The 576,716-nt window shown below is 43.3% G+C and overlaps 6 protein-coding genes and 2 long non-coding RNA genes across 18 annotated transcripts; 5 read left to right on the top strand and 3 right to left on the bottom strand.

Moving 5' to 3' along the window:
* Nucleotides 1–8,098: 8,098 nt before the first annotated feature.
* On the bottom strand, nt 8,099–32,035 carry GINS1 (GINS complex subunit 1). Of its 2 annotated transcripts, none has more exons than XM_059134253.1 (7): nt 31,920–32,035; nt 22,652–22,716; nt 18,738–18,836; nt 18,143–18,233; nt 13,825–13,941; nt 11,085–11,159; nt 8,099–8,650 (listed from the first exon to the last, which is right to left on the bottom strand). In XM_059134253.1, the coding sequence occupies exons 1-7, from the start codon at nt 31,944–31,946 to the stop codon at nt 8,582–8,584; spliced, it is 543 nt and encodes a 180-aa protein (XP_058990236.1). In that variant the 5' UTR covers nt 31,947–32,035; the 3' UTR covers nt 8,099–8,581. The 2 variants fall into 2 exon arrangements, with proteins under 2 accessions (XP_058990236.1, XP_058990235.1); XM_059134252.1 differs by lacking the exon at nt 31,920–32,035 and adding an exon at nt 27,545–27,762.
* Nucleotides 32,036–32,394: 359 nt separating this feature from the next.
* Nucleotides 32,395–131,427, top strand: ABHD12 (abhydrolase domain containing 12, lysophospholipase). 2 transcript variants are annotated; one of them, XM_059134250.1, is made up of 13 exons: nt 32,395–32,735; nt 96,100–96,224; nt 105,003–105,108; nt 114,717–114,836; nt 118,568–118,598; nt 120,613–120,658; nt 123,071–123,200; nt 124,275–124,312; nt 124,836–124,915; nt 125,848–125,930; nt 127,976–128,054; nt 129,194–129,321; nt 130,739–131,427. In XM_059134250.1, the coding sequence occupies exons 1-13, from the start codon at nt 32,545–32,547 to the stop codon at nt 130,776–130,778; spliced, it is 1,197 nt and encodes a 398-aa protein (XP_058990233.1). In that variant the 5' UTR covers nt 32,395–32,544; the 3' UTR covers nt 130,779–131,427. The 2 variants fall into 2 exon arrangements, with proteins under 2 accessions (XP_058990233.1, XP_058990234.1); XM_059134251.1 differs by lacking the exons at nt 127,976–128,054; nt 129,194–129,321.
* A 2,915-nt stretch (nt 131,428–134,342) lies between these two features.
* On the bottom strand, nt 134,343–191,821 carry PYGB (glycogen phosphorylase B). The gene is made up of 20 exons (XM_059134249.1): nt 191,453–191,821; nt 177,993–178,094; nt 165,690–165,768; nt 162,889–162,992; nt 158,322–158,453; nt 156,191–156,302; nt 155,724–155,806; nt 154,446–154,589; nt 153,744–153,836; nt 152,262–152,408; nt 150,595–150,758; nt 149,558–149,672; nt 148,294–148,395; nt 147,474–147,621; nt 144,014–144,072; nt 141,943–142,084; nt 139,976–140,183; nt 138,459–138,593; nt 137,188–137,254; nt 134,343–135,756 (listed from the first exon to the last, which is right to left on the bottom strand). The coding sequence occupies exons 1-20, from the start codon at nt 191,693–191,695 to the stop codon at nt 135,604–135,606; spliced, it is 2,532 nt and encodes an 843-aa protein (XP_058990232.1). The 5' UTR covers nt 191,696–191,821; the 3' UTR covers nt 134,343–135,603.
* Nucleotides 191,822–210,933: 19,112 nt separating this feature from the next.
* Nucleotides 210,934–254,076, bottom strand: ENTPD6 (ectonucleoside triphosphate diphosphohydrolase 6). 9 transcript variants are annotated; one of them, XM_059134256.1, is made up of 14 exons: nt 253,920–254,076; nt 240,737–241,057; nt 239,065–239,141; nt 236,752–236,895; nt 234,844–234,919; nt 233,931–233,966; nt 232,965–233,053; nt 232,173–232,252; nt 231,488–231,552; nt 217,797–217,898; nt 215,176–215,316; nt 213,458–213,514; nt 212,202–212,314; nt 210,934–212,088 (listed from the first exon to the last, which is right to left on the bottom strand). In XM_059134256.1, exons 2-14 carry the CDS (start codon nt 241,026–241,028, stop codon nt 211,990–211,992), a joined length of 1,371 nt encoding a protein of 456 aa, XP_058990239.1. In that variant the 5' UTR covers nt 241,029–241,057; nt 253,920–254,076; the 3' UTR covers nt 210,934–211,989. The 9 variants fall into 9 exon arrangements, with proteins under 9 accessions (XP_058990239.1, XP_058990238.1, XP_058990240.1 ...); XM_059134255.1 differs by having other exon boundaries at nt 240,737–241,060; XM_059134257.1 differs by having other exon boundaries at nt 240,737–241,060; nt 253,896–254,076.
* A 19-nt stretch (nt 254,077–254,095) lies between these two features.
* Nucleotides 254,096–309,364, top strand: LOC131808294 (uncharacterized). The gene is made up of 3 exons (XR_009344770.1): nt 254,096–254,175; nt 256,620–256,797; nt 306,786–309,364. It is a non-coding gene; the product is annotated as an uncharacterized LOC131808294 (long non-coding RNA).
* Nucleotides 309,365–348,885: 39,521 nt separating this feature from the next.
* RRP36 (ribosomal RNA processing 36) lies at nt 348,886–350,293 on the top strand. Its single transcript, XM_059134351.1, is given in 4 exon segments — nt 348,886–349,114; nt 349,185–349,310; nt 349,313–349,516; nt 349,519–350,293. Coding segments are annotated over 4 exon segments (933 nt in total). The 3' UTR covers nt 349,893–350,293.
* Nucleotides 350,294–404,542: 54,249 nt separating this feature from the next.
* Nucleotides 404,543–410,312, top strand: VSX1 (visual system homeobox 1). Its single transcript, XM_059134240.1, has 5 exons — nt 404,543–404,966; nt 407,061–407,139; nt 407,554–407,677; nt 408,665–408,845; nt 410,029–410,312. Exons 1-5 carry the CDS (start codon nt 404,543–404,545, stop codon nt 410,310–410,312), a joined length of 1,092 nt encoding a protein of 363 aa, XP_058990223.1.
* A 117,003-nt stretch (nt 410,313–527,315) lies between these two features.
* LOC131807698 (uncharacterized) lies at nt 527,316–535,170 on the top strand. The gene is made up of 4 exons (XR_009344578.1): nt 527,316–527,367; nt 532,819–532,993; nt 533,546–533,892; nt 535,067–535,170. It is a non-coding gene; the product is annotated as an uncharacterized LOC131807698 (long non-coding RNA).
* The last annotated feature ends 41,546 nt before the right edge of the window (nt 535,171–576,716 follow it).

Here is a 576,716-nt window from a genome sequence, read left to right on the forward strand (position 1 = left end):
AGAAAAAAGGTCTCAAATCAATGACCTGAGCTTCCACCTTAAATAACTAGAAAAAGGAAAGCAAATAAAACCCAAAGTAAGGAAAAGAAAGGAAAAAATGAAGATCACAGTAGAAGTCAAGGAATAGCTCATGCTAAGAGCTAAGCCTAGCCCTGGAGCCTGTTTTTGTAAATAGTTTGATTGGCGCAGCCACATGCATTCACTTCTGTACTGTCAATGCTGCTTTTGTGCTTAGCATTAGAAACTGTGTGGCCCACAAAGTCTAAAACACAGAAAGTTTGTTGACTCCTGCAACAGAAAATGTTGGGGGGGGGGGTGGGAAGCCAATGAAACCAAAGGTTGGTTCTTCGATAATATTGATAAAGTTGATAAAACTTTAGCCAGAATGATCAGGATAAAGAAGAAAAAACAATTACCAATATCAGGAATCAGAGAGGTGACATCACTGCAGATGTCAAAAAAAAAAAAAAAAAAAAAAAACAAAGCAGAACAAAACATAAAGCAATATTATGAACAACCTTATGCCAATAACTTCAGCAACTTAAGACAAAATGCAGTGGACAAAAAATACCAAAGCTCATACTGGATATAAAAGAAGCTGAAACTTCCCACAAAGAAACTCCAGGCCCAGGTTTTTGGGTTTTTTTTTGTTTTGTTTTTGTTTTTGTTTTTAAGATTTTATTTATTTGAGAGCGAGAGAGAGCAGGAGAAGAGGGAGGGCTCGAGGTGGAAGCAGATTCCCTGCCAAGCAGGGAGCCCAATGCAGGACTGGATCCTGGGACTCCAGGATCATGACCTGAGCCAAATGCTCTTAACCAACTGAGCCACCGAGGCGTCCAGGCCCAGATATTTTAAACATTTAAGAAGGAACATTTAAGAAGGAACGAACACGAAGTCTATACAAACTCTTCCAAAATATTGAAGAGGTAGTATTTCCCAACTCATTCTATGACCGGGTTACATGGTCTTTCAACATGATAACACTACAAACCAATATACCTCATTGAACACATGCAAAAATTCTCAACAATATTTTAGCAAATCAAATCCAACAAAAAGTATTAGAGCATCATGACCAATTGGGTTTTATCCTAGGAATGCACAATTGGTTTAACATTGGAAAATCAATCAGCCACTGAAATTCACCATACTAACAAATTAAAAGACAAAAAAATATATGATCATCTCAATATATGATTAAAGAGGATAGGACAAAATCCAACATCTGTTCCTGATAGGAACTCACAGGGAAGTAAGAATAGAAAGGGGTTTCCTTAATCCGATGATGGGCATCTATAAAAAGCTCAGCTAAAGTCCTAATTAATATAAAAGATGGAATGCTTTCCTCCTAAGATCAGACACAAGATACAGACTTCTGACCATTTATTTCTAGTACTCTCCTGGAGGTTCTAAACAGTGCAATCAGGCAAGAAAAAGACAAGGCATCCAGGTTAGAAAGGAAGGAGTAAAACTCTTTCTTCACCAAAAACATGACCACAGATGTAGAAAATTAAAAAAAAAAAAAAAGATTTTATTTATTTATTTGAGAGAGAGCAGGAGAGGGAAGGAGAGCACTGAGGAAGAGGAGAAGCAAACCCCTCCCTGAGCACAGAGTCCTGGAGTGGGGCTGGATCCCAGGACTCTGACAACTAACTGAGACACTTAACTAACTGAGCCACATAGGTACCCCAAAACTTTTACAAAAGATTTTATTTATGAGAGCGAGTGAGCACAAGCAGGAAGAGGGGCAGAGAGGGAGGGAGAAGCAGGCTCACTGCTTGGTGGGGAGGGCCCCAGTGCAGGGCCTGATTCCAGGACCCTGGGACCATGACCTGAGCTGAGTGCAGACACTTAACTGACTGAGCCACCCAGGCATCCCTAGATGTAGAAAACTTGATGAATTTTTTTAAAAAGCTATTAGAACTATTAAGTGAGTTTAGCAAGGCTATAGGATGTAAATTCAGTATCAGTCATATTTCTATTTACTAGCGGCAAACAATTAGAATTTGAAATTTGAAAATACTTACAATAGCACCAAAGCTACTGTAAGTTTGAAATACTAACAGAAGATTTCATAGATCTGTACACTGTAAACTACAAAATATTGCTGAGAGAGATGGAAGACAGAAATAAATGGGAAGATGAACCTTGTTTATGGGCTAGAATATCGTCAATACTGTTAAGATGTCAGTTCTTCCCAGATTGATAACGCAGATCCAGTGCAGTCTCAATTAAAATACTAGGTTTGATTTTGGTAGAAATTGACAAGCTGATCCTAAGTTTCATATGAAAAGCAATAGACTTGGCATAGCTAAGACAAACATGAAAAAGAAGAAATTTGGACCATTAGCACTACTTGAGGAATTATTATAAATTACATACACTACATAAAAATAGCATGGGTATTGGTGTCAGGATAGATAAATAGATCATTAGAACAGAACCAAGTCCAGAAATAAGCCCACACATAGGCATTTAAGTTTTTTGGTTTTGTTGTTGTTTACAATGGAGAAAGGATAGCCTTTTCAACAAGTGGTACTAGAAGAGGAAGGCCACATGCTTCCACTTTCCCCCTGCGCAAAATAACTTTGGGTCCATACTTTGTACCATATATGAAAATTAACTCAAAATGGATCCTAGACCTAAGGGTAAATCTAAAACTATAACACTTCTAGATGAAGGAAAAAATCTTTTGTGACCTTGAGCTGGGCCAAGACACCAAAAGCATAATAGAACAAATGAATACAACAGATTTTTATCAAAACTAAGATGTTTGCTCTTCAAAATATATTGTTAAGAAAATGAAAAGACACATGGAGGACATTAGGAGAAGGAAAGGAAGAGTGAATTGGGGGAAATTGGAGGGGGAAACAAATCATGAGAGACTATGGACTCTGAGAAACAAACTGAGGGTTTTGGAAGGGAGACGGTGGGGGCGATGAGTGAGGCTGGTAGGTATTAAGGAGGGCATGTGTTGCGTGGAGCACTGGGTGTGGTATATAAACAATGAATCTTGGAACACTGAAAAAAAAAAAAAAGAAAAGAAAAGACAGAAACTGGGAGATAATATTCACCTCATAAAGGACTTGTATCCAGAATATATAAAGAACTCTCAACTCTTAAGAAAACAACACAGGTTTTTTTTTAAAGGATACATTTTTGGGAAAATCACCAAAAAAGATAGATTCCAAATAATCACATGTAAAGATAGTCAACATCATTAGCCTTTAGGGAAATGCAAATTAAAACCTCAACAGAAGGCGTTACATATGACACACTAGTAGAATGGCTGAAATGGAAAAGACTAACCAATACCAAGTGTTAGCTAGGATGTGGAAGAACAAGAACTCTTATATGGCTGGTGTGAATACAAAATGCACAACCACCTTGGAAGACACTTTAGCAGCTTCTTAAAAAGTTAATCATGTATAAGGATGCCTGGGTGGCTCCAGTTATTTTAAGTGTCTGCCTTTGGCTTAGGTCATGATCCCAGGGTCCTGGGATCCCTATGGGGAGTCTGCTTCTCCCTCTTCTTCTTGCCCCTCCTTGTGCTCTCTCTCAAATTTTTAAAAATCTTAAAAATGGTTAAACATATATATAACTTCTACTCCTAGTCATTTACCCAAAAGAAAATATATGTCCATTAAAGACTTGTATGCAAATGTTCCTGGCATATTTTTTTATAATAGTCGAAAACTGGAAACAACACACTATTAGCAAGGATGGAGTGGGAAAGGGCATAGTTACTGTCAGTTCTGATGGTGATGCAAATTATAATTCCTATATATTTTGTCAAGAGCAATAAAGATTCTAATTTTCCTACAGATAAAGCTGCATATGTAAAAAATATGTACCAGGTTAGTCACATTAGCTTTGTCTGTAGTAGTAAAAGGCTGGAAAGTAGTAAAAGGCTGGAAACAGTGTCCCATCAACAGGGAACTAGATTTTAAAGAAAAAGTATTTAACACTACATATTAGTTTGCTAGGGCTGCCATAACAAAATAACAGACAAGGTGGCCGGAACAGAAATTTATTTTCTTGCAGTCCTAGAGGCTGGAACTCAGTATTTTGTTCCTTTTTTTTTTTTGAGGACCTGTCCCCTTGGATTGCAGACATCCACCTTTTCTGTGTATTCATATGGTCAACACAATCAAAACCAAACAATGAGGTTAATAAATATTAGAAAGTGGCCAAGTCACCATGATTTTCAGCTCTTTTTGTTTTGCTAAAGATTTTATTTATTTGACAGAGACACAAGCAGGGGAGTGAGAGAGGGAGAAGCAGGCTTCCTGCTGAGCAGGGAGCTCGATGTGGGGCTCGATCCCAGGACCCTGGGATCATGACCTAAGCCGAAGGCAGACACTTAACGACTGAGCCACGCAGGAGCCCCTTCAGCTCTTTACATGTATCAGGCAAAGCTAGTTAGGAAATATAATGGGGCAAAGACTGCATTCACATTAGGAACAAAATCTAGAAAATAACTGGAAAACCACTTAGAAAGAAATGGGATTGGACTTTGTGTGTGATCAGTCAGCAGTGAACACACTAAGTGGTGGGAAGAGGGCACTTTCCGGGCGTCTGGGTGGCTCAGTGGGTTGATACCTCTGCCTTCAGCTCGGGTCATGGTCCTGGTCCTGGGATCAAGCCCCACATCAGGCTTTCTGCTCAGCAGGGAGCCTGCTTCCCTTCCTCTCTGCCTACTTGTGATCTCTGTCAAATAAATAAATAAAATCTTTAAAAAAAAAAAAAAGGGGCACTTTCACTTCCTACATTGTTTTTTTCTAACTGCATACATATTACCATCATAAGAAAAAACATGTTTAAAATTCTATCACAATTTTAAATAGGCAGTCAATATAAATCAATACAACATCCAAAATCTCAGATTTCCAAGTAGTATACATTCATTTCAAATAAGGAATATACTTATTTGGTAAATTAAATACAAAAATATATCATATAATGTAAGTTCTGGAATGCTGGTGGGCCAGCAACACAGCAATGTCTTTCATGGCTGCTCATCCTCACAGGGGACTCAACGTGGACTGCAGGCCTCACCTGGCTGCATGCTAGTAGAACAAGGGAGGTCAACACAGACCCACAGTTAAAATATCAACATCATCCATCCCATTCACTAGGGAAATTGTCTTTATTGTTTATCTGCAGAGATTTAATTAAAGATCTGATCTGGCTACAAAAACTATTGAGGAATTTTTTCCAGTAATGAAGATAATCTGTAAAGGGCAGCCTACAGATGAAAGTAGGTATGAAAACATAAAAATCCACATCCCAAGTAAAGTTTTTCTATAACTTGGTTTCTTGGATATAATTTTGGCCAGAGAAGTATCTCCCCTATGTAAAAATGAAACTGCATATTTAGTATGTGACAGGTTATGAATTTATCTGGACTTTTAAGTTTGAATGCCTCTTTCAGCTTACTGTAGCAGCCATGGAGGGGACTGGCAGAGAAAGGCCACTCTCCAGCCTGGGCCATTCAGAGTTCGTCAGACAACAGAGGGTGTCCTCCACTTCACTGACCAGCTGTCTTTTCAGTCAGTGTGAATCTCGGGGGGAAACTGCATAGAATTCCTGGCTTACCCCGTTTCTATTCCCCTCTGCCAAGTGGTGATACTGGTTGCTACCCCACAAGCTCAGCAGGGAAGAGCCAGATCAATTGCTGTTGGGAATGGGCAAAATCTAGTGTTCTTCCTTTCTGCCCTCCCAAGTAGTCAGATGAATTACTATCATTAAACATTACATATATTGAAAATTTGGTAGACCATCATCCTCACCTGCCCATGTGATTTGGAAACACATATCCCAGAAACCTAGCATCTGGGCTTGTACTACACACACCACCAGAAACAACACAAGATGCAGAGACCTACCTTCTCCCTATGCAGCAAGAGATTATTTAAAACAAACTCAACAGCAGTGGGGCGGCTGGGGATGAGGTGGGGTCAAGTGTGACTTTTTGGTCTCTTTTTCCCTCAGCACTGCCTAGACATCAGGCAGGCTGCCAGCACCATGAATATCTGGACTTCAGAGAGCATCTTTGACCAACTATAGGAAACTGTTATAACAGCTACAATACAGAAATACCCAAACTCTATGAACCCAAATGTGGTTGGAACTGATTTATTGGATAGACTTCTAGATCCCTCTGGAAAGTTGCGTAGCCATACACTTTTCAGCACAGAAGGGTTGCCTTCCATTGTGAAATCTCTTATTGGTGCAGCAAGAACTAAAACACAGGTACAAGAACATTCTGTAGTTGATCCTACAGAGAAAACAATGGAATTTCAATCTACTAGTATTTTATTTACAAATACAATTTCAGTAGTTGAAACTCACATACAAACCACATTCTCCAGACACAGATAAACTGTTGACTTGAAGACATTAGCTGAGGGGCCTGGGTATCTCAGTGGATTAAGCCACTGCCTTTAGCTCCTGGGATCAAGCCCCACATTAGGCTCTCTGCTCAGCGGGAGCCTGCTTCTTCCCCCTTTCTCTCTGCCTACTTGTGATCTCTGTCAAATAAATAAATAAAATCTTTAAAAAAAAAAAAAAAGACATTAGTTATTGTGAAAGGAGTCCCCATCTAAGCAGCTACCTTGAAAGACTAAGGGCAAGTACAGTATCTTCGATTGCTAATAATGGGCTGAGAAGCAATGGAATGGATAATAAAAAAAATTAAATGCTGAGAGGCATCTGGGTGGTTCAGTCAGTTAGGTGCCCCAGCTATTGATTTCAGTTCAGGTCATGATCTCAGGGTCATGAGTTCTACCCCAAGGTTGGGCTCTGCACTGGGCATGGAGTTTGTTTGGGATTGGGTTTCTTTCTCTCCCTCTGCCCCTCTCTCCCATCTAACAAAAACAAAACCAAAACAAAAAAACCCGAGACTGAGGAATGGCAGCTCCAGCAAGAGGGCATATAGGGATACCAAGAGCAATAGCACAGCAGCATTTGTAAAATGTCAGCAAATGACAAGGAAGGCTAGTAGGCGACACCCACTCCCCCAGGTCTCTGCGAGTGGGCAGTGTATTTGTTATTTAAAAAATCAGGATGCCTGGGTTGCTCAGTCAGTTAAGTGTCCAATTCTTGATTTTGGCTCAGGTCATGATCTCGGGATTGTGGGACTGAGCTTCCCTCTAGGGCTCCCACTCAGCAGGGAGTCTCCTTGGGATTCTCCCTCTGCCTCTTTCCCCCACACAGTCACTGTCTCTCTGAAATAAATAAATACATCTTCAAAAAAAACTATAATTTAGGCAGTTTTTTTTTTTTTTAGATAAGCTGAAGAAAAGCTATATGACTTTTCATCAAACCAAAGAGGTGTAAAGTTTCTAAATAAAAGGGACCATCTGAAAGTAGTATTGTTTGAAATGACTACCTAATTTTAAGGATTCCAGTATTTATGCAAAAATTTCATAATTTCTGATAAGTACTTGTAAATCATATTGGCATAATAATCTCCTTTAAGGAAGAATTTTAAAACTGGTCATGCACTGGAATTCTTGCAAAGCAGAGCCACCTGAATGCAATTACCCTGCTATGATAAAGTTCACAAACTTGTATGAGGGAATACTCTATTTTTTATTTTTTTAAGTTTTATTTTAATTTAATCTCTACACCCAACATGGGGCTCCAACTTACAACCAACAACTTACATGACTGAGCCAGCCAGGAGCCCCTGAGGGAATGCTCTTTAAAAGGAGGAATTACAGGGGAACCTGGCTGCCTCAATCGGTTAAGTGTGCGACTCTTGGTTTTCGTTCAGGTCAGGATCTCAGGGTTGAGAGTTCGAGCCCCACATCACACTCTGCACTGGGTATGGAACCTGCTTAAGGTTCTCGCTCTCTCTCCTTCTGCCCCTCCCTCTCTCTCTCGCTTTCTGTCTCCCTCTGCCTCTCTCTCTCCCTCTGTCCCTCTGAATGAATAAATAAATAAAAAGAGAAATTACATAGTCTTAAAAGACATATTAATTTGCATAAAATAGCTTGTTCCGCTATAAAGCACCATTATAAACCACAGTGTTTTGTTCTGGTACTTAAATAACATTTTTGGAGTGAAAATTATCACTAAAGTAACACATGACCCCGACAACAACAAAAAAGAATTTTATTATATTAAAGAGTACTATATTAATTTGCCGAAGTTTTATCACTTAGGAAAGGTTATTACCTTCCTTGAATTTGTACTATAAGACAGTATGCTATACCATGGGCTGGAAATGTACACTGGAAAAATAAAGTCATTACCAGGGAGGACAAAGAAAATCAAATATTAACAAATGCTTACTTCCATTAAAAAAATTTTGTCAAAAAACCACATTGTAGTAACTGTAGGAATCTTGTAATTACAGACATAGCTTACAATAGTTTATTACAAAGAGGAGGATGAATCCTGTACAAAAGAAAAGCAAACCACTCCTTTGCTAGATACTCCTGGTTATCTTGAAGAACTTCTGTAAAGAACCTTTAAAATCAAAGAGATGAGGGTGGAGATGGACGTGCAGCACATTCCGTTGTGTGGCTGCCCCTCACACCACAGGGAAGCCTAGTGGCGCCTCAGCACAAGGTCAGGACAGCACATGCTCCAGAATGCCCTGTCTAACCAGCTGCTCACACTTCCACCGGGGTAAAAAGTGCTGAGGGGAAGGGCGGGGAGAGGGAGAAAGAGAAAAAATTGGAAAAGAATTGAAAATTACATTTTGCATCATTAAAAAGCAACAACTGATCACCTATTTTTCAAGCAGCTGAGTAGCTAAACGTAAGTACATTTGTTATTTTAGTCAATTGAAATTGAAGCCACTTAAAACTCTACTGAATTCTGATTTTTATAAATAAATTTATAGTTTGCTTCATTTAAACTTAACTGAAGACTTATGCATTCCATCAGGAATTTTGTTATCTGCATTTTGGGAAACCCCAGGGTGGGATTCTGCACCAGTGGACCACAAGGGGACAACAGCTTGTTGGGAAGACCACTGAAAGGAGCTTCTTCTCAATTAAGCTTCTCTAGTATTGAGCCTGAACATTTATTCTCATCAATAACTAGAGTAGCCTCTATCCTCCTGTATTTTTCAAGGATTAGAAGTATCTGTAATTTGCAGGGTGGGTGCTGTTCACACACTGCATGTAAAGACACTGGTACCCAGCTAAGGCTCATACTCCATGTCCTTCCAAGAGAAAACCACTCTCATTCTGAGGCCAAAAAGATTCTCCCTGTCTGATTCCCCCAAAACATAGGGGCTTAAAATGGGAGCGTTTACTGAAGTCTGGGGTGAGAAAGTACAGGCAGCAAGGCAGAAAACTTTCCAATCTCACAGATGACCAAAGAAGTCTCAAAGAAAAGATAGACGTTCTTGGGTAAAAACCAAAAACCCTACATTAGGAAGTTCACAGCAAATAATCTTTGAAAATAACTGCAGCATGAGGGATTATCACAATAGTTTAGGGAAGTGTGCCATGGTTCCATGGGCCTATGGGCCTTCCTCACCAGCTCACAGGTCTATCATGGGCCCTGAGACAGGGATTTACCTCCTGACCAGTCAGGAAGACACCCTGCTGTCTAATTTGTTAAATGGATTTTTAAAATGCCTTAAGAATGTGAAATGTAAAAAAAGAGAAAATATATTTAGTTGTTCGTTTAAATTATTCCAATTCCTACTACAAAGTAGGGGGGGGTTCTGATTTCTGGGCACATAAACATGCTTGCTATATGGACAAGTATAAAGAAATCTATGGCAAAAAAATGTGTTCTTATTATTGTTTTATATTATGTGGATGATCTACACCAAATTCTATAGAAAACTGGTTTTAGATGTGGTCAGATATTTTAGAAGTAGATAAATAGATAGTAAGTAAAAGACACATAAAAATGTCCTCTATTTTTATAATCGAGGGTGGGCAATACTGAGACAAGTTAAACATCTCAAGGGGAAGGCTTCTGCACGGTCTACAGAGAGTGACAACTATCTAGCACTGGGAGCAGGAAGGGGTGGGGCGGGCTCAGCTGGTTTCTACCTGAGCCAGCCCCACCTGGGCACTATGGTGGAGAGATCAAAGAGCTTGAGAGAGAAATTCAAACACAGGATGACAGTGTTTGAGATGAAGTTTTCTCCTATCTTGCTTTATGAGGATAGCTTTGTTCTTGTGAATCACAACTTCCTGCTGGGTCTTCCAGAAATACAGATTTTGATGAGAGCACTTCTTCATCATCTGCTTTCTATTCATTCTATCTACTTCCCAGAGGATACTTGGGAGGGAAATTTTTGCTCTAACAATCAAAGATTTTAGGATCCCTTGAAGAATCTCTTTAGGGGTGCCTGGGTGGCTCAGTGGGTTAAGCTTCCGCCTTCAGCTCAGGTCATGATCTCAGCATCCTGGGATCAAGTCCCGTATCAAGCTCTCTGCTCGGTGGAGAGCCTGCTTCCCCCTCCCTCTGCCTGCCTCTCTGCCTACTTGTTCTCTCTCTCTCTGTGTCAAATAAATAAATAAAATCTTAAAAAAATAAAATATAATATAATAAAATAAAAATAAACTTTTGATCGATATCACTATTTCTTTGCCAAAGAACTAGAATTTGAAAGGTGACCTACAAGCTGAAAATGAGCACTTAGCACCTTTTTTTCCCCCCCAAAGATTTTATTTATTTGACAGGCAGAGATCACAAGTAGGCAGAGAGGCAGGCAGAGAGCAAGGAGGAAGCAACCCACTGAGCCACCTAGGTGCCCCGAGCACTTAGCACCTTTTTAATAAATTCAAAGAGAGCTGTTAAATCCAACAATTTAATAAGCCCTTAATAAGAATAAGCCCACTTACCTAGAAAAAGGCTCACTGTGTAATTTCCCAGTAACATGCTTAGTGTTAAATACAAGCAATAACCTAGTAAATTAACCTTTTCTTGATATATGCAAGTCTTTATATTTAGAAAACAGGCAAAACAGTGTGTCTTATACTAAGCATAATGCTTATGATACACATGCTCATCACAAGGCAACATTTACTTTGCTACTGATTCTAACATTTGCATCGTTCAACACTCTCATAGGATTTAAAGTATCTCAACACGAGAAATACCTGACTATTTTTTTTTAACAGGACTGAAGTACCATCATCAACTTCAAATTCTCCATAGTCTTTTAGACACCGCACCTGAAAAAAACAAAAAACAAAAACCTTTTGTTTTATCTAAATTATGTTTAATATATAGTGACCATAAAGTAAATAGGGGTTATAAAAATACCCACCCAGTACAAATGCTAGGCTTTCTGTCTCTCTGTTTCATCTCTGTGTACCTGGGCCTAGGACTCCTTACTGACAAGCCAACTGTCCTGCTGGGATGGGGAGAATGGCAGGATCTCCACATGTATGTGTATGTCCATGCCGACAGCAAAGAAACCTAGGGAGCTGGTGAGGGAAGACAACATCACATATCGTGTTCCCTCTGCAAATCCTGAAAAATCAAAATACCTATCTACAAAGTAAAGAGAATGTTTTATTGATTCCAACTTGCCTCTTAACAGACTCTTCCATGAAATATCAGTATCTGAGAAAAGAACATAGGTAAGTCTCTACAATTTCTGTTTTAAAGGGATTCTTCTAATCTTCTTCAATATTCAGATTATTTCCCAGAAATATGTAGAAGTACACCATGAAAGAAGAGATGCAGACTCACATCAGAAGAATCAAGAGAGGTTCTTTGTCAGGAGGTAGGAGGGGTGAGGCAGCCTTTTGATAACCACTTCTGTAACTGCCAAGAAGATTACCAAGAGACTGCAGCTTTCAGTTTTCCTCTCCCATGAGAACCCAGGATAGGAGTTGGTGCTCCTGAGGTCTTGCATTAGTATGAGTGAAGCCAACCCCACCAGCAAGTTCCAGTCTTCTACTTTTCCTAGATTTCATGCCCTATGATCCCTCTGAAATCTTTTTTTTTTAAATATTTTATTTATTTATTTGACAGACTGAGATCACAAGTAGGCAGAGAGGCAAGCAGAGAGAGAGGTGGAAGCAGACTCCCTGCTGAACAGATAGTCCAATGTGGGGCTCGATCCCAGGACCCTGGGATCATGACCTGAGCCGCAGGCAGAGGCTTTAACCCACTAAGCCACCCAGGTGCCCCATCCCTCTGAAATCTTAACATGACTTCCAAAGGTATTTTACTTAGTTCAAAAAACACCATTTAAGAAGAATCTCCTCCCCTGCCCCAATGCTACATTTTTGCTTCTTTAAATAGACTTATAGAGGCACCTGGGTGGCTCAGTGGGTTAAAGCCTCTGCCTTTGGCTCAGGTCATGATCCCAGGGTCCTGGGATCAAGCCCCACATTGGGCTCTCTGCTCAGCAGGGAGACTGCTTCCTCCTCTCTCTACCTGCTTCTCTGCCTACTTGTGATCTCCGTCTGTCAAATAAATAAATAAAATCTTTAAAAAAAAAAAAAAAAAGACTTATGTTATGGAAAACCTCAAATACTCAGAAGTAAAAAGACTAATATAATGAAACTCCATCAACTGGCTTTGACAATTATCAACATGCGGCCAATCTTGCTTCCTCACCTACTTCTGGATTATTTTGAACCAAATCCTACATACCATTTCATCCGTAAATATTTAAGTACCTATTTCTAAAAAATGAGATTCCTTTTATTTAATTTTTTAGAGGTTTATCAATTTTATTCTTGCTCACAAAGAATCAGCTTTTGGTTTCAACTGATTTCTTTTTCTTTTCTTAAGTTTTTATTTAATTTCAGTTGCTGTTATATTAGTTTTAGGTGTAAGTTTTTTTTCAAGAAACATAATCTCAAAACTGTTATCACATCTTATTAATCATTTTTACTATCATGAAATTCCCGGCTAGTATCCACATTCCCCCATCTATTTCATCACTGTTTTCTTTAAGGCTGCCATGTTACATCAGAATCCAACGAGAGCTACACATGACACATTTCTGACATGTCTCCACATCTTTTAATCTATACAGTTTTTTCCCTTTTTCCCTTCCTCTTGGCAATCTACTGATAAAGAAAGTGGGTACTTTGGTAGTTTCCCACAAACTAGATTTTGTTGTGGGTACCTATGGGGTCACTTAACATGTTCCTCAGTCCCCGAATTTCCTATAAACTGAAGTTTTATCTAGAGGCTTGATCAGATCAGGTTTGACTTTCTGGCAAATGGTGTTACACACTTCCTCTTGCAAGACCTCATGAAACAGAATGTCTGGTTGTTCCTTTCTAGATGTTACGCCTGATCAGTGGGTCTAGGTGTTACCTGTACCCATCCGTAAACCTCATCATCATCTCCATTAACTTTTCACCTACTGGTTTTAGAAGCTATTTGCCTTTAAAGTAATTTAAAATAATTTCTGTTCGACTAATCTACCAACTTAAAACATAGGTTCATATGTTTCATTCTGCTTTCAAAATCTACGGGTTGGTCTTCCACTTTAGTTTTTTTAATAATATATAAAGCATATATATGGTTCTAAAGTTAACACTGTTAAAATATGTATATTCAGAAAATTTTAGCTATTCTATCCTATTCCCACCATCCCCCTAGAGGTAACATTTTTGGTTTGGATATATGTTTCTTTTTTAATGTTAAGTTAATATATATTCATATACTCCCTCTTCTTAGACAAACGTCAGCATAATCTATGCATTGAAGAAAAATCTATTTTATCTTAGTGGTTTTTTTAAAAGATTTTACTTTTAACTAATCTCTACACCCATCATAGGCCTCAAATTCAAGATGAAGAGCATCATGCTCTACCGACTGAACCAGCCAGGCACACCAAGAAAAATCCATCTTAAAAGGTATACTTACCTCGATATATAGGCTTTTCGGAGGTTTCATATCCTGTGTGATGTCCAAACCTTCATCTCCTCCCAGTGACTTCATATAGATAGCAAGGGATTTTTTATAATGATTGAACCACTCCATCTGTAAATATAGTCATTTTACAAAGTTATAAAAAGAAAAACTTGCAGAAATTGTATATTTATCCTTTCATAAATAGCACATTTTCCCACATAGATCACTACTGACCATTCATTCATTTAAACTGCAAGTATTACGAATTGCCTGTTATGAACTGGTCTGGGGATTTAGGATAGATCATTTAACAAAGTGAAAATCTCTATGCTCACAGAAGTTACATTCTAGCATACTTAATCACAGACCTAAGAGACATTTGACCAGATAAAAACTCCATTTCAGAATTATGATCTCTCTAAACTCTGCATTGATAGTTTTTCTGGAAACCATTAAAACCCTGCTGAGAAAAACACCCAAGTGTCCATCAACTGATGAGTGAATAAGATACGTATATCCATACAATAGAATATTATTCAGCCATACCTCAGGATGGTACATGTTAGCACATGGATGAACCTCAAAAACATGCTAAGTGAAAGGCACAAAAGGCCACATACTTACTACATGATTCCACTTAAATGAAAAATCCATAATACAAAAACCTATATAAAAAGTAGATTTGTAACCTCCAGGAGCTGGGAAAACAGGAGACAATGTAGAGTAACTGATAATGGATACAGAGTTTCTTTTGGGGGTGATGAAAATGTTCTGGAATAAGATGGTGATAACAGATACTCTGAATATACAAAAAACCCCAAGTTGTATATTTTAAAGGGGTAAACTTTATGTTATATAAGTTACGTCTAAGTAAATCTGTTATTTTTTTCATTGTTGAGAGATATTTAAGACCTAAATATATGCAGGGATTACCACATACATGATTCAGTATTATATCAACTCACCTATAGATTCAATTAAATTTCAACCAAAATCTCCAAAAAAAAAAAAGAAATAGGAGCACCTGGGTGGCTCAGTGGGTTAAAGCCTCTGCCTTCGGCTTGGGTCGTGATCCCAGAGTCCTGGGATCGAGCCCTGCATCGGGCTCTCTGCTCTGTGGGGAGCCTGCTTCCTCCTCTCTCTCTCTCTGCCTGCCTCTCTGCCTACTTGTGATCTCTGTCTGTCAAATGAATAAATAAAATCTTAAAAAAAAAAAAAAAAGAAAAAGAAAGAAAAGAAAAAAAGAAATAGAACCTGACAAATTGAGTCTAAAATTTACACGGAAATGCAAAGGGCCAAAAATAGTTGATACACCTGAAAAAGAACAAGATGGTAATACTTACTCAAGACATATAATAAAGTTATAATAATTACAACAGTGTAGAACTGGTATAAGGACATATAGATTAAGAGAATAGAAGAGAAAGTCCCCTATCCCAAATCCTCAGATATACTGACACACAATTTATGACAAAAGTGGCACCACATGTAGAGCAATGGTAAAAAGACTTTTCAATTAAGTGATATTGGATTATCTCACTATCCGTATTCAAAATTCAACATTATACACAGAAATCAATGCCAGTACTGTAGATCTCCTCGTGAAAGGTAAAACAATACAGCTCCTAAAAGATTCCATAGAAAAACGCCTTCATAATCCTTATAAGAAAGTATGTGTGTGTGTGCACGCCTGCCTGAGCCCTCAGGTTTAATAATGCACCTACATGACTCACAGAACTGTGGAAAGCGCTACAATTACAATCACAATTTTACCATAATGAAAGGGATAAGAAACACTAGCAGCAGAAGGAAGAGGCACATGGGGAGGTCTGGCAAGGTACTACAGGCGCAAAGGGTAGGTCACCCCAATATGGGCCAATTTAGCAAGAAGTGTTTTGAGTTAAAAAGCAATTTAAACCCAGCAGATTCAGGAAAAGCTCTTTAGGGGGCCTGGGGTGCTTAGTCATTAAGCATCTGCCTTTGGTTTAGGTCGTGATCCTGGGGTCCTGGGATAGAGGCCTGTATCAGGCTCCCTGCTCAGCGGGAAGTCTTCTCTCCCCTACTCCCCCTGCTTGTGTTCCCTCTCTTGTTGTCTCTCTCTCTGTCAAATAATAAATAAACAAAAACCTTTAAGGGGCGCCTGGGTGGCTCAGTGGGTTAAGCCGCTGCCTTCGGCTCAGGTCATGATCTCAGAGTCCTGGGATCGAGTCCCACATCGGGCTCTCTGCTGAGAGCCTGCTTCCCTCTCTCTCTCTCTCTGCCTGCCTCTCCATCTACTTGTGATTTCTCTCTGTCAAATAAATAAATAAAATCTTTAAAAAAAAAAAAAAAAAAAAAAAAAAAAACCTTTAAAAAGAAAATGGAAAAGCTCTTTGTCTCTCTTACAACTGCCTTAAAAAATTTAGATTAAGTATCTGCTCCAGGAAGAGAGTTCCCACCATAGACAACCACATTATTCTCTGAACAAGGTATGGTAGACAGGAAGGGACCTAGCAAAGCCTGTTTGATAACAAAGCCTCTCTTTGTCTCATTGTTTCTGTGGGTGCCCACCCCTCACCCCCTACCCCACCCATCCCCTCAAACATCTGTTTACCAAACATTTGCTGTTTTCCATTCTTCTGGAGGATTACATTCTTTCCCTTTCAAGTCCTAAACCCCTAACCCTTGAGGCTCCTGGCTGGTTCCACTGGTAGAACATATGACTCTTGATTCTCTTGATCTGAGAGTCCTGAGTTCAAGACCCATGTTGGGCACAGAGCTTACTTAACAACAACAGAAAAGACACATATACCTCATTTTGCCTGCTTTTGGAATTTCCATGTCTATATGGATTCCCTGTATGTATGAAATTTGATTTTTTCCTGTTTATCTGTCTCATGTTGGGACACCCAAGGTGGGTCAGTCAGTTAAGTGCCCCACTCTTGACTTTGGCTCAGGTCATGATCTCAGGGTTGTGGGATCGAGCCCCACACTGGGCTCTGTGCTCAGCACAAAGTCTGCTTGAGATTATCTCCCTCTCCCACTGCCTCTCCTCTGGCTTGTGCATACCCTCTCTCTGATGAATAATAAACACAATCTTAAAACAAAAAATCTAGCTCATGTCAATTCGATTCTTATTCTGGTTAAAAGGACCTTAAGGGGACAGGACATTCTTGCTCCCTGACAGTAAACAAACATGAAGCTTCTAGTGTCCTTTCCCTATGGAATCATGACACACTGCCCTTCTGGCACAATATGTAACAATACACACAAAGTACTGTCAATTGGGGAGGCTCACACAAGCTTTGGTGTTCAGAATTTTTACTGGGGTTTTATCACACAGGCACCATTGTTTAAACTTTTTTTTTTTCTTTTTAAGAAATTTTTTATTATTATCTATTTGACAGAGAGAGATCACAAGTAGGCAGAGAGGCAGACAGAGAGAGAGAGGGGGAAGCAGGCTCCCTGCTGAGCAGAGAGCGCGATGCGGGGCTCGATCCCACGACCCTGGGATCATGACCCGAGCCGAAGGCAGAGGCTTTAACCCACTGAGCCACCCAGGTGCCCCCAGGCACCATTGTTTAAAACACCATCCATGTGACTGAGTTCCAACTCTATCTCCACTCTCCTCTCTGGAAGTTTGACTGGAATCAAGATATTCAAAGCTCTAAACCTAAGGAGATAGCAGGACCCCTCAAATTTGTAGCCAGTTAGTCAGAAAGAAGCCCTGGAAACCCCCAAACCTGTAGCTGGGGAAGTTTGGTCTAACTCTAATAGTGTCAGAAGTCACTTCAAGCCTAGAGTAGGTAAGTACTACCACCCTCATTGTGTAAATGAGGGCATTTAGACATAGAGAGAACTCAAGTCACTTACCAAAGATTAGACAGTGGCAGAAACAACATTCTGAACCCAAGTTTACTTGACTCTAATCCTGTGTCCTTAAATATTGGGCTAGCTCTGGGCCTTAGTGACGGGACAAATGAAGAGTTTTGTTACAGGTATTCATGTCGAATAAGAAAGTACACACACACACTCTCTCTTTATGGAAAATCCCTAAAAATGATGCCAGTTCTTTAATCCTATAAATGGATCACTAATAAGTAACATAATGGAATCCTTAATCTTGTTAATCTGAGAGGTTTCCACATAGCACTTAGAATTACTCCTATCATTCTCATCATACTATATACTAAGTAAATACAGACCAAAAACTGCTGAAAAACAGATTTTAAAGAGAAATACCATTATAGAACAATACTATGCTATACTCTACTGTACAAATACTATTACAGAACAATGCCACAACCACAATTTTCCAGATTCAGAAACGTGAACAACAGTACTAGCTTACTTCTTCAGCAGACATGTGAAATCGTAAGGCATTGGGCAGGACGCTGCCATACTCCCACCTGAGTGCTCTGATCCGAAGCAATCGGTCATACCTAGGACAGAAAGAAGGTACGAGATCGCATGACTGTAAGAAGATACCTTGGGAATGACAGGGAGACATAAATATGGGCTGGATGGGTGCAGTGAAGAGTTCTTTGTTTCTCTAGGTTTGAGAATGGTGCCATGGTCATGGGAGAAAAGGCCCCAAAGGTCCTTATTTCTTAGAGTATTCAGTGGTAAAAGCCCATCAGTTTCTAGAATAGTATTAATACAGGCAAATAAAACAAGATGAAGCAAATATGGGAAAATGTTAAAAAACTGTTAAACCTATATGATGTCTCCATGGGAGTTCACAGTATTATTCTCCCTAGTTTTATGAATACTACAATTTTTCACAATGAAAAAATTTAATGGAAGAAAGAAAAGTATTTAGAATGCTTATACAGGAAAAACAAATCTAACAATGTCTGTTATCCATTTGAAATGGTTAATTAGGAAACCACATGGGAAGCCCTCCATTTATTCCCTGCACCACAAGCAAAAACTGAGAAACTTACAGGTATGCTACAGCACAGCGTCGATTTCTTAACAAAGAACAGTGTCGAAACTTGATGGTTGATATCAAGTCACTTTGTCCACCCGACTTTACTTCATTCCTGGTAAGAACATTTAAAAAAGAAAAGAACAAATATACATATTTCAGCATAAGGAAAATTTTCAAAGCCAACTAACAACTGACCTCCACGTTTGTTTTTATCTATTTATAATTAGTGATTAATCTAAACAAATAGTACCTGCTTCCACATAAGAGCTTTAATTGGTATGCTAAAAGACAAAAAAGCCAAAAACCAAAAGTAAACTAATTTACCTAAAATCATGCTATCAGCATTTCATTTAAGTATTTAAGTATTCACTTAAGTGTTTAAGTATTTAAGTATTTCACTTAAGTATTTAAGTATTCATTTGGTATTTTGCATTTTTGCACACTGATTAATCTTCATTATTTTCAAAAGACACACATTGTGTTTACTCACTTTTTAGAATTCTTTTACCATGCTGGAGTAAGAGATAAACCTAACATCATGGTTAACAAGATTATGATCTTATATCATATTTTTATTTTAAATAGGACTACTCTTTTAATGGTTTTTCTAAATCTTTGCAATAAAGTAAGTTAAAATGGTAGTAAAAATGGTCCTTCATTTATCCCACAAATATTTATTGATCTTCAACATGTATGTGTCCTATATTGCAGTGTTGTTCACACAGAGAGGGAAAAATTTTGGTTTTACCCTACAAAATGTACATCTCCTTAGATATTAGATAAATATCATATTTAAAAACCAGATGTATGGGGCGCCTGGGTGGCTCAGTGGGTTAAAGCCTCTGCCTTCGGCTCAGGTCATGATCCTAGGGTCCTGGAATCGAGCCCTGCATCGGGCTCTCTGCTCAGTGGGGAGACTTCTTTCCCCATTCTCTCTGCCTACCTCTCTGCCTACTTGTGAGCTCTCTCTCTCTGTCAAATAAGTAAAAATCTTTAAAAACAAACAAACGAAAAACCACAAACCAGATGTATAATTAATGGGCACAGAGTTTCAGTATTATAGGATAAAAGATTATGATGATGGATGGTGCTGATAGCTGTGTAACATTATGCACATATTTACTACCACTGCACTGTACACTTAAAATGGTTGAGATGGCAAATTTTATGTTATTTATATTTTACCATAATAAAAATGATGGAAAAAAACAAATCAAAGACAATACAGATTGAGTAAGAATCTACTTTGGAGTTTTAAAAGGAACTGGATAGGAGTGCCTGGGTGGCTCAGTGGGTTAAAGCCTCTGCCTTTGGCTCTGGTCATGATCTTAAGGTCCTGGGATCGAGCCCCACATTAGGCTCCCTGCTCAACTGGGAGCCTGCTTCCCCTGTCTTCCCCTCTGCCTGCCTCTCTGCCTACTTGTGATCTCTGTCTGTCAAATAAATAAATAAAATCTTAAAATAAATAAATGAATAAATAAATAAAAATAAAAGGAACTGGACAGATAAAAAAGAGATTCCTTCCTGTAGTGCCTGTTCCAGTCCTTGAAAATAGAGGGAAATATCTATGTCCCTGTCCTATCACGTCTTCTACATCTGCTCTGTACATTTCTGTCACTCTCTGAAAGTCAGATTCATCCTCCAGGTTGTTTACAGTGTGCTCTGGATTATAAAGAAACAGTACAAATAAAATATACCCAAGGTAATACCAGAGTATTTCATTAAGTACATAATAACTTCCTAAAAAAATTTACTTTTACACAAGTAATTAAAAAGGAATAGACTTCCGAAAAAATTTTAACAGAAACTAATAATAGTGACTGTCCCCTACACCCCACCAAGAAAGAAACTAGGAGGGTGGGGCACATAATTTTGGATCACAAATTTGCAAATGGTACAAATACAGCAAATACAGGAAAATCATTCCCTTACTGGACTAAGGCCTGTCAGGCCACCTCCTAAATAAATATGTCTTTAACCTGTTCACTTTCTACTTAGTCCAGGTCACCTCTGCTGTCACCTGGATGGCCAGCATGCCTCCCTTCTCTTGGTCCCCTTGTCTATTGTCCACAGAGTAGCTATGGTGATCTTTTAAAACATAACCATGCCACCATCTTAAAATTGCTTAAAATTCTCATCTTGTGTTACCCTTTGCCTGCTTGCTAAGCTTCAGCCACACTGGTCTTCTTTAACTATCACTGTCCTGAGCACCCCACCCTCCTTCACAACTCAGGGCCTTTGCATATACTGCCCCCTTGACCTAGGACACTCTCTGCCCCGTCACTGCCTCACTGAAACTGGCTTCTCCTTTAGATCTCAGCTGAAAGGTTTCTTCCTTGGAGAGAACTTCCCTGATACCTCAATCTAAGTCTGCCTTTAATTGATTATTTTCTCTCCCAGAACTGTTGTTTTCCTTCATGGCATGTATCCCAATTCGGCATATCTGTATTTATTTATTATCTATCTTCTGCATTATTAGACTGTGAGGGCTATGGGGACAGACATCTTTATTGTGTCGTTTACAGCTGAAATACCAGAGCCACTTATCAGCACATAATCATTTAGTACATATTTGTTGCATGAATTAATGAATGAACAAAGTGCTTGGGAACTTGAGTTTGGGACTTTATATTTGCCTTATACTTACTGTAAACCTGCTATGGTTCTTTCCTTCATTCCACCTGTGAAGATTTTTCTGTATCTCTCCTTAAACAACTCAGTTGGAAAATGCTCCCACTGTTTATGTGCTCCACAGATCTTACCAGCATGTTACTGATTTCTATGCCCAAGTAACTGATCAAAACACTGTACCTAATAAGGCCAAAAATGAAATGTCAGGTCACAGACGGACATCTGTTGATTGACATCTGTTGGCTGAGATCTGGATAAATCACCTCTGATCCCAGAGCTGATACTCCTTGTATCTTACTCTTCACCAAATCACAAGAACTTATGAAGTTTGTCACACAGCCCAAATGCTCCACTGTGCTACCACCATGCTCAGCTCTAAATGTTTTCTAAACCCAGAGCTCTTTTACACACCAGGCTGTAGCCTTCTATAGCACTGGTTCTAGGCAAACTTTGCTAAAGCTGCTGGAAATCACTGCAGCTCCTATTAAGTTTACAAATTGCCTGTTACCCATTTAAGGCACCAAGGCAGCTATTAGTGAAAATGAGCCGTGGAAACTCTAGATTTCACTTTGTTAGAATTTTTATTTGCTGCTGTCTCATTTCTTTTAAATTCACTCTAATACCCTGTCATAGGATTCAAATAAATATTTACTGAGCATCTGCTATGTACCACACACTATTTGAATCCCCATAAATTTAGGGTGATCAACACAAATCCCCTCAGTCCTGTATAGCTACAGTATGATCAGGCTCACAGATAATTAAAAAAAAAAAAAAAATCTTATCTAAAAACTGATGGGACATTATCTTATTTCAGTATCATATTTTTTAAGTTGTTTTAAAATATCAATCTCATCAGGGGTGTGTGGGTGGCTCAGTTGGTTGGGTGTCTGCCTTTGGCTCAGGTTATAATCTTGAGGTCCTGGGACTGAGCCCCATATTGGGCTGCTGCAGCTCAATAAGAAGAAGCCTGCTTCTCCTTCTCCCTCTCCTCCTTTCCCCTGCTTGTGCTCTCAAATAAATAAAAACTCTTTTTTTTTTTTTTTTTTTTTTTTTTTTTTAAAGATTTTACTTATTTATTTGACAGCGAGAGATCACAAGTAGGCAGAGAGGCAGGCAGAGAGAGAGGAAGGGAAGGAAGCAGGCTCCCTGCTGAGCAGAGAGCCCGACGCGGGACTCGATCCCAGGACCCTGAGATCATGACCCGAGCCGAAGGCAGCGGCTCAACCCACTGAGCCACCCAGGCGCCCCATAAATAAAAACTCTTAAAAAAGACTTCTATCTGTCAAAACTTACACATCTGACTGGTTTTGTTCATATAAAGCTTTCATCTCCTCCAGAACTTGCCTGAGTCCATCCTCCTAGAATATATAAAATGATATTGATACACATCTATTAATTCCTCCACCAAGTCCATAGCAATGTTTGATCTACTGTTTATCTTTGATTTTGATATTTTATCAAAAAGCAATACCTATAAGAATGGATATAACAAGTGTTGGTGAGGATAAGGAGAAATTGGAACACTCATACATTGTAGACAGGAATATAAAATGATGCAGTCCTATGAAAAACATTCTGATGGTTCCTCAAAAAATTTAACATAGAATTATCATATCATCTAGCAATTCCACTCTTAGGTATAATACTCAAGAAACTTGAAAACATGTTCATTCAAAAACTTTGTACATAAATTTTCAGAGCACCATTATTTATGGCAGCCCCAAAGTAAAAACACCCAAATATCTATCAACTGATGAACTAATAAATCAAATATGGTATATCTACTCAATGGAATATTATTTGGACATAAAAAGGAATATAGTACTGCATGCATCAACATGCACTGAACTTTGGGAACATTATCCTAAGTGAAATAAGCCAGACATAAAATGTTAAATATTGTGATTCCACTTACCTGAAATATCTAAATAGGCAAATTCCTAGGGATTTGATTAGAGGTTACTAGGGACTGAGGGAAGAGGGAAATGGGGAGCTACTGCTTAATGGTTACAAAGTTTCTGTCACAGTTGATGAAAATGTTTTGGACAGAGGAGTGATGGTTGTACAATGACGTGAATGTAATTGATGGCACTGATGTACACTTAAAATTAGTGAAAATGGCAGATTTTATGTTGTATATATATTCTACCACAATAAAAAATAGAGAAAAAAGGGTTGCCTGGGTGGCTCAGTGGGTTAAAGCCTCTGCCTTTGGCTCAGGTCATGATCTCAGAGTCCTGGGATCGAGCCCCGCATCAGGCTCTCTGCTCAGCAAGGAGCCTGCTTCCTCCTCTCTCTCTCTCTCCCTGCCTCTCTGCCTACCTGTGATCTCTCTCTCTCTGTCAAATAAATAAATAAATAAATAAATATAGAGAAAAAAAGCAATAAAAAGGAATGAATTACCGACAACTTACGCAATCAACATAACTGATTAAAGAAACTCTTAAATACACTGTAGTAAGCAATAGTAGTCAGATACCAAGGAGTACATACTGTATGATCCCTGCTGGCCCTTTAGAGAAAAAGTATGCAGCTCCTAGCACATTGAATCCAGAAACCTCTCCCCACAAAAAAGACAATTATCTGTAGCCATGGAAAGTCTATCAGTGGTTGCCCACAGCTGCAGATAGTAGGTAGCTACAAAAGGGGAAAAGGGAACCCTTGGGGTGACAGGAATCTTGACTGTGGCACTGGTTATAAAGATGTATACATTTGTAAAAAGTGCTAAGGCATGACAAAAATAAGTAAGTAAATAAATAATGAAAACAGATCTTAAAAAATTACTCAAGGGTAGTAATAATGCCTTCTGCTCAGGTCATGATCCCAGGGTCCTGGAATTGAGTCCCACATTGGGCTCCTTGCTCAGTGGGGAATCTGCTTCTCTCTCTCCTTCTGCCCCTCTCCCTGCTTATGTACTCTCTTTCTCAAATAAATAATAAAATATTTTTTAAACATTTTTTTAAGATTTTATTTATGTATTTGACAGAGAGAGAAATCACAAGTAGACAAGAGAGGCAGGTAGAGAGGGGGAAGCAGGCTCTCCGCTGAGCAGAGCTCGACGCAAGGCTCAATCCCAGGACCCTGAGATCATGACCTGAGCTGAAGGCAAAGGCTTAACCCACTGAGCCACCCAGGTGCCTCTAAAAGATTTTGTTTATTTATTTATTTGACAGAGAGAGAGAGAGATCACAAGTAGGCAGAGAGAGGGAGAAGCAGGCTCCCCGCTGAGCAGAGCTGGATGTGAGGCTTGATCCCAGGACCCTGGATCATGACCTGAGCTGAAGGCAGAGACTTAACCCACTGAGCCACCCAGGCACCCCTAAATAATAACATCTTAAAAAAAAAAGATTACCAGAAAACATGAACACTTTTGGTTTGCAACAAGAGAAGGACCAAAGGGGTTTCTCTACTATCCACCTTGGGGCAAACTTCTAAAAAATTTTCCTTTGGAAGAATAAAATTATTAAAATTCTAAAATTCATAAATATTACATAGTAGGTCTTTCAGCAATCCAAAGATAAGTGACCCAGCTACTTTTAAGACCAAAATGTATGCAGTAGCAAAAACATTTTGGGACTATTGGTATAACTACAAAATCAAGAACTTAATCCTCTTCAAACATAAGAAAATATATAATTCCTAATTAAAAAAAATGTTAAGCATGATTTCTATCTTCCCTTTGCTCAAGTAGTTAAAAAGAGGTCATGGAAAAGTCTGATCTTTTAGAATTCAGTTCAATATTCCTTTTATCAGCAAATAATATTTTAAGAAATAGCTGAAACTCCTGGATGAGTAATAGATCTACAGGCATACAAAAAGATACGTATGAGGGGCCCCTGGGTGGCTCAGTGGGTTAAGCCTCTGCCTTCCGCTTGGGATATATGGTCTCAGGGTCCTGGGATAGAGCCCAGCATTGGGCTCTCTGCTAGGCGGGGAGCCTGCTCCCCCCACCCGCCCACTCTCCATCTGCCTGCCTCTCTGCCTACTCGTGATCTCTGTCAAATAAATAAAATCTTTAAAAAAAAAAAAAAAAGACATGTGAAATTTTATAAAAATACACACATGTGGGGCACCTGGGTGGTTCAGTCAGTTAAGCATCTGCCTTCAGCTCAGGTCATGACCCTGGAGTCCTGGGACCGAGTCCCACATTGGGCTCCCCACTCAGCAGGGAGTCTGCTTCTCCCTTACCCTCTGCCCTGCTCCCTGCTTGTATTTTATCTCTCAAATAAATAAAATCTTAAAAAAAAAAAAAATACACACATGCTGGGACCCCTAGGTGGCTCAGTTGGTTAAATGTCTGCCTTTGGCTCAGGTCATGACTCCAGGATCCTGGGATTGAGCCCTAGGTGGGACTCCCTGTTCAATGGGGAATCTGCTTCTCTCTCTTCCTTTGCCTCTGCCCCTACCCTCTGCTTGTGTTCTCTCTCAAATGAATAAAACCTTAAATAAATAAAAATACATACATGCTTTCAGATTTAGATTTATCTATAGTAAAAATTCCCACCTCAGGGAGCCCAAGATAATTTTCCTAAAAACTCACTTAAACTATTACCAGTTCTGCATATAGAAAGTGGACAATTATTTCAATTTGCTGAATACAGCATCTAACCTTGAGAGATCCTGGAACGAATAAGGCAGAGTCCTGCTCTAGACCTACTATCATCTTCCTGGGAGGAATGATTCTTGGAAGTTCCTGTGGGCCACGGGCCTACAGGAACAATCAGACCAATCAGATGGATTGGCCTGTCCCTGCTTGGCTATGTCAAGGAGTGGCCAGTCTCCTCAAGCTGAGTCTTCCAGGCTGCTGAGTAACTTGGCTAGCAGGTGGGTTTGTCAGCAGAAGGTGCACATGCAGCAGAACTGCAAAAGGTGCCCTGCCAAACTACGACCTAGAAAAAGGAGTGATTTTATAAGTTTTAAGTTCCTTCCCTGGACTCCCCCCAAAAGTGGTAACTTAAAATTTGAGTGAAACAGGTTGTTGGATGGACTCAAGGTCTGCAGAGTCAGTCGCAAGGCTGTTGTGGCCAGTTCCTATTGGACAAGTGTCTCTTTGAGGTTGTCTCCTCATATGCCTAGTTATCTAAATGCAGCGTGGAGTCCTATTTTAGAGCCTGCACCCCTTGGCATTCCAGCATCTCTGCTGAACTTCCCACCATTGTCTCCTAACTTTTTAAATGAAGTAACTGTCCTTGAAGAACAACAATTATATATTTTCTTATGTTTGAAGAGGTTTAAGACAGGAATCTAGGAAACCTGTGTTCAAGGTGAGGTTCTGCGCCAGTATGTTGTAAGTTTGCACAAATCCCTGAACTTGATCTATAATTTCTTTTTTTTTTTTTTTTTTTTAAAGATTTATTTATTTATTTGACAGAGAGAGATCACAAGCAGGCAGAGAGGCAGGCAGAGAGAGAGAGGAGGAAGCAGGCCCCCTGCCGAGCAGAGAGCCCGATGCGGGACTCGATCCCAGGACCCTGAGATCATGACCTGAGCCGAAGGCAGCGGCTTAACCCACTGAGCCACCCAGGCGCCCTATAATTTCTTTTTTTAAGGATTTTTTTTTTAAAGGAGTGATCATAACCGCCCATAATATCTCCCTGCCACTGTTCTTTCTCATCTCCAATCTGTTGATTATCAGATTGAGTATCAGGCACTGTCCAGAGGACCTACACATATACATCCCACTCCGAGGGCCCTCACTACAGGAAGAACTGAGCCCTATTATTATGCTCTTTCTCGTTTTTGCAGAAGCGGACAGCCACAGAAAGCCGGAGTACTGCTCCAACCTCACACCACCGAGCCTGAATCCCGGCCTGGCTCTACAGGCCTATCTTCTGCCTTAGCGTTCAACAAACGCTAGATGGTTACCGGGCAGCCAAGATACGCTTGGTCAAGCAAAGGAACCAGCAGTAACGCTGTATGTAGGAAACACTGAAGGCAATATACTCAAGAAATTCACCAAATCGCTGCGTAATATAAATATGAATGCTCTTTTTCCTGCTATGTTTCGTTTTTCTGTGTTCCAAAATTTTGTTCCCTACTTTGGAGCTGACACGGTGAGAAAGCCCACGCTCGGAGGAGACGCAGGTTAGACCCACAGGGTCGCCCACCCTCCGCCCGCCCGCCCGCCGCTCTCCCAGGCCCCGCGCCTTCAGCCAGACCAGCCCGGTTGACCCCGTCCTCCCTCACATTGAAGGCGGGCAGCTGCCCTTCTGGCGCGCGATGCAGCTCGCGGACCAGCTCCATGGCCTTTTCGCAGAACATATCGTCCGCAGCCCGGTCCCGAGGCTTTGTCAACCGCCGACTCTCACGCCAAACGGTCGCCGGGTTCACGCACACCGCTCTGGGGATCGGGTGGCTTCCAGTCCCACAGCCGCAGGTACTCGCCTCCGCCTCCGGTTCGCTCTTTGGCGCCAAACACGCCCAGCCAATAGAAACGCGCTCCAGGGCCTCGTGGCCTACGGCGGCGGCCAAAGGACAATTGCCTCCGCTGCGCAGCCGCACTATAAGAAAGGTGAAAGCTGAGGAGGATTTCGCTGGTGTATCCTTCCCTAGGGAAACCCGTGCAGCTGCGGGAGTCAGCGGGAATGGGTTCCGGCCTGTAAGCTGAGCAAAGGCTCTCTTTTGAAGCTCAGTTCGCGATATATACGTATCTCGCAACGTCTTTTTTTAAAATTAGGTCGAGTCATTTTCATTTAGGTTCAACGGGGTTCTACTTTGAGATTGAGAAGGATGCTCAGAAACTTGGTGTGCATTAATACAATGACGCAGTATTTCGTTTTCGTTGTGCAGTGTGGGCTTTTGTTTGCTCAAAAGGGAAACCAACTTTTATTGGGTATCTCCTTTGTGGTAGGGAGTGTGACATATGTATCATTTAATTCTCATGATTAACCCTAAGGTAGCTTTTATTTATTTATTTAAGATTTTATTTATTTATTTGACAGACAGAGATCACAAGTAGGCAGAAGGGCAGGCCGAGAGAGGAGGAAGCAGGCTCCCTGCTGAGCCCAGAGCCCAATGCGGGGCTAGATCACTGGACCCTGGGATCATGACCTGAGCTGAAAGCAGAGGCTTTAACCAACTGAGCCACCCAGGCGCCCCCTAAGGTAGCTTTTAAAAGACCCTTGGTACTGATTAGAAAGCAAAATAATTTTTTTTTTTTTTAGGTTGGCTCCATAGCCAACTTGGGGCTTGAATTCAGTACCCTGAGATCAAGAGTTGCAGGTTGTCAGGACTGAATCAGCCAGGCGCCCCAACAACTGAATAGATAACCTACCAGGTTGACTCAGCTTCTAAAGTGACAGACTTTGTATTTAAGCTTTGAACCCCACAAAATCACCTTTGATTTTAAAGGAGTCATTTAAAAACATTTGGAAAATAGTTTTAAAAATAGTTTTAATCAGGAAGCCTACAAAGGGGGGAAATACCCAGATTAACATCAATTCACACAGCTATAATCTTACCTACATGATTATGGAAATTTTCATAATCATATAGAATCAGAGATGAAAATTAATGCTGTAGAGACAACTTGTTTTATTTGGCTACCTTTAAAAAAGCAAAACTTTTTTAAAAAGGCAATATTACTGGATTCATTCTAGCTAACCCTAGAAACTATGGTCCTCTTTTGCAAATAAAGATACAACAGATATGTAATCTGAAGAATGAGCATGGAAATGGACTTTGAATCTTTAAGCTAATTGACATTTCCTTTTCAGCTCTACAGTCAGGGATAATTTAGCTAAGTTTTATTAAAAACAAGATCCATAGTGGTCTGTGCTACAAGACTGTATTCCAACAGTCACCAGTATGTATCCACCTTTCTTTGTCATAAACCTTTTAAATTTCAGATCCTCGGCCTGAGATTCATGTCCTCACCAGCACAATGGGGGCAACAGTACACACTTCAGAAGGGTGGTGGTGATTCCTTACTCCTTCAGCAAATATTTATGAAGTTCCTACTATATTCTGTACATTGATCTAGACACTGAAGATAAAGTAGTGAACAAAGTCCTTGTTCTCAGAGTCTATGTTCCAGTGTGGGATACAGATATACCAATGATAAATATATTCGTGAAAAATGCTCAGGAGAATAAGCCAAGGCAGGTAAACAGAGTGATAATGAGAGGACCTGAGGGTTTTCTTAGTGTTCAGAGAAAGCACAGACCTGCAGTGGGGAGCGAATAATCCATGTGGAGATGGGGCCATAGAATGGGCAGAGAATTAGCAGCAGGAGGAATGCAAGTGCAAAGGCCCCAAGGAGGGGGATGTATGACTCACACACATGCCACCCACACCTCTCCTTGAGACCCCAGCCTCAGCAAGGAGGCAGTGACACGAGCAGAGTAAGGGAGGAAGACCTTGGTGGCTGAGATCAAAGTGAGGGCCGGAGGCCCTTTCACAAGCTTTCTGTTTTATCTTCAGTGAGATGGGAAACCATATAGTTATTTTAAGCAAACAAATGACAGGACTGGACCTACATCTTTAAAAAGAACTTTGTGACAGGTGAGTTAAGTAGACAAAAGTTGGCAAAACTGGAGGTAGGAGACCACTTACACTAGTAAAATAATCCAAATGAGAGAGGATGGCAGCTTGGGCCAGAGTGCGGATAGAGGAGGTAGTCAGAAATGGTTGCATCCTGGATAGATTTTGAAAGGAGTGGTAATACAGATAGATATAAGAAGGGAGGATTCAAGGATGATCCCAGGGTTCTGACCCAAGGAAACAGAAGTATAATATTGCCATTCCTGAGGTGAAGAAGGTTACACATGGAGTTTGGGATGGGAAAAGAGTTGGGAGCTCAGCTTTGAACACAGTAATTTTAGGTGCCTACAGGATATCAGAGTGGATGAGTAGACCATTAGATAGAAGACCCTGGAGTTCAAGGAAGGGGTACAAGATACAAATGTGGGTGTCACCAGCGTAGGATGGTATTTAAAGACCATACAGAAAGTCAATGTGGAATATCAGGAAGCAAGAATTTCCTGTTCCCTTCTAGGACCTTCTAGCTGTACTAAGAATCAGATTGATATGAAATAGATTAACAGGAGAAAACCAAATTTAGTTTCCTACATACAGGGAATCCACACTGACATGGAAATTCCAAAGATAGTCAGGCAAAATAAGGTATCTGTATATTATCCTGAACTAAGGAGAATCAGGTACGGGTCTGGGACTTTGAAGGGAAAGAATGTAAGTCACAGGGCAATAAGAAGAGCAAATGTTCGGTAATTAGATACTTGTCTTGCCATATAGATGGGTCACTCAGGTAAAATTTATTTCTGGTAATAAATTATTCTGGGAAAACCCCCCAATTTAGATTCTTCTATATAGTCAAGGGAGGGGCAAAAAGTTTCATCCACAGGGAGGAAGTCTATAGGGTCTTAATTGCCTTTAGCTCAAAATAATCCTCAAACCAAAGTGGCCCACCTTGGAGCAGCCTGGCCCTTGGCCCCTACAGGACCAAGAGCTGAGGACTGTATGGGCAAGGCCTAATGCCAGCCAGACTCAATAACCCTCACATTTCTCTTCTCAACAGCCCTCCCTTGTTTTTGTTTTTGTTTTTTTTTCCTATTAAAGAGGATTTTGTGAGTGATAGGGTCAAAAATTTTTTTTTTAATTCAGTTTCTGGATTCCTAATCCCAGTATGTGCTAGTATAACAGTTTAAAGAATTCACAATTTAAATTCTAAAAGAGTATTTGGTGATATCCACACAAATATGAATGCTGGTTGGGATTTTTTTTTTTTTTTAAAGATTTTTATTTATTTATTTGACAGAGAGAAATCACAAGTACACTGAGAGGCAGGCAGAGAGAGAGAGAGGGAAGCAGGCTCCCTGCTGAGCAGAGAGCCCGATGTGGGACTCGATCCCAGGACCCTGAGATCATGACCTGAGCCGAAGGCAGCGGCTTAACCCACTGAGCCACCCAGGCGCCCCTGGTTGGGATATTTTTATAACACAATTAATGAAATTCTTTCACAATTTAAGTATCATTACAAAGCTAATAGAAGGAGCTACTAATTTCTCCTTTTTTTTTTTTTAAATCTTTGACAGATAAAGATCACAAGGAGGCAGGGAGGTAGGCAAGAGAGAGGAGGAAGCAGGCTCCCCGCGGAGCAGAGAGCCCAATGCTGGGCTTGATCGCAGGACCCTGGGATCATGACCTGAGCCGAAAGCAGAGGCTTAACCCACTGAGCCACGTAGGCGCCCCTGAATTAGTTCTTAACTTGGGTTTTACAAGTGTAAATTTATCTTTGAAACAGATTTTTTTCCACCTTTTTTTTTTTTTTTTTTTAAGATTCTTTAAGTAATCTCTACTCCTAACCTGGTCAAGAGTCTCCTGCTCCAGCTACTAATTACTTTACAAAAATCTAAAATCAAATACAGACTTAAGAAGTATATTGTTTAATGAGTTCAGTTTCATACGTTCAGCCCTAAACTTAAAAATTAAATTACCTATATGTTTGTGTTTAAAAAAAGAAAAGTACCTGAAAGCATATTTTTTAAAAAAGTAAAATCTTGTGGGAAAATAGTTATAAATCATGAAAATGGTGACTTGTTACCTTTTGCTTTTGTTTCTCATAAATCATTACAGAAACGTTTCCGAGGGATTCGTTCACGTTGGGTTTCCAGCATTAGGGAAAAACCAGTCTGGGGCGGGAGAGGAAGGAGCCAGCTCTCCTCTGCGGCTCTTGCTCTTTGGGTGCTTTCTGGCCGTGTTCCTTCCACATTTGGGCCACTGATCTGGGGCAGGACCGAGTGATTTTGCTCACGGCGCTGAGCATGCCGGCAAAGGCGACCCTCCCCGCCGCGGCGCCCTAGCCCAGACTCCTCGCCTGCACTACCCGTCGCTCGGCCCCCACCAGCCTGCGACGCCCCGCAAGGCTCCGCATGCCCTTCTCCAAAATGGCCGCAGGTCGGCGCCCGGGACGCTGGGCGCGCTCCCAGCGGAACCCAGGAGGGGGCGGGGCGGGGCGGGGCGGGGCCGGTGGGAGCGCGGCGCTAATTGGCCGACGCGGCCAGCCTGGTCCCAGGCGCCGGTCAGTAGAGGCTGGCGCCGCGGCCTGGGGCTGGGATGCGAGGGGGTGCGGGCTCCCGGCGGCCGGGGTTCCCGTGAGTAGCGGTGACTGCAGCGCGGGCGGGCGAGGTCTGCGGACGCCGCCGGCGGCCGGCCGTGTCCGCCGCGGGATGAGGAAGCGGACCGATCCCGTCGCCTTGGAGCATGAGCGCTGCGCCGCCTCGGGCTCGTCCTCCTCTGGCTCGGCCGCCGCGGCGCTGGACGCCGACTGCCGCCTGAAGCAGAACCTGCGCCTGGCGGGCAAGAGGCCGGCAGAGCCGCGCTGCGCCGCGGACGCGGGCATGAAGCGGGCTCTGGGCAGGTGAGGCGCGGCGCAGGGGCGAGGCCCCCTACCTGGCGCGCAAGCAGACCTGGATCCTCTCGGCCCTCCATAAGTTTCTTGCCTGCAGGAGCGCCCCACGTCTCCCTTCCACACTCCGGTGTCCTCTTCCGATTCTCCTCCATCCTTTCCCCTCGCCTGGCCCGCGGGTGCAGCCCGTGGGCATCCTTTCCCCAAGGTATCTGCCTGCGGGAGCACTCCGACGGCCCCCTCCCTCCCCGGGTGTCCTTTTCTGGCCCTCCGCGGAGCTCAGCCCCGTGTCCGCGACGGGCTGGACCAGTGTCTCCTCCAAGGGCTGGGAGCAGCGGGCAGTCACGACCCCGCGTGGGAGAATAGAGGAGAGCGGGGGCGGGGGGCGTCCCCTGTGAGGCTCCCGGCCGCCGGCACGTAGATGAGACGCAGAAGCGCAGGCTCCTGAGCCTGTAAGCGTTGGGGCTCTTCGCCTCAGATCTGCATAGAACTCAAAACCGAGCGCCCCTCGTGCTGGGCTGGCTTGTGCGGAAGCTTACCTGTTTTCGGTTTCTCTGGTCATTTTTCTCGCGTAGCTCGTCGTCAGAAGTGGCTTTCTCTGCTCACAACTGCTGGACGTTTGGGGGAAGGTTAAATGCGCTGTGCCCAGGGGGACACCGCATAGCCAGCGGTTGTAGGGAAAACTGTCGTTGGTTGTGCAGGTGCTTGAAATTTGGACTGAGTTGTCTCCTTAGGAATTTCCGTAGAGTCTGGAAGTCCTAGTTTTTTGCTTTCTCCCTCTGAGTAGGAGATGAATGCAGGTAATGCATTGAATCCAGGTGAAGCTGATTTCAGAATTAAGATAGTGTATTTCACAGGGACAAAGCTCTCGTATGCTAGTTTCGTAATCTGGCTGGTTATAGAAGGTATCATTCATGGCAAGTGTGAAGTCTGGATGTTTCACGGTTTTGAACAAGTTACTATGTAATGTTCTCAGGTGTTACAGAGTTCTTTCTTTTGGGGTCAACTGGAATGCCCTTAATTGACACTGGCCACTTCAGTGTCAAATATTTATCAAAATAGTCTCTAAAAATATCAGTTTCATTGCCTAAAAGATCACGAAATTGAAAATATGAATATTTGGATAAATAAAAATATAAATATTCCGATAAATATTTTTATTTATCGGAATATTTATATTATAGAAATATTTACCCAAATAGACATTTCAGCATTTCAAATTCATTGCTTAAAAGGTTATGAAATTAAAATGCAGTCTCCTCTAAGTCAGTGGTTTACATTCTTGCCAGAAGGGCAGGGACTGACAGTTTTTTTGTTTTTGTTTTTGTTTTTTTTGTGTGTGTGCAAAGTTATCTAGTAGCAGGTCAGTATCTTTTGTGAATCTAATTTGTCCTCTTTTTTTTTTTTTTGTGGAAAGGTTTATCTGCATTAAAAACTCATAAATAGCTTTAGTGTACTTTTGTTAACAGGTTTGGCATTACACCGAGCTAAGTTTGGGAATTCTTCCTTTGAAGAAATGAAATTGTTAAGCCCAAGAGTGTTTGGGGAAACAGTGCTGGCCTGGTACCTTCCTTGAAAGATGTACTGTATTAAAAGGGTATGCTTATTTTCATTTTTGTATTGGGACAAAGAGAGACATTCAAGAGGTGCTCATATTCTTTGGAGGAACGAAAGACTGTTAGGGAATAAAAAGTAAAGCAGAGGGCAGGAAAGCCAAGTTTGCATGTTAGCCCGTGGCTTCCTTCCCTTCTTGGAATGTTCTCCTGGACATGATTCTGCTTTGTTTTCTTCCTCACCCAGGTCTCTGCCCAGCTGTCACATCCTTCTGTCCTCAGAGAGGCCCTCCCTCTCTGAGAGACCAGCCTATGCAAAATAGACTTCTTGCCATTCCCAATGCCCTTATTCTGTTTTCTTTTTTCATCACACTTAACCTGCCTCGACCTTACAATTGTCTGTGTACTTAACTTGCTTTATTGGCTGTCTCCTCCCTACAAGAATGGAAGCCCTATGAGAGCAGGGGCATTGTTTCCTCCACGTTTCTATCTCTAGTGTATGGCTATTGTAGGTGGCAGAAAATACTTGATTTAATTATCTGTTGTGTAAATTCCCAAGAAGTGGAATTGCTGGGCCAAGGAGTGTGTGTTTATAATTTTGAAAGGTGAGGCCAAAGTGCCCTCCAGTGTACCAATGGATACTTTCCCCAGCTGTGTCAGTTGCCTCTCTTCCCCCCAATGCTGAATGTTACCAAATATTTTTTATCTTTTTTCTATTTGATTGATGAAAATGACATCCTGTTTGTAACTTTAATTTGCATTTCTAATTGTTAGCTGGCAATTTTTGTGTGTTTTTATAAGCCTGTTGCTTACCTTTGGGTCTCATTATCTGCCTTTTCTTTGAGTCCTATTGTGCACATTTTCAAATATTCAAAAGTAGGGGAGACAATATAATGAACCTTGATGTATCCATCACATCTTCTTCTTCTTCTTCTTTTTTTTTTTAAAGATTTTATTCATTTATTTGACAGACAGAGATCACAAACAGGCAGAGAGGCAGGCAGAGAGAGAGGAAGGGAAGCAGGCTCCCCCCCAAGCAGAGAGCCCGACGCGGGACTGGATCCCAGGATACCGGGACCATGACCTGAGCCTAAAGCAGAGGCTTTAACCCACTGAGCCACCCAGGCACCCCTCCATCACATCTTCTTAAACAGTATCATTTGTCATTTGAATCATTTGTCTCTCCTCCCTCCATTTCTTTGTAGGATGGAGAACTAGAATATTTTAAAACAAATGATTTTATTCATAACTATTTCAGAATTAACAAATGATTTTATTCATAACTACTTAAGAGTATAACTTGGGAACTGGAACATATAGGAACTTGAAATAATATAACCTCATTGCTATATTTATCAAAACTTTTTTATGTTTATCAAAATTAAGTTTATTGTCTATTACTAATTTAATCCAAATTAAATCTACATATAAAATGTTTGTTTAAAAATCCTGTACATTTCTTAAGTGTATTCCTAGTTATTTGTCTTTTTTTGTTGTTGAAAATAGGACCCTTTCTTATGTTACATATTTCTATTATTGTACTTAATAATTTTTTTAAAGATTTTATTTATTTACTAGAGGGAGCACAAGTAGGGGGAGCAGCAGGCAGAAGGAGAAGCGGACTCCCCCCTAAGCAGGGAGCCTGATGCAGGGCTTGATCCCAGGATGCTGGGATCAGAACTTGAGCCGAAGGCAGAGGCTTAGCTGACTGAGCCACCAGGGCACCCTGAAATTTTATTAAATTACATATTAATTTTGTACTTATTAATTTTGCAAGCAGCAACTTATGTAATCATAGTGGTTTTTTTTTTTTTTAAGATTTTATTTATTTATTTGACAGACAGATATCACAAGTAGGCAGAAAGGCAGGCAGAGAGAGAGAAGGAAGCATGCTCCCTGCTGAGCAGAGAGCCCGATGTGGGGCTCGATCCCAGGACCCCGAGATCATGACCTGAGCCGAAGGCAGAGGCTTTAAACCACTGAGCCACCCAGGCACCCCTGTAATCATATTGTTTCTAATAGTGTTTGCAGTTGGTTCTTTTGGATTTTCAGGTATAATATCATATCAGTCACAAATAATAAGAATTTCATTCCATGTTTTCTACTTTTTATGTCTCTTGTTTCATTTTTTTGGTTGCATTGTATTTCCAAAACAAGATTAAATACTGGAAATGCTAGTGGGTTCTTGTCTTGTTCCTTACTTTACTGAGAATGCTTTTAGTGTTTTTGCCACACTAGTTATTTTACTAAGGGGTGTGTTGTTGCTATTTGTTTTGTTTTTTTTTTATCAAAGATGGTTGTTGAGTTTTATGAAATGCCATTTAACATCTGTGAAATTATCATTTAGATGTTCTTTCTTGACTTGTTGATATGGATTATAGTAACAGATTTTATGTTATTGAATCATCATCATATTATTGAATCATCTGTGAAAACTCTGCTAATATGTAGCCAGGTGCTATTAATATTTTACTTAGTCATTTTACATTGTTATATGTGAAACTAGTTTGTAATTTTGTTTCTTAATGTACTCTTTATCAGGTTGCTTTATTGCTTTCCGTAGCTTTATTCAAAGCTTTCTCTGCATTAGCTAGTTTAAATACTCTTGAAATTATCGGTTTCTTTAAATTTGGTGGAATTCCCCTGTGAAATTACCTAAGCCTGGTGCTTTTTTAGATTTGCTATCTCTTTCTGGGCTTAGTTTTGGTGATTTACATGTCCATAGAAAATCGCCTGTTTTATCCAGCTTTTTCCTCTGTATCTGGGGCTGTTATCACTGTCCTGTTCCCTAATTTTGTGTGCTTACATTTTTCTTTTTCCTTTTTTCCCCTTTGATTATTTAAACTAGCAAATGGTTATACACTGAAGTATTTTTTCTTTGGAAAAAAATCTTTTTTCCCAATAAAATTTTTTTGTTGTTAATTAATTCTGGGAGACCAAGATGCTGCTGAGGGCTCTGGAGAAGTAGAGAGAACATCTTCCATCTGAAAGCTGCTACTGCACCTCTTCTGTTGCTGCACCTGGCAGGAATGTGGCCCTAAGATGGCCAGATCATCCGGTATCTCAAGAAGAGGATGTGTGTATGTGTGTGTGTACTCAGACTTTGTAAACGTTGGCAACTAGTTCAGATAAAAACAATAACTTTGGAGTAAGATAGAACAAAACATTTTTTGTTTTGTTTTTAAAAATTTCTGGATTCATCGTTTTTAAAGGTAAATGTTTAACTTGTGTGTTAACCCTGCATTCCATGAAAGGAGGGACTAGATATTAATTTTGTGCAGTATCTGGTAATTTTTGGCAAACAAGGAGTTTGTGGGCTTTTCCTGTTTTTTTTTTTTGTTTTGTTTTGTTTTGTTTGTTCGTTTGTTTTGTTTTGTTTTTGTCAGTAACCCTGGAGTTCTTTGGAATATGCCTTAATGGTGTGAGTGATGTAATTTGGACCCTAGGAAGGTGGTACTGAGATGTATGGGTCTGTGTGTTTCAGTGAACTAGTTTTTATCCTTCAACTCCCAGCTCATCAGTGGATCTGCAGGTGATTGGGATCATTGGGATGAATGGGAGGTTTCATAACCAGTGATCCTTGCATGTAAATACAGAGGAACTGAGGCATCATCCTTGGTTCCTCCTTGACCCGAAGCAAGGGACTTCATCCAGCTGCTGATGGCTTTACTGTAATCCAGAAAGGCAGGTGCTGAGGTTAACAGCCCTTTCCTTCAGCATCATTCTTGAGCTCACCTTAGAAGGTGCTTTGCGTGGTATCTCTTTTTTCTTTCCTTATACACTGAGAAGGTGAGAGTGTGTTCTGAGTTAGCTTTTGCCATTAAAATGTACTTTTTTCAGTCCCCCTTCTTCTTCCACTTTCGAAGAGTACATTGTGTGCCTGGACTGTGACAAGCAAGGGAACAGGATTTGTTTATGGCACTTCAGCTGGGTCTCTCAGCTGAGTTCATTTCTTTCCAACTGCGATTTATCTTATCAAGGCCATACTCCAGCACTGGACCTGGGACCCTGAGATTTGGCACTTCTCTGGTGTCTCCCTCTTTGGTGGGATTTTGCGCCCTGTATCTCTGCTTCCTTTCCCATTCCTTTTTAGTCAGTGCATACTCTCCCTTCTCAAGGGAGTGTCTCTTGTATGGTAAGCAGATAGATACTGCTTATGTGTGGGAGATATTTTTGAGTAGATCAAAGTCTCCTGAAGACATTATCATGGAGGTAGCCTTGGGAAGAGGCATAGAAGATGGGTCATCTTGTCAGGGTTATGCTGACAGCAGTGGAGACAGGCTGCCTTTCCAGACTCATGATCCTCCTCCTCCTCCCACTAGGACACTTTTCTTTACAAAATGAAGTCTACAGGAAAAATTTTTACTGTAATATGATCTTGAATACTGACAGATTAAGTCAGTGCTCTTCTCCCAGAGATGATGCTGCAGAATTTGGGTGTAAGTGGGTTCGTGCTTTGACAGAGGACTCTTTCAGCACAGGGAGTTGGTAAGTCATTTGTTTTGTCTTGAACTGAAGGCCAGTTGGGAAGGGTCAGTTAAGAGAGGAGATGCTGACACAGGGAAGAACAGTAGTAGGAAACTTTGCCTGAAATGTCCATTTAGCCAACAGATCCATTATTTGGGTGTGGTTCTAGTTGTAGTATCATTTGATATCTTGTAGGATATCACTCACATAGATGTGGAGCCCCAAGCAAGTGTTTCCAGGTTTTGTGGGTTGGGGAGACTTGTTCAACTTTTTGAGTTTGTTTCTTCCTCTGTGACGTAGGTATATAAATGCTTTCCCTATAGGATTGGAGTGAAGCTCATATGTACAAAAGAGCTGGGTATATGATCAGTGCCCAATCAGTATAGCACCTTATAGTTTGGCCCTCCCCAGGGTTACTACTAATACTATTAAGTACAGGTCACATCTTGTGGACTTTACATTCTATAGGGGAGGCAAATAACAAACAAGTGCGTATGATGTGCGTCACATGCTTGGGGTGTTAAGGAGATAAGTAGGCCAGTAAGGAGCACCTGTGATATGTACATGGTTTAGGTGGCAGGAGACCTTTCTGACAGAGGACATTTGAATAGAAGCCACTGGCCTCTTTAGAGTGGAGGAATGCCTTGCTGTGATGTTCATTACCTTGTCACTCTGACAGCTGTGACAAGGACAGACTGGAGGGACTGGAGGGCCAGAGGGAGCAGGAGAACCAGTTAGGAGTCCTCCAGGTAGCAGATGATGGGGCTTGGCCTGGCAGTAGTTGTGGAGGGGAGAGGTGCTGCATTGTGGATCTGTTTTGAAGGAGATGTCAGTAAGACTTGGGAGATAGATGAGTGTGAGAGAGCAAGGATGGCCAGAGATGTTTCACCAGTTTTCTTTTGAGTGATGGGAGGCAAAGGGCTGCCATGCACTGAGATGGGGCAGTTGTGGGAAGATCAAATGCTTTGGGGGGTGATGAGCTTGGTTTGGGGCTTATTGAGACCTCCTCCTAGCAGTAGCTAGAGTAGTAGTAGAGTTTGGGAGAGTTAGGTTGACTTCTGACCGTTAGCCTGCAGAAGGTACTTAGAGTCACAGTGGGGTGGGGGGGAATCAGGGCTGGGCCCCAGGTCCTCAGTGGTTAAGGGCTGGGAGAAGAGGAGGAGACCTGGAGGGAGCAAGGGAATGGATTAGGAAGAGTGGTAGGAGGAAAGGGTCAAGGCAGCTGGGTGAAGAAGCCTTGGGTGACATGGAGATGAGTGGTTTACAAGAATGGGAATGGTGGAATGGTGGGGATAAGAGCCTAATAGAGTGGCTCAAGGGAGAGATGGAGAGAAGAAATGCAGATAGCTTTTTAAGGAGCTTTACCATAAAAGGGAACAAAAATAAGGGGGATCCCTGGGGTGGGAAGAGGCTTCTGACCAGTGCTGTTGTTAGAGCTCATTGCTCTGCTCAGTAGGATGGTCCAGTAGGCATACACTGGCCATGCAGATGCTGGTGACATGGTGTCTCTGGGACCCAACACCTTAAGGCTAAGTGGAGGGTCCCCATACATGAAGACAGGCCAACGGGGCCATGAAGGTGCAGAGAGGTGGTTAGATTTGTTGGGGAAACGTTGGTAGTTGTCTTCTGCATGCTTCTACTTTCTCTGTGAATTAAAAGCATGGTTGTCCACTGAGGGGACACTTCCAGAGGAGCTGCAGGTCTTTCTTTCCCTTTCACTTCTCCACCTGGACAGTCCTAGTTCTTTGTCCTTGACTTAAACAGACTGATCCACCATATTTGCTAAACAATAATGTGAACAATCATGCTACCTAGCAGGGACTGTCCATTTTTTTTTTCGGACATGTAATGTTTCAGAAATGGCTCCCATGGGAAGTCATTTCAGCTGTGAGCTCTCGTCTGAGAAGCCACACATGTTTCCACACAGTTTAGTGCTGCCTGGTTGTGGGGGCCTGAGTGGAAGGGCAGTGGCTCCACAAGGTTCCTGCACACAACCTCACGACAAGGGGATAACAGTTGGAGGTGGAGGTAGGAAAAGGAGCAATGTGAGCCGAGGTCAAGATAGAGAGATTGTGTGTGACCCAGGTAGAATCCTTACTTTCCAGGTTTCTCTAATACACAAAAAACTGTTTCTAAAATAAAATTTGTCTTGAGATGGCGCTTGTGGACTTGAGTTGTCTTAGTATCTGTGTTCTGTTCACCTGGTATGGAAGTGTCCTAAAAGGTAAAAAGAAGGGAAGGTCAATGAGTGTCAGTGTGAGTAGTTTCAGAAGAATAAGACACTTATTTTTGCAAAGATGAAGGCAAGGAAGGGGTGTCACTGAAGGAGTACAGCATATCTCCAGAATGCTAGACTTTTGGATCTTTTCTTGAAGTTTGAAAGAAATTGCCCTAAAGTTTAGGATAAGAAAAGAAAGTTCAAGTTGTTTTCAGTTCGTACAGACTTGTGAGATCTCCATGCAAGGTTTAGATATATTGACTGAACTATTCATAATGGAAAGGAATGTTCAGGGTTGGAGCAGGGGTCATTTTGATGCAGTCTTGATGAGTGCTCAAGAGACATATATGGCTTTTAACTGTTCTCTTGTACAAGTGAGACTTCCCACATTTTCTTCTTTCATCCTTGATTTGTGCCATCCTTGGTCCTGGAGGATCATTTCGCCACCACCTGAAAATGGCCATGTCAGTGGCAGGTGCCCAAAGATTGTTTTATTCAGCACACGGTTACAATACTTGGGTTGTTGGTCAGATGCATGCTAGGCTCTGGAAACATAAAGATGGAAGGAAACCGTACCTGTTCAATGGAGTTTGTTGTCTGTCAGTTTTTACTTGTGGCAGCCACCAGCTCTTACACTCAAGTATTTTAATGATATCTATAGTAAAGACAAAACACAGGCATGGCTGGAGATGGTTAGTCTGGTCTCACTTTTGTCTTTCGTTATTCTGACATTTTTTTGCGTGCCACGTTATCTTCACAGAATCTTATCTTTTAGGCTCTCACTTCCTTGACAGGTTGTAGTGCATCCTCTCAGTGCCTCCCTGGCTTACCAAGGTTTCTGTAGATATAAAAAAAAAAGAAATCCTCAGAGTTGGGGGACTCAGCACACTTCAACAAGCCATGTCATGGCAGAACTTTTGGGAAGGTTTTGATATTTGGCTTAGGGTTCTAGAAGGAAGGGACTGTTAAACCAGTGTAGGCTGATTGGGAGCCTGCCTGGACAGCCTCAGGCTTCAAGAGAAAGCGTGAGGGAAATTCTGCAGGCTCCAAGGCAAGGATCTCCAGGGATGGTGGTTGCCATGGTGAAAGACAGCCCCTAAAGAACCCTCTCTCTCCCTCTGTTACTCTCTCATTTAAATTTTTTTCTGATTACAAAAGTAATAAAAATTTCTTTCTTGTTTTTTTTTTAAGATTTTTATTTATTCACTTGACAGAGACACAGCGAGAGAGGGAGCACAAGCAGGGGGAGTGGGAGAGGTAGAAGAAGGCTCGCTGCCAAACAGGGAGCCCAATGTGGGGCTTGATCCCAGGACCCTGGGATCATGACCTGAGCCGAAGGCAGACGCTCAACGACTGACCCATCCAGGCACCCCAGTAACAAAGATTTCTTAATAAAAGTTTAAAACAGAAGATAACGAGAAAGTGGAATTTCCCTGGATGATTATTGTTAACAGTGTGGCATATATCAGAAATATTGCTTGCATGTTTGTTCTTTCATTCATCTAATAAATATTTTTTTGAGGCCTATTTTGTGTAAGAGGATGCGGACCAAATGTTGCACAAGAGCCAGATGGGTCCCAGCCTTTAGAGAACTTACATTGTCATGAAGGAGAAAGGTAGCAAAAAAGGTAGTGTTTAAATATATACAGTGACATTTCAAAGGGGGTGCAAAATGGTATAAAGAAAAATAAAGCAAGATAGTGTTAAACATAAGACAACAGGCCCCAAATGGAGTCCCTTATGCTAAGCCCTACCTGGCCAAACCAAGACCTAACTTAATTATAGCTTCAGCTCTCCCAGAAGTGGAATCTTAAACCGCTCATTCAGGAATTGCTTGATCAGCACTAGTGAGGTTATCTGCCTGACAGACCCCTGCCATCCCCTAAAGTAAAGTGACCAGGCAATAACCAACCCGCTTTTTTGGCCAGTGTAACGTCCGTATTCCTGCTCACTTCTCTGCCTGTAAAAGCCTTTCATTCTGTATAGCTCCTCCAAGCTCCTATCTGGGTTAAATGCTGCCTGATTTAGGAGTTGTTGAATGGAGCCAATAAGATCTTTAAAATGCACACAGTTGATTTTTATTTTTTATTTTTTGGAACACTAGGTAAAGCAATTGTGTGTAAAGCACCTGAGAACAAGCTATACTATAGTGTCAAATATTTTTATCCCTGGCAGGAGAATAAGGCCTTTTTACAGCAGGACAATTCTGCCAACATCCTCATGATTTTTTGTTTTCTTCTCCGGAAACAAAGAGACATTTATGGATTGCTCTTGTGTATTTTTTTTTTTTTTAAGATTTTATTTATTTATTTGACAGACAGAAATCACAGTAGGCAGAGAGGCAGGCAGAGAGAGAGAGGAGGAAGCAGGCTCCCCACTGGGGTCATGACCTGAGCCAAAGGCAGAGGCTTTAACCCACTGAGCCACCCAGGTGGCCTGCTCTTGTGTATTTTATTAAGGCCTTAACTTTTTCAATTCTGTTGAGTGAAATTACCCCCAGTACTCACTGTGTTCGAATAAGATTTTAAAGACTGTTCTTCAGGTTTCTATTTGTGAACTAAGAAGAATTTAACCAACTATTAGTCTTGGGGAATGAATCCTGGCTTTACTCTTTTGTTCATTCTCCGAGAACACGAGATAATATATATGTTATGCAAACCTTTCTATGTTATATATTACATATGTATTTTATGTACCAAGTCGCCCCTTGAATGGCATCAACATGGGGGGTTAGGGATAACCCAGTCCCATGCAGTCAAAAAAACGTGTATAACTTTTGACTCCACAAAACTGGGTCGTGGAGACTTTATGATGTCTATTATAGAAAAGAAGCTACTGATAGCTTATGTTAACTAGAAGCCCTACTAATAAACAGTTGATTAATACCTATTTTCTATGCTATGTGTATTATATACTGTATTTCTTTTTTTTTTTTTTTTTTTAAAGATTTTATTTATTATTTATTTGACAGAGAGAGAGAAATCACAAGTAGGCAGAGAGTCAGGCAGAGAGAGAGAGAAGCAGGCTCCCGCTGAGCAAAGAGCCCGATGCGGGGCTCGATCCCAGGACACTGAGATCATGACCTGAGCCGAAGGCAGTGGCTTAATCCACTGAGCCACCCAGGCGCCCCTATATACTGTATTTCTATAGAAAGTAAGCTATATATAAGAAAATTATATGAAGAAAGTCATAAAAGAAAATGTAGCAGGGGTGGCTATATTAATATCAATGTATATTTCAGAGCACAGAATATTATGAGAGCTAAAGCAAATCATTTCATAATGACAGATCAGTTAATCAAGAGGACATAACAACTTTGGACATTTGCATGTGTAATTAACAGCTTCAAAAATCTGTAAAGTAGAAATAGAACTGTGAGAAAAATAGACACATACATGATTATAGCCAGAAATTTCAATAACTGATAGAAGTAGGAGACAGAAAATCAGCAAGGATGTAATAGACTGGGGTGCCTGGGTGGCTCAGTTGTTAAGTGTCTGCCTTCAGCTCAGATCATGATCTCATGGTCCTGGGATCAAGCCCCACATTGGGCTTCCTGCTCAGTAGGAAGCCTGCTTCTCCCCCTGCTTGTATTCCCTCTGTTGCTGTCTGTGTCAAATAAATAAATAAAATCTTTAAAAAAAAAATTATGTAATAGACTTCAACAACACTGTCCACCAACTTGCTTGACAGCCTGTCCAACAAAGGCAAATACTTGTTCTCCTCAAGTGCACATCAAACCAGATCATATTATAGGCCATAAAACAAGTCTCAAGAACTTTAAAATAATTTAAGCCATGCAAAGTCTGTTCTGACCATAAGGAATCAAATTAGAAGTCAGTAAAAACAAGATGTCTGGAAAATCCTGAAACATGAATAACACATGAATAACACATGTGTGTTAAACATGAATAAAACATGAATAACAAAAAGTGAATATCACACTTTTGGATAAGCCATGGGTCATGGAAGAAATCCAAGAGGAAATTAGAAAGTAGTTCAGAGAGAAGCAGACTCCCCGTATCAAACCCAAAGTAAAAAGAAAAAAAAACATAATAAAGATCAAAACAGAAATCAAAGAAATCGAAAATGAAAATAATAATGTTCATATAAGTTTAATCTGTAATGGGCAGAAACTAGAAATGATCCAGCGTGCCTGGCTGGCTCAGTCCGTGGAACATGTGATTCTTAATCTTGTAAGTTTGAGCCCCATGTTGGGTGGAGAGATTACTTAAAAATAAAACCTTTAAACAAAACTGGTAGCAATCCAAAACCCAAATGTATGTAAAAGCAAGTTGCATAGCCCCACAGTGGAATATTACTCAGCAATCAAAAGGAATGAACTTGGACCATAGAGGATATTTGGGGCAGTGAAATGACTGCAGTAGAAACATGTCATTATCTATTTGTCCGAACTCTTAGAATGTACAATACCAACAGTGAACCCTAAAGTAAATGGATTCTGGGTGGCAAAGATATGTCAATATTGTTTCATCAGTTGTAATAAATGCTGGGTATAGTGCTGGGTGTTGATTATAGGGGAGGCTGTGTTTAGGGCAGAGGTCTATGTTAAATCTCTGTGCATTCTGCTCAGTTTTGCTGTGAACCTAAAACTTTAAAAATGAAAGTTTTTTTTAAGACAATAATGAACAAATAAACAAATGAATCTCAGAATAATTATGCTGAGTGAAAGAAGCCAGTCAAAAGATAGGCATTTATATGGAATTATCCTGTAGTTGCAGACAGCAGATCTATGACTGTTTGTGGTGGGGACCGGGGACCAGAGAGGGGCAGAAGGAAGAGTTAAAAGGGGCAAGATGAACTCTTGGGGTGATGGTTTCAAAAGTGTTTACATGTGTTAAAACTGATAAAATTACACACATTAAATATTTGCAATTCATATCAATTGTATTTCAAAGTTGTTTAAGATACAAAACAAATGCTATAGAGCTTTCGCATGAACATTTTGAAAGAAAATTTTTTTCCCCAGCTTTCATTCTCACCTGTGTACCTGCCACCACTAGGAACTGCTGTGGGTTTGGCTGTCACCAGCCTTTGGGATTCTGAACATAGTTGGGTGATCAGAAACCCTAAGGAGAAAATCCAGGGGAACTGAATTTTACCATTTTTTAAAAGATAGTATTTTATTTTATTATTTTAAAAAAGATTTTATTTATTTATTTGACAGAGATCACAAGTAGGCAGAGAGGCAGGCAGAGGGGAGGACAGGGGAAGCAGGGTCCCAGCTGAGCAGAGAGCCCGATGCGGGGCTCAATCCCAGGACCCTGGGATCATGACCTGAGCTGAAGGCAGAGGCTTTAACCCACTGAGCCACCCAGGCACTCCTGAGTTTTACTATTTTTCTTTCTAAAGATTTTCTAGATATCGGTCAGTATTATTATTCATTCCAAATGAGGATTTAGTTGAATAGGAAGAGTGGACCAGACTTCCAGACCAAGGACCAGAAGTCATTCCCTAACTGAGGCCTTACCTTGAGCAACTTATTTAATAGTGACGAGCTTACCTTCCACGTCTGTATGCTGGGGGGATTATCTGTCCTGCTTGCTTCACTGAGTTGTACTAAAATTGCAACAAGATCAGATCAGCTCTATACAAGTATAAAGTGGCATAATGCTTTTCTCTTTCTACTCACTGGGTCTTCTTTTACTTTTAAATTAAAAGTTCACAGGAGACACCTTTGTTACATGTTAATTTGTTTTCCCAATATTTATGTGTTTCTTTGAGATACTAAATTACCTATGTTGCTAATACATGTTCAGTTCTTTTATTTTTGCTTTGCATTGCCACAGGTTTCAGAACTTTCTTGGATACCTTTTTTTTTGCTAGGAAAATAGGTTTGGAAAGCAGGTAGTTTCTTGTTCTAATTGGTAAGTAATCTAGAGCTAGACAAACAGTGCTTCTTGAGTGAACAGCTAGATAAAAAGGGAGCTATATTTATTTCCCAATTGAGATAGCCTCTTGGAAATATTTTTTATTGTGGAAAAATATACATAACAATTTACCATTTTTAAGTGCACAGTTCCATGGCATGAAGCATATTCACAAGTTATGCAGGCATCACTACTCCCTGTCTCTAGAACCTTTTCATCTTCCAGCACTGAAACTCTGTACGCGTTAAACAGTGACTCCCCACTCCCACCCCCAGCTCCTGATAACAACTGTTAAACTTGATGACTACTCTAGGTTTCTTATGGAAGTGGAATCTTAGAATATTTGTCTTTTTGTGACTGGCTTATTTCACTTCGTATAATGTCTTCAAGGTTCATCCACATTGTGATATATGTCACAATTTCCTTCCTTTTTAAGGCTGAATAATATTCCATTGTATGTACATACCACATTTTCCTTGAGACGGTTTAATTTTTATTTATTTTTTTTTTAAATTTTTTTAAAAATTTATTTATTTGACAGAGAGATCACAAGTAGGCAGAGAGACAGGCAGAGAGAGAGGAGGAAGCAGGCTCCCTGCTGAGCAGAGAGCCCGATGCGGGGCCTGATCCCAGGACCCTGGGATCATGACCTGAGCCGAAGGCAGAGGCTTTAACCCACTGAGCCACCCAGGCACCCCCGGTTTAATTTTTATTAATGATGAGAAAGAATTTTTAAAATTTCTATGCTTGCACTGTTGATAAGATAGAACAGCAATATATAGAGAGAGAGGAAAAAAAGAAAAGCCTGTCTTGATTTTTGTCAATGTATACCTTCCTACCATTTGTGCATTAGCTCTTACTGTCATCAAAAATGCAAGACTTGTGCTGTTTTGTCCTGGGCCAGGAAGAGCAAAACCCCAGATAAGATACTAGCCATTCTGACTGGTGTGAGGTGGTATCGCATTGTGGTTTTGATTTGTATTTCACTGATCCCGAGTGATATGGAGCACTTTTTCATGTGTCTGTTGGCCATCTGGATGTCTTCTTTGCAGAAATGTCTGTTCATGTCCTCTGCCCATTTCTTGATTGGATTATTTGTTCTTTGGGTGTTGAGTTTGCTAAGTTCTTTATAGATTCTGGACACTAGTCGTTTTTCTGATATGTCGTTTGCAAATATCTTCTCCCATTCTGTCAGATGTCTTTTGATTTTGTTAACTGTTTCCTTTGCTGTGCAAAAGCTTTTGATCTTGATAAAATCCCAATAGTTCATTTTTGCCCTTGCTTCCCTTGCCTTTGGCGTTGTTCCTAGGAAGATGTTGCTGCGGCTGAGGTCGAAGAGGTTGCTGCCTGTGTTCTCCTCAAGGATTTTGATGGATTCCTTTCGCACATTGAGGTCCTTCATCCATTTTGAGTCTATTTTTGTGTGTGGTGTAAGGAAATGGTCCAATTTCATTTTTCTGCATGTGGCTGTCCAATTTTCCCAGCACCATTTATTGAAGAGGCTGTCTTTTTTCCATTGGACATTCTTTCCTGCTTTGTCGAAGATTAGTTGACCGTAGAGTTGAGGGTCTATTTCTGGGCTCTCTATTCTGTCCCACTGATCTATGTGTCTGTTTTTGTGCCAGTACCATGCTGTCTTGATGATGACAGCTTTGTAATAGAGCTTGAAGTCCAGAATTGTGATGCCACCAACGTTGGCTTTCTTTTTCAATATCCCTTTGGCTATTCGAGGTCTTTTCTGGTTCCATAAAAATTTTAGAATTATTTGTTCCATTTCTTTGAAAAAGATGGATGGTACTTTGATAGAAATTGCATTAAATGTGTAGATTGCTTTAGGTAGCATAGACATTTTCACAATATTTATTCTTCCAATCCAGGAGCATGGAACATTTTTCCATTTCTTTGTGTCTTCCTCAATTTCTTTCATGAGTACTTATTAGTTTTCTGAGTATAGATTCTGTGCCTCTTTGGTTAGGTTTATTCCTAGGTATCTTATGGTTTGGGGTGCAGTTGTAAGTGGGATTGACTCCTTAATTTCTCTTTCTTCTGTCTTGCTGTTGGTGTAGAGAAATGCAACTGATTTCTGTGCATTGATTTTATATCCTGACACTTTACTGAATTCCTGTATAAGTTCTAGCAGTTTTGGAGTGGAGTCTTTTGGGTTTTCCACATATAGTATCATATCATCTGCAAAGAGTGATAATTTGACTTCTTCTTTGCTGATTTGGATGCCTTTAATTTCCTTTTGTTGTCTGATTGCTGAGGCTAGGACCTCTAGTACTATGTTGAATAGCAGTGGTGATAACGGGCATCCCTGCCGTGTTCCTGACCTTAGCGGAAAAGCTTTCAGTTTTTCTCCATTGAGAATGATATTTGCGGTGGGTTTTTCATAGATGGCTTTGATGATATTGAGGTATGTGCCCTCTAAGCCTACACTTTGAAGAGTTTTGATCAGGAAGGGATGCTGTACTTTGTCAAATGCTTTTTCAGCATCTATTGAGAGTATCATATGGTTCTTGTTCTTTCTTTTATTGATGTGTTGTATCACATTGACTGATTTGCGGATGTTGAACCAACCTTGCAGCCCTGGAATAAATCCCACTTGGTCGTGGTGAATAATCCTTTTAATGTACTGTTGAATCCTATTGGCTAGTATTTTGTTGAGTATTTTTGCATCTGTGTTCATCAAGGATATTGGTCTATAGCTCTCTTTTTTAATGGGATCCTTGTCTGGTTTTGGGATCAAGGTGATGCTGGCCTCATAAAATGAGTTTGGAAGTTTTCCTTCCATTTCTATTTTTTGGAACAGTTTCAGGAGAATAGGAATTAGTTCTTCTTTAAATGTTTGGTAGAATTCCCCCGGGAAGCCGTCTGGCCCTGGGCTTTTGTTTGTTTGGAGATTTTTAATGACTGTTTCAATCTCCTTACTGGTTATGGGTCTGTTCAGGCTTTCGGTTTCTTCCTGCTTCAGTTGTGGTAGTTTATATGTTTATAGGAATGCATCCATTTCCTCCAGATTGTCAAATTTATTGGCGTAGAGTTACTCATACTATGTTCTTATAATAGTTTGTATTTCTTTGGTGTTAGTTGTGATCTCTCCTCTTTCATTCATGATTTTATTTATTTGGGTCCTTTCTCTTTTCTTTTTGATAAGTCGGGCCAGGGGTTTATCAATTTTATTAATTCTTTCAAAGAACCAGCTCCTAGTTTCGTTGATTTGTTCTATTATTTTTTTGGTTTCTATTTCATTGATTTCTACTCTGATCTTTATGATTTCTCTTCTCCTGCTGGGCTTAGGGTTTCTTTCTTGTTCTTTCTCCAGCTCCTTTAGGTGTAGGGTTAGGTTGTGTACCTGAGACCTTTCTTGTTTCTTGAGAAAGGCTTGTACCGCTGTATATTTTCCTCTCACGACTGCCTTTGTTGTGTCCCACAGATTTTGAACCATTGTATTTACATTATCATTTGTTTCCATGATTTTTTTCAATTCTTCTTTAATTTCCCGGTTGACCCATTCATTCTTTAGAAGGATACTCTTTAGTCTCCATGTATTTGGGTTCTTTCCAAACTTCCTTTTGTAGTTGAGTTCTAGCTTCAGAGCATTGTGGTCTGAAAATATGCAGGGAATGATCCCAGTCCTTTGGTACTGGTGGAGTCCTGATTTAGGACCGAGGATGTGATCTATTCTGGAGAATGTTCCATGTGCACTAGAGAAGAATGTGTATTCTGTTGCTTTGGGATGAAATGTTCTGAATATATCTGTGATGTCCATCTGGTCCAGTGTGTCGTTTAAGGCCTTTATTTCCTTGCTGATCTTTTGCTTGGATGATCTGTCCATTTCAGTGAGGGGAGTGTTAAAGTCCCCTACTATTATTGTATTATTGTTGATGTGTTTCTTTGATTTTGTTATTAATTGGTTTATATAGTTGGCTGCTCCCACGTTGGGGGCATAGATATTTAAAATTGTTAGATCTTCTTGTTGGACAGACCCTTTGAGTATGATATAGTGTCCTTCCTCATCTCTTATTATAGTCTTTGGCTTAAAATCTAATTGATCTGATATAAGGATTGCCACTTCTGCTTTCTTCTTATGTCCATTAGCATGGTAAATTCTTTTCCACCCCCTCACTCTATATCTGGAGGTGTCTTCGGGCTTAAAATGAGTTTCTTGGAGGCAACATATAGATGGGTTTTGTTTTTTTATCCAATCTGATACCCTGTGTCTTTTGACAGGGGCATTTGGCCCATTCACATTCAGGGTAACTATTGAGAGATATGAATTTAGTGCCATTGTATTGCCTGTAAGGTGACTGTTACTGTATATGGTCTCTGTTCCTTTCTGATCTACCACTTGTAGGCTCTCTCTTTGCTTAGAGGACCCCTTTCAAGATTTCCTGTAGAGCTGGTTTGGTGTTTGCAAATTCTTTCAGTTGTTGTTTGTCCTGGAAGATTTTAATCTCCTTCTATTTTCAATGATAGCCTAGCTGGATATAGTATTCTTGGCTGCATGTTTTTCTCATTTAGTGCTCTGAAAATATCATGCCAGCTCTTTCTGGCCTGCCAGGTCTCTGTGGATAAGTCAACTGCCAATCTAATATTTTTACCATTGTATGTTACAGACTTCTTTTCCCGGGCTGCTTTCAGGATTTTCTCTTTGTCACTGAGACTTGTAAATTTTACTATTAGGTGATGGGGTGTGGGCCTATTCTTATTGATTTTGAGGGGCGTTCTCTGAACCTCCTGAATTTTGATGCTCGTTCCCTTTGCCATATTGGGGAAATTCTCCCCAATAATTCTCTCCAGTATACCTTCTGCTCCCCTCTCTCTTTCTTCTTCTTCTGGAATCCCAATTATTCTAATGTTGTTTTGTCTTATGGTGTCACTTATCTCTCGAATTCTCCCCTCGTGGTCCAGTAGCTGTTTGTCCCTCTTTTGCTCAGCTTACTTATTCTCTGTCATTTGTTCTTCTATATCACTAATTCTTTCTTCTGCCTCATTTATCCTAGCAGTGAGAGCCTCCATTTTTGATTGCACCTCATTAATAGCTTTTTTGATTTCAACTTGGTTAGATTTTAGTTCTTTTATTTCTCCAGAAAGGGCTTTTATATCTCTTGAGAGGGTTTCTCTAATATCTTCCATGCCTTTTTCGAGCCTGGCTAGAACCTTGAGAATTGTCATTCTGAACTCTAGATCGGACATATTACCAATGTCTGTATTGATTAGGTCTCTAGCCTTTGGTACTGCCTCTTGTTCTTTTTTTTGTGTTGAATTTTTCCGTCTTGTCATTTTGTCCAGATAAGAGTATATGAAAGAGCAAGTAAAATACTAAAAGGGTGGCAACAACCCCAGGGAAATATGCTTTAAGTAAATTAGAAGAGATCCCAAATCGTGAAGGGGTAGAAAGGGGATAAAAAGAGGTTCAAAGAGGAAGAAAGAAAAAAAAAAAAAAAAAAAGAAAAAAGAAAAAAAAAAGAAAGGAATTAAAAAAAAAACAAATAAGAAAAATATAAAAAAGAAAATATATATATATTGGATAAACTAGTTAAAAAATGTTAAAAAAAGAAAAAGGTAAAAGTTAAAAAAAAATTTACCAGAAGGCGAGAAAAAAAAACAAAAAATGAAAAAGAAAAAAATCAAATTAACTTCAAGACTAAAAAAAATCACAGGGAAAACGCCATGAGTTCCGTGCTTTGCTTTCTCCTCCTCTGGAATTCTGCCGCACTTCTTGGTAGGTGAACTTGGTCTTGGCTGGATTTCTTGTTGATCTTCTGGGGGAGGGGCCTGGTGTAGTGATTCTCAAGTGTCTTTGCCCCAGGCGGAATTGCACCGCCCTTAACAGGGGCCGGGCTGAGTAATCCGCTCAGGTTTGCTTTCAGGCCTTTTGTTCCCTGAGCGCTTTCCGTAGAGTTCCGGAGGATGGGAATACAAATGGCGGCCTCCTAGTCTCCGGCCCGGATGAGCCGAGAGCCCAGGGCCCCACTCCTCAGTGCGCTCTCAGAGAGCAGCGCCCAGTTACTCCCGGTCTGCCTGACCTCCGGCCGCGCTCTGAGCTCACCGAGCCTGCGACAGGTTCAAGGTAACACCGAGTTGTGAGCTTACTGTCAGCTCTGTCTCTGTAGCCGGCTTTCCCGTTCCAATACCCGCAAGCTCTGTGACACTCAGACACCCCCGATCCTTCTGTGACCCTGCAGGACCTGAGGCCACGCTGAGCCCGCGTGGGCTTGGCCCCGGTTTAGCCTCTGGATCAATGTCCCTCAGCGGAACAGACTTTTAAAAGTTCTGATTTTGTAGGCCGTTGCTCCGCCGCTTGCCGGGAGCCGGCCCCTCCCCCTGGTGTCTATCTTCCCATAGCTTCGGTTTCACTTCTCCGCCGGTCCTACCTTTCAGAAAGTGGTTGTTTTTCTGTTTCCAGAATTGCTGTTCTTCTTCTCTTCGATCTGCTGATGGATTTTCAGGTGTTTGCAATCTTTAGATAAGCTATCTAGCTGATCTCCTGCTAGCTGAAGTAGTCTCAGCCTGCTACTTCTCCGCCATCTTGACTCCGCCCCCCAATCTGAGGGTTTTGAAGGGGCGGGCGGGTGGGGTGGGAGGTTGGGGGAACCAAGTGGTGGATATTAGAGAGGGCACAGATTGCATGGAGCACTGGGTGCAGTGCAAAAACAATGAATATTGTTACGCTGAAAAGAAATAAAAAATTTAAAAATTAAAAAAAAATAAAAAAATAAAAAGATGTCATTACATCTCATTACACTGGCCCCATTTAGGAAATGAGGCCAGAAGTTTATCTTCTTGCCTGTAAACAGTACTGCTTCCATAAATGAAAGCGAGGATACAGGAATAAGAGCCCTGACCTGGGATCTGAGAGTTTCTGGAACCAATTTTGTCCTGAAACCAGGTCCTTCTTGGGTACCAAAGTAGACAGAAAATAGGCCCACAGGTGTGAAGAGGAAGGCAGGAAAGATGGAGGAAACCCATGGTGCCATTCCTGAGAAACAGGAGTTTCCAGCACTGGCTTGGGGTCCATGGTAGTTTTGAACTAAATTTTTGCTATGTGGAAGGGAAATGAAAAAATAAGGATAGTGGAGAAAATATCTCATAAAGGTAAATTTATATAGTGTTGGAATGCGGAAACAGTGTCCTTTGTGTCTTTTTTGGTGTTGAAATGTACTCATCAGATTAGCTAGTTTTAGAAATCCTTCCTTGGTAAAATTAAAAACTTGGCAACACTGTGTCACTCCTCATTTTGCAGAAAATTTTGCTGGTTCATGACCTACAAAAATCTAGGAATCAGTCTTTTTGTAGGGAGAGTTGGGGAGGGCGGGGTGGGATAGATTGGGAGGTGAATTGAGCCTGCTGCTGACTCCAGGTTGTGACTGTGATTATGAGGGCTGGTAACTGTGAGATCCTGAGATCCGATGCATGGCTACCACCACTTAGCTGCAGTGGGCAGCTGTGGGTCCACAGCGCTTAAGTGCCTGTGTTGATCCCATAGGCCTGTGTGTAAGAGTGGAGGCTATCATACCAGGTCTTGGTCTGGGGCCCCTCAGCAGGAAGGCTGCATTTGCAGAGCTTTTAAAGCAATAGTTCCTGATTAGGCCACATCTCTTGTGTCCCAGACTCCCCTGTCTTTCAAAATCAGCATTTGGCAAGTTGGTGTTTGCTTATGATGGACGAAAGGAAGGTGAAGGGGACTGTCGAAGCAGAACAGTCCCAAAGAAGTGAAGACAGGAAAAGGGAACAGTCAATAAAAGTAGACATAGAAAGAATTAGTAAAAATAACATACGGTACTTAGTAGCAGATAGCATCCTCTTCAGCACTTTGCGTGTATTTTTTTTTTTAAAGGTTTTATTTATTTATTTGACAGAGAGAAATCACAAGTAGATGGAGAGGCAGGTAGAGAGAGAGAGAGAGAGAGAAGCAGGCTCCTTTCTGAGCAGAGAGCCCGATGCGGGACTCGATCCCAGGACCCTGAGATCATGACCTGAGCCGAAGGCAGCGGCTTAACCCACTGAGCCACCCAGGCGCCCCAGCACTTTGCGTGTATTAATTTATGTTCACAACTAACCTTGTGAGTTGAGGTATGTTATCGTAGATGAGGAAACTATTTCACACGTAGTCTGTCGCTTGCCATTGCCAGCATTGCTGGGGGGCCCCTGGGCCTGCGCCCTAGCCACTCTTCTCCTGCCTGTGTTGGGGCTGTCTCTCGTACACGTGCTATTAGAAGGGGGAAATAGTTTAGGTTGAAAATACGGGCTGATATCTCAGGAGGGAACCCAGAGCTTTAACCAGGATGTGGCTTTCCTTCTCGGACCACATTAGTAGCCATGGCACAGTGCTAATGGGTGGGCTTCTGAGATTATAGGCCTGCTGCAGAGCCTTTCCTTGGGTTGATGGCCACCTTTGGGACCTTCTGTGTAGCTTAGCATCTCTCATCTTGTCAGTTTTGGAGTGGCTGGCAGCGTCTGGCTCTCTACTGCAGAGGCTGTGGGGAAATCAGGCCTCCAAGGAAAGCGTTGCATGAAGCTCACCTTGCCAGCCCCTCTCTGATGAGTGATGGTGAATCATCAACATGAGGGACCACAAGCATTGAAGACTGAATCTGTCCAGGGCACCTGTAGTCAATTTAAGTAGTGATTTCTGTATTATCAGTGTGCACTCTTTTAATAAAGTGTCTGGAAGCTCAGTCTTCAGATAGGAAATTTAAAAGTATGGGGTGTCTGGGTGGCTCAGTTAAGTGACCAACTCTTGATTTCAGCTCAGCTTTTGATCTCAGAGTTGTGAGTTTGAGCCCACGATGTGTTCCATGCCCAGTGGGGGACTACTTCAAAAAAAAAGGGTGTGTTTGTGGGGGTAGGACCACTTACACCTAAAAATAGTCCTTCATTTAAATAAAAATTTACTTATGGCTCTTTTATTTATTTATTTATTTTTAAGATCTTATTTATTTATTTATTTATTTATTGTGGGGGAGGGAGTGCAAAAGCAGGGGGAGCAGCAGACAGAGAAGAAGCAGGCTCCCTGTTGACGAAGGAGCCTGACATGGGTCTTGATCCCAGGACCTTGGGATCATGACCTGAGCCAAAGGCAGATACTCAACAGACTGAGCCACCCAGGCATCCCCTTAGGGCTTTTTTTTTTTTTTTTTAAAGATTTTTATTTATTTATTTGACAGAGAGAGATCACAAGTAGGCAGAGAGGCAGGCAGAGAGAGAGGAAGGAAAGCAGGCTCCCTTCTGAGCAGAGAGCCCGATGCGGGACTCGATCCTAGGACCCTGAGATCATGACCTGAGCCGAAGGCAGCGGCTTAACCCACTGAGCCACCCAGGCGCCCCCCTTAGGCCTTTTTTAATGAGCAGGTTTTTCCAATGTGAATTTGTGAAGTATCTCAGTTTATCTATTTTCTAAGTGCTATACACCCACTTCAGCTGTTTGACCCTGTGGGCACATCTCTGCTCCTCACCAAGTTTCCATTAAAGAAAGATATGTAAAATTTTTTAAAATACTGAAGCATCTGCAGTAAGTTCTCTGTACCCCACCTCTTCTTCCCTGACATGAACAGTTCCTCACAAGTCTGGAAGTCCTTCTACCCCCACACTGTGTCACTGCATAGACACACATTCTTTGTTCTTAACAACTGCATGTCATCCCAGTATACAGATGCCCTATCCCTTATTATGGAGATGGAAAATCCGTATACCGTGATCCATAGCTTTTGTATACACAAAACACCAATTGGTTGTGAAGTATAAGGGAGGGGAAGACAAATGTCACTGATGATTGGAAATATGCAAAATCCGTAAGAAGAAAACTTGTAAAACATTCCCAAAGCTCACAAAAGTAGGCTTGAACACATGTAAGGACATATGCGTTCTTCAATAAGAAAGCCTAATTTCTCTAAGTCAGATTATTCGTTTAACAAAATTTCAAATAAAAATGCCAGCCTGTTTCTCTTGGGTTCTACACAAGCTGATTCTGAAGTTCAATGAAAAATGGCATGCAGGAGTGCCAGCAGAGGGAAGAGAGAGCGGTGAGTAGAGCCTGGTCAATGTTGCAGAGTTCTGTCTTAGGAGTATGGCAGTAACTTGGAGTAGCAAGCCAGTGAGACAGGACAGAAATTTCAGGAATAATCTCAAATACACGTGGGTATTTAGGGTAAAGGTGGGATCATAGATGAATGGGGTGAAAATTGATTTAGATTTTTAACAAAGGGTTTAGGGACAACTGGTAGCCATTTGAAATAAAATAAAGCTGGATCGTATCTTAGACCATACACCAGGATCAATGTTCAAAAGGACTCAGTGTAAAAATGAAACCAAAAGTACAAGAAAAAAACACAAGTGAAATTCTTTATAGTCTTGCAATGAAGAAGGTCTTTCTAATTAGAAAGTTGAACTCGTATTTTTTTATATTAGTTACCAAACAGTACCTCATTAGTTTTTGATGTAGTGTTCCATGATTCATTATTTGCATATAACACCCAGTGCTCATTATAACACGTGCCCTCCTTAATACCCATCATTGACCTACCCTTACCCTCCCACCCCCCTCCCCTCTGAAACTCTCAGATTGTTTCCTGAGTCCATAGTCTCTGGTTTGTCTCCCTTCCCTGATTTCCCACACTCCAGTATTCCCCTCCTTCCCTTATGGTCCCCCATGCTATTTCTTATGTTCCATATATGAGTGAAACCATACAAGAATTTACTTTCTCTGCTTGACTTATTTCACTTAGCATAATCGCCTCCAGTTCCATCTATGTTAATGCAAATGCTGGGTATTCGTACTTTCTGATGGTTGAGTAATATTCCATTGTGTATATGAACCACATCTTCTTCATCCATTTGTATTTTGAAGGGCATTTTGGCTCTTTCCACAGTTTGCCTGTTGTGGACATTGCTGCTATGAACATTGGGGTGCATGCGCCCCTTTTCCCTACATCTGTATCTTTGGGGTAAATACCCAGTACTGCAATTGCTGGGATATAGGGTAGCTCTATTTTTAACTTTTTGAGGAACCTCCATACTGTTCCCACCAATAGTGTAAGAGGGTTCTCTTATTTGTACGTCCTCGCCAACATTTGTTGTTTCTTGCCTTATTAATTTTGGCCATTCTCATTGGTATAAGATGGTATCTCAGTGTGGTTTTGATTTGAGTTTCCCTGATAGCTAATGATGATGAACATTTTTTCATGTGTCTGTTAGCCATTTTTATGTCTTCTTCAGAGAAATGTTCATGTCTTCTGCCTATTTTTTGACTTGATTATTTGGTTTTTTGGGTATTGAGTTTGAGAAGTTCTTTATAGATCTTAGATACCAGCCCTTTATCTGAAAGTTGAATTCTATTAAAAAGTTTTAAAATAAATTTCACTCATAAACATGGAAAACATCGGCATGACATACCTAATGACAAAAGACAAGAACATATTTGCAACTCATATAGATGAGCTAATTCCTCTAATAGATAAAGAACTTCAAGTTATTGAAAAGAAGAAGGTCAAAACTAGTGGAAAAGTGTGCGAATGACATGTGTAATTCATAGATAGAAAATTACCATAACCCTTGAGTATGTGAAAGAGTGCTTAATCACATTCATAATTAGAGAAATCAAATTAAAACTATACCAAGGTGCCATTTCTCACTTATCAGATGGCAGACATGCATCTTCATTAACCACTTTGCTCTTGAGGCATTGAGAGAGACAGGGATTTGTGAGAGTTGTCTCTTACAGGTGTGTTTACTCTTTGATCTGTCCATTTCCATCCTAGGACCATCCTCTGTGTAGTTGCACGTAAAAATTTTATGTGTTATTATGCCTCCATCAGAAAGGACGAATACCCAACTTTTGTAGTAACATGGAGGGGACTGGAAGAGATTATGCTGAGTGAAATAAGTCAAGCAGAGAGAGTAAATTATCATATGGTTTCACTTATTAGTGGAGCATAACAAAAAGCATGGAGGACATGGGGAGTTAGAGAGAAGGGGGTTGGGGTAAATTGGAAGGGGAGATGAACCATGAGAGACTATGGACTCTGAAAAACAATCTGAGGGGTTTGAAGTGGCGGGGGGGGGGGTGGGAGGTCGGGGTACCAAGTGGTGGGTATTATAGAGGGCCCGGATTGCATGGAGCACTGGGTGTGGTGCAAAAATAATGATACTGTTATGCTGAAAATAAATAAATTTTAAAAAAATATATAAAAAAAAGAAAAAGAAAATACCTAAAAAAAAAAAAAATTTAATTAAGGGGCACCTGGGTGGCTCAGTAGGTGAAAGCCTCTGCCTTCGGCTCAGGTCATGATCCCAGGGTCCTGGGATCGGACCCTACATCGAGCCCCGCATTGGGCTCTCTGCCTGGCAGGGAGCCTGCTTCCCTCCCTCTCTCTGCTTGTGATCTCTGTCTGTCAAATAAATAAATAAAATCTTTAAAAAAAAAATTTTTATGTGTACAAAATGACTCATAGTGGCATTCATTGTTGGAAACCACCAAAAGTTCAGCAGTGGGAGACTGGGTTAATCACCTATGCTATATCAACTAAGTGAAATACTATGGAGCTGCATAAAAGCTATGAGTTGATACAGAGAAATTGCCTGGATATGTTGTTGAGAGAGAAAAATCAAGGTGTAAAACAGTTTATAAAATGTAGTAGGTCGGGACGCCTTGGTGGCTCGGTGGGTTAAAGCCTCTGCCTTCGGCTCAGGTCATGATCTCAGGGTGCTGTGATTGAGCCCTGCATTGGGCTTTCTGCTCTGTGGGGAGCCCCCCCAACTCCCGCCCACCTCTCTGCCTACTTGTGATCTCTGTCTGTCAAATAAACTCTTTAAAAAATAAAATAAAAATGTAGTAGGCCACCTTTTGTACAGAAGAAAAAAAAAAAAAGAAAGAAAACATGTCTTTGAATAAGGATACCCTGGAAGGAAAAATAAGTATCTAATAAAAATGATTATCTGGGCACTAGGGAGTTAGGATTCATGGAGACAAGTTGGCAGTGAGACTTTATATTGTCTTATTTCTTTTTAACTATTTACACAAATGACCTCAAAAAAATTATTGGTGATCTGAAAGTAAAAATGAGCATGCAGAGTGTAATCTCATATTAGTTAGGATGACATTAGCTACTTTACCAGATCAATAGGACAGCCAAACACCCATTGCTTGACTCACATTGCCTTGGTGAACTCTGTGCGTGTAGTCCTACCTGCTCCCTCTGCAGAGTAGGAATTGTAGTCCCAAGTAGACAGCCACCTCCTACCACCAGCTCTACCCTAGAGGAGGGTGAGTGCAAACTTTTGGTGGTCTGCTAGCTGTCTCCACCACAGACCCTAACTCCGAAAGATATAGTCAGTATGGAATCGAGCTTATACACACATACTACATTATTACATTGACAGTGGTGGTTTTCCTAAACATATGTGATATGAGGTGACTTTTATTCTCTTTAATTCTTTTTTTCCAGCTTGCAAATTTTCTACATTTATCTGTTAATCAGGGAGGGCGTAAAGCTGTGAAAATGTAATCTTAGTTGAATATTGCAAGTATATCCCCTTACTGTCTCACAGACGGTGTTGCAGAGAGGACGTCTGTGTAGTCTTCCTGAAGTACTGGGATGATGGAGTCCAGGCAGTCACCCTATCAGAGAGGGGTTACTCAGTCAGAGAGCAGATCCCACTGAGTGTTTGCTCACATTGGCCTCATTGGTACTGTCAGTTTCTTATTTGAAAAAAAAGGAGGGAAGGTGGAATTTCATTGTTTCATTTCTACATGTTAACTGAATGTTACTTGTTTTGATAACAGGAAGTATCTCATAATAGGTATGTAGCCCTTTATATCTGAAGACAATTCCCAGAATATTGCTTCATTGTGAGTTTTAACTTGTTTTTTTTTTTTTTTTAAATAAAAATGGAAGGAAATGATTTCGAGAGCTTTTTCTGTGAAGTCTCAGGATGGCCTTGGCTAAGGGCTGGGTGGTATGGTCTTGGGGCCTTCAGTCTGCTCCTGTTACCTGCCCTGTGAGGTTGAGCAGCGGGAGACTTGTCCACTAGGGTGTAGAGTTTCTCATATGGAGGGAAATGCTTATATTGTGTCTTCTAAAGCTGCTTTTAATTTTATTTATTTATCTATTTATTTTAAATATTTTATTTATTTATTTGTCAGAGAGAGCCAGAGAGAGAGCGAGCGCACAAGCAGTGGAAGCTGCAGGTTTGACAGAAAAGCAGGCTCCTCCATGAGTGAGGAATCCAATGTGGGACTTGATCCCAGGACCCCTGGGATCATAACCTGAGCCGAAGGCAGCCACTTAACTGACTGAGCCACCCAGGCATCCCTAAAGCTGCTTTTTTTTTTTTTTTTAAAGTTTTTATTTATTTATTTGACAGACAGAAATCACAAGTAGGAAGAGAGGCAGGCAGAGACAGAGGAAGCAGGCTCCCTGCTGAGCAGAGAGCCCGATGCGGGGCTCGATCCCAGGACCCTGGGATCATGACCTGAGCTGAAGGCAGAGGCTTTAACCCACTGAGCCACCCAGGCACCCCTAAAGCTGCTTTTTATACTTTCATATTCCAGTAGTTTTATTGACAAGTCTGACATCTACCGCACTTAAAATTAAATCTTGATCAAAGATGACATTCTCATCAACCAACATTATAATAAAAAATAAAATGTTAATCATTGTTTTATTTACTGCTTGGGATATAGTAGATGTTTGGTAAGTATTTGGTAAATGAGTAGAAATTCAAGTGAAGAAACAAGACTTTTCATCTGCTCTCATCTTTGCCATAAAATATTATTCTAAATGTTGTAGATATTGTGAGAATATAAAATGTTAAAAGATAAACCTATAAGGAAGAGCCAAAATTATCATTCCTTGCCTTTAGATGATAACTACCCATCTGGAAAACACCAATAAAAATCAACTACAAATTTCTCAGAATTAATGGAGATCAGCAGGATTTTCAAATGTAAAGTAAATAAATAAATACACCAATTAATGGCTTTTTTATATACTAGGAACTAACCAGCTGGAAAAATGTAACTATCTATCTTACAGTAGCAACCAAAAATATATAGTATCTAAGAAGAAGCATAAGAAATATGTAGGATGTTTGTCAAGAAAATAATTCAACTTTACTGAAAGTATAACATAATTCTTGCTTAAGTGGAAATATATATTTTGTTTTTAGATAAGAAGCTACATATTGGGGGTGTCTGGTTGTTGAGCTCAGATTATGTTCCCAGAGTCCTGGGATAGAGCTCTGTGTTGAACTCCCCTGCTCAGTGTTCTCCCTCTACTCTGCCCTCATACTCTCTCTCTGCTCTCCCCTTCTCTCTCTTTAATTATCTCTCTCTCTCTGAAATAAATAACATCTTTAAAAAAAAAAAGCTATATATTGAAACAATGCTTCTTTTCCAAATAGATTTAATGCAGTTCTGTCTGTTTCAGTCATCCTCAGTTGTCCTTTAGGGAAGGCAAGATGCAAGGCCATGAGTGAGTGCTGGGTACATAGAGCTCCCATGGTTGCAAATGGCAAGGTGTAGTGTAGATCAGGGGCTGGGCATTTGGCAAAAGGAGTCAGAGGTATGAGGCTGCCCTACGTTTTTTCCTCCTGAGCACACCATGGCCCATCTTCAGCTTCCAGCTCTCTGGAACAGAGCAAGAAGGCTGGGGACTCTCAACGTGCTTTTCTAAATTTTCATGTATCTTTTCTGCTTTTAGCTTACCTGACCCTGTACAGCCCAGAAACCTGTGTACCTTTCACAGAGAATGAACCTGCAGCCTTTCAGTGGGATGAAACAGTGGTCCCACTCTAATCAGTGAGGTGGGGGTCCTGAAGGGTTTTTCCAAATTGTCCTCCTGATTGGAGTCTCAGGCTGAGCCCCTTCCACATGTACCTGGAGTCATTGGCTCACATGTCTTATGTCCCTGCAGGCTACCTTAGGACATTCCTGGAGGTATCAGCTGAATTCCCAGGACTCTTGCTTTCTAACTTCCAAAATGTTGGTGTCTTTTCTCTCATTCTTTTGTTTGTTTGTTTTTTAAGATTATTTATTCATTTATTTGACAGAGATCACAAGGAGGCAGAGAGGCAGGCGGGGGGGAGGGGGAAGCAGGTTCCCCGCTGAGCAGAGATCCCAATGTGAGGCTCAATCCCAAGACCCTGAGATCAATGACCTGAGCTGAAGGCAGAGGCTTAAGCCACTGAGCCACCAAGGCGCCCCTCTCTTCTCTCATTCTTTGCCCCTAGGGTTTTATGCTTTTTACAACAAACTGTGTTGTGATTTTAGAGATGGTTTGGAAGAGAACAATTCAATTTACCATCTTGGGGCACCTGGGTGGCTCAGCCGTTGTGCAGCTGCCTTCAGCTCAGATCATGATCCCAGGGTCCTGGGATAGAGCTCCACATCGGGCTCCCTGCTCCATAGGAAGCCTGCTTTTCCCTCTCCCACTCTCCCAGTTGTGTTCCCTCTCTCACTGTGTCTCTCTATCAAATAAATGAATAATATCTTTAAAAAAATAAGTCAAGCAAAGAGAGTCAAGTATCATATGGTTTCAGTTATTTGTGGAGCATAACAAATAATATGGAGGACATAGGGAGATGGAGAGGAGATGGGAGTTGAGGGAAATTGGAAGGGGAGGTGAACCATGAGAGACTATTGACTCTGAAAAACAATCTGAGGGTTTTGAAGGGGTGGGGGTGGGAGGTTGGGGGAACCAGGTAGTGGGTATTGGAGAGGGCACGAATTGCATGGAGCACTGGGTGTGGTGCAAAAACAATGAATCCTGTTATGCTGAAAAGAAAAAAAAAAGATCTTTAAAAAAAAATCTACCATCATTAGCTATATAATGTGTGTTCAAGGTGGCATTTTAGACAGAGAGAAACTATTGGGTGACTATTTAGGATATAAACTCAGAGCCCTACCTCCCACCATGTGCCAAGATACAGCCCACATGGATTAAATGTGAAGTTCCAAGCCCTGAAAGACAAATGAGTATATTTAGCCAGTCTCAAGGCAGAGAAGAACATCTACCTGTAAAGTAGAGGAAGAAAGCATAAAAAGGCTAGTACAGTAAGAATACATAAAAATTAAAAGTTCTCCCGTAATTGGGAGTAAGAAGCACAGCACAGGGAATATAGTCAGTGGTACTGTAACGGTGCTGTATGGTGATAGATGGTAGCTACAGTTGTGGTGAGCACAGCCTAACAAATAGAGATGTTGCATGCCTGAAACTAATGTAGTATTGTGTGTCAACTATACTCAAACATTTTTTTAAAAAGGAAAAAAAAATGAAATTCTCCTATAATTAAGAAAAGATTCCTGGGGCACCTGGGTAGCTCAGTGGGTTAAAGCCTCTGCCTTCCACTCAGGTCATGATCCCAGAGTCCTGGGATGGAGCCCTGCAAGCAGTGGGCTCTCTGCTCAGCAGGGAGCCTGTGTCCTTTCCTCTCTCTCTCTGCCTGCCTCTCTGCCTACTTGTGATCTCTGTCAAATAAATAAATAAAATATTTTAAATATTCCTAATAAAAAGACAAATGATAAGTAGAGGGAAATGCTTGTAAATATGTAAAATGTCAGACAAAGGGGTAATATCCTTAATAAATGATAATAAGAGAAGAGTCCAGAGGCAAGGGAAACAAAAGGGAAAATAAACTTTTGGGACTTCATCAAGATAAAAGGCTTCTTCACAGCAGAGGAAGCAATCAACAAAACTAAAAGCCTATGGAATGGGAGACGATATTTGCAAATGTCTTATCAGACATTTTGGCTAGCACCCAAAATCTCTAAAGAGCTTATAAACTCAACACCCCCAAAATCAAAAGATCCTGTCAAGAAATTAGCAGAAGACATGAACAGACATTTCTCCAAAAAAGACATTTTTGCTACAGGCAGCAGACCCATGAAAAAATGCTCCACACCACTCGGAATCAGGGAAATACAAATAAAAACAACAATGAGATACCACCTCACACTTGTCAGAATGGCTAAAATTAACAACTCAGGAAACAACAGATGTTGGTGAGGATATGGAGAAAGGAGAACCCTCTTATATTATTGGTGGGAACACCGTGTTCGGACACTCTGGAAAACAGTATGGAGGTTCAAAAAATTAAAAATATTCCTACCCTATGACCCGTCACTTGCACTAAGTATTTATCCAAAGTATACAAACATAGTTAATTCAAAGGGACACAGTGCGGTGGGAGGTTCTGTTTAGGTGGTTCTTTCAGAAGGCCAGGGTATTGGTCTGAAAGTGGGGTGTGTTCACTCATGGAACGTATGAGACATAGTGGGGTATGGGAAAGAAATTTGGGGACTTACAATTATGTTCATATTCAGAAATTAACCAATATACACATGTAGAACAATTATACATGTGTATAATTTAATAAGTACATATATAGGGAGGGCATGTTCCAAAAAATGTTGAGGGAATGTGTAATCACAAAAGTTTGGGCCCACTGGTCTGGGCAAGATATGTTGTTGGCCATGCTCCAGAGAGATAGCATTTGGGTGGTTGGAAGTAGATGGAGTTGAGATGTGTTTTGGAGACTTGGTATGGGTTGTAAATGGGGGTAGGGGTGAGGAGGGAGTGTTGGCATCTGCTGTAGGCCTTGGGCACATGGTGTTTGCTAAGGTGGAGAACCTAGAGGAGAAGCAGATTCAGGGGAGGAGAGGGCCGAAGATCAAGAATGTGGTTTTGGACATGCTAATTTGAGTGGCCTGTGAGACTCCAAATGGAGATGCTGAAGAGACTGCTTGGTCCTTCAGGCTCCACGTTGGTGGTCTTACCTGAGGGCCTTCTGGGAGGGAAAGGAGTACTGTTCAGGACAGACCAGGTCATGCTGTAGAACCCCTGCCTCTCAGGAGTGTTTCTCACTTCCACTGCACGTCTGCTGCTCCTGAAGTCTCTTCTTGCTCACATTTCCTTACTTTTTAACTTTGGGATAGAGACATGCATCCTACCATGGAGCCAGTAGGCAGAGAACCAGAGATAATTGGTGAGCAGTGCTGGCTACTGCTGGTAATTATGCAGAGGAACTCATGGGCCCACTGTCTTTAATAGATGACAGTAGGAGAACACCAGGCATGCATAGCAGAGAACATTGTGCCATCCTTGCCTTCACTGGGCTTAGGGCATGCCCTGGAGGGAGTCAGGCAGAACTTCTCAAGGAAGGTCCTTTGAGTCAATAGAAGGTTCACTTATTCTCAGGCCCAAGAGCTGCAGGAGAAGCCAGGAGGGTCCGACTGCAAGCTGCCGGGGCTGGGCAGAGACTACCCCTGAGGACTACTGGCCCCACAGCAAGACCTGTGCCTGGTTGTGGCCTAGCTTCCCTTCTGATGCTGCACACAGCATTACTGGAATCATTTCTGGGCATCAAATTACTGCTTTTTAAGCACTGATGTGGTTAAAGACTAATTGTATTTTTAGCTACCAGAGCAAGAAATTAGAGCTCAGATGGATGATTTGGCTGAGCAAGAGGACCCTATCAGTGAGGGCCGGACAAGCTGGGATGTGTTAGCCCACTCCCTCCCACAAAGAGGCCCTCTCCATTCAGCTTAACATTGCCTGCTCCCTGTGCAAGACACTGAGCTAAGCATTTCATTTCCTTGCTCGTTTACTCTGCATAAGGGGCCTTATAGGTAGATTCAGTTAGTTGAGGAAATTGACGATCCAAGTAAGTTTGCCCAGGGGTCCGGGCAAATGAGGGGTGACATGCCATCTCAGCCCTGCTCAGGTGCAGTGACCACCCCAGAGGGAAACACACTAAGGCCCCAACTGCCTGAGAGTTCTGTTTTGTAACTGCCTGAGAGTTTTTGTAATTGGGGGCCTCTCTTTGGGTCTTTGCCCGGTCTGTTCCCTCCTCTGGGAGAGGAATCACGGCAGGTTGTTTGAACATCTGTCCTGGGAATAGTAAGATCTAAAGCCAGTCGCTATTGAATGGGAGGTCAGAGAGGAAGCAGGCACCACTGCTGTATGACCCAGTTCAGCAGGGCCTTCTGGATTCTCACCCAGTTTTCCATAGCTGAAGACAGTAGCTGCGGCCCTTCTGCAGAGGAGTGGGTGTTCTGTAGTGCGTCTGAGGGATGCTTATGGAGGAGCTTGTGCAGGTGGAGTCAGTCCCCACGGTGGTGCATGAAGGCTTCTCGTCCTGATTGTGGGAAGGTGAGCACATCTGGGGCAGCAGAGGCTGGCTGAGGTCACACCCCCAGGAAAGCCAGGACGACCATATTCCTCACAGTTTTAAACCTTTGGATGTCAAAGTAATGGGTGGGAAAGCCTCGGTCTGGAAGCACAAAGGCGTGACTTGAATCAAGAACCTTGCAAGCACTGGGTGTTGACTGATCATGGCATCTTGAGGGGAGTGTGAGGGTGCCAGCTGCCCCGTGGAGGGCCCATGGGATGTGCAAACCCCAGCAGTTTTGGGGCCAGGAACAGTACGGAGCCAGCAGGAAGAGTTACTGTGCGGGCCTGATCTTGGGGGTCTTTTTCTTTTCTGTTTTGCAGATGCTATTTGACTGAAAGGTTCTGGATAATACCATTAAGATGTATTTTCCTTTTTTAGCTCTAAGTGCAGAAACTACATTTATATAAACAAGCTTGTTCACTCAAGATTTCCTCAGTAAAGATCATCTGTGAGACTTCCTTGGCTCCAGTTTGGCTCTGTTCTCTCAGGAGAGGGACTCTCCTTACCCACCACCAGTGTTTCATACTGTTAGCCTTTTTTCACAGCTCAGAGTGGGAAAAAGTATAAATGATGGCTTTTATTTAGTGGCATGCAATAAGAGATCTTTTAATAAATAATGCCTTTTGAATTTGCTCAAAGAAAATATTTTGCTCTTTTAGCAGTAAATGGTAAAATTAAAATTGAAGAAATGATAACTTCACCAGGGAGCTTTCTTTTTTAAATTTTTAAAAAAAATTTATTTGTCATAGAGAGAGAGGGTGAGTGAGCACAAGCAGGCAGAGCATCAGGCAGAGGTGGAGAGAGAAGCAGGCTCCTTGCCGAGCAAGTTGCTGGATATGGGACTCGATTCCAGGACCCTGGGATCATGACCTGAGCCAAAGGCTGTGGCTTAACCAACTGGGCCACCCAGGCATTCCACAACGGGGAGCTTTCTTAGCTTGAGTTCAGGGACACAGTGTTTCTCCTTAAGCATGATGAACTCAGTTGCCTCCTTTTTTCAGTATTGCCCTTAAAATTGGGGGCAGGAATCCGTTTTGTTTTTTTTTTTAAAGATTTTATTTATTTATTTGACAGAGATAGCGAGTGAGAGAGAGAGAGAGAACACACAAGCAAGGGGAGCAGCAGGCAGAGAGAGAAGAAGTAGGCTTAGTACGGAGCCTGATGCGGGGCTCGATTCCAGGACCCTGAGATAATGACCTGAGCCAAAGACAGCTGCTTAACTGACTGAGCCACCCAGGTGCCCCAGGAATCTGTGTTGTTGTTGTTGTTTTTAAGATTTTATTTATTTATTTGACAGACAAAGATCACAAGTAGTCAGAGAGAAAGGGGGGAAGCAGGCTCCCCACTGAGCAGAGAGCCCAATGCGAGGCTTGATCCCAAGATCATGACCTGAGCTGAAGGCAAAGGCTTAACCCACTGAGCTACCTGGGCACCCCAGGAATCTGTGTTTTAACATCTTCGTTTATTTAAAATCTTCCAGCTTTCTTGTGAGAGGTGATAACAGAGAATGAAAGTAAACCTCTGCTAGTCCTGACAGAGTCTAAAACAAGTTCATTTCCTAATACCAGTTGGCTCAGAATATCCAGCTGTTGCTGCTCAGAGGATGTGATAGCATTTCTTTGAGGGTGGGGACCTTGGGGGAATGACTGTACCATTATTTTTTTCTATCTCCTGGTCCAAGTACAGTCTTGGACTGCTCAGACCTCTTAGAAAAAATAACGTCTTTATTGTTCAAAGCAATCTAATTATGTTTATGTATCTCTTTAGAAGGCACAGAAGGAGAAGAAGATAGGAAAGAGAAAACAAAGATTAAGAGAAGGGACAGACATGTGATTGAGGCAGGTTTCTAATTCTGAGCTGCTGGAGAGGCTGAACACTGTCAGCATAAGAAAACAGAAAGGATGGGCAAAAGCTATGCAGACCAGACAAGTTCATTTATTTACATATATATATGTTCATATATATATATATTGATATATTTACTTACGTGTGTGTGTATGTGTGTATAAAACCTTAATTTTTTCTGGCAATACAGTCAAGTTTTGCATAGGATTTTGTGGACGTAATTCTTTGGCTTGCAGGACTTCTGTGGTGTTGCCATGTTCCCCAGGCTGCTTGAGATCCTGTGCATCTCTTTAAAGTGTGTGATTCAAGAGTAGAGTGGTAGAGTCTGTAGGGTTTTCTATGTATACTATCATGTTTTACTTCTTCTTACCAATTTGGATGCCTTTTATTTCTTTTTCTTCTCTCATTGCTGTGGCCAGGATTTCCGGTACCATACTGAATAAAAGTGATGCGAGTATATCCCTGTCCTGTTTCCGACCATGGAAGAAAAGCTCTTGGGTTTTCCCCATTAAGGATGATGTTAGCTGTGTGTTCTTCAGATATGGCCTTTATTATGTTGAAGTATGTTCCCTCTAGACCTACTTTGTTGAGGATTTTTTTAGCCAGGAATGGATATTGTACTTTGTCAAATGCGTTTTCGCCATCTATTGACAGGATTATATGGTTCTTACCCATTCTCTTATTGATGTGTATATCATGTTGATTGATTTGTGAATATTGAGGCACCCTGTATCCTGGGAATAAATCTCACTTGATTTTGGTGGAATGATTCTGTTAATGTATTGTTGAATTTGGTTTCCTAGTGTTTTGTTGAAGATTTTTGCATCCGTGTTCATCAGGGATATTGGCCTGTAGTTCTCTTTTAGTGGAGTCTTTGTCTGGTTTTGGTATCAGGGTAATGCTGGCCTCATTGAATGAATTTGGAAGTTTTCCTTCCTCTTCTATTTTTTGAAATAGTTTGGTAAGAATAGATGTTAACTTCATTAAATGTTGGGTAGAATTTGCCTGTGAAGTTCTCTGATCCTGGACATTTGTTTTTTGGGAATTTTTTGATTACTGATTTGATTTCTTTGTTGGTAATTTCTTCTAGGTTGTCTAATCTGTTGGCATACAGTTTTCAGTAATACCTTCTATGATTGTGTTTCTATCATGTCAGTTGTTATTCTCTTTCATTCATGATTTTGTTTATATCACACTCTCTCTTTCTTTTTTTAATGAGTTTGGTTAGAGTTTTATCAATTATATTGATGTTTTCAAAGATCCAGCCCAGTTCCTGGTTTCATTGATCTGTTCTCTGGCTTTTTAGTTTGTCTATCATTTATTTCTGCTCTCATCTTTATTTCCTTCCTTCTGCTGATTTTGAGTTTTTGCTATTCTTATTTTTCTAGCTCCTAAAGAGTAAGGTTAGGTTGTTTTTTTGAGATTTCCTTGCCTCTTGAGTTATTCTGTATTGCAGTAAACTTCCCTCTTAGAACTGCTTTTGCTGTATCCCAAATGTTTGGACTGTTGTGTTTTCATTTTCATTTGTTTCCAAGTAGTTTTTGATTTCTTCTTTAATTTCTTCGTTGACTCATTCATTGTTTTGAGGCATGTTATTTAACTTCCATGTATTTGTGGTTTTTCCTGATGTTTTCTTGTGGTTGATTTCTACTTTCATGGCATTTAGTCAGAAAAGGTACATGGTGTGACTTGATATTTTTGAATTCGTTGAGACTAGTTTTGTGGCCTAATATGTGATCTATTCTCGAGAACGTTCTGTGTACACTTGAAAAGGAGTATTCTGCTGTTTTAGGATGGAATATTCTGAATATATCTTTTAAAACCAGTGTGTTATTCATAGCCATTGTTTACTTATTGATTTTCAGTTTGGATCAGCTGCCCATTGATGTGAGTGGGGTGTTAAAGTCCCCTACTATTATTATAAAACTGTTGATCAATTGTTTTATGTTTGTTACTGTTTTATGTATTTAGGTGCTTTCATGTTGGGTACATAAATATTTACTTGTTATATCTCTTGTTGGATTGTCCCCTTTATTATTACATTGTGTTTCTTTGGTTTAGTCTATTTTGTCCAAGGTAAATATTACTATCCCAGCTTCATTTTTTACACCTATTTGCCCGGTAAATATCTCTCCATCCCCTCACTTTTCAATTTGCAGGTGTCTTTCAGTCTGAAATGAGTCTCTTGTAGGCAGCATATAGATGTGTCTTTTTTATTTTTTTTTTAATTTTTTTTTTTGTGTGTGTGTCTTGTTTTTTAATCCATTTTGTCACCCTGCCTTTTAATTGGAATGTTTAGTCCATTTACATTCAAAGTAACTATTGATAGACATGTATTTATTGCCATTATGTACTTGTTCTGTCAGGCACTGATATTTTGTGAACTTATCAGAAGCTTCTAATATATAGCCAAGTGACTGTCACCAGAGTAACTTTCAGTGTAGTTGCTTGGTTGGAGGCAGAGACTGTGAAATAGAAAAAAAAAATGTGGAAGTCTATAGGCAGTGGGAGAAGGTGCTGACGGTTCTGCTCATTTTTCTGCTTTAATGATCGTCGGGCAGTAATTCTTGGATCAAGGGTTCATGGTGCACAAACTAGGCATGGTATTGATCAGACAGAGGTGAAAGACAAGGTCTTTGTTGGAAGGAGTTCATTATGTTGGAGAAGAAGAAAGCTTTCCTCTACAAGCTTAGATTTGAATGGTTGGGCCCGTGAGTTAACTGACAGCAGATTAACTGGAGAAAAGTTTATTATGCACGTGGGGTATTCTAAGGAGAGAGAAGCTTCTTCAAACAGCTAGAGGGAAAAGATTTATATGCTAGTTTAATAAAGGAAGGGGCATGATTAGGATTAACCTTTATAGGGTGGAAGGTTCTGATGAACCCTGTTTATAGTTTTTTCAGAATGTCCTGGTGCCCAGGGTCAGTCATCTCCCTGACTGGAGACATCTCTGGCGGGGCAAACTGTGGCAACTGACTCTCGTAACCTATGCTCCAGTCAGAGAGGGAAAGTTCCAGTAAGATTCCTTTCTGCGTCTGCTGTAGCTCAGATGTTTTCACTTTGAGGTGACCTTTAAGCCATTTCTGATGGGTTATCAGTCCCCATATTCCCCCATTGCAACTTCCCAAGCGATCCACAAACAAGGTGCTGGTTGCTTGCCACAGAGAAAAGACTCAGTATAGAGGTTGAGACAACAGATCTGTAAAGGGAAGAAGAATTTAGAACAAGGAAGCGAAACAGAAAACAAAGATTAGTGGCTGGAGCAGATTATGAACCCAGCGTCTCAGTCCAGAGGGCAGTTGAGAGGATTTTTTAAACACTAGTTTGAAATAGTTAGGTGGTGAATGGAAGTGGCAGTGGCAACACAATGGATTTCTTGGTTTGAAGTGAGTATCTTTGGCAGTGCTGTCCTGTACACTGTTAGAGTGCTGAGCCCTTTGGAGCTTACATCAAGTTGATTGGCTTCAACTTGCAAGACTGCTTCCCATCCTTGGGGAAAGTGAGAACTACAAAACAATCAGGAGTTCCAGTATGGGTCTGGACAGCCAGGTTGTAGTTTACAGTTACCCCATGTCAGGAAGGTGGGCAAAAAATCAGAAGTGTTACACTGGAGGGTTTTAATCAGATATTAAAAGAAACGGGGTGGGAGAGATGGGTGGTGGTGCCTGATTGGCTCAGTTGTTAGAGCATGTGAGTCTTGATCTCAGGGTTGTAAATTCAAGCCCCACATTGAGTGGAGAGATTACTTAAAATCTTCAAAGGACACCAGAAGAATTGAGAATTTGGTAGGGACTGACAAAATATGCAAGGTGGCAGGATCCAGGCTGGTTTATGAGTAGTAGATAATAAAAGCTCAGAGATAATGAGCAGAACTAGAATCTGATAATCTATAAGGTTTTCTGTTGAAACATAAAATTTCTTGATACGGTCACTTCCTTCTTTCATTGAGGATAATCAAGATGGTTTTTCTTTACAAAATAATTCAGTTCTCATTAGTAAATTAGATTATTTACAAAAGTGCAACAAGAATGCCAGTTGAACACATAGGCCTTTTTAAGTTTGCTTTGCTAGAACTTTTTATAAGGGATCTCAGGTGAAACTTTTAAAAACCACTCAAGGCTAGGAAGGCAAGCCAGGAACTGCAGTACTTATAGCTTTGGATGAATTCCTCTCTTTTCAAAGTCCCCAGAATATCTTATGGTCCTTGGGCTTGCCAGATAGTGACCTGTCAGAAAGGCTGGGTCCTTTAGTTAGGTACCAGGACTGTTTTTCCAAGAGAGTTTTGTAAGCATTGGCTCCAAAAAGTAGACCTTAAAGGTGTATAGTTTTGTATGTGATCGTATGCATCATTCTTAAGTATGATATTCCAGTCAATCTGTAACTGTAACTGATTGCAAACACTTTAGAGAATCAGAGAAGAATCAGTGTAAAACAACTATCTGTAGATGGCAAAGGACCTAAAATGGCCATGGTTAAAGATCAGATGAGAATTCATTATAAAAAACAATTGACAAGGAAATTTGGTTATTTCCATGACAGATAACATTTAAAATCTTAACCAGAGTTATGACTGGTTATACTAGGCATACATATTACATTATACCAGGTATACATTATACTAGGACTTTTCATGAATAGTGATAGCATTGACAATTTTCTAGGAACTGCTTACAATTTCTGAAATACTTTTATTACTAATATTTGTTCACATAAATATAACTTAGGGAAGGTTAAAGATTTTTTTTTTTTTTTTAAGATCTTATTTATTAGAGAGAGACAGTGACAGAGATAGAGCACAAGCAGGGAGGAGAGGGAGAAGCAGGCTCCTGCTGAGCAGGGAGCCCTGAGCCGAAGATAGATGATTAACCTACTGAGCCATCCAGGCCGTCCTAGATACCTCTTCTTATTTGACAATGCTTCTATGCAACTCAACATATTAAACCTATTTTTAAAAAGATTTTATTTGTTTATTTGACCGAGGGAGACACAGCGAGAGAGGGAACACAAGCTGGGGAAGTGGGAGAGGGAGAAGCAGTCCCCTCACTGAGTAGGAAGCCCGATGTGGGGTTCGATCCTAGGACCCTGGGATCACGACCTGAACCAAAGGCAGATGCCTAGGACTGAGCCACACAGTTACCCCAAAACTACTTATTTTTTAAAGATTTTATTTTAAGTAATCTCTATACCCAGCGTGGGGCTTAACTAACAGCCCTGAGATCAAGAGTCACATACTCTACTGACTGAGCCAGCCACAGGTACCAGAAACCTAGTTATTTTTAATATCTCTCTTTTTACAAGGTAAAGAACAAATCTTTGTGATTTTCTGGGAAATCCTAAAATCAGTTTGAGATCAAGATTTAAAAAAAAAAAAAATTTATTTATTTATTTATTTGTCAGAGAGAGAGAGAGAGCAAGCACAAATAGGCAGAGTGGCAGGCAGAGGCAGAGAGAGAAGCAGGCTCCCCACTGAGCAAGGAGCCTGCAGCCTGCAGGGCTCAATCCCCGGACCTTGAGATCATGACCTGAGCGGAAGGCAGAGGCTTTAACCCACTGAGCCACCTAGACACCCCCATAGCTACTTATTTAAGCAAATTGACAGTAGCTTCAAAAGTAGCCGTAGGAGGTAATAGGATTGTAACAAAACAACCTTAGGTGTTTTGACAATGAGAATACTTGGTTCTCTTAAGTAGTCAAAAATGTGATAAAGATGAAGATAAAGCACAGAAAAGTGTTCTGATAAGACATAGTGTCTTTGTTGTCTAGATAGATTATGTAAATATAAAGAAAAATGTTTTACAGTCCCTTGTTAAGGGCATACTTATAGCCCAAGAAAATTTTAACAGTAAGAAACCAAACTCCAGTTTTGCATGCACATATTGTTGTTACTAAAGCTCATTTTTAAACATATTCATCCAGTCTTAGCCAGCTTTGACCACACAACATGAAATTCTTTTTTGACAAAACTTCCACAACTTTCTGTATCTATTCAGGTTTTAATCCTGCTCTCCCTTTTTCTTATTCTGGAAAAATAAGTTGTTTTACTTTAGTGTAAAATTTACTCTTTTTCTCTTAACAGAAAAACATTCTATGTTCCTTGTATACTTTTTTTAAAAATGATTTTATTCATTTCAGAGAGAGTTGTGTGCACGAGTGCAGGTGAGAGGCAGAGGGAGATGGCAAAACAGACTCCCCACTGAGAAGAGAACCCAAGTGGGGGCTCAATTTCAGAACCCTGAGAACATGACCTGAGATGAAGGCAGACACTTAACCATCTGAACCACCCCGGCACCTCCCCTTGTGTACTTTTCATGCAAAGTTGCCTTTCATCCTTATTATTTCTAATGGTTTCATTTACATATATTGATTATAATTTTTAACTATTAGTAATCTTTATCTTTTTTTTTTTAAGTGTTATTTATTTATCTGAAAGACAGAGATCACAAGCAGGCTCCCCTCAGAGCAGAGAGCCCGATGCAGGGCTCGATCCCAGGACTCTTAGATTATGACCTGAGCTGAAGGCAGAGGCTTAACCCACTGAGCCACTCAGGTGCCCCAGTAATCTTTATCTTCTAGAGAAAACAAAGATGTAGGTGATCGTGAATTGTTTGTCATATACCAGCATTTTGTTGCAGGTTAGCAAATTTTATGAATATACCATTTCACAATTTTGGGGTTTTTTTTTTTTTTAGAGATTTTATTTATTTATTTGACAGAGAGAGAGGGAGAGAGAGAGACAGTGAAAGAGGTAATACAAGCAGGGGGAGTAGGAGAGAGGGAAGCAGGCTTCCTGTCAAGCAGGGAGCCTGATGTGGGGCTCTATCCCAGGATGCTGGGGCCATGACCGAAGGCAGGTGGTTAACGACTAAGCCACCCAGGTGCCCCCATTTTATAGTTTTTGTAACTACATGTTTCCTCACAGTCCTCACGGTACAACTTTTCAGTGTGACCAAAAGGACATGTTTATTGGCAGACTTAATTATCTTTAGCCACTCTTTACCACATAAAATAAAAAGGCAAAATTATGAAATTTGAAACTTACGCTTAAAGATTGTATTTCAGTATTTTATCTTACGTAGAATTAATTTAGATATTTAGCAAATATTTATTAGTTAACTTATCATACTTTAAAGTTGCAAGTTACCGAAAGGATTTTCAAAACTATTTTAGGCAGACATATTATAAAACATAATTATTGTTAAAAAACCATAATATATTTATTTCACTTACATCAATCTGATACATGTGTTCTTAACAGTTATGCTTGGATTGTTCATGAAGATTTCATAAAACGTTAAGCAAAGCTAGCCATCATCAGGTTATCTCCCTGTTAAATATGTAACACACAGGTTAGTCAGGTATCAAAAAAAATTACGAAAACAAAAACACTAAGAAAGTTAAATACATGGGTTTTTTTGTTTGTTTGTTTTATTTCTGTGCTTGATATGCATGAAGTAATGGATATCAAACAATTTTTATTGCAAATTTACTTGTACATTTGTTCTTAGGTTGATTTTATAATTCTTATGATCTTAAAAATCTAGTAGGTAGATTATTTTACTAATCAACTCAAGTGGCAAATATTATACTTAATGCTGATAACTCAGAAGACATTCCAAATGATCTTTACACATGAACTTGAAAAACATTTGGGTTAGTTCCTTTATTTTTGGGAGTTTTAGGAATACTTAATTTATATCAGGGCTTACTTCTCTCTAAGCCAATTAGAATAGACCTTCTTTAAGGGAGGTCTTAATTTGGTTATACCATCTTAATTTGGTAATACCATCTGGAGGTAGGAAAATATATATACATAACATGTGAACATACATACATGAAGTATCGACAGATGCAAATAAAGATCTTACTGCTTTCTTTCTAAAGTTCTAGCCATGAGTCATGCATAAACACAGTGATGAAAAAAACTCATTAGCTTATGTGAGAGTTGGTTCCTGGTCCCACTTCATGGTTTTATCTTGGTTTTGGGGAGATGGAATAAGTTAAGTGATGGGCTTAGTATGAGGGCTGGTGCTCTTTGTTATATCTGTGGAGGAGGCTTTTAAGATTGTCATCTCCCCTGATGTGTAATGTTGGCTGTAAATGGAAGCTTGGGTGAGGGACCTTATGGAAACACCAAGCAGCAGTCCAGGTGTTTCTAAAGATCAACTGAGGGGGTAGAATATCCAGCCTGTTTCCAATTCTCTTAGGCCTCAGGTGGTTGATTTTGCTGGTTACTGAGTCCCTTGAGAGCCCCTGATGGAGGCAGTCCCTGAAGTCCTACTGACATAGGGAATTGAGGGGCTGGAGTGGGAAGGGAGAAGCTTGGGGGATGGACAGAGGTGTGGAGGAGGCAAAAGGAGGAGCCAGGTGGGAGCCAGTTTCATGTGCAGTCTTGTGTGGAATCCCTTTTGAGGAGACAGCTTGGGATTTAAAGATTTTTTTTTTTTAATTTTATTTATTTATTTGACAGAGAGAAATCACAAGTAGATGGAGAGGCAGGCAGAGAGAGAGAGAGAGAGGGAAGCAGGCTCCCAGGACCCTGAGATCATGACCTGAGCCGAAGGCAGCGGCTTAACCCACTGAGCCACCCAGGCGCCCCGGGATTTATAGCCAACAAGTAGAGTTAAGGGTATCAGTGGATGGAAAATTCCTAGGAGGACAAACATTATCAAGTATGGAGGGATTCTTGCTAAATCGACCTTATTCTTGCTAATGGCAGGACAAGGACTGAGACATCAAAGGTGGGGGATGAGAGGCTTGATCAGTTATCAGAGTTGGGGAAGTGACTTCTTGGGATCCTTGCTAAAGGCAAGGTTGAGGCTGAGTGGGGAAGAGGGCTCAGATCTTGTAAAAGCTGAGAAATAGTAAGTTAATGTCTAATGATGGTGTGAAAATTATTTTGCAAGTCAGGTGGTGTCAAATTCTTGGCTGTCAACAAATATTAAAAGGGTCTTAATTGTGCTACCAATTCATCAAAAATAATTTTTTGCCACTCTATGATTTTTGGCATGTAATCTTGAAGGAATTAAAAGTTAGTGGTGGGAGTACTAAATTTCAGTTCCCATTTGCTGATTGAAAAAGTCCTTAGCACTTACAATTTTAAAACCCAAAAACAGAAATAGAATTAATGCTAGTAGCACCTGCCTGCCAATAAATATGTGTCTAGACATGGGATGTACTTGCAAAAGTAGTGGAATGCATCTCATTTAGATGTGCATTTGTCATCTTAATTAATGTATATATTAATAACTGTAATGAATAACTCTAATGAAAACTCCATCCAGAAGAAAACCGTTTTTTAAAAATTTTTTATTTAATTTTTAAAATTTATTTTCAGCATAACAGTATTCATTGTTTTTGCACCACACCCAGTGCTCCATGCAATCCGTGCCCTCTCCAATACCCACTACCTGGTTCCCCCAACCTCCCACCCCCCGCCACTTCAAACCCCTCAGATTGTTTTTCAGAGTCCATAGTCTCCCATGGTTTACCTCCCCTTCCAATTTCCCCCAACTCCCTTCTCCTCTCTATCTCCCCATGTCCTCCATGCTATTTGTTATGCTCCACAAATAAGTGAAACCATAGGATAATTGACTCTCTCTGCTTCACTTATTTCACTCAGCCTAATCTCTTCCAGTCCCGTCCATGTTGCTACAGAAGTTGGGTATTCATCCTTTCTGATGGAGGCACAATACTCCATAGTGTATATGGACCACATCTTCTTTATCCATTCATTGGTTGAAGGGCATCTTGGTTCTTTCCACAGTCTGGCGACCTTGGCCATTGCTGCTATAAACATTGGGGTACAGATGGCCCTTCTTTTCACGACATCTGTATCTTTGGGGTAAATACCCAGTAGTGCAATGGCAGGGTCATAGGGAAGCTCTATTTTTAATTTTTTGAGGAATCTCCACACCGTTCTCCAAAGAAACTGCACCAACTTGCATTCCCACCAACAGTGTAAGAGGGTTCCCCTTTCTCCACATCCCCTCCAACACATGTTGTTTCCTGTCTCGCTAATTTTGGCCATTCTAACTGGTGTAAGGTGATATCTCAATGTGGTTTTAATTGGAATCTCCCTGATGGCTAGTGGCTAGTGATGATGGCTAGCCATCAACTAGCTAGATGGCTAGTGATGATTGAACATTTTTTCATGTGTCTGATAGCCATTTGTATGTCTTTATTGGAGAAGTATCTGTTCATATCTTCTGCCCATTTTTTTATATGGTTGTCTGTTTTGTGTGTGTTGAGTTTCAGGAGTTCTTTATAGATCCTGGATATCAACCTTTTGTCTGTACTGTCATTTGCAAGTATCTTCTCCCATTCCGTGGGTTGCCTTTTTGTTTTGTTGACTGTTTCCTTTGCGAGACACAGGTTTTTGACCTAACAATTGACATATTCATGTATTTTCAGAAGGGATGTTAGTACACATTAAATCACTATGGTATTTTGATTCTGTTGCATACATTTGAGAGAGTTGTATATATTAAATGATCAGTATTTACCATATACCAAAAATTATTTCCTATTTAAACTTAGCAGCTTTTATTTAATTAAAAATTTTTTGAAAAGATTTATTTATTTGAGAGAGAGCGAGTGCAAGAGGGTGCTTACGAGTCGGGGGTAGGGTAGAGGGAAAGAATCTTTAAGTGGACTCCCTGCCAAGTAGGGAGCCTGAGGTGGGGCCCAATCCCAGGACCCCATGAGACTATGACCTGAGCTGAAACCAAGAGTTGGATGCCCAACCGACTGAGTACCCAGGCACCCCTAAAAAAAAATTCTTTTTAAGATTTTATTTATTTGAGAGAGAGCGCACAAGCAGGGAGGAGAGGGAGAAGCTTGGGTCCCCTGTGAGCAGGGAGCTTGATGAAGGGCCCGATCCCAGATCCCTGAGATCATGACCTGAGCTGAGGGCAGATGCTTAGCTGACTGAGCCACCCAGGTACCCCTAATTTTTTTTTAAAGGTTATTTATTTGAGAGAGAGAGCATGGGGAGAGGGAGAGAGAGTCCCAAGGAGACACCCTCCTGAATGCAGAGCCTGATGTGGGATTCAATTTCATAACCCTCAGATCATGACCTGAGCAGAAATTAAGAGTTGGACACTCAACCAAATGCATAACCCAGGTTCCCCTACTTTTTGTTTGTTTGTTTTATTTTTAAGTAGTTTCTACACCTAACATGGGGCTTGAACTCACAACCACAAGATCAAGAGTCGCATGTTCTTCCCACTGAGCCAACATGGTGCCCCAATAACTTTTAGACTTATAACAAATTTTATTTACTTATTTTTAAAAGTAATCTCTGTGCTCAACATGGGGCTGGAACACATGACCCCAAGATCAGGGGTTGCATACTCTTCCAGCTGAGCCAGCCAGGCACCCTGTTAGCTTAAAAAATTGCAAAGAGATACACAATTTCAAAATTCTTATGAGTCAGACAACAGAAGCAATGGGAGAAGACTGGTCCAGATATTATCTGAAAACATGTTTAAAGAAAGAAAAACAGGTCCTTAGGTTCTTACATGCTTGCCCATCTTGTCAGAAGTGGAAGAGTGCCTGGCCTGCATCTAGGCTGCCTGCTGCCCCTCTACAGAGTTGTGGGCACAGCAGCTCCAGGAGCCACATTATGCAGTGCAGCATAGGGATGATAACCACCAGAAATGGTGTAAAGATTACTTCGGAGTGGAGATGTCTGTCATTAAGTAGGACATGTTCTGTTCCCATGATCTGAGAAGAGACCACTTACTGTATTTCCATTTACCTGCATGGTCCCTAGTGGCATCTGAGTCTGCATCCATTATATAAGACTTCCTTCTCTGTCGCTCTCGGCCCGCAAGAACGACAGGGAGACACGCGTGGAGGCAAACTTCTTTAATGGCTTCTTTTTATCTTCTTCCCCCTCTGGCGCCCCTCTACAAGTACATTCAAGCATATATACACCGGCAGCTTAGCCCGCCTAGCCAATCACGCACCTCCCGCGTGAGTGGACCTAAATGAACAGCCAATCATATTCAGTCCCTTACAGCTCTTATAGTATTGGCTCCTGACATCTCCCCCATTTTTATTTATTTATAACGGCTGAGATCGTGCCTGTCTTAGGTTGCCAATCCTCAGCACACATGCTTACCCGTCATCGGGTACTCTCCCTGGTCGAAGAGCCCCTGTCTTAGGTTGCTATGGTGTGGGATCAGTCTTACCTATCTTTGACTACCGATCTAGCATACTTAGCCATATCTGGGGGGAGGTACCAGCTTCAAGAGCCACCATGGCTTGAACCATGAGGTGTTATTGTTGTTGATTGCGACGGACACGGCCACACACCCAACGTAACATTAGTACGTTAGCTGTGATTAAGAGAACAGCCATGGCACCAAGTCCGGCCCACTATTTGAGGAACGAAACAGATTGCTGTAACATTTTTTCCACTCACTAACAGGTGCAATAGTTACTTTGGTAGAATTTATGGATATAATTTGAGCTCGTAATTGCCTAGTTAAATTTTGAAATTGACGGTTCCAGGTACCATTAAGCATTCTTCCCAATTGTCTAGAGAGGTTAGCTGCTAAGGATAAGTTGTTATGAGCTATAGGGGTGATACAAAGTCCAGCCATATTATGTATGCATCCTATCGACACAATTGACTCTAGGATATCAAGTTGTTCCTGTACAAGATCAACCCTTTAATTTACAATAAGGATCCCAGCATGCAAATGTCCGTTAATTTGTTCTTGCGTAGCCAATGCTTCAGTGACCATTCCTGTGACGTTGTTGAGCGCAGCTGCTGTCTGTACTGAGGTTGTCAACGCTACCACAGCAGCAGTAGCAGCGGCGGCGGATGCTGCGATAGCTGAAATAATGGCTGCTGTTATTCCAAAGTCTCGTTTATGTCGAAGCAGCACCGGCAGGTTGTCGGGGTTCACCTGTACTGGCATCGGGATATACATCGGTATCTTGGTGATGATTGCAGAATCTCCAACTGTGGTGCTCCAGCATTCAGAAAGTAGACATTTCTGTGACTCACAAGAAAGACTAAAAGCATAGTTAGTGGCGGAGGCATTGAATACTATAAAGAAAAAAGGGGGCTTGAGGCAGACAGGTGTGGGCGGATAGGATATTGTTTTGGCTGTGGTGCAGTTGCAGGTAACATTCGTCTCAAACGTGGCGCTAGGGTGTGCCTTGTATGCACAGTTGTGCCATATAGACCCATTAAGGAAGTGCAGGCTTTCCAGACCGGTACATGCTTGTGCAGTGTTACAGAGTAGCCACTTATCTAAGAGGTGGGCAGACGCGCCTTGCGCGGGTCTTGGTAGGTGTAATTATAGCCAAAAAAGGTGGAGTTAGAGTAAGTGGGGATTTTAGGACTGAATGAGAATCCTGTTCCCACCCAAACTCCTGAGAGGCTACTATGGCAGCCACTCATGCGGTGCAGCTCGCACAATAGCAGGCCTTGGTGCAGCAAGGTTTATATGGAGGAGGCCCCTCCTAAGGTGGCGCTGTTGGAGCTGAGCGCGTGGGCATTGTAACTGCGCCATAGCTCCTTCTTTAGCTTTTAATTTCAGCTGCGCCATAACTTCCCCCTGCATTTTGAGCTGCGCCATAGCCTTCTTTAGCTTTTCCTCCTTTTTTGCAAGCTCTATTTTCATTTCTTCCACTCTCTGATCATCGGAGGGACCCCCTCCCGTCACTTTTCTCTTATCACCCAGACGGGCGTTTTCCTCCTCGGAGCTTTCTTCTGCGCTTTCACTTTCAGAACTGGAATCTCTCCAGGATCCTTTGCAAGACTCCTCTTTTACCTGTTCTAAGATCTCTCCTCCCTGTAGAACCGCCTTGCGTATGGGTTCGCGGGAGGATTGTAAGCAGACCTTCACTAAGGACCAAACAGCGAGAGTTCCCGGCGTAGTGCACAGGTCGCGCCTGAGGTCCTCCCTCAGATATTCCCATTGGGGAATATTAAGCAATCCCTCCTCTAAGAACCACAGAGCGGTTTGACCCACTTCTTTTGGAAATAAGCGAGCCTTATTTTTCAAAGGGGTCCCATTTGCTTTAAGAATGTCAGTTAGCGGCCTCAACATTTTATATGTGGCCATCTCGTTTCCCATCCCGGAAAGCTTTACTCTCGTCCTTATCCTAGGAACTTTGCAGCCATCTCGTTTCCCATCCCGGAAAGCTTTCTACGCTCGTCCTCGACTTGAGGAACTTTCCCTGTCACTAGACAGAAATAGGTGCACTCTTTACCTGATCGTTGCCTAACTCCGCGCGTCTCTTCTGCACGAGTTCCCGGGTTTTGGCACCACTTGTCGCTCTCGGCCTGCAAGAACGACAGGGAGACACGCGTGGAGGCAAACTTCTTTAATGGCTTCTTTTTATCTTCTTCCCCCTCTGGCGCAGCACAGCACGCAGCTCCCGCTGCCCCGCTCGGGCGCCGCCGCCGCCGCCTCCAGGGCCCCTCGCCGCCCCTCGGCGCCCGCCACCGCCGCCGCCGCCGCCATGGTCCGGGCTGCGGCCCCCTCCGGCTGGCGGGGCTTGGCGTGACCTGGCTCCCGGCGGGCCCGCCCCTCTACAAGTACATTCAAGAATATATATGCCGGCAGCTTAGCCCGCCTAGCCAATCACCGCAGTGCTCATGCACCTCCCGCGTGAGTGGACCTAAATGAACAGCCAATCATATTCAGTCCCTTACAGCTCTTATAGTAGGCCTCCTGTACTGGCTCCCGACACTTCTCCCACTCCCAGGGGCAGCTTCTACTGCCTCGCTTTCTCTCTAGTCCTTTCCTCTTTCTCCCTGACCCCTGATAATATGGGCATGTAGAGTTGTTTTTCAAACTGCAGGTATAAGCCCATTCATTCGTGGGTAATAAAATGAATTCAGTGAATTTCAAAGGGGATTAGTGACAGTGTTAGATAAGGTTTTCAGCCTCCCATTGTCAGAGCAGCAACCAGTGTTTCATATATTTAAATTGCATTCCTTATAGTAAGGGTCAGTTTCATGAGAACAGACCCTTAAAATCAACAGATCAAAGAAAGCACAAGGGAAATTAGAAACTACTTCAAGATGAATGAAAATAGAGACACAACACACCAAAACTTAATGGAATGTAGCTAAGGCACTACTTAGAAATTTATAGCTGTAAATAACAAAATTTTTAAAAGATTCAAATCAATAAGCTAACCTACCCTAAAACGTTGGAAAAAGAACAACACTAGACTAAATCTAAAACAAGCAGAAGGAAATAATGAGGAGTAGAGCAGAGATTAATGAAATAAAAAATAAGAAAACAGTAGAGAAAATTGATGAAACCCAAAGTTGGTTCTTTGAACAGAGAAACAAAATTGACAAACTAGGTAGACAGACCAAGAAACAAAAGAGAAGATGCAAATAACTAAAATCAGAAGTGAAAGTAGGGACATCACTACTGACCTTACAGAAATATAAAGGGTTGTGAAGGCATACTTTAAACAATTGTATGCCACTGAAGTAGATAGTGTTGATGAAGTAGACCAATTTCTATAAACACTCAAATTACTGAAACTGCATTAAGAAGAAACAGGAACTTTTGAGTAGACCTGTAATAACTAAGGAGATTGAAGTAGTTAAACAAACAAAAAACAAACCCTGGTGGCCTCATTGGTAAATTCTGCCAAAAATTTAGAGAATAATTAATACCAGTTCTTCATGAATTTTCCAAAAAACAGAAGATGAGGAAACACTTCTCAGTCTATTCTATATGTTAGTATTACCTTGATACCAAAATCAGGCAAAGATATCACAAGAAAACAAAGCTATAGATGGTATTTCTTATTAATATAGATGCAAAAATCCTCAACAAAATACTAGCAGACTAAATGCAGCAATATAAAGAAGTACCATGAACAAGTGAGATTTGTCCCTGGACTGCAGGACTGGCTTAACATTCAAAAAATCAATTAATGAAATATATCATATTAATGGAAGAGGTGACAAAAACACATGATCATCTTAATAGACACAGAAAAGCCATTTGACAAAGTCCAACACCCTTTCATGATAAAACACTCAGCAAACTAGAAATAGAAGGGAACTTCCTTAGCCTGATAAAGGACATCTATAAAACCGCACAGCTAATGTCATACATGACAAAGACTGAATACTTTCCCCCTAATAACCAGAATAAGACAACGGTGTCTACTCTCCTCACTTCTTTTTTTTTTTTTTAAGATTTTATTTATTTGACAGTGCAAGAGAGGGAGAAAAAGCACAAGTAGAGGGGAGCAGCAGAGGGAGAGGGAGAACGAGACTTCCTGCTGAGCAGGGAGCCTGCCACAGAGCTTGACCAGGACACTAACATCATGACCTGAGCTGAAGGCAGACGCTTAACCACCTGAGCCACCCAGGTGCACCTACTCTCACCATTTCTGTTCATCATTGTAGTGGGAGATTCAAGCCAGGGCAATTGGCAAGAATTTGTAGATATTCTCCAGATTGGAAAGGAAGAAGTACAACTGTCTCTGCAAATGACATAATCTTATATAGAGAAAACCATAAGAATTCTACTAAAAAGCTATTAGTATTTGTAAGTACAGCTGGGTTATTGGATACAAGATCAGTATACACTTGACCCTTGAAAAATGCAGATTAGAGTTGCATGGGTCCACTTACTCGTGAATTTTTTTTATAAAACAGTTCTGTTTTCTTATGATTTTCTTAACATTTCCTTTTCTCTGGCTTACTTTATTAGAAGAATATAGTGTATAATACATACAACATGAAAAATATAGGTTAATTGTTTGTTATAGGTATGGCTTCTGGTCAGTAGTAGGTTGTTAGTAGTTAAGTTTTCAGGGAGTCAAAAGGTTTTTTCTTATCAGGTTTTTAAAAATGTTTCAGTCAGAGGTGCCTGGATGGCTCATTCAGTTAAATGTCTGACTCTTCATTTTGGCTCGTGAGATCCAACCCCTTATTGGGCTCCATTCTGGGAGTAGAGACTGCTTGGGATTCGCTCTCCCTCTCCTTTGGCCCCTCCCTCCGGCAAAGAAAGTTATAATCAGGTTTTTGACTGCAAAGGGAGTTGGTGCAGCTAACACTCATGTTGTTTAAGGGCCAACTGCACAAAATCAGTAGTATTTCTATACATTCACAATGAACAGTAAAAATGAAATTAAGGAAACGGTTCTAGTTATAGTAGCATCAAAAAGAAAAGATAACTTGAAATATTAAATCTTCTCATAAAGGAACATACAACTTCATCATTATACCAAGTCTTACTTCATACTTCTGACTGTAAAAGTTCCATAGTTTTCTCATTTCCTGTGAAGATGATTATTGGAGAATTAAAAACATTCTTTTTTCTAATTGTGGTATGAACCTTTTCCAATTCATATTTTAATTTGCAATTTAAAAAATCTATTAATTGGCATTTATTTCACAAATGGCCACCTTTTCACTCATTAAGTTTTTATAGTTTTTCAGTTAAGTCTTTTGGATTTTTGTCTGAAGAAATCTATCAACTATTTTTTCTCTTCCAGTTTTTATGGTTATACTCTGTTTTCTCTTGCTTTATTAAATTACACTTCCAGAGCAGTGTTAAATCACTCTGATAGTGAACATCAGCTCTCTCTAGTGATAGTACTCCTCAGTACTGCTTGTTTTTGATTACTGGTTTGAAATAGGTATGAATATGATCTTGAAGTCATGTTCTTTATTAAGTATTTGTTATTGGGACTACATGTTTAGCTTTATTAACCTTTTTAATACCTCTCTTTTATCCTCCCGCTATTCCTGTGGCCAGTCCTAATGCTTCTGGAGTAAAACCTACGTGGACATACTTTATTAGTCTTATTGTATTCCCTGCACTTGATTTTTATTTAATTGGTGTAAAATATACCTAACATAAAATATACCATTAAATGCACAATTCAGTGGTATTAAATACATTCACATATTGTGACATCACTACTATCCATTTCCAGAATTTTTCCATCATCTCAAACAGAAGCTTTGTACTCATTAAATATTAGCTCCTCCTTGCCACCTCCACCCCACCTAGCCTCTGGTAAACATATTTTACTTTCTATCTCTATGAATTTGACTATTTTAGCTACCTCATATAAGTGGAATTACAGAATATTTATCCTTTTGTGTCTGACCTATTTCATGCTGCATAATGTTTTTTAAAGTTCATATATGTTATATCAGACTTTGATTTCTTTCTATGGTTGAATCATATCCCACTGTATGTGTGCATCACATTTTGTTTATTCATTCATCTGTCCATTCATCTTGGGTTGCTTCCACCTTTTAGCTATTGTGAACAATGCAGCTGTAAACATTGGTCTGCAGGTATCTTGTTTGCGTCCCTGTTTTCAGTTTGTCTGGTATTTACCCAGGAGTGGAATTGCTGGATCATATGGTAATTCTGTGTTTAACTTTTTGAGGAGCTACCAAGCTGTTTTCCATAGCAGCTGTACTATTTTACATTCCTACCTAATTTGCTTTTATACTACCAGGATTATTGCATCTCTTTATATTTTGAAATTTATTGATTATTTTTTTTCTTTTTTTTAATTGTGTTATGTTAGTCACCATACAGTACATCATTAGTTTCTGATATAGTGTCCCATGATTCCTTGTTTGCATATAACACCCAGTGCTCCATGTAGTCTGTGCCCTTCTTAATACCCATAGTTATTTTCTTTGTGGGACTACACTGATTCTGTTTGTTGGTTATACTAAAACCACCTTTTTTTTTTTTTAATTTTATTTTTTCATTGTTCCAAGATTCATTGTTTATGCACCACACCCAGTGCTGCATGCAATATGTGCCCTCCATAATACCCACCACCAGGTTCCCCCAACCCCCTCCCCCCTCCCCTCCAAAACCTTCAGTTTGTTTCTCAGAGTCCACAGTCAGTCATGGTTCATCTCCCCCTGAGATTTCCCTCAACTCAATTTTCCTTTCCTTCTCCCAATGTCCTCCATATTATTCTTTATGCTCCACAAGTGAGTGAAACCATATGATAAATGTCTTTCTCTGGGTGAATTATTTCACTCAGCATAATCTCCTCTAGTCCTGTCCATGTTGATACAAAAGATGGGTATTCATCCTTTCTGGTAGAGGCATAATAGTAGATATGGACCATGTCTTCTTTATCCATTGTCTTTTGAAGGGCATCTTGGCTCTTTCCACAGTTTTGCAGTTGTGGCCATTGCTGCTATGAACATTGGGGTGCATATGGCCCTTCTTTTACCCAGGAGCGGGTAATAGCCTGTAGTGAGAAGGGTAATAAGGTAGCTCCACTTTTAATTTTTTGAGGAATCTCCACACTGTTTTCTAAAATGGCTTTACCAACTTGCATTCCCACCAATACTGTAAAAGGGTTCCCCTTTCTCCATATCCTCTGCAACACTTGTTGTTTACTGTCTTGTTAATTTTGGCCATTCTAACTAGTGTAAGGTGGTATCTCAATGTGGTTTTGATTTGAATCTCCCTGATGGCTAATGATGATGAACATTTTTTTCATGTGTCTGATAGCCATTTGTATGTCTTCTTTGGAGATGTGTCTGTTCATGTTCTGTGCATTTTTTGACATGAATATCTATAAAACCAGCTTTGATTTTGAACATTCTCCCTGGTTTCCTGTGTTCTGCCACTGATGGCCTATGATAATTGTCTGTTTCTGAAAAGTTAAGAGGGGAGTGCCTGTCTGTCTTTCTGGGCTCAGTGGTGTTCAGGGATGTAATTCTTTGATAGCTTTACCCAGTACCTCCATTGATTATAGGTTTCATTAATTTTTTTTCTAACAATTTGAGAAGATTGTCACTGTTTATGTTTTCTTACAATATGGTCTGTATCATTGAATTATAAAAATTTTATTAGCTTAGCAAACCATGTGGTATTCTCTATTAAAAGAAATTTTCTCATATGGAATTACCTCACTTTTCTGATCCCTAATTTTGTATATTCTCTTTTTAGCCCAAAACGTACTCTTTTTTTTTTCCTTGTTTTTTTCTTGAAGAAAAAACTCTTGGATTTGCTAATCAATTTTGTATTTCTTATGTTTGAACTTTTTTTTTTTTAAGATTTTATTTATTTATTTGACAGAGAGCAGCAGGTGGGGCGGGGGTGGGTGGGTGGTGGAGGCAGGTCCCCTGCTGAGCAGAGGGCCTGATGCAGGGCTCAATCCCAGTACCCTGGGATCATGACCTGAGCCAAAGGCAGAGGCTTTAACCCACTGAGCCACCCAGGTGCCCCTATATATCTTTTTTGATGAAATGTCTGTTTAGGTCTCTCGTCCTGGGTTGTTTTCTCGTTGTTGAGTTTTAAGAGTCCTTTGTCTATTTTAGACAATAGTCCTTTATCAGATATGTCTTTTGCAAATATTTTCTCCGGGCCAATGGCTTCTCTTCCCATTCTCTCTCTCTCTCTCTTTTTAAGATTTTTTTCACTTGAGAGAGAGAGAGAGAGAGCATGAGCAGGTGGGGAAGGGGCTGAGGGACAGGAAGAAGCAGACTCCCCACTGAGCAGGGAGCTTGATGCAGGGCTCGATCTAGTACCCTGACATTATGTCCTGAGTCAAAGGCAGATGCTTAACCGACTGAGCCACCCAGATGATTCTCTTCTCATTCTCTTAATGCTATCTTTGGCAGAGCAGAACCTGTTCGTTTTAATAATAAAGTCTAACTTGTCAATTATTTCTTTGGTGGACTGTACCTTTGATGTGGTATCTAACAAGTCATCACCCTGCCCCAAATTACCTACATTTTCTTCTGCTGTCTTCTAGGAGTAATATAGCTTCACATTATACATTTAGCTCTCTGGGCTGTTATGAATTCATTTCTGTGAGGGGTGTGAGTCTGTGTCTGGATTCATTTTTTTGCATGTGGATGTCTAGTTATTATAACACCACCTGTGGACCAGACTTTTTTTCTCCATTGTATTACTTTTAAATTTTTGTCAGAGATCAGTTGACTATATTTATGTGGCTCTATTTCTGAGGCTCACTGCTGTGTTCCATTGATCTGTTTGTATGTTCTTTCAGCAGTACCACACTGGAACTGGCTGAATGTCAACCTGCAGCCTCCCTATATCTCTTTGTGGGTTCTGGGCTTCCTTCCCCAGACTCCTTGGCCTTTCCTTGGCCCTTCTCCACCACTCCCTCCCATTGAGGTACAGGTTTTGTTCCCTCTCACATCCTTATCAACCAGTTCAGCCACGGATTGCTTTGAGATCTACTGTAGGAGGCAACAAGAAGTTGTAAATTACACAAAGTGTCTAGAATAAATTGTTTCTATAATAAATTTCTAGAATAAATTGTTAAAATGCCTCTTGTCAGAAAATGTCTGAAGATCTAATATCATTTAAGAGAAAATCTCAGACTGCACATAGAGTGCTCTGATTTGGGCTTCTTTTCCAGAATGAAAGACCAGGATGGAGGTGGGTAGGATGTTCAGTAGGCCTGGAGGAATGTGGGTACAGAGGTCACCTTGGCCAGCCCCCACACACTATGCTAGGCTTCTTGTCTAGGAGCAAGTTACTGAACTCCTTAGAACTCGCTGTATGCTCTGTGAAAATTAGGCTAATATTTACTTGGACAGATTGAGATAACATGAAATCCAGTAAATTGGTCAGATTTATTAAAGATTACTTATATTTTACTTTCTGTTTTTTAGATTTTTTTACTTTTTCCCATTATGTTTATTTTTTTTTTCAAAATAATTATCGATTCATAGAAATTGCACAGAAATATACAGTAATGTCCAGTGTTCCCATCCCCCAGCCTCCTTCAGTTTGAAGTAACATCCAATACAACTATAGTACAAAATCAGCCCTAGGAGATTGACATTGATGCAATCCATAGAGCTTATTCAGATTCCGTGAGTTAAAAATACATTCATTGTGTGTGTGTGTGTGTGTGTGTGTGTGTGTAATGCTGTGCAGTCTCATTACATTTATGGCATCCTGGAACCACTACCACATGGAGGTGCTCACCTGTACCACCCCTGCCAGGCTCCTTCGTGCTATCCCTTTATCACCACACCCATCCCCTCCCTCCCATCCCTAAAGTGGGGCAACCACTAATCTCATCTCCATCTCTATCACTTTGTCACTTAAAGAACATTTTTATAGATGGACTTACACAATATGTGACCTTTTGGGATTGATTGACCTTGAAAACTCAGTATAATTCCCAGATTCATCCAAGTTGTTTCACAATCAATAGTTCATTATTATTATTATTATTATTATTTTTTGCTGAGTAGTGTTCCATGGCCAGTATGGACAGTTTGTTTATCCACTCACCTCTTTTTTTTTTTTTTTTTAAGATTTTATTTATTTATTTGACAGAGCGAGAGACATAGCAAGAGAGGGAAAACAAGTAGGGGGAGTGGGAGAGGGAAAAGCAAACTCCCCACTGAGCAGGGAACGCAATGCAGGACTTGATCCCAGGACCCTGAGATCATGACCTGACCCAAAGACAGAAGCTTAATGATTGAGCCACCCAGGTGCCCAATCCACTCACCTCTTGAAAGGCATCTGAGTTGGAGCTATTCTGAATAGAGCTGCTGTAGACATTAATGTACAAGTTCCTGCATGAAAATAAAGTTCATTTCTCTGGAATACATGCCCAAGAATGCAGCTGATAGGCTGTAGCCTAAGTCCATTCATTGTATTTATTTTTCAGTTCTTTTCTATTTCTTGGCAAGTGATTCAGGTTATCTGTGGTACTGATAATATGAGTAACCTTTAAAGACAAGCACACTGAGCCATTGTGCAGCCTTTGGCAACAGTTATTCCCCATTGTGTGGATATGTGTGGTATGGAAAAAGGTGGACCTCTGATTACTCCAGGTCGCAAGCAGGTGCTAAATGGAGGTGAAACTTTACTCAGCTGTGTGGGAAATGTTCATTCTTACTAGTAATCAAGAACAAGGAATGCTTCTAGCAGGGAGTAACTACATTAATAGCAGCACTACCAGCAATAAGTGAGGTTTGCAACTAAAGGAATTTCTGAGAAAATGAACGAAATTGTCACAACAAGTAGGTAATAATTAAGAAGAAATGAAGAAAATGATATATTTTTCCAGATGTTGTTTATATCCTCCTTCTCTCTTGTTTCTTCTTTGTAAATTCTTTTAACTTTATAAGGAGCAGACAGTTTCTGTCTTATATACATGATTTCGAAATATGAGGAAGATGAAAAGCCACTGTCTGTGGAGGAAACACCACCCCGAAATAGCACAGAGAAGACAATGCTGGTTTTACTAATGAACAGGAATACTTTTTAGGTGAAATAATATATCAAAGCAGAAGTCTGTTGCTGTCCTGGCCATCCTGTTGGGCTTCTTCCACTCAGCATAGGTTTTTTTCTTTTTCAAATTTAATTTTATTTTTTTATTTTTTTTTTTTTAAAGATTTTTTTTATTTATTATTTATTTGACAGAGAGAGAAATCACAAGTAGGCGGAGAGTCAGGCAGAGAGAGAGAGAAGCAGGCTTCCGCTGAGCAAAGAGCCCGATGCGGGGCTCGATCCAAGGAAACTGAGATCATGACCTGAGCCGAAGGCAGTGGCTCAATCCACTGAGCCACCCAGGCGCCCCTAATTTTATTTTTTAATGTACTTTCATGTGGGGCTCAAACTCATGACCCTGAGACCAGGAGTCATATGCTCTTTTTACTGAGTCAGCCAGGCACCCCTTACTCAGCATAGTTATTTGGAGTTTCATCCACATGGTTGCATGTATCCATAGCTGGCTCCTTTTTCTTGCTGTGTGGTAGTCTGTTCTAAGGACAATTTATGGTTTACTTATCCATTCACCTGTTGATAGACATTTATATTATCTCAGTGGCTATTTTGAATAAAACTTTTGTGGGGTTTTTTTGGCTTTGTTTTTTAATTTTTATTTGTTTATTTATTTGAAAGCATGAGCACGAGTAGGGGGTGGGGCACAGGGAGAGGGAAAGAAAGAACCCCAAACAGACTCCACGCTGAGCACAGAGCCTGATGTGGGGCTCAATTCCATGACCTCCAAGGTCGGGACCTGAGCCAAAACTGAGTCAGATGCCCACTGACTGAACCACCCAGGTGCCCCCCAGGAATGTTTTTGATCAAGTCTTTGTGTGGACATATGCTTTCCTTGCTCTGAGGACATAAAATTACAAGCAGCTTGAATACCTTACAATGGCTAGATTTATGCAGGTTCTGAAGGGTGAGTGACTAGATTGTGCAAGGGACATAGGAATGGGCAGTGTGGCCAGAGCAGAGGACCCAAGCATGAGCTTTCCATCTGGCATTTGATGGTTGTGCATTTGATTGCAGGCTATTTTCTTTCTTGTGGCTTCTCCATTTTTTCTTAGATTGAAGTTCCGAATTCTTCCTGGCCTCTTTGGACTTCTCACATTGTGCCCATCCTTCCTTTTTAGGTCCATTACTATGCCCAGTCCCTGCTCTTTCCTTTAATGAGAATAAGAAGATGGTGATGACAGCTTAGTTATATTGTGGACCCAGAACTCATGTGTGCAGTCTATATGCATTACTGTGTGTAATCCTTCCAGGAGCCCCACAAAGGAGGTACCACTTTTATGCCCTCTGTGCAGGGAAGAAACCACAGCTCAGAGAGTTAAGTGATTTGTCCAGTATTGCACAGTTAGTAAGTGGTAGGTTGGATGTTGGACTAAATCATCTGACTTCAGAGCCAGTACCTTCAACCACAGTGTTGTATACCCTTCGTCATTGGAAGGGTAAATTTTGCATGGAATTTAAGATACCATTTTAAACTGTTCTTCCACATCATCTAGTTAACTCCTATATTCCTAACTTAGTGTTTTGTCCCAGTGGCCCCTTCCCTGGCAGCCCAGACTGGGTCGGATCACCCTGCATGCATCCTCCCTCAGAGCTCTGTGTCTGCTCTACTGAGCTGGGAGCACAGCATGGATGCAGATGCCTTCCTTTGCTTCCCTTAGTGCCTGCTGCCCAAAGAGTGCTAGCTAGCATTGAGTAAACCAGGTGAATGAGTGAATGAATTACACGGTCAGATATCCATGTTTGTCATCAAATTTGTTGAGGTATTATTTACACATACAAATGTGTAACCACAATCCAGGTAAAATTATCTTGATTACTCTAAAAGTTTCCTGTGCCCCTTGCAGTCTCCCTCTGTCCCCAGCCACCACTATTCTGTTTGTCTGTCCCTATGGTTTTCTCTTCTAGAATTTTAGATAAACTGAATCATACAGTACATAGTCTTCTATGTCTGTCTTATTTAGCAGAATGCTTTTGGGATGCATCCATATTATTGCATATGTCAGCATTCCAGGTATATATTTAAAACTGCCTTAAATAGTTATTTTGGAAATAGTGCAGAAATACTTAGCCTCACTCAGGTTTAGACATGGTTTATAGAGCAGCAGTTTCCAAGGGTGCTCCCTAAGATCCTTTCAGAGTGTGTACAAGGTCAAAATAATTTTCATAATAACCCAAAGATATTATTTGCCTTTTCTCCTCATTCTCTCAGAGTTTTCCAGATGCCACCTGACATGTGGTTTTGCAACAGTTTGGTAGCACAAAGATGGTAATCCATCTGTGTTCTGTTAAGCTGTCTGGCTTAAAGAAATTAGTAAAAATGTTAATGCCTCTCTTCTCACTAAAAGTTTTTGTATTGGAAAATATAGTCACGTTTTAAATAACAATTATTAATTATATTAACATTTAATGGCTTTCTTGTTATTATTAGATACATGAGTAAATATTTTTAAATTTTGTTTTAATTTCTTACATGACAAATCATCATAAATATAAACCATGTTAACAGAAGCTCTTTGGGGTCTTCTGTTTTCTAGTTGTAGAGAAACCCTTAGTCTAAGAAGTTTAGAATCTTCTGGACTAGGAATATTTTTGGAAAGGCATTGATGAAGTTCTTGAACCTAGGTGAGGTTCAATGGGGTGAGGTTCGGAGCCGACGGCTAAGAAAGAATTCTTAAGACATCTTTGGTGCAAAAAGGTGGTTTATTAGAGCACGGGGACAGGACCTGTGGGCGGACGGAGATGCTGCTGCCCCGGGCATGTGAGGAGTGGCTGGTTATATACACAGGAGTTGGGTAGGTGAGGACAAAGAGGGTGATGTTTGTCTCTAAGGAATTTTGGAAGCAAGGTCTCCAGGACCTTGAGGGGCTAGCTATTGTTGGGAGAAAGGTTATTCATTACTAGTAGTAAAAATCTTCTTGTGAGACCCTTTAGATGTCTATCAGTGGGCCATATGCTTGGGAATGATTCTCGACACTATCTTGGAAATCTAGAGATAAAGTTTCACATTTCTCCTATCAAGTGTCCTTGTTAGTGAGAGTTGGGATTAGAAGAAATTTAACTTTATTTAGGGCTTGAGGAACTGAGTTATTTGCCTCTGGAAATTGTGCTATTATTAGATAGCTTCTTTGTTGTAAATCTCTAGGACATTGGTAAACCAAGGGAGACTCCTGTCTTGCAGGACTGTGATCTCTGCAAGTTAACTATTTGTTTTTCTTTTAGGGCAGCCAGAGGTGCCTGAGGAATGTCACACACATTAGCAAGGGGAGCGGGTGGAGAGGGGGTGCAAGGTGCCAGCTTTGGCTTTGTCTTCAGCCAGCCTCCTGCTCCCTCATCAGCATCAGGAATAGGATGAGAAAGTCTTTTTCCTGGGTGGGTTTGGAGACCTGGCCTGTATTGCCTGGAATGTGGGCTGGAATGCAGGGACAGGCAGTGTCAGCTAGTCTCATTGTGAGCCCCCTGCTCACTCCCCAGACCTGGTTGGACAGGTTCTTTTGATGATTCAGCCTCCCACAAGGAGCCCTCGGGCAACCCATGCCTGCAGCTGGCTTGCAGGACAGTGATCATGAGGCCTAGAGCCAGCCACTTTCCCGAGATGAAGCTGCTGTTACTCTCTGATTTCAAGTTTGGCACTTGCTGAGGAGCTGATTGAGGTCTATGCTGTGTTCTGATCGCAGGGCGAGCATAGGATATCATCAGGATGGCCCACTAGCTTTCAGGAGAATCTGTGTACTCTCCCCCTGTGCCCGCAATAGAGTTCTAAGCTCAGATTGAAAGACTGTCTAAAATAATTATTTTAACAGAAGCAAGTGGGAGACTAGTCTTACTACTGGCCCAATTATTGTGGGGAAAGAGACATGTGGATTTTAGTTACCAATTTTGATAATGCTGTTATTTATAAATGGGAGCAAAATTGTACCTCCAGTCTTTGACCTGTTAATTGATCTTCTCTTGCAGGCGAAAGGGCCTATGGTTCCGACTGAGGAAGATACTTCTCTGTATTCTGGGGTTGTATGTTGCCATTCCATTTCTCATCAAACTATGTCCTGGGATACAGGCCAAACTGATTTTCTTGAATTTTGGTAAGTACCGAAGTACCAAAGTACTTTGTCTTGAATTTAGTAAGAGTTCATTTGCATGATGATTTATGTGTTTTTATATCTACCACCCAGATCAAGAAATAGAGCATTTCTCTTACTCAGGAAGTTCCCTGGTCCATTCCCAGTTACAGGCTGCTGCAGGGATTGTATTGCCCTCCAGGGCTAATAGTTGTGTGCATAGGTAATGCCTGCTTGGGTGGGGGTCCTCCTTTAGTGGCAGTGGGTGAGGATGTTAACAGTGTTGTGTTGGAGGACCTCTGCCCTTGTGCCATCTAGGAGGCTCACTGTTCTTGACCCCTGAAAGGTGACCACCTTAAACAAAAATAATTAGGACTTTTTTCTTTAAAAAAAAAAAACAAAAAAACAATCCAACATGCTTTGGTTTCTATGGAATTATATACTGGCTCTATAGGTGTTGTAGTCTCCCTGAGTTAATTTAGACCTTGTGTGTTCCAAAGGTTTTTTTTTTTCCATGCTGTGTATTTACTTTTGTGCAAGTGGGAGGAGAAAGGTCCAGAAGTCTCAAGCTCAGGAAGTAGAAGGTAGAGGGTTCCCAGGTACATAACTGTTGGGAATAATCCTCTTAAGGAGCATCATTTTATACCTACAAGATGAGGTGAGGAGGGAAGAGCCTGGGTCTTCGAGTGTTAGAGTTTGAAGATAGAACATGGTGCTTGGCACATAGCAGGTACTCCATAAGTGATGGCCTTCAGCTTGGTGTGCAGGTATGGGCAGCATCTGAAGCAGTCAAGGTGGGCTCTGTGCATTTTTTTAGCTGTTGATTTGCGAAGAGTAGGTTTGGACCTTGTCTATTTGGAAGGAGAGATTTGAAAGCTGGGGTTGATGCTGTGGGAAGAGGCAGCAGGGTTGCTGGTAGAGAGGAGGGAGGAGGAAGGAAGAACATGAAGATGAGGGGAGGACAGACAGGAGGTGCTGAGATGGCTCACGTGGCCTGGGACAAGCAGGCTGAGGGGGTGGTACTGGGACCAGGCATGTTAAGACTCCAGAACCCTCTTCTGTAGTAACATAGTGCTCCAGGCTCTGAAGGTGCCTGGGCATGCGAGTTCAGGTTTATGAAGTCTATAGTGGTCTTAATCACAGAAACTAGGAAGTCACTGGCCAAAAAGGGCATTTCTGCTCTAAAGAGGAATAGTAGTAGGAGGAAGAGAAATAGTAAGGTCAATGTTTAATACTTTGTAAATCTGAAGTAAGTTTTTTCCTTTGGTGTCTTAAAATAAGTGAAATATTTGTAGTATACCAAGAGGCATTTGATTTTCCTAATGGAAACATAGCAGAACTTTGAGGAATTTATCCTATGTTTTCGTCAGCGTGAGAGGCACAAACTTAAAAGGAATTAACAACATAGTAAAATCAAGGGAGTTTTTATTTTCTGACTTTAACCCTTAAGTGTCCATAGTCAGTCTAGCACAGAAAGGGGTTTGGGTTTAAATATAAACATGAAGCTACCAGGTTGTAGATACCCTGAAGGCAGACTTTAGGATGGACCATGAATGGCTTTTCCAACTCTGTAGGCCTCTAAGGTGCCATGGGCAGGTGCCTTTGCCCTATGGTGGGGTCCCAGCAAATATTTGAATTGAATTGCTTTTCTACAGATCAGTTCTTTGGGCTACTTTAGACACAGCCCTCAAATGTTGCTCAGTTGATTTCCTCATGAAATGGTAGGGTGTTGCACAGGAGCAGAACTTTGGGTTCTCCTAGTCCAGGCCCCTGTACACCCACAAGATGATGCCAGTCGCTCACCCTTTTTCTGCATGTCCACTGTGTGGCAGTGCAATGGCCTCCTGCAGCCGTTTTAAAGGAGATTGTCTGGTTAGCTATCTGTGCTGCCTGGCCTGTGGAGGAACGGGGGGGCAGGTTCAGCCCATGGGGCTGGAGGGCCAGTGTGTTGGGATAGCACCTCCATTTTTGTCTCCTCAGAATGCGAATCTTGATCCCGTAGATTTCCATTTGGACTCTAAAGGAAGTTTAAACAGTCTTTTGGGCCTCAGAATATAATAAAAAATACATTCTCAAGTTCACACCAGATCTATCTGAAATCACATTCATACATCAGATAAATAAGCTATAGAAAAAGCATAGCCCCTGTCATTTAAGGCATTATTCTACTTTAAGTATATTTTCATAAACAAAAACTACATGAGCTTTCCAAAAACAGAAGATTAATGAAAAAGCCCTGAATGGCAGTGAAGAAGAAAATGAAAATCATTCTGAGGAAATTGTTAATGTTGTTGCTTATCTGTCTATTTCCTGCTGGTCCCTTTTGTCTGAGTCTCTACACATAGACATGAGTATATGCCCTTTTCACTACTCGGGTTCGAAAGTGAGATTCCAGTGTCAGTGATGTTGGGTGATACCCAGTATTTTGTGGTCTTGAAGTTGAGGTGACTTTTGTTGTTGTTGTTGAATTGAAGTATAGTTGGCAAACTATAGGATATTAATTTTAGGGGTACAACAGAGAGGTTTGACAATTGTTTGCATTACTCTGCGCTCATCACAATAAATGTGGTCACCATCTGTCAGCCTACTGACTTACTATAGTAGTGTTGACCGTATTCCCTGTGCTGTACTTCTCATCTCCGTGATGTGTGTATTTAACTGGAAGCTTGTGCCTTTTCATCTCCTTCCCTTATTTTGCCCATCTCCCTCCCCACCCCCCGGCAATCACCAATTTGTTCTCTCTGTATTTGTGGGTCTGTTTCAGGTTTTTGTTTGTTTCAGTTTGCTTGTACCTTGGTTTTGTTTTTTAGATGCCACATGTAAGTGAAATCCTATGGTATTTGTCTTTCTCTGTCTGATTTATTTCACTTAGCATACATAACGCCCTTTAGGCCTACCCACGTTGTCCCAAATGGCAAGATCTCATCCTTTTTTAATGGCTGAGTAATGAAACCTAGATAGATATCTTCTCTGCAGTTCTTTGCCCTCAGATCTAGAACTGTCTCTTAGTGAGAAGGAATGTTTCAGTTTAGAGGCCTGCACAGAACTGCTCCTCTCTCCACATTACCTTGGGCCTTTTTTGGGAAATAGGTTAGATATATGAATTATGTATTTGTTTTTATTTTTATTTTTATTTATTTTTTTTTAAAGATTTTAGTTATTTATTTGACAGAGAGAGATCACAAGTAGGCAGAGAGGCAGAGAGAGAGAGAGAGGAGGAAGCAGGCTCCCCGCCGAGCAGAGAGCTATGTATTTGTTTTTAAAGCGGAAAGCCGGCCAGTCCTCCTCAACATTCTCCAGGATATTAATCCTTATGCATTGTCTTTCTCCTTCCTCTTAGCAGTCCCTTTTAATCCTTGATATCTTTCTTTCTTTCCTTTGAAATTTTTTTGTTTGAGTAGCTGACACATAATATTACATTAGTTTCAGGTGTGTAACACCTGAGTGTAGCCACCATCTGTTACCGTAAATGTGATTACAATATCATTGACTATATTCCTCATGTCTCGCCTTTCATCCCCGTCACTTATTCATTCCAGATTTGGGCATCTGTACTTCCCATACTTCCCACTTCCCTTCCTCTATTTTGCCCATCCTCCCATGCCTCTCCCCCTGGCAATCATCAGTTTGTTCTCTGTGTTTACAAACAGATCAGGTCTGATTCTGCTTTTTGTTTGTTTATTCATTTGTTTTTTGTTTTTGTTTTAGATTCCACATATGAGTGAAATCATATTTGTCTTTCTCTGCCCGACTTGTTTAGCTTAGCATTATACCCTCTAGGTCCATCTATGTTTTCACAAATGGCAAGGTATTGTCCTTTTTTATGATTTTGTAATAAGCTAGTGTGTGTGTGTGTGTGTGTGTATGTATGTACTACATTGTTCTTTTTTTTTTTTTTTTTAAAGATTTTATTTATTTATTTGTCAGAGAGAGAGAGAGCGAGAGCAAGCACAGGCAGACAGAGTGGCAGGCAGAGTCAGAGGGAGAAGCAGGCTCCCTGCGGAGCAAGGAGCCTGATGTGGGACTCAATCCCATGATGCTGGGATGATGACCTGAGCTGAAGGCAGCTGCTTAACCAACTGAGCCACCCAGGCGTCCCTGTACTACATTGTTCTTATCCATTTGTCTATCTATGGACACTTGGGTTTCTTAAGTATCTTGGCTATTGTAAATGATGCTGCAGTAAATATGGGTGTGCATGTATCCTTCCAAATTAGTGTTTTCATTTTCTTTCTATTTTAATTTTTTAAAATATTTTATTTATTTATTTGACAGAAAGCGACAGAGTGAGAGAGGGATCTCAAACAGGGGGGATGGGAGAGGGAGAAGCAGGCTTCCCACTGAGCAGGGAGCCCCACACAGGCTTGATCCCAGGATTCCGGGATCATGTCCTGAGCTGAAGGCAGACACTTAATGCCTGAGCCAGCCAGCTGCCCCAGTGTTTTCATTTTCTTTGGGTAGATATCTGGTAGTGAAATTATTGGATCATAACGGTATTTTTCTTTTTAATTTTTTGAGGAATTTCCCAACTGTTTTCCTTTCTTACCCCTTTTCTCTTATGGAAGCCCCTACAGCCCCCATCACAATGTTAGAATCTGATACAACCCAGAGCCCTCTGCCCACCCCCCGTATTGGCACCACACCTCTTCCAATGCATCAGTGACTGGGATGAGAGGTGGCCTAACATTTAAAATCCTCAGGCAGTTAGAAGTGTCCATTATGGCTAAGTAGTTGTAGCCTCTCACCCTTTTATGTATTTTGCAGATGGACTAAAGAAAGGGTGATAGACTAGGTCGTTTCCCATTCAGTTGTATACTCACTGATTTATTCACTGACCACTGTTTGTGCAGGATCCTCTCTAAATCATGCCAGTTGGTATGTGGTTGCCAATAAATGACAGTGCGGTCAGAGGGTGAATAATGAAAAATGGGAGGACAGGAAGCCAGAGATGGGATTGAAGCATCTGGATGTGTCTTGCAGGCCTATGAGGACAGCAGCATGTATATTGGGTTTCCGGTTGTGCACTTAAGCTGTATGTGAGGCCGAACTTGTAGAGCTAGCAGTGAGCGTCTGGGTCACTGTCCTGGACGCCTCACTCCTACCCCTGTTATGTGCCCTGTGGGCTGCCTGTGGGGCCTGTGCTGTGTCCTTGCTGCAGCCCCGAGGGTCATGGGGCCAAGGGATAACAGAACCCAGCTGTTCCAGGCCAGCAGGAGTGACGTGTGTTCTGTCCTGGGCATGTCCTGCCACCCTTCTCCTGCACCCCTTGACCCGGTCTCTTTGTGGCATTTTGCTTACTCAGATTGGTAGTTACCAGTGGTTCCTCTGGCCACTCCTCTCAAGCTGCCTAACCCCTTGGATTGACCATGGACCCCCACTCTCCGGAAGGGCCCCAGGGGAAGAGAGGCACATGGGTGGCATCTGCTGGACTCAGTACATTCACTGCCTTTTTCACGGTTATTTCTACAACAGAAGTAAGAGTGGACAGGAAGATAAGTTTTGTGGAGTGAGGTCCTCCTGGAGGAGCATCTGGCTTCTTGGTTTCTAGATTTCTCAGGCCTCAAAGCTCTTGGGATTAGCTACTAATCCTCATCAAACTCTTTTCACAGGTAGGGGGTTCTCTTGGAGCTCTGGGGCCATGTGGAAGTAGCTTGGCCACCTTCTTTCCCAACACAGAACCTGCCGAGGCCTGAGAGCTGAACCAGTGGAAGCCAAGTGCCCTCAGCCCTTGATGGCACCCCCTTTCTGTTTGGCATGGGGGCTGAGGGTAGATAATTCCAGTCTCAGGAGCAGAATTAAAGGAATCTGGGTGTAGGGTTGAACGGTGGGCATGAAATTGAGGTTTTTAGAGTTTTGTTGACGAAGTCATTTCACTTCACAGTTGTCAGTGGGCACGTGAAGCTGCAGCCATCAGTTCCTGCAGCGTGGGACACTGTCCCAGAATGGCGGCTGCAGGACTAGGTACCCGCATCTGAAACAGCACAGGAAACAGAGGCCCTTGCCAGCCTTCTCTCTGGTCAGGAACCTTCTCTGAGTCCCATTGCCAGAGTAAAATCTGACCTCCATAGCTTGACTGCCTTGGCCCCGGGAGCAGCTGTAACAAATACCACAAACTGAATGGCTTAAAACAACAAAAATTTATTCTCTCCAGCTTCTAGAGCCTGGAATCCTGAAATCAAGGTCTCAGCAGGGCTATGCTCCCTGAGACTCTGGGCATGGTCCTTCTTGGCCTCTCCGGGCCTCTGGTGTTGGCCAGGGATCTGTGGTGTCCCTCAGCCTGTGGCTGCACAATTCTGGCCTCTGCCTCTCTCGTCAGCTGCAGCTGTCTACTCCCAGTGTCTTTCCATTGTCTTCCTCTGCCCTTGTCTGTGTCTGTGTCCCAGTTTTCCCTTTTGATAGGGACACCAGGTCTACTGGATTGAAGTCCACTGTATGACCTCACTTTAGCTTGATTATCTCTCTGCACACCCTATTTCCAAATAAGGTCACATCTGATGGGCTGGGGGTTGGGACTTCAGTGTATCTTTCAGTGTATCCTGAAAAGGACGTGAGGGCCATTTAATATTAGAGCCATTCATCTTTCTTCCTTCCTGTCTGATTAGTCAAGGGTGCAGGCTGTGGGGTCAGGCTGTCTGGGTGCAAGTCCCAGGTCTGTAACGTGGGAGCTGGTGACTGAACAAGAGCTCTGAAGTGGAAGAGGTGGGGTGCACATCACAGGAGGCCCTGCAGGAGGGTGTGCATATGTGGGGCTGGCATGGTAGGAGCACCAGGACGTGCAGTGTCACCTCCTTTGATGGCCCTTTTTCTTTTAAGAGAAAGTCATAAAGTCTAAAATATTTAGCCCCCACCCCCTTGGGGAAGGGGTGGATTAAGAAGCTGAAGGTACAAATGGCAGCCCTCGTGGGAGGATTTATCTCCTTGCATGGTATGAAATGCTCAGGGAATTTCTGGGGGGGAGCATGAGTGGGTATTTCATTTCTTCAACAAATGTGTAGTGAGGAGCTGCAGTGGGCATTGGAGGAGTGAGAGCTGAATGTGCAGGTGTGTGGCGGGAGAGTGCTCAGGTGGAGAGGACAGCAAGTGCAAAGGCCTGGAGGGAAGAGATCAAAGGCCGTTTCTTAAGAACAGGATGGTAGTAAGAGGTGTGTTTGGCTTTTGTGCCATGTAGATATGTACGATTTTGTAATGAAACTGCTCTCTTCATCAAAGGAATCTGTACGGTGGTGTGTGACTCCCTCGTACAAGGTGGGATTGGCTAGAGGCCAGGACCATCCTGCTGTTTGTCACTACTCTCTTTGGGAGTTGCCATTTGATAAAGTGAGTAAATCTCACCTCAAGGTTTTTAGGGTTTGGGTTTGTTTGGTTTTTTTTAAGATTTTTTTTTTTTTTTTTGACACAGAGAGAGATTACAAATAGGCAGAGAGGCAGGTGGGGGGGGGGACCAGGCTCCCTGCTGAGCACAGAGCCCAATGTGGGGCTTGATCCCAGGATCCTGAGATCATAGTCTGAGCTGAAGACAGAGTCTTAACCCACTGAGCCACTTAGGCGCCCCGGGTTTTTGGTTTTGGGTTTTTTTGTTTGTTTGTTTTGTTTTTTACGTTTTTTTAATCTTTGGGGTACCTGGGTGGCTCAGTCGTTTGAGCATCCAACTCTTGGTTTCAGTTCAAGTCATGATCTCAGGGACATGAGATCGAGCCCTGTGCTGGACTCCACACTGGGCTGGGAGCCTGTTTAAGATTCTCTCTCTCCTTCTCCCCTCCCCTGCATCTTGTTTGCATGCTTGCTTGCTCTCTCTCTCTCAAAAAAAAAATTTTTTTTTAACTTTTGACTAAATATAGCTTTAAACATTATGCTCACCACAAGCAGTAGAAGTGAAACAGTATATAAAGGAAATATCCCCCACCTGCCCATGCATGCCTGCATGCGTGTGTGTGCACACACTCACTTTGGTAAAAGCCTGGCCTATGTCTTCCTTTATTTCTTTGTGAGTCCCATATGGGTTATGATGTTGAATACATTTGCTTGTTTTCACTGTAACTTTTGGGACTATGCAGCACATATGGTGATCTCATTCCTTCTCTGTTCTTCTACCTATAGTTCATGGACATTCCTCCATGTCAGTGGGTCTCTGTTGGTCTCCAGCTAATGGTCCCTAGATTTTCCATAGTGTGGGTACATTATAGAATTCTGCTCTGTTGGCAGGTGACCTGTTATATGTAGGCCTCCTGTTGCACGGTTCCATTCGGTGTCACTCAACTCTAGATGGGCTCTGTGGATTCCCTGCACCTGAACCTCATCTTTGGCTGTCCTGTGTGCATGAAGTGAGAGCACTAGAAACTTCAGACTCCCCGACTCACACCTGCATTCACTTGGTTACTGAGTCCTGTGGCCTTGGCTCCAGAACACCACCCATCTGTTACCTTTCTCACTGTTCCTCCTCCCCCCAACCACCCAGGTTCCAGCTTTCATCTGTCGCTTAGCCAGAGATGGCTGGCCTCCCCATCTCCAGCCTCTCTCGTGGCCAGGATGTCCCTCAGGTCCCTCAGGGATCTTTTCTTCTCTCACTGTGTCTTCTCAGGGGGTCCTCGTCTTTGCTAGAGGATGTGCAGGTGTGCCCACAGCATTCCAGCGCTCGCTCACCCAGCTCTGCACCTGAGGCTGGAAGGCCCTGCGTACCTGGCAGTCTTGGTTTGGAAAAGACATGACACTTCCTGAGAGTTCGCCTCTGCTGTGTGCACATGTGTATACGTGTGTGTCCATTTGCCCCACTAATCCTGGTTTCCATCTCTTTCTCTTCCACAGTGAGGGTTCCTTATTTCATTGACTTGAAAAAACCGCAGGATCAAGGTTTGAATCACACGTGTAATTACTACCTCGAGCCAGAGGAAGACGTGACCATTGGAGTCTGGTGAGTGCCCAGCAGTATGGCCAGTGTTATCCAAGATCATCACTTGTTTTTATCCTCCCACTCTTCGTTTCCAAAACAGAGATGTTGGCTAAATTTGATCCTAATGGAGCACAATGAGATGGCATCAAATCTTAGGTTCTTAGGTTTTCAAACACTGATGGCTTTATGAACCAGGCTGTTTGTGGAAAGAAACCTTATTTCCAGGGGGAAAAAAGAGAGTATGAGCATAGAAGTGCAAGCACAAATTTGAGTACACCCTTTCTTCTCAGAGAATGGGATGTTTAGACATTGGAAACAGCTGGATTTCTTTCATAAGCAGTGCTTCTGGCCACTGATGTTGTGTTTGCTCTCTTTTTGTATTGACTTTTTTGAGCCACAAATTTAAATTGGACTTAATTAAACACTGTGACTTCTTTCTGTCTCCTTAGAATATGTTTTTCTCCTTTTCCTTATGAACAAGTGGGTGTTTCTGAAAACTAAATTAAAATTGACCAACTTTTCTGTGCCATTTTCTTTCTTCCCTCAGAAGCAGCTTGGCATCATTGCCCCTTTGTGTAGCTAGGTTTCTCTTTCAGCAGCCATGATGTTTCTCTGCCCTTGCAGAAAACTGCTGTGTATCTGAGATGCTTCTAAACAAAATGCTGTGGGTGGCTTCCCACTGTGGGCTATGAGGAAGTTCAGCCATATCTAATGATCCTGGGTAGAGAACATAAAGTGGGAAGGGAGATTATTGTTCTAGGAGTTAATGCTTGGGCTAGGCTTTTGTTATTTCTGGTTTAATTTAATCTTACATTTACTGACCAGTATGTGTGCATGGGCCACTTTGTTCTTGTGTCCTCAGTCAGAAGCTCGATGTGTTTTACTCAGAGCTGTTTGGCAGGGAATTGGTCGGCCCTCCTGCCAGTTAGTGTGGTCTGTGCTTTGAGACACTGACAGGGGGTTGTTAGTAGGGACCTCTTTTTTGGGTAGTGGTTAGGATGTTCTATTGTGGGAGGAGTGTTTATGGTGCTGATACTTGGGCTGAAAGCTCCCGCAGCCGTCACCCATGAAGATTGCCCTTAGTGGCAGCAATGGCGAGACTCAAGTTACTGACAGCCAGGCTGTGTGCTGCTGAGCTGCGGCTAGCCCACGTCTGCTCCCTGTACTGTTGTGAGGACACTGTGGGCCCTGAGGCAGCAGTAGGCCTTGTTCTTCGCACCCTGTCTGTGGGAGTAATCTCTCTATCTGGTAGGGGGCAGGAGAGCCCTGGGAATAGGGTCCCTCTCCTCTGGCTAGGCACTTCCCTTGTCAAGAGTACCAGGTTTGGGGCAGGCTGGCTCCTGGTTGTAATCAGCATCCAGGACCTTTAAAATGCGCCTTTTGGTCCCATGGGTTTATAATTGTCCAAGAGTGGTCATTATGGTCAGAACCACCCAAAATGCAATCCTCTGGAACAGATCAAAGAAACATTAGAAGTGAAATGCTGAGGGGCACCTGGGTGGCTCAGTTGGTAAGTATCCAACCGTTGATTTCAGCTCAAGTCATGATCTCAGGGTTGTGAGATCAAGCCCTGTGTCACGCTCTGCACTGAGTGTGGAGTCTGCTTAAGATTCTCTCTCTGCCCCTCCCTCCTCTACCCTCTAAAAAAAAAAAAAAAGAAGTGATAAAACTGAAACTTAAGAGTTAGGAAATTTAAAAATGTCTATTTTTAAAGAAATGGCTATTTAATATTTTCAAGCATTCTTGCTAATAAATGTGAATATGTTTTATAGAAAAACCTTATTCATTCAGACCCTTCCCAGCAATTAACAGTATTTGATGTGGACAGACATCACATTAACTGGAGCATCTCCCTGAGGGAGAGTTCTGGCCAGAGAGACTGAGTGCATCTGCCTGCCAGGTGTGGGATGAACTGGGCTGACACCAGTCCATCCATGCAGCATGTTGGCTTATAGCATCTCCTCCTCCAGAGATGGGTCTGCTCCCAGGTGCTTTGTGAGCAGACTCTAGAAATGGTGCTGTAAGGATGTCCAGCTTCTAGTCCAGCTTGTAAAGATCAAAAGATCAGTGTCACTTAATTATCACCGCTGACACCATAAACTCTCTTGAGTATGTTGTGAGTTAATTTGTTTACAGGTTAGACTAGATAGTCCAAGATGGCAGAAGACATAGTTTTGTCTGGTCCCAGGAATTCAGCTAGACAGCTATCAAATCATTCTGAACACTTGTGAACTCAGCCAGAGATCTAAGAGAAGAATAGCTGCAACTCTACAAATAGAAAAGTGACCACTTTCTGCAAGGGTGTGGAGAAGTGAGTCCCAAGATAATATATGGGAAGGTAAACCATGGGGTGGGGAGCCTCTGTAAGCCAGCTACTGGAGTGATATAGCAGCAGAACACAAAATTGGAACTTTAAGAAGGCTGCTTCGATAAGGGACATACCTGTCTGACAGGTGCTCAGATCAGATGGCAAAGTGGGAAGGAATCCTAGGTGGGCAGTGTGGTCTCAGGATCCTCAGGGTCACAGGAAGACTGGGCGTGCCTGTGTGTGGCAGAGTTCCCAGACATCAGAGGGGGGAAGTTGGTTGCCATCAGTGAGCCCAAGAGTGGGCTGTCAGCTCAGGGTTGCCTATCCCATGAACTGTGGCGTGGTTGGGCGACTGCTCTCCAAGCAGGGGCCAAAAAAGTGGCAGAGCCGTGGAGAGACCCTCTTTCTGCCCCATGGAGGAGAAGCGCCAGTGCACACCACAGGAGTCTGCAGGGTTTGGAGACTCCAAACGGGGTCGCATGCCTGAGATAGAAACACTCGGTCACAGGATAGGTGAGCACATAGTATGAACTGAGACCCCCAGAGACAGGAGTGACTGACTGCTTTTCCCTGAGGACAGACTGAGGAGGTGGGCCCCATGGCCTAGAAACTGAGAGGCTGCCATTTTCATTCTCATCCTCTAAAGCAGCGCAGGAATCCTTTAGGGAATAAAAGCCACATTGAGCATTCGGGAGTGGATTACTTAGCCTGGCCCCTGGCAAGGGCAGTGCAATTCTGCCCAGGGGCAAAGACACCTGAGAATCTGCACAACAGTCCTCTCCCCCAGAAGACCAGCAAGAACATCTGGCTAGGACCCAAGTTTACCGATCACACAGAACTTCAAAACTCCAGCACTACTGGAAAATAGTATATAGAATTTGTGGGTTTTGCCCCGTGATTCTTTAGTCTTTCAGTATTATTTTTCTTCTCTTTCCTTTTCAACCTCTTTCTTACTTTATCAACTCTTCTTTTTAAATCTTTTTTAATTTTCATTTTTATAGTTACAGTCTATTCTTCTGTTATATTTCATTTTTGTATATATATGTTTCTCCTTCTTTACAATTTTGGGATGCAATTTCTTCTAACAAACAGTCCAAAACACACTCAGAATCTAGTGTATGGCTCTGTTCTCTTCACTATCTAACTGTATTCTTTTTTTTTTTCTTGCTTTTTTCAAAATTTTTTTTAGTCTTTTAATTTTCATTGTTATAGTTATGTTCTGTTCTTTCATTGCATTTAATTTTATTTTTGTACATATATAAGTTTTTCTTCCTTTACAATTTTGGGATCTCGTTTTCTAACAGACCAAAATACAAACAGGATCCACTCTATTGGTCTCTTCTGATCACATGTCTGATTATATTCTCTCTTTTTTCCCCCCATTTTTGGGTCTTTTCTCATTTGAGTTATATTTCTCGGGGGTTGTTGTTGCCATTTTAGTATTTTGTTCTCTTGTTCATCTGTTCTTCTCTGGAGAGAATGACAAGACAAAAAACTCACCTAAAAAAGAACAAGAGGCCATACTGACTGCCAGGGTCCTAATCGGTATGAATGTAAGTGAGGTGTCAGGACTAGAGTTCAGAATAACAATTATAAAGATATTAGCTAGGGTTGAAACAAAGTATAGAAGACACTAGAAGACACTAGAAAATCCCCTTTTGGAGAAACAAAAGAACTAAAATCTAATCAAATCAAAATCAAAAGGTTATGAATGAGATGCAATAAAAAATGGAGGCTCTAACTGTCAGGATAAATGAGGCAGTAGAGAGAAATAGTGATATGGAAGACATAATGATGGCAAATAAAGAAGCTGAGAAAGAGAGATAAGCAACTGCTGGACCATGAGAAGAGAATTTGAGAGATAAGTGAAACAATTGAGAGATATATGAAACAATTTTAGAATAATTGGGATCCCGGAAGAAGAGGAAAGGGACGGGCAGAAAGTATACTGGAGCAAATTATAGCAGAGAACTTCCCTAATGTGGGGAAGGAAACAAGCATCCAAGTCCAGGAGGCACAGAGAACCTCCCCTCAAAATCAATAAAAATAGGATAACACCCTGACATACAATGGTGAAACTTGCAAATCTCAAAGACAAAATACTGAAGGCAGCTCAGGGTAAGTCCATAACCTACAAGGGTAGAAACATTAGACTTCCAGCAAACCTATCCACAGAGACCTGGCAGTCCAGAAAGGACTGGCATGATATATTCAGCATGCTAAATGAGAAGAATATGGAGCTGAGACTATTTTATCTGACTAGGATGTTGTTCAAAAGAGGAGAGATAAAAAGCTTCCAGGATAAACAACAGAAACTAGAAGAATTCGTGACACTAAGCCAGCCTAGCAAGAAATATTAAAAGGGATCCTTTAAGTGAAGAGAGAGCCCAAATTACCGAACAGAGACAATATACAGAAACAGTGACTTTACAGGTAATAAAAAGTTACTAAATTCATAATTTTAAGTAATTTCTCTGAATATAAATGGGCTAATTACCCAAATCAAAAGAAACAGAGTGTCAGATTGGATAAAGAAGCAGCCCATCCATATGCTGTTTGCAAGAGATGCATTTTAGGCCCACAGGCACCTGCAGGTTGAAAGTGAGGGGATGGAAAGCCATTTATCATGCTAATAACATTAAAAAAAAAAAAGCTGGGGTGACAATCTTTATGTCAGACAAATTATATTTTAAGCCAAAGGATGTAATAAGAGATGAGGAAGGACACTATATTATAATTAAAGGTTCTATACAGTGAGAAGATCTAACAATTGTAAACATTTATACCCTAACACAGGACCAGCCAATTATATAAGCCAATTAATAATAAAATTAAACTAACACATTTATAATAATATAATAATAGTAAAGGACTTTATTAGTTTTTAAGAGAATTAATTTATTTATTTAACAGAGAGAGAACACAAGGAGGGGGAGCAGGCTCCCTACTGAGCAAAGAGCCTGATGTGGGGCTTAATCCCAGACCCTGAGATCATGCCGTGCAAGGCAGATGCTTAAATGACTGAAGCACCCAGGTGCTCTAATAGTAGGGGACTTTAACACCCCACTCACTGCAATAGACAGATCATCTAAGCAGAAGATTAACAAGGAAACAAGGGCTTTGAATGACACACTGGACTGTACTTCACAGATATATTCAGAGCATTCCATCCTAAAACAAAAGAATACACATTCTTCTCATGTGCCCATGGAACATTCTCCACAAAAGGTCATATACTGGGTCATAAATCAGGTCTCAATCAGTACGAGAAAATTGAGATTATTCCATGCATATCTTTGGACCATAATGCTTTGAACCTGGAACTCAATCACAAGAGGAAATTTGGAAAAAACTCAAATACCTGCAGTCTAAAGAGCATCCTACTAAAGAACGAATGTGTCATCCAGGAAATTAAAGAAGAATTTGAGAATTCGTGGAAACTAATGAAAATGAAAACACGACTGTTCCAAACCTTTGGGATGCGACAAAGGTGGTCCTAAGAGGGAAGTATATAGCCATAGAAACCTTTCTCAAGAAACAAGAAAGGTCTCAAATATATAACATAACTGTACACCTAGAGGAGCTGGGATGGGAGGGAACCCAGCAAATAAAGCCTAAATCAAGAAGAAGGGAAATGATAAAGATTAGAACAGAAATCAATGAAATAGAAACCAAAAGAACAGTAGAACAGATCAACAGGACTGGGAGCTTGTTTTTTGAAAGAATTAATAAGATCAGTAAACATGTGGCCAGACTTATCCAAAAGAAAAGAGAAAGCACACAAATTAATAAAATCATGAATGAAAGAGGAGAGATCACAACCAACACTGAAGAAATACACACAATTATAAGAACATATTATGAGACAACTATATGCCAGCAAATTAAGCAATCCGGAAGAAATATGTACATTCCCAGAGACATAAAAACTACCAAAACTGAAACAGCAAGAAATAGAAAAACCAAACAGATCCATAACCAGCAAGGAAATTGAAGCAGTAATTAAAAATCTCCCAAAAAACTAGAGTCCAGGGCCAGATGGCCTCCCAGGGGAATTCTACCAAACATTTAAAGAAGAATTAATACCTATTCTTCTGAAGCTGTTTCAAAAAATACAAATGGAAGGAGAACTTCCAAACTCATTCTATGAGGCCATCATTACCCTGATCACAAAACTGCGCAAATACTCCACCAAAAATGAGAATTACAGATCAGTGTCCCTGATGCACATGGATGCAAAAATTCTCACCAAAATACTAGCCAATAGGATCCAACAGTACATTAAAAGTTTTATTCACCATGACCAAGTGGGATTTATTCCTAGACTGCAAGGGTGGTTCAACATCTCCAAATCAATCAGTGTGACAGACTACGTTAATATAAGAAAGGCAAGAACTATTGATCCTGTCAATTGATCCAGAAAAAGCATTTGACAAAGTACAGCCTCCTTTCTTGATTAAAGCTTTCCATAGTGTAGAGATAGTGGGAACATACTTCAGTATCATAAAAGCCATCTATTAAAAGCCCACAGTGAATATCATTATCAATGGAGTAGAACTGAGAGCTTTTCCCTTAAGGTCAGGAACATGACAGAGATGCCCACTCTCACCACTATTATTCAACATAGTACTAGAAGTCCTAGGCAGTCAGAGAATGAAAAGAAATAAAAGACATTCAGATTGGCAAAGAGGAAGTCACACTCTCTCTCTTCATAGATGACATAATACTTCATGTGGGTAATCCAAAAGACTCCACCCCAAAATTACTAGAACTTATACAGCAATTCAGCAAAGTGGCAGGATATAAAATCAGTGCACTGAAATCAGGTGCATTTGTATACACTAATGATGATACAGAGAAAGAGAAGTTAAGGAATCAATTCATGTTTGCAATAGCACTAAAAACCATAGACACTTGGAATAAACTTAACCAAAGAGGTCAATAATGTATACTCTAGAAACTATAGAACACTTATGAAAGAAATTGAGGAAGACACAAAGAGGTGGAAAAACGTTCTGTGCTTATGGATTGGAAGAATAAACATTGTTGAAATGTCTATGCTACCCAGAGCAATCTACACATTCAGTGCAATCCCTATAAAAATACCTTTGACATTTTCGCAGAGCTGGAACAAATAATCCTTAAATTTATATAGAACCAGAAAAGACCCTGAATGACTAGAGGACTATTGAAAAAGAAAACCAAAGCTGGGACATCACAGTGCCTGATTTCAAGCTATATTACAAAGCTGTGATCATCAAGACAGTATGGTACTGACACAGAAACAGACACATAGATCAATGGGATAGAATAGAGAGCCCAGAAATGGACCCTTGATTCTATGGTCAAGTAATCTCCGACAAAGCAGGAAATAATATCCAATGGAAAAAAGGAAGTCTCTTCAATAGGTGGTGCTGGGAAAATTAGAAAGCCACATGCAGAAGAATGAAACTGAACCATTCTCTTATACCGTAAAAACAATAAGCACAAAATGGTTGAAAGAACTCAGTGTGAGACAGGAATCCATCAAAATCATGGAGGAGAACGCAGCCAGCAACCTCTTCGACCTCAGCTGCAGCAGCTTCTTGCTAGACATGTCTCTGATAAGGAAACAAAAGCAAAAATGAACTATTAGGACTTCATCAAGATAAAAAGTTCTGCATAGCAAAGGAAACAGTGAACAAAACTAAAAGGCAACCTACATTATGGGAAAAGATTTTGCAAATGACATATCAGATAAAGGGCCTGTATTCAAGATATATAAAGAACTTATCAAACTCATCACCCAAAAAACAAATAATCCAGTCAAAAATGGGCAGAAGACATAAACAGACATTCTTCAAAGAAGGCATACAAATGGTCAACAGACACATGAAGAAATGCTCCATATCACTTGGCATCATGGAAATACACTTCAAAACCACAGTGAGATACCACCTTATACCAATCAGAATAGCTAAAATTAACCAGACTGGAAACAACAAATGTTGATGAGGATGTGGAAAAAGGGAAATGCTCTTAACACTGTTGGTGGGAATGCAAGCTAGTGCAGCCACTCTGGAAAACAGTATAGAGGTTCCTCAAAAAGTTGAAAGAAGAGGTACCCTATGACCCAGTAATTGTACTACTAGGTATTTATCCAAAGGATACAAATGGTCATTTGCAGGGGCATCAGCACCCCCATGTTCGTAGCAGCAATGTCCACAATAAACAAACTATGAGAAGAGCCCAGATGTCCAGTCACAGATCAATGGATAAAGATGTGGTATATAAAATGGAATACTACTCATCCATCAGAAAGTATGAATACTCACTATTTACATGGACATAGATGTAACTGGAGGGTATTAATGCTAAGCAGAATAAGTCAATAAGAGAAAGACAATTATCATATGATTTCACTCATATGTGGAATTTAAGAAGCAAAACAGAGGATCCTAAGGGAAGAGAGCAAAAAATAAAGACAAAATCAGAGAGGGAGGGGCGCCTGGGTGGCTCAGTGGGTTAAAGCCTCTGCCTTCGGCTCAGGTCATGATCTCAGGGTCCTGGGATCGAGCCCCGCATCGGACTCTCTGCTCAGCGGGAAGCCTGCTTCTACCTCTCTCTCTGCCTGCCTCTCTGCCTACTTGTGATCTCTATCTGTCAAATGAATAAATAAAATCTTAAAAAAAAAAAATCAGAGAGGGAGACAAATCATAAGAGACTCAACAAACTGAGGGTTGCTGGAGGGCAGGTAGGTGGGGGTATGGGGGTAACTGGATGATAGACATTAAGGAGGGCACGTGATGTAATGAGCATCATGTGTTATATAAGATTGATCAATCACTGACCTCTACCTCTGAAATTAATAATATATTATATGTTAATTGAATTTAGATAAAAATAAAAAATAGTGTACAGTTTAATAATACGGGTATGTACGAGGGGAAATGATCTTACCTAGCCAGTATTTATTAAGCAGTCATTCTGTGTGAGGCCCAGATGAGGTCCTGGTGAATGAGCCAAACTAGATCTTACAGAATGTCCAGTTCACATGGGAGAAACTCCACCCCCAGCCCCAGCCCCTGTCTATATGCTACCACAGCTACCCCTTCTGTGGCCCAGAAGGGCCCAGGTGTGGGTGAGGAAATCTCCTACCAAGGCTGTCAGAAGCGATCACTGTAGCTTGGAGTTCTGTAGTTATTTCTTCTGCCTGCCACCACCCCCCAACCCCTGCCACCACCTGGCCTGCTCTGCGCTCAGTTGTGACTCTGATCCTGTGTCATTCTGTCAATAATCATCCTTATCCGATCATTCTACTCCACTCTGCTTCTGTTTCCAGGCACACTGTCCCTGCTGTCTGGTGGAAGGATGCCCAGGGAAAGGACCAGATGTGGTACGAGGATGCCTTGGCTTCCAGTCACCCTATCATCCTGTACCTGCATGGGAATGCAGGCACAAGGTGAGGAACATGTGTAGCATGTCCTCCCCTCAATGCTGGCCCAGTCTGGTCTGCTGACCCACTATAGAGAGGGAGTGTACAGGCAGTGGGGCCGTGGGGCATCCTGAGAACACAGGAAATGGCAGAGTTTATGGGATTGGGGGGAAAGGCGTCAGGGTGAAACTCCCATGAAGCAGTGTTCCCACAAGCTCAGAGCAGAGCAGAGCTGTATGGAAGGTGGGCCCAGGTGTAGGTTCCTTGGGAAACCACCCCCACTCCCCATGTTAAACAGATGTGGGAGTCTGTGTCCAGATACCCCTTATCTGGGGCTCCCACCTGGGTGGGATGGAGGAGCCTGCGTCACATCACCTAGATCCTTGGCCAGAGTGTGGTGTTTGCTTCTTTCTGAAGTAATCTGAAGGGCAAAGTGAGGGCCAGTGATTTAGGGAATCCAGTTTCTCCTTGAGTAAGCAGCAGTTGTTCCTCAGAGGGGTCGTCATGACACTTCAGGGCAGCAGTGCCCCTGGGGAATGCTGTCTCCTGTTCACCAGCCTTGTGTGTCAGCTCAGGATGAGGGTTGCAGGGAGGCTGGCCCTTTCTCGCTGGCAGGCATGTCCTTCTGGGGGTGGGGGGAAGCACAGTTCCTGGCAAGGGGCAGTGAGTGCTGAGGAGGAGTTGGAGTGACATCAAAGGAAGGATGGCTGAAAGCACAAGGAGGCCAGAGGGACCCCAGGGGAATGCACACAGATAAACTCATCCGTGCAGGCTGCCCACCATGCTGTTGGGTTGGGTGATGAGTGTGAGTTCTGTCTCTCAGCGTTACCACTCTTACAACAGCAAATGCCAATATATCCTGCTGGGTATGGCTGAGGCCCTGTCTGTGGCAAGCCGTTGCTCAAGTTTATCCCAGATCATTTCCAAGAGTGTCTTTAGGGAACCCTCCCTACACTGTTGGTGGGAATGCAAGCTGGTGCAACCACTCTGGAAAACAGCGTGGAGGTTTCTCAAAAAGTTGAAAATAGAGCTACCTTATGACCCAGCAATTGCACTACTGGGTATTTACCCTAAAGGTACAAACATAGTGATCCGAAGGGGCACGTGCACCTGTATGTTTATAGTAGCAATGTCCACAATAACCAAACTGTGGAAAGAACCTAGATGTCCATCAACAGATGAATGGATCAAGAAGATGTGGTATATATACACAATGGAATACTATGCAGCCATCAAAAGAAATGAAATTCTGCCACTTGCAACAACGTGAATGGAACTAGAGGGTATTATGCTTAGTGAAATAAGTCAATCAGAGAAAGACAACTATCATATGATCTCCCTGATATAAAGAAGTGGAGATGCAATGTGGGGGGCTTGGGGAGTAGGAAAAGAATAAGTGAAACAAGATGGGATCGGGAGGGAGACAAAGCATAAGAGACTCTTAATTTCAGAAAGCAAACTGAGGGTTGCTGAGGGGAGTGGGGATGGGAGAAGGTGGTTGGGTTGTGGACCTTGGGGAGGGTATGTGCTGTGGTGAGTACTGTGAAGTGTGTACTGTCAATTTACAGACCTGCACCCCTGAGTCTAATAACACATTATATGTTTATTAAAAAAAAAAAAAAAAAAAAAAAAGAGTGTCTTTAGGGGTGCCTGGGTGGCTAAGTCGGTTAAGCAGCGGCCTTCAGTTCAGGTCATGATTTCAGGGTCTTGGGCTTGAGCCCTATGTCAGACTCCCTGCTCAGCATGTAGTCTGCTCCTCCCTTTTCTTCTGCTCCTCGCCCTGCTCATGCACTCGTGCTCAGTCTCTCTCTTATGCCTGTACATTTTCTGAACAGAACATTGTCTGAAAACCCCCAGGAAGGCTGCTGTTGTTGCAGCTTCACTAGGGCATGTGAGGGAGCCAGCAGGAGCTGGCAGGAGGCAGGGCTGCTCCAGGCTCTGGGTGAAGGTCAGCCTGATGCCTAGCTGCAGTGCCAGGCTGGGGGCATGTTATTTTGTAAGCAGAACCAACAAGGAGGTGAATTCTTAGGCCTTGTGGGTTTTGGGGGGGGGGGCAAGCCAACAGTGTCTCTCAGCGATGTTGGGGCGCCGGGGCTACATAGTGGACACCACAGGAAGTCCAGGAAGTGTGGGCTGCGAGGATGCTTTGTGAGACTGCAGAGTGCTCAGCTGCTGAATCGTGTGCACTTGGCAGTTTGCTTTCGTCTTTGCCTGGGACAAGTGGGTTTCTCTTCTGCTTTTCAAAGGGCAAGTGGTTATAACTACTCTGCTAGCATCTTCCTATAAATGAGAAAATTTTGTAGTTTACTGGGAATAAGGTTCAGTTAAGCAATGCCAGTCACATGGTAAAAAAGACAAAGTCTGCCTAAACTTCAGGTTTGAAGGAGCCCTGTGACTTGGAAAGTCTTGCTGTCCTCTCCCCCGTCCCCAGCGAGACCCCCCCTTGGCCTGGCAGAATTACAGCAGCACTGTCTCTCCAAGAGCCAGTCTCTGGCTACTGTTGTGCACTCTTCTTCTTCTTCTTCTTCTTCTTCTTCTTCTTCTTCTTCTTCTTTTCTTCTTTTTTTTAATTTACCCCTCTTCTTTTTGCTCAAAGTGGGGAATTTGAACAATCTAGACAAGACATCAAGACATGTACTTCTCCAAAGATAACTGAAAACATTTCTTTCTGGTCCTGAAACTCATTCCCTTGTATTTCTGTGGCCACATTGCATTGGTTTTCTTTCTTTGTCTCATCCCTGTCTCTCTCAGGGACACTCCCTGCCCTCCCCACCCACAAGCACCACACAGCAAAGTGGCCAGGGTGCTCAGTATAAAAAAAGAAAACTGCTGAGAAGTCTGGAGAGGGTGAGCTCACTTGCTAACATGCTTTCCTTCCTGAGGTCGCCCCGTTCCCACTTTGGTGTCTATCCACAGTAGTAGCCGACCAGTAGCTGGACAAAATGTGAGGAGGGATAGATAGTACTCGGACAAAGAAGTATAAACACACAAAACACTTTGGATGCACAAAAGCCTGTTTAGCATCTATAATAGGAAGTGACCCCAACACACTAATCTGTGGGTGTGGGGCTGGGAGATGGTCAGGGCCTCTCTGAAGATGGCTGAGCAGTAATTGTCAAGATTACGATCACAAACACCTTCCATCCAGCAGTTCCATGTGTAGGAACATATGGAGCACATGTGTGCAGGAGGACATCAGCATGGGCTGGCCATGGCAGCAAAACTTATATTCACAGCAGATAGGAGAGGGTCACAATGACTGCAAGATAAGGAAGGTGAACCACTACTGAAAAGAGTCCTGAAAGTTGTTTGTGCATTACTGAGTGAAAAGTGAGAGGCAGTAGAGTGTGCATGTCGAGGAAAGAAGTGCCTTCACTTCTGCCACATGCTGGTCACCAGGATGCTGAGGGAAGGGCTAGATGCTGGGCAGGAGTAGGGGGCTTGCTGTCTATCTTCTGTATCTTCTGAAGTTTGTGTTGTTTCTATGTGTTAGTCAAAAATAGAAGTAATATGATAATTAAGAAATATCCCCAAAGTGCTAAGACTATCCCTTGCTTGTCACGGTATTGCCAGAAACAAGCATGGAGCTGCTCTGATGCCCTGTAGAAGAGGTCATCTGTCCCCCAATGACCCTCTCTGTATGAATTTGGGGACCAAGCCACTAAGGACCCAGACACTCCAGTACTGACCCTGGGGGCATGCCTTTTTGAGAAGATGTGCTAACACCCATTCTTGTTTCTTTTTCCCTGACTCTCTAGAGGAGGCGACCACCGGGTGGAACTTTACAAGGTAGGTGAAGATGGCACACAATGTATGATGGACAGAGTGGTGTTCATAGGCTGCATGATGGGCAGAGTGGTGTATATAGTGATGATGGGAGAGTGGTGTACACAGTGTGATTTCGGGAGAGCTGCATACATGGTGTGATGTTGGGAGAGCAGTGTACACAGTGATGACAGGAGAGTGGCATACATGGTGTGAAGACAGGAGAGGAGGGTACACAGTGTGATGTCAGGAGAGCAGTGTACACAGTGATAACAGGAAAGGTGCTAACATGGTGTGATGACAGGAGAGCAGTGTACATGGTGTGATGACAGGAGAGCGGTGTATATGGTGTGATTTCGGGAGAGCGGTGTACACAGTGTGTATGATTGGGAGCGTGGTGTACTTTGGTGTGATGACAGGAGAGTAGTGTATATTGGGAGAATGGTGTACACGGTGTATATGACAGGGAGCATCATGTACATGGTGTGTGTGACAGGGAGAGCGCTATACATGGTGTGATTACAGGCAGAGCAGTGTACACACAGTGTAGGACACACAGAGTGGTATTCACAGGGTGTACGGGTGGGGAGATTTGTGTACACGGGGCATATGAAGGGCAGGGCCACATATGTAGTGTGTATGAAGGGAGAGTGGCATCCACACAGTATACGAAGGAAAGTGCATCACCCAGGGGTGTCTCCCACCTGTTCTTTCCAGTAGGAATGTACACAAGGGAGTCCCTCCAGTACTTGTGAGAGAGATGATCAACATTGGCCTTTCCAATGCTGCCTCCATTGGAAGCCTCTACCGTGGAATGCTTCCCTCTAATGCTGCCTCTAGGGAGAGCTTCCAAAAGCAGAATGAGTGGACTTCAGGCATCATCTGCCAGATATTGGCAGTTATATTAAAGGCATTTGAAATTGTCATTAAATGCTGCATTTCTCCTCTAAAACGAATGGAGAGCACCCAGGGCCAGGAAGTCACACTCTGGCCAAGTTGCAGGGTCAGGAACTCTGCCACACTGAAGTCTCACCCATCACCAGATTCCAGGCTGATCTGGTGGAGGGGCTGGTGGGTCTGCCAGCCAGGCACTCAGACCCTCACTTCTGCCTGGTTGTCTTCTTGGAAAGCTTGAGTCTCAGAGCTGGAAATGTGCAGTTGCCTTCAGGGTCCTCTCCCTCGTCTACCCCTCACAGGGACCGACACCTGCATTGGTTAACCTGGCAGAGAGCAAATGTGAGGGAACATCTGCATCTTGTGGGCACCACTCTGTCCCTTACACACCAAGGCCATGCACTGCTGTGGGCCATGGAAGGGTTTGTTCCTTGGCTGAATTGGATCAAATTGGAGAGGGGGTGCTTCTGCAGAGCTGTGGCCCCTTCTTGAGGTTTCTGTTCTTAGTAAGGGTTTGTACCTAGAGCAGGTATGGCCCTGGTGGGAGCAGATGCTGTAGGGGCAGATGCTGCCCTGGGGCAGGCAAAGGAGAAAGGAGGAGCACACCTCCCTCTGGGGATTTTGGAGCATGTTGGTGGCTGGCCACTTCCACATGTCTCCAGGCACACTACAGGAAAGCTCAGGTGTGGGCTGTGAGAAATTATCTAGTCCAGAAGATCACGTCATTTAGAGGGATTTTGTTTTCAATAATAGAAAAATCCAACAAAATCTTCAAGTCTAAGAAATGTTAGGTTGCAGTAAGGATCCCAGATGCAGTCTCTGACCATAGAGCCCCTCCTTCTGAGTCTCTGGTCTCAGGGTGTCTGCCCTGGCTGGGGGGCTACCTGTGCCCTGGGGGATCTGAGCTGTGGGAGAGCCCTTCTTTCCATCATATTCCCAAGGCGGCGGCATCTGCGTGTCCTGTAGCAGCAGCAGATGTGTGGGTTTTATAATGGGGAATGGGCATCATGGTCACAGTGTTTATGAAGCTCCCACTGTGTGCAGGGCCCAAAGACTGACATTGGGCTGGCTTTGGTAAGAGGCAAGCTGCCCTCAATTCAAGATGTGTGGATTTGTGCCCAGATATTTATTTTTTATGTTCCAGGTGCTGAGTTCCCTTGGTTATCACGTGGTCACCTTTGACTACAGAGGTGAGTTCTTTTGCAAGTGCAAGTCTGGGCCCTCACACTGCTCCCATCTGGGTCTGCTGTGCAGGCGTCAGTCACCTTGGGAGCCGAGGCAGCGTAGCTCATGGTGCCCTGATGTGCAGTGATGGCGAGTGTGGTGGTCAGTGTGAGGGCACATCATCTTCCCATGTGTGTCCTGCATGCTGATGAGGGGCATCCCTCAGCAACATTTTAAATGTAGAAGATACTGTCATTTCTTTACTGGATTCTGACTCCCCAGAGCTGGTCTTCGGACACATTTTGTGGGCAGAAGAGCTTGTCTTGTTAAAGTTCTTCTTCTTCTTCTTTTTTTTTTTTAAGATTTTATTTATTTATTTGACAGACATCACAAGTCGGCAGAGAGGTAGGCAGAGAGAGAAGGGAGGAAGCAGGCTCCCTGTGGAGCAGAGAGCCCAATGTAGGGCTTGATCCCAGGACTCTGGGACCATGACCTGAGCCAAAGGTAGAGGCTTTAACCCACTGAGCCACCCAGGCACCCCTCTTGTTAAAGTTCTGAAAACAGGAGAAAGAACTGTTAAGAGAGAAGAAAGATTCTTCTTGCCCCTCAGCATTTTTTCTTTCTTGAGTGAGTCAGAAGGCTTTGCTGCCGAAGAGATGGAGAACCCACAGTCACTGTAGGCTAAGAATGGTGCACCTTAACGAGCCAGGAAAATACTTCGTATTGATCAAGAGCTGCTCTGTGAGAAGCATGGGCCTCCTGTAGTCTCAGCAGCAGAGGTCAGAGGTCAGAGGGCTGCTTGGCTTACTTAGCCTGCTTAGCTTGACCTACAGGGAGGGTAATGGTGTCAATACCCTCAGACCGAGGATATGGTGTCGTAACAAATTGCCACACACCTGATGTCTTCAAAGAGCACAGACTTACTTTGCAGTTCTGGAGGTCGAAAGTCCAAAACCTTTGCCACTGGGTTAAATAAAATACAGGTGTTGGCGGGGCCAGCCCTTCAGGAGCTTCTGTGGGAGAATCTAGTTCCTTCCCCTTCCAGCTGCTTGAAGCTGTCCTTGTGCCTCAGTGCATGGCCTCTTGAGTCTGATCTCTGACCCTTGCCTTTCCCTCTCACTTGTCCAGCAGACCATTGTGGTGACTTTGCACCCATGCTGATAAGCCCATAATCGCCCGTGTCATAGTCTGCTGATCAGTGGCCTCATTTCCTCCTGCTGCTTCACTCCCGCCCCTTGCTGGCCACAGAATCAAATGTCCTCACAGGCCCCGGGGATGAACACACAGGCCTCTGGGGTGGCAGTGGCCTGCCTGCTGTAGGGATGGTTCTTTCCCAGAAGAGTGTTCACAAGTTCTGGGTTGGGAAAAACTACAGATAAGGATCTGGAAAGTAGTTCACCCACTTATCCTTTTCTCTGTGCTAAAAAGGGTTTTGTGTTCCTACAGAGTGCTAGAGACTTCAGGGTGATAGAGCAGCCTCCTTCCTTGTTCACCTCCTTGTGCTTCTACCAGAAAGTGAAAGCCCTCACAGCACTTTGTCTTTCCAGTTCTCATCAAGTCTCTGCATTTCTAAGCTCCACATCTGCCAGTCTCTGTCTCTCTGTATTCCTTCCTTCTGTCCACACCTTGAAGCTCTCAGGGTGGCCTTGTCTCTCACATGCCCCCTTAAGCATCTGGGATGCCCAGGGGAGGTGCCCAGTTGTCGGTTTTGCTTAGGCAGCAGAGCAGGCTCTTTCTGAGCCTCGTGGTGCTTTCAGATCATTTGATGATGACTCACTGCTGAGTTGCTAGAAATGACAGTGGCATTTGCCCTTTACAAGATCCTGGGGGGAGGGTCCTGGGGGAAAATGGGGTCTGGGAACAGAGATGATTAGCTTTCCTCTGCTATTCTGAGAGCACCTTTTCTTTCTGGGTCAGAGTTGCCTTGAGCCTGGAATCCTGCCCCCACCCCAGCCTGACTACCCACATCTGTCTTTAGCTGGGCTACAGCTGGCCATGGAAGCCAGACTGGGCTCAGGATCCCCCGGGGGACGCTCCTTTCCTGCCGGGGCTCTGGGCAGGCCAAGGTCTCACTGGCCTATCACCTTGGGCCAGCTACCAGCAAGCCCTAAGGGTTGGGGAGCTTGCTGCCCCATCTGCCCGCAGGAGTCTGTGCGTCTGACGGCCCTGTCTGCACAGTTGTTCCTTGAGGCTTAGATAAGGGTGTGTGGATGGCTGTTTGGGCTCAGGGGTTGTAGCTGGCCAAGGAAGCCGGAGAAGTAGAATCCGGCTTGTCCACACACCCCTCATGTGGGTCTGTGAATGATGGTGGCAGAGACTTCTGTTGCCCCAGCCAGTCCTAGGCTGCCTGTTGAGAAAGAAGGGTATGAGTCCACCCCTCAAGCGGTTCCAGGGGCTGGGATTTGACTTCCTCCTCTTGCCACTTCTCCCCCTGCCAGGTTGGGGTGACTCGGTAGGAACGCCATCGGAGCGAGGCATGACATATGATGCACTCCATGTTTTTGACTGGATCAAAGCAAGAAGTGGAGACAACCCTGTGTATATTTGGGGTCATTCTCTAGGCACTGGGTGAGTTCACAGCCTGGTGGAGTCATGGGGGAGCAGGTCTTCATGGGGCAACGTTTCACCAGGTCTCTCCAAGACTGCCCTGATGGCGTCTGGATCCCGTGACACCATGAGTCCCAACAACCCTTGTCCCTCTTGTCCCTCATGCCCGTGATGGGGATGGGGAAGAAGTGCCACAAGACACCATGAAAAGTTTGAGCTACTTGAACTCCTCAACCCAAAAAGGGACTTGAGATACACACAGGCAGCTGTGGGGTGGCCATTTAACCTCTGCAGGGAGGGTGGGCACACTTGCCTCAGTCCCAGGGTGTTCCTCAGGGAGGTGTCTGCAGAGCAGACCAGACAGGGCACTTGGGTTAGCATCAACTGGCTCTGGAGTGTGGGTGCTGGCTGGCAACCTGTGGGCTGGTGCTTTGATCACTTGCAAACCAGGGACATTTGTAAACAGCATGACCGCTTGGCCTGTACTTGGCTTACCAGAGACCATAGGTGAGGCAGCAATGGGTGGTTCCCTTCCTACATCTGCCAGGATGGGGGAAACAGTTTAATACTCCATCTGGGGCTGCCTGAATCGCTGCTGCTGATGGAAGGTCAACAATGTTTCTAAAAGGGGCACTGCTGTCAGTGCCCGGAGTCATGAGGCCTTCAGCAACCATCCCTTTTCCAGCAGCTTTTCCTTTGGGTGCCGTGGCCGTGGCCCCTTCCTCCCCCTGATGCTCACCTTGGACATCCTGCTGCAGTTGGGGTGGACCTGCGGGCTGGGAAGTGCCTGCAGAGAGGAGCTGGGGCCGAGCGGGGAGCAGGCCATCCTGCTGTGGCTGTCTGCATGGGACCCGCCCAGTGTGGCCCTGGGATGGCAAGAGATCTGGGGGCTGTCATTGCCATCCTCGTCAGAAGGGGTGGCCCATGGCAGGGGCAGCATGGTCCTGGGCATCTTTGTCCATACCCTCCCCCAGCCCCAAACTCCACCAGTCGCTTCACAGATCCCACAGTTCCTCTGGTTCACTTACAAGACTAGAACAGTCTCATCTCAAACAATTTCCATCGTCATTCATCTGAACTGTTTTTCCTTCTTAGAGTGGCGACAAATCTGGTGCGGCGCCTCTGTGAGCGAGGTAGGGGCCTGTGTGGCAGTGGGAGTCTTGGTGGGCTGGGCAGGGTCTCCTCCTGGTCTCTGGGCTCAGGCGGGGTGGGCAGCGTGTTTGTGCATACTCGCTGTGCCCCATGCTCTGCTGTGGGTTCTTGGGAGGGATGCTGATGTATGACAGCACAGCGACAGTGCCTGGTGTCATCTCAGAGCCCTAGACACAGGTGCCGCGGTCTGGGTAAACCCTCAGCTGACCCCAGCCTGCATTCCCCATGGATTTTTGAGCAGCTGGCGGAGCCTTATCAGGACTGGGCTCCCAAGACACAGCTTCAGTAGATGTGGTGCTGGGGAGCAAATGACAACCACCTGAGAGGCCCCTGTGTGGGCACTTCTTGTGCCCCATCCATGCAGGAGTGCCTGTGAAGGGGGGGCAGGGCCGGTGGTGGGGGGTGCCTGGGGTCCACTCTCCAGTCTGGGGGACCAGCCTCTCCTGAGACATCCATGAGGGCTTCTTGCCCACCTGGCAGCCCCCTGTTTGTTTTATTTTCTAGAGACACCTCCAGATGCCCTTATATTGGAATCTCCATTCACTAATATACGTGAAGAAGCTAAGAGCCATCCCTTCTCAGTGGCAAGTACAGATCTTATTAAAAGTTGCCTTATTGTTATTATTAAAATAATTACTATCAAGGTAAGTCTTAAGAGAATAAGTATAAAATAAAAATCAATCCTTGTTTAGTGCAGGGTGCTGCTGGGGAATTTTATAACTCTGTAGTAGGCAGAAGGACGGGGTCACAGCTGGGTTGTCCAAGGATAGTAGGATCCACGGGAGGCCATGCTTCTGAGGCATGGTTTGCCTAGCTGGCATCGTTGCCCTGCAGGGCTCAGCCCAGGCCTGTGGCTGCTCTCCTGGCTGCTTCCGCGAACACGGAGCTGGTAGGTGCCCCTGCTCCCTGACTGCATAGACGGTGCTCAACAGTAAGGCTCTCCCAGTCGTGTCTCCAGGTGACAACCTGGGGGAACCCTGGTGGGGATCCCAGGGTGACTCAGGCCCTTCTTACCTGCCAGGATTGAGGCCTTGGACCCTCTTTTTATAAGCCTAGTCCAGAGGGGGCTCCTGTGTGTTTTCTGTCCTGTGGGTTCAGGGGGGCTGTGTCAGCCCCCTACCTGACCTCACGGTGCTCTGTTGCAGACCGAAGGAGTCCTCTATAATCTTACTTCTTTGGTGTTGCTTTACCCCCAAGTCACATGGACCCCTGTTTTCCCATGGGTGGAGGCCCTCATATCTGTTGGAGCCGGTCCTGCCCAGCTGCTGCTCTGAGGTGTGGGAGCCCATTTTGTGGGCAGCTATGCGTGGCCAGTTTGGGAGCCTCTTAAGCACAGAGTCTGTAGTCTGGGCAGTGGGGCACCCCAGCACAGCTCTGGTGGGGGCTCAGGTCAGTCCATTTGGAAGCACAGGAGACCCTTGGGCACTGAGCACCCTCTGTCTAAATCCTTGACCTCGGCCTTTGCTGTGGCTGTTTTAACTGATGTTTCTGCATGTTGTTTCTGTGTCGCCTTCAGATATACCGATACTTCCCTGGGTTTGACTGGTTTTTCCTCGACCCCATTACAAGCAGTGGAATTAAATTTGCAAATGATGAAAAGTGAGTACTATGGTACAATACCTCATTTTCCAACTTAAAAAAAATCATTGAGAACCCCCAGGACTAGTCACCTTAACCAAACAGGGTGGAATTCTGTATACTGGGGTTCTTCCCCAACCATCAGACCTTTGTAAAGGGCAAGTCAGGCTGGGAGCTGCAACCGAGAGAAAAGGGATTTGAAAAGGCCATGGTGGCATTAAAGCAACAGGAAGACAACGTGTCCCTGTGTTTGTTTTATTTGTTAGTTGAAATCAGAATCAGAATTCCCGACAGAGGGGCGCCTGGGTGGCTCAGTGGGTCAAGCTGCTGCCTTCGGCTCGGGTCATGATCTCAGGGTCCTGGGATCGAGTCCCACGTCGGGCTCTCTGCTCAGCGGGGAGCCTGCTTCCTCCTCTCTCTGCCTGCTTCTCTGCCTACTTGTGATCGCTCTCTGTCAAATAAATAAATAATCTTTAAAAAAAAAAAAAAAAAAAAGAATTCCCGACAGATTCTAATAAGGGGAGCTGTTACTCAAAAAATGACACTGCCTCGGCCGTTTGATTTCTGTTTGGTTGTAGAAAAACGTTACAGAGTTCACTATTAAAAATATTTCTAGGGACGCCTGGGTGACTCAGTTGGTTAAGCATCTGCCTTCAGCTCAAGCTGTGATCTCAGGATCCCAGAATCGAGCCCTTCATTGGGTTCCCTGCTCAGTGGGGAGTCTGCTTCTCTCTCTGCCTACTGCTCCCCTTGCTTGTGCTCTGGCTTTCTCTCTCTCTGACAAATAAATAAAATCTTAAAAAATATATATATTTCTACTGGGGCTCCTGGGTGGCTCAGTCAGTTGAGCAGCCAACTCTTGGTTTCTTCTCAGGGCCGTGGGATCAAGTCCCATGTTGGGCTCCATAAGGAGTCTGCTTGAAGATTCTCTCCCTGTGCCCCTTCCCACCTCACTCACTCAATCTGTCTAAAATAAATAAATCTTAAAAAAATAAATATCAGGTTAACATTTAAAAATCTACACTCAGGAATAAATGTGAAAAAATGGGATATTTTTCCTCTTAATTTTTTGTTTTGTTTCTGAAAATAGAGCAAACTAAAATTTGAACAGAAATAAGCAAAAAACTTGGTTGTTTATAAATATTGTTTTGGAACTTCAAGAATGATCTGAAAAAAGTGGATTCCAACAACAAGCACCACAGTGAGCGTTGGGTCCCTCGAAGGTGCCTTGGCCATGCTCCGGGCTGACCATTGAGGGGCTGGCAGTATTTCACCCGCAGGAAATCATAAGCCCCCATTTCGGTGCATGGTGACAGCATGTGAACCAGGCCTTTTCTAGAGTGGGTCAGGTTTAGGACATACCCCTTAGAATGGAAGTCCTGAAAAGATGGGCAGTGTCACCATCAAAGTGTGACCCTTGCAGCAGAGATGCTCCTCCCTGGAAGCAGAATGCAGAGAAAGTGTGCATGTATGTGTACTGCAAGCAGAAGCCCAGATCACTGGATGGGCTGGGCATCGGTGGGGTGACAAGCCTTCTGGCCCAGGTCCTGCCCGGTGCCAGGTTTGCTCAGTGAGGGGTGGCCAGGACCTGTCTATGCCCACAGCTCCTCCGTGGTTTGCTAGAGGGTTTGGATCATCTGAACCTCTTGAAAATGTTAATTTATTTGTAAACCTTCTGGGTAACCTTAAATGTCATTTTCAATAAAGACAGGTTAGCATGTAGGCTTTTTTACCAACACATTTCTAGTGACCATCATTTGCTATAGGTTTCTTGGCCCACCTCCATGGGCCAAATATAAATATCATTTTTTAACTTTTAAAGAATAGGTCTAGTGGCAAAAATAATAATTTCCAATTTCTAGAAAATACACAGGGATCGGATAAGATGAATGGATCGATCTCTAGACTTGACTGAATAGATGATGGTGTAAACACTAGTTCTCTAGTGAAAAGCCAGTCAAGTTCTATCTGTTGAGCACCATGGTGAAGCCTCACGAAACCTGGGTAGGCCCAGGGACCCCCGCCCTCTCCCTGGGGCCTTGGTTCAGTTCCATCTTCCCCCACAGTGTGAAGCACATCTCCTGCTCCCTGCTCATCCTGCATGCCGAGGACGACCCGGTCGTGCCCTTCCAGCTTGGCAGAAAGGTGAGAGTTGGTGCCAACTCTGGTGTGGGCAGGTGTCTAGCCAGCTCCCATTCAGGCTGGGCCAGACATCTGCAGGGGTTCTGCTGCTGCCAGGTGCCCCCACCCCAGAAGAAGAAGCTAGGGGAGGTCAGCAGCAGGGTCGGATGGGGGCAAACAGTTGATGTCTTATCAGCAAAGGTACGCTAGAGGGCATGGACTTCTTCACCAGTACATTTGGTGATAGCAAGAGGAAACCTGAGAAGTAATCAGATGGCTCCCAGTCCATGCGCAGGGAGCCTGGCCTGACAGACTTGACTGCTGGGTACTCGGCTAGGCTGGACAGAAGGAGCCCTCGAGGAGGAGGATCCGTGACCCCCATGCAGGGATCCCAGTTGGCAGATTTGATACAGAACCTCTTGTCTGTTCACCTGCCTTTGGAATGGGCCCGATGTCAGGAATACCCTGCTGTTGGGGGGCCTCCATGTTTGCTTTTGCTTAGTTTGCTCTGCCTTTGCTGCCAGGCAGCAGCATTCAATTTGTAGAAGTGTTGTGGCAGCTAGCTAGCACCATCTGGCATGGTGATGGTGAGGGTCAGGGGCAGCCTTGATAGAGTGAGGCCTAGGGGCCAGTGGGTTCCAGCCTGGCCAAGTCTCCTCCCTCCAGCGAGCCCGGGCCCACGGGGCTGTCTCGCAACGGCTGCTCAGACCCATAGATCCTGGCCATCTCAGGGAGGAAGGGGCTGAGGAAGATTGTGAGCCAGGCTACCGACCGGCCTTGACACAGCAAAGTCCAAGGCAGACAGCCCAGCCAAGGCCCCGGGATGAGCCCTCAGGGCTGCTCTGGCACCTAGCATCCACATACCTGCATGCCAGGCAGCTCTTCACGTGAGGCGGGCTCAGCTGCCTTACTGCCCCCTGCCGAGGGGCCATCTGGGAGAGGGGCATTAGGACAAAAGGTCTCGAGTGTCAAGCCAAGGAGCTGATTCCTGTCCACACCCGTGCCCCTTGCTCTGGCCACACAGGCAGCAGGACAGCACCATCGCTGGCGGAGGACTTGGGTTGCTCTTCGGAGGTAGCAGCTACTGACTGGTTTCTCTCCTGGGGAGACCACTAGGCAGGGCTGCCATCTGTGGGTGCTGACCTGTCTCTCCCTCATCCCAGCTCTACAACATCGCTGCTCCATCCCGAAGCTTCCGAGACTTCAAAGTTCAGTTTATCCCCTTCCACTCAGACCTTGGCTACAGGCACAAGTATATCTACAAGAGCCCTGAGCTTCCACGGATACTGAGGTGAGGCATTCTCCCCCTGGGGTGTGGTGGCTCAGGCCAGGTATGCGTCAGGCCCAGCCCTGAAAGCTGCCTCAGTGGGGCAGAGGGTTGCCGTGACTCAAGAACCTTCCATCTCCAGGGAGAGGGGTTCAGTGTGCATGGCGCCTCCCTCCTGAAGCGCTTCCGTGATCAGACAGGGCAGTGACTTCCCTGTGGTGTGGGTTGTGCAGGCTACATAGACACCCCACTCGGGAGCATCCAGCCACTGTGGGTCAGGCCTCAGTCTCATCCAGCCACTGTGGGTCAGGCCTCAGTCTCTTCCTACACACCCATCAGGTCCTGCCCCTGTGCATATGCACATGGGAGTCTCTGGGCCAGCTCGCAAAACCTGTTTGTCCTCAGCTGCTTCTTGAAAGGGAGCTGTGCTCCTGGCTACACCATGATAGCCATGGTCTGGGGCCAGGACAGTGAGTGGCTGGGGCTATGGTGCCCATCCCTTGCCCAGGTGCCAAGCCCAGGCATGAAGGGCGAGATGGTGGCACAGGGTTGTTTGGACTGGATGAGGCCTGGCCCCGCCTCAGGAGCCCAGGCTTTTGTGCAGGGACAAATCCCATCACTCAGGCCCATGCTCCCCAGCCTCCTTGCCTCCCATCCCAGGCATAGGCAGCCCAGCACCTCCTGGCCGTGTGGCCTTCTGCAGGATGCCGAGGTGGGGATGGTACAAGTTCACCTTTCTGGGGCTGCTGAGCCTGGGGGTGTTGGAATTGGCCCTCAGTAGTTTTATGCCATTACACTTTCAGCTCTCCTATGGCTGTCTCAGCAGTTCCAGAAGCAAAGCTGCATTTCTTTTTTTTTTTTTTTTTTTAAAGATTTTATTTGTTTATTTGACAGAGATCACAAGTAGACAGAGAGGCAGACAGAGAGAGAGAGGGAAGCAGACTCCCCACTGAGCAGAGAGCCTGATGCGGGGCTTGATCTCAGGACCCCAAGATCATGACCTGAGCCGAAGGCAGAGGCTTAACCCACTGAGCCACCCAAGCACCCCCCAAAGGTGCATTTCTTTAGTGGTTTGCCATTTCCTGAATCAGGGACCTGGGTTGCTGAGAGGGGACTGTGAACTCAAAGAGTATGGGTTTGCTCTAGGGTTGTGATTTTTCCAGCACAAAAGGAATAGGTTATAGGAAATTTAGTCCAGGGTACAGCTCTAGAGTTTAGAACAAAGAAGAGTAGCCCATTACCTGGTCTTTCTTCCTACAGGGTTGAGATTTGACCAGGCCAATTCCATTGGAGCCCTGTTTATTTAACTCAGGCTTTCTGAGCGGGGGTGGTCCTCCAGGGTCCTTCTCAGACTCCTGGGATGAGTTGTTTGAGGACGGATGAGGAAAGAGCTCTGGTGTGGGCTCTGGGTTTGGCTGATGGCTGTCCTCCTGTCGTCTAGGGAGTTCCTGGGAAAGTCAGAACCTGGGCGCCAACACTGAGTCTTGCTGCCTGAAGGAGCATGAAGACCTCTACCCTCCTCCCCTTTGCTCCAGCCAACCTGGCACCCTGGGGCCTGGGGTGCCAGCGTCTTCAATGCCCCCGGAGAGAGGACTTGGATGCCAGCTGAGGCAGGCAGAGGAGACCCGGCAGACCTGAGGCACCTGTCTTAGGTGGCTGGGAGCATGGATCTTTGTGGAAAACACAGTTTGCAGGCATGGGATCCCCTCTCCCTCTTGTTGCCACTCAATCCGAGCTCTCATTGGGAAGACAGTGACAGAGTAGGCCAGCCGCCAGCTGGTCTATCCCGCACTTGCTGAGCTGGGCAAGGGAGCCTGGGGTAGGAGGCTTGGGGTCTTGGGACCACACTGAGCTTTCCAGCATCACTGGTAAGATCGTGGGGAGATGGGTTCTGTCCCTTCCCAGCCCACGCAGAATAGACTCTAATGGTCCCATTGGCAACCCCCCCAACCCAGAGCACCCTGCTTGCCTACCTTGGCGGTCCCTGCATCCCTGGGCAGGTCCCACTGCTCACAACGGGGGAGGTGAGGTGCCCATGACCTGCACTTCCTCCACTTTCTGCCCACCTTTCTGCCTAACCTGGCCTTAGACTGAGCATTTATTTAAGAATAAAATCGTGGTGGTGGTCTATCTGCTGTGTTCTCAGTGACCCCTCCAGCTATTTTCAGGTCATGTTCAGAGCCCAGCCTGTGGGAGGAGGGGCAGCTCTGTAAGGCCAGAGATCCTGGGCCTTCCTTTCCTCTTTCTAGATGTGGAGGTCCGTGCAAGGAGGGGCATCGTCCCAGGACAAGGTATGTTCATGGCCGTGGCTTCTCCAGAGGGGACAGGGGGCGTTTTCCTAAAATACAGGCCCCTTTCAACTTCACACTGTAGCAAGCTTACTGGATGTTGGTATTGGTTGGCAGGCTCTAGGGTTTCACCCACAGACGCCAAGCAAGCCCTGGCACGAGTCCGTGGAAGGACATGGGGCATTGGAGTAAGAGGTTTCTAGTTCTAGTCTGTGAGCACCGCCTTGTTCACTTATTGGGGAAAGGGAGTGTTGTTCAGTTTTTTGTCAAATTAGTCTCCCTGGACTTCTGCTGCCCCCACTTGGCACCCTCTGAGGATCCTGCTTCTCAACAGCCCCGGTGCTGGTGAAGGGCCAGATTCTCATATCCTAGCTAAGTAACCAGAGAGTGAGAAGTCTGTGGTTTAGTAAGGGGCTTTCAGGCTGGCCCCACAGAGGACTGTCCTACCCCTGCGGCTTAGGTATAGAGGCGTGATACACAACAGAGGATGAAAGCCCACCTGGGACCTACTTCCCCTGATGGTTGGACTCTCCCCACCAGGGTCCTAAGGCTCTGGGACTTCGCGGTCTTGGCAGCTCAGAAATTCCCCTGGGTTACAGGGAGCCTAGTTCACCAGCCTGTTCTTTAAGGTCTGTGGCCACTCTTGGCAGCTGTGGGCAGTCTGTGGGGCCGATGCGCCAAGGCAGGTGACAGCTTCTCTTTTCTGAGGTACCTTCAAGCTGCCTATAGTGATTCTCACATTGGGGAAACCATGCCTTTCCTTAAGGGGTTGAAGCATGAACAGACTCTCCTGAGGTCAGTTTATGTCTTCGTTCTATTGGACGGGTTCCCCTGGCATCAGATTTGGGTGTGTGCACTACCTGCAAGACCCCACCCCATCCCTGGGGTGAGACATAAGCCCCTTCCTATAGCGTGTTCCTATGTAACTGCTCTGCGTGATGTGCCCCCTGGGCCCAAGTAGCCCCCCAAGGCTTGCTCTTTCAGCCCCGTGACTGAGGCCCCAAGTCAGAGCTGTCCTCCCACCCCACTTCAGCCAGATGCAACCCACCCACCCTGCCTGGGCAGGAAGCTTCCTCCTGTTCTGTGTTCTGGGTATGTGTGAGCCATGTGAGAGGATATGAAGTAAAATATACGCTGTTGGTATTTTGATAGGTGCTCTAGATAGTGCTCTAGAAAGCACTGATAGGGATGGTGAGCTGCTGGGCCATCGGATTGGCTAATCAAGTCCAAATGCCTTCACTGCTGGTCTCAGATTAGTAACTAAATTGTGGGCTAGGACAGATGTAATCTCTGCTGATCACAAAACCAATCCTTGAATTAAAAAAAAAAAAAAAAAAAAAGAACAGATCAAGACATGCACAGCTATAAATTCTGCAGTTAATACACGTTTCCTGGAAGAACGTGTCTCCTGGGAGCTGCTCAGCATCCCCAGGCCGCTCCAGCGGGCCCACGGTGCTCCATTGTCCTGTGGTTTTCAGGTTGTTTGGCTAACAGCCCCAAGTTCATGTCCCTCCTGGCTTTTAATTCAGCCTACAGTGACACAGTTTGGGGGACATGCTCTCATCCCCAGGGCATTCCATGTCCTAGGGCCAAGAGTGGCTGGTAGAGGGCAGGTGCAAAAGAACCAGTGTAATTTGCACCAATGATGCCAACATCCAGATGACAGTTTATACAACAGATTGATGATTCTTTTACCAGCTTGTGGTTCAAACACACATACTTTTTTTTCTTTTATTTTCAGCATAACAGTATTCATTATTTTTGCACCACACCCAGTGCTCCATGCAATCCGTGCCCTCTCTAATACCCACCACCTGGTTCCCCCAACCTACCACCCCACCCCTTCGAAACCCTCAGATTGTTTTTCAGAGTCCATAGTCTCTCATGGTTCACCTCCCCTTCCAATTTTCCTCAACTCCCTTCTCCTAACTCCCCATGTCCTCCATGCTATTTGTTACACTCCACAAATAAGTGAAACCATAGGATAATTGACTCTCTCTGCTTCACTTATTTCACTCAGCATAATCTCTTCCAGTCCCGTCCATGTTGCTACAAAAGTTGGGTATTTGTCCTTTCTGATGGAGGCATAATACTCCCTAGTGTATATGGACCACAACTTCCTTACCCATTCGTCCGTTGAAGGGCATCTTGGTTCCTTCCACAGTTTGGTGACCGTGGCCATTGCTGCTATAAACATTGGGGTACAGATGGCCCTTCTTTTCACTACATCTGTATCTTTGGGGTAAATACTCAGTAGTGCAATGGCAGGGTCATAGGGAAGCTCTATTTTTAATTTCTTGAGGAATCTCCACACTGTTCTCCAAAGAGGCTGCACCAACTTGCATTCCCACCAACAGTGGAAGAGGGTTCCCCTTTCTCCACATCCCCTCCAACACACGTTATTTCCTGTCTTGATAATTTTGGCTATTCTAACTGGTGTAAGGTGGTATCTCAATGTGGTTTTAATTGGAATCTTCCTGATGGCTAGTGATGATGAACATTTTTATGTATCTGATAGTCATTTGTATGTCTTCATTGGAGAAGTGTCTGTTCATATCTTCTGCCCATTTTTTGATATGATTATCTGTTTTCACACAGACTCTTAAGTCCCACCTGCAGCTGGGATGGGAGAGCTTGGTCTGTCCTTAATCCCAGAGTGATGGGCCCCTTAACGAGGGAGGGTCCGAAGCCTGCCCCTGTGATGCAGCCCCCACCCTGTCCTCGGTGCAGAATGAAACACAGGCCAGGTCAACGAGGCACAGGCAGGAAGGTTTAATCAGTTTCTCACACGAGGCAGTGACATCAAGTGGCACAGTGATGGTCACACATGGCCTAAGAAATGGGGCAGTGGGAAGGTGGCGGAGGTGTGACCACAGCCCCAGAACGTGGGCCTCCCCAGCAGACCTCTGCAGCTCTGGTGAAGGGCACATGTGAGCAAATCCTCCATGGCCTGATTCTGTGAGCAGTCAGGACCTGGGGTGAGGGCAGAGCCCTGTGCCATCCAGACCCAGCATGCAAGGATGTAGAGCCTCTGGAAGGGTGCTTCCCCTCCTTGTCCCATTAAGCCTGTGGTGAAGCACGCTAGCCTGCTCCCTGGCTCTCTCCTCTGGGCAGCTGAGAGGGGCTCATCCACCCTTCCTGCCACCAGCCTGCTGTCCAGACAGAAGCAAAGTGGGCTCCCTTCTGGGCCTGCTCAGTCCTTTCCAAGGTGGTTACTCTGCTGGAAACCAAGGGAGAAGGGAGGGTGGCCCCAAGTGTAAGACAGGAAAGGCAGGCCCCAGGACACACGTGGCAGGGGCATTTGGCCTCCCCAGCAAAGCGCCCCACCGCAGGGCCCCCAGGTCTGGACAACACATTCCAGCATTGCCTCTCCACAAAACTTCAAAAGTATAACTTTTAGTTGCTAAAAAAAAAAAAGAAAAGGCTTCAGCTACTTTCATTTCCCTGGGAAGCTGATTATCCTCTCAAGAATGCAAAACCACGGTAGCTTTGCATCAGCCAGCCTTGTCCTAGCCAAGGACCCCAGGATGCTGGACACAGATGTCCTCCCCAATGTCCCCCTTAGCCATCCTAGAGCCCCTTTATCTGATCAGTCTGGAACTTTGGGCCACAGCGCCCACGTTGCAGCTGCAGACATAGCCAGAGTACTAGCATGGCCAGGAGGCTGGGAGCCCACGCCAGCGGGCCAGCACTTGTGGTACAGAAAACACACAGTTCCCCAGGCTTCGCCACAGCTATCTGCCCGGACCCTGGAATCCAGAGGCTCAAAACTAAAAACAAGCTCACTGCAAGGTGCGTGCAAGGTCTGAGAGGAGCCCACCCGGTGGCTCTACCCTCCCCACCTCCTTGTGTCAGGTGAGCTAAAGCTGCGGGGCCAGCTGCCCCAGTGCTGCAAGCTCTGTTTCCTGCAGGAAACTGGGAGTACCTCTCTTTGCACCCTTTCTTCCTTGCCCACCCCAAGCCATCACCACTACAATTCTCATGGCCCTCCAGAAACAGCAGGCCATTGCTAGGGTACCTAATCCCGGGGGAGGTTGGGGAGTGGGATCTGTAGGTCGGAGGGCTCCACGCCCCAGATGTCCCGGGCATACTCTGTGATGGTCCGGTCACTGGAGAACTTGCCCGAGCAGGCGATGTTCCTGATGACCTTCTTGGTCCACTCCCTGGGGTTCTGCAGAGGGAAGAAGAGGCTGAGTAATCTCAGGTACCACACAAGACAGCCTGCACTTCCAGAACTTCAGGGCTGCTTCTAGATGGGCTCTCAGCCCCTGTTCATCAGCATGATGAACAAAGATGAAATTGCAATCAATAGCTCACTGAAATGGGGATCCTCACCAATCAGAAAAGCTATCAAATGACTAGATATGGGGGTAAGGAGCCTGAGAAGGCCCTGGGCCTCAAAATGTGCCACGTATTCTGAGGCACAGCCCACCTGACAAAGAACCACCACCAAGTGAGTACCCGCCAAGTGCATCCATGGAAAAAGGCTAAGTGGTCTCCCCTCCACGGCTTCCCCCAGAGCCTGACAACCATCCCTGGACTGAGCCAGCATCACGGGGAGCCTCCCCAAAAGGGAAGACTCTGCTGAGGCCCGCGTCTGGGAAGCAAAGGTGCCCCCCCCCGAGCCCTGCCTGGTAACTTAGGTTTCCAGGCCCCCTTATTCTTTAATGGGTCTCCAAGGGCAGACAGCTTCCCTAAAGGTGGGGGATAGGGGCCAGGACCACAACACATCAGAAAGATCCCGCAGGCCTCATCCAAGAACCAGGGGAAGAATCCATCTGACCCACCACTGCAGACTCACACCACAACACCCAGAGTCCTCTCCCCCTGCCACCACTGGTAGGGCACACAGGCTGGGTGTCCAGAAAACCCCAGCAAGGGGAGGGAAGTGGGCACCAAGGGATACCCTTCTTCAGCCCTGCAAGCTCTGGTCCTCTGTCTTCCTATGAGTCCCCACGTGGATACACCCACTCCCTGGGGGACATGCTCCATACAGAAACTGGGATGAGGGGTCCCTCCTTGTCCACCTTCACCAAGGACTGGGGAGCTGGCTATAGTGGTCCAGCCTTAGAAAGACCACTCTTTACAGCAATGGCCCCTCACTCAACATGGAAGCTTTCCCTGTTCAAGGAAGCACTCTCATTTTTAAACATAGGCTTTCTGTGTGCACACATGTCTTCCTGGCTCTACACTTGCTCCCCACATCCTCCCAATCACAGCCACTGGGGGCTCAGACCACAGTGCCCATCGTCTCTGCCGTCCACAGAAATTCCTGTCCTGCTCACGTGTGTTCTATGGCAGCCACTCAGAGCCTGGGCAGAAACGTGCCAGTGTGGACAGTGGCCTGGCCCCAAGGGGTCGCAAGGCACCAGCCTCACCAGGGGACAGCAGAGGGACAACGGAGACCATGTGAGTAGAAGCTGATCAAGAACCCCTGGACAGCCCATGTCCATGATGCACCTCAGCCTGCTAAGCGCCCACCCCCCTTTGTCCAGGCCACAAGGTGAACAGTGGCTTCCCAGGACTGGACCTTACAGACGTCCCCTACTGCTCCCCTGCCAGGCCACCCTCCCATCCCAGCTTGGGGGCCCTAGAACCATACCTGGTACAGCTGATCCACCTGGGCCTGGCATGCCACATATGCTTCATAATCTGCAAACACTTTGAACCTGAAACAGGAGACAGGGAGCTAGGCCACTGTGGCAGGTGGTGAGTCGGAGGTCAGGAAATGGGCCACTAGGCCCCGGCCATCCAGGTCCTCATGCTTTGGGATGAGCCACAGAGGTGGCTCTAGGAGCAGAACTTTTGTACTGGGGATATTATTCTACAGAAACCTTGTTTTCACCTGTTTCTAACGCACCCTCCCCACGCAGGCGGGGCTGAGTGGCACAGGCTGAGAGGCTTCCTCCAACTCCACTGCCCCAGGGTACGTGGCACAGATAGGCAGCAAGGCTCTGCCTGGCCATTCCTTACCAGAGCCAAGGGGGTGAGAGCTGGTGATCCAGGGAAAGGATCCCATGGACAGCATGGCAGGAGTTATGTAAGGGGACTGTGTTTCCGTTTGTGATTGAGTTGCGGAGACAGTTCAGGAAACTGAGCAGTGTTTCCTTGATTCCAGTCTGAATCAGGGCCAAGCTCCCATCCTGCGCTGTGCGGGGCCGCGATCTGGTCTGACAGACACCAGCCCCCAGCCCTCACAGGCCAGCAGCAGATGGCCAGCACAGGCCACCACCTGAAGGCAGCTGAGAGTGGGACAGAGCTCAGCTCTTGCCAACAGGCCAGAGCAAAGAAAGGCCACGAGAGGGCAAGCGGAGGTGCTGACCTGCTGCAAATGAGCACGTGCGGGAATGTGGACAGTATAGCCCTTTGTTGATGCTTTGTAATAAAATATCACAACTTAATTTGCATCACAAGTTAATTCCTCTTAAACCACCTGGTGTCACCACTGGCCAACAGCTGGCTCAGTTGGGCCTGTGGGACTTTGGTTGTAGAGGCCCAGCCCCCCACCTCACCCCGCCCCCCAGAGGTTTCTGGGGCATCCTGCCCACAGGGAAGAGAGGATCAGGAATTGCCTCAGACCAGCCCCATTTGAAACCACCTTCTGCTTGTCATGCCCTTTGGTGGGGGGGTAGGGTTAGCTAGTGCTGGGGGGCCCTGGGGCTGGACCATGCACTGGCCACCCCTACCACCAGGGCCCCAAGCAGGCAAGCACCTCCAGAGGCCCCTGCAGGACCTGGTTGATAGCCTGGGGCTCTGCCCATGGGCTCAGGTGGGGAGCAAGCCTTACCATGGGTCATCCCCAAAGTGCAGGCCTTGGCCCACCAGGAGGACCCCTCTGTCTGGCCAGCGGTGGGAAAGGATGTGAGAACGAACCTATCGTGGTTCAGCAGCATGTTGACCACGTCCCTGAAGCAGTCTGGTTCCTTGGGAGAGAAGAAGCCGCTGCTGATCTGGTCAACGGCCTGCTTCAGCTCAGGCAGGCGGTCATAGTACTCTCTGGCATTGTACCTGTGGAGAGGTGGGGCCAAACCTCAGGTTCCAGAGTGAGGGACAGGGTGTCTGTACTGGGCACACCTCTGGTCCCAGACCACCCCTGGCTCTGGGCCTGCCTAGCCACGCGTGCCGCTGGGCCCCAAAGAGGCAGTGATGTGCTAGACGGGCAGAATGAATCCTGCAGCTCCCTGGTTAGAGAAACACAATCACTGGAAGACCCAGAATCACATGCTTGGTACCATCATATTCCTGTAGGGGAAGGCTGCCCGAGAATATGCCCACTGCAAGCCACCTCCACGCCACTCCCCCACACCCTACCCCTAACTGTCCTTGCCCTGCTTCCTGCCACCCCCTACCCCGTCCACCACGACAAAGGAAATGAGGTGTACACCAAGCACAACCAGACACAAGAGGCCACAGCCATCAGAGTCTGGAGCGGAGCAGGGGCAGGGGTGGGGGGCAGAGCACGGAGCAGGTGTGCAGGTATGCAGTGCCAGGAGACTGATGTGGCAGAAAGTCCAAACTGAGGGTCAGGCAGAAAAGGACACGGGGGAGTGTTCTCAGGTTGGGTGACTCTCATCTATGACGTCTGGGTTTTCACTCAGCTGGTGCCTGAGACCTCATCAATTCCCCTGAGAGCTTTTAGGCAGTTAGGCAGTACTGTCTTTGATTTTGCATTATTGCTCTGAATCAGGCTGCGGCCAAACTCAAGAGGGTCTGAAGTCATGACACATGAGGAAAGGCTGAGAATGTGTCACACACCAGAGGAGACTGGAGACCTGCCGTCTAAACACAAGCGTGCCCTGGGTGGGATCCTGGGACAGAGGACATTCATGGGGAAACATTAAAATCAAGCAGGGACTTTAAGGAACACTGCGCTGCTGCTGGTTAGCTAATTCTGATAACGTACCACCCTACTTAGGAAGATGTCAGCAACAGGAAAACTACAGAACTCTGAGATCTCTTTGCAACTTTTCTAAAAACTTGATACTATTCCAAGACGATCAGTTTACTTTACAGAATCAGTCCAGGGAATCTCAGCTGCAGGCCAACCCCAAATCCCCACACTGGCCTGGAGTGCTCAGGGCTTTGCCTCCAGAGACCAGGGCCTTCTACCCTTTTGAAAACACTCGCTCTGAACCCATGGTCTGGGCCAGTGGAGACCAGTACAGAACATCTAGTTCCCGCCCAAGCCAGCCTTCGGGACAGCCTGTGGGGTGCTCAGGAGAGGAGCAGGCTCAGCCAATGTACCCATAGCCACCCCCAGCTGCCAGGTGGGCATCACCCCAGCAAGCATGGGCCTGGCTCCCAGACTGCTCTCAGCTCCCCCACCCCCAGTGCTCCGAGCCATGCCAGGGGAGCTGCTGGGCCCTGACAGCACAGGGAGGGACACACACCCTTTCCGGTCCAGGGCCTCGACGTCCTCCACACGCATGCCAAAGATGAAGAGGTTCTCAGCCCCAGCCTCCTCAGCCATCTCCACATTGGCGCCGTCCATGGTACCAATGGTCAGGGCCCCGTTGAGCATGAACTTCATGTTGCCTGTGCCCGAGGCCTCGGTGCCTGCAGTGGAGATCTGCTGGGACAGGTCTGCTGCGGGGATCACTGCAAGCAGGTGGGCGAGAAGGTAGGTCACCACAAGCTGCTCACAGCATAAGAGCCATGGGAACTCTGTGTAGGGAAACCACACGCCCTCTTCCAGCCCACAGCTGGTGCTCCCAGAGCAGGTGCCATCTGCTGCTCAGTCCAGGATGGGCCTGAGCCCTGCAGCCCACCCATGCTAGCCTGTAAGGGCTTCCCTTCCTGAGTCAGAGCAGCCTGAAGCCAAGATGGTAACTCCTGAGAAGACCCCAGGTCACAAAAGACCTTTGTTCTGGGACCTTCCAGGGACTGGGCCCAACCATAGTCTGGGGGACCCTGGTTCTGGCTTTTGGTGTTATCACTCTGTTTCATCCCGACAGGAGTTCTGTCTCATGCCATTGGGTCAGAAGGCTCCTTAGAGCACTTCAAGAGGACTTTGGACTCATAGAACCAGAGAACTAGGAACTTCCTTGTGTTCACATGCACGCAAGTCACTCTATAGTATGCACCCTGGGCACAGCTTGCCACGATGATGACCCTAATGCCAGGGCCCCGAGGTTTCTCCCAAGGGTGGGCTCCCTGTGCCTGGAAGATGTGGCTAGTGGGAAAGCTCCATTTTCCTACCCCGCCCTGGCCTCCCTGCTCCCACACCTTCATCTTGTCCATGGAGCTGATGCTGCTCCCCCAGCCCAGTGGCTGGCACTTGGAGTCAGCAAAGAGCAGAGTCCAGCCCTTCTTCAAGGTCAAGCCCAAGCCCCCTTATATCTCTACACAGAGAGCAGGCTGATGTGATAGTGTACATGCTGCTATAGCAAGTTCAAGAGCTGAGGGAGCACTTGGGGGACCCAGACTTCAGCTCTGAGGTCCCTGAACAGGCACCCCAAGTTCTGTTCTAAAGATGCCCAGGAGCCAGCCGGCCCCAAATATCAGTGAGGAAGGGCAGTTCCAGGCGGCCAAGGGCTTGACAAAGATGTCAGAAGCTCAGTGAGGAGCTAAGCATGGCATTGACCCTGAACCACATATGGTCTGTGACAGCTGAGGGACCCAGAGATGGTCCGATGAGCTGGCCGAACTGGCAGGAAAGGGGAGTGAGTCAGCCTGCACATCGTTACTCAGGGTAGAAGGCAACTGCTGGTCTGTCTGAGCTCCAGATGTCCCTGATACTCAGAGCTCAGGCTTCCCATCTCTTGCTTCCTGCCAGGACCTCCAGACAGGGCCAGTTTACAAAGTTCTGCCCAGCTCAGGATAGTCATGCTCAAAGGCACACCTGGCTGCAGGAACTTCTCCAGAGGGCAACATACACCCTTGGAGGAATAGCCCTAGGGGGCGTGATGTCAGGTCCTAAATTGCCTTTGGAAACCGACAGAAGAGGCAGGTGCCGGCCCAGATCAGAAGCAGTTATGCCCCTGAGAGCACATCGGTGGTGATAGCAGAAGCACCCCTGGGGGTGGGAGGAGGGGATAAGGAGGCCGACCTGGAAGCTGTATCCCACCAGAAAGAGTGAGCTCTAGGAGCAGAAATGAAAGCTGGGGAGCAGAGGAGGTCACAGGCAGAAGTGAGAAGGTCTGGAGACGAAGGATGTCTGAGGTTGAGAGTAACTCTCTGCACTCGGTGATGGGCAGAGAGCTTCCCCGAAGCCTTTCACTGCTAGAACGGAGGCCCGCTCCAGCAGGGAGAGCCTGGTATCTGGGGCAGAGTTCATCGGCCCCACCAGCAACCACCACCCACATCGCACCCAGGCAGGGGCAGGCTTTCCTGTCTGACATGGCTGCCCTGGGCCTACCTTTCTCAGCCAGAGACACTCGGTAGTTTTCCAGGAAGATCACTTTGAGCTTGTCACCCACAACAGGATCGTGGTTGACGACACTGCCAATGGATGTGACCAGCTTGATGATCATCTTTGCCATGTGGTAACCAGGGGCCGCCTGGAGACAGAGGGAGGTTTAGTACAAGATCACCTGTGCTCAGGGCAGTGCAGGGTCCTCAGAGCATCCTGGGGCCCTGCGCTGGATCGCTGAGGTTACACCTGGCCACACGGCCCCCTCTGCCTGTCCTGCATGCAGTCTGGAAGACAGCCTCATGACAGAGGAACCCACGCCCCACAGGGTGCAACGCCTGCCTGTGACCTCACTCCAGGGACTGCCTCAGCCAACCCACAGCTGCCTCAGCCTGGGCTGAAACCTGTCAGCCTCCAATGCATCTCTGACTCTAGTTAGTTCTTCAGAAATGAGATAAAAGGATGAAGAATAAATGAAACAAGATGGGATTGGGAGGGAGACAAACCATAAGTGACTCTTAATTTCACAAAACAAACTGAGGGTTGCTGGGGGGAGGGAAGTTGGGAGATGGGGGGTGGGGTTATGGACACTGGGGAGGGTATGTGCTTTGGTGAGTGCTATGAAGTGTGTAAACCTGGCGATTCACAGACCTGTACCCCTGGGGATAAAAATATATTATGTTTATAAAAAATGAAAATAAAAGTTAAAAAAAAAAAAAAAAGGATGAAGACTTTCAGAACTACCAACTTATAGGAAACACAAGGAACTAAGCAACATACTGGAACATGCCAGACAGATATCTGGAAGACACACAGCCCAGTCTCTGTAACAAATCAATTGCAGGGAGAGAGAGGAGGGTGGCATGGAGGAAAGCCACCGACGATGACGTGGCAGACAACAAGCAATCTACCAGGTGAGGCCCTGCCGGGATCCAGAGTTAATCAATCTGTTCCAGATATTTGTAAGTTCACTATCTATGTGTGAAGATGGAATCGTGTGGTGGTGTTAAAAAGTGTTTCTGTGGCAGTTTGGAAGGAAAACGTCATTGGAAACATGTGAAGTACTTAGAGGTGAAGTGATACTATGTCTAGAATTGACTTTGAAATGGTCCCACAGGCGTCTGGGATGGGTGTATGGATATTATTACTAGGATTTCTACTTTTCTCTAGGCTGAAAAATTTTAACAATGAACATTTAAAGAACTGTTGGAAAGCCCATACCTCTAAGAAATGCACCCTGGGATACTGACAAAGGAACCAACAGGCACTAGGGGAGGGAAGGGGCCCAGCTGGTAGCCCTGTGGGGCTTGCTGGCCCCAGGCAGGTGTTCATACCTCCTGCCCACCTTCGTGTGTGCTTGAGCTGGCGGGGCAAATAGTGCCCAGTCTCCGCCCCGTAGTCCCCCATAAGAAGCTGTGCTCCACAGTGTCCTCATGTTTTCTGAGGACACAGGCTCTTGGGGAAAGTGGCAGAGAGTGGAAACACAGGTCCTAGAGCTCAGAGTACGGAGAGGAGACCCACCAGGGAGTAATGGCCACACACCGGGACCCCATGATCACATGTCCAAAAGCATGCACCACCGTGAATAAAATGAAAGAAAGCTAGGCTGAGCTCCCAGCTGGTGTACATTGGGCTGAGGAAGCAGCCAGACATCTATGTCCGCTCAGCACACAAGTACAGGGGAGTGAGTGGGCAGCATGCTAGGGCCTGAGAGCTGGGCACAGGTGTGGAAGGCAGTAGCTACGCAAGGAAAGGCATGGCCCCATCAGATGGAGGGCCTGTAAGCCCGCTGTAGCTGGGGACCCCCACTCTTATTTTTGGCAGGCAGTGGTCCCGTTCGGCTCCCTCCTGTGGCTGTTCTGATGGACACTGAACCAACTAACTCAGTCCACAGGCACAGAGGGGAAGCAGAAGGCCTCTAGCAGTCTGTGCATATGCCAGCCCTAAGCCACCACAGTGTCCAGCCCACTGGGCAGCTGGCACCGCAGTTAGGACACAGTCTGCACGGACAAAAAGCATGGTGGTTTGTGTATTAAGGCTAAATATCAAACAAGGAGCAAAGAGGACATCACCTCACCTTGCCCCCGATCATGACAGTCCTGGGCACAAAGGCCTTGGCTGGGTCCTTCTTTATTCCTGCAGGACAAACAAGAGATTCAAATAAGGCACTAAAGCCAGACAAACCCCTGCTTTGGGACACGGCGTGGTGACCAGCATCCTCAGAGATCAACCCCAACTCATGGGGCAGGGTGCAGCCACTGGGGCCCCTGTGTCTGTTGGGAACTCTCACTTACAAAAAGGGGGACAAGCCCCTAGATGCTGCATTTATATTCCACTTTGGTGAGGAAGGAGGCTAGGAACAAACTCTTCCAAAAGGCTCACAGAAAAAGATGCACCTCTGTTTCCAGAACAGCCCAAAGCAGGGGGGCTGGCTTGGCTCTAGTCACTGGCTATCAAGGCCCTTGCACATGGAAAAAGGGGGCCCCAGGATGATGGTCATTGTACCGTCAGCCCTTGACAGGTGTCAGGCAAGACTCCAAGTTTCCCCCTACCCTTGCTGTGTTCAGAGGTGAGAAGCTCTCCTGGGGCGCCTGGGTGGCTCAGTGGGTTAAGCCGCTGCCTTCGCCTCAGGTCATGATCTCAGGGTCCTGGGATCGAGTCCCGCATCGGGCTCTCTGCTCAGCGGGGAGCCTGCTTCCTCCTCTCTCTCTCTCTGCCTGCCTCTCTGCCTACTTGTGATCTCTCTCTGTCAAATAAATAAATAAAATCTTAAAAAAAAAAAAAAAAAAAAAAAGAAGCTCTCCTGAAGCTCTTGCAGGGGTGCAGCCCGAGTCAAGGTACAGTGGCTGGCTCACTTGCAGCCCCAGCAGACTGAGAGAGTCCTTTGCCAGGCCCCTGGGTCTCAATGTCAGTGGGTATGGGCAGATGCTGGAGGGGGTCTACAAAGAGGGATGAGGCAGCCCTCCATCACATTCTTCAGAGGCCAGGGACCAATCAGAGCAGTAAGAATTGTGGCTGAGGGCGCCTGGGTGGCTCAGTGGGTTAAGCCGCTGCCTTCGGCTCAGGTCATGATCTCAGGGTCCTGGGATCGAGGCCCGCATCGGGCTCTCTGCTCAGCGGGGTGCCTGCTTCTCTCTCTCTCTCTCTCTCTCTCTCTCTGCTTGCCTCTCCGTCTACTTGTGATTTCTGACTGTCAAATAAATAAATAAAATCTTTAAAAAAAAAAAAAAAAGAATTGTGGCTGAGCTTTAAATGACTCCAGGTCTTACCAAGAATATGGCTGTCCCTAGTTCTGAACTTTCCCACTTCCAGAAATCAGACCAAACAACAATGCAAGGAGCAAAAAAATAAAACACAAACTACATTTTCACCAAAACCTAGAAAGAGGAAAAACACACAAACTCCAGGTCACCGAACAGCTATGCCACATCATGGCGTGGGTGGGGGATAGGGCTATGAGGGCAAGGGGTCCCCAGGACCCAGCCTCTCCAAAGGAGCTGACGGCAGGGCTGGTGTCCTGGGGTACAGGACCTGTACCTCTTTTCTAGGGAAACCTGCTTGGAGGGTCTGACATCCTGGGGCAGAGGCCCCCAGGCAGAAATCAAGGGGTCAGGGTGAGTGGCCTTCTAAGCCAGCCTGGGCTTGGAAAGACAGAGGACCAATGGCCACACAGACAGGGGCCACCGCATGGCAGCACTGAGGAAGCCCACAGCTGCCCTGGGCTCCATGAAGCCCCTGCTGGTAGCCCCGGGTAGTGCAGCTCAGGCAAATTGAAACACAGAAGATACATGGTTTCCCTCTGGACAAGAAGCTGAACTGCCCTCCCTATAAGAACCTCCAACTTGGGATGGCCGTCAGCCTAGAAGAGTCCACAGATTGGGAACTGAGATCCCGGGGGGGAGGACATCACACTGGAGTGCATGAAATGAGAACTGTCAGGATAAGGGAGTGAAAGGAAGCCAAGAAAGAGCCGGATGGAAACAGCACACACACAACACACACAGGATAGAAACGAAAGAAGCAGACAACATAGCAGGAAAGGAAAGATTTTTGGAAATGTTTAGAGAGTACTCAAGAGACAAGAAGAAAATAGGTAGAAGGAAGCCATCGCATACCTCACTGGAACCTGGGAAGAAGGAAACCAAAACGGTGGTGCCAAATAGATGTTTTAAATACACTTCAAGAGACCTTCCTAGAAATTATACAAGACCTCAGTGAGTGTATTCGGAATGCCCTGAGTATCCGGGAAAACTGGAAAACTGACCTACAACATTCAGTACCAAGACCAGCCCAATGACATCAGCACAGGTCCTCATGACACCACGACACACCAATGTCCCCCCCGCTCCAGACAGTGCAGGAGGGACCTCAAAGATGCTCAAGGAAAGAAAATGAAGCCAAGAATGTCACCTGCAAATGTCCTACATGTTCTGAACAAGCAAGAACTCACTCAGCACAATTCACACAACTGGCTGTCATGAACCAGAGGGAAATTTGGGCAGAAGGGCAGAGCAGGACAGCTTTGCAGAAAGATGGGTGGTGAGCACGGACTGTATTCATCTTCAGACTGAGATGGGAATTAGGATAGCAGAGCAGAGTGACATGGCAGTCTGCTATGACCAGGGAGAAAGTGCACCTGGCAGGCAGGGGAGATGATGGGGGGGGAATGGCCCAAGCCCCCAGCAGCCTGCCTGGTAGTACAGCTGGGCTCACAGGATGCCATAGAAAGCTAGCAAGCCCAGAAGTGGTGTGGATGGGAAAGAAGCACTCAGGCCCACGCAGACTGACAGGGATGGCGTGGGCACCCAGGGACATCATAGCTGCTCACAGACAGGGGACGGATGGCGTGCTTCCAGCAGAGGCCCAGAACAAAGAAAAGGTGGAAAATAACCATCACAAAAGAAAACCATGGCAAAGAAAACAAATCACAGACTCTGTGAACTGCTGTCTCTGGCCAGGGAGGGCCTGTGGAGTGCCTTCTTCAGCCACACACAGGCGGCCCTCGGTTGGAGCCTTTCCTGGAGGGCTGGCGCCAGGAGCATCAGAAACACTCAGCCATGAACGTCACCTGTCCTGTTACTTAACTGTCTCACAAGGGAGTGGTTTCCTCCACCTGACCAATATGACGAGCTCTGTATCCTGAATAGAGTATTTGCGGTTCCTTGGTTTTCAAAATTAAGAGTCAGCATATTAAATTACAAAATTCTAAAATCTAAGTTTTTGCATAAGACTTAATTATTATATATATAAAAATCTGGCAAATATTCATATTTACTTATAGTGGTTCTTTGATTCATGTTTGCTCAGTTTAAGGTACATGTATAAATTTAACACCTTGTATTTTATTTTTGGGAAGTATACTTCAAATGATTCTGTTAAGTAAAATCTTTCCCAGTAACTCATGACAAGTCTACTGGATAGCAACTAATTTTGAATGCCATACTATGTGGAGCCTCCCGCCCAGCTCCCGTGTCCCTGTGGTGCTGTGGAGGCTGCTGGGGGCTGCAGCGAAGGCCCTGGTGCCCAGGCACACTCACGGTTGTACAGGGTGATGATATGCAGACAGTTCAGCAGCTGCCGCTTGTACTCATGGATCCTCTTCACGTGCACGTCAAACATGGAGGAAGGGTTGATTTTCACTTTATATTCCTTCTCCAGGAAGGCAGAGAACTTCAGCTTATTTTCCTGGGGAGGAAAAAGGACAAGGAAGGTCAAACCCCTGAGTCTCCAAGGTCTGACTGAGGCTTCAGTTTTCCAGCCACACAGCAGGGCAGGGGCTCCCGGAGACCTTCTGGGGATAGGGGTGGGGCAGCGGGGTACTGAAGCTGGGCACACTCCCCGGTGGCAGAAATAAATGGGAAACTAGACCAAAAAACAAACTTACGCAGAAGCAGAAAGGTAAAAAATGTAGAACGAAGGGGAGTTATGAGTGTGGTGTCAAAGGACATAGATGGGGGCAGGCAGGGAGAGAAGACTCAAGAGGTAGGACTCTTTCTGGGGCCTAAGACCATGTGGCAGACCAGGAGAAAGGTAGGTTCCAGAGGGGCTGTGTTCTTGGTCATGGGGGTCACCTGTCAGGTTTGAGGGCTCTAGGGTCCCTGCTCATCTGGTTGTGAGGCTGGCTGCCCTGGGGAGAGGCTCTCACACTAGCAAGCAATGTGCCACATGAAGGGATGCCAGGACTGGATGGACTTTCAGAGTTCCTCCTGTGGACAAAGTCTTCCTGTAGAACCTGGGGCAACGCATCCTTGGGCTGCTCTGGGGTCTGCACCCACCTGCCCGCCTGATGGTGACCTGAGGGCAGCCACTGGGTCTGACACCCAGATCACGCAGCACTGCTGTCCCACACTGGCCTACCTGCTTGACCTTGGCCACATCCTGGATGAGTGCCTCATCATCAACCAATGGCAACAGCTTCTTCAGTTGGCTCAGGTCAGTTAGGAAACCCTCTCCGATTTTCTATAAGACATAAAGGGAAGCAGTGTTTCTGCTCACTGTAGGACCTGTCGTCCTGGATACTGTCTTCCCATTTTGTCATCCCTGCCTCTGCTTTCCTTGCTAGATCTGCTCTAGCCTGGCCCCAGGCCTGCTTCTCTCTTACAATAGCCAGCAATCAGAAAACACCCCCAGACCATGGCCGCAGCTGCTGCGAGCATTCCTTCCCCAGGCTCTCTCCAATCAGACCTGGGTTTGCTCCTGACTAGGACGTCACAGTCTGGTCAAGCTCAAACATCCACAATAATCATGCAATCCTTCCTTGTCCCCTTCACAGACACGTCCCAAACCTGGGGGCCAACCATGGCCCAGCAGCTCCTCACCCATACCCAAGGCCCTGCACCCTCCAGCCACTTCCTGGTCCGGCCCTCTGCACTACAGCAGGGCCGTCGGTCTGAATGCACTGCTCATCAAGTGCCCCCGCCAAGTGCCCCTGTTGCTAACTTAGGATCACAAGGAAAACTCCTGGCCTGTCCTCCCTCTGCCTGCCTCACCTGGTACTGAGCCCTGCTGGCGGTCCAGCTCCCAGGTGGGCCATGCCCCTCGGCCAAAGGAGCAGAGAGTCAGGGCTCCTGGCTCCCTCCCCTTAGCCCTTCAGGTCTGTGCTCTGCTGGCCCTTTGCCAGGGCTGCCTTCCCTGACACATCTAGCCAGACTGCCAGTGTCCCCATGGCAGGCCCTCACCAGGCGTCACCCTCCAGCCACCTGCTGCATTCTCAAGGCCAGCACAGCACCTGGTGTGTAAAAGCACCCACTTCCTCCTTCCTTCCTGCACAAGCACATAAATGATCAGCTTATCACCATGTGTCTGCCTCACCAAACCTCTCCAGTGGGTCTCTGGCTGCTGCTCAGCTAGGCAGCCCCACCCCAGTCCTTCCCAAAGCCTAGGACCTCACTTCTGAACCCCTGCACAAGCCGCTAGGGCCACTGACTGGCAGTATAGCTTGGCTCAATGTCCCCGTATCTGACTCCATGCGCCCCCAGCCAGGAGCCACTGCCGGCCAACACACAAAGGAGGATCGCTACCCCCTCAGCACATCCTGGCGACAGGCCTGTGGGCCTTGGGTGACAGCTGAGGATCTAAGTGTGCCCGCAGCTCCCTGGGGACTCAGTGCCGTGGGTCTCACCTCCACGATGGTGTCAGCCAGCCCTGGGTTACACAGCAGCAGCCACCGTCGCGGTGTGATGCCGTTTGTCTTATTCTGGAACTTCTCTGGCTCCAGCTCATAAAAATCCTTAAAGCTAAGAAAGAAGACAGGCAAGTATCACAAGAGCTGTGTTTGGAACAAAGTGAGCAAGAAAACATTAAGGAAATCTTCTGGAAGGTCCCAAAGTTCCGTTTTTCTGTTCTGTTTTCGAAAGAGCACAGAGCAGTTAGCATTACTGTCCACCTTGACCACAGTGGGCATAGAGCACACGCTTTTCAAAGCACTGCACATTCGGCCACAGAGCAATGACCATACAGGCAGTGGAGCCTGGCCATCTTCCACGGGGACTGTGACACTGGAGAGGGTACAGGCTATGAAGCCTGAGAACTGGGGTTTAGTTTCCTCATCTGTAAAATGGGGATGCGCCCCACTGACAGGCCTGCTGCAGGGAATGAAGACTATTACACACGAAGCCCTTGGGCCGGCCCTGGGAACACAGAAGCCTCCACACGGACAGACCCAGTGTCATGGAGGTGCTCCACACACATCTGGGTCGAGGATGGAGGGAAGGAGTTCCAAGATCACATCCCACCAAGAGAGGGAGCAGAAGCATGAGATCCAACCTAAGAATACTTCCTTCCACTCGCTGACAAGCCCTGGCTCTTCCCTGCCCTGACCTCCATGCTGTATAGGCATTGGGACACTTGTCCTGAAGTGGGGCACTCCCAGCACCTGGCAAGCAGCAGATGGCGAGGGGAGAGCCTGAAAAGAGGAGGGCACTGGTGACAAGAAGGCTCAGCACCTTAATACCACTGAGTTGGAGCCCTCGGTGTCTTCGTCCACAGAAGGATATGCCCCAGGCAGTTAAGTCAGCGTGCATGACGGCAGCAGAGCAAGTGTGGAACGTGGGCAACAGGCCTCAGCCACCATGTGTCTGGCTGCTAACCGTCCCCAGAGGCAGATCTGGGGTCAGGAGGAGATACACCCAGCTCAGGGCAAATGCTGGCCCTACTCACACTGACTGCTTCACAATCTCCGAGTGGATCCTCGCCACGCCATTGACGGCATGCGACCCGATCACACACAAATGAGCCATGTTAATCCGCTTGCAGTCCCCTTCCTCAATCACAGACATCCTCCGCAGGCGGTCCACATCCCCGGGGAACAGGGCAGCCACGTGCTGTTGCCAAGACAGAGAGCTGTGAGCAGAAGGCCCAGGGGCCCACATGGAAGAGTCCACCTCCTCCAAGAAAAACCTGGGGTTGCTGTACTCCATATATGCCTCTGAGTTCCTGGAATGCACTTCCCAGAGCCCTGAGGGCAGGAGGAGCTCTCCATGCTGCTGCCACCCAGGGAAGGGCCTGTGCTGGCCAGAGGACTCAGCAAACCTGCCCTGCCAGAAGCAGACAGTCAGAGGACCTTGGTGCGGAGGCATGCCACGTGACTCACAAGGATGAGACAAGAGTGCTGCCCTCCTGGCCTAGGCACGGTCCAGCCACAGTCTGATCAGCTGGTAATGGCTACTTTTTCACCATAAGGTTAACAACTGAACAACAGGGGCATGTGGGTGGCTCAGTCGGTTAAGTGTCTGACTTCGGCTCAGGTCATGATCCCGGGATCCTAGGATCGAGCCCAGGGTCAAGCCCCAGTCTGGCTCCGCTCTCACCAGGGAGTCTGTTTCTCTCTCTCTCCCTCCGCCCATCCCCTCACTTGTGCTCTCTCTCTCTCAAAAAATTAATTAAAAAAACTTTAAAAAAAAATGAATAACAGGGGCACCTGAGTGGCTCAGTGGGTTAAGCCTCGGCCTTTGACTCAGGTCATGATCCCAGGGTCCTGGGATTGAGCCCTGCATCGGGCTCTCTGCTCAGCAGGGAGCCTGCTTCCCCTTCTCTCTCTGCCTGCCTCTCTGCCTGCTTGTGATCTCTCTCTCTCTGTCAAATAAATTTTTAAAAATCTTAAAAAAAAAAGAAAAAGATCATTAAAAATGAACAACAAACACACCTGGACTCGAAGTTGCCCTTTTCGTGTACATTCTCCTTTCTACAGGTAACAGAGGAAAGACAAATGCTACTTGGTTTCCAAATCACCCAAATGTTGCTGTATGGCCCAGGACAAAGACATTTCAAGAACAGACACATCTGAGCCCCACTCAGGAATGGGAATGTTTTAAAAAGACCTGAATCGGGCGCCTGGGTGGCTCAGTGGGTTAAGCCGCTGCCTTCGGCTCAGGTCATGATCTCAGGGTCCTGGGATCGAGTCCCGCATCAGGCTCTCTGCTCAGCAGGGAGCCTGCTTCCTCCTCTCTCTCTGCCTGCCTCTCTGCCTACTTGTGATCTCTCTCTGTCAAATAAATAAATAAAATCTTTAAAAAATAAATAAATAAAATTTAAAAAAAATAAAAAAAAATAAAAAAAAAAAGACCTGAATCCATGACTCCTACATACACTGTGGGGGTCTAGGTGTGGGAACTAGATATCACTGACTCTGCCACCTCTGCCAGATTGTCCCAATTCCTCAGCTGGGCAGAGGCTATTCAAGAAATAAGGCACCTGTTCTAGGCCAGACGAACCCATGTGGAGGATGGGAGGGCCCTTTACCTCTGCCCACCACCTCCACCCCTGATCACGACATGGGGAGGTCAGGCAGCAACCCCAAATCTCCCACCCGCATCCCTGTTGCTCACATCTAGGTGCCTCTGGTTGATGGCATAGATGATCTCCAGGTGCCGTGGCAGGAGCGACTCAAACATGGACACAGGCCATCGTTCCAAGGCCTCGGGTAACACGGTGTGGTTGGTGTATGCACAGGTCTTCTTTGTGATTTCCCAGGCCTAGAACATTCCAGAACATTCCAATGCATTTTTTTTAGGAACAGTTCTTCTACCAGATGCCTAGGCAAGGGGCAAGCCCAGGATCAAACAGAGATATTCGGATCCACCAGAAAGGGGCCAGGCCAGCTAGCTATACATCTCTGCCCTCTGACCCTGTCTAGAATCTTCTCAAAACCCACAAGTGAGCATCATGCCCTTTACATTTCAGACATGACCACATACATTCTACTTCCTAACAGAGCACACACATATAAATGAGTAACGCTTACCTCACCATGTGGCATCATTCACTGACTGACTTTTCCTCTGTGTAAACCATTTTTTATTGGTGAACAAAGCAGAACACCAAACAATTTTCTGATTTATTTCCACCCAACTAATCTCACATCCAGTCCAAGAACACTGGGAAACTGTGTGACCTCCCTCCACTGGCCAAGAGCAGATGGGACCATGGGAGTGCTGCCTACCCCACCTGGAAGTGCACTGCAAACCAGAGAGGGGATCTGGGTTCTACACCATGACATAAAAGTTGCTCTACAGTTTTACATGTTGATTTAAACTAGATCAAGAAAATCCCACTATACAAGGATCTAAGACCAAATGAATCAGGAGAACAAACATAAAAACATAAACAATGTGTTTCTTTACACTTGATATTTCTGGGGATTTTGTCACAATTCTAAGATGAGAAAATGTATGTGAGAAGCTCTAAGAAGTGTCAGGATCCTTTTCCTGTCTTCCAGAAAACTGCTCATGTGCCTTTCTTTGTACCACTGTCCCACCCACCGTGTCCTGGTCCCCTGGGATAAACCCCAGACCCACTCCTGGAACGTCCTCCTCCCCATGGCTCTGTCTCTTCAGGGACAATGTCCCTTTTTCCCCAGGCCACAGGAGAAAAGCCTTCCTCAACATCCTAGGGCCAGCTCAGTACTCAACCACTGTTGTTGGGACAGGCTTGAAAGTGAAGGGGACACCATCACCCCACATGCAGGTTTGGGGGGGGGGGAATCATAAGCCCATGTGTCCAGGTCTGAGAGGAACACTGTCCTACCCCATGCAGGTCTGGGGGGAACACTATAACCCCACATGTCTGTCGGGGACACGACCATCATACATGCAGGTCTTGGGGGGGAAACCATAACCCCATATGCCCAGGTCTGGGGGACACTGTCACCCCACACACAGGTCTTGGGGGATACCATAACCCCACATACCCAGGTATCTGCAGGGGACACCATCACCCCACATGCCCCGGTCTGTGGGGAACACCCATCACCCCACATGCCCATGATTGTGGGGATACCATATCCTTGGTGCCCAGCCTTTGGTGCTCACCTTGTCCCAGTCCACTTTCTCCACGTCCACTAGTATCCTCATGAGCTCAGGGATGGCAAGGGCTGGGTGGGTGTCATTCAGCTGGATGGCGACCTGCAATTTACATAGGGTCTCCCCCTCAATCCTCTTGCCTGCATGGGCGCCACTGTGGTCATTGTGTGCAGAATGGGGGTCCTCAGCTGCCTACCCCTGAGAAGCCTGGTCTACAGGGCCAACAACTGGAGCTGAAAGCAATGGCACAGGTGCTGAGCCCAGCAGGACAACCAGCCAAGGAACAGGGAGACAACGGGGTCACAGGGGCCACAGGGAGGGGCCAGGAAGACCCTGGAGGCAGGTTCCTCAGTAGGACCTTTGGCCTGCTTCCAAGGCCCTCCTCATGCTCTCTACTGCTCCCCCTGGCCCAGAACGTTCCTCCCCACTAGGATACGTTGGCCTTGTTTTAAAACACAGAACCCAGCCTGCCAAATGCATCATGTTTCACCCACGGGAACCTTTTACAGTGTCCTTTGCTTCTCCTAGGATGCCCTGTGTGGCCCTAGTCAGGGAGGAGGGGCCCAGCCCCTGACGACAAGGAGACCAGGATAAGGGGAGACCGCGGTCCTGCCCCTCCCCTACCTTGAGGATCCCCAACCTTGAGGAACAAACAGAGACTGGGAATGTCCTGCCTTCTGCACCGGTGTTAAGACCCATCAACAAACCAACCTTGTCGGGGAAGGTCTCGAAACAGGTCCTTACTGGGTCCCGACAGCCAAACTTGGAGGACTTAAAGCGGCGAATAATGTCCTGGAGGGTGGCAGCCACCACAAAGTACTCCTGCTTCAGGCGGAGCTCCTTCCCCTCAAAGAACTGAAGACATGGGATAGAGCTGGCATCACCAACAGCCAGCGGGACCAGCACAGGGTCCCTCGAGGGACCCCCTCAGGACCCAAGAAGGGCACTAGGCTGAAAGATCCCGCTCCAGGGGTGCAGGGACATATGTGTGCATGAGAACGGGAGCCCTTGGGGGCCCCCACCCCACCCCCGGCCTGGGCCCAAGGTCAGGTAACCTGCAGCTCAAGGGCACAGGCATTAAGTGATGACGGCCTAATCTGCATGTGATCTTCAGACAGGTAGGCAGCCAGCACAGGGTCACACTGCCCTGCATGAGGACAGCAGGCATGCAGGTCTCTTTCCTTAACACCCAGAGTCAATCGGGAGCACAAGCTCCAAAACTTTAGAATCTTAAAATCTTGGCGGGGGTAAAACGCTTAAAATCTTGGCGGGGGTAGTGAGGATGGGGTGTGTTCGGTTGTGAGCCTTTCAGCACCAATGCCCTTTGCTACTAAGGTACACATATTACTCGGATTAAATAGAAAATGCAAACCCACTAAGACAGGTGAATTCCAAAGGGCTCTTGCCTGGCAACAATAACGAAGCCAGCAGATGTTAAACTCGGTGGCAATGGAGGCTGTGGTTGGGACTTGATCTAGTGCGTGGTGACACATACTAAAAGTTTTTCAAACCATGACTGCACATGCCTCAAGGCATCACTGACAAACAGGGACCGCTATCCCCACTTGAGAAAGGGGTCACCCAACTCTCAGGGAAGCAGCATCACATGGCAGAAGAGCAGAAACTGGCCACAGGTGAAGTCACGTTGCCCCCATGGCGCCCTGCATATGGCCTCATATGGGGTCAGCTAAGAGCCAGCCTGCAGGGGCAGCCGTGTATGGGGCAGTGTGGAGGTGTGAGAAGAGGCCACGAACCTCCCAAAGTGTCCCCTTAGGGAGACGGCAAGGGGAAGATGCTGACAGACACACACAGACTCGTGGGGCATAATCAAGCATGTGGGGTGCCGTCCTCACCCCAAGGAGCCACATGAGGGCTGCTGGTGGGCACTTATGTGGTCTTGACCTGATGATAAGTGTGGTTCTTCTAGACAGCTCCAGCCCCCCAGGGCACTTTCCTAGTAGATGAGAACCAACCACGTGAGCTACTCACATTATCATTTGGATACAAGACTCTGGAGATATTCTCGGCCAGGTTCCTGTCCAGGACTGCCTCGATGTAGCCACCCACATTAACTGTGAGCAGAGACGGTGAAGTCAGGACCCGTGTGCCTTCCCGACTCCCCATGTGCCCTCTGCCTCCAGTTTCCCCCTCACCTCCCTGAACTGTGGGAGGGACATTCCCAAACAGGGGGTGCCCACAGAGCCATGGTTTCACTGAGCCCTCACACCCTACAGGACGCCAGGCCCCTTGCTCCTTCCTGAAGGCACAGGGTCCCAGGAGCACTGGCTTTGCCCGGGGGTGCTCCCTGGGAGGCCCCAGGTCTCTGAGGAGCCGCTCTCTGCCTTATAAGGAGAGCCTCATGCTCTCCACAGCAGGGACAGCGCAGACAGGATAAGAGCTCTGAGAGGCAAGTTTGGGGGAAATCACCCAAAAGAGACAAGAGAGGCAGAACACACAGTCATGGAGCTTGAAGTCGTTGGGCGCCTTGGCGGACCACAGCCTCATGGTGTTGACAGTGTTGTTCTGGTAGCCGGGCACCGGGGTGTCGTACGGCATGGCCAGCACCACCTGGCCAAGGAGAGATGGTCCAATCCAGTCAGTCAGAGATGCAGGCCCCAGGCCCAGGCCTCCTCATTCCACCAATAACATTGTGCTGCATGCTGGCCGCCAACCTGCTTGCCCTCTGGCTGTTCTACCCCAGACTCCTGCCACTCACCCTGTGACAGGCCACAGTCCAGCCCAAGGGCAGCCCAGGCCAAAAGCACCTGTGGTGGCCCTGCAGGAAGGTCCTGACCACACTCTTGAGGTCACTTCTATCTTCTCTGAGTTCACCTCCTTCAACACTGGCATTAAGAATTAGTGGAGTGCTTGGGCGACTCAGTGGGTTAAAGCCTCTGGCTTTAGGTCATGATTTCAGGGTTCTGGGATCAAGCCCCACATGGGGCTCTCTGCTCAGCAGGGAGCCTGCTTCCCTCTCTCTCTCTGCCTGCCTCTCTGCCTACTTATGATTTCTATGTCAAATACATAAATAAAATCTTAAAAAATAAAAAAAAGAATTCTTCCCACTCAGCTGCTCAAGGGGCCACTGTGTCAACCTCACTGATGCTCAGGGCTAGCAGCCACACCTCCTCAATCCTCGTCCTCTGCCCGCAACACTGTCCCTCTTCTTGCTCAACTTTGCTTGTGCAACTGCAGGACTCAGCTAACTTCTCCACAGACAGCTTCTATTTCTGACTCCATTTCCCAATGTCTGTAGAAGGTCTTGACCTCTAACCCTCAGAGAAACCAAACCAGGCCACACTCTACTCACAATGGAAAATCTATGGCCTGTGCTACAAACATAGGGCCTGCCATGTCCCCTCCTGACGCCCCTCTGTCCACAAGTATCTGCTTTACTCTTACCAAGGACAGGAAGATATGCACATGTCTCACGGTCACTTCCAACCCTTAGACCCCTAGAAGGGGCTTCTCACACTCAAGCATGTCTGTGGGGGCTCATACAGTTTCAACTCTGTAGCTTTACAAGATGAAATCCCCTCCTACAGCCAAAAAGGACTACAGGATAGCATCACGAGAACCTTAGTATCACCTTTCCCCTCCCTTTCCCTCTCCCCCGGGCTCCCCAAAGCCTTGTCCAAGCCAGTTACAAGCCCTCCAAAGCATTCCTAACCACCCCTCCTTCCCTATCCAGGGCCAGCCCTCCAGCATAAGGCCCCTATGGTCTCTACACTTTTCTCTATCAGCATACACTGATATGCTTATCTTCTACAAGCACTGGGATAACTGACCCCTTCTCTATTCTTTCAGATTAAAAACAATGTATGATGGCATCTTAACATGGCTCAGCCATGTTAACATGGCTCTAGCCAGCGTTAGCCTATGCACTCTGTTTAAAACTTATGCTGCAGAAAATCTGGACGACTCACATTTGCACGCCCAGGGCTTCCCCAGTCTCCCAGGCTCACCTCCCCACATCCAGACGACTGAATCTTATTCATTACAGCTATGTCCCAGGAAGGCTCTCCTGCTACCTCCCTCTGCCCCCAAGACCACCCAGATGAGCACTACCTGCCATCCCAGAGCCTAGACTGGATTCGCCATGCTCCTGTCCCCTTGTCAATGCCAGTGCCCTGTTCTGGGACATCTAGACCCAGCTCACCACACTGCCCAGGGCTCAGATAGCTCAGTGGTGGTGCATGACACCTGGGAGGCACTACTAAGGCCTGTGGTATGCGTTTGAGAGCAGGCATCAAGCACCTGCTCTCTGGAGATGCTGAGGAACTATCTGTGTCCCCCAGGGCCTCAGTGCCCTGCCCCCATCACCACACTGTCCTGCCAGCCGTTCAATGACTGCTGGTCTCAACTCCCACACAAGCCCCCCGCGGAACCTTTCTCCCTGCCTGGGCAACTCCCAACAACCGACAACTGGTAAAAAGCAGGCATATGAGCACAAAACCTCCCAGGCCTTCACCTCGGGTCAGGCTGTGTGGGGAAACCACACAGTGTGCACTCCCAAAGGGAAGCTGGTATGACCAGGAACTGTGGCCATCCCTCACTGTGCCCCACACTTCCCCTGGGGGAGGCTACCTGGGTGTCTAGCCACTTGACGCCATCAGGGGTGTGCTTCACTCTCCCGTAGAAGTGCACAGGCAGCATGTACTCTGGCCGCGCCTTCTCCCAGGGGTTGCCGTAGCGCAGCCAGTCATCCGCCTCCTCCACCTGGAAAGGGGCCGGCAGTGAGGGAAACAGGCCCTCAGCCCACAGGGATTGGCCGTCCAGGCGCCACCGTGCTGTGCCGAACAAACCACGGCCTCTGTGCCCAGGAACATTTCCAGTTCTGGTCGAGGGCATGTGTTCAAAAGTGAACATGTTGGACTATTAAAGAAACAAACTCAGGAAAAAGCATTAAAGTAAAGACATTAAGAATCACCGGAATTTAGGGGCACTGGGTGGCTCAGTGGTTAAGCATCTGCCTTCACCTCAGGTCATGATCCCTGGGTCCTAGGATCCAGCCTTGCATGAAGCCCGGCATCAGGCTCCCTGCTCGGCAGGAAGCCTGCTTCTCCCTCTCCCACTCTACCTGCTTGTGTTCTTTCTCTCCTTATGTCAAATAAATAAAATTTAAAAAAATAATAATAAAAAGAATCACCCAAATTTAACAATAAAAAGGAATGAAGTCCCGCTGCGTGCTGCAACATGGGTGAACCTCACAGACACGTGGAGTCAAAGAAGTACTGGTAGGGTACAGCTCCATTCACAGAAAATGTCTAGAACAGTCAAATGCATAGAGACAGCAGGTAGATCAGTGCTCATCAGGCACTTGGGTGTGATTGCAAATCCATGTGGGACTTCTTTTTAGCGTGATGAAAAGTATTCCAGAAATAGTGGTGATAGCTGCCCAACTTTGTAAACATATTAAAAACCACTTGATATCTCAATAAAGCTGTTATTTAAACTTTTTTTTTTTTTTAAAAGATTTTACTTATTTGCCAGAGAGAGAGCACAAGCAGGGACAGCTGCAGGCAGACGTAGAGGGAGAAGCAGGCTCCCCACTGAGCAAGGAGCCGGATGCTAGATTCAATCCCAAGTCCCTGGGATCATGATCTGAGCTGAAGGCATCCCATAAAGCTGTATTTTAAAAAAAAGAAAGAAAGAAAAAGAAATTAAAGAAAAGAATCACTGGAGCCCACTGCTTGGAAAATAATACCACAAATTAGTGGGTACCTGTGGCTGGGCTGCCTTTGCCGCAGGAGTGCCTGGATACACCATTGGAAGACACTGCTTTTCTGCAAGGCCTTCCTTAAACCAGGTTGTTTTTCAAAAACTGCACCTGGTAGCATCCAAAATCAATAAATACACAAAAGAGTATCCCACAAATAAAACCAAAAGTAGCCCCACAGATCTAACAATCTTTGAGCAGAAGCATTTGGTGGGGTTGCAAAGGAATAAATTAATTTGGTAAGCAGTGAATAAAGAATTAGAAATATAAATGTAAATGGGAGTCTTCTTCAAATTGTTAAAAAAAAAAAAAGGTCTATTTATTTATTTTAGAGAGGGAAAGAGAAAGCATGCACACACTGTGCACATGTAGGGATGGGGCTGAGGGGGACAGAGTCCTAAGCCAAAACCTAGAGTCAGACATTTAACTGGCTGAGCCACTTAGGTGCCCCTGTCTTCTTCAAAAATTTAATAACCAACCTTAAGTTCATGCATACCTTGGAGATATTCCAGGTTTGGCTCCAAACTACAGCAATAGAGTGAATATAGCCAGAGAGAGAGCCCAATGAATGTTTTGGTTTCCCAGCATATGTGAAAGTTAAATTTATACTACATTATAGTCTATTAAGTGTCCAACAGCATTACCTCTTAAAAATATATATAATACCTATGTGGTGGCTAACATAACACAAAAAACATTTTTTCTTAATTTTGGTGAAAAAACAAAAACAAAATATAATGCCTTAATTAAGAAATATTGCTACAAAATGTTAACCATCATCTGGGCTTTCAGCAAGTTGTAATCACTGATCACAGATCATCAGAACAATGTAATAATAACATTTGCAATACTGTGGGAATTACCAACATGTGACAGAGACATAAAGAGAGCAAATGTTGTTGGAAATATGGGACCCACACACTTGCTTGATGCAGAGTTGACACAATCCTTCAAGTTGTAAGAAATGTGTTATGTGAGAAGCATGATAAATTGAAGTACAATAGAACGAGGTGTGCCCATATGTTACCTTCAGGGTTTTAAAAAATTTTTATTCTTTAATTTTTATTTATTTATTTATTTCACAGTAAGCTCTATGCCCAGTGTGGGGCTTGAACTCACCATCCCAAGATCAAGAGTTGTATGGTCTATTGACTAAGCCAGCCTGGCACCCCTGGGGCTTTTTGTTTTTTGTTTTTTTTGTTTTTTTAATGGTTCTTACACAGAAGTAAAAAGTCAAGAATTTCTGGTTGCAGTTATAGGGAGATGACACAGCCGAGATTATTGCATCAGTATGTGTCTCTGCATCGTACTCCTGACTGGGCTTTTCTGTCTGGTGCAGGCAGCTATATTCATCATGGGACCAGCCCTGCCTTTTGATCTGGTGCCATGTCCTTGTACATTAGTAAGATTCTCCAATACCACAGCCTGGCCATCTACGTCCATGAATAGTTTGCAGAAGCAGCATCTCCTTGACTGTAAGAGGTTGTTGGAGAGGTCTCTCAGGGACCCCTATTTCTGCCCCTATGGCCAACAACACTGCTGTCTGACCAGTGCCAGCATTTAATTCTGCTATAGATCAACTCAATCAAAAACTGGCTCCCATCACAACAGGGTGGGAGGAGGATGAATTTATAACTCACCCATCATACCACAGGTGTCTTTAAGCGATTATGCAAGATGGCAAGAAGTAGAAGAACAAAAACACAACAAAGAAATGTCTGTGATCAAGCAAACAAAAGACAACACACAAAAAAATCTTCCTGCTAGGGGCGTCTGGGTGGCTCAGTGGGTTAAGCCTCTGTCTTCAGCTCAGGTCATGATCTCAGGGTCCTGGGATCGAGCCCCACATTGGGCTCTCTGCTCAGCAGGGAGCCGGCTCCCCCCCCCCCCTCACGCCCCCGCCACTCTCTGCCTGCCTGCCTCTCTGCCTGCCAAATAAATGAAGTCTTTAAAAAAAATCTTCCTGCTATAACCATCACACTAGGGTGGCAATGAGGGGCCTCTAAGTTTCTGTCTTATGAATGCACATTGCACAGACTGTAAGGAGCCTGAATGGGTCAAAGCACACAGGTGTACGAGGGCTGGTGTGCCTCTGATAGACACACATGCATAAGGAACTCTGCATGAAATCACCCAGACTTGTCCAGGAGGACAAGTGCAGTTCTAAGGTTGGAGAAAGTATGTTTACAAATTAAGCAATAGATACAAATCTGTTTTAAGTTTTCTTTTACTGTTAGCCATACTTTTCCCTGTCAACTTTTTATTATGAGTGTGTTCAAACATACAGAAGTATTAGAAAAATTGGCAGTAAACACTCACGCACCTTCAACTTAGGATCCATAACTGTTAACACATTGCTGTATCAGGTGTGCCCATGTTACCTTCGGGTAACAGATTTATCACATATCCATCCATCAACCCATCCAATTCTTGATGCATTTCAAAGTCATCTGTACACTTCTCCACGAACAGTTGAGCATGCACACCGTAAAGGAGAGTGCATCCTGTGTTTATGTTTTAGGTTTATTTGTATACAGTGCAATGTACAAAGCTGAAGGATACTCTTGAGCTCTGGCAATTGCTTGTGCCCTTGACCCAAGCCCCATCAAGACACAAGAGCTTTCCAACACCCCAGTCTGTTCATGTTCTGTACTACTCTCCTGTTACAAACCTTTTAATCCCAACCCCAGCCTTGCTTTATGTGTCACTGTTAGGCCTCAAATTATACTACAGAAACTATTCTCCAGTCAAGTGGAATATGCCTTCTATTTTAAGTCCTGAATGAGGGAAATGGTCTCCTTGTCCACTGGAGGGCAATGAGCCTGCACTCAGACACTGCATTCTTTCCACCAATGTGGTCTTGGCCACCTCCCTTTGCTTGTGGTTTGATGCTTCAAAATCCAAGCTCACTCTTCCCCAGAGCCACTTTGCTTTGCAGTCTGGCCTCTAACCCCCAGGACATTGTCCTGTCTCTGGGGTCAGGGAATGAAGGCAGAAGGTGGGAACAAAACCTACAATAACTGCTATTTCTCAAACTACTCTGAGTCAATTGTCCCACTGAGGGTGAACCAGAGAGGGTCACCTTTGCTCCACACTGAGGTACAACAGGGAACCAGCACACAGCATGTGACGTCCTCAACCCCTGGTGCTCCTACAGGACCAGCTGGGTGCCGGGTCCCACCCCAACAGGCCTCGCAGGCTCACAAAGAAGTTGTGTGCGATAAGCTCACACAGATCAACCTCTGGCAGCCCACAGAGAACTCTAAGGGAAGAATGGAGCTCACAGGATAGATCTGTCCCACCTCTGCTTTGGCCAGGACTAGCAGACAATCTCTCCAGAAAGGAGTTCAACATATAAAAGGCTGGACTGAAAGTGCCTGTTTTCTTGTGTACATGAGAGCTGGAAACAAGTGAAGAAATGGGAGTCTCACTCACCTGCCAGCCGTTGACAATCTTCTGGTTGAAAATCCCAAACTCATAGCGGATTCCATAGCCATATGCTGCTAGGCCCAACGTGGCCATGGAGTCAAGGAAGCAGGCTGAAAATTCCAAACACAAAGCACTTCTTGGGATCAAAGACAATCAGCAGCTTCAAGGCCCACTGGAAGCAAAGCCTAGACAACCATGTTAAGTAGGTCCTGGGACGCTAGCCTCTGGGTGCCAGATGGCAATTAAAGGCTGACCTATCATCTTAGATTTCATGAAATGAAAACAGCCCCCTCCCCTCCCTGAGAGCCAGGGGACCAGGCCGGAGGGTGTTCAGCATGAGGGTGAGGGGAGGCGGCAAGGACAGAAGTAAGGCACCCCACAGAGAGCCCATCTAACTTGGCATGCCTCTGAGTGCACAGTCCCTCACTGCTAGCTTTGTCTTGGAGAGCCTCAGGCAGGCTGGAGGGTGCAACACCCCTACATGTTCTACTTAAACTCCAAGTAGTTTGGACAGTAACACCACAAAATAGCTCTACGCACTAGTGAAGAAAGCACAGGGATGGGGGCTGGGAATGGATGGACATATAAGGACTCAAACACGTCAAACACCTAAGAACCAAAATTCCCCAAGACCTCCAGGAAGGTGGCTGGAGCAGCTAGGTGACATAAGGAGTCTTTGTTCCAATCAAAATGTCTTGGGGGAAAAAAAAAAAAAAAAAAACACCAATGTTTAGAAGACTCATTTATTTATTTGATAAAGTGAGAGAGAGCCGGGGATGGGGAAGGAAAAGGGAATGACAGTATTAAGCAGACTATATGCTGAGCATGGAGCCTGATGCAGGGCTTGATCCTATGACCCTGAGATCATGACCTGAGCCAAAATCAAGAGCCAGACACTTATGATGTGATCATTCCAGACAGGAAGCTGAACCTTACTTCCCAAGACACCAGGCATCCCGACAAAAACAATGTTTTAAATAAAGATCCAGAAAGCAGTCTTATTAAACTTCCAGATTAAAAAGAAAAAAAAAAAAAACAGTCCATAAGAAACAAGCAAATAAAATACTTGCTGAACTGAACAAATACTCCCAGACCCCTGTTATCAGACCTTGTACTAAGGGGAAGCAACAACAGCATCCACAAATATAAGACCTAGGCTCCTGTTTTGAAGAAATCATTCTCGCAGAAAGAACACAGGACATATCAAGTTACAAGGGGCAGGAAACTGACTAGGAAGTCTAAATAGGATCCAGACTGTGGAAGGCCTGAACCCCTGAAGGGCACAGATGGTGGAAGGCCATGGATGGGACTGTCCTGGCTGACAGTCACCAGCCTTGGGGTCGGAGGAGAAGTTAGGAAGCTGTCCTGAGCTGTGAAGGAAACCAAGTGTTCTGGAGCCTTCCTTGAGCTTGGTGAAACGGGTGCTGTTTTACTGACTGGGAGAGAGCTGTTGAGGGTGCAGGGGGCTGCAGGGGACTGATGTCCCAAGCTTGCGGCACAGTGGGGCTCCCTCAGGAGGGGGCATCCTGATTCCATCTGTGGGGGAAGTAAGGTTCAGCTTCCTGTCTGGAATGATCACATCATAAGCTACAAAAAAGCCCTGCATTTGGAGCAGATGCAGGGACCTAGAGACCTTTCCCACAAAGAGGTGAAGGTGGGGCAGGCCCTGCCAGCTGTTCCATTACACAGATACAGGTGTTATTTCGTTTGAGAGAAACATCTGCTGCTTTTATAATTTTTGAAGAATTTAACTTAAGATTTGAAAACATAAACACATACATAATACATATACTCAGATAAATCTGAGGGGGTTTGATCCCTTTACAAAATGACAACTCTCAGAAAGAGCAGTAATACAACATGGCAGGGGTCTGAGCCCACCCTCCCGTGGCCCCCACACAAGGGGACATAAACATAAAACCTGGGCTATTTCTCTTCCAGAAACACTGTGCCCAAGAGCCTTGAAGCACACAGCAAAATCAAATTTCACTGTGACAGTGATTTCCACCTCTAAGTTCTTGTTTTCGTTTTTGTTTTTTTTTTAAGTCTATTTACTTATTTGTTTGTTTAGTAATCTCTATACCTAATGTGGGGCTTGAACTCACGACCCTGAGATCAAGAGCCACATATTCTTCCAACTGAGACCACTAGGCAGCATTCCACTTCTAAGTCCTTTACTCTGTTCCCTTTGCCCTAAAAGGCTAGCAAAAATAACTCAAACAGGAAAAACAAAACAAAACTGGATATGCTCTCCAACATAATGACCCAAAGGAGCAATATCCCAAAAGGAATGACTTCGCTATTCTGGGGCAATCTGTTTACTACAGTAAAGCAGGAACAGCTTCCCAGCAGGACCTCATTCATCAATTGCGCATGTGTATGCACATATGTATGTGCCTGTACCTGTGTTTGTGTGTGTACAGACATGTGCATGCATATATGTACATGTTCACTCCTGTGCATGTGTATATGTGTGTGCCTATGTGCATGCGTGTGTGTGTCTGTCCATCTTTCTCCTAATTACCAGCTGTGGGATGTGATCAGTACCTTGGAAACCACCCCCCATGGCCAGCTACCCAACACTGGCAAGGCCTGTCTTCATGATCATCAGGAAGTATCCTTGTCTGAAGGAAAACATGTTTTGCATTTTATTCTACTTGGATGACACATTCTCCCATCCACTCAGAGAGGCCAATTTACCCCAACAAACTGCTGCTGGAAGCACAGCTGACCTCAGCCTCACCATGATACCAGCGACCAGGGCACCGTATCAGGAGAGGCCATGCCTAGCCAGAGGGCGGGATTACCTGCCAGCCTTCCCAGGCCACCATTCCCGAGGCCAGCATCCTCTTCTATTTCCTCCAGTTCTTCCAAGTCCAACCCCAGCTATGAAAAAAACAGCCAACATTTCAATATCACTTAATATCTTCCTCAAGCAACAGGTGAAAAGATAGTAAATCTTGTCAGTTTGTATCAGTCAAAGCTCAGAGTCTGCTTTCTTTGAGACTTGAAAATCTAATATTAAAATCAGACACTTAATCAAAGCATGAAAATTAAAGTTTCCAGGCATTTTAAAAGCTGCCAAACTACATAAGAATTAATAATCAAAAGGGAGCATGGTTTAATAGCCAAAGATAAATATTTATTATTTATAATAACAAATACTATTAACCTATGTACAGTGAACAGATTATAACATGTATCCTAAAAATGAAACCAGTAGCTTCAGTAATTCTCTAGTTTTGTATAGTCTCATAATATTTATGTGACTTATTTATTTACTAATTATTTAACTAGCTGTATTTATTATCTGCCTCCCCAAAGTGTCCTCTTCACTACATTTAGCTGTAGAGTATCTGTTCTGCCAGGCTTCAGGTCAGTTTCTGGGTTATTTACACTGATGTGGGAGTCACCTAACTGTTCCTGTGGATGAGGTGAGCTTATGGTCCTTCTGCTCTGCCATCTTCTCTGGAACTCCTATGCGACAGCTTTTTAAACTAAAGCACCTTTCCCGGGGTATCCCAACTGCATTCAAGCAATCTTGTGAAGTAGGTATATGGAATGTTGAAAATTGGAACGAAAGTAACAAAGTCCCCCCAACTTCTTCACCTGACTTGAAATCATCCCACAATGGTTTGGATGGATAACTGTTCCATCAATCTCAAACTGGCTTTAGTGTGTTAAACTTCACAAATTGCTCACATTAATTATCTTGATGAGTGTGTTTTAAACTTTTTGGCTTCTGGAGGACTTCAAGAGCTATTCTTTAATGGAATTATATCTATAGTATTTATCAAGTTAGAAACTTAAAACAGATTAATGTTTTTTAAGTATATATGAATTCATTTTAAACTAATAATCCCAGGGCGCCTGGGTGGCTCGGTGGTTAAGCCTCTGCCTTCGGCTCAGGTCATGATCTCAGGGTCCTGGGATCGAGTCCCGCATCGGGCTCTCTGCTCAGCAGGGAGCCTGCTTCCTTCTCTCTCTCTCTGCCTGCTTCTCTGCCTACTTGTGATTTCTCTCTGTCAAATAAATAAATAAAATCTTTAAAAAAAAAAAAAGTAATTTAAACTAATAATCCCATTAATATTAACATAACACAATGTCATGACAGGGTTTTTTTTTTTTTGTAATGACAGTATTTTAAAACAAATACTAAGAAGAGTAGCAGTGTTTTACATTTTTACAAATCTCTTTAATAAATTTTTTGCTTTAGCATTCAATCTATTGAGATATTACACATCATACAGCCTCTGGAAAGCTTCACCACATAGTCATGATAGAATAAAAATAAACAGTTCTGACCTAGTGGACCACTTGAAAAAGTCTTAGAGTTCCCAGAGGTCTCCAGACCACACTTCAAGAATCCGATAAATTACAAAGCAAACTTGTGGAAAAATAAAAACAAAGTCATAGAGATGGTTTAGTGTCTATTAATAAATTGAATGGTACTAACACAAACAGTAATCTGATTCAGAGAAAGATTTCAAAATATTGACTGAATTCCCATAGCAATTTCAAGGAACATGTTCCACCAAAAATATTTTGGATATGTGGGGGAGGCAGGATTTACCTAGTAGTACACACCAGCTCCAATGTAAGAAACACGTTTAACTACATTTTCCAAATTTATCTGACTATGGAACCTCTTACTCATGAAACATTTGCTAAAGTCAAAGACCACTACACTACATAAAGGTGAGCTAAGAGCCAATGTGGGAGGCAAGATGTTTTGTTCTCTTCTGTTTTTACCTTGAATGTTGTAGGTACACCTCAGCCTAGTAAGGCAAATTCTGCCATGAGTTTGAGACTATTCAAAAGAAGCACAAAAAAAGAGCTAAGTGACAGCAAGTCTAAAATCTCGCAAAAGTGGGCTCTGAACCAAAGACAGAAAAAGCACGATAGAGCATGTTAACCTGTTTATTTATTTATTGAGATATTATTCACATCCCATAAAAAATCCACCCTTTAAAGCAAACAATTCAATGGTTTTAACATACTCACGAAGTTGTGCAACCACCACTGATTCCAGTACTTCCTTGCCCCGCAAAACAAACCCCATACTTTCTGATAATCACTCCCACTTTCCCTATTCCCTCAGATCTTGGCAATCACTTTTCTTACTTTCTGTCACTACAGATCTGCCTATTCTCATCATTTCATATAAATGGAAATGCATACAAACATTTGGCCTTTTGTATCTGGCGTCTTTCAATTAGAATAATGTTTTCAGGGTTGATCCATGTTGGAGCACGTAACAGTACTGTTTATCACTGCATAGCTTTCTGTTGTAGGACTAGTCTACATTTTGCTTATCCATTTATCAGCTGACGGTTATTTAGGCTTGTTCCACTTTGGGGCTATCAAGAATAATGCTGCTATGAACATTCATGTACAATTTTATGTGTGGACATATGTTTTCATTTTTCCTGGAAATAAACCTTGGACTGAAATTGCTGGTTTAAACAATTCTATGCTTAACTTTTTGAGTAACTGCCAAACTACTTTTCAAAGAGGGTCCACCACTTTACTTCTCCCAGAAGTGTATGAGGGTTCCAATTTCTCCACATCCTAGCCAACACTTGTTCTCTGTCTTTACAATTATAGCCACTCAAGTGGATGTGAAGCGGTAGCTCATGGTTTTGATTTGCATTCCCAGATGACTAATGAGGTGGAGTACCTTTTCACATGCTTTTTGACCATTTTCATACCTTCTTTGGGAAAATGCTGATTCCAGTGCTTTGCCCATGTTTAAATTAGGCTGTCTGTACATTCTGGACACCAGACACTGATTAGATTTATGATTTACAAATATTTTCTCCTATTTTGTCTTTTCACCTTTTCATAATATACTTGGATGCCCAAAAGTTTTTACTCTTGTCCAGTTTAACTATTTTTCCTTTTATTGCTTATGCTTTTATGTCATTTCTAAGAATCTATTACCAAATAATGAAGAATTACTCATATATATTCTTCTAAGAGTTTTATGGTTTTAACTCTTTTATGTAGATCTTTCATCCATTTTGACTTAATTTTTATATGTAGTGTGAGGTAGGGATCCAACTTCATTTATTTGCCTGTGGACATCCAACTGTTCTAGCATCATTTATCAAAAACACTATTTTTTTCTCTGCTGAGCTGTTTTGGGAAATTTCTTCAAAAAGAAGAAAAGCAATTGACTACACAGGCCACCAAAAGCACAAGTGACAAAAGAAAAAAAACTGGGCTTCAAGAAAATTGAAAACTTTTCCACATCAAAGGACACTATCAACAAAGTGACAAGGTAACCCAGGGAAAAGTATTAGCAAATCATATGTCTGGTAAGGGATTAATATCCGGAATGGAGAACTCCTAAAACTCAACAACAGCAACAAAAAACAAAGAGTTCGATTGAGAAATGGGCAAAGGACTTGAACAGACATTTCTCCAAAGATATTTAGATGGCCAATAAGCACATGAAAAGATGCTTAACAGCACTCATCAGTAATAATGTTAATTAAAACCACAATGAGATACTATCCCCCCTACAACAGAATGGCTACTTTAAAAAAGAAAGAAAAAGAACAAGTGTTGATGAGGATGTAGAGAAATTGGAATTCTTGTGCACTACTGGTGAGAAATTAAAATGGTGTCACCACTGTGGAAAACAATATGATGTTTCCTCAAGAAGTTAAATATAGAATTACCATATGATCGAACAATTCCACTTCTTGGTATAGACCAAAAAGAACTGAAAGCAGGTTTTTTTGTTTTTTTTCTTTTTTTAAGATTTTATTTATTTCAGAGAATGAGAACGAGATCCAGAGAGAAGTGGGGTAAGAGAGCACGAGTAGGGTGAAGAGCAGAAGGAGAAGCAGATTCCCTACAGAGCAGGGAGCCAGATGTTGGGCTCAATCCTGGGATTCCAGAATCATTACCTGAGCCACCCAGATGCCCCTGAAAACAGGGTCTTGAAGAGATATTTATACACTCACATTCATGAAAGTATTATTCACAAGAGCTAAAAGGCAGAAGCAATCAAAGCACCTATAGACAAAGGAATGGATAAACACAGTATGGTATATACATACAGTGGAATATTATTCACAGAACCTTAAAAAGGAAGGAGATTTTGACATATGCTACAACATGGATGAACCTTGAAGGTACTAGTATTAAGCCAGTCAGCCACAAAAAGACAAACATTGCATGAGTTCACTTACATGAGGTACCTAGAATATCAAATTCATAGAGACAGAAAGTAGAATGGTAACTGTCAGGGGCTTAAGGGAAAGGAGAATTGGGAGTTAGTGTTTAATGAATATAGAGGCTCAGCTTTGCAAGACAGAAAGGGTTCTAGAGATGGACAGTGGTGAGTATGGTACAATATGAATACAATTTCTGTTGTGTCTATTTTACCATAGTTTTGAAACACTTGAGGAAAAATCATTGGACTATAAATGTGAAGGTTTATTTCTGGACTCTCAATTCTATTCTATTGTTCTATATGTTTATTCTTATGCCAGTACCCAGTACCACACCGTCTTGACGACTAAAGCTTCACAGTGAATTCTGAAATTGGGAAGTATGAGTCCTTCAACTTTGTTCTTCTTTTTCAAGTATGTTTTAATTATTTCTGGTCTGTTGCATTTCATCTGGATTTTAGGATCAGTTTGCCAATCTCTGCAAAGAAGACAACTGGAATTTTAGTGAGAATTGCAATAAGTCTGTAGATGGATTTGGGGAATATGGCCATCTTAAGATTAAGTCTTCTAAGACATGGATGGACCTGTAATGTCATTTCATTTTTAGGTCTCCTTTAATTTCTTTCAACAATGTTTTACAATTTTCAGAATGGAAGTCTATATCTCTTTTGGAAATTAATTCCTAAGAATTGCATTCTTTTTGATGCTATTTTAAGTAGCATTGCTTTCTTAATTTCATTTTTGGACAGTTCAGTGCAATATATAAAAATGCAGTTGATTTCTGTATACTGATCTTATATCCTGCAATGTTGTTGTACTCACTCATTTGTACTAATATATTTTTATTGGTTTCCAAAAGATTTTCTAGATCATGTCAGCTGCACATAGAGATAGGTTTCCTTCTTACTTTCCAATCTGGATGCTTGTTATTTCATTTTCTTGCCTAAATACCCCAGCTAAAATCATCAGTATGATGTTGAGTAGAATTGGTGAGAGCAAAATCCCTGGGACAGGTGGGAGGTTAAACACTAACTGGGGGTGTCTGGTGTCTCAGTCAGTGGTGTGCTTTCAGCTCAGGTCATGATACCAGGGTCCTGGGATTGAGTCCCATGTCAGGATCCCTGCTCAGTGGGAAGTCTGCTTCTCTCTCTATCCCTCCCCACTGCTTGTGATCTCTCTCTCACTCTTTCTCTCTCAAATCAATAAATAAAATAAATACCAGCTGGGGCACCATCACTCAAATAGAGACTATACGACCCTCTACAGGACAAACTCAGTTTCAGCAAATAAATTGCAAGGCAGAACACTAAAAAAGTGAAGAAGTTTACAGATTAAGAGAGACCTAAGAGACATATCAACCAAATGCAAATAATTTTCTGAATACATTGTTAAAAAATTATAAGGCAATCAACAAGTTTGTCAATTGCCTGAAAATTATTGTCAATATCTTGGGGGTCATAATGGTATGACCCTATCTTTTGAGATACTTGTTGAAACAGCAATAAGTGAAATATGCTGTTTGATATTAGCTTAAATAATCTGGGAGTAGTTAGGGGTATGAGGGGAAACAAGAGAGGTCATGAGTGAGGTTTAAAGATAGGTGGAGGCCGGTGATGGGTGTATGGAAAAAGTTCATCATAGCAGTCACTCCATTTCTGTACATAATTAAAATTTTCTATGATTAAAGAAAAGATTTAAATGCACCCTTGATGGCTCAGTCAGGAGGGAGGTACTTCTATTCAAGTTCCAGTTTTTAATGTAACCTGCTCCCCAGAACTACTTTCTAGCTCTGTACAATAAAGTAATGGCATGTTTCACTTTTCACACTACATTATAAATTCAGGAGCCTGGGGGAGGGGGTCCACTTAAGCCCTGCATCATCATTTGGTTCCCACTCAAAAAATCTGGCACCCCATCTTACAACTATAAGGGTCTAGCAATTGTGTGCCTAGAGACACTAAAGATTTGATCATCAGGAAAACCTTTCAAATATAAGATTAATAAAAAAGCTTAAAGTGAGTGAAGTATCACTTTTAAGAAAAAAACATACATATCTGGTTTTGGAATCAAGGTAATGTTGGCCTCACAGAATAAATTTTTAAGTTTTCCTCCCTTTTCTATTTTTTGAAATAATTTGAGAAGAATGGGTATTTCGCCTTCTTTAAATGTCGGGTAGAATTCACTTGTGAAGAAGCTGTCTGGTCCTGGACTTAGGCTTGTTGGAAGTTTTTTGATTACTGATTTGATTTCCTTTTTTTAAAGGAATTAATTAATTAATTTTGTTGGACAGAGACACAGCAAGAGAGGTAATACAAGCGGGGGGAGGGAGAGGGAGAAGCTGACTTCCCAGGAAGCAGGGAGCCCAAAGCGGATCTCAATCCCAGGACCCTGGGATCATGACATGAGGCAAAGGCAGGCAGATGCTTAACAACTGAGCCACCCTGGCACCCCTGATTACTGATTACTGATTTGATTTCTAAAGAAACCAAGTTTTCTATTTCTTCCTGCTTCGCTTTTGGTGGGTTATATGTTTCCAGGAATTTATCCATTTCTTCTGGGCTGTCCAATTTGTTGGCATAGTTTTTCATAATATTCTCTTATAGTTATTTGTATTTCTGTGGTGTCAGCTGTTACTTCTCCTCTTTCATTTATAATTTTATTTGAGTCCTTTCTCTTTGTTTCTTGATGAGTCTGGCTAGAGGCTTATCAATTTTGTTAAAGTTTTTAAAGAATGAGCTAGTTTCATTTATCTGCTTTACTTTTAAAAACTTTATGGTTTCTATATCATTTATTTCTGCACTCATCTTTATTATTTCCTTCCTTCTGCTGCTTTGGGGTTTTATTTGTTTTCTCGCTGCTTTATGTGCAAGGTTAGGCTGTTTGAGATTCTTCTTGCTTCTTGAAGTAGTGTCGTGGTCAGAAAAGATGCATGGTGTGACTTCAATGTCTCTGAATTTGTTGAGACTTGCTTTGTGGCCTAATTAATATGTGATCTATTCTGGAAAGTGTTCCATGTGCACCTGAAAAGAACATGTATTCTGCTGTTTTTAGGATGGAATATTCTATACATCTGTTAAATCTACCTGGTCCAATGTGTCATTCAAAGCCACAGTTTTGAGTGCCTGGGTGGCTCAGTAAGTTAAGTATCTGCCTTCAGCTTAGGTTGTGATCTCAGGGACCTGGGATTGAGCCTCACATTGGGTTCCCTGCTCAGCAGGGAGTCTACTTCTCCCTCTTCCTCTGCCCCCCTCCCGCCTCGTGCTCTATTTCTTGCTCTGCTCTCTCTCACAAATAAATAAATAAAATCTTTTTTTTTTTTTTTAAAGCCATGGTTTCCTCATTGAATTTTTGTTTGGATGATCTATCCATCAGTAAGAGGGGTGTTATGGTCCCTTACTATTATGGTCCCTACTATTATTACATTATTACTATAACTGTTTATATATTTGGGTGCTCCTGTGTTGGGTACATAAATATTTACAATGGTTTTATCTTCTTGTTAGATTGTCCCCTTTATTATTTTATTTTGTCTTTCTCTGTCTCTTGTTACACTCTTTGTTTTGAAATCTACTTTTTCTGATAGAAGTACTGCATTTCCAGCTTTCTTTTGATATCCATTTGCTTAATAAATATTTCTCCATCCCTTTGCTTTCAATCTTCAGGTGTCTTTAGGTTTAAAATGAGTCTCTTGTAGACAGCATATAGATGGGTCTTGCTTCTTTTATTCATTCTGATACCCCATGTCTTTTTTTAAAAGTTTATTTAAGTAACGTCTACACCCCACATGGGGCTCAAACTCACAACCCCGAGGTGAAGAGGTAATGTTCTTCTCACTGAGCCAGCCAGGTACCCTTGCCCTATGTCTTCTGATTGGAACATTTAGTCCATTTACATTCAAAGAGATTATTGATAGATATATATTTATTGCTATTTTATTACTTATTTTGTGGTTGTTTCTGAAGTTTTTCTTTCTTTTCTTTCTTTCATGATTTGCTGTTTTTCTTAGTGATATATTTGGATTTCTCTCTATTCTTTGAGTATTTGTTAGTGGTTTTTGATTTGTGGTTACTATTAGTGTTTTTGTTTTGTTTTGTTTTGTTTTGTTTATTTGACAAAGAGAAAGTGTTCATAAGCAGGGGGAGCTGGAGAGGGAGAAGCAGACTCCTTGCTGAGCAGGGAGCCCAATGCAGGACTTGATCTCAGGACCCCAGGATCGGGACCTGAACCAGATGCAGATGCTTAACTGACTGAGCCACCTGGGCTCCCCCTATCAGGTTTTTATATAACATTTTCTGCATATATGTCTATATTAAGTTGATGACTGTTTGGACCAATTCTTTACTTCTCTCCTCCCTATGTTTTAGGTATATGGTGTTATATTTCACATCCTTTTGTCAGTTCCTTGACTGATTTTTTACTGAAATTTTCATTTTACTGCTTTGTGTTTCCTACTTTCATGGTGTCATTTTTGGTCTTTCCCTTCTATTCAAATGTCCCCTTAATATTTGTTGCAGGGCTGGTTTAGTGGTCATGAAATCCTGTATTTTTTTTTGTTTGAGAAACTCTTAATCTCTTCTATTCTGAGTGACAGCTCTGCTGCATAGAGTACTCTTGGCTGAAGATTTTTCCCATTTAGCCCTTTGAATATATCATGCCATTCCCTTCTTGTCTGAAAAGTTTCTACTGAAAAGTCTGCTAAAGGCCTTAGGGGGTTTTCCTTCTGTCCTGTCTTCTTTTGTCTTACTGTTTTAAATTTTTTTCTTTATCACTATATTTTACCATTTTAAATACTATATGTCTTGGTGGGGATCTACTTTCGTTAATTCTGTTGGGAGAATTCTCTGTGCCTCTTAGATCTGGCTATCTGTTTCTTTCCCCAGATTAGGGAAGTTTTCAGCTATTATTTCCTCAATTAAATTTTCTAACCCCTTTTCCCTCTCTTCTGGGATCCATATAATTTATTATGCTTGACGGAGTCATTCATTACCCTAAATCTATTCTTGTTTTACATAATCCTTTTCTCTCTCTTTTCTTAAACTTGATTACTTTCTATATTCTGTGTTTTAGGGGCGCCTGGGTGGCTCACTTGGTTGGACGACTGCCTTCGGCTCAGGTCATGATCCCGGAGTCCTGGGATCGAGTCCCGCATCGGGCTCCCGGCTCCACGGGGAGTCTGCTTCTCTCTCTGACCTTCTCCTCGCTCATGTTCTTTCTCACTGTCTCTCTCTCAAATAAATAAATAAAATCTTAAAAAAAAAAAAAAAAAAAAAAAGTTATATTCTGTGTTTTAAGTCATTACTTCGTTCCTCTGCTTCTTCCAGCCTGCTGGTCATTCCATCAAACATGCTTCTCATTTTGTGTATTGAACCTGTTATGCCTATTATATTATTTATCTCAGTGTTAAATGTCTGAGGCCTTCTACTCTCTTCTCAAGTCCAGCAAGTATCTTTATGATCATGACTTTACATTCTCTATCAGGAATAAATAAATAAATAAACCAACAAACAAGTAAAATTCTCTATCAGGCATGTTATTTTTATGGGTCTTGCTTAGACATCTGACTGTGGCCTTATCTTGTCCTGTCATTTAGAACAAATTTCTGTCTTCTCATTTTGTCTAAGTTTCTATACCCATTTCTCTGTGTTAGGAAAGTCAGCTATATCTCCTATTCTTGAGGTAATGGCTTAGGAAGATGAGGTTCTATAGTGTTCTGTAGTGCAGTGTCCCATGTTCCCTAGGACCTGGCATTTCAGGGAGTGTCTCCAATGTGTGCTCTGTGCACTATTCTGTTGTGTCCTGGCCACTTTGTCCTTCAAGCCAGTCATCTGCAGTCACTCTCTTTGTTGTGAGCAGTGTTTAGTCCCTGGCCCAAACGTGCAAGTTTTGACTTAGGTGTGCTCTGGTCTGCTTGTGAAATGATACCTGTCTCCACCACTGCAGAAACTGAAGCCCCCCAAAACTCCCACAACAGGAGACACAGTGTGAGCAGGGGTTTGGTCCAGTCTTCTGGTGGAAGGGATCACCACTCTGGGACCGAGACAAGTGTGACTGGGAGGAGCAATTCTACCAGGGGGTTGGGGGAGGGTGAGACCTGGTATAAGCAAGTGACCTAGTGAGTTTTGGCACTGTGCCAGTTCCCCCAGTTGGCCCTGTGCATATGCTGAGGGGTATGGGAGAGAAATGGTGACTGCTAGTTCCTTTGTTCTCAGAGGGGTCTCTGTGAATGCTGCCTCTCTGTAATATGCTCTGAGATAAGCAAATAACCTCCCCACTGTGTGTCCCAGGTGCTCTTCAGGTAGCTGTTTCCATGCTGTGTGTCTGTGGGTTGTTTGCCTGCCTTTTCTCTAATAGCAGTGCAACGCCCACTATCCCAGCCAAGCCCACTGATCTTTAAAACCCCAGGCTTTAAGTAAGCCCCACTGGTTGCAAGTCATGAAATTCAGCCTCAACCCCTCTCACTTTCCATATCAGTTGCTGTGGGGATTCGTCTTCCCTGCATGCTCCCCTCTGTGCTAGTCTGACTCTTGCCATTCTCTGCAATCATGGCTCCCTCCCAATCACCGTGGCGTGATCGGTTTCTCTCCCAAACCGTTCATGTCTCCATACTTCCAAACTTCTCTGATGTAGCTTCTTTTCTCTCTTTAGTCATAGAGCTTGTTCTGTCAGTCTCCAGATTGATTTCTGGGATATTTAGGTGTTCATGGAACAAGGTGAGCCTGAGGTCCTCCTACTCCACCACTGTCTTCCCTTTCAATCTCTTTTTATAGAATTTTGAGGACTGATTCCCATTTGGGGGAGTCACTTTTTTTTTTTTTTCCAAATTTTTACTTTGCCAACTGAAACTACCTGCCCCAGTGACTCCTCTCCACTAAGTTGTGGAAAGGGAGACGGGAGCCCCAGAAATGTGAGGCTGCTGAGACCCATGTGAGGTCCCTACCACGTTGCTACCAGTGGCGCCTCCAGAGCACCTCCCACACCAAAACTGAACAAAAGCAAGGGAGCTAGGGGAGGGAAGGCTCTGGTGAGGACCCTGATACATTCACGCAGGAGGGAGGGAGTGCTTCACGTTCATACCCTAAGAACTATGTATTGAGTGTCCAGTGCAGGAGGAAGGTGGTATCCAGAGAAGGGGGGTATGTATGGAGACAGAAAACAGATGTTCTGGATTTCAGATCTGCTCTAAAGCCACAGATGAATTGTGGGTGGAATCACAAATGTACAATTGTTAATGACGAACGCTTAAGCAAAGGCAGTTTTTATTCTGACTGGGGAGAAAGGGCAATTTTATACCTAGAGGGCAAGATGAACACAACAGGTTGCCTGGGGTGGGAGAGGGGACCAAAGGTGGGTTACTAGTTCAGTAAAGTGACAAAAAATGGGACAGAACCACCCACTTCTGCCCTGCGGTAAATCTGCCCCTGGGGTAGCAATGAGGAGTGCAATGGCTTTTAGAAGCCTTGAAATCGGGGCGCCTGGGTGGCTCAGTGGTTAAGCCGCTGCCTTTGGCTCAGGTCATGATCTCAGGGTCCTGGGATCGAGTCCCGCATCGGGCTCTCTGCTCGGCAGGGAGCCTGCTTCCTCCTCTCTCTCTCTGCCTGCCTCTCTACCTACTTGTGATTTCTCTCTGTCAAATAAATAAATAAAATCTTTAAAAAAAAAAAAAAGAAGCCTTGAAACCTTAGCATCACTATGCATCCTTGTGCTCACAGGCTCATGCATTAGCTTCCCCTACAATCCTTATGTTTGCCCCTTGAGGAGTGCCACCCACTGACCCATTCTGTCCCATGTAGGATAGACTATGACGTAAGTCACTCCTAGCCCCAGATGGAGAAAATGTCAATGTCATTGCTCACCTCTGTGAGGCCTGGATTAAGACTTAGTGTGCCATGAGAGGCTACCCAGCAGCTGGGCCCTAGGGTCCCGTACCTGATAAATGGCTTCATCACAAGCATTCTGAAGGCCCAGGTTCACCATTGTGTTCTGCAGTGTGCGGCCCATGTAGAATTCCAGGGAAAGGTAATAGATGCGCTGGGGAGGCAAAAGAAAGCATCTCAGATTTTGCATTCCAACCCCACACATGATGAAGATTAGGGTGATGAGCAAATTCATAAGAGTACCTACTTCGGTCTTTCATTTGGGCTACCCACACAGCCCCTAGATGGGGTCACTCCCTGTGCAAAGCCTTGGCCAACCTCAGCTTTCCAAGGGCAGCACTCAGGACCCTTTGACTACAGAGCCTCTGCTCACTGCCCTACTGGATGTAAGCTGGCCTCCCCCAGATGGCCGGAGGGAGGGCAGGGCAGCGCTGGGGAACAAGGCTCCCAGAATGGACAAAGCCAGGTCTGAACTTACCTTGGCCTCTTCCCCACCACGTGCCCATGAGTAAATGACCTCCTCACCTCTCTAACATAGGAGAAAACAACCCTGTGACAGGGGAGTACTTCCAAGTATTAACAACTTCTGACACCCACGATAAGTACACCCAGTCAACACAACAGGATGGATGGATGGACACATCCCTTTCCACTGGGCACACGTCTGGATAGTGCCTGCTGCCTGACTCTGGGGGACTAGGATATGCAAGTCTGTGTAAACAAGGATAAGGACCAACCCCTCGCTGGGAGCTAAGCAGGGTTCTGAGCCCTTCCCATGCAAGGTATGAATTATTCCTCACAACCATCCATACAGTGGGCCATGGGGCGGCAGTGAATGAGCCACACTCTGGCCCTCAGAGTCTTGCTTTTACACAGGACTCCATGCTGCTTCCTGCCATTGAAAGGAAAGCCTGGGAAAATAAATGGGGAAGAAGGGAGAAATATTGCTTACAGAAGAATTCCAATGAATGCACACAGGTGGAATGAGCGGGACAGAAAATCACCACAAATACAGCACAGTATAACTGTCACAGATAAGAGTCACCATGAACACTGAAACCAGCAGACACAGCTTTACAGACTAATGGGGTATCTGTCAGCCTCCAACATCACCCCCAAAATATTAATTACAATGGTGGTTTCAACAAATGTCCAAAATTCTGATATCTGTCCCTCCAGTAGGTTGTGTCCAAGCCCTTTCCCTGAGGGTAGGCTGGATTGGGGTGACTCCCAGTTACTCAACAGTCTAGGAGTGGGGGGAAACTGTAACTTCATGGGGAAGGGAACTGGCTGTGCCACCTTCCTCAGGTGACAGGGATAACAGACTCAGTACCAGGTCACAGTGATATGCTGTGACGAGAAGTTACCCTGTGGTATTCCTTCCAAGCCCCCAACCAAGATTAATCAGGAGAGAACCCTGGACAGGTCCCCAACTAGGGGTCATTCTGTGAACTGCCTGGCTAGCATTCACCAATTTGCCAAGGTCACGAAAGACAAGGACAGACCAATAACATTCACAGGTGGGAGGAGATTAAGGAAGCATAATAACCAGAGGACCCTGGGTATGATCAGGTACAGAGATAATATTAGAGGAAAAAGTGCTAAAAATCTGAAGAAGGTGCTGAGCCAGTGCCAGCTCATTTTGATAATGGTGTTATGGTCATGCAGAAAGTATTCCACAGTATTCCACACTATCTTTGTGACCCTCTGCAAATCTAATGTTGCTCCTAAATAAAAAGTTACAAAGCAAAACCAGGCTTTGGAAAGGGGTGTGTCTGTGGTGCACATGCATGATGAGTGTATGTATCTCAGATTCAGGTGTGAATCCATGGGGAAGTATGGACTGTACTATAGTTTTATTTTTCCTTCAGGTTAAAATGTTCAAAAGACAATTTTTTAAAAATCAGCTGGTTGCAGAATGCAGCAAGAGAATTCACTTTCCACAGACCGTCATCGTCAGGCTTTGTCGGGCCAGGGTTTGACTGGGATGTCCAGCCTGTACAGGGTGACCAGCCTGAGCCACTTTGGAACCCATCCATGCAGTGACACTCTTAAACTGTATTTCTTTATACCCCATTTAGAATTCTGACCAGCAGCTGACCAGAAGCCTTTTGATAAAACTCCACGGTTTCAGTTTCAGCAGTGTCGTCTTCTGATTTTTTACAGCTGCATTCATACCATTACTTCAAACTTTCATGCAGCAGTTTTTAGACAATTCTCCTCAGAACCAAGAAGCAGCCTCAGAAGGTGAGCCAAGGTAGAAAGGGGCTCCCAATTTGCAAAATACACAGGCAGGGGAATTAGGAAAATGGAGACATCCCATGTCAATGGATTGGAAGGCTTAACATTGATAAAATGGCAATACTTCTGGAATGATCTACAGATTCAACATAATCCCTGTCAAAATTCTAGCTGGCTTCCTTGCATATTGATAAACTAATTCACGAGGTGGATTAGGTGGATCGATGGAAATGAAAGGGATCTGAAATAGTCAAAGCAATCTTGAAAAGGAAGGACAAAATTAGAGGACTTAACACTTCCTAATCTCAAACCTTATTACAAAACTATAGTCAACAAGACTGTGTGGTACTGGCATAAGCATGGACACACAGGGCAATGGAATAGAGGCCAGAAATCAACCCTCACATTTATGGTCAACTGATTTTCAACAATCATGCCCTGATAATTCAGTCAGAGGGATAATCTCTTTAACAAATGGTTCTGGGCAACTGGATATCCACATACAAAAGAACAAAGTTAGACAGACCCCTACCTCACACCATATATGAACATTAATTCAAAGCAGATCAAAGATTTATACAACTTGGAGAAGAAAACATAGAAGTAAATCTTCATGACCTTGGAATAGGCAATGGTTTCTTTTGTATGACGCTGAAAGCACAAGTAAGAAAAAACAGAAAAATTAGACTTCATCAAAATTAAAAACTTCTGATAACATGAAGAAAGTAAAAAGGATGGGAAGAAACAGGAGAAAATATCTGCAAATCATATAACTGACAAGAGATTTATATCTAGAATATATACAACTTAATAATAAAAAGACAACCCAATGGTTTTTTGAGCAAAGGATCTGAACAGATATTTCTGTAAAGAAAATACCGAGTGCCAATGAGCACATGAAAAGATGCCCAACATCACAATCATCAGGGAAATGCAAATGAAAACCACAATGAGACATCAATTCACATCCTCTATAGGACGGCTGTAATCAAAAAGTTATCAGATGATAACAAATGTCAGCTAGAGTTTGAAAAAATCAGAGTCTTCATATATGGGGTATGGAAGGTGAGTTCTAAAATGGTACAGTTGCTTTGCAAACAGTCTGGAAGGTCTTCAAAAAGTTAAAAGTAGATACCATGTGTCCAACTGCTCTATGCTGAAGCAGGTACCTAAAAGAAATGAAAATCTATGTCCACTCAAAAACTTGTATGTAATAGAGGATGGAAGCCACTCAAATGTCCATCAATTGGTGAATGGGTAAATAAAATGTGGTATATTTGTATCATGGAATATTATTCAGCCATAAAAAGAAATCGAGTACAGTGTACTTTGATGGCTCAGTTGGTTAAGTGTCTGCCTTCAGCTCAGGTCATGAGTCCAGGGTCCAGGGATAGAGCCCTGAGTAGGGCTCCCTGCTCCATGGGAAGCCTGCTTCTCCCTCTCCCTCTGCTTGCCACTTCCCTTGCCTGTGCTAGCTCTTGCTCTGTCAAATAAAATCCTTAAAAAAGAAAGAGAGAGAGACGCTACAACAAGACAGAACCTAGAAAATACTACACTAGATGAAAAAAGCCAGTCACAAAGGACCACATATTATATGATTCCCTTTATAAAATATAGATAAACCTATAGAAAGAGAAAGTAGATTAGGAGTTGCCTAACTGGTTGGAGGTAGGGAGTTTGGGGTGGGTGATAGCTAAAAGCTGTCGAGTTTCTTTCTGGGGTAATGAAAATGTTTTAAAAACTGACTGTTGGTCATGGCCCAACTCTGTGACTATACTGAAACTCTGTGACTATATTGAAACTGAATTGTTACTTTAAATTGGTGAACTGCATGGTATCTGAATTTTATCTCGAAGCTTTTACCAAAAAGTATAAAATATTAAGGGCACCTGGGTAGCTCAGTCAGTTAAGTGTCCAACTCTTTTTTTTTTTTAAACATTTTATTTATTTATCAGAGAGAGAGAGGGAGAGAGTGAGCACAGGCAGACAGAATGGCAGGCAGAGGCAGAGGGAGAAGCAGGTTCCCTGCTGAGCAAGGAGCCCGATGTGGGACTCGATCCCAGGACGCTGGGATCACGACCTGAGCCGTAGGCAGCTGCTCAACCAACTGAGCCACCCAGGCGTCCCTAAGTGTCCAACTCTTGATTTCAGCTCAGGTCATGATCTCTGGGTCCTAGGATCAAGCCCTGTGTTGGGCTCTGCATTCAATGGAGAGTGTCCTTGAGGAGTCTCTCCCTTGTGCCCCCCCCATGAACACGCACATGCTCTAATAAATCTTTAAAATATATATATACATAAAATAGTACAAACAATGTATAAAATTTTGACAGATTATAGTAAAATAAATGTACATTAAGTAGAATACTTCCAATGTAAAGATGATAGAATAAAAATGGCAGAAATGCCCATTTTCCCCTAAAACACACACTGATGGGAAGTCAGAACAGGGAGAACTAAATTAGAAAACTGGCCCTCATACCTCTTTACCACCGAGCTGCAAGGGGAGGACAAGGGTGATTGTCCGCAGCTGGCTTCTGCTTTTCTGAAGTGGAGGAATGGATAAAGCACTTTACGCTCCCAAACCTGTGCACTCACACACACCCAGAGATGCATGCATTTATGTACATAGTCACAAATGGTCACACGTGCATGCACTTACAGATGTGCACACTCAAACCTGTATGCAATTCACTCACTTGCATATGTCTACTCACACATATGGACACACACAAACACATGTACACACTCATAAATCTGGGGACCAAGAAAGGGCTGTTTGAGGGCTGTTTGCTCCAAGGCTGCACACATCCTCCAGTCCCCTGCCCCATTATCTAGTTGCAAAAAGCTAGTTCAGGAAGAATTCCCTCCACTCAGGGAGATGGAACTCAGGATCTACATCCTGAAATTTAAAACAGGAAAACTTGCCCCTTTGGGCTGCATGGGAAAAAAATAATAATACAACTAAAAAAAAAATTAAATAAAACAGAAAACAGAACAGGAAATAAGAAGGGCAAAAAACACCCAGCATTTATCAAGGGACAAATACAATTTGTTAATACAGACTAATCCCAGATATCAAGAAACACTGATAAGGTAACAAAAAGACATCACCACACACAGAAAGAAAAATAAATAAGAGATAAAACCACCACAGAAATGGAGATACTGCTAAATGCAAAACAGGGGCAAAGCTGGAAACAAAAACCTGGCTGGAAAAGTGAACAAAATGGGGGACAGCACGAAAAAGATTGGAGAGGAAAATATCCATACAGAATACAAAGAATACCTAATATCTGTGTGATTAGTGTTCCTAAAGACAGCACCTGAATAAAATATTAAAAACTTTTTTTGATATAATTGAAGAAAACTTTCCATACCCACCTAAATCCACAAATTCAGAGAACCCATACGTTAAAAAAAATCATGCCGAGTTCCGTCTCTGATAGCCTTTTCTCGCACACTTGGCAGCACAGTGAGTGAATCCACAGCCATGCTGAGGACAGCTGCTGTCACCACGGCTCATGGTCCATTGCTTCTTCCCAGATGCTATTTACTCTGCACTTGAACTGAGTTATTGTCATACAGGGTTTCCATAGTGTTGTGCAGCCCCTCCCTCCAAACGGGGCTCAGCCACCATAAGAACACATGGAGCCCAACAAAATCCAACTGTCTGAGAAGAGTGTGAGTGAAGGTTTCAAGAACAGTTGTGCCCTTTTCCTATGTACACATGAAGGCTTGCTTCTCCCCCACGTAACTACTTTTGAGATTCTCCCCAAGAGGCTTTATAACAAGTTGGTAGCTCAGGAATATTAATCAAGACGTTTTTATGTTGCCTTTAACTAGAATGTGTGTTTTTATTTTGTTTATTTATAGATAGAGCATGTGCTCACACAATGCACAATGAGGGCAGGGGCAGAGGGTGAGGGAGAGAGAGAATCTCAAGCAGACTCCACACCCAGGGCAGAGTCCCATAGGGGGCTGGATCTCATGATCCTGAGATCATGACCTGAGCCAAAATCAAGTGCCAGACGCTTAACTGGCTGAGCCACCTAGGTGCCCCATAGAAATATGTACTTTTGAGTTGTAGTTCCATCTCTGCTAAAGTCTCTAACTTTTTTTTTTTTTTTAAGATTTTATTTATTTATTTGACAGACAGAGATCGCAAGCAGGCAGAGAGGCAGGCATAAAGAGAGGAAGGGAAGCAGGCTCCCTGCTAAGCAGAGAGCCAGATGAGGGGCTGGATCCCAGGATCCCGAGATCATGACCTGAGCCAAAGGCAGAGGCTTTAACCCACTGAGCCACCCAGGTGCCCCTAAAGTCTCTAACTTTTAACTAGCATTAGGAAAACAGCTTGACTATCTTTTTGTAAGGGATGAAATGTTGGATCTAGTTTTAAAATCTTCCAGTCTTTCTTTTTTCTCCCAAGTCGAGCACAATGTCAAGGGCTCAGTGGTTTATTTAATTCTACAGACAGTTCCAGGGAGCCTCCCCTGTGAATTAGAAGGGAGCAGAAGCAGTGACCCTAGGGCTCCCCCAGTCACTCAGAGAAGACTGGAGACAGTGGGCTCTAAGTCAGGCATAGCTCATCTGCCCAGTTGGAGCTCTGCACTCTGGCCTGTGGCAAGTTTTCTGTTGTTGCTGTGTAATTTGTTCTAGGAACTTTTATAGTTTCCTCAAATGTATTGAAATTGTTTTCCCCATTTCCTTAAGATGGTTCAGAGTAAGGCAAACTGAAGAAGGCTTGCCAGCGGTGCGGCCCAAGGAGATGAGCACACTTTGGAATCACGCACACTCAGGCCCAATCTCGGCATGTAGCCTGGCCAGCTGTGTGGCCTGGATCCATACACCTCCCTGAGAAACACCGTGTGTACCTTGGGGTACAACCAAGCTTTGAACTCAGGCTATATTGGTCCCTTTGCCAGGCCAAACTTTCAGGGAGAGTAACAGAACCTAATTAGCAGGGTGGCAATTTTGGACAAAACCACTTGAGGGCACAGGCTTGGCATAAGAAAAAGCATAGTCGGCTCACCTGTGAAGAAGGCCCAGCTCCTCAGTATGACCACTCTGCTGCTGCTGCTGCTGCTGCAAGTCCAGATTCATCCCAGGTCTGGCCCAGCCTCTTTCCACCCCTCCCACCCTCCCAGCTTCCCCAGCCACTGTCTGTGCAACTGTGGACAGGGCCACCCAGCTCAAGGAGAGCCAGCTGAAAAACCAGACACTCCCCTGCTTTGGCAGGGACCCCTTTAGCCCCTCTATAGCAGCGGGGGGGCCTGCCGCCTAAGATGCTGAGCTGGGCTGTTGAACTTTCCTGTATGGTCCCTTCTTGCAATACGACTGTAACACATATTAAGAACCTTAGACGGGTGCCTGGGTGGCTCAGTGGGTTAAGCCTCTGCCTTTGGCTCAGGTCGTGGTCTCAGGGTCCTGAGACTGAGCCCCACATCAGGCTCTCGGCTCAGTCTGTCCCCGCCCCCACCCCCTGCCTGCCTCTCTGCCTACTTGTGATCTCTGCCAAATAAATAAAATCTTAAAAAATATATATTTTTTAAAAAGTGGCTTAGAGGCAGCTTTTTTTTTTTTTTTTCAAATTGTGTTCACCTATTACAGGCGAAGCCTAAACTAACAGGCAGCACTGCAGAAAAACAAATGAAACTCCCTAACATAAAGAGATGAAAAGAGGAGCAACACAAACCCTACACCACACAGTAATCTCCTGAAGACATTTTAGGAGTTAAGGAATTTGAATTGTGGAGCTGGAGCTGAATGACAAGAGGCAGAGCCTCATTTTCTCTTTACACGATGGAGATTCATTAACAGAACTGGACTTCTACAGACCACCAATTTATTTTCCCTCCCCAAGGGAAAAGAAAGTCTTTGTTTAGCAGAAGGCTCTGAATGCTCTGCAGGAAAAGGAACAGAGAACTTCTCCAACATTCAGGGCAACGGAACACAGACTGGGCAATTGTTTTCAACAAAAAGAAGCAGATTCTGGCCAGAGACATGTCATCCTGTGCCGTGGAAAAGGCAGCAGCACTCCCCTTCTCGACCAGATTCTGTCTGTGCTATGTCTTCACACGCCAAATGCCTTCTTGTGGTGGCTAATCAGGCAGAGTGGCCCCCACAGCAGGCAGCTAGCTCTGTCAGGGAGCTGGCCAGGACAGAGACCACCAGCCCAACAAGAGGCCAACTCTGGTGGGCTCCCCAGCCTCTCCAGTGGCTCCAGGGCCACACTGCCCCAGCCTCTCCCTGCTGCCGACAACTGAGGCTCATCCTAATCTTCACTGGCTGTGTCACGGCACACATTCTGCTGCATCTGAGGGGCTTTTTGGAGAGTCACACTGACAACACCTTTATGAAACCACTGCTCTGTCTGCCATAAGGATGTTGAACATTAGCTCATCTCTCTCTTTCTTAAAGATTTTATTTATTTGAGAGAGAAAACATGTGCACATGGAGGGGCAGAGGAAGAAGCAGACTCCCCACTGAGCAGGGCACCCAATGTGGGATTCAGTCCCAGGACTTGGGATCATGACCTGAGCTGAAGGCAGATGCTTGACCGACTGAGCCACCTGGGTGCCAACATTATCTCAGTTGGCAATCTATGAAGTCACACTCAAGCACTTTCTTTTAGGATTAAGTGCCAGGGAAACTTGGCTTCCTGTAACTGGAAGATTTTTGTTCCGGTGTGGATCAAGAATTTCTTTTTCCACTTTAGGTACTGGTACCAAGAACTAGAACATGGGGCTATTTGCTCAATTTGGAAAATGTAAAATATAATAATAGAATTTGAGAACTTACAGGGATCACAAAGATCACTCAGTTCTGCAGGGAACAGATTTCCTGTGTGCTCCGTGACATTTTTAAAATTCCCTCCCTTCTGCCTTCCATGCTGTTAAGCTCTACAAAATATCTACTCACTCCCATTCCAGTGCCAATCATGCAAGTCTCCCTCCCCCAGCCAGAGAAGCCAGAGCCTAATCAATTTATGTGAAATGATCTGGACTATGTCAAAGTAGGTTTATAACCCATGTGGTCCTAGTCAGCACTTTTTTTTATTTAAAAAAACTTTTTTCTAGTCAGCATTTTAACCAAGCTACCTCCACCTTTCATCTTAAGTGCTATTTCCAGGCTGAGAAGATGCTCAACTAGAGCTGAAATCACATGTAATTCCTACACCAGAAGATCCCATCCAAGATAGAGCTGACCAAACTTTTCTATAGTCTGACTACCTTGCTAAATTTGTGTTTATTTCTCTTCCCTTTACTGTGTCCTAAGAACCCCATCCTATAGAAGGTAGGGAAAAAAAGCCAGTAATTATCTGTTGCTGATCTGCTTCATATCTCAGAATGTACAGATTTCTAAATAGCTTAAAGCATGGATTTGTTTGATGAAAAATTAGGTACAATCTGAAAAGACATAAAGTTCTCCCAATTGTCTTATTTGTATTTATAGGAGATCTGTAAGAGGCAGCACCATGTCTCTATGAATGTCCTGGGTTTACTCTTTCATGGGGTTTGTCTAACAGAGTCTCCCTGATTTTTGGAAGTACACACTTACATTTTTAAGGGTAAAGGAGCAGCAAGTCTGCAACTTACTTTCAAATGGCTCAGAGAAAAAAATGTATTAATATGTAAAGAAAGGGACACAAGGGGACGCCTGAGTGACTCAGTTGGTTGAGCAGCTGCCTTCGGCTCAGGTCGTGATCCCAGTGTCCTGGGATCGAGTCCTGCATCGGGCTCCTTGCTTGGCGGGGAGCCTGCTTCTCCCTCTGCCTCTGCCTGTCACTCTGTCTGCCTGCGCTCACTCTCGCTCCTCTCTCTCTTACAAATAAATAAATAAAATCTTTAAAAAAAAAAAAGAAAGAAAGAAAGAAAGGGACACAAGAAATGTGTTAAAATGTTTAATGTTTGTGAATTTGCATGAAAAAGAGAATTTATTATTTCTGCAACTTTTAAGTCTGATAAAATAGAATTATTTAAAAAGTCATTTAAAAAGGGCTAGGGGGCGCCTGGGTGGCTCAGTGGGTTAAGCCGCTGCCTTCAGCTCAGGTCATGATCTCGGGGTCCTGGGATCGAGTCCCGCATCGGGCTCTCTGCTCAGCAGCCTGCTTCCCTCTCTCTCTCTGCCTGCCTCTCTGTCTACTTGTGATCTCTCTCTGTCAAATAAATAAATAAAATCTTTAAAAAAAAATGAATAAATAAATAAAAATAAATAAAAAGGGCTAGGATTCAGAAGCAAGGTCAGTGATGGTATTTCATAAAAATACAAAGGGTCCTTGCAGCCATCCATTGCATCTGGGTATTAGAGCTCTCCAGAGACACAGAATCAACAGGAAAAATACATATATAAATTTATTTTAAGGAATTGGCTCACACAGTTGTGGAGGTCTGAGGCTAAAATCAGATGAGGGAGGGAGGATGGTATTTGCAGTCCAAATGCAATCTGCTGGCAGAATTTCCTCCTGCTAGGGAGGGGAGAGCCTGGGGGGTGGGGGTCAAGGGTGGTGCTATCAGTCCTTATTTTATTAAGGTCTTCAAGTGATCAGATGAGGCCCACCCTACACAACAGAGGTTAATCTGCACAACTCAAGCATCCACTGATTTTAATATTAATCTCATCTAAAAAACACCTTCACAGAAACGTCCAGAATAGTATTGGATCAAATTTCTGGACACTGGGGCCCAGAAAAGGTGACACAGTAAATAAGCCATCACAGCTCTTAAGAGCAGAGCCAGATTGTCTTCTTCGAAAAATCATAGCACATACTCTGAGAGGCTTCTTAATCTCATAAAATGACAGCTTAACCCTATATTCCACTTGGTGAGCTGTCAGGTTAATCAGCAACACAAAACATCTGTCTATCCTCAAGCTTCTAGCTTGAGAGAAAATAACAGCTCTCTGATGTCAGGGAAGTTTGCCCACGGGATACAAGGTCAACTTAACAAAACAAGTGGAAACATACCAAAACTGGGTGTGTTAAAAAGACCCCAGTGGCTTGTCCCATCACTAAAAGGAAATCTTTTAAGTGGAGGGGGTGGGCAGCCAAGAATGCAGAAACACTGCTCTAGATCATATTCCTTTAACTCCTGTGTCCAGCCAAACCATAAGATTAATCATATTCATTATGGTTATTCTATCAGAAATATTTAAGACTGCAGTCTGGGCCCATAGTGGAGCTGTCTTTACTTAATCTACTATCACGGCTATGCTGTGAGCATAATTATGGGAAAGAGCTGTTAGTAAACAGGCAAACAACCTTCCACTTACAGGCTGTGCGGTTTCTTTAAAAGACAAAACTTTCCATCTGTATCCACCACGGCAATCAAAACTCAGACCTCTCACAAGAGGCAGGAGGACTGGGAAAGCCGTTAGAGGAATTAATTCTGATCATTAAAGGTCATTTCCATAATCCCTGAGCCTCACTGTCCTTTTCAGGATCTAATTATACATAAACACTTTAACGGGAACGCAAGGTTTTGGGGTGTGTCCTGGCCCAGGTCCAGGGAAATGTCCTTGAATGCGCAACAAAGCTGTACCCCTGTCAACTGCTACACTGACAGCAAAAATGATGTTGCAAACCAGAGCTCTGACATCCTCAGGAGTTCTGGGGCAGCCATTGCCTCTTGGCTAGTGTCCCTGGCAAAGTCATCCTAAGCCCCTGCTGTATTTCATTTTGCCCATTTGGTGCCACTTCTTTCTATGCCGTCTTGCATGCTAAATGTGAAGCAGCCCATTTGGTATTCTAACAAATCTGTCCTTCTTACCATCTCTATTTTAGAAAAAAAAGAGTTCCCCAGAGTAAGTTTGGAAAAGCAGTCAATCTCAGTCTTACCACTTATTAAACATTTCTTAATGCCTCATGAAAATACTCTAAAATACTATCAACAAAGCTAAGCACTGCCTATGTGTATACTGCAAATCGGGTATTTGCAAACTGGCTTCAGGCCTGCAAGTGTGTCCTTTCCTCATCAGTCGCTCTACCTCAGAATCATAGAAAGAACAATATTCTCTACAGTCAAGAGCAAAAAGAAAAACCCCAAACTGGCAGCAGATGGGTGACCAAGACTATGATAGGCCCATCAACCTACCAATGGCATTCGAGAAGCATATTTACTAACTTGGAAAGCTATTGAAAAAGCTACAAATGTCAACAGAAAAACCACAAAACTGTACATGCAATATACTTTTAAAAATGTGTATGTATATTTAATAGAAAAGGATCTGAAAGTCCATACACTTTTATTTTAATATGGTTAAGAGTAATGGAGTCCCATCAGTGACTTTTCTTTGGCATATTTCATCTTTTTCTACATAAGCATAAATTTCTGCAAAATACAAGAAGTAACAATTAATTAATCTCCGCGATTAATTACTTAATCTCCGTGAACTTTAACCCAAAGACAACGTTCTTCAAGGAAGGTGCAGAAACCCCTAACGACAAAGCTTTCTTGGAGGGCTCCTTCTCTGAGCTCCTTACCCCCTAGCAGGCGTCCTCAACGATTTTTCTTCTGGTCACCGCCTAGCCAAAAAAAGCCCCACAATTCCCCGCAGAAGACTGAGCTCACCCACCTCCGACACAAAATTGCCCAGGCCTGGCTCCAGTACTCTCTTTTCTAACACTCTGCAGCAGAAAAACAAAAGGTGGGGGGGCGGGGACAGCGGAGGAGGAAGCACGCACTGGGCCGCCGTCGCGGAAGCTCCGGGCTAGAAACAGACTGGAAAATTCCGCCAGGACTCCGGGGCTCAGCAGTCGCGGGGAGCAGCGGACCCCTGCAAGACTAAGCTCTTCGTGCTAAGGGTCTGTGGGCTAGGGCCCAAGCAGAGGATGCCGAGGCCAGGTCCCCCGGGGACCCCAGGGTAGACCACACCCTAATCTGCCTACTTAGACGACCTCCTGACCCCCCAAATCCGCTCTGCGCCCGGGGTGGCAGTGCGGGAAGTCCCGGACTAGGCCTGTGCAAAGCTGGCTGACCGGGGAAAAGCGATGGGAGAAACGTGCCGCCGCCGAGGCTATTCTCCCAGCAGAGAGCCCGGTGCGTGGACCACCGACGGCCTGCGGAGACGGAGAGGGGGTGGCCGTGCCCAACTTAAAGACAACCCGCAAGCACGGGCACTACGTGAGTCTTTCAGGGAGAGACGCGTCACTCTGCTCTCTCGTCACAGGGGCCCCCGGCTTGCGAGAGCCGGCAGAAGGGCTGCCCTTTTCCGGGATGGGGCAGCGGCCGCGGCAAGACGGACGGAGTGACCCCAGACAGGCGACCCTGGCCTCACCTTGGGGTCGCGCTCGTAGTAGTGCTGCTGCGTGCGGATCCAGCGGCCCACCAGGTGGTCCCGCACCGTGTGCGCCAGCGCGAAGTAGTAGTCGCGCGGCGTGGCCACGTTGCGGTCCTTGACCAGCGTGAAGTGCAGGTGCCGATTGAAGCTCTTCCGCACCTCGGCCACGTCGCCCAGCCCCGCTATGCCTCGCACACTGATCTGCTTCCGCTTCTCGCTGTCCGTCAGCGGCTTCGCCATCGCGCCGGCCAAGGAGGAGAAGGACGAGATGCAGAGCGGGGAGAACAGGCGGACACCGACGATGCTGCGGCGGCTCTGGAGCCGGGCACTGCGGCTAAGCGGCTGGCATGGGCCGCGCCTGCGCGGTGTGCCGGGGCGGGGCCGAGAGGCGAGGAGGGGCGGGGCTACATAGGGGCGGGACGCTAGTCTCCTGAGTCAGGGCCTCAGGAGACGGGGGGCGGCTCAAGGGGCGGGGCCTCCAGAGAGGCATAGTAGGATCCCGGGTCCAGGCTTTAGTTGTCGGACGGCGGCAGGGGCGTGCTGTTTCACAGGTGGGGAAGATGAAGTGATTTACCCACGTCAACTAAGAGTGGGGTCTGGGGGCGCCTGGGTGGCTCAGTGGGTTAAGCCGCTGCCTTCGGCTCGGGTCATGATCTCAGGGTCCTGGGATCGAGTCCCGCATCGGGCTCTCTGCTCAGCAGGGAGCCTGTCCCTCCTCTCTCTCTGCCTGCCTCTCTGCCTACTTGTAATCTCTCTCTGTCAAATAAATAAATAAATAAAATCTTAAAAAAAAAAATGGTCAAGGGATGCCTAGGTGGCTCAGTGGGTTAAACTCCTGCCTTCAGTTCAGGTCGTGATCCCAGGGTCCTGGGATTGAGTCCTACATCAGGCTCCTTGCTCAGCAGGGAGACTGCTTCCTCCTCTCTCTCTGCCTGCCTCCTGCCTATTTGTGATCTCTCTCTGTCAAATAAATAAATAAAATCTTAAAAAAAAAAAAAAAAAGAGTGGGGTCTGACCCAAGATGTCCAAGCCCGGCCAGAGGCGGGAAGACTGGAGGAGCCGGAGGCCTGGGAAAGAGCTTCGATCCCGCCCTGCATGCCCCCAGTGCCACGTGGGGATGGAATACTCTGTTTTTCCGCGGCTTTGGGATTTGGGGGCCCGCGTCCCTCGCCCGGCCAGGGTTCCGCGCTGCCCCAGCTGGGAGCGCCCTGGGTGCTGGGGTGATGCCGAGGCCTGGGAAATGGGAAGGGAAACCGGTGCATGTTAAAAACGCACCCACCAACGCCTGGTGGGCTCAGTCTCCCGAACTGGAGGCGGAGTGGCTCTGAAAACGACAGCTAATGTAAAACTGCTCATACTGATAGATGCCAGCCTGGCTGCGACCCTCAGCCTGGGCTGACACACAAGGCTGGGTAACAGGAGACAGCATTCCCCAGGGGCACTGCCGCCCTGAAGTGTCACAACAACCCCTCTGAGGAACAACCTCTGCTTACTCACTGAGAAACTGGATTCCCTAAATCACTGGCCCTCACTTTGCCCTACAGATTACTTCAGGAAGAAGGAAACACCACACTCTGGCCAAGGATCTGGGTGATGTGATGCAGGCTCCGCCATCCCACCCAGGTGGGAGCCCCAGATAAGGGGAATCTGGACACAGACTCCCACATCTGCTTAACACGGGGGGTGGCAGTGGTTTCCCAAGGGAACTGCACCTGGCACCTTGCATACAGCTCTGCTCTGCTCTGAGCTTCTGCTTTATGGGAGTTTCACCCTGACCACTGCCTTTCTTTTCCTTTGTTCCCTGGATGCCCACGTCCCACTGCCTATAGTTACTTCACTGCGGTGGATCAGTCGCCCAATTTTGTGCCACTGCAGGTTTGCACTTGGTGGTCTCACACTGATGGGCTGCAAAGATTCCCCACTTACATGGAGGTCAAATTTGCCTGCAGAAGATGCCATGAAAGTAGATGCAGGAGTTTTCTTGGTGTGATACTTCAAGTAATCCTCTTACGTGGACTCTCTCCTATATGCATACTTCTTGGAGGACTATAAATGTGGAATTAATTGCAGCCTGACTGCAATAAATTGCAGGCAGGCTGGCATTTCTCCAGGTGGTCACTAATATAACTGGAATGGATAATGAACCCCATGGTCATCTCAGCCATTTTCAGATAAGTAATTTTTAGATAGTTTTAAGTGTTGTGAAGAAAAGCACATTAAGCAGCCAGGAGATGATATCTGAATTGAGACCCCCCCAAAATATTAATGAGTAAAGAATCTGGGGGAGAAGGAACTACAGAGGTCCTGAGGTGGGCACCCACTTGGACAGTTCACAGAACAGCAAGTCCAGTGCAGGTGGAGCAAAGAGGGCAACTGAGGGGTACCAGAATATGCCAGCCCCAAAATGCCTCTTTGGCCAATAGACTATTTTGAGCTAAAGGCTTCTGAGAAAACAGCAAAAGCAGGAAAACTCTAAAAATAGGGTGCAAATTCTCCCTTTGTAGAGGAAAATTTACATTTAAAAGGGCACTTCCATTCCTAGAAATCTTTCCGCTCCTAACAGGTGTGACTATAAAACAACTAAACAACTTTCATTTACCATATTTCTGGTCACCTTCCCATAACTTGCCTTCCTAGCTAGGACGCCCAAACCCTCTCTGTTGTTTTAGTCTAGAATAATATTTAAACTCAAATTCTAACCACCACTAAGAGTTGCTCATCTCAAAGTGCCTGGGTGGCTCAGTGGCTCTAACTTTAGCTCAGGTCATGATCCCAGGGTCCTGGGATTGAGCCCTGCATTGGGCTCTCTGCTCAGCAGGGAGCTTGCTTCCTCCTCTCTTTCTGCCTGCCTTTCTGCCTACTTGTGATCTCTGTCTGTCAAATAAATAAAATCTTTAAAAAGAAAAAAAAAAAGTTGCTTGTCTCTGGGTACTCTTGGGTGTTTGTGTGATGCACATGCTAATAAGTTTATGTTTGTTCTTCTCTTGTTAATCTGTCTTTGGCCAGCCAAATTTATAGGGCCCCACATGGAGAACTTGAGATAACTAGCAGAAAAGATTTATTCCTCCCCAAGACAACCAAGGGATACATTCAGACTGGAGGTGGGGAGCCAGGTCAGGCTTGATAAAGAATCTGGATCTTCCAACAGAGCTGTAGGGCTTCTGAACAGATAAAATGGAAAGAAAGTGGGCTCAGCTTTGCCCCTCCAAGGAAAGGACTGTTCTTTCAACACTGGATGTGTTGCATAAACAATGAATCTTGGAACACTGAAAAAATAAAATTTAAGAAAAGAGAGAGGGAGACTGCCTGGGATCCCAGCAACACCCTGGCCAATCTGTGAGGGTCAATTAAGTATTGCAAATGAACACAGACCTGGCCTTTCAGGAAATGGGAGACAAACAATAAATGCATTATTTTTGAGAGGTCCATAATTGTAAACCTCAGTAGAAATAAGACCATCAGCTAGAATGATATTGTGGAATTGGGGATTTCCCTTTACTGGGGTATGTAACAGATACTCATAATGACATTAATGTATTTTAACACATTGATGTCAAAAAGAAATCTATAGGGCACCCAGGTGGCTCAGTCAGTTAAGCATCTGACTTTGGTTCAGGTCATGATCTCAGGGTCCTGGGATGAAGCCCCCTTCAGGCTCCTTGCTCAGTGGGGAGTCTACTTATCCTTCTGTCTCTGCAGCTCCCCATACTTCTTGTGCTCTCTCTGTCTCTCTCAGATAAGTAATAAAATCTTAAAAAAAAAAAAAAAAAAAAATGTTCAACTAACTGAGCCACCCAGGTGCCAGGGTCTTTAATCCATTTTATTATTATTTTTTTAAATCCATTTTAAATTTAGTTTTGTGTGTGGTATAAAAAAAGAATTTCATTCTTTTGCATGTAGCTGTCTGGTCCTAAGTTCTGCTACTTCTTAAGTGATTGTGAGGTAGGGTCTAAAGCCAGCAAGAGTCAGTTTAGGAGGTCCTCCTTACCCAAAGGACCCTCTCCCCTGGAAAGGTGGCACAGACAGAGGCTGGCAAGGGACAGGGTGGTGAACATGCTAATGACAGGAAGTTGGTTACACTCCAGGGCCATTGCCCTGGTGTCCTCCAAGCCAGAAACATTCCCCAATGTTGATAGGCTTGAACTGGACAAGCCCTTGCAGTTTTAAGATTAGCCTGGAATTGAATACTGGATGGGCTTCCTGCTGTACCGGAGTAAGCTGGGGGACAGCAGTTCACCCATGGGGCCAGGGTAGAAGGGCCAGGCGTGAGGAGAGTCTGACATGCACACCTGCACCCCACAACTCCTGCTCATTCAAGGTCAGACCCCCAGGAAGAAATCAGCCTTTAGAGGTTCAGGGTCCTCAGTATCACTCCTGTCCCTTAGCACAGACCTCCTGGGAATGCAAGGAGAGGAAGGTTCTAGTACACAGGCAGGCCTGGTTTTTGCACAGCCTGTCTCTGCAGAGAATATTTAAGCTCACAGTGAGGAAGTCTGGCTCAGCACAGCCTGAATTAATGTAAAATGAGGGATAACAGCTACCTGTGGAAGTCACCCTGGAAAACAAGTGTCTTTGTGAATCCATGCACAGCCCAGGGGGAGGGTGGGGAGTTGGACTAGAGGTGCAGCTGAGCCGGGCCTGTGCTCCTTAGGCTGCACGAGGAGGCGCCTGGTCTGTGTCACCTGCTCCCCTGGCACAGGAGCTTCCCAAAGTCTCTGGCACTCCTGACACCTGCTGTGCACAGCTCAGGCTGTACATCTGCTCCACACCCACAGAAGACACAAAGAAGGGGCTGGAAGGAGACCGGGGTCCAGCCCAAGGGGAATTTTAGGATGCTTTCTGTGGGAGGAGCTGTGTAAAAAGGGCTCCATTATTCATTCCTTAAGCCTCCTTGAGTCCAGTGGACTCATTGTCAGGTGCCCCCAGGAGGCCCACTTCACCTGAGTAACAGTTATAGCAGACCCCTGGCCCCTGCTTCCTGGGAGGTACACAAGAGTGTCAGAAGGCAGGTGCTGGGGGCACCTGGGTGGCTCAGTCAGTTAAGCATCTGACTCTTAATACCAGCTCAGGTCTTGATCTCAGGGTTGTAAGTTCAAGCCTTGCACGGGGCTCCATGCTTAGCATGGAGCTCACTTTTAAAAAAATGGAGGGGGAGGCAGGTTCTGATTTGGCAGGTATGGAGTGTGGCTGCAGTCTGCATTTCAAACAAGCCCCCATATTCTGGGAGCACACCTTAGGAGCTGAGGCCTTATGGGATAATCACAGCTCAGAGTTTTTAATTATAGAAATTAGTAGAAAGGTGTTTTGAAGAAATCATGATTTCCCACACTCCCTGCCACTGTCCTCTGCAGGGAGGGAGGAAGAGCAGTTCCTCAAGGTGGCTGGGCTGGATGGAAGTGTCCCTCCATTACATCTACCTATCTCTGCTGACTTGGAATTTCCAGAATGTGCTGTGACTCTGAGTGAGCTTACCTGGGGCTGTTAGGGACAACCAGTGCCTTTTGGAGGATGGGTGTATGCCACACCATAAATACATCAAATTGTTTTCTTTCTTCTTTTTTTTTTTTTTCTTCCAAAACAGGGTTTGAACTCACGATCCTGAGATCAAGACCTGAGCTGAAATCAAGAGTCAGACACCTAACTGACTGAGCCACCCAGGCATGCCCATCAAATTGTTTCTTAATTGGCATCTCCTACAGCTTGCTATATGACGATTTCCTGCAATCTCCTGACCCCTGGATGAATGAATTAGCTGAATTTTTCAATGTGCAGAGCTGAGGATGAGGTCTGGACCTGTGGTCCACACTCCTGCTGGTATCTGTCCTTCCCTCCATGCCATGACAATGTCTCAGCACCCCTCTCCTCTTGCTCCTCCTCCTACCCAAAGCCAGGGTTACCTAGTTCCTGCCTGCAGACCCTGGACTTGAGGACCGACTCCTTGCTTACTCTTACCAGCAACTCAGGTCCACACCCATTAACATTACTGCTGGTATTCCGCAAGGCTGAGTCCCTGGCTCAGCCCTGCTCCCACTGACCCTGATCTCATCTTGGCCTCTGCAGTTTCTGTATCAGTAAGAACACTTACAGGTTGATACATTGAAAAACTGGTAGTATTCCTTTTGTTTAAGTTTATTTATTTATGTAATCTCTACACCCAACGTGGGGCTCGAACTCATGACCCCAAGATCGAGAGTCACAGTACTCTTCCAACTGAGCCTTCTAGGTGTCCTGGTAGTTTTCCTGAAAGTTAAACAAACACCTGCCTTGGAACAAGCTATTTTAGTCCAAAGAAAATACCCAACAGTAATGGGGTGCGTGGGTGGCTCGGTTGGGTTGAACAGCTGCCTTCCGCTCAGGTCATGATCCCAGGGTCCTGAGATCGAGCACTGCATTGGGCTCCCTGCTTGTCAGGGATCCTGCTTCTCCCTCTCCATCTGCCTGCCTCTCTGCCTATTTGTGCTCTGTATCTCTGTCAGATAAATAAAATCTTAAAAAAAAAATGAATACATATGCCTACCCCAAAGGCATGCACAAAAATGTTTGTAACAGCCCTAATCAAAACAGTTCAAACTGGAAACCATGCAAATATCCATTAACACTGGATAAATACATTGCGGCATATTCCTACAGCTGAATAGTCTACAGTGGCGAGAATGATCAACTCCAGCCAGGAACGCGGGCGAATGATGCTGGGTGAGAGCACTGGCACTAGAGCACATCCAGTAAGATTCCATTTACATGATGTTCTAGGACAGACAATTCTCTAGGACATCAGCCTTAAGATTGGTGATTGAGTTTGAGGGGTGGATACCACTGGGGATGACGTGAGTCTGCGGGGTCTGGGAAAACTATCGCAGTATGGCATGAATAAGTGCAAAAGTTCACCTTGTGCACACTAGGAGCCAGTCCCATGTGGAGAGCATCTGTGGACATGGTGAACACCACAGACTGGGGGCAGGGCCTGGGGTTTCATACTGTGCAGTCCCTGGCCTTCCACCATCTTCCTCCCCAGCTTATCCTGTTTCCTCCCACCACAACCAACGGACCAACGGGGCTCCAGATACTTTTTTAGGCCAGTGGCTTTCTGCCTACTTCTAGATCAGGTGCCAACACCACAAAGGGCCATGGGCATCTTCTCCCCCAAGCTCCCAAGGGCTGTCTCAGGAACTGAGGTCCTCCAAGAAATCTGGGACCTCTAGCCACTTTGTTCTCTGCGGGTCTAGACTCCTTTCACCCATCCTCGGCTGCTCTTTAGTCCTCCTGCTGGGATTCCTGTTGTAGTTTCCTAATGTGTTCCCTTTCCTCTCGGACACTCCCTAGAACTGTCCTTACACAGGCTGCAGAATTGAACACTCCTTCAGGGGAAGGTTGAGCCCAACACTGCTCTTATAAACCACAACCCCAACTGGGCAAGATTTCTAAGCCAGTCTCAGCCACTCCCTGGCAGGGCTCTGGGCAGGCGTGGGGCTGGCCCAGAGGGGATCTGATGTGCAGGAAGGGGATGGGGGGCACCTGACTACAGTGGGTGGGCATTCTGACGTATCTGATTCCAAAGGAACCAGGCAGGAGCGGGAGTGTCAGAACCGAGGTGAGGGTGGGGAGGAGCCCCAGAACTATGGAGCACAGGACTGCCTGTGTTGCTGTGAGGGTCTGTGAGGAACCTTCCCCTTTTGGTTCTTGTACCACTGCCTCTTTCAGCCCTTCCCTGAGTGGGAGGCACCCAGCCCCTTGATCTCATGGAGTCCCTTCCTGGAGGAGTTGGATGTCGCCACTTTCCCTGATGGGTATTGGGCCCTCGGTGAAGCTCCTGCCTGGCTTAGGGTTGCACCTGAACCGGCCACTTCTGCTTAACCTAGGGCAGGTCCTCAGCCCTTACATGGCCCTCAAGCTAGGAATACATTTTATGTTTTTAAATGACAAAAATAACCAAAAACTCAAAAGAATTCTAATTCTCGATATATGGACATGACATGAAATTCAAATTTCAGCATCTGTAAATTAAGTTTGGCCGGAACACAGCTGCAGCCATTCTTTCACATTCAGTCTAAGGCTGCTTTCACACTTCCACAGCAGAGCTGAGCAAACGGGACAGAGGCCACATGGCTGCAGACCCTGAAGTATTTACTATCTGCCCTTAACAGAAAGAGGTTGCTGCCCCCAACCTGGAGTGTGTCCCCAGCACTGCCTCACACGTGTGGGCTCCACAAGTGGACACTGAATAAAGTAGTTCCCAGTGGATCTGCGTGCAGCATGGCAGCCAAGGTGGATTGGGGGTGGAAGAGGCAGCTGGCCCCGGCAGGACTCTTGAACCTTCTTTCTTTTTTTTTTTTTTTTTTTTTTTAAGATTTTTATTTATTCACTTGAGAGAGAGAGAGAGAGCATGAGAGGGGAGCAGACTCCTGAGGCTGGGAGCGTGAGGCACCTGATCCCCAGACTCCGATGTCATGACCTGAGCTGAAGGAAGTTGCTTAACCAACTGAGCCAACCAGGCACCTTTGAGGCTTCTTTAAAATTCATATCACGGGCGCCTGGGTGGCTCAGTGGGTTAAGCCTCTGCCTTCAGCTCAGGTCATGATCTCAGGGTCCTGGGATCGAGTCCCGCATCGGGCTCTCTGCTCAGCAGGGAGCCTGCTTCCTCCTCTCTCTCTCTCTGCCTGCCTCTCTGCCTGCTTGTGATCTCTCTGTCAAATAAATAAATAAAATCTTTAAAAAAAAAAATAAAATTCATATCACATCAAGGAAATGAATGGTCAAACCACAGCGGGGTACCAGAACTCACCGGCTAGAATGTTTAGCATTAAAATGACTGGTGAAAGTACCGAGTGTGGGTGTGGATGTGAAGCACTGCTAATGGGAGTGTAAATCGTAATTCACATTGGAAAATGGTTTGGCAGGTTCTTACAGTTAAACATGCACTTACCATATGACCCAACCATTCCACTTGTAGGTTCAGGCATACCTCAAAGATACTGTAGGTTTGGTTCCAGACCACAATAAAGCGAATACTGCAATAAGATAAATCAAATGAATTGTTTGGTTTCCCAGTGCAAATAAAATGCATATAAAAGTTATGCTTGGACACCTAGGTGGCTCCAACAGTTGTTAAGCATCTGCCTTCAGCTCAAATCATGATCCTGGGGGCTATCCTGGGACTGAGGCCCACATGGGGCTCCCTGTACAGTGGGGAGTCTGCTTCTCCCTCTGCCCCTCCTCCTGCTCGTGCTCTCAAATAAACAAATGAAATCTTAAAAAAAAAAAAAAAAGTTATGCTCACAGGGGCGCCTGGGCGGTGCAATCAGTTAAGCGTCCAACTTTTGGTTTCCGCTCAGGTCATGATCTCACAGTTGTGAGATTGAGCCCTGCGTTGGGCTCTGGGCTCATTGCAGAGTCTGCTTGAGATTCTCCTTCTCCCTCTGCCCTTCCCGCTTATGGATGCTCCCTCCCTCAAATAAATAAATCTTAAAAAAAAAAAAAAAAAAGTTATGCTTAGGGATCTGGGGCTGCTCAGTCATTAAGCATCTGCCTTTAGCTTACATCATGATCCCAAAGTCCTGGGATCGAGCCCTACACCGGGCTCCTTGCTCAGCAGGAAGCCTGCTTCTCCCTCTCACTCCTCCTGCGTGTGTTTCCTCTTTTGCTGTCTCTCTCCCTGTCCAATAAATAAATAAAATCTTAAATAAAAAAGTTATGCTTATACTATAGTCTATTAAGTATTATGTCTAAAAAAAGCATGTATCTTAATTAAAAAATCAGAGCCATTATTGGAGTTGTCAGTGACTCAGAATCACTGATCACAGAGCACCCTAACAAATTTGATAATAATGAAAAAGTCTGAATTATTTCAAGAATTACCAAAATGTGATATAGAGACACAGAGTGAGCAAATGCTGCTGGAAAAATGGGACCAACAGATTTGTTCAATGCAGGGTTATCACAACCCTTCAATTTGTAAAAAACAAAACAAAAACAAAAAATATTACCTGTGAAGTGCAATAATGTTTGCTTTGCACAATAAAATGAAGTATGCTTGTATTCATTCAGAAGAAATAAAAACATGTCCACAAACCAACTTGTGCAAAAATGTTCACAGAAGTCTTATCATTAAAGCCCTAAACGGGAAACAGCACAGGTGACTGTCAACAGGAAGAGGAGGAAACAGGTGGAGTATATGGAAATAATGGACTCCTACTCAACAATAAAAATGAATAAACTGCTGACCCGCATGTTGATATCTCACCCACACTCACCCACACACATGCTGAGCCGAAAGCCAGACATACAAAAGAGCACATACTGTAGGATTCCATTCATATGAAATTCCAGAACTGGCAAAAGTATGGTGCTGTGATGGAAATCAGAACTGTAGTTACCAGGGGCCAAGGGTGAGGGGACTGTCTCGGGACTTTCTGGGCCAATAGAATAGGGGTATGTGCCTTGTGTATTTGCCAAAACCGTTTGAACTGTATAGTTAAGATCTGTACACCCTTCTATATGAAAATACCTAAGCAAAAATAGTCTTAAAAAATTCACTAGAAGTAAAAGCTAAAACAATCTTCAGTTCCAAACACAGGCAGCCTTTTGCAAAACAAATCCAGGCCTGTAGGAAGCAGTACCAAATTCCTTCAAGATTCATTTTCTGCAGAGGAATTCCCGATGAAGCTCTGAGCCAACTGTGAAGGCTCCATGCAAGATGGAAGTGAAGGAAGCCTTCTTGAAAGAAAACCCACTTGCCTTGCTGACAGTTTAACCTAATGTGTTAAATGTGTTTGCCTTGGGTGGAGTCCTGGCCAGGCACTCCCACTGAGTAAACAGGAGGATTATTAGCTCCACTAGGAAATCTGGAGGGTGGGAAGGGAAAGTCCGTGTCCCTATTCTCAGGGGTTTCCAATTCTCCTGTTTTCTTTCAACCTTTCATTATTCAGTAGGCAATAGAGAGCCCTTCCCCAGGAGCTCAGAACTTATAGGACCCAGGGGTTCAACAGGAAGGAGCAGACCTGAACTCACCCCAGGGATGGGATTTTCTCTTAACTCACAGGTTCAAGGGGTGTCCATGAGACTGGAAAAAGTCTCAGGGTTGCCTTTCCATTTTGATTCCCTTTGTTCAGCAAATGGCTTTGAGTTTGATGTAGCCCCCACTTGTTTACTTTGCTTTTGTTGCCTTTGCTTTTGGAATCAAGTCCATAAGATCGTGGCTAAGGCTGATGCCAAGGAGCTGACCACCTAATTTTCTCCTGGGAGCTGTATGGTCTCGGGTTTTTTGAGTTAATTTTTGTGTATGGTGAAAGAAAATGATCTACTTTCATTCTTTTGTGTGTGGCTGTCCAGTTACCCCAGTAGCATATATTGAAGAGACTGTCCTTTCTCCACTGTATACTCTTGTTTCCTTTGTCATAGATTAATTGACCATATAATTGTGGGTTTATTTCTGGGCTCTCTATCCTGTTCCATTGATCTTTGTGTCTGTTTTTGTGTCAGTACCATATCATGTGTGAAACAGAGGCAAAAGAATGAATTAAATTTCCTTCCTATTCACAGCCCATTGACAAATCCTGGAAACAGGTACAGTGACCTTCCTCTGGGAGCTCAGCTGCTTTGATGTTCATGTTAAAAGAAAATGCAATCTTAGCTTGACTCCCTGCCCCCCACCCAGGATCCTATAAATCTACTTTAACATATACATTCCTTTGGAAACTTCCTTTATCTCTAAACACCCCCACCAAGATACATGTTAGCAACCATCTTCTCCAAGCATATGGCCCACTGATACCATCTGAAGGGTCTCAAGACTGAGGGTTTACTAAACAATAATAAATGACTTTTTGCTAACAATAACTAGCCCCCTCAGGATCCTGGAAACCTTGTTTCCAAAATACCTTGGAGGCTTGTGCTATCCCTAACCTCTTCCCAGCTTTAAAGTATATAATCAGCCACTCCTCATGACCCCAGAGCAGTCCTTCCTGCTGAGGGGTCCCGTTCTTGTGCTTTAATAAAACCAACTTTTTGCACTGAAGATGTCTTAAGAATTTTTTTTTGGCCATTCACTCTGAACCCCACCACTTCAAACCACATCACCACACTGTTTTGATTATTACAGCTTTGTAGTAGTTTGAAATCAGGGCTTTGTACTTAAACTTTGTTCTTCTTTCCCAAGATTACGTTGATTTTTGGGGATCTTAAGTGTTTCCATACTAATGAGGATTGTTTTTTTCTGTGAGGAATTTTGATAGGTATTGCATTGAATCTGTACATTGATTTGGATGTATGGACATTTTAACAATATTAATTATTTTGACCCATAAACATGGAATACCTTTTCATTTATTTGTGTTTTCTTCTATTTCTTTCACAAATGTCTTATAATTTTCTGTGTACAGGTTTTCCAAAAGCTTTTGCACAGCAAAGGGAATCATCAACAACACAAAAAGGCAACCTACTGAATGAAAGAAAGTATTTGTGAATCATATCTGATAAGGGGTTAATATCCAAAATATATAAAGAAATCCTGCAACTCAATAGCAAAAAAGAAATAATCCAATTAAAAGATGCGTAGAGGATCTGAACTGTCTCCTTCCCAAAGACATCCAGATGGCCAACAGACACATTAAAAGGTGCTCAACATCACTCATCATCAGGAAAATGCAAATCAAAACCACAATGAGATATCACCTCACACCTGTCAGAATGGCTATTGTCAAAAAGAGAAGAAATAGTGAGTTTAGGAGAGAATGTGGAGAAAAAAGAACCCTTGTGCACTGTAGGTAGGAATACAAACTGGTACAGCTAGTGTGGAAAACAGTGTGGAGGTTCCTTAAAAAGTTAAAAAAATAAAACTACCAGATGATTCAGCAATTCTACTTTATTTACTGAATAAAACAGCAACATTAACTCAAAAAGATATATACACCCCCATATTCACTGCATTGTTTACAATAGACAAAGAGATGGCAACGAACTAAGTGTTCATCAATGGATGAATGGATAAAGAAGATGTGGTGTGTGTGGTGTATGTGTCTGTGTGTATCTTCTAATGGAATATTATTCACCCATAAAAGCATGGACTCTTGCCACTGTGACAATGTGGATGGACCTTGAGGGCATTATGCCAAGTAAGACAAAGACAAGTAAGACAAAGAAAGACAAGTAAGACAAAGAAGTAAGACAAAGAAAGACAAATACTGTATGATCTCACTTATATGTAGAATCTAAAAACAAACAACAACAAAAAAACCAGAAACAAACAAAAAAAGAAGCCCAAGCCCACAGATACAGAAAATGGATATGCGGTTGTCAGAGGCAGGGGCCATGGTGTGGGCAAAATGGAAGAGGATGGTCAAAAAATTACAAAATAATCAGATCCCAGAGATGTCATATACAGCATGGTGACTATAGTTAATAATACTGTACTGTTTATTTGAAAGTCGCTGAGAATAAATCTTAAAAGTTCTCATCACAAGAAAAAAATGTTTAAAAAATTCTAGCTATGTATGGTGATAGATCATAACCAGATTTCGTGTGATCATTTTGCAGTGTGTACAACTATGACACCATTATGTTGCACACCAGAAACTCACATAATATTACCTGTCAGTTATACCCACTTCGGGGAAACCTGCTCTTTTAGGTTTTTGCCCTTTTGGAGTTCCCATCCCCATTTTTAATTTATTTTTATTGTTTACTTATTTTTTAGAGAAGGGGAGAGATAGCTGTGGAAGGGTAGAGCGAAAGAGAGGGAAAGAGAGAAACCCAAGCAGGATTATACACCCAGCATGGAGCCCTATACAGGGCTTGATCTCACAACCCTGAGACCATGACCTGAAAATTTTGAGTTGGATGCTCAACTGACTGAGCCACCCAGTTGCCCCTCCAGTCCTCATTTCTTTTTTTTTTTTTTTTCAGTCCTCATTTCTTAAAGTGCTGTGTTAAGATATAATTTATACACCACAGTCACCCATTTAAAGTGCATGATTCAGTGGTCTTTGGTATATCTGCAGACGTGCACACCCATCCAGATAATCGTTTAGAACCTTCCTATCACCTCCCCCAAATCCTGTATCCAGACCACTCAGCAGCTACTTCCGATTCTCTCCCCCTCACCCCAGCTCCAGGCAACCACTAAACTGCTTGCTGTACTATCAGGTTGCCTGTTCTGGACATTGTATACAGAATCATGTAACATGAGATCTCTGTATCTGGCTTCTTTCACTGACTAGTCTAATGTTTTCAAGTTTCATCCATGATGCAGCAGATGTCAGTACTTCACTCACTTTTACTGGCAAATAATGTTCCAGTGTATGGAGAGTCCTCAAAACCTCTTCATCCCCAGCAAGCTGAAAACCCTGGTTTACATTCCCACTTCTTGTTGCTTTAGGACAAGCCCTGTGGCCTTCTAAACTTTGGCATTTTTATTTGCAAAACCACCTGATCCTTAGCTGACCTCCAGATGGATCTGGGAAACCACGAGGCTGCTTTTTTCAGCACCTCACACCTTGGAAGCTGTTTGGAGCTATCCCACTGCCCTGTGTTCCACACCATAAACGTGACTCTGACGCTCTTCTGACCTTGAGCAGCTTCTCAAGGCAGGATGCCATATAGGGGGATATCTGCTCTGCACTATGTAAATCTGGAGACCGACATGCAGATTTACAGAGCTGCACTTAAGCTCTTAGGCAGAAACCTTTATCCACCAATCAATAACACAGAAAAGTAGGCTGTCAGGCTGTCAAAATGATAAAGGGACACTTAGGCCCAGTTAGTTTTAATTTCTTTTGACTGTATAACTACGTTTCTAAATATTACAAAACAAATTATTACCGTGATAATTTATTCTTTAGCAGGGAGATATGCTTTTGATAAACAGCTTTGTGTAAGGCCTGATGTGAGGAGGAAGAATTCCTCTTTTAGCACCTTTCACTTTGCATGCAATATGGCACACTGGTTTGGAAGTCTCCAGATCTGGGTCTGAGTGGCGCCATTCACTCCTCACTAACCTTGAGCTCCTTGGGGTCCTCTGATCAGTACCTGTTCATGGGTGCCACAACGATGCAATCACTCATACCTGACACACAATAAGCACTCCACAATAAAGGCCACTGTCATTTCAATTCAAATTCAGGGACATTACATGCAAGTACGCTTACCTGGTCATGATGTTCAAGATCATTTTCTAGGCGAATCCAAAGATCTTGGGTATGAAGAGGCCTTACTGGTGCCGGATTCCGACCTCTTATCTGGGCAGGAATCCCTTTCTGAGTACCCTTGTGTGCTGACAGGGCAGCGATGCACATGGCTGAGACCCTGTCTTTTAGGACATCTTTCCTTGTTAGACAGAAATCTGAAAACAGTTCCCTGTAACTTGTGCCCACGTGTCTGAGCTCTGGCCCCTGCAGCAACACAGGCAAGGCCAGGGTCTCACAATCCTCATAGTAATGAAGATGCTGTCAGGGTCCCATCCACCCTAAAGCCTCTCTTCCCAGGACTGCACACGTGATTTGTAACAGGAAACAGATTTGGCCTTCATTCCTGCTCCTAGCTCACAGCTCCCCAAACCCTTGGGGTTAAGCATCTTTGTTAGAATACTTGCGTACTTGGGTCTTTTGTCCCAGGGTCCATTCAACACAGCTCATTCAACCATATCTGAATTTATGTTAATGAGGTGATTTATGGAGAGCCCCTGGGGAACAAAGTGTGGGGGACATTTGTGAAGGGGAAGAAACCATGTAATCAGAAGGTTGGCACTTTCAGGGGCGCCTGGGTGTCTCAGTCAGCTGAGTGTCCAACTCTTGGTTTCAGCTCAGATCACGATCTCATGGATTGTGAGATCAAACCTAGTGTCCAACTCCATGCTCAGTGGGGAGTCTGCTTGTAGATTCTCTCCCTCTGCCTCTCTCATACCATACACACTCTCTCTCTAAAATAAATAAATATATCTTAACAACAACAACAACAAAAAACAGGATGGGATTTTCAGCCTCTCCTATCCCTGACTTCTGGAGGGAAGAAGGGATGGAGATTGGCCTTATCACCAAAGCCAATTATTTAATCAAGCCCACATAATAAAACCTCTATAGAAATCCCAAGTAGGGGTTTGGAGAGCTTCTGGTTTTTGTTCTAAGATTTTAAGTAACCCCTACACCCAATGGGGGGCTGGAATTTACAACCCTGAGATTACTAGTTGCATGATCTTCCAGCAGGGCAGGGCCTGCCAGCCTCCCCGATACTGGTTTAATTAACACATATAGGTGCTAGGAGGGTGGCATGCCCAAAGAGGACATGGAAGCTCCAGACTCCTGCCTCCATGTCCTGCCCTGTGTCTCTTCCACCAAACTGTTCATTTGCATCCTCTGTAGTGAATCAACAATAGTGAATCAGAATTCTTTTGAATTCTGTGAGCCTCTTTAGCAACTATGGAATCTGAGAAAGCGGTCATGGAAACCATGGACTTAGAGCCAGCTGGTCAGAAGCACAGGTGGCAAGCTGGGTTTGTGCCTAGAGCCTGAAGTGTGTGTGGGGGGGTACTTGTGTGGTCTGCACCAACTGCAGGTAGACAGGGTTAGGCCACAGTTGGTGTCACAGCCCTGCTGCGCCTGGGGTAGACCCTGAATAATTAGTGTCAGAAGGAGGTATGGAGCACAGAGGACTGAGTGGGCAGCAGAGGAGGCAGGGGTTTTTCCTCCATGAGCATGAACTGACTGTCCCAGGGGCTTCAGTCATTCCTCATGTTTCATGCTCTCCAAACAAGTCGTGAAAACAACCTTACTATGCTGCGTGTGCAGTGTGGCTTTCTGGGGAGACTGTTCCTGACACTGCTAGGATTCTGCACACTTATGAAAGAGCCTCAGGACTTTATATTCAGACTTGATTTTATCCAAAAAATGGTATTATCCCAGTTTGAATATCACATTTGCCTTCCAGTGACCCTGAAATGGTTCTAAAAATCAAATCTACCTTGAAACTATGAGTTGCTATGCCTGAGGGTGTTCATAAGCATGCATTGGAAGTTCTTAGGGCAAAAAAAAAAAAACAAAAAAAAACCCACTACAACACTGTTTTGTTGACTTTTACAACTATCTAAGTGTAGAAGCCTGGAAGTCATTGTAATAAAGTTGTATAAAAATATAAATAAAAATAGTAAAACTGTGAATTGAAGAAAACACCATATAGTAAAAAAGTAGTAACAAAATGAGGAAAAATTTGCAACACTTCTATCAGAATGGTTAATTTCCTTAATGTATAAAAATCTAAAACCAGTAAGAGAATGACCACAGTCTCTCAGAAAAATTGGTATGGGACAAAGACGGATGTTTCATTGAAAAGGAAATGCTCTTGGACATACAAACAAGATGAATTATAGGTGGCTCAGTTAAACATCTGCCTTCAGTTCAAGTCATGATCCTAGGGTGCTGGGACTGAGTCCTACATCAGGCTCCTTGTGCAGTGGGGAGCCTGCTTCTCCCTCTGCCTGCCTCTCTCTCTCTCTCTCTGCCCCCTTCTCTCTGACAAATAAGCAAAATCTTTTTTTTTTTTTTTAAGATTTTTATTTATTTATTTGACAGACAGAGATCATTACCAGGCAGAGAGGCAGGCAGAGAGAGAGGGGGGAAAGCAGGCTCCCCGATGAGCAGAGAGCCTGATGCGAGGCTCAATCCCAGGACCCTGAGATCATGACCTGAGCCAAAGGCAGAGGCTTTAACCCACTGAGCCACCCAGGCACCCCCAAATAAGCAAAATCATAAAAAAAAAAAATTAGGTCAGTGCCCAGTAAAATTACCAGTTATTTTCTACCCTCCAGTAAGGTAGAGTTAACAGTGTTGGCTATAGCTTTATTGGTGAGGAGGGCTCAGGAAGCTGGCACAGAAGCTGCTAGTAGAACTGAAGGGAAAACTGACAACACAGCCATAATTTAAAATACTTCAGCCCTTGGATCTGGCAATGTCAGAAAGGCTCATGCACAGGGATGTGGGACTGGAAACCCTCTGATGCCATGGCGTCTTGTCAGATGTAGGACTGCCACTAACCACTGCAAGACAGAGGCAACTCAGCGTGCACTGATAATGCAGCTGTTCTGAGAACAGGAAGGTGCAGGACATGTGGGCAGGAGGTAGTGTATGCGGTGTGCCGGGAAGATCTGAGCACACAGATGCACATGTTTTCTGTGAGGTGGGGCACAGCAGAGGTGATGACATCCTTACCATACCCCTAGTTTGCATGCTTTATACATTCGGATATGTGTTATATAGCTACTTAAAAAAAAAAAAAAAAAAAAAAAGGCCTACCTTATAACCACAAAAGACAGAGCAAAATGACTTGCATACTTTTCTGGGCCTAAAAATATTCCAGGACTTATTTGGTGATCTTTTGGGAGACTTCCAGTTGTTTCAATTTTTTCAGATGTGAGATCACTAACCTAGAAATGGACCAAATAAATTTTCACTTTTACCTTCATGCATATTTGATTCCTGGCCTCTGGAGTTCTTTAAATATTTAAAACTGTTAGATATTATGGAAGGAAAAGGCTGGGGAGACCCAGCCAGGGGTGATGAGGTGCAGGAGGCTGAATTTTCCTGCCCTTGTCAAGGGAAGGATTCGTAGCCCAAAGGTGGCTTTTTATTTAGGGGAAGCACCTTTCCTGCTTTGTTTTCTTCTGCTCATGTCACATGTACACCTCTGGACCTCTGCCCCAGGGTTTACATTTTGGGGAAACCACTGGGCAGAGGGTGGTTAGCCTTATTTTGTCAGTGGTTTTTGTCCAGGGTGGGGGGGCTGTTTCTCTCCAGTCTTCTGGAATTGGGGCAGTGATGATCAGACCACCAGATTAGGACCCTCAGAAAAGGGGATAACTGCTCCCCTGGCACGTCCTGTGGGCACAGCACTTCCTCAACATCAAAGAAGGTTTTAGGCTTGGACTCCTCCCTGCCTCTGCCTGTGGGGACTGGGGACAAAGGGCTTTTAGAGGTGAGGAGTTAAACCAACCTTCTGCAGCATTCTGCAGAACCCTTTTCCCGATGAGCCCCTCCACTCATGGGCTCATTCGGCAGTCATGTCCATCATGGTCCTGCTGTGGCCCTGGGTGGTCAAGGGGCCAGACCCTGTGCTCCTGCCCAGTCTTTTCCTGGCATGCGACCCCTTTCTAGCTGTCCCAGATTAGAGCCAGGTTCGCATTGAACACACCATGTAGCAGGTGCTGCAGGTCGCAGGCCCAGGGAGGAGGGGAGTTCTGTTGGGAAGATGAGCAGCTCCCCTGGAACAGCCTGGGCCTCCACAGAGCCTGCCACCACGGGGACACAGGAGTGCCTGAGAGTGGCTGCCACGTGTCTTGTGGTTGTCTCCTCAAAAGGCACACTGAGGAGACCTAATGTGCCATCTGTCACCCAGCCTGGGCAGTTCTTTGTTCCAGCTACAGTAAACAGGGACCTCAGGGACTTTCCCACCAGTGCTGGGGTAGATGGACACTGCCCACACTCACTGAGAGGAGTCGCCAGGCCAGAAACCCTTGTAAACCCTTTATTTTAAGTGGAACACATAATGTTTAGCTTATTCTTACAGGTACCGCAGGAATGACTGTGATCCAGGGAACCAGATCTCACAGATCTTGCACTCCAGTGTAGAGTCTGGCCCAGTGCCCTGTGGAGCTCCCAGTGTCCTGTGGATGGGCATGGCCCTGCACCCCAGCACAGCCAGAGGGAAGCTCTAGGGACTGCAGCCTGCCTGACCCACAGGGGACTGGTATGTGTCTTCAATACTGCTCAGCTGCAAATGGCTCACGGTAGCGATACATCCACTGGGGCTCAGAACACAGTTGTTACACAAATACTCAGCCCCACACGATGGAGACATCACTCACACAGCACAGCCATAAATATTGCAAGCAGTTCACGCTCACATTCAGACCTCCTCTGTAGGGCTGGGGCACATGAGAGGTGTTTCCCCCAGCCCCTCTTCCCATTCACAGGGTCAACTCTTATCAGCTCCAAGCCATCCAAGAACCTGAAAAAACAGACCTCTGGATCACCTCACACATCCATATCCAAGGAGGAGGCAAAACATTCAAGTCTGACAGAACCCCTGTCCCAGAGGGCATGGTGGTTGTCACCCAGTCTTCCCTGAGAGCAGCCAGGGAGCCTGTACAACCTCCCACCGAGTCTCTGGGGAGAAGGTGAAGGTCTGTCCTGGGCATAGGGGGAGGAACCAGACAGGGGAAGGGAGATAAAACAAGACTCTTATCACAGAAACACGTTACAACCACTCCATCCTGCAGAGAGGGACAGGTCGGGGATGGTGTGGCTGCATCACCCTGGCCTTGGCATGTGCCCTTTGCCCTATCTGGTTCACTGTCTACCTGGAGCCAAGGCAAGAGACACTGGGCCTGGGTCACACTACAGCCCTCTGCCTGTCCAGGGGCAACTCTGCAAGTCCAAAGGGAGAGTAGCAGCTTCCTCCCAACATGTCAAGGGGTTCCACAAAGGTCTATTCTCATGAAGGTCTGTTCTCATGGAGACGGAGTCACTTCTGTGAGGTTGGCCAGGGCGGCTTGGCTGCTACAAGGCTGGACTCTTCTGTCTGCTCAGGGAGTCGATGTAATGAAAAATGGCCCCCAGAGCCCAGCTGGTCTCAACATCGTTGATTTTCCGAGTCAGCTTGAAAACACAAAGGGAGGGGCAGAGTGGGCATGGTTGGGAGGCTGGAAGCAGTACCCCCAAGCCCTTCTGGCCATAAAGGGCAAAAGGGGTAATCTAGAGACAGTCCTTACCTTCAGCATTTTGTTCTCTGGGAAGCCAAACTCTTGGAGCAGCAGGCTGATGTAGGTGAGGTCCATGCACAGAAAGGGGTTGCCCTGCAGCCGGGTCTCTGCCGTCCGGCACACTGGGGGTGAGAGAGCCCTTTCCCAGATTCCAGGTGGGGGCGGGGGGGGCAGGGCTTGGGCAGACTGGCTCTACACACTCCAGGTGCCCACCCTATGCTAGGCTCTGTGCTGGCCCCAGGTCCTCACTGGTTTAGACAAGACTACAGCCTATAGCAAGGTGATTCACCAAGAGTACACCAAAAGGTAGGATATCAAGGCGAACCAGCCTCCACTGGGCCTGGCCTCCAAGACAAAGAAGGACTTATATGTTTTAGCATCAGGAGCTGAAGGCCATAGTCTCACAGGGCAGAGCCCTGGACCTGTGACTCTGGACACCTTTTCCAGGTGTGAATCTGGGCTTTCTGGGGAATGTAAACACAAACATTCTTGTGTGTTCTTGTGTATTCTTGAAGCCGATGAACAAACCCACCAACAGATTTCCCAAAATTCTGCTCAGAATCTTTTCCTGTTGAAGAGTCATGGATACCAGGTGTCCATGGGATAAAACCATAAGTGATAAGAAAGCTTAAAAAAAAAAGCCACTTGGGGGGAGTGGGGGAGAAAGGACTTTCTATAGAGAAACAAATGAAGTTTAACTCTTTTGATCTGTAATTGGGAACAGCACTGAAGAGCATAATATTTATAGCCAGCCTTCATTTCATACCCCATCTGGCCGGATTATGATGGACAAAGGAGAGGAAGGGAGTCAGCCACCTGTAAATTCAAGAGGAAGAGCTCTTCACCCCCACAAGCTGGGTCTGCTGTGACAATTGTGAATTTGCTGGGACACTTTCAGGAGAAATCCCTGTGACAATCACCTGAGCTACAGTGAAGAGATGTCAGAAAAAGTGAAATCCAGGAAGCCCACTCCTAACAACCCTAGGACTAGAACTATCCACTTTCAGAGTGAAGGACACTGAGGCTCCCCCTCCCCCTGCCGTGGTCACATAGGATGGGGCAGACCCGTGGTCTAGGCCCACAGGACAGTGACCCCCCAAGTACACTCTCATACTTCTGAACACGTTAGGCTGGCTGAATCAGGAACCAAACCTGGAACTTCCAGTACTGCCTCACAAGTACCAAGCTGCACCTGCCACATGGTGGGGCAGGGTTCCTGCCTCCCAACCTGGCCCTTCTCAGCTGGCAGGGAAACCGCTACTCACCATACTTGGCCGCGATATCAAAGTCTCCTACGACGAGGCTGCCACCCTTTTCTGCATCTGTTGGACAAGACCAAGCACCTGGTCTGCACCAGCATCCCTGGACCAGAGATGCCACCAAGGCGCTGAGGCTGGCACCCGTGAGAGGATGACATGGGGTGGAGAGTCCAGGCTGGCTACAAGTCTGGGTTTAAGCAGCCAGCAGCCCCACATGCACTGGTCATGTGTCTTAGGTGATGTGGCTGGGGGTGGGCAACTGTTCCGTGCAAGACCACAAGGGGATGATTAGCAGTCACGGATCTTCGAGGGTCCCTCACAGGAAGGTCACCAGGGGCCCTGGGCCCCACAGACTGAGAAATCTCTTCATTTTAAGTTAAAAAAAACAAAAGCACAGAATCAGACATGTTTCCATGAGCTGTGGCCTTGAGTTCAGCAACGGTACGCTGGGTATCAATTTTCTGAATGTGGGGAAAAAAGTTCTATAAAAAAAAGCCAAGAAGTGGTTTGTCAGGTCTTAGATCAAATGGGCAGAGCCTTTACAGGGCTCTCAAGAAGAGAGTGGCCCTAGGCCTCTGTGACATTCCCAGGGAAGTAGGCATGAAAACTGTGTCCCCCCAAATCTTACTAATAGCAACTGTTTCTTCAATGCACCCGAAAACCTCTACATTTGATAGAGGGTTCTCGAGCTGTCCCACACATTTACATTTTGTATGAGGCAGCTTCTCAGTGAGCTGACTTTTCCTTGACTGGGCATTTGCTCAGTCAGCAAATATCATCACTGAAGATGGATTCCATTTCTTAAAACAGACCCAAGCAGCTCTTTCAGAGCCATGTGTGACCACAAAAGGGAATTGGAAGAGCTTTCTGAACAGCCCAGCGCCTCCTGAGGTCACTCTGGGATAGTGTCAGTCCCTTAATGGAAGGGCAATCTAAAGGCAAGGTGAGGGGCCCCAAATTGATGAGGTGATACTGCGGAGGGTCCTTTTGAGCCAGCATGAAAGGGTGGAGCCCCCAATACGCTGCATGTAGTAGACCCTGAGCATTGTGATGTCCATAGCTAGTGGCACGGCCAGGAGAGTACAGATCAACAAACTGCTGCTCCAGTTATGAGAAGCCCACAGGGGCCCTCAGGCCCAACAGACGAAGTAGCTATAGGACCAGCTACTGGGAGGCACCCCAAGGACCTTGCCCTGTGCCAGAGAGACCCAGGGCCAAGCAAGGCATGACAAGGTCACCTTCTACTTGGACTACCCACTCCTGGCTAGATGCGTTGCACACTGGGTCCGAGCAGTAGGTGGCTCAGTGAGCCTTGAGATACCACAATGCCTATAAGCTCCTACGGGTGGTCTGTGGAGTGCGCTGACCCCTCCCCATGCCAGCCTGGGTGCTATATGGGAAAGATGGCCATGTGACCATGTCACAAAGGGCTCCCTCAGCCAGAAACCTGGGGCCAGGCAGGAACGACTAAGGGTCAGTTACATAGGTAGGTCAGTTCTGCCTTAGAGCAGAACTTGACAGCAATTAACTGTTCCTGCACTGACAATGTAACTTTACTAAGTGGCTCAAAGACCTGATTTATTTATAAAATGGGAGCTTATTACTTCCTATATGGATGACAAGACACTCCTCTATTTCTGTTACTGTGAGAGTGACTGAGAACATGATTACTCTTTGCTGTGGGCCCTCTGTCCAGAGAACCTACACCTCAGCCCTACCCTTACCTATGAGGCCTACATTTGCAGCAAGGTCGTAATAGTAGGAAAAAGCATAAAAATCCACATCCTTCACTTCTTCCGTTCTGTGCACTTTGTTTCGAAGGATTTCCGATACTCTGCTGGCACACAGCTCATGGAGGTTCACCGCTGGGGCGAAAGAAAAGCACAAAGACAATGGTTAGGGGGCTTAGTGCCTGGGCCATACAACCCCTGAGGCCCTTCCCAATGACTTGAGACCTGGACCTGGAGGGTGAAGCAGGAAAAGAAGCCTGGATGGCACCTGGGTCTGGGTGCTCATCAACACCACCCATGCCAACAGGAACCTTACAGGAGCCATAGCACTGCAGGCTCAGATCAAGGGAGAGAAACCCAAAGTATGAAGGTCGCTAGAGATAGCATGGCCCTCAAGCCTGGAGGACACCAGCCTCCAACTGGACACATCTACTGTCCTGGCATTAGCCCAGTGGGTTCAGATTCACACCGTTTATTTTCCGCTGGCCCTTGCTGAACTCTAAACTCTTACTCTGTCCCATCAGTCACTTTGGAGGTGTGGCCTGCAACCTCCTTACATCATAGATGAGAAAACAGAGGCCTAACAGACAGCTTGTCAATCGCATAGCTGAGATCATTGAACCCCTGATTGGAAGAAGGACAACAGAGAGCCCCAGAGGTAAACAGATGTCAGTATCCCACTACCCACCCCTGGAATCAGCTTCCCATCTCCACCAGCAGACCTGCCCAAAGTCTCAAGGCAGCTCCAGCCAGTTCTCCCCATGCCCTTGCCTGCTGGGCCTTATTTCTCTCCACTCTCCCATATCAGGACAGCCATACAACCTCCCCCTTTCCTTAAACACAGCAGCCACTCCAGGGCCTATGCACACGCTGCTCCTCTGGTCTGGAAAAGTGTTGCTTTAGATCCATGTGGCCCATTCCCCAGCTGCTCATGTTTTGGCTCAAATACCACCCATGTAGCCTTCCCTGGCCATCATATTTAAAACTGCAATCTTCTCTTCAGCCCTCCTCTGTTTTTTCCTACAAGTTACTTCCTCATGTGTTTTAATAACTCCTCACACTGGAGTATCAGCTGGGTGCCAGGGGCTGCTGCAGGACCTGATGCTATCACGTGCATGAGTGGCTGGCTGAGTCAGAGTGAACTCCATGGTCACCAGATAATAAGAAACAAATATCTGGTCTTTGTTCCTGGTTCTGAATACAGAGCTTTCAAAACCCTTGGAATTTCCTGCATGATGGGGATGAGATGAGCCTCTTCCATTATTCACTATGAACCTCTTTTTCAGGTATACCTGAGTTTATGAGAATGAGTGGACACTTGTTGGTGGGTCCCAGGTGGCTTCAGGATGGATGCTAGCTGTCAGAGGAGCCAACCATGTGATTAGAAGGTTGGAACTTTCAGCCCCACCCCCAAACCTCCAGGGATGGTAGGGGGTTGGCCATTGAGGTAAACCAGCAGCCAGTGATTTAGTTAACATCTGTGTAGTGAAGCTTCCCAGAACCCTAAAGGATGGGTCCCATGAGCCTCCTGGGTAGTGAACACATGGAGGGGCTAGGTAATAGTGCTCCTAGAGAGCATGTGGAGGTTCCACACCCCTTCCCCAACACCTTGCTCTATGCATCTCTTCCGTTTGGCTGTTCCAGAGTTGTATCTTTTATAATAAAATAGTGATAATAAGTAAAGTACCTTCCTGAGTTCTGTGAGCTATTTTGGCAAATTATCTGGTGGGGAGTTGTGGGAACCCCCAATTTGTAGTTGGCTGGTTAGAAATACAGGAGGCCTAGGACTTGCGATTTGCATTTGAAGTGGAAGGTGCCTAGGGGGAGCCTTGGTGAGACTGAGCCCTTAACCTCTGTGGTCTGCATTAACTCCAGGGAAAGTGGGAATAGAATTATTCATGGATGGAGAATTGGCTAGTTTGGGGAAAACCCACACACATTTGGTGCCAGAAATGTGGGTAGAAATAGCTCTGTCACCAAAGGCAGACAAAATTCTTGCCCAATGTGTCCAGCTTGAAAACAGTATTTCAATGTTTCTATTAGCACCACTAAAGGAGCACAGGGCAACAAAGACCACCCACATGGGGCGAGAGGGGCCAGGCTGGTGGGACAGCACACCTACTGTCACAGGCGGTGGGCTACACAGCTTGGAGCAGCCTCTCCTATGCTCACCAGGCAGTCTGAGGTGACAGGTGATTTCACTTAAGGAGAAGCTGTTTCTCCCTCAATTCAGAGATGAGCTCATGTGGCTACTGGGTCAATAGCCCCAACTTGACCATTTGTCTTAGAGCGGCAGAATGCTCGGGTCCTTCCTCACTGGAGGCTTGTTAGGAAATGTAGTCTTTTGAAAGAAAGTATGTGGCAACAGAGAAGGGAGCGTTGTGCAGAGAGACCCTTTGCCAGCAGTTCCGAGTGTGTTCTGGCAAGGGCCTCCTGCAACCCTATCGGTTCACAGAGCTACTTCCATTTCCTGGACAAGTATGGGCTTGTCTGTGAATGAGGTCGTCTAACAACAGCCTCTTTGGTTCTCAGAGGTATCTGGAAGGTATGGGATAGAGGACAGGCTGTCATTCTTAACCCTTACACACCAATGACAAATGAGCACTCCACCTTACCTGCCTTCTGTCCTGAAATTCTGTATGTTATTTCAGCATGTTCCCACTCTCCTGTGAAACCTGGAGACAAACAAGGGCTGACCAACTCCTTTCCATCCTCAGCTGAAATAAGCAGATAAAGAAGAAAGGCACATTACCACAGGGAGACTGGGATGTGGATTCTGCTGGGAAGAGGTCTGTATTCTAGTGAAGGGGAGGTTTTTACTTCTCCCTTAACTACCTTAAAGAATTTAAGTAGGGGGTCTGGCCCAAAAGGAGAAGTATTACTAGAGATAAATTTTTTTAAATTAATTTATTTATTTTCAGCATAACAGTATTCATTATTTTTTCACCACACCCAGTGCTCCATGCAATCCGTGCCCTCTATAATACCCACCACCTGGTACCCCAACCTCCCACCACCCCGCCACTTCATACCCCTCAGATTGTTTTTCAGAGTCCATAGTCTCTCATGATTCACCTCCCCTTCCAATTTACCCCAACTGCCTTCTCCTCTCTAACTTCCCTTGTCCTCGATGCTTTTTGTTATGCTCCACAAATAAGTGAAACTAGAGATAAATTTTTATCTAAATGACCATTGTATGGAAAGGCAAACATCTAATGACCAAATATCTGTTCTTCTTCTGTTCTGTGAATCATCCACCTTCCTTTAAAGCCCCGGGCCCCTAGCCCATTACTTAGCTCCAGATGACCCACAGCTTCAATTGCCCAACTTGTCCTTGGGCGTCATTTTCTTCTGGGGCTCCGGTACATATGTAAACTTGCTTTTCTCCTATTAATCTGCCTATGTCAATTTAATTAATAGACTAGCCAAAAGAACTAGAAGGGCAGGAGAAAAATCTTCCCTCCCCCATAGTTGGTGAGCTAGACTGGAGAAACTTCACTGGCCGCACATTGCCTATTCAAGGGCTATGGCAGAGGGGAGAGCCTGGGACCTCTGACAGGTGCAGCAGCAGGTAAGAATTCTTATTACCACGTGAGGCTCCTGGATCTCTGCCTGCAGGATCTAGCTGAAGCAAGTGGTGAGAATATTATCCTCCCAATTTCTTTTTTTTTTTTTTTTTTTGTAAATTTTTTATTTTTTATAAACATATATTTTTATCCCCAGGGGTACAGGTCTGTGAATCACCAGGTGTACACACTACACAGCACTCACCAAAGCACATACTCTACCCAATGTCCATAACCCCACCCCCCTTCTCCCAACCCCCCTCCCCCCAGCAACCCTCAGTTTGTTTTGTGAGATTAAGAGTCACTTATGATTTCTCTCCCTCCCAATCCCATCTTGTTTCATTTATTCTTCTCCTACCCACTTAAGCCCCCATGTTGCATCACCACTTCCTCATATCAGGGAGATCGTATGATAGTTGTCTTCCTCTGCTTGACTTATTTCGCTAAGCATGATACGCTCTAGCTCCATCCATGTTGTCGCAAATGGCAAGATTTCATTTCTTTTGATGGCTGCATAGTATTCCATTGTGTATATATGCCACATCTTCCTTATCCATTCATCTGTTGATGGACATCTAGGTTCTTTCCATAGTTTGGCTATTGTGGACATTTCTGCTATAAACATTTGGGTGAACGTGCCCCTTTGGATCACTACGTTTGTATCCTTAGGGTAAATACCCAGTAGTGCAATTGCTGGGTCATAGGGCAGTTCTATTTTCAACATTTTGAGGAACCTCCACGCTGTTTTCCAGAGTGGTTGTACCAGCTTGTATTCCCACCAACAGTGTAGGAGGGTTCCCCTTTCTCCGCATCCTCGCCAGCATCAGTCATTTCCTGACTTGTTTATTTTAGCCATTCTGACTGGTGTGAGGTGATATCTCATTGTGGTTTTGATTTGTATTTTCCTGATGCCGAGTGATATGGAGCACTTTTTCATGTGTCTGTTGGCCATCTGGATGTCTTCTTTGCAGAAATGTCTGTTCATGTCCTCTGCCCATTTCTTGATTGGATTATTTGTTCTTTGGGTGTTGAATTTCCTAACTTCTTTATAGATTTTGGACACTAGTCCTTTATCTGATGTGTCGTTTGCAAATATCTTCTCCCATTCTGTCAGTTGTATTTTGGTTTTGTTAACTGTTTCTTTTGCTGTGCAAAAGCTTTTGATCTTGATGAAATCCCAATAGTTCATTTTTGCCCTTGCTTCCCTTGCCTTTGGTGATGTTCCTAGGAAGATGTTGCTGTGGCTGAGGTCGAAGAGGTTGCTGCCTGTGTTCTCCTCAAGGATTTGGATGGATTCCTTTCTCACATTGAGGTCGTTCATCCATTTTGAGTCTATTTTCGTGTGTGGTGTAAGGAAATGGTCCAATTTCATTTTTCTGCATGTGGCTGTCCAATTTTCCCAACACCATTTATTGAAGAGGCTATCTTTTTTCCATTGTAGATTCCTTCCTGCTTTGTCGAAGATTAGTTGACCGTAGAGTTGAGGGTCTGTTTATGGGCTCTCTATTCTGTTCCATTGATCTATGTGTCTGTTTTTGTGTCAGTACCATGCTGTCTTGATGATGACAGCTTTGTAATAGAGCTTGAAGTCCGGAATTGTGATGCCACCAACGTTGGCTTTCTTTTTCAATATCCCTTTGGCTATTCGAGATCTTTTCTGGTTCCATAAAAATTTTAGAATTATTTGTTCCATTTCTTTGAAAAAGATGGATGGTACTTTGATAGGAATTGCATTAAATGTGTAGATTGCTTTAGGTAGCATAGACATTTTCACAATATTTATTCTTCCAATCCAGGAGCATGGAACATTTTTCCATTTCTTTGTGTCTTCCTCAATTTCTTTCATGAGTACTTTATAGTTTTCTGAGTATAGATTCTGTGTCTCTTTGGTTAGGTTTATTCCTAGGTATCTTATGGTTTTGGGTGCAATTGTAAATGGGATTGACTCCTTAATTTCTCTTTCTTCTGTCTTGTTGTTGGTGTAGAGAAATGCAACTGATTTCTGTGCATTGATTTTATATCCTGACACTTTACTGAATTCCTGTACTAGTTCTAGCAGTTTTTGAGTGGAGTCTTTTGGGTTTTCCACATATAGTATCATATCGTCTGCGAGGAGTGATAATTTGACTTCTTCTTTGCCGATTTGGATGCCTTTAATTTCCTTTTGTTGTCTGATTGCTGAGGCTAGGACCTCTAGTACTATGTTGAATAGCAGTGGTGATAATGGACATCCCTGCCGTGTTCTTGACCTTAGCGGAAAAGCTTTTAGTTTTTCTCCATTGAGAATGATATTTGCGGTGGGTTTTTCATAGATGGCTTTGATGATATTGAGGTATGTGCCCTCTATCCCTACACTTTGAAGAGTTTTGATCAGGAAGGGATGCTGTACTTTGTCAAATGCTTTTTCAGCATCTATTGAGAGTATCATATGGTTCTTGTTCTTTCTTTTATTGATGTGTTGTATCACATTGACTGATTTGCGGATGTTGAACCAACCTTGCAGCCCTGGAATAAATCCCACTTGGTCATGGTGAATAATCTTTTTAATGTACTGTTGAATCCTATTGGCTAGTATTTTGTTGAGTATTTTTGCATCTGTGTTCATCAAGGATATTGGTCTATAGCTCTCTTTTTTGGTGGGATCCTTGTCTGGTTTTGGGATCAAGGTGATGCTGGTCTCATAAAATGAGTTTGGAAGTTTTCCTTCCATTTCTATTTTTTGGAACAGTTTCAGGAGAATAGGAATTAGTTCTTCTTTAAATGTTTGGTAGAATTCCCCCAGGAAGCAATCTGGTCCTGGGCTTTTGTTTGTTTGGAGATTTTTAGTGACTGTTTCAATCTCCTTACTGGTTATGGGTCTGTTCAGGCTTTCTATTTCTTCCTGGTTCAGTTGTGCTAGTTTATATATTTCTAGGAATGCATCCATTTCTTCCAAATTGTCAAATTTGTTGGCATAGAGTTGCCAACACATAGAGGATGTGATCTATTCTGGAGAATGTTCCATGTGCACTAGAGAAGAATGTGTATTCTGTTGCTTTGGGATGAAATGTTCTGAATATATCCGTGATGTCCATCTGGTCCAGTGTGTCGTTTAAGGCCTTTATTTCCTTGTTGATCTTTTGCTTGGATGATCTGCCCATTTCAGTGAGAGGATTGTTAAAGTCCCCTACTATTATTTTATTATTGTTGATGTGTTTCTTTGATTTTGTTATTAATTGGTTTATATAGTTGGCTGCTCCCACGTTGGGGGCATAGATATTTAAAATTGTTAGATCTTCTTGTTGGACAGACCTTTTGAGTATGATAGAGTGTCCTTCCTCATCTCTTATTATAGTCTTTGGCTTAAAATCTAATTGTTCTGATATAAGGATTGCCACTCCTGCTTTCTTCTGATGTCCATTAGCATGGTAAATTCTTTTCTACCCCCTCACTTTAAATCTGGAGGTGGCTTCGGGCTTAAAATGAGTTTCTTGGATGCAACATATAGATGGTTTTCGTTTTTTTATCCGTTCTGATACCCTGTGTCCTTTGATTGGGGCATTTAGCCCATTAACATTCAGGGTAACTATTGAGAGATATGAATTTAGTGCCATTGTATTGCCTGTAAGGTGACTGTTACTGTCTATGGTCTCTGTTCCTTTCTGATCTACCACTTGTAGGCTCTCTCTTTGCTTAGAGGACCCCTTTCAAGATTTCCTGTAGAGCTGGTTTGGTATTTGCAAATTCTTTCAGTTGTTGTTTGTCTTGGAAGCTTTTAATCTCTCCTTCTATTTTCAGTGATAGCCAACTAGATATAGTATTCTTGGCTGCATGTTTTTCTCGTTTAGTGCTCTGAAAATATCATGCCAGCTCTTTCTGGCCTGCCAGGTCTCTGTGGATAAGTCAGCTGCCAATCTAATATTTTTACCATTGTATGTTACAGACTTCTTTTCCTGGGCTGCTTTCAGGATTTTCTCTTTGTCACTGAGACTTGTAAATTTTACTATTAGGTGATGGGGTGGGGGTCTATTCTTATTGATTTTGAGGGGCGTTCTCTGAACCTCCTGAATTTGATGCTTGTTCCCTTTGCCATATTGGGGAAATTCTCCCTAATAATTCTCTCCAGTATACCTTCTACTCCCCTCTCTCTTTCTTCTTCTTCTGGAATCCCAATTATTCTAATGTTGTTTCATCTTATGGTGTCACTTATCTCTTGAATTCTCCCCTTGTGGTCCAGTAGTTGTTTGTCCCTCTTTTGCTCAGCTTCTTTATTCTCTGTCCTTTGGTCTTCTATATCACTAATTCTTTCTTCTGCCTCATTTATCCTAGCAGTGAGAGCTCCATTTTTGATTGCACCTCATTAATAGCTTTTTTGATTTCAACTTGGTTAGATTTTAGTTCTTTTATTTTCCAGAAAGGGCTTTTATATCTCCCGAGAGGGTTTCTCTAATATCTTCCATGCCTTTTTCGAGCCTGGCTAGAACTTTGAGAATTGTCATTCTGAATCTAGATCTGACATATTACCAATGTCTGTATTGATTAGGTCACTAGCCTTCGGTACAGCCTCTGTTTTTTGTGTGTGTGTGGTGAATATTTCTGCCTTGTCATTTTGTCCAGATAAGAGTATATGAAGGAGCAAGTAAAATACTAAAAGGGTGGCAACAATCCCAGGAAAATATGCTTTAACCAAATCAGAAGACATCCCAAATCGTGAGAGGGGCGAAAGGGGATAAAAAGAGGTTCAAAAAGAAAGAAAGAAAAAAGAAGAAAAGAAAGAAAAAAAAGAAAAGAATGAAAAACAGAAAACGAATAAAGAAAAATAAAATATATATATATATATTAGATAAACTAGTTAAAAAACGTTAAAAACGAAAAGGGTAAAAGTTAAAAAAAATTTTAGCAGAGAAGTGAAAAAAAAAATGAAAAAGAAAAACATTAAATTACCTGCAAGACTAAAAAAAAATCACAGGTTAAAAGCCATGAGTTCCGTGCTTTGCTTTCTCCTCCTCTGGAATTCCGCTGCTCTCCTTGGTATTAAACCGCACTCCTTGCTAGGTGAACTTGGTCTTGGCTGGGTTTCTTGTTGATCTTCTGGGGGAGGGGCCTGGTGTACTGATTCTCAAGTGTCTTTGCCCCAGGCGGAATTGAACCGCCCTTACCAGGGGCCGGGCTGAGTAATCCGCTCAGGTTTGCTTTCAGGAGCTTTTGTTCCCTGAGCGCTTTCCGTAGAGTTCCGGAGGACGGGTATACAAATGGCGGCCTCCTGGTCTCAGGCCCGGAGGAGCCGAGAGCCCGGGGCCCCACTCCTCAGTGCGCCCTCAGAGAACAGCGCCCATTTACTCCCGTCTGCCTGACCTCCGGCCGCGCTCCGAGCTCACCGAGCCTGCTACCGGTTCAAGGTAACACCGCGCTGTGAGCTTACTGTCGGCTCTGTCTCTGTAGACAGCTTTCCCGTTCCAATACCCGCAAGCTCTGCGACACTCAGACACCCCCGATCCTTCTGTGACCCTGCAGGACCTGAGGCCACGCTGACCCCACGTGGGCTTTGCCCCAGTTTAGCTTCTGGAGTGATGTCCCTCAGCGGAACAGACTTTTAAAAGTCCTGATTTTGTGCTCCGTTGCTCCACCGCTTTGCCGGGACACGCTGGACTCACAAACTGGTAAGTTCATAGTTCTCACCAGGCTAGTATAGACAAATGTTGCTGTCGGTCAATGTGCACACAAGGTGTAGTTATGAGTTCATGCTATCTCTTACAAAAATTTATCAGCAAGGGGCACCTGGGTGGCTCAGTGAGTTAAAGCCTCTGCCTTCGGCGTAGGTCATGATCCCAGGATTCTGGGATCAAGCCCCACATTGGACTCTCTGCTTGCCAGGGAGCCTGCTCTCCCCTCCAACCCCACCTGCCTCTCAGCTTACTTGTGATCTCTGTCAAATAAATAAATAAAATCTTTAAAAAAAAAATTTGTCACCAAGAAACATAGCTTGGGCTGATGGCTTACTTTGTGTCTCATGAAGCAGTCTAAACAGTTGTTAAGGACAAGTAAATATATATAAGTAGTATAAAAGGTTTTTAGGTGAACTTTTTAGCAATGATTATCTCTTATGGTATGTGTACTTAAAAATAGTTTCCCCAAATCTTTCAGGTAAGCTAAAGCTTTAAACTTTTGTGAAATGATAAATTAAGTTAAATTAACTGAATGTCCGTACCATTTCTAAATAAAGCACCAAACAGATTTACACACTTTTAACTGCTGAACAAAGATTTATACAGTATTCCTTTTAGAGAAGAACTAAAAGGTATTTGGGTCATGAGTTAACATACATCTCTAGAAATTATTAAATGAATTCATCAGTTTGCCATTGTAAATAATGCTGGTGTGACAGTTCACTAACTGCTTACTTCTTAGTCAAGGTTTCTAAGAGTTAATTCTAATTAATATATGTAACTAAAATTACTAGAAATAATATAAGAGAAAGAACTCTGTATGCAAGGAAAGTAAGATGTGTTTTTGGTAAGAAGAGATATGAGGTATAAAAAGGCATTTTTTTTTTAAGGGAAAAAAAGGGAAAGTAAATTTGTCCCAGGTAAAACTGGTTATTTCCAGATGGGAAACAGGAAAATAAAGACAGATTAAATAGCTAGACAGAGAGAGAAAATGTTACCTTGTGTGGTTCAGGTGGCTAAAACTGAATGAATTTATTGTAATGGTTATAGAATGAAGCTTTAAAATCAGTAGTGTACTTATACGAGACCAAAACTAAATGTTCTTTCACCTGCTGAAAGGACAGTTTTCTGGGACTACTGGCCTGCTAAGACTGTGAAAGGCTTTTTGTCACCTTCTAAGTACCCAGTCTTCAAAAAGCAGATTATATTTTATCAAAATAATTTTCCATGTTTTATCAAGTCTTTGATCACTTTTGCTCACAACTACATAATGTTCTGTATTTGCCCTTAAAATCCTTTGTCACTTTGGTTAAACAGATAAGTAATGCTTCATAATGATCTGTTAACCTATTTAGTCAAGTGTCCAAATCTTATGTGGTATTTTTGACAAATTTCCAACATCATTCTAAATGAAGTCTTTTATGGCCTTAAACTCAGTTTGAGATTTTCAAGAGGGCCTCTAGAACATACCAAAAATTGTGGTTTTGATTTGAATTCCCCTGATGGCTAATGATGATGAACATTTTTTCATGTGTCTGTTAGCCATTTGTATGTCTTCTTTGGAGAAGTGTCTGCTCATGTCTTCTGCCCATTTTTTGATGTGATTATCTGTTTTTTGGGTGTTAAGTTTGAGATCTTTATAGGTCTTGGATATCACACCAAACTATGGAGAGAGCCAAGATGCCCGTCAACAGACAAATGGATAAAGAAGATATGGTCCATATATACAATGGAATATTATGCCTCCATCAGAAAGGATGAATACCCAACTTTTGTATCAACGTGGGTGGGACTGGAGGAGATTATGCTGAGTGAAGTAAGTCAAGCAGAGAAAGTTAATTATCATATGATTTCACTTACCTGTGGAGCATAAGGAATATAATGGAGGACATTAGAAGAAGGAAAGGAAAAGTAAATTGGGGGAAATTGGAGGAGGGAGACGAACCATGAGAGACTGTGGACTCTGAGAAACAAACTGAGGGTTTTGGAAGGGACGGGGTGGGGTGCTGGGTGAGCCTGGTGGTGGGTGTTAAGGAGGGCCCGTGTTGTGTGGAGCACTGGGTGTTACACCTAAAAAATGAGTCTTGGAACACTACATCCAAAACTAAAGATGTACTGTATAGTGACCAACATAACATAATAAAAAATATGTGCTCTCTGTTTACAAAAAGAGATGTTACACTGAGTTTATCTGGTATGTTGAAATACCTGGTAGGCATGTCAAATAAGTGATGGTAAGCCTTCTTAGGTCATAATATACAGATAAGGGGCGCCTGGGTGGCTCAGTGGGTTAAGCCTCTGCCTTCAGCCCAGGTCATGATCTCAGGGTCCTGGGATCAAGCCCCACATTGGGCTCTCTGCTCAGCAGGGAGCCTGCTTCCCCCTCTCTCTCTGACAGCTGCTCTGCCTACATGTAATCTCTCTCTCTGTCAAATAAATAAATAAAATCTTTTTAAAAAAATAATGTACAGGTAAATGTTATTAAAATAAGAATTATAGAAATTTTATGAAATTCCTAAAATTCTGATATGCCCTGGTATAATGTTATCAGTCATAATTCTAGCTATTACCTTAAAATACTGCACACCACAGAAATAACCAGACTTGTCAATTCTGCTACAATGAACTCTCATTATATCTTTAATAATGGGCATCTTAAGTCTTTTGTCAATTACAGTTACTGTATCACTATGATTCTGGGTAAACGTGTTCCTGAAAAAGCACTTCCCTTCAAGGAGATTTAAGAAAAGGACTTTTGACAAGTGAACTTGTCAAAAACTTGTCAGAAACCTCCAGGTTTCTTATAACCTTAAAGGCCATAAAACTGGGCTGGGTAAGAATTTCCAGAACTAAAGGGAAAACTGGATTTAAGGAGAACAACCACTACTCATATGGAACTGAATAAATGGAGGAGGAGGATTATAATGTTTATGAATTTTTGTTTGAAACACTGCCTGTTCTGTTTCATTTTTCCAGATTGAAGGAAACCTTTTTTACTCTTCTCCTAAGCTATCAACAATTTGATAAGATATACCTTTGTGAACAAAGATGAAACAATTGCTTTTTCTCTCTACCTGATCCTTCCACAATTTGGAAACAGTCAATATTCTTATTTTCATGGCAATATAGTTATATACATAACTTCAGGAGGAATCTATTCTCCTTGTGTCTCCAAGACACAACTGCAAATGCCAGTTATATTACCAAGGCTTTGACCAGAATGTCATATTTGAGAAGGATGTGTGAAATTCAGATATGACCAGACAGCTTTAAGGAACTAAGGGTGACTTTATGAAACCAAAGAAGCCCCTGGAAAAATTAGCCTGGTACCTTGCTCACAGGATTTACCGCATTTTTACCAGGTGAGTAAACAAGGTCCTTTACTGGCAGGCACAGAAGCCCATAATATTTTCAGGATCTCCAGAAGAAAGGAATTCACCCAAATCTAAAGGTATGGCAGGTTAAGTCTGATGGCCAAGGATTGCCTTTCTGGCTTTAAGAAGTTTTTTTTTTTTTTTTTTTTTTTTAAAAGATTTTATTTATCCACTTGACAGAGAGAGATCACAAGTAGACAGAGAGGCAGGCAGAGAGAGAGGGGGGGAAGCAGGCTCCCTGCTGAGCAGAGAGCCCCATGCGGGGCTTGATCCCAGGACCCCGGGATCACGACCTGAGCCGAAAGCAGAGGCTTTAACCCACTGAGCCACCCAGGCGCCCCTGGCTTTAAGAAGTTTTTAAGAACTTCAATCTGAGATTCCTTATGAAAAATTCCAGCAAAGAGGATTAAAAAAAAAAAAAAATCCTAAATAGCCAGTCCCTATTCTTACTGTACTTATACAAGTAATCAAACCAAATTTATTGACACTAGACTTAATCTGCAAACAAATTAGTCTTACTGTTGTTATCTTCAGTAGACTATAGAAAGAAAAATTATGTTTCAGTAGAAACCACAGTATACACTTGTGGATATTAGATTCTACTCCTGCTGTCTTTGAGGTTTTCTTTTCTGCCTATAAGTTGGACTGGATCCTCCTTATTCTACCTTCTTCCAATATTTGGCTATAACTCTCCAAAATAATATTTCCAGATTTTCTCTCACCCCTCTGACTTGGAATCACTGAGAACTAAAACTGCCCTTTTTTCAAAGTCACACAACCTAGGCTAGATGCTCTGATAACAACTTCAGAGAAATCACCATAACAGATCAAGTAGAGATAATCTTCATGCCTCCTGCTATGTAGACCATTACGAAAGATTACCAAAGACACTGAAACTGCAACAGGAAAACCTATCAGTTTGTTGCTGCCTGCCCTCACTCTGTCTGAAGGTGCTTCAAGCCGGAGATCTAGAAATCTTTGTCAACTGGATGCCTTCAGAATGCAAAAACTGGGATTATAATCTGTTCTAATCATTAACCATGATTTATTTCCATAGAAATGCCTTTTATTAAATACCTGAGTTCTTGTACCACAGGCCTAACTTGGGAGCCCACCTGCATCACTGCCTCCTGAAATGAGAAACAACTGTCTAACTGAACCCATTTATTATTGGGACTAAGAGCCTGGTTCAGTGAGATGGAGCAATCTAGCAGCTTGACTTCTGCACTGTGACACTTCCTAGGGAAATTTCAAAGACAGGACCGAGAGGAAATAAAATACATTACCCCAAACTGTGCCACTTTGGCATGTGGACTATTCTGAGCTAAAGACAATCTAGACCCAGCAGATTCAAGAATAACTTTTACCCTTCTCTTAACTATCTAAAAGAATTTAGATAGGGGGGTCTGGCCCAGAAAGAGAGCTGTTAACAGACATAAGCTTTTAAGAATGACTTCTGTATGCAAGGGTAAACATATAATGACCAAACGGCCACTCTTCTTATTGTTCTGTGAATTATCCTCCTCCCCTTTAAAGCTTCAGACCCCTATCCTATTCCCTAGTTCAGGATGGCACATAAGCCTCAATTGTCTGACCTATCCTTGAATGTCATATTCTTATAGGGCTCTTGTATATACATAATTAAAATTTTCTCCCATTAATCCATCTCATGTGAATTTAATTGGTAGACAGGCCAAAAGAATCTTAAAAGGCAGAAGAAAAATTCTTCCTCCCCAATACTAGTAATGAAGGCACTGGAGGGCCAAGGAACATTCTTCCTTTTTGCCAGATGAGACCTGACCTGTGTAAGCTTTCCAGGTCAACTAGGGGATGCAAGCCTTTCTCTATCACAAAAGCTGCTGCAAAGCCTCATCAGTTCTAGACATAGCCTCTCCTAGCTTACATGTTCTGAGGCGCTTCAGGGTTCCAGGCACTGGGCCAAGTGCCTTTCAGTCAACTGTCAAAACCACCCTAATAGAAGGGAAACAAACACTACCTGATTTTATAGATAAACGAGGCTGTTAGAAACCTGGCAGGGCCAGGACAATGCCACCATGCCATGTATCTGTGCTGCCCCACAACACAACAACTGGGGCCCCACAAATAACAAAGGGTGTATGGTGGTTGGCCTCTAAGGTTGGCCTCATGATGCCACCCCTCAAGGATATGCATGCTAAGTGAGTTCCTATGCCTGCCCTTGATTCTGGCTGGGGCCTGCTTTCACTAGCAAAATGTGTAAGATATGATGGCATATGATTTCAGGCCAGTCTTCCTTCCTGAGCTGCCAGAGAAGTGCAGGCTATTCTGCTGGGGGACACCATGTGGGGGAACACTGAGGTGTAAGACATTCATGCAGCCACCCCAGCTGTCACCATACAAGACTCTAGGGATCCCAGTAGAGGCACTTCCCAGCTCAAGCCTGTGCAATCACAAGATACTGTAATAAAATGAATGCTATTTGCTAGTTTTGACCACTCAGTTTAGTGTGTACTTGTTGTGCAACAACAGATAATACAATAGGGAGATGCTTCCTCTAGGGCAAGGAGCTGTCCACACCCTTCTTGGCAGGTGTCACAGCCCTATGTGTCCCAGGTAGGCACTTCATGTAGTTAACGGGTTTAAGGCTGGCCCTCAACAAGCAAATGGGTAACTGCCTTCTTCCTGCTGGCTAAATAGGTGTTATCTGGCCACAAAATGAAAGTTACAAGTGTTTCTGAGACATGGAAATGTTTTTGGTTTGCAATAGAAGAATACCATAATGAGGTTAAACACCAAGATTTGAAATAAGATGTATGTGAAAAACAAAAATTCCAGTCAGAACAACCAGGCCCTTGGAAGAAGTGCAGAGAAGCGGTAGGCCTGTGGAGGTGAGCAGGTGTGGGGCAAGGAGAGGCATGTGGCTGGAGCATATGTATAGGCCCACAGGCACACATCTGGACCAGAGGCATGTGTCAAGGCCTTCAGGCCCTGATCGATGTCGTCAGGAAAGACAGGCCATACCACCCTTGAAGCAACGTTCCCCTATTCCCAAACTGGGACACAGTGATCCCCTAAGACCTCCTTAGAGTTCATGTACCTGTTGGCCAGCACCAGGCTTCTCCTCACCCAGGCCAGTCAGGAATGATCACAGAAGGCCTGGGAGGAAACTTCCTGACCTGACATAGACTCCATCTCCAGTTCAATGCCATGTCTGCAGGAAGGGCCAAGTTCATGTTTAATGATCCTTCACAGAGCAAGAGAAGATGGAGCATACATCCTCATAACACTGGAATCTCTGTGAATGAGGGGAAAAGTCTCCCCAGCTCCACAGCAGCAGCCCCAGAATGACCTGCTGATGGTCCCTGCTGTACTGTCATAAAGAATAAATTCCCTTCAGATGCTTAAAAACCAGTCCACTCCAAACACATGGGATGACTAAACAGTTACTTGGTGGCTAAATGCCCACAGCCCACAGTTTGAGAAATGAATTCTCCAGCATCTCTTCCTTTTAAAACATAACAGCATACATACACAAGTAAAACACATGACCATTTGTCACTCTCATAGTGCCCATTGACATGATGTGGGGTGCATTCTTCCTCACACATCCCTCCTGGGCTCCCCTAGTCCTGCGGAGCAGGGTCCAGTAGGCTGCTGTGATGATGGAGGGCAGGGTCACATTTCCTGAAGGGTTCCTCAAGCCTGCTGAGCAAGAAGGACTCTCAATTCTCATTCCACTCACCAGGTTTCCCCTCTATGCCACCCAGAATCGCCAGCCGCGCCGACATCAAACCGAGCCCCAGGTAGCTGTGGAAAGAAAAGTCTGTGTGAGGGGCTGGCCTGCCACAGCAACCGCTGGGTAACACCTTCATTCCTGCTTCCAGTTCACCTGGCCTAAATCCAAAACAAGTGGGAAAGGGAGGAAACCTGTGGCGAGGCAGCAGACTTTCTGCTTCTAGAAGCCTTTCTTTATGGAGGTTAGGGCATTCAGCTCAACAAGTGAAAGCCTGTTACTTAACAGGAGCTTGCCTAGGAGCCTCAGATGCCAGTCAATGACACAGATGTGCCCTGATCTTTATGAGTGCATATGCTTTACACCAAGAATCGACTGAAGGCGCCATGTGGTAAACAAATGCCCAAGAAAATTCCTGAACAATCCATGGGCTCTTCCCCACCTTTTAGAAACCTCCTCCAAAGCAGAACAAAATAAACACACAAAAAAAAGAAATGAGATTTTACTGTAGGTGAACTAAAAAATGAAGTGGGGAGAAGGCAGGAGGAGAAAGGAACAGCAAGGGAGGAGGAAGTGCTAGAGGGAGAGCTTCCAGCAGTGGGGTTTCCAGGTGCTCTGGGTCATGGCACAGGGCTGGCTGAGCAACAATCCTGGATGCGCAGCCTCTCCCTCTTTCCCCAACTCCCAAACAAACCTGTAAGAATAGAGCTTGTAGGTCCGATTAAACATCTGGAGTGACGTCAGGTAGCCAGGCGGGGAGGTCTGGAGGGTGTCCTGAAGAAGAACATGAAAGTTATTATCCTTTCTGCCGGTCTTTCTTTTGAAAATACCAGGGTATTCATAGAGGTATTCAATTAAATTAGTTTTTCATTAAGTCACATGTTGTGAAAGAGTTTGAATAAGCAATGAAAAATAAAATGACCAAAATGAAAAAATGTTTTTCCTCCTCCTAATTAACATTTACCATTCTGACAAATATGGCCCAACCAAGACAACTGTGAATAAATTTAAGTACGCTTCCACTGTAAACTAAAAATAATAAGAAGAAAGTGGTGGGTGAGGGATGCACTGTGGTTAGAGCAGCAGATGGTCCAGACTAGAAGCATTTTCATCTCCTTTACAATGTCTCATCCCACAGGGCTTGAGGCTCTCTCCCCTTCTAGGAGTAGACTAAGTAACGGCCCCCTTTCTGGCTTGTCCTGGGGGAAAAGGGGACATCGCACATCCTGTGGTTGGCCCTGAGGGTTCTAGGTAGTACCTAATTTATCATCACACTGAAGATCAACCTTCCATTTCTTCCCCCCAGGCAAAATTAAAATCAAGTGAAGGAGCTTTAATTGTGAATGAATCTGGCCTTCAGGACAGAAATTGAATGCACAGGCGGAGAGGCACCAGGTTAACAGGCCTTTCCTGAGGGACTGCAACTCCTGGTGGCAGGTGGCTTTTGGAGGGTGGGGGCCACAGTGGAGCAGCAAGGGCTGGTTACCTCAACTCTCGGAAGGAAGGTGATCTGAGTGGATCCTCCGCCTAAATCCAGCATGCCCACACTGCTCCTTCCTGGGGTTTTCAAACTGCCTGGAGCAGAGTGAGTAGAAACCAACACAGCACTGTCACATAGTAAATAGATGAGAACAGGTGAAAAAGTACAGCTAGTTTGAGAGCCAAGCCCCACAGTGGAAAGAAAAACAGACAAGCAACTGTGGGTATTTAACAATCTCCATGGAAGGATGCACATGTTGAAGGGACATGAATGTGGCTCTGCCAGCTGTGGCTTTAATTTGAACAATGTAAAACAATACTGACCTTCAGCAGAGAATCAATTGGGGCCTGCCTTATCTACTGCTCATCCCCAGGGACACTGACTTCCATCACGTCCCTTCATGCCCAGAGGCATGCATCCCCCAGCACTGTGCTCCTAATGTGTCCCTTAACATGGCTTTCCATCCCCAAGGGGCAAATTCTGTTACAAAGCTTCTTTCTTTTTCCATACATGCATCTCACACACACTGGTCTTTGCCATAATTATAATATAAGGTACAAAAGCAACCTATACTGAGAATAATCTAAGAAAAATGATTCCTTGTCATCTTGTTCCAAGAACAGATGTTTCTGTTCCCTCTTCTACCTACAGAAGAGGAATTCATTTTTAAGGTGAAAAGCATTCCCACCACATTGAATAACTGAAAGTATGACAGGTTTTCTTCATGATTTCTCTTAGAAATGAAAGGACACGGCCCCTGGCTGAAGTGGATACAGCAAGCAGGAACTATGCTGTAGAAATCCAGGCCTACAAAGAAGCTCCTTTCCCCAGCAATTTTATCTGGAAGCTTGATATTCGCCCGATGAGCCCTCACTCAACCTAATGCTCTACTTTGAGCCAGTAATGAGACCTCTGCCATCAAGAATGGCATCTGTGGACTGTCTGCTTCAGGGAGAGGGAGGAAGAATGTACCTGTTAGGAAGTTGACAGTGATCCACGCTGAAACGCCTACAAGAGAGGGTCAGAGACACCATGTGAATCACCTGAGATGGCTGTAAACAACACATGCACTCAAATAACCACTTTGAGATTCCAGGAGCTCAAAGTGAGTGCCCCTCACTCCTCAGCCTCCAGATCAGCTACAGGAAGAGGCAGTGGTCATCAAGCCACCCAGCAGCTTCTGGCAGACTATTCCAGAAGATGCCATACTACAACACCACAATACTCGGCCAAATGTCACATCTCTCCCTCCTATTCTTTATCATGAACTTCCTCTTTTTGGAAAGAGAATTTTGCTCTCCCTCTCCCCTGGTCATATTTTAAAATCAGGAGCTGGTGAAGAACCTGACAGTCTCTATCTCAGCATTAACAAACTTCTAAAATCTGGGGATTCTCTCTAAATGTTCTTAAAGCTGAAAAGATGATTTGTTTTCAGAAACCTCATTTGTGGGGCGCCTGGGTGGCTCAGTGGATTGAGCCGCTGCCTTCAGCTCAGGTCATGATCTCAGTGTCCTGGGATCGAGCCCCGCATCGGGCTCTTTGCTCAGCGGGAGCCTGCTTCTCTCTTTCTCTCTCTGCCTGACTCTCCGCCGACTTGTGATCTCTCTCTGTCAAATAAATAAATAAAATCTTAAAAAAAAAAAAAAAAAAAAAAAAAAAAAGAAACCTCATTTGTGCCAGGTTTGGAGCTCGTTGAGATGAGAATCTGTCTCTAGTACTGGCCCCCCAGAGATCCTCTGAAGACAGTGACACCGAATACAATCAGACTGTCACTTTGGTTCTTGCTTGCCCATATCTGACTGAGGAGAAAGCTCCCATAGCAACCCTGCACACGGCCTGTCTCGCAGGACAGCCTCGTTGCACAGAGAGCTCCTGGAGACCCTACCTTCATCCGTTCCGTTCATGATGGAAACACAGTCATCTCCTACAAGGAAGGGCGATGCCTTAAACACTTCTTTCACCTAAATGTAAAGGGAGACACACCATTATCCTTTACAGTCAAAATTCAAAGTTTCCAATTACACCGTGCTTTCAGCAGGTCATGACAAAACAGCAGAGGGTGTCAGCTGGTGCTGTGAAGTAATAAAATTCATGTCTTATTTTAAATTTTTCGAATCCTCTGCAAGTGATATCCTTATCTACTGCCTGGACTGGTGGAGGCAGATGCTACCCTGAAGAAAACCTTTTTAAAATTTTTTATTGTGTTATGTTAGTCACCATACATCATTAACAGTGTTCCAAGATTCATTGATTATACACCACACCCAGTGCTCCATGCAATATGTGCCCTCCAAAATACCCACCATCAGGCTCACCCATCCCCCCACCCCTCTTCCCTCTAAAACTGTTTCTCAGAGTCCACAGTCTCTTGTGGTTCATCTCCCCCTCTGATTTTCCCCCTTCACTTTTCCTCTCCTTCTCCTAATGTCTTCCATGTTATTCCTTATGCTCTACAAGTAAGTGAAACCATATGATAACTGACTCTCTCTGCTTGACTTATTTCACTCAGCATAATCTCCCCCAGTTCCGTCCATGTTGATACAAAAGTTAGGTATTCACCCTTTCTGATGGCTGAGTAATATTCCATTGTATATACGGACCAAAGCTTCTTTATCCATCGTCTGTTGGTTCTTTCCACAGTTTGGCTATTGTGGACATGGTCGCTATGAACATCGGGGTGCGTATGGCCCTTCTTTTCACTACATCTGTATTTTTGGGGTAAATACCCAGTAGTGCAAGTGCCAGGTCATAGGTTAACTCTATTTTTAATATTTTGAGGAATCTCCACAGTTTTCCAAAGTGGCTGCACCAACTTTCATTCCCACCAACAGTGTAAGGGGTTTCCCTTTCTCCACATCCTCTCCAATGTGTGTTTGAAGAACCCTGTTTTAAAGCCACTCTGGGCTAGAAGAGCTCAAGGGCACCTTGAGCCTGCTAGGCCCCCAAACTCTGCCCTGCTTTAGACTGGAGATGAGGCTCCAGAAGCTCCTCAAAGCAGAGCTCAGCCTGGGGCCCAGGAGGTGGCCCTGTAGCCAGGAGGTAAAGGCAGTGAGCAGCAGCATTTGGGTGCACTTCCTTCCCAATTTTTTAGCAAGTACTAACATACAGAAACTTCAGTACATCTGCACATCCCAACTACACCTGTGACCTACAATCAGACTTGAGCATGTAAAGGTAACTTTTACAATGGACCTTGACCGATGTACAACATTTCATCATTTAGCAGCTGCATAGTTTAGAAACAGTACTAAGGATGAAAAGCAGTTTTCCTAATGGGCCTGACAACAAGAACTGTCCAGGCACTTATAAGAAACAGGGTTCATAGTTTTTTTGCAGGGCTGCTGCTAGGCTTGGCGGCAATCTGGGCCATGTGAGAGTCAGATCCTGGCAGGGGAAGGGTAAAGGCCTCCTCAGCAGTTACATCTGTGGATCAGACCAAGAGAAGAATTGGCAGTTACCATGAGAACATGCAGCCTGGAAATAAAGCGTCAGGAACTCAGGCTTCTATAACCCTCTACAAGGATCTAGTCTCTGCATGGGGGGAAGCCCTTCAAAAGGCCTCAACACATACTTAAAGTTACTGTTATTACATAACAAGGTTCATTATAGAAAACAGGAACAGCTAAAGGTGATGCTGTTAACATTTTGATGTGTTTTCCTCTTCAGGAAGCTTCTACATAGCCCATTTGACTGCTCAGACACTGGCTGAGTATCTGGTGTTTTCAGTTATCCTAAGCTATCCACCAGCCCCTACCGCCCCCCCAACCCCGCTGGGGGAAATGGGTAAAATCACCTTTTGCAGTAACTTTTGAGCCTTTTCTCCTGGTAACAGACGTAAACCAGCTGTGGCCTTGAGGACCAAGGGGGTGGCCTTCCAAAAGTCAAAAGGAACATCCTGTTTAGCTACATCCAGTAATTCCTGAATTCCTGAAGTGCTCTGTGAATGTGGTAAAAGTAGGGTCTGTCAAAGCTCAGCATACAGGGTCACAGATGCTCCCCCAACCCTTTTGGCTTTATTAACTTACAAACACATCCTCTTCTAACTTTCCAAATTGGCAGAAAACGACCTAAGTGGTGCTTGTGAGTGTGAGGGGTATAGGGACCAGGCGAGTACAGAGCAACACTCCTGGCAGTGGTGCATGGTGGGGTGAAGGCACATAAGAGGGTTCTGCTATTCTAAACTCTGGCCTAGCCCCATCACCAACGAGCTGTGACTCCTCTGGACATCATGAATGAATCCTGGGGTTTCTCATGGTGCTGAAAACCCCAAAGGAATCATCTATACCTGCCAGAATGCTTGAAATCCAAAATTGGCTAAGGCCCTGTGTCAGTGCAAAGGTGGGAAAACAACTTTGGTAAAGTACTTCTGGATATTACCAACAGCTACAAAGTTGAGGGAACAATTTGGCAAGGCCTGCCCAAGGAGATAACGTACATTCCTCTTACTCAGAAATCTCATTCTATGAATTCATCTGAGATGGATGCCCTTAAATATGTGGGTAATGAATTTCAATAAGGTGACAAACTGTAGTCTTTCTCAGACATTACCTGAATGTCCTTCAGGGGAGGTCTGGTTCCCATAAATTCAATGTACCCATACACACTGCAATATCATTGCCAGAAAAATAAAGGAAGCCCTTCTCATTCTAATAGTAAATACTCTCTCTGTTATATTGATGAGGGACACAAGTAAGTACATGACAACATGAATGCCATTCTATTGTTTATGTGAAATAAACAGGGGAAAGGGAAGAATACAGATGAATTTGTTCATAGGTATGTCAACAAGTCCTTGAAAGACATAAGAAACCAGGGGGCACCTGGGTGGCTCAGTGGGTTAAGCCTCTGTCTTTAGCTCGGGTCGTGATCTCAGGGTCCTCGGATCGAATCCCGCATCGGGCTCTCTGCTCAGCAGGGAGCTTTCCCCGCTCTCTCTCTGCCTGCCTCTCTGCCTACTTGTGATCTCTCTGTCAAATAAATAAATAAAATCTTAAAAAAAAAGAAAAAAAAAGAAAGAAAAGAAACCAGGATCACCAGCCCTCCTAGGGAAGAATGGAGCAGGAGGAACACTCTCACCACCTGCCCTGTGAAGCTGTGAAATATGTCCAACTTGAATATGCATTGCCTAAAACAACTAAGATTTTAAAAATCTTAAGAGTTTATTCTAAAGCTACCTAATTTACTCATGTGTAATATTATAGTTACACTAACATCACTCATTTTTTGTTTTCAACTTGTTTTTTAACCAAGCCACAGGAAAGCAGTACTATGAATTTACTATCTGATATCTAGATGGACCTGTGCACAAAAATATGTATTACTTTATTTATTTATTTTTTAAGATTTTATTTATTTATTTGAAAAAGAGACAGAGTACAAGCAGGGGCAGCAGCAGAGGGAGAAGTAGGCTCCCCACTGGAGAGCCTGACATGAGGCTCAAACCCAGGACCCCAGGATCACGCCCTGAACTGAGCCACTCAGGTGCCCTGACATACTTGACTCAAAAGGAAATAGTAGCTATGTTACTACCCAGTCCATTTCATCAGCACCTTAGCAGAAATACAGGTGTCCTGAATGAGTGCAGCTGTAAGCTTTAAGGAGTTGAGAAGTATAAAAGTTATGAATTTACAAAAATCATTATTGGACAGTTTAAGTAAGTCACTTTTACACTTATTTGGTTTTGTGGATTTTTGCAAAATACATTTTAAGTTCAATTTTTTTGTCAACTTTTGTCATCTTCAGTTGAAGGCACTGGAATAAAAACAAACCCTCAAACACTGTTTTTTTTGTCAGTTTGTAGCCTTTGTGTTTTTGAACTGCGCCAAGACTTCTGGGTGGCATGCCTGGTGGTTGGGGGAAGGGCCTGGGAAGCTGGAGTGTGGGGGAAGGTGGTGGGGTAGGGGTCGTGGTCCTCCTTTGGCCCCATGCACTGTACCAGTTTCCCCAACTGACTATCCTAAATAGCATGAAATGTCTCAGGGCAGCACTATCAGAGATGCTTTCCTCTGCAAAGATCAACGCACTCGAGAAAGGGAGTTGGCTTTAACAAGTTGCCGAGCTGAAAAACAAATCTGAAGGACAAATAGACCTGAGAGAAAATCATTACCTTTTCAACATCATCAGCATAAGCAGAAAGACCTGGCTTCAGTGCTTTAAATGTCTCATGGGTCAACGTGGGAGTTTCTAAGAGGAAAACATGTTTAAAAAAAAAAGTACAAATGTGAACATATATATGAATATATACAATTATGGCTAGCCACCCTTTTTAAAGGCAAATATCTGAAATCAGACCAATTCCAAAGTGACCGGAACACTGCCTCTTTAGCCCAGATAAACAAAATAAGCATTCTACCTGATGCTTTGGTCAGAACTTAAAAAAAAAAAAAAAAAACCCAATTTACTGAGATATGATTTACATATAAAACTATCCATCTAAACTGCTGAATTTTATATGGTTAATTCCTGTTACATTGACTGACGAGCAGGGCAGATAATTCTAAACTGCAAATATAAAAGTTATTTTTCTATCCTGGGATAGGTGTAGTAGGTTCTAAAGAACATTTTTTTTCTCTTCGTTTAAAAAAACAGTTGTCCTAAATTATGAAGGCCCTGGATTCATGTGCATACAGCAGGGGACTGTTTAGAGGCACATTGGTGGCCAAGGGATGTTGGCCTGAATTTGGACATGAAGACCCAGGAGGAAAAATCAGGGACAGAACTTTTTGAAAGGAGGTCTCTTTAGAGATAAAACACTGGACTATGGCTATTAAAGGATTACATGCTGACAAGTTGTCTTAAAAGCTTAAAAACCATTTTTGAAGGTAGGTAGGTCTGGCAGATAAAAACAACTACTGAAGTGAGTTAAAAGATAAAGCAGATGAAAAGTAAAACATGACAGCTCTGGAGAGAGCTACTAACAGTGTCTGTTGCCACCAGCTCTGTTAAATGCCCAGAACAGTGTCTACTCAAAAGGTATTGAGGGTCAGCAAAGAACCAGCTGTGGCCAATGGACCTACTGAGCAGTCAGGGGGAAAACACTCAGGCTAGAAGCTGGAGGGTAACTCTCAGAGCAGGAGGGTTCAAGAGGTGACAGGAAAGGAGATCAAAGGGAGAAAGGATAGAGTACAGAGCTGCGCACTGGACTGGATCTCCCCACAGAAGCAGCTACGGGAGAATACATATAAACTCCCTCCACCCTAGTGCCGGAAGCCTGCGGACCCCCATCCCCAGTTTATAACACAGGTTATAATGGGGCTCAGGCTCCAGCTCCCTTCTCACTGCTGAGGCCACTCTCATCTGTCACTCTGACTGGACCCACTGGGCTGCACCATGTCAGTCTAGGTCCCAGTTCCTTGGCTAGTTCATGACTTCCCAGACTCTGCCTCATACTAGCCCAAGTCAGGAGCAACTTCCTACCTTAAACTCTCTCAATGCAGCTTCTGGCCTAAGTCATGATCCTGGCCACCTGACCTGCTGCTGAATGCTGGGATTAGACAGGCCACCCAACACCCTCATGGATCTCAGATGCCTTCAGTTGGTCACCAGAAGCTACTGTGAGTAAGGACAGTCAGGGAGTCCTGGGAAACTTAGATTCCTGGGCCCCAACCCAAACCTGAACCAGCCTCTCTGGGAACCTGTATTTTTGACAAGCTTCCAGGTGAGTCCGAGGCAGGGCATCCAGCCTAACCACTGTGCTGTAAGTGAAAGAGATCCCAAGAGCTCTGCTGTGAGTGAAGAGATCCTAGCAGTGAGAGGCCAAGGCACTCTACCCAGCACACCTCCAGGCTGCCGGTTGAACTGGAAGATGTGGACGCGGGTTCCAGTGCTTCCTGCATCAAACATGATGCCGTAGAAAACTTCATGACCATGTGCAGCTGTCCCTGGGGCACTGTGAGCCTGGTGGCCCCTCCGGGCCCCTGATGCCACCTCAGTGATGCTGAAGAAGGCCTGGGTGGCAGAGGCCCAGTGCCACTTGATGTAGGCGACATAGATGAACAGGCATATGAACAGCCCCAGGGGGTACACCACCTTTGTCATCTTCAGGTTCCCATTATTTGGTATTTTTCTCATTTCTCTGTCTGCTGAGGACTGTGCTGCAGCTGCTGAAGGGAAGGCAGGAAAGACATGTTAGGATACAAGCTTCTGGGGCAAGTCAGAAATTCCTGTGCTTAGAGACAAAATGATCAGCCAGAAACTGGTCTGCATTTTCCCCCTGGAATCAGAAGTTTCATTCAGTCCTCAAAGTGCTTCCAGAGGTATGAGCCCAATTTACAGAAGAGAACAGAAACTGGATTTTACAAAGACCAGAAAACCTGTTCGAGGCAGCAGGTCCTGGAGGGTCTGACTTGGGGCACAGACCCACAACTGCTGGTTCTAAGGCCTGAGCCTGGTCCCCAGCAAGTAATGTTCCAGACTAGTGGTTTTTGGACTTGTTGCCACTTTAAAAAGCCACATGTAAATGGTGTCCCCAAACTTTTCAAGGTACATAAACACATGTCCAATTCATTTTTTCAATTCTCACTTCCTCTTCTATACAGATATTCAATTCTTAGAAGGCTTAAAGTCTCATCCCTTGGGAACTACAGTGAGCCCCAGCCATATCTGAGAAATGCAGCTCATTTTCCTGGAGGTTTCACAGATGTCTCTTTTCACTCAGGTACTACACTCTGCCAAGGAGGAAATAATGCCTGTGTGCTTTCCAAGCTTATGAAAATCCTACCTGAATATCAAAAGAACTACCTCAGCACCACTGTCTTTGTTCAATGCCCCCTGTGCCCCCAAATGAATGCATTTGTTTGGGCTTTCTTAGCAGCTTCTGGTGTAAGACACCATGCTTCAAAGTTTGGAGAGAAAACAGTGGAATATGGCTATTAAAGGATTACATGCTGACAACCTGAGGCTTTAAAGGACAAGAAGTGGGGTACTTGATTCTCAAGGATCCCCTACCCTTGGGGAATGTCCACCTGTGTCCATCCCTAACTCTGTTGTGGCAAGTGGAGTAGACACTTCTAGAGGTAAGGAGACAGGAAAGTGCCATGTTGAAAGAAAGGCACATAACAGACCAATATCCCTGATAAACATGGATGCAAAAATTCTCACCAAGATACTAGGCAATAGGATCCAATAATACATTAAGATCCAATAATACAGGGAGAGAGTGGTGGGTGGGGTTACAGACATTGGGGAGGATAAGGGCTATGGTGAGTGCTATGAAGTGTGTAAACCTGGCGATTCACAGATCTGCACCCCTGGGGCTAATAATACATTATATGTTTATTTAAAAAAATAATAAAGATTATTTTAAAAAAAGATCTAACAAAACATTAAGAAGACTGTTCAAAAAAAAAAAAAAAAAAAAAAAAAGACTGTTCACCACAACCAAGTAGGATTTATTCTTGGGCTGCAAAGTGGTTCAACATCCGCAAATCAATCAAGATACATCACAATAAAAGAAAGGATAAGGCCCATACAATCCTCTCAATTGATGCAGAAAAAGCATTTGATAAAATACAGCATCCTGGGGCACCTGGGTGGCTCAGTGGGTTAAAGCCTCTGTCTTCAGCTCAGGTCATGATTTCAGGGTTCTGGGAAAGAGCCCCGCATCGCATCGGGATCCATGCTCAGCAGGGAGCCTGCTTCCCTTCCTCTCTCTCTGTCTGCTGCTCTGCCTACTTGTGATCTCTGTCTGTCAAATAAATAAATAAGATCTTTAAAAAACAAAAAACGAAGCAAAACAAAACACAGCATCCTTTCTTAAAACTCTCCACAGTAGTAAAGGGAATATACCTCAATATCATAAAAGCCCTTATGAAAAGCCCACAGAGAGTATCACTCTCAATGGGGAAAAACTGAGAGCTTTTCCCTTGAAGTCAGGAACACGACAGTGATGCCCACTCTCAACTACTGTTGTTCTACATAGTGCTAGAAGTCCTAGCCTCAGCAATCATAAATAAAAAGAAATAAAAGACATCCAAATCGGCAAAGAAGTCAAACTCTCACTCTTTGCAGATGACATGATATTCTATGTGGAAAACCCAAAAGACTCTAACCAAGAATTGCTATAACTCATACAGGAATTCAGCAAATCAGCTGCATTTCTATAGACTAACAATGAGACAGAACAAAGAGAAATTAAGAACTTGATCCAAATTCTAATTGCAGCAAAAACTGTAAGATACTTGGGAATAACCCTAACCAAAGAAGGACTTATACTCTGAAAACTTACAGAACACTTATGGAAGAAATTGAGGAGGACACAAAGAAATGGAAAAACATTCCATGCTCATTGCACTACTGCGTATAAACCCCAAAGATACAGATGTAGTGAAAAGAAGGGCCATCTGTACCCCAATGACAGGCTAGAGAACATGTCTCAATGTATGTTTTTAATTAACATATAATGTATTATTTGCTCCAGGGGTACAGGTCTGTGAATCATCAGGCTTACACATTTCACAGCACTCACCATAGCACATGCCCTCACTCCCCAATGTCCATAACCCAGCCACCTTATCCCTACCTCTCTACTCCCCAGCAACTCTGTTTCATGAGATTAAGAGTCTCTTATGGTTTGTCTCCCTCTCATCTTGTTTCATTTTTTCCTTCCCTACCCCCAACAGCTCCCTGCCCTGCTTCTCAAATTCCTCACATCAGAGATCATATGGTAACTGTCCTCTGATTGACTTATTTCACTCAACACAATACCCTCTAGTTCCATCCATGTTGTTGCAAATGACAAGATTTCATTTTTTTTTTTTTTTAAGATTTTATTTATTTATTTGACAGACAGAGATCACAAGTAGGCAGAGAGGCAGGCAGAGAGAGAGAGGAAGGGAAGCAGGCTCCCTGCTGAGCAGAAAGCCCGATGCAGGGCTCAATCCTAGGACCCTGGGATCATGACCTGAGCCGAAAGCAGAGGCTTCAACCCACTGAGCCACCCAGGAGCCCCCATATTGTTTTGATTACAGCTTTGTAACAGGGCTTGAAGTCTGGAATCGTGATACCACCAACTTGTTTTTCTTTTTCAACATTCCTCTGGCTATTTGGGGTCTTTTCTGGTTCCATATAAATTTTAGCATTATTTGCTCCATTTCTTCGAAAAAAAAAAATTGATGGTATTTTGATAGGGATTGTGTTAAATGTGTAGATTGCTTTAGGTAGCATAGACATTTTCACAATATTTGTTCTTCCAGTCTGTGATCACAGAACATTTTTCCATTTCTTTGTGTCTTCCTCAATTTTTTTCATGAGTACTTGACAGTTTCTTGAGTATAGATTCTTTGCCTCTTTGGTTAGGTTTATTCCTAGGTGTCTTATGGTTTTGGATACATTTGTAAATGGGATCGACTCCTTACTTTCTTTTCTCTGTCTTGTTGGTGTAGAGAAATGCAACTGAGTTCTGTGCATTGATTTTATATCCTGACACTTTACTGAATTCCTGTATGCGTTCTAGTAGTTTTGGAGTGGAGTCTTTTGGGTTTTATGTAGAATAAAGTATCATATCATCTGCAAAGAGTGAAAGTTTGACTTCTTTTCTGATTCAGATGTTTAATTTCTTTTTGTTGTCTGATTACTGAGGCTAGGATTTCTAGTACTATGTTGAATAGCAGTGGTGATAGTGGATATCCCTGCTATGATCCTGACCTTAGGGAAAAAGCTCTCAGTTTTTCCCCATTGAAAATAATATTCACTGTGGGTTTTTCATAGATGGCATTTATGATATTGAGGTATGTACCTTCTATCCCTACACTCTGAAGAGCTTTGATCGTGAAAGGATGCTGTACTTTGTCAAATGCTTTTCAGCATCTAATGACAGTATCATACGGTACTTGTTCTTTATTAATGTATTGTATCACATTGATTGACTTGTAGATATTGAACCAAACTTGCAGCCCAGGAATAAATCTCTCTTAGTTGTGGTGAATAATCCTTTTAATGTACTGTTGGATCCTACTGGGTAGTATTTTGGTGAGAATTTTTGCATCCTTGTTCATCAAGGATATATATTTTAAAAGATCACAAAGTATATATTCTGATCACAATGGAATGAAACTAGAAGTTAACAGGAAAAGGAAAGCTAGAAAATCCCCAAATACCTGGAAACTAAACACCACACTTTAAAAATTTTTTTTTTTAATTTACTTGCGATAGAACAAGAGTGAAAGGATCTATGTGAGATAGAACAAGAGAGAAACAGACTCCCCTGTTAAGCAGGGAGCCCAATGCAGGGCTTGATCCCACGACCCTGAGATCATGACCTGAGCCAAAGGCAGACTTAACCAACTGAGCCACCCAGGTGCCCCTAAATACCACACTCTTAAAACAACCAATGGGTCATAAAAGAAATCAAAAGGGAAATCAGAAAGTATCTTGTGACAAATGAAAATGAAAATACAACATTATGGAATGCAGTTAAAGCAGTACCAATAGGGAAAATTATACCTGTAAATGCTCACATTAAAAGAAAAGATTGCAAACCAACAACCTAACTGTATACCTTAAGAAACTAAAAAAGAACAACTTACTTATTTTTAAACATTTTTAAAAAAATTAAATTAAATTAGCCAACATCATTAGTTTCAAATGTAGTGTTCAGTAATTCATCAGTTGCATATAACATCCCATGCTCATCACATCAGGGGCCCTCCTTAATGCCCATTACTAAGTTACCCCATCCCCCCACTCACATACTTATTTTTAAACATTTTTAATTTTTATTTATTTTTTATAAGTAGCCTCCACATCCAGCATGGAGTCCAACACAGGGCTTGAACTTAGGACCCTCAGATGAAGACTTGAGTAGAAATCAAGAGTTGGATGCTTAACCATCAGTTGGATGGTTAAGCTCAGATGGATGCTGAGCCACGCAAGTGCCCCCCAAAAGAATTAATTAAGCACAGAGCTAGAAGAAAACAAACAATAAAAATTAAAGCAGGATAAATAGAGGATAGAAAATCAACAGAGAAATATCCATGAAACTAAGAGTTGGTTCTTTGAAAAGATGACCATAACTGAAACCTTCAGCTATTTTAACTAAGGAATAAAGAGAGAAGATTTGGGACGCCTGGGTGGCTCAGTTGGTTGAGCAGCTGCCTTCGGCTCGGGTCATGATCCCAGCGTCCTGGGATCGAGTCCCACATTGGGCTCCTTGCTCAGCAGGGAGCCTGCTTCTCCCTTAGTCTCTGCCTGCCATTCTGTCTGCCTGTGCTCGCTCTCTCTCCCTCTCTCTCTGAAGAATAAATAAAATCTTTAAAAAAAAAAAAAAAAGAGAAGATTCAAATTATAACTAAAATCAGAAATGAAAGAAGAAACATTACTACTGATTTTATAGAATTAAAATGCTTATGAGTATTATGAACCGTTGTACACTAATAAATTGGATAACCTACATGAAATAAACAAATTCCTAGAAACATACAATCTACCAAGATGAATTATGAAGAAATAAAAATCTAAAGACACATAACTAGTAAGGCGACCAAATCAGTATTCAAAAATCTCCCAACAAAGAAAAGCCCTGGCCCAAATGAATACTGATTTGTTGGTCACCTCTGATTTTACCAAACATTTCAAGAAGAATTCCAAAATCTTCCCAAAGAATGAAGAGAAGGGACCACTTCTTAACTCATTCTATGAGGCCAGCATTACCCTAACACCAAAGCCAGACAAAGACACTACAAAAATATACAGATCATCATTCTTTATGAATAGTGATGTAAAAATCCTCAAAAAAAAAAAAAAAGCAGCAAACTGAATTCAGCCACAGGGCAAAGGGACCAAGTGGGATTTATTCCTGGAATACAAGGATGGTTCAAGATTTGAAAATCCATCAAGGCAAATATATCATATTAACAGAATAAAGGGGGGTGGGCGCCTCAGTGGCTCAGTTGGTTAAGTATCCAACTTTTGATTTCAGCTCAGGTCATGATCTTGCAGTCATGAGATCTGGCCCATTGGACTCTGTGCTGAGCACAGAATCTGCCTGTCTGTCTCCCTCTGCTTCTTCTCCAGCTCTTTCTCTCTCTCTCTCTCTCTCCCACTCTCTCTCTCTCTCTCACACACACACTCTCTCTCTCTCTCAAATAAGTAAGTAAAAACAAAGTCTTAAAAAAACACCCAGAATAAAGGGGAAAATCAGTATGATCATCTCAATTGATGCAGAAAAAGCATTTAATAAAACCTGATACCTTTCCATAATGAACATAACCAATAAATAGGAATAGGAGGAAACTACCTCAACATAATAAAGGCCATATATGAAAATCCAACAGCTAACATGACTCAGTGGTGAAAGACTGAAAACTCTTTTACTTTAAAATCAGGACCAAGAAAGAATGTCTGTTTTCAATGTTTCCCTTCAACATAGTACTGGAAGTTCTAGCCAGGTCAATTAGGAAAGAAAAAAATTAAAAGCCATCCAAATTGAGAAGGAAGAAGTAAAACTATCTGTTCATAGATTAAATGATCTTATATGTAGAAAGCCCTAAAGATTCCACAAGGAAGGAAAGTAACTGTTAAGAACTAATAATTTCAACAGTACATAATATCAACACACAAAAATCAATTGTTTCTATCCATTATAATGAACAATTTGAAAAGGAAGAAAACAATTCTATTTACAATAGCATCAAAAAGAATAAAATACTTAAAAATAAAGTTAACCAAGGAAGTGAAAGCCTTGTACCCTGAACACTACAAAACAAAACATAGCTGAAAGAAAATTAAGAGTCAAATAGATATCCTGCATTCATGGATGGGAAGACTTAATATTGATAAAGGTATCAATACTAGCTATAGTGGTCCACAGATTCAATTCAATCCCTATAAAAATCCAAATGGCTTTTTTTTTTTTTTTTTTTGTAGAGACAGGGAAAAAAATTCTAACATTCATAGGAGATACAAGGAATCTCAAGGGACCCCAAATCACAAAACAATTCTGAAAAAGAACAAAGTTGGAAGCCTAATACTTCCTGATTTCAAAACTATAAAACTATAAAGCCACACTAATCAACAACTTGTGGTAGTGGTAGAAAGACAGACACAAAAACAAATGGAACAGAACAGAAACCCCAGAAATAAACCTTCACATATATGATAAAATGATCTTTGACAAGGGTACCAAGACCATTAATAGGGGAAAGGACAGTCTCCTTAACAAACGGTACTGGCAAAACTGGATATCCACCTAAAAAGGACTGAAGTTGGATCCTTACCTTACAGCATATGCAGAAATTAACCCAAAATGGATTGAAGACCTAAGTATAAAACCTAAAACTATATAAACTCCTAGAAGAAAATATAGTAGAAAAGCTTTGTAACGTTGAATTTGGCGATGATTTCTTGGAAAAGTACCAGAAGCAAAAACAGGAGAGCAAAAGCAAAAAGACAAATGTGACAATTAAAAAAAACTATGCATTGGGGCGCCTGGGTGGCTCAGTGGGTTAAAGCCTCTGCCTTCGGCTCAGGTCATGGTCTCAGAGTCCTGGGATCGAGCCCCGCATCGGGCTCTCTGCTCAGCGGGGAGTCTGCTTCCTCCTCTCTCTCTCTGCCTGCCTCTCCGCCTACTTGTAATCTCTGCCTTTCAAATGAATAAATAAAATCTTAAAAAAAAACAAAAAAACAAAAAAAACTATGCATCAATAGACACTAACCACAGAGAGAAAAGGCAACCCACAGGATAGGAAGACATATTTGCAAATCATATCTGCTCAGAGATTAATATCTGGAATACAGAGAACTAGAACTCGACAACAAAAAAACTGAACTTAATTCATAGCATAAATGCATGCAAAGCATCCGGATACACACCTCTTTAAAGATACATAAATGACTGGAGCACCTGGGTGGCTCAGTAGGTTAAAGCCTCTGCCTTCGGCTCGGGTCATGATCCCAGGGTCCTGGGATTGAGCCCCATATCGGGCTCTCTGCTCAGCGGGGAGCCTGCTTCCCCTTTTCTCTCTCTGCCTGGCCTCTCTGCCTACTTGTGATCTCTCTCTCTCTCTCAAATAAATAAATAAATAAAATCTTAAAAAAAAAGATACATAAATGACGAACAAGCATATGAAAAGATGCTCAACAGCACTAATCATTAGATACGCAAAACCACAATGACGTATCATTTCACACCCATTAGGATAGCCACTAAAGTGTTGGAAAAGGGATGGAGAAATTAGAACCTCTGTGGGATTATATATATTTTTTAAAGATTTTATTTGACAGAGAGTGTGTGCATATAAGCAGTGAGAGAAAGGGAGTGGCAGGGAGAGGGAGAAACGGGCTTCCTGCTGAGCAAGGAGCCCAAAGCCAGGCTCGATCCCAGGACTCTGGGATCATGATCTGAGCCCATGGCAGATGCTTAACTGACTGAGACACCTAGATATCCCCCTCTGTGGGATTATAAAATGGTTGAACCACTATGGAGAATAGTACAGATGTTCCTCAAAAACTAAAAATAGAATCACCATATAGATCCAGCAATCTTATTTCTGGGTATATATCAGAAAAAGAATTGAAAGCAGGGTCTTGAAGAGAGAACTTGCATACCCATGTTCACTGCCACATTATTCACAATAGCCAAGAGATGGAAACAGCTCCAAAATCCACTGATTTTGGATAAAGAAATGTAGTTGGATAAAGAATGGATAAAGAAAATGTAGTGTACATACAAAATGGATTATTATTCCGCCTTAAAAAGGAAGGAAACTGACACATGCTACAACATGGAACCTTGAAGACACAATGCTAAATGAAATAAGTCAGTCACAACTGAACTAACAGTCCACTTACATCAATTATCTAGAGTAGTCAAATTCAGAGACAGAGTGTAGAATAGTGGTTCCAGGGGTTAGCGTAGGGCAGGGAATGCTGAATGAGTGCATAGACTCAGTTTGAAATGATGAAAAAGTTCTGGAGATGAATAGCTATGATGGGCACAACAATGTGAATGTAATGAATGCCACTAACTGTAAACTTAAAATCGCTGAAAAGGTAAATTTTATGTTATATATATTTTCCACAAGAACAAAAATCCTTTAATGGCTCTGAGGCCAAACAGGTAACAAAAATGAGTTCTGTGGGCACAGGACTAAAGGCAGTGGTGGAGGGAGAAGGAAGAGGGCTGGGCCTGCTTATTGCATCAAACGTTTAAAGTTTCAATTCTGCCTTACCTCACTCTCTCAACAACAGCAGCAGGTCATGTCCTAATGTGATTCTTTCTTTTTTTTTTTTTTTAATCTTGTTCCTTTGGTCCTTTCTCCATACTCCTACAAAATCTACCCAAGATGTTTACTGCCACTCTGAACCTTGGCAGCTAGAGGCTTCTCTCTTCGGCTTTTCAGTGTCCCTGAGTAAACAGTATGTGGAGTTGTTCATTTCGCCTTTCTTTCCCCAGGTTAGAGTGCCTCTCTAGAAACAGGGACCAGCCCACTTGTCCTGGGTCTTCCAACCCCAAAACAAGGCCAGAGCCCAGTAGCCATTCAGTCAATACTTGCTGGTGAAGAAGGCTATCTGAGAGTCTAGCTGATGGAGCCATCAACAGTGCTTCAGGACCCAGATGATGGCCACCAACACAAGTAGGCCATTTAGGAAGGGGCTATTTGGGCAGGAGACAATTGTGACCAGGTTTTCAATATGTTAAATCTGAAATGACAGCAGGACATTGGTCAGAAATGGAACTGACCCTTGTGAGACAGCAGGTTTGGGGTTGGGACATAGGGAATAATCTGCATCAAGAGGATGTTAGCTAAGATCAGGAGTGACGACATCAATGAGAAAAAGAAGACCCAGGAATGAGCAGAGGCTGAAATGTGACCTGGGGAATGCCTGTTCCCAGGCAGCCAGCACTCACCCTACAACTAAACTTCTCACAGGCCTCCTTTCATTAGGTTACTGTAACCCAGAGTTTTCCATTGCTAAGAAATCATTAAACAAAAAGTATTTTTGGACAATGTTCTAAAGCAACTATTTCTAAGGATGAACAATAAGGACACAAAAGTAATACTAATAATAAAAGTAATACATCTTATAATCTGACACTGTTTTAAAAGATCCTTCTTCTTCTTCTTCTTTTTTTCCTTCTTTTTCTTTTTTCTTCTTTTTTTTCCCCTTGCTCTCCTGTTCCTCTCTGCCAGTGGGCCAGTGCAGCACCGGTATAAGACCCTTTCACATAATCAACTTTTATTATGCCCTTTGTTAGTCTAAGAACCATGACCTACATGATCAGATTAATCTGATCATGGTGGTGGTACAACAGATTTTGAGGTAAAGGTTGCTCTTTATTAAACTTGTCTACCCATGGCCCCTGGGTGCTCAGTTGGTTAAGCAACTGGGCTCAGGTCATGATCCCAGAGTCCTGGGATCACGCCCCGCATCGGGCTCCCAGTTCCACGGGGAGTCGGTTTCTCCCTCTGACCTTTTCCCCTCTCATGCTCTGTCTCTAATAAATAAAAAAATGAAATCTTTTAAAATAAATAAATAAACTTAATTACCCACTAAAAAAATACCCTTTACATATGCTATATCCTGTTGAGAGAACCACAAAGCCAATACTTACACCATACAACAGACGACAACTTATTTCCATATATGCCTGGAATCATGTGGTGAGGCACAGACAAGACTTTGTGGCTTCTGTCTCCAAATCACTTTCCCTATTAAGACTCTACTTTAGACAACCAAAAAATATCACATGAAATTACATGCATATCATTACAGTTACACACCAAGCTCAGCCCAACATAAACAGAGTCCAAACAGAAAACATTTAAGGGAGCACAGAGCTTGGAACAGCCTGGCCCACAGGCACCTCCATGTCTTGGAGGTGCAAACCTAAAAGCCAGCTTCACTCCGTTGGGTTAAGGTGTTCAGTAATACCAAGCACTGTAAGACAATTTCCAGAGGAGCAAACTGCATTTTCATGGGGACCACTAACACCATAGTGTAATGTGTCAATCAGGTTCTTCCTAGAGGTCTGCTCAAGAAAACGACCCAGCTTTAGTTTTGTCCTTTATAAGAGAGAGAGAGTCTAGAACAAGGCCATAAGGAAGGGTAAGCCAGGTGGGGAATAAGAAGTGGGCTGGGAGTAGGGTGGGGCATGATGAAAGGTGCACAAAGGCAAACAGGTTTGGCTCAGCAAACTTGTACTCATCTGGCTCCTATCGGGGGCTACCCTTTGTCAAATGGAGGTCGGGGTCAGAGAGAATTTGGTTGTGGAACAGTGGTGCCGGAGGCAGGTGCCTGCCCCATCCCTCAGCTAGCTTTCTAGGAGCTGGGGAAGGCAGGCGAGCTCTTGGAAATATAAGCTTTATCTGATATGGATCAGTGGCCACACAATCTGTTAGCCAGTTTCTTCAAGGTTTTCCTTTAAAGTACACAAAAGAGCCATATGTGCAAATGACTTCCACATATGCTAAAAACCTATCCAAACTTAAACGACATTAACAAACCACTACTTGTTCTCCTGGAGGTTTAAACTGAATTCTTTCTCCTTTTCTGAAAAAAAGTATACATACAGGAGTCAGCCCTGTTAACACCACCGGTTGTTTCCTTTCCACAAGACACAGTGGGTGGGGAAGCTCTTCCAGATCTCTTTACAAGGTTCTCCACCTCTCTGATTTTTCATATCAGGTTCCACAAGGGAGAGAGACATACTTGCCAATTGATGCTTACAAGGGAAGAAATGGGGGGTACAGAAAACAATTTCTGGATTTATACTACTATGCCCCCCACTACCCCACACCCACGAACCTTGTTATCCTATTGGTAACACCAACAGGAGAACCTCCCCAGACAAAACCGAATTCCCCACCCATCATGGCTCTTGCACAGTGGGTCAGAAAGCCCTTGTAATCACAGTTGCTATCTACCTATCCCCAAGAACCTCCCTTCTAGAGTTTCAGATTCCCACACTGGGGGGGTGGAGGACTATGGGCTAGGACCACCACAGGATCTTAAGGATGTACAATGTATGGCTTGGTATGCATGACCCTGGAAGCTACCCAGACACTTCTGGGTGGCTGATTCTGTTGGAAGGACACCTGGGATATGGAGAGCTGTGCTCATCATAAAAATCAACAAAAACAAGTCAGGCTTTCCCTCAACCCTTAAAACCATTCTATGAAAAAAACAAAAAACAAAAAACAAAAAAACATTCTATGGCTCCGAGCTGAACTTAAGATACAGCCACCCTTCCTTCCTCCATGGTCCCTGTCCATCTCTCCCTCCTCTTTCATTTTCCTGACTCGAGAATTTCCACTGAAGGGAGTCGAGCCTGGTGTCCAGCTCCATCCACCTCAGGGTGTCTTTCTCTTTCTCTCTCTTTCTGGTAGTCTGGAGCACTGTTCGCTCATGCCTCAGCTCAGGCAGAACCACCTTGAGCTCTTCTGGTCACCAGAGCAATGTCAGAATTTACTGTCCTCCCATCTGCGGTAGTCTCAGAATGGCATGGTCTTGCCTGTTACCTGGGCTTTCCAACTGGGCTGTGAGGCCCAGGAGGGAAGGGGGCCTCGCCAGTCCTTCCCCTGTTGGATCTCCTGCAGCTGGCGTGGAGCTGGGAAGCGGGTCGGCAAACGCTGAATGAATGAATGCAACAGCTCCAGGCTTCCTCTGGGTAGAGACCCTTGCTGTCTGGCCCATCCAGTAACCAGAACGCGGATCGCTTCCCTCACAGGTCAGCCGAACCCAGAGTTCTGGAAGGACTAATGGAGCCAGGACAGGAAGGCAGCAAGAGGGAAGACCCGCGTGCGAATGACCCTGAGTCCGCCTGCTGGAGCCGCTGCTAGAGACCAAGGAGCTGACAGGTGTGCGGGTCTAGATCCCCAAGACCCCGACCCTCTTCCACTCAGGCCCCCTCCTGCGCGCAGTACACCGGGCTGCCCACGTGCAGCTGCTCGGGCCCTGCGGATTCCGCCAGCCCCACACGCGCCCCCGGACCGCCCTTACCCGGCAGGGTCCCCTCTGCCTTACCACCGAGGGAGGTTCTTTTTCCCGCGAGCGCGCGGGCGCCAGAGTAAGCTTCCTAGCTCTCGCTCCCGGCCGGCATTACCCGGGCCTCCGCCTACAAGCCGCGATCCCTAGGATCCCGGGAGCAGGAGTCCCGCCCACGTGCTCGTCGCGTCACCGGCTGGGCGGAGCGGGCCGTTGGGGGCCCAGCGCGCAGGCGCGGCGGACCGGCGGGGCGGGGTGGACCCCGCTGCGCAGACGCGGGCGCGTGTTCTGGCGGGTAAGTGTTACGGTTCCCTTCAGAATAGGTTTGCCTACTGTCAGCCCTGGCCAGGATCTTGGCCCGTCTGGCCTCCAGAGCGCCAGTCGGGCCCTCGCCGGCCGGATTCGGCTGCTGTCCCAGCTCGCAGGGGTTCCTCTGGGCGGCAGGGCAGGCTGTGGTGCTGGCCAAGGAGTTACCGCCCTAACCTCACAATCTTGACCTTGACCAGCCTGAGGAAGTTTAGAATTTTCCTTGGGTCCCTCCACACCTAAAGCCACGTCCCCCACCCCAGCCTTCTCTTTTGAAGGTCATACAAGATAGAAAATGCAACTACAACAGGACAGGCAGTGCGATGAATCTCTCCTGTTCTTGACCCCCATTTTCCTAACTTCCCAGGTGCTGCCAAGGTTGGCTGGAGCTCATGAGTTTATTTAGGCATCCACGCAGGCTCCCGGTTTATTTAAGGATCATGGTGGAAGGGTCAGCCAGATGTCTGCTCAGTCAGTCCCTTTTTGCTCAACCCAGTGCTGGAGCTGCCTTCCTAGCTTCCCTGGCAGCTGGGCTGCCCATGTGACAGCATCTGGCCAAGGAGCCGAGTGTGTGCCTCCTCTGGAGCTGGTTCAGAACCGCCCCCCCCCCCCCATCTCGAGGTGGTGTGGGGCAGGGGAAGGGGGAGACCCTGGGAGGGCCCTTAGTGGATTCCAGAAGCACACGGTGCTCTTAGGTCTGTGGTCAAGATGGTGGCACTTTTGAAAGTGAGTCAGTGCTAACCAGACAGGACATAGGGACAACATACATAGACCAGGAGTTGGCATGGGGCATGTCATCACCATGAGCACCTGCTTGGGCTCTGCCCTTACTCACCAGGTCAAATTGCTAAGACTTGGTTACACAACAGTTAGCATGTATGGTCCCTTGTTCCAGGTGCTTGCTGTCATGAGTAATGCTACAAGGATCCTAGAGGACTATTTTTGTGTGCACATGTGGGTATATCTATAGGAAAAATTCTTAGAATTGCTATGGTAAAGACTATGTCCTCCTTCCCCTTTTTCTTTTAAATATTAAGATACATGTGGCTAAATTGCAGACATTGTACTTACATACCCACAATAATATATGGGAGTGTGGGTTTCCCCACTTTTCCCCAGTGGAACCATTACAAACCTTTGTATCTGTGCCAACCCACTGTTTGAAAAATTCTATCTCACATACAGTTTAAATTTACATTTATTCTAATATTTTGAAATTTCTGTTCATGAAACTGTGATGACCTTGGTTCTGTCCACCTTACCCATAACATCACCTTTACCATATTTCACTCCTAGAGTTTCTAGAATTTGTCAATTTCACTGACATGGGCTTTTGTATATGCCATTCACTGCTTGGAAAGCTCTTACCCCAGGTCTTTGCTTAGTAAACTGCTATGGTATGAATATTTATATACTCCCCAAATTTATATGTTCATATCATAAACCTTGAAGGTGATAGTATTAGGGTCTTTGGGAGATGAATGTGATTAATGTCTTTATAAAAGAGATTCCAGAGAATTCCCTTACTCCTTCTGTAATGTGCAGTTACAGCCAAAAGGCAGCCCTCTGAGGAAGCCAGCCCTTAGAAACCAGATCTGCCAGTGCCTTTATCTTAACTTTCCATGCCCCAGAACAGTGGGAAATACGTGTTTGCTATTTATAAACCACCCAGTGTATGATATTTTAGTCATATAGGAGTCCCAATGGACTGAGACATAGATTCTTTCTCCTCCTTTAAGACTCAACTCAAATGTCATGAAAACATTTTATCTAGAGTGGTTCTGTCCCCCTCCCCCGATAATCTTTTTTTAAAATTTACTTAATAGTACTTTTCAAACCCATCATTATTTATTTGCTCATTTGTACATTGGTATATTCCTTATACCTTACTGAAAGGTGAATTCCATGGAAGTGAGGAAGTGGTTTGTCCTGATGGTTGTTGCATGGGTAGCACCTAGCATCCTCCCTGGCATGTGGTAGGTACCTGTAGCAGACACTGTTATACCTTATTTCCTCAGTCCACTTCTGACTTCAGCTCTCCAGTGGCGGAGGAGAGTTCCCATGAATGCTGCCACCTCAAGTAGATCTTTGCTGTCCGCTGTAGAGCTTACCTTAGAACTTTCTCTGGTAGCCCTGGGAGCAGGAATAATCTGGAAGTTCAGGGAAGTTAACCCTTAACTAATTGGGTTTGAATGCTTCAGCCTCCCACGCTTCATGAGAGTTGGATTGAGCCTGAGTTTCCCACAGTGGTAACCAGCTCAGTCATGTCCAGCCCCTTGGGTTGACTTTTTCTTCTTCCTTGGCCCCCTTTCCCAAATAAACTACTTAGATCTAAGCTCTTGTCCAGAGTGCCTTTGGGGAAACCCAAACCAAAGCAATGCTCAATAAGTACTTGTTGAAGGAATGCATAGATTAATTGTAGTGCTTTGGCAGTTTTCACTGTTCAGCCAAGAAGCAGCAGCTCAGTCCTTCGGGTGAAAGATGATGGAAGCCAAGTGGCACCTGTTCTGGACATACAGGAAATGGGACAGATACCAACAATATGGGATGGCAGACAATGTGTGCAAGTGCTCTGACAGCAGGGAGGTATGACTGGCCCTACCTTTGGGAGGTAAGGAAGTTTTAGAAGAGGTAAATGAGTTACTAAATTGCCTCAGTTTACCCAGTGTAACTATGGACAGAGTGGCAGAAACCCATTATTTTGTGCAGATGCTTGCTCAGATTTATCTACCTACTCACATCAGTCCAGGGGGACATCTGCAGATCTACTACATGAAACAGAAACACATGGACTCCACACTGCCCTGGTATCAGAATGTACCAGCACCCTCCCTGCCCCATATCCTTCCCATTTCAATCACCAATGATTCTCCCCATGACACCTTTCTTTTGGCGCAAGCATGCCGGACAACAAAGCACCAGGGAGCTAATGCTTCCATTGGCTAAGGCAATGACAGGTGTGAATACCCTGGATCATTTACCTCTCCCTCCCTTGCACCTCAAGTAGAACAGCACTCTGGCAAGGTATACAGTGTAATTGAGCCCCAGTTGCCCAGAGCAATGACCCATACTGGCTTACTCCCTGTCCCTGTCTTTCCCACTCTATTAGAGTTTCTTGGGGTCACACACTCCTTTTTTATTTAAGATTTTATTTTATTAGAGAGAGACAGAGGGAAAGTGAGATAGAGAGCATGAGTGGCAGAGAGCCAGAGGGGGGAAGCAGACTCCCCACTGAGCAGGGAGCCCAACAGGGGGCTCCATCCCAGAATCCTGAGATCATGACCTGATCTAAAGGCACATGCTTAACTGACTGAGCCATCTAGGCTGCCCAACTACTTACACTCCCTTTTTAGCATTTGTTTTGGGGAGATTTTTTTCTAAGACACCCATTGCTCACAGGTCATTTTGATAACAAAGTATCTTAGTCACTTCTGATTCTCTGGAAAGTATAACCACAAATTGCTGCTTTCCCATTCAAATTTTTCTTTCTTAACTCTCCAGAAAAGTCACATCCTCTGCATTCATGGCTAGCCCTCCATTTTCCAAAAGTACACACATGAAAAATGTGAGGGAAAACTTCCTCTTGCCCAGAGGAGGTTGGCTATTATTATTTCTGCCTGCCACATTGGCCATTACAAGGTCTCCTTTGACTTTCTGATATATGGTCAACAGAGGCCACCTGCACCATAGTGATAATCTAGTTGGGACCCCAATAAATGTGGCTATAACAAGAGTAAGTAGTGTTCTGGGTGATTGGGTTAACTATCAGACGGACTAATGTGGAAGATTGTTCTGTTTAACACCTTGAGCAGCTGCATATTTGCTATTTTCCCTTCCATGGAGTCCCTTAACTTTTTAATCATTAAATATTAATGTGCACCTCATCTGATTAAGAAAACTTTCTTTTAAGAGCTTTTAATGCAGTTTAATAGTTTTAAAAAATCATTACAGGATGTTGAATTTTATTTTGTATATTTTATTAATCTATTAAGGCAATCATCTGAGTTTCTCCATTATTTTGTAAATGTGGGAAGTTGAGTTTTGATGTTGAATCACTCCTGATTCCCAATAGAAAACACATTTTAAAAACTAGTTTCAGAGGTAGAATTTTTTAAAAAAGATTTTATTTATTTATTTGAGAGAGAGTGAGCAAGTGAGTTTGCTTGAGTGCACTAGCCTGGGTGGGGGGGTGAGGGAGAGGACAGCAGATTCCCTGCTGAGTGGAGATCCTTTTTCAAAATGGCAGGATCTCCTTTCTCATGGCATTGTATCCATTGTATCCATTCATCCATTGATGGACCCTTAGGTTGTTTCCATGTTTGCTACTGAGAATAACGTTGTAATGAACATGGGAGTATAGATATCTCTTCAAGATACTAATTTTGTTTCCTTTGTTTTCTTTTTTTTTTTTTTTTTTGTTAAGTTATGTTAGTTACCATATAGCGCATCATTACTTTTTGATATAGTGTTCCATGATTCATTGTTTTTATCCTCCACCCAGTTATTCATGCAATATGTGCCCTCCTTAATACCCATCACCAGCTCCCCCCAACTTCTTCCATCTAAAACCCTCAGTTTGTTTCTTGGAGCCATGGGTCTCTCATGGTTCATCTCCCCCTCTGATTCTCCTCCTTGATTTTTCCCTTCCTTCACCCAATGTCCTCCATGTCATTCCTTATGTTCCCCCAATAAGTGAAACCATCTGATAATTAACTAGTCCTATCCATGCTGATGCAAAAGTTGGGTATTCATCCTTTCTGATGGCTGAGTAATATTTCATTATATATATGGACCACATCTTGTTTATCCCTCCATCTGTTGAAGGGTGTCTCAGCTCTTTCCACAGTTTGGTGACTGTAGCCATTGCTGCTATGAACACTGGGGTACAGATGGCCCATCTTTTCACTACATCTGTATCTTTGGGGTAAATATCCAGTAGTGCAACTGCAGGGTCATAGGGTAGCTCTATTTTTAATTTCTTAAGGAATCTCCACACTCTTTTCCAAAGTGGCTACACCAACTTGCATTCCCCCCAACAGTGTAAAAGGGTTCCCCTTTCTCCACATCCCCCCCAACATTTGTTGTTTACTGTCTTGTTAATTTTGGCCATTCTAACTGGTGTAAGGTGGTATCTTAATGTGGCCAACCTCCCTGATGGCTAATGATGATGAACATTTTTTCATGTGTCTGTTAGCCATTTGTATGTCCTCTTTGGAGAACTATCTGTTCATGTCTTCTGCCCATTTTTTTTTGACATGATTATCTGTTTTTTGAGTGTTAAGTTTGAGGAGTTCTTTATAGATCTTGGATATCAGCCCTTTGTCTGTAATGTCATTTGCTAATATCTTCTCCCATTCCGTGGGTTGCCTCTTTGTTTTCTTAACTGTTTCCTTTGCTGTGCAGAAGCTTTTGATCTTAACAAAATCCGAAAAGTTCATTTTCACTTTTGTTTCCTTTGCCTTTGGAGACATATCTTGAAAGAAGTTGCTGTGGGCAATGTGGAAGATGTTACTCCCTATGTTTTCCTGCAAGATTTCGACAGATTCCTGCCTCACGTTGAGGTCTTTTGTCCATTTTGAGTTTATCTTTGTGTATGGTGTAAGAGAATGGTCAAGTTTCATTTTTCTATACATAGCTGCCCAATTTTCCCTATACCATTTATGAAGAGACTATCTTAAAAAAATTTTTTTTAACAAATAATGTATTATTAGCTCCAGGGGTAGGGGTACAGGTCTGTAAATCGTCAGGCTTATACACTTCACAGCACTCACCATAGCATATACCCTACCCAATGTCCATAACCCCACCACCCTCTCCCTGTCCCCTTCCCCCCCACAACCCTCAGTTTGTTTTCTGAGATTAAAAGAAATAGACTGTCTTTTTTCCACTGGTAATTTTTTCCTGCATTGTCAAAGATTATTTGACCATAGAGTTGTGCTCCATATCTGGGCTCTCTACTCTGTGCCACTGGTCTATGTGTCTGTTCTTGTGCCAGTACCATGCTGTCTTGGTGATCACAGCTTTGCAGTAAAGCTTGAAATCAGGCAATGTGATGCCACCAGTTTTGTTTTTCTTTCTCAACATTTTCCTGGCAATTCGGGGTCCCTTCTGGTTCCATACAAATTTTAGGATTGTTTGTTCCAGACCTATGAAAAATTCTGGTGAAATTTTGATCAGGATGGCATTGAAAGTATAGATTGCTCTAGGCAGTATAGACATTTTAACAATGTTTATTCTTCTGATCCATGAGCATGGAATGCTTTTCATCTTTTTGTGTCTTCTTCAATTTCTTTCATGAGTGTTCTGTAGAAAAATGAAAGTCAAGATGGCGGAGAAGTAGCAGGCTGAGACTACTTCAGCTAGCAGAAGATCAGCTAGATAGCTTATCTAAAGATTGCAAACACCTGCAAATCCATCGGCAGATCAAAGAGAAGAAGAACAGCAATTCTAGAAATAGAAAAACAAGCACTTTCTGAAAGGTAGGACTGGCGGAGAAGTGAATCCAAAGCGATGGGAAGGTAGACCCGGGGGGAGGGGCCAGCTCCCGGCAAGCGGCAGAGCAACGGATCACAAAATCAGGACTTTTAAAAGTCTGTTCCGCTGAGGGACATCACTTCAGAGGCTAAACCGGGGCGAAGCCCACAGAGTCAGCATGGCCTCAGGTCCCGCAGGGTGACAGAAGGATCGGGGGTGTCTGAGTGTCGCAGAGCTTGCAGGTACTGGAATGGGAAAACCGGCTACAGAGACAGAGCCGACAGTAAGATCACAGCTCGGTGTTACCTTGAACCAGTCACAGGCTCGGTGAGCTTGGAGCGCGGCCGGAGGTCAGGCAGACAGGAGTAACTGGGCGCTGTTCTCTGAGTGCGCACTGAGGAGTGGGGCCCCGGGCTCTCGGCTCCTCCGGGCCGGAGACCAGGAGGCCGCCATTTGTATACCCGTCCTCCGGAACTCTACGGAAAGCGCTCAGGGAACAAAAGCTCCTGAAAGTAAACTTGAGCGGATTACTCACCCCGGCCCCTGGTAAGGGCGGTGCAATTCCGCCTGGGGCAAAGACACTTGAGAATCACTACAACAGGCCCCTCCCCCAGAAGATCAACAAGAAATCCAGCCAAGACCAAGTTCACCTACCAAGGAGTGTGGTTTCAATACCAAGGAGAGCAGCAGAATTCCAGAGGAGGAGAAAGCAAAGCACAGAACTCATGGCTTTCTTCCTGTGATTTTTTAGTGTTGCAGTTAATTTAATTTTTTTATTTTTCATTCTTTTTCTCTTCTGCTAATTTTCTTTAACTTTTACCCTTTTCTTTTTTAATGTTTTTTAACTAGTTTAATATATGTATATATTTTTCTTTTTTATACTTTTCTTTATTCATTTTCTTTTTTAAATTCTTTTTTCTTTTTTTTTTTTCTTTCTTTCTTTTTGAACCTCTTTTTTCCCCTTTCTCCCCCCTCATGATTTGGGATCTCTTTTGATTTGATTAAAGCATATTTTCCTGGGGTTGTTGCCACCCTTTTAGTATTTTACTTGCTCCTTCATATACTCTTATCTGGACAAAATGACAAGGTGGAAAAATTCACCACAAAAAAAAGGACAAGAGGCAGTACCAAAGGCTAGGGACCTAATCAATACAGACATTGGTAATATGTCAGATCTAGAGTTCAGAATGACAATTCTCAAGGTTCTAGCCGGGCTCGAAAAAGGCATGGAAGATATTAGAGAAACCTTCTCGAGAGATATAAAAGCCCTTTCTGGAGAAATAAAAGAACTAAAATCTAACCAAGTTGAAATCAAAAAAGCTATTAATGAGGTGCAATAAAAAATGGAGGCTCTCACTGCTAGGATAAATGAGGCAGAAGAAAGAATTAGCGATATAGAAGACCAAATGACATGAGTGTTCTGTAGTTCCTCGAGTACAGATCCTTTATCTCTTTGGTTATCCAAAGGTACCTTGTGGTTCTTGGTGCTAGAGTAAATGGAATCAATTCTCTAATTTCCCTTTCTTTTTTTTTTTTTTTTTTTTTTTAAAGATTTTATTTATTTATTTGACAGAGAGAGATCACAAGTAGGCAGAGAGGCAGGCAGAGAGAGAGAGAGGAGGAAGCAGGCTCCTGCTGAGCAGAGAGCCCGATGCGGGACTCGATCCCAGGACCCCGAGATCATGACCTGAGCCGAAGGCAGCGGCTTAACCCACTGAGCCACCCAGGCGCCCCTCTAATTTCCCTTTCTATATTTTCATTGTTAGCGTGTAAGAAAGCAACTGATTTCTGAGCATTGATTTTGTATCCTGCCACATTACTGAATTGCTGTATGAGTTCTAGTAGTTTGGGGGTGGAGTCTTTTGGGTCTTCCATATAAAGTATCATGTCATCTGCAAAGAGAGTTTGACTTATTCATTGACCATTTGAATACCTTTTATTTCTTTTTGTTGTCTGATTGCCGTTGCTAGGACTTCTAGTACTATATTGAACAACAGTGGCAAGAGTGGGCATCCTTGTCGTGTTCCTGATCTCAAAGGGAAGGCTGTCAGCTTTTCCCCACTGAGGATGATATTCGCTGTGTGTTTTTCATAGATAGATTTTATGAAGTTGAGGAATGTTCCCTCTATCCCCATACTTTGAGGAGTTTTAATCAGGAATGGATGCTGTATCTTGTCAAATGCTCTTTCTGCATCCACTGAGAGGACCATATGGTTCTTCTCTCTTGTCTTATTGATTTGCTCTATCACATTGATTGACTGGCGAATGTTGAACCACTCTTGCATCCCAGGGATAAATCCCACCTGGTCATGATGGATAATCTTTTTAATGCACTGTTGGATCCTATTAGCTAGGATCTTGTTGAGAATCTTGGCATCCATATTCATCAGAGATATTGGTCTGAAATTCTCCATTTTGATGGGGTCTTTGCCTGGTTTGGGGATCAGGGTAGTGCTGGCTTCATGGAAAGAGTCTGGGAGTTTTCCTTCTGTTTCTATTTTTTGAAACAGCTTCCAGAGAATAGGTATTATCAGGAAGCTCAGTCAGCTGCGGGACAGTGAGCCAGAACTGGCGCAGCTGCTGGTGGATCAGATCTAAGAGAATGCCATGATCACTGCAGGACTCGTGGATGACCTCCGCCCCATGGTGGGCTGCCTCAACCACCTGCTCGTCAAGGCACTGGAGCAACACTGAGGGGCTGCCGGTGTGAAGGGCCCCATCGCCCTGCAGGGACTAGGGCTGCAGCGGAGGTGACGGAGAAAGAGGCAGCCGAGACCAGCCACGGAGAAAGGAGGAGGTGCCACCTGTGATTCTTTCTTCTTTGGATGTTTGGTAGAATTCTCCAGGGAATCCATCAGGTCCTGGGCTCTTGCTTTTTGGGAGGTTTTGATCACTGCTTCAATCTCATTAATAGATATTGGTCTATTTGGGTTCCTAATTTCTTCCTGATTCAGTCTTAGAAGTTTATAGGTTTCCAGAAATGCAACTATTTCTTCTAGGTTGCTTAACTCATTGACATTTAACTGTTGATAATAATTTCTGATGTTTGTTTCTATTTCCTTGATGTTAGTCATGATCTCTCCCCTTTCATTCATAATTTTATTAATTTGGGTTCTCTCTCTTTTCTTTGGATTAGTTTGGGCAGTGGTTTATCGATCTTATTGATTCTTTACAAGAACCAGCTTCTAGTTTCATTGATGTGTTCCTCTGTATCTGTAGTCTCTCTCTCATTGATCTCTGCTCTAATCCTGATTATTTTCCTTCTTGTGCATGGGGTTGGCTTCATTTGTTGTTAATTTTCCAGTTCCTTAAGGTTGCAAAGAGTGCTGGTATATTCTGGTTTTTTGTTTTTGTTTTTGTTTGGGGTTTTTTCTGTTTATTTTTGTTGTTGTTGTTGTTGTTGTTTTTGAGTGAGGCTTGGATGGCTATGTATTAGGACTGCCTTTTTGGTATCCCATAGGTTTTGGACCGATGTGTCTTCACTCTCACTGATTGCAATGAAATGCTTAAGTTCTTTAATTTCCTGGTTGATCCAAAAATTCTTAAGCAGGGTTGTCTTTAGCTTCCAAGTGTTTCAATTCCTTCCAAACTTTTTCTTGTGGTTGAGTTCCAGTTTCAAAGTATTGTGGTCTGAGATTATGCAGGGAATAATCTAAATCTTTTGGTATTCTTCTAGCCCTGATTTGTGACCCAGTATGTCAACTATTCTGGAGAAAGTTCCATGTGCATTCGAGAAGAATGAGTATTCTGTTGTTTTAAAGGTGGCATGTTCTGTATATATCTATGAGGTCCATCTGATCCAATGGGTCATCCGAAGCTCTTGTTTCTTTATTGATTTCCTGCTTAGATGATCTATTACTGAAAATGGCATGTTAAGATCCTTTACTATTAATGTATTCATATCAGTATGACTATTTTGATTAACAGTTGGATTATGTAATTGCCTGCATCCATATTGGGGACATAAATATTTACAATTATTAGACCTTCTTGGTGGATAGAAGAATCATGTAGTGTCCTTCTGTGTCTCGGACTATAGTCTTTAGCTTAAAATCTAATTTATTTCTTATGAGAATCACTACCCCAGCTTTCTTTTGAGGCCTGTTAGCATGAAACATGCTTCTCCAACCCATCACTTTCAGTCTGGATATATCATTAAGGTTCCAAATATGTCTCATAGACAGCATATGGATAGGTTCTGTCATTTTAACCAGTCTTCAACCCTGTGCCATTTTATGGAAGCACTTAGACTTTTCGTGTTCAGAGTGATTATTGAAAAGATACGTTTTTATTGACATCATGTTGTCTGTGAAGTCCTTGCTTCTATAGATTGTCTCTGTAAATTTCTGTTCTATGTCACTCTTGGGTTCTTTCTTCTTTTATAGAGCCTCCCTTAATATTTTTTTTTGTAGTGTCAGCTTGATGGTTACATACTCTTTTAAACCTTGCCGGTCTTGGAAGCCCTTTATCTCTCCATCCATTTTGAATGTCAAACTTGATAGATAAAGCAAGTTTGGCTTTATCTAGCAAGTTTGGCTGCATGTTGTTCTCATTTAGTCCCTGAATATGTCTTGCCAGCCCTTTCTGGATTTCCAGGTTCCTGTGGATAGGTCTGACTTTATTCTGATAGGCCTTCCTCTGTACATAAGGAATCTCTTCCCCCTAGCTGCCCTTAGAAGTGCTTGTCTAAAATTATGATTTGTGAGTTGCACAATGAAGTGTCTTGAGGTCTTTCTAGATTCGTTGATCATGGTGGGTGTTCTTTTTGCCTCTAGGACAGGAATGCTTGTTCCTTTCTCCAGATTGGGAAAATTTTCATGGAGAATTTGTTCAACTCTAACTTCTAATCTTCTCTCTTTCTCCACACCCTCAAGGATCCCAATAATTCTGACGTTGGAACATTTCATGGCATCATTTATTTCCCTAATTCTGTTTTCATGGCTTCTAAGCTGTTTGTTCCAGACCTCCTCCTGATCCTTTTTCATATCAGTTTGTCCCTGAGATCACTAATTCTATCTTCTGCCTTAGTTACCCTAGCTGTTAGAGTATTTAGATAGATTGATATCATTGATAGCATTTTTAACTTCTGCCAGGTGGGCTTTCACTTCTGTCCTTAGAGATTCTATGTTGTCACTAATAGTTTTCTCTAACCTAGCCATTCGCTGGATAATTTTTACCCTGAATTCCCTTTCTGAATACTGTTTCTGTCTATATCCAATAGTTCTGATGGAGAGGGCACAGTCTCTGAATTTTTCCTCTGTTGGGTGTTCTTCCTCCTAGTCATTTTGGTGAGAAGTGGTTGAGGGTATATATAGCTGAATATATCAACCACTATCCAGGCAAGGTGCACCCTGGAATGTTTTGGAGCAATCAGAAGTTAGCACCAAAAAGAAAGAAGAGAAAGAGAGAAAGAAAGAAAAAGAGAAAACCCAGCCAGAATGAGCCCCCAAAATAAGACTTATAAGGTACATAAACAAAAATGGACAAACAAAAAGACCAACAAAAGTAAATGCCAAAAAAAAAAAAAATCCAAAACAATGAACCCAACCAAAATGAACCCCATGAATAAGATTTATATAATACCAGAACAAAAACAAATACACAGAAATGCTGACAGAAGATGGGAGGGTGGTTATAAATCCTTGATGTGGACAAAGAAGGTTATTTTATTCTTTCTGGGTGTATTTTGATAACTTTGTTAAAGGACTCAACTTTCCAGAGATGAAGGGAGATTAAAACTTATTTACATATAGGGGTAGTATTGATTAGGGAAAAAGGATTACCTTGAAGTTTGTATGTATATGTATATATTTTTATTTATTTTATTTTTTAAGATTTTATTTATTTTTTGACAGACAGAGATCACAGGTAGGCAGAGAGGCAGGTGTTGGGGGAGGAGGGCAGGGAATCAGGCTCCTTGCTGAGCAGAAAGCCTGATGCAGGGTTTGATCCCAGGACCCCAGGATCATGACCTGAGCCAAAGGCAGAGGTTTAACCCACTGAGCCACCCAGGCACCCTATATGTATATTTTTATAAAGAAGAAAAAAAAAAAAAAGAAAAGAAAAACACAGGTGTTTGTATGAAAAAGTTCAAGTTAAAAGGTTATTATGGAATATGTTGTTTAAACCTCTAGTTGTAATGGTAAGTTAAAAAAAATTAAAAGAACAAGAATTATGAGAATGAATTTAAAAAAAAAAAGTCATATCTATGAAATATACAGGTTTTAGGGCAATACCGGGAACTTAATATATTCTTTTCCCCTGATGTTGGGGTTTTACATTTATGGGCACCATGTGGTTGTTGTCCTCTCATTTTTTTGACTTGCCTTTTGGGGAAGGGGCCTGCCATGTTGTTTTTCCATCAGTCTTGCTTGGGTTGATTCATCCTGCCCTCTTACAAGGGGCTGGGCTCTGTGGAAAGGTTTTGCTTGGGTTGATTCATCCTGCCCTCTTTCAAGGGGCTGGGCTCTGTGGAAACCGGTTTTTCAGGCTTTTGTTCTCTGGAGGTTTTTTTCCTTCCGAGGCTTTTTGCAGCTTTTTGGAGGTTTAGTGAAAAGTAAACTGCACCCAGACCTCCACCTCAGAGAGAAACTTCAGTCTGCTCTCCTCTGGGATGGTCCAGAACATATAGACTCCTCCTCTACAAACTCCGCTAAACAGCACAACATTCTACAGGCGGTGTGCATCCCTAGCCATTGTCTCAGTGGTCACCTGAGGTGCCCGCTTGTCTCTGCACCCTCTGCCACTAAAACGACAAGCAATATTGATCCAGGGAGGCCAATTCTGGTGGCTGCCTTTGATGGGACTGCTGCCTGGGGTCCAGGCCCATGCAGGGTGTGCTCAGATCCCTGGTTGCACAGGTTGGAGAAGGCTGCCACCGAGGTATCCTGATGGGAGATCATGCCAGGTTCTTCCAGGTGCAGGGTGGGAGCATCCAGACCCTCCACTGGTGGCAGAAGGCCAGGGTCCTAAAGAGTGCTGGCTGACAGCCATACCAAGCTCTCTCAGGCATGGGCAGGAGAGTGCTCACACTCCATGGTTGTGCAGAGCACACAGAGCACAGAAGGCTGTGGACCTACAAAGCACCAGCTGGTGCCCACACCAGATTCTCTCACATGTGGACGGGAGTGTGCCCAGCCAAGCAGTGGTGGAGGCAGTGCAAAGGGAGGGGCTCAGGGACCACAGACTGGAGCCTCTGCCGCACTCTCTCTGGCACAGGTGGTCACTGGCTGTGGCTGTCCTGGGTCCGTGGGCTTAGGTTAATGCCCATGACAGCCTGATTGCTCCATTTGCCCCTTAAGATCTTTTGCTCTTTTTGAGTGCCATCAACCAGACTCCAAGTTAATGCTGTTCCCCAACCACAGGGCACTTACATACTGGGGTATTACTTTCCAATGGGTCACTTTGGGTGACTCCCTCCCCCTTCTGCTTATCCTCTGATATCAGTCTGAGTGTCCCCACTCCACCTCTCCACTGATGTCTTCTGCTCCTGTAGAGATCCAGAAGTGTATAATCTTAAATCTCAGGCTGATTTCATGGGTGTTCAGAGTGTTCTGGTAGATATCTAGCTCACTTAGGGGACCAGTTGAAATAGGGTCTTCTACTTCTCTGCCATCTTTTTTGGATATAGTATTCTTAGTATTTTTCTCATTTAGTGCTCTGAATATATCATGCCAGTGCTTCCTGGCCTGTCAGGTCTCTGTGGATAGGCCTGCTGCCAATAGAATATTTCTACATTGTAAGTTACAAACCTCTTGTCATAAGCTGCTTTCAGGATATTTTCTTTGTCACTGAGACTTGTAAGTTTTATTATTAGATGATGGAGTATTGACCCATTTTTTATTGATTTTGAGGAGGGTACGCTGTGCCTCCTGGATTTTGATGCCAATTTCCTTCCCAAATTAGGGAATTTTTCTGCTATAATTTGCTCCAATATACCTTCTGCCCCCCCTTTCTTCTTCTTCTGGGATCCCAATTATTCTAATATTGTTTCATCTTATGGTATCACCTATGTCTTGAATTCTCCCCTCATGATCCAGTAGTTGTTTGTCTCTTTTCCCCAGCTTCCTTATTCTCTATAATTTGGTCTTCCATATCACAAATCTTTCTTCTGCCTCATTTTTTTTTTTTAAGATTTTATTTATTTATTTGACAGAGAGAGACCACAAGTAGGCAGAGAGGCAGGCAGAGAGAGAGAGGAGGAAGCAGGCTCCCTGCCGAGCAGAGAGCCCGATGTGGGACTCGATCCCAGGACCCTGAGATCATGACCTGAGCCGAAGGCAGCGGCGTAACCCACTGAGCCACCCAGGCGCCCTCTTCTGCCTCATTTATGCCAGCGGTAAGAGCCTCTATTTTTCATTGCACTTCATTAATAGCCTTTTTTGTTTCAACTTGATTAGATTTTAGTTCTTTTACTTCTCCAGAAGGGGATTCTCTAGTATCTTCTATGCTTGCTTTCAAGCCCAGCTATATATCTTTATAATCATCATTCTGAACTCTAGTTCTGACATCTTACTAATGTCCTTATTGATTAGGCCCCTGACAATCAGAACTGCCTCTTGTTCTTTATTTTTTGAGGTGAGTTTTTCTGTTTTGTCATTTTGTCCAGAGAAGAATAGATGAATGAGAGGACAAAATACTAAAAGTGTAACAATGACCTCAGAAAAATATACACTAAACAAATCAGGAGAGACCTGAAACCAGGGGAGAAAGAAGGCAGCGGGGAAAGAAAACAGAATATGATCAGGATGCTGGATAGAACAAAGACACATACTAGATTTTGCATGTATTTTGTTCTTTTAGAAGAAACTGCCTCCCAAAATTTTAAAGAAAGAAAAATCTATATATATATACACAAAAATAAGGGTAAATATGTTGAAGGGATGGACTATGAGTATAAAGATGAAAGTTTAAAAACATTTTTAAAAAGGAATTGATAAGAAGTTGGTTGAAAGAAGAAAGAAATTTAAAAAGAAAAAAGGAGAGAATGTGATCAGGTGGGCACTAGAACCCTAAATTTAGGTATATTTTGGGCTGCTAGAAGAAACTGTATCCCAAAATTTTAAAGAAAGAAAGAAAGAATAAATATATATATATGTATAATTGTATGGATATAAATATATATATGTATAATTGTATGGATATATACATATATATACAAAAATACAATATATATTTATATATACATATATATACAAAAGTATATATAATCCACATATATATATGTAATACATGGATTATATATATGTGTGTGTATATATATATATATATATATATATATATATATATATAAATACAATGATGGGACAGAATATGAGTATAAAAATGAAAAAAAAAAGATTTTTAAAAAGGAATTGACAAGATGGTTGAAAAAAGAAAGAAGAAAATTTCAAAAAAATAGAAAAAGAAAAATTAAGAAAATTTAAAAATTTTTAAAATTAACTTTGAAAGACTAATGAATCATGGGGGAAAACCCACAAATTCTATGTGCTGTATTCCCCTAGCACTGGAGTTTTGCAGTTCATTGGTAGACTTGGTCTTGGCTGGATGTTCTTGCTGATCTTCTGGGGGAAGGGCCTGCTGTAGTGACTCTCAAATGCCTTTGCGTGAGGTGGAATTGCACCACCATTGCCAGGGACCAGGCTAAGTAATCTGCTTGGGTTTGGTCTCAATAGCTTTTGTTCACTGAAAGCTTTTTGTACAGGTTTGAAGAACAATAATGAAAATGGTGGCCTCCCAATCTCAGACTTAGAGGAGCCAAGAGTTCAGGACCTCACTCTTCAGTGCACCCTTAGAGAAAAGCAGTCAATCTCTCTTGTCCCCCTGGTCTCTAGCCATGCTCCCTTCTCACCCAGCCTGTGACTAGTGTTTCTATCCCTAGCACATGACACCATTTGGAGTTTCCAGACCCAGCAGATTCCTGTGGTGTGCTCCTGTGCTGCTCCTGCTGGGAGGAGGAAGGGGAGTATCCCTCGATCTGCCACTCCTGGGGTCCCTGCTCAAAGAGTAGTGGTCCAACTGTGCCATGGATCATGGCTTATGTAAACTCCAAGCTGAGAGCTCTGTCAGCTCTGTCTTTGCAGCCGGATTCCTCTCTCTGATACCTGGGAGTTTTGCCACACCCAGGTACCCCTGGTCCTTCTGTGACCCTGAGGGTCCTGAGACCATACTGTGCCAGCAAGTGTTCCACCTCCTGATTAGCCAGTGGAATGACATCCTTCAGCAGAGAAGACCACTAAAAGTTATGATTTTGTACTCCTCTGTTCTATCACTTGCTGATACTGGCTGATGGAGGCTCCTTCCCCCACCCCCTCTGCTACCTAATACCAAATGTCACCTTGGATTTACTTCTTCATATGTCCTGCCTTCCAGAAAGTGGTTGTATTTCTGTTCATAGAATTACTGCTATTTTTTTATTCAATCTCCTGTTGAGTTTGTAGGTGTTCAGAATGGTTTGAAAACTATCTAGCTGGATTCCTGGACCAGAGGAAATTTAGGTCTCCTACTCCACTGCCATTTTACTCCTCCCCCTTCCTTCAACACTTTATTATGAAAATTTTCAAATATACAGAAAAGTTGAAAGTGAAAACTCATTTAGCCCCCACTTACATTCTACAATTGTTTGGTAACCTTCTACAAGTTTTGGTAACCTGTCTTATCACAAATTTATCCCTCTGTTTACCTATCCATCCAATGATAGGTATTTAATTTAGATAAGCATCTAAGTTAAGCTAACATCAGTGCCCTTCCCTAAATGTCTCAGCATGTGCATCATTAACCAGAGCTCAGTATGTGTTGGTGGGAATTTTTAGGTAAAACATAATGTAACACTTGACACCATGGTGTATCATTCTAATTAAGATACACAAAATTCCATTACCTTAAAAAGTTCTCTGGCCTTTTCCAGGCAACCCCAGCTCACCCTCACCCCCCACAGGCAGTAACTATTGATCTTTTTTCTACCAGAGTCACAACCCACTTTTGTTACTTATATTTTCATATTCTGAAATCTCAACAAATAAAAGTTGTCCAGGACCCTCTCAACCTCTGTGAAGTATAAAAACATTCCAGGGTGCACCTCGCCTGGATAGTGGTTGATATATTCAGCTATATGTACCCTCAACCACCTCTCACCAAAATGACTAGGATGAAGACCACCCAACAGAGGAAAAATTCAGAGACTGTGCCCTCTCCGTCAGAACTATTGGATATGGACATAAACAGTATGTCGGAAAGGGAATTCAGGGTAAAAATTATCCAGGCAATAGCTAGGTTAGAGAAAACCATTAGTGACAACATAGAATCTCTAAGGACAGAAGTGAAAGCCCACCTGGCAGAAGTTTAAAATGGTATCAATGATATAAATAACACTAGATTAGTGTTATTTACAATAATTACCAAATCATCAAAACACCCCTACAAGTCTAAGAAGGCAGAGGAAAAAACTCCCAAAAATTAGCTGGTGTTAAGCCCCTGAGTCAAGATGTCATCATCTTCTCTGCAAATAGGGATGATTAAACCTGGATAATTTGGCTATTTCTATGTTCCCTTCAAAATAGGCAAGCCAGGGGCGCCTGGGTTGCTCAGTGGGTTAAATCCTCTGCCTTCGGCTTGGGTCATGGTCCCAGGGTCATGGGATCAAGCCCGGCATCGGGGTCTCTGCTTGGCAGAGAACCTGCTTCCCTTCCTCTCTCTCTGCCTGGCTCTCTGCCTACCTGTGATCTCTGTCTGTCAAATAAATAAAATCTTAAAAAAAAAAAAAGGCAGGACAGTGCTTGACGTACATTTTTGAAAAAACTCAAAGCTCTTTGAGTCTTTTAAATCAAAATAAAGCCCACCAAAACAAAAGTAGGAACTGATAGGAGTCTGAAATTTTCAGGCAAAAATCTTCAATTCCACGTAAAGGGATGGAAATTTGAGGATATTTACATAGTCATACATGTATTTATCCACAAGGTACATATTAATTTCACAAGAAAATATAACACCTTGACAATGGAAAAACCAAGCAGACACCGCCTTACATCATCAATGACTGGACAACCAACCTCCACCTGCCCTTTGCTAGGATACACAGCAAAGAAAAGGCACATTATCACTTCTTTGGTATTCCTGACAAAAATGCACAATCTGAAACTAATCATAAGAAAATATCAGAAGCAGCAAAGTGAGAAGCATTGTACAAAATAATTTACTCTTAAAAATGGTCAAGGGAGGGCGCCTGAGTGGCTCAGTGGGTTAAGCTGCTGCCTTTGGCTCAGGTCATGATCTCAGGGTCCTGGGATCGAGTCCCACATCAGGCTCTCTGCTCAGCAGAGAGCCTGCTTCCTCCTCTCTCTCTGCCTGCCTCTCTGCCTACTTGTAATCTCTCTCTGTCAAATAAATAAATAAAATCTTTAAAAAAAATGGTCAAGGGATGCCTAGGTGGCTCAGTGGGTTAAACTCCTGCCTTCAGTTCAGGTCGTGATCCCAGGGTCCTGGGATTGAGTCCCACATCAGGCTCCTTGCTCAGCAGGGAGACTGCTGCTCTCCCTGCATGTGCTTTCTTTCTCTCTGAAAAAAATAAAATCTTTTTTTTTTAAAGTGGTCAGGGGAAGGGAAGGGCAGGGAAACTGAGAAACTCTTCCAGATTAAATGAGATGAGACATGAAAACTAATTACAACACAAAATCAAAGACTTTATTTTGCTATAAGGGGAATTAATAGAACAAATAATAAATTCAAACTAAGATATATGAATTACAGTATTATATTAGTTTGTTAACTTTCTAATTTTAATTATTGTACTGTGGTTATAGCAGCGAAGATACTTGTTTTTCTATAAAAGGTTTATTGAGCGGTAATTCACAAACCATACAATTCTCCCTATTGAAGTATACAGTTCTGTGATTTCTAGTATATTCAGAGAGCCTTGAAACCATTATTGTTATCTAGTTTTAGAACATTTACATTACTCCAAAAAGAAAGGCATTAGCAATCACACCCCATTCCTCCTTCACACCAGCCTCTGCAATCATTAATCTACTTGTGTCTATGTGACTTTGCCTATTCTGCTCATTCCATAAAATTGGAAACTTCTGATACAATGTGTAGACTTTTGTGTCTTCTTTCACTTATCACAACGTGTTCAAGATTTACCCATGTCACATCATGTACCAGCACTTCATTCCTTTTTAGGGCTGGGTAATATGTCACATTATAAATGGATACATTTATCAATTAGTGGACATTCACCTTTTGGCTATTGTGAATACTGTTGCTATGAACATTCACAAATAATTGTTTTAAGCATGTGTTTTCAGTTCTTTGGGATTTCTAGCCAGAAGTGGAATTCTTAGATCATATTGAAGATATATTTTTAAATTTTAGAGGAGCTACCAGTCTGTCTTCCACAGCAGCTACATCATTTTACATTCAAAACAACAATGTTCAAGGTTTTTATTTCTCCATATCCTCATCAATATTTCTTCTTCTCTTTTTTTATTGTTGCCATCCTAGTAGAAGTGAAGCAATACCTCATAAGGGTTTTTTTCTTCTTTTTATTTAAATTCAATAATCCAACATAGAGTACATCAATAGTTTAGATGTAGAGTTCAATAATTCATCAGTTGCATATAACACCCAGTGTTCATCACATCACGTGCCCTCCTTAATAACCATCACCCAGTTACCCCATCCCACCACCTACCTCCCTTTCAGTAGCCCTCAGTTTGTTTCCTACCATTAATAGACTCTCATGGTTTTTCCCTCTCTCTAATGACTTACATTTAGTTTTCCCTCCCTTCCCCTATGATCCTCTGCACTGTTTCTTATATTCCACATATAAGTGAAACCTTACAATAATTGTCTTCCTCTGATTGACTTATTTCACTCAGCATAATACCCTCCAGTTCTATCCACACTGATGTAAATATGAAGTAGTATCCTTTCTGATGGCTGAGTAATATGCCAGTGTTTGTGTGCATGTGTGTGTGTGTGGGGGGGGGTGAGTAGGTGTGTGTATACCTCATCTTCTTTATCCATTTATCTGTTGATGGACATCTTAGCTCTTTCCTGAGTTTCATTCTTGTGGACATTGCTGTTATGAACACTGGGGAGCAGGTGCCCCTTTGGGTCACTGCATTTGAATCTTTGAAGTTAATACCTAGTAGTATAATTCCTGGGTCATAGGATAGTTCTATTTTTAACTTCCTGAGGAACCTCCATACTGTTTTCCAGAGTGGCTGCAAAAGTTTGCATTCTCATTAACAGTGTAAGAGGGTTCCTTCCCCTTTCTCCACATCCTTGCCAACAGCTGTTGTTTCCAGAGACTTGTTAATTTTAGCCATTCTGACCAGTGTGAGGTGGTATCTCACTGTGGTTTTGATTTGTATTTCCCTGATGGCAAGTGACATGGAATACTTTTTTATGAGTCTGTTGTCCATTTGCCTGTCTTTGAAGAAATGTCTGTTCTTCTGCCTATTTCCTGATTGGATTTTTTATTTTTCTGGGTGTTGAATTTGAGGAATTCTTTATAGATCTTGGATACTAGCCCTTCATCTGATATGTCATTTGCAAATATCTTCTCCCATTCTGTAGGTTGCCTTTTTGTCTTGTTGACAGTTTCTTCTGCTGTGGAAAAGCTTTTTATCATGATGAAATGCCAATAGTTCAATTTTGCTCTTGTTTCCTTGCCTTTAGAGATATGTCTTGCAAGATGATGTTGCAACTGAGCTCAAAGAGGTTCCTGCCTGTATTCTCCCCTAGGATTTTAATGGATTATTGTCTCACATTTAGGTCTTTCATCCATTTTGAGTTTATCTTTGTGTATGGCCCAGTTTCATTCTTCTGCATGTGGCAGAAGCACTATTTATTGAAGAGAGTGTCTTTTATCATTTGGATATTCTTTTTTTGTTGTTGTTTTGTTGAAGATTAGTTGACCATCAAGTTGAGGATCCATTTCTGGGTTCTCTGTTCTCTTCCATCGATCAATATGTGTCTGTGTTTGTGCCATTACCATATGTCTTGATGTTCACAGATATGTAGTAGAGTCTGAAGGCCAGTATTGTGATATACCAGCTTTGGTTTTCTTTTTCAACATTCTTCTGGCTGTTTGAGGTCTTTTCTGGTTCCATTCAAATTTTAGGATTGTTTGTTTCAGCTCTGAAAAATGTCAGTGGTATTTTTATAGGGATTACATTGTAGATTGCTCTGGGTAGCATGGACATTAAACAATATTTATTCTTCCAATTCATGAACATGGGATGTTTTTCTATCTCTTTGTGTGTTCTTTAATTTCTTTCATGAATGTTCTATAGTTTTTAGAGTACAGATCTTATACCTCTTTGGTTAGGTTTATTCCTAGGTATGTTATGCTTTTTGGTGCAATTATAAATGGGATCAACTCCTTAATTTCTCTTTCTTCTGTATCATTGCTCATGATGGAAATGTAACATTTCTGTGTATTGATTTTATATCCTGCCACATTGCTCAGTTGCTATATGAGTTCTAGCAATTTTGGGGTGGAATCTTTTGGGTTTTTCACATAAAGAATCATGTATTGGCAGAGTGAGAATTTGACTTCTTCTCTGACAATGTGAATGCCTTTTATTTATTTTTGTTTTCTGATTGCTGAGGCTAGGACTTCTAGTATTATGTTGAACAGTGGTGAGAGTGGATATCCTGTAATGTTCCTGACCTTGGGGGAAAAGCTCTCAAGTTTTTCCCCATTGAGAATTCTATTTGCTGTGGGCTTTTCATACATGGCTTTTATGAGACCTAGGTATGTTCCCCCTATCCCTATATACTGAAAAGTTTTTTATTTTTAATATAATTTTTTATTTTTTATAAACATATATTTTGATCCCCAGGGGTACAGGTCTGTGAATCACCAGGTTTACACACTTCACAGCACTCACCAAAGCACATACCCTCCCCAATGTCCATAATACCACCCCCTTCTCCCAAACCCCCTCCCCCCAGCAACCCTCAGTTTGTTTTGTGAGATTAAGAGTCACTTATGGTTTGTCTCCCTCCCAATCCCATCTTCTTTCATTTATTCTTCTCGTACCCACTTAAGCCCCCATGTTGCAACACCACTTCCTCATATCAGGGAGATCATATGATAGCCATCAAAAGAAATGAAATCTTGCCATTTGCGACAACATGGATGGAACTAGAGCGTATCATGCTTAGCGAAATAAGTCAAGCGGAGAAAGAGAACTATCATATACTGAAAAGTTTTAATCAGGAAAGGATGCTGCATTTTGTCAAATGCTTTTTCTGCATCAATTAAAAGCATAATATCATTCTTGGTTTTCTTTTATTAATGTGATCTGTCATGTTGATTAATTTGCAAATGTTGAACCACACTTGTAGCCCAGGAATAAATCCCACTTGGTCATGGTAAATAATCCTTTTAATATACTGTTGGATCCTATTGGCTAGCATTTTGTTGAGTATTTTGGCACCCATGTTCATCAAAGATATGGGTCTGTAATTCTACTTTTGATGGGATTTTTGCCTGGTTTTGGGATCAAGGCAATGCTGGCTTCATAGAATGAGATATATCCCTACACTGAAAAAGCTCTGTCCCCATTAATTTCTAACTCCCATTCTTTCCTACTGATAACCATTTCCTCCCTGATAACCATTTTATTCTTATCTCTGTGAGTGTGACTACTCTAGGTATTTCATATTAAAGGAAATGGCATCATAACCTTTTGTGCATAACTTATTTCACTTAGCATAATGTCTTCAAGGTTCATTCATGTTGCAGCATGTGTCAGTATTTTATTCCCTTTTCAAGTTGAATAATATTCCACTGTGCGGATGTACTAAATTATGTTTATCCACTTATCCATTGATAGAAAGTTGAGTTGCTTTCACCTTTTGGCTATTGTGAATAATGCTGCTACATGGCTTCACAAATATTTTACTTTCAATTCTTACAGTTATATACCCAGAATTGGAATTGCTGGACTATATGGTAATTCCATAATTTTTTAAAGAACTGTCGTACTCTTCCCTATAGCAGTTGCATTTCACATTCTCACCAGAAATGGCACAAGTGTTTTAGTTTCTCCACATATTTGTTAACAGTTGTAATTTTCTGTTTTGTTTTGTTTTGTTGTGTTTGCTAATAATAGCCATTCTAATGGATGTGAAGTGGTATCTCATTGTGGTTTTAATTTGCATTTCCCTAATAATTAGTGATGTTGAGCATCTTTTTGTGTGTTTGTTATTCATTTCTATATCTTTAAAGAAATGTCTAGTCAAGTCTTTTCCCCTCTCAAAATCAGGTTGTTTTTTGTTGTAGACTTATAGGTGTTCTTTATATATTCTATATAGTAATCCCTTAGCAGACATATTATTTGTGAATATATTCTCCCATTCTGTGGATTCTTTTCACTCTATCTTTGATGAACATAAGAGCTTTTAATTTTTATGTAGTCCTATTTATTTATCTATTTATTATCTGTTTCTGTACTTTTGGTGTCATATCCAAGAAATCACTGTCATATCTAATGTTATGAAGTTTTTTCCTGTTTTCTGTTTTCTTCTAAGAATTTTTTTTTTTTTTAAAGATTTTATTTATTTATTTGACAGAGATCACGAGTAGGCAGAGAGGCAGGCAGAGAGAGAGGAGGAAGCAGGCTCCCCACTGAGCAGAGAGCCCGATGCAGGACTCGATCCCAGGACCCCGAGATCATGACCCGAGCCGAAGGCAGCGGCTCAACCCACTGAGCCACCCAGGCGCCCTATCTTCTAAGAATTTTATTTTAGCTCTTACATTTAGATCTTTGATCTATTTTGGATTTTTTTTTTTTTTTTTTACAGATGGGGATCACAGGTAGGCAGAGAGGCAGGCAGAGAGAGATAGGAGGGGAAGCAGGCTCCCTGCTGAGCAGAGAGACCAATGCAGGGCTTGATCCCAGGACCCTGAGATCAAGACTGAGCTAAAGACAGAGGCTTTAACCCACTGAGCCACCCAGGCACCCCTCTTTGATCTATTTTGAATTACATTTTGTATACATTGTAAAGTAAGGATCCAACTTCATTTTTCTGCATGTGGATATCCAGTTTTCTTAACAATATTTGTTGAAAAGACTGTTCTTTCCTCCACTGAATGATCAGGCACTTTTTAAAAAAATTTTTTTTTTTTTAAAGATTTTATTTATTTATTTGACAGAGAGAGATCACAAGCAGGCAGAGAGAGGAGGAAGCAGGCTCCCTGCCGAGCAGAGAGCCCGATGCGGGCCTCGATCCCAGGACCCTGAGATCATGACCTGAGCCGAAGGCAGCGGCTTAACCCACTGAGCCACCCAGGCGCCCTAAAAATTTATTTTTTATTTAATTTCAGCATAACAATATTCATTATTTTTTCACCACACCCAGTGCTCCATGCAATCCGTGCCCTCTATAATACCCACCACCTGTTACCCCAACCTCCCACCCCCCTGAAGGCACTTGTGTTGAAAATCGTTTGATGTAAAGGTACAGGCTTATTTCTGGGCTCTTTGTTCTCTTCCATTGGTCTTCATGTCTGTCCTTATGCTAGTATAGCTGTGGATTTTATAGATATCATTTAATACTTTGAGAATGTTCCCTTCATTCCTAGTTTAAAGCAGGAAGTATTTTGGATTTGGTCAAGTGCTTCTGTACCTGTTGAGATAATAATGTGATTTTTGTCCTTTATTTTATTAATATGATGTTTAACCTTGGTTTTCATACAACCAATCTTGCATTTCTAGGATAAATTACATGTCGTCATGCTACACAATCTTTTTTTAATATGTTGGTGGTTTTGGTTTGCTACTATTTTGCTGAGAGGTTTACATTTATATTCATAAGAAGTATTGGTCTGTAGTGTTCTCTTCTTGTGATGTCTTTTATTTTGTTATGAGAGTAAAACATGCTTCATAGAATGAGTTAATGGAATGTTCCCTTCTATTTTTTGGGTGAGATTAGAAAGGATGGATATATAGATATCATATATCTATATATATAGACATAGATTATTTTATATATATAGATTATTATCTCTATATAGGTTATAATATGATATAATATATATAATATATATTATATATAATATATATAGATAGCTCTTACATTTAGATTATATATATAGATTATAGATTATATAGATTATATATATAGTGAGATATATATATCTCAATATATCTCTATATATTATATACATATATAATGTATCTCTATACATTATATACATATATACATTATATACATATATGTACATTATCTCTATACATTATAATGTATCTCTATACATTATACATCTATATATCTATAGATATATATATAGATCTCAATATATATCTGTAGAGATACATTAATATATAGATATATATCTCTATACATTAATATATATAGATATAATATATATAGATATCTAGATATCTATAAAATATATATAGATATCTGTATCTATATAAAATTTTGTTTTTAATTATCCAGGCCTGAGCTTTTCCTTATAGGAAGTTTTGTTTGTTTTGTTTTTTTTGTTTGGGGTGGAGTTTTTGTTGTTGTTTTTAACTTCTGATTACTAATTCAATCTCTGACTTATAGCAGTCTGTTCATATTCTCTATTTCTTCTCTCTCTCTTTTTTTAAATTAAATTTATTTATTTTCAGCATAACAGTATTCATTATTTTTGCACCACACCCAGTGCTCCATGCAATCTCTGCCCTCTATAATACCCACCACCTGGTACCCCAACCTCCCACCCCCCCCCACCACTTCATTCCCCTCAGATTGTTTTTCAGAGTCCATAGTCTCTCATGGTTCACCTCCCCTTCCAATTTCCCCCAACTCCCTTCTCCTCTCCAACTCCCCATGTCCTCCATGATATTTGTAATTCTCCACAAGTAAGTGAAACCATATGATAATTGACTCTCTCTGCTTGACTTATTTCACTCAGCATAATCTTTTCCAGTCCCATCCATGTTGCTACAAAAGTTAGATATTCATCCTTTCTGATGGAGGCATAATACTCCATAATGTATATGGACCACATTTTCCTTATCCATTTGTCTGTTGAAGGGCAGAAAGATTCCCTTCTTTTTTTTTTTTTTTAATATACATATATTTTTATCCCCAGGGGTACAGGTCTGTGAATCACCAGGTTTACACACCTCACAGCACTCACCAAAGCACATACCCTCCCCATTGTCCATAATTCCACCCCCTTCTCCCAAATCCCCTCCCCCCAGCAACCCTCAGTTTGTTTAGTGAGATTAAGAGTCACTTATGATTTCTCTCCCTCCCAATCTTATCTTGTTTCATTTATTCTTCTCCTACCCACTTAAGCCCCCATGTTGCATCACCACTTCCTCATATCAGGGAGATCATATGATAGTTGTCTTTCTCTGCTTGACTTATTTCGCTAAGCATGATACACTCTAGTTCCATCCATGTTGTCGCAAATGGCAAGATTTCATTTCTTTTGATGGCTGCATAGTATTTCATTGTGTATATATACCACATCTTCTTGATCCATTCATCTGTTGATGGACATCTAGGTTCTTTCCATAGTTTGGCTATTGTGGACATTGCTGCTATAAACATTCGGGTGCACGTGCCCCTTTGGATCACTACGTTTGTATCTTTAGGGTAAATACCCAATAGTGCGATTGCTGGGTCATAGGGCAGTTCTATTTTCAACATTTTGAGGAACCGCCATGCTGTTTTCCAGAGTGGCTGCACCAGCTTGCATTCCCACCAACAGTGTAGGAGGATTCCCCTTTCTCCGCATCCTCGCCAGCATCTGTCATTTCCTGACTTGTTGATTTTAGCCATTCTGACTGGTGTGAGGTGGTATCGCATTGTGGTTTTGATTTGTATTTCCCTGATGCCGAGTGTTATGGAGCACTTTTTCATGTGTCTGTTGACCATCTGGATGTCTTCTTTGCAGAAATGTCTGTTCATGTCCTCTGCCCATTTCTTGATTGGATTATTTGTTCTTTGGGTGTTGAGTTTGCTAAGTTCTTTATAGATTCTGGACACTAGTCCTTTATCTGATATGTCGTTTGCAAATATCTTCTCCCATTCTGTCAGTTGTCTTTTGATTTTGTTAACTGTTTCCTTTGCTGTGCAAAAGCTTTTGATCTTGATGAAATCCCAATAGTTCATTTTTGCCCTTGCTTCCCTTGCCTTTGGCGTTGTTCCTAAGAGGATGTTGCTGCGGCTGAGGTCGAAGAGGTTGCTGCCTGTGTTCTCCTCAAGGATTTGGATGGATTCCTTTTGCACATTGAGGTCCTTGATCCATTTTGAGTATATTTTTGTGTGTGGTGTAAGGAAATGGTCCAATTTCATTTTTATGATTGTGGCTGTCCAATTTTCCCAGCACCATTTATTGAAGAGGCTGTCTTTTTTCCATTGGACATTCTTTCCTGCTTTGTCAAAGACGAGTTGACCATAGAGTTGAGGGTCTATTTCTGGGCTCTCTATTCTCTTCCATTGATCTATGTGCCTGTTTTTGTGTCAGTAGCATGCTGTCTTGATGATGACAGCTTTGTAATAGAGCTTGAAGTCCGGAATTGTGATGCCACCAACGTTGGCTTTCTTTTTCAATATCCCTTTGGCTATTCGAGGTCTTTTCTGGTTCCATATAAATTTTAGAATTATTTGTTCCTTTTCTTTGAAAAAGATGAATGGTACTTTGATAGGAATTGCATTAAATGTGTAGATTGCTTTAGGTAGCATAGACATTTTCACAATATTTATTCTTCCAATCCAGGAGCATGGACCATTTTTCCATTTCTTTGTGTCTTCCTCAATTTTTTCATGAGTACTTTATAGTTTTCTGAGTATAGATTCTGTGCCTCTTTGGGTAGGTTTATCCCTAGGTATCTTATGGTTTGGGGTGCAATTGTAAATGGGATTGACTCCTTAATTTCTCTTTCTTCTGTCTTGCTGTTGGTGTAGAGAAATGCAACTGATTTCTGTGCATTGATTTTATATCCTGACACTTTACTGAATTCCTGTACTAGTTCTAGCGGTTTTGAAGTGGAGTCTTTTGGGTTTTCCACATATAGTATCATATCATCTGCGAAGAGTGATGTCGGGAGCCAGTACAGGAGGCCTACTATAAGAGCTACAAGGGACTGAATATGATTGGCTGTTCATTTAGGTCCACTCATGCAGGAGGTGCATGAGCACTGTGGTGATTGGCTAGGCGGGCTAAGCTGCGGGTGTATATATGCTTGAATGTACTTGTAGAGGGGTGGGCCCGCCGGGAGCCAGGCCGCGCCGCGCCTGCCGGCCTGAGGGGGCCACAGCCCGGACCATGGCGGCGGCGCAGTTCCGGTTAGGCAGCGGCAGCGGTGGCGGGCGCCGAGGGGCGGCGCGCGGCCCTGGAGGTGGCAGCGGCGCCCGAGCGGGGTGGCGGGAGCTGCGTACTGTGCTGGGCCAGAGGGGGAAGAAGATAAAAAGAAGCCATTAAAGAAGTTTGCCTCCACGCGTGTCTCCGTGTCGTTCTTGCTGGCGAGAGCGACAGAGTGATAATTTGACTTCTTCTTTGCCGATTTGGATGCCTTTAATTTCCTTTTGTTGTCTGATTGCTGAGGCTAGGACCTCTAGTAGTATGTTGAATAGCTGTGGTGATAATGGACATCCCTGCCGTGTTCCTGACCTTAGCAGAAAAGCTTTCAGTTTTTCTCCATTGAGAACGATATTTGCGGTGGGATTTTCATAGATGGCTTTGATGATATTGAGGTATGTGCCCTCTATCCCTACACTTTGAAAAGTTTTGATCAGGAAGGGATGCTGTACTTTGTCAAATGCTTTTTCAGCATCTATTGAGAGTATCATATGGTTCTTGTTCTTTCTTTTATTGATGTGTTGTATCACATTGACTGATTTGTGGATGTTGAACCAACCTTGCAGCCCTGGAATAAATCCCACTTGGTCGTGGTGAATAATCCTTTTAATGTACTGTTGAATCCTATTGGCTACTATATTGTTGAGTATTTTCGCATCTGTGTTCATCAAGGATATTGGTGTATAGCTCTCTTTTTTGATGGGAACCTTGTCTGGTTTTGGGATCAAGGTGATGCCTGCCTCATAAAATGAATTTGGAAGTTTTCCTTCCATTTCTATTTTTTGGAACAGTTTCAGGAGAATAGGAATTAGTTCTTCTTTAAATGTTTGGTACAATTCCCCCGGGAAGCCGTCTGGCCCTGGGCTTTTGTTTGTTTGGAGATTTTTAATGACTGTTTCAATCTCCTTACTGGTTATGGGTCTGTTCAGGCTTTCTATTTCTTCCTGGTTCAGTTGTGGTAGTTTATATGTTTCTAGGAATGCATCCATTTCCTCCAGATTCTCAAATTTGTTGCCGTAGAGTTGCTCATAGTATGTTCTTATAATAGTTTGTATTTCTTTGGTGTTAGTTGTGATCTCTCCTCTTTCATTCATGATTTTATTTATTTGGGTCCTTTCTCTTTTCTTTTTGATAAGTCTGGCCAGTGGTTTATCAATTTTATTAATTCTTTCAAAGAACCAGCTCCTAGTTTCATTGATTTGTTCTATTGTGGTTTTTTTTTTTGGTTTCTATTTCATTGATTTCTGCTCTGATCTTTATGATTGCTCTTCTCCTGCTGGGTTTAGGGTTTCTTTCTTGTTCTTTCTCCAGCCCCTTTAGGTGTAGGCTTAGGTTGTTCATTAGAGAATTTTCTTGTTTCTTGAGGAAGGCTTGTACCGCTATATATTTTCCTCTCAGGACTGCCTTTGTTGTGTCCCACAGATTTTGAACCGTTGTATTTTCATCATCATTTGTTTCCATGATTTTTTTCAATTCTTCTTTAATTTCCCGGTTGACCCATTCATTCTTTAGAAGGATGCTGTTTAGTCTCTATGTATTTGGGTTCTTTCCAAACTTCCTTTTGTGGTTGAGTTCTAACTTTAGAGTATTGTGGCCTGAAAATATGCAGGGAATGATCCCAATCTTTTGGTACCGGTTGAGTCCTGATTTAGGCCTGAGGATGTGACCTATTCTGGAGAATGTTCCATGTGCACTAGAGAAGAATGTGTATTCCGTTGCTTTGGGATGAAATGTTCTGAATATATCTGTGATGTCCATCTGGTCCAGTGGGTCGTTTAAGGCCTTTATTTCCTTGCTGATCTTTTGCTTGGATGATCTGTCCATTTCAGTGAGGGGAGTGTTAAAGTCCCCTACTATTATTGTATTATTGTTGATGTGTTTCTTTGATTTTGTTATTAATTGGTTTATATAGTTGGCTGCTCCCACGTTGGGGGCATAGATATTCTTGTTGGACAGACCCTTTGAGTATGATATAGTGTCCTTCCTCATCTCTTGTTGTAGTCTTTGGCTTAAAATCTAATAGATCTGATATAAGGATTGCCACTCCTGCTTTCTTCTGATGTCCATTAGCAGGGTAAATTCTTTTCCACCCCCTCACTTTAAATCTGGAGGTGTCTTCGGGCTTAAAATGAGTTTCTTGGAGGCAACATATAGATGGGTTTTGTTTTTTTATCCATTCTGATACCCTGTGTCTTTTGACAGGGGCATTTAGCCCATTCACATTCAGGGTAACTATTGAGAGATATGAATTTAGTGCCATTTTATTGCCTGTAAGGTGACTGTTACTGTATATGGTCTCTGTTCCTTTCTGATCTACCACTTGTAGGCTCTCTCTTTGCTTAGAGGACCCCTTTCAAGATTTCCTGTAGAGCTGTTTTGGTGTTTGCAAATTCTTTCAGTTTTTGTTTGTCCTGGAAGCTTTTAATCTCTCCTTCTATTTTCAATGATAGCCTAGCTGGATATAGTATTCTTGGCTGCATGTTTTTTTCGTTTAGTCTTCTGAAAATATCATGCCAGCTCTTTCAGGCCTGCCAGGTCTCTGTGGATAAGTCAGCTGCCAATCTAATATTTTTACCATTGTATGTTACAGACTTCTTTTCCTGGGCTGCTTTCAGGATTTTCTCTTTGTCACTAAGGCTTGTAAATTTTACTATTAGGTGACGGGGTGTGGGCCTATTCTTATTGATTTTGAGGGGCGTTCTCTGAACCTCCTGAATTTTGATGCTCGTTCCCTTTGCCATATTGGGGAAATTCTCTCCAATAATTCTCTCCAGTATACCTTCTGCTCCCCTCTCTCTTTCTTCTTCTTCTGGAATCCCAATTATTCTAATGTTGTTTCGTCTTATGGTGTCACTTATCTCTCGAATTCTCCCCTCGTGCTCCAGTAGCTGTTTGTCCCTCTTATGCTCAGCTGCTTTATTCTCTGTCATTTGTTCTTCTATATCACTAATTCTTTCTTCTGCCTCATTTATCCTAGCAGTGGGAGCCTCCAGTTTTGATTGCAACTCATTAATTGCTTTTTTGATTTCAACTTGGTTAGATTTTTGTTCTTTTATTTCTCCAGAAAGGGCTTTTATATCTCTCGAGAGGGTTTCTCTAATATCTTCCATGCCTTTTTCGAGCCCAGCTAGAACCTTGATAATTGTCATTCTGAACTCTAGATCTGACATATTACCAATGTCTTTATTGATTAGGTCCCTAACCCTCGGTACTGCCTCTTAATCTTTTTTTTTTGTTGTTGATTTTTTCCGCCTTGTCATTTTGTCCAGATAAGAGTATATGAAGGAGCAAGTAAAATACTAAAAGGGTGGCAAAAACCCCAGGAAAATATGCTTTAACCAAATTAGTAGACATCCCTAATCGTTAGGGGGGAGAAAGGGGAGAAAGGGGATAAAAAGAGGTTCAAAAAGGAAGAAAGAAAAAAAAAAAGAAAAAAAAAGGAAAGAATTTAAAAAAAGAAAACAAATAAGAAAAATATAAAAGAGAAAATATATATATTTGATAAACTAGTTAAAAAACGTTAAAAAAGAAAAAGGTAATGTTAAAAAAAAATTTTACCAGAAGGCGAGAAAAAAAACAAAAAATGAAAAAGAAAAAATCAAATTAACTGCACGACTAAAAAAAAATCACAGGGAAAAAGCCATGAGTTCCGTGCTTTGCTTTCTCCTCCTCTGGAATTCTGCTGCTCTCCTTGGTATTGAAACCGCACTCCTTGGTAGGTGAACTTGGTCTCTGCTGGATTTCTTGTTGATCTTCTGGGGGAGGGGCCTGTTGTAGTGATTCTCAAGTGTCTTTGCCCCAGGCGGAATTGCACCGCCCTTATCAGGGGCTGGGGTGAGTAATCCGCTCGGGTTTGCTTTCAGGAGCTTTTGTTCCCTGAGCGCTTTCCGTAGAGTTCCGGAGGACGGGAATACAAATGGAGGCCTCCTGGTCTCCGGCCCAGAGGAGCCGAGAGCCCAGGGCCCCACTCCCCAGTGCGCCCTCAGAGAACCGCGCTCAGTCACTCCCGTCTGCCTGACCTCCGGCTGCGCTCCGAGCTCACCGAGCCTGCGGCCGGTTCAAGGTAACACCGAGCTGTGAGCTTACTGTCAGTCCTGTCTCTGTAGCCGGCTTTCCCGTTCCAATACCCGCAAGCTCTGCGACACTCAGACACCCCCGATCCTTCTGTGACCCTGTGGGACCTGAGGCCACGCTGACCCCGTGTGGGCTTCGCCCCGGGTGGCCTCTGGAGCGATGTCCCTCAGCGGAACAGACTTTTAAAAGTCCTGATTTTGTGCTCCGTTGCTCCGCCACTTGCCGGGAGCTGGCCCTTCCCCCCGGGGTCTATCTTCCCATCGCTTTGGGTTCACTTCTCCGCCGGTCCTACCTTTCAGAAAGTGGTTGTTTTTCTGTTTCCAGAATTGCTTATCTTCTTCTCTTCGATCTGCCGATGGATTTTCAGGTGTTTGCAATCTTTAGATAAGCTATCTAGCTGATCTCCGGCTAGCTGAAGTAGTCTCAGCCTGCTACTTCTCCACCATCTTGACTCCTCCTCTTCTTCTCTCTTTTAAAAAAGATTTTATCTGTTGAGAGGGAGAGAGAGTGAGAGCAAGAACACAAGTGCAGGGGGAGGGATAAGCAGACTCCCCCTTGGGCAAGGAGCCCGATATGGGGGTTGATCCTAGGACACTGGAATCGTGAGCTGAGCCAAAGGCAGTTGCTTAACAGATTGAGCCACCCAGGTGGCCCTCTCTATTTCTTCTTAAACCAGTCTTTGTAATTTTATGTAAATTATGTCTTTCTAGGAATTTGACCATTTCATTGAGTACCTAATATGTTTGCATACAATTGATCATTGTATTCTTAAAATTCTTTCTATTTCTGAAATTTGGTCATGATAAACATCTTTTCTTTCTATAATTTATTTCAGAAAGAGAGAGACAGAATATACCCACAGGGGTAGCGGCACAGGGAGAGGGAGGATATCAAGCAGACTCCCTGCTGGGCATGGTGCTGATGTGGGGCTTGATCTCACCATCATGAGATCATGATCTGAGTTAAAATCAAGAGTTGGATGCTCAACCTACTGAACACCCCCAAGTGCCCCATGATAAACATATTTAACTTCTTATTTTAGTAATGTGAGTGTTCTCTCTCTCTCTCTTTTTCTTGGTTAAACTCGTGAAAGGCTTATTAATTTTGTGGCTTTCAAAAAATCAACTTTTTGTTTTCTTGATTTTCTCTTCTGTTTTTCTAATCTCTATTTCATTAAGTTCTAATATAATGTTTACTATTTTTCTCTTTTGCTTGCTTTGAATTTGATTTTCTTTCTCTCTCCAGTTGCTCAAGATGGATAGTTATTTATTTGAGATCTTATTTTTTAATATAAGCATTTATAACCATAATTTTTCTCCTAAACACTGCTTTAGCTGTATCCTTTAAGTTTTGGTATGTTGTGTTTTCATTTTCATTCATCTCAATTTCTAATTTACCTTTGGAGTCCTTCTTTGACTCATGAGTTATTTGAGTGTATTGTTCAATTTCCATGTTTACTGATTCTAATTTCATTCCATCAAAGTCAGATAATGTACTTTGTATGATTTCAATTCTTTTAAATTCATTGAGGCTTGCTTTATGGCCTACCAATGGTCTATCCTGTGCCTGAGATGAATATGTTCGTGTGCTCTTCAGCGAAATACTCCATAAATATCTAATGGATCTAGCTGGTTTGTAATGTTCAAATTTTTTATTTCCTTTTCAGCCATTTGCATACATGGTCTCTATTCATTATTGAAAATTGAATATTACAGTCTCCAACTATTGTTGAAATGTGTTTCTCCTTTCAATTATTTACATTTGCTTCATATACTTTTAATTAAATTATTCAGTTTTGCCTCACTTTTTTTTTTAAGATTTTATTTATTTATTTGAGAGAGAGGAGAATGAGAGAGAGAGAGGTCAGTGGGAGAAACAGACTCCCTGGCGAGTACAGAGGCCTATGTGGGACTCCATCCTGGGACTCCAAGATCATAACCTGAGGTGAAGGCAGTCATTTTACCAACTGAGCCACACAGCCACCCCTGCTTCACTTATTTTTAACTGTTGTTAGGTACATATTTATAATTGTTATCTCTACTTGGTGGACTGTCCCTGTTATCATTATAAAATGTCTTCTTTGTTTCTAGTAAAATTTTGTCTTAAAGTCTATTTTGCCTGATGTCAGCACAGCCATTCCAGCTTTCCTTTGGTTACTGTATTTTATTTCTACTCTTTTACCTTCCATTTATTTGTGGGCTTAAATCTAATGTGTCTCTTATACACATTGGATTTTTCAAAAGATTTTATTTATTTGTCTGAAAGAGAAAACAAGCCATGGGGAGGGGCAGAGGAAGAGAGGGAGAGGCAGACTCCCCACTGAAAATAAAAGCTCCACCTGGGGCTAGATCCCAGGACCCTGCTATCACGATTTAAGCCAAAGATAGATGCTTAACCAAATGAAACACTCAGACGCCGTCCCCCCCCCCCCACACACACCATTGGATCTTTTTTGAAGACCTTAAATGGACTGAGAGTTTACTGAGGATATTCCCATTTTGTGTATCTATTTCTACAGGGGTTTTTCACATTTCCTTGACTTTGAGATATTTTACAATATAAATTGCATGTTGGAATGCACTTAGATATTGTGGATTTTTTTTTTAAAGCTGTAAGTTTTCCCCTCTCTTTTAAAACTTATTTCAGCATTTCATATTTGACTACATAATTCTACTCAAAATTTGCCTTTATACTGGTTTTAAGATTTTACTTACAGTCTCCCTCATTAATTAATGAGCCAAATAATCTTTGGCATATGAGCAATTTATATGGCTTTGGAAGTCATAATATTTCCTTCTTTAAAAATCCTTTAGGGGCACCTGCGTGACTCAGAAGGTTAAGCCTCTGCCTTCAGCTCAGGTCATGATCTCAGGGTCCTGGGATCAAGCCCCACATTGGACTCTCTGCTCAGCGGGGAGCCTGCTTCACCCTGCTCCCAGCCTGTCTCTCTGCCTACTTGTGATCTCTCTCTGTCAAATAAATAAATAAATAAATAAAATCTTTAAAAAAATCCTTTATATACAGAACATTCCACCCTAAAACAACAGAATACTCATTCTTCTCAAGTGCACAAGGAACCTTATCCAGAATAGACCACATACTGGGTCACAAGTCAGGACTCAACCGATACCAAAAGACCGAGATTATTCCCTGCATATTCTCAGATCACAATGCTTTGAAACTGGAGCTCAATCACAAGGAAAAGTTCAGAAGGAACTCAAACACCTGGAAGCTAAAGGCCACCTTGCTTAAGAATGCTTGGATCAACCAGGAGATCAAAAAAGAACTGAAACAATTCATGGAAACCAATGAGAATGAAGACACTTTGGTCCAAAACCTATGGGATACAGCAAAGGCGGCCCTAAGGGGAAATACATAGCCATACAAGCCTCCCTCAAAAAAACTGAAAAATCCAGAACACAGCAGCTGTCTCTACACCTTAAAGAACTAGAAAATCAACAACAAATCAAACCAACTCCACACATAAGAGGGAAAATCATCAAGATTAGAGATGAGATCAATGAGGAAGAAACCAGAGATACAGTAGAATGTATCAATGAAACTAGAAGCTGGTTTTTTGAAAGAATCAATACGATCAATAAACCATTGGCCACACTAATCCAAAAGAAAAGAAAGCCCAAATTCATAAAATTATGAATGAAAAGGGAGAGATCACAACTAACACCCAGGAAGTAGAAACAATCATCAGAAGTTATTATCAAGGGGGAGTCAAGATGGCGGAGAAGTAGCAGGCTGAGACTACTTCAGCTAGCAGGAGATCAGCTAGATAGCTTATCTAAAGATTGCAAACACCTGCAAATCCATCAGTAGATTGAAGAGAAGAACAACAATTCTAGAAACAGAAAAACAACCACTTTCTGAAAGGTAGGACTGGCGGAGAAGTGAATCCAAAGTGATGGGAAGATAGACCCCGGGGTGAAGGGCCGGGTCCCGGCAAGTGGCGGAGCAACGGAGCACAAAATCAGGACTTTTAAAAGTCTGTTCCGCTGAGGGACATCACTCCAGAGGCTAAACTGGGGCGAAGCCCATGCGGGGTCAGCGTGGCCTCAGGTCCTGCAGGGTCACAGAAAAATCGGGGGTGTCTGAGTGTCGCAGAGCTTGCAGTTATTGGGACAGGGAAGCCCGCTCAGAGACAGAGCCGACAGTAAGATCACAGCTCGGGGTTACCTTGAACCGGTCGCAGGCTTGGTGAGCTCGGAGAGCAGCCGGAGGTCAGGCAGACGGGAATAACTGGGCGCTGTTCTCTGAGGGCACACTGAGGAGTGGGGCCCTGGGCTCTCGGCTCCTCCGGGCCGGAGACCAGGAGGCCGCCATTTGAATTCCCGTCCTCCGGAACTCTACGGAAAGCGCTCAGGGAACAAAAGCTCCTGAAAGCAAACCCGAGCGGATTACTCACCCCAGCCCCTGGTAAGGGCGGTGCAACTCCGCCTGGGGCAAAGACAATTAAGAATCACTACACTAGGCCCCTCCCCCAGAAGATCAACAAGAAATCCAGCAGAGACCAAGTTCACCTACCAAGGAGTGCGGTTTCAATACCAAGGAGAGCAGCAGAATTCCAGAGGAGGAGAAAGCAAAGCACGGAACTCATGGCTTTCTCCATGTGATTCTTTAGTCTTGCAATTAATTTAATTTTTTTTTCTTTTTCATTGTTTTCTCCTGCTAAAATTTTTTTAACTTTTACCCTTTACTTTCTTAATGTTTTTTAACTAGTTAATTATATATATATATATATATATATATATATATATAATACTTTATTCGTTTTCTTTATTAAATTTTTTTCTTTATCTTTTTTCTTTCTTTCTTTCTGAACGTCTTTTTATCCCCTTTCTCCCCCCTCACAATTTGGTATCACTTCTGATTTGGTTAAAGCATATTTTCCTGGGGTCGTTGCCACCCTTTTAGTATTTTATTTGCTCCTTCATATACTCTTATCTGGACAAAATGACAAGGTGGAAAAATTCACTACAAAAAAAGGACAAGAGGCAGTACCAAAGGCTAGTGACCTAATCAATACAGACATTGGTAATATGTCAGATCTAGAGTTCAGAATGACAGTTCTCAAGGTTCTAGCCGGGCTCGAAAAAGGCATGGAAGATATTAGAGAAACCCTCTTGGGAGATATAAAGGCCCTTTCTGGAGAAATAAAAGAACTAAAATCTAACCAAGTTGAAATCAAAAAAGCTATTAATGAGGTGCAATCAAAAATGGAGGCTCCCACTGCTAGGATAAATGAGGCAGAAGAAAGAATTAACGATATAGAAGACCAAATAACAGAGAATAAAAAGCTGAGCAAAAGAGGGACAAACAGCTACTGGACCACGAGGGGAGAATTCGAGAGATAAATGACACCATAAGATGAAAAAACATTAGAATAATTGGGATTCCACAAGAAGAAGAAAGTGAGAGGGGAGCAGAAGGTATACTGGAGAGAATTATTGGGGAGAATTTCCCCAATATGGCAAAGGGAATGAGCATCAAAATTCAGGAGGTGCAGAGAATGCCCCTCAAAATCAATAAGAATAGACCCACACCCCGTCACCTAATAGTAAAATTTACAAGCCTTAGTGACAAAGAGAAAATCCTGAAAGCAGCCCGGGAAAAGAAGTCTGTAACATACAATGGTAAAAATATTAGACTGGCAGCAGACTTCTCCACAGAGACCGGGCAGGCCAGATAGAGTTGGCATGATATTTTCAGAGCACTAAACGAGAAAAACATGCAGCCGGGAATACTATATCCAGCTAGGCTATCATTGAAAATAGAAGGAGAGATTAAAAGCTTCCAGGACAAACAAAAACTGAAAGAATTTGCAAACACCAAACCAGCTCTACTGGAAATCTTGAAAGGGGTCCTCTAAGCAAAGACAGAGCCTACAAGTGGTAGATCAGAAAGGAACAGAGACCATATACAGTAACAGTCACCTTACAGGCAATACAATGGCACTAAATTCATATCTCTCAATAGTTACCCTGAATGTGAATGGGCCAAATGCCCCTGTCAAAAGACACAGGGTATCAGATTGGATAAAAAAACAAAACCCATCTATATGTTGCATCCAAGAAACTCATTTTAAGCCCGAAGACACCTCCAGATTTAAAGTGAGGGGGTGGAAAAGAACTTACTATGCTAATGGACATCAGAAGAAAGCAGGAGTGGCAATCCTTATATCAGATCCATTAGATTTTAAGCCAAAGATTATAATAAGAGATGATGAAGGAAACTGTATCATACTCAAACTATATCATACTCCAACTCTTGTTGGACAGATCCAACAAGAAGATCTAAGAATTTTAAATACCTATGCCCCCAACGTGGGAGCAGCCAACTATATAAACTAATTAATAACAAAATCAAAGAAACATATCAACAATAATACAATAATAGTAGGGGACTTTAACACTCCCCTCACTGAAATGGACAGACCATCCAAGCAAAAGATCAACAAGGAAATAAAGTCCTTAAATGACACACTGGACCCGATGGACATCACAGATATATTCAGAACATTTCATCCCAAAGCAACAGAATACACATTCTTCTCTAGTGCACATGGAACATTCTCCAAAATAGATCACAACCTCAGTCCTAAATCAGGACTCAACCGATATCAAAAGATTGGGATCATTCCCTGCATATTTTCAGGCCACAATGCTCTGAAGCTAGAACTCAAGCACAAGAGGAAGTTTGGAAAGAACCCCAATACATGGAAACTAAACAGCATCCTTCTAAAGAATGAATGGGTCAACCAGGAAATTAAAGAAGAATTGAAAAAAAACCATGGAAACAAATGATAATGAAAATACAATGGTTCAAAATCTATGGGACACAACAAAGGCAGTCCTGAGAGGAAAATATATAGCGGTACAAGCCTTCCTCAAGAAACAAGAAAATTCTCTAATGAACAACCTAAGCCTACACCTAAAGGGGCTGGAGAAAGAACAAGAAAGAAACCCTAAACCCAGCAGGAGAAGAGCAATCATAAAGATCAGAGCAGAAATCAATGAAATAGAAACCAAAAAAAAAAACCACAATAGAACAAATCAATGAAACTAGGAGCTGGTTCTTTGAAAGAATTAATAAAATTGATAAACCACTGGCCAGACTTATCAAAAAGAAAAGAGAAAGGACCCAAATAAATAAAATCATGAATGAAAGAGGAGAGATCACAACTAACACCAAGGAAGTACAAACAATTATAAGAACATACTATGAGCAACTCTACGCCAACAAATTTGACAATTTGGAAGAAACGGATGCATTCCTAGAAACATATAAACTACCACAACTGAACCAGGAAGAAATAGAAAGCCTGAACAGACCCATAACCAGTAAGGAGATTGAAACAGTCATTAAAAATCTCCAAACAAACAAAAGCCCAGGGCCAGACGGCTTCCCGGGGGAATTGTACCAAACATTTAAAGAAGAACTAATTCCTATTCTCCTGAAACTGTTCCAAAAAATAGAAATGGAAGGAAAACTTCCAAACTCATTATATGAGGCCAGCATCACCTTGATCCCAAAACCAGACAAGGATCCCATCAAAAAGAGAACTACAGACCAATATCCTTGATGAACACAGATGTGAAAATTCTCACCAAAATACTAGCCAATAGGATTCAACAGTACATTAAAAGGATTATTCACCACGACCAAGTGGGATTTATTCCAGGGCTGCAAGGTTGGTACAACATCCGCAAATTAATCATTGTGATACAAGACATCAATAAAAGAAAGAACAAGAACCATACAATACTCTCAATAGATGCTGAAAAAGCATTTGACAAAGTACAGCATCCCTTCCTGATCAAAACTCTTCAAAGTGTAGAGATAGAGGGCACATACCTCAATATTATCAAATCCATTTATGAAAAACCCACTGCAAATATCATTCTCAATGGAGAAAAACTGAAAGCTTTTCTGCTAAGGTCAGGAACACGGCAGGGATGTCCATTATCACCACAGCTATTCAACATCGTACTAGAGGTCCTAGCCTCAGCAATCAGACACCAAAAGGAAATTAAAGGCATCCAAATAGGCAAAGAAGTCAAACTATCACACTTCGCAGATGATATGATACTATATGTGGAAAACCCAAAAGACTCCACTCCAAAACTGCTAGAACTAGTACAGGAATTCAGTAAAGTGTCAGGATATAAAATCATTGCACAGAAATCAGTTGCATTTCTCTACACCAACAACAAGACAGAAGAAAGAGAAATTAATGAGTCAATCCCTTTTACAATTGCACCGCAAACGATAAGATATCTCGGAATAAACCTAATGAAAGAAGCTAAGAATCTATACTCAGAAAACTATAAAGTACTCGTGAAAGAAATTGAGGACATAAAGAAATGGAAAAATGTTCCATGCTCCTGGATTGGAAGAATAAATATTGTGAAAATGTCTATGCTACCTAAAGCAATCTACACATTTAATGCAATTCCTATCAAAGTACCATTCATCTTTTTCAAAGAAAAGGAACAAATAATTCTAAAATTTATATGGAACCAGAAAAGACCTCGAATAGCCAAAGGGATATTGAAAAAGAAAGCCAACGTTGGTGGCATCACAATTCCGGACTTCAAGCTCTATTACAAAGCTGTCATCATCAAGACAGCATGCTACTGACACAAAAACAGGCACATAGATCAATGGAAGAGAATAGAGAGCCCAGAAATAGACCCTCAACTCTATGGTCAACTCGTCTTTGACAAAGCAGGAAAGAATGTCCAATGGAAAAAAGACAGCCTCTTCAATAAATGGTGTTGGGAAAATTGGACAGCCACAATCATAAAAATGAAATTGGACCATTTCCTTACACCACAAACGAAAATAGACTCAAAATGGATGAAGGACATCAATGTGAGAAAGGAATCCATCCAAATCCTTGAGGAGAACACAGGCAGCAACCTCTTCAACCTCAGTTGCAGCAACATCTTCCTAGGAACATCGCCAAAGGCAAAGGAAGCAAGGGAAAAAATGAACTATTGGGATTTTATCAAGATCAAAAGCTTTTGCACAGCAAAAGAAACAGTTAACAAAACCAAAATACAACTGACAGAATGGGAGAAGATATTTGCAAACGACACATCAGATAAAGGACTAGTGTCCAAAATCTATAAAGAAGTTAGGAAATTCAACACCCAAAGAACAAATAATCCAATCAAGAAATGGGCAGAGGACATGAACAGACATTTCTGCAAAGAAGACATCCAGATGGCCAACAGACACATGAAAAAGTGCTCCATATCACTCGGCATCAGGAAAATACAAATCAAAACCACAATGAGATATCACCTCACAGCAGTCATAATGGCTAAAATTAACAAGTCAGGAAATGACAGATGCTGGCGAGGATGCAGAGAAAGGGGAACCCTCCTACACTTTTGGTGGGAATGCAAGCTGGTGCAACCATTCTGGAAAACAGCATGGCGGTTCCTCAAAATGTTGAAAATAGAACTGCCCTATGACCCAGCAATTACACTACTGGGTATTTACCCTAAAGATACAAATGTAGTGATCCAAAGGGGCATGTTCACCGGAATGTTTATAGCAGCAATGTCCACAATAGCCAAACTATGGAAAGAACCTAGATGTCCATCAACAGATGAATGGATAAGGAAGAAGTGGCATATATACAAAATGGAATACTATGCAGCCATCAAAAGAAATGAAATCTTGCCATTTGTGTCGTGGATGGAACTAGAGCGTATCATGCTTAGCGAAATAAGTCAAGCAGAGAAAGACAACTATCATATGATCTCCCTGATATGAGGAAGTGGTGATGCAACATGGGGGCTTAAGTGGGTAGGAGAAGTATAAATGAAACAAGATGGGATTGGGAGGGAGACAAACCATAAGTGACTCTTAATCTCACAAAATAAACTGAGGTATGCTGGGGAGAGTGGCGTTGGGAGAAGGGGGGTGGAGTTATGGACATTGTGGAGGGTATGTGCTTTGGTGAATGCTGTGAAGTGTGTAAACCTGGTGATTCACAGACCTGTACCCCTGGGGATAAAAATATATGTTTATAAAAAATTAAAAATTAAAAATTAAAAAAAAACAAGTTATTATCAACAGTTTATGCCAATAAGCTTAGCAACCTAGATGAAATGGATGCATTCTTGGAAAACTATAAACTACCAAAATTGAACCAGGAAGAAATCGACAACCTGAATAGACCAATATCTAGTAATGAGATTGAAGCAGTGATCAAAAACCTCCCAAAAAACAAGAGCCCAGGACCTGACGGATTCCCTGGGGAATTTTACCAAACTTTCAAAGAAGAAATAACACCTATTCTCCTGAAGCTGTTTCAAAAAATTGAAGCAGAAAGAAAAATTCCTTACTCTTTCTATGAAGCGAGCATTACCCTGATCCCCAAACCAGGCAAAGGTCCTACCAAAAAGGAGAATTTCAGACCACAGCATATAGCATATGGATGCTAAGATTCTCAACAAGATCCTAGCCAACAGGATCCAACAGCACATTAAAACAATTATCCACCATGATCAGGTGGGATTCATCCCTGGGCTACAAGGATGGTTCAACATTCGCAAATCAATCAATGTGATAGAACAAATTAATAAGAGAAGAGAGAAGAACCACATGGTCCTCTCAATCGATGCAGAAAAAGCATTTGACAAAACCCAGCATCCGTTCCTGATTACAACGCTTTAAAGTATAGGGATAGAGGGAACATTCCTGAACTTCATCAAATCTATCTATGAAAGACCCACAGCAAATATCATCCTCAATGGGAAAAAGCTTGCAGCCTTCCCGTTGAGATCAGGAACAAGACAAGGATGCCCACTTTCACCACCTCGGTCAACATAGTATTAGAAGTCTTAGCAACAGCAATCAGACAACAAAGAGAAAGAAAAGGCATCCAAATTGGCAATGAAGTAGTCAAACTATATGGAAAACCCAAAAGACTCCACCCCCAAACTACTAGAACTCACAGCAATCCAGCAACGTGGCAGGATACAAAGTCAATGTGCAGAAATCAGTGGCTTTCTTATACACTAACAATGAAAATACAGAAAGGGAAATTAGAGAATTGATTCCATTTACTATAGCACCAAGAACCATAAGATAACTGGGAATAAACCTAACAAAAGAGGTAAAGGATCTGTACTTGAGGAAGTACAGAACACTGATGAAAGAAATAGAAGAAGACACAAAAAGATGGAAGACCATTCCATGTTCTTGAATCGGAAGAATAAACATTGTTAAAATGTCTATACTGCCTAGAGCAATCTATACTTTTAATGCCATTCCGATCAAAATTCCACTGGTATTCTTCAAAGAGCTGGAGCAAATAATCCAAAAATTTCTGTGGAATCAGAAGAGACCTTGGATCGCTGAGGAAATGTTGGAAAACAAAAATAAAACTGGGGGCATCACATTACCTGATTTCAAGCTTTATTACAAAGCTGTGATCACCAAGACAGCATGGTACTGGCATAAAAACAGACACATAGACCAGTGGAACAGAGTAGAGAGCCCAGATATGGACCCTCAACTCTATGGGCAAATACTCTTCGACAAAACAGGAAAAAAATATACAGTGGAGAAAAGACAGTCTCTTCAATAAATGGTGCTGGGAAAACTGGGCAGCTATATGTAGAAGAATGAAACTCGACCATTCTCTTACACCGTACACAAAGATAAACTCAATATGGATAAAAGACCTCAACGTGAGACAGGAATCCATCAGAATCCTAGAGGAGAACATAGGCAGTAATCTCTTTGATATCAGCCGCAGCAACTTCTTTCAAGATATGTCTCCAAAGGCAAAGGAAACAAAAGTGAAAATAAACTTTTGGGACTTCATCAAAATCAAAAGCTTCTGCACAGCAAAGGAAACAGTCAAGAAAACAAAGAGGCAACCCACGGAATGGGAGAAGATATTTGCAAATGACAGTACAGACAAAAGGTTGATATCCAGGATCTATAATGAACTCCTCAAACTCAACACACACAAAACAGACAATCATATCAAAAAATGGGCAGAAGATATGAACAGACACTTCTCCGATGAACACATACAAATGGCTATCAGACACATGAAAAAATGTTCATCATCACTAGCCCGCAGGGAGATTTAAATTAAAACCACATTGAGATATCACCTTACACCAGTTAGAATGGCCAAAATTAATAAAACAGGGAACAACATGTGTTGGAGAGGATGTGAAGAAAGGGGAACCCTCTTCCACTGTTGGTGGAAATGCAAGTTGGTGCAGCCTCTTTGGAGAACAGTGTGGAGATTCCTCAAGAAATTAAAAATAGAACTTCCCTATGACCCTGCCATTGCACTCCTGGGTATTTACCCCAAAGATACAGATGTCGTGAAAAGAAGGGCCATCTGTACCCCAATGCTTATTGCAGCAATGGCCATGGTCGCCAAACTATGGAAAGAACCAAGATGCCCTTCAACGGATGAATGGATAAGGAAGATGTGGTCCCTATACCCTATGGAGTATTATGCCTCCATCAGAAAGGATGAATACCCAACTTTTGTAGCAACATGGACGGGACTGGAAGAGATTATGCTGAATAAAATAAGTCAAGCAGAGAGAGTCAACTATCATATGGTTTCACTTATTTGTGGAGCATAACAAATATCACGGAGGACAACGGGAGTTAGAGAAGAGAAGGGAGTTGGGGTAAATTGGAAGGGGAGGTGAATCATGAGAGACTATGGACTCTGAAAAACAATCTGAGGGGTTTGAAGTGCGGGGGGGTGGGAGGTTGGGGTACCAGGTGGTGGGTATTATTGAGGGCACGGATTGCATGGAGCACTGGGTGTGGTGAAAAAATAATGAATACTGTTTTTCTGAAAATAAATAATTTAATTTTAAAAATCCTTTAACAGTTAGGGGTGTTATTAACTGAGATGCCCAATGGATTTACCCAAAGCCAGGTAAAATATGTTGCTAAAGAAACACACTACATGGGCTGCATAAGCTCAGTAGCCACTTTTGCTGACTTCCACAGGTGTGTTTCAAGCACAAATGGAACTTTAATTTTGCTGACTTATTGTTTCTCTCATACTCCTTTGATTTGTTTTTGTTTCTGCCTTACTTATATCTGACAAGTGATTCTCCAGCAGTGACAGCAATGATTATGGAATTTGGTGTTTTGGTCTAATGGATTTATAGAGTTATATTGTCTGTTGGGATTAGAAATGACAGAGAATTTGGCTTATCATTATTGATTTTTTTTTTTGCATATTTGTCTGAGCACACATCAGCCCACTGGAAAACACTCTATGATATCAAGACCTATGAATTTTATATCTTGTATCTTTTGCCTGCAGCTAAAATTGTATAATTAAAGCTATCTTAGTGCTTATGTGTCTGTGACTCAGAAAGACCTTTCCTTCTCATTATATAATTATATAACATTGCCCTATCTTGAGAGAGTATTAATAAATCAGCTTATAAAAGAACTCTTCCTGGTTGGCTAATAGAATAGTTGGATCATTTTTAACCCATTCCAACAATCTTTGTCTTTTTATTGGAATATTTAGTCCATTTACACTCCAACTGATTACTGATAAGGTAAGATTTATGTCTTCCATAAATCCTACCTTCTCAGTAATCACTTTTTACATCTTTTTGGCGTTTCCATTACTCCATGACTGTCTTTTCTATTTAAATATTTTCTAATATATCATTTTAATTCACTCTCTGTTTATTTTATTTTACTTTTGGTTGGTTTTTTAGTGGTTGCCCTAGAGTTTACAATGAACATACTAATTTAAAATAATCTAGTTTTGACTAAGGCTAATTGATTTCAATAGTACACAAAAACTTTGCTACAATGTAGCTCTGTTCCCTGCTCCTGCTTTTGTCCTATTATTGTCAAACAGATTACATCTGTATACATTAGGAGTTCATCAACACAATTTTATAATGATTGCTTTATAGAGCGGTCTTTTAAATCATATATGAAAAGAAAATGCTTAAAACAAAAATACAGATATATATGTATATGTATATATATATACATATATATGTATATATATACACATATATCTTTTCAGTATTTTTTGCTTTTTCATGTGGATTCAAGTTTTTGTCTAGTGTCCTTATATTCAACTTGGAAGACACTTTAGCACTTCTTGTATGTTAGGTCTACTAATGACAAACTCCCTTGGGTTTTATTTGGAAATGTCTTAATTTCTTCTGCATTTTGAACGGCATTTTTGTTGAATATAAATTTTATGGTTTTTTTTTCTTTCACGCTTGGAAGGCAGTGTCCTTCGATCCTCCATGGTTTCTGAATGAGGATCCATTCTAGGTGATGAATCACTTCTCTTTCACTGCTTTCAAGATTCTCTCTTTGTTTTTGGCTTTAAGCTGTTTGTGTTGTGTGTTGGTCTCTTTGGCTGATTCTACTTGAAATAGTTTGGCTTCTGAAATATGCAGATTAATGTTTTTCATAAAATTTGGAGAGTTTTTTACTATTGTTCCTTCAAATATCCTTTGTGCTCCTTTACCTTCTTTCCTTCTAAGAATTCCCCTATGTGTATGTTTGTATGGCTGTTGATGTCCCACAGGTCTCTTATACTCTTCATTTGTCTAATTTTTTTCCTTCTGATCCTCAGACTGCATAATTTTAATTGCTCTACCTTTAAATTTGCTGATTCTTGATTCCATCGGTTCAAAGAGCTATTGAGCTCTTCTAGTAATTTTTCACTTTAAATATTGTCCTTTTCCAATTATAGAATTTCTATTTGGTTCTTTTAAAATAATTTCTATTTTTTTGTTGACAGTCTCTATTTGGCAAGGCATTGTTCTCATACTTTCCTTTAATTCTTTAGATATACTTTCATTTAGTACTTGTCTTTTAAGTCCAACATCTTGGCTTCCTGAAGGATAACTTCTACTACTACTAGTTTTTTCCTCCTGTGAATTGGTCACACTTTCCTGTTTCTTTGCATGTCTCATTCTTTTCCATTGAAAATTGTGCATTTTAAGTAATATAATGTAGCAACTCTGAACACTTATTCCAACATTATAGTTGCTTATTTGTTTACTGACTTGTCTGGACCTTTTTATTGATGTCCATTTCCTGTCCTATATGCAAACTGTTATTCATTCTTTAGAAGGCACAATGTTCAGCTCTTTCACAGTCATGTTAACCCTCCCCATCCAGGGAGGACAATTGTCCTAGCTGGACTTGCTTTGACTTCTCTTTCTCTGTGGAAAGGACTATTTCCTTTTATGTTTATAGATCGTTTACCTCTACTGATACTGTAGTCAGATTTAACACCCACTGCTTGTTAGCTTAGTTTTTGACAATATGCTGGGCCATAAATTGCTCTGGATGATCCAATTAAACTTGGGGTCTATTTAAAGGAGTAGTCTTTGAATCAGTCTTTGAGACTTGCTCTGACTCCAGTAGGGCTCTTCCTAGCTACCTATTTCCCTGGTTCTGTGGAAAGTACAGCTGGCCCACCAATTCCCTCATTGTTATCCATCTTCTCTTAATTGCTGAGCACCAAAATCTCTATTGCTTTTGAAAGTTTGATTAGGCTTCAACTTCCACATATTCTATCTCATGTAAGTCAGTCCCCTTGAGGAGAACTACAAAGCCCTATGTCATTCTTATGACCTGTCTCTTTCCCTCACAGAACAACTGCACCACTGCTTTGATTCTGGGGAAAGGGAAAGTTGTCCCCTGCTCCTAGAATGATGTCCTTGCTTTAATAGCATGGCACTAAGCAGGGACACAGCCCTTCAGCTTTCAGAGGTTTTCTCAACTTACCTTTTCAGGTATGGAATGTCTGTCTTATGAATGAGCTGGGGTACAGGCAATCAGCACCCGGTATTCTTGGCCTGTCATAACTGGAGTATTACTTTTGCCATATGTGTGGGTGCTCATAGGTGGAGAAAGATAGCAATAGGCTTCTTGGCCACTCGTCTTAAATAGAGCTCTTGTGAACATGGAGCTGGAGAGAGATGAGAGATATGAGCATATTTTCCCTTTTAGGGTAAATCTGTAGACCAAAATTAAGAGTTGAGGGGAAGAGACCATCTCATTGATGGTATCCACCTGGAATAGAGCTTCAGGGAGGGAAAGAGGGGAGATCATATCTCAGTGCCACTGACTCATTGTTCTTACCAAGAGTTCTAGAACTTCTTGAATAAGTGTTTTTCCATGTGTTGTATGCCCTTAGGATTTTCAGACTTTACATGGCTATTTCTTTCAAATAATCTTTGCCTGTTTTGGCTGTTTTGCTTGGGAAAAGGTCTGCAGAGCTCATCTCGCACCATTTCAGAAATGATCTTACTGCATGCACTAAGTTTTGGGATGATTTGTGGCAATAGCTAACTAATCCAAGTCTCTTTCTCCTAAAATGACACCTAACATTTATGGTGTACTCTGCACTACCCACGGGTTAGATACTATTTTTAATCTTCACTTTACATATGACAAAAGTGAAGCTCAACAAGCAGTGATTTCTCTGACATTAGCCATAGCAACTTTTTTCTAGATAGGTTTCCTAAGGAAAGGGGGGAAAAAACAAAAACAAACTATTTGGACTATATCAAAATAAAAAGCTTTGGGTTGCCTGACTGGCTTAGTCAGTTGAGCATCTGACTCTTGATTTCAGCTCAGGTCATGATCCCAGGGTTGTGAGATTGAGCCCCGCACCAGCTTGAGAATCTCTCCCTCTGTTCCTTCCCCCTTGGGCTCACTCTCTTTTTTTTCCCCTCAAATGGATAAATCTTTTTTTTTTTTTAAATAAATAGTGTCATTTGCGAATGTTTTCTCCTATTCCATAGGTTGCCTCTTTGTTTTGTTGATTCTTTCCTTTGCTTTGCAGAAGCTTTTTATCTTTTTTTTTTTTAAAGATTTTATTCATTTGTTTGACAGAGATATATATCACAAGTAGGCAGAGAGGCAGGCAGGGGGCGGGGGGTGCAGGTTCCCTGCTGAGCAGAGAGCCCGATGTGGGGCTCGATGTGGGGCTTGATCCCAGGACTCTGGAATCATGACCTGAGCTGAAGGCAGAGGCTTAACTCACTGAGCCACCCAAGCACCCTAGAAGCTTTTTATCTTGATGAAGTACCAGGAGTTCATTTTCACTTTTGTTTCCTTTGCCTTTGGAGATGTCTCTTGAAAGAAGCTGCTGTGGCCGATGTTGAAGAGGTTACTGCCTATGTTCTCTTCCAGGATTTTGATGGACTCCTGTTTCACACTGAGGTCTTTCATCCATTTTGAGTTTATCTTTGTGTATGGTGTAAGAGAATGGTCAATTTCATTCTTCTCTACATAGTTGTCCAATTTTCCCAGCACCATCATTGGTACGAATGTGAATTGGTGCACCCACTTTGGAAAACTGTGGATATTCCTCAAAAAATTAAAAATAGAGCTACCCCATGACCTGGCAATTGTACTACAGGATATTTACCCCAAAGATATAGATGTAGTGAAAAATAGGGCCATATGTACCCCAATGTTCATAGCAGCAATGGCCACAACAGTCAAACTGTGGAAAGAGCTGAGATGCCCTTTAACAGATGAATAAAAAAAGAAGATGTGGTCCATATATACAATGGAATATTACTCTGCCATCAGAAAGGATGAATACCCAACTTTTGCATCAAGGATGGGGCTGGAAGAGATTATGCTGAGTGAAATAAGTCAAGCAGAGAAAGTCAATTATCATATGGTTTCACTTACTTGTGGAACATAAGGAATAACATGGAGGACATTAGAAGAAGAAAAGGAAAAATGAATTGGGGAAATTGGATGGGGAGATGAACCATGAGAGACTGTGGACTCTGAGAAACAAACGGAGGGTTTTTGAGGGGAGGGGGATGTGGGGATGGATGAGCCTGATGGTGGGTATTAAGGAGGACACATATTACATGGAACACTGGGTGTTATACCTAAACAATGAATCTTGAAACACTGTACCAAAAACTAATGATGTATTTTATGGTGACTAACATTAAAAAATTTTAAAAACTGCAAAAATAAATATATATAAAAATAAAAATAAAAATAAAAATTAATAAAAAGCTTTTGCACAGCAAAGGAAACAACTAACAAAAGTAAAAGACAACATACTGAATGGGAGAAGGTATTTGCAAATGACATATTCAATAAAAAGTTAGCATCTGAATCATGAAAGACTGTGGACTCTGAGGAACTAACTGAGGGCTTTGAAGGGGAGGGAGGTGGGAGGTTGGGTGAGCCTGGTGGTGGGTATTGTGGAGGGCATGTATTGCATGGAGCACTTGGTGTGGTGCATAAACAATGAATTCTGGAACACTGAAAAGAATTTTAAAAAATAAATAAATAATATAAAAATAAAAAAAAAAAAAGATTAGCATCCAAAAAACATATAAAGATCTTACATATCTCAACACACACTCAAAACTCCCAAACAATCCAATTTAAAAATGGGCAGAAGAAATGAACAGAAATTTCTCTAAAGAAGACTTACAAATGGCCAACAGACACATGATAAGATGTTTAACCTCTCACTTATCATCAGGGAAATACGAATCAAAACCACAATGAGATATCACCTCACATCATACCTGTCAGAATGACTAAAGTCAACAACACAACGAACAATAGGGGTTGGTGAGGATGCAGATGGAAAAGAACCCTCGTGCACTGTTGGCAGGAATGTAAACTGATGCAGCCACTCAGGAAACCAGTATGAAATTTCCTCAAAAAGTTAAAAATAGAGCTACCCTATGACCCAGTAAATACACTACTGGATATTTAACCCCCCAAAAACACAAAAACACTACTTCAAAGGGACACATAACACCCTTATGTTTATAGCAGCATTACTTACAACCTAAATTATGGAAGCAGCCCAAGTACCCATCACACACATAAACACACACACACACACACACACACACTGAAATATTATTTGGCCATTAAAAAAAGATGAAATCTTGTCATTTTCAACAACATGGATGGATCTAGAGAGTATAATGCTAAATGAAATAAGCCAGGCGGAAAGATAAATACTATATGATTTCATTCATATGTGGACTTTAAGAAACAAAACAAATAAACAAAAGAAAAAAAGAGAAACCAACCAAAAAACAGATTCTTAACTACAAAGAACAAACAGATGGTTCGAGGTGGGTGGAGGGACAGGTGAAACAGGTGAATGGATTTAAGAGTACACTTATCTTGATGATCACTGAGTAATATATGGAATTGTCAAATCACTATATTGTATACCTGAAACTAATATAACACTGTGTTATCTACATGGGAATTAAAATTTTTTAAAAATGAAAACAAATTTTAAAATAAAATTTAAAAAATAACAGTGAAGTTTGGAGAAATCCAGGAAATTCAGGAAATTTTCCCGTCTGAGTTTCCTCTTTATAAATGCAAGGTTTATATGTGACTCCATTGGGGGAGAGGGAGAAAGTGAACTAGATGGTCTCTAAACTCCTTTTCTGCTCTAAAATCCTAAGAGCTTATGAACCAGGTTGCCACTGTTCTTTCTCATCAGTAGCCTTCAGACCCTTCCTTTTCCAGTATCAACTAGAGTCAGTCCCATCTGCCTTATCTGATCTCTGTGCCTAAGGGCTCTTTCAGAGCATGTATGTACAGCAGGCCAGATATGCAGGAAAATTAAAGCTTAACAAATGACTGACAGGAGCTGATGTATAACTAACTACTCTAGTTTCCTCCTTCCCCAGACTTTCCTTCCAGGTGGTCCAAACTAAGACTGAGAATCTGGAAATACTGCTGTGAAGCAGAAGAAACTTGATTGAGTGAAAGCTGGAGCTGTGCCAGGTGTGGAGAAGGAGTGCACGGTAAAGTGTACCTTGTGAGCACATAGTGAGTAAGCAGTTGGGGAAGCAAGGGAGTGAGAAGATGACCAAGAGCTTTTCACGGGTCAGGAAGGGCTTAGGGGAAGCCAGGTTAAAAGAACTGGAGGAAAAGAACAAAGGATCAGGCACAGGTCTGCTCAAAGCCTTGGTGCTTGGGAGCGTCTAGCCCTCAGTGAGCTTGGGCATGAACAGACAGGGAGTTATCTGTGAAACAGGTCTGTATCTCTTGTCCACACAGAATTCCAAAATATAGATCAACTCTTTTTGTTCATGACTCAATTATGACAACTTTTTCACTATACTTCTATAATACAAATCATAGATGTAGCCAAGAAACCAAGATTGGGGACACATCATGACCTCTGAACAACTACAAGGAACTTACCCCCAGAATGGGGATTTGGAGTAGTGACATTCTCAAGCAGTCCAGCCCTGCCATTCCAGAGAAGGCCCAAGCCCACACAAATCATATATTTGGGGTAATACACCAAGCCCCAAGCCAGACATACTAATAAAGAGGCTTAGCCAATTACACTTCATGTTTCTGTCCATCCACATATTCCCTGCCCTCCAACAGTTCTCCACAGGCCAAGAACATCCAAGTCTTCCAGCCCCCAAAGTCTCCCTTTAGCTTGGCAGGTAAGAGTGCTTGCTTTGGAACCAAAAGGGCTCGGTTGAGATTCTGGCTTATGAGTATGACTTTGGGCAAGTTATCTCCATCTTTGTGCCTCAGTGTGCTCATTTGTAGAAAGAAGATTATAATAATTTTCTGAGGAATAGGGGCGCCTGGGTGGCTCAGTGAGTTAAAGCCTCTGCCTTCGGCTCAGGTCATGATCTCAGGGTCCTGGGATTGAGCCCCGCATTTCGCTCTCTGCTCAGCAGGGAGCCTGCTTCCCACCCCCCATCTGCCTGTCTACCTACTTGTGATCTCTGTCTGTCAAAATAAATAAATAAAATCTTTAAAAAAAATTTTTTTTCCTGAGGAATTAATTTAAACAGTGTGTGTAACAAAGTGAAGAAACCTAGCAGATACTATCTCAACCAAGTGATTAAAGTTAACGTCACCAATAATGAACCATCACAGATTCCTAACACAATGCACTGAGAAGTGCACAACATCACTTCTGTGGTATTGCCCAAAATATCAACCTGAATTGAATCATGAAGACACATCAGACGAACCCACATTGAGAGATACTCTACAAAGTAACTGGCACATACTCTTCAAAAATGGCACTTATCTTTGTGTGTTGTATAAGAGAATAGTCCAGTTTCATTCTTCTGCATGTGGCTGTCCAATTTTCCCAGCACCATTTATTGAAGAAACTGTCTTTTTTCCATTGGATACTTTTTCCTGCTTTTTTGAAGTTTAGTTGACCGTAAAGTTGAGGGTCCATTTCTGGAGTCTCCATTCTGTTTTCACTAATCTATGTGTCTGTTTTTGTGCCAATACCATACTGTTTTGATGATCACAGTTTTGTAATATAGCTTGATATCGGGTAATGCAATATCCCCAGCTTCAGCTTTGTTTTTATTTTTCAGCATTCCTCTGGTGATTTGGGTCTTTTCTGGTTCCATACAAATTTTAGGATTATATGTTCCAGCTCTGTAAAAAAAAAAAAAAAAAAAAAAAGTCAATGGTATTTTAATAGGAATGGCACTGAAAATGTAGATTCCTCTGGGCACCATAGATATTTTAACAGTGTTTATTCTTCTAATCCATAAGCATGGAATGTTTTCCATATCATTGTGTCTTATACACACTACTGAATCACTGAAAACTACATAAAAAACTAATGATGTACAATATGTTGGCTAACTGAACATAACAAAAATCAATAAACAAAAATAAAATGGAATGGGATTTTAAAAATGACAATGTTATGAAATATAAAGAAAGGCTAAGGGACTATTATAGATTGAAAAAGACTGGCAGAACAGACACATGAGAAAATGCTCCACATCATTTGTCATCAGGGAAATATAAATCAAAACCACAATAAGATACCACCTTACACCAGTTAGGCTAAAATTAACAAAACAAGGAAAAACAAATATTGGCAAGGATGTGGAGAAAGGGGAATCCTCTTACACTGTTGGTGGGAATGCAAGTTGGTACAGCCACTACATCAAAAACTAATGACGCACTATATGTTGGCTATTTGAATTTAAATTTAAAAAGGAAAGAAAAAGACAGGCAGAGACAACTAAATTCAGTACATGATCCAGGATTGTACCCTGGACCAAAAAGGAAGAAAGGCGAAGGAAAGAATTTTTATTTTGTTTTCTTTTGCTATAACAGACTCTATTGGTGCAATTGGTGAAACTTGGTGTGTGTGGATTCCTGGTAGTGTTTATTGCATAAATAACTCGTGGCTAATTTAGGTGAGTGCACTGCCTATGTAGGAGAGTGCTGTAGTACAAGCCTTAGTAAGAAGAACTAATTAGAGCTATTAAATTAAGCAATTAATCTGCTCCACAGTCTATTATATATATGTATATATACATATATATAAATATATATCGGTTTAACAGACAGATGTTTGACCCTTGAGAGTGTTACACATTTTTAACAATCCTAAAATCTAATATATTGGCATACAAATGTGTTTACCAAGCTGACACTGAATTTGATCTGGTTTTGCCAACCACTGGGCCAAGCATAGAAATGCAAAGAGATGAGTCCCAGGTCCAGGCCCTTAGGGTGTGTCTGTTCTAATGAGAGAGGCTGAAGATTGCCTTAAAGGCAAGAGCAAGAGGATGCAGGGTACTGATTGGTGAGACAAGAACAACAGGAATTCAAAGGAGGGAAAGGAGTCTGTATAGAATAAAGATAGAAATGAAAGGAAGACATAGCAAGACCAGACTCTGTTTAAAATTACCTTATATGTGTTTTCTATAAAGTGAGTTTGGGCTTGCCTATAAAGGTAAAAAGACAAGAGGTGGCTTGTGTTCAAGGATAGTCCAAGTATCCTCATTTATAATAGCAAAAGATTGGAAACTCGTGGCTAAAGTCACATCCATACATGAGATTACCATGCAGCCATTAAAACAGTTGATTTTCTCCCCGTAAGTCACAATTGTAGTAACTTGGAGGAAGTTGCAACTAGAAAGGGGCAGGAGGGGCAGGCTGGGAGCAGGGACATGTTCTATGTCATGAGGGGTTGGTAGTGACACAGATGTGAACCCCTGCAAAAAAAGCATCAAGCACCACACATAAGATTGCACTTTACTGTATGTGAGTTATAGCACAATTTTTTAAAGCTTTAAAAAATTATTCTCTTTGTATACGGATGAGTAATTATCCAGGGTATATGTTAAATAAAAAAGTATGCACAACAAAATATAGAATGCAATCTGTGATGGGTGAGGGGGTTCCATAACAGAAATACACACACTTTGATCCTTATGTTTCCCAAACTTCATTAGAAAGGAGTAGGAGAAATGAGGGAGGCATTGTCCCCAGGACAGAAAAGAAGGGGTGGCCGTGGGTTTGGTGAGAAAAGTAATCATCAATAAATGGTGCTGGGAAAACTGGGCAGCTATATGTAGAAGAATGAAACTCTGCCATTCTCTTACACCGTACACAAAGATAAACTCAAAATGGATAAAAGACCTCAATGTGAGACAGGAATTCATCAGAATCCTAGAGGAGAACATAGGCAGTAATCTCTTCGATATCAGCCACAGCAACTTCTTTCAAGATATGTCTCCAAAGGCAAAGGAAACAAAAGCGAAGATGAACTTTTGGGACTTCAACAAAATCAAAAGCTTCTGCACAGCAAAGGAAAGAGTCAAGAAAACAAAGAGGCAACCCACGGAATGGGAGAAGATATTTGCAAATGACAATACAGGCAAAAGGTTGATATCCAGGATCTATAATGAACTCCTCAAACTCAACACACACAAAACAGACAATCATATCAAAAAATGGGCAGAAGATATGGACAGACACTTCTCCAATCAAGACATACAAATGGCTATCAGATACATGAAAAAATGTTCATCATCACTAGCCCTCAGGGAGATTCAAATTAAAACTACATTGAGATATCACCTTACACCAGTTAGACTGGCCCAAATTAGCAAGACAGGAAACAACATGTGTTGGAGAGGATGTGGAGAAAGGGGAACCCTCTTCCACTGTTGGTGGGAATGCAAGTTGGTGCAGCCTCTTTGGAGAACAGTGTGGAGATTCCTCAAGAAATTAAAAATAGCACTTCCCTATGACCCTGCCATTGCACTACTGGGTATTTACCCCAAAGATATAGATGTCGTGAAAGGAAGGGCCATCTGTACCCCAATGTTTATAGCAGCAATGGCCACGGTCGCCAAACTGTGGAAAGAACCAAGATGCCCTTCAATGTGATGAGGGAGCAGGAGGCTGGCTGAGGACAAAGCAAAAGCTGGCGCCTTGCACCCCCTCTTCACCCGCTCCCCTCCATATGTGTAGCATTCCTCAGGCACCCCTGACTTCCATAAAATGATAAATAGTTAACTTGCAGGGATCGCAATTCTGCAGAACAGGAATCTCCCTTGCTCTATAGATGTCCTAGAGACCTAAACAGGGAGGTTACCTTATCAATAGCACAAATTTCCAGAGGCAAATAACTCTCAGTTCCTGAAGCCCTAATGTCTCCCTCCCCACCATAAACTGGAGGAGGCTGAGGTAGAAGGGAATGTAAATGATAGCAGGATCAAAACACCCAACCAAGAATCTCCCAACTATCTTGATGTTAATGCCTGACCTAAAGATGACATTGATCAGGCCATAAGGGCAAGGCCTCCCCCGGCACCTTGTAGGCCCTCCCTAACATGTGAAAACTCTGTTGAAATCTCCCATCCCTTTACCACCTCCCCCCAACCATGGAGTATATAACATGCCTACCCTCACAACCCGGGGCAGCCGCATCTCCGCCTGCCCATGGGCCCTGTCCCCATGCTCTAATAAATCACCTTTTGCACCAGCGACGTCTTAAGAATTCTTTCTTTAGTCGTCGGCTCTGAACCTCACCCCACCGAACCTGACTTAGGTTCTGGGACTTCTTCAAATGGATGAATAAGGAAGATGTGGTCCATATGCACTATGGAGTATTATGCCTCCATCAGAAAGGACGAATACCCAACTTTTGTAGTAACATGAACGGGACTGGACGAGATTATGCTGAGTGAAATAAGTCAAGGAGAGAGAGTCAACTATCATATGGTTTCATTTATTTGTGAAGCATAACAAAAAGCATGGAGGACATGGGGAGTTAGAGAGAAGGGGGTTGGGGTAAATTGGAAGGGGAGGTGAATCATGAGAGACTATGGACTCTGAAAAACAATCTGAGGGGTTTGAAGTGACGGGGGGGTGGGAGGTTGGGGTACCAGGTGGTGGGTATTATAGAGGGCACGGATTGCATGGAGCACTGGGAGTGGTGAAAAAATAATGATACTGTTATGCTGAAAATAAATAAATTTAAAAAAAAAGAAAAGTAATCATGTGAGAAAAATGGTCAAGGAAAGGGAAAATCTTAAAGCAAGGGAAAACTTAAAGCATGGAGAAAGTAAGGGTGCTTCCATTGTTACTTTAACACCTCAGATTATGTGTGTCGTGTTGGTTTAAATCATTTTAGACTAACAATTCTGAGGGATGAGCCTAGGCATATGTATGCTCTTGGAGGATGTATTGGGGAGTTTGGATTGGGAGTGGCTTTAAAATTTTATTATTTTCCACAAATAAGTTCCGTGTCAGGTTCTATAGCTCAATTTGTAATAGATTAAAAACTCAACCAAGGACTCATTTATTAAAATTGGATAAACATTTACCCACACACCAACACAGACAAACTTGGCCAGGGCGGCTCAGGAGACCTGCTGTGCAGAGGACAACCACGTGAAACCCCTGTTTAAACCCCCACCCCCCACCCCACGCCTACCCCCATCCCCAGCTGGCCTCCAGCTTCTGGTTGTATGCTGCCACCTAGTGTCCCTTCAACAGACTGACACCAAACACTTTCTCAGAAATGTGAATTCAGAAATAATGGAATACCTAAGGGGAAGAATAAGGCATTTTATTATGATTGAGAATACGTCAGAAACTATTCTATACAGAGGCACCTGGGTGACTCAGTCTGTTAAGCAAGTGACTTAATTTCAGTTCATGTCATGATCTCGGAGACCTGAGATGGTGCCCCATGTAGGGCTGACTCTTAATTTCAGCTCATGTCATGATCTCGGAGACCTGAGATGATACCCCACGCTGGGTGTGGAGCCTGCTTGGGATTCTTTCTCTCTCCTTTTGCCCCCCCCCCCCCACGAGTGCGTGCATACTCTCTCACTTTCTTTCTCTCTCTTTCTCTGTCTTTAAAAAAAAACAACAACTGTACATATGCATGGTTGCTTGGGTGTATATAAAATACCTCTGGGGAATATAAACAAGCTGTTACCAGGAAGGGGAATTGGGTAGCTAGGAAAACCATCACTGTATACAATTTCATATCTTTTTAAAATTTAAGCCACAATTATGTATTGTTAATTGAAAAAATAAGCAAAGTTTAAAAAGAAAAAAATATATATTACATTTTGTTGGTATGTTAATTAAGGGACCATTCTTTCTTCATTGATTCATGTACTTACACTTCGTGAAAGCTTACTATGTGCTGGGCACTGTCTGAAGGAACAAAGGCAAAGAAAACAGACACATTCCTGCTGTCCCAGCGTGTAGACTCTACTAAGATGATGGTCTTAGACAGCACATTTGATAGTTAACAGAGCCCAGTGAATCTGGGTCTTAGGATAATGGACCATGGGGAGCAGAGCTCCCCATTCTGTATCACTGAAATTGCAAATAATCATATTCTATTTGCTTTAGACCTATGGTGGGGTCTCCTTTCAGCACTTTAGCTTATTAATATCGCAAGGATGATCTAATGGGTATTTTATTCACTCTAAAACTTAGACACACACATTCTTCTCAAATATCCATGGTCAATTTACAAAGAGTAGCTGCAAAGCTAGTCTCAAAAAATTCAAAGAATAGGTATTATAGAGATTATATTCTCAGACTACAATGCAATCAAGTGAGAATTTACTAAGTAAAAGATTAATTTTAAAAATTAATTCAAAACTTTAAAAACATGTTTCTAAATAACTCACAGGACAGAGAGTTATTATAGTGGAAATCAGAAAAAATTTTCAAGCTGACAATTATAAAAAGACAATATGCAAAATTTGTAGGACACACTAGTATGATACTTGAAAATTTAAACTTTTAAATGCATATATTAGGGAAGAAGCTTGAATATTAATGAGATAATTAATTAGAAAAAGAAAAAACAGACAACACTCAAAGAAAGTAGGACAAAAGAAATAAATGGGAGAAATTTTAAAATATCAAACAGACACAACAGAGGTATTTAATGAAGCCAACATTAGTTCTTGTAGGGAAAAAGCAACAAAATTTTTAAATTTCTAGGAATCTTGATCAAGAAAAAAAAAGAGAGGGCACAAATAAGTAATATTATAAGTAAGAGAGAGACTATACCTACAAATGCTAGTGTGATAAGATATGAACAATGTTATGTCAATTAAGTTCAAAACATAGGTGAAATGGACAAAGCTCTCACTAGAAATACACTAAAACTGCATGAAAAAGAAATAGAACACTTGAATAATTAGAAATGGAATCAGCAATTTAAAATAGCCCACATACGGGGCACCTGGGTGGCCCAGTGGGTTAAGCCTCTACCTTCGGTTCAGGTCATGATCCCAGGGGCCTGGGATCGAGTCCCGCATAGGGCTCTCTGCTCAGCAGGGAGCCTGCTTCTCCTCATCTCTCTCTCTGTCTGTCTCTCTGCCTATTTGTGATCTCTCTCTCTGTCAAATAAATAAATAAAATCTTTAAAAAAAATAAAAATAAAATAGCCCACATAGAAAATTCTCCCAGATATGCAAGGAATAGAAAACTCAAACCATACACAAACTCTTTCAGGTTTTTGTTTTTGTTTTTTTTTAATTTCCAACTCCCTTGGTAAGGCTAATATAACCATGAAAGTTTCCAAATAAGTACAATATAAGAAACAAAATTGAAACCTAAGCTCTCTCGTGAACACAAAAACAACCTAAACACCATGTTAGCAAATCAAACCAGCAATGTATAAAAAATGTGCTTTCTGGGGAACCCTCTTACACTGTTGGTGGGAATGCAAACTGGTGTAGCTGCTCTGGAAAACACTATGGAGTTTCCTTAAATAGTTGAAAATCTTATTACCCAGTGATTGTACTACTAGATATTTACTCAAAGGTTACAAATATAGTGATTCAAAGGGGCACGTGCATCTCAGTGTTTATAGCAGCAATGACCACAATAGACAAAATATGGAAAGAGCCAAGATGTCTCATTATCCAGATGAATGGATAAAGATGTGGTATATATACACCATGGACTATTACTCAGCCATCAAAAAAAAAAATGAAATCTTGCCATTTGCAACATCCTGGATGGAGCTGGAGGTATTATGCTAAGTGAAATAAGTCAGTCAGAGAAAGAAAAATACTCTATTATTTCCCTCATATGTGGAATTTAAGAAACAAGACAAATGAATGTAAGGGAAGGAGAAATAAAACAAGATGAAAATTGAGAGGGTGACAAACCATAAGAGGTGCTGAACTCTAGAAAACAAACTGAGGGTTGCAGGAGGGAGGTGGGTGTGTGGATAGGGTAACTAGGTGATGGTTTTAAGGAGGGCACTTGATGTAATGAACACTGGGTGTTATAGGCAATTGATGAATCACAGAATTCTACCTCTGGGAAACAGAAAAAGATGGTGGAGAAGTAGGGAACCCTATTTCAACTAGTCCCCTGAATTGAATTGGATATCTACAAACTATTCTGAACACCCACGGAATCAGCTGAGATGTAAGAAGATATATCTGGATTTCTACAAACAGAATGTCTCTGGTGGGTGGTCAGGAAGATATCAGAAGATACGCGGAAGGGGGAGGGAGGCTCTGTGATCCTGTGCCACCAGAGCACAAAAGCCTCCTGCCCTGGGGACCAGGCACAGATTCACAGACCTGTAGCAGTAGTGGCAGGGAAAGGACTTTAGGGCAGCTCCCAGACTGAAATCTGGAGCTCCAGGGGTACACGTGCAAACTGAGGGTGGCTGGCAGCTTTAGAAACACAAAGGGCAGAGATGTGTCTGGACCTGGAAGCAAGGGCTGGGAGTGCTGCTATGGGGCACACAACCCAGGTTGCTGCAGTTTTTAGCAGCACAGAAAGAAACAGAGATAATGTGGCCTGGAGAGCTCAGTGGAGAGCAGACTGTTTTCTCTCGGTTCTGAGACAAAAGTTTGGATACAGTTACTTCTGCTCTGACTTTCAGAAGAGACACTGAGAGTCACTAGTGAAAGACACCAGAGAAAGAAGCCCCCCAAAACTAGTTTTCACAGAGACCTCCCACCCCGACATACACACAGGGGCAGGGTCACTTTGCCCAGAGTTGCCTGAGTAACAGGATGGCAGATCGCTCCCACAGAAGACAGGCTGGAAGAAAAGAGGCCGACAACCCTAAGGTCCCTATAAAACAGGTGCATCTTGCGTGGGTTGTGGTCAATAATTTGGATTCTGAACATTCCCTCAACCAACCATCAACACAATGACTAAGAGGAGGAATCTCCAACATAGGAAAGAGTCAGAGACTGTGACCTCTGCCACAGAACTAATGGATATAGATATAAGCAAGGTGTTGGAAATAGATTTCAGAGTAACAGTTATGAAGACAATAGCTAGAATGGAGAAAACCATCAATGGCTACATAGATTCTCTAAGGGCAGAAATGAGAGCTAATCTAGCAGAACTTAAAAATGCTATCAATGAGATCCAATCTAATATAGATACTCTAACAGCTAGAGTAAATGAGACAGAAGAACTAATTAGTGACTTAGAAGACAAAATGATAGAAAAGAAGGAAGAGGAGGAGGCCTGGAACAAACAGTTTAAAATCCATGAAAACAGAATTAGAGAAAAATAAATGACACCATGAAATGTTCTACTGTCAGAATTATTGAGATCCCTGAAGGTGTGGAAAGAGAGGACTAGAAGATATATTTGAGCAAATAATAGCTAAGAGCTTCCCTAACATGGGGAATGAAACAAGCATTTGTGTCCTAGGGACAGAGAGGACCATTCCCAAGATCAAGGAGAATAAACCAACGCCCCAGCATGTAATAGTAAAACTTGCAAATCTTAGAACCAATGAAACCACCTTAAGGGCAGTTAGGGGGAAGAGATTCCTTATATACAGAGAGAGGAACATCAGAATAACATCAGACCTGTCCACAGAGAACTGGCAAGTGAAGGTGCTGGCAAGATATATTCAGGGTACTAAATGAGAAGAACATGCAGCCAAGAATACTTTACCCAGCAAGGCTATAATTCAGAACAAATGGAAAGATAAAGAGCATCCAGGACTGGCAGAAACTGAAAGAATATGTGACCACAAAAGGAGAAAGTCCCCCAAAGTGATATAGAACAGAAATTTACAGAGACAATCTATAGATCAAAGTCTTCACAGGCAACATGATGACAATAAAATCATATTCTTCAATAATCACTCTCAATGTGAACAGCCTAAATGCTCCCATAAAATGACACAGGGTTGCAGACTGGATAAAAAGACAGGACTCATCTATATGCTGTCTACAGGAGACTCATTTTGAACCTAAAGATTCGCTCAGACTGAAAGTGAAGGTATAGAGAACCATCTTTCATAACAACAGACCCCAAAAGAAAGCTGGGATAGCAATTCTGATAACAGACAAATTAGACTTTAAGCTAAAGACTTTAGTTATAGATATAGAAGGACACTATATTATTCTTAAAGGGTCTATCCAACAAGAAGATCTAACAACTGTAAATATCTATATCCCCAACATGGGAGCAGCCAAATACATAAGCAAACCTTTAACCAAAATAAAGAGACATATTGATAATATGTCAATTACAGGAGATCATATCACTCCACTCTCAGCAATAGAGAGATCAATTAAGCAGAAAATCAACAAAGAAACAAGAGCTTTGAATGACACATTGGAACAGATGGACCTCATAGATATATAAAGAATATTCCAGGGGAGCCTGGGTGGCTCAGTGGGTTAAAGCCTCTGCCTTCAGCTCGGGTCATGATCTCAGGGTCCTGGCATCGAGTCCTGCATCAAGCTCTCTGCTCGGGTAGCCTGCTTCCCTTCCTCTATCTCTGCCTGCCTCTCTGCCTGCTTGTGATCTCCGTCTGTGAAGTGAATAAATAAAATATTAAAAAAAAGAATATTCCACCATAGCACAAGAGAATACTCATTCTTCTCCAGTGCATATAAAACTTTCTCCAGAGTAGATCCCATACTGGGTCAAAAACCAGGTCTCCACCAGTACTAAAAGATTTAGATTATTATCTCCATAATCTCAGACCACAATGCTTTGTAACTGGAACTCAACCACAAGAAAAAGTTTGGAAGGAATTGAAACACTTGAAATCTAAGATAATCCTGTTCAAGAATGTTTAGATCAACCAGGAAATCAAAGAAGAACTTAAACAATTCATGAAAAAGAATAAGAATGAAAACACATCCATCCAAAACCTATGGGGTATGACAAAGGCAGTCCTACGGTAGAAATACATAGCCATCCAAACTTCACTCTATTTTTTTAACAGAAAAATACTGGGTACAAAAACTACCTGTACACTTTAAAGAACTGGAAAATGAATAAAAAATTAAGCCTAACCCATGCACACGAAGGGAAATAAGATTAGAGCAGAGATCAATGAGATAAAAACGAGAGATACAGTAGAACACATCAACGAAACTAGAAGCTGTTCTTGGAAAGAATCAATAAGATTCTTTCTCTCAATGTGAACAGCCTGAATGCTCCCATAAAATGACACAGAAGACAAAATGACATTTAGAAGACATTTAGAAGTGGTTTATCGAACCACTGGCCAAACTAATCCAAAAGAGAAAGAGAGGACCTAAATTAATGAAATTATGAATGAAAGGGGAGAGATCATGACTAACATCAAGGAAATAGAAACAAACATCAAAAATTATTATCAACAGTTATATGTCAATAAGTTAAGAAACCTAGAAGAAATAGTTGCATTTCTGGAAACCTATAAACTTCTAAGACTGAATCAGGAAGAAATTGGCAACCCAAATAGACCAATATCTATTAATAGGATTGAAGCAGTGATCAAAAACCTCCCAAAAAACAAGAGCCCAGGACCTCATGGATTCCCTGGGGAATTCTACCAAACATTCAAAGAAGAAATAATACCTATTCTCTGGAAGCTGTTTCAAAAAATAGAAACAGAAGGAAAACTCTCAGACTCTTTCCATGAAGCCAGCACTACCCTGATCCCCAAACCAGGCAAAGACCCCATCAAAATGGAGAATTTCAGACCAATATCTCTGATGAATATGGATGCCAAGATTCTCAACAAGATCCTAGCTAATAGGATCCAACAGTACATTAAAAAGATTATCCATCATGACCAGGTGCGATTTATCCCTGGGGTGCAAGAGTGGTTCAATATTCACCAGTCAATCAATGTGATAGAGCAAATCAATAAGACAAGAGAGAAGAACCATATGGTCCTCTCAGTGGATGCAGAAAGAGCATTTGACAAGATACAGTATCCATTCCTGATTAAAATTCCTCAAAGTATAGGGATAGAGGGAACATTCCTCAACTTCATAAAACCTATCATGAAAAACACAGAGCAAATATAATCCTCAGTGGGGAAAAGCTGACAGCCTTCCCTTTGAGATCAGGAACATGACAAGGATGCCCACTCTTGCCACTGTTGTTCAACATAGTACTAGAAGTCCTAGCAACGGCAATCAGACAACAAAAAGAAATAAAAGGTATTCAAATGGTCAATGAAGAAGTCAAACTCTCTTTGCAGATGACATGATACTTTATATGGAAGACCAAAAGACTCCACCCCCAAACTGCTAGAACTCATACAGCAATTCAGTAATGTGGCAGGATACAAAATCAATGCTCAGAAATCAGTTGCTTTCTTACACGCTAACAGTGAAAATATAGAAAGGGAAATTAGAGAATTGATTCCATTTACTCTAGCACCAAGAACCACAAGGTACCTTGGAATAAACCTAACCAAAGAGATAAAGAATCTGTACTTGAGGAACTACAGAACACTCATGAAAGAAATTGAAGACACAAAAAGATGGAAAAGCATTCCATGCTCATGGATCAGAAGAATAAACATTGTTAAAATGTCTATGCTGCCTAGAGCAATCTATATTTTCAATGCCATCCTGATCAAAATTTCACCAGAATTTTTCATAGGTCTGGAACAAACAATCCTAAAATTTGTATGGAACCAGAAGGGACCCCGAATTGCTAAGAAAATGTTGAAAAAGAAATAACAAAACTGGTGGCATCACATTGCCTGATTTCAAGCTTTACTGCAAAGCTGTGATCACCAAGACAGCATGGTACTGGCCCAAGAACAGACACATAGACCAGTGGCACAGCGTAGAGAGCCCAGATATGGAGCACAACTCTATGGTCAAATAATCTTCAGCAAAGCAGGAAAAAGTATCCAATGGAAAAAAGACAATCTCTTCAATAAATGGTGTTGGGAAAATTGGACAGCTATGTATAGAACAATGGAACTTGACCATTCTCTTACATCATATAGAAAGATAAACTCTAAATGGACAAAAGACCTCAATGAGGCAGGAATCTATCAAAACCCTACAGGAGAACATAGGGAGTAATGTCTTCCATATCATTCATAGCAACTTCTTTCAAAACATATCTCCAAAGGCAAAGGAAACAAAAGTGAAAATGAACTTTTTGGATTTCGTTAAGATCAAAAGCTTCTGAACAGAAAAGGAAAGAGTCAACAAAACAAAGAGGCAACTCATGGAACAGAAGATATGAGTAAATGGCATTACAGACAAAGGGCTAATATCCAAGATCTATAAAGAACTCCTCAAACACTCAAAAAACAGATAATCACATCAAAAAAAATGGGCAGAAGACATGAACAGACACTTCTCCAAAGAGGACATACAGACACATGAAATAATGTTCATCATCATTAGCCATCAGGGAGATTCAAATCAAAACCACATTGAGATACCAACTTACACCAGTTAGAATTGCCAAAATTAACAAGACAGTAAGCGACATGTGTTGGAGAGGATGTGGAGGCAGGTGACCCTCTTACACTGTTGGGGGGAACGCAAGTTGGTGTAGCCACTTTGGAAAACAGTGTGGAAATTCCCTAAGAAATTAATAATAGAGCTTCCCTATGACCCTGCAATTGCACTACTAGGTATTTACCCCAAGATTCAGATGTAGTGAAAAGAAGGGCCATCTGTACCCCAATGTTCATAGCAGCAATGAGCACGGTCACCAAACTGAGGAAAAAGCCAAGATGCTCTTTAGCAGATGAATGGATAAAGAAGATATGGTCCACATATACAATGGAATATTATGCCTCCATCAGAAAGGATGAATACCCTATTTTTGTACCAACATAGATGGGACTGGAGGAGATTATGCTGAGTGAAATAAGTCAAGCAGAGAGAGTAAATTATCATATGGTTTCACTTACTTGTGGAGCATAAGGAATAACACAGAGGACACTGGGAGAAGGAGGGGAAATGTGAGTTGGGGAAAATTGGAGGGGGAGACAAAGCATGAGGGACTGTGAACTCTGAGAAACAAACAGAGTTTTAGAAGGGGGGGTGGTTGGGTGAGCCTGGTGGTGGGTATTTTAAGGAGGGCATGTACTGCATGGAGCACTGGGTGTGGTGCATAAACAATGAATCTTTGAACTATATCCAGCTAGGCTGTCATTGAAAATAGAAGGAGAGATAAAAAGCTTTGAGGACAAACAAATACTAAAGAATTTGCAAACACCAAACCAGCCCTTCAGGAAATATTGAAAAGGGTTCTCTAAGCAAAGAGAGATCCTAAAAGTAACAGACCAGAAAGGAACAGAGACAATATACAGTAGTAGTCACCTTATAGGTAATACAATGGCACTAAATTCATATCTTTCAATAGTTATCATGAGTGTAAAGGGGTTTAAAGTGCCCCAATCAAAAGACACAGGGTATCAGATTGGATTAGAAGAAAAAAAGACCCACTGATATGCTTTATGCAAGAGACTCATTTTAGATTCAAAGACACCTCTGGATTTAAAGTGAGGAGGTGGAAAACTATTTACCATGTTAATGGACATCAGTAGAAAGGTGGGTGGTAATCCTTATATCAGACAAGTTAGATTTTAAGCCAAAGACTGTATAAGAGATGAGGAAGAACATTATATCATACTTAAAAAGTCTATGCAACAAGAAGATCTAACAATTTTTAATATCTATGCCCCTAACACAGTAGCATCCAATTATATAAGCCAATTAATAACACAATCAAAGAAACACACTGACAATAATCCAATAATAGTAGGGGACTTTAACACACACACCCCAAGTGGACAGGTCATCTAAGCAAAAGATCAAGATCAACAAAGAAATAAAGGCTTTTAAGTGACACACTGGATGAGAGGGACTTCACGGCTATATTCAGAACATTCCATCCCAAAGCAACAGAATGCACATTCTTCTTTAGTGCACATGGAACATTCTCCAAATTAATAAAATTATGAATGAAAGAGGAGAGATCAAAACCAATACCAAAGAAATACAAAAAATTATAAGAACATTTTGTGCACAACTACATGCCAGAAAATTAGACTATCTGAAAGAAATGAATGCATTCCTAGAGAAGTATAAACTACTATAACTGAAACCAAGAAAAAGTAGAAAAACTGAATAGACTCATAACCAGTAAGGGGATTATAGCAGTCATCAAAAATCTCCCAACAAACAAGAGCCCAGGGCCAGATGGCATTCCAAGTAAGTAGACTTCTCAAGGGAATTCTAGCAAATATTTAAGGAAGAATTAATACCTATGCTCCTGAAACTGTTCCAAAAAAGAGACATCGAGGGAAAACTTCCAAGCTCATTTTATGAAGCCAGCATTACCTTGATCTCAAGACAGTACTGGCACAAAGACTCCATAAAAAAGGAAACTATCCCTGATGAACATGGATGCAAATATTCTCACCAAAATTCTAGCTAATATGATCCAACAGTACCTTAAAAGGATTATTCACCACAACCAAGTGGGATTTATTCCTGGGCTGCAAGTTTGGTTCAACATATGCAAATCAATCAGTGTGATACAGTGCATTAATAAAATAACAAGTACCATATGATGCTCTCAATAGATGCTGGAAAAGCATTTGACAAAGTACAGCATCCTTTCATGATCAAAACCCTCCACAGTGTAGGAATAAAGGATACATACATCAATATCATCAAAGCCCTCTATAAAAAACCCACAGTGAATATCATTCTCAACAGGGAAAAATTGAGAGCTTTTCCCCTAAGGTTAGGGCCATGGCAGGGATGTCCACTATCACCACTGCTATTCACCATAGTACTAAAAGTCTTAGCCTCAGCAATCAGACAACTAAAAGAAATTAAAGGCATCTGAATCAGAAAAGAAGAAGTCAAACTCTATCTCACAGATGATCTGATACTTTATGTGGAAAACACAAAAGACTCCACTCCAAAACTGCTAGTAAAGTGTCAGGATATAAAATCAATGCACAGAAATAAGTTGCATTTCTAAGCACCAACAACAAGACAGAAGAAAGAGAAATTAAGAAGTCAATCCCATTTACAATTGCACACAAAAGCTTAAGATACCTAGGAATAAATAAATCTAATCAAAGAGGCAAAGGATCTGTACTCATGAAACTGTAGAATACTCATGAAAGAAATTGAGGAAGGCATGGAAAAACAAATGCTGTTACAATGTCTATGCTACTAAAGCAATCTACACATTTAATGCAATCACTATCAAAATACCATCAATTTTTTTCACAGTAATGGAGCATATAATCCTAAAATTTGTATAGAACCAGAAAAAAAAACCTGAATAGCCAGAGGAATGTTGAAAAAGGAAACAAAAGCTGAGGGTATCACAATTCCAGACTTCAAGCTCTATTACAAAGCTGTAATCAAGACAGTATGGTACTGGCACAAATATAGACACATAGATCAATAGAATAGAATAGAGAGCCCAGAAATGGACCCTCAATTCTATGGTCAACTAATCTATGACAAAACAGGAAAGAATGTCCAATAGAAAAAAGACAGTCCCTTCAAAACAAATCGTGTTGGGATAATTGGACAGTCACATGCAGAAGAATGAAACTGGACCATTTCTTTAAATCACACAAAAAAATAAACTCAAAATGGATGAAAGACCTCAATGTGAGATAGGAATCCATCAAAATCCTTGAGGAGAACACAGCCAGCAACCTCTTTGAACTCAGCCACAGCAAATTCTTCCTAGAAACGTCTCCAAAGGCAAGGGAAGCAAGGGAAAAAATAAACTATTGGGACTTCATCAAAATAAAAAGCTTTTGCTCAACTAAGTTAACAGTCAACAAAACCAAAAGACAACTTACAGAATGGGAGAAGATATTTGCAAATGTCTTATCAGATAAAGGGCCAGTACTCCAAATTTATTAAGAACTTATCAAATTCAATACCCCCAAAATAAATAATCCAATCAAGAAATGGGCAGAAGACATGAACAGACATTTTTCCAAGGACGACATCCAAGTGGCCAACAGATGCATGAAAAAGTGCTCAACATCACTCGGCATCAGGGAAATACAAATCAAAATCTCAATGAGATACAACCTCACAAGAGTCAGAATGGCTAAAATTAGGAAAGGACAGATGTTGTTGAGGATGTGGAGAAAGGGGAACCCTCCTACACTGTTGGTGGGAACACAATCTGGTGTAGGCACTCTGTAAAACAGTATGGAGGTTCCTCAAAAAGTTGAAAATAGAGCTACATTATGACCCAGTAATTGTACTACTTGGTATTTACACCAAAGATACAAATGTAGTGACCCAAAGGGGCACGTGCACCTGAATGTTTATAGCAGCAATGTCCACAATAGCTAAACTATGGAAAGAACCTAGATGTCTATCAACAGATGAATGTATAAAGAAGATGAGGTATTTATATACAATGGAATACTATGCAGCCATCAAGAGAAATGCAATCTTGCCATTTGCAATGATGTAGATGGAACTAGAGGGTATTATGCTAAGTGAAATAAGTCAATCAGAGAAAGACAATTATCGTATGATCTCTCTGGTATGAGGAATTTGAGAAACAAGACAGAGGGTTATAGGGGAAGGGAGGGAAAGTGAATCGAGGCAGAACCAGAGAGGGAGACAAATCATCAGAGACTCTTAATCTCAGGAAACAAACTGAGGGTTGCTGAGGGGTAGTGGGGGGAGGGATGGGTGGCTGGATGATGGACACTGGGGAGGGTATGTGTTATGGTGAGTGCTGTGAATTGTGTAAGACTGATGAATCACAGAGCTGTACCCTGGAAACAAATAATACATTATATGTTAATCATAAAAAAAAGTTGGAGAAAAATGGGTTACCAAAAAAAGCTATGTATACTTCAGTTTGCATTTAACAAGTAAATGCTTTTAATGCACCAAAATCAGTAAAGGAAGTTGTGCTATTTATAAGATAATTGTTAGATTTATTAAAAATATTAATTTATTAAAAGTATTAATTTATAATGTCAAAGCTTCTTGTAATGGGATGCAAGTTGAAAATTGTGTGAACAAATTTTTAATTTTTAAATTCTGAAATATCAGTCAGAATTACACTCTGTTTTAAACAAACAGACTTCTCTGCAAATTTTGGTGATCTCTCCAAAGTCTGAAATTGTTGCGATGACATGGCCCTTGTTATTCCCCTCTGCATTCCACACTTTGTCTGATGAAGACAGTTCATCACAAACAGCCTTGCCACCACATTTTACAGAGAAAAAGCATCAACATGATACACTTTGAACACACTGGATCCCTGACTTGTGTGCAACCCCTATCCCACAGGCCCTTCTACTGTGCCTGTAGATAACAAAGCTTTAACATTTACCAAGCGGGAGGTGACAGGTCCTCTCCATGCTTTCTATTCATGACTTTAATTAATAATTAGTCGCCTGAAAAATGAGCCGATCTGTTTCATGGAGGGGAAGAACCTTGAGCCAAGCCAATTAGCATCTTGGTTCTGGCTGCCTTGGGAATTTAAACAGCCCGTTTAACGTCTCCAAATATTGCTGTCTCCTGAAAAGGGAAGTCATGATTGTCAAACGAGGGGAGACCCTGGGGGCCCATATGCTGAGGATGCCCTGCAAGGCGGGTTGGCCAGGGCATGGGGCCTTGGTCTTTTGTCCAGCCCACATGCCCGCTCTATTCTTCTCCTTGGGCTCAGCAGCTGGCTCCAGGCAGCACAGACCCTAACCACCCGCCAGGGGAGTGGCGGATGTTCCCAAATACTTGCACACTTGAGCGGCTCTTTTGTCTGCTGAGAAGACATTCCAAATGCCCGTTCCCAGTTGGCCTTTGCACAAAGGGGGTGGCCGTGGAGCAAAGCAGTCTGTCTGCCCAGCATATTGTCGAGGGGCCGCAAATGGCAAGCAGGCAGCTGTGAGTTGTCTCCTGCTCTGATGTGTGCGTGGGATGGCTGTAATGCAGGGGAAGGATTGAGGCCAGGGGGAGGGCTTGAGGAGCCGGACTAACCAGACAATTTAATTAGGGAGATGTGAGGAATCTTACAATTAAAATATTGAGGCTCCAGAGAGAATGTGAGCAATAATCCAGCCCTTTCCTCCTTCTTTCTCAGAGACCCCAAATCAGGTGATATGGAATCATCTTTTAAAAGAAATTTCAAGGCTTCCTGTGTTTAAAAACTGTTGCTGGAAGAAAATTCTTCGAATCATGCTAATTCAAAAGTCTGCTCTCCTTTCTTAAATATCTATCAATAACATCTGGCTTTCTGTCCAGGAGGCTTCAGAGACATGAAAAATGGTTGCTAGTGATGATAATAGCATCATTACAGATGCCTGTCACAGGCCTGGCCTTATGCTGAGTGCTTACACTTCTCTCATTGCATTCCCAGAGCAACTCCATGAGGTGGGATTATCACCCACATTTCAGAGATGAGGGAACTGGGGTTTGAAAGGACTCTGGATCCAGCACACTGATCCAGGGACTCAAACCCAAGGTGGCCCCAACACAAGCCTGTGCTGCACATCCTCCTCACTGCGTCCCCAGTGGCAGCTCTTTTTTCACTGCTGGCTTTGGCTTTTCACCTGTCTGTTGCCCCGGACAGGTCCAAGCACTGCCTACGAGCCTCCTCTGGGGGACAGCGCCCAAGCCACGGGAGGGCTTGGGCAACAAGCTGCTGACTGCAAACATTGCTCAGTCCACCCATGCTCCCACATCTGATGCACAACAAGCAGAGCACTATGAATCAAGGGTGGTGGGTGCCAGGAAGAGCTCTCCAAAAGTCCACATGCCCCTGCTGGGGATGAGATCACAGAACAATTTTGAGAGCCAGGCCGAGGTAGTAGAGGGAACTGTTCCACTAGATTTGGCCTTAGGAGTGTCTTGTCAAAAAGGGTGGGATGAAATAGGAGAAGGTAGGATAGGGGAGCTGGGAAGAAATGGTGTGGGTCAGAGCTCATGAGACAAGGCAGAGGTAGGGACAGACACTCAAGAGAGTGGACTTCAGGGGGCTCTGGTTCGGCAGACAGATGGGATTGTAGGACAGACATGAGGGTAAGTGGAAGTGCTGAGGAGCTGTGCTCCCACAGGAGGGCTGACTCCTTGCTCAATGTCCAGATCCTCCCAGTGTACCACCCAGGACATTGAAAAATTCCCACCCCAGTCAGTTGTGAGGGGAACTCGGATATGGTGCTTAGGGCTCAAGGCCCACTGTGGTGGACTTTGGCATCCATGGTGAAGACTCCCTGGGGAAACACTCAGGCTAGGATGCCTGGTGGCCATTCTCAAGGACAGGGATCACAGAATGGCCTCTGTCAGCACTTATTGAATAATGACAGCATCCTTTTGTCTTTCACAAATAAACAATTTGCTGAGGTCACTTGGCAAAATGTGAAATTACCCAGCGCTGCAGTAGCTGTACCACCTTTTTCCCAGGGTGTGCAAGCCCATTCGTTGCCTTGCACTGAGATACTCTCAGTCCCTGGAAGGGGGCTAAACAGAGACACCACTGGAGGAAGAGGCCCAGAGGCCAACTCCCATGAAGAGGGTTACATTGGCTGCATACAGGACACACTCATGGGACAGGAGAAAGACCCCAGCTTCCCACAAGCCAAACTGGTCTTCCCAGGCTCCCAGAGGTATGCAGCATCCTTGAACCCACGTGCCCACAAAAGTAAGCTGCTAACTAATGTGCTTTGCCTTGGCTCCCTTGTATTTCCTGTCTCACTTCCCCTATCCCTCACAGTGCTTCCCAGAGTCACTTCCCAAATAAACACCTTGCACCAAATCCTTGTCTCAAATCTGCAGTGACTGAGCTGGAGTTGGAACACAGCATAATCAGATTCAGGGCTCAAATGCCTCACTATTGTGCCACCATCAGCTGCTGGGTGGGTCCCATTGGCATATCACATCCTGTCACAGGATATTAGCATGCTGCCCCCAGCCACTGAGGGCCATCTTTCCACCCCTGCTCCAGCCGATATCTGGCTATAGAGGGCAAAACAGACACGGAGATCGTGGGGACCCACCCTGATTCTTCAGACCCAGTAGCCATGCAGGAGGGAAATGTCACATCTCCATCCTATATTTCTCAGTTAACCAGGTCTCTTGCTCAGTTCCTGTTTACAGGCCAGTGTGGGGACTTGACTGTGCTTTGTGAGCATGTCAGAAAACTCCATGGGAGGACCAAGCAGTTTAACATCAACACTGGGCTATAAGGCAAGCAAGTACTGATGAGATGGGAAATACTTCAAAGGTATCATCCATATCTCCATGTTTAGAAGTAGGCAGAGAGAAGAACAGTGTTCAGTACGGTTGCTGAGGTCATTTCTTCAAGTGGAATAGAGAAAATTCCAGAAAGTGTCACCTCTATTTTTTCTCATTGTCTTGGAATTCAGGGCCACAGTGTGAAATGGTGCTGTAGCCACTGTCCATTACTGGCAGCAACTGTTGGAGGGACCCATGGGATAAGTCCAGGGAGCACTTATGTAACTATGTTACCTTTAGCAAAACTAAGAGCTTACATTAGTACTAGACTATTTACTAAGCTACAAACTTTATTTGGACTTCACCAGTTTTCCCACTAATGTCATTTTTTCTGTTTCAGAGCCTGATCCAGGATACTACCACTATGTCGCCTTCATCGTCTATTTGTGGCAGTTTCTCAGTCTTTGTGAAAGTTTCTCAGTCTTGTGAAAAACAACTTTGAACTTTTGAAAAGTATGTTTACCAACTTAGAAAAAGCTAAGCCGGCTGACAACCAGTTGGTTGTTTTGTTTCTGTGACTGTGTAAATACAGTGATGGTTTTGGGCTTTATGGTACATGAGGCCTGACTTTACAAGAGCCAAGGACATCAGCATTCTCTCCAGGGCAGTGAAATTGTCAAAGACCTCTAAAAATGAATTGAATGTCGTTGATTTCCTGTGCATTTGTGCTTTGATGCACTCTTTTGTTGTTGGAAGGGTGCTCCTGTGAAAATGGACAGCAATAGGAAGCATTTAGAGATGGTTGCCCTGGATGCTAGTTTTTCTGTAGAAAGGGCACATTTCAGTCCCCACAGACTGTTTAGTTTCAGTGTAATGATGTGGCTCTCTCCTTCTAGCACCTGCCTGGCTTGGCTCATCATCTTCCCAGGGAATTCCCTCTTGGTTCATATTCTTCCCAGCAGATGTCAGACTCTCTGGTGGTGGCTCCAGGCCAGTCTGGGCTGGGTGTGGAGATTCCTTTTAACCCTTCTTAACCCCTTTACCCCAAACAAGGTCTTTCTATATTCCTGTGTAGAGGCAGCCTCATGGAATTTACTGAGATGAGCTCCTTGGATTGCAAGTACTAAGTGCTCTGAACTCAGTACCTTGGGACTTGCCTCTGCATTTTACAGTTCCCTAAACAGGCTTGGGGGCTACAAGGGAAAGAGACAAGGAAGAAGGTGGTCAATTAACCAGGATCCTCAGCAGCTAGTTGAGTGAATTTCAGACTTACTGCCCTCATCAGGGAGGGTGCCCCTGGCACTTCCTGGCTTTCTCTGGGTGTGGGCTGAGAAGGTTACTGAGATACCCAGAAAAGCCTGTGGCATTGTACTTTTTTATTTTAAAAGCAATTTAAAAATTATTTAAAAAATAAGGTGGGGCACCTGTGTGGCTTAATGGGTAAAGCCTCTGCCTTTGGCTCAGGTCATGATCCCAGGGTCCTGGGATTGAGTCCTGTATCAGGCTCTCTGCTCAGCAGGGGGCCTGCTTCCCCCACCCTCTCTCTACCTGCCCCTTGGCCTACATGTGTGGTTTCTCTCTCTCTCTCTCTCTCTGTCAAATAGATAAATAAAATCTTAAAAAAAAATAAAAGCAATTTGGTTATTTTAAAATCCTGGAATCACATTTTCTTGCTTACCATCTTTTTTTTTTTTTTTTTTTAAATAGATGTATTTATTTTATTTGAAAGATAGAGAGAGAGAGCAGGAGGAGAGGCAGAGAGAGAAGGAGAGAATCCTCAAGCAGACTCCCTGCTAAGCACAGGGCTTGACTTGGAGTTCAATGTGGGGCTTGATCCTAGGACTCTGAGATCAAGACATGAGCCAAAATCACGAGATGGCTGTCTAAATGACTGAGTCACCCAGGCACCCCTTCTTGCTCTGCATCTTAAATAGATTTCTTCAGTTCTTTCTGTAGTATGCGTAGTTGTCAACACTGATAGTGATCTTATTTTCAGTCGCTTTTATATTGGGTCCTGTCATGCTCTTTTTGCCCACCTGTTTAAAGGAATTGTTTATTTGGCTTTAAAGCTTAGTACTTTTACTAGGATATGTCTTGGTATTGGTCATTCTGGATGATAGTCTCAGGTGCACACTGTGCTCTTTCAATATGTAGCTCCAAATCTCTTTTAAGCCCTATGTTTCAGGAAAGTTTTTTTCAGTTACAGATTTCAAAATTCGTTCTGTTTCTTTATTCCTGTTTTTTAAATTCAGGTATTCCTGTTACCCATATGCTGACTTTTTTCATCCTTGTCCCTTCTAGAAAAATTCTTTTTGCCTCTTCTTAAATTTCCTTATGACTTTAAAAAAAAAATCCTCCTATTTCTTCCAAAACATTAACTGTTCTGTTATATGCTCTTATGTTCCTTGAAGTTTGCCTTTATTTCTCAGCTGATTTTCTTTCATTTTTAATTCTTTCCTGAGTCTTCTGTTTCCTTAATTTCCTTATTTCCTTTTCCTTCCTCCACACAGTGGTGAGACCAGGCAGGACTCTGGACACATGGTGATTATCCTATTTGCTTGTAGTTGGTGGCTTTGGGGCAAATAATTTATCATCTAGTTTTGTTGTAAGTTTGTCCATGTGTTTTCAGTTTTGCTTTCTAATTATGATATTATTTTCATGTAGGATTCAAAGAGATTCAAAACTTTTGTCACTGCTGCTGCCATCCCAGAAGCCCCTTACTTAAGTCCTTGTGTATTTGATGACATTAGGTGTGTTACTGAAAGCCATCCCCATGCTAAAATGGTTGCAGTAACTTAGCTGCAACTAGAGGGTTGTGAGTCACATAAATGCATCCCCAACTCAACTTCACCCAAATGCCTCTGACCACTCAACATGCAAGGATGTGAGGCAGGCAGTTTGAGTGGTATCAAGTGCCTGCAGTTATGGTGGTTCACTGTGGCAGATTTTACAAAAACATATGACCATGTGAACCTGTTGCTGGGACTCCTCCCAAGACTTTGGAATGGGCAAGTGTCTGTCATTTTGTAAAGATTAAATAAACCAAAGTGTTTCTGTAAGACAGAATATGCATAGCCAAGGAAAGCAATCTTTTTTGCTTTTAAAAATAACCTCTTTGTAATAATAAATGTGCATGCCAGAAAAATTAGAAAATTTATATAAAAATACATAAAATAAGAAAGTAAAAACATACTTTTATCACCCAGAACTTACCACTGTTAATACCTTAGCATGTATCTTTGCAGATTTGGAAATATTTTAATGACAGTTACAACTGCACATAAATGATGTGAAGTGAAAAAAATTAGTACAAGTTGTGTCAAAAATTATATTGAGTTGTGAGGTTATGTATATTGACAAGTATTGATTAAAATACCAAAAAATATTAACAGGATATTTGTGGATCATCAGCTTGGAGTGTTTGATATTTTCTCATTTCTTATATTTCCTCAACAGGCATGCAGGCTTTTATAATCAGAAAAAAATGAATCATTTAAAAAAGTAATTTTAGTTTTTCAAAAGTGAGATGCAATTGTGAGCGTATGTAAAATCAGATAAACAGCTTATTTTGTGTCTAATGATTATGTGGCTGCATTATGTTGTTTCAAGTTCTTCTTCCTCAAAAAAAAGAAAGAAAGAAAGAAAAAAAGAAAGAAAGAAACAAACAAACAACAAAAACAAAACCCAAATCAGATCAGATTGTGATTTTGTTCCCGGACATTAACACATGGACATTACAGGAGTGTGTATGTCACATGGTCAACTCATTGGCAGGAGGATTATGTCATCAGGGGAATAAATTTGAAATTCTCAAGGTACTTTGCTCTAGTAATCAGGACTTTATTTATCTCTAAGCTAAAAGAGGGGATTTAATTCTTTAACAATGATCGGAAAATGCTTTTAGGAAGATTTCTTTCCTATCAAAACATTTCTTAAAGTTGCAGTAAACACTGTGTAACCAGCGATGCAGGGAAAGCCTGCAGAAGACTTGAAAGGATAGTTTCCTTTGCCTTGAAAGACACAGAAAGAATGTCACAGGATCCATGGAGGAAAAATAATTTGTAAAAGGAAGAAATTGAATAAAGGGCTGTCAATGCTAGCGATGACACATTAGCAAGGTTTCCTGGTACAGTCACTTTTAGGGACTTTGATTTTCCAAGTAAATGTCAGTTGGTGACAAAACTCCCACCATTGTACACAGAGTGTTCCCTAACTATTTGAGAAAACTAGGCCTTAAATTAAAATCGGATTTATGCAACTTAATCATATTTTAGCAATTTTAGCAGTTTGATTTAAGTGCAAGTGCTGTGTTTGGAAAGTAAGAGGGTCTTTAATTTTTTAATAATGTAATTGGAAGGGCTGGTTCTAACAGCTCCTGAAGGCCTGAATCCTTCCAGTGAGAAGACCTTAGACCACAACCATTTAACCCTACGCTTTCTTTGTGACTGCTGGAAATATCGGGATATTTCCCTTGGTTCATACCATTGCACTTACACTGTTGGAGCACAATGGTGAAATTGCCGTCCCCATGCCACTGCCCAGAGGGCTGGACCACACCTCCCAGGAACAAAGGCTGCCCCTCTCTTAGACAAGAAAGTCAGTGGGAGCTCTTGTCCATCAGCAGCAGATTAGAAAGGAATCCTCTATGTTCCTCTCTCCAGCTTCTGGAAAAGCTGAGTGGATGAGGAAGCATTCCTGTTTGCTTCTAGGTGACTCTTCTAGATCTAGGGATCCACACCCACTCAGAAGAGAAAGAATCTACTCCTAATTCCATGTTCAGAACTAAAAGGTGTATGTTTATTCAGACCAGATAGTAGATAATTACAATTTTGACTGGGAGAAAGCCACAGATTGGACAGTAATAAACACTATGTGTGGTTCTTTTTACCTACAAATCATATGAGAGAAGTTAAATTGTGAGCTGTGTACCTTCACAAACAAACCATTGTCAAACAGTTTTCTGGACACTGGTGTGGATAATCTACCCTTTCAGTTTATTGGGGAAAATTTCATGAGTAAGAATTAGGTGTTCACTCATTATGAGCACTGAAATATCAGAGAATTTCTATGCAGATCTCACAAAAATCTTTCAGTGGTTCAAGGGATTTGTTCACATACTAGTTCACTTACTAGTACTAAAAGTCTCTTTATATGCCATATACAGGCATACTTTTAAAAAAATTTATCTTTTAAACTTTCTTTTTTAAAAAGATTTATTTATTTGAGAGAGAGCAGAAGTGAGAGCAAGTGAGCGAAAGAGAGAGAGAGCACAAGCCAGGGGAAAGAGGAGAGGGAGAAGCAGATATCCCCCTGAGCAGGGAGCCCGATGCAGGACTCAATCCCAAGACCTTGGGATCATGACCAGAGCTGAAGTCAGATGCTTAACTAACAGCCACCCAGGCATCCTGGCATACTGTGTTTTATTTCATTTTTCAGATGGTGTGTTTTTCACAAATTGAAGGTCTGTGGCAACCTTATGTGGAGCAAGTCTATAGGCACCATTTTTCCAACAGCATTTGCTCACCTTATGTCTCTGTGTCACATTTTGGTAATTTTTGTGATATTTTAAACTTTTAAAATTGTTGTTATATTTGCTGTGATGATCTGTGATCAATGATTTTTGATGTTACTGTTGTAATTGTTTTGGCTATGAACTGTGTCCATATGATAGTGAAATTGATTGATAAATGTTGCCTGTGTTCTGACTGCTCTACCAACTAGCCATTATACCCCCCACCCCCTTCCTGGATATCCTTGTTCCCTGAGACACAACAATATTGAAATAAGGTAGTTAATAACCCTATAATGGCCTCTAAGTGTTCAAGTGAAAGGAAGAGTTGTATATCTCTCACTTTAAATCAAAGCTAGAAATGATTAAGCTTAGTGAAGAAAGTATGTCTAGGGATGCCTGGGTGGCTCAGTCATTAAGCATCTGCCTTTGGCTCAGGTCATAATTCCAGTGTCCTGGGATTGAGCCCTGCATTGGACTGCTTCCCAGCAGGAAGCCTGCTTCTCCCTCTCCCACTCCCTCTGCTTGTGTTCCCTCTCTTGGTGTGTCTCTCTCTGTATAAATAAATAAAATCTTCTTAAAAAAAAGAGAAAGTATGTCTAAGGTTGAGATAAGCCAAATGATTGGCCTTACATCAAATGCTTAGCCAAGTGGTGAATACAAAGATAAAGTTCTTTTTTTTTTTTTAAGATTTTATTTATTTATTTGACAGAGAGACATCACAAGTAGGCAGAGAGGCAGGCAGAGAGAGAGGGGGGAGCAGGCTCCCTGATGAGCAGAGAGCCTGATGCAGGGCTCGATCTCAGGACCCAAAGATCATGACCTGAGCTGGAGACAGAGGCTTAACACACTGAGCCACCCAGGTGCCCCAGAAAAAGTTCTTGAAGGGAATTAGAAGTTATACTCCAGTTAATACATGAATGATAAGAAAGTGAAACAGCTTTATTGCTGATATGGAGAAGGTTTCAGTGGTTTGCATAGAAGGTCAAACCAGCCACAACATTCCCTTGAGCCTAATCCAGAGCAAGGTCTTAACTCTCTTCAATTCTGAGAAGGTTGAGAGAGGTGAGGAAGCTGCAGAAGATAAGTTTTAAGCCAGTAGAGGTTGATTCATGAGTTTTAAGGAAGAAACCATCTCTGTAACATAATAGTACAAGGTGAGGCAGGAAGTGGTGATGTAGAAGCTACAGCAAGTTTTACAGAAGATCTAGTGAAGATAATTAAGAAAGATGGCTATACTCAACAACAGATTTTCAGTGTAAATGAAAATTGTCTATTATTGGAAGAAGATGTCATTTAAGACTTTCATAGCTAGAGAGTAGAAATCAATGCCAGGCTTCAAAACTTCTAAGGACAGGCTAACTCTCTTGTTAGGGGCTAATGCAGCTGGTGAGTTAAGCCAATGCTCAATTACTATCACAAAAACCTTAGTGTTCTTTAAGAATTATGCTAAATCTACTCTTCCTCTGCTCTATAATGGAACAACAAAGCTTGGATGACTGCACCTCTCTTTATAAAAATGATTTACTGTGGGAGCACCTGGGTGGCTCAGAGCGTTAAGCCTCTGCCTTTGGCTCAGGTCATGGTCTCAGGGCTCTGGGATCGAGCCCCACATCGGGCTCTCTGCTCAGCAGGGAGCCTGCTTCCCCCCTCACCTGCCACCGCCCCTGCCTGCCTCTCTGCATACTTGTGATCTCTCTCTCTGTGTCAAATAAATAAATAAAATCTTTTAAAAAATGATTTACTGAAGATTTTCAGTCCACTGTTGAGAACTACTACTCAGAAAAAAATATTTCTCTGAAAATATTACTGGGTATTACCAACGAACCTGACCACCCAAGTGTCCAGTGAGATTAATGATATGTGTTTGTGTGTGTGTGTGTATGTAAATGTGTGTGTGTTTAGAGACGCAGGGGGCAGAAGCAGAGGGAGAGGAAGAGAATCTTATGCCCAGCCTCATGCTGGGCTTGATCTCACAACCCTGAGTTCATGACCTGAGCCAAAACCAAGTCAGTAGCTTAACCTACTGAACTACCCAGGTGTCCAAAGATTAAAATTGTTTTCCTGCCTGCTAAAACAACAACCATTCTGCAGTCCATGGATTAAAGAGTTATTTTGACATTCATGTCTTATTATTTAAGAAACACTCTTTGTAGGGCTATAGGTGCTATAAAATTGTAATTCCTCTGATGGATCTGGAAAAAATTCACCCGTCTAGATGCCATTAAGAACACAATTCATGGGAAGATACTGAAATACCAATGTGAAGTGGAGTTTGGAAGTAGTTGACTCTAGCCTTCATGGATGACTCTGAGGGGTTCAAGACTTGTCAAAGCAGTAAGTGCAGATGTGGTGGAAATAGAAAGAAAACTAGTATCAGAAGTGGAGCCTGAAGTGGTTTGATTTGAGTTGCTGAAAACTCATGATAAAATTTTAGTTGATGAGGAGTTGTTTCTCATGGATGAGCATAGAAAGAGGTTTCTTGATATGGGCTCTACTCCTGGTGAAGACACTGTGAAGATTGTTGAAATGACAACAGAATATTTAGAATAGCACATAAACATAGTTGATAAATCAGCAGTCAGTTTTGGGAGGATTGACTCTAATTGTGAAAGAAGTTTTACTGTGTATAAAATGCTATCATACAGCATCCCCTGCTACAGCAAAATTGTTTGTGGAAGGAAGACTCAATTGATTCAGCAAACATCACTGTTATCTTCTTTTAAGAAACTGTCACAGCCACTCTAGCTTTTAGCAACCACCATCCTGATCAGCCAGCAGCCACCAACACTGAGGCAAGAACCTCCACCAGCAAAAAGTTTACAACTCACTGAAAACTCAGGTGATGGTTAGCAACAGTTATTTTAAAATTAAGGTATGTATATTGTTTTTTAAGATTTTATTTATTTATTTGACAGAGAGAGAGCACAAGCAGGCAGAGAGGCAGGCAGAGAGAGAAAGGGGGGAAGCAGGCTCCCTGACGAAGCAGAGAGCCCAATGCAGGACTCGATCCCAGGATCCTGGGATCACAACCTGAGCCGAAGGCAGCAGCTTAATCCACTGAGCCACCCAGGCGCCCTATATATTGCTTTTTAAAGACAATACTATTGCACACTTAATAGGCTACATTGTAGTGTAGCATAACTTTTGCATGCACTGGGAAATTAAAAAATTCTTTTGACTATATTGTGATATTTGCCTTATTCCAGTGCTCTGGAATCAAACCTGCAATATCTCTGAGATATGCCTGTTAGATGATCCTAGCTGCTTTGTAAGGGAAGGTGTATGCCTGAAAGATCATGTCATGTGGGATTAAAGTGTCTTGTATTTGAATATTGTATGATCTTGGGCAAATTACTTAGTTTTTCTGAGACTTAGATGTATATCAACTTTAAGAAGAGGATAAAATGGAGTCATGTTATATGACTTTTATAAATACATTTACACAAGTTTTGAGAGAGAGAGAAAGAGAGAGAGAGAGAGAAGGACAGAGGGAGGGAGACAGAAATAATTAGAAACAACAATTTAAATAGTGGTGGCCATTCAACCAGTACTATACCTAATGATCACATCCCCCAAAGAGATGGTACATTCTCTTTGGTCATTTTCAGCACTCGTGTTACTGCTGAGCATGACTCTAACATTCTTAGATACATGGAACATCCTGAGTGAATTCCAATATTCTTAGACATATGGTCTTCTTTGTGGTTAAGTTTGCTGAAAGGTGGTATATAAATCTTCGACATAATGGCTTCCTATGGGATATTCAAAGGTAACCTTTCCAAAGGGGTATTCTGACCATATGAATGTATTTCTTTGCTCAAACCCTTTGGAAGTCCATCTTGTGGTGAGCCATGACTCCCAGCACTGCTTTGCCAAAGGCTTGTTGTGAGGAGGAAAGGAGGTGCAGCCTGGTAACATGGCTGGATACATTAGGAGCTCAATGGATGTGTATTTTATCAAATCCATTGGGGTAGAGTCCTTTAAATCCAAAGTCAAAGGATCATTTAATGGGACTAGAGGACAAGCACTTTGGGCAGTTATCCATGAGAGCTGACCATGTGTGTCCTCCATGACCCAGTTATTCTTCTGCTAGGGAACTATGCAAAGACTTGTATACCTATGTAAATTATGTGCTTCACAGCAGCACTATTTGTAAAGGTCCCAAACTGGGGAAGCTCAAATTCTCATCTCCAGGATATGGACAAATAGATTGTGAAATACACAGCGACAGCTTTAATGAACCAACCACAATTATGATGTGAATATGGACAAAATGACAAATACAATTATGAGTGAAAGAAGCCAGAAAGGAAGAGTTTACATTGTAGGATTCCAATTATATAATGTTTAGAGACTGACAACACTAATCTGTGGTGGAAAAAGTCAGGAGATTGGTATCCTTAGCAGGTGGGGGAGAGTGTTTCTATGGTTCTAATACATTTCTGTTTCTTGATCTGGGTGTAAACATTTTGTGAAAATTTGAAGAGCTGTACTTTTATGATTGTACATTTATGATTTCTTATGAATATTATACTTTACTTCAATAATACGATCGTGATTCTGGCTTTTTAAAAACTGCTGTGCATGTATGTTTTCTGGTTTTGATGTTTTTGCATACTGTCCTTGAGACAGGGACCATTTTCCTCACTTCATTGTGAACCACCACAGAACCAGGCTGGGACAGTGCATACTCAAACATTTGTGGACAGACCTTGGACATCTCTGTGATAATGGAGCCATTCTCCTCAGCAAAATCATTATGTTGGACTTTGATGGGTCAGAAGAAATGAACCAACAAAGCAGTTGCTTCTCTGCAATTCATTCCCAGAGCTTGTTAATTTTGGCCACACCCTCATCTAGTCATCTCTATTGTGGACAGACCAGGTGGCAGAAACTAGATCAGACACATGGAATTTCTAAGCTGGGGAATAATGAATACTTGAAGTACCCAACCATGAATCCTGTGTGGTCTTTGTTACTTGCAATCACTGAGAATAAACACTCCATGTGCTCTGGAGAGGGATTGAGAGGCTAGCCATTGCAGTGTGGCTCTCAAATGACTTCAAATAGAAGGCTTGAGTACCATCAGTTTGGAAGCCCTGAAAACGCATGCCCTGCTGGCAGTTCTTCCACTGGAAGAACCAGTACTCATGGACCTGCTTGATGAGTCCCAGTCACCCAGCCCATCACAGCATTGTGAGGCTCTCTCTCCATCAGGGACACATGGGCAGCAGGAAAGTCTATAGCAATCCAAGGGTGGCTAGGGCCCCTGTTCATGCCACGTCTGTTTTTTGCCATTGTCTCCCAGACCATGCTATGCACTGAGAACACAATGAAGAACCAAAACAGTGTGGCATCTGCCTTGACTTACTGCAATAAGTCTTCCTTGGTGGCACTTCCTGGTCCTGCTAGCCTTGTGTAAACATTGTTACCCCTCCACAGTTCAAAGGCCATTCAAGGGCAACTCCCCATCTGGTCTGAAAACTTGTAGAGGTGAAGACACAGCCACTCCAAGGTCTTGGCTGAGGAACAATGAGTATCTTCATCTTTCTGTCTGCTGAGGGCAATAGTTCACCTTCATCACACTTCACTACAATTGCTCCCCGACACAGCTGAAGAGTGAGAGCAAAACAATGTCTGTGATTTCTAATTCACTCAGAAATTTAGTCATAATTGTTCGATGTCTGTGGCAATTGGCCAGGCACTTTCATTGGCTGATTTCCTATTCCATTGTTGGGTCCATGGTCAAAGGAATGAGACTGATACAAAGCGAAGGTCAAGCAAAACTTTATTTCGTGCCAAGCATCAAGAATCAAACTGACCGGCCAGGGACGTCTCTTGCAAAGAGTCTCTCTTTGTCTCTCTTCTTTACAGAAAAGAGTCTTTCAAAGAGTCTCTCTTCTTTACAGACTAGCTTTTAAGGGCAAAGTCCATGTGGTTGGGTCTGGCCACACACAGGTGACCGATGATATTATAACACAGAGAAAGCTGCACAGTTCTGCTAGGTCACACGTAAGTGACCAATTGAATTACAATTTACGCTATAGTAGATATTTGAACTAGCCTATCACCTTGGTCAGAATTGGCACCCAAAGGGCACCCAAAGGGTGGGGCCCATACTCCTTGGTAGCTAGGAGACAGTATGTGCCCCCACCGACTGGATACATCCACCTGGCCTGACCCACCCTTGTATTTGGGCTTTGTTATCTGGGACTGGTTTCTGGGACTTGTTTTTAAGTAAGTTCCCTGAAGGGCAGGGGGGAGGGGGGCAGGCTCAGGATTGAACTGCTCTGGCTATAGGCCCTTACACCATAAATATTTCTTCTATCAGATTCACTATTCAGACTCAGACATGGTACAGGGTTAGCTGTGGGAGACTCAGGAGAGCAGAAGGAGCACTTAAAGCATCGTGAATGTGCTTTGTGGAAAAGCTTATATAAGAGTTGTTTGGTTAACTGCATGTCCACATTTCTGTTTACATGTGTCAAGTTTAGGTACCAGCATCAGATTTAGGCTGAATACCAAAACAGAAACCAAACTTTAGTGAATTTCTCTTTTTTTCTTTTTTTTTTTTTAATTTTTTATTTTTTATAAACATATATTTTTATCCCCAGGTCTGTGAATCACCAGGTTTACACACTTCACAGCACTCACCAAATCACATACCCTTCCCAATGTCCATAATCCCACCCCCTTCTCCCCAACCCCCTCCCCCCGGCAACCCTCAGTTTGTTTTGTGAGATTAAGAGTCACTTATGGTTTGTCTCCCTCCCAATCCCATCTTGTTTCATTTATTCTTCTACCCACTTAAGCCTCCATGTTGCATCACCACTTCCTCATATCAGGGAGATCATATGATAGTTGTCTTTCTCTGCTTGACTTATTTCGCTAAGCATGATACGCTCTAGTTCCATCCACGTTGTTGCAAATGGCAAGATTTCATTTCTTTTGATGGCTGCATAGTATTCCATTGTGTATATATACCACATCTTCTTGATCCGTTCATCGGTTGATGGACATCTAGGTTCTTTCCATAGTTTGGCTATTGTGGACATTGCTGCTATAAACATTCGGGTGCATGTGTCCCTTTGGATCACTACATTTGTATCTTTAGGGTAAATACCCAATAGTGCAATTGCTGGGTCATAGGGCAGTTCTATTTTCAACATTTTGAGGAACCTCCATGCTGTTTTCCAGAGTGGCTGCACCAGCTTGCATTCCCACCAACAGTGTAGGAGGGTTCCCCTTTCTCCGCATCCTCGCCAGCATCTGTCATTTCCTGACTTGTTGATTTTAGCCATTCTGACTGGTGTGAGGTGATATCTCATTGTGGTTTTGATTTGTATTTCCCTGATGCCGAGTGATATGGAGCACTTTTTCATGTGTCTGTTCGCCATCTGGATGTCTTCTTTGCAGAAATGTCTGTTCATGTCCTCTGCCCATTTCTTGATTGGATTATTTGTTCTTTGGGTGTTGAGTTTGCTAAGTTCTTTATAGATTCTGGACACTAGTCCTTTATCTGATATGTCGTTTGCAAATATCTTCTCCCATTCTGTCAGTTGTCTTTTGATTTTGTTAACTGTTTCCTTTGCTGTGCAAAAGCTTTTGATCTTGATGAAATCCCAATAGTTCATTTTTGCCCTTGCTTCCCTTGCCTTTTGCCTTGTTCCTAGGAAGATGTTGCTGCGGCAGAGGTCGAAGAGGTTGCTGCCCGTGTTCTCCTCAAGGATTTTGATGGATTCCTTTCGCACATTGAGGTCCTTCATCCATTTTGAGTCTATTTTTGTGTGTGGTGTAAGGAAATGGTCCAATTTCATTTTTCTGCATGTGGCTGTCCAATTTTCCCAGCACCATTTATTGAAAAGGCTGTCTTTTTTCCATTGGACATTCTTTCCTGCTTTGTCGAAGATTAGTTGACCATAAAGTTGAGGGTCTATTTCTGGGCTCTCTATTCTGTTCCATTGATCTATGTGTCTGTTTTTGTGCCAGTACCATGCTGTCTTGATGATGACAGCTTTGTAATAGAGCTTGAAGTCCGGAATTGTGATGCCACCAACGTTGGCTTTCTTTTTCAATATCCCTTTGGCTATTCGAGGTCTTTTCTGGTTCCATATAAATTTTAGAATTATTTGTTCCATTTCTTTGAAAAAGATGGATGGTACTTTGATAGGAATTGCATTAAATGTGTAGATTGCTTTAGGTAGCATAGACATTTTCACAATATTTATTCTTCCAATCCAGGAGCATGGAACATTTTTCCATTTCTTTGTGTCTTCCTCAATTTCTTTCATGAGTACTTTATAGTTTTCTGAGTATAGATTCTGTGCCTCTTTGGGTAGGTTTATTCCTAGGTATCTTATGGTTTTGGATGCAATTGTAAATGGGATTGACTCCTTAATATCTCTTTCTTCTGTCTTGCTGTTGGTGTAGAGAAATGCAACTGATTTCTGTGCATTGATTTTATATCCTGACACTTTACTGAATTCCTGTATAAGTTCTAGCAGTTTTGGAGTGGAGTCTTTTGGGTTTTCCACATATAGTATCATATCATCTGCGAAGAGTGATAATTTGACTTCTTCTTTGCCGATTTGGATGCCTTTAATTTCCTTTTGTTGTCTGATTGCTGAGGCTAGGACCTCTAGTACGATGTTGAATAGCAGTGGTGATAATGGACATCCCTGCCGTGTTCCTGACCTTAGCGGAAAAGCTTTCAGTTTTTCTCCATTGAGAATGATATTTGCGGTGGGTTTTTCATAGATGGCTTTGATGATATTGAGGTATGTGCCCTCTATCCCTACACTTTGAAGAGTTTTGATCAGGAAGGGATGCTGTACTTTGTCAAATGCTTTTTCAGCATCTATTGAGAGTATCATATGGTTCTTGTTCTTTCTTTTATTGATGTGTTGTATCACATTGACTGATTTGCGGATGTTGAACCAACCTTGCAGCCCTGGAATAAATCCCACTTGGTCGTGGTGAATAATCTTTTTAATGTACTGTTGAATCCTATTGGCTAGTATTTTGTTGAGTATTTTCGCATCTGTGTTCATCAAGGATATCGGTCTATAGCTCTCTTTTTTGGTGGGATCCTTGTCTGGTTTTGGGATCAAGGTGATGCTGGCCTCATAAAATGAGTTTGGAAGTTTTCCTTCCATTTCTATTTTTTGGAACAGTTTCAAGAGAATAGGAATTAGTTCTTCTTTAAATGTTTGGTAGAATTCCCCCGGGAAGCCGTCTGGCCCTGGGCTTTTGTTTGTTTGGAGATTTTTAATGACTGTTTCAATCTCCTTACTGGTTATGGGTCTGTTCAGGCTTTCTATTTCTTCATGGTTCAGTTGTGGTAGTTTATATGTTTCTAGGAATGCATCCATTTCTTCCAGATTGTCAAATTTATTGCCGTAGAGTTGCTCATAGTATGTTCTTATAATAGTTTGTATTTCCTTGGTGTTAGTTGTGATCTCTCCTCTTTCATTCATGATTTTGTTTATTTGGGTCCTTTCTCTTTTCTTTTTGATAAGTCGGGCCAGGGGTTTATCAATTTTATTAATTCTTTCAAAGAACCAGCTCCTAGTTTCGTTGATTTGTTCTATTGTTTTTTTGGTTTCTATTTCATTGATTTCTGCTCTGATCTTTATGATTTCTCTTCTCCTGCTGGGCTTAGGGTTTCTTTCTTGTTCTTTCTCCAGCTCCTTTAGGTGTAGGGTTAGGTTGTGTACCTGAGACCTTTCTTGTTTCTTGAGAAAGGCTTGTACCGCTATATATTTTCCTCTCAGGACTGCCTTTGTTGTGTCCCACAGATTTTGAACCGTTGTATTTTCATTATCATTTGTTTCCATGATTTTTTTCAATTCTTCTTTAATTTCCCGGTTGACCCATTCATTCTTTAGAAGGATACTGTTTAGTCTCCATGTATTTGGGTTCTTTCCAAACTTCCTTTTGTGGTTGAGTTCTAGCTTTAGAGCATTGTGGTCTGAAAATATGCAGGGAATGATCCCAATCTTTTGATACCGGTTGAGTCCTGATTTAGGACCGAGGATGTGATCTATTCTGGAGAATGTTCCATGTGCACTAGAGAAGAATGTGTATTCTGTTGCTTTGGGATGAAATGTTCTGAATATATCTGTGATGTCCATCTGGTCCAGTGTGTCATTTAAGGCCTTTATTTCCTTGCTGATCTTTTGCTTGGATGACCTGTCCATTTCAGTGAGGGGAGTGTTAAAGTCCCCTACTATTATTGTATTATTGTTGATGTGTTTCTTTGATTTTGTTTTTAATTGGTTTATATAGTTGGCTGCTCCCACATTGGGGGCATAGATATTTAAAATTGTTAAATCTTCTTGTTGGACAGACCCTTTGAGTATGATATAGTGTCCTTCCTCATCTCTTATTATAGTCTTTGGCTTAAAATCTAATTGATCTGATATAAGGATTGCCACTCCTGCTTTCTTCTGATGTCCATTAGCATGGTAAATTCTTTTCCACCCCCTCACTTTAAATCTGGAGGTGTCTTCGGGCTTAAAATGTGTTTCTTGGAGGCAACATATAGATGGGTTTTGTTTTTTTATCCATTCTGATACCCTGTGTCTTTTGACAGGGGCATTTAGCCCATTCACATTTAGGGTAACTATTGAGAGATATGAATTTAGTGCCATTGTATTGCCTGTAAGGTGACTGTTACTGTATATGGTCTCTGTTCCTTTCTGATCTACCACTTGTAGGCTCTCTCTTTGCTTAGAGGACCCCTTTCAATATTTCCTGTAGAGCTGGTTTGGTATTTGCAAATTCTTTCAGTTGTTGTTTGTCCTGGAAGCTTTTAATCTCTCCTTCTATTTTCAATGATAGCCTAGCTGGATATAGTATTCTTGGCTGCATGTTTTTCTCGTTTAGTGCTCTGAAAATATCATGCCAGCTCTTTCTGGCCTGCCAGGTCTCTGTGGATAAGTCAGCTGCCAATCTAATATTTTTACCATTGTATGTTACAGACTTCTTTTCCCGGGCTGCTTTCAGGATTTTCTCTTTGTCATTGAGACTTGTAAATTTTACTATTAGGTGACGGGGTGTGGGCCTATTCTTATTGATTTTGAGGGGCATTCTCTGAACCTCCTGAATTTTGATGCTCGTTCCCTTTGCCATATTGGGGAAATTCTCCCCAATAATTCTCTCCAGTATACCTTCTGCTCCCCTCTCACTTTCTTCTTCTTCTGGAATCCCAATTATTCTAATGTTGTTTCGTCTTATGGTGTCACTTATTTCTCGAATTCTCCCCTCGTGGTCCAGTAGCTGTTTGTCCCTCTTTTGATCAGCTTCTTTATTCTCTGTCATTTGGTCTTCTATATCACTAATTCTTTCTTCTGCCTCATTTATCCTAGCAGTGAGAGCCTCCATTTTTGATTGCACCTCATTAATAGCTTTTTTGATTTCAACTTGGTTAGATTTTAGTTCTTTTATTTCTCCAGAAAGGGCTTTTATATCTCTCGAGAGGGTTTCTCTAATATCTTCCATGCCTTTTTCGAGCCCGGCTAGAACCTTGAGAATTGTCATTCTGAACTCTAGATCTGACATATTACCGATGTCTGTATTGATTAGGTCCCTAGCCTTCGGTACTGCCTCTTGTTCTTTTTTTTGTCGTGAATTTTTACGTCTTGTCATTTTGTCCAGATAAGAGTAAATGAAGGGGCAAGTAAAATACTAAAAGGGTGGCAACAACCCCAGGAAAATATGCTTTAGCCAAATTAGAAGAGATCCAAAATCGTGAGTGGGGAGAAAGGGGATAAAAAGAGGTTCAAAAAGGAAGAAAGAAAAAAGAAAAAAAAAAAAAAAGAAAAGAAAAGAAAAGAATTTTTTAAAAAAAGAAAACACCTAAGAAAAATGTAAAAAAAAAAATATATATATTAGATAAACTAGTAAAAAATCGTTAAAAAAGAAAAAGGTAACAGTTAAAAAAAAAAAATTTTACCCGAAGGCGAGAAAAAAAAAAAAATGAAAAAGAAAAAATTAAATTAACTGCAAGACTAAAAAAAATCACAGGAAAAAAGCCATGAGTTCCGTGCTTGGCTTTCTCCTCCTCTGGAATTCTGCTGCTCTCCTTGGTATTGAAACCGCACTCCTTGGTAGGTGAACTTGGTCTCGGCTGGATTTCTTGTTGATCTTCTGGGGGAGGGGCCTGTTGTAGTGATTCTCAAGTGTCTTTGCCCCAGGCGGAATTACACCGCCCTTACCCGGGGCCGGGGTGAGTAATCCGCTCGGGTTTGCTTTCAGGAGCTTTTGTTCCCTGAGCGCTTTCCGTAGAGTTCCAGAGGACGGGAATACAAATGGCGGCCTCCTGGTCTCTGGCCCGGAGGAGCCGAGAGCCCAGGGCCCCACTCCTCAGTGCGCCCTCAGAGAACAGCGCCCAGTTACTCCCGTCTGCCTGACCTCCGGCCGCGCTCCGAGCTCACCGAGCCTGCGACCGGTTCAAGGTAACACGGAGCTGCGCGCTTACTGTCGGCTCTGTCTCTGTAGCCGGCTTTCCCATTCCAATACCCGCAAGCTCTGCGACACTCAGACACCCCCGATCCTTCTGTGACCCTGCGGGACCTGAGGCCACGCTGACCCCGCGTGGGCTTCGCCCCGGTTTAGCCTCTGGAGCGATGTCCCTCAGCGGAACAGACTTTTAAAAGTCCTGATTTTGTGCGCGGTTGCTCCGCCGCTTGCCGGGAGCCGGCCCCTCCCCCCGGGGTCTATCTTCCCGTCGCTTTGGATTCACTTCTCCACTGGTCCTACCTTTCAGAAAGTGGTTGTTTTTTTGTTTCCAGAATTGCTGTTCTTCTCTTCAATCTGCCGATGGATTTTCAGGTGTTTGCAATCTTTAGATAAGCTATCTAGCTGATCTCCGGCTAGCTGAAGCAGTCTCAGCTTGCTACTTCTCCGCCATCTTGACTCCTCTCTTTTTTTCTTTTTTTAAGATTTTATTTTTTTTGACAGATAGAGATTACAAGGAGGCAGAGAGAGAGAGAGAGGAGGAAGCAGGCTCCCTGCTGAGCAGAGAGACTAATGCAGGGCTCTATCCCAGGACCCTGAGATCACGACCTGAGCCAAAGGCAGAGGCTTTAACCCACCGAGCCACCCAGGTGCCCCTAGTGCATTTCTAACATAATATTTTCCCCTTAGAGTTCCCCTGGAAGGCAGTGAAAGGCAGATTTCATAATAATAAATGCACAAGATTCCCAGAGGCTATATTACAAACCTCATGTATCTAACTATATAGTTGAAATGTATGCCTGAAACACATGTCTTTTCATCTCTACCATATCCAGAATGAGAATGTGCCATGATCAGAATGTCTCCCAGGGACTATTGGCCAAGCAGCAGTCACTGCTTGTGAACACAAAAGCTGACCTGTTACTCCCAATGACCAGATGGGTGATGGCAACCCTCAGCTTGTCTGTCAGCAAACCAGGCAAGGGTCACTGGGGAGGGTCACCATCTGAAGACTTTCCAGGAACACATTAAAGAAGCAACAGCTTTGGTGTGAAAGAATGCAAATGCCTAGGAAGGAAAACTCAGTAAACAGTGATGCACTTTTAAAGAAATCCTGAATTGCCAGTGCTCCTCAGGGAACAGAAGACGAGATGTGCAGGAACACATGGACAGCACTGGCCCCAACTCAAACAGTGATTCAGAAGCATCAGGTTCTGAAGGAAAACGAACCTTAGGAACACATTAACCAATCTATTTCACTTAGGTCTGGCTTTTTAAAATATACTTAAGAGAAATATATGATAAAAATGATTTACAAGTAAGTCTAGAAGAACTCTTTCACTAAATGTAAAAATTCTCCAGTAAGAAAGCAGTGCATCACAGAAATTGGTAACTTTCCCCCCCTCAGTGGCATATAAAAAAACAGCAAACCTCAATGAAGAACAGTAGCTGAAGTAGTATGACTCGTATCTTGGAGTCTAAGTCTAAGCCAGCTGTTTTCTAAGTTTGTGATCTAGAGTCCTTCTTTGCCTTGGATGTCTTACTTAAAAAAACAAGGATAACAATAATGCCTCCTCCATAGGTGGCTGTGAAGATGGGATGAGATAATATGTATGGAAGGTCCTCGGCACAGGATCTGATACGTACCAGATGGTGAATAAACTTGAGTGACTTTTATATCTAAAATAAAAACTGATAGAAATACAAAGAAAAATTAATTTCTTTTTAAATTTTTAAGTTTTTTAAAGTTTTTGCCTTAATTCCATTAGTTAATATACAGTGTTATATTCATTTTAGGTGTTCAATATAGTGATTCAGCACTTTCATACATCACCCAATGCTCATCACAAGTGCACTCCTTAATCCCCACTGCCTATTTCACCAACCCTCCCCACCCCCAGTGGAACTATCAGTTTGTAAATTCGCCATCATGTGTGAGATCTGTATGGACATTTTTCAAAATTGACAGAGATACAGAAGATAAAAATAAGGAGACTATTTGAATAACACAGATGATATGTGTCATATAATAGATAGTAGGTTTGTTGACCCATCAGAGAATCTACATTATTTTCAGCCATACCCAGCATGGTCACAGAAACTGGGTGTGTGTTAAGCCATAAAGAAATTGTCAGAGTGTGGCGGCGGCCGCCAGACCTCCTCGCGGTGGCTGGGGCGGCGGGGAGGACGCCGGGGGCCTGCAGAAGGGTGAGGGCCCGGTTCGGAGCCGAGGGACAGCGGGGCGCGAAGGCCAGGGGGTGGTGCAGTCACCGTGAGACTGGGAAGTTCTCTGAAGGAGCCGCCGACGCTTTGGGAAGTGAGGGGGCGCTTCCTGGGTTAGCAGATCCCGGGCAGTTTCTGAAAAGGAGGATGCGGGTTTTCTGCAGGGAGAAGACCGTGTGTAAAAGTACGATCAGGAGACGCATGGGTTGCTGGGGAGGCGTCAGTAGACACATCTAACATGTCATTTGAAGAGCTGTTGGAATTGCAGAGCCAAGTGGGGACTGAGACATACAGTTGGCAGCTGGAAACAGTCCTAAGAAGCAAGGTTCTAGACCACGTGTCCAAAATGCGTGTGTTGCAGATAAGCACAGGCCTCTGGAAATGTCAGCCAAGGTCCGGGTGCCATTTTTGCATCAAGTTGTCCCCATCAGTAAGAAGGTAGCCCGGGATCCCCGCTTTGATGATCTTTCAGGAGAATATAATCCTGAGGTGTTTGACAAACCTATGAATTCCTGAATGACATCCTAGCCAAAGAGAAAGAGTAGGTGAAAAAGCAGTTGAAGAAGCACCGTTCTGGGCAGGAGCAGGAGAAACTGCAGCAGCTGCTTCAGAGGATGGAGCAGCAAGAACGGGCACAGCAGGAATGCAAGCGGCAACAGGAGCTGCGCCTGGCCCTGAAGCAGGAGCAGAGGGCTCGGGCCCAGCAGGGCCAGCGGCCATACTTCCTGAAGAAATCTGAGCAGCGCCAGTTGGTCCTAGCTGAGAAGTTCAAGGAGCTGAAACACAGCAAGAAGCTAGAGAGTTTTTTAAGTCGAAAAAGGCGCCGAAACTCAGGCAAGGACCGGAGACATCTCCCCTTGAGCAAAGAGTAATAAGGAACTGTCCTGAGCTCTGCCACTGTGAGCCCAGTGAGAAATGGATCTGTGGGGACAGACTTTGGCTTGGCCTGTTCTGGTTCTTTTCCATCCAAGGGCAAGAATCTTAGCCCTTAAGCTAGGTTGGCTCAAAGATGACTAGAGGGCTCTTGGACTGCTCCAGGGTTGGACAAGAAGAAGAGCAACTCAGCCTTGTGCTATGCCACACTTCTCTGTTTGGATCTGGTTCCTCGTGTCCTCATGTCCTCCCATCCTTGCTTTAGACCAATGATTGTGGTACAGAAGAGAACAGGCCAGTGAGTGATCTTAAGGCTGGTGAAGGTCATGAAGTCTGTAGATGGTTCCTAGAGCTGGGATTTTATTTAAGAGCCAATTCATAAACATTCCTGTCACTCTTCTTTTTTTTCTGCTTTTTTGGTGGGGTCTGTGAGTGGCCTAGAACAATTGTTTCAGTGGGCCACTAGTGCAGCTGGCAGCGAACAAAGAAGGCTCCCACAAAGAAGGAAGTCAGACCAGAGATCCCTCCTACTTAACCCTCAAAAAACATAGTCATTGAAAGAGCAAACCACTCCCACAACTCACCTTCTTAGCTTTGGTTTTGGATAGAAGGAGAGGTAGGGGGTGAGCACAGAGTTTTCTCCAGTAATGTGTAACCACAGCCGGCTCTTAGTACTGTTTGGGTCTAGAGTTCAGACTACCTGTGTAGACTGGAAAATCCTCAAGCTAATAGTTTAGTTTGAAGTGGTCTCAGGTTGGAGTGGTCTCAGGTTGGTAGTGCTCCCAGACACCTAGCAGAAGCAAGTATAATCTTCTCTTGAGGTTTGTATTTTAAACCCAAACCTCAGGGAGTTTCTTAAGATAAAATTTGAAGAAATGTGTGCTTTCAGTGAAAATACAAAGCCACACAAGGAAAGAAATCACCATGACTAAGAGTCATTAGAAAAAATACACAACAGAATCAGACCAGCAAAAACCTGTTAGAAATATGAAATACAAAACATAGGAACATTTGGCTCAGGATGTTAAACGTCCAACTCTTGCTTTTGGCTCAGGTCATGATCTCAGGGTTGTGGGATCGAACCCTGTGTCCTGCTCCTCATTCAGCAGGGAGTCTGCTGGAGAATCTCTCCCTCTCCCTCTGCCCCTTCTCTCTTTCTCTATAAAATAAGTAAACTTTTAAAAGTACAAAAAAAAAATGGAAACCATAATATAGGGCACATTGATCACAACACAATAAAATTAAGAAATGACAACTGAAGACTTTATATATAAATATGTATACATATATATATATACATGTGTATATAAATATACACTGAAATGACAAACTACATAAAAGTAAATGTTGTACAAAGATGCATATACAAAGTTTATCACTGTTAGTAATAGGAAAAATGCAAACAACCAAATTGCCTTCATTAGGCAAATGGTCACAACCATGGTACATCTAAGGTATGGAATGCCACTCAGCAGTTAAAAATAATGAGGTAGGCTTATTATATACATACGCATGGAATGATGTCCAAGACATGTTGATAAATGAAAAAGGAGTTTGATACACTACATAGAGGTTATGAAAAAAAAAACAACAACCACGAAATGAAATTACATTTCTTGTGAAATTAAATCCATCTCATAACCCACCCTCCCCATACACACACACGGTATATAACACAAAGAGAACTATAAAGGACAACTCTGGGATATTACATCATGAACTTGACATGGGGGCTCAGGATTTCCTGTTTCTGTAGGCTGCCACATCTCTGTCTGTGGTGGCCTGTTTCCAAGATGGCTGCCAGGGATCCTTGCCTCCTGCAAGCCACACTCTCCTGCAGTCCCTCCCACGCAGAATCACGGCTGGCCTCCAAACTACCCAGACAGAAAAAGCATTGCAACTTCTATCTTGTTCTCTTTGATGGCTTACATTGAGGGAAGCCAGCCACTGTGCCCTAAGGATGCTCAAGCAGCCCATGGGAGAGGCCCATCCCACAGCCAGCACTCTCAGCAGCCCAGTGGGAGGGGACCCTCCAGTTCCAGCCAAGCCTTCAGGTGATGGCAGTCCAGGCAGACATCGACTGTAGCCTTGTGAGAGACCCAGAACCACCTAGTGAATTCCTGACTCATAGAAATGATGAGGTAATAAATGATTACTTCTCTTTTATATCATTCAACTGTGTGGTACTCTGTTATACAATTTGCTGGGGGGTTCTCCCCGTCACCCTCCCTTTGATGAAGTTCTAGAACTTAGGTGACGTTTGGTGGGCTGAGATCCGGAGCTGATGACCAAGAAAGAATACTTGAGACATCTTTGGTGAAAAATGGTGGTTTATTAAGGCACGGGGACAGGACCCCTGGGCAGAAAGAGCTGCTGCCCTGGGTTGTGAGGTTATGTACTCTGCGGTTGGGGGAAAGTGAGGGGAAAGGAGGTTTCAACGGAGTTTTCATATGCTAAAGAGGACCTACAAGGTGCCAGGATATCGGAGGCCTACCGGAGGCCTTGCCCTTGCTGGCTTGATCAATGTTGTCTTTAGGCCAGTCATTAACATCGAGATAGTTGGGAGATTCTTGGTGGGATGTCACAATCCTGCTATCAATCGTCTTTGTTAGTGAGATTTAGGTTTAGAAGAGATTTAACTATATTTACATTTCCTTCTAACTCAGCCTCCTTCAGTTTTGTTTATGGTGGGGAGGGAGACATTAGGGCTTGAGGAACTGAGTTATTTGCCTCCGGAAATTGTGCTATTAATAAGGTAACTTCCTTGTTTCTAGATCTCTAGGACATTTGTAGACCAAGGGAGACTCCTGTCTTGCAGGATTGTGATCTCTGCAAGTTAACTATTTGTTTATCATTTATGGCCATCAGGGGTGCCTGAGGAATGCTACACATATTACTGAGGGGGAGCGGATGGAGAGGGGGTGCAAGGTGCCAGCTTTTGCTTTGTCTTCAGCCAGCCTCCTGCTCCCTCATCACCTTCACAGGCATTTGATGATTTCAACTGTCCTTGATCTCTGTATTACTCCAATCAGCATACAATACCAACATCTGTGTGTGATTTTGGCTCAGTTTGCTTTGATTGCTCTGCTTTACCTACCTGCCTGTGAGGACCCTACCCCTTGGCCTGCCCCCAGGATGAGGAAAGGTCATCAGCATGCCTGTGGTGGGCTCAAGCCTCCCCCTTGCATACTATGGCAGCCATTACAATACTGTGGGCCAACTCTTACATAACTTTGTAGCTGGATGAGGAGTTCCAAGGAGGACACAGACTCTTTTGTCTTCAGCATTCAATTCTCTTCTTCTTCTTCATCTTTTTTTTTTTCCCCCCTAGGGGATGAACCAGACTGGTGGGAAATCATTCTGGCACAAGAGGCCAGACCAGCTTTGGGGAAAGACAGAGGCTGTCCTTTGGGGTCAGGCATTTTCTGGAAAAGGGATTAAGTCACTGAGTCCCAATGATTGGTAAGGGAAGCCTCCAGCTCTCATGTATTAGCTCACCTATAGAGATAAACCTTTTCAGGCCTGGTTTGCTGCCAACACACTACCTGGCCCCACAATAGCAGTCTTAGTTCTGAATAGAGGACTGGGCTGGTGAAGAGGAGAGGTCCTTCCCAAAGCACCTTCTGGTCAGAGAAGTGAGCCTTCCTGGGTGGCAGACTTCCTGTTGCCCACTTGGGGCAGGCCAACAGGCAGGTTTGAATGGGTGACTTGGATTTTCAGAGCTAGAAGGGAACCTAAAAAGCTATCTAAAATTATAGTGCCTCCCTCTAGTCAGAGACTCTGCCACGTAAAACAAAAATAAATGAGTTTCTGAGATGCCTAAATTATAACCATAACCGCTATTTCTGCTTCTGTACCTTCGCTTGCTAACCCATGAGGAGATGGAAAATTACCAGCAAACTTTCTGTAGGCACTCTGTAACCACACAACCCCTGCCCAGAATCGAACCTAGCAGAGTGGCCACTCCCGGACCCCCACCCGGCTCTGGGCTGAGAGATAACAGCCATCTGATGCCAGAGAAACCCCCACCCAAAATTGGACATGACAAAGTGACTGCTCCCGGACCCACCACCCAGCTTTGGGTACGGGAGATAATAACCATCTGGCACCCTGCAGCTTGACAGGGAGACCCCGGCCAATCCTGAGGTGACACATACCCTAGCGGTGCCAACCGAGCAGTTTGAAGAATGACAGCCCTTTGATCTAACCAATAATCTATTCTCAGCTTTTTCCCACTCTGTAGTGCACCAGTCATATTATAGAGTTGCTGTTTGATTTTCCTGCAGTATGTAGAGATTTGTTACGAGATACTATGATGTATGCTAAGTCCCTGCCTCCCCAAATAGTGTATAAAAGGTGCTGTGATCCTGAGCTCAGGACCTCTTAGCATCACCGGCAAGGAGTGCGCGGAGGTCTGGGTTCGAATTCGTAATAAACAACCCTTGCTGTTTGGCTTTGACTCTGGACTCTGGTGGTCATCTTTAGGGGGGTCTCGGAATTTGGGCACAACAGAAGCTGTGCAGAAGCCTTTGATCTTGACGAAGTCCCAAACGTTCATTTTCACTTTTGTTTCATTTGCCTTTAGAGACATGTCTTGAAAAAAGTTGCTGTGGGTGATAGGGAAGATGAAGTCCCAGAACCTAAGTCAGGTTCGGTGGGGTGAGGTTCGGAGCTGACGACTAAAGAAAGAGTTCTTAAGACATCTTTGGTGCAAAATGGTGGTTTATTAAAGCACGGGGACAGGACCCGTGGGCAGGAAGAGCTGCTGCTGCCCCGGGTTGTGAGGAGTGGTTGGTTATATACACAGGAGTTGGGTAGGTGAGGACAAAGGGGTGTTCAGAAGGGCTATTGGGGCAAAGAATACTATCAGGATATTGAAGGCTTAGTTGCTATCAAGTAAAGACAATTGGAAGTCTGGTGGAATGTTACATTCCTGCTATCAAGCATCCTTGTTAATGAGATTTAGGTTTAGAAGAAATTTAACTTTATTTACTTTTCCTTCGGTTTTTTATGGAGGGGAGGGTGACATTAGGGCTTGAGGAACTGGGTTCTGTGTCTTTGGAAATTGGGCTATTGATAAGGTAACTTCTTTGTTGTAATCTCAAGGACATTTGCAAACCAAGGGAGACTCCTGTCTTGCAGGATTGTGATCTCAGCAAGTTAACTATTTATCATTTTATGGCAGTCAGGGGTGCCTGAGGAATGCTACACATATGGAGGGGAGCAGATGGAGAGGGGGTGCAAGGCGCCAGCTTTTGCTTTGTCCTCAGCCAGCCTCCTGCTCCCTCATCACCTACATTCTCCTGTAGGATTTTGATAGATTCCTCACGTTGAGGTTTTTTATCCATTTCAAGTTTATCTTTGTGTATGGTGTAAGAGAGTGGTCAAGTTTCATTGTTCTATACATAGCTGTCCAATTTTCCCAATGCCATTTATTGAAGAGACTGTTTCTTTTCCACTATATATTTTTTTCCTACTTTGTCTAAGATTATTTGACCATAGAGTTGCAGGTCCATATTTGGGCCCTCTATTCTATTCCACCATTCTATATGGTTGTTGTTGTTGTTGTTGTTGTTGTTTTGTGCCAGTACCATGTTGTCTTGGTGATCACAGCTTTGTAGTAAAGCTTGACATCAGGCAATGTGATGCCCCCAGTTTTGTTTTTCTTTTTCAACATTTCCTTAGCAATTTGGGGTCTCTTCTGGTTCCATACAAATTTTCAGATTATTTGTTCTCACTATTTGAAAAAGGCCAGTGAAATTTTGATTGGGATGGCATTGACTGCCATCCCAATATAGTATAGATTGCTCTAGGCAGTATAGACATTTTAACTCATGGGATCGGAGAAGATATTTGCAAATGACACTTCAGACAAAGAGCTGATATCCAAGATCTATAAAGAAATCCTCAAACTCAACACACGTAACAGATAATCATGTCAAAAAATGGGTAGAAGGCATTAACAGACACTTCTCCGAAGAAGACATACAAATGGCTTACAGACATATGAAAAAATGTTCATAATTATTAGCCATCAGGGAGATTCAAATCAAAACCATATTGAGATACCAACTTACACCAGTTAGAATGGCCAAAATTAGCAAGACAGGAAACAACGTGTGTTGGAGAGGATGCAGAGAAAGGGGAACTCTCTTATATTGTTGGCAGGAATGCAAGCTAGTGCAGCCACTTTGGAAAATAGTGTGGAGATTCCTTGAGAAGTTAAAAATAGAGCTGCCCTATGACCCTGCTATTGCACTACTGGGTTTTTACCCCAAAGATACAGATGTAGTGAAAAGAAGGGCATCTGTACTGCCATGTTCATAGCAGCAATGGCCACAGTCACCAAACTGTGGAAAGAACCAAGATGCCCTTCAACAGATGAATGGATAAAGAAGATATGGTCCACATATACAATGGAGTATTATGCCTCCATTAGAAAGGATGAATACCCAATTTTTGTACCAACATGCACGGGACTGGAGGAGATTATGCTGAGTGAAATAAGTCAAGAAGAGTCAATTATCATATGGTTTCACTTACTTGTGGAGCATAAGGAATAACACGGAGGACATTGGGAGAAGTTGAGGACAAGTGAGTTGGGGAAAATTGGAGGGGGAGACAAAGCATGAGAGACAGTGGACTTTGAGAAACAAACTGCCAGTTTTGGAGGGGGGGTTGGGTGGTTTGGTGATCCTGGTGGCGGGTAGTAAGGAGGGTTTGTATTGCAAGGAGCACTGGGTGTGCTGCATCAACAATCAGTCTTGGAACACTGAAAAAAATAAAATTAAAATTATAAAAAGAAGAAATGTGAAAATATTTAATATAAAAAAATGAACAACACATACTTGTGAACTGGCATGGCACAATCCATGGTGTATTGTGAGTGAAAAATGCATGATGTGGGAAGTTTGTATGAATAAAATGACCCATACATTTGTTAGTAAGTGCATGAACTACCTCTGGAAATATGCACAAATGGTGTTGGGGTGGGAGGGAGATTATCAAAGAATTTCCTTTTGTAATTTTAAGCTTGAACCATCTCATTTATTTCTTTTTCAAAAATAAAGTTAAAATACAAAGTGTACAAATATAATTTAACTTCCCTTTTACTGATCAAAATGGAAACCAGAGAAGGGCTGGACAGTGAACCATGAGGTTAGGACTATAATCTGGGTTTTCCAATTTGTATTTCTCTTTGTCATCACTTGTTTGGACTTTCCAAGGTGTTTGCCAACTCTTTGCACTCCATTTTTTATAGGAATGCCCCAGGTGATAAGATGTGGGGTGAACACAGGCTGAGCTGGAAAGAGGGCTCTCTGTGAAGCTTTCAAAGGCTTGAAGCCATTATCTACATGCATGAAACACAGTAAATAATAGCAGAGTGGTGGTTGTGGTGCTGAGTAACTCAAGTCCAGGACACGATTACCTACCTGAGCTATAACACTTGCTAACTTATAAAACTTTTAACAACTTTTTTCTTCTTAGTTCTGTATTTTAGCTTTTGCAAATGGGAGTCTTAGATACCTTTAGTGATTTTTATTCCATTCTATAATGTTTAACAGTCATTTACATGATCTAGACCACGTCTGGAACATCCAGGCATTGTGCTAAATAGACTACCAACAGCAGTATAACCATATACAGGCATATGTTGTAGATATTACAGATATTCTGTTCCAGAACACTGCAATAAAAAAAGTGAAATGAATTTTTTGGCTTCTTAGTGCTTATAAAAGTTGTGTTTACGTTATACTGTAGTCTGTTCAGGGAGTATTTTGTCTAAAAAAAAACCCAGTATTTACCTCAATTAAAAAATGTTTTATTGTCAAAAAGTGTTAACCACAATCAGAGCCTTCTGCAGGTATAATCCCTGATCACAGACCACCATAACAAATACAGTAATAATTAAAAAGTTTGAAACATTGTGAGAATCACCAAAATGTGACACAGACACAAAGAGAGCAATACTATTGGAAAATGGTGCCAATATACTTGCTTGATTCAGGGTTGCCACAAACCTTCAATTTGTAAAAAATGTATTTATCTGTGAAGTGCAATAAAGTAATGCCCAATGGAATGAGGTGTGACTGCCTATCAAAAAAGGGTACATTTATTATCTCCATTTTATAGAGAAGGAAACTGGAGCTCAATAAGGTTGAGTGAACTGCTTAAAGTGCACATAGCTCGTATGGAGCATAAACCTATGGTGGTCATTGTCTCCATCATCACACCAGCCTGCCCCCGCAGGGTATTCATGATCCCACAGCATCTGATTAGGAGAATCTCTGTGTAGAAGGGGTCTTAGAGGAAGGTGCCTTGCTCAGCTGGACTGGAGGAGGCTTTCTTAAGGAGGGGACTCTGGGCTGAAGCTGAAACCATGCAAGGGTGTTGGCCAGTGAGAAAGAGGAGGGTATATCCAGTGGTGGGAACATGTGCACATGGTTCAAGGTGGGAGAAAGTATGGTTTCTCTGAGGTTTGTCTATGGGAAGGAGTGGTGGCCAATGATTGAAGGGAGGGAGCCCCTGGGTTCAGCAGGGAGCTGCACTAGAAATCACTGATGTCACAGCCCTCCAGACAGGTGCCCCTCTCATGAACATTTCCCAGGTTCTCCATGGAAGCCTCTTGCCACTCAGGTAGTCACAGCTGCTTGGGGTTTCCTGGAACAGTCCTACTTTCATGAGGTTTAACATTTTCAATAGGATTGGGTTCATTAACTGTATAACTAAATGTAATTTATTTGTATTTAATCCTTTGTAAGCAATGTTTTCATATGAACAGAACAGTTGAATCAAAAACTTTGATTTGAATTTGATATGAATTGATTTGAATCAGAAACTTGATTTTGATATCTGATGCTTTTGAATCTTCTGGAGCCTTCCAGACCTTCAGCATCCCCAGACAAGTTCTCGCTTACTCTCTGAACATCTAAACTATTATAACAGATATTTTTGGTGTTCTGCCCAGAGACCCAGGGATCTCATTTTATGGTCAGAAGATGTGTCTTCCCAGCTGCTCTGGGGGCTTGGGTCTCAGTCCTGCCACCTGCCTCTGGAAACTTCTGGGGTGTTGAAGCTGCCTGGCCTGGAGCTGCTGCCTCTTACCCCTGGGGCCTGGATACTTATAGCCTCTGACTGCCTGGCTGGGGTGGGGGCCATGGGAGTACAAATAAATCCATTGCTACCTATCTCAATAGCATGGTCCGGGCTCCAGTGCTCTTGTGGGATTAGGCTGGAGCCAGACTTCATCTGAAATCACGTTCTTGCTTTTTTCCTTTCCCTGCCCTGCTTCTTCACTCCTTTCTAAGTTTTATCCCTCAATGAACAGCACACATGTGAATCCTGTCTTCATTCTGCTTCTGTGGACCCCAGTCCAGAACATCCATTCTGAGCCATGCTGGTTTCTCCAACTCCCTGGGGGCAGGGGTTGTGCACTCTCATTAGTGGCTGCACTGACCTGGAGAAAGACCACCAAAATAAGGTGGTGGAAGATATTTTCAGCCTCTCCAATGAGCAGAGCAGTTCACTTGGTGGTGACCAAGGTAAGTGGGTTGATCAAGGCTTTTGGTCAGTGGTTACACAGGAGATGCAAACCAGATGTGAAGCTGGAAAATAGAGTAGAGGAAATTTGCAGGGCTCAGTGTTGGTGAGGAAGGGAAGATGGGCCCAGGACAAAAAAGCCATAGCTTAGTGTTACTTGTGATTCTAGGAAACCCCAGCCAGGGAGCAGAGAAGTGGGGGCTATTTCTGGGACCATTAACTCTCTGGCACTCCTAGTAGTTGGGTATGTGCCTAGGCCAGATAAAACACGCTGGGCAAACTTACAGGTATTCACAGAGTGAAAGGAGAAATGAAATGGAGTCACTTATATCAACTGGTTTTAAAATGGCACCACGAGGCCATTAAAGAAATGGTCCTCATGCACATCCTCACCACGTGGAATCTTGAACTCTGACCTGTGCCAAACAGCAAATATTCCAGGGACTGTGCCAGAACACCTGCAAGTTGCCATAGTGAGAGAGTTTGCTTAGTGTTAACCTTAGCGATCAATCATATTTGGCCAAGGTTAGTTTTGTGTCAACACCACCAATCAAAATTCTTTGTAAACAACACATACAAGCCTTTCTTTTGTCTTTTGAAAATCCTTGACTTGGGGTGCCTGTGTAGCTCAGCTGGTTAAGCATCTGCCTTCAGCTCCAGTAATGATCCTAGAGTCCTAGGATCGGAATGGAGCCTGATGTCAGGCTCCCTGCTCAGCAAGGAGCCTGCTTCTCCCTCTGCTCCTCTCCATGGCTCATGTACCCTCTCCCTCTCTCAAATGAGTAAATAAAAATCTGAAAAAATAAAAAATAAATCCTTGACTTACTTTTGTTCCCTAGGGGATGAAATTTGGGTTGCTCCCCTTATCAGTGTTCCCCAAATTGTAGTTCTGGGACCCCAAATAAGTGCTCTCATTCTATTTTACCTCTTCCTCTTTTCTCTGTTGATAGAGAAAGCACCTTCAGCATGTACGGGTACAGAGGGGGTCTGGCTGGTGAGTATTACTGGGTATCTTCTACTTGCCCTGTGTTAAAAGATAAAGGAGACATATTAAAGGTTTTAAGAGTTTATTTGAGCAAACATAAATTTGAACAGGGCAGCACCCAATCCAGCAAATAAAAAGGAACTCAGAGGAGCTGCACAAAATGAAAGGCTTTTAGGAAGGAGGGAGCAAGAGCAAAGAAGTTATAGAAGGTGAAAAGTAGGTTGGTTATTACAAAGTTACTTTCCTGCAGGGGATGGCAGGGTTGTGTCAGGCATATACCCAGCTAGGGCTGATCAGGCAATTCTGAACTGATTGGCTTAAGATCCATTTCTGGGAGAGGTGAAGCTGTAATTAGGTTAGGTCTTGGTTTGGTGATATGGAGCTGAGCATAAGTGACTCCATTTTGAACTCACTGTCTTATGTCTTAACACTTCATTCCTTCTGTTCTTACCATCACCCATGGAATACATGAGTCTGCTCTCATTTTACAGATGAGGACACTGATGAAGGCTGTGAGGGGTGACATCAGCTGCTGGGGGTTGCAAAGCTCCACTTGCAGAGTGGGCACTCCAGTCAGCCTGGCCTAGAGCTTTTGTCCTACCACCATCTGAGTTGCTTGGAGTCTAAACTTGAGTTTCCCCACATATTATGAAGGCAAGGGCATGTCTCCACCCTCCATGGATCAATACATTCCATCTTGGGACCACTGCAGCCCTGAAGTGGCCCTGCTCCTAGGGCTGTGCTTTGGGACTGAGAATCCCAGTTCTTAGCTCTCCTATCCAGACTTCCCCACACCTGATGCCAGGAGGTCTTCCTCACTCATGATAAAGGAATGTTCAACATTTAATGTTCATAGGCCCTGTTTCTGGGTTCCCAGGGGAGCTATATGTTAACATTTACCACAGTCAAAATAACTGGGCAAAATCTCAAAGCATGGCCTCTATTTCAGCTCCGAGCACACATTGTATGTCTGCTTTTAAAGCAAAACAAGCAAAAAGGAGCATTCCAAACATAAAATAAGAAAAAAAAATACTTCCCTGACTCCCATAAAAGTCAAGTCCTACAACCTTGTACATGCTAAAAACACAAGATAAAGTCTAACTTTTATGATGACTTATAACCCTTTATGTAAAAAACATATATAACCCTGAACCAAATGTTCCTTCCCCTGAGCACTCTCTTCTTTGTGAAGATTGTATACCCTGGGAAGCTTTCCTTACTGGAAAGGAAGACTTCCTTTCTCTTTAAAAATTTTTAAAAAGTTGTTCACTTTGCACTGACACTCACTGGACTCCCCATACAAGTTGTGAATTTCTCCTTGGCATTGGGAGGAGAGGCAGGTGGTTGCAACTCATCTTCATGTCCACACGGGAGTATGATGGGAATTTCCTTCTTGCCTCTGTGAACAGGAAGACCATGGAAGGGTTAAACACTTTATGTTAGATGGCTTTGCATGTTCTGGAGAATTAATGGAAGATGAGATAAAAGTTCATTTATAAGAGTGTTAAAGGATAATTATGATGGAGTAAGTGCAGAGGGTCAAAAGGCATTATGATGAACAGACTTATAACACAGAGCTGGGGAAAATAGGATACAGTATATTCAATAGTGCAACACCCATCTCCCCCATAGATTCCTTCTATATGTGAAAATGTATCTCTTTCTCTCTTCCTCCTTTATCTCCCCCTTTTTTCCCTATTTTAATTAAAAGTATAGTAATTCAATCCCTGGTCAGGTCATCTATGAACTTATAAATTGATCCCAGGAACTTAAGAGTTTCAGACAGATTCAAATAGGTGACCTTTAATAGCAACAAAATTAAAAAAAAGAAAAAAAGACTTCATACAAAATCTGCTTCAATCAGATTAGATAGAAAGTGGGTAAAGCTGATTACAATCCCACTAAAGACTGCATTTGGGCAGTATTTGTTCTTAAACAATAGTATTAATTCTTCTTTAACAAGTATTATCTGGAAAAAATCAGTAATTAATGGAAACTGAGAATTAACTCTGTACTATGTGACATTAGAAGGAAAGATTGAAGTCCTGGATGTTGCATTACTATGGTTGGCAGAAGGCACCTGAGTTCCTCAAGTTTGTGGTTAGATTTGAACATGTTTGGATTTTTTAAAAATAAAAATTTTAGTTTTTTAGAGGTATAATTCATGCACCATAAAATTCACCCCTGTAAAGTATACAGTTGTAAAGTTTTCAATGACAGGATGGCAACAATATTCTGAGGTTTTCAGCAGACACTTGACGGATAAGGTGATAGGGGCTTTGTTGTGATGTTAGTAGAGGAGTGTGTGTCTGTACAGGTGTGTGTGATACAGGACGATCTTTCAGATATCACCTGGTAGGGATGTTTTTTCCCAGATGCAGCCCTCAGCTCCCAGCCAGGTTCCACAAATGTTTTGTTTGTTGCAAAGTGTCTTTAAACAAAACTTTGAACTACAGTGAAAAATAGTTTGATTTTTACATGAGAATATGGATTTCTGCTTTTTATGGAGAGATCAGAAGAGCTACAGACTCCAGGCCTTTGCTTCCAGGTGGCCATGATGAACTGTTTAGCTGAGAACTGTGCCCCTCTTGAAGAAGCATGTGTGCTCAATTTCACCCCAGTCCCCACCACTCCCTATCCACCCCCCACACTGAGGCTGTGTGTCTGCACATGTGCAGTTATCTAAAGGAAGAAAACATTTCATTGTATTCTTGCCACTCTCAAAGAAGGTTTAAAAAATGATAGATGGGAAGGCATCGTGGTCATTCTCATACTCTTTTCACTTTGCTTATCACCTTCTTGGGCCATATGCAATTGATCTATCTATGTATCATTTATATTTTAATTTTAAAAAACTGGTCCAAAAGTGTGTTTCACATCAAATTTGCTTTAGTGACAATTTAAGAAACAAGTAATCAACATGCATGGGATTGGAGGAGATTATGTTGAGTGAAATAAATCAAGCAGAGAAAGTCAATTATCATATGGTTTTGCTTACTTGTGGAGCATAAGGAATAACATTGTGGACGTTAGGATAAGGACAGGAAAAGCGAATTGGGGGAAATCGCAGGGGAAGACAAACCACGAGAGACTGCAGACTCTGAGAAACAAACTGAGGGTTTTGGAGGGGGAAATGGGTAAGGCTGGTGGTGGCTATTAAGAAGGGCATGAACTAGGGGTGCCTGGCTGGCTCAGTGGTTTAAGCCGCTGCCTTCGGCTCGGGTCATGATCTCAGGGTCCTGGGATTGGGTCCCACATCGGGCTCTCTGCTCAGCATGGAGAGCCTGCTTCCCTCTCTCTCTCTCTGCCTCCCTCTCCATCTACTTGTGATTTCTCTCTGTCAAATAAATAAATAAAATCTTTAAAGAAAAAAAAAATAAGGGCATGAATTGCATGGAGCACTGGGTATGGTGCATAAGCAATGAATCTTGGAACACTGAAAAAATAAAATAAAAATAAAGAAATAAAAAAAGACAGTGATGTCTACACTATTAAAAAAAAAAAGAGGTGATCAGTTGCCACAGATAGTGATATTGGAATAGGAACTGAATAAATAAATAAGCCTTCAGTGTGAGGTTTTTATGTTAACCTGGTTGGGAATTGTATATATTTTGCGTGCTTTTGGTATTGTAGCCATGAAATTATTGCTAAATCCAATGTCTTGAAGTTTCCCCCCTATATTTTCTTCTAAAAATTTTACAGATTGAAGAACTTCAATCCCCTTTGAGTTAATTTTTTATAGGGTATAAGATAAGGATCTAACTTTACTCTTTAGCACGCAGATACCTAATTTTCCCAATACCATTTGTTGAAAGTCTGTTTTTTGCCCATTGAATGTCTTTGACACCCTTGTCAAAAGTCATTTGACCATATATGCAAGAGTTTATTGCTGGGTTCTCTATTCTATTCCATTGATCTATGTGTCTGTCTTCATGTGAGTACCATGTGGTTCAGTCACTGTAGCCTTCAGTGAGTTTTGAAATTGGTAATTGTGAGTCTTTCCAGATTTGTTGCTTTTCAAGATTGTTTTGACTATTCCAGATCTTCTGATGTTCTATATGAATTTCAGGATTTCTATTTCTGCCATAATCATTATTGGGACATTGATGGAGATTGCATTGAGTCTATAGATCCCTCTGGGTATAAACATCTTAACACTATTAAGTCTTCCAGCCCATGAACACAGGATGTCTTTTCATTTATTGGTGTCTTCTTGCTTTTTTCTTAGCAATGTTTTGTAGATTGAAGTTTTTAAGTTTTCATCTCCTTGGTTAAGTTTATGCCCAAGTATTTTATTGTTTTTGATGCTATTGTAAATGGATTTTTTTCTTAATTTCCTTTTCAGATGTTCATTTTTAGTGTATAGAAACATAAACATAACGTGATTTTTAGCATATAGAAACATAACTGCGTGGATTTCTTATCTTGCTGGGTGTGTGTGTGTGTGTGTGTGTGTGTGTGTGTAATCTTAAGAATTTTATATATATAATATCATGTCATCTGTGAATTAGCCCTCATACTTGAAATATTTATATAAGTTGGATAGAGTGGTAGAATGAGTTTTTTTAAACAGAAGAAAATAAAATCTAATAGATGTATATATGCTCCTAGTTTCGTTGATTTGTATAGTCATGGAAATTCCAAAGACAGGCAAAATGAGGTATATATGTCATTCTGAACTAAAGAGAACTCTGAATTTCAGAGAAAAGGAATACATTTCACAAGACAATAAGAGGAAAAGATGTTTGGCAATTAGATGTTTAATGACCCATTGTTTAGTGACCCATACATATGGGTCACTCAGATGAAAATTCTCTAGTAATAACCCTTATTCTGGGAGAGATCTCCAATTTAGATTCTTTTTTGACAGTTGTTTTCTCTCATCTTTTGAAGATATCATTTCACTGTCTTTGGGCTTCCATTGTGGCTCTAGAGAAGCCTAACTGCGGTTTCTTTGTAGGTAATTCTATTTTGTCTCTACTTGTTTTTAAGATCTTCTTTTTGTCTGTTTTATTCTTCTTGGTAAATATTGTCCTTTTGTATCTGTGGGATTCAAGTCTTTCCTTAATCCTGGAAAATGCTTAGGAATCATCAGGGCAAATACTTCCTTTCTCTCATTGTCTCTATTATCTCCTTCAGAAACTCTGATTAGAGAAAAGTTAGGTCTTCTATCTTTCTTGTTATCTCTCTTTCATATTTTCTGTATCATTTATTCCCCATGCTGAAATCTGGGCATTTTCTTCAGTTTTGTCTTCCTGTTCTCTATTTCTCTCTTCAGTGAGGCAATGAGATTATTACTTTAGGAATTAGCAATTAAATATTTTTCCAGAAGTTTCATTTATTAAGGAAGATTATTTATTTATTTATTCATTTATTTATTTGTCATAGAGAGACAGAGAGAGCACACAAGCAGGCAGAGAAGCAGGTGAGGGAGAGGGAGAAGCAGGCTCCCTGCTGAGCAGAAAGCCAGACCTGGAGCTCAATCCCAGGACCTGAGTCAGGATCATGACCTGAACTGAAGGCAGATGCTTAACCTACTGAGTCACCCAGGTGACCAGAATTTTCATTTTTAAACTATGTTCATTTAAAAAGAATTCTTGATTGTTCAGTTTTGGTAATATTTTCAGACTTGCTTGTTTTTAATATCATTATATATATTTGAACATTTCATATATGATAATTTTGTAAACTATATTTAATAATTCCAATACTTAAAGTATTGGGGTAGGGTGTCTAAGTCTGATGCTTATTTTCTCTCTTACTTCATTTTGAGACATTATCTGAATTTGAACTGTTAGAATTAATACTAGAGTAGATTAAGAGTGTTTTTCTCCAGAGATGTTTGGCATTTCTAATTGGTGCTTTCTATTTTGAACAGATGATTGGGTACCAGAGAACACAACCAATCTTGAAATGATTTAATTTTACTGCAATTATTTTATTTTAATCTCATGGGCTTGGCCAGCTTCCTTTTACAACAAGGCAGTGTAAGATTACCAGATCCACATGTTCAATTGTCAGGGGAGCTTAATTTTTTCTTTCCAGGTCAGGGCAGAGAGAGATACTTATGTATCTCTTTTCAAAGATACTTATGTTGCCATACTTTTAGAAGCTGAAATCAAAATAGCTCTTCCAGATTTCTATATTTCTCCCTAATGTTTTTTGTCTCTCTTGTTTAATGTTCCCCACATAGATTTTTAAGATAATTTTTTGTTTTCATATCTTTTTGGTTTACATAATATTCCTATTTCATTTGTTTACAAATTGTTTAGCTAAGTTGTGTAACACAGACAAATACAACTGGCATAGACTGCTTTGGTAGCAACCCCTACTGCATAAGCACACTACTTGATTTGTGGGAATGGAAGTATGAAGTCATTTTTTAAAGTGCATATAAACATTCAGTATTCATTGAGCATCACTGCAGAGGAAATAGAGGATATTGGTTGGTTGACTAGAGATTATTTTAGAAACCCTCAGTGTCATTTAAAACCTCAGAGACCAGTGGTAGCTTATACAGTACCAAGGTACTTTGGTCCAGGTAGCATTTTTGGTGCTCCATAACTACCCACTTAGTTCACCTCAGATATTATCCGAAGTCTTAGTGGACATGCTGATGACTTCCCACCTTCAGCACATGTGTTTGATTGTTTGAAAATATTATCTGGCCATAGGAGTGTGCTTAGTGTCTGCATGGAGGAGGCATAAAGTTCCAGGTAGTTAGTGCCTCCAGGAGCAGCCCTCAGCCAGAGGAGGGATGAGTAGAGACAATTCTGAGGTATGTTCTACACAGTCTCTCAGAGGTTTCCAGAAAGATTGAGTCCCAGTTGTCCACAGTGGGCAACATGATCATTAATTCATCATGTATTGGCTTCCCTTCTTCCCCTGTCCTACTCCCTGACTTTGCCTGCAGGTATTTTGTGGACTCATCTCCCAAATAAACCACTTGTACCAAATGCTTGTTTCAGAATCTGCTTTGGGGAAAAACAGGGCTAAGATAACTTACTAAATCTCACCCTCCTTTCCCACTGTTCTTTCAGAGGCAACAACTTTCAATCCTTTTAGTTCTTTCTAGAATTTATCTCCTTATTACTAAGTAACATGTTTATATAGCCATTTCTTGAAACAACAATTTCAGAGATTATGCTTTTTTTTTAAATTTTTTTTTTAATACTTTTTTTATTTTTTATAAACATATATTTTTATCCCCAGGGGTACAGGTCTGTGAATCACCAGGTTTACACACTTCACAGCATTCACCAAAGCACATACCCTCCCCAATGTCCATAATCCCACCCCCTTCTCCCAAACCCCCTCCCCCCAGCAACCCTCAGTTTGTTTTGTGAGATTAAGAGTCACTTATGGTTTGTCTCCCTCCCAATCCCATCTTGTTTCATTGATTCTTCTCCTACCCACTTAAGCCCCCATGTTGCATCACCACTTCCTCATATCAGGGAGATCATATGATAGTTGTCTTTCTCTGCTTGACTTATTTCGCTAAGCATGATACGCTCTAGTTCCATCCATGTTGTCGCAAATGGCAAGATTTCATTTCTTTTGATGGCTGCATAGTATTCCATTGTGTATATATACCACATCTTCTTGATCCATTCATCTGTTGATGGACATCTAGGTTCTTTCCATAGTTTGGCTATTGTGGACATTGCTGCTATAAACATTCGGGTGCACGTGCCCCTTTGGATCACTACGTTTGTATCTTTAGGGTAAATACCCAATAGTGCGATTGCTGGGTCATAGGGTAGTTCTATTTTCAACATTTTGAGGAACCTCTATGCTGTTTTCCAGAGTGGCTGCACCAGCTTGCATTCCCACCAAAAGTGTAGGAGGGTTCCCCTTTCTCTGCATCCTCGCCAGCATCTGTCATTTCCTGACTTGTTAATTTTAGCCATTCTGACTGGTGTGAGGTGATATCGCATTGTGGTTTTGATTTGTATTTCCCTGATGCCGAGTGTTATGGAGCACTTTTTCATGTGTCTGTTGGCCATCTGGATGTCTTCTTTGCAGAAATGTCTGTTCATGTCCTCTGCCCATTTCTTGATTGGATTATTTGTTCTTTGGGTGTTGAGTTTGCTAAGTTCTTTATAGATTCTGGACACTAGTCCTTTATCTGATATGTCGTTTGCAAATATCTTCTCCCATTCTGTCAGTTGTCTTTTGATTTTGTTAACTGTTTCCTTTGCTGTGCAAAAGCTTTTGATCTTGATGAAATCCCAATAGTTCATTTTTGCCCTTGCTTCCCTTGCCTTTGGCGTTGTTCCTAGGAAGATGTTGCTGCAGCTGAGGTCGAAGAGGTTGCTGCCTGTGTTCTCCTCAAGGATTTTGATGGATTTCTTTCGCACATTGAGGTCCTTGATCCATTTTGAGTCTATTTTTGTGTGTGGTGTAAGGAAATGGTCCAATTTCATTTTTCTGCATGTGGCTGTCCAATTTTCCCAGCACCATTTATTGAAGAGGTTGTCTTTTTTCCATTGGACATTCTTTCCTGCTTTGTCGAAGATTAGTTGACCATAAAGTTGAGGGTCTATTTCTGGGCTCTCTATTCTGTTCCATTGATCTATGTGTCTGTTTTTGTGCCAGTACCATGCTGTCTTGATGATGACAGCTTTGTAATAGAGCTTGAAGTCCGGAATTGTGATGCCACCAACGTTGGCTTTCTTTTTCAATATCCCTTTGGCTATTCGAGGACTTTTCTGGTTCCATATAAATTTTAGAATTATTTGTTCCTTTTCTTTGAAAAAGATGAATGGTACTTTGATAGGAATTGCACTAAATGTGTAGATTGCTTTAGGTAGCATAGACATTTTCACAATATTTATTCTTCCAATCCAGGAGCATGGAACATTTTTCCATTTCTTTGTGTCTTCCTCAATTTCTTTCATGAGTACTTTATAGTTTTCTGAGTATAGATTCTGTGCCTCTTTGGGTAGGTTTATTCCTAGGTATCTTATGGTTTGGGGTGCAATTGTAAATGGGATTGACTCCTTAATTTCTCTTTCTTCTGTCTTGCTGTTGGTGTAGAGAAATGCAACTGATTTCTGTGCATTGATTTTATATCCTGACACTTTACTGAATTCCTGTATAAGTTCTAGCAGTTTTGGAGTGGAGTCTTTTGGGTTTTCCACATATAGTATCATATCATCTGCGAAGAGTGATAATTTGACTTCTTCCTTGCCGATTTGGATGCCTTTAATTTCCTTTTGTTGTCTGATTGCTGAGGCTAGGACCTCTAGTACTATGTTGAATAGCAGTGGTGATAATGGACATCCCTGCCGTGTTCCTGACCTTAGCGGAAAAGCTTTCAGTTTTTCTCCATTGAGAATGATATTTGCGGTGGGATTTTCATAGATGGCTTTGATGATATTGAGGTATGTGCCCTCTATCCCTACACTTTGAAGAGTTTTGATCAGGAAGGGATGCTGTACTTTGTCAAATGCTTTTTCAGCATCTATTGAGAGTATCATATGGTTCTTGTTCTTTCTTTTATTGATGTGTTGTATCACATTGACTGATTTGTGGATGTTGAACCAATCTTGCAGCCCTGGAATAAATCCCACTTGGTCATGGTGAATAATCTTTTTAATGTACTGTTGAATCCTATTGGCTAGTATTTTGTTGAGTATTTTTGCATCTGTGTTCATCAAGGATATTGGTCTATAGCTCTCTTTTTTGGTGGGATCCTTGTCTGGTTTTGGGATCAAGGTGATGCTGGTCTCATAAAATGAGTTTGGAAGTTTTCCTTCCATTGCTATTTTTTGGAACAGTTTCAGGAGAATAGGAATTAGTTCTTCTTTAAATGTTTGGTAGAATTCCCCCAGGAAGCCGTCTGGCCCTGGGCTTTTGTTTGTTTGGAGATTTTTAATGACTGTTTCAATCTCCTTACTGGTTATGGGTCTGTTCAGGCTTTCTATTTCTTCCTGGTTCAGTTGTGGTAGTTTATATGTTTCTAGGAATGCATCCATTTCTTCCAGATTGTCAAATTTATTGGCGTAGAGTTGCTCATAGTATGTTCTTATAACAGTTTGTATTTCTTGGGTGTTAGTTGTGATCTCTCCTCTTTCATTCATGATTTTATTTATTTGAATCCTTTCTCTTTTCTTTTTGATAAGTCCGGCCAGGGGTTTATCAATTTTATTAACTCTTTCAAAGAACCAGCTCCTAGTTTCGTTGATTTGTTCTATTGTCTTTTTGGTTTCTATTTCATTGATTTCGGCTCTGATCTTTATGATTTCTCTTCTCCTGCTGGGCTTAGGGTTTCTTTCTTGTTCTTTCTCCAGCTCCTTTAGGTGTAGGGTTAGGTTGTGTACCTGAGACCTTTCTTGTTTCTTGAGAAAGGCTTGTACTGCTATATCTTTTCCTCTCAGGATTGCCTTTGTTGTGTCCCACAGATTTTGAACCGTTGTATTTTCATTATCATTTGTTTCCATGATTTTTTTCAATTCTTCTTTAATTTCCTGGTTGACCCATTCATTCTTTAGAAGGATGCTGTTTAGTCTCCATGTATTTGGGTTCTTTCCAAACTTCCTTTTGTGGTTGAGTTCTAGCTTTAGAGCATTGTGGTCTGAAAATATGCAGGGAATGATCCCAATCTTTTGTTACCGGTTGAGTCCTGATTTAGGACCGAGGATGTGATCTATTCTGGAGAATGTTCCATGTGCACTAGAGAAGAATGTGTATTCTGTTGCTTTGGGATGAAATGTTCTGAATATATCTGTGATGTCCATCTGGCCCAGTGTGTCATTTAAGGCCTTTATTCCCTTGCTGATCTTTTGCTTGGATGATCTGTCCATTTCAGTGAGGGGAGTGTTAAAGTCCCCTACTATTATTGTATTATTGTTGATGTGTTTCTTTGATTTTGTTATTAATTGGTTTATATAGTTGGCTGCTCCCACATTGGGGGCATAGATATTTAAAATTGTTAAATCTTCTTGTTGGACAGACCCTTTGAGTATGATATAGTGTCCTTCCTCATCTCTTATTATAGTTTTTGGCTTAAAATCTAATAGATCTGATATAAGGATTGCCACTCCTGCTTTCTTCTGATATCCATTAGCATGGTAAATTCTTTTCCACCCCCTCACTCTATATCTGGAGGTGTCTTCGGGCTTAAAATGAGTTTCTTGGAGGCAACATATAGATGGTTTTTTTTTTTTATCCATTCTAATACCCTGTGTCTTTTGACAGGGGCATTTAGCCCATTAACATTCAGGGTAACTATTGAGAGATATGAATTTAGTGCCATTGTATTGCCTGTAAGGTGACTGTTACTGTATATGGTCTCTGTTCCTTTCTGATCTACCACTTGTAGGCTCTCTCTTTGCTTAGAGGACCCCTTTCAAGATTTCCTGTAGAGCTGGTTTGGTGTTTGCAAATTCTTTCAGTTTTTGGAGATTATGCTTTAATAGGATTTTGCCATCTTCTCTACTTTCTTCTTTTTCTCACATTCTTCTTATAATTTTTGTTAAACTGATTCTGTTTACATGATTAGGACTTATATAGTATACCATAATTACATCTCATTTCTTGTAGAACTTCTTGTTTTCCTGGAGTTATTTATTGCCTCTTTTATAATCTGCTTTGTTTTCTGAGAATCTCACTAGTTCTTCCTCCAGTCTCCAACAGGCTGCTATTACAACTTTTTTTTTTTTTAAATGCTGCCAAGTTTATCAGATAATATTACTGATCTACTGATCTATTTTTCCTACAAACATATCTCCTGGAACCCTCCAATCACCTCTTCAACCTGAGATCCACACAGACATCATTTTGAAATTTCTTCAAAATCCTGGGAGTTTCTTTATCTTCTCCCTTGTATGACCCTATTTCCTGGATCCCATATTTTCCTCTATCTTGTTTTTGCAGCCTTCATTTTAGTTGAGTGCTTTTTTTAGTGGCTTCATGTGGAAAGATGAGTCAAAATGATATTTTTGCGTTTAATAATTCTGAAAACACCCTAATTTTCACATTACATGTCACTTCCCGATTGATCAACAGTTTAGTTGTGGTTTAAATTCTAGATTGGAAGTAATTTTCTTTCAGAATTGTGAAAGCAAGGTTCCCATGGCTTCCAGCATTATGTTGGGAAGTCCTTTTTGATTTCTCATGATTTTATTTTGACTTGTTTTTTCTTCTCTGAAGACTTTTGGGATCTTTTCTTTGTCCTTGTTACCCTGTAATTTCTTAGTGATATGCTGTGATGTTGGGCCCTCAGTCATTTCTATTTCTGGGTGTCTAATAGGCCTTTTGATCAAGAGACAAATTCCTTTTTTTCTAGGACATTTTCTTGTGTTCTTGGCTTGGTAATTCTCTCCGTTTCCCCCCTGGACTTCCTTTCTAGAACTCTCTTCGGCCATGAGATATATCCCTGAAGTGATTCCCTAATTTTCTTACAATTTTTCTCATTGTGTTCATCTCTTTGTCTCTCTCCACTTGATTTCTTTTTTTAAATTAAGTTCAGTTAGTCAACATTAGTACATCATTAATTTTTGATGTAGTGTCCAATGATTCATTAGTTGCATATAACACCCAGTGCTTACCACATCACCTACTCTCCTTAATGCCTATCGCCCAGTTACCCTATCCCCTTACCCACCTTCCTATCGACAACCTTCAGTTTGTTTTCCCAGAGTCAAGAGCAGTTGCATCCATGTCAATGCAAATGGTAGATATTCATCTTTTCTGTTGTATATATAAACGACATCTTCTTTATCCATTCATCTGTTGAGATCTGGGCTCCTTCCACAGTTTAGCTGTTGTGGACATTGATGTTATGAACATTGGGGTGCATGTGTCCCTTCTTTTCACTACATCTCTACCTTTGGGGTAAATACCTAGTAGTGCAATTGCTGGGTGGTAGGGTAGCTCTATTTTTAACTCCCTGAGAAAACTCTATACTGTTTATATATATATATATATATATATATATATATATAGAGAGAGAGAGAGAGAGAGAGAGAGAGGCTGCTCCAGCTTGAATTCCTACCAACAGTGTAAGAGGATTCTCTTTTCTCTGCATCCTCAGCAACATTTGTTGTTTCCTGCCTCGTTAATTTCTACCATTATAATTAATTAATGTGGTATCTCATTGTGGTTTTGATTTGTATTTCCCTGATGGTAAATGATGTCTCCACTTGCTTTCTGAAGATGTTTTTAACTTTATCTTAAACTCCTGCTACTGAATTATTTTTGTTTTGGATATCACATTTTTAATTTCCAGGAGATCATTCTTTCTACTTTTTACCTTAAAAAACAGTACCCTTGTTTCATAGATAAAAATATCATTTATCGGGACGCCTGGGTGGCTCAGTTGGTTGGACGACTGCCTTCGGCTCAGGTCATGATCCCGGAGTCCCGGAATCGAGTCCCGCATCAGGCTCCCAGCTCCATGGGAAGTCTGCTTCGCTCTCTGACCTTCTCCTAGCTCATGCTCTCTCTCAAATAAATAAATAAAATCTTTAAAAAATATATCATTTATCTCCTTGAGGATATTAATGATAGTTCTTTAATACTTTCTCTTTCATACTTTCACTACTTCCACTGGGTTTCCCTAACTCTTGATTATTTGTTTTTATCTCTGTGTCTAACATTAAGGGTTTTCCTCAGCTAGCCCTTCACATTTAAGAAGGATAAGCACAAGGGTGCCTGGGTGGCTCAGTTGTTTAAGCATCTACCTTCTGCTCGGGTCCTGATCCCAGGTTCCTGGGATTGAGCCCTACATCGGGATCCCTGCTCAGTGGGGAGTCTGCTTCTTCCTCTCCCTCAACCCCTCTCCCATGCTCATGTTCTCTCTCTCTCTCTCAAATAAATAAATAAAATATAAAAAAGGAAGGAATAACCATAAAGAAAATGGAAGTTCTGTGTGGGATGTGGTGGGGTGTGTGGGTATGTGAGAGAGTGTGTGAGTATGGGTGTAGATATGTCTGAGTGTATGAATATGTGTGGGAAGAGAGTGTGTATGTAATTGTGTTTGTCTTAATGTGTGGTAGGTGCTTGTTGACTCTTAGCTTCCCCTGTAGGTAATTAGACACCAACCTAATGCCCTGGCCAGGGCGTCTCACAACTTTTTCTGAGGTGGTCACTTTCTATCTGATGCCTTAGTCCTGCCCTCTGATGTGATTGATGTCTCCAGTTCTGGAGCATTTATGGGTCAATTTCTTCAGAGAAAGAGCCCCAGCTTCTGGAAGGCAGGGAGTGGAGTGGTCCTGTCGTGGAAAGGGATAGCTTCTTGGAAGTCTACTTCTTCCAACAGACTTCCCCTGCTGTTATCCCCAGGACTCATCCTGCCCACCCTGATACTTAGGTCTCCAATTCTGGAAACTTTCTGTGTCTCTGTGGCACACAATTCCCACATTTTATTGGTGTTCCTACACAGGCCATCAGGCCTTTCCAGCTCTTTCCCTGGAGCACCCGTCCCCCATTTACTGTATATCTTTGACTTTTTATTGACCTTACTGTCTACTCTTATCTCCTACCCCATTTGTGTTTGTAGGTTTATATATCTTCCCTCCTTTACTTTCATTTGGCAGAAATTGGGGAAGCAATGAAGACAAAAGCTGCTGCTCAACTTACTATTGGTAACCAAGCGTCATAATTCCTGTGTTAATGGTCACATCATAGCCAATCAAATGAATTTATTATTATTTACTTATTTGCCTTAAAGGGATATTTTAAGCTGTTCTCAGTTTTTTGTTATTTAACAAATGCTTAAATGGACATCCATGTAAATAGAGTCTTATATATTTGTTAAAAAAATTTTCACTTAAAAAAAAACAGATATAACTAACATATAATAACATTATAGGCATCTGAGGTGTTCAGTGTGTTGGTGTGATATATTTATATATTGCAATATGATTATTAAAGTAGTGTTAGTTAATACCTTTGTCATGTGACATAATTATTCTTTTGTCTTGAGAACAGTTAAGATCTAGCTTCCTACCAACTTTGAGTTTATAACATAGTATCGTTGACTATAATTACTATGATGTGCATTAGATCTTCAGAACTTACGTATCTATGAGTTGCAAATTTGTATTTATCTATGAGTTGCAAGTTTGTACAATACCTCCTCTGTTCCCCCAACCATTCTATTCTCTTTTCACAAGTTTAGTTTTTTCCAGATTGAAAATATAAGTGAGATTATATAGTATTTGTCTTTCTCTGACTCATCTCACTTAGCATAATGCCCTCCAGTTCTAGTCACATAATTGTCACAAATGGCAGGATTCCCCTTTTTCTCTTGACTGAAAAATATTCCATGTATTTGTATGACATGTCTTCTTCATCCAAGCTTATACTGAATGACATTTAGATTGTTTCCACATCTTGGCTTTTGTGAATAATGCTGCAATGAACATGGGAGTGCAGGTATCTCTTTGAGATCCTGATTTCAATTCCTTTGGTTGTATACCGAGGAATGGCATTGTTGGATCACATGGTAGTTCAATTTTTAATGTTTTGAGGAACTACCTTTTTGTTTTCCATAATGACTGCATCAATTTATGTGCAATCTACAATGTATAAGGGTTCCTTCCCTTTCCTCTATATTCTCACCAACATTTATTATCTCTTGTCTTTTTTGACAGAAGCCATCCTAACAGGTGTGATGTGATATCTCATTGTGGTTTTGATTTCCTTGACAGTTAGTGATGTTGAGCATCTTTTCTTCTGTTAAATTATCTCCTCAGGATAAATTTCCAGGATGGGACTACTTGCCATCCTCATAAACTTTTGTGTCTACTGCTTTCCTTACTGGTAGCTGCTCCTATCAGAGGATGTGTCCACACTGTTTTTATTTTCAGTTGGCAGCAATGGTACTGTTAGTCCCAAAGTGTCCTCTGTGCCCACTTGGGGACAAGAAGGAACATGTGTGTTCACCTGGAGTAGGCTGCAACTTTCAGGGAAATGTGGGTTTTTTGGCAAGTGGTAGCATTAGCTTCATGAAGAAAAGAGCAAGTTGTAGGTGAGGGGGGAGTAAGGGAGCCTCACAGAGGAGGAGGTCTCTCTGCAATGACATTTAATCACTGGACATTAACAGGGGACATCTGTCATGCTTTCAACAGGGAGGGCAGGTTTGCAGCCTTGGTATGACAATATGTTCTGGGCCTCATAATCACTTGAAAAATACCACTTTTGCTGAGGGTTCTTCCAGCATTTGTTGCAAATCCTTCTATTTTATTACAGAAATCCCAGGCAAATCCTTCACTGAGGGGGACTTTCTATTAACACGCAGCTGTCAAGTGAAAATAAACAAGAGCTAAACCAAACCAGACTCTGAATAATCACATGCTGACCCTGTGAACACAGCACTGTCAGGCAGAGCAAAGCCTTTAAAGCTTTGAGCAGTGCTCTTTTGAAAGGCAGAATAGGAAACACAACCCCAATTTTTTAAAATTTAATTTTATTTAAATTCAATTTATTAACATATAGTGTATTATTAGTTTCAGAGGTAGACTTAAGTAATTCATCAGTTGATTATTACACCCAGTTCTCATTACATCACGTGCCCTCCTTAATGTCCGTCACCCAGTTACCCCATCCACCCACCCACCTTCCCTCCAGCAACCCTGGTTTGTTTCCCTCTCTGATTTTGTCTTGTTTTGTTTTTCCCTCCCTGTCCCTGTGATCCTCTGTTTTATTTCTTAAATTCCATCTACAAGTGAAATCACATGATAATTGTTGTTCTTTGATTGACTTATTTTACTTAGCATAATACCCTCTAATTCCATCCATGTCATTGCAAATGGTAAGACTTCATTTTTTAATCTTTTAAAATATTTATTTATTTATTTATTTGACAGAAAGAAAGAGAGATCACAAGTAGGCAAAGAGGCAGGCAGAGGGAGAGGGGGAAGCAGGCTCCCCACTGAGCAGAGAGGTTGGAGGGCTTGATCACAGGACCCTGAGATCATGACCTGAGCTGAAGGCAGAGACTTAACCCACTGAGCCACCCAGGTGCCCCAAGACTTTGTTGTTGTTGTCGTTTTTTGATGGCTGAGTAATATTCCTTTGTGGGGGGTGTGTGTGTTTGTGTGTGTGTGTGTGTGTGTGTGTGTGTGTGTATACCACATATATACCACATCATCTTTATTCATTGATCTGTGCAGCTCCTACTATGTCACAGATTACCACAGGCACCTAGAAGACCTCTGTCAATGGGGAATGTGGCTCTGAGTCCAGTGTTTCCTTCCTCTCTCTTCCTTTCCATCTTTTGCTTCTTCCTTTTCTCCCAAGAGGAACATTTTTGTTGTTGTTATTAGTAGCCATTCCAAGTGTGACATTTATTTTATTTTGAGTATAGTTGACACGCACTGTGACATGTTTCAGGTGTACAACTTAGTGATTTGACAGGTTTGTACATTATGTTTGCTCACCACAAATATAGCCACATCTGTCCCATTACATTGTTATTACAGTATCATTGACCATGTTATCTATGCTCTAATTTTTATTCCTCATTTACTCATTCCATAACCCAAGGCCTGTATCTCTTTCCCACAAGAGAGTATTTAATCACATACTGACCCATCTGTCAGCACCTAGGACACCATGGAATGACCTAGCACTTAGCTCAGTCTTCTTCCTGTGAGATGCTGCACAGAAGGCCCAGAGAATATTTTAAATGAAGGAAAGCAATCCTTTGTCATGCTTCCCCTCTTGCTTTCCTGAAGTTTTCCCTTGGTTAGCATATTATAAACAGATATCTTTCATTTTTGCAATAGTAATTATTTTTCCATGAAAAGTCATCTTTTTTTATTTTAAATTTTTATTTTTTAAAGAAAATTTGTTTACTTGACAGAGAGAGACACAGCGAGAGAGGGAACACAAGTGGGTGGGTGGGAGAGGGAGAAGCAGACTTCCTGCTGAGTAGGGAGCCTGATGCAAGGCTCCATCCCAGGACCCTGGGATCATGATCTGAGCTGAAGGCAGATGCTTAATGACTGAGCCACCCAGGTGCTCCCATCTTTTTCTTTTTTTAAAGGCAGGTTTTAATAAAATTGAAAAGCAGTGAGATCCATCCTGTTTTATTTTACCTTTTTTTAAAATTTAAATTTTAGTTCGTTAACGTACCATGTAATATTAGTTTCTGGAGTAGAATTCAGTGATTCATCACTTACGTACAATATTCAATACTCTTCAGAACAAGTGCCCCCCTTTAATATCCATCACTCACCTAGGCCATCCACCTCCTTCCATCAACCCTCAGTTTGTTCTTTATTGTTAAGAGTCCTTAGGGTTTGTTTCCCTCTCTCCTTTTTTTTTTCTTTCCCTCCTTCCTATATGTTTATCTGTTTTCTTACTTAAATTCCACATATCAGTGAGATCATATAATTACTTTCTCTAATTGACTTATTTCATTTAGCATGATATGCTCTAGCTCCATCCACACCATTGCAAATGGCAAGATTTCATTCTTTTTGATAGCCAAATAATATTCCATTGTCTATTATACCATATCTTCCCCTTATTATTATTAGTAGTAGTATCAGGGATAGAATTTAGTGATTCATCAGTTACATATAACACCCAATGTTCATTACATCAAGTATCCTCCTTAATGGCTAATTATCCCATCCCCCCATGCACCTCCCTTCTAGCAACCCGTAGTTAATTTCCTCTAGTTAAGAGTCTCTTATGGCTTGTCTCCTTCTCTGTTTTTATATTATTTTATTTTTTTTCACTTCCCCTATCTTCATCTGTTTTGTTTCTTAAATTCCACATATAAGTGAAATCGTATGTATACCATTTCTTCTTTATCCATTTATCTGTCAATGGACATTTGGCCTCTTTGCATACTTTGGCTATTGTTGATAATGCTTCTATAAACATTGGGGTGCATGTACCCCTTCAAATATGTATTTTTTTCTTATGGGTAAATACCTAGTAGTGCAATTGCTAGGTCACAAGGAAGTTTTATTTTTAACATTTGGAGGAACCTCCAAACTGCTCTTCAGAGTGGCTACAACAGTTTGCATTCTCACTAACAATGCAAGAGGTTTCCCCTTTCTCCTCACCCTTACCAACACCTGTTGTTTCTCCTGTGGTTAATTTTAGTCACTCTGACAAGTGTGAGGTGGTATCTCATTGTGGTTTTGATTTGTATTTTCCTGATGGGTGATGATGATGATGATGTGTTTTATAAGCTATCTGGATATCTTCTTTGGAAAGTGTCTATTCCTGTATTCTACCCATTTCTTAACTGGATTCTTTGTTTTGGAGTGTTTCATTTTGTAAGTTCTTTATGGATTTTGAATACTTGTCCTTTATCAGACATGTCATTTGCAAATAATTTCTCCAGTTCCTAGGCTGCCTTTCATTTTCACCTTTCCTTTTGACTGATTAACATATTGTGTTGTTGGGGCCAATTCCACATTAAAACCTGTTAAACCCCTAGGACCTGCTTGGGCCTACTTAGCCATAGTGACGCCATGTTGCCTTGGTAGCCATTTTGTTGTTTAGTAAATGCCTCAGCAGTTACTGATACTGGCTCCAGGTAACCAGTTGCTAAAACACACAGGTAGGAGACATCCAATCAGCCAAAGCCACATATGTAGAGGTCTGCGGTTACGCCCTATAAAACTAACCTCGAAGACCAAGGAGGGGTCTCTCTCTTCCGAGGCAGCCCTGGCTGGTCAGTCTGATTTCTAATACTTGGCAGAGGATAAAGCTTTACATAACTTTCACTTTGTCTCAGTCTCCTTCCCCTAGTTGGTCAGTCTAACTTCTAATGCTTGGCATAGAATAAGGCTTTGCATAACTTTCACTTTGTCTCAATCTTGTTCCTTTGATAATGGACCCAACAGTATTTGCATATAAAAACATTTTGTTGATTGTTTACTTTGCTATGCAGAAGCTTTTTATCTTGATGAAGTCCCAATAGTTCATTTTTGCTTTTGTTTCCCTTGCCTCTGGCAACATGTTGCTATAGCTGAGATTAAAGGGATTTCTGCCTGCATTCTCCTCTAGGATTTTGATAGTTTCCTGTCTCAAATTCAGGTCTTTCATCCACTTTGAATTTATTGTTTTGTATGGTGTAAGAAAGTGATCCAATTTCATTCTTCCGCATGTTGCTGTCCAATTTTCCCAAAACAAATTTTTGAAGGGACTGTCTTTTTGCCATTGGATATTCTTTCCTGCTTTGTCAAATATTAGTTTACCATATGGTTGTGGGTCAATTTCTGGGTTCTCTATTCTGTTCCATGAGATCCAATTTTATTTAATGTATGAGTTACACTCATGTACTCACCACAGTCTGGAGGCCCATCCTTCTGTAGCCACTTGGCACATAGGTAGGTTTTATGGAATCAGAGTGTGAGATGGGATTTTTGCCTGTGGTTTGTTGAGGGAGAGCTCTTTGGGAGTGAGGAGGTAGGACAGGTTAGGAGAAGGAGCTAAGCAAGGACCCAGAGCACCAGTCGAACCACAGTGAATCCATAGTGAACGGGGCTATGCCTGAGGATCTGTTCAGTCAGCCAGTGGCTGTTCCTGAGAGGAGGTTCATCCTCAGACATTTGGTGGCAAGGTGGCTCTGCCAGGCTCAGGAAGATTCCCAGGGAAGGATGCCCCAGTGAGCCCATACCCATTTACTCCCACAGCAGTGGGGGGTTGGTGGCACCAGATCAGCAAAAACATCTGGGTGTTACTGATCTTCCTACTACACTTCCTTAGAATCAGAATATTTAACATTTACAAAAACTATCTTGGAAAATACCAGTGTGCTGGAAGCATGTCAGTTCTGCACTCCAGCCTTCTAAGTTATGGGGAAAAGCTTGCAGAGGGTATGGCCTTTGTCTCTGCTATCCATTTTTTTTTTCTGCTATACATTTTAATGCCAAAGCAAAGGAGGTGAAAATATTCACCTTTCCTTTTGACAGATCAATATATTCTATTTGCATATAAAAATGTGTTAGAAAAAAGTTCCTAATTTATATATTTTAGAAAATTCATCTAAATTTGTAGGAAAAATACCTTACTTTTGCCAAAAAATTGTTGGATATTGGAAATCCATAAAATAGAAAATAAAAATAAAAACACATTTTATATTGCCACAAGTCTCCTGCTCTCAGTCATGCGCCATTTCTCTTCTGTTTCAGTGATGGGGGAGTGCACTGTGGCATGCTCTGTAAACAACACACTTAGAAGCAGTCATTTACGCCCCTGCTGTAAGCCTGGATTATAATGCTCTCCTACCAGCAGAACATACACTGCATGTATGTGCAGGATAAACATCTTCCTACAACATAATCTAGGAATTAATTCACTGAATTTGAGAAAACCAGCTTCATTTGGGTAGGATTAATTCCTCCCTCTCAGATATGGCAAGGCTACACTAAATCTGTCAGAAACATTATTGTAAAGTCAATTCCTATGTCTGTGTATTATACATATATCTGTCTCTCTTTCTATCAAGCATTTTATTTTTAAGCACTGTAAGATAACACATAAAGTGCAAATTGACTGAAAATACTGTTCTGTTGGAATATTTTTAAAATGCACATTTTCCAATCTTACCTCAATTTCACAGTTTTGTTCCTTAAAAACTACCTAACAGATCTTAGTGAATGGTAATAATTGAGGTACCTGTAAGTAAGAGAATAAAAGTTACAATTGACAATCATTTGATAGGCCTAAGTAAAGGTTTTTGGTTATGCTTTTTTGAAAATGAATAAGTAAAAAATTCCAATGACTAGGTAAGAAATAACTTCATCAGTTTGTTTCTTATTTTTTGTTTTAACAAACTGAAAGATTACCTTATTAGGTTGTCAGTTAATAGATAATAGATTATCAATGAGATTTGGGGCATGGAATCAGAAATGGGTTCAAAAAATTAAGTGATGTTGCTCTGAGGAAATTGCTTCTAGCACCATCCACTTCTTTATGTAAACAGGTGATCTCAATACTCCATACATAAAAAGTGAGAAATAAGTTGAAATAGATGATGCAAGCTCTCCCAGGCTAACATCAGGCAGTATTCACCCATGCATACATGAAGTAATTGAGAAAAGTTTCAATAAAAGATATATTTCCAATAAAACTGAAGTTTCAATATTCAATGGTTCTTTATTTTTTATTTTTTTTCCAATGGTTCTTTAAAACTAAAGTATATTTATAGTGTATTATTCATTTGTGCGTTAATAATAATTGTTACAGTTCAACTTAGGTGAATTTTTTTAGTTTTTGTTTAAATTCCAGTTAGTTAACATACAGTTATATTAGTTTCAGGTGTACAAAATACACTTCCATACATCACCCGTTGCTCATCACAACCAGTGCACTCCTTAATCTCCATCACCTGTTTCACCCATCCCCTGCCTACCTCCCTTCTGATAACCATCAGCTTGTTCTCTATAGTTAAGAGTCTGTTTCTTGATTTCAATATCTCTCACTTTTCCCTTTCCTTTTTGTTTTTGTTTTTTAAATTCCACATATGACTGAAATCATATGGTATTTGTCTTTCTCTGACTGACTTTTTTCACTTAGCATTATAGTCTCCAGCCCCAACCATTTCATTGCAAATGGCAAGATTTCATTCTTTATTCATTCATTTTATATTATTTTTTCTTTATTATGAACAAATAATTATAATTATTATATTATATTATAATATATTATATATAAATATATATGATATTATGACCAAATAATAATTATATATATATATGTATGTATGTATGTATATCACATCTTCTTCATTATCCACTCATCTATTGATGGACACTTGCGTGGCTTCCACATGTTAGCTATTGTAAATAATGTTGCTGTAAACATAGGGATGCATTAATCTGTTTTAATTAGCATTCTTGTATTCTTGGGTAAATACCCAGTAGTGTGATTACTGGATCATAGGTTACTGCTATTTTAAGCTTTTTGAGGAAACATACCATTTTCCACAGTGCCTGCACCAGTTTGCTTCCCACCAAGGGTGTAAGAGGGTTTCCCTTTCTCCTCATCCTTGCCAACTTTTTTTGTTTTATGTGCTGTTGATTTTAGCTATTGTGATATCTCATTGTGGTCTTGATTTGCACTTGCCTGAATATAACTAGGATGAGCATTTTTTTATGTGTCTCTTGGCCATATGTATGTCTTCTTTGGAGAAATCTTTACTCATGTCTTCTACCAAGTTCTTTCATTCATTCTTTTTTTTTTTTTTTTGTATTTCTTTTCAGTGTAACAGTACTCATTGTTTTTGCACCACACCCAGTGCTCCATGCAATCCGTGCCCTCTCTAATACCCACCACCTGGTTCCCCCAACCTCCTACCCCCACCCCTTTAAACCCCTCAGATTGTTTTTCAGAGTCCATAGTCTCTCATGGTTCACCTCCCCTTCCAATTTCCCTCAACTCCCTTCTCCTCTCCATCACCCCATGCCCTCCATGCTATTTGTTATGCTCCACAAATTAGTGAAACCATATGATAATTGACTCTCTCTGCTTGACTTATTTCACTCAGCATAATCTCTTCTAGTCCCGTCCATGTTGCTACAAAAGTTGGGTATTCATCCTTTCTGATGGAGGCATAATACTCCATAGTGTATAGGGACCACATCTTCCTTATCCATTCGTCCATTGAAGGGCATCTTGGTTCTTTCCACAGTTTGGCGACCGTGGCCATTACTGCTATAAACATTGGGGTACAGATGGCCCTTCTTTTCACTACATCTGTATTTTTGGGGTAAATACCCAGGAGTGCAATGGCAGGGTCATAGGGAAGCTCTATTTTTAATTTCTTGAGGAATCTCCACACTATTCTCCAAAGAGGCTGCACCAACTTGCATTCCCACCAACAGTGGAAGAGGGTTCCCCTTTCTTCACATCCTCTTCAACACATGTTGTTTCCTGTCTTGCTAATTTTGGCTATTCTAACTGGTGTAAGGTGATATCTCAATGTGGTTTTAATTTGAAACTTCCTGGTAGCTAGTGATGATGAACATTTTTTCATGTGTCTGATAGCCATTTGTATGTGTTCATCGGAGAAGTGTCTGTTCATATCTTCTGCCCATTTCTTGATATGATTGTCTGTTTTGTGTGTGTTGAGTTTCAGGAGTTCATTATAGATCCTGGATATCAACCTTTTATCTGTACTGTCATTTGCAAATATCTTCTCCCATTCCGTGGGTTGCCTCTTTGTTTTCTTGACTCTTTCCTTTGCTGTGCAGAAGCTTTTGATTTTGATGAAGTCCCAAAAGTTCATCTTCGCTTTTGTTTCCTTTGCCTTTGGAGACATATCTTGAAAGAAGTTGCTGTGGCTGATATCGAAGAGGTTACTGCCTATGTTCTCCTCTAGGATTCTGATGGATTCCTGTCTCACGTTGAGGTCTTTTATCCATTTTGAGTTTGCGTATGGTGTAAGAGAATGGTCGAGTTTCATTCTTCAACATATAGCTGCCCAGTTTTCCCAGCACCATTTATTGAAGAGACTGTATTTTATCCATTGTATATTTTTTCCCGTTTTGTTGAAGATTATTTGCCCATAGAGCTGAGGGTCCATATCTGGGCTCTCTACTCTGTTCCACTGGTCTATGTGTCTGTTTTTATGCCAGTATCATGTTGTCTTGGTGATCACAGCTTTGTAGTAAAGCTTGAAATCAGGTAACATGACACTAAGGAAGTAGAAACAATAATCAGAAGTTATTATCAACAGTTATATGCCAATAAGCTAAGCAGCCTAGATGAAATGGATGCATTCTTGGATAACTGTAAACTCCCAAAATTGAACCAGGAAGAAATTGACAACCTGAATAGACCGATATCTAGTAACAAGATTGAAGCAGTGATCAAAAACCTCCCAAAAAACAAGAGCCCAGGACTTGATGGATTCCCTGGGGAATTCTACCAAACTTTCAAAGAAGAAATAACACTTATTTTTCTGAAGCTGTTTCAAAAAAATTGAAGCAGAAGGAAAACTTCCAGACCCTATGAAGCCAGCATTACCCTGACCCCCAAACCAGGCAAAGACCCTACCAAAAAGGAGAATTTCAGACTAATATCACTGATGAATATGGATGCTAATATTCTCAACAAGATCCTAGCAAACAGGATCCAACAGCACATTAAAAAGATTATCCACCATGACCAGGTGGGATTCATCCCTGGGCTACAAGAATGGTTCAACATTCACAAATCAATGTGATACAACAAATTAAGAGAAGAGAGAACCACATGGTCCTCTCAATCAACGCAGAAAAAGCATTTGACAAAATCCAGCATCCGTTCCTGATTAAAATGCTTCAAAGTATAGAGATAGCGGGAACATTCCTGAACTTCACAAAATCTACCTATGAAAGACCAACAGCAAATATCATCCTCAATGGGAAAAAGCTTGCAGCCTTCCCGTTGAGATCAGGAACATGACAACGATGCCCACTCTCACCACTCTTGTTCAGCATAGTATTAGAAGTCCTAGCAACAGCAATCAGACAACAAAGAGAAATGAAAGGTATCCAAATTCCCAGTGAAGAAGTCAAACTCTCTCTCTTCGCAAATGCCACGATTCTTTATATGGAAAACCCAAAAAGACTCCACCCCCAAACTACTAGAACTCATACAGCAATTCAGCAATGTGGCAGGATACAAAGTCAAAGTACAGAAATCAGTGGCTTTCTTTTCCACTAACAATGAAAACAGAAAGGGAAATTAGAGAATCGATTCCATTTACTATAGCACCAAGAACCATAAGATACCTGTGAATAAACCTAACGAAAGAGGTAAAGTAACTCTACTCAAGGAACTACAGAACACTCATGAAAGAAACTGAAGAAGACACAAAAAGATGGAAGACCATTCCATATTCTTGGATTGGAAGAATAAATATTGTTAAAATATCTATACTGCCTAGAGCAATCTATACCTTTAATGCCATTCCGATCAAAGTTCCACCGGTATTTTTCAAAGAGCTGGAGCAAATAATCCAAAAATTTGTATGGAATCACAAGAGACCCCAACTCACTAAGGAAATGTTGAAAACAAAAATAAACTGGGGGCATCATGTTACCTGATTTCAAGCTTTACTACCAATAATGTATTTTTATTTTTGTTTCCCTTGCCTCAGGAACATATCTAGAAAGAAGTCGCTACTGCCAATGTCAAAGAGGTTGCTGTGATGATACTGCCAATGTCAAAGAGTTCTAGATTTTTATTGTCTTAGATCTCATATTTAGGTTTTTAATCCATTTTGAGTTTATGATTATGTATGTGTAAGAAATTGGTCCAGTTCACTCTTTTGCATGTTGCTGTCCAGTTTTTCCAATTCTGTTAGTTGAAGAGGTTATCTTTCCCAATTGGATATTCTTTCCTGCTTTGTCAAAGTTTAACTGGCCACACAGTCTGGGTTCATTTCTGGGTTTTCTATTTTGTTCCATAGATCTGTGTGTCTGTTTTTGTACCAGTACCACAGTTTTGATCACTACAGCTTTGTAATATACCCTGAAATCTGGAAATGTGATGCCTCCAGCTTTGGTTTTTCTTTTTCAAGATTGCTCTGGCTTTTCAAGATTTCTCATGGTTCTATACAAATTTAAGGATTGTTTATTATAGTCTTTGAAAGATGCTGTTGGCATTTTGATAAGAAATTCATTAAGTGTGAAGTTTGCTTTGAACAGTATAGACATTTTAACAATATTTGGCCTCCAGTCCATGAGCATGGAATGTCTTTCCATTTCTTTGTGTCATCTTCAATTTCTTTCATCAGTGTTTTATAGTTTTCAGAGTGCAGGTCTGTCACTTCTTTGGTCAAGTTTATTACTAAGTATCTTATAGTTTTGGGTGCAATTGTAAATGGGATTGATTCCTTAATTTTTCTTTCTGCTGCTTCATTATTGGTGTATAGAAATGCAACAGATTTCTGCATGTTGATTTTGTATCCTGTGCTTTACTGAAATTATTTATCAGTTCTAGTGGTTTTTTGGTGGAGTCTTTTGGTTTTCAAAATAAAATATTATGTCATCTGCAAATAGTGAAAATTTTACATCTTCCTTGCTGACTTGGATGTCTTCTCTTTCTTTCTGTTGTTTGATTGCTGAGATTGGGATATATAGTACCATGTTATACAGCAGTGGTGAGAATGGACATCCCTGTTTTGTTCCTGATCATAGAAAAAAAGCTCTCAGTTTTCCCCTGTTGAAGATAGTATTAACTGTTGGTTTTTCATATATGGCCTTGATTATATTGATTTTTTTTATTATATTGATTTTTAAAATCATGAATAGATTTTTTATTTTGTCAAGTGCTTTTTCTGCATCTATTGAAAGGATCATATGGTTCTTATCCTCTTTTTTTTATTAATGAGGTGTATCAAATTGGTAGATGTGCAAATATTAAATCACTTTTGCAATGCAAGAATAAATCCTACTTGATCATGGTGAATAATATTATTACTGTATCATTGGATTTGGCTTCCTAGTATTTTATTGAGAATTTTTGCGTACATGTTCATCAGGGATATTGGCCAGTAGTTCTCTTTTTTAATGGAGTTTTTATCTTGTTTTGGTATCAGGGTAATTATTCTGGGCTTTCTAGAATGAATTTGGAAGTTTTATTTCCATTTCTATTTTTTTGGAATTGTTTGAGAAGATGAGGTATTAACTCTTTAAATGTTTGATAGAATTTGCCTGTGAAGCTATCCAGCCCTGGACTTTTGTTTGGAGATTTTTGATTACTGATTCACCTTCTTTGCTTGTTATTGGTCTGTTCAAGTTTTCCATTTCTTCCATTTTCAGTTTTGGTAGTTTATGTTTCCAGGAATTTATCTACTTCTTCCAGGTTGTCCAATTTGTCAGTCTATAGTTTTTCATGATATTCTCTTATATTATCTGTGTTTCTGTGGTATTCATTGTTATTTCTCCTGTCTCATTTATGGTTTTATTCATTTGGATCCTTTCTCCTTTCTTTTTGGCTGGCTAGAGGTTTATCAATTTTATTGATTTTTTCAAAGAGTCAGCTCCTGGTTTCACTGATATATCCTTTTTTCTCAACTTTCTGTATCATTTATTTGTGCCCCAATCTTTATTATTTCCTTCCTTCTGCTGATTTTAGGTTTTGTTTGTTTGACTTTCTTTTTTTAATTCCTTTAGGTGCAAGGTTAGGTTGTTCATTTGAGACTTTTCTTTCTTCTTGAGATAGGCCTGTATTTCTAGACACATCCATTTTAGAATCTCTTTTACTGTACCCAAAAGTTTTAGACAGTTGTGTTCTCATTTTCATTTGTTTCCATATAATTTTAAATTTCTTCTTTTATGTCCCAGTTGACCTATTCATTCTTTAGCAGTATCTTATTTAATTAATGTCCATGTATTTATGCTCTTTCTAGATATTTTCTCATGGTTGATTTCTAGCTTCATAAGTTTGTGGTAAGAAAAGATGTATGGTCTGACTTCAGTCTTCTTGAATTTGTTGAGGCTGGTTTTGTGAGTTAATATGTTATCTATTCTGGAAAAATTCTCATATACACTTTCAAAGAATGTGTATTCTGTTGCTTTAGAGTGGAATGTTCTGAATATATCTGTTAAGTCAATTATTCCAGTGTGTCATTCAATGCCAATATTTCCTTGGTTATTTTCTATTTAGATGATCTGCCCCTACTATTATTGTGTTATTATCAATTAGATCCTTTATGTTTGTTATTGAATTTTTTATGTATTTGGGTGGTCCTACATTGGGTGCATGATTATATATAATTGTTAGATATTCTTGTTAGATCGTCCACTTTATGATTTTATTTTTATTAATTTTTTTTAAAGATTTTATTTACTTATTTGACACACACAAAGAGAAATCACAAGTAGGCAGAGAGAGAGGGAGAGGCAGGCTCTCCGCTTAGCAAAGAACCCAATGCGGGACTTGGTCCCAGGACCCTGAGATCATGACTTGAGCTGAAGGCAGAGGCTTAACCCACTGAGCCACTGAGGTGCCCCACTTTATGATTTTATAGTTTCCTTCTTTGTCTCTTGTTACAGTTTTTCTTTTAAAGTCTATTTTGTCCAAAATAAGCATTACTAACCACTCTTTCAATCTTTTTTTTTCAGTTATTTTTTTTATAAACATAATGTATTATACCATTCTTTCTTTTGAATTCATTTGTATTATAGATGTTTCTCCATCCCCTCACTTTCAATCTGCAGGTGACTTTAGGTCTGAAATGGGTCTCTTGCAGGCACCATATAGATAGGTCTTTTTTTTTTTTTTTTAAATCCATTCTGTCACCCTATGTCATTTGTTTGGAGTTTTTAGTCCATTGATATTTACAGTATTTATTGATAGACATGTATTTCTTGTCATTTTATTACATGTTTTATGATTGCTTCTGACATTTTTCTCTGATCCTTTCATGTCTTCCTCTCTTTCATTGTTTGCTGGGGTTTTTTAGTAATATATTTGGATTTCTTTTCCTGTTTTCTTTAAATTATTTGTTATTTTTGATATGTGATTACCATTAGGTAAATAGAATCTTTAAGATCTTTTGCATATAGCAATCTATATTAAGTTGATGATCATTTAAGTTTGAAACCCTTTTTTTTCTCCTCTTCTCCCTCACATTTTAGGTATATCTCATTAATTTTCTATCATTTTTTCTTGAGCTCTTTTACTTATTTTTTACAGAAATATTCATTTTCACTGCTTTGTGTTTCCTACCTTTATTCTGTTACTTTTGGTCTCACCTTTCCACTCAAAGTGTCCCTTTAATATTTCTTGCAGGGCTGATTTAGTAGTCATGAAGTCCTTTAGTTTTTATTTGGGAAACTCTTTATTTCTCCTTCTGTTCTGCCTTGCAGGATAGAATGTTGTGGGCTGCAGATTTTCTCCCATCCAGTGCTTCAAATATATCATGCCACTCCCTTCTTGCTTGCAAAGTTCTGCTGAAAAATCTCCTGCTAACCTTGTGGGTTTTCCCTCGTAAGTTAATGACTTCTTTTATCTTATCAGTTTTAAGATTTTTTTCTTTATCGCTATATTTTGCAAGTTTAATTACAATATGTCTTGGTGTTGCTCTGCTTTTAAAAATTTTGTTGGTAGCTCTCTGTGCCTCCTGGATCTTGCTATGTTTCCTTTCCCAGAGTAGGGAAGTTATCAGCTATTATTTCCTCAAATAAATTTTCTGTCCTCTTTTATTTCTCTTCTTCTGGGGCTCAAATAATATGAATGTTATAATGTTTGATGGACATACTGAATTCTCTAAGTCTATTTTCATTTTGTGTAATTCTTTTTTCTCCTTTTTGTTCATCTGGATTACTCTCCATTACTCTATCTTCTAGGTCACCAATTCATTCCTCTGCTTCTTCCATCCTGCTTTTCATTTCATCAATTGTGTTTCTCATTTTGCTTACTGAGTCCTTTATCTCTGCTCTATTATCCCTTATCTCTGTGTTAAGGGACTTACCCATGTCTTCCACTTTTTTCTCAAATTCAGTGAGTATCCTTATGATCATTGCTTTAAATTTTCCTTCAGGTATATGATTTACATCTGTTTCACTTAAATCTCTGGCTGTGTCTTTGTTTTTTTATTTGGGATAAATTTCTCTGTCTCCTCATTTTGTCTGCCTCTCTGTGTCTGTTTTTCCATGTTAAGACAGTCAACTATGTCTTTGGGTCTTGAAAGTAGTGACTTTATGAAGAAGAGGTTCTAGGGTGACTTGCAGTGTTAGTGTACCCTATTCATCAGAACCTGGCACTTCAGGAAAGTATCCTCTGTATTACATATGCCCTGCTGTTGTGTCTGAGTTACTTTTCTTTTCAGTGCAGTCTTCTTCACTGACTTTCTACCTGGTGTGAGCTGTGCTTGCCCTCTGTAGTTTTAGCCCTGTGGGGAACTCTGTGGGGGAATGCCCAGCAGGAAACTTGGGAATGGGGTGGTGGTATTAGAGAAATTTAGTCTGGACCACTAATCCTATGCCAGATCCTCTGAAGCACTCTGTGTGGCTTGGGGCTGCATACTAGCTCTGCTGGAGGTGTGGAGGGGGACATGTGGCTGGGACTGCACAGTGGATGTGTGCAGTGCACTGTGGCAGGTGTGGACCCAGTGGCTGGTCAGGGTGCATGCACAGCTTTAACAATATTTTCCCTGGCCCCAGAGCTGAGACCAGCAGGTGTGGAGTAGGCTAGTCCTCAGAAGACCTCATGAGTGTGGTGTACTGCCAGCAGGTCAGGCAGCAAGTGTCTGTGCACCCCACCACTTGCAGTCTGCTCTGTATTTATGCTGGAGGGCAGGGGAGGAAAATGGCACCTGCTAGTTCCCCTGTTTTCAGAGAAGTCTCCCAATGTGCTTCAAAATCAGTATGAAGAGATCAGTCTCCCATTTGTCTCATGCACTGCAAAACTGCTGTTTTTGTTGTTGCCTGGCTATTTAGGCTGCTTTCTTTTTAAAGGTTGCAACACAGCTATCACTTGTCATCCTGGCCTGCCCAATATTGAGTCAGCAGACTTTTAAATCTCCATGTCCACTGGTTTTATAATTCAGCCCCTCTGGTTTTTAAAGTTATAAGTTATGGGGATTAGTCTTCCCTGTGTGTGTCCCTGGTGCAAGGGCCTATTTCTCTGCCTCTCTGTACACACAAATCCTTCCTGCCTTTCTGACCTTCATAAGCTTTGAGCTGCAGTTTCTTCTCTATATTTAGTCATGGAATTTGCTTTTCCAGTCTTTGGAATGCTCTCCAGTTTGTTTATTTGGATGTGGATGGTATCTAGTTAAAAATGTGTGACATTATGAGCTCAGGGTCCTCCTACTCTGCCATCTTCCTAATCTCTGGGTTCAAGTTATTTTTGACACTTGCAACCAGAAGGGCCTTGAAAATTTTTCTGAAGGAAAGTATTTGATTTCCATTTTCAGCCATAAATGTAAACTGATTAAGCTAATAACCTTCCCTAGAAATACTGAATAATATATCATAAATATCCCTTTAGAGTCAAAGCTTATCTCTTAAATGGGGAATTTCCAGAGACCAAAAATGAGGATGAAAACCAGGGATGTGAAGTACTGAGAGCAAACTCTCCTTTGTGGGCTTTGCCAACATCAGTGATAAGACTTCATTTTCAAAATTATTTTTAAAAATTGAGCAGAAAGGGGTGCCTGGGTGGCTCAGTGGAATAAGCCTCTGCATTCAGCTCAGGTCATGATCTCAGCATCCTGGGATCGAGCCCTGCATCAGGCTCTCTGCTCAGTGGGGAGCCTGCTTCTCTCTCTCTCTGCCTGCCTCTCTGCCAACTTGTGATCTCTCTGTCAAATAAATAAATAAAATCTTAAAAAAAAATTGAGCAGAAAGTACAGAGGATTCCCACATACAAAATCTGCCAAAACTCATACAAGAAGAAATAGACAATCTGAATAGATCTGTAACTATTAAAGAAATCCAATTAAAAATTAATAAGTTTTTAAGTCAAAAAGCACCAGACCCAGATGCATTCACTTGGGAATTCTACCAAACACTTAAGGAAGAAATTATACCAATTCTCTACAATTTCTTTTTTTTGTGAGGCTGCTTTAGTGACAAACTCCTTTAGCTTTTGCTTATCAGGAAAACTATTTTTCCTTCAATTCTTAATGACAATCTTCATGGGTAGAGAATTCTTGGTTGACAGTTTTTCCTTTGGGCACCTTGCCACTTACTTCTGGTTTATAAAGTTTCTGCTTAAAAACCTGCTGATATGGTGATTTCCTTGTATATAATATGTTGCTTTTCTCTTGCTGCTTTAAGATTCTCTCTTTGCCCTTAACTTTTACCATTCTTTTTTTTTTTTAGCATTTTTCAATTTTTAAAAAAATTTTTTATAAACATATATTTTTATCCCCAAGGGTACAGGTCTGTGAATCGGCAGGTAACTTTTACCATTCTAATGATAATATTTCTTGGGGGCATTTCTTTTTGTGTTTATCTTATTTGAAATTCTCTGGGGTTCATGGACCTGTATGTGTGTTTCCTTCCCAGATTAGGGAAGTTTTCAGCCCTTATTTCTTCAAATAATTTTTTCTGCCCTGTTCACTTTTTCTTCTCCTGCTTGGACTCCTGTAATGTGAACATTATTCCATTTGGTGGTGTGTCTGATGTCCCTTAAGGTATCCCTAATACTTTTAAATTTTTATTTATTTATTTATTTTCAGTATTCCAGAATTCATTGTTTATGTACCATACCCAGTGCTCCATACAATATGTGTCCTCCATAACACCCACCACCAGGCTCACCCAACCTCCCACCCCCCTCTCTCCAAAACCCTCAGTTTGTTTCTCAGAGTCCACAGTCTCTCATGGTTCATCTCTCCCTCCAATTTCCCCCAGCTCACTTCTCCTCTTCATCTCCCCATGTCCTCTGTGTTATTCCTTATGCTCCACAAATAAGTGAGCCATATGTTAATTGACTCTCTCTGCTTGACTTTTTTTTTTTTTTTTTTTGACTGGTTGGTCTGAATGTTTTACACTGCTTTGTCTTCCAGCTCACTGATTTGTGCTTTTAATTTACCCACTCTCTGTTGGACTCTTCTAGTTATTTTCCCTTCACTATAACTTCTGTTTCATATTTTCTTACACTTTCTGTCTCTTTATTGAAGTTCTCACTGTTGTCATTCATTCTTCTCTTGACATCAGTGAGAATCTTTATGACCATTACTTTTAACTCTTTAAAAGGTAGGTTGTTTATTTCCATTTCCTTAAGGCAATGGGATTTTCCTTGTTCTATGGCTTGAAATAAATTTGGCTTGAAATAATACTCCTCTGTCTCTTCATTTTGCCTGTCTGTTTGTCTATATGTAGTAGACAAACCAACTACTTCATTCAGTCCTGAAGGAATGGTCTTACATAGGAGCTGCTCCGTGTGTCCCAGAAGTGCCGTTTCCCTGGCTGCCAAGCCAGATTTTCTGTGGGTATCTCTGTGTGGGCTGCATATGACTGCCAGCTGTGACAGGGCTATGGTTACTCCACAAGGAATGTGGAGTTTGGGGCTCTTCCTCAGCCTGGTTGTGGCTTAGTCACTATATGAGGACAGTAAGGTTTAAGTTGCTTGCCTACAGGGATTGCATTGTTGCAGCTTGGTCTTTGTGTGGGATGGCTAATTCTCTGACATGCCCATCAGGCAGCCCTTTTGTGATCCATTGTGACTCATTAGCGATTTGGGGAGGATATGGTTTGGGGAACTTGCTAGCTTGACTGAGGCTCATTCTCTGTGTTATGTTGTCAGGGCTCAGGATAACATCATACTTAATGGTGAGATAGTAGAAGCTTTTCCACTAAGATCAGGAATAAGCTAAGGATATCCCCACTCACCATACCTTTTCAACATTATACTAAAAATCCCTGCTAAAACATTAAGAAAAGAAAAAGAAATAAAAGAAAGAAAGAAAACCACTTTTGTTCCCAGATGACATGATTATCTATGTAGGAAACCAAGGAATCAGAAAAAAAATTTCCTGGAACTAATAAGTAATTATAGCAAGGTTGCATAATACAGGGTTAAGATTCACCAGTCAATTTTTTTTTATGGACCAGCGATGAACAATTAGAATTTGAAATTAAAAACATAGTATCATTTACATTAGCATCCCCCAAATGAAATACTTAGGTATAAATTTAATAAAATATGTATAAGATTTATATGAGGATAAAAAGAAAACTCTGATAAATGAAATTAAAGAAGAATTAAATAAATGGAGAGATATTTCATATTCATGAATTGGAAGACTTAATAGTGTCATGATGTCAGTTCTTCCCAGCTTTCTCTATTGATTCATTATAGTCACAATCAAAATACCAGCATTATTTTGTGAATATCAACAAAATGGCTCTAATGTTTACATGGAGAGGCAAAAGACCAAGAACCAGCATTATTTTGTGAATACTGACAAAATGGTTCTAATGTTTACATGGAGAGGCAAAAGACCAAAAATAGCCAACTTAATAATGATGCAGAAGAACAAAGTTGGAGGATTGGAGCTCCTCAGCTTCAAGTCTCACTATAAAGGTTACAGTAATCAAGACAATTCAGTATTGTCAAAACAATAGACAAATAGACTAATTGTCATGAAATAAAATCCAGAAATAGATCCTCATAGATATAGTTAACTGATCACTGACAAAAAAGTGAAGGGAATACAATGGAGCAAATATAATCTCTTTAACAAATGGTGTTGGAATAACTGAATATCAATATGCAAAAAATCTGTCTAGGCACTGACCTTACACCTTTCACAAAAAGTAACTCAAAATGGATCATAGAGCTAAATGTAAAATACAAAACTATAAAACTTTTGGAAGTTAACATAGAGGAAACCTTGATGACCTTTGGTGTGGTGATGACTTTTTGAATACAAATGTATTATCCATGAAAGAAATAATTGATAATCTGGACATCATTAGAATTAGAAACTTCTCTGTGAAATACAATGTCAGGAGAATGAGAAGGCAAACCACAAACAGTGATAAAATATTTGCAAAACAAACATCTGATACAAGACTGTTTTTCAAAATGTACAAAGAATTCTTAAATCTCACAATAAGAAAATAATCTGATTAGGAAAAAAGCCAAAGACATATACCTTACCAAAGAAGATATATAGATGGAAAATAAGCATGTGAAAAGTTCATATGACATCGTATGTCATCAAGGCAATACAGATTAAATTAACAGTGAGATATCACTACATAGCTGTTAAAATGGTCAAAATCCAGTACTATGACAACACCAAATACTGGGGAGGATGTGGAGCCATAGGACCTGCCATTCATTGTTACCGGGACAGTAAAATGGTTCAATCACTTTGGATGACTGTTTGGTGGTCTCTTAGAAAAATAAAAATACTTTTATCGTAAGATCCAGCAATTGCGCTTGTTAATATTTATGCAAGGGGTTGAAAAGTTATGTCTATATAAAAACCTGCACAGATGTTTATAGCAGCTTTATTCATAATTGCTAAAACTTGGATGCAACTAAGATATCATTTAGGAAGTGAATGGTACCTCCATAGGTAAACTATGGTACCTCCAGACAATGGAATATTATTCAGCACAAAAAAGAAATGAACTATCAAACCATGAAAAGACATGCAAGAAATTTAAGTGCATATTACTAAGTGAATGAAGCCAATTTAAAGGGGCTACATAGCATACAATTCCAACTATATGATATTCTGGAAAAGGAAAAACTATGGAAAGAGTAAAATCAGTGGTTGCCAGGATTTAAAGGGAGGGAGGGATGAACAGGTGGAGCCCAGAGGATTCTTAGGGCAGTGAAAAATACTCTATATGACACTTTAATGGTGGATACATGTCATTATACATTTGTCCAAACCCATAGTACATACAACATGAAGAGTGAACCAACTGTAAATTATGAACTTTGGATGATAATGATTTGTTGATGTAGGCTCATTGAATGGGGGGGTGTTGATAGTTGGGGAGGCTGTACATGTATAGGGGCAGGAGGTATATGGGAAATCTGTGTATTTCTGCTCAATTTCTCTGTGAATCTAAAAGTGCTTTTAAAAAGAAACCCAAAGTCTTGATAAAAATAAGCAAAACTATTTTAAACATTAGCAGAAAGAACAAATGACAGAATTTGACCTTTAAGTGCTTCAGATACCAAGCACTGATGGCAACTCTAAAATGAATGGGTTTAAATCAGACAGAAATGAAAAAATACAGTCTTAAATTTAAAACACAATGGACTGTTTATAAAGCAGTTAGGCACAATCGAAGAGAGATTAGGGAATATCAAGTTAGAGCTGTAGCAAAATGATTGGAGGACAGAAAATATGAAAGAGAGGCTTAAGAGTCATGGAAGAAAGAGTGAGAAAGCTCAGCCAAAAAATAACTGGAATTCATAAAGGACAGCCTAGAAGGAATGGAGGAGTGGCAATATTTAAAAAGATAAAATCTGTTAATATCCAGAACAAATGAAATACATGGGGTGCCTGGGTGTCTCGGTCGTTAAGTGTCTGCTGCCTTCAGCTCAGGTCATGATCCGAGGGTCCTGGGATTGAGCTCCTCATCTGCTTTCCCTTTCCCACTCCCTCTGCTTATGTTCCTACACTCTCTGCCTTTCTCTCATCAAATAAGTATATAAAATCTGAAAAAAAAAAAAAAAAGAAAGAAATACAGGAGACCCCAGTCTGGGGAATCATCAGTGAGCTCCCAGTGTGTGAGGAGCATGCAATGAAAGTCCCTTCAAGCATGAGAGGACCAAGAGCACAAACCACCTCCAAATACTTTCCCCCTTTGCAGACGAAAGCCTTGGCTATAATGTGGTATGAAGAATAAAATGTCTCAGTGTTTACAACTTTCTCTCTCTCTGGGGAGCTGCACATTGAATAGAGGCATCTTTGTTGTGTTCAGTAAAGGCTGATTTAAAACATATTGGCAGCCCTAGTCTGCAGGGTGGGGGTAGGTTTTCACTGTCATACCTTCTCCTGTTTTTGCTTTCTCCTCCCCTCTTTAATGAGGTTTTCTCTAGTTGACTTGAGGATGTCTGGTTTAATTAGCGTGTTTGGGGGGAGTGAGCTAGAACAAGTAAGATACAACAATCGGACAGACATGTTGCCATCTTTTGTCCAGGCTGACAGAGCACAGATGGCTTGCTCCAACCCCATCCTGCACCAGGCCTGGGTCACCACAAGTCCCTGACACACCCCAGCCTCTAATGCCACTTCCTTTGGCCTCACAGGCAAAAACCTAGCACAGATGAAAATACAGCTGCAGAGTGTCTGGGCAGCTTGGTGCCACACATTTCTAAACGTTGGTCTCCAGCAGTGAACACAACAGGTCTGTGGGAAGAGGCAGGATGACTAGTCCCAGGACTAGGCTATGAGTTCCAAGGTTAGGCTCCTTTCTGTCTTAAGTGCCAAGGTTGCCACAGAGGTATGCTTTTAGCCCATCTTCCTTGGACCAGGCCTTAAGCATTTGGGGGAGGGGATTCTTGAGAAAGAGTGCTGAGTAGATGGTGAGGAGCTGGTTTTGGCAGCAGATGCATGGTTCATATGTATCACAGCCATGGAATCTTCCACTCTGCAGACCTTCTGGAAGCAGTCACTCTGTGCCAGCCATGTGCTAGGCGCCCAGCACACAGTCCTGTCGGCCTGCCCAACTCTGCTTTTGTGGAGCTCTCCACTATTCAGATTTAGGTCCCCAGAGTGGACCCTGATACAGGGACTGGATGAAATGGTTCATCTGGAAGGTAAAATAAGTCATCTATGGTAGAGGAGAGGGGGAGGACACAGAGAAGCCTGATAATGAGTGGAGTTTGCCAGGCTCAATCCTGATGTGGCCTTTGGAGTGACTGTGAAAAAAGCTCCAGTTTTGTTGCCCCATTTGACAAGGATGCTTTTGTATTACACACCAATTCCCAGTCACCCTTAGAGGGTTGTTGCTGGGGCCATTGCCTCCCTGGATCCCAGGCCTGGCCACTGTACTCCTGGGGCCTGAGAACATCATCAGGCAGAGTTGCAGGTGCTGAGGTTAAGATGCTGTTGGTGTGTTTGGGAACTGTCCACAGATGCTGCAGGTGACCTGGGAGGTTGGTGGGCCGCCCTCAGACAGTGCCAGCTATAGTATCTGGTAAGGGTATAGGAGAAGTGCAGTAAAGGACATGAGTAATTACAAATGTGGCAGGTAACTCTAAGAGAGCTGGCAGAGCTAAGCACTTGTGGTAGGAGGGAAGACTTCATTCCAATGAGAAGTGTCTGTGTCCTAGGAGAGGCCCCATCAAGCTGGTGGAAACTGCAGTCACCCCTCCCTGGCAGAACTGTTCTTACCTTCCCCCAGAGCATCAGCCTAGGTTGTGGCGGGGATGGTGACCACATATTCACCTCTATTACAAATCCGTTACAAGCACATTGTCATTTGCTGCCAGATAGCTTTCTCCACCAGTAGATGACCCAATGCTTGTTTAATGCTGGAAATGAAGCTCATCAACAGCTCCTGCCTGCCCTTAGTGTCCCCTTCCCATGATATTTTTGTTGACGTGATCTGTGCCATTAATTTCTCACTCCATTCCTCGCCCATGCCAGTGTCTCTTCCTTCCATGCTCACCTTCTGTCATGTCTTCTCTCTTCCCTGGGGATCCCAACTCAGAGTCTTGCAGTTCATTTGGCTTCATTTGAAATTAAGGAAGGTGGCTGTGAGCCTTTTGATGAGCTAAATTGAGGGAAGGGCTAAGCAAGAGAGGGGTAGGGAAGAGGAAGGAGGAGAGAGACAGACACAGGGTCCCAGAAAGAGGAAAGGAAGCGCATTCCTTGGGGCCAGAGTGTTAACCCAGAGTGCATTCCTACTGGCGATTTCCCTACTATCCCAGAACCTAAGGAGAAAAGAACAACCATGGCACAGGAACTTCTCACAGAAATCTGCCTCAAGCCCACAGTACCATCAATTGATGGCAATAGGATATGTGCAAGATTAAATCTTTTACAGGCCTCAAGTCCATAGAAATCAAAATCCAAAACAATCCCTAACCACAGACAAGTTTGAGGAACATTGTCATTCTCCCCATCATGACTTTGTTCCTTCAAGGATGACAGTAGATCCTCACTGCCTGCCAGAATAGTTACAGCTCTGTGTCTTGGTTTTCTCATTCACAAAATGGGGATAATACGAAGAATTCCCTCATTAGGGTTTTTGCATGTATTAAATGAATTGATACACGTAAAACACTTAGCACAGCACCCAGCACACAGCCAGTCCTCCACCAATGGAAGCTATTAGTTTTACTAACATTTTTTAAAAGATTTTATTTATTTATTTGTCAGAGAGAGAGAGAGCACAAGAGCACAAGAGCACAAGAGCACAAGCAGGCAGAGTGGCAGGTAGAGGCAGAAAGAGAAGCAGGCTCCCTGCCGAGCAAGGAGCCTGATGTGGGACTATCCCAGGATCCTGGGATCATGACCTGAGCCAAAGGCAGTGGCTTAACCTACTGAGCCACCCAGGCATCCCATAACATGTTTTTTTTAAAATACACATGTGTTTTAAATAAAAGTTTTTCTCTTCCTTTTTTGGTGCCCCTGATTTACTGGTTCCCATAGTTCACATCTGGCTGTTAACTGTTATCCTACCCTTAAATTTGAGCATTCCCCATAGCTCCTCAGAGCATGGGGAGAGGTTTGTATGCCCAGACCACATTTGTTAAACAAAGAAGGACACATGGGTCATGAAATATTGCTAGGAGACCCTGATCCTCAAACTTGAAGGGGCAGTGGAATCACCTGGAGAGCTTGTGAACACAGATATCTGGGTCCCACCCCTAATTTCCATTCAGTAAGTCTGGGTGGGGTCCAGAGCTTGTCTTTCTAGCTAGTTCCCAGGTGATGCTGGTCCTGCTTGTCTGGGGATCACATTTTGGGAACCACTGGTCCAATGTTAGGAGATCAATCCAGAAGAATTGTTCCTCTAGAGGCAAAGGGTAGCATTGTATCAAGTCTAATATAAGTCAGTTAAACATTCCGGATGTGGGGATGGGGGTGTTGTAGATTAAAGGCTTTTGTCAGCAGGGGTAAATGTAGTTAGTAGCCTACATTCATAGCAGCTGGAGGGAGGTGCCAGAGCCCAAGAATGGGAGCCTGGGCACCTACAGCACCTAGGAAGAAAGCAATTTGGATATGATAATTAACCAGTAACTGGGGCACACCCTGCTGGAGACCTCTGGGAAGCAGAATAGAATGTATGCCTGAGCTATTCCACCCTAGACCTGGCACAGGTGGTCTGGGGCTTCTCAGGGCATTTTAATCCTTGGCATCTCTGGTTAGTGGGCAAAGTAGCCTCTGGAGACCAGAGAAAGTCCCCAGGCTAAGACGTGGGTGGTTTGGCACCTGAGGTTGGGCAGGTCTGCAAGGCAGAATGGTCAGGGCTTGAAATGATGGAGAGGGCAGAACAGTGTCTAGGCAGCCTTTGAGGGGTGAGGGTGAGGGGCCACAAAACAACCAAGAAGGAGTAGCCAGAGAGGCAGGAAGAAAATCAGAAGAGGAACAGTCATAGGGCTTGTTTGTGCATTCACATGGAGATCTGTTTTATTCACCCCCATCCATCCCATTCCTATTATTTTAATGCTGCCAGCCTGGCCAGGGGCGGCTCCTATACGCCTCAGACGCAACTCAGTTGAGCCACTCACACCCGGTTCCGTCAGCCTGGAGCTGGGCAGAGCAGGAACGCATGGGAGGTCAGGTTAAGTGGAGCACACATTCGTGGTTGGCCACAGAGAGGGGATGGAAACCTTTCTTGGAAAATAATGAGCGGAGAAACGTTTACTGATTAATTCAATCCCGGATAATCCTGGTTGATGAAGACAGATCCGGACCCCTTAACGGATTTAGGGCTCCAAAACGACTCCGGGGGTGAACCAGGTCGGGGATGCTCCAGAGGGCTCGTCCCCTGGCCGCAGATTTGTTTGTGGAGGGAGAGGGCTAGGAGGACACTACTCTCCACCCAGCCAGGGCGCGGAAAATTTCCTCAAATTCTTGCGCCCATCCATAGACTCCGCACCTGCCCCAGCGCCAGGGGACTCGCGAAATGTGGGTGGGCTCAGGATGGCACCAGGTCACATTCTCCTTCCGCATTTTCCTAAACGAGTGGAAACGCTCTCCGCACCAGAAGTAGAAGTAGAGCCAGGGGCTTCGTCAGTCTCTTGTGGCTGCGTTCGCGTTCTCTGAGCGACCCGGCAGAGTTGCTGTAGCAAACTGACTGTCTGCAGCAGTGGGGAGGTGGGTTAGAGCTGCAAGGGGTTAGGGAAGGTGCTTCTCCCTGGGGAGGAGACACTGTAGATGTCCTCAGGTTCTGCGCTCCCATGGCAGCCACTCTGCAAAAAGGAAGACACCCCAGCTTCATCTAGCTCCCCAACTTGGTCCAGAGGGCCTCTTCCTGCAGTTGGAGCGGAAGGAGGCTTTTGGGACGCTCCTGTGCAGGAATCGTAAAGAGCCTTTAGAGCTGCAATCTCTGCTCCTTCTTCCACTTTTTTTCAGCTTTGCTTTCTCGGATTTTCTATCCGTGTCTATGTACTGGATTAATAAGCCTCAGTTTTTCTCATCTGCAAAAGAGGCCTTCCGAAGGGGTTGCTAACCAGTGTGCTCTTGGCTCTGTGAGGCGGTCACTGTGTGGGGTGACCGAAGTTGGGCTCCTCCCGCCCGCCTTTTAGTACCTCTGTTCCAGGCCATCCACTTGAGGCCTGTCCTTTGAGTAATCATCTACCTCCCAGGGCAGAGATTTGGGAAGGGAGACTTCAAGACTCTAGCAGAGGCAAAGGGACATTATTAGCTCTCCAGGCTGCAGGCGTGGCGCGAGCGTCCGAGAGAGTTTCTGTACCAAACGGGGAGCCACCTCTTACACCCTCCCCTTGAGAGTGACCCCAGTTGAGCCACCTTGGGGCGGATGGTCCCTCCTGTCTACCCCGGACTCAGTCTCAAAAACGTGTGGATCTTTAGGTGTCTTCCTAAACTGCAGCCTCAATTTATTAATTACAAACGACTATTCTGCGGAGCAAAGAGCTAGAGCATGTTGACGTGGTCCTGTACCAACAACAGCTTCCTTTAAATTCCTGGCAGGGCTGAAATTGATGCTGGGGTCCAAAGCCGCCCCTGACCCCCAGCGATTCAAAAGACAATTATCCTAAAGGAAAGTTATTGTTTTGCTAATACCAGGAACAGCTTGAGGGGGAGGAGGGGGAGGGGGAGGAGGAGGGGAGGAGATTTGGGTCTTCCTTTAATAATGGAAAGTTAATGCTCAGCCTGTTGTAATTATCTTTATCGGAAGCTCCTTCTTTAATCTGCATGTTTAACAGAGGACCCACTCGAAGGTGCAGCAAGCCAGAGACCCACTTTTCAGGGCTTGAGCTCCTCTCTCTGGGGCAGGGAACCACTCTGGTGGGACCCAGAGTTTTTAACCTCTCTCACTAGGTGATCTCAGACTGCCCGGCCCTGGGGGTGGGGTGGGTGCGTGGGTGCTGTGTGGAGACAATGAAAAGATTCTGTTTCCAGGATTCTGTTTAGAAAGGGTGGGCTCAAGGTTTTGAACAATTTGAGTTTGGAGGACTCAAATTTTCTGTGTGTGAGCCCAGAGTGGTTTACTCATGTAATTTGGCGCCAACTTTAACAAATCAGGGAGCTCCACAGGAAAATCAGGTTTTCTTTGAATGATGGTAAAATCTGAGTGTAATTTATTTGCCTCCTTGAATAGGGGTGCCTCTCACAGGTCTTATGTTCCAATTTATCTCCCACCCAATTAAGAGTTCCCAGATAAAATACTGGTACATTCTTACACTAAAAAAATATTCACTGGTTATCTAAATTCAAATTTCACTGGACCTCCAGTACTTTTGTTTACTAAACTGAGCACTCTTCCCTGGTTCACTTTACATCTGTCACTCTCTACTACTTCCCCTAGCTCCTGTGAGTTTAACACAGGCTAAAGCCATTTATCGAGCAGGGAGTAACTTCGGCTGGAGATGGAGTGGGAGTGGATTAAAGAAATGTTTCCCACTCCCTTCCCTTGAAGATTTTTGGGGAAGGTCCTTGCGGTGGAGTTGGAAGGCTGGCGTGTGTCATATTGGTGGTAGTATGGCTGGGAATGAGGTCTTAGGTCTTTTTAAAAAATATTTTTAAAAGTTTTACTTATTTAAAAGTAATCTCTACACACCAGGTGAGAACTCAAACTCATAACCCGAGAGTCAGAGTCTCATGTTCCTCTGAGTCAGCCAGGTGCCCAGAGGACCTAGGTCTTGGGAGGAGGCTTTGGGGGCAGCTGTGAGCAGGACCTCCATCTAGAGAATCTGGAAGGAAAAGGAAGACCACACCGGGGCCTGGAATATGTGGCTTTTAGAGGAACCGGCAGATAGGGGGGTCGTCCCTTTCTTACTTTCCTCTCCCTGAGAATGGGGGCGGGGAGAGGGTTGGCTGGGGAATGGGCAGGAGGACAGCTGGAGAGGAGAGAGAAGGAGGTGATTGAGGGGATTGCAGCTGGGAGGGCGGCGACCGAGGGGAGGGAAACTTGTGGCGTCCCCATATCGCGGGGTCCGGGGCGATGACGTGTCAGCGACCCACTGATTGGACCCTCCTGGCCTTCCGCGCCCGACGGGGTGTCCAGCAGTATAAAGCGTCCTCTGAGCTGTGCCCACTCAGCAAACGGGACCTAGCGAAGGTCAAGTCTCGCCCACTGAGAAGCAATGATCTACCAGGACGCACTTTCCGACGGGCGCTCCAGGAGCAGGGCGCTGGTGCCTGGCGGCTCACCTAGTGTTCCGCGCCCCCGCAGCTTCGCCATCACAGACCTGCTGGGCCTGGAGGCTGAGGTGCCCGCGCCTTCCGACCCCGGGCCAGGATCTGGTTGCGAGACCTCCCCGGCCGCATCCTGCACGGGTCCGGGTGTAGGGAGCTCCTGCCTGGCGCGCGGGGCCCTCCCACTGGGGCTCGGCCTTCTCTGTGGTTTCGGCGCTCAGCCTCCTGTGGCTGCTCGGGCGCCCTGCCTGCTCCTAGCCGACGTGCCATTTCTTCCACCAGGAGCGCCTGAGTCCGCTGTCCAGCAAGCCCCAGGTGGTCCGGCTCCCCACTTCAGCAGCCAGAAGAGCAGCGAGAGCGTCTCGACGTCCGGTAATCAGGCCAGCCCATCTGGGTCTTGCCCCTCTTTCCTCCGGCTTGGGGCAGTGCAGGGGTAATTCACCATAACCTCACTGAGCCCCTATTCCCAGCATTCCGGATTTAAGGGAAGTCGGGACCCCAGGCAGTGGTCCCTTCGGAGGAGGCGTATTCTCTCAGCCTCGATCCCTGACCCTTGCCTCTCCCTAAATCCCTGCCTCTTCTCCGGGATCTAGTTCCGCAGCACAGCGGATATCACCAACACCCGGTTCTCGACCTACCCTGGGGGTCTCGACAACCAAGCAGCGGTCTCCTGAGGGTTTTTCCTCAGCGCCCGACGCGAGTCTCGGCCTCTACGAACGGCATAGGTCAGTGAGGCCCGGGCGTGCTTGTTCATCACCTGCACAGAACCCAGTACCCTGCGTGCACTCAAAGGTTTGCTGGATTAAAGATTGAATAGCACGCGGCCTGCAGGCCTGGAACTGTCCGCCTTCTGGGGTGCTGAAAAGGGAATCTAGGTACCGCCTTTTTCACTTTGCGCTGCCTTCCCTCCTTCCCACACGTGAGAAAGGACTAAACTCGCCAATTTCGTTGCGCTATGCTCAGCAATTTGTTCCGAGCCCAGTTATTTCCTCAAAGAAGTTGAGGCGGAATATGGGGAAAGAGAAGGAGGCAAAAAGAAAAAAATTGAGAGGTCTGGGGTGTGAGTGGAAGAAAACAGAGAATTATATTAGAAAACGTGGACTGAGAGAAACTGTGTAGAGCCTAGAGCTGAGCATCCAGGCAGCCAAGGCAAAAGAGTACATTGAGTCTCCACTGATAATAAAAGTAACAAAATAATAAAACTAAGCATGACAGATCAGCAGGCAAGCAAACTTTCATTCTGCTTTAAAAAAAAAAAACTGTATTAATAGGTCTTTCTATAAAATAAAACAAACCATTATATTAGTAATTTCACTAAAAAATTCAGAAACCACCTTCATAGGATGAGTTTTTTTCTTTCTGAGCACTGGTAAAATGAAAGACAAAATATGACTAGATTTTGTCAAGAAAGAGTTTCCTGGATCTCACTTCCAGAGATTCGAAATTGGTACAGCAAGGCAGGGAGTGAGTGCAGTTCTGACAAGGCCTCTAATGTCAAACCTCGGCCCCCACCCCTGGTTAGAGAAATGTTGATGTATTGGTTAAAAGGAGGGGTTGGAGGTGGAAAGAAGTGAATGAATTTGGGAGTTGGGAGCTAAGTGGTGATAGAGAGTGCCATTAACAGCCAAGTAGCTTCACACAGTCTTCATACAATACTTCACCATGTACAATGTACAACCTTTGTGATCTTGGGAGAGTTACTTCATCTCTCTGCACCTCAGCTTCTTCATCTGTAAAAAAAGGACAATACTAGCAGCTCCCCTGAAGTTCTTTTATTTTATGAAGAATAACTGTGATAATGCATGCTAATGCGTGCTAAGGAGAGTGCCTGGAATATAGTAAGTGCTAACAATGCTAGTGGGTATTAATAAATGTTAACATTCCTCAGCAGAATCATAACTTCAATCTTCATATTAGAATCCAGAGAAAGTGAAAAATATGCTCACTTTTTTCTGGGGCACCTGGGTGGCTCAGTGGGTTAAGCCTCTGCCTTCGGCTCAGGTCATGATCCCAGGGTACTGGGATCGAGCCCCACATCAGGCTTACGGCTCAGCAGGGAGCCTTCTTCCCCCCTCTCTCTCTGCCTGCCTCTCTGCCTACTTGTGACCTCTGTCTGTCAAATAAGTAAACAACATTTTTTAAATTAAAAAAAGAGAAAAATATGCTCACTTTTTAAAAAAAGATTTATTTGTTTATTTGAGAGATTGCATGCATAAGTGGGAGATGGAGAGGGAGAGAGAATCTCAAGCGGATTCCATGCTGAGCATGGAGCCTAACTTGAGGCTCAGTTTCATAACCCTGAGATCATTACCTGAGCTGAAGCCAAGAGTGGGAGACTTGACTGACTGTGCCACCGAAGTGCTCTGAAAAATAGGCTCATCTTTAAAAACAGGGTTTTTTTTTTTTTTTTTCAATAAAAGGTAATGTGCTCACCTTTAAAATCTTCTCTTTCTCCTGTGCTAACAGATGAGGATAGCCCATCTGAAGACAGGTGTGGCCTGAAACTGTCCCCTACTCCTGGCAAGAGGAAGAAGAGGCGGCACAGGTATATAACCAGGCTGTCTTCCCTGGCCCTTTACTTAGGACACAGAATCTGGGAATCTATGGTGCTGCATTATGACAGGCCCTGTGGCCTCTTGATTGACACATAATAGCCATTTGGGAACATAATTCTGCTATTCAAGGAGGCTGCAGGATAATCTTTGTAGCATTTTAAAGACAATTTTGTGGCCCTTTAAAATAGATCTTAGAATGAGTTGATAGAATTCATCGAGGAGGAAAAAATATGTTAAAGAACTTCTGGACTTTCCAGAGGCCAATCATTTAGAGGTGGGATATCCAGTTATCATGAGGTGGCCTTTTAAGGTGTGGAAAGGCAGGCCTGGGTCTTGTACATTTGGGAAGCCTGGCAGCCTCCTGTGGACATGCACTTACACATGTGCTTTGGGTCTCCTTACAGGACTGTTTTCACTGCCCACCAGCTGGAAGAACTGGAGAAGGCATTCAGTGAGGCCCACTACCCTGATGTGTATGCCCGGGAAATGCTGGCCGTGAAAACTGAGCTTCCAGAAGACCGAATACAGGTGTCTGGGGTCCCCTTTCTCTTTCCCAAAGACATCACAGAGAACATGCTTTTTTCACATACACACAGGCACCTCTACAACCCCACACGTTTCCCTTGACACACAAACCGAAGCTCACTTAGCTGCAGGTACCACAATGCTAGAGCCATTCTGTATGTTTATTCCAAAAAGACAGCACCTATAACCCAAATGTTTTTTTTCTTTTATTAATTTATTCCTTAAAATTACACAATAATGTATGCTGCAACTAAAAACTACATATACAGTTATATCTATCTATAACTCTATTTATCTATCATCTCTTTGACTATCATTCCCTGAGAGAAACCAACATAAATAGCCCATTGCAACCTTTTGGCACACCATCTCTGTCATATATATTTGGCCCTGAATATGTTTACATGTGTATACCTATAGATATATGTATATTTACACACATGGAATTTTTTTCTTTGTTTATACAAAAAGGCATTGTTATACTTCTTAGCCTCTTTGCTTGACAACACATTTTGGACACTTCCCAGGTCAGAAGATATGTCACTAACTCTTTTTTTTTTTTTAACAGCTAATCAATATTCCTTATTGTTTCTTTATTAAGATAATATTTTCCAGGACAAATTTCACCAACAAACCAACAACCTGACATTAAAAGGGACCATTGCTACTGTGAACTCTTTCCAACCAATGAGAAAAATCAGGAAACATAATAGTCCACTTTTTTACACGACAAGGGAAATAATACTTTGATTTTATTTTTGTCATTCCTGGCTCTCTGGAAAACCTTAGTGGAAACTGATTGCATATTATCCACACAATGATGAGTCCCTGTGAGTTTTGAGTGAATAGTAGGCACAGCTCCTTAAGGTCTGGGATTTGAACCACTAGTTGGCTGTTTTTAGGACTCCCTGGTAAGGGACACTTAAGAGCATCCTCTTTACTGTGTCTCCTCCTGTATGCTCTTCTGCTTCCTGTCTTGCCTCACATCAGGTCTGGTTTCAAAATCGGAGGGCCAAGTGGCGGAAGCGGGAGAAGCGTTGGGGTGGTAGCAGCGTGATGGCTGAGTACGGCCTTTATGGGGCCATGGTGCGACACTGCATCCCACTGCCAGACTCCGTCCTCAATTCCACCGAGGGTGGCCTGGTTGGTTCCTGTGCACCCTGGCTCTTGGGTAAGGAAGAGGGCCCTGCAGCCAGCAAGAAGACCAGAAATGCTGGGGGAGGGGCCAGGGTTCCCTGAAGGGCAGCCATTTGCCAAGCCAGTCAACATCCATTTACTCAGTTTGGGGCCTAGAATATCACATTGATTTTAATTAATTCCAAGATTGAAACTATGGTCAGTAGAATTATTTTTCATCAAAACTGTGTAGCCAGTGTGTGGAAAGGTCACATCAGTTCTTGGTTCTAAAAGTGGAATGGTATACTTGTAATTTGTGAAATATATTTTCAAACTGTTGAGTGCTATTACAAGGTTTGGAAACCATACAATGTAGAGCTCATGATAATAGGAATGAGGATAGTTCTAAGGAGAGAAATCTGTAGGTGATTAACCGCCTACATACAAGAAGGTTTGGGGTCTGAGTCCTAGTTCTGCCATTAACAACTTGCTTTTTTCTGTCTCATAGACAGAACAGTCTGCTCAAGAGAGGTCCAAGCTTTGGGACTGGGCATTCTGGGTGTTTTCTGTACCAGAAACTAATGGGATCACACCTGGGAGGAATGAATCACAAGATAGCCCCTGGGGTAGGGTAGGAGATTAGAATTAGGGGTGTGTGTGTGATGGGGGGGTTTGTTTAGCACTCATTTAGCCCCTAGGGTCATTTGGTCATTTGCTGTGGTGAGACTAGAGATAACAATTGTAAATATGGCCTAGACTTTGCCCTCAAAGACTGAAGAACCAGAGAGAATTTTGGGCTGGGAACCAAATCCACCCCTCTGAACTTCTACAAGCAGATCAGGTGCTGGGTAGTGGTACTTACTGGTATCTGCAGAGCTGTGGCCACAAGAAAGTGGGCCCAGTGCTGCCAGACATCTTACTTTCAGAAAAGCTGAAAGTCTGGCTTCTGATGTGCCTTCTCTTGATTTCAAATCGTTGGCAACAATTAAATTAAGAGAAAATCATTTTAATACCGTTGCTGGCTGCACCCCACAGGCAGACATCAGATTTTAACACCTAATGGGGTTAGGTGTTAACCCCGTTAGTAGGTAACTTGGCATCCTTAGTGACCCCAGAGATGGGCACTGATGAGGGCACTTCTAATGGAATTTTGAGAACAATGACCAGGAAGAGACTTACAAAATTGCTGAATTTGGAGATATCTAGTTTTTATTTTTTCTCTTTTCTTTTTTGGGAAGGGATGCATAAGAAATCCACAGGGATGATAAGGAAACCGGGAAATGAAGAAAAGCTGACAGGACTCTGGGACTCAGACCACCTCCAGGAAGGTTCTAGAAGACTGGCAGGATCCCAGAGAGGCTCAGATGAAGCCCGCCCTGAGAATGGCTTGGAAGATGTGGCTATTGATCTCTCCAGCTCTGCTCGGCAGGGGACCAAGAAAGCACACCAGGGCAACAGTGCCCTAGGATGCTCAGACTCCTCCAGGCTGAAGGGGCTCCAGCCAGGAAAGGTAGGAGCCTGATGAGGCCCACAGGACCCACTGTCAAAGGCTGGGCAATGTGTTCATCCCTCATGGCATTTTCCACAAGACAGAAGTTGTCTAAGACCAGAACTCTCAGCTGGACTTTCTTCTTCCAGTGTTAGGATACAACACAATGCCATTTGCTTTAAGAAGACAAAGGGATGGCTTAGGGAAAATCCCCATTTTACTCTAGATGGGAACCATTCCTTAAAGGCACTTGAACCAGTTAATTTCATATAAAATTTTACATCTCTTTTATAGAACTTGAGGGGGAGGATTTAAAGTTCAAAAAGCATATATACTTCTGGACCTCATTTTGAAATTTGGTTCAATATACTGTGTAGATTAGTAGGTGAGGTCTGATGTTCTTACTCTGAATTTGAAAATATAAATTTATTTAACCTCCAGAGAATCAGATGTCTTTAAAAATAGCAAAAAGCCCATACAGACATGAATGAATTAAAGTATCTTTACCTTAAACTTGGCTTTGGACATTTCAGATTTTCTTGTTAGGGAATACTTTTGTATTATTTTAAGCATCATTTGATAGGCTGTATACATTGGAACTCATAAGTAAGAAAGAAAGCCATACTTTCCCTTCCCTTCTGAAATATCATGGGACCATGTTTAAATAATTATTCAATATCTATAAGCAATGTTTTAAAGATAGATGAGTCTTTTTGGTCTTTTAAAATTTATGTTTGAAAGCAACTTGGATTTCATGAATGTTTCCTTTCCTGTATTTCTTTTGCCACATTTATTTTTTAAGAATAAATGTTGTGTGGTGTGTTGCTTCTCAGGATGCTCTTTCTGTTACATGTGTATGCAATGCCACTATCACTGATTCCCTAAAGAAGCCCCTTTGCCCCCCCCCTTTTTAAAAAAGATTTTATTTATTTATTTGACAGACAGAGATCACAAGTAGTCAGAGAGGCAGGCAGAGAGAGAGAGGGAAGCAGGCTCCCTGCTGAGTAGAGAGCCTGATGTGGGGCTTGATTTCAGGACTCTGAGATCATGACCTGAGCCAGAGGCAGAGGCAGAGGCTTAACTCACTGAAACACCCAGATGCCCCTCCTTTGGCCCTTTTAAATCTCAGAATATCTTTAGGCTGTAGCACGTATCATGTGTAGCTTTGTAAACTCCCACTGGGTGGCAGCCAGGTCTAATTCACTTTTTTATTATTTTATTTTACTATTTTATTTTATTTTTGAGAGAGAGAGTGCACAGTAAGAGAGTGCCCTCATGCGAGAACTGGGGCGGAGAGTGGCAGAGGGAGAGGGAGAGAGAGAATCCGATGATCTCATGACCCTGAGATCATGACCTGAGTGAAAATCAAGAGTTGGATACTTAATCGACTGAGCCACCCAACTGCCCTTAATTTACCTTTTAGAGTTCAAGTTCAGAGAGAGCTTAGATTCATCATCTTTCACCTCAAGCTTCATGATGAAGCCAGAGTGGGGAAGGAAAGTAAGGATCCCCCATTTGAGAGGCCTTCTCTGGAAGTTGGTGCAGTCAGACCAGGTCTGTTTTTCCCATCTTTCCAGATGATAAAACAGAGCCTCCCTTCCTTTGGTCTTTCTCATCCTAGCTAGTTCCATACTATTGGGAGAAGTAAATGTTACCTATTCTTACTGTAGAAACAGACAACCATGAGCACTACCTCCTTTTATTCATTCTGGCTCATAGAGAGCATTGCTGAATCCTGAGACTAAAGGGAGAAAGATCAGGTGTTGGCAAAGAACTCTAGAAATTATGTTCTAACTTTCCTGTCTAGAGGCACCCGACCACACTCAAGCCATATGGCCATGCTTGTTTTGGACCATCTTCTGCCTCACAGCTGGTTGTAAGATTCTTGCTTCCATCTCTCTTCCATCTCTAAGGTTGAGTTTGGGGGAGGGAGCTAGTAACCTGTGCAACCAACATACATCAAAGGTCTCCCACAAATGGACACATTTTCTGGAAAAATACATATTACTAACACTGACTCCAGAATAAGTATGAACTTTGAAAAATCACTAACCAAAAAAGTCATAAACATTTGTACTATAGACAGAAGTTCCTACACCAGGAAAGCAAAGTGAATTTAGTATCATAATAGGAAATTATTTAAACATTTTATTAACAACTCAAACAATGAATATTAACATTTCATTCAAGAAATACCTATTTCTTTTTTTTAAATTTCTTTTCAGTGTAACAGTATTCATTGTTTATGCACCACACCCAGTGCTCCATGCAATACGTGCTCTCCATAATAACCCACCACCTGGTTCCCCCAACCTCCCCCCTGCCCCCCGTCCCTTCAAAACCCTCAGGTTGTTTTTCAGAGTCCATAGTCTCTCAAGGTTCACCTCCCCTTCCAATTTCCCTCAACTCCCTTCTCCTCTCCATCTCCCCATGTCCTCCATATTATTTGTTATGCTTCACAAATAAGTGAAACCATATGATAATTGGCTCTCTCTGCTTGACTTATTTCACTCAGCATAATCTCTTCTAGTCCCATCCATGTTGCTACAAAAGTTGGGTATTCATCCTTTCTGATGGAGGCATAATACTCCCTAGTGTATATGGACCACATCTTCCTTATCCATTTGTCCATTGAAGGGCATCTTGGTTCTTTCCACAGTTTGGCGACCGTGGCCATTACTGCTATAAACATTGGGGTACAGATGGCCCTTCTTTTCACTACAGCTGAAGAAATACCTATTTCTTTAAAAAAAAAAAAAACTTAAAAGTAGGAATAGAGGATGCTTATTTTAAAAATAGCATCTTAGGGGCTCCTGGGTGGCTCAGTCTTTAAGCGTCTGCCTTTGGCATGGGTCATGATTTCAGGGTCCTGGGATCGAGACCTGCATTGGGCTCTCTGCTTGGCTGGAAGCCTGCTTTCCCTCTCCCACTCTGCCTTCCCCTGCTCCTGTTCCTGCTCTCTCTCTCTCTCTCTCTCTCTCTCGGTGTCAAATAAATAAATAAAATCTTTAAAAAGCCCCAAAACAAAAAAACCCCACAATAATAGCATCTTAATATATATATTTAAGATTTTTATTTATTTATTTGACAGAGGGAGAGAGACCACAAGTAGGCAGAGAGGTAGGCAGAGAGAGAGGGGGAAGCAGGCTCCCTGCTAAGCAGCTAGCCCAGTGCAGGGTTCCATCCCAGGACCCTGAGGTCATAACCTGAGCCAAAGGCAGAGGCTTAACCCACTGAGCCACCCAGGTGCCTCACATCTTAAAATTTTGTAATGTGTGTGTATATATATGTATATATACATATATATGTGTATACACACACACACACACACACACACACACACACATACACAATACATATATCTAAAAGCCCAGTCTTTGAGGTGGCTCTGTTACCTTCCTAACTGTGGATGCATTATATAAACTTTCTGATCTTTCAGTTTTTTCAGTCATAAAATGGGGATAATAATAGAACATTCTCATTTCCCCAGAAGATGAGATAAGAGGACATGAGTAATGTACTTAGCTCAGTTTCTGGCATGGCAGAGAAAAAGAAAAATAAATATTAGCTATTATATGACTATTACTGGCATTCCTATTAATATCAAGACTCAAATGAGAATACTTTCCACCATTGTTTAACAACATGGGATCGACTAAGTACAGAATGGAATAGTAACCTATTAGAATGCTCTGTGTAAGCAACATTTAGGAAGAGTTCCAGGAACAAAGTAGGACAGACTTTTGGTCTTCTTTCGTATTTTTTAAGTTTCATAAAATTAGTATGTAAAAATAAAATTAATTTGTTAATATTATTAAAATAGTAATACCTCTTTTTCAGTTTAGAGCTAAATTCACACTGGACAAAAACTCTTGAAAATACAGTGTGGGGCACCTGGGTGGCTCAGTGGGTTAAGCCACTGCCTTCGGCTCAGGTCATGATCTCAGGGTGCTGGGATCGAGTCCCGCATCGGGCTCTCTGCTCAGCAGGGAGCCTGCTTCCCTCTCTCTCTCTCTGCCTGCCTCTCCGACTACTTGTGATTTCTCTCTGTCAAATAAATAAATAAAATATTAAAAAAAAAAAAAGAAAATACAGTGTGAAAACTTTTTATAATGAAAAGTCTGTACTCTGCTCACATCTCCTGTCTGGTTCTTAGAAGTGCCAATTTGATAATGAAGAGACAAGCAGGCATTTTACACACAGTCTTCTCAAACCCTTACTGAAATTATGCAGCCGGTCAAAATAAAATCTGCTCACAGACTGACAACAGGACTGAATCATTCCAGCTTTCAAAATTGCTTACTGGCTAAAATATGGCTATAAAATCTCAAAAGGAGATTGTAAAAAAATTACAATTTTAGTGAGGCCAATTTAAAAAGATTCCTAATATGTCACATTCCCAGAATCACACTCCCAGGTTGCTTTCAGCAGCAGGAGGCAGCACATCAGTGCATGAGAAATTTTATGAGCTCAGGAGATACTTTCAGAAATGACATTTGAACAAGATGTGGAAATCACTGTTGTTTCCTTTGGTTTAGCAGTATAAATATAATAAAATATACACACACAATATATATATTTCTGAACCACTTAAGAGGAAGTTGCATATATCATCTGCCTCTTTTTCTCTTTTTTTCCAGGGTTATTATGATATAATTGACATAGCCCATTATGTAAATCTAAGGTGTACAATCTGATGATTTGATACATGAGTATATCACAAAATGTTTACTGCAATAGGTGAGTTAACACATCTTTCACCTCATAGCATTACCATTTGTTGTTATGGAGAAAACATTAAAATGCTACTTTCATCGCTACTTTAAAGAACACAGTGTGGTAACTATGGTCACCATGCTGTATCTTAGATCCCCCAGAATTTATCTTATAACTGAAAGTTTGTACCTTTTGACCAGTAACTACCCATTCCCCCACTCCTCTGCCCTGACAATCACTGTTCTACTCTGTTTCTATGGGTTTCACATTTTCAGATTCCTTATAAGTGAAATTGTAGTTTTTGTCCTTCCCTGTGTTAGAAGGTCCTCAGGAGCTTCCTAGGTGAAACCTGAAATCTATACGGGACTGTATGTGGAGGGTAGGGAGAGATGGACAAAAGAGGCAGACACTCCAGGTTGGTAGGTGGCAGTTCTAATAGCAAAAGGAACATACATACAAGGCTTGTCTTGGGTGGCAGCAAGATTGGTAGATTTCTGCACCTGCCTGCCAGATCTTAAAAGTTTTTACAAAGATCTTAAGTGTGTTCAGTCACATATACTGTTCAGATGGTTTCAGGACCACATTCACTTTCTCAAGTTTGTATCCTTAGGGAAGCCTCTGGAAGTGGAAAAGGCAATGGAATGCACATTCTAAGAACAGGGGAGGGGTTGAGCAAACTCTGATTATCATGGTCCAGTTCATGGGCGAACTGGCAGTCATATCTTCTGGATGACGTCTTCTAGCCGTCAGTCTGACTTACTTCACTTAGCATAAAACTCTCAAGGTCCACCCATACTGTTGCAAATGACAGGATTTTCTTCTTTGTATGGTTGAATAATATTCCATTATATATTCATAAATTATATATATAATACATTTATCTCACTTATATATTTACTAATAATATGTATATATCTCACTTTTTAAAATCTATTTATCTGTCAGTAGACACTTAGGTCACTTCCAGGTCTTGGCTATTGTAAATAATACTGCAGTGAACAGGGGGATGCAGATGTCTTCTCAAGGTACTGATTTCATTTCCTTTGGATCTATCCCCAGAAGTGAGATTGCTGGATCATATGATAGTTCTGTTTTAAATTTTTAAAAGCACTTCCATACTTTTTTTCCATTGTGGCTGTATCTGCTTCTGTATCTTTAAAGCTGTGTGTATTTTCTAAGAAAAAGAGCCTTCTTTTACATAACGTGACTAGTTATAGACTTCAGAAAATCTATTATCAATGCTTTGAATATGAACACAATTTTAAACCTGAATAGACTACAGTATTTCTAAATCTGAATCCTATACTTTTATCTAATACAATATAGTATCAATTAGATACAATAGCTTAATACTGCATTAAATACAGTATTATAATCTGAACATGACATTTTATCTACTACACACTGTATGATTATAATATTCTAAATCTGAAAAAAATACAGATTTCTAAATCTGGACAGAAGCTTCTTATCTAATCCCCCAGTCACATTTCAATTTTGACAATTGGTTCAATAATGTCTTTTACAGCAATTTCCTTTTTCTGTGCAGAATCCAGAATAATGTATTAAATTTAGTTGTCATTTCCCTTCAATCTGGAACATTCCTCAGCCTTTCTTTGTCTTGCATGACATTGATATTTTTGAAGTACACAGATCAATTATTTTATAAGATGCCCTCTCTGGGTGTGTTCAATGTATCTTTGTGATTAGATTTCAGGTTATACAGGAATATCTTTGATGTGAACAGCTGAAAGGATTAGAAGAGTGGCTGAGTGGAAAGGCTGAGGGTGAGAGAAAGGAGAGCAGAGGCTCCTGTTACCTGCTATACATCCTCTTGCATTATCTGAGTTTTTAACAGGGACATGAAATTATTTGATAACAATTTTTTAAAGATTTTATTTTTAAGTAACCTCTTCATCCCCCATGGGGCTCCGACTTACAAGCCCCAGATCAAGAGCCACATGCTCCACTGACTGAGCCAGCCACGTGCCCTAACAATTTTTTAAAATAAGGGAAACTTATGTTGGAAGGCACATATTTTGGAGGTAGGCAGGCATGCTAATTGTTTTTCAAATCCTTTGAGGAAGTCAAATTGGTGGAAAGGCTATGTGTGATCTGGGGAAGAATCCTTTCAGTCTAGAAGGATAAATCTCTTCCCATCTACTCAGGCACTTAGAAATTCTTGCAGGTCGTGTCCTAAAATTTAAATTGTAAGTACTTTGAAGGTTGAGAGACTTAGACTTTCTGCTCTGCATTTCCATATTGCTGAGTTCATGCTGGGCAAATAATGACAGCTAATGAACTCTGAGCCATTGGTTCTGATACTAATTTTGAGATTCTTTGGCCTCACTTTGGACACTGAGTAGGGGCTGCAAAGTTTTTCAGAATTCTGGGAATTCTGAGAAAAGGCTTTGTAATGGGTGTGGCGATTTTCCTAGCAGCTCTAGGAAAAATGATTATTGCAAGGAAGTGTGTGTTCACGTGTATGGGGAGTGGGGGACAGAAATCCATTTCTTTTGCCAAGTAATGCAATGAAGAGTCCTTCAAGAAATTTCTGATTGAAATACTCCTGAGACACACATCACATCTTCATGAACATTTCTTACTCTGGCTGAATCAACTGACTTTGCAAGTCTGGCTGCTGCATGGAAAGTCTCTTGCTTTCCACCTGGGCTTCTCAGACACTGAGGTATGGATCCTTCTGGGAGTTCATCTGGTACTCTCACCTGTGAGACTTGGAAGTGTCAAGAGCCACAACTCATGACCTGTGGTGGAGGGGGGTTGAATCCTTGTGAATGAATGTTCCCCTTTCCACTTCTGTAATAGCAACTCTAATGTGCATCCCATAAAGAAACTTGAAGGTCTTGATGGGACCCCAGCCCCAGTGGCCCACGGGGTGACTTGTTGAGAATGGGCCCTTGCTGTGGTGTCCCCTCCTTCCTCCTCTGTCTCATGCTTCTTTCCACCACTCCATTCCTTTCCAAGCCAAACCATGTGCTCACAAAACCTCAAGAGTCTCAAGTTGCGTGGGAAGGGGGTAACATCCTAGCCATGACAGAATTATAGTGGAATCTGAAAGAGCTTTTATGATCTAAAAAATTCCATCTGCACACAAACTGGCTTTACTGAATTCAGTTTTGTAAACAAAGCTTGAATCCAACAAACAGCATTTTTGTCAGTCTAAATGACATCCAGTCATTATCCCAAATTTTATGAGCTGTTTTTTGGGATTGTGTATACGTGGCCTGAAAATTGTGAGGATTGATTTGTTAATTTCTCCCTGTATTTCTGTCAATTTTTACTTTATGCTTTTGGAGTTGTATTTTTAGATGTATACAAGTTAAGAATTCCTGAATTTTCCTGGTGACCATTTACCATATGTAACTTCCGTCTTTATCTCCCCTTCTATTTTGAATTCTACTTCACTTTCTCTGATATTTAATTCACGTTTGTTTGGTAAATATTTTCCATGCTTTCAGTATCAATATTTATATATATTTACATTTTTAGGTTGAGGTATATTCCTTGAAAAAGTATCTAGTTGGGATTTTTATTCATGCCAACAATCTTTGTATTCAACAAGAGAATTTACTCCATTTACTTAGAATGTAATTATTGATCTTTTTGAAATTTTAAAAAGATTTTATTTATTTCTTTGTCAGAGAGAGAGAGAGCACAAGCAGAGGGAACAGCAGGCAGAGGGAGAGGCAGGCTCCCTTCTGAGCAAGGTGCCTGATGTGAGATTGGATCCCAGGATCCTGGGATCATGACCTGAGCTGAAGGCAGATGCTTAACACACTGAGCCACCCAGCTTCCCTTCATTAATTTATTTTTATGTGTGTTTAAAAATTTCACCTTTTCTTTCTTTTGTTTCTTTTAAATGTGTTTCTCCTTTCTTTCTATAGCTCAGATTGCTTAAATTATTTTATTTTACTTTCCCTGCTACTAGATTAGAAGTTGTGTTTCTATTTGTGGTTAATCTAGAAAATGTAACAGTCATATTTTCTTAAATTTAAAACTCTTCCCGACCATGGGAAGGATTGTAGGATGCTACCCCCATCCACTTCTACACTCTTGTTGTTCAGGATTTTGTTTCCCTCTCTGATTCACTACACCATGTAGACATTGCTGTTCCAATTATATAGTTAATTATTGTTTTGATTTACCCACAAGTGCAACAACTTCCTTGCATATGGCGCTCTTGAATTTTAGATCTTCATTTGGGGCTAATTTCTCTTTCTCCTGAAGGAATTCATTAGTGAGGGAGTTGAGTGGAGAACTCTATTAGTTTTTGTTTTGTACTTTGCACTTGTTCTTGAAAAATTATTTCACAAACTACACTATTCACAGTTGACAATTATTTTCCTATAATAGTATAAAGATATCCCACCTGTGTCAGCTGTCAATCTAATCACCATTCCTGTGTAGGCGATCCATCTTTTCTTTCTGTTTTTATGACCTGCTGCTTGTCTGTCTTTGCTTTCTGACAGTTTTACTATGATGTGTGTAGGTGTTGACTTCATTTTACTTAAACTGCTTTGACTTGTGCACTTTAGAGACTGAGTATGTCTTTCACTAATTCTGGAAAATGTGCAGCTTTTAATCTTTTTTTTTTCTTTTAAAGATTTTATTTATTTGTCAGAGAGAGAGAGAGAGAGAGAGAGAGAGAGAGAGCACAAGCAGACAGAATGACAGGCAGAGGCAGAGGGAGAAGCAGGCTCCCTGCTGAGCAAGGAGCCCGACATGGGACTCGATCCCAGGACGCTGGGATCATGACCTGAGCCGAAGGCAGCTGCTTAACCAACTGAGCCACCCAGGCGTCCCAATGTACAGCTTTTAAATCAATGAATATTACCTCTTCTTATTGTTTCCTCAGGAACTTCAAATGCGTGTGTGTGTGTGTGTGTGTGTGTGTGCGCCACACTCCATGTCTTGCATCCTCTTTTTCAAATTTTCTATCCTTTTGACTCTATGCAACATATTTAATAGGTAAAGTCTGATTAATTATAGCTATTACAGATAAGATATTTGGACATACATCCCCTTATCTTGTTTTATATTTTCTGACTTACCTTTCTTGCTTATTCCTTTCCCATGTTACTCATTCCAGCTTGGTTTCTTTTTTTGTTTGTTTGTTTGTTTGTTTTTTGATTGGCCCACTTTTGTTCCATTTCCTTCACCAATGGTTTGTAGTTACATTCTCTATTTCTAGTTTTCTAGAATTATTTCTGATTTCTAAAAGCATACTGTATGTATGTTTGGGCTATAATTTCTTCTCCAAATTCCACCATTTGTTCCTCCTCAGGATTTTTCTTCAACCATGGTGTTATGGACCAAATTTTTGTGTGCCTCCAGAACTCGTGTGTTGAGATCCTAACCCCAGCGTGCTGACATTAGGAGATGAAGCTTTTGGGAGATGCTGAGGTCATGAGAGTGGAGCCCTGAGGTTGGGTTCAGTGCCCTTGTAAATGAGACCCTAGAGTGATTGCTTGTCCCTCCTATCATGTGAGGGCACAGTGAAATGATGGCTGTTTATGAGCCAGGAAGAGGGTTCTCCCACCAGACACTGAATCTGCCAGTGCCTTATCTTGGGACTTACCATCCTCCAGAACACTGAAAAATTAACTTCTGTGTTGAAGCCATCCAGTTGTCCATACTTGTTATAGCAGCCCAAATGGATTGAGACATGAAGCTTCTCTTTCCCATTTTATCAGAATTTAAAAATAAATTATTTTTTATTATTTCATATACCCAGTCCACCACCATGATCTCTCTCTCTCTCTCTCTTTCTCCCTACCATATATAACAGATGTTTCGTGTCCTTAGCCAGAGGGTGTGTCCTTTGAATTCAGGATGGCCACACTGCCTTGGACACAATCAATCTTTGCTCAGGAACTCACTGAAGAGACAAAAACTATTTTAAGGGGTCTCATTATTCAGAAAATCCTCTTGAATTTCCTTTGATGGTGACATGATTTCAAAGAATGTATTGTGGTCATCTGATTGACCTGTCTTGTAGTACAAATATTAGGTTTCCCAGATAGGATGGGAAGTAACGTTAACATTAAATGTAGACTTCCCATAAAAAGGAATATCTTGCCATTTGCAACAACATAGATGGATCTAGAGAGTATTATGCTAAGAAACAAAATAACTGAGCAAAGATGGGGGCGGGAGCGAAACCAGGAAACATACTCTTAATTATAGAGAACAAAAGGACCGCAACCAGAGGGGAAGGAGGCGTGTAGGGAGAATGGGTAAAAAGAGGGACTGGGATTAAAAACTAGACTTAATAATGAAAAAAGTTAAATGAAGAATTTATCACCAGGTGGCAGTGTTGGTTGGCTTTAGATTTCTCCAAACACCATGCTATCAGATGTTTGGTACTACCAGATTTATATTTTCTACCACTGGTTTTCTGAAGCAGTCAATGAGTACACATCCTCCTGTATTTTCAGCTGGTGCTTTCAGGGTTGGGGTCCTGTTTAATCTGTCTTTGGAACCAGCACCCAGAGAAAGCAGTGTCCTCCCCCAGAGAAAGCAGTGTCCTCCCCAGGTGGTCAGCACCTGTTTGCTGGCTGAGCCCTCTGTTTTCAGGGTGTTTGTCTCAAAGTTGTGCTGTATGTAAAATCTCATATTTGAGTTGATTGAGGTGAAAGGTTGGGGAGCCCATGGAAGCATTCCTATTGCCACAGGCAAAGATAGCAAGAGTGGTTTCAGCTGCCTTTTGCATTTTTGGGGCAAGAAAAGGGGCCCGATAGCTCAGACCTGCTCAAAGACTGCTCCCTGGATGCCCTTCCTCCCCCGTAGACTCTTGTGATGGAGAACCCAAACATCCAGGGTGATCATTGCCAGACAAATGTCTAAGCAAGGATACCCACTGCACTGAGACCATGAAGGGGACAGGATGGGCTGCTGGTGGGCGTTAGGGTCTTTGACGAGCAGTGAGTAGACTCTATAGGCCTCTACCAGAGGATAAACCCACTGGTGAACCATGAGGACAAGTGGACCCTAGGCCTTTCTGGCACATGCAGGAAATCCACACACTGTTCAGGATGGCTGTCCTAGTTTGGGAGGTAGCTTCTCTGAGCAGTGTTGCAGTTGGCTGTCTCATCCACTTTGCCCACTTTGCTCTCCCCTCCTGCTCCTCCTGTTACCTCCCCACTGAATCACCAGTTGAGCTCAACGGGAACCCCAAGATTGAGCTGAGAGCCCTCCCTAGTTGTCTACCCCCTTAATTTTTTGTTTCATCCAAGTTGAAATGCAAATCTTCCCAGCAGAACTGGCTGCCATTCTCAGAAGTTGCTGGACCAGAAACCCATCAGACCATCCATCCCTTCTGTCCAGAACAAAACCAGTTCTAGTTGGGCCAGCTTTAAAGAGCTGCAGACCATGCTCCTGACTGCATCAGTCAGGCGGGAGCTGTGGCAGATGGTATGTCTCCTTTGGAGCCCTGGAGTTCGTCCTAATTTTCACCTCCTGTGCTGCTCTTTGGTGGGGAGCGCTCCTACCCTGTAGTTGCTGTGTATCGTCGGGTAAACCCTACAGGGCATGAGGTCGGGCAGCTCATCCACAGGGATGTGGTGTGCAGTGTTACAGGATGGGAGACAAAGGTTGTGCTGCAGCTATATGAGAATCATTGAGCCCCCACTGCCAAAGGGGGTGGATACAAACCTCCCCAGATGTCATCATTATCACTGAGGTCATGGCAACACTGCAAAGCGGGAACCTGAGGGGGGAAGCTTTTCCCTACACCCTTCTGAAAGCACTCCTAGACTCCTGGCCCACCAAGTGTTCTCCACCTTCAGACATGCTTCAAGCCTCCTATTATGGAATTTTTGTTTGGGTTTTATTTTGCATTTTGCTCATTTGAGTGACTGTCTCTCTGAGAGGAGGTAACCACCTCTCCCCGTTACCTCCGTGGTAAGCTTGAGCTCAGGGGCTGTGTTGGGGTCATCCTTGTCAAGCTGTCAGCCCTTAGCCCTGGGCTGTGAACACAGGAGGGGCTCCACAGACAACCTCTGCATGTCATTGAAGAGAAGTGCAGAGTGGGTAAGCAGAGTGCTTTTAAGGCTTTTGTGGAAGCACCTGATTTAACAGATTTGGTGAGTCAAGGCTAGGTCTTGCTGACTGGGGGCAGGCGGTTCTCCCACGTCCATTACCAACAAAACTGTTTCTAGGAGCATCCCCGTTTTCTGAGTAATGTAGGTGGTTGGATATAAGGAGGCAAGAGTCAAAGGCAGTGTTGGTGGGCTATAGCCTCCAATGTGAACATCAGGCCTAAGATGTAACATAAGCCCCAGCTTCCCATGGGAAACTTCCCAGGCCTCCCTACTTCTTCACATGCCAATGTACAGATTTCAGTGCTGAGGACTTTGCCCAGGGGCCTGTTGGGAAGAACATGTGACCAGCTCTGCCTGGATGGTTGGCTGCTCTCTCAGCACCACTGGGGCCCCAGGGAAGCAGCCCAGGGAATATGGCTAGGGCAGGTGGACAGTGGCTCCACTTGGTTCTAGTCATGGGAGATATGTTTCCAGGAGGCAGAAAGGATGGCTTTGGCCTCAGGAACCCCAGGGCTGTGACACTCAGGAGGCAGGTTCCCAGGTTCCTCAAGCCAGGAAGGATAGAAGAAAACTCATGGAATCTTGTTTCAACCAGATTTTTAAAGATTCCAACACCCAAAATGTAAAAGTGTAATAAAGAAGGCAAGCAGAGGAGATTGGGGATTTGGAAAACTGGTTTGTTATCTCTTGGGTAATGGGCTGGCTGCTGGAAGTGCAATTCTGTACCACCTGAATTCTGAAATGTTTTATGTCCACATAATCACTTCTCTTTACCCAGCCTGAAGAAAACAAAAACTAGGTACTTCTTTATCTTTTAAAGGTTTCTTTCCTTATTTGAGGGGATGAGGAGCAAAGGGAGAAGAAGAGTCCTAAGAAGACTCCGAGCTGAGCTGGAGGCCAATACGGGGCTCAGTCTCGGGACCCAGAGATCACAACCTGAGCTGAAACCAAGAGTTTGATGCTTAATGAACTGCACCATCCAGGTGCCCCTGTACTACTTTATTTTAAAGTTGAGTCAACTTTATGTACTTTTCTCATTGTTCTCGTGAGGCTCTTCCTCTAGAAGGCTACTTCAGCTCCCTTACAGCACCACGCGTGAGTTCCAAAAAAGCTGGAGCTGCAGCTGGGGCCTGCAGGGCCCTGATCTGGGTCTGTCAGTCAGGGATGGCCCCTGTGGCCAGGCATCAAAGCAATCCCCTAGCCTGTATTTAACGGGTGGGGGACAGGCTCCCCTCTCCACGGAGCAGCACAGTATCCCTTATACACAGGGGATGTAGTGTTGGTGGCAGTCTTTGGGACACTGTGCCACAGTCATAATCTTCATGGACAGTTTTGCATTTTCCATTAAAAATGAAGATTCAGGCCAAATGGTGAGGCTGCTCCTGAGATGGCAGCAGGAGTGCTGGGTGTCAGTGCTGCTCTTTCATGTGACCGCTGTGGGCTTTTCAATAAGCCTTTTTATTTCTTTGTGTACCTTTCTCACCAGGGGGTTGGTCATTGGTGGTAGCTGTAGATAATTTTAAAGCTAAGTAAAAAATGTGCTTGGCACAGAGCAAGTCACATGTGTAGTGCTAGCTATTTCGCTCTTCACCAGCCTTAAAATCCTTGGTTCTCTGGCAGGAGGAGGGCATCTCTCTCTCTCTCTCTCTCTCTCTCTCTCACACACACACACACACACACACACACACACACAGACACACAGCAGGGCCTGGGGTTGACTTCCAGTGGAAGCGCATCTGACATGTTCTCCTCTGCCTGTCTTTCCCTCTGCAGATCATACAGCTAACAGGAAAGAATCTTCCCCAAACCCAAAGAATGCAACCAACCAGTTTTCCAAATCCCGGTTCTCTTCTGCTTGCCTTCTTTATTATACTTTTACATCTTGGGTGTTGGAATCTTGAAGAATCTAGTTGAAACAAGATTCCATGAGGTTCCTTCTATCCTTCTTGGCTTGAGGACAACAGCATAGCTTCCACTACTGTACTTCCTGTGTGCCCACTGCAGGCTAGACTTTCTACAGATACTATTGCATTTAATCTTGACCTTGGCCTTGGGGAAAGAGATGTTACTCCTCTTTTCAAGGAAAGGAAAATGAAGCACAGAGAGTTTAAGAAACTTGTCCAAGTCACAGAGCTAGCAAAGCCAAGGTGTAAGCCCAGGCTACAGATGCGGGAGCAATGGAGAAACCCCCAGGCTTCCAAATCAGTCAAGGTTAGCAGAGCATTTGTTTTGCTTATACCCCAAGGGGCAGCGGGCTGCTAAGAGCATCAGTCCTTGGGCCAGGTCTGAGCATCAGACCCCAGACCAACATGCTGGCCCAACGACCACTAACCAGTCCATTTGGCCCACACGGGCCCTTATGTGTGTTGAAGGGTGGGGGTACAGATCAGCCTAGCAAGATGACGGGCTCCCTCTCAAGGGAACACAAAAGGGTTGATACTTGGACTTCAGCCTCTGAGATGCTGAAAGGATGTAATCGTGGTGGTCCTCACACCCACCTGCGTGCTTCCCTCCACCAGTTGCTTACGTTCTTCACCAGCTCCTTCCTATAACAGGTAGTTCAGGGTGCCAGGAGCCAGGAGTCTGCGTCCCCCCACGCACGTGTCACTGATTTCTTCCTCTTCTTCTTCCTCCTCCTCCTCTTCTTCTTCTTTCTTCTTCTTCTTTTGCCTGGTGCAACTGTTGGTTCCTGAAGACCCACAGGCTGAAGCCAGAACAGCCCAATAATGTCCAGCGTCAGGACGGGAAGGTAAAGACAAGGGCATTGCAGCTCTGCCAGAACCGAGGGTCTCCCTTCTACCCGCACTCCCTCATACCTCTTCTTCATATAGTTCTTTATATAGTCCAGATTTAAGTGCTTTATCAGATATGTGACTGGAAAATAGTTTCTTCTCATCTCTGACTTGTCCTTTCAGTCCCTTAGTTGTGTCCTTCAAAGAGAAGGTGTGATGAGGGTGATGAGTGATCCTCCTCAAAGTGTGAGGATCCAAACCTCCCAACTTGTGGTTCTGCACACAGGACAGATCAAGTTTCAGAGGCAAAAGAGGAATGTGCAGACAAGTCCCCTAAAAGCTTCTAGCTCATTTCCCCTTTCTGGGCAGGCTTACCAGGGGGAAAGTAGTAAGAAAGACTGCTTAGAAAAAGAAAATCCAGTGAAGGGGGAAATGGGAGGAGAAGCCCAACTTGAGACAGGGGGATTCCCACTCGCCGACCCTCTCTCCTGTCCAAGTCCAAGCCCAGGCCAGGCTGACTGCACTCACCTCAGGTAAGCAGTCTTTGCTGTAGCCATGCAACACTGCAGTTTTTCCCACAGTGACAGTCTCCCACTACTACTAACTTGCATTTCACATTCTGATTAGGATCCATGATTGATTTACTAGGTAATTTCTGGCTAGCTCTTCTCTCCTTCCTTGATCTTGCCTTATTTTCTCTTGGAACAGGAATTTTCTCATAAGAGGAAAAAATATATACTTTTCTCTCTATAAAAAGCAGATATAAAAATACAACCCGAAGCTGGTAGGAACTCTTGAAGTGCAGTGCTGATGAGGGGCTAGAGCAGCAGGCTCCTTATCCCCCTCCACACCTCTATGCCCAAGTCCAATTCCAATTCGACTGCTTATTTCCTGCTCTCTGTATTGGTTTATATCTCTGGCCTTCCAATGTTCTTTCTCAATGAGAGAAGAAACTGATCCGCCTCTGCCCCTTTTATGGAGACTGGGAGAAAAGAGTTCTTTCCTTACTCCCTGAAAATGTCCACAGTGCGCCCTCTAGGTGACCGTGTGGGATCTACTTCCAGGCTAAGTCTCTGGGACAAGTTGAAGACCCCAACTATGCTTTGCTGATGGATGGGACTGTGCAAGTCCAGCAGGAAGTGGTAAATGGAATGTCTGTACATATGGATTTTTATTAGGATTTATTTTATTTATTAGGATTTATTTATTTGTAAGGATTCCTTTATAGAAATTCTTCTTAGGATTCCTTAGAAGCAAAAACATTTCTCACCCAAGTTAAAACATAGTTGAAAAAAAGAAAAAACAGAGGAAGTACTCTTGAGTTGGGAAGGGTCAAGTGGGCTTTTTTTGTTTGTTTGTTTTGTCTTGTTTTGTTTTTGGTGTTTTGTTGTTGTTGTTGTTTTAGAAAGAAATGGTTTGTATCACGTACACACGCCATGGAATAATAGCTAAACCAGGCTATTTCAGATGCCAGAACTGGCCTGTCTGGGTCACAGCAACATACTGGCTTCTGAAACCTGTCAGTTTTAGTCACTCAAGAGGAGGCAGAAAGGTTTTGAAGAGTGGGTAGAAGAGGTGGGAGCAGAGAAAAAAGAAAAGCAGGAGATGCTTATAACTCAGTGCAAAGGCCATTGTGAACCCAGCCTTATTGCAGTAGGATCCCAAACAGGCAAGACAGCCATTGCCCCCATTGCAATGAGGAAATCACGTAGAGGGTATCTGTTTCTGCCCTGGTTTCCTCTATTTGTAGCCTCCCCTTCCCCAGAATCTAAGATGTATCCAGAAAACACAAATGTGCTTAGTTGGAAAGTGCAGGTGCAACTCTGATCCCTCTACCCCTCATTTTTCACACCCATCCCGCACCCACCCACTCCAACAATCTGAAAGAGGGGAAATAATGGCTATGCATTTGTTCTCTTTTCCCTATCAGCAGTCCTTTTCTTGTCTTCATCTCCTGTGCTTCAAATGGAAAGGGTTCAGCTATTAAACTGTAGTAAGGACATTGGCCAAAAATATGATAGGTCCCTCTATGGAGACTTCTAAGGTTGTAAATGAGAAGGTGAGATAAAAACCCAGAACATTCAGGGCACCTGGGTGACTCAGTCAATTAAGCATCTGTCTGTGGCTCAGGTCATGATCCCAGAGTCCTGGGACAGAACCTGGAATTGGGCTTCCTCTTCAGCCAGGAGTCTGCTTCTCCTTCTCCCTCTTCACCTCCCACCTTTGCTTGTGCTCTTTCTCTCTCTCAAATAAATAAACAAAAATTAAAAAAAAATTAAAACCCAGAATGCTCAGTATGAGGAATGAAAAGGCACTGAAAGGGGGTTAAAAGCAGAGATGTTAAGTATTGAATGCTAAGACCATGAAATCTCATGCATCCAAGGATGCTCTTGTCTCTCGTTCGGAGCTGAGAAAAACTGGAGCCCTCCCTCCCCTACTGCAAGGCACGACCTTGCCTCAGACCCAGTGGGTGGGTGTGTGTTTACACACATGTAAGGCTGACCCCCACAGAAAGGGATAGCTGGCCCTAATCAAGTTCCCAAAGCAGCACTGGCCAAAATTTTCTCAGCAGAACTTTAGTTCTCCTCACAAAAAAGCGTCTTGTGCCCCAATGAATGATGGAGACACTATGCTCTTTTCACCCCTTGGAGATGCACCAAGTGCTTTGACATGTTGTTCTAAGGAAAAGTAGCCTACTTAACTTAGTTTGATGCAGCATGCCCCATTTAAGCACAGGAAGCTTTTATCCAATTATTTGTTCTTTCATTTGAAAAGCAATGAGCAAAATTGTTGGAGGCAACATCACTGAGAAGTGTATCTGTTGACCTTGGATGAATTGTTCACCCTCTCTGAGCCTCAACGTGATCATCTGTAAAATAGGAATCATAATAATAATGATGAGGGAGTGCAAGTGAACTTCGCAGAATAGTTTGCAGCACAATAATCTCTGCTCTGTTTTATATTCTGCATGTAATTCTTATTTATACTTCTTAGAATTATTAAACATATCTTAGGAAATACTGGCCTCATTAGTGGACTCACGAATTGGAACTGGGAGGCTAGATCTACCCTTTTCTTCCCTCAGATTTTCACTTATTTGTGGAGCATAACAAATAGCATGGAGGACAAGGGGAGATGGAGAGGAGAAGGGAATTGAGGGAAATTGGAAGGGGAAGTGAACCATGAGAGACTATAGACTCTGAAAAAACTATCTGAGGGTTTTGAAGGGGGCAGGGGGTGGGAGGTTGGAGGAACAAGGTGTTGGGTATTAGAGAGGGCACGGATTACATGGAGCACTGGGTGTGGTGCAAAAATAATGAATACTGTTACGCTGAAAAGAAATTTTAAAAAAAAGTTGCCCTTTTCTAGAGATAGGATGTGACTTTCCCCATTACTGAATTGACATGGTCTATGTGGGTAAGACACTTTAACTAGCAATAATTATGAATTATTAGTGTATTTGGCTGACAGCGAATAGGTAGGTAATTTGTCATATAAACTGCGTACTTTTGAGAGCAAAAAATGGTAGTACTAACGATTATGTCAGAACAGCAGTTGTAAACGGGTGTATCCCAGGCAAAATGAGAGCCATAATCACTTTACCAATGAAAAATCTGAAATCATAGTGGATGACTAGTTTTGAAATCAGGTGACCTGAATCTCCAGGAATCCACCAATGCTGAGTAAAATTTAATGGCTGTGTAATAGAGTAGAAAACTAACTGCCTGAAATTACCAGTCTCTGAGTCTCATTAGAGCAAGAATTCTTTCCTTTCCTTCTCTGGGTCTCTGGTGCTCAATGTCTCATAGATCATCAATATTTTCAAAAATCCATTTACTATTTAGTTCAACAGACATGTGTTAAGAACCTGGTAGATGTCAGGCACATTTCTAGGGATGGTGGATATAACAGTAAACAAGCCAGCTCTGTTTGCTGTTCTCACAGAGTGCATATTTCAGACCAGAGAGAGACAATAAGAATGTAGGTACATAAACAAGAATGAATGTGCTCAGTCCTATGGAGAAAAAAAACAGGGTGGCATGATAAAGTATAGTAGGTGGGGATTAGACCCAGTGGCATGGCAATGCCTCTCTAATAAGGTTGAATCTTCAATGATGAGCAGATGAGGGCAATGAGAGCAAATGAGCAATGAGAAGTTCTCCTGAAAGGAAAGGGGACAGAGAGTGAAAAGGTCTCATGCAGGTATGAGGAACAGAAGGAGGGCCAGAGGGATTGGGGCCCCCAAAAGAGGAGAGAAAATGGGTAGCAGAGCAGAAGAAAGCAGACAGGAACTAAATAATTGGGGCTTGGTGATGTGATCACGGAATTTGGATTTTATTGTTATTTTTTAAGATTTTATTTATTTTAGAGAGAGGAAGTGAGAGAGTGAGCATGAGTGGGGGGAGAGGAAGAGAAGGAGGGAGAGAATCACAAGCAGACACCACGCTGAGATCAGAGCCCATTGTGGGACTCAATTTCATGACCCCGAGATCATGACCTGCCTGAGCTGAACTTGGATGCTTAACCAACTCAGGCACCCAGGCACCCTGGACTTTATTCTAAGGGTAATATGGAGTCAGATAAGAGCACTTAAAGCTGGGTAATAACATGATTACTCGAAAGAATGAACGAATAAATGAATGAATTGTTCGAGTTTAGTTCTGCACCTGTTACTTCACTAACTGTAAAACTCTGATGTAACTTCTCATGTTCAATGAGATCTTCAGATCCAAATGATGTCTAAAGTCCTAGAAAAGGCTATACTTTAGACTGCAAGGAAAGATTTCCTTTAAGAAAAACAATCATTTGGAAGATGCGAAACCCCATCTAGGGATCATACATTACTTAAAGTCCTTCTTTTTCTTATTCTCCCTGTTTGCCTTCCTCTTACTCTAGCCTTTCTCCTTAAATCCTAAGTTCGAGAGAGAGAAAAAATAGCAAACATTTCAAGAAGGATTGGCTAATGAAACATCTGTATTCAGCATTCAGCTGCCCTAAGAGGTTGAGCTTGAGAATCTTTCCTTTGTGATTAACCCTTTACATATTAAGGGAAGCCACCCTCTCCATAGACACTACATTTCATCTCTCTCTCTCTCACACACACACACACACACACACACACACACACACAAGTGTTGGTGCCAGGCCTGGAGAGAAGGCTAACTGCAAGAGAAGAGCCACCCAGGAGTTGCATCAAAGGACAGACAGCAACAGCTCTGTGTTCTTTCTGTAAGCACTGGACCATAAGTCAGGAGATTTGGATTTTGGTCCAGGTTATACAAATGCATTGTCTGGCCTTGGGCAAACATGTACTGAATTATTTCCCTTAGGTTCATCCTTACAAGAGCATGGTAACAGCGGCCTCCTTCATGGTACAAAATAAGGTTGCTTAGATCATCATGTGCCCTATGCTTTCAGATAGTCAGAAACCCACAACAGACACCCCCCCTTTTCAGTTCAGTGTATTTCCAGAGCTCTTCGCTCAAGGGGTAGTTTTGTAAGGCATACTCCTCATTGTTTATTCATGGTTGCTGCCTCTCTTCAGACTCTCTTCAGACTCCTGTTTGAAGGAATAAGTGCACCGTGAGGAGAAAGGACAGGTCTCTCGTGGGCATGAGCAGCAGAGCAGAGGGATGTCAGAGAAACAAGAACACATGCAGGGTGACTTTGTAGAAGTCAAATCAGAAAAGAGGGATATGAGTCGTGAGCATTCTCTTTGAGAATTTAACTAAGATGGTGGGTAGGCGATAGCTTCAAATATATGAGGTTCAATACGAAAATAAAGGCAGATGCGCACTGTGCTCTGAGGTTGTCTCTTCTCGCGATAGTCATTTGGCTGGCCTTATGTAACATCAACAAAATGGGAGGTTTGGGTTTGTTTTTTGTTTTTGTTTTTTGAAGACAGAGGAATGAGGAAAGGTTCATAAAATTCAATGGATTGAACTTGTTATCTGGGAAGTATTTGTTCTCTTGGAAGGCAATCTTTACCTTTATTTCCTCTTAAAACCACAGCTGATTGCCCTGTCAGGGGCATTCCATTGAGCTGTGTAGTCTCTTTGGTAATGGTACTCCAGTTGGGTCGCAAAATTTGGTCTTATTTTTCCTCATTATTGCTGACTGCTAATATGATTTACTGCTGCTGTATAGACTTTAGCCAAGAGGAGATGACACGGCTGTGTGAGTGTTAATAATAAGTGAATGCCCAAGTGATCATCTTTTTCTTGGTTTATAGCAAATTTAACAAAGAAATTGCATTCTTCAGAGACCAGGACCACATAATTTTGGTTCTGTATATGACATGGCACCCATAACCCTTCCCAACTGTTCCTTCCAAACTTCAGTGTCTTTGATTTCTGATGGCATTTCTTTATTTTATAGTTCAATATTTCCTAGAGGAAACACAAAGATCAACACATAAAGGATTTGTACAGGATTACAAGACTTATTAATATACTAAACATCCATATATATTTGATATCAGTTTGCCGGTACAATACAAAAAAAAAACATTTAAGGAACGTCCCTAAGAAAAAAAAATTAAAAATGAATGCTTTATAACTTGTTATCTTTGAAAAACATATAGTACGTTCAAAAGATACACCTTTTTCAATATTCTAGGAGTAGTCAAAGAGAAGCAAAGATTATTACTGAGCACAGATTAGGCCATCTTTCAGAGACTGCCAGAACTGCATTGTCTCTCTGATGAGATTTACAGAGCCAAGTTACTTATGGCTCTGTGCATGGTCAAGTGGCATTCAGCATTTTAAACCAAGTCTTAAAAGATGGAGTCAGAAATGTACTGTCAAGTTTCTGGAAAAAACATTTGTGGAAACTCATGTCTTTTAGAAAGAAATGCTAAAAAATAAATAAAGAAAGAAATTTAGTTGAGGTTGCTGTTTGTTCAAAGAAATGGCAGTCAGGGGCACCTGGGTGTCTCAGTGGGTTAAAGCCTCTGCCTTTGGCTCGGGTCATAATCACAGGATCCTGGGATTGAGCCCCACATCGGCCTCTCTGCTCAGCAGGAAGCCTGCTTCCTCCTCTCTCTATCTCTGCCTGCCTCTCTGCCTACTTGTGATTTCTATCTGTCAAAGAAATAAATAAAACCTTTAAAAAAAAGAAAAAGGCAGTTATTGATAGATAAAACTTAAAAATAAAAACATCCATTAGCCACTATGTTATTATTCCTGAACTCAATGTAAGAAAACATAATTATTGGCCAGATTGAACTGAAAGGATTCACTAGCTTAGGCAAAGACAAAAACAGTAGGTTTCAAAGCATTTACCCTCCAAATGCAGATATTACTCTATAGCGGTAGCTTTTGACACAAGATCTGAACAGAGGGGCTACTGTTCTTTCATAAGTAAAATCAACCACCCCATCAATGAAGAAAAAAGTCCACAATTGTTCTCTCAGATGCTAGATCCAGAATTAGAGGTCAAATTGCAATTATTTTAATGATAAGCCTCTAAAGAGATGTCCAGATCAGTCTATAATATTTATTTAAAAGTTGAGTAACTTAGTTGAGGTATTTTAGAACTGCAATGGTGTGTGATGCATGAACAAAGCTTATAATGGATCACTAGTGATTCCAGACCAGTATTTGAGAATCCCATTGCTCTAAACCAGATTTTAGAGGGGGAACATGTCTTTTTTGACACTACCAATTTGACTGCAGCAGAAACATAGTCTCTGCTGGAGGGGTAGTACTTACCAATGAGTTTTTGGCTTATCTCTTAAAGACTATAGAATATATGACAATATCAATTCTTTCTTCCTGTTTGTTGCAAAGATGGGAGTAAAATTATTTTCTTTGCTTTGCATGGATTATTCAAAATAGTTTATGTTCTTAACCTAACAGATCCTTCCACTTAAATTTTCTTTATACCTAGCTATAAATTAAAACCCCAAATCTTATTCTTTCCTCTGAAGGACACCTGTTTAAGGGAAGAAGGAATTCTGGGAAATATACTGGAAATGCTCAAAATAATACTCAAGAATATCTAAGATAATACAGGTCCACATAAAATCTTGCACCACTAATTTTTGAACACATATATTTGGGAAAGAAAATTACTCTTTTATCCCTGGCCATCAAGAATCTTGTCTTCTATAAACATCTTATAGTAATGTGGGTCCTCTGGACCTTCCTTTTCTGCTTCAACATCCAAAGAACCATCTCTGAAGGGCACTGCTTTTCATAATGCTGGCCCTTATTGAGTGTTGTTGAATGTGATTAGGAACTAACTGTTAGTGCCTTAAAATAAGCCACCTAATTAGAGGTCAAATGACTCACCACAACTGATCTGGGCCCATATCCAGTACCTTTCTGTGGGTCACATCACTGTCACCAGGAGTATAACAGACTGCCATAGGTTAAATGAAAGTATAAGTGTTATGATGCAATGTCTGGCAACTAACAAGATGTGTAAGTCATATGGCCGGGGGAACAACTGTCCTGTGCTTTAAAAGCAGAGAGGAGGTCCCAATACATCAATTATACAATTAATCTTAATTTTAAGTCTGAAAAAAAAAGCTTCCATCAGCACATTGCATGTAACCATTGATCTTAATAAATATTTACTGAGGATTTCTTCCAGTACACGTTGTTCCAGCTTATAGCCTCCATGTGCCTCTGAGAATGCCTAGTGCTCTCATATTGTCACAGTAATGCTATGGAGTCAAATGACTGCTCTTAGGAGTCCCTCATGTCATGCAGTCCACATCGAGAAGTGTAGTTTCATGTCAAACAGGGTCACTAAAGGCTGCTGACATGGTGGCACTAGGGCAATTTATGCCAGTTCATATACAATGAAAACAGACCTTGGAAACCAAATTCTATAGTACATAAGGAATGTGAAAGAAAATAATATAAGGTGAATATGAATGTATTTATTTTTATTAAAAAGCAGGAATTAGAAAGAAAGGCCAATGTTAGCATACTAAAGAGAGGCTTTTTCATTACAATGTACAATGGAGGTCATTCAGGTTTGATTCATTTTCCAGAAAAGCTAACTAGCTGTTGCTCAATTAATACATCTTAAGAAATTTTCCCCAAATGGTGCTTTTCACATATATAAATTCATAGTTTTATTTCTCCCCAGATTTCTCAGTTTGCATTTTCAACAGCCTTGTCGAGTGCTACCTGGCCTGTGCTTCCCAGTCAGAGGGGCTGGAAAGTCAGGTCCAAAGAGTTGGAGAGTGGGGAAGACAAGATGGCGGGGAAGTAGGAGGAGGCACTGTTTCAACCTGTACACTAAAGTGAGCTGATTACCTACCAAAGAACTCCAATCACCCATGAAATCAGCCTGAGATTAGAATTTTACACGTCTGGATCTCTACAGGGGCAGAAGATGCCAGTGGGCAGGTAAAGCGGAGTGGGAACATTGGACTGATATTGGAAGACAAACAAAAGGGTGAGGGAGCCACCAGAGGTGACAGATTGGAAAGTAATACCCCTAATATGAGAGTGCCCTGCATCTGGGGACCAGCATTAACTTGGAGACTGGTTGAAAGCACTCCAAAAGAGCAAAGGATCATGGGGGGAAATTGTGGGTATCAGGGTGGCTAGGGACAGAGGCTTAAGTTCCCGGACCCAGGACAGCCTCCCCTGGTGCTGAGCCAGAGAGAGTGCAGCGGAGAAACCAGGTCTTGGTCCCTGAGCCACCAGCGTGCACGAGAATGCATGGGGTCCAGCTCCTGTGAGGGGCTGGGAGCCTAGCCAAATGGCAGAAAGCTGAGCCATGCTATCAGAGCCTGAGACACATGCATGACCCACACCCTCCCCTGAGAGAGGTGTGTGCAAGCCTGGTGCTCTTAGACCCAGAAAGACCAGGCATTCCCAGCCTGGGCCAGCAGGAAAATCTTCAGTGTGCAATCACTACTTGGAACCTCTCTGGCGGTCTGGAGCTGCCTAGACAGCCACCGCTGCCATGGTTTTGGATACAAGCAGAAGGTCCTGCGTCCCCAGGGACTGCGACTCAGAACCTGCTCTGCCAGTGGCCAAGGGGGAATTTATATGGGCTCTGCAGCACCCACAGGAGACCAGACTGAGGCTTCTTTCTGAGAGGGAGGTCAGGGTGCAGTTTTCTTTCCTATAAATCTACAAAAACCATCAAAAGCGGTCAAGGTGAGAGAAAAAAAAGTGAACAAACACAAAACCTCCAGAGAACAAGAGCCTGAAAAAACCGGTTTCCTCAGAGCCCACCCCCTTGCGGGAGGCGGGAGGACTTAACTCAGGGAACATCATTGACTGAAAACCCACGTGGCAGGCCTCTCCCCCAGAAAATCAACCAGGAAAGAAAAAAAAAAAGACTACAAGAGAACAACCACCACTACTTCATAGGACAACTTTTATTTTTAACTCGTTCCCACTATTCTGGCTCATTTTTTTTATATACATAGATTTTTTTTTAGTCTATTTACCATCACAGTGAGATGTCCAGTACATCAAATTCCATAATAACCTTCTAACCTGAACTTTTGATACATACACCTGTTTTTTTTTTTTTTTTTGCATTTCTCTTTTTAAATTTTTTTTTTTTAAAATTTTAGTTTAGTTTAGTTTAGCTTATTCCTTTTTTATTTTTATTTTCTAATATTCATATAGAGTTAAACTTCAAGGTAATCCCCTTTCCCCAATCAATGATACCCCTATAGGTAAACCAATTTTTAATCCCCATTTGTCTTAGGAAAGTTAAGTCCTTTAACAAAGATATCAAGATACATCCAGCAAGAATCAAAACAACCTTCCTCGCCCACACTGAGAATTTATAAGCACTCTCCCATCTTTTTCTTCCGCCAGTGTTTCTGTGTTTTTGTGTTTGTCCTGATAGTATATAAATCTTATACTTGGGGTTCTTTTTGATGAGGTTCTTCCTTTATTTGCCTATATATATATTTTTTTCTCTTGTCATATACATTTATCAGTCTTTTTGTTTGTCTGTTTTTGTTTGTATACTTCATCAATCTTACCTTGGGGCCCATTTGGGCTGAACCTTCTCTTTTATCTTTCCTTTTTTTCCTGTCTCTCTCTCTCTTTTTTTCTTTTTTCTCTCATTTGGGTAGGGAATCCTGATTGCTCAGAAGTGTTCCAGGGTGCACCCTGACTGCACGACGGTTGATACATCCAGCTACATCCATTGAGTCATCTCTCACCAAAATGATTAGGAGGAGTAATGCCCAACAGAAGAAAAATACAGAGGATGGGCCTTCTGCAACAGAGCTAATGGCTATCAACATAGACAATATGTTGGGAAGAGAATTCAGGCTAACAATTATCCAGGCAATAGCTAGGTTGGAGAAAGCCATGGATGACCAAATAGAATTGATAGGGCATAACTGAAAGCGACCAGGGATGATGTTCACAATGTTAGGACAAAGCTGAAAGCCACCAGGGATGAGGTTCACAATGCTCTCAATGAGTTCCAAACTAATCTAAATTCTCTAAAAGCTAGGGTAACTGAGACAGAAGATAGAATTAGTGATCTGGAGGACAAATAGATAGAGAGAAAAGATCAGGAGGAAGCCTGGAACAAATAGCTTAGAAACCACAAAAACAGAATCAGGGAAATAAATGATGCCATGAAATGCTCCAACGTCAGAATTATTGGAATCCCTGAAGGGGAGGAGAAAGAAAGAAGTCTAGAAGATATAATGGAACACGTTCTTCATGAAAATATTCCCAATCTCGTGAATGGAACCAGCGTTCATGTACTAGAGGCTGAACGGTCTCCACACAAGATTATAGATTCCAAAAAAACATCACGACACCTGATAGTCAAATTGAGGAATCATAATTGTAGATACAATCTCTTGAAAGCTGTTAGGACAAAGAGGCTCCTTACTTACAGAGGAAAGCCCATCAGAATAACCTCAGACCTGTCCACAGAGACCTGGCAATCGAGAAAGGGCTGGCAAGATATATTAAAGGCACTAAATGAGAAGAATATGCAGCCAAAAACACTTTATCCAGCAAGACTGACATTCAAAATGGATGGAAAGATAAAGAGTTTCCAAGACCAGAAAGACTTAAAAGACTGTGCAACCACCAAGCTGACACTGCAGTAAATATTAAGAGGGGGTTCTATAAAAGAGGAAAAATCCTAAGAATAGCATTGAACAGAAATATAGAGACAATCTACAGAAAGAAAGCCTTCAAAGGTAACACGATGTCAATAAAAATGTATGTATCAATAATCACTCTCAATGTGAATGGCCTAAATGTGCCCATAAAACAACACAGGGTTGCAGATTAGATAAAACGACAGGACCCATCCATATGTTGTCTACAAGAGACCCATTTTGAACCTAAAGATAAATCCAGACTGAAAGTGAAGGGATGGAGAAGCATCTTTCATGCCAATGGGCCTCAAAAGAAGGCCATGGTAGCGATTCTCATATCAGATAAATCAGATTTTAAACTAAAGACTGTAGTCAGAGATACAAAAGGACACTACATAATTCTTAGGGGGCTATCAACCAAGATGATCTAACAATTGTAAATATCTATGCCCCCAATATGGGAGCAGCCAATTACATAAGAAAACTATTAATCAAGATAAAGAGTCTTATTGATATGAATACATTAATAGTAGGAGATCTTAACATGCCTCTCTCAGAAATAGACAGATCATCGAAGCAGAAAATCAATAAAGAAACAAGAGCATTGAATGACACATTGCACCAGATGGACCTCATAGATATATACAGAACATTCCACCCTAAAACAACAGAATACTCGTTTTTCTCAAGTGCACATGGAACCTTCTCCAGAATAGACCACTACTGGGTCACAAATCAGGACTCAACCAATACCAAAAGACTGAGATTATTCCCTGCATATTCTCAGATCACAATGCTTTAAAACTGGAGCTCAATCACAAGGAAAAGTTCAGAAGGAACTCAAACACCTGGAAGCTAAAGACCACCTTGCCTAAAAATGTTTGGATCAACCTGGAGATCAAAAAATAACTGAAACAATTCATGGAAACCAATGAGAATGAAGACACTTTGGTCCAAAACCTATGGGATATAGCAAAGGCGGTCCTAAGGGGGAAATACATAGTCATCCAAGCCTCCCTCAAAAAAATGGAAAAATCCAGAACACAGCAGCTGTCTCTACACCTTAAAGAACTGGAGAATCAGCAACAAATCAAACCAACTCCATGAATAAGAAGGGAAATCATCAAGATTAGAGCTGAGATCAATGAGGTAGAAACCAGAGATACAGTAGAACGTATCAATGAAACTAGAAGCTGTTTTTTTGAAAGAATCAATAAGATCGAGAAACCATTGGCCATACTAATCCAAAAGAAAAGAGAGAAAACCCAAATTCATAAAATTATGAATGAAAAGGGAGAGATCACAACTTACACCAAGGAAGTAGAAACAATCGTCAGAAGTTATTATCAACAGTTATATGCCAATTATTGGGTGAGTTTCTCATTTAGTTTAGTACAGTGATTTCAGTTGATAGATGTTTAAATATTAAACCAATATTGCATTCTTCAGGTGAATGCTATTTGCTAATAATGTATTATCTTTTTTAATATATTGCTGAATTTTGTTAAGGTTTTGTGTGGGTATGTGGGTTCATGAGGAATATTGGTCTATAATTTCTTTTCTTATAGTGTCATTTTCAAATTCCAGTTAGAAGATTATTCTGGCCTTATAAAAGACATTGAGATGCATTTCTTCCCCCTTATTTTCCAAAAAGATTTGTGTGACATATTTTTTCTTTTAAATGTTGGATAGAATTTAACCTGAGCCAGGTGTCTGAGTGAGGAATTTTCTTTGAGGAAATTTAGAATTACAAATTCAATTTCTTTAACATAGGTACTTTTCTTCAGGTTACATATCATCTTGTATCCACTTTGGAAATAATATTTCTCAAAGAATTTTTCCACTTCATCTCTGTTATCAAAATTGTTGGCATAGAATTTTCTTATTTTCTTTCTAAGGATCTGTTGTGATAGTCCCACTTTCATTTTTGATTTTGGCATTTAAAAAATTATTAGCTTTGATAGAGGTTTACCAATACCATTAATATTTTAGAAAAACCAACTTTAGATTCTTTCAAAGTTGTTAATTTTCTTATTATAAGTGTGTATGCATAGTGACAACATATATTTCAGCCTTATATCATTATACATTCTGATAATCTCTGTTTTTTTTTTGTAAATTTTAATCCAATCACATTTAATATAGCAATTACTATAGTTCAATTGGGTGCATTTCTGTTTTTTTTTTTTTTTCTTTCTCCTTCCATGCTAAGTTTCCTTTTGTCATATATTATCTAAATAGGTGCCTAGGCATCATCTTCTTGGCTTAGCCTGCTTCTCTATCTCAGAAAAGTAAACCAATACTACATATATGTATTAAATATAATCAAATGAGTAGATAAATGAAAAATAAGTCTATTAGGAACATAGTCTAGGGTGGATCACAAAACTTATGGTCATTTTTCAGAAAGGACTTATCAGAAGGTCAGTGTCAACATTGGCAGTACTATGCTGGGCCGAACACCAGCCCTAACACTGCTCAATATGTTGCTTGGTGATTTGCGAGAATAATAATTATGGCAGTAAATGACTGCAGCCAGGTGGAAAGGTTGGTTAGTCCATGGTTTCCCAGATTATAGAAATAAAATAATATGTTGGAGAAATGATCAGTAGCAAACAACATGAATGTTAATTAGATATGTCTTTAGCTGATACACATAAAAATATAGTTGAAAAAATTTTAAAGTTAATAAGTATGAAGGAGATTAGCAGGAAAAAAGTCTTGAGGTCAACATGGATAATAAAATGATTCTCTCACCCCTCACATCCAATGATTTTAAAATATTATGAGATCAGGATTTAGCAGTAGTAATACACCATGTCACAGTGATGACCTAATTTCTGTACTCAGAACCAGCGTGCTGAGTCCAGTTGTAGCTTCCCTAACTAAGATGCATGAACTAGACAGATTTCAGGGAAGCATCAGAAATTTGGTTTTAGAGATGGATGAATAGTTAGAGATAATTGTGTCCGAACTCCACATTTCACTGAAGAGAAAGCTCAAAAAGTGGAAGTATTTTATCCAAGGGCATACAGTTAATTTGTGGAGAACTGTGACTACAGCCTTACCTCTCAATTTCTTATCTGTTGTTCCTTCCAATTCTCAGAGTGAACTAAGGGATTCTGAAATGAGAGTAGATGAGGAAAGATGCAGGGAAGTGAATTACTCATTGTAGAGAAGAAAATGTTTAGATTATATACAATACCTATCACCAAGCCTATAAAAATTTTTTATTTAAAGGTTGGTAACTAGACACTCTTCATCTCCTCTAACAAGGAACTTCATTTTTTTTTTTTTACTGAGGACTAAATGGGAGGAAATGCACAATAAAGTGCAACTGGAGGAATTTAGGAAATGCATAAGGGAACTACTTCAAGCAGCGAGAATCATTACTTATTAGTGTAGTAACTTAGAAAATCTGTTACAGTCCAACATCATTCCTAGAGCGAACTGACTCCCTGTTGAGCCTTTATTTTATGATTTCAGCTTTCATCTTCTACTATGAACTGTGGTGTTAGGTGAGACAATTTACCTAAGTGCTCCCTTGGCTGCCCAAGATCTGTTGGAGAATATGTCACTCCCTGTGAGCAACCAATGGAATTATTGATGGATGCTATAGCAAAATTTTAAATTGCCAAGATGTGAATTGTTCAAAATAATAATTTGCTACCAGTTTACTGAGTAAATGGGAAAACAAACAAACAAACAAACAAAAAACCTAGATAATACAAACTACGTGAAAAAGTACAATTAGAAGTCATTATCTGTGGTGAATTTTGCTTCTGAGACAAAGAGTTTTTAAGTGGAAAGCAGGTTCAATTAACATTAAAATCTGTATTACTTAAGTTCAGAATATAAATTTGGAGCAATCTTAAGGATCTTAGAAATTCAGAGAATGTTTTTTGTTGTTATTTATTTTCTTCCCCAAAGATCCTATGCTACAAATAAAACAAATTTCCCCCTTTCTTTTCTTTTTATTGTATTTATAGGATATGACAGATGTTAGCTGAATGTATTGTGGTTATCATTTCTTGGTATGTGTAAGTCAAACCATCATATTGTAGGTCGTAAACTTATACTGTAATGTATGTCAATTATTTCTCAAGAAAACTGTAAAAAAAAAAAAAGCCAATCCTTAATAGTTGAAAGTGAATTGAAATTCTTTTTTAGGCATGTACTTTCAGTCAAGAAAAATAACTGCATTTTAGTTTATTTCAAGGTTGATTCATTTTCATTATGGAAGAGCTTTTACAAGTGATTTTAACAAAGATCACGCAACCAAATCATTATTTTCCTTTCAAGAATATACCTCTATAAGAGATAACAAAATAAGAAAGTAAATATGTTTGTTGGCTCTCCTGAATATATGTGAGGACCATTTTACTGGTCCACCTCCCAGATAATTTATAAATGAAGGAAAACAATCACACTATAATATGCAGCTGTTTGAAATGGCTTCAGTGTTAAGAATTATCTCAAATTTCAGGTTGTTTTCCATTGAGTAACATGCCTCCATTATATGATATTACAAAGCATTTTGTTAGGCCATGGAATCTGTGGCACACATTTTGAATGCTCAGTCATAGTCTTCATGTACGGAAAGGAGTTATGTGTAGTGGATGGGTAAGAGCATGGACGATGGAAGTCAAGAAACCCAGTTTCAGATTTTGACTATTTCCTGTGAATGAGCAATGTGGGCAAGTCACTTAACCTTTTAGTTTCTTTGTGCTTGTGGATGATGACTCAATTACATCCTTTGGTTTCTAGTAATCATCTCCGACTTCTGTAATGTTTTCTGTTTGTCTCTATGTTTACTTACATGAAGGAAGGCAGAACAACCTCTGCAAATCCAGGAAAGTTTGTCCTGACCAACTGTGTTATAGCTGCACAGTTCTGCCACAGCATTCTCCAGGCTGGAGGGAGCAGCTCTCTCCATCTTGGGCAAAATGAAACCTAAGAAATCCTCTACAGTTGTGGTGAATCGACAGACAGCACTGTTGTTTAGTTTAAAATGACACATTTGGTTTATTTTCTTGGAATATTAATCCCACAATGTTTTATGCTAATTAGAGCTATACCATGGTTAGAACTTCCTTCTGACCACCCAATAAAGTGATTTTTTTAGAGCTCCATGTCATGATTTACCAACAGCCAAACATTCTACACATGACAGATATTCTGAAGGCTTGGGCTGCCATAACAAAGTGCCACTGACTATATGACTTAAAGAGTAGAAATGTATTTTCCTGTAGCTCTGCAGACTGGAAAGTCTAAGCTCAAGGTCTGGTAGGGTTCTGTTTCTGATGAAGCCTCTCTTCCTCATTTTTAGGTGGCCATCTTCTTACTGGATCCTCACATGGTCTTTCCTCTGTTTGCACAGAAAGACAGAGAGAAAGAGGTCTCTTTCTCTTCTTCCAAGGCTATCGGTCCCATCTGATTAAGGCTCCACCATTATTATGTCATTACCTCCTTAAAATCCAATCTCCAAATACAGTCACATGGGCCATTAGGGCTTTGACATATTACTTTGGGGGACATAATTTCATCCATAGCCAATGATAAATATGGAGATTTATTGGCATTGCCTCAATTTCTTAATACATTTTTCTAAAGAAAAGAAATTATTTAAATGTATGACTAGGTGTGATTTTATTTTTTATTTTACTGGATTTTTTTCATCTATTTATTTTCAGCATAACAGTATCATTATTTTTTCACCATACCTAGTGCTCCACGCAATCCATGCCCTCTATAATACCCACCACCTGGTACCCCGACCTCCCACCCCCCCACCACTTCAAACCCCTCAGATTGTTTTTCAGAGTCCATAGACTCTCATGATTCACCTCCCCTTCCAATTTACCCCAACTCCCTTCTCTCTAACTCCCCATGTCCTCCATGCTTTTTGTTATGCTCCACAAGTATGATAATTGACTCTCTCTGCTTGACTTATGTCACTCAGCATAATCTCTTCCAGTCCTGTCCATGTTGCTACAAAAGTTGGGTATTCATCCTTTCTGATGGAGGCATAATACTCCATAGTGTATATGGACCACATCTTCCTTATCCATTCATCCGTTGAAGGGCATCTTGTTTCTTTCCACAGTTTGGCGACCGTGACCACTGCTGCTATAAACATTGGGGTACAGATGGCCCTTCTTTTCATGACACCTGTATCTTTGGGGTAAATACCCAGGAGGGCAATGGCAGGGTCATAGGGAAGTTCTATTTTTAGTTTTTTGAGCAATCTCCACACTGTTCTCCAAAGAGGCTGCACCAACTTGCATTCCCACCAACAGTGGAAGAGGGTTCCCCTTTCTCCACATCCTCTCCAACACATGTTGTTTCCTACCTTGCTAATTTGGGCCATTCTAACTGGTGTAAGGTGATATCTCAATATAGTTTTAATTTGAATCTCCCTGAGGGCTAGTGATGATGAACATTTTTTCATGTATCTGATAGCCATTTGTATGTCTTGATTGGAGAAGTGTCTGTCCATATCTTCTGCCCATTTTTTTGATATGATTGTCTGTTTTGTGTGTGTTGAGTTTCAGGAGTTCATTATAGATCCTGGATATCAACCTTTTGCCTGTACTGTCATTTGCAAATATCTTCTCCCATTCCGTGGGTTGCCTCTTTGTTTTATTGACTCTTTCCTTTGCTGTGCAGAAGCTTTTGATTTTGTTGAAGTCCCAAAAGTTCATCTTCACTTTTGTTTCCTTTGCCTTTGGAGACATATCTTGAAAGAAGTTGCTGTGGCTGATATCGAAGAGGTTACTGCCTATGTTCACCTCTAGGATTCTGATGGATTCCTGTCTCACGTTGAGGTCTTTTTATCCATTTTGAGTTTGCGTACGGTGTAAGAGAATGGTTGAGTTTCATTCTTCTACATATAGCTGCCCAGTTTTCCCAGCACCATTTATTGAAGAGACTGTCTTTTTTCCACTGTATATTTTTTCCTGTTTTGTCTAAGAGTATTTGCCCATAGAGTTGAGGGTCCATATCTGGGCTCTCTACTCTGTTCCACTGGTCTATGTGTCTGTTTTTATGCCAGTACCATGCTGTCTTGGTGATCACAGCTTTGTAGTAAATCTTGAAGCCAGGTAACGTGATGCCCCCAGTTTTATTTTTGTTTTCCAACATTTCCTTAGCGATTCAGGGTCTCTTCTGATTCCATACAAATTTTTGGATTATTTGCTCCAGCTATTTGAAGAATACCGGTGGAATTTTGATCGGAATAGCATTAAAAGTATAGATTTCTCTAGGCAGTATAAACATTTTAACAATGTTTATTCTCCTGATCCAAGAGCTTGGAATGGTCTTCCATCTTTTTGTGACTTCTTCAATTTCTTTCATCAGTGTTCTGTAGTTCCTTGAGTACAGATCCTTTACCTCTTTGGTTAGGTTTATTCCCAGGTATCTTATGGTTCTTGGTGCTATAGTAAATGGAATCGATTCTCTAATTTCCCTTTATGTATTTTCATTGTTAGTGTATAAGAAAGCCACTGATTTCTGCACATTGACTTTGTATCCTATCACGTTGCTGAATTGCTGTATGAGTTCTAGTAGTTTGGGGGTGGAGTCTTTTGGGTTTTCCATATAAAGAATCATGTCATCTGCAAAGAGAGAGAGTTTGACTTCCTCACTGCCAATTTGGATACCTTTTCTTTCTCTTTGTTGTCTGAGTGCTGTTGCTAGGACTTCTAATACTATGTTGAATAAGAGTGGTGAGAGTGGGCATCCTTGTCGTGTTCCTGATCTCATAGGGAAGGCTGCAAGCTTTTTCCATTAAGGATGATATTTGCTGTGGGTCTTTCATAGATAGATTTGGTGAAGTTCAGGAATGTTCCCTCCATCCCTATACTTTAAAGCGTTTTAAACAGGAACGGATGCTGGATTTTGTCAAATGCTTTTCTGCATCGATTGAGAGGACCATCAGGTAACGTGATGCCCGTCAAAGAGCTGGAGCAAATAATCCTAAAATTTGTATGGAATCAGAAGAGACCCCAAATCACTAAGGAAATGTTTTCTTAGGAATTTTAGATAGATGTGGATTCTCAGGGGCACAGCATACACATTGAATGAATTCAAAATTTTCGGGTAAGAGTTGATATAAAAATTTAATTTATTAGATCATTGTTTTCCTTGTTAAGAAAACAAGAATGCAAAGATCAATAAAAATAGACTATGTCACAGAAGTTCAGTGGGGCTGGCTCTCTGTGGCAATATCCAAATGAAGATCCACAGTGTGTCTAGCATACAAAAAGATCTTACTTCTGAGGACAGGCACAATGAGCTTATCTGATAAGAAAATTTGCATCAAAAAGTTGAATTTTCACACATATTAAAATTAATAGAATAATCATGACAACTAGGACTGATGTGTAGGCACAAGATAATTTAGTCAACCTGAAGAAACCCCTAATCCTTCCCAATTGAAAACCTCCAATGAGTGACAATTAGAAAGTAAAATACCTTAACCTTTAGATTATCTGGAAACTAAGAACCAGCAGTTCTAAACATATAGAAACATTCCAATATGAATGTTCAAAAGGTAAACAAATGATCTCTGCTAGCAGAGACTGAATTTGGTGTCAAGAAATGGTTAAAATTAGATGGGGAAGATCTACCAGGCATTTCTCTTTTGTGTCTGGTAGCAACACCCATGTAAGAGGAGTTGAAGGGAATCACAGTGGATGGGTAGAGCAGATTGTGGTTTCATAAACAGTGAATAAGCTCTTTAAGAAGAGCGGGAGGTCTCTTTATATTTTAGAAAGATTTCTGAGGGCAGAAGGGTAGTATTTTAACATTTAGATTGATAACACATTAGTTAAATTGAAAACATTGTACTAAACAACATTCCTTAATAATGCTCATGGAGATATTAATGAAGAAATGAATGATTTTGTTTATTCCACAAATAGTGATTGACTGCTGACCCTGACCCTGTGCTGGGTATAAGCCCAAAAATGAGGAATGGTAGAATTGTTTGATAAGTATTTAACATCAATAACGGCAGGAGTTGCAGTTTTCACATGGCCCTTGAAACAACAATTTTCTGCAAAATAGAAAAGAATGGAAATTAGAAAACTATGGTCATCACAGTTTAATGGTATGACTTGTTCAGTAAAAATGTGTTGGTTTGAATATATGTAAACTGGATACAAAAACAAAACAAAACAAAAATCTGAAATTCTCCTGCAGACATCATCAAGAATTGATAAGTGTTTCTCTCATTCTTTGGGACCTTTTGGTCTCTCATTTCCCTCCCTCATTCCTGGTTTCTTGGGCTCTGTCTTCCTGAACAGAACAATTTTCTGTCATCAGGAAAACATGATCCTTTCTGGTATGTGACATATGGGGGGAATTATAAAGTTCTAAAGCCCTGCACTCTTCCCTGGTTAGAATCTTGAAACACATACCCAGTTCTGATCAGGTTCCCCATTTGTTACTGAGAAAGGGTCTTAGCCAGCTGGGGCTCTTACATTCTCCTCCTCCTCCTCCTCCTCCTCCTCTCCTTCTTCTTCTTCTTCTTCTTCTTCTTCTTCTTCTTCTTCTTCTTCTTCTTCTTCTTCTCTCTCTCTCTTTTATTTATTTGACAGAGAGAAATCACAAGTAGGCAGAGAGGCAGGCAGGGAGAGAGAGGAGGAAGCAGGCTCTCTGCTCTGAGACCCTGATGTGGGGCTCGATCCAGGACCCTGGGATCATGACATGAGCCGAAAGCAGAGGCTTTAACCCACTGAGCCACCTAGGCACCCCTCACATTCTCTTCTTTTAAAAAAAAATGCCTACCTGGGGTGTCTGGGTGACTCAGTCCGTTAAGCACATGCCTTCAGCTCAAGTCCTGATCCCAGGGTCCTTGGATGATAATTGGCCTAGAGACAAGATGGGGCTCCCTGCTCAGCAGGGAGACTGCTTCTCCTTCTTCCTCTGCCCCTATCCCTCTCCCTCTACCCACCTCTCTCCCTGCTTTCACTCTCTCTTTCAAATAAGTAAGCTAAAAACAAAAACAAAAGCAAACAAACAAAAACCTAACTTTGCCCCAAATCATGAAAAGTACACGCTATGTTTTCTACTGGAAACACCCACCTAGGACATCACAAAAGATTCTTTTGAGTATCATTATGGATTCCTGAATGTTTATTTATTCAAGGTCTTATAATCAAAATCGGTCATTCTGATCTTGCTAGACAGTCACACTGGGTTGTCTCCAGCATCTGGTGGTATTCATTTTCCAGGGCTGCTACAACAAAGTACCACAAATGAGGTGGCTTAAAATAACAGACATTTATTTTCTAATTTCTTAAGTTCAGAAGTCTAAAATCAAGGTGTTGGTGCTCCCTCTGGACAACCCGCTGACAGAATCCTTCCTTGTTTCTTCTAGCTTCTGGTGGCTCCAAGGATCACTTGGCTTATGGCTATGTGACTCCAATCTCTGCCTCCATTTTTACATGGCCTTCTCTGTGTCTTCTCCTCTTCTGTCTCTTATAAGAGATGACAGTCATTAGATTTAGGGACCACCCAGATCATCGAAGATGATTTCCCTTGAGATCCTTAATTACATATATAAAGATCCTTTTTCTAAGAAATAGTCACAATCCCATGTTCCTTGGATTCGGATATGGACATGTCTATCATCCAGGCGTGCAAACACATTTCTTCTAGTTGTTAGAGCCTTTCTGTTTTTAGAATTGTCAAAATAGCATAGATAGAACTAGCTCTTATTCCATTTTCTGTAATAAACTTCTAGCGAGTGCTTCTGGAGGTCAAATATTATGCTAATTATGAGAATACAAAGCTATGTCACATCTCTTGAGTTTCTCCCCAAGGTACAGGTTCCCTTGAATGAGAAAATGGTGCTCCCAGTGAACAAAAAGCCCATGATTTTAAAGAGCCAGCTTAAGTACTCCCTCAAATGTCCACATTTGGAGCGTCAGAGGATCGAGAGGCCAGTAAATAATCCTACAGATTTCTTATAAGAAATCTCCAGGCCATTTTCCTTTTCAAAGTTTTGCTCCAGATTTCAGGCACCTAATCTGCAAAAGCATACCAGCCTGAGAGTCAGGTCCCTCAGGTTCTGTTTCTGGTTCTGCCACTGGATTGCTGTGGGACCTTGCACAGCACAGCGAAGGTGAGTGCACTTCCTACAAAGCAAGAGACAAGAGCCTGAGGAGCCCTCTGAGCAAGGCTACCTCATACCCCAGTGAAGCTGAACCCCAGGAACCAAGTGTACCCGCTGGACTCCTCATGCAGAGTCTAGGGATGCCCTTCCTGCTCCCAAAGCCATTGATATTCATGTGAAGCTGGAGCTCTGATTTTAGTTTGGTCAAAGGGACTCAGTCTCCCTCCTTTGTGTGAATCTAGAAGTCAAAAGGGAAAAAGTTTGCATTTTAAAGCCTTGACTTTTTCTTACTGAGATGTTCTTGTGGTTCACGTTGCACTAGAGGAAAATGGGCTGGTGGCCCAGAGCAAGGAGTGAAGGGTTGGGAGCTCTGGGCCTCTTCTTGGAGAGGGCAGGCGGGTGCTGTCCAGCAGCTTGGGGACTCTGGAAGGGTAAGTCCCCGCACCTCGCCCCCTGAAGAACTACATTTCCGGAGAGGCCTTGCCACCCACAGCCAGGGGAGGAGGAAGAAGGAGCTCAGAGCCAGCCCGCGAACTAGCGCCCTCTGTTGGCAGGTTCAAGTGGGCTGCGCTCGCGCTGCATCCGAAAGGCTGACTGACTCGCATCTCCCGCAGTGCTGGGGGGATTCCGCGTGGACACCGCCTTTTTGCCCCTGGATTTCGCAGCACCCGCCCTGCCCCTCCTCCCTAGAGCCTCCGCTGAGACGGCTGCGGCGGCTTCGGCGGCTGCGGCGCAGGCAACGGACGCGGCCCCTGGCGGTTTGGCGAGAGGTCCGCGCGACAGGGGACCCGGATCGTTTGCGGTTATTCGCAAGGCGCAGGCGCCCGTGCCTCGCCAGTGGGCGGTTTCCCCCCGGCGGCGGGATGTTCTCTGGAAGGAGCCACGGGGTTGCGGAGAAGTCCACCCAGAAGGTGCTGGACCACAAGAAGGACGGGCTGACGCGCCTGAAGCACCTGCGGGCGCTGCTGGGTGAGGCCCGTTCTGGGACTCCGGGTTCGGGCGTTCCTGCCCTGACGTGGGCCGGGGGAGGGTGGGGGCTGGGATGCCGACGGCATGGGGGTGCCGTGGGGATGGTGTGAGACCCCCCTTTCCCGGGCCCAGCATTGTTCCCGACTGCGGGCAGACCGGCCTCGGACTCTGCCCTGTCGCCCAGGGCGTAAACTCACCCCGGATTTGAGCCTGGTCACCTCAAGGCCGGCGGAGCCGCCACTTTCCCCTCCCTGGCAAATCCTGCACTCCAGGTGCTACACAGACACACACGCACACACACTCACACACAAAATAAACTGACACCTCCCCCTCTCGTTTTTTAATTTTTATTTCTGACTCTGACAGCCGAAGTAGAGTCTCCAAGTGTTCCCAGCCCAGACTTAACTGAACTATCCTCTCTTCTGTGGGCTCCCTCCCCTTAAATTTTAGTTTTACTTTTGAGTTGGAGTCTTCAGAGAGACGGAGCCTCCCAGCGCTCCCACGATAAATTTAATTGAGCTGTCGTCTATCTTCCCGCGCTCCTCTTATTTTTATTTTGGGTCTGGCCGCTTGGGCTTCCTTGTGTGTGGTTGGTGTGAAGGGCCTCCTCCTGTTTGTGGAGGGACGGGTGGCTTTCCTGGGTTCAAGGAGGCTGCTGCTGCTTTCTTGCCGGGATGACAGAGTTCTTTGCCTCCTTTCGTTTTTATGGACTGCTGGGTGGAGGTTCTGTGGAGCCCAGGGGGCCTGCAGGGACTTGGGATGAAGCTCATCCTGGTGACTGTGAAGTGTCCCCAAGGCTTCCTGTCACCTGCTGCATGGGATCTCTGGCTGCTTTGCTAGGCTGTGTTCTGTTTTCCATTTTCTTCCCTACTTAGTCTTAACTTTTGTTTAAGACCAAACACCTGTGCTACCTGTGCTGTCCCTAGTGTTTCTGGAGGCTGAGAAAAGGACACCTTGTTTCCTCTGGATGTCTTTTTTATTCTTAAAATGAGGGAAAAAACACACTTGAGGAAATATGACATAAAAGAATTCATTTTATATGTGAGAATTTTAAATAAAGATCTTGTTCATGAGATTAAAAGTTGCTAATTATTTGTATTTATACCCTATGAAGTACCTCAGAGGACGCGCGCGCGCACACACACACACACACACACACACACCTGGTTCCCAGGTGAGGTTATTTACAATCTCAGATTCCTTGAGGTTTACACTATCTTGTTCAGTTTGGAATGAATGTAAATTAATTACTTACTGTTATGAGAGATTAGTTTTCAAGAGTTGTGAAAGTGAAGTGTGGTGTCCTGACCTGTCTCCTCTCTGTAGGAAAATCTCATGCTCACACAGGTGGCATTGTGCAGAGTTCTTCTAGTGAGTGATAAATACTACTGCAGGGACACTTGATAAAGGAATAGATTTGATACTCTGGGACTGTTTCTGTGGTAGAGAATTTGAACTTTTGTTCTGTCCCAAGTCTGCAGGATTATGTTGGCTCCATTTTGTAAAGGCGGAATCAATTAAACCTAGATGAATATGGCTTCTTAGAGATGCACAGTACATTGTTACAGTCTGAGAAAGTAGTTCATTTTCGAGACTGTATAGTTGTGGTTTCATTTTAAGGTGCAGTATTTTATTTTGAGGAACTTTCTTTTTTCACTTCATTGACCTCATGATGACCTCAGTTTGTAACACAGGCAGGTTCATTGATATGAGGCTGTTTTTTGTGGATGCATTTGTTTGTGGAATGACCCAGTGTCCTTTCTGGCTGCAGTCTTACCCATAGGGACTACATTTTGCAAATGTGTCTGAAGACTTCTAGTAATAATGTCTCATGTAAACTCCGGCCAACATCTGTGGTTTAAAGACGTTAAAAAATATTTATTTATTTATTTATTTATTTGACAGAGCGAGATCACAAGTAGGCAGATAGGCAGGCAGAGAGAGAAGGTGAGGCAGGCTTCCTGCCGAGCAGAGAGCCTAATGCGGGGCTCGATCACAGGACCCTGTGATCATGACCTGAACTGAAGGCAGAGGTTTTGCCCCACTGAGCCACCCAGGAGCCCCTCACTTACAATTTTAAATGTTGCCATTTAAAGTTATTTTATTATTTGCATTTTCCTCTCATTTTTATTAACTACAAACATTTGTTGAAACTGTGCTGTAAGTTAGCTTACCATTTTCTGGATGGCTGAATTGTTCCCTTGCTTTCTCTCTTTCTTTTTTTCTCTGATCTGAATAATACTGCTCTAAGCATCTGGGGAAGCAGCTTTGTCTCTAATTTATGTCATTTCCTTAGGACAGATTGCACTGAAGTCAAATTGCTGGATTTGAACATGTTTATGACTCAGTTGACTGCTCTCATTTCCTAAATGTTGCTCCCAGTAAGACTGCTAGCAGCAAGGATTGAGACTACCATGTGCACTGTAGTCCGACTAGCAATAGACACATTGGTGTAATTTGATCATTGGAGGGAGGCATCTTGGAGAATGGGAGTGTTGGGAGGAGGGCCAGAGGAGTTAGGTGGAGATCCTGGCTAATGATAGGGAAAGATGAATTTGGTGTTAGGGGCGTTGATTTTGAGAAGAGGAGTGGAGATGTCTGGGAGGTTGTTGGACAGGGGGTCTGGAACATAATAGTAGGGTAGAAAGCTATGGTATGGTTGTTTATTTTCATCCTGGTTCCATCACATCTTCCCACAACCTCTGGTGCAGGCAGTGTTCCTACCCTCCACTGAGAGGGTGCAGAAACTGAGGCTCAGTGAGCTTAACTGCTTGTCTGTCAGCACCCAGTCAGTTAGCAGCAGAGCTGGGATTCCTGATTCTAAAGGCCGTGTTGTACCTCTGCTAGTTATCTGACCCAAAAGCATATTTATATATCAGAAAATATATTTACCCAGCACACTGAATATTAACATAGAAACAAAAGCCCTAGGGTTTTTGCAGGTCTCCCCAAAATATTGCTTGGACTTCTGCAGTTCTCGTCCTAGTCTGTTTTACTAGATTATTCTAGGGAGACTTGAGGCTATATTTGATGTCAGGATGACAGAAGATAAAAAGAATCCCTTTGTGTTTTCCTGTTCATTGGCCTCTCTGGGCCTTGGGCAGGCTGAGCAGGTGGTAAAATATTCGCATGGATGTTAGTGCCAAAGGACATTCTACGACCAGAGCAAAGCCTGAGGTGTAATTTCAGGCTCTTCAGGATGTCTTTGTTTTGTCTCTCTCATTTAACCTTGTTTGAAGCAAAGTCACCATGCCATAATGCTCACTTTCCTAATTTTTCATCAGTTAACAACATTTTATATTTGTAGCCTCAGGAACATGAGATGAACTTTGAACACAGATGTGTGTATCAGAAATACACTACTCCCTGCCTCTAGGGCTCGGGAATGTTTGGATTTCTGATGAGAGAAGTATAAACTGAGGATAAAAATCCAATGGAGCTCAGATGTTTTGTTTGGGACAACAGAAAAAGGTTGACTTCCTTGTTTTATTCTGAGAAGAGAGCTAATTGACAGGTCCAGAATATTTTGATGTAAACTTTTTTTAACTTGTACTTTGATTTTGTTGGTGTTTTACTTGTAATTGGGCATGGGTCATTTTACTAGCTGTTTAGAATACTGACCTTTCTACAGATAAAACTGTAGAGAATTGTTAATTTTTAAAAAATTGTCTTTCAAAATGGCAAATTAATTCCATTTAAATTTTAAGTTTTTTTTAAAGGAGGAATATGTGATTGTACTGTAATACATAAAAGTAGTAGACAACTATGCTGTTTTCAGATTTAAAAGAAATTTCAGTTCCATACACATTTTCTTAAGAGTGTATGAGTGTATGAGTGAGTGTGTGTGTGTGTGTGTGTGTGTGTGTGTGTGTGTATGTGTGTATCTCTGTCTGTCTGTCTGCTTGGGAGGGCTGTGTATTCAGATATTAATAGGGCAGAATCCCAGAACCTATGCCTCTTGGAGAGGTTGCCAGTGCTTCCTGAGGGAGATGCAGTCTGAGGTGGATTTGGAGTGATGAATATGGGTTTTCCCGGGGGACAGACTGGGGATGGGGGGACTGGGGATGGGAGAACTTGTGTGAAGGTAATGGTGTGGCCACCATAGAGTTAAGTGTCCAGTGGCTTTTATCCTGTGGTGTGGTAGTTCTTGGGAGTCAGGAAGACCTAAGTAGAGGGCAGGGGCCAGATCTGTTTTGCCCCCTTGATGATTGGCCCAAGAGTCTCAGACTTTCTGAGATTTGAAACATGAGTGCCAGGGGAGTGTGAGCTCCCACCTTTTGGATTGCAAACCCTGAGGGTGTAGCATATGCTGCCAGCATTCATCTTTCCCCAGCGTGGAGGGAACCTACCTCAAATGGAATCCATAATGAGAGGGAAGCGGGGCAGAGAGATGGAGGGTGAGAGAAGTGCAGTGGACCCTTTGTGAGCTGAGAGGTCCGGCTGTGTCTGTGCCATCTTCAACTCTGAGTTTCTTGGTTGCAGGTGCCAGTAACACCCTATTTTTGCTTCAGCTAGCTTGAGTCATAGTTCTGGGTATTGAAATGGAAAGAATACAGATTAATATGCCAGAAAGAGAGGGAGGAAATCCCAGGTCAAGGATGGGTGGGTGGGTGGGTATGTGTGGATACGCTTTTTCTATTTTTTAAGAGCTGAGCCAATTGAGCTTATATACATGTAGAAGAAGGAACTAATGAAAGAGCAAAATTGAAGAAGCAGTGCAGAGAAGGAGAATACAAATGGAGAAAGGTGGGGCCTTCAGTGAGATGAAGGGTGTGGGGCAGGAGATCAGGCTTGACAAGAGGGATATCACTTCCTCTAAGGCCACTTGGAGGAACTAAGAAGGGGTCCTTGATGTGGAGGGAGCTCTCTTGCCCTGGCTTCTGTTTTCTCTGTGAAGATAAGAGGTAGACCTGGCTACTGAGCCAGTTTTCTTGCCTGTATAGTAATAGGGACTGAGGATGTCTTGTTCCCTCTCCCATGCCTTAAAACAAAGGAAATACTGTAAATCAGTAAGACCTGTTACTGATTATGTTGTTCTTTGGGGGAACATTCTCATAAATGCATTTAACTTATATATTCAGTAATTGGCCAGAAGCCAGGAAATGTATATATATGTAAAACAAGGACAGTTAGAGAGTGCACATATTGTTTGGCCTTCCACTCGGTGACTATGTGTCCGGGAGTGCTGTGGGTGGGCCCAGGGAAGTGCTGTGTTCTCAATGGTCTTTCCTTCATGCCTCTCCTCTGTGAGACCATCTGTCCTGCTGGGTGTGGCTCTAGTGGCTAAGAGTAATTTTGATCTTCTCCATTTTTGCCTTGAATGCCACTTGACCTCACATAAGATGTCTTGGGATTATACATATTCATGTGGTAGCTTGCCCTTTTGCAGTGTTTTCTTATATTTTCATTGGATAAATATGCTGCCTGAAGCTCCCAGTTCAGAAAGGACTTACCTTTTAGATTCTTAGTCAAACTTTGTTTATGACTGAGTTCTGAATGTCCATTTCAAGTTTTTAACTGTGATCTTTATAAAAGAGAGATTTCATAACCATTTTTATGTCTTTTGTAGTGTTTTAGAAGCTGAACCCACATCTGAAAGGTATTTTAAAAGTAGTTGTAATTTGTAACAGTAAATATTTCATTTTACTATTGCAACTGTGCTTTAGTCTAAAAAGATAAGGAGCCCTATGATATTGTCTTGCATTTGATTTTAAGTGATGGCACATATTCACTGAATGTCAACCAGGGTTTCAAGGACAAATAGGTACTAGTGACACTGCCTGTGCTCCACTGTGGGACCATGAGAATGTATCACTCAGGCCTCTGCTGTGGGGATCATGACTGACTGATGGCTCCAGCTGCTGCCCTCTGGATTCACCACCACTTCTTAGCCAAAGCTGAGCTTCTCTTCGGCTACTTACAGTTACTGAGCAAGTGGGGATACTACTGTGGTCCACTCATGCAAGATCCAGATGCCTCTGAAGGGTGACTCTGGGTTGGTCAAGACCCTCTTTGGACTGAGTTGGGAGTCTGAGATCCTTCCTTCCAGCCCTCCTTCCTTCCCTGTCTCCTTCACAGGGGTCAGACCTGCATTGTGGTTCAACCTCCCCATGCCTTCTCAGGTCTCTTCCTTTTCGCCTTCACAGCCAGTTCCCCCAATAAATCTCCTACACATGTAATGTTGTCTTGGTGTCTCCTTCTCAGGGAGCCCAAACTGACACACACCATCCCTTTCCCCAGAGGTGTCCATCCTACCATCTAAAACCCTTTCAGGAGACAGCGTGAGGACACTACATTTTCCACATCAACTTTCTTTATCCCTCTGCCCTGAGATGATATTTCCTCAGAATTCCCATGGCATTTTGAACTTTGTGTTTGGCAGTTATGTCCTTTGGCTTTGTATCTGCTGGATCTCTCCTCCTAGATGATAAATACACTGAGAACTTGAAGAGCTTCTTGTTCATCTGATTTGTTTTGGTAACATACTTCTTTATTTGTAATCATAATAATTAGCATTTAGTCAGCACTTTCCATGTGCCCAACACTGCCAGAAATACTTTTACGTGAATTAACTCAGGTAATCCTCCAAATAGGATAGGTAATATTCTCATTTTACAGATGAGATCCAGAGAGGTTAAGAATCTTGTCCAGGGTGACATAGCTGGTGCTAAGTGACAGAGGCAGGGTTTGGATCGAGGCAACTGGCTCCATGGTCCTTTTGTTCATTTAGCAGTTATTTTTTATTCAGACAGAATATGTTCCAGGTGCTATACCCAGTGTTGGGGTTGCCAGAGCTTCAATCCAAGTCTAGAATTAACAACTATTTAAAAAGCAAACCCCAAAATGTGATTTCCAAATAGGCAGGTGTAAGTCTCTGGGAGAATAACAGCTACCGGATATTTTGAAAAATTTCTAAAAGCCTTCCTGCCCCAATGATTGTTTTCGCAAGCCAGTGTTCCCATCGTTAAAGTAGTGATTTGAGACTGAGAATTAAGGTCTCCTGAAAGAGTCCCCTGACCTTCTCCCTTGTGTACATGCACTCATTATCACACCCACCCCTCTGACCCCAAGGAGAAGAGCTGTAAGAGAGGACAAAGTGTGGAAAAAAGGGAGAAGAGGTTGGGCAAAGGGGTCGGAGGAGAGGGGCAGCCGGACCAGAGGGCTGTTGGGAAGGATAGGCTTGAATGAGGCTTCTTTCATGGAAACCAAATTGCAGAGACGCTATTGTAAAATTTTAAATATATAGCAACCGAAACGGAGTCACTATCCCTCCAAAAGGACTGGTTCTAACTGGGAAAAATTCTTTTAGTAAGATCTTTGATAGTATTTTTAAGACAGCATGGAAGAGAGGGGAACAGTGACATATGTTGCTTCTTTACAACTTTTGAAAGGAATTAACGTGTTTTATTTCTATACAGTCATATTTCTTGGACAAACAGTGTAAACCTCTAAACCTCCATTTTCCATGGATTTTATGTCTGATAAGAGAAGGATGTGTTTGGTTTATTTAGGCTTGTTGTAGTAGAGCTTATGCTGAACTTTGGGTTAGAGGTAAAATAATATCTTGTGAGTGTGTGTGTGTACGTGCGTGTGTGTCATATTGCAGCTGTTTATTTTGGAGAGAATGGCTCTAATCCTCTCTTTCTGTGCCTAAAATAAATATGCGCACAAGCAGACACATCATTTTAACTGAAGTTAAAAGTAAAGAATAAACTGGAAAAATATTTGAAATTTATAGGACAGGATATAGTTATATCCTCAGTACATAGAGAGACCTATATATTAACAGGAAAAATTAGAACAAATGTTTAAATTATACATATATATGTCATAAATGAAGAAATGATAAGAACCAGTGTTTTAAATGTCACTTCAATTCTCTAGGATATATAAACTTACAAATAAGAATGTATTCACCTATTATTTTAACAAAGTTGCTGGTGTGTGTGTGTTAAGACTTTATTTATTTGACAGAAAGAGATCACTAGTAGGCAAGAGAGGCAGGCAGAGAGAGAGAGGAAGGGAAGCAGGCTTCCTGCTGAGCAGAGAGCCAGATGTGGGGCTAGATCCCAGAGTCCTGGGATCATGACCTGAGCTGAAGGCAGAGGCTTTAACCCACTGAGCCACCCAGGCGCCCCTTAAGACTTTTTATTTATTTGACAGAGAGAGAGAGAGAGAGAAAGAGAGATCACAGGTAGGCAGAGAGCAAGCTGAGAGAGGGGGGAAGCAGTCTCCCTGCTGAGCAGAAAGCCAGATGCAGAGCTTGATCCTGGGCCCTGAGGTCATGACCTAAGCAGAGGCTTAACCCACTGAACCACCAAGGTACCTGGTGTGTGTTTTTTCCCTTAATGATTCCTCCTGGTTATCTGTGTTTTCTTTCCAATATACCTTTGATAGAATTCTAATTTGGTATGATCTCTGGTAAGTAATTGTTATTATGTCCTAATATGCTAAAAATGTACATCTCATTTGGCTTAATTTCCTTTTCTAGGAAATGATAATAGGTATACTTTTAAAAAAAGGTTTTTTTAATTTATTTTCAGCGTATCAGTATTCATTGTTTTTGAACCATACCCAGTGCTCCATGCAATCTGTGCCCTCTCCAATACCCACCACCTGGTTCCCCCAACCTCCCACTCCTCGCCCCTTCAAAACCCTCAGATTATTTTTCAGAGTCCATAGTCTCTCATGGTTCACCTCCCCTTCCAATTTCCCTCAACTCCCTTCTCCTCTTTATCTCCCCTTGATAGGTACACTTAAAGGTGATTAAAAATGCATTGCAGCATTGTTTTCACAATTAAAATTTTGTTTATTGAGGTAAATTTCACATAATATAAAATTAATCATTTTAAAGTGAATAATTCACTGGCTTTAGAACATTTATAGTACTGTGCAATCATCATACCTCTATCTAGTTCCAGAAAATTTTCATCACTCCAACAGAAAACCCTGTACCCATGAAGCAGTCTCTTGTTCTTTCCTCCCTCCAGCCCTGGCAACTACTTGTGTGTGTGTTTAACCAGTTGGGGGATTTTTTTTTTCTTTGTAAAATCATTCTGTTCCACCCGAGTGATAGTAGAGTTGACCCTTGAACAATGGGTCTCAACTGCTTGGGTCAACTTTTATGTGATTCTATTTTTTTTTTTATAATAACACTACAGGAATATAAATGTATTTTATTTTCCTTATGATTTTCTTAATAACATGTTCTTTTCTTTAGCTTACTTTATTGTAAGAATACAGCATACCATGTGCATATTCCATGTATACAAAATATGTGTTAATTGTTTATGTTATCATGTTATATACATGAGGCTTCTGGTCAACAGGCTGTTATGAGTTAAGCTTTTGGGGAGTCAAAAGTTAAATGCACCAAAAATAAGTGAAACCATATGATAATTGACTCTCTCTGCTTGACTTATTTCACTCCACATAATCTTTTCCAGTCCCGTCCATGTTGCTACGTCCTTTCTGATGGAGGCATAATACTCCATAGTGTATATAGACCACATCTTCCTTATCCATTCATCCGTTGAAGGGCATCTTGTTTCTTTCCACAGTTTGGCGACCATGGCCATTGCTGCTATAAACATTGGGGTACAGATGGCCCTTCTTTTCACGACATCTGTATCTTTGGGGTAAATACCCAGGAGTGCAATTGCAAGGTCATAGGGAAGTTCTATTTTTAATTTCTTGAGGAATCTCCACACTATTCTCCAAAGAGGCTGCACCAACTTGCATTCCCACCAACAGTGGAAGAGCGTTCCCCTTTCTCCACATCCTCTCCAACACATGTTGTTTCCTGTCTTGCTAATTTGGGCCATTTTAACTGGTGTAAGGTGGTATCTCAATGTAGTTTTGATTTGAATCTCCCTGATGGCTAGTGATGATGAACATTTTTTCATGTGTTTGATAGCCATTTGTATGTCTTTATTGGAGAGGTGTCTGTCCATATCTTCTGCCCATTTTTTGATATGATTGTCTGTTTTGTGTGTGTTGAGTTTGAGGAGTTCATTATAGATCCTGGATATCAACCTTTTGTCTGTACTTTTGTCTGTCATTTGCAAATATCTTCTCCTATTCCGTGGGTTGCCTCTGTGTTTTCTGGAGGACATGGGGAATTAGAGAGAAGGGGGTTGGGGTAAATTGGAAGGGGAGGTGAATCTTGAAAGGCTATAGACTCTGAAAAACAATCTGAGGGTTTTGAAGGGGCGGGGGGTGGGAGGTCGGTATTATAAGTGGCACAGATTGCATGGAGCACTGGGTGTGGTGAAAAAATAATGATACTGTTATGCTGAAAATAAATAAATGAAAAAAAAAGTTAAATGCAGGGAGTAATTACCCCTAGTCCCTGCATTGTTCAAGGGTTAGCTGTGTATGTTGATCATATTTGTATGAGTCAAGATTCTTGGCTGTAAGTGACAGAAAGTCTAACTTCAAAAGGGGGGGATTTAATGATACACACGACTATTCCAGGGGTAAATTTGGCTTTAAGTATCTATGACTATTGACAGGGATGTAATTGGAATCCCTGACACCCACCCATTCTCACGTCCACTCTCTTTGTTGACCTCCCTGTTAATGAAAATTATTCCTTTTCACTCTTGGCTCTGTGTTTGTTTCTTTTCTGTGCTTCCACCTCATTGTCAGGCTATCTCTGCCAGGTGCAGGAGAGATGGTCCCAGAAACCTAGTGACCCTTGAGAAGAGTGTGGCCCCTCTGGGCTCCAGGTCTTGAGACCACACTGATTGGCTTTCCATGGGTCATGGACCTATTCCTGTAGGAGATGGTATACTCGGATTAGCTGGCCTGCATATTATTTGCCCTGTTCCTGGAGACTGAATCTCATTCTGGCTCATATATTCCTGAGAAAGTAGTTCTGGAAAGGCATTTTGATACATTCCCACATAAAACAGTACTGCTCATGCCCATGTGTATCAAGAGAGCATTGACTTTTATGTTGATAATCCAAGGTAATTGAGAAAACCTTATATGACATTTTATAAGTTTACTTAAAACTGTGGGAGTTATAGTGGAGGATTTATCTAATTGGAGGGAAGTAGTGTTTCCCTTTTAATAAATGGATTTCCCACTCTTTGAGTTCTATGTTAGACAGTATACACTTTTTTGAAGTTGTTCTGCAAGTAGATACTGAGGGCTTGCTATGGGCCAAATGAAGTTCCAGTTTCATGAGATTTTCAGTCTATTAGGGCAGATGGATAATAAAAAAATAACAAGTAAGTGTATAGTTTCAGGTAATGATTATAGGAAAATGAAGCTTGATCGGGGAGTGTGTATGCTGGTCTAGATAGCAGGGTCAGGGAAAGCCTCCCTAAAGACGGTTTAGTGTCAAGAACTGGATTGAGCAGGGAACCGTTTGGGATTATTTATGGGAGTAGTGTTCCAAACAGAAGGAATTGTAAATGTAAAGACTCTGAGTCATCAATACCCTTGATAATCTAAGGGAAGTCAATAGAGTTGGAGGAGTTGCGGGGTGGACGAGGAAAGGGTAGGACCAGGTGGAGTTGTAGGTCTCACTGAGGACTTGGGTTTATTTTATTTTATTTCTTTTGAAGGGTGAGATGGGAAGCCCCAGGGGGTAGATGAGCAGGGGAATGATCTGAGTTGACCTTCAGGATCTTTCTTTGTAAAGAACGCCTTTCTTTTCTTTTGACTTGCTTTATAAAAAGTCTGATCCTTGGCGCCAATACTGAGCAGTGACTGGAGACAGAAAAGGGAAGAGGTAAGGGAAGAAAGTGGTGCTGGAGAAGAGAAGTAAGCAGCCATGGAATCCATAGCAGGAGCAGGTTTTGCAGAAGGTGGGCACACTTGGGCACACATGGTCTGTATCTGTCCTTACTGTGACAGTGAGCAGTGATGAGAAGACAGGCTTGCTGCAGCCCATGGGACTGGAAAGCTAGACTGCCATGGGCCTTGTAACGGGGCCCACAGCAGCCCAGGCTTGTAACAGTATGGAGGCGGGCTTCCTATGTTACCCCAAATATCAATAAGATGCAAGAAGCAGATATATTAGACAGTACCCCTGGCATGTCTGGGTGGCTCAGTCAGTGAAGCATCTGACTCTTGATTTTGGCTTAGGTCATGATCTCAGGGTTGTGAGATTGAGCCCTGTGTCAGGCTCCATGCTGGGTATGAACCTGCAAAAGTTTCTCTCTCCCCCTCTCCCTCTGCTTCTGCTCCCGCTCCCTTCCTCTCCTTTGTTCGCTCTCTCTCTCTCTACCCTTCTTAAAAAAATACCCCTGATGTTGACAAAAAATGGAGATAGATCTTCCAGCTGCTATAAAGGAATGAGTGCAGGAAAATATTGATTGGTCAGGGTAATATTAATTTATTTGTATAGATGATTGCCAAGAGAAGCCAATTGGTTGGCTTCATTTCAGGAACCTGCTAAATTAGGCCCCCATTTGTACTTTATATTGTGTTTCTTAATGGAAAGACCTGAGGGAGTCTTGATCTCTGGCTCAGTATAACCTGAAGAGACCTGATTTTTATAAACCGTTGTTGCTAGCTGATAGAATCCCTGATGGAGATTGTGTTCTGGAAGTTGCTTGTTGGTGCCAGGTTTACACAGAACGAAGAAACATGACTGAATGTGTGCTAAGGCCACCAGGTCTTGTATATGAGCTTGTCATGATTTGGTAATGTCATCATCTTTTCCATTCAGGGGTGTCACACATGTGCTTTTCCCTGGGTCAATGCAAGTTATTGTGTGGCTGGGCAGAAATAATTTCTTTCTGCCTGGCTCTGTTATTTTTCTGCACTTTTTGATAAATGACAATTAGAGAAACACAGCTTTCTCTAAAGATACCAAACAGGCCATTACAAGGTATTATCTACAACATATGTGTTGTAACAGTTCTATTACAGTGTTGGACAGAAGAAATTTAAGTTATTTGCTTTTTGGGGGGCATTTTGGCATTGGTGAAAATACTATTTAATATATTGTGTGGGTCTTGAATGTACTTCATTTTTAAAGAGTAGGACAGGTTTGGAGAACATTATAGTTTGGTGTTGTGTTTGCTGAGTTGTTCTTTCCTTTGTTATAGGAATTAGGCTTTGAAAAATGGCTGAAAAAAAAGATCTCTCCAAAACACTGTAGCAGCTCTTTTTTTTTTTTTTTTTTTTCCCTTCCATTAGTTCCCGCGCCTACCCTACTTCCCCTCTCTGGTAACAGTAAGTCTGATTTCTCTTCCAATGCATGTCAGTTCCTTTCTTTCTTTCTTTCTTTCTTTCTTTCTTTCTTTCTTTCTTTCTACTCCATGTACAGATGTGATCATTGAGTCTATCTGACTTATTTTATTTAGCATAAAGCCTTCAAGATCCATCCATGTTGTCCATAGTTTTTTGGCTATGAAATTTAATGTACTCATTGTGAACATTGGAATGATACAAATGAGCAAGAAAATAATTGAAGTATGAGAAAGCTCTTCAAATTCTGCAATCTCCTAATGTCCATTGTTCCAGTTTTAGTAAGCATGTTTTCTATGCTTGCCCTTGCTTATGTGCATCCTCTTCTCTCTCTGTCTCTCCCCCTGTTTGTCTGTGTCTGTCTTGGGTGCATAGCACACAGGAACACAGTTTTACCTGAATTGTCATTAGGCATAGTCTAACCCTAGACTTTTGACTTAACATTTCTTGGCCATTTTTCCACATCAGTAAGTGAAGACTTACATAATACTTAAATGGCTTTCTTATGTTCCACTAGACTCCTATAACAAATGATCTGCCACCCATTCCTCAGGTTGTGGGTTTCTGGCTTTCCCATGCTGCTAGCAGATTGAGGCCTGGGAGTGAGAAGAAGCTGTCTAGTGACCAGAGGCCTTTGGCTTTTTGTGTAAGGAATACAGTGGGCTGTGTTTGTAACTGCTGGCAGGTTGGGGGACATTGTGATGGATTTCCAGAGGTAAAGAGAAGCCTTTGGGGAAAGCTATTTCAGCCTTTGCTGAGGTACTTCGGGGAAAGAGCACCTTTGTAATCTGTCCAGGAGGAAGGTCATCCCACGTGCAAGCTGACTTTGGTGTCCTAAATAAACCAACATCTGGGTCAGTCCACTTTTAGATTTAGCAACTCTTTAGTTCTGTGACTTCTACCAGATCATTATGATTTAAAAAAAAATCATGTTTTGGGGGCACCTGGGTGACTCAGTTGGTTAAGCATCTGACTTCAGCTCAGATCATGATCTCAGAGTCCTGGGATTCAGCCCTGTGTCAGGCTCCCTGCTCCCCCCTCCCTCTCCTTCTTCCCCTCCCCCACTCCTATTCTCTGTCTCTCTGTCTCCCTGTCTCTCTCTCTCATATTTTCTCTGTCTCTCAAATGAATCAATAAAATCTTTAAAAAAATAATTTTCCAGTTATACTTCCCCATACCTCCGCAATCACTTCCTGTTAATATTGATATGGCAGAGCAGTGTGGGAGCCTGACTGCTTGGGTTTGAGTCTAACCTAACCTCTCTGACATTCCACTCACCATAAGGATGGTACCTGCTTCCTATGGCTACTAGAGGTTTAATTAAGTTAATATAATCAAAGCTCTTTTGTAAGAGCTATACTTACTTTGACATAAGTAAGATGGCTCTCTCTGCCCTTATCATCACTTTTCTACTTCCTTAGTTGTTGAAGATGGGTGCGGGTAGAAGTTACCAGCTAGCTCCTGTTTTATCTTTTGTTTTATTTCTATCAGTGACTCAATGATGAGTGGTTTTGACTGTAATATAGGCTAGCCCCAATTCAGATCAAGAGAAGTAGAGGCAATTTTGCATTGACTTAAAAGTGTGATAAAACTTGATCCTACTGAAGGTATAGATATATTAAAATGTATGTGAAGCACATTTGACTTAAACATTGTATATAATTGGTGTATATTTATGTTGTGTGTTATATTGGTACTCCCTATTAGTTAAAAAGAGTATGTTAGGATCCTATATTTAAGAAATGTATGTCAAAATATTTAAATAAAGCAGCTCTACTTTTTAAAACTTTAGCACTGGTAATTGGGTTCCATCTTTATATAGAATTACTTTTACATGTGGATTGCCAGTTCTCGATTACAAAGGGTTAATATCTTCCCGACTTGTAAGAATTTTATTTTCTACATCTTGTTTACCTTCTAAATATAAAGATATGAAAATAATCCATTTTCTTAGGATGGCTATCTTTTACAACTTCTTCAGTCATAACTGATAATTGTTTCCTGTTCAACTGTCAGGTTTTATTTCAGTGTTTACAAGGATGTTTTTGGATGCAGGTAACAGAAAACCAAAATGCAAATGATAAGGATTTTTTTTTATTCCTATAAAAGCAGCCCCAGACTAGGATGAGCCCTGAGACAGCTAATTCATTCATCAGTTCTGTGATGTTTACAGCTCAGATCTGCTCTGCCTCCCTGCCCTGCCATCCTTAATGTCCTCAGTGTGGCAGGCTTGTCTTCAAGGTGGCAAAATGCCTGCAGCCCTTACAAGCATTGCACCCAGATAGAACAACATCCAGAGGCAGAAACAGAAGAAATTGTTCTTCTTTGTGTCTCTTTATAAAAACAATGAATCTTTTCCAGACATCTCTATCATAATTCTTCCCATTTCTTATTGAAGTGTTAGGTCACAGGCTTGAGCCTAAACCTATCACTGGCAAGAGGTGTGTTGGCACTGTTATTGACTCAGCAGCATCAGGTCTTCCCTCCTAGGGCCAGGGACAGGCCAACCTCCCGAAAGGACATGACTCTGTGCAGATAGGTGCTCTGTGAGGAAGAGGAAAGGTCTGATTGTGGGAATGGGGGTGGGGTGGGGGGCTGGAGGGAAACCAACGGTGTCTCTCTAGGCCACTGTTACTTTTTAGTTTAAATGGTGTGGAGAATATCTATGGAAGTAAATTATCAATCATGGTAACATTTTGGATATGTGTATATTTTTAGGGAAGAATTTAAAATTTTGCACTCTAACTGGTATATACGACAGGCTGTAATGGATGCAAGAAACAAAGCTATTGGCAAAGCTAAAAGGGGGGTTTGGTTCACTTTTTTCAAGGAGGAATATATATATATTTTAGGCCCCAGTATGCTTCAGAATCATTATGCCAGGGTTCTAGGGGCCTTTTCCTTCTCTTGGGCCAGCCTGGTTGTGCTTGGAAATACAGGCACATGTGTATCTGCTGTTGGCCCTGGAGAGGACTGTAAGTTGGATGAACAGTGTGGATGGGGGTGGCTGGAATGGTGGGACAAAAGCCTGATTGTCTTGGATGCTTGGTTGGGTGGGTGGATTTAAAGTGTTTGTTTTTTTTCTATTATATATCACAAGTTACATATTTATGAAGATTATTCTTTCACATATGCATTCAATATTTAAAACAATTTTTTAAATGCCTTTTTATGTCTAGCACATGGCCTCTGTGCACATAAGTACATTGAATTGATTCAAGACCAAAATTGAGACTGGGGTTCTCTTGAGTGAATATAGAAAGGGGAAAGGAAGGGCATTGGGAGTAATGTGCAAGGGCTGATTAAAAAGGTGGGCTGTGGAAACCAAATAGGAGAAAAAAAGAAGGGAAGACTTGAGCTTATATAGATAGTGACCAGATGGTGGGGTCTTTGGGTCAAGGACCTGGTAGGGTTGAAGAGTTGCCTGAATTAGCTTTCTAGAAGGGTGAGCAGGGACAAGGGGAAATGGCAGGTGACAGGACTCCCAGACGTGGGGAGGTGAAAAGCAGTGCCTGGGTCTAGGCTGTGTTTTGGGCATGCCTGCATCATGGGACAGGGGGTGGAGGACAGCCTCCTTGTAGTGTGGAAGTCAGGCATGACATTTGGAAATGCTGAAATCAGTGTTCATTACAAGAGAAAGAGGGAGCCAGGCCCTGAAATCTTCTGAGAGTATGCTGGGATGAGCGAAGAACTGTGTGCAGCTTGGGTGGGTGGGCTAGTTGGCAAGCAGACTGGTTGTATGACTAGCAAGAAGCGTTGGTGTGCATGAGGGGAAGCACTGCCATGATCTGGATATTGTAGTGTGGAGCAGGAAGGATGCCAACCTCATCTTAGGCCCGGCAGTATGTGGTGTAGAAATAATGAAAGACTTACCTGGCAGTCTACAGGGAAGCAATCCCTTCAAGGGACTCCATGCTTTAGGTGGAACCAGAAGAGATGTGGTGCAGGAGAGGGGATTTGGTGAGCTTTATTGGATCTAGGGCGTGGACAGGTTGTGGTTAGGAAGCTGGGGTGAGATTAAGTGATACCCAGAGCCATATGGAAGTGACAGTCAGAAATGTTGGTCATGTGGGAAGCTTGGATTTCTAGGAACATGGATGGAAACCAGTGGAAGACCAGAGGGGACATCCCTGCTGTGTGCATAGTCTAATGTTTGTCTATTTATTGATTCTGGTGTCAGGCATCTTGTGGGAAGGTGAGGAATAGGGGCTGGGTTTCGGGCAGGAGAAAGGAGAACATCTCCTTATGTTGCCGTGGAGTGTAGTAAGGGTTATCTTCAGTCCCTTATTGCTTAACTTCTGGATGACTCCAGGAATAATTCCATGTCAAATATGTCCAGTGATGTTAATACCTAAAAGTGGATGTGGATGGAAAACATGGCACTTGAGAGAGTTTTTCTGAAATTTGAAGTCTCCATGGCATCAGAAAAAGTGTGCTTGCAGACTTTTCTCTTTGAAAAGTCTGGACTCTTTTCTGTTCCAGACTCTTCTGGACTTTTCTCTTTGAGTTCTTAATGCTTTCCAGAACTTACTAGAAATAATTTTGCATGGTGGCATATTAGGTGGTGTGTCACGCCAGGTGTCCTTCCCTGCAAGCTGACTTTAGGGGATGACTAGTCCCAACTACTGATTCACCCTTTTCCACCAGCCTTCTCCCACCATGTCCTTGACCACATCTTTCACAGCACTGATGGACTGAGCTGAGCCTTTCATCTGCTAGGTAGTTAGTATTTCAACCACATTAGGGTTTTGTATTTGCATATAATCTGTGCAAGGGACATTTTTAGGTCTGTAAATAGGTGCATCTTTCAAATGTATATTTCTCTTTCATAATAATGATGATAATAAAAAGTGTTGATTTAGCATTGAAGCACAATCAGCATACCTGCTGTCTTATGACCCAATTACTCGCTGAGTCTCAAAAGGGCTTCCCTGTGTGGATTTTACCTCCTTACCAGATATGAAGCTCCAGGTCGTTCATCTGCCCTTGGCACAGTATACTGCACACACAGGAAGTTCTAAAATCTACTGGCCAGTGTCAGGAAAAGGAGTCTTGCCTTCACCCTGATTAGCATGGATTATTGTTGACAGAAAGTTTGTATCAGTGGGCAGAGTCTATTATTCAGATCCATTTTTTTCTGCTCTTCATTATTATGTTATCCTTGGGGTCATCGCTTTATGGGCTTGCTGACCTTCATGGCTGGTGAAGCTCCTTGGGGTAAGTTTCTTCTTCCCTGTCAACATTTCCACAGTAATGATGAAAAACAGCTCCTCCCAAACCCCATGACTTAACATAGGCCTTATGGCAACAAGTGTCTAATTTTCTTCCTCACCAGTCTCCGTTGGTTAGGGTGGTTCTGTCTCTGGCTGCTGGTTGCTTGGGGTGGGATCCACGATGGGTTCGGTCCAGCTCTGCTCCAGGAGTTTCCTTGTATCACTTAGAGCAGAGACTGCCTGAGGTTCTCCAGCCGTAACTGGGTCATATTTCTAAGGACTGGCTGCCCCAAATCATTTGTGGGTGTGTGTCATCCAAAGGTGTGGCTTCAGCTAAAGAAGAATTTGTGGCATTTTTACAAACTATCCCAAGAGGGAAAGAGGACAGGGACCAAGGCAGTTGTTAGAAGGTGAAATCACCAGAGTCATATTAGCTTTTAAGTAAGAGTGAGTGCATCACTAATGACATTTATCCTTGTCAGTGTTTTCTGTCTTATGTCTGACTAGTTTATTTTCCTTGTTATCACTGTTCTATTTATAGAATTATGTTTTATTTAAGTTGTCAATGTAATGCCGGATGCATTGTACACCCACCTTAAAAGACCACCAGAGACGCAAGTCAAAGCCAAACAGCAAGGGTCGTTTATTACGAGTTCGAACCCAGACCTCCATGCTGGTGATGCTGAGAGGTTGATAACACTTTCGGGCATAAACAAGTTTCAGGTGGGGTGAGCTTTGTCCAGGCCTTTCATTCAAGTTCATCTTGAATGTTTATTTCCCCTTTTTCTGTATAAGTCTGTAATCTTGAACAACCTGCTTTCATGATTTTATGCCATTGTCTAGGGAATTTGTGTAAGCTAGTAAATGACACCATCTTCATTTACACTTGGATGTGTAGGCAGGGCTGGGAAGGCTCTTAGTTCTCTGGCAGGGGGCAGGGGTTGGCATAAGGAGAGATGGAGAGATAGGAAGGACTGGGGGGTCATTCCCTACTAGGGAAGAACCACACTGAGCTCCTTCTTCCTTTTGAGGGTTTCCACTGGGGCTCCCAAATGGGATAAGGATCTTTCCACTTCCTTTGGTGTTTCCTGGGGTGTGCCGAAGCAGGTTTTTGTGAGGCTCTGTTATGATCCTCTCAATTAAAAAAGAGTGGAAATGGTATGAAAAGGATTATATGTGAGGAAATGGATGGATAACCCCATTGCTTTCATAGGTTGGTTTGTTGGTAGTGCTTATTGCTGTATTGAGATTGTGACATTTAATAAGGCCAGTCTCGAACATTACTGAATTGTACCTGTGAAAAGGAAGTTGGAGTCTACTGTGGCTGGACCAAGAAACAGGTGAGGCCTGGAGGACCTGAAGCAGTGTTAGATACAGTCCTTCATGGAGAAACCCACTGTGTGTTATTGTAATTGGGGTGTCAGGACCTGATAATACAGTTGAGGAGGTGTGAGTCAACAGGCAAGCTTCATACTCTGCAGTGGCCAGATTTAGGAAACCTTTGCTTGAGAAGCACCAACACTCATGAGAACACACTCCTCCCAGCACATGCAGATTTTTCAAATTAGGTTCCCCAGATTTTGATGGGGATTCTGCACCTGGGAGAGAGGGACTGTCCAGGGCAGTTGTGTACATTCTTTCCTCCCACTGTGTCCACCTCCATTCCTCACTCCTCACCTTCACCAGACCTGCCAAGTCCACGACTGAAGGCCTGGGATCCTGGCAAGCAGTCTGGCCCCCACTATAAGACAAACAGAGGTGGTAGATCATTTGCTTTTAATTGAGAAAGGGCTTCCATGTGATTAAATAGAGGGCATGAGTGAATATTCACAAATGTGACTACTTATTGATATCATTACTTATGAGGGAGAGGAAAGCAAGCAGACACATTAATAAACGCCTCTGAGTTCACAAATGATCATCTGTTTCTCAGCAGATAGCACTATTAAAAACTTGGCTCAATGAAAATATTGTAATGCACTTGAAATCTCAAGGACGGACTTAGGGCAACTCATTAAACCCTATGGTCATGCTTCCCACCTGTAAATAGGTTAATGGTACTTCTGAATATGGTATGAATTTCAATTACAGAGATTATTTTCCAAGAATTATTGAATAGTTATTATATACAGAGCCTTAAATTAGGAACTAATAAATTAAAAAGAGGACTAAGAGCAAAGAGAAAGAGAGGTAGAGACTGAGTCTTATCATATATGTAAAATATGCCTATTTTGAATAAAGAGAGGTTACAGCAATTGGTTGATAAAGATTATGAAGAATAGTAGGAAAATGACAAATCAGCCAAAACTTAAAGTGACATTACTAAAAGTTTGCCTCATGTTTTCATCCTATTTTAGAGTCTAACCTCATCATTGTGTCGGGCATGTTAAAGGCGGGGGAGGGGGGGAATTTGGGATGCCTGGGTGGCCCAACTGGGTAAGTGTCTGCCTTTGGCTTGGGTCATGCACGATCCCAGAGTCCTGAGGTTGAGTCCTGCATCAGGGTCCTTGCTCCGAGAGGAGCCTGCTTCTTCCTCTGCCTGTTGCTTTCCTTGCTTGTGCTTTCTCTCTCTCTCTCTCTCTGACAAATAAACAAATATAATCTTTAAAATGATCTTATTCTAGTATAATTGCCATGTAGTGTTATATGAGTTTCAGGTGTTCAATATACTGATTCAACATTTCTGTACATTATTCAGTACTCCTCACAAGTGTACTCTTCATCCCCTTCACCTATTAATTATCCAATTGAATTCCTTTTTTCCTGTCATTTTGTTTAGACAATAGAGCCCTGTAGCCATTCACCTAGAGTGCTGATTCACCCACAGACCCATTTTTCTTTAAAGCAGCTTTTGTCTATTTGATAAGGGGTTTTCTTAGCAAGTGGGAGCTCAGACAGACTGAGGTTAGCAGGTACAGCCTGACTTCTATGACCTAGGGCTCTGGGAGGAGTCACTCCAGTCATGACATTGTTGGTGAAAGATCTTTCACTTCCTGGGGACTGAGATAATATCTTCCAGTGATCACAACTTTAAAATAAAGGTCCACGTGCCTGGAAGGAAGCTGACAAGTCCACCGCATCCAGGCGCTCATCACTGTGACCAGTAATGGAGCAAGGGGGTGATTTTCCAGGTGCTCAGAAGCAGCTGAGGCCAGACCCCACTTCCTGCCCCTGAACAGGGCCTATCCACCTGTCCTGATTCCTGGCACATATACTCAGAAGATCATTAAAAAGCTTTTTTAAAATCCACCAAATGTAAAATAGATCACTGCCCCCTTTTTTATCTGTTAAAAGGCTGGTTGGAGCGGCACCGGGGTGGCTCAGTGGGTTAAGCCTCTGCCTTCGGCTCAGGTCATGATCTCAGGGTCCCAGGATCGAGCGCCGTGTTGGGCTCTCTGCTTGGCGGGGAGCCTGCTTCCTCCTCTCTCTCTGCCTGCCTCTATGCCTACTTGTGATCTCTCTCTGTCAAATAAATAAAATCTTAAAAAAAATTAAAAGGCTTGGTGGAAGAAGCAACCAGGCTTGGTAGACTGTCTCTGGGAGGAAGTAGAAGATACAGATCTCTGAAACTAGCATGCTGGCAAACCTGATACAGGAATCCAGGATCTGTGCCTGTTTAGAATGATCTTGAGTTAGAATTGAGAAATAAGTGATGCAAAAGCTGATAGGGAAGCTTAGAGCACTAAATGTGGAGACTGTTCCATGCCAACCCTATCCATTAGCAATTGGGTCAGCAGCTACAACAGAGATCCAAATTCTGAAGCTTCAGTATTTGGGTGGTAACTCTTTCATGGATAAGAAGTTAAGATGTCGGCTCTCTAGAACTGGTATGACAGCTTCAAAGATCTGGGCTCCATCTACCTTTCTGATTCTCCACCCTCGAGGCTATCTGTTGGCAGTAGGAGCTTCTGCCATCTTGTCCATGTTATAGGTCTGATCCCGAGGAAAAGAAAAAAGGATGATAGGCCATGCCCATCCAGGTGAAGTAGCTCCCCTTAAAGCGTTTTCTTAAAGAAGTCCCAGGATTTCCAGTATAGCTTATAGACCACCCCTGGCTGCAAGGGAGGCTGGTATATGCTATTTTCTAACAGGGCATGGCTCCCTGGAAGAAAATCAGTGTTGTAAGACATGAATGAACAGTGGATATTGGGTAGCTGTCCCAAGCTCACCAGCCTAAGGAGTGCAGACCATTCTCTTTAGCACTGGGAAGTTGTTGGAGGATTCTGAGGAGAGAGGAGAAGGGTTTGCTTCAAGAAGATGAAATGGGAGGAGGCTTGGAGAGCAAGTGGAGAGGTTGAGAGTAGAGGCAATGCTGTGTGGATTCGCATGGACTGGAATATGGATGAATCCACTCTAACCACTCATAGTCACCTGGGAAACTGAGGTAACCAGATGGCACTGCTTTAAGAAATGCCCTTCTTGTAGCACTTGAGTTAACAGGCTTGACAGTTAACTGAATGACTTTCAATAGAATATGAACAGCCATGTCAGCCATCATACGATTAGCAATTTTATCTTTTGATTATGCTCAGTGTCATTTCTTGTTTCAAATGAGTGAATTGCTTCCATAAAGCAACCTTAAAACAATTTCTCTTCTGTTCTTTGCACTCATTTTGACACTAGTAGAACAAATTATAATGGAATCCTATTGAAACCCTCTTCGATTTAAACTATGTACAAACAGACTTGGAGATTTTGTCATCCTTTGCACATCAGCAGCAGTTTCTGTGCCATTTGTAGCCACAATTGAATAGGAATTTAGATCAGTGAGATGTTCATGAGGTTTGTAATTCAAAACACAAAGTCCAAATGCACCAGGTAAATGCAGCAGTCATAAGTAAAGGGTATGGGCTAATGCACACATGGTTGACAATAAGTCATAAATCCATTGTTGAGCTGATGTGACTTTTGAATACAGTTATTCTAATGCTTGAAGGCTTCTTTCAAGGTTGACTATCTGGATTTGGAATATTGGGATTTCTGAGATGTTTCAGTGGTTTATGGAGACAAAGGGATGAAGTATTTGAAGTTGGAAGTATTCTATACATGGCCATGGCTTCTTGCCTTGAGTATCCACACTCCAGATATTTGAAATCATAGGGTTTATGTTTGAACTACAACAATTTTCTCTCATAAAGGGATACAAGTGATGTGATGTAGTCACAGTTCCTAGTCATCAACACTGAAATTCCAAAGACTGGCACTGTTGCAAGGGATATTTTGAAATGGCCAGGTTACAGGTCACAAAACTCTCTTTCAGGGACTTTCAGGGACTGAGCTATGTGAAAAAAGGCATCTCCATGTTGACAGTACAGAGGGGAGCAAAAAATAAATCAACCCACAGGACACCTCCCATCTGCCACTGACTTATCGCCTCACCATAGTAAGACTTACATGCTTTCAACCTCGTAAAGGCATATTATCTTTTGTGTTTTAAAATCTAGGTGTCTTGTGACAGGACACAATTCCACTTCCAAATGCACATGTAGATGAAGGAAAGAATTCTGTTCATTACTTCACCCAGTCGCATCCATCCTGTGAGGAAGAGTCTTGGTTTGAGATGGGCACTCTGGCCTCTTTCTTATTTGCTAAGTAAGATAAATAATATTTACCAATATTAGACGTTTCTCTCTGACAGTGAGTTTCTGGCACAATGTCTGTTTTCATTCAGGGAAACACAGGGATTTACAAATCCCCAAATCTCCACAGATCAGTCAAAGATGTGGCAAACAGTTTCTCAGCTAGACAGATGGAAGCACTTCTCTAGTGCCAGCAGCTGAGGAGATGAGGATCTGGATGGCAGCACCTGCACCAGGGGAATTATTAGAAATTGTACCACTATAAAAAAAAGACTCATCCAAGCTCAGGACTGATGGTTCTTCTTTCTAACAGATATTTAACCTGATTTGCCTGCAAAAACACTCATGTTATTAAAAACAAAACCAGCAGTGGTCACATGAATTTTCGGTGGCTAAATGCTGAGGTTTTCTCTGGCTTTGCTCTGCCTCTCACCCATCCCATTCATGACCAATTCTATCATAGGGCATCTCGTTCATAAGGAATAGGGGCCAAAGTGATGGCATCCTTTAGCTTCCTATAATCCAACAACCTCTCCATTAAGCCATTGCAAATTATCATACCACCTAAGTGATATTAAGGTGCTTGCCATATTAAGGTAGCTCTCTGTAAATCCTGACCCCCCTTCCAAACAGAGGGCTGCCCCTAGGACCTGCCTGTATGGAAGTTTTGAATCAGCTGCTGCTGAGAGGATTAAGTTTATGCTAAACTGACAGAAGAAGCTTCCTCTTACATCACTGCAAAACTGGTGAATGAAGCTACCCAAGGACCAGGCAGCAGCCAGACATCTGGGCAGCAGTGAGTTTGCTTATCTTGGGAAACCCAAAGAAAGCCAACCAGCTCTGAGACTTTTATGATGGCAAGTGTAAGAGCTCTTGTGTGGAGTGTGAGGACACTGCCTGATCCTGAGAAGGCACCTAGAGTAAAAGTTTGCTTCCTGCCAGGAGTGCGCAGGAAGTTGGGCAATGACTCGGTCCAGCTAGAGGCCTCCTGCCTTAGCATCCGAAGGAGGGCCAAATGTGGTTAATGTGGGGACATGGAATGGATTCTCTCCCAACCCTGCCTTCGGTCAGTGGCAGCAGAGGAAACTGCCATCTTACCTGCAGTGCACTCTGTGGAGAACAATTGGAATAAAGAACCCAGGGAGAAACTGAAACAAATATCGTGGTATCTGATCATTTAGTAAATCCTAACTGGACATTGATCTGACCCACCCATCATACTAGACATGGAGGATACAGCTATGATTGGAAACAGTTCCTGACTTTGGGGGCTTCTATGGGGCTAGAGAAGAGAGGCAGCTGAACAGTGTGGCCAATCAAGATGAGCAAATGTTGGGTGGGAACTCTTAGTGGGATCCCTGAAGAAGACATCGTGTGCCAAATCTTCTCAGCTCACCTTGTGCTCACCTGCAGCTGGTGGGAAGTTTCTGTGCACCCTGACAGCTTCCTACCTATCTCCAGTACCTGTTTGCCTCTCCCTTTTTCTCCTCCTGGGGGATGGAAGACACTGCCCCTCGTGCAGCATTCAGCCAGTGGGTGGATAGGTTCCCCGGCTTCCTCCCTGCTCAGTGGGGCAATTCTGAGGCATGCTCCATATAGTCTCCTAGAGGTTCTTAACAGGAGGGAGTCCTAGCTGCTCACAGCAGTAGCTCACTCCTTGACAAGTCCTGTATTGATGTTCCTGCCTTACTTCCCCAGCAAATCCTGGGCCACCTCCAAGTTAGCCACCTGGCTCAAATCCTTTCCTCAGGCTCTGCCTTTAGGGGTTGACCTGCCTCAGGCTAAGGATCTGAAACAGCACATAGCACATGGCACTTTATTGACACTTTTGAGTCAGTTGGAAGATGGGCACTCACATGCTGAATGGGCGGCCAGCACCAAGGTGTCCATGTGACCAATGAAAGTGGCCCAACTTGGATGTTTCCCCACCTGCTCCCTTGATGAAGCAACTTTGGGAAGGTCATAGTCTGACTAGTTTTACCCAGGGGTCCTACTGGGTATCACTAGGGTGGTAGTAGCGACTTATCACCTGGAGACACTGGATTGTTTATACATCTAAAGTGCTTAAGGCATCCTATCTTTTCCCTGCTGCTCATGGGATAGGTGCCTTTCAAGTCATGCCTGATGGGTTCCTTGACATCCACTCCAATTATCTAGGCCTCAGAAAACATGTGTCCTCACTTCCTCGACACACGAAGCACAGAGACCCAGTCTTTTAGGCACTCTGCATAGGGCCAAATTTGTTTCAGAATTTAAATAGTTCAGACGTTGGAAGTGTAAAACTGCACGTCTATAAAATATGACATATCGGATGGGTCTGAGGCCATATCCCTTAAGACAGCAGTTTGAAGTTTCTGTACTTTCACCTTGAATACAAGTTTGCCCCAACACGATAAACAAACTTTTGGTTCTTGGACAATATCAGATTTCCCATTGCAGGCACAGGATTATGGAGCTCTTCAAAGTTCCACTCACCCAAATCCTATCAAGGCCCACTGCCTGCCCTTCCTCTGACTTCTGAAGGACTCATGGCACTCAGACTATAACAAAGTACAGCACCTGATACTACTCTGTCTCACATTGTTCTCATTGTTTTTCATGTCTTCATTTCAATTCTAAATATACACCAAGGCAGAGATCATGTTTTGTGCAGCTTGCTGCATCTGGTAGGACTCTCTTGGTTGTAGCAAAATGGATTCATTTTAACTTTTCAAAAATGGAAATAGAGTTGTTACACACTTTACATTAGTTTCAGGTCTATAACATAGTGAGTGAACAATTATATACATGATGCTTACAAGTGTAGCTACCATCTGTCCCCATATAATGCTATCACAATACCACTGACTATATTCCCTATGCTGTACTTTTAATCACTGTGACTTATTCATCCCATCACTGGAAGCTTATACCTTCCAATCACCTTCACTCATTTTGCCTGTCTCCAAACACCCTCCCATCTGGCAGCCCCTAGTTTCAATTCATGGGTATTTTTTTTTCCTGTATTTTTTGCTTGTTTTATATTTTAGATTCTACATAAAAGTGAAATGGTATTCGATGTGTGAAAACAGAATTTTTGGTCTCGTAACTGAAAAAGTGTAGGAACAGCCTGTGATTCAGGTCCAACTGGGTCCAGGGGCTCTATTAGTCCATCGGGATTCAGTCCTTTCTGTCTCTCTGGCCACTACATCTTTCTTGGTATCATTCTTGACCAGGATTTCTGTACATGGCTGCCCCTAGAGCTGGGAGGTTTACAACGGCTAGCTGAGCCATTGCCAGGGAGAGACAGCTTCTCTGTTTTTATGCTTCCACTCATCAGTCCCTTCTATTGGCCAGCTTGGTCCTAAACCAATCTCCATAGCCAAGAGTGGTGGTGTTCTTGACTAAACATGGATCCCTGTTTACTTAGGGAACAAGTGCTTGACTTATTTCACTCAGCATAATCTCTTCCAGTCCTGTCCATGTTGCTACAAAAGTTGGGTATTCATCCTTTCTGATGGAGGCATAATACTCCATAGTGTATATGGACCACATCTTCCTTATCCATTTGTCCGTTGAAGGGCATCTTGGTTCTTTCCACAGTTTGGTGACCGTGGCCATTGCTGCTATAAACATTGGGGTACAGATGGCCCTTCTTTTCACGACATCTGTATCTTTGGGGTAAATACCCAGGAGTGCAATTGCAGGGTCATAGGGAAGTTCTATTTTTAATTTCTTGAGGAATCTCCACACTGTTCTCCAAAGAGGCTGCACCAACTTGCATTTACACCAACAGTGTAAGAGGGTTCCCCTTTCTCCACATCCTCTCCAACACATGTTGTTTCCTGTTTTGTTAATTTTGGCCATTCTAACTGGTGTAAGGTGATATCTCAATGTGGTTTTAATTTGAATATCCCTGAGTTCATCCATCCCTTTTAAAAGGAGTTTGTGCTCTGCACACATCACAGAGATCCAGGAGGGCACAAGAAAGGGAAGCCACCAGCCTAATGAAACCCATACACTATTGACGCCTTCCATCCTGACTCAACCTACTGAGGAAGAGAACATGAGGAGACCCCTGCAGGTGTGGACAAAGCCCTGTCCTTGCTGTTCATTTTCCTGGCATTCAAAATGCCTCTTTGTTGCTGTCAAACTGGTGCTGATAAATCACTATTTTTTGCTGAAAGTGGTGAACATTTTTGGATTGGACTGATGACACCTTGTTTCTCCATGTGGTCCATGAACAAGTGGCTTTGGCATACAGAAAACCAAGGAATACAGATGTTGTGAAATGAAGGACCATATGTACCCTGAGGTTCATAGTATCAATGTCCACAATAGCCAAACTGTGGTAAGAGCCAAGATGTCCTTCAACAGAGGATGGATAAAGAAGCTTTGGTCCATACATACAATGGAATATTACTCAGGCATCAGAAAGGATGAATACCCAATTTTTGCATCAACATGTATGGGACTGGAGGAAATGGTGCTGAGTGAAAGAAGTCAAGCAGAGAAAGTCAATTAGCATGTGGTTTCACTTGGGGAACCTAAGGATTAACATGGAGGACATTGGAAGAAGGAAAGGAACAGTGAATTGGGGGAAATCTGAGAGGGAGATGAACCAATAGAGACTGTGGACTCTCAGAAACAAGCTGAGGGTTTTGGAGGGGAGATGTATGAGTCTGGTGGGGGTTATTAAGGAGGGCACATATTGCATGGAACACTTGTTTTTGTACATAAACAATCTTGGAACACTGCATCAAAAACTAATGATACATTTAATGGTGACTATCATAACACAATAATGAAAAAAATCAAGGGATATGTTCAAGAAATATGTGCACCTACCTCCATGTTAAAAGACAATTATTTCTCCTCCTCCTCCTCCTCCTCCTCCTCCTTCTTCTAATTCTTCTTCTTCCAGCATTAATTACAACAGGCAAGACACTGTGAAAAAGTCACAGAAGGACAACATTTTGTTTGCTCCATGTGGTCTCAAGGAAAATGGCTGAAGTCAAATGGCTGAGATAGGACCTACCTGGAAGGTTATAAATGGCCAGATGAAATGGTCCTGTGTTCATTTCTCCATCTTAGCAAATTACACTTTCCAGTGTAATTTATTTTTAGGTCATGAAGTCCATGAAGTTCAAGGAGTACATTCTAAATGTCTTAAATGCATTAATATCTTTGTCCAACCTCCCAGGAACCCACCTTCCCATCTCACTCCATCTTATAAAACTAAACCTCTTTGGCATGACTCAGACTCTTCCCATGAGTGCCTCCTTCCAGCCTTTGGCAAACACCATTCTACTTTCTGTCCTTAGGAATCTACATTAGGTAGGTCCTAAGAGTGGAGTCAAAGTTGGTATCTTCATGCATACTCCTTTCACTTAGCATACTATCCTCAACATTCGTCTATATGGTGGTGCATGCCAATGTTTTCTTCCTCATTACAGAATGAATACTATCCCAATGACTATATATATAACATCTTTTCCTCCATGCACAGATACTTTGATTGCGTTCATGGATTAGCTTTTAGGAACAATGCTGCCATGAAAAGGTGTGCTCAGATAAGTCTTCAAGACTACGTTGTCCATTAATTTGGTTATCTACTGCAGAAGGGCAATTATTAAAACACATGGCATTTCTAAAGTTGATTTTTATGAAGGACTGCTTTACTAATACCACAATGCCCTTAAATATTCCTATCACACACAATGAACATAGTTCCAACTTCTCTGCATCTTTGCCAACACTTGGACTTTTCGTGTATTCTAAGTCTTCCCTCAGCCTGTACCCATGGTGTGTCAACGTCATGGCTGTGAAATGGTATCTAATTGCTTGTTATTATTAGGATTTCCTGAAATATTAGTGCTGGGAAGTATCCTTTCCAATTTCCTTCCATGTGTATAGCTTGGTTATTTCTCTTCCCCATATGTACATTCATACATCACATTTTCTTTCTCTCTCTCTTTTTTTTTTTTTTTTTTTTTTTTTTTTTGGTGTTGGTTCAGCTTCTCAGATCTCTAGATATTGTGGATATTGAGCCCTGTCATATCCATGGTTTGCAAACATGCTCTCCCAACTTCTGGACTCTGCTTTCCCTTGGTTGATAATGTCATTCAAGTCACAAAGATTTTAAGTATTCTGAATGTCCAGTGTGTGAGTTTCCTTTTCTTTTCCATCCTGTGCCTTGCAGGTGGTATCCATGAAATCATTGCCCAATCCTGTTTTGTGAAGCTGAGGAAGATGAATGCTGCGGAGCTCCGAATTCAGAGATGAAATAGGATCATTGGTGGAGGCAGGCAGCATCATGAACTGGGAAGCATAGGCCTGATGCTGGGGTCCTGGCCAGATGCAATGGCGCGATGATAGGAATAGGTATGGTGGGCGAGCAGGAGCCGTGTCCTGGAAATGGTACCCTGCCCATTTGGGGCACTACCTGTGTGGTGATGGGGGCAGTGAGACATAGGACTGGACATGTCCCCAAGCTCAGCCCCTCTTCAAAGGGAGCCTTTTATTGCACCCTGCTCCAGTCCTGTTTGAAGGGTTTCTTAATCCGACGAGGGACATAGACTTCTTCCACGACAAAGGATGATGATAGTGGTGTGGTGTCACCTGTCTCCGAGGAACTTCTCATCCCTCTATCGTGAGCCACTGTGACAAGTGAGCCACTTTCTGGAGTGAGTTGCCAAGGAGGTTTGAGTGACTCAAAGACACTGGGAGCAACCTCCAAGAGGGACCAGTCTGTCATTGCCATGCTGAGCTGAATTCAGGTAAGACTTTGTACCCCTTGTTGCATGTTACCAGTTCATGGTCACTTAGTTCTACATGTTTCTCGAGGGAGAGAGGAGAGGGCTGTGTTTGAAGGTGAGCTGAATAGCTCTTGAACCTCCATAAGTGAGAAGGAGACCCTGTCCCTAGTCATCCCACAAGTGAACAAAGGGATGAACATCATCCAAGATAAAACTGCCAGGCACTAGTATTCATGCCACCTTTCTGGAAAACATGTAGTTGAGGCCCTTGTAAATGACGGAGGGTGCACACCTGTAGTAACTCCTGTGGCAAGTATGGGTATTACTTGCTTGGTGTGAGTCACCTTGAAGAAAAGTGTTTGCCACCCTGCCAAGACTGCTCCGAATTGGCTAGAAGGGAAAAAGGACTGGAACTGGTGAAAGCCTGTTTGAAAATCTCTTTAGGGTTGAAAAAGGCAGAGTCCTCAGAATTGCCTTCTCATGAATAGGCTATCTCATTTCATTGCTTGAGGGAAGAAAAGAAATCATCCTGTATTTTCCACATTGAAAACAAGAATACAAAGAACCTTGGATTGTATTTTGTAGTGGTTGTTGTTGTTGTTGAAATCATTTAGCCAACATACAGGACATCATTAGTTTTGAAGGTAGTGCCCAAGTATTCATCATTTTCATATCACCCCCAGTGCTCATCCCATCGCATGCCCTCCTTTATGCTCCTGCCAAAATTGTCCCATACCCGCACCCACCTCCCCTCCAGCAACCCTCTGCTTGTTTCTTAGGTAAGAGCCTCTCATCCTTTTTCTCCCTCTGTGGTGGCTTTCCATTCAGTTTTCCCTCCCTTTCCCTGTGATTATCAAATGGCTTCACGCATAGGTGGAACTTAAGACCCAGGGTAGGGGATCACAGTGGGCTTTCTTTCAGTGAGGTTATTGTGTACCTTTCCATGTTTGACTGCATTTCGCTCTTCCTGGGAAATGACCCATTCCAGTGATGTGTCCATCGTGTCTGGAGGGACGCGGGTTCTTCACTCTTGCTCAGAGAGTTGGGATCCTGAAGCCAGTGTAAGGAGAACTTCCTCTGTGTTCCTGTTCCACTGGTGCCATTGTGGGGCCTCCCTTTCCTTCTCTGGAAGATGATGAGTGATCCAGTTGTGCAGTGTTTTCCAGAAGGCCCTCCAGCTCCAATCTTCCAGGGGCTAGAAATAGCCAACTATGGTTTAGCCCACGAAGCAAGGGATAGGAAAAATTCCTTCAACTACTTCATGAAGACACACAACCAAGTAGAATGGAAACACCAGAGGAGTGTAGCACCAAGGGGATGTGAGTGAAATGCTTTTACAACAGCCAGTATCATAGGAAGGTATCTTTTCTGTGAACACAGAAGTGGGCACTGGCCTTTCTATATCAACAGACTTTACTTTTGTCTTTGGACTCTTTCATTGATCTTTAATGTACATTTACGGTCAGCCTGAGGAGATCTGATTGTGAAACTCTCAGAGCATAATCTCATCTTTGATCCCCTAATACCCACCTTTCAAAGACAATTTTGAAAATACAGTCTAATGGACGTACAGTGCTATCGTCATTTCAGGTGAAGAGTAGGGATTCAGGAGTTCTGTATATGACTCAGTGCTCAGCACAATAAGTGTCTTCTTAATCCCCATGCCCTCTTCCACCCATCCCCCCACCTGGTTCCCACCAGTATGTTCTCTATATTTGAGCCGGGGTTTTTTGGTTGTCTCTTTTTCCCTTATTCCCTTTATTCTTCTTTTCTGTTTCTGAAAAGTCACACATGAATCAAAGCCTATGCTAACAAAACACCCATGGATGTTAAGTCTTACCTCAGTATCTTGGTCTGTGTGAATTGTGGTGAAGAGACCACCAGGTTCAGTCCACAGTGGCTCCCAAGGATGCCCATCCCTGCTATGTACCTGCCTGTCTATCCTCTGAGTGGTTGCTGAAAGGTTTCTGACCAAGGGAACATAGGGCAAGAGATGGTCTTTCACACCTTCAAGCTTTCATGACCAAACCCACTGTCACTTCCCTGGGACTCTCTTGAGTTCCATCACTTTCTGCCCAGTATCCCAGAACTTGGGAAGCCAGGACTGGTGTTTAGAATGGCCTTCCACAGAGGCCACAGAGGAAGCAGCATAGGAGTGCCCAGGCTACTAGGTAGAAAGGAACTCAAGCTCAGGATTTCGTTTCTACTGAACAAACTGTCTTTCCTGCCATCCTGCCTCCCTATACTCTGGAGGAGAACAGGAGGAGAGGCCTGTGGGGGTGGACAAAGCCCTGCCTGGCTTTTGATCTTCCTGACAATCAAACAACTCTTTGTGGCTGCCAGACTGTTGCTGATCAATCTCTTCTTGGTGGTGAAAGAGAGGACATTTTGTCCACTGGTCCGCTGGCAAGTTGTTTCTCCATGTGCTCTGGGGACAGGTAGCCCAGGCATTAGCTGCAAGCATGCTGGAAGTGCAGAGTGTCAGGTGCCTCCCAGGGTTACTCAGTCGGAATTTGCACTTTGCCGAGAAACCCTGGGCATCAGAGCCTTAGAGGATCGTCCCCGCAAAAGCACTGTGGAATGTTTCACAGAGGGAACGCTAATTGGTTACCTTGATCCACCCGCAGAGAAGGGGTGGTTGCTTCCTGGGCCTTCTTAACCATTTCTCTCTGCTGAGAATCCCCTGAAGGGTTGATTCCCCAGTGGCCCTGGTGGGGATAGTTCTGGAAGAAAGGAAAGAACACCCCCCAGGCTGGGATTTAGAGTCGAGATGGAAGCTAAGCCTGCACCGAACAGCAGGAGCGCTCCAACTCACCCAGGCTGAGCAACTGCTCAGGAGCTCTGTGTTGCATTTTGCTAGGTCCTTTTGTGTCAGCTGATGGTATTGAGGATTTCTCTTGTGGTGCTGGATCCTGTCTTCTTAGATTCCCTTGCACTGTATCTGCAAGGTTGGGGACCCTTGGCTTGTCTGTTTGCTTCCATATAATTTTGGATTTCCTCTTTGGATTCCGGGTTGACCCGTTGACCAGTCCTTGTTGGGTAGCCTGTAATTGAACCTCCATGGATTTGTGGTCTCTCCAGGGTTGCTCCTGGGGTTCATTTGGAGTTCCATAGCATCGTGCTGAGAAAAGATGCATGGGATGATATCCATCTTTTGGAGTTTGTTGAGACTTGCGTTGTGCCCTAACGTGTAATCTACTCTGGAGAATGTTCCATGTGCACTTGAAAGCACTTCAGATTCTGCTGTTTCAGGGTGGAAGTTTCTGCATCTATGTGTTCAAATGAATGCATCCCTCAAAGGCATAGATTTCTTGTTGATTGTCAGTTTGGATCATGTCTCCATTAGTAGATGTGGGGTGTTAGAGTCCCGCACTGTATGTATTGCTGTCAAAGGTGCCTTTATGTTTGTTATGAACTGTTGGATGCCTTTGGGTGCTCCTATGTTGCGTGTCTACATATTTCAAGATGTGTTCTCTTATTACATGGTCTCCATTGTGATGAAGTAGTGTCTTTCTCTGTGTCTTCCTACCTCCCCACTTTGTTTAAGAGTCTGTTGTGTCTGGATAGAAGTATTCCTACCCTTGCTTCATTTCGCATCCATTTGCATGATAGATGCTTCTCCCCTGCTCACATTCCATCTGTGTCTAGGCCTACTGGGTCAGGTGAGTTCCCCATTTCAGACAAGTGAGTGGAACATGAGTGTGTCACCTGGTGGATGTTGGACACCAGGGACTTCAGAACGACCTGGATCTGACAGTGCCCTTGGCCAGCAAGGAGAGTATGGGGATTCTCTGGTCAAGTATATGAACCTTTATCCTGGCAAGGGAGAACCAATCTCTGCTCCATCAGGCCCCAGCCAGGGAGCAGTGGCTACCAAGGACCTGACCAAGAGGGTGGGGCCTGAAGGGCACCACAGCCTTGCCAAGAACTGCATTAGGGAATGCAGGATGGCTGGACATCCTAGCTCCTAGGTCAGCATAGGTGTGAATAGAGGCAGGCTCAGCTATGGCCTTAAAGGGACACCTCCCAGTTCCTTTATTTTTTTCCCCAGCCACTCCGAAAAGAAGCAGGGAAAAGGAATCCAGAGATCATGGATAAGGATCCCAGGAGGATTCCAATCTTGGTAAAGGGTGAACCTGGAGAGCCTAAAGGGAAACTGAGGACGGAATGTCCTGCCTGCCCTTCTTCCATTTACAAAATAGCTTCCTCAGGTTTTGGAGCTTCCACAGGCAGGATTGGATCTCTTTACATGTTTTTTCCCTACTTCGTGCTGATGCAATTCCAGAGACTGAACTCAACAACCGTCAGTCCCAGTACTGGGTCCAAACCAACACAAACACACACACAAACACCATATCCCAAAGGAAGCAAGACATCGTCCTCCTTGGGAGAGGAGCGTCCCCTCTCCTGGGCAGCACATAGTTCTGGGGGCAGGGGGAAAGGAACTCTCAAGGACTCTCCTGTTCAGTGTTTGGTGCCTCCCTGGGGAAGGACCTGCAACCTCTCCATCTCAGGGGTCCTGAAAGCTGTCTTTGCTGTTTGCCCAGATGCCTGACACTGAAATGAACCTGTCCTCTGAGGAAAAGGGATTTGGAGGTGCCACCAGTAGGTAGTAAGGAGGGCTGGCTCTTCTCCTTCCTGCCACATTGAATAGCTGCTGACTCTCTAAGATTTCTAGGTTTAGGAATGAATAAGAGAGTCTGTACATGTTGTACATTACTGTAGGGATTAAAAGAACCAAACACATATGTGGGCTGGAAGAGGAGAAAATAAAAACATGGGGGGTTTTTTTGGTAACAAAAATTTAATCCCAAGGGTTCTCATTCCTTTTTTTTTGTTGTTGTAGTTGTTTAAATAAAACCCCTTTAATTATATTAAATATTGCCCACCCCCCCACAAAAAAATAATTCTGTAGGTGAGAGGAAGGGGTGTTGAGCAGCAGATGGGGCTTACACACCACAAGTAGCCCAGGGGCCAACGGGCAATCCTTGCTCGGCCAGTGGCCACGGGTTCAGCTCTGATGGTGGCTGTAGCCAGTTGTCCTGGTGCTTGTGTTCTGCTGGCCAGCTAAGACCGTGGCTCCAGCTGGCAGGACAGGATGTAGCTAAGTACAGAGGGACACCTGTGAGTTGAGCAGCAGCTGGCATTCAGGAATCCCTCCCAGGGTTTTCCCACAGCTGGTGCCTGGCTGCCCAGGGAGCCCTAGAAGGAGGATCCCAGGCGGGGCCAGCAGAAAGAGTCCACCCTGACCCTCACCCAGCTTCTGAATGGGCCTCACCTGTCTGAGCCGCTCCACAGCCCAGAACCAGGCCATGAATGGATGCTGGGGCTCTAGGCAGTAATTCTCTGCCGCCGCCTGGAGCAGCATGATGTCCATGAGGACTCGGTATTCCTGGGCCAAGCCTTGGTGGGGAAGCTACAGGGCCAGGTGAGGGCTGCGCAGCGGGACAGGGGACGGGTCCTGGGTCTTGGCACACATGACCACCCTCCTGCATGCAACTTCATTCGGTCCCAAACTGTTCTCAGAGGCTAGTAGAATTAGCCCCTCCTCTGGGAAGTTCTTCTTGATGCCTTTCTGGATCCCTACTGACTGACTAGATGGGTCTTGCACTTCTTTCTTAGCAACCTGTCCCAGGAAATGGGAGATGGAGGGGAGTGGATGGAGCCAAGGAATGTTCTTCTGAGGGGCGTCTCTGATAGGGGCTGCCTCCCCTTCCCTACAGCAAGGGCTACGTATGCTCACCTTATTCTCTTAGCAGTGGTTGATCTCATTGCCCTGGAAAGCAGACAACCATTGTCCTTCAGAAAGAGGCGCCTGGTCAGTCCTAGCACCTTACACCCACCCATTCTGAGGCTGTGCGTAGGCCAGGACACAGGAGGGGGCTACTGAGACACACAAAAGAAGAGAAGGAGTTGTCAGTGGGAGAGCAGGATCCTTAGAGGCTCGATAACTTCAGTGCCCCCTTCAGTTTACTGCTCCCCCCTGGATGAAGCTGATGTCCAGGGAGCTGCAGAAGGGCACAGGTCAGCCCTAAAAAGGAACACTGCTGGCAAGAGGGAGGATTTCCCCTCACTGCAAAGGAGGAGTCACGTAGGAACTGAGCTTCCCAATGTTGGGCCATGCCCCCGGGAGGAAGAGCCTAGGGGCCACAGGTCTTAGAGCAGGACCTTCAGCCCTGAGAAGGGAGCAAGACAGAAGAGCAGTTCCCGAGGCTCAGGGGAGCCTCAGGGAGCTCAGCCTCCCAGATCCAGTGGTCTACCACCACGGCCCTGTCCCGGGCTGTCATGCTTGGGTTGCCAATGCAGCATGCTTGGGTTGACGATGCAGCTGGCCACAGCATTGAACTGGGCGATGGCGGCCCGGACTGTGGATGCCAGGTGCTCATTGCCAGGCCTGTTCCTCTGGGACCAGACGGAGCCAAGGCACTGATGGGGCACCACCTTCTTGAACAGCTTCTAGGGGACAGGGGGAGGTTTGTTGAGCCATACACATGTTTGCACATGCAAGACTCATGTCCTCGGGAGGGGTCCCAGGTCAGAGCTGGAGCTCAGGAGGCTGCGAATGTGGCCTGAGCCTGCTTAGGGAGCCTGGATTTCATGCCACTCTTCTCTGAGGAAAGCCAGTGCAGGATGCCCCAGGAGCCAAGAGAGGCAAGGGAAGGAAGGAAGGCGTGTGCACCCTGATCATTCCATGTCTAGGGGGCCGCTCCAGGTAGTGCAGGGGGCATCTTCTCCTCGAAATGCTCATTCCTGCGGTCCCTGTCTCCTTTCAAGTGCCCATTCCCACATGGTGGCTGAAAGTATGGCTTTCCGTGTAGAGCCGTGTCTGTCCTTCAGGACACATCTGATCCTAATCCAGGTTGATGGTGCTCCCAGGCAGATGGTTGGGCCACCCCTGGACATGACTGCACACAAGGAGCAGCCCTCCTCCCCACAAGGGGACCAGAGCCTTCCCATTTATGGTCTCTCGGTTCTGACTCGTTGCATCTACGTGGAACCTCTCCCTCAGTCCTTCTCAGTGTCTGTCTCCCCAATCCGCAGCTGGACAGTGAAAGCTCAGGTCTAAAAACCCTAATGGGTTTCCACAGTTGGTTAGGGCTGCAGCTAAGATATGTCCATATATCCTAGGAGCCCATATCAGGGAAAAGCAGGTATAGGGCAGCAGAGAGCAGAAGAAAAGCTGGCCCTGCCCTCCTACCCTGGGGGTCCAGCTGCTCACCGCATCCATGTATGTGAGCTGCTCTGCCACTAGCTTGGGAGGAAAGTCCAGGAAGTCAAGCTCCTTCTCTTTGAGCCGCTTCGTGGGTTGGCAGGAGTGGGCTCAGTAGCACCTGAGACAGCTGGTGTACAAACTCCCAGGCAAGCCGATGGCCCAGCCATCTGTGCCTCAGGACCTGGCAACAATTCATAACCTAGGAGCCCCTGTTCCAGTTCTGGAGCAGCCAGTGGAGGGGAGGCTGGCTCGGACCCTGAAGGTGATGGCTGATGCAGATCCAGGGTTGCCTCTCACTCCATGGGAGGCTCTTTGGCCAGCTCAGCTGCTGGAATGCGTCACATAGCTGACACGGGGGTGGGGTAAGGGGAAAATTCAGCCACATCACTGACACTCCATGTTCCTTTCCCTAAACAGGACAGATCCCATGGCCTTTCAAGGAATACCCAGCCCATGAGCCCCATTCCAGATGGTCTTCCCAGCTTTCAATGCCCCTTGCCCTCCACCTCAGCCTCTGAGCTGCAGAAGTTCCCCCTGCCTCAGCAGAACAGGGGCATGGGGGTTCAGGTCCCAGTTATGCCACTTGAGGTGCACATAGGCCCCCTTGACCTCCACATGGGCACTGTGCAGGAACTGCCCGATATCCTGCCATGTCTGCTCAGGCCAGGTTCCCAAGATGGGACACAGAGTGCTGGGGAAAGTCATATGTAGAGCAGAGTCAGAGACCTGGCCTTTCCTTCCCCCACGCTACTCCCACAGCACCATTCTTTCGGTGTGGGCCCCACAGAATGGCGCCAGCCCACTTGCAACCCCTCTGGAGTTGTCCTTGCTGACTGCTGACCACATGGGATGAGGGACCTCCCATAGGTCTGTCCTTTGGCCCCTCAGTCATGCATCCTCCATGCAGACCAGTGTCTGGGCTTTGGTTGGAGGCCGATGGGTGAATGGTCTGGTCCCCACACTTTCTGTCTTTGGCCCCACTTGTGGTGGTCAGCAGAGGTGGATATGGATAAGGGCAGACAGAGCAAGAATGGACCATCCAAGGGATGGCTGTTTTAGGCACCAACTCAGCCCACAATGGGCTCTGCTTCCCAGAGAGCTTGGCATCCCATCCACAGCTCTCTTGGACTCACTGGCTTCTTCAGAGGAAGCCACCCCACCTAGCTCTCCTGCAGAAGTCAAGAGTTCTGGGAGATCCATGGTTCTGAACATCCCTCGTCAGTAACAACCCCTATTGTCTCCCACCCTGCTCTGTGGAGGCAGCAGGCCCTCCTTTGGCACCCAAAGACCTATCCTGTTCTTTCTTGATCGTAGAGTGCATCTTCATAGTCCCTATAGAGCTGGATCCATTCATCCCTAGAGTAGGTCACAGAGATGCCCTATTTGATTAACGCTAGACATGTGTGCTTAGGATGTGGAGAGTGCCTATCTGACCCTCGGACGAGAAGGGAGACCCAGACATTGTGTCTATTTTACCCATTCACTGCTCTTGTTGACTAGAGAGTAACTGCATTCCTAGGTGCTTAAGACCCATGATTGAATGAAATCATCGCAAACAAGACTTTGCCCTTGGGCCACTCTGCCTGCTCCCAGTGTCCCCTTGATCTGGGCACATAAAGGACCACAAGTCAGGACCAGCTAGATGGCATCTCAGAGGTCCTTTGCCAATAAGAAAACTGCCAGCCTTCCTTTTCCTTAGCATAGACGCAGAAGGACCACAGGCTTGTGAGGGTTGAGCCTGAACATGTCTTCCCTGGAGAGAGAAATGTTCAGCGGGAAGATGCCCAGCATGTCCAGCAACCCTTTCTACAGAGCTGGGCCTCAGAGAAGCACGTGCCATGTTTCCTCCCATGACTTCCTCCAGTGGCCCTACGAGGTTCATCCTCTTGGCACCCCCACTTTTCATGAGAGGAAAGGGAAGGTTAGAGAGGTGCAGTGACATTCCCAAGACATACAACTAGTAGATGGACGGCTCCCCCTTGTGATGGCTATGGGGTGGGCACTCACCTAGGGAACTGCTGATCCAGGACCTGCTGGGCTGATGTGAACATCTGATAGATGGAGCACATTGTGGTGAGGTTTGAGGGGCTTCTATCTAGGAAGGATAGCAGCAGGGAATGTCCGCATTATGCACTGTGCCTTCTCTGAGCGCCAGCATCATTCAGGCCTCGTCCAGGGACAGGGATTATGCCTTTTCCAGCAGGCAGACAAGGGGGTGGGGTGGGGGGTCAACGTAGTCAGCTTCAAAGCCGAGAAACACCAGGAAGAGGAGGGTCTGGAGCTCAGACTGCATCCTCCCATCCCTTTGGGAACTTGTGCAAGATGACGAGGGACTTGAGTGCCCACCCACAAAAAAGGTTCTCGGCTGAAAACCTAAAACCAACTTCCAAAGGAACCATCTAGGCTTAAATGTACTGGTGACTTCAACATGTGCTGTTAGCTGGACAACAATTGCATGTCTGTCTCTTCCTAGCCTGTATGAAGAGCTGTATGTATGCCTTGGAGTCATGAGGAAGGAGCCCTACTGTCGATAGGAGAAAAGAGAGGCTGAGAATATCCAAGGCTGCTCAAGATGATCAGCGTTGGGCCTGAGATATGTCCAAAGCATGGGTTGCATGGCATTTCACCTATGCTGATGAGGCTTAGCTGTTGTTGTCAGGGGCAGAAAGGTTCAGGGGTCAGCCAGTTGTGTCTAGTCTTGGTTGTGGCCTGGCCCTGATCATCTCTGGGTCCTGAGACTGGCCGTGAACCTGGACCTGTTCTCACCCCAGACCAGCACTGGGTATTGTTGGCAGCCTGAGGTCCGTGCTGCTTGTCAAGGGAGATGGAGTAGCTGAAGCCTTGAAGCAGCTCATGCCAGATGTCCTGGGTGGACCTCTGAAAAGACAGAGACAGCTACCTGGGCCAGGAGGCATCAGAGGCCTTCCATCCAATCTCTGGGTCTAAGTTCTGGCAGATGGAGTGACCCAAATCATCTGTGAGGACCCTTAAGGTGCCCGTTCCTTGCAGCATTGCTGGAATGGCAACCAACTTGAGTCACGTCAAGTTCCAGCAGCCTTGCAAGACTGAGTCACTGTGGCAGACCACCTCCCTTATGGGGGACTATGAAGACCTAGAGGGAAACAGCTGGTGAGCTGGTGGACCTCCTAGGATTCGATGTCTTTTGAGAGACGATATGTTCCAGAAAGACCTGTAGAATGGCTTGATCCCACAGGCCCTTTTGTAGATTCCATCACCCTATCTGGTATGAGGATTTAGAAGGGCGTGGGCCAGTTCTCCAGAACCCAGTGGATCTGGGTTCTCCACAGGTTAGCTGGCATGAGTAGGGAAAATCGTAAAACCAGTGGGAAAAGGCAAAGATACTCATGGCTTCGTGAAAAGCAACACAAGGCTAAAGGAAAGAAAACAAAACCACCACCCTCCAAACCACAGAAAACATTCACTCTATTCTCTACCAGTCCCACGTAGGTGAAGAGTGGCTTCCTCCCTTACCCATAGCTGGTGGCAGATGTGCGGAGGTTTGGGTTACTTTGGGGTGGGGCCTGTGGGATACTCAAGGTGGAACACTCTAGGAAGGCCCCAGATTTGTCCCCATAGTTGTGTGGGGGCCCTGGGTGTGGAGAAGCTTCTTCCCATTCTCACCTCAGAGCAGCACTGATCCTGGGTGGCCTGGGACACCTGACCCTTGTCCCGCAAGTTAGAGTCGTTGAAGTCCCCAGCCAGCTCATTCACAATCTCTGGGGTGCAGCTCTGAAAATGCAGTGCCCCATAGACACAGGGCCAAGAGCCCTTAGCAGCCTCCCAGGACATTGCCACAAGGGGACAACCCCCACTAGACATCGTGTTCTCCAGTTCAGACTAAGAGGGATGGCTAAAAAGACATCGAGCAAGGAGGTAGCCAGAGGACACTCTAAGGCTCATGACTACCATGAGCCTTATCATTGTGTCAGCCTTCACCTTCTCATCCTGCCTACTATGACCTGGGGTATGAACATGACAGATGGGTCCAACCTCCAACACCAGGCAGCTTGCTTCTGCCCAAGAAGGGCATGACCCTCATACCCTGTCCCCACTTCTACACACACACACACACACACACACACACGCACATACACACACATGTGCCCACACAATAAGGGGCAAGTGGTGTGGGCCCGCTGTGGTGGGACCACTGTTGTTGCCAGCTTTTCAGTGGGCTTCCCAGAGCTGCCTTGTGTTACCTGTTGGTGTCTCCCGCCCCATGACCAGAAGCTTCAAAAAAGTGGGCTGAAGCACTGTCTGCCACTGCAGTAATGTTTCTGGGTGTGGGATCCCCTGGGACACTTCGTTCAGTCACACCTCTCCACAGACCTTTCAGTTGACTCTTGACCTCTGGTCCCAGTTCCCTGGGACTGTACACAATGAGCCAAAAATGCCAGAGGCACCATTCTCTGGAAATGGCACTCAGGTCCTCCCTTTCAGGAGACAGAGCTGAAGTCAGACCTTTGTTCTCTTTCCTTTCCCACTTCTGTGTCCTCAGTCATTCTTGTCTCACCTAGTGCCCACATTTTCAACCTGCATAGTGGTGTCCAGGGAGAATCTACTTCCTTGGGACATCTTGGGGTGTATGTAGATCATATTTGTGGTATGTTTGCGATGGTATCACGGGAATCAGAGGCACACATTGAAGGCTGGAAGAATTGCAGGAAGGGGTGGGACTTGGCCTGGAGGAACGCTCCGAGGAGGCCTGGGTCCCGGCATTGTGTCGTTTTGGAATCGTCCCTTTCCCTCTTGGCGTCATTATATTGGGGCACCATGATGGGGTGGAAATGCACGAAGATGCAGACTTTGTCATCCTCGGTAGTGAAATGGTTCAGTTGTTTCCCGCATAGATTTAGAATGAGACCTCTTTCCCTCATTCTGGTCTATGAGGGGAGCAGCCTTCACAGTGGCTCCCAGGGATCCTGACCTGTGGTGGAGGTATCACTCTGCAAGCTCTGGGTGGTTAGCGAGTGGCTTCTGAGCCACAGGATGTATTCAATGTGATGAAATAGCATGCCTCGTGCTTCTCTAGATGTCATACAAAGAGTTTCGCACTTTCCTAGTTACTTTTCTCATGTTCCACTTCTTCCTTGTTCCCTTTTTCTTCTCTCACTCTGAAGCAAAAATCAAGCCCAGATGGTTGGGGCTGCCATCCATCGAGGCTCACAGTGCCAGGAACGGAGACAGTGGCAAGGCCAACATGTGCCCAGAAACTCGGATTCTGAGTCGAATAGCTCCCCGAATGATGGGTGCTAGCGTGGGGGAAAATCCTCTGCTAGTCCAGCCTCAGTCACAACCATGGGCTCATGGCTCATGTATGGTGATGTTGAGGATGCATGTGAAATTGTGCCTCCATTCCTCTTCTGCAACAACTGTGGGGCATTCAGTCCATGCATTTGAAGATGGAGGGTATTGGGTCAATGCCGTTCCAGAGGGACAAGAGATCGCTACCTGTCTCCCAGGCCTGAGGCCCTCTCCCTGCCTTCTTCACTACCCTCTGCTCTGCCTCCAGTTGCTCTCTGGCCACACTGGATGCCTTTTTCATCTCCCCTGGCCAACCCAGCTTCTGGTAGTGAGACTCTAAGGCAGAGGTGCCTTCCTTCTTCATGACACAGGGCAGCCAGACTTGTGCGGGACTTGTTTTCATTCTGTCCTCAGCACTGTGACCCCCAGTGAGGCCTTTCAGGCCTTTCTATCCAATGACTCTGCAGCCTTCTTTCAGAGCATTCTTCTTTTGTCACATGGAAGCTTGCTCTTTTCTCTCTCAGGGCACTGTTTCATGCGTTGGTCCATCTCTAGACTGTGGGCTCCCTAAGGGAAGGAGCCCTAGGTATTTCCAGGACCGTGCATGAGTCTACCAAGGTTCCTGGCATAGGGGAGTGCTGTAGTGCAGAGTTTGTGAATAAATAATTGACATGGTCTTGGAGCCCACCTCCCCAAGCACCTAGATTACATTGAGAAGTGCTACTCTAAGTTTCAAGCTGTTTCTGCACAGGAGAACAACCACTATGGTCTCAACCTGACTCTTCCTACTCCAGTAGTACCCAGCAGTACTGCCTATGTACCGAGGGCGGGGCGTGCTCTGCATCCTGTTCTCCAGCTGTCCTGGGACAGCCCAAGGCCAGCAGAAAATCCAGCAAAGAGATGCTGGTTTTTTTTTTTCCTTTGTTTCTTCATTTGTTTTTCTTGAGAGAGGGGTGGTTAAGGAGTCCCACAAGCATGGGCTTTCCAGAGTCACAGGAGCAAAGGAGCACAATCTCCAGGCTCTAAGAGCAAAAGCATGGATGACAGAAACCTCTCTTACCTCCTTTTCTGTTCACTCCCACAGTGTCCTCTTTACTATTCCAGTACCCTAAGCTCAGCCAGAAGAGTGCTTCTGCACCCACCCTTATATGTGCCCTGTATGAGGGACAACCCTCAAGGTCTCATGGAGACTAGTTTTGTCGCTAGGCCCAAGACACAGTGTCCAGTGCTCTCGCATTTTCCCAGAGGACATAAACACATGAGGAACTGGTAGGAAGAAAAGGTCCTCAACATGACTACCCATCAGAAAAATGCAACCAGGTGCACAATGGGATATCCCATCGCGTCAATTGGATTAGCTATCCCAGGGAACATGGGAGCTAACAAATAACCGGTGAGGATATGGAAAAAAGAGAACACTTGGACACCATCAGTGGGAATGCACATTGGGACAAGTCACTGTGCAAAACAGTATGGAGGGTCCTGGGAGAAACAAAACCAACCAACCAACCAACAATCTACCGTAGGATCCCAGAGTTCCACGTCTGGGAACATACCCATAGACAGCCAAGGAATATGTCCAAGAACTCCCTGAACCCACCCCCATGTTGAAGAAACATTGTTTTCAACAGCCAAGACAACAAAAATATCCGCGCCCTTTAGTGCTGACTGGATAAAGAAGTGTTAGTCTATATAACAGGAGCCATAAAGAGAGGAAATCAGGCATGAGGAGAGGAAATCCTGCAGTGTGAAAATACTAATGGACTTTTTCTCTTTTAAAGGTTTTTCTTCATTTATTTGTCAGAGAGAGATCACAAGGGGGCAGAGAGACAGGTAGAGAGAGGGTGGGAACCTTTTCCCTGCAGAGCACGTTCCAAAGTAGGTCTCCATCCCAGGACCCTGACATCCTGACCTGAGCTGAAGGCAGAGGCTGAACCCACTGAGCTACTCAGGTGCCCAGGAATGGACTTTTCAAGCATTATGCCAAGTGAGATAATTGAGACCGTGGAAGGCACGTACCATCTGAATGTAGGTAGGGAGCTATAGAGAGATACTAGCTTAGATAGATAGATAGATTGATAGATACATAGAAAGATAGATGGATAGATAGGTATTATCGATAGATGATAGATAGATATTTTCCCCTTCTAGGGGGAATCTGAAACCAAGAAGAGAAAAGGAGAAAAGTGAACTCAGCCAAGCCTTCACATGGAAGGAACCAGAAGCAGAGGGCAGAGGGTGGGGCAGGGATGGAGTGAATCGTGGAAAGGTACAAACTTCCCTTTTTTTTTTTTTTTTAAAGATTTTTTAAATTTATTTGTCAGAGAGAGAGAGAGAGAGAGTGAGAGCGAGCACAGGCAGACAGAGTGGAAGGCAGAGGCAGACGGAGAAGCAGGCTCCCTGCGGAGCAAGGAGCCCGATGTGGGACTCGTGGGACTCCCAGGACGCTGGGATCATGACCTGAGCTGAAGGCAGCTGCTTAACCAACTGAGCCACCCAGGCGTCCCCAAACTTCCCGTTTTAAGAGAAAGATGTAAGAGGGAGGTCGTGTACAACCTTATGACTACAGTTCATACTGCTCTATGGCATGTTAGAGAGTGTTAAGAGAGCCCATTTGGAGAGATCTCATCACACAAAGAAGAACCTTTCATTTCTTTGCTCTTGCCTTTCTATCTCTAAGAGAGGATGGCGGTGAACTCAACTTATTCTGGTCCTCCTTTTAGGGCCTAGGCAAATGAAATCATTGTGTTGTGTAGCTGAGACGTGCACAGTGTTCAATGTCAATTCTTTCAATACAACTGGGGCTGAAAATATTTTACTATTCATAATGAGCCTCAGGAAAGTTGACTTGGTAAAGGAATGACACGTAAGCAAAACTGGAAACAGCAGAAGCTAAAGTCAGTAGATGACGACAGGCATAGGAACATACAAGCCCCTTGCATCAACAATGGATTCTGAGTGGGGAAAAAAATCAGGGAAGGAAAAATCATGCAGATGAAGGGGAATGTTCAGTTTTGGTTCTGTTTCAAAACATGATCGAGGAATAACAGGTCTCAAGAAATTAACTCTGAAAAATACCTTCTCACATAAAGTTGTCCCAGGTGGGGCAATTCTGTTTTTCAACATCGAAGTAGGCACAGAAGGACAACATTTTGTTGGCTCCATGTTGTCTCAAGGAAAATGGCGGAAGTCGAATGGCTGAGAGAGGACCTACCTGGAAAGGGTATAAAGGGCCAGATGAAATGGTCCTGTGTTCATTTCTCCATCTTTGCAGCTTTTCAGTGCAATTTATTTTTAGGTCGTGACTTCCATGAAGTTCACGGAGTATATTCTAAATGTCTTAAAAGTATTAATGTCTTTGTCCAAGCTCCCTGGAACCCACCTTCCCATCTCCTTGCATCTTGTCCATCTAAACCTCTTTAGCATGAGTCAGACTCTTCCCACGAGCGCCTCCTTCCAGCCCTTGGAAAACACCATTCTACATTCTGTCCTTCGGAATCTACTCTAGTTAGGTCCTAAGAGTGGAGTCAAAGTTGGTATCTTCATGCATACTCCTCTCACTTAGCATACTGTCCTCAATGTTCGCCCATGGGGTGGCGCATGTCAATGTTTTTGTCCTCTTTACAGAATGAATACTATCCCAACGTCTGTATATACAACATCTGTTCCTCCCTGGACAGATACTTGGATTGTGTTCATGGGTTAGCTTTTAGGAACAATGCTGCCATGATAAGGTGTGCTCAGGTAAGTCTCCAGGATCATACTGCTCATGAATGTGGGTATATAGCACAGAAGGGCAAGTACTAAAACACATGGTAATGCTAAAGTTGATTTTTTAAAAACATTTTATTTATTCATTTGTCAGCATGAGAAAGAGGCATGCAGAAGCAGGAGAAGTGGCAGGCAGAGCAGGCAGGGGAGAAGCAGACTTCTGGCTGAGCAAGGAGCCCAATGCGGGACTCCATCCCAGGATCCTGACCGTGACCTGAGCCGAAGGCAGGCACTCAACAGACTGAGCCACCCAGGTGTCCCGCTAAAGTTGTTTTTTGTGAAGAGCTGTCATACTGATTTCACAAGCATGCCCTTAAACATTCCAACCACACACAATCAGCAAGGTTCCTACTTCTCTATATTTTTGCCAACACTTGATCTTTTCCTTTCACCTGAGTCTTTGTTTTGTTTTGCTTTGTTTTTCTTTTTCTATGGGGAGTCAACCTCATGGATGCATAATGGTACCTCATTGCTTGTTATAATTAGGATTTCCTGAAGAATTAGTGATGGGAACTATCCTTTGCAATTTTCTTCCATGTGTATAGCTTTGAGGTTACGTCTCTTCCCCCTTTGTACATTCACACATCACATTTGATTTGTTTTTCTTTTGTTTTTGTTGTTATCATTGAGTTTTAGGGATCTCTAGATATTGTGGATATTGAGAACCTGTCAGATCCATGGTTTGCAAACATGCTCTCCCAACTTCTGGACTCTGCTTTCCCTTGGTTGATAATGTCATTCAAGTCATAAAAATTTTAAGTATTCTGAATGTCCAGTGTGTGAGTTTCTTTTTCTTTACCATCCTGTGCCTTGCAGGTCGCATCCATGAAATTATTGCCCAATCCTGTTTTGTGAAGCTGACGAAGATGAATGCTGCGGAGCTCCAAATTCAGAGATGAAACAGGATCATTGGTGGAGGCAGGCAGCAGCATGAACTGGAGAAGCACAGGCCTGATGCTGGGTTCCTGGCCAGATGCTATGGCACGAGATAGGAATAGGTACGGTGGGCGAGCAGGAGCCATGTACTGGAAATGGTACCCTGCCCATTTGGGACACCACCTGTGTGGTGATGGGAGCAGTGAGACATAGGACTGGACATGTCCCCAAGCTCATCCCTTCTTCAAAGGGAGCCTTTTATTGCACTCTGCTCCAGTCCTGTTTGAAGTATTTCTTAATCCAAGGAGGGACATAGACTTCTTCCATGACAAAGGGTGATGATAGTGGTGTGGTGACACCTGTCTCCAAGGAACTTCTCATCCCTCTATCGTGAGCCACTGTGACAGGTGAGCCACTTTGTGGTGTCAGTCACCAAGAAGGTTCGAATGACTCAAGGACATCGGGAGCAAGCTCCAAGAGGGACCAATCTGTCATTGCCATGCTGAGCTGAATTCAGGTAAAACCTTTGTACCCTTGTTGTGTGTTCCCAGTTCATGGTCATGTAGTTCTGCAGGTTCTTCTATGGCAGAGAGGGGAGGGCCATGTCTGAAGGTGAGCTGGAGAGCTCTCACACCTCCATGAGTGAGATGGAGACCCTGCCCCTAGTCATCCCACAAGTGAACAAAGGGATGGACATCATCCAGGATCAAACCTCCAGCCACCAGTATTCATTCCACCTTTCTGGAAAACTTGTATTGAGGCCCTTGTAAAGGATGGAGGGTGCACACCTGTAGTAACTCCTATGGCAAGTACGGATGTTACCTGCTTGGAGTGAGTCATCTTGAAGAAAAAATGTGTTTTTCTTCCTGTCAAGAGTGCTTTGAATTGACTAGAAGGGCATGAGGACTGCAAATGGTGAAAGCCTGTTTGAAAACCTCTTTAGGGCCAAAAAAGGCAGAGTGTCCTGAGAATTGCCTCTGCATGAATAGGCTATCTCGTTTCCTTGCTTGAGGGAAGACAAGAAATCGTCCTGTAATTTCCACATTGAAAATCAAGAAAACACAGAGCCTTTGATTTTATTTTCTTGTTGTTGTAGTTGTTAAAGTTAGTGAGCCACCATATAGTACCTCATTAGCTTCCAATTATTCATCAGCTGCGAATCTTCCCCAGTGCTCATCACATCGCATGCCCTCCTTTATGCTCCTGCCCAAATTGCCCCATACCCCCACCCACCTCCCCTCCAGCAACCCTCTGCTTGTTTCTTAGGTAAGAGCCTCTCATCCTTTTTCTCCCTCTCTGGTAGCTTCCCATTCAGTTTTCCCTCCCTTCCCCTATGATTATCAAATGACTTCACTCATAGGTGGAACTTAAGACCCAGGCAGGGGATAACAGTGGGCTTTCTTTCAGTGATGTTATTTTGTACCTTTCCATGTTTGACCACATTTCCCTTTTCCTGAGAAATGACCCATTCCAGTGATGTGTCCATTTTGCCTGAGGGACTGGGGTTCTTCACTCTTTCTCAGTGAGTTGGGATTCTGAGCGGGTGTCAAGAGAACCACCTCTGTGTTACTGTTCAACTGGTGCCATTGTGGGGCCTCCTTTTCCTTCTTTGTGTTATCCTACCCCCCCCTTTTTTCTTAAGAGCCTATTTGTCTGGATAGAGGTATTCCTACCCTTGCTTCCTTTGGCATCCATTTGCATGACAGATGCTTCCCCTCTGCTCAGTTTATATCTGTGTCTCAATCTTCCAGGTCAGGTGATTTCCTTATTTCAGATAAGTGATTGGAACATGGGTGTGTCACGTGGTGGATGTTGGAAACCAGGGACTTCAGAACCACCTGGTCCTAACAGTCCCCTTGGCCAGCAAGGAGAGTGTGGGAATCTCTGGTTAACATATGAACCTTTATCCTGGCAAAAGTGAAGCAATCTCTGCTCCATCAGTCCCCAGCCTGGGAGCAGTGGTTACCATGGATCTGACCAAGTGGCTGGGACCTGGAGGGTACTGCTTCCTTATCAAGAACTGTGTAAAAAAATGCAGGAAGGCTGGACATACTAGCTCCTAGGTCAGCATAGAGGTGAATAGAGCCAGGTCCAGCTGTGGCCCTAAATGTACACCTCCTGGTTTCTTATTTTCCCCAGCAGATCCATAAAGATCAGGAAAACGGAATCCAGAGATCATAGACAACGATCCCAGGATTCCAATCTTCGTAAAGCATGAGCCTGGAGAGCCTAAAAGGAAACTGAGGATGGAATGTCCTGTCCGCCCTTCTTCCATTGACAAAACATCTTCCTCGGGTTTTGTGCCTTCCACAGTTGGGACTGGATCTCTTTACATGTTTTTCCCTACTTAGTGCTGATGCAATTCCAGAGACTGAACTCGACAACTGTCAGTTCCAAATACTGGGTCCAAATCAACACAAACACAAGCACAAACACCATATCCCAAAGGAAAGAAGACCTAGTCCTCCTTGCTTTAGAGTGGAGAAAAGCAGCCCCTCTCCTTGGCACCACATAGTTCTGGAGAGTGTAAGGCACGCTCATGGACTCTCCAGTTCAGTGTTTGTTGCCTTCCTGGGGAAGGATCTGCAACCTCTCCATCTAGGAGTCTTGAGAACTGCCTCTGCTGTTGGCTCAGATGCCTGACACTGAAATAAACCTGCCCTCTGAGGAAAGGGGATTTGGAGGTGCCACCTGTAGCTAGAGAGGAGGGCTGGCCCTTCTTCTACCTCCCACTTTGAAAAGCTGATGACTCTTTAAGATTTTTGGATTCAGGAAGCAATGAGAGTCTCTGCATGTACTGTAGGAAGTAAAAGAACCAAAGCACACTGGTGGGCTAGAAGAGGAGAAAAATATAAACCATTTAAATATATTAAATATTGCCACCACCACAATAAGTCATTAGTTGAGAGGAAGGGGCGTTGTGCAGATGTGGCCCATGCAGCACAAGTACCCCAGCTGCTGAGGGGAAATCCTTACTCGGGCACTGGCAATGGGTTCAGCCCTGATGTTGGCTGTGGCCAGTTGTCCTGGTGCTTATGTTCTGCTGGCAGGACAGAATGTAGCTAGGGACAGAGAGATAACTGTGTGTTCAGGAGCAGCTTGCATTCAGGAGTCCCTCCCAGGGTTTTCGCAGAGCTGCAGTCTGGCTTCCCAGCAAGGAGGCCTGAGACTGCCCAGGGAGCCCTAGAAGAAGGAACCCAGGTGGGCCAGCAGAATGACTCCACCCCGACCCTGACCCAGCTCCTGAATGGGCCTCACCTCTCATCCTCGTTGAGCCATTCCACAGACCAGAATCAGGCCATGAGTGGATGCTGGGGCTCTAGGCAGTAATTCCCTGCTGCCGCCTGGAGCAGCATGATGTCTGTGAGGACTCGGTATTCCTGGTCCGGGAGAGAGGCACAGGATGCGCACGAAGCCTGGGTGGGGAAGCTACAGGGCCAGGTGAGGGCTGAGCAGTGGGACAGGGGATGGGTCCTGGGTCTTGGCATACATGGCCACCCTGCTGAATGCAACTTCATCCGGTCCCAAACTGTACTCAGAGGCAAATAGAATTAGCCCCTCCTCCGGGATATTCTACTTGACGCCTTTTCTAGATCCCTACTGACTCACTAGATGGGTCTCCCACTTCTTTCTTAGCATCTTATCCCAGGAAATGTGAGATGGATGGGATTGGATGAAGCAATGGAATATTCTTCCCAAGGGTGTCTCTGATAGGGGCTGCCTCCCCTTCCCTACAGGAAGTGCCACTTATGCTCACCTTATTATTTTTGGAGTGGTTGATCTCATTCCCTTGTAAAGGAGACAATCATTTTTCCTTAGAAATAGCCCCTGGTCAGGACTAGCATCTTACACACCCCCCTTCTTAGGCTGTGCATAGGACAGGACACAGGAGGGGGCCGCTGAGACACAAACAATGAGACTGGGGTCTAGAACAAGCCCTTGGGTCCAGAGAACGAAAGATTTGTGATCCTTAATAGGGCTCCAGGTCTGCACCCTGCAGCACAACATACTGGGATAACAGAAGGGAGCTGCAGAAGCCTCAGGCAGGCAGGGGTTTATGGGTTCCTGACCTGTTACTGATGTGCAGGATCCTAACTTTACTCTTCACCACAGGCAATCTCTGAGAGAGAGACTGCGGCCCATTCACACAGAATGCATGCAGCTTTGCCTTCAGGAAGCTCTGGTGTTTCACCCATCTTGGGCACCAGTCTAGGTGCAGACCCTTCCCTCAGCACTGAGCTGGGCAAGAGACCCCTGTTCACATGGGTGGCTGTGAGGCTATCGGGAGGAGAGGTTTCTTAAGTACGCAGAGCTCAGTGCTCAGTACAAAGACACTTTGCTCCCAGTTCTCTGGACTCTGGTCCCTTCTCCACAGTCCTCAGGATCAACCAGCTCCTGGTAGTCCTCCATTGCAGTTTCCAACATCACCAGGTCAATGAGGAAAGTGACAATGTATGGGACAACACCCTGTGTCATGAGGGGTAGGTTTAGGATGAGTCCCTGCTCTCTGGTGCCCACAGGGGACCACAGGGGACCACAGGGGCCCTCCCCTGAAAAGGCTTCAGCGTCCTGGCCACCCCAGCTTCTCCCATGGAATGGACGCTTAGTTGCTTCCTCTCAATTCCCTTTCATTCACCCTCTCAGAACATCAGGCTCCTCCTAATCCTCTCCAGGGCCTGCTTTTTGAACTTCAAAAGTCGCAGGGTATGGAGCCCTGGGTCCCTCCCAGCCACAAATCAATTCTCCACCCAGCCTGCTCTGCCTCCTACTGGTCATTTGGAAAGAAGATAATGAGAAAATCTGGCAACAGGAAGTGGAGCTGGAGTCACACGTCCTTCATGTCCTGATTTGGAGGCACCCAGTACTCAGGGAGGAACTCTTCTCCTCTGACCTTGGAGGCCCTTTCCCTCAGGCACGCTCACCTTCTTCGGCAGCCTCTTCTGCACTTTCTGCAGGTGCCTCACCAGGGTGGCAAATTTATTCTAGGGCTGCTCCTGGAGGGCTAAGGATAAGATCCTTGAGAGTAGAATAGCCTCAGTCCCCTTGCGCCCACCATCTTTGACTTCAGACCCTAGACATCTGACCTGCCTCTGCTAACACTAATGCTACATTACCCTGAAGCATGCCATGAGTCCTTCTAGAATAATCTGAGTTCCTCCATTGAGTCCATGTGTGACCTTGAGCTTGGAACATGCTCAGCCTTAGCCTATTTTCTCATGGGCAAAAGGGAGAATACAACCTACTTCCCATGGTCTCCTGAGGACTCAGGGTCCTATTACGGTTATCATTATTGTGGCCCACAACCAATCCCCGCTCCATCTGTGAGTAGAGGCCTGTCCTCTGGGCTGTCCGGGTTCATATTGGCCTCCATGTGGACCATCTCCATGGACACAGAGAGACCTGAAATCTAGCCTAGGGAGTCTGGATGGGCAGCACCAGCTTGTCCCAGCCCCAAAGATAATCTTCAGCCCGGGCTGCCAGCACATTCATGCCAAAGGCTTTTGCACCCTGAGGATCGCTTCAGGCCTTTCCCTACTTCATCCACACATGATCATGCCTCCTCACACTCCTCCTGTCCTTCTAGCCTGCAGCTTCCATGCTACCTTGGTGAGTAGTTTCCTGCCCTGGGGGTTGTCTTCTCTGCAGTGATTTATAAAATTGTGAAAGCTGAATAGAGTGAATAGAGTGAAAGAAGGCAGGTTCAGGGTAGGCATAATGTGGTAGGGCAGAGGGCGAGTCCCTTTTCTTGGAGAACCCCCACATATCCAACTGGCTGGCTGAAGGTTTCCTCTGGGCTCGTCTGTGCACTGAGGTCTTTGTAGGACATGGGAGGGAGTTCTTCTGGGCATCTTCCTGGGCATCCCTACCCAGCTTAATTAAACAGCTCAGTTTGGGTAGGATTTTAGATTCCCATGGGCAGAGTTCAATGGCTGCCATGTCACCACGTGGAATTATTGAATTCAGCTCAGCCCAGAGTGGGGCATGGAGGAAATTGGATTTCTCAAGCAAGACACATGGTGGCCTATTCCCCTGGAAGGCTGAGAGAAGAAGCCCCAGGCCCCAGGTCCTTTGGCTGTCAGCACATTCATGCCAAAGGCTTCCGTTCCTCGAAGAATGCTTCAGGCCATTACCTACTTCATCCACACATGATCATGCCTCCTCATACCCCTCCTGTCCTTCTAGCCTGCACCTTCCATGCTACCTTGGTGAGTAGTTCCCTGCCCTGGGGGTTGTCTTTTCTGAACAGCTTTGAAAATGTTTGGAAGCTCTTCCTGAAGAGAGGAAAGAAGTTAGGCTCAGGGGAGGCCTAACGTGGCAGGGTAGAGTGCGATCCCTTTTCTTGGAGAACCCCCACATGTCCAGCGAGCTGACTGTGGGTTTTCTCTGGGTTTCTCTGAGCACTGAGATCTTTGTAGGACATGGGAGGGAGTTCTTCTGGGTGTCCCTTCCCAGCTTAATTGAACAGCTCAGTTTGGGTAGGGTTTTAGTTTCCAGTGGGCAGAGTTCAATGGCTGCCATGTCACAACGTGGAATTATTGAATTCAGCTCAGCCCAGAGTGGGGCATGGACGTAATTGGATTTCTCAAGCAAGACACATGGTGGCCTATTCCCCTGGAAGGCTGAGAGAAGAAGCCTCAGGCCCCAGGTACTTTGGCTGTCAGCACATTCATGCCAAAGGCTTCCGTTCCTCGAGGAATGCTTCAGGCCATTCCCCACATCATCCACATATGATCATGCCTCCTCACACCCCTCCTGTCCTTCTAGCCCTGCACCTTTCGTGCTACCTTGATAGGTAGTTCCCTGCCCGGAGGGTTGTCTTCTCTGCAGAGGTTTTTGAATGTTTGGAAGTTCTTCCTGAAGAGAGGGAAAGAAGTTAGGCTCAGGGAAGGCATAACGTGCCAGGGTAGACTGTGAGTCCCTTTTCTTGGAGAATCCCCACATGTCCAACGGGCTGGCTGAGGGTTTGCTCTGGGCTCCTCTATGCACTAAGGGAGTTCTGGGCGTCCTCCTGGGTGTCCCTTCCCAGTTTAATTGAACAGCTCGGTTTGGTTGGGGTTTTGGTTGAACCATGGGCAGAGAGTTCAGTGGCTTCCAAGTCACCACGTGGAAATATGGAATTCAGCTGAGGCCAGGGTGGGGCATGGAGGAAATTGGAAATCTCAAGCAGGAGGCATGGTGGCCTGTTCCCCAGGAAGGCTGAGAGAAGCAGCCCCAGGCCCAGGTCCTTTGGTCAGGGTTTGCTGCCTCCCAGGAGGTCCAAGCTGACTGAGGGGGAAAAGGACAGGCCTGTGGGAGATCCCGCCTCCATCCTGGTCCCTCCCTTGAGAAGCCTACTCACCTGGAAACATTGTCCCATGTCCTCTTCAGGCAGTGAATGGAGACACTCTGCAGAGCCACGAGAATGGCATGCAGGGAGGAGTAGTTCCCCAGGATCTGACAGACCTGGGGAAGGAAAGAGAAGGAGCTTTCAGTGGGAGAGCAGGAGCCCAAGATGCTCGATAGCTTCAGTGCCCCCTTCAGCTTACGGCTCCCCCCTGGATGAAGCTGATGTCCAGGGAGCTGCAGAAGGGCACAGGTCAGCCCTAAAGAAGAACACTGCTGGCAAGAAGGAGGATTTTCCCTCACTGCAAAGAGGGAGTCACGTAGGAACTGAGCATCCCAATGTTGGGCCATGTCCCCGGGAGGAAGAGCCTAGGGACCACAGGTCTTAGAGCAGGGCCTTCAGCCCTGAGAAGGGAGCAAGACAGAAGAGCAGTTCCTGAGGCTCAGGGGAGCCTCAGGGAGCTGGGCCTCCCATAGCATACCTTGGCCACCCAGATCTAGTGGTCCACCACCACGGCCCTGTCCCGGGCTGTCATGCTTGGGTTGCCAAAGCATGTGGGGACGATGCAGCTGGCCACAGCATTGAACTGGGCGATGGCGGCCCGGACTGTGGGTGCCAGGTGCTCATTGCCAGGCCTGTTCCTCTGGGACCAGATGGAGCCCAGGCACTGATGAAGCACCACCTTCTTGAACAGCTCCTAGGGGACAGGGGGAGGTTTGTTGAGCCACACTCATGTTCGCACATGCAAGACTCATGTCCTCGGGAGGGGTCCCAGGTCAGAGCTGGAGCTCAGGAGGCTGCGAATGTGGCCTGAGCCTGCTTAGAGAGCCTGGATTTCATGCTACTCTTCTTCTCTGAGGAAAGCCAGTGCAGGATGCCCCAGGAGCCAAGAGAGGCAAGGGAAGGAAGGAAGGCGTGTGCACCCTGATCATTCCATGTCTAGGGGGCCGCTCCAGGTAGTGCAGGGGGCATCTCCTCCTCCAAATGCTCATCCCTGTGGTCCCTGTCTCCTTTCAGGTGTCCATTCTCACGTGGTGGCTGAAACTATGGCTTTCCGTGTAGAGCCGTGTCTGTCCTTCAGGACACATCTGATCCTAATCCAGGTTGATGGTGCTCCCAGGCAGATGGTTGGGCGACCCCTGGACATGACTGCACACAAGGAGCAACCCTCCTCCCCCCGAGGGGACCAGAGCCTTCCCATTTATGGTCTCTCGGTTCTGACTCGTTGCATCTACGTGGAACCTCTCCCTCAGTCCTTCTCAGTGTCTGTCTCCACAGTCCGCAGCTGAACAGTAAAAGCTCAGGTCTAAAAACCCTGATGGATTTCCATGTTTGGTAAGGGATGCAGCTGAGATCTGGCCTCATAACCTAGGAGTCCACATCAGGGAAAGGGATGTACAGGGCAGCTGAGAGCAGTAGAAAAGCTTGCCCTGCCCTTCTATCCTGAGTGCCCAGATGTTCACTGCATCCATGTAGGTCAGTTGCTCTCCCACCAACTTGGGAGGGAAGTCCAGGAGGTCAGCCTTCTTCTCTTTCAGCTCATTCTTGTGTTGGCTAGAAGCCTCTGGTGTTGCAGTGGGTTCAGTGGCAACTGGGATAGCTGGAGTGAAAACTTTCTTGCAAGCTGATGGCCTAGCTGCTGGGGTTAGGACCCGTCACCCATATAGGACATGGAGCCCCGTCCCAGTTCTGGAACAGCTGAGGAATGAGGCTATAACTGACCCTGAAGGTGAGGGAAGATGCAGAGCCAGGATTTCCTCTTGTTCCATGGGATGCCCTTTGGCTGGCTCAAATGCTTGAGTGAGTCACAGAGCTGACATTGGGGCAGGAGAAAGGGAAAGTTTCAGCGACATCACTGACATTCCATGTGCCTTTCCCTAAACAGGACAGATCCCATGGCCTTTCAAGGAATACCCAGCCCATGAGACCCATCCCAGATGGCCTTCTCTGCTTGCAAATCCCCTTATCCTCCACCTCAGCCTCCTTGAGCTGCAGAAGTTCCTGCTGCCTCAACAGAATGGGGGCATAGGTGTTCAGATCCCAGTCATGCCACTTGAGGTGCACATAGGCCCCCTTGACCTCCACGTGGGCACTGTGCCAGGACTGCCCTATACCCTGCAGTGTCTTCTCAGGCCAGGTTCCCACAATGGGACACAGAGTGCTAGGGAGAGTCATATGTGGAGCAGAGTCAGAGACCTGGTTTTTCCTTCCCAATGCTATACCCACAGAACCATTCTTTCTGTGGGGGCCCCACAGAATGACCCCAGCCCACTTCTAACTCCTCTGGAGCTGTCCTTGCTGACAGCTGACCAGGATGGATGAATGACCTCCTATAGGTAGGTCTTTTTCCCCCCTCAGTCATACATCCTCCATGCAGACCAGTATCAGGGATATATTGGAGGCCAATTTGTAAGTGTTCTGGTCCCCACACCAATTCTCGTTGGCCCCACTTGTGGTGGTCATCAGAGGTGGACATTCAAAGGGACAGGCAGAGAAAGAATGAATCACCCAAAGGATGGGTGTTTAAGGCACCAATTCAGCCCACAGTGGGCTCTGCTTCCCAGGGAGCTTTGCAGCCCAACCACAGCTCCCTTGGACTCATTGGCTTCTTCACCAGAAGCCACCCCATTAAGCTTTCCCATAGAAATCAAGACTTCTGGGAGATCCATGGTTCTGAACGTCCCTCCCCAGCAACAACATTTGTCATATCCCACCCTGCTCTGTGGAGGCAGCAGGCCCTCCTTCGGAATCCAAAGACCTATTGTGTTCTTCCTTGATCTTAGAGTGCATCTTCATGGTTCCAACAGAGGTGGATCCATTTATCCCTGGAGTAGGCCACAGAGTTGGCCCATCTGATGAACTCTGGACCTGCGTTCTTTGGATGTGGAGAGTGCCTAACTGACCCTTGGACACAATTTAGATCCAGACATTGTCTCTACTTTACCCATTCACTGCTCTTAGTGACTAGAGACTGCCTGCATTCCTAGGTGTTTAAGGCCCATGATTGAATGAAGTCATCCCAAACAAGACTTTGCAAATCCTGAGTGACCCTTGGGCCGCTCTGCCTGTTCCCAGTCTCCCCTGAACTGGGCACTTAAAGGACCACAACCAGGACTAACTAGATGGAATCCCAGAAGTCCTTTACAACTAGAAAACCTGCCAGCTTTCCATTTCCTTTTCATACACCCAGAAGGGCCACAGACTTGTGAGGGTTGAGCCTGAACGCATCTTCCCTGAAGAGAGAAATGTTCAGCGGGAAGATGCCCAGCATGTCCAGCAGCCCTTTCTACAGAGCCGGGCCCCAGAGAAGCACGTGCCATGTTTTCTCCCATGACTTCCCACAGTCGTCCTATGAGGTTCATCTTCTTAGCACCCCCACTTTTCAGAAGAGGAAAGAGTGGTTCCGAGAGGTGCTTTACCATTTCTAAGACATACAACTAGTAGATGGAAGGCTCGCCCTTGTGCTGTGTATGGAGTGAGCACTCAACTATTGAACTGCTGATCCTGGACCTGCTCAGCCTACGTGACCATCTGGTAGATGGATCACATTGTTGTGATGTTTGAGAAGCTTCTATCCCAGAAGGATAGGAGCAGGGAACGTACGCAATTTTGCACTGTGCCTTCTCTGAGCGTCAGCATTGTGCAGACCTCATCCAGGGACAGGAATTATTTCTTTTCCACCAGGCAGACAAGGGGGTGGGTTTCGGGAGCTATGTAGTCAGCTTCAATGCCGTGAACCACCAGGAAGAGCAGGGTCTGGACCTCAGACTGCATCCTTCCATCTCTTTGGGAACTTGTGCTAGATAAGGGACTTGAGAGTCCACCCAGAAAAAGGTTCTATGGTGAAAACCTAAAACCAAAAGGTCTTAAGCTTCCAAAGGACCATCTAGGCTTAAATGTACTGGTGACTTCAACATGTGCTGTTAGCTGGACAATGATAGCATATCTGTCTCTTCATAGCCTGTGTGAAGAGCCATGTGCCTTGGAGTCATGAGGAAAGAGCCCTACTGTAGAGAGGAGATAAAAGAGGCTGAGAATCTCCAAGCCTGCTCAAGATCATCAGCCTTGGACCTGAGAACAGTCCAAAGCATGGGTGGCATGGCCTTTCACCTATGCTGATTAGGCTTGGCCTGTTGATTTCAGGGGGAGAAAGATTCAGGGGAAAACCACCTTCCTTGGCAGGCCCCAGTGCAGCCAGTTGTGTCTAGCCTGAGTTCTGGCCTTCCCCTTATCATCTGTCGGTCCACACTCCTTGGTCTGGGCCCCATCTTCCCACCACTGTGGCTTCTACTCCCTTCTACAGACCCCAGGGCAGAGGGAAGAGCTCCCACAGGAACTCTCCCCAACTGTGGGTCTGGCCTGCTGGGATAGACCTCCCCCAACCTGGGGATGGCTTCATGGCACCTTCTCTTTATGCTGAGGCGGATGGAGCCTTCAAGGAACCCCAGCCTGAGTACCCTAAACCCCAGGCTCCAGTGACCCCAGGGCTCCCAGGGATCACTGACGGCCTTGAGCAAGTCTTGTCCCCCACTCCCCTGGGCTTGACTCTAGCTCTTCTCACTGGTCTGGGGCCCCAGTTCCTTTTGGTCACAAATGTCAAACATGCCCATGGCATCCTCCCACAGACGACAAACTGCAAGGCAGTGGTAACAGTCCAGCCCAGCCAGTGGCTCTTCTGCTAGGGCGCCAGCCATGCCTAAACTCTCAGGCCTCAGGCCTCACTGTAGCCCAGTGACCACAGACTGGGAATTGCTCAGAGATATATATGACACCCAGATGGCAGATCTCAACAGGGGCAGACCTGGCCCTTAGCTTCACGCTGCACCACACTCCTGCTTTTGGTCCTCCCCAACACCTGCACCTGGCTCGATGCCTCACCCTTGGGAGCCTGCATTTGCCTGGCAGCTCCCCCACCATATAAGGGCCCAGCCAGGATGCACTGCGAGCCTCTTTCCATGGAGTTGGGTGGTCTTGGGCTCCTCCCTCCTCATCTCTCCCACCCCCCACCTTCACTTGCCCTTAGAGACCTGGATCTCTGGGTGACTTCCTCATGCTGAACCTGGATCCCCAACTCACACATGCTTCCCACGGGCTTCATATGGACAAGGCGGGTGAGCAGGGGAGCCTCACTGCCTATCCATCTGCTATGCCTTGACCTCACTGAGGCCTCACAGTGGAAATGTTGATTCACATTGAGGTCTTTTGGGGGTTGGGGTGTCTTCCTGTTGGCATGAAGCTGATAATTAGGAAGAAAAGTGGTTATAAATAAGGCTGAAGAAGGACGACACATTCATTCATTCAACAGATAGTATCCAGATCCTACTATTCGCTAGGCCCAAACCCTGATGCTGGCAATAAGTTTTATTTTTCTGTATACAGTAAAATTCCCACAGCCCCGGTCCTCTGGTCAGAAACTTCTCACGATGTTCTCTTCCACCTCTCCAGCCTGCCTATGCCATGACCATTATCCAGGGGTCTGAAGGAAGGTGTGTGGACGCCTACAAGTCCAGGCAGCCCTCTTCATCCAAAGGCTCTTCCTTGTTTAAACCCCAGAATTTCCCTGCCTGGTGGCCCCTCAGACCCACCCAACTCGGGGTGCCATGGGAAAACTGTAGGCTGGGGGGCCAGAGTGCAAAAGGTAAGGCCCCACTCGGCCCTGACCAGCTGGCGGCCTTGCCAAGGTCATGTGGCAACTTGGGGCAGGGCAAGGGGAGGAGGGAGGCATGATCACCAACCATCCATTCCACACACTCCAGGGGCATGGCCCTTCCTGCAGAACGAATAAGCATTTCATCCCAGAGAGACCTCCGAGCCTCCATCTCCACCCATCACTGCAGATGGCTGCTGGCAACAGTGTGGTGTTCTCCAGAACAGTGTCTGGCTTTCTGGCCTGGCTACAGATTCCAGAAAGCTGGGGGCAAGATGCTGCCCAGGCACAGCCTCCCGGGGCCTGGAAGGCAGGGTGGAGTGTGCAGTGGGGAGCCTCCACCTTCCAGGCCTATGGAGGGAGGCTGTTGGGGCAGCTTGAGGAGCCAAGGGCGAGGGCCAGACTGCCTGGCTCTTCAGTAGCCATGTGGCCTTCTGCAAGCCACTCCTCCTCTCAAGCCTCAGTCTCCTCCTCTGTACAAACCGCAGAGAGAGGCTGACCACCAGGCTGAGCAGGAACAGTGGGACTACATGAATAGCCTGGTGGGTAGGTGCTTATTATTCCCTCTGTAGTGGCCACCCAAGCCACCTGGTCAGACTACCCCAGAATCTCTGGTTAGTTTGTCAGAGTCTGAACGGCAGCATCCACGTAGTTATTGCTGGGGTGGACACCCTCATTTAGGATGAGATGGAAGTAGGGAGGTGAGAGGGTTGAGTTTGTGAGGGCCCTTGAATGTCTCTTGGGAAAGGTTTATCCTGGAGGTAGCTGGGAGAGGCAAGGAGGGGGGCGTACAGGGGCACCGTCTGTGTCCAACACCAGTGGTGGTCTCCAAGGTTGCATAGGGATTCTAGAATCAGGTGAACCTTGCTGAGCTTCACTCCTTGGGGCCAGGTGGATGTGGGGGGGGGGGGCAGAGTGGCCTTCACAACCCCCTCAGATCTGGGGCCTCCCACCAAGAGTGTCAATACACTGCCCCCATCATCACTCAGGTGTCTTGGGTATCTTTCCTCACTCTACATGGTCTGCCTGTGGAAGCCCCAGGAGGGGCTGAAAGAGGTCGCTTGTGCTTCTTCTATGTTTTCAGCTCCGACATCCACTTGGGGTCCTGTCAGAGAGCTGAGGCAGGCTGGGTGGCCTCTGCATCCCCCAGAATATGGACCTGAGTCCATGTGCCCTCTGAATGATGCTGCGGATAACCCCTCCTACATTAACATCCCCACCTGCTCTTCCCAGATCCCACTCCATTTCCCCTCTCTCCAGGGGCTGCATCACCCCAAAGTCCTCCCATGAGCCCAAGGATGTGGTGTTCGATCCATTGGCATCTCCATTTTACAAATGAACAAAGGAAGTCTTGGGGGGGGGGGTAGGTATTGTGTGCAGGGCCTTCGTCCCCCTGCAACCCCACCACAAGGGACAGGAAGTGAATCCACTATACCATACAGCGGCCCAGAACAGGGCTCTGGACCTGGAGCGCCTGGGTTCAAATTATGCCTCTGTGCTTAGCTGGTGTGGGACCTTTTGCTGGAAGGTCCCTCTGTCGGAGCCTCAGTCTACTCTCTGCAAAAGGTGCCAGGATGAAGGACTTGAACACATCCATGGTGCACACCTCAGTGAGGGTCCTGGGCTGCCTGCTAGGGACCCAAGGACTGTATGGAAATCCTACAAGGCAAAAGGGTATCTGGGAGGGTGGCCCAGGATCATAATAGGAAGCATAAATGGGGTGGGGATGGTATGGGTCTAGCAGCCCCTGGAGTAATGTTGGGAGTGACTGGCTGGAGGGACCAGGGATTCAAGCAAGAAGGGAGTCTGGGAGTTCTGGTTAGAGGGCAGGGCAGGGGCCAAGGCTCATTTGTGAGGAAAACCTCAGGTAGTACTGTGAACCTGCAGAGACCTCAGGCCCAGTGACAGAGCCTCACATGTGGCCAGGAGGGGTGCCCCGCAGAGGATCATCATGTGTGGGAAGGAGCTGCCCCCCCCCCCGCTCCCCTCCATCCTCTGCACCCTCCTTGTGTATCTCCCATGTAGGACCTGACTCACAGCTTCTAAGTCAGGCTTGCTTTCTGAGGGTGACAGCAGGAACCAATGGGATGACACCTTTAAAACAAGGCTATTTGGAAGTTTCCACTGGGGTGTACAGTGGAACCCCAGCCCCAGGCATTCTGTTTCCTTCATACCTAGAGCTTTGCAGGCCTCTGGCCCCTCTGAAGATTTAGGAAGCCAGTGGCCACAGAGGATCCCCCTGGTTTTCCCCCTGCCCCAGCAAAGCCATGCATTCCCTAATTCTGAGGGTCTGTTGGTTTCATTGTAACTCATTTTTCCCCCAGCCAGTTACTTAGGATGCTCTGGGAATGAGTAATTTGATTCTGGACCTGATCCACCTGGGTTCTAGTGTTCCCTGTGAAATGGGGCAATGATAGAACGTCACAGGTTCACTAGGGCTGCTAGAGATGCTGTGGCAGAGGGTGGGCCACACAGACCACAGTCCCAGGGCTCTGTTGTGCTGCCTGGCTGTGCAGGGATCCCTAATCTCTCAGAGCACAAGCATGGAATGGGGCTTACTTTGCTTAAAAGGCTTTGGTAAGGAGAGCTCCAGGTATGGAGCCCTCATCCAATGCTTTAGTGTGCTCCTCAAAGTCTTCTCATTATCCTCCAGTGAGCATCCTAGCTCATGTTTAAAAACAGAGCATATACTTGTCCTGGGGAACTCTAAGTTTCAAAACAGATTGGGACAGAAGACCACTGAGTGTGCTCCAAAACTCATTTCAGTGTTTCTTCCTCTTCATGCCTGTGAATGATGCATATTCTGTTTCCTTTGCTTATACTCTATTTAAAATTCAGTATTACTCTTATGTTTTAAGCATTTCTTCTGTGCTCCAATAAACGTTTTTTAATGGCTGTGTCTGAGTCTCTCTGTTTAATCTCCTCTGTGATCAGATATCTACATGATGTCCATTTCACATCTTTTTTACACTAGTCTTTGCCTGAATGTGGGGGTAACTGTCTAAGGATAGCTCCTTTCTATGAACAGACCGAAGAGATCCTGCATCTCACACTTTTTTCTTTCCCTTCTCAGCTGGAGCTGCACCTCCTCTTGTGGATGAAATTGTTGCTACTAGAACATCTGCCTCCCTGCATTCATTGAGTTTAACCTAGTGCATTGCTACTAGAACATCTGCCTCCCCGCATCCATTGAGTTTAACCTCGTGTGGGTAGGAAACCAGTAAGTGCACCTGTTAAACCTGGGAGGAAAGTGTCACTTGATGGCTCTGGTGTGAGGGTCTGAGGGCCACTTCTTGCAGCCAAGTGCAGAGGCTTGTAATGGCTTTTCTGCTGGTTCTGTTACTCATCCATCTCTGTGTCTCTGGCTGTCTTCTCTAGGCTGAAGTTGTGGGAAGCCTGACCTCCAGCTCTCCCATGCTACCCCTGCCTGTTTTTATTTTTTATATTTGTTACTTTTAGATTATTGCTCAATTTCCAGAAGCAACAAGAGAATCCCAAGTTCCAGGCATTGTTTCCAAAAAGTAAGCACTCTGGTGTCTGTGGTGAAGAAGGTAACCCTCCAAGGACTAAAGGCAGAAAGAATGAGGTTTCTGGTGGATTTCAGAAAACATTTGGGCTGAGGGGAAGCTCTTTGGAAATAAATGGAGGCTGTGCAATCTGCCTCTGCCCCAGGGGGATGGTCTGGCTCTGGTGGCTCAAACAGAGGCTGGAGACAAGGAGGATGGGAGGGACGGTGGCAATTGGGCATGGTCTTCCAGACAGTGGAAAACATGCTGTGAGCCCTGGACCAGGGAGCCTCACCACCCAGCACCTGTCTCCTTACCTGCAAAATTCAAGTCACTGTGCGAGCTCGGCAGGTTGTGGGGCTCAGCTGTGGTAATGGGATGAAGCAGCCAGGATGGCACAGGGCACCTGGGATGGCTCCAGTACAAGAGCAGCTACGAACAACATTCATTCATCCATTCAACAGATATTTATGGAGCTCCCATTCGGAGGCTGGGTGGGAACGCCAGAGACAAAATGTGTATTTGGGAGACTAGATCCCCATATCTCGTAACAAGAGATGCAAAAGCGTTTTTCAGAGCAAAGAGACCTCTGGTCTCATCCTGAGCCCACCTCCTATCCCCCTGCCCTTTGGACCTCAGTTCCTTCTGCCCCCGCCCAGGGATGGGCTGGAGGATCTGTAAGAATCCGACACTGTGTTTATGACCCTCCTGAGGTCTGCATCTGGTCATTGAATCATTTTCCTTGCAAGGAGGTGGGGCTGGATTGGTGAGGTGACATGTCTATCTGCCCCTCAAGACTGGGGATCTGCAAGGGCAGGGATTGTAGGCTGTCAGTCACTCTGGTATGTCCAGGGCCCAGCATGAAGCTGGCACAGGAGAGGTTTCCACAGGTATCAGAAACCTGCTACTGCTTAGTAAGGTCTGGGAGGCTCAGAGGTCAGGCGTGAAGTCCCTCTGTGGGCTCTCAGAGGAGGCCCACATCTCCCCTCACATTGGCAGGCTGGCCAACACACTTTCTCTATACCGTATTACTGGGGAGGTACCAATAACTCCCAAACAGGCCCCAAATGGACAAAACCAGACAATTCTTTACAACTAGCATCACTGCCACGTACTCAGTCTCCAATACTCACACAACCTGGGAGGTGGAGGTACTATGTGCCTGGTAGACGGGGAAAGGCTTCTGGACGCCATCAAGAATGGGTCAGCCAGTCCTGGGCCTGGGGCTGAGCTGAGGGAGCTGATGGCACATGCTTGTCTTCCTCCAGCAACAGCTTTGCAGCCCTTAAAGGAAAACCTGGGGTGAGAATCATTCTGGGGGTCTCGGGGTTCAGTCTGCATGGGGGAGGCTGGACGGCTTTGCCAAGGCAGTCAGCAGTGAGCAGCAGAGCTGGGATTGGCATGGGCCACCCTAACATAGTTGTCTCATTATTACGGAGGGGTGCTGGGAGGCACTGAGATTCTCACAGATGAGGGGAGTGCAAGCGCCCATATAGCTTATCTCACTCCTTGTATTTTTAATTCTTAGGCTCACTGAGGGTGTAAGTGACTGATGGGCCCTGGGGAAGAGCTCTGGGCTGGGGCAGGGAGCTGCAGGTGGGTGGCAGGACAAGGGAGAGGGTGAGGAAAAGGCAGACAGAAGGTGTCACATGTAAATCTGTGGGCCATAATGTTTTTATCTTTTGTTTTGTTTTGCTTCTGGATTCAGAACAATGGTTGCTAGTCATTGTGGTGTTTTAAAACACTTAGACTCAGAATGAGGGCTGGAGACGACTTGGGAGAGTTGCCAGGAATACCATAAAGGTGGATTTATTAATTCTATTTATTACATAGCTAATTAAGTCAGGCCTGAGGCAGTGTGTACTCTTGTGTAGGTGTTGTCTTAAAAAAGCAGGGGAAGGTATATTGGGTTTGAAGGAAACTCAGCGTTTTTCCTTAAAACCACCCAGAAACGTAAGCATTTGTAAAATGCTTATGTATTATGTATTATGCACCAAGCACTGTAAGAGGTGTTAATATATTCTCTTAAGAGATTGCTTTTTTTTAGAATTTCTCACCCCTCCTGCCATCATAATTAATAGGTGCTAAGAGTTTTCTTTTCTTTTTTTTTCTTAACATTTTATTTAATTATTTATTAAAAATTTATTTGACAGCACAAGTAGAGGGAGAGGATGAAGGAGAAGCAGAGCTCCACTGAGCAAGGAGCCAGATGCAGGGCTGGATCCCAGGACCCTAGACAGATGCTGTACTGAGGGAGCCACCCAGGCACCCTGTGAGAGTTTTTAGACCTAGGATGCAGGTAGGAGAAGCAAGCCAGGGGTTCCTTGGCCCAACACTAATGACCATGGCTCAGACAAATCCATTTTCCACCGCAGGCTTCCAGATACTCTGCGAAGGAGACAGTCCCCTCCCTGTCCCTGAATGCTCTGCCAGTTCAAGGCAGATCCATGTTTCTGACGGTTCCTCTTTGGTCATTCTGCCAGGGACAGCCAAGAGGGCTCCAAGCCTTGAGTGGACCCCAGGCCTGGGGATCCCAGCCCTGAACTCTTTCCTCTGCCCTTGATGACCCCAGAATAGATCAGTTCAGCGACTGTCAATCCATGCCAGGCCAGGGAACAAACACAGCAGTACACAAGATCAACTCGCTTTGGCCCCAGGAACCTGGATTCCCCAAGGAGGGCTTCGCCTGGTCTCTGAAGGGGGTTTGGGGTGTTCCAAGATGGCCACGGGTGGCGCCCACCAGGTACAGAGGCCCCTGACGGGTATCCGCCGGGGCTGGGCGGACCGGAAGTTCCCCTCAGGCCTTCCCTCGCTGCTCCACTGTGCCCTGAGGAGAGAAAAGGGCCGGCCACACAGCACCGGGGGACTGGGCGGGGGACTGGGGTCCTGGAGTCAGCCGGGCAGAAGAGCGGCGAGAGCCGGCAGGGGGCGCAGCCAGCCCCCTCACCGGACAGGACAGAACAGAACAGGAGGCTGGGCGAGGGCGCGCCGGCCTGCGGAGGGATGGCATTGGAGCCCCGCTGACTCAGGTACTGCGGGGCTCAGGCGGGGGTAAGGGCACTAGGGAGGGAGGGAGGCTGGGGCGCTCCTGCCGGCTGCCACCTGCTGCTGCGTCCGCGGGAGCGGGAGGGGGACCTGGCGGACAGGTTCCTGGTGGCCTGGTGCTCCTGCGCCCCACAGCCCTTGCCCCACAGCCCCCGCTCCACTTCCCGGTACCCGGGGAACGCGTGGCGCCCTACTGACATTGAGGGGCCCAGCACCACTGGGCTCGTCTGCTCCCAGGAGAGACGCCTGTGCTGATAGGCTTCTTTTCCAGAACTTGATGGAAAAGTTTGTCCCTCAGACTCGCTGGGCTCCCCTGCCCGATGGGAGCTGGCTCTGCCCGCGCAGCCTGGGCCCCACTGGGCCCCCTCTACCTCCAGTGCCTTTTACCCAGGAGCCCCAGGATGCAATTCCTTTCTGGCCCATGGACCCCTTCTCCCCATCCCCACCCTTCCACTGGGGCTGCGACCACCCTGGGATCACTTCCATCTCCGGGCCCCTACCCCGCAGGTCCTTGTCCACCTCCAGGCCTGACCCCTGGCCCCTCTCACCTCTGGAGTCACTGAAACCCTTCCACTAGGGGGCCACTGGCATCTGTGATCCCAGACTCCCAGGACTCCCCTCCACCTTGGAGCTCCCTACCCTGTTTCCTCTAGGAACTGCTGTGCCTAGAGCACAGAAACCCCACATTCTCAAGCCAGGTGTCTTTGGGCCAGGGACTCAGCTATCCTCAGGGACCCTCCTTTCCTGGGCCACATACCCCTCTCTTTGCAGGAGAGACCAGAGAGAGCAGCAGGCTTGGGGATCCTTCTCTCCAGCTGGATGAAGGGGCAGAAGCTGGGGTGTGTGTGTGTGGGGGCTGCTCACAGGTGGCCTCCCTGGGTAAAGAGCTGCCAGGAGGAAGCTTCAGGGTGAGGCCATGATATGGAAACCTCAGGAAGCAGTAGGACTGGGTGCAGACTCCAGGCCTCTGGCTTGGGCAGTGGGCATTTAGTGGCCAGAGCCCTACAGGGCCAACCCCGTCCAAACCCACCTTCATCCCCCACCCCACCCTGGTTGGGTTTTTTGTCTTGAATTTGCACAGCACCCTTTTCTCCAGTATGAAATTGAAAGCTTTGCTTTGGAAAGTTCTGTGTCCAGGAGGCTCCTGGGCATCCACTTACTTTATTTCCTGAGGCTAGTTGAGGAGGGTGGCATCTTTGAGACTTTAATAGCAGGTCTCCTGGTCCTTCCTGACTTCCTTTTTTTTTTTTTTTTTTTTTAAGATTTATTTATTTGAGAGAGAGAGATAAAGAGCGCACCACACAGAACGCATGCAGGCACAGGTGAATGGGCCAGGCAGAGGGACCGAGAATCTCAAGCAGACTCCCCACTGTGTCTGGAGTTAGGTGGGGCTTGATCCCAGGACCCTGAGATCATGACCTGTGTCAAAACGAGGAGTCAGAAGCTCAACCAGCTACAACCACCACCACTCGCCTCCCTTTTACAGATGGATTACATCTACGCACTGTTAGGTGCTTTGCCTGGACCCAGCTAGTCTTAGAGCAGTCTTAGGACACTGTCTCTTGCCCAGTGTATCTGGTCAGTACCAACCCATGCCCCAAGTGTGGGAATGACTTCTTCCTGATTCCTTCTTAACCCCCTGTCCAGCCTGCTTTGCCCACCCCCCTCCAGGCTGTCCTAGTTGTATATATTGGATCCTGTAGATTGTGGGCACCATCAGATCCTCACCCAAATGAGAACATGGCTCAGGGTTATGGAGTGAATATACCCTTTAGGAAACATTAAAGGATGTAGCATAACTGGTCCAGGGTCACCCAGCCTGTGAGAGGCATGGGTGAGATTCAGACTGCACTGGGTGCTGCAGACATTTTCAGCCCACCTTAGTGTCCAACCTGGTCCCTGCAGGTTCCTGCTCAGCACTTTGCTTTGTGCTGAGCTGGGCTTGCTTCCTGCCTGTGAAACCATTTTCACAGTGTGTCCCCAGCCCACCCTCTCACATTCAGCATCGGTGCTGCCTTGGCTGGCCTCTGTTGATTGTGCCATTCCTCTCTATCCCTTTGTCACACCTCCGGCCCACTGTCCTACTGCCTTCTGTCCAGTGGGCCAAGTTCTGAGTTTCATGCCTGCACTTCCTCTCAACTGTGCTCTGTTGAAATCCTCTCTGACAGGGAGGACCTGCTTATCAGAGCAGCTTGATTTGGAATCCGTCTCCCCTGGGGGTCAGAGATTCTGACTATCATGTCCCCAGCCTCAGCACTGGGGATGCCTGCCCAGCCTATTGTGGGTGCTCGTGGAGCTCTGGGATCTTGGAGAAGATTTGCCATGAAAATAGGCATTTATACATAATACGGAAGAGAAGATTTGAGGAAAATGAGTGGGTGTCATCTGGTAATGTTTGTGTTAGGATGGTTCTGAAATTTCTAGGGCCTGAATTGTCAAGAATCCTAGATTGCCCAGCCGGAAGGACCTCAGGTAGATCAGCTGGGCTCTTCACCTCATTTGACAGATGGGAAGTTGAGGCCCAGAGCTTAGTGCCACAGAGCACATGTGAGGAGAGATGTTAGTGACAGGAAGAAACCATAGGGTGAGCAGGAAGTGGCTGAGCCTGGGCTTTGTTTATGCAAATGAGTTGCTAAAACAGTGGGCCTGAGGCTGCTGGCCCTATCTAGTGCCCAGCAAGAAGTAACACCAGCCCACTCCTTCTGAGGTTTAACTCATGCCAGGAATGATTCTCAATGTTTTATTTGTGGGCACCTGGGTGGCTCAGTTGTTCAGCTGAGGTTATGCTCCCAGGGTGCTGGGATCTCACCTCACCAGGCTCCCAGGGTGCTGGATCTCACCTCACCAGGCTCCCAGGGTGCTGGATCTCACCTCACCAGGCTCCCAGTGTGCTGGGATCTCACCTCACCAGGCTTCCTGCTCACACTCCCCCTGTGTGTGTTCCCTCTCTCCCTGTCTCTCTCTGTCAAATAAATAATAAAATCTTAAAACACCACCACCACCACCAAAATGCTTTATTTGCCTGAGGAGATAGGTCTGTTATGGCTACCATTTTAGTGCATGGAAATATAGGCACAGGGGAGTTAAAGGAGTCCAAGGTCACACAGCTTGTAAGTGGAGGAGCCAATATTTGAACCCTGGGCAGCCTGCCTCCAAAACCTGCATTATTTTTTCCCATTGTGTATGTCATTTTTAAAAACCGTTCCCTGAATTCTAACATAGAGAGACGTGTAAACATTGTTAAGCATGTATTTTATCGATCATCACAAAGCTTAGGTTCTGAATCATTGCAGCAAGCTGGGGTGGGCTTTGATGTCAGACCTGGTTGGAATCCAGTTTCTGGTGCTGCATGACCTTAGGTGACTTCCTCAGCCTCAGTTTCTGCACTGAGTTTGGCAGCCTTGTGATGAGTAGAGCGTGTGACAGTGCTTAGCAGGTTTGGTGCCTGGCGAATGTTTAATAAATGGTTTTCTCTTCTTACTAATGAGGATTCTAAGTTGTGCTGATTTTGTTAAGTGGTCCGAATACCTTCCTCATCGGTCAGTTGCCTGTCACCTTGTAGGTACTTGTGATGAGTCACTTTGGTAAGTCACTATATATAACTGAAACATTTGGGGGTAGTGGGGGGACACCCCCCCCTGTCCCCACTGCCCCTGCATTGAAAGTCTGTAACTTAAAATGTCCCACCTGTGCCTATTTTTTTTTTAAAAACATAACCACTTTGGGACAGTGAAAGTTATATGTCTTCTCCTTAGGGTTGTGATGGAGCCTTTGGGAACCCACAACAGCTTACTTCCAGTTTCTGTCTGGCATGCTGATGCGCCCAAACTTATTTTTAACAACATTCCATCACATTCCAGGCACCTGGAAGAAGGAATATGTTGAACTTCTAGGAAATTATTTTTTGAAACTGTTTTTATCCTGAGGAATAACCCATTTAAAAATCGAATGACTTTTATGGTTGACTTTTCCCACCTTACATAATGCAAACTGACCCATTGTTTTCAGCTGCTTCTGCAGCAGTGGCAAGAGCAAGCCTGTGGGAGTCCTCCCCAGGTTGGCCCCAGCGCAGAGCTGCATCATTCTACACACCCCTCATGCCTTGTCTCCTTGTCTGTGAGGTGGTAATGATGGTGCAGGGAGCTCCGGGTGTTGTCGTGAAGGTTACAGAGATGGGGGTGTAAACTTTGAACAGTGTGCCCCACATAAAATGCAGATCTAGTGAGCAGAGGCAGCTGCTCACATTAATTGTTGATGCCAAGGCACTGGAGTTCCACAACAGCCTATGCCTTTCTTTCCTGGGTCCTTTTTGTCTCAACCACCGCCTTAGAGAAAGTGACTCAGCAAGGCTGGTGCTTGTGGGGCCCTCTACAAAGCCAGCTAATTCACGTGGGCAATGCCCTGGGGATAAGAGGGTTTTCCTGGGTGGTAGGACCCCATTTCAGAGGCTTAACTAGCCAGTTTCTCCTAACTGGTCCTGTCCTCCAGGGTCAAGATGAAGGCCTGCCAGGAGACTGGTGGTCTCACCAGAGTTTTCCGCTGGAAGCATGAAGGACCCCATGGGGCCTCGTGCAGAATGACATGGGTGTTGGAGGGAGAACAGGGGGGACATCGCCTGTACCATCATGGGCAGGTCACTATATCTGGCTCAAGCTAGCTTTCTTTCCATCTGGGAAATGGCAGAAGACCATGCTTTTTCACAGGAGGGATGAGGGTTTAGGGAGGTATTTGGTGACTCTGTTGGGGCTGCGTGAGTAGCAGAGTTGACCGAGGGGCCTTGGAGTAACAGACTTGGGTTCAGGTCCCCACTGCTGCCCCATAAAAATAGATCCCTTGGATAAAGCCATGGACCTCAGTGTCCTCCTCTGTGCACTGGGGATAATACCTAGCATACAGGTTTGGGGCACAAAGCAGAAGGCCATATTAGGAGTTTAGAGCAGAGCCTGGTACTCACTAGATTGTAGTTTTATGGTGATACTCTGGCATCACTGGTGTTGCAGACCTGGTCCTACCCTCTGGAAGCTTTGGCTGTGTGACAGATGGCTTCTGAGGCCATGGCTGACAGAAAGAAGCGGTGTCTGTCTTTTCTTAAGATTAAGAGTACAGAGGGGCACCTGGTGGCTCAGTCGTTGAAGCATCCAACTCTTGGTTTCAGCTAAGGTCATAATCTCAGGATGGTGGGATTGAGCCCTGAGGTGTGCTCTGCTCTCAGTGTGGAATCTGCTGGAGGTTCTATCTCCCCGTATTTGTGTGTGTGCACTCTCTTTGTATCTCTGTCTGTCTGTCTGTCTGTCTCTCTCCCTAAAATAAATGAATCTGTAAAAATACACACATACATACATTAATTAATTAATTATGGGTACAGAAATCAGTGATGGAGCTGGGCTGATGGGACGCTTGGCAACACAGACAGTTGCACCCTGCTTGAAGGCTTGGGAGTAGCTGCGGTGTCACCAGTGGTGATGGGGGTGTGAGGAAGTTGCCTCCTGCAGCATCCAGAGAGGAGCTTAGATGGGGAGAGTTCCAGGGAGTAAATGCACATGGGCAGGAAGCATGTTCAGGCAGATGAGTGTCAGAGGGTATCCTCATGGGTGGGGAGCACCCTTTCTCCCTGAAACTACCCACTAGTGGAGGTGTGCCTCCTGGGGACATAACTAAATCATTGGGGTTTAGCCTCCTAAGCTGTTAATTTATGAAGACGTGGTCAAGACCTTGTCCCGCTGCTTTTTAAAGAGAAGTAAATTAAACTGTTCTTTGGGATGACGTTGTCTTCCAAAGCCTCATTCAGTCAGTGACAGAGCTGCTGTGGGCTTTCCAACTTGTCTTGAAAGCCTGGTCCAGGCAGGGTGAGAGATATTCCCATCTCTTGGGGTCTCTTACCCTCTGTGCTTGTGGCAGAACGTGGTTTTGTTACTGGTAAATAAATAAACAGGCATCTTGTGCAGATCCTTCAGCTCTTCGTGTGGCTGCGGTAGAGGAAATTCCCATTCACTGGCACAGACTGTGGCTGGACAGGCGGTGTGGCGGGGCTCTCACCAAGCATCCTCCTTTCATGTAATCCCCGACCAGACATGAGTTTTGTGGTGTTGCCACTTTCCTGCTGGCCAGGAGGGAAGTTGAGGCCCAGGAAAGTTACACTTTCTCACTGTGGTAAGCAGCAGAGCCATGTCAGCCAGTCTAGGCCCTGGCTTTCAGGTCTGTTTGCTGTGAGCATTTCCTCTGGTGTTTCCAGCTTTGGTCTGTTTGACCTGTCAGACTATTAATGGTGTTTTGATAATTCCAATAACTCTCGACACTGTGAAAGATTAGCTCTTCGCTTTTTGCTAGAAATGTTTCTTGCTGTATTTTCCTTTTAATTAAAAAAAAAAAAAAAAGTCAAAGTCCCAAGTTTCTGCCCATTTGAATTTCCCTGAGTCTCCCTGTTGTGAAGTGGTTTGGTTTGGGGATTTCTAGGGCAGGGGCCTGACATAGTTGGTGGTGGCTTTGCATGGAGGAGCCCAGGGCTCAGGACTCAGACTGGGGACTGGAACAGTGTGAACTGTGGCCTGAAAATGTGTTCATGTGTGCTGAGGTGGTGCCCAGATTCTTTTGGAGGATAAACTGATCAGTAGGTTAGAGAAACACTTGATGGAATAACACTGATATAATTTTGTTTTTGTATTCAATCCTAATTTTGTGTTTTTGTTTTGGTGTAGTGCAGTGTGCTCTATGTTCTAAGAAAAAATTGGCAATCAATTCACACAGTATCATGATTTAATAATCCTTCCTCACTCACCGGGTCATATTTCAGGTTTTTATATGTAGTTTCATCTGTTTCTGAATTCTGCATTTTGATTCATTCCTTCATTTTTAAATTTCTTATTTTAAAGATTTTATTTATTTGAGAGAGAGAGAGAGAATGAGCTAGGGGCAGAAGGAGAGGGAGACTGCTCACTGAGCAGGGAGCCTGATGTGGGGCTCAGATCCCAGGTCCCTGAGTTCAGGACCTGACCTGAAGGCAGATGCTGAACAGACTGACACCCAGGTGCCCCCACATTCCTTCATATTTTTATTTTTCCTCCAGTGCTGCACTGTTTGGCTGGTTGCTTCTATTTCTGAGGGAGGGAGATGACCCCCTCCCCTGTTCTTCTAACAAGTTTGCTTTTGCTGTGTTGACTGGAGAAGGGCCAGGCTTCCTGAAGGTGAGTAGGATGGTTCAGTGACACCCAAAAGGCAGTGACTATCATTGTTCCCTCTTTGCTTCTATACCTTAACCCACTCACTCTTTGATGGTGGCAGCCACCAGCAAATCTCCTGCAGAGGACTGCTGCCTTGGGATGCTTTTCTCGTGGTGCTGGACTTCATTCCCCCTGGGCAGCCAGTACAGCTAGGATTAGAACCTAGGAAAAGTCCTATTAGAACCCAAGAAAGTGGGATGCCTGGGTGGCTTAATAGATTGTCTGTCTTCAGCTCAGTTCATGGTCTTAGGGTCCTGAGATCAAGACCTGCACAAGTGTCCATGCTGGCTGTGGAGCCTACTTAAAAATCAATCAAATAAATTTGTATGCTTTCAATGAATATTCGTAGCAGTATAGTAGAATACTGAAAACATGTATAATTCTCCATTTGTGACATCTGCTGCAGAATATACCTACAAATGTTCTATATAAAGACAAAAATTCAAAAATCTATTAATTTTTATTTGCTTTAACTGGTTCACACATCAGCAGTTGTACCTTAAAGCTGAGTGATAGTTAAAATTGACTTTTTCTTTAACTTTTCATTTTGAAATAAAGTCAGAATTAAAAAAAAATCAAATAAAATCAGCCCAACACAAAGGATGCTGTTCTATACTGTGGATCAGATTTTATTTTTCTCTTTTCCTTTCTTCTTTCTTTCTAAAGATTATTTCTTTGTCAGTGAGAGAACACAAGCAGGGGGAGCAACAGGCAAAGGAAGAGGCAGGCTCCTGGTTGGGCAAGGAGTCTGATGCAGGACTTGATCCCAGGACCCTGTGATCATGACCTGAGTCATGTTAGGCTGCTGCCTAACAGACTGAGCCAACCAGGCACCCCCCGGGATGAGACCTCAATAACCCTACCAGATTTCTTTAGTTTTTTTGTTGTTGTTTTCTGTTTTTTGTTTAATTATTTAATTATTTAATTATTTTTTATTTTCAGCATAACAGTATTCATTGTGTTTGCACCCCACCCAGCGCTCCATGCAATCCATGCCCTCTCTAATACCCACCACCTGGTTCCCCCAACCTCCCACCCCCTGCCGCTTCAAACCCCTCAGATTATTTTTCAGATTTCTTTAGTTTCAACATTTTAAAGGACACTGGAAGGTAGCTAATCCTACACCAGGGTTCTCCATCTGCTGGGGCTGTGCTGTCCAGGCCTGTGTGCCTCCTACCCCATCATTTCCACCCATGTTTTAGCCAGAGAACTGTTGGCAGGTGTGTGTGTGTGTGTCACCAAAAGCTTTGACTCGTCATTCATATCTTTATTATAAGCTTATGGTCTTTATTTTTCCTTTTTTTTTTTTTTGGTAAGATTTTATTTATTTGTTTGTTTGTTTGTTTATGAGAATGAGTGGGGAGCAGAGGCAGAGGGAGAAGCAGACTCCTTGCTGAGCAGGGAGCCTGACATAGGGCAAGATCCCAGAACCCAATTTCTGATTATGACCTGAGCCCAAGGCAGATGCTTAACCGGCTGAGCCACCCAGGTGCCTCTTTATTTTTCCTTTATTGATTATCTGCCTTTCTTAGAGAGCCTTCTACCGGGATTTTCATAACTCATAACTAAGCTATTCATTCACTAGGTGTGGCCTTTTTGGGGGTCATTTCTATACATTCTGGCTGTGCTGCTAAATGATGCTATGATCTTGGACTCATTTTCTTTTTTACCTCTCTGAGCCTTGGTTTCCTCTTTGGTAATGGGGATAATATGCCCTCTCTTGTAGATGTGTGGAGGGCCATGGCTGACTTGGATGCAGTTGGGGTCATCTCACGGCACATGGCATACACAATTTATCTTGCTTCCTGTCTTGATAACTACATCTTTGTTTTCATGCTGTCTTAGAACAAGTAGAAATTAACTTACATGTAGGTTGTGAATTCACATACTTTTTTTTTTTTTTAATTTGACAGGCAGAGATCACAAGTAGGCAGAGAGGCAGGCAGAGAGAGAGGAGGAAGCAGGCTCCCAGCTGAGCAGAGAGCCTGATGTGGGGCTCGATCCCAGGACCCTGGGATCATGAACTGAGCCGTGAACTGGCTTTAACCCACTGAGTCACCCAGGCACCCCAGAATTTACGTAAATTTGACAGAGGTATTATTTTAGTTTAGTTTAGTTTTAAACAGGCTCCACGCCCAGTGCAGAGCCCAGTGTGGGACTGAAACTCACCACTGTGAGATCAAGACCCGAGCTGAGATAAGAGTTAGCTGCTCAACCAGTCTAGACACCCAGGCATCTCTTCTGTTTATCATTTTTCAAAAAATGTGAAAAACAAGTAATACTTTCTCTGCCTGGACCTGTCCTCCACCTGCTATGCTGGCCTGGGGGTCAGATGTGTAACTGGGGTGGTGCTGGTGATGATGAGCAAGACAATTGTTAAGTCTTTTTACCCTAGCTGTTGTTGTCTTATTATTTCACTTTTTTTCTTAAAGATTTTATTTTACATCGTGGTGATATATGCTAAAACTGTAGCTACTGGCCCTGCGTTAAAACTTGGGTATGTAGGGCATTTTTCAAGGATTCATCCCTGGAAATACAGTATTTGTTTTTTTCTGTCTGACTTATTTTGCTTAGCACAGTACCCTCTAGGTACATCCATACTGTGGTAAATATCAGGAGCTCATCCTTTTTGATGGTTGAGTAATATACCATTTTGTGTATGTACCACTTTGTCTTCTGTTGCTGGACACTTGGGCTGCTTCCATATCTCAGCTATGGAAAAAAATGCTGCAGTAGGCTCATCTGTGCTTTCAGAATGTTGAGTCTGATGTGTCAACTGCCACAACAGTCGTGGGGACTCAGGAAGGGAGCCAGGTCCAGGAGGTAAGAGGAGGAGTGCAGCTTTAGGCAGTCTCAGTTGAGGTGGCTGTGGGACCTGCAGGTGTAGGTTCTGGTTTGGACAGTCAAAATGTAGGGATGGGTGCTTGGGGGAAGAGAGATGCAATCATGCTGTTGCCAAGGGACATACTCCTTGTAGAGTGACAGTTAAGGATTTAGGGTAATTCCTTCTTTTCTTGGGCAGATAAAGAGGAAGGGTAAAGGAGTAGTTGCTGGAAGGGGAGGGATGTGGCTTTGATGCCAGGAAAGCATTTTTGCACAGATGTCTAGAGAAGAGAGATTTCAAGGAATGAAATGTCAGCAATGTTCAATGATGCAAAAAGTTGCAGAGCAGCTTGATTAGGGGGTGGTGGTAGATCGAGGAGGTGGTCACTGAGTACTGAAAGAAAAGGCAAGGTGAGTAGTGGAGTCCTAAGCCAGACAGAGAGATAGAGTGACTGGGTGTGAGACCATGGAGGCCACACACAAGAATAGCCTTTTAGGAAGTTTGATGGTAAAGACAGACGATCATAACTCCAGGCATAGCTTGGTTGAGCATGGGTTTTACAGGCTGTGTTTACCTATTTGCAGGTTGACTGAAGGGAGATGACACATGGTGCATGGTTCTGGGGGTTGTGGGTTGAGATGGGATCAGGTATACAGAAAAGCACACAGAGAGGAGTGTATGGATGCCCTGACTGCTTCTGTAGAACCTGAGGCCAACATTAGGCATGGAGGGAATGGAACGTGGCTCAAGGAGATGTGCAGTCTCAGATACAGACCACATGGCTCAGAGTCTTACAGGGCTCTCCTTACCTCTGCATGGCCCTTCTCACAGGGTTTAAGTTTTGAACAGTCCTTTTGTTGCTCTGGGTTTGGGGTGTGACTGGAGAGACAGAGCAGAGAGCAAGGGCTGAGGAAAGACCAAGAGGGCAGGAACTCACAGAGGGGAGTCTACTACCCTCTCTGCCTGCCCTGGTAGGCTGTCTCCTGACCTGGATGGACGGATGACCTGCCATTACTTCTTTTAAATATGCATTTGGCTTTCCCCTGCCAGAAAGCAACACATGTTTATTGAAGAATAGTGGGAAACCCCAGAAAAACTGAAAGAAGAAAATAAGCACTCAGCTGAAGACAGCCATTCAAAAGTTCTGGCACCTTTCCCTCCCAACTTTCACTGAAGTTGAACAGATAAATGTGCATATATGAAGTGATTTCTGGGAAAGACCAAAAAAAAAAAAAAAAAAAAAAAGGATACCAACAACAAGAAAACAAAAAAGAGAACAAAGCAGAAGAAAATGGTGTTCATTTTCTTACTGAGGTTTTACTACCTACTTTTCTCCCTGGGCTTTCTTGACAAAACATGGCCCCACTACTTTCTCCTTCTTCAAAGTGTTTGACAGAGTCATTTGCTTTCAACATGGAGTATGAACAAAATGGACTATTGTTTTAAAATATTCTATCATGTATGCTGTAATATCTCATCCCGGACATGATACAAATGCTATGATAAAAAGAGGAGATGCTTTGAAAGTGATCACTAGAGTTGTGAAATTCATTGGCATGATCCTTCTTTTGAGGGTCATAATTCATTTAGTTTTTTCTGTTCCAGATTAAACTTCACAGTCTTCAGTTGTTATTTGCATTAGACACAGTATTAGCAGTAGTGGCAGTAAAAATACTCCTGTCACCCTTTTTACCATTTTAATTTTTTTTACCATTTTAAAATTTTACCATTTTACTAGCGTCCCTTATCACTGTAGCAACTTTAAACCCTGCTTCCACCCTGTTCATTCCTTTAAATGCCTTTTCTCTCTGGCTTTCCTTAAAACCTTTTTCTTAGTTTTTGGTGTTCTGTAGCTTTACCACAAAATGTCTAGTTGAAGAATTCTTGTCTTGCTTGTTATCTGTGCATTTCCTGTATTTCTGGTTTTATCATTTCTGTAAAATCCTCAGCTGTTGTCTTCTGAAATGTTGACTCTGTCCTTCTGCGGTACTTCCCAGATTCTTATCTAAACCTCCCATCTGTTGTCCATGTCTCTAGAGCTGACGTTCATACTCTTCTCCTGACTCCTTGTGTTGCATTCTGGGGAATGTCTTCACTTCTTGTGTGCAGTGTGTGAAGTCCTTCATTTGGGGCTCATCTACTGCCCCACCATTCTGTTGTGTTTTACGTCTCAGTGATTTTTGGTCCCCATTTAACTTCCTTCAGTTCCATGTTTACACTTGGCCTGTTGCTTTTGATAGGCTCTTGATCCTTCTTCATTTTTAAACCTCTTTTGTGTTCTTAAACAATTAACATATAATATTTCCTATTCTGTATCTGATCATTCCAGTGTCTAAAGCCTTCATTTTCCCTCAGTCTGCTGTCTCTCACAGTGGCCTCATTTCTTGCGTGCTCTGTGATGGGATTTTGAGACCAAATTTATTGGAACATAGATGTAATCTCTTTTAATTCTGTGTTTTTCTGGAGGGTTTGTCTTTCCTTTGCCAAGAGGCTGGGAGTGTTCTTGGTTGGGATCACTTTGGTTCCATTTGAGGGTCCTGGTTTATTAAGGAAAGCTCAGGCTCAGTTACCCTAACTTACCATGTGGTGGGAACTGGGGTCTGGAGGGCACAGACTTGTAGAGATCCTGCAGTGAAAATGGCATTTGTTCTCTGGCACCCTGATTTGTTTCTCTTGAGCATGTTGCTTACAGATCAGGTTTTGGCTCACTTTGTCTGCCACCTTCCTTCTTCCTGTTTCCTTTCCTACCATCTTCTAAGTCCTTTCTTAGTTTTCCGATGTCCTCTAAAGCCCAGAAATGTTTTGTGAATTCCATTTGTCATCACTAATTGCAAGTCTTGTCCTGCAGCAGGAAGGCCAGAGCCAGACACTATAATGCTCTGCCTCTCACAGAGGAGATTTTAATACCCTCTCCTCTTGTCCAGAAATTCTAGATTCGGGATGGAATTATGGATACCATAATTACCATCTACAGAGGATTAGTTGCCTATATAATAGAACAAGTATGCATTATTCTAATCTTCCTAAAACTTCCATTTTGCACAATAAATATGAATGAATAAGGAACCCGCATCACTTTTTTTTTATGCAGATGTTTTCTTTCTGTCTCTGGCTTTAGAAGGTAGGTTGTAATTTGTATGGTTCATTCTGAAAATTGGGTAACTTCATTCTTATTTTCTACATGTTGGTGCCATATAAAGTGATGATTTATAGAGATTCAGAGGTAAATATTTATCAACATATAAATAATTGGGGAAGGCTTCCTTTACAAAAGGTAGGATTATTAAGACCTGTTTAATCACAGGAGGGATATCCTGTAGAGCTAGCCCATAAATAAAAAGTGGATCAGAAGAAAGCAGAGAGGGGCGCCTGGGTGGCTCAGTTGGTTAAGCAACCGCCTTCGGCTCAGGTCACGGTCCCGGAGTCCCGGGATCGAGTCCCGCATCAGGCTCCCAGCTCCATGGGGAGTCTGCTTCTCCCTCTGACCTTCCCGCCTCTCATGCTCTCTCTCTCTGTCTCTCTCTCAAATAAATAAATAAAAATCTTTTTTAAAAAAAGTCAGATGCTCAACAGAAGAAAGCAGAGAGAGGAGTTTGGAAGGAGCATGTGTAGGGACACCTGCTGCCTATCCCTGTAAGTCAGGGGCAATCTGGAAGCGAAACCTTGTTAAAGGAGGCAGTAGTGTTTAGATGTAATGAGCTACTGGAAATCTCACAGTGTTCTGGTGGAGCAAGTGGTGTGCAATCAAGGCGCCAACCCAGTTGAAGTTGCAGCTTCAGGCAGCAAGCGAGCAGGCCTTTCAGTCTGCCTATATCTCCAGTGGGAGCAACTTATCCTCCTTGAAGTTGGTCTCCAGACACCTTTTCCTGTGGCTACACATCTGTGCATCACTGAGAATTTCTGTGGTTGCTGCTTTATGGGGATGTTTGTCAGTTTTGGGTTTTGTTTGTTTTGTTTTTTACCGAGGTTAACTTGCTAACTTTACTCTTCTCTTAAAAATATATTTCATCTAGGGGCACCTGGGTGGCTAAGTGGGTTACGCCTGTCTCTTCAGCTCAGGTCATGATCTCAGGGTCCTGGGATCGACTGCATTGGGCTCTCTGCTCGGCAGGGAGCCTACTTCCTCCTCTCTCTCTCTCTCTCTCTCTCTCTCTCTCTGTCTGCCTCTCTGCCTACTTTGTGATCTGTCAAATAAATAAATAAATATTTAAAAATATATATACATATATATTTCATCTATCATTGCCATGTATTTCAAATGGTAGTGGGGGATGATGGTGTGGGACCCCATAAAATGAATTTACACTGCCATCTTGACAACAATATAAGTGTTGTACACAGCCATCCGGTGTCCCCTTTCCTTCTGAAATGGATTCTCTCTTCCCAGCTGTTGTCAATGGAAGACCGGGGTCTTTGTTGTTGTAGGTGACTTGTCCAAGATCACACAGCTTTCGAGGTTTAACCTTTGGTCTGATTGTAGGACCCATTTTCTTTAACTCAGTGCCATGCAACTTACCATGTAGGAGTCTCAATACTCTCCTGCTTTTGAAGCTATACTCCACAGGCCATGTCTACCAGTACGTATCTATTCTTGTTTAGTTCACTCATTTATTACACACATTTACTGGATGCCAGCTACGTGTTTCAGGCACCTTTCTAGGTGCTGGAGATATGGTGGTGGGCCAGTCAGACACAACCCTCTGCCCTCATTGAGCGTGTTCCATTTCATACTACTGGAAGCATCCACCAGGAACAATGGACTTATGCCAGAAGTCCAATGATGACATGAGTCCCAGAAAATTCTGAATGGCTCTTTGTGGAAGTGATGCTTTGGTGGCAGCCCTCGAGGTAGCTCCCTGCACAGGTGAAAAGGAGGGCTGATGTAGAAATGCCTGATGACTGGGCTTCAAGGTCAGATAACTAAGCCAGGTCTTTAAGGTCTTATTTAGCTCTGAGATTTTTCAAGAACTTTCCATGATACATGTGCATATTATAGTGACATAACAAAAACCCTATTCATAGCACACTGTAAATTTGGAGAACGATTGTCTTTGCATTGTTTTTATGATTAATTGGCAGTTAATAATACAGGCACTGTTGTAAGTCACTTAACCCTGTGCCAGCACTTTGTGGTAAATTCTTTTATTATCCCTATTTTTCAGAGGGGGAGACTGATGCAAAGGGAGAAGTTCAGTGGTTCTCCACTGGCCACAGCTAAGCTAGCAAGAAGCAGAGCCTGCATTGGAACCAGGCACTGTGGCTCCAGACCCCAACTCTTCACCCTTGGGCTTCTTGCAGCACCCCTGCTTCCTTGTCACTAAGAACTTGGTGCAGGAATTTAACAGTACCTTTAACTTCTAGTTTTTTCTTTCTCAGAACTGAATCTGCATTGCATTGCATATCTGCATAAACATGTGTTTAATTTTGCCACCTTTAATTTTGTTTTTTAGATAATATCTGAAGGAGTCAAGCTGTTTCTTCTGTGGCTTCAAGCACTTCAGACAAACTGTGCAGTAGAGCAGGTGCTTTTTGCTTGCCTCGTGCCTGGTTTCCCAGTGATCATGTCATCCAGAGGGACCTGCACGGTGGAGATATTCATCAGTCCTAACCCTGGTGTGGTGGATGGTGAGGAACATTTTAGCCAGCCTTACATGTTGAAATGACTTTGGAAGTTCTCTTGAGGGATTCCTCAGCTTGTCATGATCCCGAATAGAACTCTTTATTTCGTAGATGGGTTTGGAGGAGGAATTATCCCCTGCTCTTTTTCACAGCAATGTCTTACAGACATTAGGATAGAAAGAATCAGAGCCTTTTTTATATGAAATGAGGACAGGAGACATTTACTGAAGTGGTGGAAACAGGAATGGAAGGGAGGAATCAGATGTTGGGAACAGCAGGAAGTAGAGACACATCATGTATCTGGAGTGTTTTCTTAGCTGTGAATGAAATTTAAATCTGCCATCCAAAACTACTGTTTATTGTCCTCATCATGGTTGTTTCATGAGTGGACATTTATCTGCTCACCCAGCTGTGTATTTTCATGCTGCATTCATGGAAAGACAGAAGCTGCTTCCTGGGAATAGTCATCGCAGCCATCTGTGCCCCATGAGTTTTAAGGAACTTGCCAGTTAGGGCCATTGATTGATTAATGCATATCACTTTATTGCCCCATGACAGGTACTTGATCCTTAGGCTGACCAAAGCAGAATTTGGCAGAAAGAAGAATGGTTTAGAGGGAAAGGTGGCTTCATGGGACTTTGTACCATATTTCCAAGCCCTGGATGCTCACTGGCCTGGAGTGTAGTGTGAGCAGGTTCCAAAGGAGGGGCAGATGTATTTTAATGGAGGCCATTTTTTAAAAACCCTTTGAACGTTGGTGAAAGAACTCCTTTTTTCCCCACTCTGGAGTAAGGATATATGCACAAGAAATCACTCCGCTCTTGCCGGCCATATCAGGGGAAAGGATCACTGAGGACCAAACATGCTTTTTTCTTCAAGTACTATTGAACTATATGGTTATTCAGGTAAGAGAAAAATCATGGATAATTCAGGAATGTCCTTCCTCTTGATAGGAAAGAGGAAACATTGCTTATTTTATCCCAGCTCATTCATATTTTGTATGTTTGTTTGGTTTTTGAGGTGACTCTTTATGATATTTCACTAGAACTTGAATATGTGCCATATCACATCAGCAAAGACCTGGCATACATAATATTTTGTGTGAGAGTGTATGTCAAGGAAACAATAGAGTTCTCCCATCTGCTTTCATATTACCATATTCACACAGAACACTTCACTTCTAACACTGTGGCTGAGTGTCTGACTTCAGCTCAGGTCACAATCCCAGAATCCCGAAATTGAGTACCCCATCGGGCTCTCTGCTCAGTAGGGAGTCTTCTTCTCCCTCTCCCAGCTTGTGCTTTCTCTCTCTCTCTCCAAGTAAATAAAGAAATAATCTTTTTAAAAATACCTTATTGTATATATTCAAACCACAGAAAATCTCATTGTAGAGATTCATGGGTAAACTTAAAATATGATAGAGAGATACTTTTTTTCCCCTGCTTTACTTCACTCTTAAAGAACACATAGGCAGCCCTATAGATGGGATGTCATCTTGTTAATTGTGTAATTCAGCTGAATACTGCTCACCATTTTGCAATGTATGAATAGGTATGCTAAATTTAAGATTTGGGTAAAATAGTTTGTTAATGAAATTAACATAAAATCAGAGCTTTGTTTCCCTTTTAATAACATTCACTGTGACCCGTGATAACATCCCTAGTCCCCAGTGACCATCTCAAAAAGTATGTGAGCAAATTTAGAGTACAGGTACAGAGTGAGCTCCAGCCAAGTCACTACTTCCAGAAAATTGGACCAGTTACTTGACTCTGAAACCTCACTTTTCTCCTCTACAGGAATGAGGATAATACTACCACCTACCCCCTGACACTATAGTGGTAAAAGTTAAACCATGGGCCAACCGCTCAGTTAGCACTGAATAAATGTTATTCTTCTTCATGGTGAACAGAAGGCTGGATGATTACAAGCCAAGTAATTCAAGGGGGAGAATCATTGACACTTTATTGAGGGCAAACCAGTAAGTAGGAGCAGGGTCATGGTTAGGAGTGAGCAAAACAGGCTTCTTCTGGCTTCTGTCACCACACAAAACCCCTTTCTTTCTTTTCTGCCATTTCAAAGCTCAGTGGTGCCAATTTGCTCTTCTCCAAAAAGTTCAAAACAGACAACACAAGAATAGAACAAAATGGATTGAAAAGAGAAAACTTTGCCACCAAGCCCTGGTAATGTCAGGTCTACTTAACTGTGTTGTACAAATTCAGTACAATGGTATTTTTATAATATAAAATTAAATGATTATATGAAGATATGTCATTTGACTATTTATGTTTAAATGTTTATAGCTAACAAAACTATTTAAGTTTTTATGTTTATTTTTATATGGTAAAGATTTTCTATGCAGTTCATAGATACAGTCATTTTTAAGCAATACACTGTACATAATATATGTTGAACTCTGTGGAGCCAGTTCGTGTACCATGGGTCTCTCCAGACACATCTTCCACCATGAAGACAGACCTCATCTCAAAACTAAGCAGCGAAGCTAGAGAGTGTACCTTGTGCTTAAGGCTAAGAGGCAATGGTGTCGTGAACACCTGTACCCCAGAGAGGGGATTCATCAGAAAGACAGACTCATGGCCAATAGAGTATATGAGAGATTGAGGAATTCATCATGCACTTCAAGGTGAGCAAGAAACAGGTCTGATTAAAAAAAAAAACTTTCAACTCAAACAGCACTGTAGATCAACTGTCCATCCACAATCATGGTCAGACCAGAGGACAGAAGTGGACCCAAAAGTGTGTGCAAACAATAGGGAAAACTGAGAAAATCACTCCAAGGAAGCTGAAGTGTGTGCAAATGGTTAAGTTCAAAGAATCCCTAGTTTCAGGAAGAGGGCCATCAAATTGCAGGTATAGAACTCTAAGAAACAACACTGGAGAGAAACCACCTTTCAGTGAACACCATCTCTCTGGAAGGTGGAAGCCTGTTCAAACATTGGAGTGAAGGGACACAGGGAATGCCATGTAGTTAGCTGGGAGATACAAGTTTGGGCAGCGTACGTCTTTCCCCTAAAACCTTATTTCATGAAGACAGAAGTTATTGCAAATGTACTTGAGGAAGGCAAAGGAAAGTGCCCTATATTAAGTCTAAGAGTCCATACTTTCAGGAAGCAGTTTCAGGAAGTATCATTTATGAAGATGGAAGCACTTTGCAATGTCTGAGTGACAGCATCTACAAAGTTCCCTCTCCATACCTATGAGAAGAAATCCTGTGATGAACGATCCTTCCACTAGCAAGTCCCAGGCAGACAGGAGTGTTAGCCAACCTCTGTGGTGCAATACACGGTAGGCAATATGTCCTGGACTCTGTGGAACCAGTTCCTGTACATCGGTCTCTCCAGGCATGTCTTCTATCATGAAGACAGACCTCATTTCAAAACAAAACAGGGAAGCTAGAAAGTGTGCCTTCTGCTTAAAGCCAAGAGGTAACGTTGTAGTGAAGGCCAGTTCCCCAAAGAGGGCATTCATCTGGAAGACAGAAGCATATCCAATACAGTGTGTGAGAGATAGAGGAAGGTGTCATGCTCTTCACTGTGAGTGAGAAGTAAGTCTGTTGAGAAAGCACCTTTCAACTCAAACAACACTGTAGAGCAACAATCCATCCACAAACAAGGTCTGGCCTGAGGACAGAAGTAGATTCAAAAGAATGTGCAATCAATGGGGAAAACTGAGATATTCTCCCCTAGGAACCTGATGTGTTTGCAGAAGGTTAAGTTCAAAGAATCCCTGGTATCAGGAAGAGGGTTTGCCATATCCCAGGAATGTAACTCTAAGAAACAAAATGGGAGAGAAACCATCTTTCTGTGAATGCCAACTCTCTGGAAGGTGGAAGTCTATTCAAACATTAGAGTGAAGGGTCACAGGGAATGCCATGTACTTAGCTGGGAGATACAAGTGTGTGCAACATGCGTCTTTCTACTAAAGCCTTCCTTCATGAGACAGAAGGGATATCAAATGTACTTGAAGAAGCCAAAGCAAAGTCCCACATATTAACACTAAGAGGCCTTAATGTCAATAAGACAGTTTCAAAGAATTTGGTTCATGAAGATGGAAGCACTTTGCACTGTCTGACAGCATCGGCAAAAATCCCTGTCCTTACCTTTGACACAGAATCCTGTGAAGAACCATCTTTCCACTTCCACCTCCCAGGCAGTCCCAACTGTTAGGCAACCTCTATGGTGCAATACACTGTAAGTAATATATCCTGGACTCTGTGGAACCAGTTCATGTACAATGGCTCTCTGGGGCACATCTTCAATCAAGAAGACAGACATCACTTCATAACTAAGCACGAAAGCCAGAGAGTGTACCTTGAGTTTAAGGCCAAGAGACAACATTGTCGTGAAAGCCACTTACCCCGAAAAGGGCATTCATTCAAAAGACAGATTCATGTTCAGTACAGTGTGTGAGAGCTTGAGGAAGGTGTCATGCTCCTTGGTGTAAGCAAGAAACAAGTCTGTTGAAAAAGCACCTTCCAACTCAAACACCACTGTAGAGCAACTATCCATCCACAAACATGGTCTGGCCAGAGGACAGAAGCAGACTCAAAGGTGTGTATGAAGCACAGGGAAACCTGAGATATTCTCCCCAAGGAAGCCGAAGTGTGTGCAAAAGGTTAAATTCAAGGAATCCCTGGTTTCATGAAGATGGTCAACGAATTGCAGGACTAGAACTCTAAGAAACAACACTGGAGAGAAACAGCCTTTCAGTGAACACCATCTCTCTGGAAAGTGGAGGCCTATTCAAACGTTGGAGTGAAGGGACACAGAGAATTCCATGTAGTTAACTGGGAGATACAAGTGTGGACAGCATGAGTTTTTCCCCTAAAACCTTGTTTCATGAAGACAGAAGTTATTTCAAATATACTTGAGGAAGGCAAAGGGAAGTGCCATATATTAAGTCTAAGACTCCTTACTTTCAGAAAGCAGTTTCAGGAAGTATCCTTCATGAAGATGGAAGCACTTTGCAATGTCTGAGTGACAGCATCTACAAAGTTCCCTCTCCGTACCCATGAGAAGGAATCCTGTGAAGAACCATCCTTCCACTACCATGTCCCAGGCAGACGGGAGTGTTAACCAACCTGTGGTGCAATACACAGTAAATAATATATACTGAACTCTGTGGAACCACTTCATGTACAATGGGTGTCTCCACATTTGTCTTCCATGATGAACACAGGTATCATTTCAAAACTAGGGAGGGAAGCTAGAGAGTGTGCCTTTTGCTTAAAGCCAAGAGGCAACATCATAGTGAAGGTCAGTACCCCCGTAGGGGTATTCATCCGGAAGTCAGAATCATGTCCAATACAGTGTGTGAGAGATAGAGGAAGGTGTCATGCACTTCACTGTGAGTCTGTTGTGAAAGCACCTTTCAATTCAAACAACATTGTAGAGCAACCATCCATCCACAATCATGGTCAGGCCAGAGGACAGAAGTGGACTCAAAAGATTATGCGATCAATGGGGAAAACTGAAATAATCTCCCGTAGGAAACTGACCTGTTTGCAGAAGGTTAAGTTCAATGAATCCCTGATTTCAGGAAGAGGTTCAGTAAATTGCAGGAATGGAACTCTAAGAAATAACACTGGAGGGAAACGGTCTTTCAGCAAACACTATCTCTCTGGAAGGTGGAAGCCTATTCAAACTTTGGAGTGAAGGGATACAAGGAGTGCTATACACTTAGCTGGGTGATACGAGTGTGTGCAGCATGTGTTTCCCCTAAAACCTTGTTTCATGAAGACAAAAATTATTCCCAATGTACCTGAGGAAGGCAAAGGAAAGTGCCTTATATTAAGTCTAAGAGTCCTTACTTTCAGGAAGCAGTTTCAGGAAGTATTGTTCGTGAAGGCAGAAGGACATTGCAATGTCTGAGTGACAACATCTACAAAGTCTCTCTCCATACCTATGGGAAGGAATCCTGTGAAGAACCATCCTTCCACTACCACATCCCAGGCAGACGGGAGTATCAGCCAACCTCTGTCATGCAATACACAGTAAGGAATATATGCTGAACTCTGTGGAACCACTTCATGTACAATGGGTCTCCTCAGGCGTGTCTTCCATCTTGAAGACAGACCTCATTTCACAACTAAGCAGGGAAGCTAGAGAGTGTACCTTTTGCTTAAGTCCAAGAGGCAATGTTGTAGTGAACGCCACTTAACCCAAAAAGGGCATTCATTCAAAAGACAGATGCATGTCCAGTATAGTGTTTGAGATTTTGAGGAATGTGTCATGCACTTCACTCTGAGTGAGAAACAAGTCCTTCGAGAAAACACCTTCCAACTCAAACACCACTGTAGAGCAACCATCCATTCACAAATATGGTCTGGCCATAGGACAGAAGTGGACTCAAAAGTGTGTGTGAGGGGCACCTGGGTGGCTCAGTGGGTTAAGCCGCTGCCTTCGGCTCAGGTCATGATCTCAGGGTCCTGGGATCGAGTCCCGCATCGGGCTCTCTGCTCGGCAGGGAGCCTGCTTCCCTCTCTCTCTCTCTGCCTGCCTCTCCGTCTACTTGTGATTTCTCTCAGTCAAATAAATAAATAAAATCTTAAAAAAAAAAAAAAAGTGTGTGTGAAAGATAGTGAAAACTGAGAAAATCTCCCCTAGGAAGCCGAAGTGTGTGCAGGTTAAGTTCAATGAATCCCTGGTTTCAGGAATAGGGCCAGCAAATTGCAGTTATGGAACTCTAAGAAACAATAGTGGAGAGAAACCACCTTTCAGCGAACACCAGCTCTCTGGAAGATGGAAGTCTGTTCAAACATGGTAATGAAGGGACACAGAGAGTGCCATGTGCTTAGTGGGAGATGCAAGTGTGTGCAGCTTGCATCTTTCCACTAAAACCTTGTTTCATGAAGACAGAAATTATTTCAAATGTACTTGAAGAAGCCCAAGTAAAGTGCCATATATTAACTCCAAGAGGCCTTACTTTCAGTAAGGCAGTTTCATGAAGTATGGTTCAAAAAGATGGAAGAACTTTGCAATGTCTGAGTGACAGCATCAGCAAAGATCCCTCTCTGTACCTATGAGAAGGAATCCTGTGAAGAACCATCCTTCCACTACCATGTCCCAGGCAGACAGGAGTGTTAGCCATCCTCTCTGGTGCAATACACCGTAAGTAATATATGCTGAACTCTGTGGAACCTCTTCGTGTACAATGGGTCTCTCCAGGCATGTCTTCCGAGATGAAGACAGACCTCGTTTCAAAACTAAGCAGCAGTGCAGACAATATGGCAGAGAAGTAGGAGGAGGTGCCATTTTAACCTGTCTCCTAAAGTGAGCTGGTTACCTACCAAAGGACTCTGATCATCCATGAAATGTCTGCAGTTAGAATTACACACTTCTGGGTCTCTACAGGGCAGAAAACGCCAGTGGGCATATAAAGCAGAGGGGAAACATCAGACTGATATCGGAAGATAAACAAAAGGGGGAGGGAGCCACTAGAAGTGTCCCATTGGAAAGTAATACCCCAATAGGAGAGTGCCCTGTAATTGGGGAACAGCATTGACTTGGATTCTGGTTGAAAGCACTCAAAAAGAGCAAAGGATGGCGAAATTGGGGGAATCAGGTGGTTAGGGACAGGGGCTTAAGCCCACAGACCTAGGATAGCCACAGCTGGCGCTGAAGCAGAGAGTGCAGCGAAAAAGTCAGGTCTTGGTCCTGAGCCATGGGCTTGCACCTGAGAGCGTCTGGGTGGTGGAGCCCCTGAGGGTGAGGGTGCCTTGCCAGCCAGCAGGACCATAGGCTTTTGCATTCTCCACTTATGTGCTGCGTGACCAGAGTGAGTCGTGCCTTACACCCTCCCCTGAGAGAGGTGCCTGCAGGAGCCAGCCAGAGCGCTCTTAGACCCGGAGAGTCTGAGCACTCCCAGCCCTGGCCAGCATGAAAATCTAGTGTACTATCTCTGCTTGGGACCTCTCTGGCAGTCTGGACCTGCCAGACAGCCAGGGCTATTATTTCTCATGGTTTGGGGTACAAGTGGGAGTTCCTGTGACCCCAGAGACTGTGACTGGGAATGTGTTCTGCCAGCAGCAGAGAGGGAATTTATGTGCTCTGGAGCACCCAGAGGGGAAGAAACTGAGACTTCTCTCTGAGAGGGAGGACTGGGTGCACTTTGCTTTCCTCTAAACCTCCAAAAATCATCAAAAGCCACCAAGGGGAGAAAAAACAAAAGAACAAACAAACAAAAATACCTCCAGAGAACAAAAACCTGAAAAAACAGTTTCCTCAGAGCCCACCACCTGGATGGGGGCAGGAGGACTTAACTCTAGGAATACTGCCTGAAAACCCAGGCAGCAGGCCCCTCCCCCAGAAAGCCAACAAAAAAAAAAGGGGGGGACAAGAGAACAACCACCACTACTTCATAAATACAAACCAGTTTTAATCCCCCTTTATCTTAGGAAAGTTGAGTCCTTTAACAAAGATATCAAGATACATCCAGGAAGAATCAAAATAACCTTCCACGCCCACACACTGAGAATTTATAACCACTCTCCCATCTTTTTCTTCTGCCAGTGTTTCTGTGTATTTGTTTTTGTGCTAGGAGTATATAAATCTTATATTTGGGGTTATTTTTGACAAGGTTCTATTTTTGTTTTTATTTATTTTTTTTCCTCTTTTCATCTACTTTTGTAGGTCGTTTTGTTTGTCTGTTTTTGTTTGTATACTTAATAAATCTTACCTTGGGGCCTGTTTGGGCTGGGCCTTCTTTTTTATTTTATCTTTCTTTTTTTCCCCTGTCTCTCTGTCTCTTTTTTTTCTTTTTTCTTTCATTTTGGTGGGGACTCTCAATTGCTCAGAATCGTTCCAGGGTGCACCTTCCCTGCACCACGGTTGGTACATTCAGCTAAACATCTGTTCAGCCATCTCTCACCAAAATGACTAGGAGGAGGAAAGCCCAACAGAAGAAAAAATTCAGAGACTGGGCCTTCTGCATCAGAGCTATTGAATATGGACATTGACAGTATGTCAGAAAGGGAATCCACGCTAACAATTACCCAGGCAATAGCTAAGTTGGAGAAAGCCCTTGATGACTAATGGAACTGATTGTGGTTTTAATTGGTAGTTTCCGGATGCCAAGTGATGCCTAGCATTTTCTCACATGTTTGCAAGCCATTTGGTTGTCTTCCTTGGAGAAATGTCTGTTTATGCCTTTCACTCTTTTCTTCACTGGAGTGTTTGGTTTCTGGGTGTTGAGTTTCATAGTCTTTACCAGTTTTGGATACTAGCCCTTTATCTGTTAAGTCACTTCCAAATACCTTCTCCCATTCCATGTGTTGCCCTCTACTTTGTCTGACTGTTTCCTTGTTGTGCCAGAGCTTTGTATCCTGATGAAGTTCCAATAGGTTGTTTCTGCTTTGGTTTTCCTTGCCTTAGAGCTGTGTCTAGCAAGAAAGTGCTGCAGCCTAGGTCAAAGAAGTTGCAGCCTTTCTTCTCTTCTAGGTATTTCTTGGTTCCCTGTCACATATTTAGGTCATTCATCCGCTTGCAGTTTATTTTTTGTGTATGCTGTAAGAAAGAACCCCGTTTAATTCTTTTGCTTGTTATTTAACATAGTCCTGGGAGTCCTAGCCTTTGCGCCTAATTAAAACTGCACTGTGTTTAAAAACGTGTCAAGTAACATATTCCATTCATGAAGACATAAGCGTTGTAATGGCATATAATGGATAGAAGGTGTAGAATAAGTAGGAACAAATCCATGCGTTTACCTCCCTGGAACTACACTCTGCTGAACGTGTCCTTGAGTTGACAATTTCTTTTCATTTGCATGCTATGTGAGGACACATTAGCTGAAACAAAAACAGGTGCTTAACTTCTTGAAACTACTCTGTGCTTTTAAAGCATCGCTTAAGTAACAACTTTTTTTTTCACATATGAGTTCAAGTACTTATGTGAAGAGTCCAGAGAATGTGTCCTTGTCCTTCATTCCTTGGAACACTAATGCCTTGAAAAATCTTCAAGAGGGGCACCTGGGTGGCTCAGTGGGTTAAAGCCTCTGCCTTTGGCTCAGGTCATGATCTTAGGGTCCTGGGATTGAGCCCCGCATCGGGCTCTCTGCTCAGCAGGGAGCTTGCTTCCTTCTCTCTCTCTGCCTGCCTCTCTACCTACTTGTGATCTCTCTCTGTCAAATAAATAAATAAAATATTAAAAAAAAAAAAAAAGAAAAATCTTCAAGAAACATCCCCTGTCGTTTCAATGCAATGAATTGGCACTGTGGCCAAATCTTAACTGACAGTGTTCTTTTATCCATGCTCCAGGCAACATCTTCTTTCCTTTAGAACACAAGTGTTTTAATATGGTTTCACTTATTTGTGGAGCATAAGAAATAACACTGAGGACATGGGGAGATGGAGAGGAGAAGGGAGTTGAGGAAAATTGGAGGGGGAAATGAACCATGAGAGACTGGACTCTGAAAAACTATCTTTATTTTAAAGGTTTTTGAAGGGGCAGGGTGTAGGAGGTTGGGGGAGCCTGGTGGTGGGTATTATGGAGGGCAAGTATTCCATGGTGCACTGGGTGTGGTGCATAAACAATGAATTCCGTTACACTGAAAAGAAATTAAATAAAAACCACAAGTGTTTTCTCTTTGTGCATAAGACTACTAAAAACCAGTTGTTGAACTCCTCAGAACACTGTGTTTAAGGAACCTGTCAAGGCATGAAAAAATGTTCATCATCACTAGCCATTAGGGAGATTCAAATTAAAACCACATTGAGATACCACCTTACACCAGTTAGAATGGCCAAAATTAGCAAGACAGAAAGCAACATGTGTTGGAGAGGATGTGGAGAAAGAGGAACCCTCTTAAACTGTGGGTGGGAATGCAAGTTGGTGCAGCCACTTTGGAGAACAGTGTGGAGATTCCTCAAGAAATTAAAAATAGAGCTTCCTTATGACCCTGCTATTGCACTACTGGGTATTTACCCCAAAGATACAGCTGAAGTGAAAAGAAGGGCCATCTGTACCCCAGTATTTATAGCAGCAATGGCCACAGTCACCAAACTGTGGAAAGAACCAAGATACCCTTCAACAGATAATGGATGATGAATAACAGATAATGGATAAGGAAGATGTGGTCCATATACACTATGGAGTATTATGCCTCCATCTGAAAGGACGAATACCCAACTTTTGTAGCAACATAGACGGGACTGGAAGAGATTATGCTGAGTGAAATAAGTCAAGCAGAGAGAGTCAATTATCCTATGGTTTCACTTATTTGTGGAGCATAACAAATAGCATGGAGGACAAGGGGAGTTAGAGAGGAGAAGGGAGTTGGGGTAAATTGGAAGGGGAGGTGACCCATGAGAGACTATGGACTCTGACAAATGACCTGAGGGTTTTGAGGGGTGGGGACGTGGGAGGTTAGGGGAACCAGGTGGTGGGTATTGGAGAGGGCAAGGATTGCATGGAGCACTGGGTGTGGTGCAAAAACAATGAATACTGTTACACTGAAAAGAAATTAAAAAAAAAATTTTAAAAAAGGAACTTGTCAGAAACATCTTCCAGTCATGAATATATAGTGTTTTTTTTTTAAAGGCTGATCTACTTGAAACTACACTACTTACATCAGCCATCAAGTAACGTGGGTGTGTGTATGTGTACACATAGTATACGTGTATACATAGCAGGGAAATTCCTTGAAACTACATTATGTTTAAGTGTCCCTAAAGGAACATCTTACTTTCCTTAGGACACAGTTTTCTATATGAGTTATGTTTCCAAGATGGCTGATTACTTGGGGGATCCAGAACTTGCAGTGTCCTTTGGATAGGACTAGATCAACATTCAACTCTTTTGAACAACTAAGAAGAGAATTGGAGGAGGAAGGAAACAATCTATATATGGAGGGAGGGAAGGAAACAGTCTGAACAACTGAAGGCAGAGGCGAGGTTCAGAGCCGTGAGTTGGGGGGTTGAGAAACCAAGTAGCTCAGACAGGGAGGAAGCCCAGTTCACAGAATAAAGTAAGGGAAAGGGAGCAAGTTGGAAAGAGTGCAGTGAGTTGTGACCACACAACAAGCTGAAGTGAGGAGATAATTTGGATCATTCAGAGGGAGACTGCTGCCTTTCTTGGAGGGCATTTGGTGAGATTTGAATGAGATCATACAATATTGAATGGAGATCTCATGAGATTCAGACTGTTAGGTCCCCAATAATGGGTCCGTGATTAAAGGAGCGAGGCTGATACAAAGCGAAGGTCAAGCAAAGCTTTATTTCACACCAAGCATCAAGAATCAAACTGACCGGCCATGGCCATGCCTCTTACAGAGAGGGTGACCCCTCTCTGTTTCACAGACTAGCTTTTAAGGGCAAAGTCCATGCAGTTGGTTGGATGTGGCCATGCACATGTGGCCAATGAAATTGTAACACACAGAGAAAGCTGCACAGTGATGTTAGGTCATACATAAGTGACCAATTGAATTATAATTTACCCTAGTAGATATTTGAACCAGCCTATCACCTTGGTCAGAATTGGGGCCCAAAAGGTGCCCCAGGGGGCGGGTCCCATTCTCCTTGGTAACTAGGGAGACAGTATGCACCTCCCTACTGATCAGATGTCTCCACCCTTGTATTTGGGCTTTGTTACCTCGGACTGGTTTCTGGGTCTTGTTTTTGAGTAAGTCCCCTGGGGGAAGGGGGGCAGGGACAATTTAAGGGTTAAACAACAAGGTTATTGTTTAACCTGGATGGGAGTGTTCTGGCTAAAATAGGTCCTTACAGGACCAAGACTGCAGGAGATTTGGTTCGAAACCTCTCAAGATGTGTGTGACATTTCATGATACTTAGAATGAGATCTGTTGAGATTTGTATAATATACCATGAGGCTTGGATGAGTTCTCTTGAGATGTGGGCAGAGACTTCAAGATTGGGATGAGAGCTCATGAGATTTGGCAAGACATCTCACAAGGTGTGGGTGAGAGCTCACGAGATTTGGACAGAGATATGGGGACATTTTGGATGAGATCTCATGAAAGTTGGAATATGATCTTATCCCATGAAATGTGTGTGAGATCTCAAGATCTCAGTATTCTTTGAAAGGGCTCTCTTTGCACTGAGTGGTTCCCAGGGCATAGTTCACATGTGTGAACCACCTGCTTTTCAGGATGCAGGCATCCAGGTTGGTTAAGGGTGGTCAGGAATCTGGCTGCCAATCACCACCTTTGCCACAGCTGGCTGAGTGAGAAGCAAGCATTCAGGGACCACACAGCCAGTTTTGTTTAGTTTTTGTTTGGTTGAGTTTTGCTTTGTTTTATTTTTCACAGTGGGGGCGATACCAGACACTGATTCACTTGCACAGCACAGAACTGGAGTACAAACTCACCAGCAATCCCTGCAGGCTGGCTGTGTTAGTCAGAGTCCCATTGCCATGGAATATAAACCAAAAACTTGTTAGAAACATAGCAAGGTGGTGGAAATGGCAACGGGAAGACCAAATGTCTTTATTTGGAACAGGAATGGGATCCATGGGATCCAAGGAGATGTCTCCTTTTGTTAGTGTTGCCCCAGACATGAGGCCACCACCTGCCCAAACCTCCTTCCCAGCTTACACATAAACATGCTTTGGCCCTAGGCCTCTCCCCGTCCAGGTAGTTCTAGAAGCAACCTTTGAGGGGGCCCAGTGATCATACCTAGCCCACATTCCAAAGGACTCTGCCAGCCTCCCTAGTTTAAAAGCAGGTGGAATAGCTCTGAAACACTGGCTCAGAATGGCTCAAAAGATGAGGGCAGTTGTGTAAAAGAGCAACAGGTTGGAAAGGTTACATAGCATACTACAGGCCTTCGTGACTGGTAAAAATGGGACTATGTTCAGAATAGAGCTGCTAGCACAGTCTCCTAATGAGCTGGATTTCTCCAGGTTAAGAAATGCCTTTGGACTCTGGCCAAGGGAAACCTTCACTGGCTGCACCAGAGAGTTAGAAAGAGGCTTCCATTCTCCTTTCAGAAGGAGAGGGAAAGCCTCTGGCCTCGGATATTTCTCTTGCCCTTCAGGTTAGGGAGCAGGGACAGCCATAGTTCAAGGGAAGCAGTTGAGGCCTCTCTGCTGATGCTCATGTGTTTGGAACCGGGCCCTCAGTCAAAATCCACTGAATATGCTCTTTCCGCACTCACCACGACCTTCATGGAGAGTACGCATGGAGAGTACTCTACTTTCCCTTGCCATCTGGTCCACAGAACAGAGGCATCTTAGCCAAAGAATAGAGCAAGCTGACCACCCATTACAATACTTGGTCCATCCAGCAAAGCAGCAAGCAATTAGAAGAAAGAGGACCAATTTCTTTGGCGCTGTCACATACAGATTGCTCTCATTTAGGACTGAAGCTTGCCACAAACCACGGAGCGGTAGCTGTGTGACTGACGGCTCCATGTCCCATGAATGTGAACCCAGGTCTAGTGGGACATACAGCAAGCTTCTGAGAATGGCTACCAGGAGGGCTGACATTCTCCATTCCCATGGGAATAAGTAAATCTGGCAGGAGGTTTAACTTTGTTTCCCTGTGCTACAGCAATGTGACCAGTTGCCCCTCAAAACCTCTGGCCCAGCCTACACACAAACATCCGATACTAGCATATTAAAATCAATTCCCTATGCCTCCCAATGTCCATATACCGCTGAGACCAAACTGCAAGTGATCCTGTGGCCTAGCATGAAGAACAGGCCCAGGGACTTGGCCAGACTCCCAGTTTAATGGAGATACTATTGCTCAGAAACACAGAATCTGAATGGCCTCAAGGCTGTACCTCGTAAGGATGGATGAATCAATAAATGTAAATGGACACAAAGGGCCAGAGTTCTTCAGTAGAGATGAGAATGTGGTAAGGTTGAAAATGAAGTGACTAGCACAATTTGCTAGTGAGCTAACCAGATCAGGAATAAGAAACACCTGTGGGTTTGAGCCAAGGAAACTTCCATTGGCTGCACCTCAATCCTTGCTGCCCAGAGAGAGAGAGAGAGAGAGAGAGAGAAGTCTTCTGGCCTTGGCTCTTTTGGCTCTTTTTCCTGTCCTTCCCACCAGTGAATACAGGTAGGAGTGGCTAGGGGATAGCAGGGTTGTTTTGGGCGGGGGGGTGGGGGGTGACTCTCAAGTGTGTTTAACTGGGACTCAGTATAGTATTAAATGCAAGACCTCTTTCTGGGCAGGCCATGCTGTGCCGTGTTCGATGCATGGGGGAAATGAGCTTCTTTTCATAATGAAGGCATGTTAATCAGCTGGGAGAGGGAGACAAGCTGGGTACAGTGGAGTAGGCTGACAACAGCCATCCAAGAACTAAGTAGACGTGTGTGTGAGTTTGTATATGTTTGTGTGTGCATGTGGGCACGTGTGTGTCTATCTGCCTGTCTATGCTCATTATGTGAACAGTGTGGTGTGGTATATGGGTGCGTGTGTAGACAGCATTGCTTGAGTGTGATGTAAGTCTAGTAGGCATTCTGGCTTGGGTGGTGTATGGGTGGTATATGTAAGTTGTTGCATATGTGGGTGTAGTTGTGTGGGTAGAGGTGTCGAGTGTGTTATATGTGCATTTTGTGCATGTTTGAGATGTGTTTTGTATGGTGTATGTTTGGTGTTTGTGTAGTGTGCATGGGTGGGGTATGTGTGGTGTGTATGTATGATATACATGCAGTGTGCTTGTGGTGTATGTGTTGTGTGTGGATTATTTATGTGCTCTGTGCATGGTGTATGTGCAGTGTGGTTTTGGGTGGTATATGTGGGCTAAGTGTGGTATATGGATGGTTTATGTATGGTGAGTGAGTGTGTGTGTGTGTGTGTGCTGTCTTTCTTTGTGGTCCATGTGTGGTATGTTGGTGAGAGATGTATGGTGTGCATGGTGTATTGTGGTTTGTGTGTGTTGTGTATGTTTGACCTACTTTTGTTGTTGAATTGTCGTGAGTTTCTGGTATATATATGATGTATGTTGTCATGTGACATGCGTGTATGTCATATATGCCTGAAATTTATGTCCCATGTGTGGTGTGCATTATATTGTGTAAGCTATTTATGTGTTGTGGGTTTTGTGTGGTTTCTGTGTGTGCCTTTGGTGTGTGTCTGGTGTGTGTGTGTGTGAGGCCAATATGTTGAGTTTCTGTGGTAAGTATATGGAGATCTGAGGCGTGGGTCGGGGTAGAGTTGTGGCATGTAGACGGTGTATATGGGGTGGATAAGTGCTGTTTGTGTGGTGACTCTTGTTGCAGGTGTAATGTGCATGAGGGAAGTATGTGGCATGTTTGTGTACAGGTATGTGCAGTGGATTTGTGGTGTTGTGGTGGATTTGATTTTTCCATGTGTGTCGTGTGTGTTTGAATTATGTGTGATGTGTGGAATACGGGTAGTGTGTGTGTTGAATTGAGTAGTGTGTGTGGTGCATATGATGTGGGAAGATGTGTTTGTGTGTGGCCAATGTGTTGTATGTGTCATGTCTCTATTGGTTGTGATGTACATGTGGGAAATGGGTCAACTATGTGTGGGTATGAATTTGTTGTGTGGGTGTTCTCCTGGCGCTTTCAGTGTGGGTTTTGTGTAGTGTCCTTTGATGTGTACTGTTTGTATAGTGTGTGGTGTGTGCTTGCATTCTATGGGAGTCATTTGTTGTAGGTGTGAGGTGTCTGTGATGGAGGTGTTGTGTCCTTTTGGTGTCCTTTTGGTGTGTGTGTGTGTGTGTACTATGAGTGTTTTGACGTACATGTTGTTAAATACATTGGGTGATTTGGTGTGACTGTTGTATATGAGGCAAATGAAACGTGTGTGGTGTATGTGTACTGTGTATTGTTGGGTGATGTGTGTATGGTACGTGTGTGGCATGCATAGTATGTGTATTGCATGGGGTGTGTCTCTGTAATGAATTTGGTGTGTGTTCTGTGATAAGTGTGTGTGGTACATGTGTTGAGTGAGAGGTTTGTGTGTGCCACGTGCATGGTGTATGTTGTGTATGTGCACAGTGTGTGTTGTGATGGTATGGTTATGTGTGTTTATGTGTCTGTGGTGTAGGTATGGTATATGCATTGTGTTAGGGTCCGTGATCAAAGGAGCGAGACTGATACAAAGCGAAGGTCAAGCAAAGCTTTATGTCATGCCAAGCATTGAGAATCAAACTGACCAGTCAGGGCCATCTCTTGCAAAGAGTCAATCCCTCCCAGCCTCACAGGCTAACTTTTATAGAGGTAGTTTAGCCGGGCTATACACAGAGGGCCAATGAGATTGCAATACACAGAGAACACTGCACAGTCATGCTAAGTCTGCCACACATAGAAAAAACTGCTAGGTAACACACGGGTGGCCAATTGAATTTCAATTTACCCTAGTAGATATATGCGTGCCCCACTGACTGGATGTCTTCCCCTGGCCTGGCCCGCCCTTGTACCTAGGCTTTGCAAGTAAGTTCCTCTGGGAGGGGTGGGGTCAATCTAAGTTCACTACATAAACACAAAATGACTCCCTCTGGCCAACCAGGCCCTTAGAGTTGTACACGTATTTTGTGTGTTTTAGGTATGAAGTGTGGGTGCAGCGTATGTGTATGTGTTCTGTGTAGGAGTGGTATGTGTGTGGTGTATGTGCTGTGTGGGTGTGCAATATAAGTAGTGTATAGGTGTTTGGTGTATGTGTGCTGTGTGTGAGTTACTGGTGCTGGGTCAAATTGCCATGAACGTGACCCTAAGAAACAACATAGAAGAGAATAAGAATTCCAGTTAACATCGTCTCTCCCGAAAGTGGAAACCTATTCAAACCTGGGAGTGAAGGGACACAGAAAGTGCCATGTACTTACCTAGGAGATACAAGTCTATTTGTAATGCATCCTTCCACTAGAATCTTGCTTCATGAAGACAGAAGTGATATCAAATGTATGTGCAGAAACCAAAGCAAAGTGCCACAGACTTAAGTCCAAGAAGCCTCACTGCTGGAAAAGTTGTTTCAATAAATATCTTTCCGGAAGATCAAAGCACTTTTCAGAATCTGTGTGAGAGCATCAAGAAGGTGCCATGTCCATAACAATGAGTAACAACAACAACAAAGGTTGGGTGAATATCCAGCCTTTGTATAAACATGGACAGGATAGTCGAGAAACCATCCTTCTACTACCACCTCTCAGGCAGATGGTAGTGCTTTGTATTTGTAAACTGTGTGCCACCATACTCTGGTCACTAACCTACCCTTAATGCTGAGGAACCAACTGGTGTAGAATGGACCTTTCAAGCCACGTCTTGCATCATGACAAAAGACAAGGTTTCCAGACTAGGCTTGGAAGCCAGAGAATGTGTCTTCTGCTTAAGAGGCCACCCTGCAGAGGAAGCCACGTACAAAGAACTGCATCCATCCTGAAGACAGAAGCATTCTCAAAAGGGTATGTGAGTTTCATTCTGCTATACAGAGCTGTCCAATTTTCCCAGCACCATTTACTGAAGAGACTTTTCCCCACTATATTTTTTTCCTGCTTTGTTGAAGACTATTTGACCATAAAGTTGAGTTGAGTGTCCATATCTGAGCTCTCTACTCTGTTCCACTGGTTTACGGGTCTGTTTTTGTGCCAGTACCATGCTGGCTTGGAGACCCCAGCTTTGCAATAAAGCTATGTGTAGAAGAATGAAACTCGACGATTCTCTTATACCATACACAAAGATAAACTTGAGATGGATTAAAAGACCTCCACATGAGGCAGGAATCCATCAGAATCCTAAAGGAGAACATAGGCAGTAGCCTCTTCAACATCAGCCACAGTAACTTCTTTCAAGATATGTCTCCAAAGACAAAGGAAACCAAAGCGACAATGAACTTCTGGGAGTTCATCTTCTGTGCTTCTGCACAGCAAAGGAAACAGTCAACAAAACAAAGAGGCAACCCACAGAATGGGAGAAGGTATTTGCAAATGACAGTACTGACAAAGGGCTGATATCCAAGATCTATAAAGAACTCCTCGAACTCAAACACACAAAACAGAAAATAGCGTTGAAAATGGGTAGAAGACATGAATAGACACTTCTCCAAAGAAGACATACAAATAGCTAACAGACACATGAAAAAATGTTCACCATCATTAGCCATCAGGGAGATTCAAATCAAAACCACTTTGAGATACCACCTCACACCAGTTAGAAAGGACAAAATTAAACAGACAATATACAACATGTGTTGGAGAGGATGTAGAGAAAGGGGAACCCTCTTCCACTGTTGGTGAAACTGCAAGTTGGTGCAGTCACTCTGGAAAACGGTGTGGAGATTCCTGGAGAAAGTAAAAATGAGCTTCCCTATGACCCTGCAATTGCCCTACTGGATATTTACTCCGAAGACACAGAAGTACTAAAAAGAAGGGCCATCTGTACCCCGATGATCAGAGCAGCAATGGCTATAGTCGCCAAACTGGAAAGAACCAAGATGCCCTTCAACGGAAGAATAGATAAAGAAGATATGGTCCATACACACAATGGAGTATTATGCCTCCATCAGAAAGGATGAATACCCAACCTTTGTATCAACATGGATGGGATGGGAAGAGACTATGCTAAGTGAAGTAAGTCAATCAGAGAGAGTCAATTATCACATGATTTTGCTTACTTGTGGAGTATAAGGAATAACATGGAGGACATGGGGAGATGGGGAGGAGAAGTGAGTTGGGGGAAATTGGAGGGGGAGATGAACCATGAGAGACTGTACACTCTGAACAACAAACTGAGGGTTTTCAAGGGGAGTGGGGTGCGGTGTTGGATGAGACTGGTAGAGGGTATTGCGGAGGGAAAGAGGGGCATGGAGCACTGGACGTGGTGCATAAACAATGAATCCTTAAATACTGAAAAGGTATTTTAAAAAAGAACTTTGTGTGTGAAAGCATGAGGAAAGGGTCATGGACTTTAATGTGAAGGAGATACAAGTAGGTTGAGAAAGCACCTTTGAACTCAAACAACACTGTAGAGAAACCGTCCTTCCACAAACACGGTATTAAAAGGAGGCAAAAGTATATTAAAAAATGTACATGAAGCAAAAGGAAAACTGAAATCTTCTAACCTAGGAAGACGAAGCGTGTGCAGAAGATTAAGATCCACAAATATCTAGTTTCACAATGAAGGTAAGGAACTTTCCCTGAAACAATTTGCCCTGAAACAACATGGGAGAGAAAGGGAATTTTAGCTAACCTTGTCTTCCTGAAGGTAGAGGCTATTGAAACCTGGGAGTGAAAAGACACAGAAAGTACCATGTACTTAACTGGGAGATACAAGTGTGTGCAGCGTGCATATTTCCACTAAAACCGTATTTCATCAAGACATAGGCGATTACAAATGTACTTGAGAAAGGCTAAGCAAAGTGCTATTTATTAACTCTAAGATGCCTTTTTGTCAGTAAAGCAGTTCCAGTGAATATCGTTTGTGAATATGGAAGTTCTTTGAAATGTCTGTGTGATAACATCATCAAAGTGCCATGTACGTACCTATCAGAAAGAATCCTGTCAAGAAACTTTCCTTCCACTACCGTCTCACAGGTGGATGGGAGTGTTATCCAACATGTGTGGTCCAGTACACGGTAAGTAACATATACTAGACTCTGAGGAACCAGTTCATGTAGAATGGATCTTTACAGGCATGCCTTCCATCATTAAGACAAATGTGATTTCCAAACTAAGCTTAGAAGCCAGAGAGTGTGCCTTGTGCTTAAGGCTAAGAGGCAACACCATAGAGAAAGCCAGTTACCAAAAAACACCATCCATCCAGAAGACAGAAGCCTTTTCAAAAAGTGTGAGTGAAAACTTGAATGAGACATGCACTTCACTGTGAGTGAGAAACAAGTATCTTGAAAAAGCACCTTTCAACTCAACACTCTAGCAAGACCCAACTTCCACAAACATGATCTTGCCAGAGGACAGATGTACATTCAAAAATGTGTATGGAGCATAAGGTAAACTGAAATATCTTACCTAGGAAGACGAAGTGTGTGTAGAAGGTTAAGTTCAATGAATATCTGGTTTCAAGAAGAGGGTAAGCACCTTGCCATGAATGTAACTGTAAGAAACAAGGGAGAGTAACTGATTTTCAGCTAACATCGTTTCTCCTGAAGGTGGAAGCCATTTCAAACCTGGAAGGGAAGGGACACAGAGTGACATATACTTACCTGGGAGATTCCAGTCTGTTGGCAAAGTGTCCTTCCACTAGAACCTTGCTTCATGCTGGCAGAAGCGATTTCTTATGGATGTGCAGATGCTTAGGCAAAGTACCATATACTTAACTCTAAGAAGCGTCACTGTCAGATCGGGAGTTTCAATAAACATCGTAATGAAGATGGAAACTCTGAAAAAAGTCTGTGTGATACTTTCAGGAAATTTCCATGTACATTGCTCTGAGATGGAACCCTGTCAAAAAACCAACCCTACCACTACCACCCTACAGCCATTTGGGAGTGTTCTCCAAATTGTGTATCACAGTAATGGAAAGTAACATACTGGACCATAAAGAACCTGTTGTAAAATACAACACCCAAGTCACGTCTTGCATCATAAAGACCAATATGAATTCCCAACTATGCTTGGGTGTCAGAGAGAATATTTCTTCTGCTTTTGGCAATGAAACAACACTGGAGAGAAACCCAATTACAAGAAGGGCCTCTATCTTGAGGACAGAAGCCTTTTCAAAACTGTGTGTGAACAAAACAGATAATCATGTCAAAAAATGGGCCGAAGACACAGACAGACACTTCTCCAATGAAGACATACAAATGGCTAACAGACACATGAAAAAATGTTCATCATCACTAGCCATCAGGGAGAGTAAAATCAAAACCACATTGAGAAACCACCTTACACCAATTATAATGGCCAAAATAAAATGAGAGTAAACAATGTGTGTTGGAGAAGAAATGGGTACCCTCTTATACTGTTGGTGGGAATGTAAGTTGGTGCTGCCACTTTGGAAAACAGTGTGGAGATTCCACAAGAAATTAAAATAAAGGAGACAAGATGGCAGGGAAGTAGGAGGAGGCACTGTTTCAACCTGTACCCTACCTGATTACCTACCAAAGAACTCTGACCACTCATGAAATCAGCCTGAGATTAGAATTATACACTTCTGGATCTCTACAGGGGCAAAAGATGCCAATGGGCAGGTAAAGCAGAGTGGGAACATCAGACTGATATCAGAAGATAAATAAAAGGGGGAGGAAGCAGAAGATAAACAAAAGGGGGAGGGAGCCACCAGAAGGGTCCCATTGGAAAGTAATACCCCAATATAAGAGTGCTCTGCGATTGGGGACCAGCATTAACTTGGAGTCTGGTTGAAAGCACTCAAAAAGAGCAAAGGATAATGGGGGAGAAATTGTGGGAATCTGGTAGTTAGGGACAGGGGCTTAAGTCCCCTGATCCAGCACAGCCACTGCTGGTGCTGAGCCAGAGGGAGTACAGCAAAGAAGCCAGGTCTTGGTCCCTGAGTCACCTCTGGGTGCCAGCAACTGTGAGAGTGAGAGAGCCTCACCAGCTGGCAGAACCACAGCCTTTTGCACTCTCCACTCGCTTGCCACATGACCAGAGTCTGAGTTTCGCCCCACACCCTCCCCTGAGAGAGGTGTGTGCAGGCAACAGCCAGCACTCTTTAGGACCCCGGACCCTGAGAGTCTGAGCACTCCCAGCCCGTGCCAGCGGGAAAATCTCAGTGCACTCTCTGTGCTTGGGACCTCTCTGGTGGTCTGGCCCAGAGACTGTGACTGGGAACGTGCTCTGCCAGCAGCAGAGGAGGAATTTATGTGCTCTGGAGAACCCAGAGGTGAACAGACTGAGGCTTCTCTCAGCAGTTTGCTTTCCTCTAAACATCCAAAAACCATCAAAAGCTGCCAAGGGGAGAGAAAACAAATAAACAAACAAACCACCAGAGACAAAAGCCTGAAAAACCGGTTTCCTCAGAGCCCACCCCCTTGATGGGGGCAGGGGGACTTAACTCTAACAAGACTCCCTGAAAACCAGGGCCCCTCAACCCAAAAGCCAACATAAACAAACAAATAAACAAACAAAAACCAAGACAAGAGGACAAACACCACTACTTCATAGACGCAACATTTATTTTTAATTCGTTCCCACTATTCTGGTTCTTTTCATTTTTTAAATTTTATATATGACGTTTTAACCTATTTGCCATCACAGTGAGATATTCAGTACATCAAATCCCATAACAACCTTTTAACCTGAACTTTTTGATACATATACCTGTGTTTTTCTTTTGCTTTTCAATTTCTTATTTTTTTTAATTTTATTTTTTCTAATATTCATATAGAGATAAGCTTCAAAGGAATCCCCTTTCCCCAAACAATGCTACCCCTTTAGGTAAACTAGTTTTAATCCCCCTTTATCTTAGGAAATTGGGTCCTTTAACAAAGATACCAAGATACATCCAGGAAGAATCAAAATAAACTTCCACATCCACACTGAGAAATTATAACCACTCTCCCATCTTTTTCTTCTACCAGTGTTTCTGTGTATTTGTTTTGTGCTAGTAGTATATAAATCTTATGCTTGGGGTTCTTTTTGACAAGGTTCTATTTTTGTTTTTATTCATTTATTTTTCCTCTTGTCATCTACTTTTGTTGGTCTTTTTTGGGGGTCTGTTTTTGTTTGTATACTTCATAATGATGAGGGAGAACAAGGCTGGCTGAAGACAAAGCAAAAGCTGGCTCCTAGTACCTCCCCCCCCACCATCCGCTTACCCTCTATCATATGTGTAGCATCCCTCAGGCAGCCCTGACTGCCATGAACAATAAGCAAATAGTTAATTTGCAGAGCTCACAATCCTGCTAGACAGGAGTCTCCCTTGGCTTAAAAATGTCCTAAATCTCACTAACAAAGACGATTGATAGCAGGATTGTGACCCCCCACCAAAAAGTCTCCCAACTATCTTAATGTTAATGGCTGGTCTAAAGACAACATTGATCCAGCCTCAAGGGCAAGGCCTCGGGTAGGCCTCTGACATCTTGGCACCTTGTAGGCCCTCTTTAGCATATGAAAACTCCGTTGAAACCTCCCTTCCCCTCACCTTCCCCCAACTGCAGGGTACATAACCTGCCTTCCCTCACAACCCAGGGCAGCAGCTCTTCCTGCCCACAGGTCCTGTCCCAGTGCTTTAATAAACCACCATTTTGCACCAAAGATGTCTCAAGAATTCTTTCTTGGTCATCGGCTCCGGACCTCAGCCCACCCAACTTCACCTAGGTTCTAGAACTTCATCAATAAATCTTACCCTGGGGCCTAATTGGACTGGGCCTTCTCTTTTATCTTCCTTTTTTATTTTCCTGTCTCTCTCTCTCTCTTTTTTCTTTTCATTCTTTTGGGTGGGGTTACTTGATTGCTCAGAAGCGTTCCAGGATGCACCTTGACTGCACCACGGTAGATACATTCAGGTACACATCCATTCAGCCATCTCTCACCAAAATGACTAGGAGGAGGAATGCCCAACAGAAGAAAAGTTCAGAGACTGGGCCTTCGGCAACAGAAGGATGGATATGGACATAGACAGTATGTTGGAAAGGGAATTCAGGCTAACAATTATCCAGGCAATAGCTAAGTTGGAAAAAGCCATGGATGACAAAATGGAATTGATTAGGGCAGAACTGAAAGCCACCAGGGATGATGTTCACAATGTTCTCAATGAGTTCCAATCAAATGTAAATTCTCTAAAAGCTAGGGTAACTGAGGCAGAAGATAGAATTAGTGATCTGGAGGACAAACAGAGAAAAAGGATCAGGAGGAAGCCTGGAACAAACAGCTTAGAAGCCATGAAAACAGAATCAGGGAAATAAATGATGCCATGAAACGTTCCAACGTCAGAATTATTGGAATGCCTGAAGGCATTCAATAGGAGGAGAAAGAAAAAAGACTAGACAAATTCTCCATGAAAATTTTCCCAATCTCACAAATAGAACCAGTTTTCCTGTACTAGAGGCAGAAAGGTCTCCCCATAAGATCACAGAATCTAGAAGGACCTCAAGACACCTGATAGTGAAACTGATGAATCATAATTATAGACAGGAGCTCTTGAAAGCAGCTAGGACAAAGAAGCTCCTTACATATAGAGGAAATCCCATCAGAATAACATCAGACTGTCCACAGAAACCTGGCAAGCCAGAAAGGGCTGGCAAGATGTAATCAGGGCACTAAATGAGAAGAACATGCAGCCAAGAATACTTTATCCAGCAAGACTGACATTCAAAATGGATGGAAAGATAAAGAGCTTCCAAGACCAGCAAAGTTTAAAAGAGTATGCGACCACCAAGCTGACACTTCAAGAAATATTAAAGAGGTATTCTAAAAAAGAGAAAAAATCCTAAGGAAATCATTGAACAGAAACATATGAAGACAAACTATAGAAACAAACACTTCACAGGTAGCATGATGTCAATAAAAACATATCTCTCAATAATCACTCCCAACGTGACTGGCCTAAATGTGCCCATAAAATGACACAGGGTTGCAGATTGGATAAAACTACAGGACCCATCCATATGTTATCTACAAGAAACCCATTTCGAACCTAAGACTACACCAAACTGAAAGTGAAGGGATGGAGAAGCATCTTTCATGCCAATGGGCCTCGAAAGAAGGTTGGAATAGCGATTCTCATATCAGACATATCAGATAAATTAGATTTTAAACTAAAGACTGTAGTCAGAGATACAGAAGGACACTACATCATTCTTAAAGGGACTATCCACCAAGAATATCTAACAACAGTAAATATTTATGTCCCCAATATGGGAGAAGCCAATTACATTAGAAAACTGTTAATCAAGATAAAGAGTCATATTATATGAATACAGTAAAATAGTAAGAGATCTTACATGCCACTCTCAGTAATAGATCATCAAGCATAAAATCAATAAAGAAACAAGAGCGCTAAATGACACATTGGACCAGATGGACCTCATAGATATGTACAGAACATTCCACCTTAAAACAACAGAATACTCGTTCTTCTCAAGTGCATGGAACTTTCTCCAGAACAGACCACCTACTGGGTCACAAATCAGGGCTCAACTGATACCAAAAGATTGAGATTATTTGATGCATATTCTCAGATCTCAGTGCTTTGAAACTGGACCTCAATCACAAGGAAAAGTTTGGAAGTAACTCAAATACCTGGAAACTAAAGACAACCTTGCTTAAGAATGCAAGGGAAACAAAAGCAAAAATGAACTTTTGGGACTTCATCAAAATCACAAGCTTCGACACAGCAAAGGAAACAGTCAAAAAAACAAAGAGGCAACCCACGGAATGGAGAAGATATTTGCAAATGACAGTACAGACAAAAGGTTGATATCCAGGATCTATAATGAACTCCTCAAACTCAACACACACAAAAGAGGCAATCATATCAAAAAAAGGGCAGAAGAGGGGGAGGAGTCAAGATGGCGGAGAAGTAGCAAGCTGAGACTGCTTCAGCTAGCCGGAGATCAGCTAGATAGCTTATCTAAAGATTGCAAACACCTGAAAATCCATCGGCAGATCGAAGAGAAGAAGAACAGCAATTCTGGAAACAGAAAAACAACCACTTTCTGAAAGGTAGGACCGGCGGAGAAGTGAATCCAAAGCGACGGGAAGATAGACCCCGGGGGGAGGGGCCGGCTCCCGGCAAGCGGCGGAGCAACCGCGCACAAAATCAGGACTTTTAAAAGTCTGTTCCGCGGAGGGACATCGCTCCAGAGGCTAAACCGGGGCGAAGCCCACGCGGGGTCAGCGTGGCCTCAGGTCCCGCAGGGTCACAGAAGGATCGGGGGTGTCTGAGTGTCGCAGAGCTTGCGGGTATTGGAACGGGAAAGCCGGCTACAGAGACAGAGCCGACAGTAAGCTCGCAGCTCCGTGTTACCTTGAACCGGTCGCAGGCTCGGTGAGCTCGGAGCGCGGCCGGAGGTCAGGCAGACGGGAGTAACTGGGCGCTGTTCTCTGAGGGCGCACTGAGGAGTGGGGCCCTGGGCTCTCGGCTCCTCCGGGCCGGAGACCAGGAGGCCGCCATTTGTATTCCCGTCCTCTGGAACTCTACGGAAAGCGCTCAGGGAACAAAAGCTCCTGAAAGCAAACCCGAGCGGATTACTCACCCCGGCCCCGGGTAAGGGCGGTGTAATTCCGCCTGGGGCAAAGACACTTGAAAATCACTACAACAGGCCCCTCCCCAGAAGATCAACAAGAAATCCAGCCTAGACCAAGCTCACCTACCAAGGAGTGCGGTTTCAATACCAAGGAGAGCAGCAGAATTCCAGAGGAGGAGAAAGCCAAGCACGGAACTCATGGCTTTTTTCCTGTGATTTTTTTTAGTCTTGCAGTTAATTTAATTTTTTCTTTTTCATTTTTTTTTTTTTTTTTCTCGCCTTCGGGTAAAATTTTTTTTTTTTTTTTAACTGTTACCTTTTTCTTTTTTAACGATTTTTTACTAGTTTATCTAATATATATATATATTTTTTTACATTTTTCTTAGGTGTTTTCTTTTTTAAAAAAAAAATTCTTTTCTTTTTTTTTTTTTTTTTTTTTTTCTTTTTTCTTTTTTCTTTCTTCCTTTTTGAACCTCTTTTTATCCCCTTTCTCCCCACTCACGATTTTGGATCTCTTCTAATTTGGCTAAAGCATATTTTCCTGGGGTTGTTACCACCCTTTTAGTATTTTACTTGCCCCTTCATTTACTCTTATCTGGACAAAATGACAAGACGTAAAAATTCACCACAAAAAAAAGAACAAGAGGCAGTACCGAAGGCTAGGGACCTAATCAATACAGACATCGGTAATATGTCAGATCTAGAGTTCAGAATGACAATTCTCAAGGTTCTAGCCGGGCTCGAAAAAGGCATGGAAGATATTAGAGAAACCCTCTCGAGAGATATAAAAGCCCTTTCTGGAGAAATAAAAGAACTAAAATCTAACCAAGTTGAAATCAAAAAAGCTATTAATGAGGTGCAATCAAAAATGGAGGCTCTCACTGCTAGGATAAATGAGGCAGAAGAAAGAATTAGTGATATAGAAGACCAAATGACAGAGAATAAAGAAGCTGATCAAAAGAGGGACAAACAGCTACTGGACCACGAGGGGAGAATTCGAGAAATAAGTGACACCATAAGACGAAACAACATTAGAATAATTGGGATTCCAGAAGAAGAAGAAAGTGAGAGGGGAGCAGAAGGTATACTGGAGAGAATTATTGGGGAGAATTTCCCCAATATGGCAAAGGGAACAAGCATCAAAATTCAGGAGGTTCAGAGAATGCCCCTCAAAATAAATAAGAATAGGCCCACACCCCGTCACATAATAGTAAAATTTACAAGTCTCAATGACAAAGAGAAAATCCTGAAAGCAGCCCGGGAAAAGAAGTCTGTAACATACAATGGTAAAAATATTAGATTGGCAGCTGACTTATCCACAGAGACCTGGCAGGCCAGAAAGAGCTGGCATGATATTTTCAGAGCACTAAACGAGAAAAACATGCAGCCAAGAATACTATATCCAGCTAGGCTATCATTGAAAATAGAAGGAGAGATTAAAAGCTTCCAGGACAAACAACAACTGAAAGAATTTGCAAATACCAAACCAGCTCTACAGGAAATATTGAAAGGGGTCCTCTAAGCAAAGAGAGAGCCTACAAGTGGTAGATCAGAAAGGAACAGAGACCATATACAGTAACAGTCACCTTACAGGCAATACAATGGCACTAAATTCATATCTCTCAATAGTTACCCTGAATGTGAATGGGCTAAATGCCCCTGTCAAAAGACACAGGGTATCAGAATGGATAAAAAAACAAAACCCATCTATATGTTGCCTCCAAGAAACACATTTTAAGCCCGAAGACACCTCCAGATTTAAAGTGAGGGGGTGGAAAAGAATTTACCATGCTAATGGACATCAGAAGAAAGCAGGAGTGGCAATCCTTATATCAGATCAATTAGATTTTAAGCCAAAGACTGTAATAAGAGATGAGGAAGGACACTATATCATACTCAAAGGGTCTGTCCAACAAGAAGATTTAACAATTTTAAATATCTATGCCCCCAACGTGGGAGCAGCCAACTATATAAACCAATTAATAACAAAATCAAAGAAACACATAAACAACAATACAATAATAGTAGGGGACTTTAATATTCCCCTCACTGAAATGGACAGGTCATCCAAGCAAAAGATCAGCAAGGAAATAAAGGCCTTAAATGACACACTGGACCAGATGGACATCACAGATATATTCAGAATATTTCATCCCAAAGCAACAGAATACACATTCTTCTCTAGTGCACATGGTACATTCTCCAGAATAGATCACATCCTCGGTCCTAAATCAGGACTCAACCGGTATCAAAAGATTGGGATCATTCCCTGCATATTTTCAGACCACAATGCTCTAAAGCTAGAACTCAACCACAAAAGGAAGTTTGGAAAGAACCCAAATACATGGAGACTAAAGAGTATCCTTCTAAAGAATGAATGGGTCAACCGGGAAATTAAAGAAGAATTGAAAAAAATCATGGAAACAAATGATAATGAAAATACAACGGTTCAAAATCTGTGGGACACAACAAAGGCAGTCCTGAGAGGAAAATATATAGCGGTACAAGCCTTTCTCAAGAAACAAGAAAGGTCTCAGGTACACAACCTAACCCTACACCTAAAGGAGCTGGAGAAGGAACAAGAAAGAAACCCTAAGCCCAGCAGGAGAAGAGAAATCATAAAGATCAGAGCAGAAATCAATGAAATAGAAACCAAAAAAACAATAGAACAAATCAACGAAACTAGGAGCTGGTTCTTTGAAAGAATTAATAAAATTGATAAACCCCTGGCCCGACTTATCAAAAAGAAAAGAGAAAGGACCCAAATAAATAAAATCATGAATGAAAGAGGAGAGATCACAACTAACACCAAGGAAATACAAACTATTATAAGAACATACTATGAGCAACTCTACGGCAATAAATTTGACAATCTGGAAGAAATGGATGCATTCCTAGAAACATATAAACTACCACAACTGAACCATGAAGAAATAGAAAGCCTGAACAGACCCATAACCAGTAAGGAGATTGAAACAGTCATTAAAAATCTCCAAACAAACAAAAGCCCAGGGCCAGACGGCTTCCCGGGGGAATTCTACCAAACATTTAAAGAAGAACTAATTCCTATTCTCCTGAAACTGTTCCAAAAAATAGAAATGGAAGGAAAACTTCCAAACTCATTTTATGAGGCCAGCATCACCTTGATCCCAAAACCAGACAAGGATCCCACCAAAAAAGAGAGCTATAGACCGATATCCTTGATGAACACAGATGCGAAAATACTCAACAAAATACTAGCCAATCGGATTCAACAGTACATTAAAAAGATTATTCACCACGACCAAGTGGGATTTATTCCAGGGCTGCAAGGTTGGTTCAACATCCGCAAATCAGTCAATGTGATACAACACATCAATAAAAGTAAGAACAAGAACCATATGATACTCTCAATAGATGCTGAAAAAGCATTTGACAAAGTACAACATCCCTTCCTGATCAAAACTCTTCAAAGTGTAGGGATAGAGGGCACATACCTCAATATCATCAAAGCCATCTATGAAAAACCCACCGCAAATATCATTCTCAATGGAGAAAAACTGAAAGCTTTTCCGCTAAGGTCAGGAACACGGCAGGGATGTCCATTATCACCACTGCTATTCAACATCGTACTAGAGGTCCTAGCCTCAGCAATCAGACAACAAAAGGAAATTAAAGGCATCCAAATCGGCAAAGAAGAAGTCAAATTATCACTCTTCGCAGATGATATGATACTATATGTGGAAAACCCAAAAGACTCCACTCCAAAACTGCTAGAACTTATACAGGAATTCAGTAAAGTGTCAGGATATAAAATCAATGCACAGAAATCAGTTGCATTTCTCTACACCAACAGCAAGACAGAAGAAAGAGATATTAAGGAGTCAATCCCATTTACAATTGCATCCAAAACCATAAGATACCTAGGAATAAACCTAACCAAAGAGACACAGAATCTATACTCAGAAAACTATAAAGTACTCATGAAAGAAATTGAGGAAGACACAAAGAAATGGAAAAATGTTCCATGCTCCTGGATTGGAAGAATAAATATTGTGAAAATGTCTATGCTACCTAAAGCAATCTACACATTTAATGCAATTCCTATCAAAGTACCATCCATCTTTTTCAAAGAAATGGAACAAATAATTCTAAAATTTATATGGAACCAGAAAAGACCTCGAATAGCCAAAGGGATATTGAAAAAGAAAGCCAACGTTGGTGGCATCACAATTCCGGACTTCAAGCTCTATTACAAAGCTGTCATCATCAAGACAGCATGGTACTGGCACAAAAACAGACACATAGATCAATGGAACAGAATAGAGAGCCCAGAAATAGACCCTCAACTCTATGGTCAACTAATCTTCGACAAAGCAGGAAAGAATGTCCAATGGAAAAAAGACAGCCTTTTCAATAAATGGTGCTGGGAAAATTGGACAGCCACATGCAGAAAAATTAAATTGGACCATTTCCTTACACCACACACAAAAATAGACTCAAAATGGATGAAGGACCTCAATGTACGAAAGGAATCCATCAAAATCCTTGAGGAGAACACGGGCAGCAACCTCTTCGACCTCTGCCGCAGCAACATCTTCCTAGGAACAACGCAAAAGGCAAGGGAAGCAAGGGAAAAAATGAACTACTGGGATTTCATCAAGATCAAAAGCTTTTGCACAGCAAAGGAAACAGTTAACAAAATCAAAAGACAACTGACAGAATGGGAGAAGATATTTGCAAACGACATATCAGATAAAGGACTAGTGTCCAGAATCTATAAAGAACTTAGCAAACTCAACACCCAAAGAACAAATAATCCAATCAAGAAATGGGCAGAAGACATGAACAGACATTTCTGCAAAGAAGACATCCAGATGGCCAACAGACACATGAAAAAGTGCTCCATATCACTTGGCATCAGGGAAATACAAATCAAAACCACAATGAGATATCACCTCACACCAGTCAGAATGGCTAAAATCAACAAGTCAGGAAATGACAGATGCTGGCGAGGATGCGGAGAAAGGGGAACCCTCCTACACTGTTGGTGGGAATGCAAGCTGGTGCAGCCACTCTGGAAAACAGCATGGAGGTTCCTCAAAATGTTGAAAATAGAACTGCCCTATGACCCAGCAATTGCACTATTGGGTATTTACCCTAAAGATACAAATGTAGTGATCCAAAGGGACACATGCACCCGAATGTTTATAGCAGCAATGTCCACAATAGCCAAACTATGGAAAGAACCTAGATGTCCATCAACAGATGAATGGATCAAGAAGATGTGGTATATATACACAATGGAATACTATGCAGCCATCAAAAGAAATGAAATCTTGCCATTTGCAACAACATGGATGGAACTAGAGCGTATCATGCTTAGCGAAATAAGTCAAGCAGAGAAAGACAACTATCATATGATCTCCCTGATATGAGGAAGTGGTGATGCAACATGGAGGCTTAAGTGGGTAGAAGAATAAATGAAACAAGATGGGATTGGGAGGGAGACAAACCATAAGTGACTCTTAATCTCACAAAACAAACTGAGGGTTGCCGGGGGGAGGGGGTTGGGGAGAAGGGGGTGGGATTATGGACATTGGGGAGGGTATGTGATTTGGTGAGTGCTGTGAAGTGTGTAAACCTGGTGATTCACAGACCTGGGGATAAAAATATATGTATATAAAAAATATATGTTTATAAAAAATAAAAAATAAAAATAAAAAAAAAAAAAAAAAAAGGGCAGAAGATATGAACAGACACTTATGCAATGAAGACATACAAATGGCTATCAGACACATGAAAAAATGCTTATCATCATTAGCCATCAGCGAGATTCATATTAAAACCGCATTGAGATACCACCTAGAATGGCCAAAATTAGCAAGACAGGAAACAACATGTGTTGGAGGGGATGTGGAGAAAGGGGAACCCTCTTCCACTCTTGGTGGGAATGCAAGTTGGTGCAACCACTTTGGAGAACAGTGTGGAGATTCCTCAAGAAATTAAAAACAGAGCTTCCCTATGACCCTGCAATTGCACTGCTGGGTATTTACCCCAAAGGTACAGATGTAGTGAAAAGAAGGGCCCTCTGTACCCCAATGTTTATAGCAGCAATGGCCACAGTCGCCAAGCTGTGTAAAGAGCCAAGATGCCCTTCAACAGACGAATGGATAAGGAAAATGTGGTCCATATACACTATGGAGTATTATGCCTCCATCAGAAAGGATGAATACCCAACTTTTGTAGCAACATGAATGGGATTCGAAGAGATTATGCTGAATGAAATAAGTCAAACAGAGAGAGTCAATTATCATATGGTTTTACTTTTTTGTGGAGCATAACAAATAACATGGAGGATATGGGGAGATAGAGAAGAGAAGGGAGTTGGGGTAGATTGGAAGGCGAAGTGAAACATGAGAGACTATGGGCTCTGAAAAACAATCTGAGGGGTTTGAAGGGGCGAGGGGTGGGAGGTCGGGGTACCAGGTGGTGGGTATTATAGAGGGCATGAATTGCATGGAACACTGGGTGTGGTGCAAAAATAATGAATGCTGTTATGCTGAAAATAAAAAATAATAGACCAGCTGTCTCTACACCTTAAAGAATTGGAGAATCAACAACAAATTAAGCCAACTCCACACACAAGAAGGGAAATAATCAAGATTAGAGCAGAGATCAATGAGATAGAAACTAGAGATACTGTAGAATTCATCAGTGAAACTAGACGCTGGTTTTATGAAAGAATCAATAAGATAGATAAACCATTGGCCAAACTAATCCAAAAGAAAAGAGAGAAAGCCCAAATTCACAAAATTATGAATGAAAAGAGAGAGATCACAAGGAACACCAAGGAAGCAGAAACAATTATCAGAAGTTATTATCAACAGTTATATGCCAATAAGCTAAGCAACCTAGAAGAAATGGATACATTCCTGGAAAACTATAAATTCCCACAATTGAACCAGGAAAAAAATGACATTAATAGACTGATATCTAGTAACGAGATTGAAGCATGATCAAAAACCTCCCAAAACACAAGAGCCCAGGACTTGACAGATTCCCTGGGGAATTCTACCAAATTTTCAAAGAAGAAATAACACCTATTCTCCTGAAGCTGTTTCAAAAAAATGAAGCAGAAAGAACACTTCCAGACTCTTTTTATGAAGCTACCATTACCCTGGTCCCCAAACCAGGCAAAGGCCCCACCAAAAAGAATTTCAGACCAATATCCCAGATGAATAGGGATGCTAAGATTCTCAACAAGATCCTAGCAAACAGGATCCAATAGCACATTAAAAAGATTATCCACCATGACCACGTGGGATTCATCCCTGGGTTATAAGGATGGTTCAACATTTGCAAATCAATCAATGTGAAAAAAACAAATTAATAAAGGAAGAGAGAAGAACCACATGGTCCTCTCAATTGATGCACAAAAAGCATTTGATAAAATGCAGCATCCATTCTTGATTAAAACGCCTCAAAGTATAGGATAGAGGGAACATTCCTGAACTTCATCAAATCTATCTATGAAAGACCCACAGCCAATATCATCCTCAATGGGAAAAAGCTCGCAGCATTCCCGTTGAGATCAGGAACAAGACAAGGATGCCCACTCTCACTACTCTTCTTCAACACAGTATTAGAAGTCCTAGTAATAGCAATCAGACAACAAAGAGAAATAAAAGGTATCCAAATTGGCAATGAAGAAGTCAAACTCTCTCTCTTTGCAGATGGCACAATACTTTACATGGAAAACCCAAAAGACTCCACCCCCAAACTACTAGAACTCATACAGCAATTCAGCAACGTGGCAGGACACAAAGTCAATGTACAGAAATCAGTGGCTTTCTTATACACTAACAATGAAAATACAGAAAGGGAAATTAGAGAATCGATTCCATTTACTATAGCTCTAAGAACAGTAAGATAATTAGGAATAAACCTAACAAAAGAGGTAAAGGAACTGTACTCGAGGAACTACAGAACACTCATGAAAGAAATCGAAGGAGACACAAAAAGATAGAAGACCATTCCATGCTCTTGGATCGGAAGAATAAATATTGTTAAAATGTCTATACTGCCTGGAGCAATCTATACTTTTAATGCCATTCTGACCAAAATTCCACCGGTATTTTTCGAAGAGCTGGAGCAAATAATCCAAAAGTTTGTATGGAATCAGAAGAGACCCTGAATCGCTAAGGAAATGTTGGAAAACAAAATTAAAACTGTGGGCATCACGTTACCTGATTTCAAGCTTTACTACAAAGCTGTGATCACCAAGACAGCATGGTACTGGCATAAAAACAGAAACATCGACCAGTGGAACAGAGTAGAGAGTCCAGATATGGACCCTCAACTCAATGGTCAAATAATCTTCAACAAAGCAGGAAAAAATATACAGTGGAAAAAAGACAGTCTCTTCAATAAATGGTGCTGGGAAAACTGGACAGCTATATGTAGAAGAATGAAACTCGACCATTCTCTTACACTGTACACAAAGATAAACTCAAAATGGATAAAAGACCTCAAATGAGACAGGAATCCATCAGAATCCTAGAGGAGAACAGAGGCAGCAACCTCTTTGAAATCAGCGACAGCAACTTCTTTCAAGATATATCTATCTCTAAAGGCAAAGAAAACAAAAGCGAAAATGAATGTTTGGGACTTCATCAAGATCAAAACCTTCTGCTCAGCAAAGGAAACAGTCAACAAAACAAAGAGGTACTCCACGGAATTGGACAAGAGATTTGCAAATGACAGTACAGACAAAAGGGTGATATTCAGGATCTATAAAGAACTTCTCAAACTCAACACATGCAAAACAGATAATCGTGTCAAAAAATGGGCCAAAGACATGCACAGACACTTTTCCAATGAAGACATACAAATGGCTAACAGACACATGAAAAAATGTTCATCATCACTAGTCATAAGGGAGATTCAAATCAAAACCACATTGAGATACCACCTTACACCAATTAGAATGGCCAAAATTAGCAAGACAGGAAACAATGTGTGTTGGAGAGGATGTGGAGAAAGGGGAACCCTCTTCCACTCTTGGTGGGAATGCATGTTGGTGCAACCACTTTGGAGAACAGTGTGGAGATTCCTTAAGAAATTAAAAATAGAGCTTCCCTATGACCCTGCCATTGCACTGCTGGGTATTTACCCCAAAGATACAGATGTAGTGAAAAGAAAGGCCCTCTGTACCCCAATGTTTATAGCAGCAATGGCCACAGTCGTCAAACTGTGGAAAGAACCAAGATGCCCTTCAACAGACGAATGGATAAGGAAGATGTGGTCCATATACACTATGGAGTATTATACCTCCATCAGAAAGGATGAATACCCAACTTTTGTAGCAACATGGACGGGTCTTGAAGAGATTATGCTGAGTGAAATAAGTCAAGCAGAGAGAGTCAATTATCATATGGTTTCACTTATTTGTGGAGCATAACAAATAACATGGAGGACATGGGGAGATGGAGAGGAGAAGGGAGTTGAGGGAAATTGGAAAGTGAGGAGAACCATGAGAAACTATGGACACTGAAAAACAACCTGAGGGTTTTGAAGTGGCGGGGGGGGGAGTTTGGGGGAACCAGGTGGTGGGTATTGGGGAGGGCACATATTGCATAGAGTACTGGGTGTGGTGCAAAAACAATGAATACTGTTACACTGAAAAGATGTTAAAAAAATAATAAAATAAAATGCTTCTGTCTTCCAGATGGATATCGTTTTTGTTAACCAACACTCTCTATAGTGTTGCCTCTTATCCCTAAGCACAAGGCATGCTCTCTCTGGCTTCCAAACTTAGTTTGGAAATAATGTCTGTCTTCATGATGGAAGACGTACCTTGGAAGTTCCGTTCTAGATATTGCTGAAGGGGAGGAGACAAGATGGCAGAGAAGTAGGAGGTGCTATTTCAACCTGTCCCCTAAAGTCAGCTGATTATCTACCAAAGAACTCTGATCACCCATGAAATCAGCCTGAGATTAGAATTATACATTTCTGGATCTGTACAGGGGCAGAAGATGCCAGTCAGCAGGTGAAGTGGAGTGGGAACATCGGACTGATACAGGAAGATAAACAAAAGGGGAAGGGAGCCACCAGAAGCGACCCATTGGAAAGTAATATCCCAATATGAGAGTGCCCTGTGACTGGGGACCAGCATTAACTTGGAGTTTGGTTGAAAGCACTCAAGAAGAGCAAAAGATCTTAAGGGAAAATTGGTGGAACTGGGCAGTTAGGGACAGAGACTTATGGCCAGGGACCCAGGATGGCCACCGATGGCAGGGAACCAGAGAGCACAGTGAAGAAGCGAGGTCTAGGTCCCTGAGCCGCAGGTGTGCCTGAGAACGTCTGGTGGCAGTGGCCATGAGGGGGTCTGGTGTGGACACCAGCCGGTGCTCCCTACAACCACAGCCTTTTGTTCTCTGCATGTGCCCTGCACGACCAGGTCTGAGTCGCGCCCCATACCCTCCCCTGAGAGAGATCCGTGCAGGCGCCAGCCAGTGCTCTCTAGGACCAGGAATTCTGAACACTCTCAGCCTAGGCCAACATGAAAAATCTCAGTTTGCTATCTCTGGTTGGGACCTCTCTGGTGGTCTGGACCTGCCCAGACAGCTGCAGCTAGTATCTCTCATGGTTGGTTTTGGGTACAAGCGGGAGTTCCTGTGACCCTAGAGACCATAACTGGGAATGTGCTCTGCCAATGGCAGAGGGGGAATTTATGTGTTCTGAAGCACCCAGAGGGGAACAGATTGAGGCTTCTCTCTGAGATGGAAAGATTATGCTGGGTGAAATAAGTCAAGCAAAGAAAGTCAATTATCAGATGGTTTCACTTATTTGTGAAGCATAAGGAATAAAACAGAGGACATGAGGAAATGGAGAGGAGAAGGGAGTTGGGAGAAATTGGAGGGGGATTGAACCATGAGACTGTGGACTCTGAAAAACAATCTGAGGGTTTCGGAGGGACAGGGGTGGGAGGTTGGGTGAGCCTGGTGGTGGGTATTATGGAGGGCATGTATTGCATGGAGCAATATGTGGTACATAAGCAATGAATTCTGGAACACTGAAAATAAATTTTAAAAATATATGAATGAAAAAAATATATATGAATGTATATATGAATATAAAAACATGGATACCATTTTATTCTACAGACCTGAATCTGTATTCACAAATTTTAAAACACATTTTCAATAAGGAAAATTCATAAGCTTGAGCTGAAAGTCCCAGTGGACTTACACAGGCGGGGTGGGTTAGAAGTGAGGCCCAGTTATTGTGGAGCCAGGGCACATTTGTATTGTGTATGTGTGTGCATGGCGGTAAAGGTGCATAGGAGAACAGAATTTGCCCTGAAGTGGTAGAGTCCCTAATTGTTGGAGGAAAAGAATGTGTTATGGTCCTGTCCTTTCATCCACCAAGAGGCTAGTGACCAAGACTGAGGGGAGAGCATCGCAAGGGTGGCAATGGAGGAGGGGGACAGTGAGTGGAATGTGGTAAAACCACAACCACTGGGTAACCCAAGTAAAGGAATCAGCAGGAATTCATTATACTGCTATTGAAAATTTTCTATAAGTTCTATAATTATTTCAACACACACACACACACACACACACACACATAATCATGACTGTGATTTACTGGATGGTGATCAAGGTGCTTGGGGGGCCATCAGATGCTGGGATTTCCCCTGATATGTCAGGGAGACAGATCCTTTCTGGGGAGCTTGTCTGGAGTATCTTTTAGGACTGGCCCTCAATAAGAGTTTGGAAGGAGATCATGAGATGAACTTTTGCTCTCTCCTGGTCCAGGAGGAGGCTGCCAGGGCAACCACCAAGGGCTCTTCCTTATAGCAGTGAGGAGGAGTGGCCCTGAATTGGTGCCCTGAGGCAAGGTACAGCCTAAAAAGACACCTCAAAGATTCAGACCATGATTCTTGGACACTGCAAGGAAGAATGTGGCCATTCTTATATAGGCCAAGGCTTTGGGCATTTCAGATGAGAGGTAAGCAAGTCTGAGATTTATGTGGGTAACATCACAGGCCCTAGGGAGTTTGGTTTGGGGAAAGGAAGCTGGAGGGAGCTTCTCTGAATTTTGAAGGATGGTGTGATAGTAGTCAGGGCTCAGGGTTCACGGGCATGGCATCCCAAGGGTCAAGGGGCCATCCTAAGTGAAGGGAGACTATGGGGAGGGTGAATGTTCCTATGGGAACAAAGAACTGAGGCCAATTTGAGGGAAGGGAAACAGGTCAAGAAGACGACTCCAGTGAGCTAAACTGGAGACAGGGACATCTCTGACTCAGTGGAAGGGGATTGGAGACCCAAGACAAGGCCTGAGGAAGGTGGGGCAGAGGACCACCGGAAGGTGAGCTGAAGCTGAAGGCAGAGCTGCATGAATGCTGACAAAGGCCTGGGAGGACCAGGCAGTGAATGCAGGCAAGAGATCTTATCTCACAGGAGGGGTGTGGCAGAGGGGTTGGGGTGAATCTCACCAGGGAGAAGGGACTTAGGAAAGAGGTGGGGAGGAGACCAAGCCGGGGGCACCCAGGGGAGACCTAAATGCAATGTTAAGGGAGGATAAGAGGAATATGGAGGAACAAGATCATCTATGCACCGGTGGGTGTGGGGGCCATAGAAGGCCATGCTGTCTGTACAGAGCAAACTCAGCCCAGAGGAACAGAGACCATGAACATGGAGGTAAAGAGACTGAGACAAAAGGAGAGCCAGGGTGGGGCCAGAGAAGGGACACCCCCTGAAAACCTGAGGCAAAATGGGGCTCCAGGAGGTGAGAAAGTGATGGCAGGTAAGGAACCAAGGATGGGGGGTGGGAGTGGGTAGGCAGATTCAGCACCTTAATCACATTGTGGTCATGGCTGGTGCAGGGAAAGGAGCTGAGGTGGTGTGATGAAGTGTCAGAGAGGAATGAAGCCCTCAAAGCTTTAGGTGGGAAGTGGGCACAGGTTTGTGTTTGAACAGGTTGGTAACATCCTGAAGAGTCCTTGAAATTAAAATAAAAATTAAATCAACAACACACATATTATCTCACATTTTTGCGTTGGAATTGTTCCCTCCAAGTGGCTTTCATTTTCCCAGATGCAGAATGAAATGACCCAGGAATGGCTGCCCTGGAGCCAGTCCCTTTCTACTTTATCATTTCTTCTCGGCACTAATCTACCTGACACGCGTAGGTAAATTCTACTGGGATGTGAGCTCAAGCTCCTTCCAGCAGGCAACTTCTGCTTTATTCCTGGGGAGGCCTCTGCAACAGGGACCCAGGCCCTGCTCCCCACCACTCGAAACTCTGGAGGGAAGAAAGAGGCAGTTCTTACTTTAGCCACCAGAGGGCACTTGGAGTTGGTTTGGTCCAGCGGCTACCGCTAAAATTAATTCAGAAAGCATCTGGGAAAATTATTTACTGTTTTAGCAGATAAGACTACTAATAAATAATGTCACCTGAAAATATTTTATAAACTGGCTATGAAACATTTCACCATAAAAATGAGATGATGACAAGTGTACCCAACCGTCAAGTTAGTTCATGGAATATCATAGATTATTTTTATTCCCACACGTTCATGAAATACTGAGTGCCTACAAAAAATTAAATTTACAGTATATATTCATTAATTCTCATTAACAATTCTAAAATAGTGGTACTAGTCTTATCTCTATTTTGGAAGTAAGGACACTCAAAGAAAGATACAGAAAGAATTGTCCAATAACAAGTCCACACAAACAGTGGGAGTAGAACCCATGGGGGCTGTCCCCAGAGTCTAGCCCCTAACCACTAGCTTTTGCCCTTGTTAACAATTGTTGACACCTTATGAATCTGCCTAATCATAGCCCTGTCTCTTCCTGAGATGCAAAGACCCTGAACTGGATGTTCATCTCTCTTATACAAACTTAGTCTTTGCCCACTTTGGATGTATGGCAGAATCCCTTGCAGAGATTTAAAAATTGGCAATGGCTCAGCCTCATTCTGGGATGTGTTAATTTAATTGGTCTGGGGGTAAGCCCATGGCTTTGGTATTTCTCCCTATTTGGAGAGAGCACAAGGTAGCCTAGTTGATCCCCTGGGAGCATTTCCCTCCTCCCTCCTTTTTTAATTGATATAAACAGACAGGGAAGCTGGTCCAAGTCCTACAGTGGCAGGATGTGGACAGTCTAAATCTACAGAGCAGTGAAATGGCATATGTGGTTATGTGATAGAAGGGCTGCCTTGAAGGATACAGACAGTAAATTCAGTAGGTTGGGGAGCAGGGGAGAGGGAATGTGGGTGAAAGAACCAGGGTGGATGGAGCCCGAGAGGGTCTCCTGTGGCAGGGGACCTCATGTACATTTTGGAGGTTTTCGTGGGGAATAGGAAGATTAAAATCAGGGTGTTCCACTTCACAGAGAAATCCTTATAAAATAAACTGCCTTAATGGGACTTATTTAAAATGTACTTCCCATTATGTTAAAGAACATGTCACACTTGGCCTTCTCGGAGTTTGCCTGTTCTTCACTGATCTGTTCAGTGTGCATCTCAGGGAGGAGTGATAGTCTGGCAAAGGTTGATACATTGCTCACTGCTTGTGGACAAAACAGGAAGACCCCTTATGTGAGAACTTTCATACTGCTACAGGAGCACTGCATTAAGTATTGATAAGAAAAGTTAATGATAAGTTATTGTAAGGTGACTGGCAGGTTAGGGAACTTTATCTGGGTGAAGATTTATCTTGTGATCTGCTGTGGTATGAATCCAACCTGTGGCCCTGACTGAGGAGACAGATAGGTAGATAACTCAGGACCTGCCTGGTGTGATTGTATGCCGCTTCCAGTTGGCGAACGGGAGAACTAGGCACAACAAGTCAGCTGCAAGAGAAAGGGAGCAGGGGACAATGGTCGAAAAGACTGCTGCACCAAGCAACTCCACAGTCTCATCTTTATTAGATAGAAACAATAACCAACAGAGAAACTGATGAAGGTAAAACATTAGTCACATATCTTGTGGACAAACAAGAAGGAGGGTAAAGTTTATAGTTAACCAAGCACATTCAAAGGACTCATCTAACTAACAAGGGGCGCATTTGGGAAGAGAAAGGAGAGACAATGGAAAAGGGAAGCGGGTGGCGTTCTGCCCTGAGCTGGCTGGGCATTCCCAACTGCTCAGTTTCAAGGTCGTATATCATCCTTTCCCCCAAAGACCTGTTGCCAGTGTGTGTTTTTCCTAACGCCGTATCTAAATGTGCTTGGTAACTAGTAAAATCATCTGAGGGTTATAGTTTAAGTAATACATTGTTCTGGGGGGCAGTTGCAGTTGTAGTCATGGTATGAACTTCTGCCCTCTCCAGGTCCATCTCAGAATCTTCAGGAACAACATCCAGGAGCTTTCTATGAGCTGGAAGGGCAGAACTGCCTGTTGCTCTGGCTCTAGATGTTGCCCAGGGACTAAGGCAAGGGCTGAAACCTCTCCTGCCAAATCTTCCACTGGTGTTGTGCCCCATGATCCAACTAGACCAGGGGCCTAGATATCTGAGAAACCTGGCAAGTGGAGTTGAAGGTCCTTGTAGTGTGATGTGAGCAAAACCCCTGCGTCCCGCCAGGAGGTCACGACGTGTAAAGAAGAGATAGAGAGATGGATATGATGTAACTCACTTGATCTTTATTGGGACGAGGTCCGCACCACTATCGTGGTCCAGTCATGGTCCGCTGAAATTGTCACGGAGAAGGAGACGTCGCCTCACAATCTAGACAGAGAGGTCACCGCAGAAGTTGAGACTGAGAGCCAGCGAGTGGTCGGCAACAAAGCTGTTGGGGCGTCGGTAACACCGGCGATGATGTCCTCCCGACAGGGAACTCGCTTCACCTTAGTCCAACCCGATGCCTCTTTTATATACTGTGCTAAGTCTCCTTCGAAAACACATTACATCACTTATTTTTTCTCATGCTTGCACATCAAAAACACACACATGTCAAAAACATTTTTTGGTCTTTACGATATTTCGCATAAGTAAAAAAAATGTTTACAACTTTTTGCTCCACGCTAATCTTACCACTGCACGCATATGGTATGTGGTATTTGCTATGTGGTATTTGCTACGAGGCTAGTTTGTTACCACTACACGCATATGGTCTAGGCTTACTTGCTATACTACGAGGTTAGTTTGTTATCACTACACGCATATGGTTTAGGCTCACTTGCTATGTGGTTAGTTTGCAACTTGTTTCTGTTTTTCACTTAGTAGGAGTTTGCTCTTACTATATATATTATTTATTTATTCATATATTTATTACACTTTATTTATTAAAGGTTCATACTCACTACATAGTGTCAGCCCAGAGGACAGAAATGACCAAGTGGTGCTAGTGAAAGGATGGATGTTTGGAGTTGAGGTGAGTTCTGTTGGAGGAAGGGAAGACTCAGGGATGAGAGTACATCTCTGCCCACATGCCCAATGGTGGGAAGTCTGGGGAGAGATGCAATGACAGGGCTGATGGCTATGTGGCAGGGCACTTGGGGCCTCTGAGGAGATACCAAGGGAAACCTCAGGAGAGAGGAATGAGCTAACCTGTGGTGACCTGAATGGGGGAGGTGAAATGAGAGCAGATGGACTTACTCAGGAGAAAAAGGCCAGAAACAGGGGAAAGAAGGGAGCTCAGGATGGGGAGGGGATGAGATGGTGAAGGAGAGAAGAGGGATCATATACTAG

The sequence above is a fragment of the Mustela lutreola genome, chromosome 9 (genome assembly GCF_030435805.1).
Source record: "Mustela lutreola isolate mMusLut2 chromosome 9, mMusLut2.pri, whole genome shotgun sequence".
Lineage (NCBI taxonomy): Eukaryota > Metazoa > Chordata > Mammalia > Carnivora > Mustelidae > Mustela > Mustela lutreola.

Bases quoted from the DNA above. Each gene is read 5' to 3' on its own strand.
- ABHD12 (XM_059134250.1), top strand. From the start codon at position 32,545: ATGAGGAAGCGGACCGATCCCGTCGCCTTGGAGCATGAGCGCTGCGCC. The intron at 32,736-96,099 runs GTGAGGCGCGGC...CTTCTCTTGCAG, and splicing joins ATGAAGCGGGCTCTGGGCAG to GCGAAAGGGCCTATGGTTCC. The intron at 96,225-105,002 runs GTAAGTACCGAA...TCTCTTCCACAG, and splicing joins ACTGATTTTCTTGAATTTTG to TGAGGGTTCCTTATTTCATT.
- ENTPD6 (XM_059134256.1), bottom strand. From the start codon at position 241,028: ATGAGAAAAATACCAAATAATGGGAACCTGAAGATGACAAAGGTGGTG. The intron at 217,899-231,487 runs GTGAGTGGAATG...TGCTTATTTCAG, and splicing joins TGGCATAGAGGGGAAACCTG to CTGAGGATGGAAAGGAGTTG. The intron at 215,317-217,796 runs GTAAGGTGGAGT...CTTTCGCCCCAG, and splicing joins AATTTCAGGACAGAAGGCAG to CGGTGAACCTCCATGAGCTG.
- GINS1 (XM_059134252.1), bottom strand. From the start codon at position 27,619: ATGTTCTGCGAAAAGGCCATGGAGCTGGTCCGCGAGCTGCATCGCGCG. The intron at 18,234-18,737 runs GTAAGTTTCTCA...TTTCTGTCCTAG, and splicing joins CGCTGTGCTGTAGCATACCT to GTATGACCGATTGCTTCGGA. The intron at 8,651-11,084 runs GTATTTCTCGTG...CCTTCCCCTCAG, and splicing joins TGTTAAAAAAAAATAGTCAG to CACTTTTTACCCCGGTGGAA.
- PYGB (XM_059134249.1), bottom strand. From the start codon at position 191,695: ATGGCGAAGCCGCTGACGGACAGCGAGAAGCGGAAGCAGATCAGTGTG. The intron at 178,095-191,452 runs GTGAGGCCAGGG...TTGCCTCCCCAG, and splicing joins ACTACGAGCGCGACCCCAAG to CGCATCTATTACCTTTCCCT. The intron at 149,673-150,594 runs GTGAGTAGGGCC...CTTCTTTCTTAG, and splicing joins GAGATTGTGAAGCAGTCAGT to CTTTAAGGATTTTTATGAGC.
- VSX1 (XM_059134240.1), top strand. From the start codon at position 404,543: ATGATCTACCAGGACGCACTTTCCGACGGGCGCTCCAGGAGCAGGGCG. The intron at 407,140-407,553 runs GTATATAACCAG...GTCTCCTTACAG, and splicing joins AGGAAGAAGAGGCGGCACAG to GACTGTTTTCACTGCCCACC. The intron at 408,846-410,028 runs GTAAGGAAGAGG...TTTTTTGGGAAG, and splicing joins CTGTGCACCCTGGCTCTTGG to GGATGCATAAGAAATCCACA.